This window comes from Saimiri boliviensis, chromosome 4 (assembly GCF_048565385.1).
Source record: "Saimiri boliviensis isolate mSaiBol1 chromosome 4, mSaiBol1.pri, whole genome shotgun sequence".
In the NCBI taxonomy this organism is placed as follows: Eukaryota; Metazoa; Chordata; class Mammalia; order Primates; family Cebidae; genus Saimiri; species Saimiri boliviensis.
In genome coordinates, this window is record NC_133452.1 from 103,173,718 (window position 1) to 103,747,391 (window position 573,674).

The 573,674-nt window shown below is 42.2% G+C and overlaps 5 protein-coding genes, 3 non-coding genes and 2 pseudogenes across 14 annotated transcripts; 5 read left to right on the forward strand and 5 right to left on the reverse strand.

Annotated features, from left to right (window-relative positions):
* Window positions 1-8,242: 8,242 nt before the first annotated feature.
* GLO1 (glyoxalase I) lies at window positions 8,243-34,023 on the reverse strand. The gene is made up of 6 exons (XM_003923236.2): window positions 33,844-34,023; window positions 19,210-19,292; window positions 16,825-16,965; window positions 15,575-15,642; window positions 14,497-14,586; window positions 8,243-9,705 (listed from the first exon to the last, which is right to left on the reverse strand). The coding sequence occupies exons 1-6, from the start codon at window positions 33,925-33,927 to the stop codon at window positions 9,617-9,619; spliced, it is 555 nt and encodes a 184-aa protein (XP_003923285.1). The 5' UTR covers window positions 33,928-34,023; the 3' UTR covers window positions 8,243-9,616.
* A 16,125-nt stretch (window positions 34,024-50,148) lies between these two features.
* On the forward strand, window positions 50,149-363,170 carry DNAH8 (dynein axonemal heavy chain 8). Its single transcript, XM_039467518.2, has 92 exons — window positions 50,149-50,541; window positions 50,995-51,129; window positions 61,151-61,235; window positions 66,355-66,506; window positions 69,277-69,466; window positions 70,314-70,477; window positions 78,029-78,205; window positions 83,925-84,038; window positions 91,333-91,440; window positions 94,534-94,635; window positions 103,575-103,721; window positions 108,609-108,806; window positions 111,228-111,304; window positions 112,787-112,886; window positions 114,475-114,594; window positions 116,549-116,684; window positions 120,827-121,014; window positions 128,391-128,471; window positions 128,877-128,993; window positions 129,876-129,995; window positions 137,208-137,343; window positions 139,488-139,603; window positions 141,466-141,572; window positions 147,379-147,454; window positions 148,781-148,970; window positions 156,255-156,451; window positions 156,973-157,099; window positions 159,583-159,818; window positions 162,343-162,447; window positions 166,279-166,392; window positions 168,883-168,945; window positions 172,009-172,109; window positions 182,230-182,367; window positions 182,581-182,821; window positions 184,844-185,043; window positions 187,875-188,028; window positions 189,749-189,912; window positions 191,076-191,178; window positions 192,462-192,566; window positions 192,955-193,116; window positions 195,787-196,011; window positions 198,729-198,901; window positions 200,264-200,442; window positions 201,937-202,124; window positions 204,964-205,050; window positions 205,146-205,253; window positions 206,071-206,205; window positions 208,365-208,526; window positions 211,190-211,436; window positions 211,560-211,801; window positions 211,891-212,031; window positions 214,496-214,733; window positions 222,973-223,115; window positions 223,560-223,694; window positions 224,115-224,237; window positions 226,924-227,137; window positions 230,461-230,570; window positions 235,381-235,544; window positions 236,691-236,883; window positions 239,096-239,218; window positions 240,871-241,001; window positions 246,665-246,818; window positions 248,393-248,557; window positions 249,950-250,176; window positions 252,544-252,662; window positions 254,882-254,985; window positions 256,597-256,773; window positions 258,805-258,972; window positions 259,505-259,720; window positions 263,335-263,472; window positions 264,598-264,725; window positions 265,527-265,698; window positions 267,766-267,921; window positions 271,530-271,685; window positions 273,730-273,912; window positions 277,397-277,502; window positions 279,147-279,399; window positions 279,973-280,163; window positions 287,059-287,180; window positions 290,143-290,261; window positions 291,732-291,934; window positions 300,944-301,017; window positions 303,273-303,425; window positions 303,996-304,151; window positions 315,934-316,050; window positions 317,821-317,922; window positions 323,673-323,833; window positions 340,589-340,745; window positions 344,293-344,445; window positions 344,526-344,715; window positions 359,988-360,109; window positions 362,793-363,170. Exons 1-92 carry the CDS (start codon window positions 50,149-50,151, stop codon window positions 363,078-363,080), a joined length of 14,130 nt encoding a protein of 4,709 aa, XP_039323452.2. The 3' UTR covers window positions 363,081-363,170.
* On the forward strand, window positions 150,474-152,506 carry LOC120363194 (exportin-4 pseudogene; annotated as a pseudogene).
* On the reverse strand, window positions 155,722-155,865 carry LOC120363485 (small nucleolar RNA SNORA8). Its single transcript, XR_005579030.1, has one exon. It is a non-coding gene; the product is annotated as a small nucleolar RNA SNORA8 (small nucleolar RNA).
* A 17,970-nt stretch (window positions 363,171-381,140) lies between the features above and the next one.
* GLP1R (glucagon like peptide 1 receptor) lies at window positions 381,141-419,121 on the forward strand. Its single transcript, XM_039467542.2, has 13 exons — window positions 381,141-381,258; window positions 389,214-389,310; window positions 390,271-390,378; window positions 398,044-398,162; window positions 398,514-398,620; window positions 405,225-405,378; window positions 405,954-406,113; window positions 411,083-411,143; window positions 411,703-411,772; window positions 411,856-411,944; window positions 412,278-412,416; window positions 413,414-413,455; window positions 418,869-419,121. Exons 1-13 carry the CDS (start codon window positions 381,181-381,183, stop codon window positions 419,034-419,036), a joined length of 1,392 nt encoding a protein of 463 aa, XP_039323476.1. The 5' UTR covers window positions 381,141-381,180; the 3' UTR covers window positions 419,037-419,121.
* An 18,811-nt stretch (window positions 419,122-437,932) lies between these two features.
* Window positions 437,933-449,045, reverse strand: SAYSD1 (SAYSVFN motif domain containing 1). Of its 7 annotated transcripts, none has more exons than XM_074397997.1 (4): window positions 448,743-448,832; window positions 443,186-443,689; window positions 439,480-442,383; window positions 437,933-438,802 (listed from the first exon to the last, which is right to left on the reverse strand). In XM_074397997.1, the coding sequence occupies exons 3-4, from the start codon at window positions 439,516-439,518 to the stop codon at window positions 438,458-438,460; spliced, it is 384 nt and encodes a 127-aa protein (XP_074254098.1). In that variant the 5' UTR covers window positions 439,519-442,383; window positions 443,186-443,689; window positions 448,743-448,832; the 3' UTR covers window positions 437,933-438,457. The 7 variants fall into 7 exon arrangements, with proteins under 7 accessions (XP_074254098.1, XP_074254097.1, XP_074254096.1 ...); XM_074397996.1 differs by having other exon boundaries at window positions 442,654-443,689; XM_074397995.1 differs by having other exon boundaries at window positions 442,594-443,689.
* A 51,833-nt stretch (window positions 449,046-500,878) lies between these two features.
* Window positions 500,879-501,019, reverse strand: LOC120363339 (U4 spliceosomal RNA). Its single transcript, XR_005578907.1, has one exon. It is a non-coding gene; the product is annotated as a U4 spliceosomal RNA (small nuclear RNA).
* Window positions 501,020-512,138: 11,119 nt separating this feature from the next.
* LOC101048289 (large ribosomal subunit protein eL14 pseudogene) lies at window positions 512,139-513,575 on the forward strand (annotated as a pseudogene).
* Window positions 513,576-514,757: 1,182 nt separating this feature from the next.
* Window positions 514,758-554,648, reverse strand: KCNK5 (potassium two pore domain channel subfamily K member 5). The gene is made up of 5 exons (XM_003923241.4): window positions 554,098-554,648; window positions 521,630-521,741; window positions 520,370-520,536; window positions 519,958-520,126; window positions 514,758-517,530 (listed from the first exon to the last, which is right to left on the reverse strand). The coding sequence occupies exons 1-5, from the start codon at window positions 554,281-554,283 to the stop codon at window positions 516,659-516,661; spliced, it is 1,506 nt and encodes a 501-aa protein (XP_003923290.1). The 5' UTR covers window positions 554,284-554,648; the 3' UTR covers window positions 514,758-516,658.
* Window positions 554,649-564,221: 9,573 nt separating this feature from the next.
* Window positions 564,222-564,328, forward strand: LOC120363380 (U6 spliceosomal RNA). Its single transcript, XR_005578937.1, has one exon. It is a non-coding gene; the product is annotated as a U6 spliceosomal RNA (small nuclear RNA).
* The last annotated feature ends 9,346 nt before the right edge of the window (window positions 564,329-573,674 follow it).

Sequence of the window (573,674 nt, forward strand, 5' to 3'; positions counted from 1 at the left end):
AGAGATGCTACCTTCCTCTGCACCTGTGGTTTGAAATAAGAGAAATCATGGAGTCTGGAGACCTAAGTGTCTGGGGAGCTAAAAGGAGGGTGTGGTCAGGAGTAGTGGTTCATGACTGTAATACCAGCACTTTGGGAGGATGAGGTGGGAGGATCACTTGAACCCAGGAGTCCAGGACCAGCCTGGACAACACAGTGAGACCTCGTCTCTACAAAAAAAAAAAAAAAAGAAAAAAAAATTTAAAAATTAACCAAGCATGGTGGCACACGCCTGTAGTCCCAGCTCCTTGGGAAGCTGGGATGGAAGGATCACTTAAGCCTAGGAATTTGAGGCTGTAGTCAGCTAAGGAGATGCCACTACACTCCAACCCTGGGTGACAGAGTAAGACCCTATCTCTAAAAATAAATAGATAAATAAATAAAAATAAAAGAAGAGGGGCCTCATATTTGACTTCCCAGGTAGAACCCCTGGAACTCAGCAAGATCCCTGAAAATGGCTATGAAATGTGTCTGTTAAGCAGGACTTTTTATAAATCCCATAGAGTTAGTTTCCCGTGGTCTTGCTTGCTGTTAGAGCAACTGATTCAGTGCTCTGTGGGTAAATGTTGTAGAGCAGAAATCTAAGCCCCAAAGATTTCTCTGTATGCTGACACAGCATGGAAATAGCAGAATCAAATAGCAAGGGAGACTTGAGATAACCTCAACAGGAAAAATGAATGATGGTATAACAGCAATCTATATAGACTGACAACAAAGGACCAAACGAGATATTTGACATTTTGGCAAATGCTCATAGACAGGGTCACCTTTGGAAGACTAGATGCTCATCTCCCTCCAACCATCTAGACATTACAGGAATTTAAGACTTTAAATTAAGGCTGGGCACAGTGGTTCGTGTCTGTAAGCCCAGCATTTTGGGAGGCCGAGGCAAGAGGATCACCTGAGGTCAGGAGTTCAAGACCAGCCTGGCCAACACAGTGACACCCTGTCTCTACTAAAAATACAAAAATTAGCCAGGTGTGGTGGCACACCCCTGTAATCCCAGCTACTGGGAGGCTGAGGTGGGAGAATTGCTTGAACCCAGGCAGCAGAAGCTGCAGTGAGCCGAGATTGCACCACTGCACTCCAGCAGCCTGGGCAGCAGAGTGAGACCCTGTCTCAAACAAACAAACAAACAAACAAACAAAACTTTACCCCAAAGAAAAGCAGCAGGAGAAATCCTGACTTTCTTGAGATTCAATTTCTAACCTCTCAGAAAATGGGGAGGGAGGGGGCTTTAAAATTAGAATTAGAATAAAATAAAAATTCCACTTGTTATATTCTTGTGTTTCTGGATTATATACATAAAACCCTTATGTTTATTACCACAAATAACAGGAGTTTTACTATATTTAAAGAGTGGGAAGAAAAAAAATCATATTTTAGACATAAATGTGCCTCTCTGCTGATAATAGTGACTTTAAAAAGGAGTCTACCACAGTGCTTCTCAAACCTTATTGTGCATACAGATCTCCTGGGGATCCTTTGAAAATACAAATTCTGATTCAGAGGCCTGAGATGGAGCCTGAAATTCTGAATTTTTCACCAGCTCCCAGGTGACCCCGATGCTGCTGGTATAGGGGCCACCCTTGGAGTAGTGAGGCTGTTCAAAATACGGATAAGGTAACTATACTGTGCTGGGTTTCAACATGCACTGGCACAAACACAGGGTGGTACTTGTGCCAAGTTATATCACAGGTTTATGGTACAATTTTAGACTACGGTTTTAAAATACACAATGAATATAAGCAACAAAGAAAGTTCCTTCGGAATCGGCTAAGAGAAGGCAGTGTAGATAAAAATACAATGCTAACTTCCTTCATGGGCTTTTACTTACCTGTGTCAACTTAAAAAAAAAACTAAACATTATTCTTAAATGATAAAGAAATTTTGAATGTCACTAAATTGAACTTGATCATTTTGAATTATAAGTCATTTTCACTATACAGAGTTTTGAATAACTTAATATCTAAAAGTTATATTTTGAATCTTGAACTAATCTTGACTATGCTACCATCCTGAATAGAAGTCTGGGTAGCAGACAACACATGTTTTTATTTATTTATTTATTTATTTAGAGACAGAGTTTCGCTCTTGTTACCCAGGCTGGAGTGCAATGGCGCGATCTCGGCTCACCTCAACCTCCACCTCCTGGGTTCAGGCAATTCTCCCGCCTTAGCCTCCTGAGTAGCTGGGATTACAGGCACGAGCCACCATGCCCAGCTAATGTTGTGTATTTTTAGTAGAGACGGGGTTTCACCATGTTGACCAGGATGGTCTCGATCTCTCGACCTTGTGATCCACCCGCCTCGGCCTCCCGAAGTGCTGGGATTACAGGCGTGAGCCACCGCGCCCGGCCCACATGTTTGTTAAAATACCTCATTTTACTCAAAAGGTAAAAAAGTAAATGTTAGAAAATTAAGCCATATTGCTTAATTAATCCATATTACAAAAGTGACATTTGTTCATTTTAGAGAATTTGGAAAATACAGAAAAATATAAGGAAGGAAATAAAATCATTGGTAACCCCAGCAGCCAGCAATAATCAAAATTTGTATATTTCCTTCTAGTCATTTCTATGTGTACAGGTATCTTTTTTTTTTTTTTTTTTTTTTGAGACAGAGTCTCACTCTGTCACTAGGCTGGAGTTCAGTGGCACAATCTCAGCTCACTGCAACCTCTGCCTCCCAGGTTCAAGCAATTCTCCTGCCTCAGCCTTCCAAGTAGCTGGAACTACAGGCGTGTGCCACCACACCTGGCTAATTTTTTGCATTTTAGTAGAGATGGGGTTTCACCATGTTGGCCATGATGGTCTCCCTCTCCTGACCTTGTGATCTGCCCACCTCAGCCTCCCAAAGTGCTGGGATTACAGGCGTGAGCCACTGTGCCCAGCTGTGTACATGTCTTTTTTCTAACAAAATCATAATGTGCATAAGCTTGCTTTTTCCACTTAATATCTCATGAGCATTTCTCTACATCTTTAAGTGTTCTTTGAAGACACAATTTAATGGTGTTAAAGCAGAATAGATAATATTCTATCATTGTGGGTACTATAAAAGTTAACAATTTCCTCAGTTTTGGACATTTAAGTTGTTTATTTTTTTGCTATAATGAAAAGTGATACAAGCAATAAATTGTACATAATTTAAAAATGAAACTCTGATTTTTTTAGGATACAGAATTCCCAGAATATCATATTTCCAGATAAGATACGAATATTTAAAGTCTTTATAAAATAACTCTTGAAACCTATTATAAAATTGATGTGTGGTTTAGATGAAGTCTATAAAAGTGCCTATTTCATTACAACTACAGCAATCCTAGGTACTGGCATTTAAATAATCTTTTGTCATATTTTCTTATATATATATATTTTCAGAGACAGAGTCTCACTCTGTCACCCAAACTGTAGTGCAGTGGCAATCATAGCTCACTGCAGCCTTGACCTCCTGGGCTCAAGAGATCCTCCCACCTCAGCTACCAAATAGCTCAGGCCACAGATGCACACCAACACACCCAGCTAATTTTTTTGTGTGTTTTCTAGAGATGGAGGCCTCCCTGTGTTTCCCAGGCTGGTCTTGAAATTCTGGGCTCAAGTGATCCACCCGCCTTGGCTTCCCAAAGTGTGACGATTACAGGCGTGAACCACCCTGCATTCAGCCTTTGTTAATATCGATGGGACTCAAATCAATACACTTACAGTAGAAATTCTCTTAACCAATTTCCACTTAACCTGTTATTGGATTAACCTGACTCACCATTTCCTCAGTAAAGAACTGTTGCCCTGGCAGGCTGAGTAACTATAACCAGTTGGCTACTCTGTGCGTTTCTACTTCCTCAGAAGAGTTACTTGTCAAGTCATTCGTGTCTATTACCAACATGCTCAGTCCAATCATCCTTGTAATTTTGAATATATAATTTAGTGAAATATTATATAAAGCAATAGAATATGAGTTCATGTAAAAAGAAGGTGAGTTTATGTAAAATATGAGGTTTTTAAAAAATAAAGTTATGTAAAAGAAGAGCACTCAAAGACAAATAGCTAAAATAAATTCCTGAATTAGAGGCAGGAAGAAAGCATCTGTAAATAAGGAGGAAAGCATAAAATTAGGAATTCTGTACTCAGATTTCTTTACAAATGCTTTAAGTTCACACTCTAAGGAAGTCTGAATGGGAAATCCTAGACTAGTGGTTCTCAATAGAGCAGTACTGACCCCTAGGGGTTACCTTAGAGATTTGAGGGGCATTTTTCTTTGGGTTCCACTTCTGGTAGAGTTATTCAGTGGATGGTGAGCAGGGATGTTAGACATGTGTAACGACCTGTATAACTGTGGACAGTCCCACTGAGTATTCAAATAGGTAAAAAGCCTACTTTTCCCTTCAAGGAGGTGGAACATAACTCCCCAGCCAGTGTGGGCTTCACACAGTGAGTTTCTTCCTCATCACTACCCTGGGTGCTTAAGGTTAACCTGTAAGGTCAGTGACACATCATGTTGATAGCATGTCCCCTTGATGTGTGAGCACTTTGTCTTTGTGGTATTCCTCCAAAAAGCAATAACCCCAGTTTTATCATGACAGAAAAAAAAAAAATCAGAAAATCCCAGTTGAAAAACGTTTTGGAAAATACCTAGTTAGTACTCCTCAAAGTGCTCAAAGTCATCAAAACCAAGGAAAGTTCTGAAAAACCCACAGTCTAGAGGAATCTAAGGATACATGGTGACTAAGCGGAATGTGGTTTCCTGGATGGCATCCTGTAAGCAAAAAGCAGGTAAAAATGAAGGAAATATGAATAAATATGGACTTTAGTTAACAACATCAATATAGGTTCATTAATTGTAACAAATGTCCCGTATTAATGTTAACATTTTAAAAATAGGGGAAACTAGGTATGAGGTATATGTGAATTCTGCACCATTTCTGTAAATCTAAAACTATTCTAAAATTTAAAAAAATTGAAGCCTACTTTTTATTATCTAAACATAGAACTTTATTTTATTTGCATTTTTAATTTTAATATTTGCTAGGGACAAAACTATTCTATAAACAAAAAAGTTACTCCTTTATTCAAAACTTTAGCAAGAATTGATCAACATTTTGGAGAATGTTTCCAGCAGTAGCAAATCAATCAAGTTTTTGAGTTATCAGTAAAACACACCTGTTATGAATATGTATTTAAAGTTGCAAAATTATGGCTCTTCATGAATCATAAATCAGTCTTTATTTAAAATATTGAAATGTCAACATTACTCTTTGAAATTTTTCTTCTTCCATATGTAAGTGCAAGCACCTGACTACTCCATTGTCTCCTAGTGAAAGAGTATGTGAGCACTGAAATACTAAAATGCACAATTTTATTACAACCTGATTATATTTCTCCTTCATATTACCATAACGGTACTGACTGACCTTTCTTGATATAGTGTCAATAAGTAGGTTATATCATGTGAATGCCATTTCAGGATAGTGGGTATGATAGATATTAAGTTACAATGTTATTATAAACAGTGTCAGCTAAATCTAACATGATTGAGAACCACAATCTTAGACCTCAGCTCTGAGGGCAAGCAATGTTTCATTTCTTACAGCAGTCTGCACCTAGTATCTCATTCTCAATATCTAATTTGACTCTGGGTAACAGTTTCTGTTTACATCTACCCAGAAGCCCCTATTTGCTCCTCCATTCTGGCAGTCCGAATTCTGATTCACTTTCCACTACCATGCAGTCAACTTGGGTAAATATGATCCATCTAAGTCAGAATCTTCCCACCCCCTTTGTCGGTGATTAGACAAGCAAGTGACCCAGTACAGGTTGAGATATGAGGGGAATTTTGCTGAGGAGCTCAGAGTAAGGTTTCTCACTCATTAAAGGCACATGAGGAATAAAAGATTATTTTGTTTCACTGGACATTTTTGTTAGTTCATGCTCACGCTGCTATAAAGACATACCTGAGACTGGGTAATTTATAAAGGAAAGAGGTTTAATTTACTCACAGTTCTGCAGGGCTGGAAAAGTTTCAGGAAACTTACAATCATGGTGGAAGGGGAAGCAAACACATCATTCTTCACAGGGTGGCAGGAAGGAGAAGGGGAAAGCCCCTTATCAAACCATCAGCTCGCATGAGAACTTACTGTCACGAGAACAGCATGGGGGAAACCACGCCCATAATTCAATTACCTCCCACCGGGTCCTTCCAGCAACGTGGGGATTATGGGAACTACAATTCAAGATAAGATTTGGGTGGGAACACAGCCAAACTCTATTAACATTATTGGTCTACACATGACACCTGGAATCATGGTAAGCATCTTTGATTGTATTATTGGTCCAGGGAGAAAAATGTTAAAAATGACAGGACGGGAAAGATGGAAAGAATCTGGGGTTCTTGTTATCTCTGAACCTTCTATTATCCCGTTTTATTTATTTATTTTTTTGAGACAGAGTTTTGCTCTTGTTGCCCAGGCTGGAGTGCAATGGCACGATCTCGGCGCACCTTCTGGGTTCAAGTAATTCTTCTGCCTCAGCCTCACAAGTAGCTGGGACTGCAAACGCCCACCACCATGCCCGGCTAATTTTGTATTTTTAGTGGACGCGGGGTTTCATCATGTTGGTCAGGCTGGTCTCAAAACTCCTGACTTCAAGTGATCCACCTGCCTCTCAGCCTCCCAAAGTGCTGGGATTACAGGAATGAGCCACTGCACCTGGTTGACCAACCCATTTTAGAATCTAAATGCCTGCTACATCAGAGAGCTGGCTTTTTTTCTTATTGCCAGTAGCAACCACCCTTACTGACATAACACTCTTCATAAGCAGTTGTATGGCTGAGGATTATTTATATACAGTGTACTATGGACTGTGTCCTGTGGCTCCCTCCCATACATAAGTTTAAGGCTAATCCTCAATGTGATGGTATTTGGAGGTGAGGGCTTTGGAAGGTTGTCGTGAGGGTAGAACCCTCATGAATGGAATTAGTGCCTCTCTAAGAGATGATTTCTCTTGCATGTGTGAGAACACAGTGAAAAGGTGCCTGTCTACAAGTCAGGGTCCTCACCAGACACTGGATCTGCTGGTGCCTTGATCTTGGACTTCCCAACCTCCAGATCTGTGAGTCATAGATGTTTGTTTATAAAACTCAGTCTATGGCATTTTTGTTACAATTGCCTTAACTAAGACACACTCCATGCAATCCTGGTCAAAATACTGTGTAGGAAAGCCACAAGTGATTCCCTTTCAGCCATCTGCTCCTCATTCAAATCACCTGTACTGTAACAGTTCCAGCCTTAGTATGTAGGGCTCATAGGAGACTTGTTTTACATTGACCATGATCATGGAAAATAAGAAAACTTACTTCTTGTGACCCACTCTGTACTTTCATACAACTTCTCAGGTAAGTGAATTGTTCTTTTCCCTAACAAGGTGTAGTGTTATCATATACAGTTGCCCTTTGGTATATGTGGAGGGCTGGTTCCAGGACTGCCCATGGATACCAAAATCTGGGGATACTTAAGTCCCACAGTGGGCATATGAAAAGTCGGAGCTCTGTGTACTGTATTTTCAACCCATACTTGCATGACAAAAAATCCTTGTATAAATGAACCAGTGGAGTTCAAACCCATGTTGTTCAAGGGCCAAATGCACATTAAAAAAAAAATGCATATAGGAATAAATTTAAAGAATAAAAAAGGGCTATCTTTTGGCAAGTTTTACCAAGCAAAGAAGTCTTCTTTCCCTGGAAATACAGCTTAAATTACTGAATTTGTGAATGTATTAGCCCTCCTATTTGTCAGTTCTAGTATTCAACATGTGAAATTGCTCTTCATAAGTTCCTTACTTGCCTTTTGATATCTGGCCTTTCTTCTGTCTGTACTTTCAATCCTCTATTCCTTATTCACTTTCTTCTTCCCACTCTTCCTTATCCAGACACTACAGCTTACTTCTTGTACTTCATTTTAATAAAGTACATTATCTTGTTTATAGTTTTAATTTTTAAAAATTCTTGTGTCACCCAAATGCATACTTTTCATAAAGTTTGTACAGCTTTACAGGCTGTACAGAATCACATTTGTTCTCTGCTCAGAATAAGCCTACAAGCCTTTTAAACTTCTTTCAGTACTACCTAGGGCAGCTCTTTTTTTTTTTTTTTTTTTTTTTTTTTTTAAAAAAAAACAAAGAACATGATGGACAAAGGTTTACAAATTATACATAGTCTTATTTGAAGTTTCATTTTATTTTAGTCTATAAGTATTGCTATTTGTTTAAAGCACTCACATAAATCCATTTCACCCAAAAAGGAAATGTAAATTGCTTCTAGCAGTACAAGCATGGGTGGCATGGCCTTTCCAAAGGTTTTCCACTAGAGTCTAGAGAAAATCTAAACATAGTCAACCACAAACTGGATGTTTTTATTTTCTGTGCCATTAGAGAGTTTCAAAAATCACTTTGATTTTTAAAAACCCATCAAATGTCAATCATGGCAGGGAAGACCACCGAGCTGATTTCTGATAACTATTACTGAACATAATTTATCAAATATGGCTACTGGCATCATGAAGACCTTGGGGTAGGGAAGACTCTTTATGATAAATGTAAACATCACTTATGTAGGAGTCATCAAGTGTCCCTAGAGCAGTTTTGTACTAAAGACTTGTAGTGTTTATTCCCTCACTATGGTACTCAGGCCCAAGAGCCAAGAGCACAAGGGTTAAACTCACTGAAGGTTTTTACAACAAGAAACCAGTGAAGGAGGTCTTGTGAGGTACTACAACTTTGAGGCACAGTCTAAATACTAAAAATGATGATGAAATCTTGAGGAGTTGAGCCGATTTATGCTATCTTAAATCCATTAAGTATCCATGAAAGTGATTTCGCATGTCTAGGCTGCTTTCTTTCTCACATGATAGCCGGGAGGAGTAAATAAGATAGAGCTGCAGCCTAGCCCAGTGTCTGGGCACCGTATCATTTCCTTCCTCCTCCCCTTTCCCAAATAAATGAGGTCAGTCCTTGAACTTTAAATGTACTTTATAAATAAGAAGAAATTACTTTTTCTATCAGTATAGTTTTCTATCAGTATACTTGTCAGCATGATTCTGAATTGCTCTCAAGAGTACCTTCTCTTTTGTAAAATAAACACTTTGTACTTTACTGAAAGAACACTTTTAGTGTTCTTTACTTTCCATAGTGAAAAAAGTTGTTTCTGAGGAATTGAAACCCCAGAAGGTAACCACAACAAAAACATGTTAAATGTTATGATAATTCAAAGGCAGACTTGAAGAGAAGTAATATTTAGGAGGCAGAAGAAGATAAATGCAGCCTCTGAAGGGAACTCTTCTAATTATTACCTAAAAAGTAAAGTTATACAACTATATTCAAGGACATAAGATAAAGCACTAATTGAAAACCAGAATGACTGAACAGTTAGGTGAAAGGAACAGCTGAAATAGGAAGGGGAAATGGACTGAAGAATAATTTGAATTGGGACAGTGATCCATCAGTCCTAGATGCTTCTGCCTTCTGGTATGTAAATATCTTGAATCACATTGTTTCCTTTTTTCTGAAATTTCAAAGAAGAATTCTCACAGCACTAAATTATAGTTGCCATTTTGTTAGGATTCAAAATTTCAATCCAGTAGCCATCAGGATCTTGAATAAATGCCAGGCCTTTCATTTTACCTGTAAAATGAAATTTTTTGTTATTGAAAAGACTAAAAAAGAAATCACCTTAAAAATGTTTTTATTTCTTTGAGACAGGGTCTTGCTCTGAATGTCAGACTGGAGTGCATGGGACAATCACGGCCCAAGGCAGGCTTGACCTCCTGGGCTCAAGTGATCCTCCTGCCTCAGCCTGCCAAGTAGCTGGGGCCACAGGCATGCACCACCAGGCCTGGCCAATCTTTTTGATTTTGTAGAGGCAGGATCTCAATGTACTGCCCAGGCTGGTATCGAACTCCTGTCCTTAAGCAATCCTACTGCCTTGCCTCCCAAAGTGCTGGGATAATAAGCACAAACCACTGTACCTGGCCTTAAAAACCTCTATTAATTAAAACTGTACTTTGCATTTTAATGAAGTATATTACTTTATCATTTTAATTTTTTAAAATTCTTACTGTCAGTGTCACCCAAATGCATACTTTTCATAATGACTAAAATGCACACATTGTGAATACCAGCTCTCCTGAAAAACTGCGAGACTGGCTGCATCTTTTAGGTTTCAGGCATTTGCCTTGCCTTCATGATACCATGATACTAGTTCAGTAGTTACAGAAATTGTCTTATTTTAAAGAAGAAAAAGAAAATAGGGAGGTGCTGAAGGAAGCTGGTAGCATGGCTTACCCCCATGAACAAAAGATCTAGATGCTTGGGTCATATAAACCCTTTTAAACACTATCCTAGGCAACTCAAGCTCTGCGAGAATCTTTCTCTCAGGAATTAATAACTGGGATTGATTGAGAGTCTAGTGTCAGAGCTATTTGCTTGACAAACAAGCAAACAGCTTGCTTGGAAGCAAACACATTGCTTGGAAAAATGTGGCCTCAGAAATTTATTTGGGGACCAATATGTTGAATTGGTTTGACTCTTATCTCTGGCTCCTTTCCCCAACATCAATCCTAGAGGAACACAGACGGAAATGCAAAAAAAAAAAAAAAAAAAAAAAAAGAAAGGAAAAAAGAAACCCTGCTGATGATGGCTGAGGAGAAGAATGGGTGAGGATGGGGTGGGGTGACAGTTTTAACTTGGGCTGTATGGGAGGTGGTAGTTCTGGCCTGGACCAGAAGGCCGTGCGAGAATATAGAGAGTTTTGCTCTTGCTCCTCCCTCACTGCCGAGAGCATCAGCACCTGCGCTCTCGCTTATTCAGATGTTCTTAGCAGTAAACAAGGGCAGTGCAGGAGCCTTGTGCTTGTGAGAAACCGAGAAAAATGGGTAGGGGCCCAATGATCTCCCCAGCCCTCTCTCCACACCCAGGGCTAGGGAATGACACTATTGGAAGTGTCTCCTACTAATACTGCTTCCCTGAGGGATGAAGTGGGAAGATCCGATCTGAAGAGTTGTTTTGTGGAAGGTGAAATGTTTAAGTCTCATTTCTAGGTGCCTAGGGATCTCTGGCCTAGGCTTATCCAGCCCATCATCCTGAGATCATGTGGGTTGCTAATGACAGGGATCTGGCCATGCTCCTATTCACACTGCTTAATGTGTTAGAATAACTAACATCTGCAGGGGAAAAAAGCTCAGAGGCCAACATAGTAAGAGTTTGAGAAACATAACCATAAAAAAAACTCCAAGGCAATGGATTATAGATTCAAACAGAAGAAATACTAGAATAATGGACCAAGAACTATTTGTTTTTTTTTTTTCTGGAGACAAGGTCTTGCTCTGTCACTCATACTGGAATGAAGTACAGTGGTGTGATCATAGCTCACTGCAGCCTCCAACTCCTGGGCTCAAGCATTCTCCCACCTCAGCCTCCGGAGTAGCTAGGCATGCAGACTACAGGCATGTGCCACCATGCTCCGATAATTTTTAAAAAACCTTTTTGTAGAGACAAAGTCTTGCTGTGTCACCCAGGCTGGAATGCAATGGCAAATCATAGCTCACTACAGCCTTGAACTGCTAGCCTCAGGTGATTATCCCAATCTTCCTGCCTCAGCCTCCCAAAGTGCTGCAATTACAAGCCCAGACCCAAGGACTATCTATACATGTAAAAGTAATGACCGGCCTGGTGTGGTGGTTCTTATCTGTAATCATAACACTTTGGGAGGTTGAGGCAGAAGAATCACTTGAGTCCAGGAGTTTGAGATCAGCCTGAGATACATAATGAGACCCTGTCTCTACAAAAAATAAAAAATTAGCCATATATAGTGGCATTTGCCTGTAGTCCCAGCTACTCAAGAAGCTGACGTGGATTACTGCTTGAGCACAGGAGTTTGAGGTTGCAGTGAGCTATGATCACACCACTGCATTCCAGCCTGGGCAACAGGGCAAAACTCTATCTCAAAAAAAAAAAAAAAAAGCAATATGAAACATTAACAATATGAAAAAAAAGAACAAGAACATAATAAGGAAACTAAGCAAAAATTAGAGATCAAAATTATAACAGGTGTTTAAAAACAAATAGATGAATTAAATATCAGAACAGACATATTTGGGAGAAAATTAGCTAACTGGTATTCTAGTTTGAGGAAATCTCCTAGAACTCAGGCAAGGACAAAGAAATAATATAAAAAGCTTCTAGAACAAAACAGAAGAATGTACTAAGGAATGGAGATTGACAGATTTTTCAACAGCAACATTACATGCAAAAAGAAAATGGAAGAGTATTTTCAAGATTGAAGGAAATTAAATGTAGGCTTTTCCTTAGAACTGTCCTTCACACATAAAGGCATTATTCTCAGTTATACAGTCTCAAAAGTTTTGCCTTAAAAACCCTTTAAAGGGCCATTTGGGAGGCTGAGGCAGGCAGATCACCTGAGGTTGAGATTTAAAGACCAGCCTGACCAACACAGAGAAACCTCATCTCTACTAAAAATACAAAATTAGCTGGGCGTGGTGGCCCATGCCTGTAATCCCAGCTACTCGGGAGGCTGAGGCAGGAAAATCGCCTGAACCCAGGAGGTGGAGGTTGCAATGGGCCGAGATCATGACACTGTACTCCAGCCTGGACAACAAGGGTAAAACTGTGTCTCAAAAACAAACAAACCCCTTTAAAGACCATTTTGGTTGAGGTATTTAAATAAAAGGACAGAAAACTCCAGAAGATGCTACAAGAGGCTGGGTGTAGTGGCTCACACCTATAATCCTAATGCTTTGGGAGGCCAAGGTGGGAGAATTGCTTGAGCTCAGGAGTTTGAGACAAGCCTGGGCAACATGGCAGGACCTCATCTCTACAAAAAAAAAAAAATAAAACAATTAGCTGGGTGTGGTGGCATGTGCCTGTGGTCTTAGCTACTTAGGAGGAGTCTAGGGCAGGAAGATTGTTTGAGCCCACGAATTCAAGGCTGCAGTGAGCTATGACAGTGCCACTGCAGCAACCCAGCCTGGATGTGAGTGAGATCCTGTCTCAAAGGAGACACTACAAGAGATATATGAAGATAAGGTGATCAAACACCTTGATATATTTATTATTATCTTTAAAAAATAAAATCAATGCTATCCCAGTCTAGGTAATAGTGACACAATGAGGGTGGAGTAGAGCAAGTTCCTTTTTTGGGGGGGAGAAGATCTGGATATTAAATATTTTATTTTATTATTTATTATTATTTTTTTTGAGACAGAGTCTTGCTCTGTCACCAGGTGCCAGGTTGGAGCGCAGTGGCGTGATCTTGGCTCACTGCAACCTCCACCTCCCGGGTTCAAGCAATTCTCCTGCCTCAGCCTCTTGAGCAGCTGGGACTACAGGTGCGCATCACCGCATCCAGCTAATTTTTGTATTTTTTAGTAGAGATGGGGTTTCACCATGTTGGCCAGGATGGTCTTGATCTCTTGACCTCATGATCCTCCTGCCTGCCTTGGCCTCCCAAAGTGCTGGGATTACAGGTGTGAGCCACTGCACCTGGCCAAATATTAAATATTTCAATTAAAAAAAAGATTAAAATCAAACAGCAAAATATTTCAAATTTTTAAATTGAGACTGAAATGTTTAATATTTCAATTTTAATTTGAAATATTTCAGAAAGAGATCTAAGTAAAATAATTACAATACACGTAATCCCAGCAAAATCCATACATATGCTATTTCAAAAAACCTACCTAAAACATTAGGACATACGAAGGTTGTAAAAGATGAAAAAGAAATACCATGTAATTATAAACTAAAGAATGCTGGTGTTGTTACATGAATATCAGATACAATGGACTTTAAGGAACTTATTTTTGGGTGGAAAGATAAACCCTGAAATCATGAAAGCTGGTGGCCAATGAAGAAAGTGGCAGGTCTGGGGAGTGGGAGAGGGAGCCGAGGGTTTTGATGGCTCTCCCAGTTCTGTGTCTAGTCCCTTGGATACTCAGATAGTTTTCCAGTCATTTCTCTCCTTCTTTTTTTTTTTTTTTGAGACAGAGTCTTACTCTGTCCCCAGGCTGGAGTGCAGTGGCACGATCTCTGCCCACTGCAACCTCTGCCTCGTGGTTCAAATGATTCTCCTGCCTCAGCCTCCCAAGTAGCTGGGACTGCAGGTGCCCGCCACCACATCCAGCTAATTTTTGTATTTTTAGGAGAGATGGGGTTTCACCATGTTGGCCAGAATGGTCTCAATCTCTTGAGGTCATGATCTGCCCGTCTTGGCTTTCAAAAGTGCTGGGATTATAGGCATGAGCCACTGCACCGGGCCTTTCTCTTTTTAAAAATCTGGTTGAAGTGTAGACTTCTGTTACTTGTAGCCAAAAGGGTTTTACTACAACAGTGCCCTCTGCGGGTGCTTAGTAAATACTGACTAAAGACAGGTCTGAACACAGTAAGTAGTAGACTCACCATCATCAGGTTTCTTCACAAATTTGACTCCCAGTTCTTCAAACCTTTTACAAGCACTGCGTACATCAGGAACAGCAATTCCAATGTGACCTTACATGATATCCCCCGAAAAAAGCAGAGAGAAGGAAGAAAGAATTACAATAGGGTGTCCAAGTACCACAAGTAGCTTCCAGAACAACAGACTTAGGTTCAAAATCTATAATACATTAAAGAACAAATATAGGTCTAATGAACTAGGTATAATTAGTTAATTAGTTGCCTTTATTTATAAATTATTTAAAATTAACCAATATCAACTCATACACAATCCAATTAGTTAAGAATAATCTATACCAGGCTGGACGCGGTGGCTCACGCCTATAATCCCAGCACTTTGGGAGTCTGAGGCAGGTAGATCACAAGGTCAAAAAATTGAGTCCATCCTGGCCAACATGGTGAAACCCTGTCTCTATTAAAAATACAAAAATTAGCTGGGCGTGGTGGCGCGTGCCTGTAGTCCCATCTACTTGGGAGGCTAAGGCAGGAGAATCACTTGAACCCAGGAGGCAGAGGTTGCAGTGAGCCGAGATCGTGCCACTGTACTCCAGCTTGGCAACAGAGCAAGATTCCGTCTCAAAATAAAAAAAAAAATAATAATCTACACCAAAAAACAGTAATCGTTTACTCATACTTAATAGGTTTGTGGTTTGCATTGACTGTAGCAGCCAGCTGAAGCCTGGGATACTGTCATTTTGATTGAGAGATTGGAGATAAGGCTAGATATGTGCTAGCACAAACTGGGATTAGTATTAACTAATTAGTATTAACTATAGCTTTTTTTTTTTTTAAGTCTACTGGAAATTAATTCTGAGACTTAAAAGTAAATCATCATGAGAGAGTAAATGTAATGTTTAGATTGAGACTCTGAAATTAACTCCTAAATAAGATTATTTGTGGAAAATAAAAATAATCATATTTCTAATAAATTGATCATACTTAATTAGGCCATTAATGTTTTAGGTTTATAAAAATCAAAATTATATACATAATACAAAATCACACAAATCTACATATATCACATACAAACAGGCAAACTTACCAAATCCTCGAGGGTCTGAATTGCCATTGTGGTAACTCTGGGTCTCATCATCTTCAGTGCCCCAATTGCTACAAAAGGAAAGAAAACATAGCTATAGTGTCCTATGGAATAGGTATTCTGAAAAGAAAGTAACATCTTTGAAATCCTACCATGTTTATATGCTACTTTACATAATTAGCCTAACCCCTGCTACAAAAATATTAAGTTTTCAAATATAGAAGGTGTAAATGGGCAGAGTATGATTTTAATTAGACTACAGAGTCAGTAAATACAGGTACTGGATAAGAACAATAATGAGACTAATAATGCTCATGTGTTGTGGTAAGTACTTTATATTTCATTTAAACCCTTTAAATAGCTCCATGGGCTAGATGTGAATATCTCCATTTTATTGATGAAACTGCCACTTACTTGTTTAGAGTCACAGACTCATATCTAAGTCTGCCTGATTCCAAAGCTTTATTTTGAATCCAGGGACACACAAAATCACACACTCTGAAAGAAATGCTCTTTTGGTAGTTGTTAAAGTGTGCAGATAAACAACATAAAGAAATTGCCTAAATTTTAAAATGCTCAAGTTATAAAAATACCAAATTTGAATGTTAATTATTACAAAAATGGTTGGAAGAGTTTTTAAAGGAACATATGATATCACATTTCTGGATCAAAAATGAAGCAAAATAATAAAAGAACAAAATTTTGGATGCTGAAAGACTAATTACAGTACCTAAACATTAGTTAGTGACAATATGGCAAATATCTTACAATTTCAGAGTCTTATATTCTAAAAGACAAATGGGCCAGGCGTGGTGGCTCATACCTATAATCCCAGCAGTCTGGGAGGCCAAGGTGGGCAGATCACTTGAAGCCAGAAGTATGAGACCAGCCTGGGCAACATAATGAGACTTTGCCTCTATGCCTCTACCAAAAACTAACAAAAAAGTAAGCTGAGTGTGGTGGCACACACTTGTAGTCCAAGCTGTTCAGGAGGCTGAGGCAGGAAGATTGCCTAGAAGTTAACAGGCTTCAGAGAGCCCTCTAAGAAAAGAATCTCATTTGCTTAAGAACAATACAAAGATCAAAAGATGCATAAAAAACTCTTCAATATATTATTACAAATGTCAGGTGATTAGGCAGACTTGGTTTGAATTATATTGGTAAGTAAACAAAACGAAAAAGATTTTTAAAAACTTTAAAAATACCCCTTAAAAAAATCTAGAATATATACAAATATAGAAACTCATACTCACTGTGTCAGTTCAAGTGTAGCTTTTCTGGAGAATGCCCAGGCTACTTTTTCATCTTTATCTTTAGGGATGTCATTTTTATCTTCGTAAGCCAAGAAATAGAGTGAAAACTTCATAGAAGGAAAATCACATTTTTGGATTAGCCTGCAATGAAAAAAAAAAATCCTGAATCATTAACAACAGGAAAGGGTTACTCATACTAAAATCAACATAACTTAATATTCAAGTTTTACTAAAAGGAAGAGCTATATGTAGTGGGCCTAATTTAATGGGATAAGCAGGAGAAAAAAAAATCAGTGAAAAAATATCATTTAAAAAATACATCTGTAAATATTCGAAATAAAAAACTAAAAACTGCTGTAATTCATAAATTCTTTAAATATAATAAAACTTAGCTAAAATTATGGTACTTGTTTATATATAGAAACAGCTATCTCCAAAAGAGAATTTTGTTTATTTGTGGTGAAAAAATATAAAGGACCTTGTTATTTCATAAACATACACACATACAAACACAGTTATAAATATGTCACTCAGTTAAATAAACACATTTATTGAGTTCTTACTATGCCAAAACATCTAGGAAAGGAAGTTAAGGATAGATGGTAAGAAAGCAGGAAGAAGGACAGACTAATATTACAGAAGACGTGAATGTCAATGGTAAGGTGGCTAACGGTATCAGGTACTATGGAAAGGTCAAACAGTATTAAGCCGGAGAAAAGGTCATGAGATACGGAAAGGTCCCGTGAGAGCAATGTCAGCAGCATGGGGAAGCATAAGCTGGCCTGTGCTGTACTGGGGAGACAGAACAGCAGGTGAGCATATAAAAGAGCAGCAAGCATGGTCGCTGTCAGTGGGGAGATGGGCAAGGGAGCAGAGTGCAAGAAATATTCCAGAACAGAGACGACTCAAGCTTCTGTACTGGGGAGACAGAACAGCAGGTGAGCATATAAAAGAGCAGCAAGCATGGTCGCTGACAGTGGGGAGATGGGCAAGGGAGCAGAGTGCAAGAAATATTCCAGAACAGAGACGACTGCGGAAAAGAAGAAACTGATAAGAGAGAAAAAGTAAATGAATTATGAATCCTGAGGTTTTAAAAAAAGATAACCAAAGTAATTAACTTTTAAGTGACTTTAAATGGTGTAGGATTATGAGAATGCATACAATATGATTTTCTTTAGATTATTCAGGATTAAATGCTCAAAGATGACCTTGTTCATAATCAATAAGAGCAAATGGCTGAAGCATATAACAAATGGAAAGTTTCTAGAGTTCTGCTTCAAATCTTTTATTTCATGATCACTGTTATATGATATGCCTTGGCCCACTTAGATCCATGCATTGACTTATCACAAATAAGATCTACTCTAATATGTTTATAATAAAGTATCAAACACCTCAGATACTCCAATCATGAAAAACAATCTCTGCATCTACTAAAGCAGACTACACAACCTTTATGGACCAATCGGATGGGACTCAAGGAAGTGGAACTGTTGCAACTGGCTTTTCTCAGTTGTGCCTATCTTCCAGTTTACTGTCGACTTGTACCCTATTTGGGGACCTGAACACAAAGTCAGCATTAGAGCGGATCAGACAATGAATGAAAAAAAAAATCACAAGAAACTGAACAGCAGTTAACTCTGAGAGAAGAACTCGGGGAGGGAAACCATCACTTTCCATTTTGTATTTTCCTGAACTGGTCAAATTTTCTCAATATTGACATACATTACTTAAATCTTTCTCTCAATGTGAAGAAAGTTATCTAGGCACTGAATTTGAAGATTATTTTGTTATTCGTATATCTATATGATCAAAAACAAACAAAATGCTCATATAACTTAGGGAAACAAATCAACAATATAACAACATTATTTCTCAATATAGCTCAATAAAGCTGGAGGAAAAAAAGGAAAACAAACAAATATACTTTAGGATTGCAAGATCAGTGGATATTAACTGTTCAGCAGAAGAAAACACGCCTAGAAAAATGGAACAGATGGTTACTTTTTAAGTAAACCCATTCGTTTTCCGAGTAATAAGTCCTTATTATCTATAACTTTTCTGAAGTAAACAAGAGGCTAAAAGTGGCCAGAACATCAAAAGGGGTCTAAACATGTTAAGGATTTAGCTGGGAGCTCTCAGAAAGAAGGGAGATTGGAGAGAATCCAAGTATTTGTGTCTTGTTTTGCCGTTTGAGGCTGGCTGGGATAGAGAAGAAAAATAACTTAAGGGATAAGCCCTGCCTCATCAGGCCTAATCAGAGACTCCTGGCCAAAAGAACTTTTGCTACTTCTGAAACAAATTCTAAGATGTGTCTGAAAACATTCTCTACATTTGCAAAGTCATATATTTAAACATTCAGGTGCCAATAAGTACTTTACTTACGTCATTCCAAGAACTCTAGTATAAAAATCCAGTGACTTCTTAGGATCCTTAACTCGTAGCATGGTCTGCTGCAACAGAAAATCCTAAGGAAAAATATTTAAACATCTTTAACTTTTACCATGTATTACCAACATTAATTGTGCTTTCTGTAACAAGATACAAAAACAGTCCACCATTACAACCCAATTGTTAACCTACCGCCTGCAACTTGGTAGGGCTCTCTGCCAAGTGGTGTTTTCTGGTTGCAGGCCCCTGTGTGGGTGGGGCAAATCCAGAATGTCAGAAAGTTGCCACCCCAGGAGACCTTCAACCAACGGTAGATAAAAAGCCTGGCATCCTTGTCCCTTGGTGGGACAATTCGGAGGCGAATACCACGAAGTCCCTCAGAGAATCCCCAGCAGGATTGAACCTCAGTTGCCCACAGTGGTAACCCACTTGTGTACACACCTATGACCACCCTCTCTCCCCAAATCCACAGAGCTCTCTGTGACCACCTCTCATATAAACTACTTAAAACCACACCTATCTCTCTAGTCTGCTTTGGCGCTACCCAAACTAAGACACTGATTTTATACATGAAGAGTTTGTTCACTGTAATATTTGTCAAATGAAGGCAAAAATGCCCTTTCAGACCATTTACTGGTAACCATGCAAATTAGCAAAGAGTTACTCACAAGATCCTAGACTCCTAAACAACTAAAAGGGTAAAAAGTTACTGTTGCTAACACCTTTGGGAAACTGTTCAACTAACTTATCAGGAAACAGAGGGCTTGACTGAGAAAAGGGTAGAAATTATGTAAATTCATGGGGTTAAGATTATGAATAGCATTAATAACCCTACTTAGGACTTAACTAGGTACAATAACTCTGTGAGGTATTACTACCAATAGATATTTGTGCCGTATTTTGCAGATGAGAAGCTGACGCTGAGTAATTAACTGTCCAAGGCCTCTAGGTTTTGGTCTCCCTTTATGTACCTTCCGGACAGTGAGTCTGTGAACCTCACTGGTGCTTCCTGACTGATTTTTTTTCTGTTATGCCCATGGCTTGACAAAACAGGCCTGAAAATTCTGACCACTTCGTTTGCAGCCACATGGCATCTTTCTCCTATACAACTTATAGCATATAAAATACAAAATATAATTCATTGAGCATCATTAGGAAATTATATTTTTCCCTTTTGCTAAATTTTAAATAACTGAAATATATTCTTAAGCATTAAAATTCTCACTTAAAACTAGCCTAAAAACTATCTTATGAAAACTGATCTTAGTGAATATAATAATTAAATTCTTTATTCACAGATTATCATCACATACCAGGCAGGTTACATGTTTCTAGAACATTTGGGTTGCTTTTCTCAGTCAGATGCTATAGTCCTAAAGGTCTCAGTTTTATCGAGCAGCTGAGAAAGAAAAAAGTAACTCTGTATATCCAGGTGCTGGCCTGATACTCCCAGCTGGGCCTTGGTTTTCTCCTGTTGAACATACATAAAGTCACTCTGTGGCTGCCATGAAGTGATACCAAAACCAAAAAAAAAAAAAAAAAAAAAAAAAAATCTTAAAGCAGCAAGACCACGTCCACTTTACATTCTGGTCTAAGCATATATTAAAACAAGGCACTCTGAACACTACAAAAATAACAAACATCCTTTTTTTCCCCCAGCTAATCTGAGTGGTAGCTGCTACTCTATTGGTTACAATGTTTGCTTGAGGAAGCCATCTGCAGGGCAAAGTCTTATGTAGGATCTTTCGGGCCTGACCACACACAATCACACAAACTTTAGCTGGAAGGCCTCATAGGGGAAAGCTGTCCTCCCAGCACTGGTGCCCATCCAGTGTACTGCAGTCTCTGCAGGGAGGTGCAACCAAGGACTAAATTCTAAAGATGTCCCTCCTTATTCTCTCAAACACTAACCTAGGTGATGCTGTGAGAAACTCTGAGATGGAATTAAGGTCACTAATCAGAGGACCTTAAAATGGGATTAGTCTGGATTAGTGAGGTGGATTCAATGTAATCACACAAAACCTTAAAAGCAGAAAAAGAGAGAGAGAGAGAGAGAGAGAGAGAGAGAGCGAGCAAAGAAAATAGAAGAGGGGTGTGGCATACGGGGAGTTGGACAGATTCTGAGTGTGAGAAGGAGCCAACCTGCAGGTACTGGCTCTGAGACATATGGGCACATGTGCCAGGGGTTAAAGGCAGATGCCCCTCTGCTCTCGCCCCACCCCACCCACCCACAGCTGACAGCCAGCAAGGAAAGTGAGACCCCTATCCTACAACGTCAAGACACTGAATTCTGGGAGCAATTTAAATAGATTTACACGCAGATTCTTCTCCAGAGCCTCTAAGTAAGGAACTCAGTCCTGTCAATACAGTGGGACAGACCCACGTCGGACCTCTAACCTATGAAATTAAGAGATAATGACTTTATCATTACTTCTGTCCAGGCCATACAGGCTATACTCAAATCCATATATCTTAGGCAAATAATTTACTTTTTGGTATAGATGCCATGCCAAGTATGTGCCAAAGTTGGACAGCCCTAGCTATTCTATCCCACAGTCTATCATATCCTTATCTTACAATCTTTCTGGAAAACAACTGGAATCTCAAGAGTATTCAAGAATTCATATTCCTTGACCAAGATGTTCTCTTTCTAAAATTCTAAGGAAATAATTACTCTGATAAAGATTTATGTACAAAGGCATCCATCACAACACTTACACAGTAACTACGTGCCAGATGCTGTTCTAAGAGCGTTACAAAAACTAATTCATGTCATCTTCACCACAACCCCACGAGATGCATATTATTATCATCCCCATTTTACTGCTGAGAAAGTAAGTGGCAGAGATAAAAATTCCAGCCCAAGCAATCCGATTCCAAAGTCTTTGCTTTTAACCACTAGTTTCCTCTTAACAACAATGGAATCGTTAGATAGTATGACACAGGCGTAATAGAATATTACAAAAAACATTTTAAATGCCACTTAGAGGTATTTAAATGGCACGGAGATATATACAGATGGTATATTAAATCTAATGGCATGGGAATTTACATAACAGTATATTGAATTTTAAAAAACAGAATATATATATATATATATATATATATGCATGCATGTGAAAATACCACTTAATATGCTGAGATTAATTATATCTTAAAATTAATGTTACAGCCTTTATTAAGAGCTATGTACTATATCTGCTTAAATACATACACAGAAAAGAATATTAAAATTAACTTTAAAAAGTCTATACATGGCCAAAAAAGTAAGATACAGTCAATGTTAGTGATTTTATCTATAAAATAGAGGCTTACAAATCTTTTGCCACAAATTGCTATATGGATCATATAAAAACAAGTAGGGCTTTTTTTTTTTTAAATGATCAAGTTATTCTATACTCAGATAATAGAGTTTTATTTTTATCACCAAAAGATTCTGTTAACTCCCTGTACCTCTTGTAAACACTTACATGATCTTGAGAAAAAGTTCCTGTTTTAAAAAAATTCCTAAAAATTATTGCTGTGTATTATGGTTCTAAAATATTGTTTAAAATACATGTATCTCCTGTTTTAAAAAGTAAGACTTGGCCGGGCGCGGTGGCTCAAGCCCGTAATCCCAGCACTTTGGGAGGCTGAGGAGGGTGGATCACGAGGTCGAGAGATCGAGACCAGCCTGGTCAACATGGTGAAACCCCGTCTCTACTAAAAATACAAAAAATTAGCTGGGCATGGTGGCGCGTGCCTGTAATCCCAGCTACTCAGGAGGCTGAGGCAGGAGAATTGCCTGAACCCAGGAGGCGGAGGTTGCGGTGAGCCGAGATCGTGCCATTGCACTCCAGCCTGGGTTAACAAGAGCGAAACTCCATCTCAAAAAAAAAAAAAAAAAAAAAAAGTAAGACTTGTCTCACCTGACAATCCTTAACTTTGTGTTTCCCTTATCATGCTCTAAATTTAGAACAATAAAAATAAGACATCTTTTATGCCTAAACTATCTTTGGTTTTACTGGGATGGATACTAGGTGACAAAGATTTGCTCCTGTGTCTTATCAGAAAGTGGGACAATAGAAATAATAGGGATTTTTTGGGGGGTGGGGCGGGGGAATTGTCATTCTCCAAATTTAATTAACAAAACTAGCCAGGCGCAGTGGCTCAAGCCCGTAATCCCAGCACTTTGGGAGGCCGAGGAGGGTGGATCACGAGGTCGAGAGATCGAGACCATCCTGGTCAACATGGTGAAACCCCGTCTCTACTAAAAATACAAAAAATTAGCTGGGCATGGTGGTGCCTGCCTGTAATCCCAGCTACTCAGGAGGCTGAGGCAGGAGAACTGCCTGAACCCAGGAGGCGGAGGTTGCGGTGAGCTGAGATCGGGCCATTGCACTCCAGCCTGGGTAACAAGAGCGAAACTCTGTCTCAAAAACAAAACAAAACAAAACAAAAAACGCTACTGTAAGAAAGCTTTAAAGGTACAATCAAGGATGTTTCTAGTGCCTGTCAAACATGCCTAAAATACAATCCTTACAAAACTGTAAAAACGAAGCAGGGATGTGAACCAAAGGATAAAGGCCCCTTTAAGCACCAGTAAATGGATTTTTTTGGTATAAGGAATGAGAATTGGGTAGAGCTTCATTTTTAACCTAAGGATGTCCAGTCGTGTCAGCACCATTTGTTGAGGTTACACTCCCTCCAGTGAACTGCTTTTTCATCTTTGTCAAAAAGCTGTTGGGCATACTAGTGTGGGTGTATTTTGGGGTTCTCTATTCTGTTTCAATGTTCTATGTGTCTATCTCTCTGCCAACACCACAGATTAGTGATTACTGTAGCTATGTAAGTTTTAAAATCAGGTAGACAAATTCTTCCCATTTTATTCTTTTCCAAAATTGTTATTCTAGCTTTTTGTTGTTGTTGTTGTTTGTTTGTTTTTGCCTCTCAATCTTTAACCCTGTCACTATCTAAAAAAAAGTTTGATAAGGAATGTGTTAAATATGTATATTGATTTGGGGAGAAATGACATCCTTACTATGCTGTCTTCCAATCATGTACACAACAGATCTCTCCATTTACTTAGATTTATGCTTCTTGCATCACCATTGCTGTTTTCAGTAAATGTTTATTAGATTTACATCTAAGTTTTTCATTTTATTGGGCTATTGTAGATGGTACTGTATTCTTTAGTTTTTGGTGACTGTGTGTTCTTTGCTAGTATATAGAAATGTGATTGATTTCTGCGACTGTGTATTTTATACCCCTGCAACCTTGCTGAACTCACTTATGAATTCTGGGATTTTCCTGTAAATTACTTTTTAATCCCTATGTAGACAGTCATGTCATCTTCAAATAAGGACAGTTTGATTTCTTCCTTTCCAACCCACATGTCTCTTATTTCCTTTTCTTGCCTTACTGCACTGGCTAGAACTTTCAGCACTTTGTCAAATAAGAGTGATAACAGCAGACATCCTTGTCTTATTACCAAAATTAGGGAGAAAACATCACCACTGAGTGTAATATTAGCTCTAAAATTTTAAGAGAAGCAGTCATCAAGTTAAAGAAATGCCCTTTTATTCCTATTTTTTCTGAACTTAAAAAAATAATGAATGAGCCTTGAATTTTGTCCAGCCTTTTCTGTACCAACTGATATGATCATGTGATTCTTCTTTACCCTCTTAACAGAGTGAATTGTACGGACTGATTTCTGTGTACTGAACCAGCCTAGCATCCTAGATATAAACCCCACTTGGTCAAGATGTAGAATTCTTTCTATATATATTGTTGAATTCTGTTCATTAATATTTTGTCAAGGGTTTTTACATTTATATTTATTAGAGATATTGGTATGTAGTTTTCTTTTCTTGTATTGTCTTCATTTGTTTTTGGTATCAGGGTAATATTAGCTTTATAAAATGAATTGGGAAGTGTTCTCTCCTTTTCAGTTTTCTGGAAGGGATTGTGTATAACTGATGTTAATTCTTCTTTTGCATTTGGTAGAATTCTCCAGTGAAATCACCTGGGTCTGGAGAGCTCTTCTTTGGAAGTTTGTTAATCATACATTCAATTGCCTTAAGTTAAAGGACTAGGCCAGATGTGGTGGTTCACGCCTGTAATCCCTGTACTTTGGGAGGCCAAGATAGGTGGATCCTCGGAGGTCAGGAGTTTGAGAACAGCCTGGTTAACATAATAAAACCCCATCTCTACAAAAAAAAAAATACAAAAAAAGTAGCTGGGTGTGGTGACGTGTACCTGTAATCCCAGCTACTCAGGAGGCTGAGGCAGGAGAATTGCCTGAACCCAGGAGGCAGAGGTTGCAGTGAGCTGGATTGTGCCACTGCACTCCAGCCTAGGCAACAAGAGCAAAAACTCCATCTCAAAAAAAAAGAAAGAAAGAAAAAGAAGGAAAGAAAAAAAGTTACAAGACTCATCATATTAGTTCATATTGGGTGAGTTGTGGTAGTTTTTCAAGGAATTGGTCCGATTCAGGTTAAGTTGTCAAATTTATGTATACAAAGTTGTTTTTAATATTTCTTATGTCAGAAAGTTCTGTAGTGTATCCCTGTTTCATTCCTGATATTGGTAGTTTGTGTCTTTATTTGTTCATTGTCAGTCTTGCTACAGGTTTGTCAATTCTACTGGTCTTTTCAAAGAATCAGCTCTGTTTCACTGATTTTGTTTTTAATTTCATTAATTTCTGCTCTTTATTTCCTTCCATTGGGTTTATTTTGCTCTTCTTTTCCTAGTTTCTTAGGAGGAAGCTTAACTTATTAATTTGAGACCTTTATTCTTTTATAATGTATGCAGTAAGTGCTGTAAATTTCCCCCTTCGCACTGTTAGCTAAGATCCCTTTTTCATTTTCATTCAGCTCAAAACATTTAAAAAATTTCCCAAGACTTCCTTTTTGATCCACGGATTATGTATTTAGAAGTGTGCTATTTAGTTTCCCAGTGCTTAAAGATTTTCCTGTTAGGTTTCTGCTGCTGATTTCTAGTTTGATTCCATTGTGGCTAAAGAATACATGATTCAGTTCTTTTAAATTTGCTGAAGTTGGCTTTAGGACCCAGGTAATGGCCCACTTTGGTATATGTTGCATGGACACTTGAAAAAAAAGGGGAATTCTGTTGTTGTTGCTGGGTGGAACATTCTATAAATACCAATTAAATCTTATTTGTTGATGGTGTTGTTGAGTTCTTGTTTCCTTGTTAATTTTCTGTCTAGTTCTATCAGTTGTTGGAAGAGGAGTGTTGGTTGGGCATTGTGGCTCATGCTTGTAATCCCAGGACTTTGGGAGGTCAAGGTGGGTGGACTGCTTGCACCTAGGAGTTCAAGACCAGCCTCAGCAATATAGCAAGTATACAAAAAATACAAAAACTAGTTGGGTGTAGTGGTGCACACATGTAGTCTCAGCTCCTTAGGAAGCTGAGGTAGGAGGAGCCCTTGAACCTGGGAAGCAGAGGCTGTAGTGAGCCGAATGCACCACTGCACTCCAGCCTAGGTGACGGGAGTGACAGTCTGTCTCAAAAAAAGAAAGAGTAGTGTTGAACTCTCCAACTATAATTTTAGATTTTTCTATTTCTCCTTTCCATTGTATCAGTTCGGTTTCATAGCTCTGTTGTTTAGTAACATACATTTATGATTGCTATGTCTTCTTGGTCAATCACAGCTCTTTTAACTCTATATAATGTCCTTCTTATCTCCGGTAATTTTCTTTGCTCCAAAGTCTACTTTATCTGATATCAAGATAGCCACTCCTACTTTCTTTTGATGAATATCTGAATGACATATCTTTTCTATCCTTTCACTTTTAACTTGTCTCTATCATATTGGAAGTAAGTCTCATGTAGACAGCATACAGCTGGGCATGTTTTTTTTTTTTTTTTTTGAGACGGAGTTTCGCTCTTGTTACCCAGGTTGGAATGCAATGGCGCGATCCACTCTATCAATCCACTCTATCAATCCACTCTATAAATCCACTCTATCAATCACTGTCTCTTAATTAACTGTCTCTTAATTAACATATTTATATCTACTGTAATTACTGCAATGTTAGGGCTTAAGTTGGCCATTTTATTCATGTTTGTTTTCTGTTTGTTCTTTCTTTTTAATGTTTTCTTTCTTTCTTTTTTTTGGCTTTCTCTGGGTCACTGGAACATTTCTAAAATTCAATTTTGATTTAACTATAGCATTTCTGTATGTATCTCTTTGCTTTTTTAGTGGTGGCTCTAGGTGTTACTACGTATGTGTATATGTATATATGGTGTATATATACATATACACATATACATACAGACATGCATGTATATATCTACACACATATACATGTGTATATGATATACACACAAATATAACTTATTACAGTCATTTGGTGACATCATTTTATTAATTGAACTAGGTATGGAAACCTCACATCTCTTTACATCAATGTACCCTCTCCCACTTACAATTGTCTTAAATATTTCCACTGCTGGGTTGGGGTGGAATTTTAGGTTCCTCATGTGTCTCCACTGTATGTCAAGAGGAGAAAGCCTGGCAGGACGAAAGTCCTGGCTCCTTACTCAGTCTTCCCCAGCATCACTTTAGCAAAGGAAGACTGGGCAGCTCATTACATCTTACTGGGTGAAAATCTAAGCTCCTCACTCAGCTTTTGCTGGCATAGGTGGGACTGAGGCCACAGTTTTTTCTATGGCGTTTAGTTGGAGTAGAGCAGTTATTGTCTAAAAGTTTTCTGTCTTGCCAGGAGATACTGCCCATTTCCAGGTCCTGTGGCTAGAGAGCAGGCTTTAATTAGGCTTTTTTTGGTCTGTGTCCATTCGCATTTCCAGGTTGCTAGCTTCTTCAGCTTCAAGTTTGGGCTGTATGAGGCCAAAAGAAAACTTAGGAAACTCATCACCATGTTGTTTCTAGGGTCTCAAGGTCCCTAGCCAGTCTACCTTCTTCTCACTACCTTTCATCGTCTTCCAATGTCTGTGTTATATATCATGTCCAGAGTTTTTAGTTGCGCTTAGCAGGAGGAATAAGGAAAAGTATGTCTATTTCCTTTTGCCAGAAGCAAAGTCTCTAAATGAATTTTTTTTTTTTTTTTTTTTTTGAGACGGAGTTTCGCTCTTGTTACCCAGGCTGGAGTGCAATGGCGCGATCTCGGCTCACCGCAACCTCCGCCTCCTGGGTTCAGGCAATTCTCCTGCCTCAGCCTCCTGAGTAGCTGGGATTACAGGCACGCGCCACCATGCCCAGCTAATTTTTTGTATTTTTAGTAGAGACGGGGTTTCACCATGTTGACCAGGATGGTCTTGATCTCTCGACCTCGTGATCCACCCACCTTGGCCTCCCAAAGTGCTGGGATTACAGGCTTGAGCCACCTCGCCCGGCCTCTAAATGAATTTTATACAATTGCCTTCCACAATGGGATATGAGTGTGTTTGGTTACTATATGTCTATTTTCAGGATGAATAAAAACTGGTCAAAAAGTCACAACAATGATAAATATTGTTGTTTGACGTTGTGTTTTCTACCTAGGAAATCTCAAGTTCTCTTCTAGTGATGAAGATTCTTATTTCTCTAGGAGTATTACTAAAGAGCTTTGTAAGAGGTTACCTCTTACTCAAAGTTAAAAACTTCATTGCTTCGTATCTTAGTCCATTTATGCTGCTGTAACAAAATTCCATAAACTGGGGGCTTATAAACAATATTTATTTCTCACAGGTTTGAAGGCTGGGAAGTCCAAGATCAAGGCACTTGCAGATTTAGTATCTGTCATCACAGATGGTATCTTTGCACTGTGACCTCACATGGCAGAAGGGCTTGATCATTCTTTACAGTCTCTTTTCTAGGGTACTAATCCTAATCATGAAGACTTTGTCCTCATGTCCTACCTAATCACTTTCAAAAAGGTCCCACCTCTTAATACCATTGCCTCAGGGATTAGGATTTCAACATACGAATTCTGAGGGGACACAAACATTCAGACCATAGCACCTCTATTACCTTCAGTCTTCAGAAGGGAGAAGTTTCACACTTGCATTAGCCACATTTTCAGAAATTAAAAAATTTATCTGGTTTAAAAAGGGTTGTGTTTTGGCCTTAATAAGACTGACCCAATTCCCTTTAGAGACCATCTACTTTGTCTCTCAAAGAACTTTGAAAGGTGTTACATTGTCCCCAACAGAAAGTCTTCTTAAGGCTCAATTAAACATCCAGACTTATAAGACAACCATAGCCATAGGCCATACATGGTGCCAGTTTACTCAAAAGGGTATCAATTAGGAAAACATAGATTGCCAACAAAGAAGTATCAGGTGTTCCTCTTCAGTGGGACTCCTTACAGGAGTCTATGCAGATCAGGTATAGGGAGAAGATTCACACTGGGTATGAACAAGAATCACCCTAAGGCAGAAGGCCCCATGTACCACAGAAGCCAATATCTCTAGTAGCAACTCTATAGGCACAGCTTCCAGAATCTCCATAAGGGACAGTTATCAGAGTCACTACAGGCTGGGTGTAGTGGCTCATGCCTATAATCCCAATACTTTGGGAGGCCAAGGCAGGCGGATCATGAGGTCAAGAGATCAAGACCATCCTGGCCAATGTGGTAAAACCCCATCACTAATAAAACAAAAATTAGCTGGGCATGGTGGTGCGCACCTGTAGTGCCAGCTACTTGGGAGGCCGAGGCAGGAGAATCACTTGAACCCGGGAAGCAGAGGTTGCAGTAAGCTGAGATCACGCCACTGCACCACTCCAGCCTAGTGACACAGCGAGACTCTATCTCAAAAAAAAAAAAAAGAAAAGTCACTACATGCAAGGAAGTCCAAAGTTATGGCTTCCTGTCAGGTATTGACAATTCTCCCTGTCAAGTATTGACAATTCTCCCTCTCCAGATGCAATTTACCAACTGGGTTATTTTTACCATAAGCAATAAACACATTTTTTCATTGTTTCTTGGAAAACTAGGGACTTACCAAAAAGTCACATTTTCATAAAAGAGAAAAGGTTAACTCTTTATTACTAGGTGTCACATCTCCCACAAAACAAAAATGAACAAAATTGTTTTCTAGAGTTTTAAAAGTGAGCTTTTCAACTGCTTGCAGTGTATCTTAAGGAAACCAAGAAGTCCTCACTACTTCCTGCCTAGACTATTATCTCTTTGCTTTTCATAGGCTTATCTACATGCAATTTTGAGTGATCTTTCTATAAAGAAAACCCTGTCACGTCTTTCCTGGGTTAAAAATAAATACCTCAGTGGTTCCTCAATATGTTTGAGAGACAGTCCCAAAAGCAGGCACATATGTAGCTGTATACTTCTTTAACACCAATGGTTATCACCTCACCACTCCCCTCAACTGGTCATCTCAAACATTTTCCATTTCATACCCTTATCATTTAAATAGAAATCATTACAGGGTGAGAAAAACAAATGAATATAATTGGAGTTCTCATTTTTTTCTTTGAGTACCCCAATGATTGTTTTGCTCACCCTTCTCTCAAGTCCCCCTGCTTATAACTTCATTCACTGTGTTACCTGTAAGTCCCTGCCTCAGTTCTCTGATGTCACTATGTCTTTATATATATTATGATTCCCTACGTCTAGATAGAATAGTGCCTAGAATAGTCAGCCATTTATCTGGCCGCTGTCCGTCTTCCTCCTCTCCATTCCCTATTCTCCCTTCTTCTGCATTCAATTCTACCAGGTATGTCAATGGGACAGGGGCCCCATCATGCATACATATATATACATATATATGGAATGATGTGAAAGCAGACATTGGTAGTGGTGGTAGAAACAATGGCAACACTGAGGACATTGTCTACTGTATCAGTGGACACAGATACAGATAGTAAAAAATAAAAGATCTCCAGGAGATCACCATTTGGAAGGAGAATCTGATCTTTTGAAGAGAGTTATCCAAGAAAGATTGCCTAAAATGTGGTACATATAGCCATACATTCTTTGGACTTAATGAAGATGCAGATGATCAAAAACCAAGTTAACTCTGTGCCACTGCTACTCTCTTCTTTAGAAACGAGATCCTCATCACTTAACTCACCTTCTGGAAGAGCTTTTTAAATGGCCTAATCACCTCCAGACCTGGATCCCTCCAATCTACTATACAGAATGCTTCAAAATCCTGACTCATTGTCTAATATCTATAGAAAATCTAACTTCCTTAGATGTGATACTCAAAGCTGTCTCCACAATCTGGCCCCAACCTACCATGTTAGCCTTTCCCACCACTGCCTAGATAACCTGAACTGCAACCAGTAACGTCACAAGTGCAACCATAACACCAATAACCCTCCAGGACCTGCCCTGCATTGCAATTCTGCCATCCTAAAACCACATTTTTCCTGAAATACACAGCTGAAATACAACCTTGAATTGTATCACTCTTCATAGTTTAGAGAACATAATACATGTCATTTTTATCCTCATAGCTGCTCTCTAAGATATCTTTATGCTCCTACAAACTCAGCCCAACTACCTTGCCAAGGTCACTACAGCCAATGACAGAAGTGGGGATTCAAATACAGGTCTTCAGGCTCCAAATACCCTGTGCATACACCATACCACTGATGCTACCTTTAAAAACCTCTACCTCTTCTGTGCTCCCAGGGTGATTTATAATTTCAATAGCACACTAATCCCAGGTCCATTGTGTATTTGAGTTGATATAAGTAGGTGAAGGGAGGGGATCTCATCTTGCTTATCCCAGTATCCCTGAAGTACTTACCATCTTCTTTACATACAGGTAAATGTATCAAGTGATCAAACTCAATTGAATTCATTTTGGGTTGATTTTTTTTTTTTTTTTAAATTCAGAGTCTCATTTTGTTGCCCAGGCTGGAGTGCAGTGGCATGATCTTGGCTCCCGGCAAGCTCTGCCTTCTGTGTTCAAGTGATTCTCCTGCCTCAGCCTCCAGAGTAGCTGGGATTACAGGCGCCCACTACTACACCTGGCTAATTTTTGTATTTTCAGTAAAGACAGAGTTTTGCCACGTTGGCCAGGCTGGTCTCGAACTCCTAACCTCAGGTGATCCATTCGCCTTGGCCTCCCAAAGTGCTGGGATTACAGGCGTGAGCCACCACACCCAGCCTTCATTGAGGTTTTTTATTTTCCTTCATGGGAAACTCCAAAATTACTGCTGGAGTCAGCACCCCAGAAGCAGAACAGGGTGGAGGCTGAAGTGTGGGCTCCTCCCTGGGCGAATCACTCAACATCTCTATGCGCCTGAGTGTTCTTATTTGTAAAATGGAGATCATAATTATGCTTTCTTCATAGGGTTGTTGTTAGGATTAAACAATGTACTTAAAACACCAAGCCAGGGCCTGCCACACTCAGTAGATACCAGCTCTTATTATCTATTCCATTTTATGTCTCCACATGGTATTTCCGTGGCCAAAAATTACTGATCTCAAAAATTACTCCGAATCATCAAGAGAAATTTAGATACTATAGAATGTAAATTAAGATGCAAGGACATTTGCTTAGCATATTTTATAAAAATCTCCCAGGAATCTTTCTTGTTTATTTGAAATAACTTATTACATACAATCCCCAGGTATCTAAGAAATTATTTACACTGAGTGACTCAATTTATATTACATGAAATAACCAGGTATTAATATTAGGGTATATACAAGTCAGATGAGTGTGACAGGGAATTCTTTTACCTTCCTCCCTTAATTTTGCAATGACTAACATTTTTCCTAAGCCAAGTACCAGGTGCTAGTCAAGTTTTAGCAATGAGAGGTGTCTGACTCTTTTGCCCTGAAGGTAAAGAACAAGCAGGGACCCGAGTCATGGACCACTTATCTACCTACCCCTTTTAGAGGTCTGCAGGGACACATTCAGTCTTCAAGGAATTTACAAATGATGCTGTCAAATGAACAAATACAAAGGCATTTCCAGACACTGATTTCATTGGAATAAACAGCGGTTACTGTGTTTGATCTTAATGCAACCGAGACCCCATACCTGAGTGAGTTACTGTTACTCAGCAAAGACGTGTTCCGTAAGTGAAAGCCTTCATATGCAACAGGTCATTTCTCTTACTGGGCTATTATTGTGGAACGAGAGGGTAAGAGAAGGAATTTCTAAGATTCCTTTCGGATCCGGACTCTTATGATTCTGTACTCTCTCCTGGGCCCCACGAAGGCAAGGAAGGCAAGAAGGGCGGCTGTGAGCAAGAGCAGAGGCCAAGCAGGCCAACGTGAAATTCTGGGGGCGGTGAAACTTAGATCAAATCAGTTTGCAGGAGCTAAGACTGGTGTCAGGGTGGTACGGAAAAACAAGGCTGGGCAGGGCTGGCACAGGGCAGGGACCTTTGAACCTCTTTCTGAGAGTTCTGACACCGCTGTTGTGGGCCCTGGCGATTGACTGGGGAAACCTGACCCTGGGTTGGCCTGGCGTCGCAACCTAAGTTAATTCAAAACAGGGTCGCAGTCTTTGAAACCGGCTGAGGCAACGGATCCCCTCCACACTTCGCGGGCCCCACGAACACCATTATCCCTCTTCCCAGCACACTCCCGTCCGCCCGAGGCCGGCGGACCTGCAGCGGCGGCGGGATGGAGGTGGATAGAATGCGGCCCGGTCCCAGCCCAGCGGAGTTCGGGGAGCCGTTCCCTTCCGTCCTGTGCCCACCTTGGTACTGGGGTCCGCGTCGGAGCAGCAACTGAGGGCGGCTTCGTCCGTGAGGCCGCCGGACGCGGGCTGCGGTTCCGCCATGCCTGAGCTGGAGTATCACAGACAACCCGACCCGAAGAACGGAGCGGCTACCCACACTCCGCCCCGGCCCTGTGCCGCCTTACCTAGGGACCGCGCGTCGGCGCTGCGGGGGCGGGCGACCGCTGACTTCTAGCCAATCGCTGAGCCGAGAGCAAGTTGACTCTCTGCTGATTGGGTCCCAGAGAGTCAGCGCTTCCACCCACAGGACTATGTCTCAGACTACAACTCCCAAGAAGCCTTGCCCTTAAAACGGCAAACTCGTTAAACAAAAAAATGCAGGCTGGGAAGAGTGGTTTTTCTGTTTCTTGATGACCTAATTTTGTTTGTTTAACTAAAGTTTGGTAACCATTCATACCTCAGGGCTGTAGTTTGGTAGAAAATTAGAATCTGACAGAAAGTGAGAACTGTGAGTTGTTCTTTTAAAATTGTAAGGATTCAGAGGCTTCTCAGTTTAAGCAGCACAATTGAGTCAAAAACATATGTTCAAGTCTCGGTTCCCCTATGTATTAGCGCTAGAAGCTTGCAATAATTACTGACCTCTCTGAGCTTCCTAATAGGATTTAGTGAGAACTAAATTAGTTTTCTTTTTCTTCCTTTTTTTTTTTTTTTTTTTTTTTTTTTTTTGTGACAGCGTCTGGCTCTGTCACCCAGACTAGAGTGCAGTAGTGTGATCTCAGCTTACTGCAGTCACTGCAGTCTCGACTTCCTGGGCTCAAGCAATCCTCCTGTCTCACTCTCCTAATTAGCTGGGAATAAAGGCTGCAAAACCATGCCCAGTTAATTTTTGTATTTTTTGTAGAGATGGGGTTTCGCCATGCTGCCCAGGCTGCTAACTCCTGGGCTCAAGTGATCCTCCCACCTTAGCCTCCCAAAGTGCTAGGATTACAGGTGTAGCCACTGGGCCCAGCCTAAACGAGATATAAGTCATGGTTTGCCTACTTAGGTTCCAAATGTCCATGACTTGTAATACTTTTTACATTAACATATTTTGTGTTCACTGGAAGGCTTGGTCATCACTGTGTCTTCAATGACTGGCTCATAGTAGATGCTCATTAAATACTTCCCGTTGTTAAAAGAATAAATGAGAATGACTAGTGGTCACCTAACAAAAATGAGGTTGAGCAGGGATGTGTATGGCACTAACCACCTGGCCACTGTCAAGATGTCTGTGTCTCTCATCTCAGCTTTTTTCTGCATCTCAGCTTCATTTTGTCAGACACGAATCCATGAGACTAGACATTTGGCAGCTATCCTCTCACTAGGAGAGGGAGTAAACTCTCCTTCTGGATTTTATCCAGTCGGCCTGGATTTTATCAAATTGGAAAATCCAGGAAGGAGCTGTGATTGGCCTTGCCTAGGACCTGTGCTTACTCCTGTGATTGGATCACTGTGGTTGGAAACCTGGATTAGAACCGCTTGGTTGGAGTTCGGGGAAATTCATTCCCCAAAAGAGGAGGAATTATGTTTTTATAAGAAGGGAGGATTGCTGGGCAAACTGAACCATAGATGTCCACTGCAAAAGGATGGGCAGGATAAGGATTTCAGCTGAAATGTTGTGCATACCTCAAACTTATTGAGGATATTTCATCAAAACACAGTCTATTAGAACTACAGAACTTCTCTATGGACCTAGACCTTAAACCTTTTAAACCTAGGAATTGGGGCAAAACACAAACTCTCCATATACTGTACTTTACCACTGAATTATTGAAAAGACTCTCAAATTGTCTTCTTTTGCATTAATCTTTTTTTTTTTTTTTTTTTTTTTTAATGGACTCTTTCTCTGTCACCCAGGCTGGAGTGCAGTGGTATGATCTTGGCTCACTGCAACCTCCGCCTCCCGGGTTCAAGCCATTCTCCTGCCTCAGCCTCCCAAGTAGCTGGGATTACAGGCCCCCACACCTGGCTAATTTTTGTATTTTTAGTAGAGACAAAATTTCATCATGTTGGTCTGGCTGGTCTTGAACTTCTGACCTCACGTGATCCACCCACCTTGGGCTCCCAAAGTACTGGGATTACAGGCATAAGACACCGTGCCCAGATCTTTTGCATTAATCTTTCTGGTGAGTTTCTCAGAATATGTGAGATATAAAGCATGTAAATGAATAGGAAGACTCAATATCATAAATTATAAATTCATTTATTAATTAATCTATTCATGCACTGAAATTCCAATAAAAATCTCAATAGAGTTTTAATTTTTCTCCTTTCTTTCTTTCTTTTCCTTTCTTTTCTTCTTCTTCTTTTTTTTTTTTTGAGATAGGGTCTCACTCTGTTGCCCAGTCTGGAGTGCAGTGGTGCAGTCTCAGCTTACTGCAGCCTTGACCTCTCAGACTCCAGCCATCCACCCACCTCAGCCTCCCAAGTAGCTGAGACTATAGGCATGCACCACCACACCCAGATAATTTATTTTATTTTATTTTTTGTGGAGACAGCATCTCACTATGTTGCCCAGACTGCTCTTGAACTCCTGAGCTTAAGTGATTCTCCCACCTTGGTCTCCCAAAGTGGGATTACAGGTATGAGCCATAGCGCCTGGCCCAGGGATTTTCTTTTCTTTTCTTTCTTTCTTTTTTTTTTTTTTTTGAGATGGAGTTTTGCTCTTGTTACCCAGGCTGGAGTGCAATGGCGCGATCTCGGCTCACCACAACCTCTGCCTCCTGGGTTCAGGCAATTCTCCTGCCTCAGCCTCCCGAGTAGCTGGGATTCCAGGCACGCGCCACCATGCCCAGCTAATTTTTTGTATTTTTAGTAGAGACGGAGTTTCACCATGTTGACCAGGATGGTCTCGATCTCTTGACCTCGTGATCCACTCGCCTCAGCCTCCCAAAGTGCTGGGATTACAGGCTTGAGCCACCGCACCCGGCTGGGATTTTCAATTAAAACGAACACACAGATTCTAGATTCTGTTTTTAGGGTCCCAAATAGGCAAGACATACTGAATAATAATTAAGTAGGGGAACATTCTCTACCAGATAACAAGACTTTGTACAAACTACAGTAATGAAGATGGTATGAAAAAAAAGACAGTATGGTGGGGATCCTGGTATAGTTCAACAAATGGAAACTGCGGTAGACAGCTCTAAGATAACCCCAGTGATCCCCACCTCTGGGTATTGACAGTCTTGTCTACTTCCCTAACCTTGAATATGGGCTGGATTTAGTGGCTCACTTCTTATACAAAGAGCATGACAGACATGATAAGGTGTCACTCTGTGTCACTTCTGAGGTTAGAGAATGAAAAGGCTGTGATTCTTATCTTGGGAGCTCTGTCACTTTCTTTGATCTCTCACTTGGAGGGTAAGCAAGTTGTCACATTGTGGTCTACACTAAGGAGAGATGCATGTGGCAAGGAACCAACATCTCTGGTCAACAGCCAGTGAGGGCCACATGCCTGCCATCAGCTACACAGTGAAATTGCAAATGGATCCTTTTTTCAGTAGAGCTTCGAAATGACTGCTGCTTTGGTCAACCCCTGAATCATTGTCTTATGAGAGACCTTGATCCAGAACTACCTAGCTAGACCATTCCCAGATTCTTAAACCACAGAAACTGTGAGATAATAAATGTTTATTGTTTTCAGCTGCTAAGTTTTGGAATAATTCGTTGTACATTAATAGGCAACCATTATACACACAGACACTATGTTTGTGTTTGCATCTGTGTATATATATTATGTTAGTGCTAGTGGAGAAAAGATTAATAATTGTTCAATGAATGGGTTAAGGATAATTGCTTATGTATATGATAAAAACATCTCCATTTCGTACTATCAAGGAAAACAGAAGTCCAAGAGGATTGCAGACACAAATGTGAAAAGGCAAAACTTAAAACCTTGAAGAATAAAATACTAGAAAATGCCTTTGTGAATTCATGGTAGTAGTTTCTTAATGAGATGCAAAAGCACAAAGTATAAAAGAAAGCTAAAACACATCCTAAAAGGTAAAAAGTTAAGCTACAGACCAGGAGAAAGTATGGGCAACATACATGGCCAACAAAGGTTCAGTATCCAGAATATGTAAAAACTGTTAGAAATCAATGAGAAAAAGACGCACAACTCAATAGAAAAAAATGGCAAAGAGAAGAATGGGCAGTTTACAAGATAGAGAACAGAAATAACGTATAGGCACATGAAAAATTGCTCCAAGCCTGCCCAACCCCAACGCTACTAAAAGTACAAAAATTAGTTGGGTATAGTGGCACATGCCTGTAATCCCAGCTCCTCGGAAGGCTAAGATGGGAGAATCACTTGAACCTGGTGGATGTTGCAGTGAGGCGAAATCATGCCACTGCACTCCAGCCTGGCTAACAGAATGAGACCTTGTCTCAAGAAAAAAAAAGAAAAGAAAAAAAGAAACAAGTAAAAAGACGGCCAGGCGTGGTGGCTTACGCCTGTAATCCCAGCACTTTGGGAGGCCGAGGTGGGTAGATCATGAGGTCAGGAGTTCGAGACCAGTCTCACCAACATGGCAAAACCCCATCTCTCCTAAAAATACAAAAATTAGCCAGGCATGGTGGCGTGCACCTATAATCCCAGCTACTCAGGAGGCTGAGGCAGAAGAATGGCTTGAACCTGGGAGGTGGAGGTTGCAGTGAGCCGAGATTGTGCCACTGCACTCCAGCCTGGGCAACAGAGCGAGACTCTATTAAAAAAAAAAAAAAATCGCTCTAATTTTCTGGTAAATAGGTAAATGCAATTTAATATAAAAATGACGGTTTTTAATGCTCTTGAGAGGGACAGAAATTAAAAAATTAAAAACCTGTCACCATCAAGAGTTGGTGTGGATGTAGAACAACTGAAGTGCATAAACACTTGCTGCTTGACAGACGTTGGAAAGTAATTTGGCAGTATTGAGTGAAGTTGGAGCGAGCACATCCTGGGATCCACTGCTAAATATGTATCCTAGAGGGTTTTTGTGTCTGCACTCCATCAGACATGTATAAGAGACATGGTTTGAATAGCAAAAAAAGAAAGGAAGAAAAAAATGATAAAGCCTAAATGTCTAACTGTAGGAAAATAGTTTGTGTTATTTTCCTTGAGTGGACTATTACACATAAGTAAAAATGAATGAACCAGAGGTACTATTCCAACACAGATAAATCTCATAACAGAAATGAAAAAAATTACAAGTTGCAGAAGAATACACATAGCACAATGCCATTTTTTTAAAGTTTAAAAATATGCAGAATGACATAATGTATTTCCTAGGGCTGAATACACGTCTAGTAACGGTACAGGAAGTGCCTGGGAATAAACAAATTCAGGAACATGATTTCCTCTAAGGGGCAGCAGAGGAAGACATAGGGGAGGGATGTACTATGGAATTTCACTGTGTTTACAATGTTTTATAACTCAAGCTGGATGTGGGGATAATGGAGAGTTGTATTATTCTTTTTAAAATATTTTATCACACATTAAAAAAAACTAAAAAGTAACAAGCACCACACATAGAAACAAAAGGGAAGACAGTGATAGTGGGGAAGGAAAAGTTTGGAAATGGTCCTGTTTGAGAAGACACAAATTCCAAAGAGTTTAGAAGTGCTTTGTCAAACTTAAAAATGGAGAGAGGCTGGGGATGGTAGCTCACACCTGTAATCCCAGCACTTGGGGAGGCCAAGGAGGGTGGATCACGAGGTCAGGAGTTCAAGACCAGCCTGGCCAACATAGTGAAAACCCGTCTCTACTAAAAATACAAAATTCGCTGGGTGTGGTGGTGCATGCCTGCAATCCCTGCTACTCTGGTGGCTGAGGCAGGAGAATTGCTTGAACCCGGGAGGCAGAGGTTGCAGTGAGCCAAGACCGCACCATTGCGCTCCAGCCTGGGCAACAGAGTGAGACTCTATCTTGAAAAACAAACAAACAGAGAGGTTCTCTAAAAAAAAAAAAAAAAGGTATTTATTTGAACGTAGGGCATCACAATGGGAATGTGTGTGCCATATTAAACTACGTGCATATTCAGGGAGATAAGGAAAACAAAAGTTTTTAAATGAAAAATAAGGAAGATTATGTAATTGATTTAATTATTTTTGGCTACAATGATCAATAGTAAAGGTGATGTCTGTAAGGGTGGTTGCCTCGCTGGGAGTTCGGACACGCCCATCTCCCTCTGAGCTTGAAAATTTACATTATGTCAATCATCTAGCTCCGCCTTGGAAATCCCCTCTGCACTCTGCACCTAACCCCACCCTTGGAAATCCCCTTCGCACTCAGCACGCTCACCGGAAGTCCCACCTACCTACCAATAGCAGCTTTCGCTGTCCACATCCTGTTTCTCCAAATCCAGTCAAAAGCCTTCACTCCCTATAAAACCCCACTCCTGAGAGGAATCAGGGTGACTTCCCTAGCCTCTCTCTCCAGGACCGTGGAACCTCGCCCGGAAGCTGAATAAATTGGCATCTAATTTTCTTGTGCTGGCCTCAGTTTCCTCATTTTTAACTCCGCAATAAACCTTCAGAGAATAAACTTTACAACGTCCGTCTAAGGAAGGACAGAGTTCTGTGCAGATGTCCTTGCAGAAGTATCTTTTTGCATAGGTTGTGATAGCCTTTGTACAAGGTTGTAGTTTCACAGAGTCTTCTGTGATAGTTTTGTTATCAGGCATACAAGCATGAGACCCTTCTTTTCATAGCCCTTCTCAACTCCAGATTTTAGGATTTTTATAAAACACTTCACACTGACATGAAAACTTTCACATTCTCCTTTTTGGTGGAAGTGGTGTATTAATTTTCCCAGGGACAATGTAACACATATAAGAGACATGGTTTGAATAGCAAAAATAAATAAATAAATAAATAAAAACAATGATAAAGCCCAAATGTCCAACCACAGGAAAATAGACAGATTGAAAACTAGTACAGGCCATGATGGAAAGAGAGGTTGGACATGCCTCATTATACCCTCCTCCCTCTTGGAATTACTGATAGGACACTCTTTAAGTCTGAGAAGAAACATTTACAATCTGTTTTCTCTGAAGCCTGCTATACCTGGAGATTTCAACTGCATGATAAAACCTTGGTCTCCACAACCCCTTATTGTAACCCACACATTTCTTTCCATTGAGAATAACTCTTTCAACCAACTGGTAATCAGAAAATTTTAAAATCTACTTATGGCCTAGAAGGCCCACCCCATGTATTATATCTTCCTAAAACGTATAAAGCAAGCTGTTCCCTGGCCACCTTGGGCACATGTTGTCAGGACTTCCTGAGGCTGTGTCATGGGTGCATACTTAACCTTGGCAAAATATTTGCAAAATAAACTTTCTACATTGATTGCGACCTGTCTCAGATACTTTTGGGTTCACAGTTGTTTAGGTTCTTGCTGTCAGGTGTTTTTGGTTTCTGCATTGGCAGAGCTTTTTGTTTGCAAGTAGAATGGACCAATAAATAAGATATAAATGTGCCATTATAGCCACAAAATGACAATCCTTCAAGAAAACCTCAAAGGAATGAGCTGTGGATAGTTATTCCATATTTATATATGTTTTACTTGAATAACTGGCTACTTAAATTGTTATTTGATAATATGATCATGTGGTACTTTAGGGCAATTATAGCATAACAAATATTGATAATCTGTGCACCTTAATTGCATCTTCCCTACAACAACGAGACATTTCCAGTTGGTTGTTTTGACATTTTTATTTCTGTCAAATAGTATCATCTTTCTCTCAATCGATGAGGCTTGAAACCAAACTCATCATAGAGTTAGACATTTTTGGTACTGGAAGGGAACTTAGAGATTATCTCAACTCCCCCATTTCTTTTTACAAATGAGGACATCCAGTCATAGAGCAGTTTCACATCCAAGGGTTGGTCAACCAAACAGTTATTTATTGGGTAGCACAGTCACAGGACTAACTCACTTTCCCTGATTACAAGTTCAGTGCTTTTCTTTACTGCATACACTAATACTGAATGACTACAAATAGCAGCTGGCATTGATTTAGTTATTACCATGTACTACCGTGCTAAGTGTTTTTATGCGTGTTCCCTCCTCATATTTTCAGGGACACTTAATTCTCAGGATCATGGGCACTTACTGTCTTACGTAAGTGCTGCATGGGGGTTACTTTCTATTAAGCCTTAAGAGAACTCAGGTACACTTTTCCTGTATCTCAGGGATTCTCAGGGGTGCTATCATTTGGCAGTATTCCATGAAACTAGTTTTCTGCCAGAGTTAATGAAACTATTGCATGGATCACAGTGCTACAAACCGAATACAGCAACACATGTCTTTAGAACCAAAGCTCTGTCCCATGTTTAGTATTATTTCTTAGGAATATATTTTCAGAAGAGGCATTTGTAGGTTAAAGCAAATGAATGAATATATTTAAGGCTCTTTATTAAGGGATATGATATTCTGTTTTGTTTCTTACTGTGAGAATAGAGAGGTAATAGAGACAGGAAAAGATGGCAAGTATAAAACCTGCCCCAGCTCCATCAGTGCCAAAAGTAAACAAGATTCGATGGATGAGAGAGAGCACTTAACTACTTACAGGCCAACAAATGGTAGGAGTATCACATGGGAGGCCAGTTCCTCCAACCCCAAGTCCCACTGGGCAACCTGTAGGCTCAGATGCAGGCAGTGGACTGGGAGTCAGGTAAAGAATTTAGGGCTAAGTGCTCAGCATTTTTTGTATCGAGCAGTAAATAAGCTAGTCCCTCTCCCCTGGGAAGTGAGCAATTGTGCCTTGTCATGCATGGTCGCTGTGGCCTCCTTAGTTGCTTACGGATTAGCTAAGAAGCAGCTCAGGGTTAGAGGGCAGGTAGGTCTTGCATTTTGGCATACTCGGCAAGGACTTGCAGGAACTGCCTGCCCTCATAAGCTCATATGGTATAATCACTGAGTAATGTCTGTTAATATGGATGAACCAGTTCAAGTTGTGATTTTTTGTATTCATTGCCTTTTTTTCCAGTTGACGGACCTTTCAGTCCTCATTCCACATTGATCTGCTCTGCATTCAAAGTCTGACTTTAACAACTGCCAGACAAAATAGTTTATGTAAGAAGCTATGTTTGCTCATTCTGCTTACAAGCAGAATGTCAGAGAATCCTTTGCCAGCCAAATTTCACAAATCCCCTAACTCAGTGACCAAGTGCAGCCCCCCAGAGGAATGCCCCTGAAGATGATAACATCTCTTGCATGAATCTTTTCTTGCCAAAGTTCAAAGATCCCAACTCATGTCTTCCTGTACATAAGATAATAGCTGATAGGATAAATGATTATGCCTCTATAATCTATAACCAGATGTACCCTCAAACCCCAACCTTAATGAGATTTTTACTCTAAGGTAACTTCTGAGCTTATTTGATGTAACTGCTGAGCACATCTGATGCCACTTCCCATCACATGCCACCCCCTGTACCTAAGCTTAAGCACTCTCATAGAAACTCTCTGAAAGACTCTCCCGAATTGCAATCCTCAGTAAGACAGCTGAATAAAACTAATTTTAATTATTTAAAAGACTGAATTTTTTTCTTTACTTAAGACACCCAACTAGAAACGGACCGCTCACACCATGTCAGGCAGTTACAACAAAAGCAGAAACATACTGGAAAGGGGAGGGGTAGGCTTGGGAGAGAAGTCACTTTTCCCCCAGAATCTTTCTCTCGCATCAGTCACGTTTCTGAACACACTGATTCACCAGGAAACATTTTTTATTTTCTCAAGGAAAATACTCATTAACTTCAGAAACTGTAAAGGTCACAGAAAACATTATTTTATATATTTACATATTTCCACGAATACGCGGGAATCCTCCCAAGGCCCTGGCACCGCACCCCAAATCTCCAGGAAGCAGCCCTTCAGTGCCCGGGGTCCCCTAAACAATGTTTCAGTCCTCTGGCTCGGTGGGGTGGGTGCGTCCTTTATTGGGGAGCGCGGGGGCTGCCCTTGCCCCTCCAAGCCGAAAGGAGGGGCGTGTTTCGGAGCCCTCGCGGCGCGCCCCGGAGCGAGCCTCTCTCGGATTCCCAACCGCCAGCCTCGCTCGGGGCCGCGGAGGCCAGAGCAGCTCCCCCGGGGCAGCGCAGCCGCCGGGCCCGACCTCGGGGTGCTGAGTGGTCGGTCCATCTGGACCCGGGGCGCAGCTGGTGAGTGCGAGGTCGGGGCGCGCTGGGAGCCGCCGGCCCCGACCCGGAGGCCCTGCAGCAGCCAGGTTCCCCGCCCACTTTCCTGCTTTTTGGGGGACTGGAATCCACGCTACAGGTAAGTCCTCCGCCTCTGTTAGTTGAACCCAGGGCCTCCTGCTTCAAAACCCCAGCTGAGTCACTGCCCTTGGTCAGTCTCTTCGCTGGACAACTAAGTGACTTCACACCCACTCCCCGTTTTGAGAATGGAAAACCAAATACCTCACGTTCTCACCTATGAGTCGGAGCTAAGCTATTGCTATGCAAAGGCATCCAGAGGGGTATAGTGGAATTTGGAGACTCAGAAGGGGAAAGGTGGGAAGGAGTGAGGGATTTAAAAAAAAAAAAAAAAAAAAAAAGACATATCGCGGCCGGGCGTGGTAGCTCACGCCTGTAATCCCAGTACTTTGGGAGGCCTAGGAGGGAGAATCACGAGGTCAGGAGTTCGAGACCAGCCTGACCAACATGGAGAAACCCCGTCTCTAATAAAAATACAACAATTAGCCAGGCATGGTGGCAGACACCTGTAGTTCCAGCTACTCAGGAGGCTGAGGCAGAAGAATGGCTTGAACCCGGGAGGTGGAGGTTGCAGTGAACTGAGATCTCGCCATTGCCTAGGTGACAGAGACTTCGTCTCAAAAACAAAACAAAACAAAACTACGTATCACATGTAATGTAGACTACCTGGGTGACCCTGAAATCTCTGACTTCACCACTATCCAATGCATCCATGTAACCAAAAACCGCCTGCACCCCAAAAACTATTAAAATAAAATATGTATACCCATATATTTAAAAAAATTCAAAAGTAAAACAGAAAAAAAATACCTAATTCCTCCAGGCTTATTTTCCGTTCCTCTACCTTTCTCATTCCCCTCTAGCCCAAAAGCCTCATCACTGAATTTACCACTTTTCCCAAGCTAGTTGTGGCTGTTTTTGCTTCTCTGCTTTTGTACCCCACCGTCTCCATCTTCTCTCTAGAATGTTTCTCTCTCCCATCCTCTACTGACAGCTCTTCTTTAGACTTGACTCAGGTGACACCTTCACTGTCAAGCTTTTTTTGAAGAAGTTTTGCTGCCTGCTAAGCATCTTTAGCCCTTCGTTGATTCACCTATTATTGACATTGACCATCTTGTGTTGTATTCAATAGTCAATAGAATCAAACACCAGTTTGATTCTGTATTTTGCTTTGAAGAAGTCCTCAATCTTTTATGTAGCCACGGTGGCCCGGCATGCAGAAGACACTCAATAATGTTGAATGAACTAATGCATTCAGGGATGGGGTTACAGAAATGGGTACAAGAGAAAAGGGTATGGTTGAATTGGTTGTGCCCAGCACACAGGTGTGCAACTTGCTCACTTACTGTAGTATTCCTAGGTGTGGAGAAGTCCAACACCTAGAAATCCTCCTGAAAATAACCAGGGATGACCATGTGGAAGTTCACTGAATCCTTAAAATTGAACTTAAGGAGAAGGGATGGTGGGAATTGAAAATGATTGCATCCAGCCTGGGCAGCATAGTGAGATTCGGTCTATACAGAAAAACCAAAACCAAAACCAAAAAAGAACAGCCAAGTGTGATGGTATACACCTTTAGTCCTAGCTACTCAGGAGGTTGAGGTAGGAGGATCGTTTGAGCCCAGGACCTGAGGACTGCAGTGAGCTGTGCTTGCATGACTGTGCTCCAGCTTGTGCAACAGAGCAAGACGTGAAGGAGAGAAGGACCCAGAGAAAGTGAACAAGTGTTGATGCCACAGTCACTCTGTGTCCTTTGGGCCAGCAGAATGTGAATGCTTGGGGGTAAATTCATAGGGAATTTTAGGTCCTAATTTTTAATTTTTTTAAAGACAGGTTCTTACTTTGTCACCCAGGCTGGAGTGAAGTGGTGCCATCTCAGCTCACTGCAGCCTCGAATTCCTGGGCTCAAGCTATCCTCCCTCCTCAGCCCTCCAAGTAGGTGGGACTACAGGGGCATGCCACCATGCCCATCTAATTTCTGGCATTTGTTGTCTGGGCTGGTTTTCTCCATGTTGCCCAGGCTGGTCTCAAACTCCTGAGCTCAAGCGATCTGCCCTCCTTGGCTTCCCAAAGTGGTGGGATTACAGGCATGAGCCACCATGCCTGACCTTAGGTCCTAAATTTTTAACTCCTAAGATATGTAGACAAAAGAAAACACACACACATATTGTATGCTACCATATATGACACATATAATACAACTAAAATATACACATGATTTTTTTTTTTTTTTCGTGACAGCCCTTTCCTGGGATGCCATGAGACAAATGAAAAGTATCTTTCTCTATACTGGAAGAAAGATACACATAATAATGGTCATAATAATAATAATAGGTATCAAATCATTGTTTGCCATATATGCTGTAGGATGTGCTTCACAAGAACAATATGACAATAGCTAATGTGTATTAAGCATTATTATTTTTTTGAGAAAGAAAAAAGAATAATAAGAAAAAGAATAAAGAAGAGGAAGAAAGAGAAAGAGGAAGAGGGAGAGAGAATGGGGGTATTGCTTTAATGCCCAGGCTAAAATGCAGTCTAAATATGGGTATGCCTATAATTGTCCTTAATAATGGAGACATAAAAGAAAATGAGGGAAGAGAATAACAAACAAGGAGCCAACCAACATTTCGTTTAAACTTCTAAGTTGATATGATGTGGTACTGATAAGAGTGTATATATTTTGTGTAAAGTGGAGAGTTCTATAAATGTTAATTACGTTTACTTGTTCCAGATCTGAGTTCAAGTCCTGGATATCGTTGTTAATTTTCTGTCTCATTGATCTGTCTAATATTAATGTTGAAGTCTCCCACTATTATCGTGTGGGAGTCTAAGTCTCTTTATTAGTCTTGTATGTCTGGGTATTCCTGTATTGGGTGCGTGTATATTTAGGATCTTTAGCTCTTCTTGTTGTTGCATTGATCTTTTTATCATTATATAATGTCCTTCTTTGCTTCTTTTGATCTTTGTTGCTTTAACGACTATTTTATCAGAGGCAAAAATTGTAACTTCTGATTTTTATTTATTTATTTTAGCTCTCTGTTTGGTTGGTAAATCTTTCTCCATCCCTTGTTTTGAGTCTTTGTGTATCCTTGAATATGAGATGGGTCTGGATGCAGCATACTGATGGGTTTTAGTTTTTTATCCAAATTGTCTGTCTTTGGATTTGGGGATTTAGTCGATTTAAATTTAGAATTAACAATGATATATGTGAGTTTAATACTGCCATTTAATATTAGCTGGCTATTTTGCCCATTAGTTTATGTAAATTCTTCATTATATTGATGCTCTTTACTTTTTGGTATTTTTTAGAAAGGCTGATACTGTTTGTTCCTTTCTATGTGTAGTGGTTCTTTAAGAAGCTCTTGTAAAGCAGGCCTGGTGGTGATGAAATCTCTGAGTGCTTGCTTGTTCACAAAAAACTTTATTTTCCCTTCACTTATGAAGCTTAGTTTGGCTGGATGTGAAATTCTTGGTTGAAAGTTCTTTTCTTTAAGGATGTTGAATATTGGTCCCCACTCTCTTCTGGCTTGTAGGGTTTCTGCTGAGATATCTGCTGTAAGTCTGATAGGCTTCCCTTTGTGGGTAACCTGACCCTTCTCTCTGGCTGCCCTTAGTATTTTCTCCTTCATTTCAATCCTGGTGAATCTGACGATTATGTGCCTTGGGGTTGCTCTTCTTGAGGAATATCTTTGTGGTGTTCTCTGTATTACTTGGAGTTGAATATTATCCTGCCTTACTAGGTTGAGAAAATTTTCCTGAATAATATCCTGAAGTGTATTTTCCAGCTTGGATTCATTCTCTTCGTCACATTCAGGTACACCTATCAAGCGTAGATTAGGTCTTTTCACATAGTCCCATATTTCTTGGAGACTTTGCTTGTTCCTTTTTATCCTTTTTTCTCTAATCTTGTCTTCTTGTTTTATTTCATTGAGTTGGTCTTCGACCTCTGATATCCTTTCTTCTGCTTGATCAATTCGGCTGTTAAAACTTGTGCATACTTCATGTAGTTCTTGTGTTTTTCAGCTCCATCAATTCACTTATTTTCCTCTCTAAATTGTGTATTCTTGTTAACATTTCGTCAAACCTTTCTTCAAAGTTCTTAGTTTCTTTGGATTGGGTTAGAACAAGTTCTTTTAATTCACAGAAGTTTCTTATTATCCACATTTTGAAGCCTGCTTCTGTAATTGGAACACACTCGTTCTCCATCAAGCCTTGTTTCGTTGCTGATGAGGAACTGTGATCCCCTGCTGAGGGAGAGGCATTCTGATCTTGGGTATTCTCAGCCTCTTTTGGCTGTTTTCTTCCCTTCGTTGTAGATTTATCCATCTGTGGTCTTTATAATTACCATCTTTGTAATTGGGTTTCTGAGTGGACGTCCATCTTATTGATTCTCAGCGCCGAAATCTGAGCAACCCACTGCGCCGACCAAATCAGCGGCGTTAAGATTGATGGTGCTTTTCTGACTCTCAGAGGCACCGGCAAAACCGCCTTGCCGGTCACAAGAGTCGCGCTGGCGACCCGTGGGGCTCCTCCGCTGGGAATCTCCTGGTGCGTGAGCAACAAGAATTCATGTGAAGGTGTGGCGTCCTCTGGTTCTTTGTGCTTTCACTGGGAGCTACAATCCCGAGCTGCTAGTGATCAGCCATCTTGGATCTCTCTCATGATTTTTTTTTAGAAAAGAACCATACAGAAAGTTAGAAAATTAGAAAGTAAAAATTCTTCTTCTGCTTCTCTGCTTCAATCTCTTTCACCCAAAGTGATTCTTGTTAATAATTATTATGTATTCTCCCTGGAAAGCTTATAATTTACTTTATCAAATCTGAACTATTACTGATTACATTTTTTTTGCCATTCTATTACATGCAAATTAGGTATTTTATATAATTGCATTAAAATGGTGAGAAACAAAAAAAATGCTGCTGATTAAACCTTTTTAAAGTGTTCATCTTAAAATTGATGAAATACTGCATATACGCATATACACACTTCACAACATTTATACAGGTGGTGTTATTATGTAATGTGTCTTGCTTTTTTATATAACGATATGTCTCTTAGAGAGTTTTACATATCTGCATATATAGCCCTACTTCATTATTTGTATCAATAATGATGCATTAAAATTTTATTGAACAAGGGTAGTATAGTACAATTAGTGGGCCCTTCATTAAGGGACGTCTTGGTTGTTGCTAAGGTGAGTGTGTGTCTGTGTGTTTTCTTGCTTGTTTTTGCTATTACAAACATGTTGCAGTGAACCACCAACCTTGTGTGTATGTGTGTGTGTGTGTGTGTATATATATAGATAGATAGTACATGTATGTGTGTGTATATGTATGTGTATCTATATATATGTGCTCATAACTTCTACACTTTTTAATTATTAGAGCTTTTCTGATTAGGTAGGCTGGATTTATGCTTTCTGTAGTATTGTTGCCTCAGTAAATAGTCACAATCACTTTTCGGTGTGAACTTTCTGATTAGACTTGGAGTTACTTATTTTGGCTGCTAAGAGGATGCTTTTATGGGTTGGAGGCTATACCCATATAGATGAGAGGGCAGTCAGTGGAATGTCTGATTGATGAACTGTATTGCATCACAGAGTTCCTTGAAGCAAAGAACATTTAGAATCCACGAAGTTCTTTGCTCAGTCTCTTGCACGGTGAGTACCTGGCAGTGATCTCCAGTCGGTCCTCTAATGCAGTGACTCTCAATCTTTTTTAAGACACCTGAGGACACGTGCCTTCCAATGAATTGCCGTGGCGACTATGACAGGGATGGGATGTGGGTGAAGGGACAGTCCTCCAGGGCTATAGCATTATCAAGAGTAGCATTTAAAATTTGAAAAAGCTCTCAGGTGTGTGTGTGTGCTGTTCCGCCTAAAAATATCACCTCTCCGGCCCCATAAACTAAGCTTCTTCAGGTAATACGGCAAGGGAGAACTTGATGATTTTGCTACTTGTCTAGCTAAAAGGGGAGGAATAAAAACATGCAACGCTCCGTTTACTGTAGTTTTAAATGAACCTATGTTATAATTCCAGGTTTTGAACTATAAGGCCTTCTGCACGGCGGAGGATGGAGAAGGATGCTGAAGAAGGGGGTGCACCTCCTGCGGGAGAAGAGGCTCCTCCCTCTACAGAAGAGGCTGCCCCTCCCCGTTCAGAAGAGGATGAGGCCGCGCGCCCTCCAACAGTGGAGGCCCCGGCAGAAGATAATTTCTCTCTTTCCGCACAAGACGCTGTTCCTCCTGTGGAGGATTATCAGGATCTCATTTCTTCTGAAGAAGGGATAGTTCTTCCAGATGATAATGAGCCGGATCTGAATAGAGTTCGACCGAGGCTCGGACCACGACCGGTTCAATCAGTGATTTCGGAAGTGCTGTCCTCGCCGTCTTCCCGGCGGTCCTCCCGATACCGCCGGAGCATGAGTGGGATTCCGAATCTACAGGAAACATTAAAAGAGAAACAGGTTTGCTTCTAATAAGATTTTCCATGCCAACGACTTTTCCTTTTTTTTTTTTTTTTTTTTTTTTTGAGACGGAGTTTCGCTCTTGTTACCCAGGCTGGAGTGCAATGGCGCGATCTCGGCTCACCGCAACCTCCGCCTCCTGGGTTCAGGCAATTCTCCTGCCTCAGCGTCCTGAGTAGCTGGGATTACAGGCACGCGCCACGATGCCCAGCTAATTTTTTGTAATTTTAGTAGAGACGGGGTTTCACCATGTTGACCAGGATGGTCTCGATCTCTTGACCTCGTGATCCGCCCGCCTCAGCCTCCCAAAGTGCTGGGATTACAGGCTTGAGCCACCGCGCCCGGCTGACTTTTCCTTTACAAATGCGAAATACTTTCACTTTACAAAATATGAAATAGTTTGATGTTTTTTCTTCAGAATTGCAATTTTTACACTTGGTTTTCATTCCTCAGGCAAGATTTAGAGAAGCAAGGGAAAGCCGAAGACTGAAAATTGACCCTTCATACAAATATATGTTTGAAATTCTAGCAGAAAATCTTGGCCTGGACATAGTAACTGTTGAAGAATTAATTTTGGATTGCCCATCTGTAAGTTCAAGTCTTATCATTTTATACATATATACACATATGCTTTAAGTTCTGGGGTACATGTTCAGATCTTGCAGAATTGTTACATAGGTATACACGTGCCATGGTGTTTTGCTGCTGTATCCATCCGTTCCCCCCCACTCCCACCCCCACTCCTGTCATCTGCATTAGGTATTTCTCCTAGTATTAGCCCTCCCCAATCTCCCCACACCCTGCTATCCCTCCCCTAGCCCCCCACCTCCAACAGACTTTGAGAAAGTGATTAACTTAAGAAAATAGACTTGTCATCATCAACAACAACAACAAACCATTTATTTATTTATTTATTTATTTATTTATTTTTGAGAGGAAGTCTCCCTCATATTTCCCAGGCTGGAGTGCAGTGGTGCGATCTCGGCTCACTGCGACGTCTGCCTCCCGGGTTCAAGCAGTTCTTCTGCCTCAGCCTCCCAAGTAGCTGGGACTACAGGCATGTGCCATCATGCCTGGCTAGCTTTTTTTGCATTTTTAGTAGAGATGAGATTTCACCATATTGGCCAGGCTGGTCTGGAACTCATGACCTTGTGATTCCCCACCCCCTGCCTTGGCCTCCCAAAGTGCTGGGATTACAGGAGTGAACCACTGGCACCCCGCCCAAAAATCATTTAGACAGACAAAGTTGGGGCAGGGCACAGTGGCTTATGCCTGTAATCCCAACACTTTGGGAGGCTGAGGTTTGAGGATTGCTTGAGGCCAGGAGTTTGAGACTAGCCTGGACAACATGGGAAAACTCCTGTCTCTCAAAAAATACAAAAATTAGCTGGGCATGGTGGTCGAAACCTGTAGTCCCAGCTACTCAGGAGGCTGAGGTGGGAGGATCTCTTGAGTCTGGGCAGTGGAGGATGAAGTGAGTACTCCAGCCTGGCTAACAGAGTAAGATTCTGTCTAAAAAAAAAGCAAAAGAAAAGAAAAAAGAAAAAGACAAAAGTTGGAATTTTACTAACCAGAGAAGAAGCTTTATTTTATGTAATTACAGTCAGTTGAATGGTATTTCTGGTCAGGTCTACTGTTGTGGAGGAAGAAGAGAAGAGTTAGCAACTAGGATTTTGACTAAACTGCTAACTCAAAATGATGTCAGAAGTTAGAGGGTTTGTTGAGTGACGGCAGGGTAATAAATTACAAGTACAGGTTATATGAACTACATATGCCAATCACTTGTAGAGAAAAACTGCAAAAATAAGTCAGGGAACAGTGACTATTGTATGAGTATACAGTAGTAGAAAATAGTGGTGTGTAGTTGGGCAGGATGGGAGGGGATAGAAGATGGGGGGGGCAAATAAATAGTGATGTGACTGCAGGTCGGGTTACCATATGTCTCAGGGTGCCAGGGACAGTTCTGGATTATGCTTATTTTCCTGGCATCATTAACAGCACCTCCTGACACTACTAAAATTTTTGGATTAATTGATATGGTCACTCTAATTGCAATAACATAGGATACACTTGTTATAGCTTCCCTCCTGATAGCTCTGGTTACAAGATAATTTTCAATAAAACAACCATTTGCTTCTTGGGCTTTTTCTCAACCCTAGAAGTGAATGGGGCTGGTATCCCAGAAAGACCAGTGAGCAGGTGCAGACTGCTGGTGAGCTGACTGTCTCACTGAATGCACTGGTGAGAGTGTTGGGGTGAGGTGGGGTTGCAGTGAGGTTGTCACTACGAGGGCCATATCCCCTGCTTTTCTAGGGGTCATGAAACATAGGCAAAACTCTTTAGCTTGCTCTTGGAGCCAGGGTTCTATGAAATAGTGCCTAAAAGAGCTAAAAGGCTCACACCTGTAATCCCAGCATTTTGGGAGGCTGAGGTGGGCGGATCACCTGAGGCTGGAAGTTTGAGAACAGTCTGACCAAAATGGTGAGGCCTCGTCTCTACTAAAAATACAAAAATTAGCCAGGTGTGGTGGCATGCACCTGTAATCCCAGCTACTCCGGAGACTGAGGCAGGAAGATCCCTTGAACTTGGGAGGCAGAGGTTGCAGTATGCAGTAAGCTGAGATTGCGCCACTACACTTCACGCTGGGTGATAGAGTGAGACTCAGACTCAAAAAAAAAAAAAAAAGACCTACTTCCTTGCCTAATACTAAGTTCTGCAAAACTGTCTGCACTTCATATTGTGCAGTATCCTTCTAAGAATATGGTCCCGGCAGTTCTCTGACAGTATGAAGGGGATTGCTCATTTTCCTGGTCCTGGTGTGTAGTTGTAACAGTGAGATGGGGGATATTATTGATGCAAAGACATCATAATAATGACAAAACAGAGAGAGTGCATGGAGATGTGTATATAAAACAAGAGGTGCCATAACAAGCAACTGGAAGTAGGCTGTGGTTTCCCAGGTCACCAGTTTCCTGTTGGAATTTTCTGCTGTGGTCAAGGCTGGCTTCACGGACATATGGGCTGTGTAGTTATAGAGACCCCTCTGCTTAGAATGGCACTGTGCTTGGTTTGATGATCTTTTGTCACCATTTTGAAATTCTTGATAATTTTTTAGTAAATGTCTTGCATTTTCATTTTGCACTGGGTTCATGAAATTCTACAACTGGTCTTGCCTGTGGACAATACCAACCAAACAGTAAGAGAGTTTTCTTTGCCATTCTCTAAATTGGGTTGGTTTGCTGGTCCCTTCCTCAATGACTATTCTAGTTACTGTGGTGACTCTGGCTACTACATGTCTTTCTAGTCTCTCTAAGCAATTGGTACAAAGCAATCTTATAGGTATCTCTGAGATGATGACAATGAGATGAAGGGAAGGCCAATTTCTAAAAAGTCATTTCTTTTTTTTTTTTTTTTTTTTTTGAGACGGAGTTTCGCTCTTATTACCCAGGCTGGAGTGCAATGGCGCGATCTCGGCTCACCGCAACCTCTGCCTCCTGGGTTCAGGCAATTCTCCTGCCTCAGCCTCCTGAGTAGCTGGGATTACAGGCACGTGCCACCATGCCCAGCTAATTTTTTGTATTTTTAGTAGAGACGGGGTTTCACCATGTTGACCAGGATGGTCTCGATCTCTCGACCTCGTGATCCACCCGCCTCGGCCTCCCAAAGTGCTGGGATTACAGGCTTGAGCCACCGCGCCCGGCTAAAAAGTCATTTCTTATAGGACCAGGCTTCAGGCTTGTCCCAAGGATCTTTCCTGCATTTGGTTAGGGAGGAAGCCAAATAAATGATCAATCTTGTTTCACCTGAAAATTGCTGGGCCACAAATTTGGATACCACCACAGCTGAAATCCCTATACCCTCTGCAAAGGGTATAGGCATAGGCATTGCGGCCTGATCCTGCCTTCATGAAAGGGTAACTGCTAGAACTAAGATGGGGAGGTGGGCACCTGCAGAACTGGCAATCCCACTTTAAGTATTTGCCATCTGAATTTCTGGGTTGGCATTCTTTGGAGGAATTCTTACTGGCTAGCATGCTAGTCAGGAAGTAGAAGTGCTATGTGTCTGCAAACCCTTCTGTTTGCTATTCCTGGGGTATGTCTCAGACTTTGGGTCCACGTGGTTAGATTCTACCTTTAAGACCATTCTGGTCCAGGCCAGACACTGCTTAGGCTGCAAGGAATGGAACATGCAGGCATTAAGGGAAGAATCAAGCTGGAAAAGGTATTTCCTTAAGAGTTGCTTGTGAGTATGCAAAGCCATGGTGGAGGGAAAATTGTGGACCCAGTAGGGAAACCAGTGTCAAAATCTGAAAGATTAGAATGCTTGTTTGGTTGAAGGGAAAAGGCAAGGACATATGGTAAGTTGGCATCAAGGTTGGTGACCAGGTGAGTAAGAAGATGGAACAAGGCATAAGGGGTGGCATGGTTTGGTGTGGTGCAGTTTAGGAAATTGGGGGTATATGGAAAAGTATTTTTTTTTTGAGAAGGAGTTTTCCTCTGTTACCCAGGCTGGAGTGCACTGGGGTGATCTCAGCTCACTGTAACGTCCACCTCCTAGGTTAAAGCAATTCTCCTGCATCAGCCTCTTGAGTAGCTGGGACTATGGGTATGCACCACCATACCTGGGTAATTTTTGTAATTTTAGTAGAGACAGGGTTTCACCATCTTGGCCAGGCTGGTCTTGAACTCTTGACCTCAAGTGATCCACCAGCCTTGATGTCCCACAGGGCTGGAATTATAAGTGTGAGCCACCATGCTGGGCCTGGAAAAGTATTCTTTTTTTTTTTGAGACAGAGTTTCACTCTTGTTACCCAGGCTGGAGTGCAATGGCGCGATCTCGGCTCACCGCAACCTCCGCCTCCTGGGCTCAGGCAATTCTCCTGCCTCAGCCTCCTGAGTAGCTGGGATTACAGGCACGAGCCACCATGCCCAGCTAATTTTTTGTATTTTTAGTAGAGACGGGGTTTCACCATGTTGGCCAGGATGGTCTCAATCTCTTGACCTCGTGATCCACCCGCCTCAGCCTTCCAAAGTGCTGGGATTACAGGCTTGAGCCACCGCGCCTGGCCTGGTATTCTTTTTTTCAAGACAGAGTCTTGCTCTGTCCCCTAGACTGGAGTGCAGTGGCATGATCTCACCTCACTGCAACCTCTGCCTCCCAGGTTCAAGCTATTCTCCTGCTTTAGCCTCCTGAGTAGCTGGGATTACAGGTGCATACCACAATGCCTGGCTTATTTTTGTATTTTTAGCAGAGATGGGGTTTCACCATGTTGGTCAGGTTGTTCTCGAACTCCTGGCCTCATATTCCACCTACCTCAGCCTCCCAAAGTGCTGGGATTACAGGCATGAGCCACTGTGCCCGGCTGAAAAGTATTCTTTTAATGTGAAGCCTGGCATGCAATCCAGGATGAAAGCAGTTCAGTAAAGGCATCACAAAAAAATGGACGACAGAGGGTATGATGGTTACTTTGTTTGCCTCTGGATCCCTTCTCTGTATCTGCCCTGCTCTGTGGCCTAGAAAGCTCAACTCTATGGAATGTATCACCTGAGTTCCATTGCTTTCTGGCTTCCACTTGGTTCAGCCATGGGGAGGCACAGCAGGAGATGTGAGAGCAGAAGGGGAGAGAATCTCCCCACTTGGCCATGTTCCTGACTGTGGTTGTCTGCTCCCAAAATTACAACCCCCTGAGCAGCCCGTATCTCCAGTTCTCAACCTGGTCGAAGTCATTCTATTCCTCCTAGCCCTCAACTCTTTAGGCCATGGGAGGATCATGATTTTCCTTTGTTGCTAGTGCCATTGTTGCTGCTAGTGCCACAGCTTCCCCTTAACCCTCAGGCCTCTAGAAATAGCCTTTTATTTTATAAATAAAATAGCCTTTTTATTTATAAAGTTTTTTCAAAAACCCCTTTGGGTGTGACTCCTTTTCTTGTTAGGACCCTGACCAATACAGATGTTTCTGCAACATTGGCACTCTTGCTCCTTCCGCCTTTCCTGCCCCTTTCATTCAGCACTGCTCAAGATAATCTCTTTTCTGGCTTACTGGCAATGTTTTCCAATGACTGGGTGGCTTGGGTGTGGTACTGTGGAAGGAGCACAGATTTGGAGACCCAAGGCTGAGGTCCAATCCTAGGTTCTGTGCTGTGCTTGTGTGTTTTGGGTCCTTCACTTAAATTTTTTTTTCTCTTTTGAGACTGGTTGGAGTGCAGTGGTGTGATTATAGCTCACTGCAGCCTCAACCTCCAGGGCTCAGGCTATGCTTCCACTTCAGCATCCCATGTAGTTGGGACCACTGGCACATACCACCACACCCAGCTAATTTTTTGGTATTTTTAATAAAGAGGTTTTTTTTTTTCCGTGTTTCTGAGGCTAGTCTTGAATTCTTGGGTTCAAGCAATCTGCCCGCCTGGGCCTCCAAAAGTGCTGGAATTAGGGGTGAGCCACTGAGCCTGACCTATTTAAATTCTTTTTAGCTTAATTTTCTCTTCCACAAGAAGGGTATAAATAATGCCACTTTACCTAGGTGATGCTCAGATGAGCAGTTGGTAAAAGGTTATGTAATATAAGTGAATTTTAAATTCACAGTCATGATTTTGGACCATGATTTCACATTTACTGTGCTAGTCTCATGAGTACAATGTATCTGAAATGTAAGGATTCATTGCATTTAGTATTTTGATGTCTTTTTATCCCAGCCATGTGCTCTACTTTCGAGAATTTGTATGCTTTTTTTTTTCTAAGTTGATATGATGTGTTACTAATATGAGTGTATATTTTGTGTATTTGAAGTGGAGGGTTCTATAAATGCTCATTACGTTTACTTGTTCCAGATCTGAGATCAAGTCCTGGATATCGTTGTTAATTTTCTGTCTTATAGATCTGTCTAATATCAATGTTGAAGTCTCCCACTATTATCATGTGGGAGTCTAAGTCTCTTTATTAGTCTTTTATGTCTGGGTATTCCTGTATTGGGTGCGTATATATTTAGGATCTTTAGCTCTTCTTGTTGTTGCATTGATCCTCTTATCATTATATAATGTCCTTCTTTACTTATTTTGATCTTTGTTGCTTTAACAACTATTTTATCAGAGACAAAAATTGTAACTTCTGCTTTTTATTTATTTTAGCTCTCTGTTTGGTTGGTAAATCTTTCTCCATCCCTTGTTTTGAGTCTTTGTGTATTCTTGAATGTGAGATGGGTCTGGATGCAGCATACTGATGGGTTTTAGTTTTTTATCCAAATTGTCTGTCTTTGGATTGGGGGATTTAGTCGATTTAAATTTAGAATTAACAATGATATATGTGAGTTTAATACTGCCATTTAATATTAGTTGGCTATTTTGTCCATTAGTTTATGTAAATTCTTCATTATATTGATGCTCTTTACTTTTTGGTATTTTTTTAGAAAGGCTGATACTGTTTGTTCCTTTCTGTGTGTAGTGGTTCTTTCAGAAGCTCTTGTAAAGCAGGCCTGGTGGTGATGAAATCTCTGAGTGCTTGCTTGTTCACAAAAAACTTTATTTTCCCTTCACTTATGAAGCTTAGTTTGGCTGGATGTGAAATTCTTGGTTGAAAGTTCTTTTCTTTAAGGATGTTGAATATTGGTCCCCACTCTCTTCTGGCTTGGAGCGTTTCTGCTGAGAGATCTGCTGTAAGTCTGATAGGCTTCCCTTTGTGGGTAACCTGACCTTTCTCTCTGGCTGCCCTTAGTATTTTCTCCTTCATTTCAACCCTGGTGAATCTGACGATTATGTGCCTTGGAGTTGCTCTTCTTGAGGAATATCTTTGTGGTGTTCTCTGTATTACTTGGAGTTGAATATTATCCTGCCTTACTAGGTTGGGAAAATTTTCCTGAATAATATCCTGAAGTGTATTTTCCAGCTTGGATTCATTCTCTTCGTCACATTCAGGTACACCTATCAAGTGTAGATTATTAGGTCTTTTCACATAGTCCCATATTTCTTGGAGACTTTGCTCGTTCCTTTTTATCCTTTTTTCTCTAATCTTGTCTTCTTGTTTTATTTCATTGAGTTGGTCTTTGACCTCTGATATCCTTTCTTCTGCTTGATCAATTCGGCTGTTAAAACTCGTGCATACTTCACGTAGTTCTCATATTGTGTTTTTCAGCTCCATCAATTCACTTATTTTCCTCTCTAAATTGTGTATTCTTGTTAACATTTCGTCAAACCTTTCTTCAAAGTTCTTAGTTTCTTTGGATTGGGTTAGAACAAGTTCTTTTAATTCACAGAAGTTTCTTATTATCCACATTTTGAAGCCTGCTTCTGTAATTGGAACACACTTGTTCTCTATCAAGCCTTGTTTCGTTGCTGATGAGGAACTGTGATCCCCTGCTGAGGGAGAGGCATTCTGATCTTGGGTATTCTCAGCCTTTTTTGGCTGTTTTCTTTCCTTCGTTGTAGATTTATCCATCTGTGGTCTTTATAATTACCGTCTTTGTAATTGGGTTTCTGAGTGGACGTCCAACTTATTTTTTTTATTTTTATTTTTTTTGAGACGGAGTTTCGCTCTTGTTACCCAGGCTGGAGTGCAATGGCGCGATCTCGGCTCACCGCAACCTCCGCCTCCTGGGTTCAAGCAATTCTCCTGCCTCAGCCTTGATTCTCAGTGCCGAAATCTGAGCAACCCACTGCGCCGACCAAATCAGCGGCGTTAAGTTTGATGGTGCTTTTCTGACTCTGCACCAAGAACTGACGCTTCGAGGCGCCGGCAAAACCGCCTCGCCGGTCACAAGAGTCGTGCTGGCGACCCGTGGGGCTCCTCCGCTGGGAATCTCCTGGTGCGTGAGCAACAAGAATTCATGTGAAGGTGTGGCGTCCTCTCGTTCTTTGTTCTTTCACTGGGAGCTACAATCCCGAGCTGCTAGTGATCAGCCATCTTGGATCTCTCCACCGAGAATTTGTATGCTTTCAAAGCCTCAGGGTCAGCAAGAAAGTATTGATGGAGCTGTGCCAGAAGAACTATGCTGACAGCTTTTATCCCTCGTAGGTGATATGTGACACCCAAGTATATATGGGAGGTGGAAGAGCAGAGAACTATGGGCTAGAGTTATGCACATCTCGGTGGCTCTGTTTCATCTCCCAGGGTGGAGGTTCTCAAATATGTCCCAGGACCAGCTGCATCAGCATCACCTAGAACTTGTTAGGAATGTAAATCATTTTATGTTTTTTTAAAAGCCCTCTGTGTGATTCTGTGATGCACACTAACTTTTGAGAACCACTGTTCTAAGAGGTGTGGGCTTGCTACACTTAGGATACTTCCCCTAGGCAGTCAGTAAATTAAGAGATACTCACTGCCAGGTGTGGTGGCTAACACCTGTAATCCCGGCATTTTGGGAGCCCGAGGTGGGAGCATTACTTGAGGTCAGGAGTTCAAGACCCTTCTGGCCAATATGGCAAAATCCCATCTTTACTAAAAATACAAAAATTAGCTAGCTGTGGTGGCAGATGCCTGTAATCTCAGCTACTTGGGAGGCTGATGCAGGAGAATCTGTTGAGCCTGGGAGGCAGAGGTTGCAGTGAGCCGAGATCTCGCCATTGCACTCCCACCTGGGTGACAAAGCGAGACTCCATCAAAAACAAAAAAAAACAAAAAAAAAAACCCCAAACAACAAACAAACCAAAAAACAAAGACACCACTACCCAAGAGAAAGCCTCCTGTATGGGAATCAGTGGGATTAGGTGAATGGGTATACCACTTTGTATTTCCCATAGGCGATTTCAGGGTTTTTGTTTATGTGATCTATTTCGTTTTCTATTTACTAAGATATTACACTGACTCCTAAGTAATTGAATAAAAACTTCATGCTCATAAATGTGGAAGAATCTCAGTATAATAATTTGTTTTTACTTTAGTTTTACTGTAATATGGGTCAAATTACAACAGCTAAAAACATAATTGCTCAAATCATTTATCAATAAAACAGACAATAAGGCAAGTTTTCTGTTTCCCAAGTAATCTTTTAAGAATTGTTTATGTTATAGCTGGGCGCGGTGGCTCACGCCTGTAATCCCAGCACTTTGGGAGGCCAAGGCGGGTGGATCACGAGGTCAAGAGATCAAGACCATCCTGGTCAATATGGTGAAACCCCGTCTCTACTAAAAATAAAATAAAAATTAGCTGGGCATGGTGGCACGTGCCTGTAATCCCAGCTACTCAGGAGGCTGAGGCAGGAGAATTGCCTGAACCCAGGAGGCGGAGGTTGTGGTGAGCTGAGACCTTGCCATTGCACTCCAGCCTGGGTAACAAGAGTAAAACTCTGTCTCAAAAAAAAAAAAAAAATTGTTTATGTTAATAATATGTCTTTTATTAAATATTTACCTCCAATTGGACTCAACTATTTACCTCTCTGTGATTCTGTGGGGCAGGGTCAGGTATGTGGCTGCCCAAAACTATATATGTAGGTCATTAATATAGGTTCAGAAATAGAATTCAACCTATATTGCACAGTAATTTTCGAGTTAAATTAGTTTGGGTTCTAATCTTGCCTCTGTGTACCTTGAATAAACTTTGAGCTTCATATTCTGCATCTACAAAACACTGAGATTTTTCCTTAGTCATTTTATTGATTATCATTTTCTCTTTTATTTAACAGCTGGAAGCATTTGCTACGTTTTTCGCAAAAGATGGTTGTAAGACACTGAAATTTTTGTACCAAGAAGGAGATGTACCTGGTATTGGTAAGAATTTTATGAAGGCAATAAGCCAGTAATTAGTTAATGGACGTTAAAGTGCAGCGTATTTTTTCTCTTATACATAGATAATCCTTCATTTATAAAGAACATTTTACCAGAAGTTTACATATAAGAAATGTTGTGTCTTATGAACAATACGTTTTCAGCCCAAATGTATATTTCAGGCCTTAATATAACGTCTTAAGGAGAAAACATCCTTGTAGAATCATTGACCTCTACTGGGAATACACATTTTCATTAGAATTTAATTGCATTGTCCCCGAAACAGGTGGAGCCATTTTGTCCAGATAATTATAAGTGGTTGTGAAGCTACTCCAGAGCCCCGCAGCTGCTGCCCCCTGTGGTCCTGTCTCAGCATCTTGTGCCTGCTGCAGCTGTCATTTGGAATTGCTGGTTTTCCCTACGGTGCATATTATGCCTGAAATAATTAACATGCTACCAGCTTGTTAAACCTTTGTTTTAATGACTAGATATGTAGGTTACCCTTTTGGTATTAAACTACTCATCATCAAAGTCCCGTGGACTTACCTTCAACACATCCCTCCTGCTGGTTCTTTCTCACTTTGTTCCTCGGCTGCCTTAGGCTAGGACTTCCCTGGTGTTCCAGATTGAAATCCAGTATCTCTGTAAGCAGATTCTCCCTCTGAAATTTGTACTGCTTATTCCTGCCAAGTATGTCTTTTATTGTTCCGCTATTTATTGGATTGGGTCCAGATCTCATTTATTCAAGGCCTGCTGTCATCTGGACACACAGTACTTGTCTAGTTTGATCTTCCACTCTTCCAGATGTGAATTTGCTGCTCCCTTCAAGTCCCTTTTCATTGTTTTCTGCATACCAGAGTTATTTCTTTGCCCTTCTCTGGTCTCCTGGCTTTTTCAGATTGCCTTTCTTCTCTCTACTCAGCATACCCTACCCCTCCCTCAGAACCCCTCCTGCAGAGCCCTTCCCACAGTGTTCCAATCCACATCCGTTGCTGTTCTCCAGATTCCTGTCTCATTTACATCATCCATTGTATGTATAGCACTTGATCGTGTTCTTCTACCTTCCTCTAATTGTTTAATATAAAGCCTTGCTTCTTTGACAAAATATGTAGCAATTAGTGACTAGGTTGGCTTCATGGATTTTCTGTCTCTCACGGTTCTTATTGTGGGAGGATTATTGCGTAGTCTACATTTTTATAACTTGTTAAAAATTAAAACAATAGCTGAAAATTATAGAAAGATAAAATATCTATAATTAGAAGCAAAATACAAATGATCCACAGTTCCACTCAGTTGAAGAAAGGACTGTTAACTCCTTAATGAATATTTCTCTATAACTGGTTTATATACATATTTTACAAAAATGGGATCCAGTCCTACATATCATTCTATAGTGGCCATTTAAATTTGATAATATTGTCTTCTTTATGCCAATAAATGTATTTATCCAATTAAAATGTTAAGATTTGCATTTTGTTTTGTCAGGCTGATTAACTATAATTTTCAAAACTGATCTCTCAGTAGAATTTAGGTTGTTTACAACTTCTTGCTTTCTGAAACAATGCTTCAGTGAATATCACTGAATACAAATCTATGTGGATTAGGAATAAATTTTAGGAAGAATTCTCAGAAGGGGAATTGCCAGAGCAGAGGGTCCACATATTTTTAATCATTATTTTTGCTACTTACGAAGGTAGAACATTTATCAGCTTGGTAAATATTCATCTACATTTCGTTCCTTTCTTCCTTCTTTTCTTTCTTTCTCTTTTTGTTGTTGTGGTTGAGGCAGCATCCTACTCTGTCACCCAGGCTAGAGCGCAATGGTGTGATTTCGGCCCGCTGCAGCCTCCACCTCCTAGGTTCAAATGATTCTCCTGCTTCAGCCTCCCCAGTAGCTGGGATTAAAGGCACACACCACCATGTCTGGCTAATGTTTTGCATTTTTAGTGAGGACGGGGTTTCAGCATGTTTGCCAGGCTGGTCTTGAACTCCTGACCTCAGGTGATCCGACCACCTCGGCCTCCCAAAGTGCAGGGATTGCAGGCGTGAGCCACCCAGCTCAGCCTACATTTATTTCTTTCTTTCCTTTTTTTTTTTTTTTTTTGAGACGAAGTCTTGCTTTGTGGGCAGTCTGCAGTGCAGTGGTGTGATTCCGGCTCACTGCAACCTCCACCTCCAGGGTTCAAGCAATTCTTCTGCCTCAGCCTTCCACGCTCAGCTAATGTTTTGTATTTTAGTAGAGATGGGGTTTCACCATGTTGGCCAGGATGGTCTCAAACTCCTCACCTCGTGATCCGCCCACCTCAGCCTCCCAAAGTGCTGGGGTTATAGGCATAAGCTACCACACCTGGCCACATTTCTTTCTTATATGCATGTGTTAACATACAAATGGTTATTATCAGTTAAAAATGTAGTTTTATAATACATTTTATTCTTGACTTGATGTTTGCATTTGACAGGGTAGCCTAGACATTTTTCTATGTATCCCATGAAGATTTACCTCATTCAAAGAATTCTGAATAGTATAACATTCCATTATACAGCTTGCAGTGTAATTTTTAGAAATCATTCCCTATGGATGGCCACATCTTTCCTCTTTATCAGGAAAACTCAATCTTGTCTTATGTCTTACCAGCCAGAACTGTGTCACATGGCTACCCTGGGGGCCAGGGAGGCTGAGAGCGCAGTTTTCTTTCTAGAGATATGCACAATGGGACGAAGTCAAGTCCTCTTACCGAGGAAAAAGGGGAGGGTAGTAAAACCTGTGCAGCCTTTATGTATGGGCATTTGGTCTCTTCTATTGCTACATACCATGTCTCAGGGTTCTTTGACTGCAAGCCAACAGAAATAGATTCTGGCTTATATGCGTGGAAAACAATCTTTTGGGAGGGGGAATTTGGGTAACAAAATTTAGAACTAGTTGAACAGTCAGGCCTTGGGAGGAACAAGAATGGTGCATTTCCACAGATTTCGGGCAGTTTAAGATTCGCCAGTAGATTTCCATCTCTCAAATCCCTTTTTTGCTTTGTGTGTCTCCATTCATTCTTGCGGAGTCTAATTAGTCTAGTTCTACATGCCCACTTCTACAGAGCCTTGGCACTGGTATTCTCCAGAATCACAGGGCAGGAGGACTCTCCCAATCTCCCATAAAGAAAGGCTGGGCAGACAAAACATTTCTGTGGCTTTGTGATGTGGATTTTCCCACCTGCTCGCTCTCACTCTCACTCTCACTCTCTCTCTCTCTCTCTCTCTCTCTCCTCTCTCTCTCTCTCTCTCCTCTCTCTCTCTCTCTCCCTTTGTCTCTTTCTCTCTTTCTTTCTTTTGAGGGGTGTCACTAGGTTGCCTAGGCTGGAGTGCAGTGGTATGATCATGACTTATTGTGGCCTCTACCTCCCAGGCTTAAGTGAATCTCCCACCTCAGTCTCCAGAGTATTTGGGACTACAGTCACACACCACACCAGGCTAATGTTTAAACATTATTTGTAGAGATAAGGTCTTACTTTGTTGCCCAGGTAGTTCTCAAACTTCTGGTTCAAGTAATCCTCCCATCTTGGCCTCCCAAAGTGCTGGGATTATGGGCGTGAGTTACCGTACCTGGATGATTTTCTATTTCTTTTATTACATTTTAAATTGGTTATTGTTGCAAATAGAAGGCTGATTTTTGCAAATTTATATTGCAACCACTATCTAATATAATTCTCATATTTTTAATAGTTTTTCTAATTAAAGCAAGATTGATAATTAAATGTTTAATTTTCACTGAAATTAGTTCAAGGAAGGATATAATATAAGGTAGATACAATGAGTGTATTTAGTACGGGAACTGGACCTTTTTGGGGAGTCAGTGAAAGTTTCCTGAGATGGTGGCATTTCTGCTGAGATCTGAAAGATGAGTAGGAATTTGGTAGGTAAAATGTTGGGGGTGGGATAGGAGAACAGCTTGTATAAGGCCCTGAGGCCAGGCTAAAAAAAATAGTGAAGTGCAGAGTTCCGGGAAAGGTACCCAGAGGAGGCTGCAATTTATAATGCAATTATTGGCCAGGCGTGTAGCTCATGCCTGTAATCCCAGCACATTGGGAGGCTGAGGCGGGCAGATCACTAGGCCAGAAGTTCGAGACCAGGCTGGCCAACATGGTAAAACCCCGTTTCTACTAAAAATACAAAAATTAGCCAGGCATGGTGGCACATGCCTGTAATCCCAGCTACTTGGGAGGCTGAGGCACAAGAATTGCTTGAACCCGGGAGGCAGAGGTTGCAGTGAGTTGAGATTGTGCCACTGCACTCAAGCCTGGGAGACACAGCGAGACTCTGTCTCAACAAAGAAAAAAAATGATGCAAATATTGGCCGGGTGTGGTGGCTCACGCCTGTAATCCCAGCACTTTGGGAAGCTGAGGTGGGTGGATCACCTGAGGTCAGGAGTTTGAGACCAGCCTGGCCAACATAGTGAAATCGCATCTCTACTAAAAAAATACAAAAATTAGCTGGGTGTGGTGGTGTGTGCCTGTAGTCCCAGCTACTCGGGAGGCTGAGGCAGGAGAATGGCTTGAACCAGGGAGGTGAAGGTTGCAGTAAGCTGAGATCACACCACTGCACTCCAGCCTGGGCAACAGAGCTAGACTCCATCAAAAAAAAAAAAAAAAAAAAAAAAAGGCCGGGCACGGTGGCTCAAGCCTGTAATCCCAGCACTTTGGGAGGCTGAGGCGGGTGGATCACGAGGTCAAGAGATTGAGACCATCCTGGTCAACATGGTGAAACCCTGTCTCTACTAAAAATACAAAAAATTAGCTAGGCATGGTAGCACGTGCCTGTAATCCCAGCTACTCAGGAGGCTGAGGCAGGAGAATTGCCTGAACCCAGGAGGCAGAGGTTGCGGTGAGCCAAGATTGCGCCATTGCACTCCAGCCTGGGTAACAAGAGCGAAACTCCGTCTCAAAAAAAAAAAAAAAAAAAAAAGCAGTTATTGACATCTTCTAGTAGACCCCGCAAAAAACCATTCTATGATCATATTGAAAACTTCTTACAACAAAGTAAAACAGGAAACACTAGTGTAAGAGCCACAGTAGTTTATCTCATTTGATTAGTTATGGGATCATATGCTAAGTTCTTGACTTTTGTTTTCAGAATGTGGTCGAACTATTCCTGGAGCAACTAAAGGGGCGAAAATGATGAAACTGTACATAGACAATGCAGTCCCAGATAAACTAAAAGGACTGTGTGTATTTTTTGTTCGTTGTCGTAATGATGTTGCCGTAAATGTTAAAACTATTCAAGAGGTATGTTAAAAATTTCCCCAAATGGGTAAACATTGAATATATTTTCGTAGTCATACTTTACTTTGCTTTACTTTGCTTCCCTTTTTTAGATATAGGACTGAATTGAGTTCCAAGAAAACAAATGTATTCATATATTCAAAGAAACTGACAGATTGACTATAATAGACCTTAGTTATATTGATATTTTAGATACTGCTTTTAATTTCATGAAAATTTCATTTCTTGATGGTGTGCAAATAATTTTTATCCTCCCATTCACTAGGAACACATTTAATTTTGTTGATACAAAGTATTAGTTACTTTATTCAACTTCCTCTTCACTCAATATTTTAACTCTTTTTTTTTTTTTTTTTTTTGAGACGGAGTTTCGCTCTTGTTACCCAGGCTGGAGTGCAATGGCGCGATCTTGGCTCACTGCAACCTCCGCTTCCTGGGTTCAGGCAATTCTCCTGCCTCAGCCTCCTGAGTAGCTGGGATTATAGGCATGTGCCACCATGCCCAGCTAATTTTTTGTATTTTTAGTAGAGACGGGGTTTCACCATGTTGACCAGGATGGTCTCGATCTCTCGACCTCGTGATCCACCCGCCTCAGCCTCCCAAAGTGCTGGGATTACAGGCTTGAGCCACCGTGCCCGGCCTATTTTAACTCTTTTATAGTTTTAAAAGAAGGGACAGTTGTCCTAGAGCTTGGACATTGCTAACCTAGCTCTGGGAAGGGAAGATGATGGCATAGGAAAAGCAAGAATTTTAGCCAGATAGACCCAAATTTGCTTCTTAGCTTCTCCACTGACTAATCACTTAAGTGTGTCCTCTGGAAAGTTGCTCATCCTTTCTGAGACTTAGGTCTCTATATTCTTAAATTGGGAATAATAAACACCTGGAAGGACTGTAGTGACACTAAATGATAATATAAATAAATTATTATTATATTGCCTGATGTACAGTAGGCTCTCAACAAATATTAGTTCTCTTTGCTATTCTTAGAGAGTCTTAATACCTTTTACAATAGGAAATAGAACTGAAGTCTAATCTTGTTCCTTTTCTGTACATGATAAGAGATTGCTTGAAGAGAGCTTGTTTAGGTTAGCTTAAGATTCTAGGTTGGCAGTTATTTTTCCCTCACCCCTTGTAAATATTTCATGGTATTTCTCGTGGATGATGAGAGCACTCCTGTTAGTGTAATTCATAGGTAATCTGTCTTTTTTTCTTTGTTTGCTTTTGCTCTTTGTCTTCAAAATCCTGTAGTTTCACCATGATGCCTCTATGTATGGATGTTTCCTCAATCTATCTTCCATTTCATTAATTCTTTCTTCAACTTATCCATGATTTAATCAATTTATTTTTATAATTTAGCTTTTGTTTTAGCCCAGTTATACATGCATATAAAAGGAGAAAATGTCCTTTTATGAAATAGTATAAGCCTTTCATAACTGAAAAACTGACTTCTATCCTATTCTCCAGAAGCAGCTATAAAGCCCTTTTAATGGATTCTTTTATTTACCTGTATATCTCTAAATGGTATCCTCTGATTGCTCCTTTTGTCAGTTTAGACATTATCTGTGGCCAGGCGTGGTCGCTCACACCTGTAATCCCAGCACTTTGGGAGGCTGAGGTGGGCAGATGGCCTGAGCTCAGGAGTTCTAGACCACCCAGGGAAACAGAGTGAAACCCTGTCTCTACTAAAATACAAAAAATTAGCAGGATATGATGGCATGCTCCTGAGGTTCCAGCTACTCGGGAGGCTGAGGCAGGAGAATCGCTTGAGCCCCTGAGGCAGAGGTTGCAGTGAGCCGAGAATACACCCCTGCACTTCAGCTTGGGCTACAGAGTGAGACTTGGTCTCAAAGAAAAAAAAAAAAAAAGACATTTTCTGAGGACTTTTCTCTCTTCTCTCTGGATGGTGATAATTTAGTACTGTTTTTACCCTCTGACCCTTGTTTGTCCATCCATCTATTCTTCCAACATAGTTATATTCTATTTCACTTAGCTAAGTGTTTACATCATTATAAGGAAGTAAATGTAATCACAGGTGAGCCATGTAGTATACCTGTGGTTCTTAAAGCCAAACCTATTTTCATCTTAATACTAAGATGCTAGTTGCCCTTTTCACCATGTTGACATTTGACTGATGGTGCAGAAGCAATGGTTGGAAAAACTACTGATCCTTTAACACAAATCAAGACAATGACACCAAACGGTATAAGTCATTGTATACTTTATTGCCACACGCTCAGAGTTAAAAAACCAGCAATCAATTTTTTGTGGCCTTAGACAAGCTTTTTAATCTTAATTTTTTTGGCTTGGATTTCCAAGTCACTTAAGATGTATTAATTGAAATGTCATGCACGGCTGGTGGGCTTTTGATTTCTTATGGCTGGTTTATTCCACCAAGCTTCTGGGCAAGGGCTTTTCAACAGGAAAAAAAAAAAAATTCATGGACAGGGCAACTTTCCACTGAGGATTTTCTTTACAAAGGTTTGGTTCCATGTCTCTCACCTTGAATAGGCTCCAGGCTATTGCTTCTTTCCTAAGCAGAAATAAAAGCACCGAAAAAGCATCACTTTAATGAGCAAATATGGAAATAATTAAAGTGGGGGCAGAATATAAATTTGTTGACTTTAGAACTCTAAGGTTCATCCGCTTAAGATTCCCTAATAGTTTTATAAAATGTATTAGTTGTTTATGTTTATTGCAATATAAAATAGGTTATGATTTTCAGTTCTTTAGTGGGATTAGCATGTAAAATAACATTTAAACTCCACTCTTTCAGGAAGTGCTATTTACTGTTCTGGATGCATCAAAAGGACTCTTAAATGGCATTAGGGACATGTTGGCAAATATATTTCTACCAGCTGTTCTTGCAACAAACAACTGGGGTGCTTTAAACCAGTCCAACCAGGGAGAATCTGAAAAACGTATTTTCACTGAAACCATCAACAGATACCTTTCATTTTTAGATGGTAAGTATAAAATTTCATGTTTAGCAAATTGCAAAAAGGAGCAAATTAAGATATTTTATAAACATTAGAGAAAAAGTTTCTAAAAAGATGTTAATCAAAGTAATTATGAGACTTAGAAGTAAGAAATGAAATAATTGGAACTCATTTTTGGGGATCTTTGCTGGAGTAAGATATATTTTCTTTTTTTTTTTTTTTGAGATGGAGTTTTGCTCTTGTTACACAGGCTGGAGTGCAATGGCACAATCTCAGCTCACCACAACCTCTGTCTCCTGGGTTCAGGCAATTCTCTTGCCTCAGCCTCCCGAGTAGCTGGGATTACAGGCACGCGCCACCATGCCCAGCTAATTTTTTGTATTTTTAGTAGAGATGGGGTTTCACCATGTTGGCCAGGATGGTCTTGATCTCTTGACCTCGTGATTCGCCTGCCTTGGCCTCCCAAAGTGCTGGGATTACAGGCTTGAGCCACCGCGCCTGGCAGATATATTTTCTTTTAAATTTTATATTATAGCATGAGGACTCTCTTCCTATAATCTTAATGAAAATTTTCACCATATTAAAATATATATACTTTATTATGAACTCTTTAAAATCTATACTTTAATTTTTTCATATTATTAAAATGTATAATTTTATCAATAAATTATTAACTCATAATCTAATGATAAATTAGAATTATATTTCTGTAAAGTATTAGATATTTAACATTTAAGCAATTAGAGCTTAAAAGTACATTGACATTTAACACATTGACATTAAACACTTAATATTAAATATTATTTAATATTAATATTTAAAGTATTTAATATGTAAATTAGTATTAAATGTCTTGATTTTTTTTCCTTTTTAGGTGCTAGAATAAGTATTGAGGGAACAGTGAAGTTAAAGACAATAGACAATATTGATTTTTCCAAACTGCACACCTTTGAAGAAGTGACTGCTGCAGCCAGCAATTCAGAAACTGTTCATCAGCTAGAGGATGTGTTGATGATATGGTACAAACAGATCGAACAGGTGAATTGACTCAAACAATTACTTCTGGACTAGTACTTTTACATGCATCCTAGACATTGTATTTTGTCTCTAAAAGTAAAGGGAAGAAGAGTCTCCTTTGACTTTCTTCCAGAATCTGGTTTGAAACTCAGCCTATTTTTGGCTCTAGAGAAAAATCATTCTTCTTTGTGGATCACTTAAAATAAATTTTAAGGTATTTCTCACTTCAAGGAAGAGACCGTAACAATATGGGGTGAGAATGAAAGAATGAAGAATCAGGAATAGCCATTGTTTATCCCCAGTGTTTAAATTGTTGATACTTTTCATAAAAGAGAGAGGGCAAGACATAGTAAAGAGCCAGAGTGCTAGACGCTAAATAAGTACCTCGTGGTCGATCAATGGAGCTGTCTGTGCTGTCAAAGAAGTTCAGACTAGGCTCTTTCATATCAGTATCACAGTGGCAAGCCTTCAGCTCTACAGTCAATTTTTTTCTGGCAGTAAGAAAAGTAGTGATAGGAATACGACATATGTTAAAATTATGAGGGGCTCCAACATACGCTATAAATACTGTGAAAGAAAATCAGATATAACATAATTGCCCTAAACAGAAAGAGGAGTCCATGAACCACCCCCTAGATCTCTAGTTCATCAGCATGGGACAGCAGAACTAGACAAGAAATCTTCAGTTGTGTGAGGATGAGGGAAAAAATCTTGACCAGGCAGGAGGTACAGAAAAGCATTTGCAGTTTTACCTTTTTAGAACTATGTCAGGAGGAGGGCTGTGCAGTTGGAGTGGTAAAAATTGGAGGACTTCCCTAGGGTCTAAAGTGCAGGCCACAGAGTTTGCTTCCAGGTGTAACTAGAGGACTGAAATGGGTAATTGCCCACAGGATAACTCTTGTAGTCATCCACTATGGTAACGGAGGAAGGGAGGTTGTAACCCACTGAGGGAGTCAAGCCCTGTCCTACACAGTGGCTGGGGAGACCCTTTCCAATTATTATGTCAAAGAATATAGAGCTTTCATAAAAATGAGCAAGAGAAGGAAAATAATTTGACATAAAGGAATTTAACCATCTGAAAGAAGGAAACGAAGTTCAGCAATTGCAGCACATAGTCTCTAATTAAAGAGAATCAATGCAGGAAACGGGAGAGATCTTAAAACATTACATCTAAAATATACCTTAATCTTGACCTCTTGTCATACGTAAAAGTTAATCCAAGATGAATTGTAGACATATATACAAAAGCTAGAACTAAAAAGTTTCTTCGAGAAACCATAGGAGACTGTCTTCATAATCTCTGTATAGGCGAAGTGTTCTTAGATGTGATGCAAAAAGAATTAATCATAAAAGAAAATTTGACAAATTAAAGTTCAGAAACATTTAAAATATCTTCATTTGAAAAGACACCCTAAGAAAAATGAAAAGGCGAGCTACAGACTGGGAGACAATATTTGCAGAACACCTATCAAATAACTTGTACCTGGAACATATAAAGACTTCCAGCAAATAAGTAATAAAAAGATAACTCAGTTTTTAAAAATGGGCCAAAAATTTGGACAGGTGTATTAGTCTGTTTTCACACTGCTCATAAAGACATATCTGAGACTGGGAAGAAAAAGAGGTTTAATTGGACTTATAATTTCACATGGCTGGGGAGGCCTCCGAATCATGGCTGGAGGCAAAAGGCCCTTCTTACCTGGCAGAGGCAAGAGAAAATGAGGAAGATGCAAAAGTGGAAACCCTTGATAAAACCATCAGATCTCCTGAGAGTTACTCACTACCATGAGAACAGTATGGGGGAAACCGCCCCCGTGATTCAAACGATCTCCCACCAGGTCCTTCCCACAACATGTGGGAATTATGGGAGCTACAATTCAAGATGAGATTTGGGTGGGAACACAGAGACAAATCGTATCAACAGACATTACAAAGATGATCCAAATAAGCACGTGAGGAGGCATTTCACATATTTCACATCACTGCTTATTAATACCAGGGAAATGTAAGATAAAACCACAGTAAGATATTACTGCTCACCCACTAAAATGGCTAACATTAAAAAGACTTTTTTTTTTTTTTTTGAGACGGAGTTTCACTCTTGTTACCCAGGCTGGAGTGCAATGGCACGATCTCGGCTCACCGCAACCTCCGCCTCCTGGGCTCAGGCAATTCTTCTGCCTCAGCCTCCTGAGTAGCTGGGATTACAGGCACGCGCCACCACGCCCAGCTAGTTTTTTGTATTTTTAGTAGAGACGGGGTTTCACCATGTTGACCAGGATGGTCTCGATCTCTTGACCTCGTGATCCACCCTCCTCGGCCTCCCAAAGTGCTGGGATTACAGGCTTGAGCCACCGTGCCCGGCCTAAAAAGACTTTTTAACGTTAAAATGAAGTTGCAGAGAATTGGTGCTCTCATACACGTTACACTTTCCTGGTGGGAGTGTAACATGGTAGAATTTTAGAAAACTATTTAGCAACTTCTTATAAAATTAAGTATATAGCTAGCTACCTTGTGGTAGCCAGCATTTCCACTCCCCTGTATACATCTGAGAAAAATGAATAATATATCCATGAAAAAGACTTAGATAAGTATGTTTACAGTGGACTTAATTGTAATCACCAAACACTGGATTAATCAAAATGGAAAATAAAAAATTTGTGGTACATTCATACAGTGGAATATAACTGGAGTATTACTTACTGTTAATACATGCAATGACATGGGTGGATCTTAAAAACCTGTTGAGTAAAAGAAGCTTGTTTAAAAAAGTGTGTGGAAAACAAGACAAAATCTGTAAGTGAACCAGAATACACTGTATGAATGTTTTAATATCTTCTTATGCAAGATACCAAACCCAGAAGCCACAAAACAAAAACCAACAGATAGGGCTACATAGCAGTGGCTCAAGCCTGTAATCCCAGCACTTTGGGAGGCTGAGGCGGGTGGATCACGAGGTCAAGAGATCGAGACCATCCTGGTCAACATGGTGAAACCCCGTCTCTACTAAAAGTGCAAAAAATTAGCTGGGCATGGTGGCGTGTGCCTGTAATCCCAGCTACTCGGGAGGCTGAGGCAGGAGAATTGCCTGAACCCAGAAGATGGAGGTTGCGGTGAGCCAAGATTGCACCATTGCACTCCAGCCTGGGTAACAAGAGCCAAACTCCGTCTCCAAAAAAAATTAGTAATTTCCATATGGCAACCCTTCCCTGCCCCCATAAACAAAGTTAAAAGATAAATGACCTTTTGGAAGAAAATTTTATCAGCATATATAACAAAGAGCTAGTGTCCATAACATACAAAGAGCTTCTATAAACCAATGGGAAATTAATAATTCAGAGAAAAATAGGCCAAGTATATGAACAATGGTATTCAAGGAATGTAGATGTGGATTTTTGATCTGGGGGAAAAGTGGATTTAGAAGTTCATATTCTCAGATATTTGGTGGCATTTCATAAGAAATTAAACACGTACAGTACATTCTGAAAAGGCAGAAGTAAGACCAGACAGAGTGTGATGGTTATAAGGAGAGATATTTTATCATGAAATTGGGATAACTTGCTCACAGTGTTTTCCAGCCCCCTAACCTTGAAAATGGAAAATGCAGCATCCTTGAAAGTACCAATCTGAGCCTAGATTACCATCTATGCATAATGTTATAACAGGAGTTAACACATCAAAAGATGTTTGGATTTAGTTAATGTTTTTTAACTTTTTTTTTTTTTCTTAGGGGCTCGCTCTGTTGCCCAGGCTGGAGTGCAGTGGTGGTGCAGTCATAGGTCACTACAGCTTCTAACTCCTAGGCTCAAGCAATCCTCCCACCCCAGCCTCCCAAAGTGTTGGGATTACAGGCATGAGTCACTGTGCTCGGCAAGACTTAGTTAATTTTAAAGTCCATTTAAAATTTTTAATTTCCCAAATTATATAGACTTTTAGACATTTAGGGAAAGTTAAGGAGGTAGAGGAACATGTAAATAGATTAAGAGCTCCATAAGCAGACAAAGGAAGAAATAAAGGGCACCCAAATCAGTAAAAAGGAAGTCAAACGGTTGCTGTTTGCTGATGATGTAATTTTATGACTCAAAAACCATAAAGACTCCTTCAAAAAGCTCCTAGAACTTATTAACGAATTCAGCAAAGTTTAAGTGTACAAAATTAACATACACAAATCAATAGCTCTGCTATACACCAAGAATGACCAAGCTGAGAATCAAATCAAGAACTTAACCCCTTTTATAGTAGCTGGAAAAGAAGTAAAATATTTAGGAATACACCCAATTAAGCCAGTGAAAGACCTCTAAAAGGAAAACTGCAAAACACTGCTGAAAGAAATTGTAGACAACACAAACAAATGGAAACATCCCATGCTTATGGATGGGTGGAATCAATATACTGAAAATGACCATACTGCCAAAAGCAATCTACAAATTCAATGCAATTCCCATCAAAATACCACCATCATTCTTCACAGAACTAGAAAAAAACAATCCTAAAATTCATATGGAACCAAAAAAGGAGCTCGGATGTCCAAAGCAAGACTAACCCAAAAAGAAACAAATCTGGAGGCAACACATTACCCAACTTCAAGCTATACAATAAGGCCATAGTCACCAAAACATCATGGTACTGGTATAAAAATAGGCACATAGATTAATGGAACAGAACAGAGAACCCAGAAATAAAGCCAAATACTTACAGTTAACTGATCTTCAACAAAGCAGACAAAAACATAACATGGAGAAAGGACACTCTATTCAACAAATGGTGCTGGGATAATTGGCAAGCCACAAGTAAGAGAATGAAACTGGATCTTCATCTCTCACTTTATACAAAAAATCAATCCAAGATAGTAAGGACTTGAATCTAAGACCTAAAACCATAAAAATTCTAGAAGATACCATTAGAAAAACCCTTCTGGACATCGGCTTAGGCAAAGACTTCATGACCAAGAACCCAAAAGCAAATGCAACAAAGATAAATAGATGAGACTTAAACTAAAAAGCTTCTGCTCAGCAAAAGAAACCATCAGCAGAGTGGGAGAAAATCTTCACAATCTATACATCTGCCAAAGGACTAATATCCAGAATCTATAAGGAACTCAAACAAATTAGCAAAAAAAAAAAAAAAAAAAAAAAGAAAAGAAGTAAACAATCCAATAAAAAAAAGTAGGCTAAGGACATGAATAGACAGTTTGCAAAAGAATGTATACAAATGGTCAGCAAACATGAAAAAATGTTCAACATCACTAATGATCAGGGAAATGAAAATCAAAACCACAATGCAATACCACTTTACTCCTGCAAGAATGGCCATAATAAAAATATAATAGATGTTTGGCGTAGATGTGGCAAAAAGGGAGCCCTTTTACACTGCTGGTGGGAATATCAACTAGTACAACCACTGTGGAAAACAGTATGGAGATTAGTTAAAGAACTAAAAGTAGAACTACCATTTGATCCAGCAATCCCACTACTTGGTATCTACTCAGAGGAAAAGAAGTCATTCATTTGAAAAAGATACTGGCACACACATGTTTATAGCAGCATAACTCGCAATTGCAAAAATATGGAACTATCCCAGAAGCCCATCAATCAACAAGTGGATAAAGAAACTGTGGTATACCATGGAATACTACTCAGCTATAAAAAGGAACAAAATAATGGCATTCATAGTAACCTGGATGGCATTGGTGACCATTATTCTAAGTGAAGTAACTCAGGAATGGAAAACCAGACATTGTATATTCTCACTCATAAGTGGAAGCTAAGCTATGAGGATGCAAAGGCGTAAGAATGATACAGTAAGCTTTGGGGACTCTGAGGGTTGGTAAGTTGGGAAGGGTGGGAGTGGGTGAAGGATTAAAGGATAAAATTGGGCACAGTGTATACTGCTTGTGTGGTGGGTGCACCAAAATCTCAGAAATCACCACTAAAGAACTTATTCATGCAACCAAACACCACTTGTTCCCCAAAAATCTATGAAAATAAAAATAGATAAATAAATAAATAAGTCATTTGTAGTCAGGAAAAAAAAAAGAGAAAGAGCTTCATAAACCATGGTTAAAATTAAAAGTATTTCATGGATTTAAGATAGAACCTTCAGGGTTTAAAAAAATTCATTGTGTATTTAACTGCAATTGTAGTCTTAAAAATTCCATCATGATTTAAATTATGAGGAGTTATAAATGTAACTGTACATAAGCATTTTTGTATATTAAAAAGTACGGAAAATAACACTCATCCATGTAACTACCACTGAGGTGAAACAGAATTTCACTGAATGTGTACATTAATTTAAAGAAAACTGCCATCTTTATATTATTGAATTTTCCATCCATGAACATGATATACCTCCCCATTTAGTAGGTCTTTTGTGTGTGTAAAATAAGTTTTAAAATTCTCCCCAAAAAGGTCTTGTGCATCTTTCATTAGATTAATTTCTAGTTATCTTATTACTGTTTTTCTTCGCTATTGCAAATCGTATCTTTTTGAAAATTACATTTTCAGATTGCAAAGTAGCTTGTAAAGAAGTGATACTAATTTTTATGTATAGATCTAGCAACTTTACTAAATTGTTCACGTTTATTAATTGTAAAAAGTTTGTCTTTAGTCTTTTTTTCTTAAGAGACAGGGTCTCATTCTGTCACTCAGGCTGTAGTGAAGTGGCATGTTCATAGCTCACTGCAGTCTCCAACTTCTAGGCTTAAGTGATCCTCCCACCTCAGCCTCCTGAGTAGCTGGGACTACAGGCACGTGCCACCACACCCAACTAATTTAAAAATTAGTTTAGTTTCTGTAGAGAAGAGGTCTTGCTTTGTTGCCCAGGCTGGTCTTGAACTCCTGGGCTCAAGTGATCCTCCACCTCAGTCTTCCAAAGTGCTGGGATTACAGGTGCGAGCCACTGTGCCTGGCCTTAGATATGCTTGAATTTAAAAAATGTAGGAAACGATGTTATCTGTGATTATGCCATTTTTGCTTTTTTTAAAATTTCCAATTCTTATACCTTCTGTTTCTTTAGTTATCTTGTTCTGAAACTTCTATTACCAGGTAGAATAGAAGTAGGTGGTGATTGTGGCAAATTTGTCATGTCCTTGGTTTGAAATATCACCTTTGGCCAGGTATGGTGACTCATGCTTGTAATCCCAACACTTTGGGAAGCAGAGGCAGGAGGATTGCTTGAGCCCAGGAGGTTGAGGCTTCAGTGCACTGAGGTTGTGCCACTGCACTTCAGCGTAGGCAACAGAGGGAGACTCTGTCTCAAAAAAAAAAACCCCAAAATCCAAAAAACAAAAAACTACTCCACCACAAAAAACCCAAAATAAATCAGGTAAACTGTCACCCTAAGTATTATGTTTGCTGGAGAATCTTGGTAGATAGTATTTATCTAGTTGAAGAAGTTTTCCCCTGGTCTTCATTTACTAAGGATTTTTAAACATTATTTGGTGTTGAACATTATTTATACTTTCAGCAGCCTTTGAAAACAGGCAATCAGATTTTAACAAAGAAGAATGTAACATTTCTATATTTTATATATATATATATATATATATATATATTTATTTATTTATTGCAGGTACTTATTGAGAGTGAGCAGATGAGAAAAGAAGCTGATGATTCAGGTCCACTCACTGAATTGGAACACTGGAAACGCATGTCAGCCAAGTTCAACTATATCATTGAACAGATTAAAGGGCCAAGTTGTAAGGCTGTCATAAATGTGCTAAATGTTGCACACTCCAAACTTCTAAAGGTAAAAGGCCTTTTATTTAAAGTTTGGTATACTTCAGAAAATTATCCTTCTTGAACTACTTCTTAGCGTAATATACTGGAATCATGTTTAGAAGTGTTAACCTTTGAGTAAGGCTTTTACATATATCACAATTATTTCCAGAATAAGAAATGAAGATTTATTTCTCAGTATTTCACAGACCAATTTTGACCATACTACTATGGGGTGATTTCTAGGAAAGTGTTCATCTTTTATTTTTAAATTGTTTTTGAAATTATAAATCAATGAAGAAATCAATATAGGCTCATTGAGGTAAACAACTGCATATAGAGTCAAAAGTAAAATACATCTCATCCCTACAATTCTGCCTCCTTTCCTAGAGGTCATCTTTATTTACAGTATGGCTTGATTCTAGACCCTCCCCTCCCCTCCCCTCCCCTCCCCTCCCCTCCCCTCCCTTCCCTCCCCTCCCCTCCCCTCCCCTCCCCTTCCCTTCCCTTCTTCCTTCCTTTCCCCTCCCCTCCTGAGCATCTCTGCACATTTTCACTATATGTGAAAAGAATGCAAGGTCCATACTGCCCTTTACCCAAATATCTCTCAGAGTTGTGTTTTCAGTGAGTAACCTTGAGGGGTCAGTTAATGTGTCCCCCAGACAAAGAGCAGACTTACCACTTACTGTGTCACCCAGACAAAGAGCAGACTTACCACTTACTGTAGAAAGGATAAATTCCCTTAAACTCAGTGTTCCTCACCCGTAACACAACCTATTGCAGGTGTAAGCAATGGTTTGTGGATATTTAGGGTCATGGGGGAACAAATGCAACATAATGCTCATGCTACTTGCTGTGATACAATTAAATCCTTGTCTCTCACCCCAAATCTCATGTTTTCTCCCATCATCCATAAAACAGCAAAAGGATAATGCATTAACTTCTAAGCAGGGTAAAATCCAGACCCTATAAGGACCTTGACAATTACAGTGCAAACTTTTTCCTAGTCTGCGGCTTACATTTTTTAAAACTTGAAAACTTGAAATCATTTTAGACTTATAGAAGAGTCAACCAGTATAGTACAGAAAGTTCCTGCCTGTTCTTCATCTAGCTTCTCTTAATGTTAGCATGTTAAAACTATTGTACAATGATTAAAATGAAGGGGTAACATTGGTACAATACTATTAATGATGCTACACACAATTTATATTTTGCCAGGTTTTTAAAAAAATTTATTTAATAGAGACGAGGTTTCACCATGTTGGCCAGGCTGGTTTCAAACTCCTGACCTCAAGTGATCTGCCCGCCTTGGCCTCCCAAAGTGCTGGGATTACAGGCCTGAGCCACTACGCCCAGCCTCCACTTGTATATTCTGATCTGTTGTGGGATCCAATCCGGGATTCTATGTTTCATTTGATTGTCATGTGTCTTTAGTCTCCTCCAATATAACAGTTCCTTCGTCTATACTTGTAATTCAAGACCTTGATACTTTTGAATAGTAATGGTCAGTTATTTAGAAGAATGTCTTCAATTTGAGTTTGTCTGATGGTTTCTCGTGAATACATTGAGGTTATGTATCTTTGGTCAGAACGCTAGAGTTGATGTGCTCTTCCTAGTGTGACTTATCGGGGGTGCATTATACTAATGTTCCTTGTTACTGTTGACCTAAAATGGATAATTTAGTTAGGATGGGATTTGTTAGGTCTCTGTACTGTACACATATTGCATTTTGTGGAAGGCAACTTTAAACTACATGAGTAACTTTCATAGGTGAATCTTCACTGTGGCAATTATTACTGTGGTATGCTAATGGTGCTTTTCTAGTTTCCTTATTCCTTCCACATTTATGAATCAGAATTCTTATGTAAGAAAAAGTTGTCTCTTCTCTCATTTTAGTTATGTATTTGATCATTTATTTACATTAATATAGCCTCATAGGTATTTATTTCACAGTTTGGGTTATAGCTGAATATTATCACTATTTAATTTGTTGCTCAAATTGTTTCCTCTTTGGCCACCAGGAAATCTTTCAGGTTGGCTCCTATTTCCTTCTGATCCCCCTACTCTGTTTGGAGCACTTATTTACTCTCTACCACTAGATAAATGCTCAAGACTCGTTTTGCATTTGTCCTGCCCAAGTCCTGGGATCAATACTTCTCCAAGGAGCCTAGGTTTATTTTTCGGAGAGTAGTATTTAGAAACCAAATCTGGATGCTAGATGTGCTTATTTACTGCTTGTATTTTAATTTTTTAAAATGGAATCATTTATAATTAATTTTTTCTTTTTTCTTTTTTTTTTTTTTGAGACGGAGTTTCGCTTTTGTTACCCAGGCTGGAGTGCAATGGCACGATCTCGGCTCACTGCAACCTCCGCCTCCTGGGTTCAGGCAATTCTCCTGCCTCAGCCTCCTGAGTAGCTGGGATTACAGGCATGTGCCAACATGCCCAGCTAATTGTTTGTATTTTTAGTAGAGACGGGGTTTCACCATGTTGACCAGGATGGTCTCGATCTCTTGACCTCGTGATCCACCCGCCTCGGCCTCCCAAAGTGCTGGGATTACAGGCTTGAGCCACCGCACCTGGCCTATAATTAATTTTTTATATTTAGATGAATTACGCTTTTTTCAGTCTTTTATGACTTTTGTCCTTCATGTATAGTTTAAAAAGACCCTTTTAAGAAGAATAAATCAAGGTTAACCTAAATTTAAAATAGAGTTACTTTTTTCTTCTATTTCTAGGATTTTATTTCTTTGTACTTTATTCCTCAGTTAACTTGGAATTTATTTGTGTAAATCATATCAGATTTAATAATAATGATGATAATGGCAGCTAACATTTATTGTGTGCTTACTATGTGCCAAGGATTATGTTTAGTATCTTACCTATAACATTTAATTTAATCCTCACATCAGCTGGATCAAATGGATCTTATTATTCTCTTCCCCATTTTGTATATAGAACAGTGGGAGATTAAGTTTCTTGTTCAAGGTTACAGAGTTAGTAAGAGGGGAAGCAGGATATCAGGTCATGGTCTTACCTCTTTTTCCCAAATGGCTGGCTAATTTTCCCAGCACTGTCATTTTCTTTTAATCATAATTAATTTTTTTTTTTTTTTTTTGAGACGGAGTTTCGCTCTTGTTACCCAGGCTGGAGTGCAATGGTGCAATCTCGGCTCACTGCAACCTCTGCCTCCTGGGTTCAGGCAATTCTTCTGCCTTGGCCTCCTGAGTAACTGAGATTACAGGCATGCGCCACCATGCCCAGCTAATTTTTTGTATTTTTAGTAGAGACGGGGTTTCACCATATTGACCAGGATGGTCTCGATCTCTTGACCTCGTGATCCACCCACCTCGGCCTCCCAAAGTGCTAGGATTACAGGCTTGAGCCACCGCGCCTGGCCAATCATAATTAATTTTTATACATCTACTCTTTGTTCTTCTTTTCCAGATTTGTCTTAACAATTCATGTATTTTCATCCTTTCGTATATATTTTCAAATAAACTTAGAGAACTTTTTTCCCCAAAATACCAAATTTTGATACTTAGTTTTATATATTTTTGAAATGTATATAAATGGAATAGTATCATATATTCTGTAACCAACTTTTACTCAACGTTATTTGTGAGAATTCATCATGTTAATGTATGCATTATTATTCATTTGCTACCTTTGTTTTTACTTTTGTATCATATTCTGTGGCATGAATGCACCACAATTTTTAAATCTATTATCCCAGAATGGACATTTGGATTGTTTCTAGTTTGGGGTTATTGCAAGCGACGATTCAGTGAATATTCTTGTTCATGTCTCTTGGTGTACATGTGTGAGAATTTCTCTAAGGCATTTGCCTAGGAGAGAATTTATGAATTTGTGGATCAAAGGTGATATACAATTTAAACTCTTGGAGAGAGGTCTTTAATGATCTGCCATAGTGACCTTCAGACTTTTTTTTGTGTTAAAAATACTAATCTGTAGTCTTTAGAAAAGATGCAAAGCAAATGTGGTAGCAAATCTATGAATGAGGATGGAGGGAAGGAAATATATTGGATGATAACGTAAAGATCCAAGAAGATCTTCAGTGTAAGAGTCGGGGTGCCATACTGATAGCCCAACCTCTTTGTTGGATGGGTTTGTAGACAAACTGTTTGGCTCCCATTATTTTTTTAAATGGTTTTGTTCAGAGCATGTTATTTCTGTGTTTGCCAGTAGACTTCTCCATTCCATGTTCTCTTAATCTCTGACCAAGTCTCAAGCAGGCACTTGATTTTATTATCCCTCATAAGTAAGAGTGGTCAGTTAATAATAAGATAACATTTATTAAGAATAGGTTAAAAATCCTGAAAGAATTTGAAGGAGAAAAATTGATCAAGTAAAGTTTGGATAACTTAACCGTTTTAGTTGAATCATTTGGTCGAATGATAATACTAATGCGAGTCAACTTGATCCTAGGCTGCTTTATGAGAGGTATAATTTTCAGAAAAAAAGGAAGGCGATGTGTTTTGCCTCTTCTCAGCATTGGTCAGATCACTCTGAAGGCTTCCTTTCATTTCTGAGGTACATGTGTTTAGAGTGATGTTGTGTATCCAGAGTAGAAAGGCCAAGAAGTTGAAGCTATTAAGACCATGTCCTTGGAACCAACCCAAATACTCATCAATGATAGACTGGATAAAGAAAACGTGGTACATATACACCATGCAGTACTATGCAGCTGTAAAAAGGAATGAGATCATGTCCTTTGCAGGGACATGTATGAAGCTGGAAGCCATCATTCTCAGCAAACTAACGCAGGAACAGAAAGCCAAACTCTGCATGTTCTCACTCACAAGTGGGAATTGAACAATGAGAACATATGGACACAGGGAGAGGAACAGCACATGCTGGAGCCTCTCGGGAGGTGGTGTGAGGGAGGGAGTGCATTAGGACAAATGGCTAATACATGCAGGGCTTAACACTTAGATGATGAGTTGATAGGGGCAACAAACCACCATGGCATGTGTATACCTACATAACAAACCTACCCGTTCTGCACTTGTATTCTGGAACTTAGAGTTAAAAAAAAAAAAAAGACATCTTATTAAATGACTAAAGGCACACAGAGTGTTCATCTTCGAATAAAAGCGTTAGTAATTTTTGAATTGAGGAAGCAGGAAAAAAAAAAGACTTAGTGATGATATGGTAAATGTCTTCAAATAGTTGAAAGGATGCTGTGTGTTTGCTGAGGTTCCATTAGGCAAAACTATATTAAGTGAGCAGAGATTACAGGAAGATAGATTTTTCTTCTCAATATAAGGAAGATCTTTCTCATAATCAGTTATCTAAGCAGGCAATATTTGATGATCACTTACAAGAAAGTGTTGATTTCAGATTGACTTCACTTTGCTAGTAGGGTTTTTTTTTTTTTTTTAAATAATGTTCTATCTTAATAACTTGACCCATTCTTGAAGACCCAGAGTAATATAATGTCACAAATAATTAACCTGGAAAAGTCATTCCTGGTAGAAGCAAGTGTAGTTCAAGCCTACAGACAGGATTTTAATTACAAACATAATAAGTCTTCAGTTTTAGTAAATCATTTAAGGTACTTGCAATAACTTTGTCTTAAATATTATAAGAAAAATATATATTAATTAAACTTAAATATCTACTATTTTAGTATATGTATGATTAGGGAAGACTGAATTTTTTGAGTAAACTTTAGCACACTGATATAGTTGTATGTTTCATAGAATTCTTATACATTTTTTTCTTAGAATTGGCGTGATTTGGATGCAAGAATCACTGATACAGCAAATGAATCAAAAGATAATGTCAGATATTTATACACTTTGGAAAAAGTATGTCAGCCTCTCTATAACCATGACCTAGTAAGTATGCTTTAAAGTACAGTTTTAAACTGAGTGCAGTGGCTTGCACCTGTAATTCTAGCTACTCAGAAGGCTGAGGTGGAAGGATTGCTTGAGCCCAGGAGCACAAGGCTGCAGTGAGCTGTGCCACTGCATTCCAGCCTGGGTGACAGAGCAAGACCCCATCTCTAAAAAAAAAAAAAAAAAAGAACAATTCAAGAAATTGACTCATATAATTAATGCATTAAAAACCTTTAATATGTGTATATTCGGGAAAACATCCTGCCAAAAGTTACTTAAAATATATATTTTCCTATTATATATGTATTAAGAATGATAAACTATATTTAATATTTTAACCCATGTTTAAATATGTAGCATATTATTAGTATGCCTTCATTTGTGAATTAAGCAAGACAAATATTAATATATTATTTATCCTTTGCTGCCTAACAAATTAACCCAGGAGTGAGTGGCTTAAAAACAATGAGTATTCACATGGTTAGGAAGAATCAATATCATGAAAATGGCCATACTGCCCAAAGTAATTTATAGATTCAACACTATCCCCATCAAGCTACCATTGACCTTCTTCACAGAACTGGAAAAAAACACCTTAAACTTCATATGGAACCGAATAGAGAGCCTGCATAGCCAAGACAGTCCTAAGCTAAAAGAACAAAGCTGGAGGCATCACGCTACCTGACTTCAAACTATACCACAAGGCTACAGTAATCAAAACAGCATTGTACTGTTACCAAAACAGAGATATAGACCAATGGAACACAACAGAGGCCTTGGAAATAATGCCACACATCTGCAACCATCTGATCTTTGACAAACCTGACAAAAATAAACAATAGGGAAGGATTCCCTGTTGAATAAGTAGTGCCATGAAAACTGGCTGGCTATGTGCAGAAAGCTGAAACTGAACCCCTTCCTTATACCTGATACAAAAATTAACTCCTGATGGATTAAAAATTTAAACAAAAGACCTAACACCATAAAAACCCTAGAAGAAAACCTAGGCAATACCATTCAGGGCATAGGCATAGGCAAGGACGTCATGACTGAAACACCAAAAACAACAGCAACAAAAGCCAAAATAGACAAATGGGATCTAATTAAACTTAAGAGTTTCTGCACAGCAAAAGAAATGATCATTAGAGTGAACTGGCAACCAATAGGATGGAAAAAATTTTTTGCAAGCTATCCAGATGACAAAGGGCTAATATCCAGAATCTACAAAGAACTAAAACAGGTTTACAAGAAAAAAAAAAAACTCCATCAAAAAGTGGGCAAAGGGTCGGGCACGGTGGCTCAAGCCTGTAATCCCAGCACTTTGGGAGGCCGAGGCGGGTGGATCACGAGGTTGAGAGATCGAGACCATCCTGGTCAACATGGTGAAACCCCGTCTCTACTAAAAGTGCAAAAAATGAGCTGGGCATGGTGGCACGTGCCTGTAATCCCAGCTACTCAGGAGGCTGAGGCAGGAGAATTGCCTGAGCCCAGGAGGCGGAGGTTGCGGTGAGCCAAGATCGCGCCATTGCACTCCAGCCTGGGTAACAAGAGCGAAACTCCGTCTCAAAAAAAAAAAAAAAAAAAAAAGTGGGCAAAGGATATGAACAGGCACTTTTCAAAAGAAGACATTTATGCAGCCAACACACATATGAAAAAATGTTCATCATTACTGGTCATTAGAGAAATGCAAATCAAAACGACATTGAGATACCATCTCATGCCAGTTAGAATGGTGATCATCAAAAAATCAGGAGACAACAGATGCTGGAGAGGAAGTGGAGAAATCGGAATGCTTTTACTGTTGGTGAGAGCATAAATTTGTGCAACCATTGTGAAAGACAGTGTGGTGATTCCTCAAGGACCTAGAAATAGAAATTCCATTTGACCCAGCAATCCGATTACTGGGTATATACCTGAAGGATTATAAATTGTTCTATTATAAAGACACATGCACATGTATGTTAACTGTGGCACTGTTTACAATAGCAAAGACTTGGAAACAACCCAAATGCCCATCAAGGATAGACTGGATAAAGAAAGTGTAGCACACATACACCATGGAATGCTATTTAGCCATAAAAAAGGATGAGCTTGTGTCCTTTGCAGGGACATGGATGAATCTGGAAACCATCATTATCAGCAAACTGACAAAAGAGCAGAAAACCAAACACCTCATGTTCTCACTCATAAGTGGGTGTTGAACAATGAGAACACATGGACACAGGGAGGGGAACATCACACTCTGGGCTCTGTTGTGGAGTGAAGGGCTAGGGGAGGGATAACTTGGTGGAGAGACGGGGAGGGATAATATTAGGAGAAATACCTAATGTTGGTGGATGCAGCAAACCAACATGGCATGGTAAACCTATGTAACAATTCTGCAAGATCTGCACATGTACCCCAGAACTTACAGTATATATAAACAAACAAACAAACAATGAGCATTCATTATGTCAGAGTTTCTGTGGCTCAGGAATCTGGGCAAGGCATAGCTAAGTGCTTCTGTTTCAAGGTCTCTCATGAGGTTGTCCACAGGCTAAGTGGGGCTGTGGTCTCTTCTGAAGTGGGGGAGGCTGACTGGGGAGAGTCCTTTTCTTAGCTCGCTCATGTGGTTATTGGCAGGCCCCAGTCTCTAGCCACGTGGGCCTCTCCTCCTGGCAACTTGCTTCCCTTGGGGTGAGTGATCCAAGAGTGAGCAAGAGAGTGAGAGAACACCCAAGTTGGAAGTCATCTTCTTTTTGTAACCTAATCCCTGAAGTGACAGCCCATTATTTTTATTGTATTCTACTGGCTAGAAGCAAGTGGGTCTGGTTCATTCTGGGCAGGTAGGGGAGTATACAAGGATGTGAGTACCATGTGGGTGAGCATCACTGGGACCATCTTCGGGGCTGTCTATTCCCAGTTTACAGATTAGGAAGCCAAAACTCATCATGGTGTAGTGACTTTGCCAGCATCACTCAGCTAATCAGGGATGCAGGACAGAACCAATCTTCTAATTTCTAGCCTACTCTTCTCATTATATTTCCATAGAGATCCTTTAAAGAACATGTTAGCACTACCATTTGCTTTTATTTTTTAAAAGTTTATATTAACATCAAATTAATAATCTGGTATTTCATAATATTTCATATAAAATATGAAAATTAAGGACTATCCTTTATTTAATAGAAGGAGAAATCAAGGAAGCTAGTACCTGTTGAGAACTTAGGGCGCTATTTCCGCATTTTGTCTGGGTGTTACTTCTTTTGTAAACCACTTATAGGCAGGAGGGCTGCCCAGACAGCTGCATTTTAAAAGATGTTTCCAGGCTTTAGCATCCTTGACCTTTTGTTATAGGCATTGTGGTACATGCTTTACATATGATTTCATTCTGTATACACATTGATCCGCATTTCAAAGATTAGGAAACTGAGTTTGAGCATTTTTACAATGATCCGTGGTGGGACCAAATTTGAATCTAGCTCTCTCTAGCATTATGGGCTGTATTATTTTTCCACTTACCACGTTGCTTCTTCAAGGTATTCTTTAAGTTAAAATGCTTCTCCCCGCCAACCCTGGTACGGAGTCTCTCTCTCACCCAGGCTGGAGGGCAGTGGCGTGATATCCACTCACTGCAAGCTTCGCCTCCTGGGTTCAAGCAATTCTCCTGACTCAGCCTCCTGAGTAGCTGGAATTACAAGTGTGTGCTACCTCGCCTGGCAAATTTTTGTATTTTTAGTAGAGACGAGGTTTCACCATGTTGGCCAGGCTGGTCTCAAACTGCTGACCTCAAGTGATCCGCCTGCCTCAGCCTCCCAAAGTGCTGGGATTACAGGCATGAACGACCATGCTTGGCCCAAGGCTTTCAAATTAAAATTTGTGCCTGATATCTTTGCTCAGTGTTCTGTGTTCTAATTTTTGAGGAGGTAGTCAAATCTTCCATACAGGTGGAAGCACTGGCCACATAGTTTTGTTGACCACCCTTCTTGGGTCAGTGCAGGTTTCTTTCTAGAGGCAGGGAGTGGGAAAGCGATTATGGCTGTATCACTTAGACGTGGAGAACAGGAGGTGTAGAGGCAGTTCATAAACATGCCAAGGGAGCATTGGTAGTCAAGAAGTTTAATCTGGAAGGGGAGGGAAAATGTTGGTTGAGAGTGTTGGACAAGGGCATTTCTTACTGCCATGAGTAATCCACCATCCATCAGGGAGTACCATGAGAGGGGACAGGAAGACTTTAGAAGCAAGAGTCTTTTAATCGATGCCACAAAGAGATGTTGGATTTTATTTAAAACTTATCTGTGTTAGTTGCAAAGAGTTATGGCTTCTAAAAAAAAATCACAGCTTTATTTTAGATTCGGGGGTACATGTACAGGTTTGTTACATGGGTATATGACATGATGCTGAGGTTTGGAGTATGGATCCTGTCACCCAGGTGGTGAGTCCAGTACACAATAGGAAGTTTTTCAGCTCACACCTCTTTCCCTTCCTCCTCACCAAGAATTATGACTTTCTTCAACTTCATTCTTCTCACATTTACCCCTACTACTAGTAGCTGGAGTTCTGTTGGGAACCTTTGTAAAATTTGTTTAATATAAGAACATTTATATCATTTTTTAGGTATTTCTGTGCACATGACCCCAAGTAAAGAAAATCTAAGTGTATGGTGTTGGAGAAATAGGGCCATTGCTTGGCTTACTTGGTAGCTCAGTGGCTTAATTCCCCAACTTTACAATATGAGCAATTAAAATTGCTATCCAAGAAAAGTTAAAATTATTACATGTCACAAGCATTTGGGTTGCTCACAGATTTTAAGATGCAAATATGAAATACATATAATACCTAAAGCCTACTCCCAGGCTACCAAAAGTAGCTCTTGATGTGAAAAATAATAGATGAAGTGAATACAGCACAATATTCACATTTGTCAAATCTAGTGATGAGAGTAGTTGGTCATTAAATTATTCACTGTACTTTTCTATATATTTAAAGCTTTTTATCATAATAAGTAAACTGGAAAGAAAGATAGAATATTGCTATCAAGACTCCAAATTTTAAGGAATAGTGATTTCAACTTCTTGAGTCAAAAGACTTGTTTTAATTCATATAATTTAAAAATCATTTAGTTCTGAGGTTTTCTACATCCTAGTAATTTTTAAAAACTTTGTTCAATTACTCTAACCATGGATGTGCCTTATTATTGTTATTTTGTTGTTGTTGAGCTTTTTATATTCTCTTTGTGTAGGAAGGTTTCAAGAATTACCTTTTGAAATGACAGAAGTGCTAATAGTATCGAGTCATATAATTGCTTCCCACTCATACACCCACTATATTTGTACTTTCAAAAATTCCTTTTTTCCTCCTCATTTCTTTATTCTGGTTAAAAGTGACTAGCAATTGTTTAGTTTATAACTGTCATTTGGGTAGGAAAAGTGCAGGGGATTTGTGCTTTCATTTCTGACTCTTAAGTTTATGTAAGTTTCATTTTTAAAAAAATCACCCTGGTATTGTGCTTTAGGCATAGCTTACTATTAGATATAGATAGACAAGAACAGTGCACTCAAGGAGATACTATTGTAAATAATGATGTTTAAAGTTCAGATGAAGGACATTTTTTTGAAGGACCCATTTGATGCTATCCCTGAACCCTCTTTATTGGAGTTAAGTGGTACTTTGTAGACATGACTTAGCACGGGTGAAAGGGACTCCTTCTAGGCATATTTTTATTAGGATCTTTTTGATCTACAGATACCATATATAATATAAATTCTGACATACAACATTAACTATAAAGTAATAATGTTAATTTCCATAAGCCACATAAAATTGATTTAATTATTCCATAATTACACCCCACACCTAGGACATATCATACACTAATCAGTAGTTGTTTTTCTTAGCTGTATTTCTTCCATCACCATTAAAAAGACGTTTTATATATTTTATCTTGTCCTATCAATTAAAAGGAAAGTTCCTTGAAGACAAGGATGCCATTGGCTTTATCTGTTCTTTCATAGTGATTTGCATTATGGTTACAAGCAGGGTCTCAGAATCTCTGCTACATAACTTATAGCTGTTGGGTCTTAGGCAAGGGACTTAACTTCTCTACCTCTCTGTTTTCTCATTGGCAAAATGGGAATAATGATAATGCTTTATTTTACAGATCCTAAGACATTTTTTCACATTTTAATATCTCTGAACTCAGGACATACTTTAGTCAGTCAGGTTTAATGAATCATTGTGGATGTGACTTGATATTACCTTAAATTATTAGTTCTCTCCTAGAGGGTGTTTTTGATGACTTGTTTGTTTTGTTTTTGATTTTGGTATCATTCATGAATTCAGACTGCAGTTGAGTACCTGTGCATACATTCTCAAAGAAGTTTGGTTTTCTTTGTTCTTCTACTAGCATGTAAATTTTATTTCTCTCTTTTTCTCCAAGGTTGGTTTATTTCATGTTTACCTTAACAGGGAGGGCCCACTGGTGGCCTACTATTATGGAGGAGTGACATTCCTCACCTTGGGTGTCTTTTTTCTTCCTCAACAGCACAGGAAACAATGGTGCAGTCTTACAATCAGTGATGTTTTATATCTGTTGTAATTAAACCTACCTTGAATGGTTGTTGTCAGCATATGTTAGGATAATATGCTAATGCGTTTAGCCTAAAGCCTGGAATATAGTAAGCATTCAGTTTACGTTAGTGATTGTTTTATATCCTTGTTGTAATTGTTCTGCTTTTTTATTTGTCCTACTTGTTTTTACTTGTTTGTGATTATCTTTTCCGCTCTGCTGTGAGCTACTCAGGGGAATAGGTTTGGATTTCTTCCAACATCTTCAGAACCTACTGGCACTTAGTAGGATTGCTAAAAGGTGAACTGAATTGCATAAAGGAAAATGAATGCTAGTCTGATTTCTGTTTTAGCTCGTCTTCTGACCATAAGTAAGTCAATTTACCCCTCAAGGTATCAGTTTCCTTATCTTTAAAAAAGAGCAGAAAAAACTATTAACCTTAAAATCGCTCTCACCTCTAAAATTTAATTTTTAGATAAACTTTTAAGTTCAGATTTACAGAAAAGTTGCAATGATAGTGCAGAATTCTTTTCACCCAGTTTCTCCTGTTAACATCTTGTATTATCTTTGATTGTCAAAACTAATGTCCTATTTTCTGTTCCAGGGTCTAGTCTATAATACTGCATTTAGTAAAATTTGACTTTAAGATAAAAATGCTCTACTATTTTGTGTACATTTAGAGTTGTGAGTACTATAGACTATTGGTTATTAAACCTATAAGCATCACTTAATTTGTTTCAATGTTAGGTTTCCATGGCACATGGGATACAAAATTTGATTAACGCCATCAGAATGATTCACGGTGTGTCAAAGTATTATAATACCTCAGAGAGAATGACCTCATTGTTTATTAAGGTAAGTTTCTATGGGAGGAAATTACATGTCATCCTGTGAAAAAGTTAAGACTTTCCTTCTGAGCTCTAGGAAGGGAATTGGGAAGTCTGAGTACCTCTTAGAGTTTTAATACTTCCAGTGGGCAAGAAGAGAAAGGTGTTGATTGGACTCAGTTGTACTTATTGAAGGGAGTGACTGGTACTTTTCTATTTATCATATGTAAGGCCCAATACTTAAAGAAAATGTGCCTGATGGTTTTCTAATTTATTAATTTCAAATAGTTTGATTCTATCCAAGAGATAGGAGTGTGTCTACTATTAACAATGCTTCTTTAGTGGTTCCCATCAGCACTATAGTTGGTGTAAACTCTTCCTTTGTAGCACCACATGGCTAATTCTTTAAAATAATTTGGAGATTTACTCAAGCAACACATGAGGCCAGGCATGGTGGCTCAGGCTCTAATCCCAGCGCTTTGGGAGGCCGAGGTGGGAGAATCGCTGGAGCTCACGAGTTTAAGACCAGCCTGGGTAACATAGTGAGACCCTGGCTCTATAAATTTTTTTTTAAAAGTTAGCTGGGCATGGTGGTATGTGCCTGTAGTTCCAGCTATTCCAGAGTCTGAGGCAGGAGGATCCCTTGAGCCTGGGAGTTCAAGAATGCGGGGAGCTGTGATCACACCATGGCATTTCAGTCTGGTAAGAGATTAAGACCCTGTCTAAACTCACACACACACACACACCCACACCCACACCCACATGAACAGAATTTATTTGTGAATTATTCAAGCATAACTGAATATCTGAAGTCACAGTCACATTTTAACTTTTTAAATAAAGCAAAGTGTATGTTTGATCACTGTGTCCTAAATAAGACAAGACTCTCAGAATCCTTCCTCTTTACCTGACTCTCTCATTCTTGCCATATATGTCCCATATTGAGATCAGTTTCAGTTCTGATGAAGATTCTTTGCGTGGCTTCTGAATCTTCTGGTAGGCCCATTTGTTCATTTTCTAGTAAAATCTAGTTTGAGCAAAGAACCCTGCTAAGCCAGTTGAGCAAGAACCCCCCTTTCTCGATATCTGATGACTCTAGATATCTTATCAGGTTTTTAGCCCCATCAATCCCCCAGCTGTTGTCTGATCACTTTGGCCTATCTTCAGCAAGAATCCTGTAGGTCAATTTAGCCAAAACTCCCCTTACCTCTGATGTTTCCTCTTAATAATTTTCCACCCACTGATCCCCGTCCTGCCCCTTGGCTATACATTCCTACTTGCCCATGCTGTGTTCACAGTTGAGCCCCATCTCTCTTTCCTGCTGCAAGATTCCGTTGCAGTGATCCCTACACCTATCACAATGGTCCTGAATAAAGTACCTTGCTGTGCAAGTATCACTGAATAATTTTTTCTTTAACAGTTCCATATTATTGTTAATATTTTTTCAACATTGTGAGTCAACAAGTATTCAGACTAAAATCCAAATATTGCTAGTTAATTTATCACCACTGTTTTGTAATTCCCACATCTTTCTCTTTCTTAGATTCATTATTTCTTTTGATGAAAAAAATTCTTTCAGGGAGGGTTTCAGGCTGGTGAACTTCCTGAATTTCTACATGTCTGAAAATCATTTTCGTTTTGTCTGATCACTCAAATGCTAGTATGAGTTGGATTTTAAATTCACCATCATTTTCTCCTGGGATGTTGAAGATATTGCTCAATCATTGTCTAGTATTCAATATTGTTGTTGAGAAGCTTGGTGCTAATCTGATTCTTGTTTCCTTTGTGGGTAGCTGGTTTTATTCTCCCAGGAAGTTTTTAGGATTTTTTTTTTAAAATCTTTGAATTTCTAAATCTCAACCTTTTTTTTTCTTTTTAACATTTATCTTGTTCTACACTTGCTTAGTTGTCCCAATCCAAAGAATTTCCTTTCTCTTTATTCGTAGGAAACATTCCTCTTTTGCCTTGGATTATTCTTTTTTTTTTTTGAGACGGAGTTTTGCTCTTGTTACCCAGGCTGGAGTGCAATGGCGCGATCTTGGCTCACCGCAACCTCCGCCTCCTGGGTTCAGGCAATTCTCCTGCCTCAGCCTCCTGAGTAGCTGGGATTACAGGCACGCACCACCTTGCCCAGCTAATTTTTTGTATTTTTAGTAGAGACGGCGTTTCACCATGTTGACCAGGATGGTCTCGATCTCTTGACCTCATGATCCACCCGCCTCGGCCTCCCAGAGTGCTGGGATTACAGGCGTGAGCCACCGCGCCTGGCCTGCCTTGGATTATTCTTAGCTCACTGATATGGTTTGGGTATTTTTCCCTTCCAAATCTCATGTTGAAATGTGATACTCAGTGTTGGAGGTGGGGGCTGGCAGGAAGTGTCTGGGTCATGGGGGTGGATCCCTCATGAATGGTTTGGTGCCCTCCTTGTGGTAATGAGTTCATGTGACAGCTGATTGTTTAAAAGATCCTGGCACCTCTCTTTTGCTTGCTTTCATAGGCGTTCCCACTTTGCCTTCAACCATGACTGTAAGCTTCCTGGGGCTGTCATCAGAAGCAGATGCTGGCTCTATGCTTCCTGTACAGCCTACAGGGCTGTGAGCCAAATAAACCTCTTTTCTTTATAAATTACCCATTCTCAGGTATTCCTTGATAGCAACGTAAATAGACTAACTCACCTACCCGTTCAATTTATTCTCTTCCCTTGAATCTAACTTCCATTTCTTTTAATTTTTTTCTTCCATCTTTGCCCTTTTCTGGCTCACTCATTTGCTCTTCATTTTTGTACCAGTTGATGGTCAGTTCATCAAAATAATTTCTTTTAAAATTTTGACAATGAAAATTCCAATTTCCAAGTTCTCTAGTTATTTTTAACTTTTATTTTTATTATTCTTTATTTTTAAAGATAGAGTCTCATTCTGTTTCCCAGGCTGGCCTTGAACTCCTGGGCTCAAGTGACCCTCCCACCTTGACCTTCCAAAGTGCTGGGATTTCAGGCATGAGCCACTGCACTTGGCCCATAAGTTTATTCTTTATCATATTTTTATGCTTGTGGTTTGAAATTTTTACATAAATGTTATTTCTCTTTTTACATATAATTATTTTGTACCTATATTTATTTTAGGTAACTAATCAGATGGTGACAGCATGTAAAGCATATATTACTGATGGAGGATTAAATCATGTATGGGATCAGGAAACACCAGTTGTGCTAAAGAAAATTCAGGTTTGTAGAAGTGCCTTTATTTTCATAAACTAAATCTTTTCCCATCCTGCCCAATTTTACTTTGTTTATTCACAAAATATGTTAACTGAAAAACTTCCTACTTAGTAGTGTTGAGAATAGAAAAAGAATGCAATTCTTATTATCTATTTCTCTTTATATTTAGTGCTTCTTTTAGGGTATAATTTAATTCTGATGAAGATTCTACATGGCTGCCTGTGTTAGATTCCTGTATGCCATTTCATATGCTCTGGCCCCTACCTCTCATTCCAGCCCCTGTTACAATTAAATTTTGTTTTGCCTTTTTCTGCGTTGGTTAGGATTACCATGTATCCTTAAATAGACACAGTGGTAGTTGGCATCCTAATTTTGATCCTGGTTTAGAAGACAATGTTTCTAACATTTCCCCCATTTAGTTGGATGCTTGTGTAAGTTTTAAATATATCTTTGATCAGATTAGTTTAGTACCGAGAGGTATTTTTTTGTTATGAATGGGTTTTGAAAAATTTTCTTCTGCATATATTTATTGAGATGCTTATAGAATTTTGCTCCTCAGTCTGTTAATGTGATAGATGACATTTTTAGACTTTCTAAAAGTGTCTTAACGTTTCTGGGATAAACTCAACTTGGTCATGGTGTAATTATCTTTTTAAAAAACCCTCAAGTTCGGTTTGCTACAATTTTGTTTAGGATTTCAGAAACTGTATTGGTAGGGAGACAGGGTGTAATTTTTCTTACTCATACTGACCTTGTCTGTGTTTAGGGCATCAATGTCTCAGAATGAATGGAGGGCGGGGGGAAGTATTCCTCCTTTTTCTATTTTGTGAAAAGGTCTGTATAAAATTAAAGTGACCTGTTTTTTGAAAGTTTGAAAGAAATGGCCACAGCAGGAAGGCTCCATCTGGAAGTGATTATTGGTCATCCCTGTGCGCAGGCCCCTTGGTCTTCATAGAGCCAAGGTATGTGGCTTGAACTGGGAGACCGCATTTGAAAATTGGTCCAGTGTCCTCTATCCAGGGTGGGAACCACTATTCCTGCAGGCCTGGCGCTGACCGCTGTCCTGGACAGGGCACTGCTATCACCTTTGCTCTGACCTCTGAACTGGAGGATAAGCAGAGGAAGAATTGCAGTTAGTGTTTCTCAGGCTGAAAACAGTTGATCCCAAGGACTGGAAGAACCAGGATCATTATGCAGTTCTTGGACTTAGCCATGTAAGATACAAAGCTACACAGAGACAGACTGAAGCAGCTCATAAAGCAGTGGTTTTAAAACATCATGGAAAGCAGCCAGCGAACCAATATAAGAAACGGATAATGATTAACTTCACTTGCATCACGAAAATTACAAAATGTATGACCCAGTGAAAAGAGGAGCATTTAACAGTGTAGATCATAAATTTGGCAACTCAGTTCCTTCTAAAAGTGAAGCAAGGGATAATTTCTTTGAAGCGTTTTTCCCACTATTCAAAAATAATTACAGATGGTCCAAAAAAAAAAAGTTTCTAAACCTGGTGGTATGAATTTATCATTTTCTTCCTTACTGGTATAATTTTTATGCTTGGACAGTTTTTTTAAATTTAAATATGGAAGAAAAACAGAATATTGTGACGAGAGAGATTGAAAAGGAGAACAGAGCAACAAAAGCGCAAAGAAAGAAAGAAGAAATGAATTGGAAAGAACATTAGTGGATAATAATGCACATAGCTGTGATACAAGGATAACAAATTCAAAGAAGAAAAAGCCAAGGCCAGGCGCATGCCTGTGATTCCGGCACTTTGGGAGGCTAAGGTGAGTGGATCGCTTCAGCCCAGGAGCTTGAGACCAGCATGGGCAACATGATGAAACCCTGTCTCTACAAAAAAATTAGCCAGGTGTGTTGGTGTGTGCCTGTAGTCCCAGCGACTTGGGAGGCTGAGCTGGGAGAATTGTTTGAGCCTGGGAGGCTGAGGTTGCAGTGAGGTGAGCCATGATCACACCACTGCACTCCAGCTTGGGTGACAGAGCAAGAGTCTCTCAACATAAAAAAAAGAGAAAGCCAAGAAAGGAGCAAGATGGAAGAAGCAAAGAAAAACAAAGACAAGCTGAATTAGAAGCTGCCTGAATAGCTAAGGAGAAAGAAGAGAAAGTTAAATAACAAGCATTGCTGGCAAAGAAGGGAAAAAGATATCCGGAAAAGAGTCATTGAAAGGAAAAGACGAACCTTCAAAATTCAAGGAAGACCTGAAATCACTTTTTCTGACACTAAGTGGAGCAGCTTAAAAAGGTGGAAGAAATGGGAAAACTTTGTGATAGGTTTGAACTAGTAAGTTTACAGCACTTGAGTGAAATACCTCATCTACAAAACTCTAGGAATGGTTGCTCTGGTAAAAAGGGAAGAAATAAAATGAGCCAATTAGAAGAGAGAAAGAGGAAGAAGTGGGGGAGGCTTGTGTGTAACAAGCATCTAAGAATGCAGAGGAATCAACTGTCAAAGGTGGAAATGGCAGTAAAAATTGGTCAGAAATCCTGGTCAACATGGTGAAACCCCATCTCTACTAAAAATACAAAAAATTAGCTGGGCATGGTGGTGCGTGCCTATAATCCCAGCTACTCAGGAGGCTGAGGCAGGAGAATTACCTGAATCCAGGAGGCAGAGGTTGCGGTGAGCCAAGATCGCGCCATTGCACTGCAGCCTGGGTAACAAGAGCGAAACTCCGTCTCAAAAACAAAAAAACAAAAAAACAAAAAAACAACAACAAAAAAAACCCAAAACATTGGTCAGAAGAGGATTGGTCTACAGTTACTAATTAAAGCCATAAGCCCCTTTTCTGCTTGAACAAATTCAATACGGGAAGTTATTACCAATTATATGGGTGTACATTCTTTTTTTTGGAGTCAAGAGAACTTACTGGCAAAGAAAATTGAGCCTCCAAAAACTTGACCCTCATAAAAAAAGAATGACAAAAATCTTGGGGATAATTTTTAAAAGAACATGGAGCAGTCCCTCAAGTACATGAAGTAGGTCTCCTTCAAATGCACCTGAAACATGAGGAAAAATAGAGGGAGCAGTGCTTGGCAGGACAAAAGAGGACCTCAAGAAATGATATAAGGAAGTTGTTGAGATGGTAAAGGCAATGAAATGCCTAGGAGTAACTGCTGAATGCAAATGGAGCTGAGAAATGACTTTACTGACTGTCTTTGTTGCGTGTGCACTTAAAAAATAAAACTGACAATTGGAGATGCTGGAATGCCTCCTGGCCATTTGTATGTTTTCTTTTGAGAAATGTCTTTTCAGTTCCTTTGCCCATATAAAAATAATTTTTTTTTGAGATGGAGTCTGGCTCTGTCGTCTAGGCTGGAGTGCAGGGGTGCAATCTTGGCTCACTGCAACCTCCACCTCTCAGGTTCAAGCAATTGTCCTGTCTCAGCCTCCTGAGTAGCTGGGATTACAGACGTCTGCCATCGCACTCAGCTAATTTTTGTATTTTTAGTAGAGACAGGGTTTCACCATATTGGCCAGGCTGGTCTTGAACTCCTGACCTCAAGAGATCCTCTCACCTTGGCCTCCCAAAGTTCTGGTATTACAGGCATGAGCCACCGTGCTTGGCCTTATTTGCCCATTTTAAAATCAGATTATTTGTTTTCTTACTATTGAGTTGTTTGAGTTCCTTACATATTTTGAGAATAAATCTCTTACTGGATATGTGGTTTGCAAATACTGTCTTCCAATCTATAGGTTGTCTCTTCACTCTGTTTTCTGTGTAGAAGCTTTTTAGTTTGATACAATCTCATTTGTTATTTTTGTTTATGTTGCCTGTACTTTTGGGGTTACATTCACAAAAACTATTGCCAAGTAGCTTTTCCCTGACATTTTCTTCCAGTAATTTTACTAGAAGTTTCAGGTCTTATCTTTACATCTTTAATCCACTTTAAGTTGACTTTTGCATGACATGTGAAATGAGGATCCAATTTTATTCTTTTGCATGTGGATATCTGGTTTTCCCAAGACCATTATTGAAGAGACTGCCCTTTCCTCATTGTGTGTTCTTGGCACTTTTGTCAAAGATAAATTGATCATAATGCATGGGTTTATTTCTGGGTTCTCTATTCTGTTTCATTGATCTATGTATCTGTTTTTAATGTCAATACCATACTGTTTTGATTACTATAGCTTTGTAGTGTATCAAAATATACTACATTATTTACTACTATAGCTTTGTAGTGTATCAAAATATACTACAGTATAAAATCAAGCAGTGTGTTGCCTCTAGCTTTGCAAATTTAAAACCACAATGAAGTATCAGCTCACACCTGTTAGAATACCTACTACAAAGAAAAAAAAAGACAAAAAAAAAGACAAATGATAACGTGTTGGTAGTGAGGATGTGCATGCTCTTGGTAGGAATGTAAATTAGTGTAGCCATTATGAAACACGGTATAGAGGCTCCCCCCAAAATTAAAAATAGAACTATCATATGATCCAGCAATCTAATTTCTGGGTAAATATTTAAAGGAAATGATATAACTATCTCAAGGAGATATCTGCATTCTCACATTCATTGCAACATTATTCACAATAGCCAGGATATGGAAACAACCTAAGTGCTTGCTGACACATGAATGGATAAAGAAAATGTGGTATACAGGGTATGTATGTGTATATGTATGTGTTTGTATGTGTGTGTATGGATACATATATAATGGAATATTATTCAGTCTTTACAAAGAAGGAAATATTGTCATTTTTGACATGTGGCTGTCCTTTATTTCATTATGCCAAGTGAAATAAGCCAGAAACAGAAAGACAAATACTGCATTTTAAAACTTACATATGGAATCTAAAAAAGTCAAATTCTTAGAAGCAGCAAGTAGAATGGTGGTTACCGGGGCTGGAGAGGGATGGCACAGTGATGAGATGTTGGTGAAAGAGTACAAATTTTCAGTTAGGCAGGATAAACAAATTCTGGAGATCTAATGTACTATATGGTGACTATAGTTCACAATACTATTTAGTTTTTGTTTTTTAAGACAAGGTCTGGCTCTATTTCCCAGGCTGGAGTGCAGTGATGCCATCTCAGCTCAATGCAAACTCCACTTCCTGGGCTCAAGCCATCCTCCCACCTCTGCCTCCCTAGTAGCTGGGACTAGAGGCATATACCATGTATTGTATACTTGACATTGGCTAAGACAGTAGATCTTAAGTGTTCTCACACCCTCCACCCCACAAAGTAAGGATGTGAGCTGAGGATATGCTAATTAGCTTGATTTTGGTAAATATTCACAATGTATACATCTTTCAAGACATCATATTGTGTACCTAAAATATATGCAGTTTTTTTCTGGTCAATTATACCTCAATAAAGCTGGAAAAAAATAAACTGGAAATACTGAACAAAATGCAAGTCTGATAGAACTCATCTGTTATTCATCTAGGATTGATGTGTTCTTTGTGAGAAAAATTTTAATTTTCTGCTTCTCTTTTTTTTATAATTAAACATTTTTAATTAAGATAAAAATAGCATAAAAATTACCATTTAAACCATACAGTTCAGTGGCATTAAATACATTCACATTGTTTTGCAACCATCACCGCTGTCCATTTCAGAACTTTTTCATCATTCTAAACTGAAATTCTGTAGCCATTAAATAATTCCCCAAACTCAGGCTGGGCATGATGACTCACACCTGTAATCCCAACACTTTGGGAGGCTGAGGTGGGTGGGATCACCTGAGGTTAAGAGTTCGAGACCAGCCTGGGCAACATGGTGAAATCCTGTCTCTACTAAAAATACAAATATTAGCTGGGTGTGGTGGTGGGTGCCTGTAGCCCCAGCTACTCAGGAGGCTGAGGCAGGAGAATCACTTGAACCTGGGAGGCAGAGGTTGCAGTGAGCTGAGATTACGGCATTGCACTCCAACCTGGGTGAAAAAGAGCAAAACTCTGTCTCAGAAAAAAAAAAAAAAAATTCCTGAAACTCTCTGTCCCAGTCTCTAGTAACTTGTATTGATTGTCTTTATGCATTTTCCTATTCTAAGTACCTCATATAACTGGAATTAAACAATATTTGTTCTTTTTTGTCTGGTTTATTTCACTTAGCATAATATTTTCATCTATGTTGTAGCATGTATCAGAATTTCATTCCCTTTCATGGCTGAGTAATATTCCATTGTTTGTATAGCCCATATATTTTTATCCATTCCTCTGCTGATGCACATTTGGTTTGTTACTACCTTTTGGCTATTGTGAATAACGTGGCTATGAACACTGTGGGTAAGTATCTGAGTCCCTGCTTTCAGTTCTGCTGGGTGTATTCCTAGAAGGGGAATTGCTGGGTTGTATGGTAATTCTATGCTTAACTTTTTGAGTTCCTGCCAAACAGTTTACCACAGTGGCTGTACCATTTTACATTTCTTCGTTTCCTTGCCAATACTTTTTATTTTCTATTATTTTGATAAAAGCCATCCTAATGTGTATGGAGTGAAGTGATGTCTCATTATTGTTTTGATTTTCATTTCTCTAGTGGCTGGTGATGGCCGAGCGTCTTTTCATATGCTTATTGGCCCTTTGTATATCTCTGGAGAAATATTTACTCAGGTCCTTTATCCATTTAAAATTTTTTTTTTTGTTATTAAGTTGTATGATTTCTTTATATATTCTGGATATTAATTCATGACCATATATATGATTTGCAAATATACTATTGTTTATTTATTTTGCTTGTTTGTTTTGAGACCAAGTCTCACTCTGTCACCCAGGATCTAGTGCAGTAGCATGATCAAGCTCACTGCATGACGTCCTGGGCTCAAGAGATCCTCCCACCTCTGCCTCCTAAGTACCTGGGACCACAAGTGCATGCCACTACACTCAAGTAATTTTTGTATTTTTGTAGAGACAAGGTTTTGCTGTGCTGCTCAGGTGGTCTCAAACTTCTGAGCTTAAGCAATCATCCTGCCTTGACCTCCCAAAGTGATGGGATTACAGTCATAAGCCACCACATCCAGCCTGTTTCTTTAAAAAAACTATTTGACTATACTTTCTTTTTCTTCTTGAGTCAGTTTTTGTAAGTTGATATTCTTGGGGAATTTCCCCAATTTTTCTAAAATTTGTAATTTATTGACTAAATGTTCATAATATTCTCTTACTAATCTTTGTCTTACTATATAACATGTCCCTTTATTTACGAATATTATTTATCTTCTTTCTGTTTTTCTAATCATTCTTGCTCCCCTCATTCCCAGAGTCAAAACAACTTGTTTTGAATGAGTTTCTTATGTCTGTTGTTTTTATTATTACTCGCAGGATTCCATGCTTTCCTCTAGAGTTTCTCTTGTTATTTTTGGAAATAGGAGTCAGAAATTACCCCAAATTTGCCAATTGTTGGGAACCATCACTGTTTACATAGAATTTAGCAATGTAGTCTCATTATTCTTTTAAGATCCTCAAGATTACTAGCCATTTACTGACTGAATTAGAAATGAAAGCTTGGTTTTCTGAATTCTAGTTCAATGTTTTTATTACATCTGAAATGTTTTCAGAAAATGTTCAGTGTATACTTTCTAGGAATAGTTTTTGGATGAGTTGGAGGAAACAATGAGAATTGTTACTCAGAATCTTATCTGAGAACAACTGTTATTCAGAGCCAACTCATTTTTGTTGAATGAGTGAAAAATAATCAGGGCCCTCAGAGAGCAATTATAATTATTTTGTAGAGGAGGGAATGGGACCAGTTATTCTCAAATCTAAATATTTATAGGAATTACTATATGAGAAAAAACATAGATTTCTGGGTCCCACTTGCAGAAATTCTGATTTAGTGGCTATGGTGGGCAGAATAACGGCCCCAAAGATGTCTGTGTGCTTATCCTTAGAACCTATCCATAGGTTACATATGGCAAAGGGTAATTAAGGTTGCAGATGAAATGAAAGTGCTGATCAGCTGGTATGGGAATTACCCAAGTGAACCCAATGTTTAAGGCTCCTTATATGGGCAAGAGAGAGGCAGAAGAGTCAGAACCATTTGACTGACTATTGATTGATGGTTTCAAAAAAGTTTAACATTAAAAAAAAGATTTGGTGTTTAGGAAATGTTAGCTTGACATGATAGTTAATTCCTACTGTACCCAGCAACTATATTCTCTTTTTTAATTCTGTTACATTCACAAACCAGACCAGTATATATGTAGTCAAATAGTTGGATTTCAGTAATGTACTCATCAAAGAATTCATGATCTTCTTTTGGCAAAATGATTGTCAGATGATAGCTCTGTATGACAGAAACTTCATATTCTATATACCTTCATATTCTATATACGTGCATAAAGAATGCTGTTTCAAAGATGGATGCAAACTTAATAGAGGTGTCTTGATAGATTATTTCTGGACCTCTTGGGAGTTCTACTTAGTCATGAAAATGTAAAAACAAATAGTAGGCCAAGCGTGGTGGCTCACGCCTGTAATCCCAGCACTTTGGGAGGCCGAGGCGGGCAGATCACAAGGTCAGGAGATCAAGACCATCCTGCCCAATATGGCGAAATTCCGTCTCTACTAAAAATACAGAAAATTAGATGGGCGTGGCGGCATATGTGTGTAGTCCCAGCTACTGGGGAGGCTGAGGAAGGAGAATCGCTTGAACACGGGAGGCGGAGGTTGCAATGAGCTGAGATCATGCTACTGCACTCCAGCCTGGGTGACAGACCGAGACTCCATCTCAAAAAAACAAAGCAAAGCAAAGCAAAACAAAATAGTATATGGTATGCTTTGATGTAGGATAAGATTTAAAGGAAAGCAGAGAGGATGAAGAAAAGTGAGGTTGAAATGAGGATGAAAATACGTTACGAATTTAAAAAAAACTGTACAGATTTTCACAGATTGATCAGTTCTGTGTAATGGTAGAGTTTTTGAATTTTCGATTCCTGAACAAACGTCTCACTTTCCTTTCCCTGCTTCTTTTACTTTCCTCATAGGACTGCATTTTTCTGTTTAAGGAATATCAGACATCTTTTCACAAAACAAGGAAACAGATTTTAGACTCCTCAGGGGAAAAATCTTTTGAAGTTTCAGAAATGTATATATTTGGAAAATTTGAAGCTTTTTGTAAAAGACTGGAGAAGGTAAGCATTATGCAGTCATAGTACCCTACTCCATACCACACCTTTTTGGTGTTTTTGTACTTTATGAAGTGCCACTGAGAATTACTGTTCCTGATCTCTTGTCTCACTATTGTTATGAGTCATCTAATATTACTTACAGTTCACTGCATTTTATTACAACTAATTTTTTTCATTCCTGGTTACTGCCTTCTGCCAGTAACACAAAAGGTATGGCCAACTTTCACATCTCTCAAGGCCTCAGTTTACCTCTACCTATGGAACTTGAACTTAAAAGACCCTGCTCTTAACCATTATATTACGCTGAGAAAAAGTATGAGATGAAAGACTTCTGTCTGAGGCAGTGTACGTGGTGTATATATAAATATTATGTGGGTGATACTTTGCTGGACAGACGTGGGTTTGACTCCTTTATTAGGACTGGTTGGGAAGGAGTGATATTTTTGGGGGGATATAGGCCCAGCCCATACCAGAGACTTCTTGGAATCATCCTTTGACAAGTCTATAAAGATATCATCTAGGTATTTGTCCCCCAACTTCGCCAGTTCCTTGGATCCTGCTAGTATTTAGAATCTTGTTCACCATTGGTTGAAAAGTAGTGCAGGACATTACATAGGTTGAAGAGCATTTCCTAGACACGTTTGGAAGCCTATTTTTATTAGTAACTTTCTGGTCCAGCCACGATGGGAAAGTATGGGCAATGAAGAGAACCAAGTTGCTGACTGGGGTCCTTCATACATACTTCTTTGATGCTGTTTTCTTCTTCTTTTTTTTAAACTTGTTTCTTTAACAGCTTTATTGAGACATAATCCACATGTATACTATTTACCCACTTAAAGTGTACAAGTCATTGTTTTCTAGTATATTCACAGGGCTGTGCAATCATTACCACAATCTAATTTTAGAACATTTTCATTCCCACTAAAAGAAACCCTACGCCCATTAGCAGTCATACCCCACTCTCCTCTCCCCAGTTTTAAGCAACCACTGATCTACTTTATGTCTCTATAGATGTGCTTATTCTGGACAATTTATATAAATGGAATCTCATAATATGTGGCCTTTTGTGGCTACTTTCACTTAGCATAACATTTTCAAAACTCATCTATGTTATACCATTTTTCAGAACTTCATTCCATTCACCATTGGATAATATTCCATTGCATGGATACTATCACAGTTTATTTTTCTACTCATCAGTTGATGGACATTAGGATTATTTCCTCTTTTTGGCTATTATGAATAATGTTGCTATGAACATTTGTGTACAAGAGTTTGTGTGGGCATATGTTGTCATTTCTCTTGCGTATATATGCAGCAGAATTGCTAGGTCATATGGCAACTCCATGTTTAACTTTTTGATGATAACCCTATTTCTCAAAGTAGCTGCATCATTTTATATTCTAACCAGCAAAAGATGAGGTTTATGATTTCTTCACATCCTTGCCAACACTTGTTATTACCTGTCGTTTTGAATTTAGCCATACTACTGGGTGTGAAGTGGTATCTCGTTAAAGTTTTCATTTGCATTTCCCTGATGGCTAATGATGTGGAGCATCTTTTCATGTGCTATTGTCCATTTGTATATCTTCTTTGAAAAAACATCTATTCAAATTCTTTGTATATATTTAACTGAGTTATTTGTCTTTTTGTTGTTGAGTCGTAGGAGTTCTTTATATATTCTGGGTATAACTTCCTTATCAGATATATGATTTACAAGTATTTTCTCTTATTTTTGGGTCATCTTTTCACTTTCTTGATGGTGTTCTTTGAAGTACAATAGTTTTAAATTTTGATGAAGTTCAACTTATCACATTTTTATTTTGTTTTCCTGTGTGTTTGATGTCATATCTAAAAAAACTGTTGTATGGGGCTGTTTTATGAACAATAGATTTTCTTTTAACATTTTATTTTTATTTTTTAAATAAAAAAATTGAGATGAGGTCTTGTTGTATTACTCAGGCTGGTGTGTAGTGGCATGATCATAGCTCACTGTAGCCTTGAACTCGTCAGCCCCCTGAGTAACTGGGACTACAGGCATGTACCACCAGGCCTAGCTAATTAAACTTTTTTTTTTTTTGGAAGAGATGGGGTCTTGCTATGTTGATGAGCTGGTCTTGAACTCCTGGACTCAAGCAATCCTCCTGCTTTGGCCTCCCAAAGTGCTGGAATTACAGGCATGAGCCACTCTGCTCAGCCAATAGGGACTTTTTTGGAGGGGCAAATGTTCAATTAGAAGGCTATTAGCATAAGTCAAATTAATAAATAGCCCACACTGGTCAGGACAAATATACTTAATGTTCCGACTCCACTGGAGCATAGATCTGGAGGTGGGTCTCAGTTACCCTTATTTTCTAAGAGCCAGAACCCTTGCCAACTTGGGTGCCATTTTGAAATTGGTAGTTTCAGGACTAAACTTTAGTGGTTACCTTGTTAGTGGTAAAGATCTTTGGAGGTGGGTCTAATGCTGAGTAGAACGGTCATCCATCTGTGAAATAGCAGCCCAGGAATTCCTCTGATGCTAGAGAAAGTGGACTGTAATGACCAGCTGCATTAGCTGCACCCACTCTGGTCTCTGGAGAAGCCCTGCCTCTGGTTTGAAGAATACAATTTAAGCCACAAGTGTTAGGCAACCAGAGCTAAGATAGCACCCCCTAGAGGCCTTACCTGAAATGCAGCCTGATTGCTAGGTTATCTCAACTCCTCTGTACTCAGAACCCCTTGACCTACTGGCATCTATTTCATTGGATAATTGGTGAGTATTAGCATCCAGACTCTTAAAGGTGGGGCTGTCAAACTTAACACTGAAGTGTGTCCAGTATTTTACATAATCCACAAGAGGTGATTACTGAGCTGCCTAGTTGGGCTTCCTCTGATGAATGGGGTACAGAAGGGGCCACTGTTTGACTACCCTTGTGAACTCTTACATAGATGAAGAGGAGAGCCAGAAGGGTGCACTATGTCAGAGCCTACTATGGAAAACTGAGATTCAAAGTCGGCATGACCAAGTGACAAAGTCCAAGGGCAGACAAGCCTGAGGTTGGGGTTGGAGAGCTAAGATTTCAGAGTTAGACAGACATGTTGGGGTCCTTTGAGGAGTAAGTGAATAAGGTTGTGGTGTGCCAGTGTTGGGATGCCTGAAACACACCTTTTTACAGCAGGTAGAGACTTGTCGGTGCATTGAGTCCTAAAGAGACAGAATTAAATGTGTGCAATAGTCTTTGCTTCTTCCTCTTCCTGCCATGTAAATTTTGGTGAATATTGGTGTTTCCAAGAGCCCTACCTTCAGTTTTGTTTTCTTCTCATTCTGAACATTAGTGGGAGAGAAGAGAAAAGGTGGAGAGCTGTTATTGCTGGGGGAGATTTGAGGATCTGGAGCAAATAGATGAGGTAGGGTCTTCACTTATGGTGACGCTGAGATGAGGGATCACAGCAAGTCAAGAACTGGAAAGGGTACAAGGTTAGTGAGCCGGAGGAGAGACTATAAATTTGTGGTAAACTGAGGGTTTGAAAACTGATAGAGATATTGAAAGATCCAGGGCCAGGACGAACTAGCAGGAGCATGGTCTTGGTTGATTCCTGCAACTGGCTTTATGTTGCTCTATGTGGTATGGGGGCAGAGGATACACTGGCTAAGTTTGAAGGGCAAGCATGGGACTAACCACCATGTCTGCCTCAGATGACCCCTCATCCAACCCATCAACAAAATAGAGGACGTGCTGGTGACAGGATGACAGGAATTTTGTCCTAGTCTCTGGCTGTTGGAGCCAGGTGGTAGAGTAATGAGTTAAGGGGTAAAGGAAACAGTCTTAGCAGGTTAGAATAACAGAACAAGCCAGCAGTAGTTTGCTTTTGCTCTTAAAAGTAGGTGAGTGGAGCATATGTGTTAGGAGGAGACCCAGATAGTTCTTGTGTTTATACAGAGCATGCGCAGCATGCTGTAAATCCCAGTGGCCCATATTTCCTTTAGGTTTAGAGTGGCTTCTAGGATGATAATAGTTTTTGGAATTATATGGAAATAGTGGAATAATAGCAACAGTTGCGTTCAAAATAGTTCTTCTGGGTTGCCATACACGGGATTGATGGGAATTCTGCTGGCTGTGTAGGTGGATCTGTAGTGTTGTCTTCATGACGGTGTGTGTGGTATTTGAAAGATTCTCTGAAAATGTTTATTCCCTTTCTGGCCATTGGACAAAGGGGTCAGCACTGGAGAACCCTGAGTATTGTTCTCTGGAGCAGAAGTGAAAATGGGGACTCGCTGATGAAGATTAAGGAAGGAGTAGCCTGTTTACAAGAGTTTTTTTGTTTGTTGTGGTGAAGTAAGTGGTAGGTTGCTGAAATAAAGTCCATTGTGAGGGTTTCCCAGGTCTCTTCAGGCATCAGGAATGATTGCTGCCATTATTCAGGCTTCTTGGTCTAGTCCTTTACCTGAGCACAGGTGTCAAAGAGGGAACACAAATGGATATATGCTAATGTTAGTTATCAGAACTATAGTGAGGGCCAAAATGAATGGTAGAGCTGTTGAGTCCAGTAACCCAGTGAAATGATTTTCAGAAAATCCTCAATAGAACACAGGATGAAGCTATTTCATCAAGTTCCCTGCTACCCTTGAAAGACAAGGTGATTAAACTGAAAAAGGTGATGAACTTCCTCTGGATATGATAGAACTTAGTCTAAGAGTAATAATGATGGGTGACAGAGATTTGTTTTGTTTTATCTCCTCTGTTTGGTTTTAGCTAAATTATTCTAGGTCCTGTATAATGGTTTGTGTTTTATATCAATGATTCATTTAAGCACTTATTTCTTAGGAAGAAATTTCTAAGCACTTATTTCTTAGGAAGTTTCCTACTCTTTTATTTCAAAAGACAAAATAACATTTCTCTTTTTAAGATTACAGAAATGATAACTGTTGTGCAAACATATTCATCCTTGAGTAATTCTACCATAGAAGGAATAGATATTATGGCAATAAAATTCCGAAATATATACCAAGGGGTTAAGAAAAAGCAATATGACATTCTGGATCCAAGAAGGACAGAATTTGACACAGATTTCTTAGATTTCATGACAAAAATCAATGGTTTAGAGGTAAGTAATTATACCTACTTTTACTTAGTAAAACTGAAAAGTTGTCAGTAGTAAATATTCACATATAGTGTTTCTATATTTACTATTTAAGTGCCTCTTTCACATTGATCATACATATTTGCAATGTGAGTAACTTTTAAACTACTGCACTAAAGGTTTTCTTTTTTTTTTGAATGAATAATGAGGATATCCAATAAAAGACATCAGAGAATAACTAGAAGCCCAAAGGGCTTTTATAAGTAATTTTTTCTTTTTACTTCTTTTTTTTTTTTTTTCTTTTTTGAGACGGAGTCTCACTCTGTTGCCCAAGCTGGAGTGGTACAGTGGAATGATCTCGGCTCACTGCCACCTCCACCTCCTGAGTTCAAGTGATTCTCCTGTCTCAGCATCCCAAGTAACTGAGATTACAGGTGCCCACCACCACGCCTGACTGATACTTGTATTTTAGTAGAGATGGGGTTTCACCATGTTGGCCAGGCTTGTCTTGAACTCCTAACCTCAGGTGATCCACCCACCTCAGCCTCCCAAAGTGCTGGGATTATAGGGTTAAGCCGCTGAGCCAGCCTCATTTTTAATTTATATTAAAATTTGTATTCGATTTTTGTTGTGCCAGGGAGCCAGTATCATTTTTCCAGCTCAAGAGAGAATTTGTAAATGTTATTCTTTATCAAGTGTGAAGAGATTTGAGAACAGATTAGGAAGATGGGTCACTCTCCCTGTGGCTCTATACTTTATGCTTGCATTTTCTCTGCAGTTATAGAGGGCAGCTCTGAAATGACACTCAGATCCTGTGTGCCATAGATTAAGGAACACAAGAGGGATGAAGGGTAGTCAGAAAGCATGTCAGATGAGACTGCAAGAAGTTTTTCTCTCATCTTTTGGGCTATATGACCTCAGTTACCTTCTACTGCTAACTGAAACTACTGTTAACCTATGTTTAGCCCAAGTGAATGGTTTCCTCTTTGCTGCAGAATTTCCTGGAGACACAAGCAGGGATATGAATATACTCTGTACAATTTTTGAGTCTGACATCCTTGCCATGAAAGTGAGGAAAATCAGATGTTTTTCTCATGTATTTAAAAAATTCTTTAAAAACGACATTATATGTTACCTGGGCAGTATAACTAAAAAATATCCTAAAATTCTACCACTCTAACGATAACACGTTTTGTTTTTTGGCATAGATTTCCTTTCAGTTTTCGAAACTTAGCTCTCTGATACTAAGATATATTTTAGTTATTACTTTTAGTGTTTGGCTGGTTAGGTAGGGTGGAGTTTGCTTCCAAAATGCTTTGAAAATTAAATCTTTATAGCAATGGAAATTTTTGAAAAACTTGCTATCAAATTATTTTTATGATTTATTAAGAAAGATTATATGTTATTCAGGCTTTATTTTAGATACAAATTTTAGCTTTTAGTAAATTTAGAGCAATATTAACCTTTTAATAGCTAAATAATTTACTTTAGGCATTAGTGTTTTAATTTTTCTTCCTTTTCCAATATTTGATTTATGGGTGTGGTATATATTAGTAGTAGACCATACCAATATGATCTACACATATAAATAATTTGCAAAGAATGATTTAGTTCCATCTTTTGGGTACCAGGAGTTTGAAGTTCACTGCTAGGGATGGCGGGAATATTTATTTATTTTTATTTTTATAGCGAACGGGGTCTTGCTATGTTGCTCAGGCTGGCCTTGAACTCCTGGCCCCAAGCAATCCTCCCATCTCGCCCCTCAAAAGTGCTGAGACTACAGGCATGAACCACCACTCCCGGCCAGTGTTGGGACTCTTGAAAGAACATTTTCTACTTCTTGAACCTCCTTAATAGCAGCACAGAGATTTCTGAGAGCAGCAGTGTTAGAAAATGACTCCTGCTCACCCTGGTGTCTATAGTGTCATTACACTACTCTACCAGGCATTCTATATATCCCCAAAGAAAAATGCTTGTAAGGGACCTTCACTCCTTTCATAAATTCTCTAGATCAGAAATATCCAATTGATAATGAGCTGCAAAGGGAAATCACATATGTCACTTTAATTTTTCTAGTAGCCACATGAATAAAAGTAAAAAGAAGCAGGTGAAATTAATTTTAATAAGGACTCTATTCAACCCAATATATTAAATATTTTAACATGTCATTAATGTAAAATCATTAATGAGATATATTGCATTCTCTTTTTTGTACTAAGTCTTTGAAATCTGGCATGATTTTACATTTACAGACATCTTGCTTTTAAGTAGTGACATTTCAAGGGGCCGAAGGCCGTCATACTGGAGAATGCAGCTCTCAATGCTTAGATGGTAGATGTGTTTGAGGCTTGAGGCTATCTTAATTCTGTAGGAAAGTCATTAATTGTTGTTAAAAAAAATCTCTTTAACACCAAAAATCATTTAAATATTAATGTTTCATTTTAGGTACAAATACAGGCATTTATGAACAGTACTTTTGGGAAAATCTTATCTTCTCAGCAAGCTCTTCAGCTGCTTCAAAGGTATTCATAACACTTTAAACAGTGTAGTTTCTAGGTGGGATAACTTTAAGTCTGAAAATACAATTTCAAATTACAATGTTGGAAATCTCTCCTACATAAACCTTAAAACCTGCAAACAGAAACCTTTCAATTATCACTAGATAGACTGCTAAAAATGTTAAATAAAGAATGATATGTTTTAATTACAATTTTTTTTTGGTAGCTGCAAGTCTTTCGGCAAGAAAATGAAATTATTTCATGTTTCCCCTCCCTGCCCCCAGCCATGTAAAATATTTGCAGTTAATTTTATAGGTATTATTGGAAAGGGAACAAATATGTTTACTTCTACATGCTGAAGGAATTTCTAAAAGTGAGATTATTTAAGAGTAATAGATAACAAAACTTTCCATTTTCCCTCTTAAGGGCTCCCACACCTTAAAAAAAATTGTGTATATTTAAGTTGTACAACATGATATTTTTATATATGTAGTGGTTATTAGTATGTAGTATGGTTACTACAACCAATTCAAATAACACACTCATCATCTCATCGAGTTATCTGTCCCCTACATTTTTTGTGGTATGAGCACCTGGAATCTTCTCTCCTTTAGCTTCTTTTCCCTCTATGCTAACAGCACTACTCTCTCAAAGTGTGGGGAATCCCAGATCAGAGGGCTGAGCTGGACTAGAAGCCTTTCCCTTTCAGCACTGGGAGGGGTCAAGACCCGTGTCAGGGACACTTGTGGAACTCTTCCCTGAGAGCCAGCAGAACTGGGTTTGGGTCTGGCTTTGCATAATTCCATGACTGTAATGATGGAGACCTGGTAAGATCTTTGTAAATAAAGTCAAAACAGAAATAACTTGATTTTGACATGTGACATTACTGCATAGATGGCAGGTACCATTTTCTTGGCGACTTCTGGCTCTGTATCTCTCTCTGTGTCTCTTTCTGTCTTTGTCTCTCTTTTTGCCTGTAGTATGCTAGTTTCCATTGATTTTATTACCTGAATGTTGCAGTTTTTAGTATTTCCTGTGTGTCATTCAGTCTCTGAGTGGAAGTGACATTTGGCTGACAAAGTCTTAATTATGATTATGGCTATTTGGAATTATGTGAGCATTATCGCTGGCAGAGGGACAGTCAATGTGTTCTCTTCCATCTTTGCTAAGTTATCTCCTCACTCATCTTGTAATCTGCTTGTCATTTTCTCAGGGTGTCTTATTTGAATCCCCAGATTTGCCTACATCTCCCTGTTATAGGCATTTTTGATTCATTTGTAATTTAAGTAATTATTTTTGTAACTCATGCAGATGTCTCTTTTCCACAAGATAACTGTAGGTTCCACGAGAGCTAGGACTGTACCTCCTGTCTTGTTCATTGCTTTATCCTAGGACAATGCATGATATGAATATATGTCAAATGAGTGAATGGATGTTTATTATGACAGCAATTCTTAGGTCTATTTCTCATTTAGTTTTTAATTACTCAGCTTCAATAACTTTTAGATTTCAGAAGCTGAAGATTCCCTGTCTTCAATTGGAAATAAACCACACAATTGAGCTTATTCTTCAGTACTATGTGGCTGAACTTGATGCTATTAAGAAGGTAAGTGTCATGTTCATAAATAAAATAAAAAGAAAAAAATTCTGAAAATATTTGCCATCATTGTCTCGTGCCAAGCTTTTCAGAGTGATTATTTTACTGCTAAGGAGCACTGATGCTCCCTTCTGTGTGGGAAGGTGCTTGACAGTGTATATTGCTGGACAACCAGTTTTGCACCTCTTTGCTCTGAACTGTCTTTCCAGTTATCCCACCATCATTTATTGAAAAGGAAGTCCTTTCCTCATTGCTTGTTTTTGTTATTACTAAGTATGTACACAAAATAATATAAATAGTTCTGTCATAAAGACGCATTCATGCGTATGTTCACTGAAGCATTATGCACAATGGCAGAGACATGGTATCAACCCAAATGCCCATCAGGGGTAAACTGGATAAAGAAAAAGTGGTACGTATACACCATGGAATATTATGCAGCCAGAACAAGAACGAGATCATGTCCTTTTCAGGAACATGGAGGAAGCTGGAGGCCGTTATCCTAAGTCAGCTAGTGCAGGAACAGAAAACCAAATACTACATTTTCTCACTTATAAGTGGGAGCTAAACATTGAGTACACATAGACACAAAGAAGGGCACAAAAGACACTGGGGCCCACTGGAGGGCGGGAGAAGGGAGAGGATCAGGAAAAACACCAATGGACACTAGGCTTAACACCTGGGTGATGACTGTACAACAAATCCCCATGACATGAAATTACCTATACAACAAACAAACAAAAGCATGGACTCCTGAACTTAAATAAAAGTTAAATAAACTGTCTTATTGCCACTCTTTTCTAGTGTGAGTATAGCAAAGCCCACTTAAGTTAGTATTTTTGCCTCTAGAAATATGGGCTTTAGATACTATTAGGACAGATATTTTTATTTTTATTTTTTAATTGCATTTTAGGTTTTGGGGTACATGTGAAGAACATGCAAGATTGTTGCATAGGTACACACGTGGCAGTGTAATTTGCTGCCTTCCTCCCCCTCACCTATATCTGGGATTTCTCCCATGCCATCCACCCCCAACTCCCCATCCCCTGCTGTCCCTCCCCTATTTTCCCCCAACAGACCCCAGTGTGTAGTGCTCCCCTCCCTGTGCCCATGTGTTCTCATTGTTCAACACCCGCCTATGAGTAAGAACATGTGGTGTTTGATTTTCTGCTCCTGTGTCAGTTTGCTGAGAATGATGCCTTCCAGGTTCTTCCATGTCCCTACAAAGGACACGAACTCATTGTTTTCGATGGCCGCATAATATTCCATGGTGTATATGTGCCACATTTTCCCTGTAGGACAGATATTGATATTATGTAGCTATGTGCTCCTTTTGAATACCTCCTTGAAATTTGGGATAAGGGCAGAAAAAAACTACATGTAATAGGAAATAAAGGTGAAGAGAAAATTAAGTGTCATGTGTGATCAACATCATTGTTTTAAAGTTGCAGGTTATCTCTGATGTACATTTACGTATTTATTACCTACTGTATATAAAACATGAATAATGGTGAAACAATACACATATAGCTGTATATATATTTTACCTTCTCCCTTGTATTGAATTCAAACATTAACACCAGATTTTTAATTACAGCTTTATCATTCTCAGAAAGATGACCCCCCTCTTGCTCGCAACATGCCCCCGATAGCAGGGAAAATCCTCTGGGTGAGGCAGCTCTATCGCCGGATAAGTGAGCCCATCGATTATTTCTTTGTAAGCCAAGAATTAAATTTTAGTATGTGGATTTCGGTGGTTTTAATATAACAAATATATTTTCTTCTATATTATTTGTGTCCACTAAAGTAGCCAATGAAGGGCCAATTCTTTTACCAGGCAAGGAAAATTTAGTGCATAAATATACTTGAGAGAGACAAAGTCAATTCTTTCGGGTTCTGTAGAGAAGCCAGTCTAATTACAGTTATCTCAAAGTCAGTGACTCTTATAACTTTATGTCTTTTAATAACACAGGACACTTTGTAAAAACCTTTTAAAAAGTAAAAATAAAAAATCTGAAAACACAATAAAGTACGGGCGTAGCATGGAAGCTTACTTCTGTATATGGGCAGATAGGTCACTGATATATACGTAATGAAGGTGAAGATAAACCCTAAGAGTGTATTCCTGTATGAAGAACTGCCACTGAGAGTGAAGTATAATACTGTTGATTCATTCTCTATGTCCTTGAGATTATTGGATTTCTGAAAAACAGGACAGTCTTGGGCCCTGTTGGCATTCTGAAACTGCCAGTTTGTCTTTTCTTTGTCCTTGTTATTTTCTTAAATTTTATTTAAGAGACAGAGTTGCAAGGTGGAGTTGGTTTGCTTGATCTTGTGTCTTTTGCTTAGATATAGAACAACATAACTACAGAACAGTAGTTTTGCAAGTAATTATATTATTTAAGCATTATTAAATATGAAGATTCTGTTATTTCTCTTTTGCTGCCATCATTTATGTCATTGTTCTGAATAGTGAAGAAAAATTAAAATCCTGAGTCCCTACTCGGGGGACTTAGTTGCTGATTGACTTTGTAGTGGGAGGGCAGAGATTGCCCTGTTTGACCTGTGAATCAAAACCTGTATCTTTTGATTTTTACATATATAAATTTTATTTTTATTTTTTATTTTATTTTATTTTATTTTTTTTTGAGACAGAGTTTCGCTCTTGCTACCCAGGCTGGAGTGCAATGGCGCGATCTCGGCTCACCGCAACCTCTGCCTCCTGGGTTCAGGCAATTCTCCTGCCTCAGTCTCCCGAGTAGCTGGGATTACAGGCACGTGCCACCATGCACAGCTAATTTTTTGCATTTTTTTTAGTAGAGACGGGGTTTCACTATGTTGACTGGGATGGTCTCGATCTCTCGACCTCGTGATCCACCCGCCTCGGCCTCCCAAAGTGCTGGGATTACAGGCTTGAACCACCGCGCCCGGCCAAATTTTATTTTTTAAATATTTATTTTATTTTATTTTGAGACAGAGTCTCACTCTTGTTGCCCAGGTTGGAGTGCAGTGGTGCAATCTCAGCTCACTGCAACCTCTTCCTCCCGGGTTCAAGCAATTCTCCTGCCTCAGCCTCTGGAGTAGCTGGGATTACAGGCACCTGCCACCATGCTTCGTTAACTTTTTTGTATTTTTAATAGAGACAGGGTTTCACCATGTTGGCCAGGCTGGTCTCCAACTCCTGACCTCAGGTGATTATCCACCTTGGCTTCCCAAAGTGCTGGGATTACAGACATAAGCCACTGCACCTGGCCGAGAAATTTTATTTTTATCCTTTGATACATGGCTACCTCTTTTTGTGTGCTGGCATTTAGGAATTTGCCTTGATAGTCATGGTTCAAGGAACATTAGTCAATTATATCTTGTCCTGAACAGTGGGATGGGATTAGAAAAGGAGGTAGGGACTCTGAATGCCTGGGGCAGGCTGTGGGGCTCGAGACCTCTCTTTTTAAACCCTTTCTTTCCTTTTCCAGTCTTCCCTCTATATACTGATAATGTTTTCTGCCTGTCGCTGATATGGCCTTCCCCATCTCTGTTTCACTCTGAGGCAGAATCTAACCTGTTAGCATAATTATATGATATCATTTTACATATAAACACTTTCATTATTTGGATAGAAAAAAAGTTAAGCAATCTTTTAAAGTAAATCTTTCTTTTCCCTTAAAAAACAGAAAAACTCAGACATTTTGTCAAGTCCAGAAGGTAAAGCTGTCATTCGTCAGTATAACAAGATCTCATATGTGCTGGTGGAATTTGAAGTGGTCTATCACACAGCCTGGATCAGAGAGATTTCACAGTTACATTACGGTGTGTATAAGACTGCAGTGAACCTACAAAGTAGGGATTAGGTGATTTTGAAGGAGCTCATAGTTCTGGAGAACCTTTTCAATCCCTTCCACATAATCTTAGGATAGTTATAATTTAGATTTAGGGATGCTACAGTGGTTTGTTTACAGTTGTTAATAATATGCTGATTTTATACGTGAAAATGATCATGACCTTGAAGTTGACATACTTAACTTATGATTTTCCACTGAAAAACAGTATTTGAAAGTAAAAATATCTTTAGGGATATTTCTCCATCGTTTATGAAGGTGTTCATATTTAGTTGTATCATGTTACAGATTCAAATCTGAGTCCCATTCTGGGGAGAAAAAATTATATCCTGCTTCCCTTCCTCTCTCCCTGCTTTCCTTCCTCTCTCCCTGCTTCCCTTCCTCTCTCCCTGCTTTCCTTCCTCTCTCCCTGCTTCCCTTCCTCTCTCCCTGCTTCCCTTCCTCTCTCCCTGCTTCCCTTCCTCTCTCCCTGCTTCCCTTCCCTCCTGTGTCCTTCCTTTCCTTTCTCCCTTTTTTAATAACTGAATTTAACTTCAGATTTGAGCTCCAGGAAGTGAAGAGTTTTAGTGCACTGTGTCTGAGTGCCTCTGAGGGGAGGACTTACGTGTTGCCAAGGCTTTAGGCAGAGTTAAATGTGAGACACGGGATGGTTCTAGCCAGCATCCAGCCATCCGAGATGTTGTTTTTGTGTGGACTCAGTGGTTGGTCAGTTCAGATTCCTGCTTTTCTCATCTTAACCTTAAGCTCTTAGTCATAATCTCAACTGTAAACTCTTTTTTTTTTTTTTTTTGAGACAGGGTTTCGCTCTTGTTTACCCAGGCTGGAGTGCAATGGTGCGATCTGGGCTCACCGCAACCTCCGCCTCCTGGGTTCAGGCAATTCTCCTGCCTCAGCCTCCTGAGTAGCTGGGATTACAGGCACGCGCCACCACGCCCAGCTAATTTTTCGTATTTTTAGTAGAGACGGGGTTTCACCATGTTGACCAGGATGGTCTCCATCTCTTGACCTCGTGATCCACCCGCCTCAGCCTCCCAAAGTGCTGGGATTACAGGCGTGAGCCACCGCGCCCGGCTAACTGTAAACTCTTATCTGTGACATTGGTGGAACCCTTACTGTGTCCCCTGTAGAAAGGTTTCTCCTTCTGAAACCAGGAATCTCCACCTCGGCAGAGCACAGCATTGCAGGCACAGGAGGCACAAGTTCTGCAGGTGGGTTACTGGAATGATGGTGAGAGGAGCCACTCCTACTTCTGCCTCTTGGTTCCAACTCATGTATTTTTGCTGTGTGGAGACACAGCAGTTATCTACAGGCCATTGATTCAGAGCATACCTGCATCCTAGGGGACGGTGTCCCAGCCCCGTAGGGTGTGGCCCCTAACAGGAACCACGGTCAAGTCTTTAATAAGCCACTTTGATCAGGCCAGCTGTTTCTGGGTGCTGTGCGATACGGTAGGACCCTGTGGATTCTAAAGAAAGCCTGTTTATGGAGCAACACTCTCAAAGGAGCTTCGAGAGGAGCTTAAAACGCACACTATGCAAAAAGGTAAAAGAGAACTTTAAACAACTGAAGCATATACTGTTTTGCTTCTACAATGCTGTGCACTTAAAATTTTTTTTCTCTTGCTGGTTTTTCTCTCCCTGATGCCGTTTGTCTTATCTGCACATATTCAAAAACAAGCTCAACAGTCACCTATTTCATACAGCCTTTCCTTCTTCTTCCTGGCCGAAAATAATGTCTTCTTCCTCCAGAGTCCTCCACGTTCTTTATCTGTAGCTCTTTCTCATACTCTTACTGCTTTATAGATCTATCTTGTCTTCCCTACACATTCCAAGCTTACCCCGTATGTCTGTTTCATCTTATATCCTTTGAATAACGGTCATAGCTAACATTTGTACAGTGCTCACTGCGTGCCAGGCTTTGTCTCAGCACGTTGCAGGTATTATGCAAATTCCTTTAACCCTAACAGCAACCCTACAAGGAACTATTATTAGCCTTGTTTTACAGATGAGAAAACTGAGGCACAGACACGTTAAGTGGCTTGCCCAAGATCACACAGCTAGTAAATGGCAGAGACAAGATTCAAATTCAGATAGTCTGGCTCCCAAATCCGTTCTCATAACCATTATATTGTACTGTTTCTAACAGTGCCAAGAATGGTGTCAGGCATGCTTACGGCTCTTAAAATATTTTTACAATGTCCAGTAAGTGTAGATTAGATAATTTTGATGAGTAATAATTTTATCAAGTTTTCTGAAGAGTTTGTTCCCCTTGAGAACCTTGGTTGGCCCCTATTGGGTGCAATATACTCACTGCAGTGAATTGATGCCCAGGAGAAGTGGTTACATATAAACAATATGAAGTAGAATTCTTTCATACTTTCAATACGAAGTGAAATTTTTTCCTGTTTCTTTTCACCAGAAAGACAGTCAGTAGAATTCTTAAACTTCTTTCATTTCATTTCAGAAATGAATTGTTCTGGAAGGCTTCCTTTGCCCTATTGATGTGACTGTCCTCAGCCACATAGGAGCTTGTAGTAATAATTGGATATGTAAATCAGCCTCCTTCAGTTGGTTGCTCTGTAGAGTTTCTCTGATGGTGATTCACATAGGATGAAATGCTCGTCTTTCATGCCTGGAGCAGACTTCCTGGCTGTCAATATTGGTCTGTTTTAGTTGTCTTGTTGACCTTTTTGCCTTTTCAAGCAAGTTCATTACAGTTTTAAGGAAGACAGATTTCAATGTTTAAAAGTTCTTTTGGAATTTTGGGGGAGGACAAGTGACTTCTTTGTTTTTATTTTACTTTAAGTTCTGGGATTTCTGGGATATATTTATGAACGTGCAGGTTTGTTATGTAGGTATACATGTACCACGGTGATTTGCTGCACCCGTCCACCTGTTATCTAGGTTTTAAGCCCCGAATGCACTAGAAATTTGTCCTAATGTGCTCCCTTCCCTTGCCTCCTCAGCCCCTGGTGTGTGCTGTTCCCCTCCCTGTGTCCATCTGTTCTCATTGTTCAACTCCTACTTATGAGTGAGAACATGCAGTGCTTCGTTTTCTGTTAGGATAAGTGATTCCTAACCCATCTTAAAAAGATTCCAGATGAGTTGGGTAACATTTTTAGTTGAAATTGTCATGAAACCTGCATCATTAAGAGCCATATCAAGACTGAGTTTATCTGATGAGCAAAAGTCAACAAATTTCAAAGAGATATACAGACTATTTTATTTTACTGGAGAATTTTATCACAATCACCGAATCTTCCAAACCTCACACTGTTTTGTTGATGTGGCCACATTCAACAAAACAATGTGAGGTTTGGAAGATTCGGTGATTGTGATAAAATTCTCATGTAAGTAGTGTTTGTTAATACAAGATGTAATTCAAACTAGCACATATTCATCTATAAGTGTTTTATTATTATGTCTGCAGAAGTTCTTCGTGTTAGGCTGACAAATAATCGAAGGCTACCCAGTAAGAACTGCTTGGGCTTATGTATTTCAATTTATAATAAAATGCATATCTGAAAATGTCTATTTTTATTAATGATGTTTATGTGAGATATAGTGTAAAACATCTTCCCCTCCATTCTGGGAGTTCACAACTCAATGGTGTTAAATAAATATTTCTTACTGATATTGAGCCTAATTATCAGAAATTCAGGATGGAGATTTAATTTAAATAAACCTCTTTAAAGAAGCCAATTTGGAGTCTGGGTGGGAAAGGGCTTGAAATGAGGTGTGGCATCTTTTGTGATTCTAACCACCTTCTGGTTCTTTCCCAGGGGTCAAGTCATATTCCAGAAGATAAACTAGCATTGTGTTATAGATCTTTTTGACCCACTCAGAAAAATATTGCAGTTCACAGCACAAAGTACCATTCTTGGTCAATTTTTCTCTCTCTGGATCTGATTTTATGGCTTTGCAGACACTCTTCATTCATTTTTCTAAGTTTTGAGTACTCAGTATGTGCCAGACACTGTGCCTTAGCACCCGGGGCATCCATAATGTTTCCTTTGCCCTCAAGAAGTTAGTCCAGAGGGCAAGACAGAAATATAAACAGAGCTGGAAGCAGAAAGGAAATCCAGAATGAGTAATGTCAATCATTTATCTGCAGCTTTACAAGCCACGCTTTTTGTGCGACATCCAGAAACAGGAAAGTTGCTGGTTAATTTTGATCCCAAAATTTTGGAAGTTGTTCGGGAAACTAAGTGCATGATAAAAATGAAGTTGGATGTACCAGAACAAGCAAAGAGATTGCTGAAGTTGGAAAGTAAATTGAAAGCAGACAAACTGTATTTGCAGGTAAGATAGATTATGTTTTCTAATTATTTTTGAAGGAATTTTTTGGTAAAAGAAAAATTGGCTGGGCATGGTGGCTCACCCAGCACTTTAGGAGGCTGAGGTGGGCAGATCATGAGGTCAGGATATTGAGACCATCCTGGCTAAATCTGATTTCTGATAATCTTCTCACTTTTTGCTTTCTATTTCCAATCTTATCTTTGGTTTGCAAGTCACTATTTTAATTCTATCAAGAATCAACATATTAACAAATTTTCCCTCAATGCCATGAAGCATAACTGCAGGGAGGTGGAGGTTGCAGTGAGCCGAGATTGTGCCACTGCACTCCAGCCTGCATGACAGAGTGAGACTCCATCTCCATTAAAAAAAAAAAAAAAGAAAAAAAAGAAGAGGTGGAATCAAAGTATATTCAAATCCTAACACATAGTTTCTAAATGTTTAACAAGAGTTAAGTAACATGAGAATTTCTTTAGAAAGCCAGTTAAAACGGCAAGCTGCATTAACTCATCTTTTTTTCTTTTCTTGGAAGGCTGTGGACATGTATTTTGGGAATGCAGAAAAAAATATAAATGCAAGGACATTTGTTTTCCAGTACCATTGGTAATAGTAAAGGACTGGAGTCTAACTCCAGCAATAGAGAACTGATTAAATATGAGTTATAAGATAATTACACAGACATTAATGGAACAGCTGATAATTCAATGAGAAAATGAACTCTATTCCTGTGGTACAAAATGCATAATTTTATAAACTACTTTCATAATCAATAATAAATAAATTACAGACTTTTCCTGTTTCTTGATGGGAAGAGTAATATTAATCTGCCATTTTAATGCATCATTATATTTAATTCTCTTGGTTTAGTAAAAGTCTGTCTGAACATATTGGACAGCTTGATACTGAAGTTCTTCTGGAAACTAATTTAAGAAGAATATCAAAGAATATTTCAAAAAATTATCCCACCAGAAGTTATAATATATTTAAAATAACAATTATATTAATATTTAACATTAAGAGCAATAGTAAAAAAGGTAAAAGTATTAGAATAGAGATGCTCCAAAGAGTTTAAAAAAAATTTTAGCAACAAAATTTATTTATGTATGTGAACAAATTTATGAGGTACATGTGCGATTTTGTTACATATGTAGATTGTACAGTGGTGGAGTCAGGGCTTTTAGAGTATCCATCTAGGACTTTTACAGCTAGAGATGAGAAGTCAATGTATGACTAATTTACATTGTATCCATTAATTTCTCATCATCCACCTGCCGCCCACCCACTCTCCCTTCTGAGTCTCCATTGTCATCCTTCCACTCTCTTTGTTCTTGTGTACACATCCAAAACGGTTTTTAAAAGGAACAGCCTTATTGAATGTAATTCACATGCCCATACAATTCACCCAGTTAAAGTATACAATTCAATGGTCTTAGTATGCAGGGGTAACTCATTTTACTGCACTTTGCTTTGTTGCTCTTTGCAGTTATTTCATTCTTTACAAATAGATGGTTTGTGGCAACTCTGTGTCGAGCAAGTCTGTTAGCACCATTTTCCCAACATGTGCTCTTTTCATGTCCATTACATTTTGGTAATTCTCACAATATTTCAATTTTAAAATTTATTACAGTTTTGTTATGGCGATCTGTGATCATGATCTTTGATGTTACTTTCATAACCTTTTTGGATGCCATGAACCACATCCCCATAAGATCACAAACTTAAATCGGTGAATGTTGTGTGTTCTGACTGGTTCACTGACCAGCCATTCTCCCATCTCTTGCTCTCTCTTTGGCTTCCTTACTCCCTGAGACACAACAATATTGAAATTGGGCTAATTAGTAACCCTACAATGGCCTCTAAATGTACAAGTTAAAGGAAAAGTGTCATCTTTCATTTTAAATAAAGAGCTATAAGTGATTAAACTTAGTGAAGAAGGCATGTTGAAAGCCAAGACAGACAAAAGCTAGACCTCTTGTGCCAAACTGTTAACCAAGTTATGAATACAAAGAAAAGTTCTTGAAGGATATTAGAAGTGTTACTCCAGTGAACATATGAATAAGATAGTAAAACAAGGCTGGGAACGATGACTCACACCTATAACCCCAGCACTTTGGGAGGCCCAGGCAGGCAAATCGCTTGAGTTTGGGAGTTTGAGACTAGCCTGGGCAACATGATTAGACCCCATCTCTACAAAAAATATGAAAATTAGCCAGGTGGTGGTGCATGCCTGTAGTCCCAGCTACTTGGGGGAGGCTAAGGTGAGAGGATCATTTGAGCCCAGGAGGTCGAGGCTGCAGTGAACCATCCACTACCTTCCAGCTCGGGTGACAAAATGAGACCCTGCCTCAACCCCCTGCCCCACAAAAACCCCAAAACTGAAAGATGGTCTTATTGTTGATGTGGAGAAAATTTGTGTGTTCTGAATAGAAGATCAAACCAGCCACAACATTCCCTTAAGCCAGAGCCTAATCCAGAGTGAGGTCCTAATTCTCTTCAATTCTGTGAAGCCTGTGAAAAGTGAGGAAGTTGCAGAAGAAAAGTTTAAAGGTTTAAGCAAACAAGCCATCTCCATAACATAGAAGTGCAAGGGGAGCAGCAAGTGGTGATGTAGAAGCTCCAGTAAGTTATCCAAAAGATCTAGCTAAGATCACTGATGAAGATGACCACACTAAACAGCAGACTTTCAAGGTAGATAGAACAGCCTTCTATTGAAGGAAGATGCCATCTAGGACTTTCATAGCTAGAGAAGAAAAGTCAATGCCTAGCTTCAAAGCTATGAAGGCTGACTTTTTTGTTAGAGACTTATGCAACTGCTGACCTGAAATTGAAACCTGTGCACATTTACCATTCTGAAAATCCTAGCACCCTTAAGAATTATGTTAAATCTACTCTGCCTGTGCTTTATAAGCAGAACAACAAAGCCTGGATGACAGCCCATCTGTTTACAGAATAGTGTACTGAATATTTTAAGCCCACTGTTGAGACCTTCAGCTGAGAAAGAAAAATTCCTTTCAAAATATTACTGCTCATTGATAATGCACCTGGTCATTCAAGAGCTTTGATGGAGCTGTGCAAGGAGATGAATGTTGTTTTCACGCCTACAAACACATCTATTCTGAAGTTCATGAATCAGGAAGTAATTTTGACTTTCCAGTCTTATTAGTTAAGAAATACATTTATAAGGCTATAGCAGCCATAGATCATGATTTCTCTTATGGTTTGGGCAAAGCAAATTGAAAACTTTCTGGAAAGGATTCACTATTCTAGATGTCATTAAGAACATTTGTAATTCATGCAAAGAGGTCAAAATATCAACATTAACAGGGGTTTGGAAAAAGTTGATTCCTAAACTTATGGATGATTTCGAGGGGTTCAAGACTTCCATGTAATGGCAGGTGTGGTGGAAACAGCAAGAGAACTGGAATTAGAGGTAGAGCCTGAACATGTGACTGAATTGCTGCAATCTCATGATACAACTTGAACAAATGAAGAGTTGCTTCTTATGGATAAGCAAAGTGGTTTCTTTTTCATTTTCATTTTTTGCCACCCAGGAGTTAAACATGGAAAGAAAGTTGTTTCTTGAGGTGGAATTTACTGTTGGTGAAAATGTTGTGAACATTGTCAAATGACCACAAAGGATTTTGAATATTCCATAAACTTAGTTGATAAAGTAGGGGCATGGTTTGAGACAAGAGATTCCAGTTTTGAAAGTTCAACTGTAGGTAAAATGCGATCAAACACCATGGCATGCTTACAGAATCATCTTTTGTGAAAGGAAGAGTCAATTGATAAAGCAAATGTCATTGTTCTCTTGTTCAGCCACTTCACCCTTAAGCAACCACCATCCTGATTAGTCAGTAGCCATCAACATTGAGGGAAGACCCTCCACTAGCAAAAAGATTACAGCTCACTGAAGGCTCAGATGATTGTTAGCATATTTTAGCAATAAAGTATTTTTAAATTAAGGTATGTACATTTTTTTTTTTTAGATGGAGTCTTGCTGTTAACCAGGCTAGAGTCCAGTGGAGTAGTCTTGGCTCACTGCAACCTCCGCCTCCCAGGTTCAAGCATTTCTTTGCCTCAGCCTCCCGAGTAGCTGGGATTACAGGCACATGCCACCATGCCTGGCTAATTTTTGTATTTTCAGTAGAGACAGGGTTTCACCATCTTGGCCAGGCTGGCCTTGAACTCCGGACCTCATGATCTACCCGCCTTGGCCTCCAAAAGTGCTGGGATTACAGATGTGAGTCACCGCACCCAGCCTAGGTTTGTACATTTTTAAAAGATATAATACTATTGCACACTTAATAGGCTACATTACAGTATCAATATACCTTTTTTCTTTTTTTTTTTTAATTGTACTTCAGGTTCTGGGGTACATGTGCAGATCATGCTGGTTGTTGCATAGGTACACACATGGCAAGGTGGTTTGCTGTCTCCATTCCCCTGTCACCTGTATCTGCCATTTCTCCCCCTGTTATCCCTCCCCAACCTCCCCAACCCCACTGTTCCTCCCCTAGTCCCCCCACTAACAGACCCCAGTGTGTGATGTTCCCCTCCCTGTGTCCATGTGTTCTTATTGTTCATCATCTGCCTATGAGTGAGAACATGCAGTGTTTGATTTTCTGTTCTTGTGTCAGTTTGCTGAGAATGATGGTTTCCAGATTCATCCATGTCCCTACCAAGAACTCAAACTCATCGTTTTCTATGGCTGCATAGTATTCTGTGGTATATATATGCCACATTTTCCTTGTTCAATCTATCATTGATGAGCATTTGGGTTGGTTCCAGGTCTTTGCTATTGTAAACAGTGCCACAATGAATATATGTGTGCATGTGTCTTTATAATGGAATGATTTATGATCCTTTGGGTATATACCCAGTAATGGGACAGCTGGGTCAAATGGAATTTCTATTTCTCGATTCTTGAGGAATCACCACACTGTCTTCTACAATGGTTAAACTAATTTACACTCCAAGCAACAGTGTAAAAGCTTTCCTATTTCTCCACATCCTCTCCAGTATCTGTTGTCTCTAGATTTTTTAATGATCACCATTCTAACTGGCATGAGATTGTATCTCATTGTGGTTTTGATTTGCATTTCTCTAATGACCAGTGATGATTAGCATTTTAAAATATATTTGTTGGCCCTATATATGTCTTCTTTTGAAAAGTGTCTGTTCATATCCTTCACCCACTTTTGAATGGGGTTGTTTTTTTCTTGTAAATCTGTTTTAGTTCTTTGTAGATTCTGGATATTAGCCCTTTGTCAGATGGGTAGATTGCAAAAATTTTTCCCATTCTGTTGATTGCCAGTTCACTCTAAAGATTGTTTCTTTCACTGCACAGAAGCTCTGGAGTTTAATTAGATCCCATTTGTCTATTTTGGCTTTTGTTGCCAATGCTTTTGTTGTTTTAGTCATGAAGTCCTTGCCTATGCCTATGTCCTGAATGGTTTTGCCTGAGCTTTTTTTTTTGCACAACCATTACCACAATCGGAATATTTTCATCACCCAGAAAGAAATTCCCTAACCCATTAGCATTAATTCCCCATTTTCCCTCAACTCTCCCCACACCTGGTCCCTGGCAACCACTAATCTCCTTTCTGTCTCTATGAATTTGCCTATTTTGGACATTTCATACAAATAGAATCAAACAATGTATGTCTTTTGTGACTGGCTTCTTTCACTTAGTATTTTCTAAGTTTATTCATACCATTTTATGTCTCAATACTTTATTCCTTTTTATGACTGAATAATATTTGACTGTATGGTTATAGTGTACCATATTTTAGTTACCTGTTCTATCAGTTGATTGTCATTTGGGTTGTTTCTATTAGATAATTTTTGGCTATTATTAGTAATGCTGTTGTGAGCATTTATATACAAGTTTTTGTGTGAATGTATGTTTTCATTCTCTTGAATGTAAGTTGGTAACTCCATGTTTAACCTTTTGAAGCACTGCCATACTGTTTTCCAAAGTGACTATCATTTTACATTCCTGCCAGCAGTGTATGAGAGTTCCAGTTTCTCTACATGCTTGCTGACACTTGTTATTATTTGTCATTTTCATGATAGCCGTCCTAGTGAGTGTGAGTGGTATCTCCTTTTGATTTTGTTTTTGTTTCTCTAATGGCTAGTGATGGTTGAGCATCTTTTCATGTGCTTACTAACCCTTTGCATACTTTCCTTCAGCAGCATCTATTCAGATTCTTTGCTCATTTTTAAATTGAGTATTTGTCTATTTTTTTAGTTATAAAGTTCATTTTAGGTTTTAACAGTAGTCCCTTATCAGATATATGATTTGCAAATTCTTTCTCCCATTTTTGGATTGTATTTTCATTTTCTTGATGGTGTTCTTTGAAGCATGAATATTTTAAATTTTGTTGAAGTCCAACTGATCTACTTTGTCTTTTGCGTTTTTGGTGTTATATCTAAGAATCCTTTATCAAATCCAAAGTCATGAAGATTTATGCCATGTTGTCTTCCAACAGTTTAATAGTTTTAGCTCTTACCAAAATAGTATTTAATTGTTTTTTTTAAAAAACACTAAAGTGACATTGGCATTGTGGAAACTGGATTTAGCATCAAAAGCCAGGCATGGGCTTTTGTACTGGCTAGCTGTGACTTTGGAGGACTGGGTTTAAAAATACTGTTATAAATTGAAGCTAATATAGTTTGCATTTCGTTTTATAGGATTTTAGTTAGTATTGAACAATGTCAAGAAAATCAAAGTTCTTTAGAAAGTGTCAAGTATAAATAAAACTTCCAACTACAGGTAACATATAAAGAGAAAAAGGAATCAAGAGCTTTGGAACTATTAGGTAAAAATTGAAACAGTTTTAGGATTATTAATTTGGAGGTAAAGTAACTTGAATCTGCATTTCCCACCCCACAATGTAGTAAATTACAAAACAGGTAAAAATTGATCATCATAGATTAGTTCTAAAACAATATCTAAGAGATAATATAAAAGCTTATTCTGTTTGTGTGGAGAAGCTAAATTTATTTTGATTCAAGAAATCAAGTGTGGCATCGATGATGAGTATATTTTAATGTGTCAGAAGATAAGAAACAGAAAGGAGAAATGTATAATGACATATCACAAAAAAATCATTCAAACTACTTAATATACATAAAGAAAGACAAATGGTAAATATGAAAAATGAAGATCTAGAGATTGCTATTGACTTGTTTAAAAGAGATGCTCAGGTAATTTATAGGTACAGCAAAAGTATGGTAAATCAGCATAAGCTTAGGCAGCTGTCATGATGGCAGGACTATGAGGAAACAGGGATAATGAAACCTTCCTGGCATGAATCAAAATGTGACTGCTACTTTAAATGAATTAAAATAAAACATACTATTTCAACTTCTTACAGGGTCTTCTGCAAAATTATGATGAGTTATGTCAGGAAGTCCCTTCTGTGTTTGTCAATCTGATGACCCCTAAAATGAAAAAGGTTGGTATTGCTGAAGGTTTATATTGATTTTCCTGTTATTTAAAATTAGATTTTGGTTCTATAAATCTACAGATTTTGGAACATCTATTCTTCTTTAGGCTCTCTATCTTTCTAGTTCAATTTTATAGCTCTGGTGTTTTTTTTTTCCTAAAGAGTTTCTTGTCTAAGTTTTGTTGCCTTTGAAGAAACAACTAAATCTAAATCATGAACACTTTTTCTGAAAATTCATGATTGTTTCCTGGACAGCCAAAGATGGTTAAAAATAAAGTCATCTTTATTAGGTGTAATAGAGGGAAAATATATGTAAAAAATAGAACATGCAATGTTTACAGGTGATAAATCCTTTTCTATAAGTGTAGATGCTCCTACTAATAATAGAAGCTGTTGTGTTTGTGCCATTTCTAGGTGGAATCTGTGTTGAGGCAAGGACTCACAGTGTTAACATGGTCGTCTTTAACACTGGAAAGCTTCTTTCGAGAAGTTGAATCAGTTTTGGATATGTTTAATCAACTTTTAAAGAAGGTATGATCTATACATTTGCAAAGCTATCAACATTAATGCTCAGGATATAAGTAATATTTTTGATTATTATGAAAGTAATAGTCATTGATTATTATGAATACTCAGGATATAAGTAATAGTTTGATTATTATTTAAAGGGCATGACTTTTAACCAAAAGGACATCCATTAGATTTAAAATACAATGCTTTTATGTTTCTTTTACTGGATCAGTGTCTTTATTTAAGGTTGCTTTGTTCTTGTCCCTGAATCACCTTGCCTTTAATATATTAAAATGACGGTTCAACTTCACACTGTAGCTTAGAATATGGGATAATTGTAGACTGTCAAAGGTGGCAGAGTACTTAAATATTAATATTAATGCATTTACTATAAACTCGATGAGAGGATCATCAAATTGAAGATTGTCTATTGATTTCTGACATGTTGTTTACATAGAACATGCCTGTCATTTTAGATATGCTAGTTTATGATGGCAGCATGTTGTAACAGACAAACTCAGAGGCTTTGGAGTTAGATAAACCTGGGTAGGATTCTCTGCCTTTGACTAACTATGTGTTCCTTCCCAGGTTACTTTACTTCTAAGAGCCTTGGTGTCTTTAGCTGTAATACTGGGATATCAATGCCTCCTGTGCTGGAATCAGGATTAAAGGAGATAACACATATAAGGTTATGGCACATGTTAGTGCTCAAGAAAAATTTAGTTTTATGTCAAGCTTTCTTTGCAGATGTCCTCCTAAAATGTTCACCAAATTATGCTTGGCTCAAGATTCAAGTTTCTAGATTTAGCCTCCTAAATTAATTTATAACTCAAGCTTCTTTTGGATGAAAACCTGCTTTAAAGGAAAGAAGGGGTTTTTTTCTTACATTTTTCTTCCTTGTAGATCAGTGACTTGTGTGAAATGCATATTGATACAGTTCTAAAAGAGATAGCCAAAACTGTGTTGATTTCTCTGCCTGAAAGTGGTGCTACCAAAGTAGAAGATATGTTGACCCTCAATGAGGTATGCATTTGTTCATTAAATTATAATCACAAAAATATTGGCTTATAAACCTAAAATGTGAAATTTCTAACAGTAGAACTCTGGCCAGTAGAATTTAGACATCTTAGCTTTTTTTTTTTTTTTTTTTTTTTTCCATTCGCTGCTCTAAGGACTTTCACGGCTTCAACAGCAAAAGCCCTGGCCACACCCTAGACTAACATTTTGTTGATATCCTCAACCTAATGCTGGCATTTCCTGGGTCTCTGTAAGTGGTTCACAGCTCTTCTTCCACTGCGTATGGCTACCAGGGCCATATCATCTCTTTCATGGCTTTAACTACAACATACTTTCCCTGTAAATCACTCAGAAATGGAATCATCTGGACTCCCTTCCTCACCTTAATTTCCTATATCCAGCCAGTCCGAAGAGGCTTAAGGATTTTTTTTTTTTTTTTTTTTTTTTGAGATGAGGTTTCACTCTTAACCACCCAGGCTGGTGTGCAATGATACAATCTTGGCTCACTGAAACCTCTGCCTGCCAGATTCAAGCGATTCTCCTGCCTCAGCCTCTGGAGCAGTTGGGATTACAGGCACACACCACCACACCTGGCTAATTTTTGTATTTTTAGTAGAGACAGGGTTTTGCCATGTTGGCCAGGCTGGTCTCTAACTCCCGACCCCAGGTGATCCACCACCTTGGCCTCCCAAAGTGCTGGAATTATAGGCGTGAGCCACTGCACCCGGCCTAGGATTTTCTTACTCAGATTTTGCCTGAATTTCAGCCTGTTCTTGCCCTTTCTAGGTCAGGCCCTTACTGAGCATTTTGACTTTAGCAATTCATGTGGTGATCTAACTGGTCTGTCTGCTTCCATTTTTGCCCGAACACATCCATCCCCATTGTCATCAAATCTGACTGTGAAACGCCCCAGCTTAAATCCTTGTTGGCAGTGGCACCTCGTCCTCGCAGGATAAAATCTAACCTCTTCAGCACTGTGTTATATTGTAACTATTTGAATACCTATTTATCCTACAGTGATTCAAAGGCACAAAGACAGGAACCCTGTCTAATCATTTTCAAGGCCCAGCACATAATGCAACCTCTCTCAAGAGCACTAAATTTATGTGTTGAATTGAACTTTTTCTTTCTTCTTTTTTTTGAGACAGAGTCTTGCTCTGTTGTCCAAGCTGTTTTGCAGTGGTGTGGCCATCGCTTACTGCAGCCTTGACATGCTGGGCTCAAGTGATCCTCCCATTTCAGCCTTTCAAGTAGCTGAGACTATAAGTGCATACTACCACAACTTGCTAATTAAAATAATTTTGGAGAGAGGGGAAGACAGGGTTTCACTATGTTGCCCAGGCTGGTCTTGAATTCCTGAGCTCAAGCAATCAACCCACTTTGGCCTCCCAAAGTGCTGGGATTACAGATGTGAGCCACCATGCCCAGCCTTAAAATGATTTGTTCTCAGTTTTGGGGTTTTGGCTGTAACTGAGACAACACTAAACAACCCATTAAATTAAATTAATTAATTAGTTTTTGAGATGGAGTCTGTCATCCAGCCTGGAGTTCAGCGGCAAGATCATGGCTCACTGCAGACTAGAATTCCTGGGCTTATGCCATTCTCCTACCTCATCCTCCCAAAGTGCTGGGATTGTTATGAGCCACCTTGCCCAACAGATGACCCATTTTAATATCCTGTTCTTGGTGTGTTCAAGTTTAAGATGATTATATCTTCCTTACTGGTTGTTCCTCCATCATTATTGATTAAGCTTTTTATCCTGAAATTTTATTTTGTTTGATATTGATGTAATTATTTCAGATTTTTCAGGTTACTATTTTTCAGATGTGTCTTTTTCCATTTTATCACTTTCATCCTTTTTGGGTTCTCCTATTTTAGGTTTTTGTTCTTGTAAAGAACATTTCACTGTGTTTTATTTTAAATCTATTCTGAAAGTCTGTTTTTAAAAAACTGGTAATTTTGACCTATTTACATTAATTTTAACTCTCAATATTTTTGGCTATACTTCTCCTTGCCTTCTTTTTTAAAATTTACTCTATTTACTTGTCTATTTCTAGAAGTTATTTTGTATTCTTTTTCAAATATGTCTGATACTTTTATGTAATCTTTTTCTCATGTCTTTATTCTAATTTTCTTTAGACATTAAAAAATATTTTATATTTTACAACATAACTTCACTAGCTGAAAAAAACGGGGGAGTCTAATTCTGCTCTGTGCTGTTTCTACCAACTCTTGCCCAGAGTGGCTTCTTTCTTTGTGTTTTTTGCATTTTGGGATTGTGAGCTAATGCACACATATCTATTTGTGGGAATGCTGGACAGCCTTGGTTGAGAACCTGTTTCTTTTTATTTATTCCTGTGTGATGCTTAGGAATTTTACCAACTTGGGACAACTTTATGTTAGTTTCTCAGAGGATAGAATTTCCAAAACTTCATAGATTGTATAAACTCAAGCCCCAAAACTATGTAAGGGTAAGCTAGTTGTAAATTCTCAGGTGAGAATTTGCTCCCCGAGCCATGCCTCAACCAAGGTAGCTGACTTTCCTTTCTAGTCCACTCTTTCTCTGAGGGAATAACCCTTGATTCACCTGATATTAAGCGAGGATGAGAATGGGGTAGGTATCAGTTCCAGCCTCTCACACTTGTGAGGGATCCAAGGCCTTATTTGTTTTTTTTGTGTGTGGTTGTGAAAAAAAAAAAAAAAGCTCCATGGAAGCTATGGTTTCAGCTTACTTTTTATTTTAGTTTCTATACTTAAAAAAATTAACATATAACATATACTCAGAAAAGTGCACAAATCTTAAGTGCACCATTCAATGAATGTTTACATATGATACACCCTTGTAACTTTCATCATGATCAAGATATGGAACACTTTCTGTGTCCCAAATGATTCCTTTGTGTTTCATTCCAGCCAATAACACCTCCTTCTCACCCCTAAAAGCCATCACCATTTGACTTCTATCAATGTATATTAGTTTTGCCTGTTTTTGAACTTCATGTAAATGGAATGGTGCAGCATATATTCTCTATTTCTGGCTTCTTTTGCTCAATGTTGTATTTATGAGATTCATCTTTGTAGTTGTGATGTATTCGTTCTTTCATTTCAACTTCTTATTGCTGTATAGTATTCCATAATATGGATTTAGTACAATTTATTCATTCTACTGTTGAGGGCATTAGATTGAGGGCATTTACAGCTTTTGGTTATACACTAAGCATTCTTGTAAAATTTTTTGTGTGGACTTAAGCACGAATTTGGTGGGTATATACCCCAAAGGGAAATTGTTGAGTCATAGATTATGAATATATTTATCTTTAATAGAAATTGTGTTTTTAGAGTTTGTCTCTGAACTAGGAGCCAGACAAGTTCATGCATTACATTTGATCGATATATCTCTTTAAGTTTTAAAAATCATTTCCCACTCCCCATTCTTCACTTTGGCTGGAAACTTTTTTACTCTGATAAAATATACTAACATACAATTTACCATTTCAATTGTACAACTTAGTGGCATTAGTTATATTCACAATGTTGTATAACCATTACAATTATCTATTTCCAAAACTTTTCATCATCTCAAACTAAAACTCTCTACCAATTATACAATAATTCTCTAGTGGTAGTGCTAAGTCTCAATAGTGTGAGTCAAGATGCAGAGGGCAGAATTCTGAAGAGCACACTTGCCAAGCAGTATGCCCAGTCACTTACCCTGGAGTGATCTAAGATCTAGTAACAGTTGGGCTGTCTTCTCACAAACCTACCATCAGGTGGCCATGATGGTGAAGGCAGAGTATGATTTGTCATGACAGAGCAAGTCGATTGCCCTCCGGACAGCAATCAGTTTTGGAAACACAACATACATCACACTAATTTTTTGAGACAAAGTTGGTTTTTATTATCTGAAGCTAATATTTGGGGACCAGGGCTATTTGTAGTCAGGGCAGTGTTCCTTGTCTTGGAGCATCCAAGGGTGGTTTAGGACAGATTATATGAATTATTAAAAAGCTTTCTTCTATTAATTTCCAACTGTTCCTTCTGTCCTGTGATCCTAGGGCTGACAGGACTTTTCCCCTTGGCCAGCTGGCTCCCTTTTAGGCTGCCAGTGGATGTCTAGGAGGATGCTGGAGGAGAGAGAAGGGACTTTATCTTTCCTGATTTGCCTCCTGTTCCTGGCTGGCACACCCACAACAGCTCTTCACTCTGGAAACAGCACTTAGTCCCAGGGCTGACTTTCCCAGCCTTTCCAGAACTAGCTCCATGGGCCCTTCAAGGTGCCAGCATCACGAGGTCCCTCTCTGAGCTCCTGAGGTAGTAGAGCCAGCTGGGCAGCCCCCTCACTTCTCTGCTCCAGTTTTAATAACTCCATCCTCCTCTCAAGTCTAGGGATGCTTGCTGTTTTCTGCTGTTACTATTATATCTCTGTGTGCCATCAGTGTCCCTGTTAGCATTTTGGGTCCTTTAACCGTGTTTAACCCATCCTCCATATTAAATTCTCTAATTCTATTTGTTATAACAGCTGGTGTGCCTTCCGTTTTCCTCACTGGAGTCAACTGATACTTGTGTCTCGAGAGATGTACCAATGGAATAGAAAATCAGGGAAATGTTGTGATCCAAGTTATGATAAGAAAACACTGTTAAATAATTAAAGGATATTAACAATTCTGTCAACAAAATCAACTTGGGGCCAGCCTCCCAAGTAGCTGGAATTACAGGCGTGTGCCACCATACCCGGCTAATGTTTGTATTTTTAGTAGAGACGAAGTTTTGCCATGTTGGCCAGGCTGTTCTCAAACCCTTGACCTCAAATCATCCACCAGCCTAGGCCTCCCAAAGTGCCAGGATTACAAGCATGAGCCACTGTGTGCAATCTCATGTGCTTATTAACCTTTTATATGCTTTTCTTTAGAAGCTGTATTCAGATCCTTTGCTCATTTTTAAATTGGATATTTGTCTTATTTTTGAGTTGTAATAATGTTGTTATACATACTAGTTCCTTATAAGATATATGATTTACATTTCTTTCTCCCACTCCTTAGGTTGTCTTTTCAATTTCTTTATAGTGTTCTTTGACACAGAAGTGTTTAATTTTGATGCAGTCCAATTTATCAAATTTTTCCTTTTTTTTTGTTCTGCTTTTGGTGTCATATCTAAAATACCTTGGCCTAATCCAAGGTCATGAAGATTTATGCTTATATTTTCCTCTAAGAGTTTTTTTAGTTTTAGTTCTGAAATTTTAGGTCTACTTAGATCCATTTTGAGTTAATCTGTTTGTATGGTGTAACGAGAAGGTCCCATTTCATTCTTTTGCAAGTGGATATTCAGTTGTCCCAGCACCAATTGTTGAATCCCATTAACTTTACTATTATATGGTATTGAAGATGTATGGAAGAACTTACATGACATTCTCCCATTTGTTCTTGTGGGTATATTCTTTTCAAAAGATTACTATATGTTATTTTGTCGAGTTTTCTGGGTATATCATGGGGATGCCAAGATAAACATGTGTGTTCAATCTGCCAAGTTAACTAGAGTGTCTGGTTCCTGAGGGGATTTCAAAGCTGGGATATATAAACACATATGTCCAATCTGCCATAATCAACTGGAATTGTCTGCTTGTTTAACACTCATTTTTCCTGTTAGACTGAAGTGGCTTCCAGCCTCCATTACCATTCCAGTGTTTAGCACTGCACTGAATAAATTAAAAAAGACAAAATGAACAATGGAGCAAGGTCAGAAGAGTTGGAGGGCATGGAAGGGATCAGAGCATGTCTTTGGATAGAAGGAGGAACACCATGTCCCTTGGGACTAAAAAATGATGAGAAAGCATTCGGATACATATTAGATGGTCAAGAAGGGAATACATGGGGGCAGAACATGGGAATATGGAACTTCCCAAAGCTTTTCTGGAGAGGAGATTGCATGGACTTAGGATCCTCTGCATATGTATTCTTGAAGGCCCAAAGTGGCTGCTTGTATTTACATTTTTTTTTTTTTTTTTTGAGACAGAGTCTTGCTCTGTTGCCCAGGCCAGAATGCAGTGGTGCGAATATGGCTCACTGCTGCCTCCTGGGCTCAAGCAATCCTCTTGCCTCAGTCTTCAGAACAAGTGGGACCACAGGCACACACCACCATGCCTGGCTAATTTCTAAAAAATTTATTGTAGAGATGGGGTCTTGCTATGTTGCCCAGGCTGGTCTCAAATTCCTGGGCTCAAGCAATCCTCCCTCTTCAGCCTCCCAAAGTGCTACGATTACAGGTATGAGCCACTGCACCCAGCCCTGATTTACTTTTACTTTTTTTTTTAGAGATAAGGTCTTGTGCTGTCACCCAGGCTGGAGTGCAGTGGTACATGGCTTACTGCAGCCTTGAACTCCTGGGCATGAGCGATCCTCTTGCTTCAGCCTCCCAAGTAGCTAGGATTACAGGCACAAGCCACTGCAACCAACTAATTTTCCTTTTCCTAAAATGAGTGTATTTTATGGGCATGTCAAAAGACTTATAGAACTTTATAAACCAGTTTTCTTTTCTGAATTTGACTAGTTCTCAACTTCTTTCTAAAGCATTTGCTGACTATTAGAAGAATTTAGAAAGACAAAGCACAGGTGTTTTGAACCAGACAAAACTTTTCAAATACAGTTCTTTCCAACTACTGTGTGACCTGGGAAAATGTTTTTTTTTTCTTTCTGAGCCTCAGTTTTCTCTGCTGTGAAATAGGGACCATAATATTACTCATCTCAAGATCACTGTTCAGTTAAATGAGTTAATACGTGTAAAGCTCTTAAGTTGATGCCTGTCATGCAACATCATGCTCAGTTAAAAGCTTTATCTAATTTAACTCTCCACACCAATACTCTGGATGTCTTCTTTTAAAACCACATCTAATTTTCAATTCTGACATCATCTTCTTTCTACTCCTTCAGCCTTCTTTCTTTTCCCCCATATGAATGTGAAGGTAGATTTCTATGTGTGATTGAGTAAGGTATAGGTAGGTCAAAGATGGACTTTTTTATCTTTTTGCTGTTCTTTAGACCTTAGCAGCTGTGCTTTTAGCCATTGACAATTTTGGATCTGAAACATTATGCCATTTTCAACTATCTCTAGCTTTGTTTTCAAGTAAAGTTAATTATAGTTTTATAAATTAAAGGAATAGGACTAATTTTCACAGTGTCACTTTTAAGTATCTGGAATATAATAGTCATTTCTTTATTTAACAGACGTACACAAAAGAATGGGCTGACATTCTAAACCACAAAAGCAAGCATGTGGAAGAAGCGGTCAGAGAACTTATTTCAATATTTGAGCAAATTTATGAAGTGAAATACACTGGGAAAGCAGCAAAACAGCCAACAGGTAACTTTTCTTGTTGTTATGTTTGAATTACAAGAGCTACAGATATGTTTTTATGTAAGCATCTTCTGCTTAGCAGGTACTGAATTCCAGACCCTCCCTTCCCCAGAAGTAAAGAAGGAGTTCAGCATAAATCACACTGTACACACAGTTTAAGTCCAGAGAGTTCTTTTTGTTAGTTAGGGAATGGTTCCCAACCAGGACCATCCTTGCAAGCTGGCCTTTCTATGAATAGCAGTCTCAGGCACCAGCTATCTAACTTTTTTTTTTTTTTTTTTTTTTTTTTCTGGTGCAGCGTTCTAATCAAGTCACTTTGACTATTTGATTTATTTTCCTTTTTGGGGGGGAAAGTTACCAGGAAAAGGTTAATTCTATAATTTTCTTGAATCTGGAAAACTGAATTTGAGTGAGACCACGTTTTAAGACTCTTTCTTTTCCTAGATTTTTCTCTGTGTAGAGTAAGCTATGTATTTCTACTTAGAACTGCCTTTGGGGTCTGGGTACAGATAAATGGTGCCTAGTTGAAGAGTGCACTACCAAGGAAGAAAACATGATCCTGAAGCATGTATTTTCCACCATCCCTTCCTCCTCCGTAATTTAAAGAATGGCCTAAAAGGCTCTGCGTCGTAACTCTAACTTTTGATTCTGCCCATGCCTTTATAATCTTCATTCAGTTTGCTTCACTGGGACCAAGAGAAACTTCCTTACTTCTTCACATCTGTTTGTGCCTGGATTATTTCAAGTGGATGAAAAGATTTTTACCGTATTGAATTTCCTGTTCTCTCAATAAGTTCTAATAGTTTCAGTTTTATTAATAAGCCTGAGAGAGAAGCTATTGAATTTGAATCCTCTTTATCAGGGGCAGGGAATTTTAGGAAAAGATTCTATAAGTATGGGAGTCTTTTGCTTCCTAGATTATGGTTTAAGAACATGGGACTTTTAGCTTTGCTCAGTTTTTCCTGTCCTAGAGATCTCAAATCTTTAGATAAATTGGAAGAGAAAGACGTATGTCATTTTAAAGTTTTGTTTTCCAGCTCTAAATAAGAACTTATTAGGTAAAACTTTGTAGTTGGAGGTTTTACTTGTTAGTATTGTAAGGGGATGTGCCTGTCAATCACAATTCCTGTTTGCTACATACCTGCTCTTCTCCCCAACTGCTGCTCAGGGAAGTAGTGTGAGGCTGGCTTCAAGCAAGGCAAGCCACTGAGTGCACCAGGAGTGGGTCACTGACACAGAGTGTGCCACCTAGACTCTCCAAGGAGACCTGAGAGATGGCTTTGCCTAACAGGGAGGAAGTTAATTAGCTAATTACCAATATACTTGAAGCAGGGAATCTGTGTGAAGTTGACATTTTGGAGTGAGAGAACATTCTAGTCAAGCAGAGATCCCATGGAAGTGACATAGCAAGGGGAGGGAGGGAGGGAGAGAGAGAGAGAGAGAGAGAGAGAGAGAGTGAGAGAGAGAGAGAGAGAGAGAGAGAGAGAGAGAGAGGGAAATCTGTGCCTGGAACAGTGGTTCTCAATGGGGCTGGAAGGGATTTTCCCCCTAAAGGAATATCTGGCAAGGTATGGATATGTATTTGGTTGTCACACAGTACGGGGAGGGGGTTTGCTACTGAATTCTGGTGGATACAGGCCAGGGATGCTGTTAAACATTCTACAGGACAGCCCCCAGCAACAAAGAATTGTCCCACCCAAGATGTCAGTAGTGCTGAGGATGAGAAAGCCTGAGCCTAGAATGAGTACGCACATCACATCTTTCCTCTTAAAATTTTTCCACTTAGTTTAATTAGTTTTCATTCCAAGTGTCAAAAAACACAAAAATATCATTTCATTCAAGTTAGAGGACTCAAAAGGTAAACAGATAATTTAGAAGGATAATAGATAAAACTTTCTTAAAACTTTCCTAAAATCTAGATTGTGTATTTAGAGTTATTTCTTAGTACAATGATGATTCTATTGAGGTGGATAATTTAAATTGAAATCAAGGATGACTCCTACAGGAACAAATGCAAAAAACCATTTTTCATAATACAATTTTTAAAGTAAGAGCTTTTTAAAAAGGAGCTTCCTAGGATTTGGCCATGGAGAATACACATAATGCTAAAAAGTCAAATGTTATATTTTTGTTTTGTCTTTTGTCTTTAGAACAGCGGAAACACGTTGTTTTTGGGAGTGAAACAGAAGAAGGCGAAAGTACTGACTATGAAGCTAATATTGTGAATGAGGTTGATATTAATGATAAAGAAGATGAATTTAAAAAGGTATTTATTGTGGAACAACTTCTTGCAATTCACAGAATTATGATTTATAGGATTATAGATAACCCCATATAGTGCTTTTTCCAGGCAGTTCTGCAACCAATCTGTATCTAATTTATAATAAAATCCAGAAAGTATATTTTTCAATTTTATACTGTAGGATCAGGCAATCCTTTAAATTTTTCCAAATATCATAGCTTTTGATGTGATTCTGTCAGTTACAGTTTATGTAGTCAGCTCCCCTTATTGTGTTGACCATGTTTTCTCGTACAGTAAATGTGACTTCAGGGATTGGAGCAGCCATCAGTTTGACTCAGAATGGAGAACTCTGTTCTCGGTTACTGTGTTTAATGGCTATCTGTAATGCAAGTCCAGATTGTGGTTCACTTGGGGCCCAGGGATTTGCATTTTAAACTAGCACTACAGATGACCACTCTGGACTCTTCCCCCAGGAGAAGCCCTAGATAGATGAATTTTCACATTGTGTTGAAATTTGTTGAGAATAAAGGTTCAGAAGGTGTCCTGGGGTTTCTTTTTCCTTCTTAGGCCTTACCCTTCTGGTCATGCATCTGGTCATGCATGAACTCTGAATGTCACTCCCACATTTACACTCATTCCTGTTTTCTCTGCCGCGAGTAGTTTTCTTTTAATCATTCATACCCACCTTCTTTTCATTCTTTCTCTATTTTACCCACTTTTACACACTCTGATACAGTTTTATAAATAAATGGCATACATTTATTCCAATTTCACGTTCTTGCTCAAGGATGATATTGCCAGATAATTAGGAAACACTTTTCTGCAGCATCTAGATTTCTGTAGAGTTTAGGCTTCTTCTCAATACCATGTACCAGGCAGCTGTTAGCTGGGTGTCAGCTGGAGTACTCCCTTCTCAGAAGTCCTTGTCTTCTGGTTGCATTCCCTTTTGACACTGGCTGAAATCCTTAGAGCATGACCGAGTACATACAGAACTTCTCCAGTTGGGAGATCACTGGAGCTGCATTAGCTGTCACCTCCTGAATAGCCTCTGCCTTTCAAATTCATCTCCCACATTGGTGCCAGAATGGTCTAACGTAAAAATCTGATTATGTCACATCTTTAGCTTGATAATTCACCAGCCCTGACTGTACCTCACTGCCACACGGAAAAGCTTGATATTCCTCTGTTCATGCCTTATTGCTCTCTCTTATGATCCCAATTAACCTGCCTAACCAACCCAGTTTCAGAGGGGTTGGGTTCTAGAGCAGTGAGGAGCAGTATGGTCAGAGCCTTGCCCCGACGTGTGACTCATTGTATAAGCAAGACATGAGCCCACATCTTTGCCTACCAGGCTCAAAACCTGTCCTGTGCTTTGATCGGTAAACTTGGTTACTTCTTCCAAGGGAAGGAAGGGTGTGAAGAGAGGGTCAAACTAGGGTCCCAGAGGGTAGAATTTTTATCTCATGTATTTGGGTATTGTACATTTTAAAATACTTTTATCCACTAAGCTGAGTTTCTTGAGAATGGAGACCAGTTATTTTCTTGTGCTCACACCCTTGATCATTGAGAAATGTACCACATTTAAAGTGCTTCAGTTTTGTTAGGTGAAAATTGAGTGTTGAGCAAACCGGGATTACTCTGAACATACTGTTTGTGAATTTTGGCTTTTGAATAAGTCCCTCTGGTTTGTTAGGGTGTTTATGCAAACACAGTTTTCATATATTATTTGTCTAAAAATACCAGACAAATAATTTGGGATTGAAATTGTATAGTTTATTATTTTTTGCCTTTCATATGTCACTTCCAATATTATATCATTGTTTTGGGGATGCTCAAGGTTTTTTCTGGAGTAGAGGTACCAAATTTAATCTGATTTCTTATTACAGGAGTGTAAAGAGGTCTTTGCTTTTTTCTCTCATCAATTACTAGACAGTCTTCAGAAAGCTACACGGTTATCTCTGGACACAATGAAAAGAAGAATATTTGTTGCAAGGTAAGTTGAAAATATGCTAATTATGTCTGGTAATCATACTTATACTAAAATGTGAATAGCACCTCTTATAAATTTATTAATTTTAAAAAAACTATAAAATTTAAAATATAGCATTCATTAAAAAAACTGTATGAAAATATTTGCATAATACTGCAAGAACTGTGGTCAAATGAACACCCATGTTCCTAACACCCTGCCTGAGATTTAAAAAAAAGGCTACTAGTCCCTTTGATGGGTCCTCTTCCTTCTCACTCAAAGGTAACCACTATCCTGAACTTGGTATTTATTATTGTCTTGGTTTTCCTCACGGTTTACTACGTTTTTGTATCCCCAACCCATGTATCAGTTAAGTCTGCTTGTATTTGAACTGTGCTCAATATAATGTTTTTGAGATTAATTCATGGGGTATAGTTTTTTACACTTCTGTATAGTTGGAGTATTCACAGTCTGTTTATGCATTCTACTGGTGATGGTGCTATCATGAATAAAGCCTCTGTGAGCATCTTGTACCTGTCTCCTTCTGCACCTGCTAAGAGTGGGTTTGCTGGGTCCTAGGGTATCTGCATGCCTCATTTTATCAGGCAGTGCCTAGTGAGAGTGCCCACGGCCCCTAATCCCTTCAGATAGTACTATTAGATTAAAACATTGTTGCCAACATAGAGGGTGTGAAATGACATCTCATTGGGATTAGCTTGCATTTTCCTGGTTACTGATGAGATTAAATAAAGTTTCTTGTGTTTATGGGTCATTTGTTGTTTCTCTTCCTTAAAATTTATGTTCCTTTTTTGGCCTGTTTTTCTATTGAATTGGATTAATAAGTATTTTTAATATATACATTTATCCACCATTATTGATGATAATATAACAAATGTCTTTTATCAGTTTTGCCTTTTCTTTATTTTCATTTTCCATTGCTGAGTTTTAAAAATATTCAAGTTTATCAATTTTAGTGATTTGTGGTCTTTTTAAAGAAACCAACTCTTTCCTACTTCATAATATCTTCCAAAAGTTTTGTAGCTTTGACTTTTATATTTAGGGATTTAATTTACATGGTATTGATTTTTATGCTTAGTGTGAGGCAGCAAATTAATATATTTTTTTCATATGATTAATTAGTTGACTAAGCAAAAGTTGTTGAAAAATCAACTTAGTTGTGAGTCGGGTGGGGGAGTTATTTAAGCTTCATTGAATCTATAGATCAATTTGGAGTGAATTAGCATCCTTACAAATATTGAATCTTCTATTCAGAATTGTGTATTATCTCTGCATTGGTATAAGTCTTCTTTAATATCTATCTATGATGTTTTATAATTCTCTGTGTAAAGGTTCTGCACGTTTTTTAAAGATTTATTCCTTGGCTATTCATTGCTGATTTTGTCCTGTTTAGCTCTCCCAGTGTGATTGTGAATTTATTAAATTTTCTCTGTTTTGGTCAGTTCATTTTATGTATTTTATGGCTGTGTTGTTAGGTGCATACAAGATCATAGCAGTTAAATCTGCTTAATAGGACTGTTGGCTTTATTTTTATTTGATGAATCCCTTTATCTACATTAATCCTGATTCCTCACAATTCTCTTTAGTTTGTCGTTAATTTACTTTCCCAACTTTTTTGTATAATTGTTTCAGTCTCTTTACTTAAACCTTTCTCTATATTTTTTAGTTTTACCTTTTAAAAACATTGTATATGTGATCATTTTCCTTCAATCTCATTATCTCTGTCTTAGTGAGTTTAATCTGCATTTATTGTGATTTTTAATATAGTTGCACTTAATTTATGACATTTTAGTTTGTGTTTTCTTCTCAGTATCCTTTTTCTGTGTATCTATCTCAGTATCTATTCGTTTTATTATGACTGTTGTCTTTGGGGTAATTTTCACCATTTATTCTCTTTTCTGTACTTTAGTTCTTTAAGTGATTACACTTAACTTTAGAATGCACATGTTTTGCTCCAACTAAAAAAAGTACTGGCCAGGTGCAGTGGCTCACGCCTGTAATCCCAGCACTTTGGGAGGCCAAGGCAGGTGAATCACTGAGGTCAGGAGTTTGAGACCAGCCTGGCCAACATAGTGAAACATCAAAAATTAGCCAGATGTGGGGATGCACGCTTATAGTCCCAGCTACTAGGGAGGCTGAGGCAGGAGAATTGCTTGAACCTGGGAGGCAAAGGTTGCAGTGAGCTGAGATTGTACCACTACACTCTAGCCTGGGTGACAGAGTGAGACTTTGTCTCAAAAAAACCCCAAAAAACAACAACAAAGTACTATCCTTAGTTTTGCAGTTTCTAGTCTTATTTTGGACTACAAGTGCCTTGGCAGGCTTTACTCACTGAACCATACATACCTTATTGCTGTTTGATGTTTTAGTTTCACCTTTGTGTGAACACTCAAAAATAATATATTAAAATAATTTATTTACTGGCATATTTTATAAAAATCTCCAGGTTCTCATGTACTTTTTTTGTGTTCCATTGGTTCTTTAGTGAGGATTTGTGAGAAGTATACACTCTTATCCTTCTTTGTAAGTCTGAAAATGTTTTGCCTTCATACTTTCTAACATTTTGGCTGGATATAAAATTTTTCTTTGTCTTTTAGCATTTGGTAAGTATTCATTTTTTTCTGAGTTATGTTGCTGCTGATGAGAAGTCTGCATGAGTCTAACTGAATATTCTCTTTTAATCCTTAACGTTTCTGCAGTTTTCTGACCCCATGTGGATTTGTCTTTATTTAACCCAGCTTTGTTCTCAGAGTATACTTTCTATTTGAGGGTTTATAGCTTTCCTTAATGCTGGAAAAAACCTCAGCAATTTCCCCTTTAGTTATTGCTTCTAGGATATTCTTTCATTGTCTTCTTCTGGAACTCCTATTAATGGAATGTTGAACAGAGTGACCACGTAATTTATTGTTCCAACTATGACACTTCTGTGAGTGAAGGGTCATTGTTCATATGAGGTGCCAGGACATGGTGAATCTGGAACTGTCCTGGGCACACTGGACGTATAGTCATTTCATACGTTGGGGCCTCTCAGTCTCTTCTCCTTGTCACCTAATGATTCTGTCACCTATGTTATCTTCTTGCCTTTCTGAAATACATTATGGGCAAGTATCTCTGTATCTATTCTAAAGATTTTATCATCTGTGACATTTTAAATATTTCCAGAAAAAGTACTTTTTCCTTATCCTTCAGATATGGTATAATTTCTGCCTTTTTAGTTAGCAATTTATTTTTTTATTTTTTTTAGAAGATCGTCTTCATACATCTCTTTGAACATTTTCAGTATCCTTACTTTAGAGCTTGTTATCTGGACATTAATTTTTATCTGGAGTGAGTTTCTGTTTCAATTTTGGATTTCGTTAGCTCTCTTTCTTACCCTTAGACGTATACACGCACGCTTAGATTTAATGTGCAGGCTCTCTTTGAGTGAGAGCTTTGTTTTGTGTTTCTTTTTCTTTCTCTCCCTCCCTAGCTAGGAATTTTACCTTTGCCTCCAAATAACACTTGGAATCCTGAGTACAGAACCAGGTCTTATTTCTTCACGGTTACTGGTCCCTGAAGACATACTGGGGGTGTGGCAGGTTTGGCCAGGGAGCACACGGGTAGCCTGACTTAGGTGCTTATCAGGGAAGCTGTGGATGTGCTTCTTTTGCCCCACGTCCACATCTTCTGGAAAAGCCATAGCTGCAGGTAGTAGGTTGACAGCCCTTGTCTTGCAGCATCATCTGCAAGACAGGTGGGAGAGCATCATCTTAGTTTTTGGCTTCAAGTAGTGAGGCTGGCTGAGCCCCCATCCTGCATGGAATCTTGTTCCTCCTCTGCATTCCAACAGAGCCAACCTCCCCATGGTTGCTGCCTCTTTCTAGCCCAGAACCCTGGCCAGGCTGTCCTTGTGTCTCTCTACATTTCTACTCCATGGAGATGCTTACCTTGTATTTGAGCATTCTCACATCTTTATCTCCCATCTGTGATTGTGATGCATTTGACAAAAAGAAGCTTTTTTGAAGTATGAACTCACTATGCCATGTTGATTTACAAGTTCGGTTGAAATTCAGCATTTTTTTCAGGAGCCATACATGAGGATAATACTCAAAATCCTTACTTGTCTGAAATGTCTTTCTCTTATCCCCATACACGAATGCTAATTTTGTCTTCTGGGATCACAATCCCTTTCCCTCATACTCTACAGAGGCTGCTCCATGGGCTTCTTTGGTTTCCATTTTTAGAGGAAAGTTCTCTGCTAATCTGATTTTCCTTTCCAACTAACAACGTGTATTTGTTTTGATGCTTACAGGATTTCTCGTTTATTCTTGAAATTCACAAATTGTATAGTTAGATGCAGCTGATTGTCTTCCCCCATTAATCCTGTCAGGCACACAGAGAATCTTGTCAAGATGAAAAAAACAAGCCTATTCTTAAGGTGAAAGGAGTGCTTTGCTTTAATTTCCCATATCTACACAGTATTCACATGCTGTATATCTAGGTAGTAAGCATCTCTGAGCGGAATGACCCTCTGGAAATTACTTAACCTCTCCCTACCTTGGTTTTCTTATCTACAATGTGAAAATAACAGTAATCATAGGATCTGCCTTACAGAATTGTTGTGAACATAAACTGGTAATTATGGAAACTGCCTGGCATACATTAAGCATTCAATAAATGTTACTTATTCTTACCTTCTCTTTGTATTTTGCATCTGAAATTTTGGAGAATACCTTAAGGTGATTCTCTAATTTGCTGTGTAAAGTACCAAAAGATCTGATGTGCTGTTCATTGCCTCTATTATTCATCTGTTCCTTTATACTTTATGAAAACTCTTATTCTCAAATTACACACTCTGAATCAATGCCTACACCAATTTTATTGTGACATCTTGAATTTCACTGGGAAACCATGAATTGAGGGGTTCTGTCTGCTTGCTTGCTTTTTGTTCAGAGTCCTTTCCAATAATATGCTTATCTGGGAACCACAGGCTCTGAGTGCTAAATGTGGGGTCTTCACTTTTGACCTGTAGTCTCTGTTTCTTGTGATCCCCTCCTGCCCCCATCTGCTTGTATTTAGAAATAGAGAGGTAGGTTTTCAGTAATGACAGTATTTCTTGCACTCCCAGAGAAAAAGGGAATGGAGAGTTTGCATTTATTGTAATTTTCTCTGGGATAGGGGTAGAGGTTAAGACAGAGGGAGCTATGCTAGCCAGACTAATTTGCAGCTCTGCGTGTGTCCTTCATAACTGGACTCAGGCGTCTGTGCTGCTGTCTGTGCATGAGTGATATTGTTTAATAAAGCAGTTTTTGGAAGGCATGGACCAGAAACTTTCTGTTTAATCTTGTAAAAATGTAGATAAAAAGGCATATAAAGGTATATGCTTTTTGTTGGTAATCTTGTCCTGTATCTGCTGGATGGCTGCGAACAAAGGATGCCTTTAGTAAACATCATTAAAGGTTATTACTGAGAAAGCACAACATTAAAATAGCAGAAAATGTATATGAGATTAGTATTTTACTTCTAAAACTATTAGGTCATTGTATTTTCTTAGTTCTCTGTGATTTAGGCTTCTATTAGAAGCGATAGATACAGGTGAGGGGAAGGAAGGCAGCAAACCACACTGCCATGTGTGCACCTATGCAACAATCTTGCATGTCCTTCACATATACCCCAAAACCTAAAATGCAATAAAAAAAGAAGTAATATTCTCTTTGTGTAATTTAGCCCTTTAAAAATGGTCTTTATTGTTAAGACTGAATTTTGTAGCATAATAAACTATTAATTGAATTTTAGGTTAAGGTTCATCAGCTAAATGTCCATCTCATTGCAGCCATTATGGACGAAAGCGGTCAGAAGATACTATTTCCTTTATAAAAAGTGAAGTACATCTTGCAATTCCTAATGTGGTAGGTATTATTAAATACCCTGATATTTTGATAAGGTACTTAAGAAGTATGGTATTAGAACTGAGCTTTCATTTAGAGTAATGTTTTGGTCCTATGCATTTTTTAACTTTCCCTCACTGTTTAACAAAGTGGAAATGTCATTACTATCTGTTATTAAAGTTACTTCGGGGCCAGCATGGTGGCTCATGCCTGTAATCCCAGCACTTTGGGAGGCTGAGGCAGGCATATCACCTGAGGTCCAGAGTTTGAGACTTGCCTGGTCAACATGGTAAAACCCTGTCTCTACTAAAAATACAAAAATTAGCTGGGCTTGGTAGTGGACATTGTAATCCCAGCTACTCAGGAGGCTGAGGCAGGAGAACTGACTGAACCCAGGAGTTGGAGGTTGTAGTGAGCCGAGATCATGCCACCGCACTCCAGCCTGGGTGACAGAGTGAGACTCTGTCTCAGAAAAAAAAAGAAAAAAAAAGGTTACTTTGTATTAGCTCATGGTGTATTCAAGGGCTAGTTTAAGAGTTGAGTTAGGCATCTGTTCTGCCATCAATTAGCAAGTACCCTACAAAGTGCCTTGCTTTTTCTTACTTCAGACATTAAATTATCTAAATAAAATCATCACAGGTGTCCTGATCCCTACCCCAAGCACATGACTGAGGCAAACCACTAAGGATGGCAGAAGATAAAGACAGAAAGAGCCTGTTCTCTGAGCATCTGAATCACTCATGTCTTCCCACGGCACTTATCTCTACAACTACCCCAGCTACTGATGGGCATCTGGAACACCAAGCCACATGGGATGGCTTAGCTGCATTCTGTGATGGGTCAAAGAATAAGGCCAGGCAGAAATGGCCTGTGACTCACCTAAAACCACCTTTACATGGTCTGACCTACTGAAGGATAGCTTTTTAGCTTATTTGGCACATTTCCAAGAACTGAGGTCAGACTCTTGGTGATGTAGTTTCTTCAGTTACTTTGTTTCACGGATCTCTAACAGTAGTCTCTAATTTCTCACTGCATTCTGCCACCCTCATTGGGAAAAGGATGACAAGTACAAGTTTGACCTTTTTGACAAAATCAAAATGTCATTTGTATCTGTTATTAAAAAGTTACTTCTCCATTAGCTCCTGGTGTAATGAGGCCTGCAGGAATTGACAGAACAGGAAAACTTCAGGATAGAGAAAATCTGCACCCCGCCCCGCCCCACCACCAATCCTCCTCTGTCATTCCTCCCCTCAAATCAGCCTTCTACTGGGCCAGATAGAGATGATGAAAATCGAGGGATGGACTGTATGCCCTGGCAGTATTAACATTTGTTTCTTCTTTCCACAGGTAATGATTCCTAGTTTGGATGACATTCAACAAGCCATTAACCGTATGATCCAGTTAACCCTGGAGGTCAGCAGAGGAGTGGCTCACTGGGGGCAACAGCAAATCCGTCCCATCAAGCCTGTCATTCCCAGCCCCACCACTACTGACCTGCCCCTTCAGAGCACAGGGAAACCGTTGAAGAAGGAAGAAAGTAAGAATGCAAAATTAGTAAATGACCTTATTGATCCTTCTTGGATTTGATAGCATATAGATTTTTAAATTTTTTAATTTATTACTCTAAGTTCTATGATACATGAGCAGAACGTGCAGGTTTGTTACGTAGGTATACGTGTGCCACGGTGGTTTGCAGCACCCATCAACCCGTCATCTACATTAGGTATTTCTCCTAATGCTCTCCCTCCCCTTGGCCCCCACCCCCAACAGGCTCCCGTGTGTGATGTTTCCCTCCCTGTGTCCATGTGTTCTCTCCATGTGTTCTCATTGCTCAACCCCCACTTATAAGTGAGAACATGCGGAGTTCGGTTTTCTGTTTTTGTGTTAGTTTGCTGAGAATGATGGTTTCCAGCTTCATCCATGTACCTGCAAAGGACATGAACTCATCCTTTAAAAATTATTTGATGTGTTTGATACATTTTGCATTAAAAACTAGTGTTTTATGTTTCATCTTATACATAACGTGCAGGTGTATTTTCCTAGTTTGGGGTGGTGGGTGAAAAGGATTTTTAAGTCACTTTTCTACTATGACGATCTTAAGTTAAAAATTAAAATAAGCCTTAGCACTAATTTTACTTTCAGCATTATATTAGGTTGGATAAACGTAGTTTTTTACAACATGGTTCTTAGAAGAACTAAGTCATGTGTTCTCTGTATATAAGGTAAACATAAATTAGTCCCTTAAGTAATTATGAATATGATATGAAAGTGATCCAAAATTTCATGGACCTTCTTTTGATACTTCCTGTATAGAAAGAAACTGGTTTCTTACTTTATTTTACTTTATTTTAGTTTAGTTCCAGGGTACATGTGCAGGATGTGCCTGCTTGTTACATAGGTAAATGTGTGCCATCAACCCATCACCTAGGTGTTAAGCCTATCAACCCATCACCTAGGTGTTAAGCCAGCATGCATTAGCTATTTTTTCTGATGCTCTCCCTCCCCTTATCTGCCTCCCCCGCCAACAGGCTCCAGTGTGTGATGTTCCCCTTGCTATGTCTATGAGTTCACATTGTTCAGCTCCCACTTACAAATGAGAACATGCAGTGTTCAGTTTTCTGTTCCCGCATTAGTTTGCTGAGGATAATGGCTTCCAGCTCCAACCATGTCCTTGCAAAGGACATGATCTCATTCTTTTTTTATGGCTGTGTAGTATTTCATGGTATATAGGTACCACATTTTCTTTATCCAGTTTATCATTGATGGGCATTCCAAGTATTTGCTATTGTGAATAGTGCTGCAATGAACATAGGCGTGCATGTATCCTTATAACAGAATGTTTTATATTCTTTTGGATATATATCCAGTAATGAGATTGCTGGGTCAAATGGTATTTCTGATTCTAGGTCTTTGAGGAATCACCTCTTAAAAAAGAAAGAGTTCAAGGCTGGTCTTGAACTCCTGAGCTAGGTGATCCACCCACCTCGGCCTCCCAAAGTGCTAGGATTGCAGGCGTGAGCCACTGTGCCGGTGAACATTCCTTTTAACCTATGTCTTACAAAGGCCCAACCTTCAAAAGCATGTTCTGGAACAGATTCTACTAGCAGTAGCAGTAATTGTAAATGGAGGATCATTAGATAAATCACTACATTAGATAAGTAGTGGCAATGCTCCTCAGGACTGTTCTGTTCTGACTACACTATTGAGTGAATTTTCAAGTTCAAGTAAAACTAGCAACACTGGATTGAGCATGGAATTCCCATAAACTGCAAAAGAGTTTTTCAGGAAGAAGATCTTGTTAAATCTTCATGTTAACTGTTGAAGTTCTGCAGGAGTTCAGCAGGCAGGAAAACGTCAATGCTCAGATGTCTTCAGTATTTCAGCATGGAGATTTTCTTCACAGTACATTGAAAAATCAGAGAAGATTCAGATGTGGCATAAGATTCTTTTCAGCGCCTTGCCTATTTAGCTTCTCTTCATGGACTCATCTTCCCTGATGAAGGTTCACAAGTTGATTAGCACACTTCATTGGGAGGTTACTGAATACTATCAATGGAATTGACAGAAGATTCTGAAACTGTGGGGATCTCCAGCATTATCAGCAAACTCATAACCATGTTCTGACAAAATGTTTTAACTGCCATTCCAATGAACGTTTCTCCTCCTTTGTTAATTGCCTCAAAGACTTCACTTGTTCTTTTGGGTGAAGTGCTGCATTGGAAGAAGTGCTTGATAAAGATGACACGGTATACTTGGAAGCATATCATAAATTGTTGGAGTCCTGGCTAACTTTGGTGCAAGATGACAAACATTTCCACAAAGGCTTTTTTACCCAACATGCAGTTTAAGTTTTCAATTCCTACATTCAGTGCCACCTAGCTGCTCCAAATGGCACAAGGAATTTGACTGCCAATGGTGTGGCCTCTTGTGAGGAGGAAGAAAAAAGTGAACTTCAAGAGGATGAGCGAGACCAGTTTTCTGATCAACTGGCCAGTGTAGGAATGCTAGGAAGAATTGCTGCAGAACACTGTATACCTCTTCTGACAAGTTTATTAGAAGACAGAGTAACAAGGCTCCATGGTCAATTGCAACATCAGCAACGATTACTTGCTTCACCAGGTTCAAGCACTATTGACAACAAAATGCTTGATGATATCTATAAGGATATTCACTAGCTTATTTTAGTTACAGGCTACCTCTTAGCCAATGATACTCAGGGAGAGACTCTGCTAATACCTCCAGAAATAATGGAATATTCCATTAAGCATTCATTTGAAGTTGACGTTAATACAACACTTCAAATTTTGGGATGTCCAGGAGAAAAGGCTTCTTCCATCCCAGAGTACAACAGAACAGATTCTGTGATTAGGCTGTTGTCTGCCTTTCTCAGAGTTTCAGAAGTTGAATCCCAAGTAATAAGAGCAGATCTCACTCATCTACTAACTCCCCAGATGGGCAAAGATATTGTTTTGTTTTTAAAACGCTGGCCAAAGACTTATCTCCTGGTAGATGAAAAATTGTATGATCAGATAAGTCTGCCATTCAGTACAGTGTTCAGAGCAGGTGCAGAGGGTTCTCAGTGGATAATTGGCTACCTCTTACAAAAAGTCATCAGTAACTTCTCGGTCTGGAGTAGCGAGCAGGACCTTGTGAATGACAGTGTGCAACTTCTTGTCACTTTGATGGAAAGAAAAGAAAGGGCAATCTTAATAATTCAATGTGAAAACTGATGGAACTTAGCTAAGCAAGCTGAAGCCCACCTCTTGATTTCTTGTCAAGTCCTGTGCAGAGGACATTGATGAAGGCTCTAGTCTTAGGACTAGACTAGAGCACATATGGACATGGAAACCAAACAGCAGTATTGGACAGAGGTTCTTCAGCCACTTCAGCAGTGATTCTTAAGAGTGATAAACCAAGAAAACTTCCAGCAGTTGTGATAGCAAGGAAGTCGAGCAGGAAATCACTGTCACACTGGAAGCCCTGTGTGGTATTGCTGAGGCTACCCAGATGGCCTTCTTAAAGAGCTTAGAAGAATTTATGAAAAATAAAAATAAGGAAAGGGAATGGGATTAGACAGGGGCCTAGAGAGGACTCGAATATTGGTAACATTCTATTCTTAACTTGGTGTTGAGTACATTGGAATTCATTTTTTCTTCTTCTTTAATATACATTTATTTCTTATTCTTCTTGAACAATGTGTTTTATGTATGTTTCTGTAAGTATATTTCAGTTACCCACACACAGACATAAATACAACTGTTGAGAAACACTAAGTTTGCCTTGCCGCTGTGGCTCCCTTGTGGAGAATACCTTTTAGTTGGCAGTTAGTGGTAGGCAGGTAACAGCTGCCTACTTGGTATATTTCTGAGTTATGAGTAAATACAGAACACCTGTTTATTAATAATAATCACCTGTTAAGAGAGAATAAATGCATGGATCAGAATCTGCTTGGGGCCTTCAGCCTGGAATGCTGTCAGTCCCTGAGGCTCTCAGCTCCATAGGCTGCTGGCCCCCAGGATAGACCCACTTGCTGTTCTGTCTGGGTGTCTGCCTCTCATTGCCTTCAGCACCACCTGAGTGGGGGGAGGGTCTCTTGGCTGAGCTGGTGCTCGATATACAACCTCGTGGCAAACTAGGAATATGACAGATTTTCCAACAGTGGTATCTGTAAAAATATTTAGAAGTATTCCATTACCAGTAAAATGAAGAATAAAGAAGGAAGCCCACTATTATTTTTATTTGATAATTTACTAGAGATCTTCATTATGAAATAAGAAGAAAGAGAAGAATTGAAGAGGAAGACTGAGATTGGCCTTATTTTAAGGTTATATATAGAAAATCCAGGAAATCTACAAAGAATCATTACAACCAATACATTCAATAATGTTTATGTATAAAAGATCAACATACAAAACCTCCAGCATTTCTACATTTACCAGTAATTCAATTAATATATAATAGAAACATTTTTTTTTGTTAGCCACAAACCATAACGTATTAAATAAATGTAAAAAAAAAATTACACAGCATTTTTGAAGAAAATATTACTGAGCGAGATAATGGAAGACAAGAATAAGTCTACATCATGAAGAAGTCAATTCTTTGATTAATCTATAAATTCAATACAATTCCAAAGTCAACTTTGATTTATAAATTTGATTGTAAAATTATATGGAAATAAAAAGAGTTAAAAATAGCCAAGAAAAATTGGTAGTGAAGAAAAGCAAGGTAAGGGACCCTGCCCTGTCAAATAGCAAGGAGTATTACAAAGCTAGGCTAATGAAGACAGTCTTTTAATGATCCAAAGATAGATAACATACAACAGAACAGGGCAGAGGGTGCAGAAACACTCATATATATGGAAATACATGATATAGGTGGATTTATGAATCAGTGGAGAAACAATGTACTATTAATAAATGTTGCTAAGGAGTTTTTCCATATGGGAAAAACTTAAAGTAGTATCTTAAGTTAGTTACATATCACACTCACTATTCTATTTCGTATGACATTATTCTATTTTACAACACTTTTGGAATTAAACAGCAAATATATTTAAAACATCTGGATAGGGAAGGATTCTCAAGGCATATGAAGCTCAAACCATAGAAGAAAAGATGTTTAAATTGGACTTTTTTATATTTAAAAACATCTTTAAGGGACCCTTAAATTTAAATGACCATGCTGGAATCCTTAAGAAAATGTTGGCAAACTGAATCCAGCAGTATATAAAAAGGATTGTATAGTGTGACCAAATAAGGTTTATCCCACAAAAGCAAGGTTGATTTAACATCCTAAAGTTCACCATATCAATAGAATAAAGGGCAAAAACTCATGGTCATCTCAATAGACATAGAAAAAACATTTGACGAAATCCAACACCCTTTCATGATAAACATGCTCAACAATCTGGGAACAGAATGAACTTCTTCAGCCTCATAAAAGGCATCATACTGAATGTTGAAAGCCTGAATTCTTTCTCCCTAAGATTAGGAACAAGTCAAGAATACCAGCTCTCACCACATGTACTCAACATTATCCTGGAGGTTCTATCAAGTGGATTAGGAGAAGTCAACTAAGTTGAAGATATACAGATTGGAAAGGAAAAAGTTAAACTGTCTTTATTAGCAGATTGACATGATCTTGTGTATAAAAATAACCTAAGGAATCAGCCCTCACCCACCCCCACACACAAATATTAGAACTAAATAAATGAATTCAGTAAGACTGTAGGATACAAGATCAATATACAGATAACTATATTTCTAAATATTAGCAATGAACCATCTGAAAATGAAATAAATCAATTTAAAAATTCACAAAAGGAAGAATGAAATACATTTAACAGAAGTATAAGGTCTGTACACCAGAACTGCAAAACATTGCTTAAATTTATACTATGAAGAGATACAACATGGTTATGGGTTGGAAGATACAATATTATTAAGCTGGCAATTCTCCCCAAATTGATCTATAGGTTTTATATATAATCTCTATCAAAATCCCAGCAGGCTTTTTTTGTTGTTGTTGCAGAAATTGACAAGTTGATCCTAAAGTTTGAATAGAGAATAGGGAAATTCAAAGGACCTATAATGACCAAAAAATTTTGAAAAAGAACAAAGCTGGAGGACTTATCACTCCTTGATTTTACTTATTAATTTACTTATTTATTTAGAGATGAGGTCCCACTCTGTTGCCCAGGCTGGAATGAGGTGATGCAGTCTCGGCTCACTGCAGCCTCTGCCTTCTCGGCTGAAGCAATCCTTTCCTCTCAGCCTCCTGAGTAGATGGGACTGCAGGCACACACCACCATGCTCAGCTAATTTTTGTATTACTGTAGAGATAGGGTTTTGCCATGTTGCCCAGGTTGGTCACGGACTCCTGGATTCAAATGATTTGCCTGCTTCAGACTCCCAAAGTGCTGGAATTCCAGGAATGAGCAACTGTACTCAGCCAGCTGGAGTCAAAATTTATCTTCAAAAGATGTATCTTCAGGTTGGCTCCCATGATTAGAATTGATGCTCAGTCCACAGTTCTCCTGTCAGCCTTGCCACAATTCTTTTATTTTGGCTTCTTTTATCTCTGTTTGAATATGCATATACTGATAAAAACTTTGAAATTCTCCACCGAGTATCTTTGGGATCTAATTTCTTCAACTAGTTTATTTTAGGGTGATTTTTAAAGTAGGTAGATTTGCCTAGTTTTCAACTTGACACCCTAGAAAAATAAAAGCATTGATGACTATTGAAGACTGTATCAAACTGAACAATCTAAGAAAACTACACAAATACTCTATCAGTAGAAATACTAGGTTTAACAAGCAGGAAGCCAAGATGCCAGATGCTGAGTATCTACAGCACTGACCTTTAAACACCCCAGCAGAGGTTGTCTCTTTTAATCCTCACAAGTATATCCATGAAGACTAAAATGCCTGGCCCAGGGTCATTTGGGTAATAAATGTAATGTCTCTCCTTGAACCACTGTGCTATTTCTCAGGGTGGAAATTTCAACGCTTTTAACCTTTTCCTAAAGGACTTTAACATTTTGGGGGGTTTTAATCAGTGTCTTCCAGTTATCCCCTCTGATTAACAGTGCTTCTAGATTAAAGAAATCTACAGCTCAAAATCTGACACCATAGTTTAATGAGAATACATGAGGATAGCAAGAGAATAGCTCTTAATTACTTGAAATAGCTCTTAGTTACTTGGAAGGAGAGTCTTTAAGAAAATACAGTTTGAAAAAGGAATCACAAATATTAAAACTGATTATATTTAAAGTTGAATATGGAAGTTATTTATAGTGTAAAAACATCTGTTTTCAGGATCTTTTGAAGAAGTTATTCCTGCGAGGAAGCTGAAGAATTTTTACCCAGGTGTAGCGGAGCACAAGGATATTTCTAAGTTGGTCCTGCTCCTTTCTTCCTCTGTAAATTCCCTACGAAAGGCAGCTCATGAGGCCCTGCAGGACTTTCAGAAGTACAAGACTCTCTGGACAGAGGACCGCGACGTGAAAGTGAAGGTATCTTTCTACTACTTGTGGTGGTGTTTGGGTTTTGTGTCTCTTGAGGGTGGACCAGGAGAATATCAGGGATAATGATAGGAACTCTTGAGCAGAGGTCAAGAACCTGTAAATACCAAGTACCTGTCACCTTCTAACTGGCGTAATTCTCACATGGATACACTGAGGTAATTGATATTACTGATATCAGACAGATTTTGTTCAATTTCCTGAAACAATTGAGCACCAATTATGTACCACCACTGACTAGAGGCCAGGTATTCAAGGGTGCGTCACACTTCTGTAGACAGCTGTATTTCAGTTAGAGACTCAAGGAAACTTTAGAGCTCTGACTAACCACGCCTGGCAGACTGTGAAATTCCTCGCCTCTCAGTGGATGCCCCATTTCTTACTTAGCCACTTGCCCCATTGCACACACAAGTGTAAAAGTGTATGAGCAAATGCAGTTTTCTATTGTAACTATTGCAAGATTTATACTGCTGAAAAAATCAAAGGAAATATTGACTGTTTTCTTACTGCAGGAATTTTTGGCTAACAACCCCTCTCTGACTGAAATCAGATCAGAAATTCTACACTATGCTACTTTTGAACAGGAGATTGATGAGTTGAAGCCTATTATTGTTGTAGGAGCACTTGAATTACATACAGGTATTTAAGAAGTATTTATCATGTAAAGTATCTGCATTTCCACATAAAGTGTTACTTTTTTAGCAAGCAGTTATTAAGCTATCTTGGTATAATAATATTATAATATACCAAGATATAATAATAATATAATGTACCAAGGTATAATCATAGTATTATACCAAGATATATTATACTATTACTATACCATTAGAAGTAACAGCAAAAACTCTAATTACTTTTGCACCAACCTAATATAAATGTTAAATGGTTCTGAACCATTGATAGTCTTTGTACGCACATACGTAGACACACTACACAAGCCAGTTCCTCCACTGGCAATCAAACAACTAAAACTATAGGTGAAATTCTCTTGCAGCTTACAGTGAGGAGGGGCTTGTAAACATGAGGTGGGAATCAAACAGTTTGAAGTCTGCCAAGAAGTTGATCCATTTGGGATTAAAGTATCAAAGAATGATGAGACAATCATTAATGTTTGAAATACAAAGATGACGTTATTGCTTGCTGTAGTGACAGAGAGCTATACTGGTCAGGCACGGTGTCCTTGGCAGGGCAGACTGCTGGTCTCATACAGGGTGTCTGGAGAGCATGGAGTTGAAGGACTGTGCTGGTAGACAGGTTGACATAACTGTAGAAGGGTGCTTACTCAGGTGAGACTGTTGTAGGCTGGTAGGCTGGTTGGCACTTAGTGGCGGGTTTATTGGAGTAAGTCTTTCTTGACTAGTTGACATTCAGAGGAAAGGGCCTGGCACTGATTAGGTTGCACACGTATGATAACTGATGTTGAGTTGGTCTATGGTTTGGGTTTAAAACTGGTTGTGGCTGCTCATTATTGCCACGGTTCCATAACAATCAGTGTTATCCTAAGTTTGTGGGAAGATTTTATTCTCAGATAATATTTGAATGAGCTATTTTACATCCATTATCTACCTTAAGTAGATTTTCAGGTCCGTTATCAAGAAGTTAGTGTAACTGTGGCTCTTGAATTTGACCACTTGGGTTACTTGACCTCTTTAACCTCTGTTTCCTCTGCTGATGACAAGGACAGTATCCACCTCATGAAATGCTTTATATGAGACGCTTAGCATAGTACCTGGAGCATGATTGATGTTGAATAAATATGAAATTATTATTATATCTACCAAGGAAGTACTTGCGATTCTCTGAGGAAGAATCACAAGTACCAAATAATCACAAGTACTTGAGGGGGATTAGTTAGCTGGAAATCAGAAACTATGCATCAGTGGCAATAATTACAAGAACTTCCGTAGTGTTTTGGAAACTGTACTCTATTGTTTTTCAAAAGTTCACATTTGTCTCCTCATAATGGTTAGCACTATGATCCACAATATAAAAAGCAACTGTGGTATACTAATAGAGTGGGCTGGGAGTGCTTGTTTTTGGAAAGAGGTATCTAAAAATGAAGAGGTGACGACAGTAGTTACAAAGAAAGGGGAGGGTGGGCTGAATCTGTAAGACCTGAGGAAAAGAGACCCACCAGGGGACCTCATGAGATATGGTCTCACAGCCTCAATCACGAGGCTGGCTGCATGGTTGTTCTCGGGCCACACTTTCTTTTCAGCTCCACAGGCATCTAGGTTTAATGGTTGGAAGGTAAGAGTGAAACAGCCATGTTTCAAGTTTGGCAGAGTTGGGGAATGGAGGGGTACTGAAAGGAAAAAGGGGAAGGATTGATAAGGCAGAATTGACTAGTTAGAGCTGTTTGGTTTTCAAGAAACAGAAACACATTTGAGCTATGTTAAGGGAGAGAAGATTTATCTCAGAATCCAAGGTGCAACTGGGCCTTCAGAACGGACCCGAAGGAGGGACAGTGTAGGAAACTGAGAAAGTTCTTTCTCTCCGCTTCTCGTTTCTTCTTCCCTCTGTGCATGACTTTTTCTGATTCCCAGACTACTTGGCTCCTCCTCAAGCCTCATTTCCCACTCTCAAGAAAGGACTCTGATTGGTCCATAATAGAGGTCGTGTTGACCAGGGACAACTGGCCAGGTCCAGGGTCCAGGGTCAGGGTAGACAGATATTCTGACCATGTGGGTGATGTGGGAAGTAGAAAAACAAGAAACTTGTAAAGTCATGGATTGACAGACAAAACAATAGATTTCACTCCACCTCATGGGTCCCTAGAGAAAAATGCGGGACCCATGAATGAGGGTTGCTAACGGGATGGTCAGAAGAAGTGCAGGGGTCACACAGAACAGTGATAGAACTGATTTTAGAAATGCTCCCCCATGGACTGTAGTGTTGAACTCATGCACATCTCCACGGGGATACATGCTCTGTGGGGACAGGAATTAAGTCTTCAAAATCTAGTAACCTTATAGCACGTGTAATTCAGACTAACCACATTTCAAGTGTCCAAAAGCCACATGTGGTTAGTGACTCCTGAATTGAACAGAGCAGTTATCGATGCCCTTATAGTTTCAGAATGACAGTCATATTCTAATTTAATCTCTTCTTGTCTTCACCAGAGCCCATGAAATTGGCCTTATCCATTGAGGCTAAGGCATGGAAGATGTTACTCTGTCGATATTTGAATGAGGAATACAAAAAGAAAATGTCAGACATGATAGCATTTATTAATGATTACTTGAAAAAGCTATCTAGACCTATTCGTGATTTAGATGATGTCAGATTTGCAATGGAAGCCTTGTCATGCATACGTGATAATGAAATTCAAATGGACATGACTTTGGGACCAATTGAAGTAAGAAATGATTGCATTTTTTTTCTTGGAATTCTTCATTTTTTTAAATTGCATTTTAGGTTTGGGGGTACATGTGAAGAACATGCAAGATTGTTGCATAGGTACACACATGGCAGTGTGGTTTGCTGCCTTCCTTCCCCTCACCTGTATCTGTCATTTCTTCCCATGCTATCTCTTCCCACCTCCCCACCTCCTCGTCCCTCCCCCATTTCCCCCCAACGGACCCCAGCGTGTAGTGCTCCCCTCCCTGTGTCCATGTGTTCTCATTGTTCAACACCCGCCTATGAGTGAGAACATGCGGTGTTTGATTTTCTGCTCTTGTGTCAGTTTGCTGAGAATGATGGTTTCCAGGTTCATCCATGTCCCTACAAAGGACGCAAACTCATTGTTTTTGATGGCTGCATAATACTCCATGGTGTATATGTACCACATTTTCCCTATCCAGTCTATCGTCGATGGGCATTTGGCATACAGGAGGCCAACAAACATGAAAAAATGCTCATCATCACTGGTCATTAGAGAAATGCAAATCAAAACCACATTGAGATACCATCTCACACCAGTTAGAATGGCGATCATTAAAAAATCTGGAGACAACAGATGCTGGAGAGGATGTGGACAAATAGGAACACTTTTACACTGTTGGTGGGAGTGTAAATTAATTCAACCATTGTGGAAGACAGTGTGGCGATTCCTCAATGACCTAAAAATAGAAATCCCATTTGACCCAGCAATCCCATTACTGGGTATATATCCAAAGGATTATAAATCATTCTACTATAAGGACACATGCACATGAATGTTCATTGCAGCACTTTTTACAATAGAAAGTGATTCTTTAACATATTCCTTCATGTGTTATATGGCACAGTCTGCCTGTTTCTCTTCTCTGATGTTGATGTCTTTGGCAGAATTTTGGCAATTATCAACAGTGAACACTATACAAAAGACACTGTTGTAATACAAAGGAATATTAATGTATTTATTATGCTATACTGAGGTAGGTAGTGTTTAATTTTTGATACTGACACCAACGTTTTGTGGAAAGTAATAATTGCCCCTTGTCATATCAATCCCAACATGTTAGGCAAGTTCTCCCAATATCTGTGGCTTGCCATAGAAACCAATTATAGGTCTCACTCATGACCGGTGGTGTACCATGGGCAGTATGGCAGAAACAGTTCCCCCAGGCTCAATAGTAAATTGCTGAAACTTAGATCAATGAAAGACGTTTTTAGGAAACAGTATGAATTTCCTATTGCTATAACAAATCACCACCAACTTAATGGCTTCAAACAACACAGCTTGTTTTACAGTTCTAGACATCAGAAGTCCAAAAATGGGTCTTATGTGGCTAACTTAAGATGTCAGCAGGGCCGTGTTGCTCCTGGAGCCTCTAGGGGAGAATCCATTCCTTCCTTTTTCCAGCTTCTAGGGACTGCCCATGTGCCTTGACTCATAGTTCCCTTCCAGTGATGCCATCACTTCTACTCCCGTTTCTGTCATTATGTGTTCTCTCATGCCGAGTATCCTGCCACACTTTTTCTCTTATGTGGACCTCTTTGATTACATTGGGCACACCTGGTTAATTAAGGCTAATCTCTCCATGGCAAGCTCCTTAACACAATTATATCTGCAAGTCCCTTTTGCAATATCAGGTAAATACATTCATCGACTTTGGGGATCAGAACTTGAACAACCTTGGTGAGGCTATTATTTTTGTCTATTAATAATGTTTAGAATGTTTTAGAACTAATATTATTTAGAATTTCTGATACATTATGATAAAAATTAGGCTTTTGATTCATTTTATTATTGTTTTGTTCTCTATAAACAATGTACTGCCTCATTGCCTGCAATATCTGGATGATTGACACCACCACTGCCTCCTTACAGTACCTAATATTTATGACTATTTTATGCTTTCTTGAACCCATTAAGAGTTTATACTCTTTGGTAGCTAATGAACTTTATACTTTTACTGCCTTAAAAATCTTGGTATTTGGGGATTTTGGATGCTGACCAGCCAGTATTCAAGATATAATAAATTATCATATCATTTTTTTTCTCCTGGCTGCAGAAGCTTAATTCTTTACCATACTTTTTTATTCGGTGAAAATAATTACTGGTTATCCCCTGGATCATTCAAGTTTCTTTTCTTTGAAGTATCTCCCACATCATTTCATTCCGTTCCTTGTATAGTCAGCCCCTGTTTTAATATAGTCTGAGAAATTATCTTATGTTGTGTTGACACAAGGTCAAGCATGAAAAAGAGAGACATATACATCTCCATCAAAATCACTTAGGTGCTTATTAAATGCAGATTTCAGACCCTGTGATCTAAAGTTAGTATCTGGAAGTCAGAATCTAAAGGTGCTTTTTATACACTTTTAATTTTGGAAACCACTCTTCTAGAACATGCTGTCTTCTTCTAAGGCATAGGAATGTGTTTCTAGAAGGCATCTAAATCATTTGGCAATGGCTTTCCCTTGTGATATTTCTAAAATCCACCTTCATTCTGCAGGAAGCCTATGCTATTTTAAACAGATTTGAAGTTGAAGTAACCAAAGAAGAATCAGAAGCAGTTGATACCTTAAGATATTCTTTCAACAAACTGCAGAGCAAAGCTGTAAGTACGAATTTAGTTACTTTATTTTTTTAAGTCACTATCTCCAGAAAAAAAGTATTTTATACCTTTTTAAAGCTTAGTATACAGTCCTGTGCCAGTTAACAACATTTCAGTCAACAACAGACTGCATATACGATGGTGGTCTCATGAGATTATGATACTTTGTTTTTACTGACCCTTTTCTATGTTTAGATAAACAAATGCTTACCATTGTCTAGAACTGCCTTCAGTATTCAGTACAGGAACATGCCGTACAGGTTTGTAGCTTAGGAGCAATAGGCCATACCATATAGCCTAGGGGTGCAGTAGGCTATCCCATCTATGTTTGTGTAAGTACACTTGATGATGTTCACACAATGACAAAATCACCTAATGACACATTTCTCAACCTATCCCCATAATTAAGCAATGCAAAACTATAAATTATTTTAATGGTTTTATTGAGATAGAATACACATACCATGAAGTTTACTATTTTAAAGTATACAATTCAGTGTTTTTTAGTATATTCACATAGTTGCATAACCACCATCATTATCTAATTTTAAAACATTATCACCCCTGCAAAAAGAAAACCTAGCCCATTAGCAATCACTCTTGATTCTATCTCTTGCCGCAGCCCTGGCAACCACTAATCTACTTTCTGTTTCTGTGAATTTTCCTTTTCTGGACATTTAATGTAGACTAAATCATACAATATATGATCTTTTGTAACTTGATTCCTTCACTTAGCATAATTTTTCAAAGTGATTCATATTGTTCATGTGCCAGGACTTCATTTTCCTAATGCCTAATGAGATAGAGCATGATTTCACGTGGCCATTTTATTGGTGATTTGTATATCTTATTTGGAGAAACGTGAATTTAAATCCTTTACTTGATTTTAAAAAGAAATTTTGTTGTCTTTTTACTTTTGAGTGGTAAGAATTCTTTATATATTATGGATACAAGTTTCTTATCAGATATATGATTTGTAAATGTTTTCTCCTTTTCTGTGGGTTATCTTTTTACTTTACTGATGGTGTCTTTTGATGCACAAAGTTTTTACTTTGATGAAGTCTAGTTCATCTCGTTGTTGTCGGTGGTAGTGTTTTTGGTATGTTATCTGGGAAACCATTGTCCAATCTAGAGTTATGAAGATTTATTCCCATGTTTTCTTATGAGAGTTTTATAACTTTAGTACTTACATTTTGGTTTCTGATACATTTTGAGTTAATTTGTGCATATGGTGTAAATATGAAGTCCAACTTCATACAAAAGCATGTAGATAATTCAATTGCCTCAACATTGTTTACTGAAAAAAACTATCCTTTCACCAACAAATTGTCTTGGTAGCCTTGATGAAAGTCAATTGATCATAGACATAAGGCTTTATTTCAGACTCTCAGTTCTATTCTTTTTATCTATATGTCTATCCTTATGCCAGTACCACATTGTCTTGATTATGGTAGTTTTGTGCTAACATAAAATTTACCATCTTAACCATTTCAGTAGTGTTAAGTATATTCACATTGTTTTACAACCGCTCTCAAAACTTGCAAAAATCTTGCAAAACTGAAACTCTGTTTAGACAACTCTTCATTAAACAACAACTCTCCATTTTCCCATCCCATTTCTAGGTTGCCTGTTCACTCTGCTGATTGTGTCTTTATAGTCCTTTTTTATTTCTGTTAGGCTGGTAGTGATGTCCCTTCTTTCATTTCTAATTTTAGTAATTTGCCTCTTCTCTCCTTTATTCTTGATTAGTTTATATTAGTCAATTTTGTCAGTCTTTTCAAATAAAAAACTTTTGGTTTGTTGATTTTCTCTATTGTTTTTCTATTTTCTTTCCCATTTTTTTGTGCTCTAGTTTTTGTCATTTCTTTTCTTCTTTTTGCTCTGGGTTTAATATGTTCTTCTTCATTTAGTTTGCTGAGGTTACTACTTTGAGATTTTTTTCTTTTAATATAGAACCTGATAGCTATACCTTTCTATAAGCATTTTTGAAGTTGATAAACATTTATACACCAAAAGTTAGACATTAAAAATGAACTCCACAAGGGATGACCTATATTATTTAATTATGCCGAATTTTATTGAATATTAATTAAATTGGTTATTGGCTTTAACATTTCTTGTTTATGAAAATACTTGTCAAAAAAAAAGAAGAAAATACTTGTCACTTATACTGAAGCAAGACACAACAGCAAGGAGGCACAAAACTGAAGTTGAGGTCACAGCTTGTGACTGCAGCTCTACCATCAGTCAACTGGATGATTTTACGCATTTAGTAACATTTGTTTTTCAATTTCTTCTTGGGGTCATTTAGGAAGGCTAATTTTTTTATGTGTCTGTGAGGTTCACTTGAAGTAATGTATATAAAATACTTTTTGTAAATAAATAAACTCATGTTTATTTAAATTCATATCCAATATTAACTAATAGCCTAGTTTGAAAAAATGCTTGCTGGTTAGTCAGAGTAGTGAGTCTTAGAAAAGGAATAGGAAATCTCTATTGAGGTTTAGTGAAACCCAATTTTCTGCTGTTATTCAATGGAAAAGATTCATGGCTGAACATGGTGGCTCACACCTGTAACCTCGGCACTTTGAGAGGCTGAGATAGGTAGAACACTTGAGCCCAGGAGTTCAAGACCAGCCTCAGCAACATGACAAAACCTTATCTCTACAAAAAGTACAAAAATTGGCTGAACATGGCAGCACACACCTGTACTTCTGGTTACTTGGGAGGCTGAGGTGAGAGGATCACTTGAGCCCAGTCAGTTGAAATTGCAGTGAGCTGGGATTGCACCACTGGCACTCCAGTCTCTCTGGTCTGGGCGACAGAGTAAGACCCTATCTCTGAAAAAAGGATTCACTTAGGTTGTTCCTTTGTCTCTGTAATGGCTAATGTTAAACCCACTAACCTATCCTTCAGTAGAGATAGACTGTCCTATTCTATAATCACCATTAAACTTGAGGTAGTATATGTTCCAATGTAAAGATAGCTGCTCTTGTTGAGAGCAGTTAAGAACAGGAGCCTTGGAACTACACAGCCATGTTTTGAAACTTGACTTTGGTACTGGTGCTCAGACTTTGGGGAAGTTACCTAGCCATTCTCTGCCTTAGTTTTCTCACCTATAAAATGGATATTGTGTTAGCATAGTACAATTTTCTGCATAGGGTTGTTATGAAGATTAAAAGAGTTAACATATGTAAAGAGCATGGGAGATGGCAAGCATTATTTAAATGCTGGCTATTATTATTGAAGGTTTAAGCAGAGGCTTTCAAGACCATTGTGTGGGGTATTCACTATTTTTTTAATACTTAGAATAATGTCACTTTCTTTTAGGAAATTATTTCAACCACTGCAGGCATGTGAACTTATTAGAGATTGCTAATCCCAGATCTTGGCCTGGCCCCACAGACAACATGTGACCCAGACTCTGCAATAACAGTAACTCTTTCCCAGGCCACAGTGATGGCCTGAACTGGATCAATCAGAATCAGTTAGAGAGAAAATGAATTTGCCTCTTGAGTCACAGACTAGAATGATTTGAATCTCCTATATTGAATTTGGGGCCTGAATTCTCATGGTAGAAAATGTAATATAGTTGTTGGAAGGCTGTGAGAAACTATAAACAGCTAATACCAGGATATTATGCCATTGATTTTGCATTCTCACTAACTCTTAGAGGTACATTTGATTTGTTAATATATTTTGTTACACGTAAACAGAGACTTCCTTGTTCATATAGAATATCTGTGAGATAAGAAACTTGTTGGAATAGAATTGTAATTTTTGTTTTTAACATGTTACTTTCACTCAGAGGTTGAATATTCATTTTTATTCTAGGTTTCTGTACAAGATGAGCTAGTTCAAGTGCAGCCAAAGTTTAAAAGTAATCTACTTGAGGCTGTGGAAGTTTTTCGTGAGGACGTGATAAACTTTGCAAATGAATATGAGTTGGTAATTTAAGTATTTTCTTGCTGTATGTTAAAATGTTCTGTGATATGTTTATACGAAATGAAAGTGATGAACCCTGAGAAATAGATATGTTGCATGTAAGTGGCTATATTTGCATATTTGCAGCTATCAGAAAAAGGGGTTAGCTAATCCTTTAAACCAGGGATGTCCAATCTTTTGGCTTCCCTGGCCATATTGGAAGAAAAAGAATTGCTCTGGGCCGCACATAAAACACCCTAACACTAACGATAGCTGATTAGCTGTGAAAAATTGCAGAAAAATCTCATATTGTTTTAACAAAGTTGATGAATTTGACTGGGCGCGGTGGCTCACGCCTGTAATCCCAGCACTTTGGGAGGCCGAGGCAGGCAGATCACAAGGTCAAGATATTGAGACCATCCTGGCCAACATGGTGAAACTCTGTCTCTACCAAAAATACAAAAATTAGCTGGGCATGGTGGCGCGTGCCTATGGTACCAGCTACTTGGGAGGCTGAGGCAGGAGAATTGCTTGAACCCAGGAGGCGGAGGTTGCAGTGAGCCAAGATTGCGCCACTGCACTCCAGCCTAGAGCCTGGTGACAGAGTGAGACTCTGTATCACAAAAAAAAAAAAAAAAAAAAAAAAAAAAAGAAAGTTTATGAATTTGTTTTGGGCTGCATTCAAAGCTGACCTGCGCTTCATGTGGCCTGTGGGCTGTGAGTTGGACAAGGTTGGTTTAAGCAAATTTTATAGAGAAACAAAGCAGATTTTGCTGTTAAAAGGAGAAACAACTTTGGAGACTGTACAAGGAAGAAAGGGTCTGGTTTTGTCCTTTCTCGGGGACTGAATTCTCATGGTAGAAAATGTAATATAGTTGTTGGAAGGCTATGAGAAACTATAAATGCCTAATACCAGGATATTAGGCCATTGATTTTGCATTCTCGCTAACTCTTAGAGAACCAAAAAGGTCCCTAAGAATAAATAATAGATGTCAAACTGGGTCATTCTCATATGCAACTCAACCTGGTATTCTGACTAATAATATTGACCTTGAAATTAAACTCAAAACTGAATATGTTCCCCTGAAATATTCTTTCTTTTAGTGGTCACAGTGGATCTGTATTCATAAATTCATAAGATGATTTAAGCCCTTGGTGCTACTTATATAATGCTTTTTTAAACAACATGTACTAAACATATCTGCTGATTTGCCAGCTCATTCTATTGTTAAAGTAAATTTAAAATGGAGACCAGGTCTAAAGAATCCCTGAACAGACACAGCCAGTCACTTATATAATACATTTTTAAAAATATGTACTAATTATATCTGTTGATATGCCCCCTCATTCTATTGCTAAAGTACATTTAAAAGGGAGACCAGGTCTGAAGAATTCCTGAACAGACGCAGCCGCCAGGCATCTTAAGTTATCTCACCCTTGCACAATTTGCAGACATAAGCAAATCTGAATGCTATTTCTTATAAATGCCTATATTAAGAACAGCCCAACTAATCAGAAGCAGCAAACAAAACTGTAATTATATAACTGGAGACTTTCGAGCAGGACAGATCAAAGAAGACAACTTTATAACTGAAACCAATCAAACATTTTCTTTATATTACTTCTATGCTTACTCTGTAAAAGCCTTCTGCAGTGGAGACCCTGAACCAATTCTAGTTTGGATTGACCCAATTTATGAATTGCTGTGTGCTCAGATAAACCTAAAAAAAATTATTGTGCCTCAGTTTATCTTTTAAGCACTATTATATTGGGAATCTGGTCTATTATTTGTTATATCCATCATATCATAATTGACCATGTTAATGTACTTAGTAGCGTTCATTTTTCCATTGGGAATAGCTCCTGTTATTTTAATTTGTGACTACATAAAATATTATTTCATTCCTTTTCTTATTTTGGGGGACTGTTTTTGGGGATTATTTTGCAACTGTGTTCTGGTTCATCGCCACCAGAGACTGCTTTCTGCTTCTTCCAAATATCCAACTTACGTGTGTCCTTATTTCCTTATTGGGCTGAACAATTAGTAAAAGGAGGCCGTTCTCAGAACTCTGTATCAGTTATTCTAATGCACCACCACGGCATCATCATTTGTAATCATAAATGAAATTTGGCAGAGCCCTTGTGGTACACGCTCCATGCAGAATGTAATTTTGTCACATTTTTTATTAGCTGTGTCAAGGTCCTTTAAAAATGAATGGAAGATGGAGTGATGAAAATGTTCTAAATGATTGTGGTCATGGTTGCACAACTCTGTGAATGTACTAAATATCATTGACTTGTACACTTTAAATGAATAAATTGTGTGGTATGTGAATTCCATCTCAATAAAGCTGTTAGAAAGAAACAAATGAAAGCTTCAAGTACAGGACAAAATTAGATCATTTAAATTAAAAACAATGCTTGTTTATTTAAATGGAAATAATAGATAAACCCAACAAACTGACAAATACATATGATTAAGAATGAAAATGGAGATTATATTCTTCCTTACAGGAGGGACCCATGGTTCCAAATATACCACCCCAAGAAGCTAGCAACAGGCTGCAGATATTTCAGGTGAAACTACATTTTTTTTTGTTGTTGTTGTTACATTGACAATGTGTAATTTTAAAAGATGATTTTAGGGAAAGATGTATGTTTTACTTTAGAAAAGTTTGTGTTTCAAGTACATTAGACCTTAATCGCATTCTAATCGGCTAAATGGTGCAATTGACTCCTCTATAGCCCTCCATGCTCCTCTCCACAGAATAGCTCTCTACATTTTTAGAGAATAAGACTGATTTTGAACTTAAGTATATAACTTGTTTTAGTTCTAAACATCTCATTTGATATGTAAAGTAATTAAATATCATAGTATAGTAACATTTATCAAAATAATATTTTAAATATTGGCAAATATTTTCCCTGCTTTTCCTCTGTATTCATTATTTTGTCTTCTTTTTGCATCCATTGCTTTAAATTTCCCCACTTCTTTGTCCTATTTCCTCTGCCTGTTCAATACTCATTGGATCAGGCCAACCATTCACCATCTTTTTCTACACTCAGATTGCTGAGCACATCTAGAGACAATTCACACATCCGCATGGATTAATACTTTGCAAATTCATGGATTCCTATGTACACTTGCTCCTCAGGAGCATCAGGCAATTTTGCTCCTGCCCTTTTTCCTGTTTCCTGGTACTGCTGAGTTTGGTGGTTATGTTCTCTTTCTCATCTGCATTCTGAATAATGAAGAAAATGATCAGATGCCGACTATATGGCTTGCTAAGGAGAAATCTGATTAAGAAGTGGTTCTTACCTCTAAGCTGCTAAAATCTGATAGCGAGATAGCAAGCTAGAGAGAGAATTGCAAGTGTGATGAGCGCTGTGACCTAAGTATGTGAAGTTCTGTAATGGAAACTGGTGTAAGGGCCTCCCAACCCAGATGGGCTGTTGGCGCAGATGGAGAAGGCTTTCTGAAAGAGGAAAAATCTAAGCTGTATTTTGAAGGACTAATTAGAGTTAGCCAGGGGAAGGAGGGCAGAAGGCAAGTTAGGCAGAATTTGCAACTCATACCAAGCCCCAACAGAGAGGAAACTAGTAGAGTGATTTGGGGAGATGTAAGGAGTGTAGTGTAGGGTAGTGCACCTTTGGGATGCAGGACCAAAGAGGATAGTGATGAGGAATGAGGCAACAGAGTGGGCGGTGAGCACAAGTGGAGGGCCCGGTAGGCTATAAGAAGAAGTCTGCATCCTATCTTGAGGGTTGAAGGGTTCAAAGCAGGGAGTGATATGATTATACTTGAATTTTTAAAATAGTTGTGTTTTTAAAAGATTTTAGTGGTATTAATGTGAAGACTGGTTTGGAGGTGATGATCAAACTGAGAGCAGTTTTGGTAGTACAAGCAAGAAATTGCAAAGATCGAGACCAAGCAAGTGACACCTGTGGAATGAAGCAAACTGGATGGATCATGAGTTTCTTAAAGAGGCAGAATTGACAGGCCTGAAGCCTGGTTTGAGGGAAAAGGTCCAAGATTTCCAACTTGGTCATCTAGACAAAGGTAGAGCTATTTATCGAAGTAGGGAATGTGGTAGGAAGAGTGGCTTTGGGATTTGTTTAAGCAGATGCCTTTTCTTCAAATTTACAGAGAAAATTTAGAGTATGTGATGTAAACCAATTGATTTGTCAGCAACTGGGATGTTATGTGCCAAGCTTTTACCCAGGGGTGTGGCTGCTTCATTAAAAAGACAATGTAGGGCACATCTTTTGCCTTTCTGTACCTTCCATCCTGCCTGTGCCTTGGAGTGTGAGCCAAACAGGCTGTTTGCCATGCACTTTGTTGGATATGTGACTTTAGGTCAGATTTGTAGACACAACACTTTTCAAAAGCAGGTGTACTCCAACCCCCTAAAAAAAAAAAAGCAGGTGCCAAAGTCTGGATCTGCAGAGGTAGAGGTGCCTTACATTGGGCCCTGAGTCCTGACAGTGCTCTCTCATGCAAATTTAGACCTGTTTTGAGGAGTTCTTGGGCACCCTGCTGGCCTGTTAACAAAGCTGATACTTTGTTCCTGTTCAGCTAATGCTGTGGGTTTTTAAATATTACTTGGAACCTGAAGGAAAAAAGGGATGGGTGATTGGCATCCATCAGTAATCTTTACACATAGATAAGATTTTAAACACCGTTATTATAAGACATTCTAACTTTGACATTATTATTTCTCCTTCCCTAGTGTTTACATAGTCCCATGGACTCTTCATTCAGTACATTTATTGAGTAATCACCATGCCAACCACCAAGGAATACACAAAGTACAAAATCTGGCCCTTGCCCTCTAGGAACTGAGAGTTCATTCGAGTTCCCCCAGTATATTCGTGCCTTCCTGATCCGGGTCCTATAAAATATAGTCATGTATCTGTCAGATCTGTATTTTTGTCTAAGCCTTGTGAGCTCTCATGCTGGATATTCTCCAGGGCTGGGATTTTAGGGTTCTAGGGATATGCTGTACCACTTATACAGAAAGCTCATATGTCATCACAGATGGGTTACTGCTGTTGGCATTTGTGTTTTGAACATTGCTAATATTTAGCATCCCAAACATAGGATATTCAAATTCCAGTTCAAAAGGAAGAATTAAAAGACATGCGCATTAACTTTGCTGATTTAAGTTGTTAGAATTATTTCAAATGGTGTTAAAATTGGATCTTCTTTTTTATAGACCCTTCATTGCATGTCGAGAAAACAGGACTGAATGGATTAGACTAACACTTTGCTCATTTGAACCCTGTAGGATAGAGATGGCTAGTCTAAATTAGTGAAAAATCCTGAATTGCAGAGTTTTAAAAATGCAGCTTTATTACTTTTAGATGTACGTATGGCAACTCGAAATATAGGCCTTCTCGAGAAGAAGAAATAATTTTATATAACATGAATGCCTTTAGAATGCTTGAAAGCTAACTCTCCTAAATGTTTAACTTTTCCTCTGATAGCTTGGTATCAGTATAAATTAGCTTCACAAATCCTTGTTTTATGGATATTACTTAATAAACCTCAGCCTTGCTTTGATCCCAATTATAAGAAATTCTACTTTAATTCTACTGAATTAATTATATGTTAGTACAATTTAAAAACCTTTGTTACAGGCCAATTTTGACGATCTGTGGAGGAAATTTGTTACATATTCATCTGGTGAACAGCTTTTTGGATTGCCTGTGACTGACTATGAGGTTTTACACAAAACCAGGTGAGTTCAGAAAATAGGCAAGTATTACATGCAAATAATTAAATACTCTCTATTAGAATCATGTCACCATCAAATCCTTTATCATGCAAAGAATACCATGGCTTGGAGCACAACTGAATATTTTCCTTATTCCAGATATTCCTAACAAATAGGACACAAAGTCTCCTATGCAAAAGAAATGTTCCAGAGGAGTAGAAAATATGTTGCTAAAATGTTGAGAATGCATGATTTATATTTTGCCTATGCTTTGCTTTTTCTTTTGACTATTTTTGCATAGTGTCAGTGATTATGCAGAAGCACTGCAATTTTGAATAACTTACGTTTATTTAGAGGAATAACCCTCCTGGATCCTTTTGCCTTCTTACTCCATTTGTGGTAAAATGCTCTTCCCCATTGGGTAGTCATAGAATTTATTGAGATTGAAGGCCAAATAACCTAATTAATTATAAACCACAGATATAAACAAGTGTGTTTCAATCGAATTTTAGAATATTCTCAAATAATTTAAAATATAACTTTCCTTAAAAGTAGCATTAATACAGTGAGCTCATTAGAGTCTTGGTTTTAGAAAGTAACTTTATATTGACTTCCTTCAAAGCCACAGCATGAAAATTTCATGAAAATAGACATGAAATTTTCTGAAGAGAAATGAATGCTTTAGTCATTTAGAGTAGGTGGTTTGTATTTCCTTTCTAAAACAGTCATTCTCCAAACTTAATCCGTTAGCCAATTGTGTTAAAATTGCAGATGTCTAGTCCTCATTTCTGATTTGCTGCATTAAAACCTTTAGGATTTGGTCCTAGGAAGTCTGCATTTTATTCACTCTCCAGGTGATTGTGATGCACTCTCAGTCTGAGATCCAATGCATTAAACCTCAGGATAGCAGGAGAAATAGTCATCGCCATTCACCAACTGGACCAATGAACCATTTTCATTTTGATATTTTAAATTTTATGAATAATTTGTTAAGTGGTGAGAATAGCGATGAGCTTTGAAGCTTTTTTATTTTTTTTATTTTTTGAGACAGGATCTCATTCTGTTGCTAATACTGGAGTGCAGTGGTGGAATCACTTGACCTCCAGAGTTCAAGTGATTCTCCTGCCTCAGCCTCCCAGGTAGCTGGGATTACAGGGGCGTGCCACTGGGCCCAGCTAATTTTTAAAAAAATTGTATAGAGACAGGGGTCTCCTTGTGTTGCCCAGGCTGGTCTTAAACTTTGAGACTCAAGTGATCCTCCCACCTCGGTCTCCCAGTGTGTTGGAATTTCAGGTGTGAGCCCCTGCACCTGGCTGAGAAACACTTTTTTTTTTTTTTTTTTGGATACAGAGTTTCACTCTTGTTGCCCAGGTTGGAGTGCAATGGTGCGATCTTGGCTCACCACAACCTCCGCCTCCTGGGTTCAAGCGATTCACCTGTCTCACTCTCCCAAGTAGCTGGGATGACAGGCATGCACCGCTACACCAGTCTAATTTTGTATTTTTAGTAGAGGCAGAGTTTCATCATGTCGGTCAGGCTGGCCTCAAACTCCTGACCTCAGGTGATCCGCCTGCCTTGGCCTCCTAAAGTGTTGGGATTACAGGCATGAGCCACCACGCCCAGCTGAGAAGCACTTTTATTAGAAGATTTAATACAAATTTAAGCAGAGTAAATTCAAACTTTTATTTTGTAATATCCTGATTTGAAGTTATATGTATGCAAAATGGGGACCAGCATTGAATGAAACTAATTTATCATCAGCTGTCATATGTGAACCTGGAGCATACCCGTGTTATAAATAAGGATTTCATATTTTAAATAATCTCCAATGGATCTCTAGCTTATCATTACGTCTGATTTTTCTTGCACTTGCATTGTCAAGACTCAAAACTGTTGAAAACTCAGTTATTATTTTTTTAAGAGAAGACTATCATCTTTTTTGCTCTGTAAATATGGAAGACTTTACTTTTAGATTTGAATGATCAATTCCAAGAAATTTTACATTTCTAAATAATCTATTTCCTTAAATACACCTCTGACTTCAACATTTGTCCACTTATGAAATGTGTCAAATAAAACTTATGTAAATATTATAAATAATGAAGGAACACTGTCACTTATCTTTTTTACAAAATGGGGTAGTTTAGGTTCTTGTTGCAAAATATTGCATGATAAGGGCCTTACTTCTACTTAAGTCTATGGAAATATATTGTTTACTTATAAATTACTGGATTTTAGAAAATTCATCTAGGTTATCATCTGAAGACATAGTATGAAATTTTGTGTATTGATCAATTTCACCAAATTGTAATCCCAGCTACTTGGGAGAGTGAGACAGGTGAATCGCTTGAACCCAGGAGGTAGAGGTTACAGTGAGCCAAGAAATTGATCATCAAAAGGGAGTACTGCTTCTCTTTTCTGTTTAATACTTGGAAAATGTATTCCTTTGTCAAGATTTTTGTCTTTACCTTTTTAGGTAGAAAATGAAAAATTCTGAATTCTTTTATATGTATATTTTACTGCACTTTAGGTTTTGGGGTAGATGTGAAGAACATAAAGAGTTGTTGCATAGGGACATATATGGCAATGTGGTTTGCTGCCTCCATCCCCATCACCTATATCTGGCATTTCTCCCCATATTATCCCTCTCCAACTCCCTACCCACTGCTGTCCCTCCCCTAGTTCCCCCCAACAGACCCCAGTGTGTGATGCTCCCCTCTCTGTGTCCATGTGTTCTCATTGTTCAACACCCACCTATTTGTGAGAATATGTGGTGTTTGATTTTCTGTTCTTGTGTCAGTTTGCTGAGAATGACGGTTTCCAAATTCATCCATATCCCTACAAAGGACATGAACTCATCTTTTTTTATGGCTGCATAGTATTCCATGGTGTATATATGCCACATTTTCCTTGTCCAGTCTCTCATTGATGGGCATTTGGGTTGGTTCCAGGTCTTTGCTATTGTACACAGGGCTGCAATGAACATATTTATGCATCTGTCTTTATAATAGAATGATTTATAATCCTTTGGACATATACCCAGTAATGGGATTGCTGGGTCAAATGGAATTTCTATTTCTAGATCCTTGAGGAATCATCACACTGTCTTCTACGGTGGCTGAACTAATTTACACTCCCACCAACAGTGTAAAAGTGTTCCTATTTCTCCACATCCTCTCCAGCATCTGTTGTCTCTAGATTTTTTAATGATCACCATTCTAACTGGCATGAGATTGTATCTCAATGTGGTTTTGATTTGCATTTCTCTAATGACCAGTGATGATGAACATTTTTTCATATGTTTGTTGGCCTCCTATATGTCTTATTTTGAAAAGTGTCTGTTCATATTCTTCATCCATTTTTGAATGGGTTTCTTTGTTTTTTTTTTCTTGTAAATCTGTTTTAGTTCTTTGTAGATTCTGGATATTAGCCTTTTGTCAGATAGGTAGATTGCAAAAATTTTTTCCCATTCTGTTGTTTGCTGGTTCACTCTAATGATTGTTTCTTTTGCTGTGCAGAAGCTCTGGAGTTTGATTAGATCCCATTTGTCTATTTTGGCTTTTGTTGCCAATGCTTTTGGTGTTTTGGTCATGAAGTCCTTGCCTATGCCTATGCCCTGAATGGTTTTGCCAAGGTTTTCTTGTAGGGTTTTTATGGTGTTGGGTCTTATGCGTAAGTCTTTAATCTATATGGCATTAATTTTAGTGTAAGGTGTCAGGAAGGGGTCCAGTTTCTGCTTTCTGCATATGGCTAGTCAGTTTTCCCAACACTGTTTATTAAACTGGGAATCCTTTCCCCATTGCTTGTTTTTGTCAGGTTTGTCAAAGATCAGATGGTTATAGATGTATGGCGCTGCCTCCAAGGCCTCTGTTCTGTTCCATTGGTCTATATCTCTGCTTTGGTACCAGTACCATGCTGTTTTGATTACTGTAGCCTTGAAGTATAGTTTGAAGTCAGGTTGCACGATGCCTCCAGCTTTGTTCTTTTTGCTCAGAATTGACTTGGCTATGCGGGCTCTCTTTTGGTTCCATAAGTTTAAGGTGGTTTTTTCTGGTTCTGTGAAGAGGGTCATAGGTAGTTTGATTGGGATAGCATTGAATCAGTAAATTACTTTGGGCAGTATGGCGATTTTCACAATATTGATCCTTCCTAACCATGAGCATGGAATGTTTTTGCATCTGTTCATGTCCTCTCTTATTTCTTTGAGCAGTGGTTTGTAGTTTTCCTTGAAGAGATTCTTTACATCCTTTGTTAGTTCTTTTTCTTCATATTTTATTCTCTTTGTAGCAATTGTGAATGGAAGTTCATTCCTGATCTGGCTCTTCTTAATTCTGTTATTAGTATATAGGAATGCTTGTGATTTCTGCACATTGATTTTGTATCCTGAGACTTTGCTGAAGTTGCTTATTGGTTTCAGGAGGTTTTGGGCTGAGACAATGGGGTCTTCTAGATAAACAATCATATCATCTGCAAATAGAGACAATTTGACTTTCTCCTTTCCTAATTTAATGCCCTTTATTTCTTTTTCTTGCCTGATTGCTCTGGCTAGAACTTCCAATAGTATATTGAATATGAGTGGTGAGAGAGGGCATCCTTGTCTAGTGCCAGATTTCAAAGGGAATGCTTTCAGTTTTTGCCCATTCAGTATGATATTGGTTGTGGATTTGTCATAAGTAGCTTTTATTATTTTGAGATACGTTCTGTTGATATCTAGTTTATTGGGAGTTTTTAGCATAAAGCGCTGTTGAATTTTGTCGAAGGCCTTCTTTGCATCTATTGAGATAATCATGTGTTTTTTTGTCCTTGGTTCTGTTTATGTGGTGAATTACATTTATAGGCTTCCGTATGTTGAACCAGCCTTTCATCCCTGAGATGAAGCCTACTTGATCATGGTGGATAAGCTTTTTTATGTGCTGTTGCAATCGGTTTGCCAGTATTTTGTTGAAGATTTTTGCATTTGTGTTCATCATGGATATTGTCCTGAAGTCTTCTTTTCTTATTGAGTCTCTTCCAGGTTTTGGTATCAGGATGATGTTTGTCTCATAAAATGATTTGGGAAGGATTCCCTCTATTTAGATTGTTTGGAATAGTTTCAGAAGGATTGGTACCAGCTCCTCTTTGCATGTCTGGTAGAATTTGGCTATGAACCTATCTGGACCTGGGCGTTTTTTGGTTAGTGGGCTCTTAATTCCTGCCTCAACTTCGGCCGTTGTTATTGGTCTATTCAGGGTTTTGACTTCTTCCTGGTTTAGGCTTGGGAAGGTGCAAGTGTCCAGGAAATTATCCATTTCTTCCAGGTTTACTGGTTTATGTGCATAGAGTTGTTTGTAGTAATCTCTGATGGTAGTTTGTATTTCTGTGGAATCTGTGGTGGTATCCCCTTTATTGTTTTTTATTGCATCTATTTGATTCTTCTCTCTTTTCTTTTTTATTAATCTGGCTAGTGGTCTATCTTGTCGATCTTTTCAAAAAACTAGCTCCTGAATTTATTGATTTTTTTGAAGTGTGTTTTTTTTGTGTGTGTTTGTCTCTATCTCTTTCAGTTCTGCTCTGATCTTAGTTACTTCTTGTCTACTGCTAGCTTTTGAGTTTTTTTGATCTTGCTCCTCCAGCTCTTTCAATTTTGATGATAAGATGTTGATTTTTGATCTTTTCTAGCTTCTCATATGGGCCTTTATTGCTATAAATTTTCCTCTAGACACTGCTCTAAATGTGTCCCAGAGATTCTGATACGTTGTGTCTGTGTTCTCGTTGGTTTTGAAGAACATCTTTATTTCTGCCTTCATTTCATTGTTTATCCAGTCAACATTCAAGAGCCAGTTGTTCAGTTTCTATGAAGTTGTGCAGTTCTGAGTTAGTTTCTTAATCCTGAGTTCTAATTTTGTTGCACTGTGGTCTGAGAGACTGTTTGTAATGATTTCTGTTCTTTTGCATTTGCTGAGGAGTGATTTACTTCCAATTATGTGGTCAGTTTTAGAGTAGATGTGATGTGGTGCTGAGAAGAATGTATATTCTGTGGATTTGGGGTGGAGAGTTCTGTAAATATCTATTAGGTTTGCTTGGTCCAGATCAGAGTTACCATTATGTAATGCCCTTCTTTGTCTCTTTTGATCTTTGTTGGTTTAAAGTCTATTTTACCAGAGACTAGGATTGCAACTCCTGCTTTGTTTCACTCTCCATTTGCTTGGTAAATCTTCTTCCATCTCTTTATTTTGAGCCTATGTGCGTACTTGCATGTGAGATGGGTTTCCTCACCACAGCACACTGATGGATTTTGACTTTTTATCCAATTTGCCAGTCTCTGTCTTTTGATTGGGGCATTTAGTCCATTTACATTTAGGGTTAATATTCTTATGTGTGAATTTGATCCTGCCATTTTGATGCTAGCTGGTTGTTTTGCCCATTAGTTGATGTAGTTTCTTCATTGTGTTGATGGTCTTTATCATTTGGTATGTTTCTGGAGTGGCTGGTACTGATTGTTCCTTTCTATGTCTAGTACTTCTTTCAGGAGCTCTTGTAAGGCAGACCTGGTGGTGATGAAATCTCTCAGCAATTGCTTGTTCATAAAGGATTTTATTTCTCCTTCGCTTATGAAGCTTAGTTTGGCTGGATATGACATTCTAGGTTGAACATTCTTTGCTTTAAGGATGTTGAATATTGGCCCCCACTCTCTTCTGACTTGTAGGATTTCTGCAGAGAGATCTCGTTGGTCTGATGGACTTCCTTTTGTGGGTAACCCGACCTTTCTCTCTGGCTGTCCTTAGCATTTTTTTTTTCATTTCAACCCTGGTGAATCTGACGATTATGTGCCTTGGGGTTGCTCTTCTTGAGGAATATTTTTGTGGTGGTCTCTATATTTCCTGGACTTGAATATTGGCCTGCCTTGCTAGGTTGGGTAAGTTCTCCTGGGTAATATCCTGAAGAGTGTTTTCCAGCTTGGATTCATTCTCTCCATCATATTCAGGTACACCTATCAAACATTGATTAGGTTTTTTCCATATTTCTTGGAGGCTTTGTTCTTTTCTTTTTACTCTTTTTTTCTCTAATCTTGCCTTCTCATTTTATTTCATTGAGTTGATCTTCAATCTCTGATATCCTTTATTCTGCTTGGTTGATTCGGCTATTGAAACTTGTATATGCTTCGCCAAGTTCTTGTGCTGTGTTTTTCAGCTCCATCAATTCATTTTTATTCTTCTCTAAGCTGTTTATTCTTGTTAGCATTTCATCAAACCTTTTTTCAAGGTTCTTAGTTTCTTTGCATTGAGTTAGAACATGTTATTTTAGCTCAGAGAAGTTATTACCCACTTTTTGAAGCCTGTTTCTGTCAATTCATCAGACTCATTCTCCATCCAGCCTTGTTCCCTTCCTGGTGAGGAGTTGTGATCTCTTGGAGGAGGAGAGGCATTCTGGTTTTGGGTGTTTTCATCCTTTCTGCACTGATTTCTTCCCATCTTTGTGGATTTATCTACCTGTGGTCTTTGTAGTTGGTGACTTTCAGATGGGGTCTCTGGGTGGATGTCCTTTTTGTTGATGATGAAGTTGTTTCCGTTTTTTAGTTTTCCTTCTAAAAGTCAGGTCCCTCTGCTGTAGGCCTGCTGGAGGTCTACTCCAGACCCTGCTTGCCTGGGGATCACCTGCGGTGGCTGCAGAACAGTTAGGGTTGCTGCCAGTTTCTTTTTCTCTAATCTTTGTCTCAGAAGGATATCTGCAAGATGTCAGCCTGAGCTCTCCTTTATGAGGTGTCTCTTTGGATATATGTGGGTTAGGGAGCTGCTTGAGGAGACAGTTTGTCCCTTATAGGTTCTCAAGTACTGATCTATGAGCTCCATTGTTCCATTCAGAGCTGCTGAGCAGGTACATTTCAGTATGCTGCAGTGGAACTCATAACCACCTTTTTTTCCTTGATGCTCTGTCTTGGGAAGGTGGGGCTTTATTTATAAGTTCCTGTTGTGATGCTGCCTTTTTTCGGAGATGCCCTGCCCAGAGAGGAGGTAGCCTAGTCACAGTCTGCCAGCAGAGGCATTGCTGAGCTGCCATGGTCTCTGCCCAGCTACTGTGTGAACTTCCTTGTGGTTTTGTTTATAGAGGTGTAGTTAGAACTGCCTCAGTAATGACAGTCTGCCCTGGTAATAGTGTACTGCCTTGGTAATGGCAGATACCTTTCCCCCCACAGAGCTGGACTGTCTGAGTCCAGCTGTGCTTGCTGTGAAACTCTCAATCCAGAGCGTTTCAGATTGCTGGTCTTTGCAAGAGTGGGACCCTCCAAGCCAGATCACCTGGCTGCCCATTTCAGCCCCCTTTTTTTCAGTTGAATGGGTGACTCTGTCTCCTAGGCATTCCAGGTGCCAGTTGAAATATCTGTGCTGGAAACTCATGGCACTTTTCTTCCCAGGAATCTCCTGGTTTGTGGGTGTAAAAATTTGTTTGGAAATGCAGTGATCGCTCACTCTCTGTGTTCTCACTGGCAACTGCACTCCAGAGCTGTTCCTATTCAGCCATCTTTGCCTGATCAAAAAATTCTAAATTCTTAACTGTTTTAAATAGAAGCCAAACAAGCAAAAATCAAAAGACTACAAAAATGATATCTCTGGCATTCTTTTTTGTATACTTTCAAAAAATATTTTGCAATACTTTATGTAACACAATAGGAAACCTGGAGGATGATGCAATAGTCATTTTTTTTCAATGTTGTATTACCCTTTAGGCAATGTCATCATTCTCTTTTCTTATTTTTTTAAGTCATTTTTAGCATAGTTGAGAATAACAGTAAGTAGTAATGAAATAGTTCTAATGATGAAAAATGAATCAAGAATTGGAAAAAGAAGACAACTAAGATTTCAGAATATGTCTTAGATTTATAAAAGGGTCTACTATGCTTACATGGCAATTACAAGATAGAATGGGCTGGGCACAGTGGCTCATGCCTGTAATCTCAGCTCTTTGGGAGGCCAAAGCGGGTGGATCACCTGAGGTCAGGAGTTCAAGACCAGCCTGGCTAACATGGTGAAACCTTGTCTCTTCTAAAAATGCAAAAATTAGCTGGGCATGGTGGTACCTGCCTGTAATCCCAGCTACCTAGGAGCCTGAGGCAGGACAATTTTTTGAATCCAGGAGGCAGAGGTTGTGGTGAGCTGAGATCACACCACTGCACTTCAGCCTGGTTGACAGAACAAGAGTCTGTCTTAAAAAAAAAAAAAAAAGTATAACTTTTACTTAATTAAAAAATTAATGTAAATTTTAGTTTTGGTTTTTGAAGTATCTGTAGTAAAGAATAAAATTTGTGAATATCAATTGTTTTGAATAGACTCGAAAACTAAAATTGAATCTAGTAGAAACTTATGGCATGGCACGCCTTAGCTGAGGAATTTCTTGGAGAATCCACACATTCTGTTGAGTGTTTAATTTGGTCTTTTATGCATTTAAGAATTTTCCTTTACTTGGGCTTTTTATTCTTCTTTTAAATACAGTAACTTCATCTGGGCACATGTGGTTTTTTTTTTTTTTTTTTTTTTTTAAGAGAGGGTCTTGTTCTGTTGCTCAGGCTGGAGTGCAGTGGTGCAATTATAGCTCACTGCAGCCTTGAACTGGGGTCAAGCAGTCTTTTCATATCAGCCTCCCAAGTAGCTGGGACCACAGGCTCATGCCACCACACCTGGCCACATGAGGGAAAACTTCTGGTAGAAATAGGATGTTTAAGTTCAGACATAAAGGCAGACCAGAACTTAGTCAAGGGAAATGTTCTCATAAAATCCAGCTTGTATTTGAAAGAAAAAAAAAAGTCAAATAAAACCTTAGCCATAGCTATGATCTTATCATCGAGTTTTCGTCACATTGTTTGCAATGATTGGTATAGTAACCTTCTCATGAAAAAATAGCAAGTTTTTTTCTTTAAAAACTAATCAAACCATTTACTAATGTCAAGTATAGTATGATTTGGAATATTTGGAGCTGTAAACTTAACTTTACTGACAGATCTTTAACAAAGTCTTTGTATCGAAATGGATATAGTTGTATGCATTTGGTATCTATAAAACATTGTACACACAATGTATAAAATATTTGATTGGATGAACTCTGCCTTTCCAATAATGGAATTTATTGAACATTATCCATGATGTGATAACTTAATTACTTTGTTTCCCAGAAAAGAACTCAACTTGCTGCAGAAGCTGTATGGATTGTATGACACCGTAATGGGCAGCATTAGTGGTTATTATGAAATACTTTGGGGAGATGTAGATATTGAAAAAATTAATACAGAACTGCAGGAATTTCAAAACAGGTGAGTTTCAGTGGAATTTTTTATAATGCCTGTCTTCTTAGGATGCTATAGGATAAAGTATATTATTAGCTTATTTCAGAAGCTAATTTATTATAATAAATTAGCTTATTTCAGAAGCTAATTTATTCCCTAATATACCACTGTATATACATAAAACCTTCTTCAAAGAAATGCAAAGGTGGCATTTTTTTTTTCTCTTTTTTTTTCTGAAAGATGTCGTAAACTTCCAAAAGGACTTAAAGATTGGCAAGCTTTTTTGGATCTCAAAAAGAGAATTGATGATTTCAGTGAGTCATGTCCTCTACTGGAAATGATGACCAATAAAGCCATGAAACAGAGACACTGGGATAGAATCTCCGAGTTAACTGGAACCCCATTTGATGTGGAATCTGATTCTTTTTGCCTTAGAAATATCATGGAAGCACCACTCCTTAAAAACAAGGATGATATTGAGGTACCTAAGTATATATGTTCTTATCAGTGATCCATTAAAGAATGCCTCCTTTTCCTTTTCTGAGAGTTGTACAGATATTTTATGAGAGGTTGGATTAATTGCCCTCTATATGCGCCCTCAAAATTTGGGATGATCCTGAACATTCTTGGCTTTTATGTAATAATCTTGTGACTCAATGAGATTATATGATTATTTGAAATACGTTATTTGAAATACATTTGCTTTAGAGCCCTTCAGTACATCTTCCTTGTCCCCAAAATGCACTTCCCCTTAAAAACGGATCTGTTTATTCATGTATTGTATTCTTGGTGGATACCTCTGAACTATTTTCCAAATTTATAATTTTATACTTTTTCCTATTCAGTCTATTAAGTTTTTAGAATTTTCTATTATTACATGTTTACTTTCTAAGATTTTTCATTGGTTCTTTTTCTGTGGCCACCCTTTTAAAAAAATTTTTACATTAAATTTCTTTTTTCTGTCCTTTTTGTAGATTATTAGGTCTACAGAGTCTTAAATCTATATATATTCCCAGATCTGTAAGTTTCAAATGTATAGATTTATAGATGTCTTTGCTTATCTCTTTGAGCACTTTAAACATGATTATTTAAAAATATGGAAAATTTTAAACATATCCAAAAGTAAAGATCTCCTTGCTCTAACATTTATCAACTCATGGCCGGTATTATTTTATCTGTATCTCCTGTACTTCAACAACTCTAAATTAAACATAAAGATTTTTTTGTATTATTCTTTAAGATTAATTTAATCTGGGCTGAATTTTTGCTGTTAATGTTTTTTATTCAGCTATCCTCTGAGCCTTAGATTTTTTTCATGGATTTTGTAATTTTTATTGAGGTGGGGGGGCTCATTTTGACTGGAAGGCTTTTACAAAATCTGGCTTATATAATGTGTTATATCTCAGTTCGTGTCTTACTTTTCCTTGTAAGTGGCCTTGTGTAGTGGCCTTGTGGTTGCCTCCTCCACTGCCCATGTCTCCTCAGCCCCAAGTCCAGAGCCAGGTGTTGCAACAAGTCTCCATCCCCTACTGTGCTATGGTGTGGGGATCCAGGCATGTGCTGACCTGTTTCAGGTCCTGGTTGTGGGGCTGGTTTTGTGTCACCCCATCCCCCACGTCCATAGTTCCAGTTAACCTAGTGGCCTAGATGGCAGCTGGAGGCAGTGTTTGCAGCCTCCTTCTGTGAATGGAGGGCTCTAGATCCCAGCCAGGTGCTCCTTCTCCTATAGATGACTTTTCTCTTCTTCACCCCATGGGAACCAAAGGCCTGGCCCCAGTGGCTCTCAGGTCTGTGTTTTAGCTCTACCAACTGGTTTGCATAGCTTTTCCACTTTTGGTTCATGGACATGTTTATCTTGTTTTTAAGCCTGGCTCTGCTTTTTTACTGACTTAAAAAAATTATTTTATCCATTATCCCATGTTTTTTGAGTTGAGAAAATGTACCATATGACCATAAATCTCCCAAATATATGGTTTGGGTTTTCTGCCTTCTTCTAACCTCTTTTTAATAACATGTGTACACAGAAAGCTTTTCTTTCAAAGCATTTTTGTCCTGTTTAAGCAAATGAGATATTCATATTACGACCAGAACAGGCAAGAATATAGTAATATTTATATGTTACTTGAAAGAGTTTAAAAGACTCTCATGTATATTCTCATTTGATTCTCATAGCTAGCTAACATCTGGAATAGACAGAGCAGCTGTCATTATCCCCATTTTAGCCAAAACCTCCAATTGAAAATATAATAAAAAATGATGATTTAAATTACATTGTTTCATGTATGTGGTACAGAAAAATAATTAGTAGTCATCGAATCACAGGGCTCTAGTGTCAAGATGCAACACAATGATTTGAAGCCTTGGTTTTCTTGGCTGTAAAGTGACTAATGAACTGGATGACTTTCAGGTCCCTTTCAAGCTAAAAAAAAAATGCTATGATTTTTACGATGTACTTAACTTGTAGCTGAAAACATCATGACATATCCTTGCTTTTCCTCCAAAGGATATTTGCATATCTGCCATTAAGGAGAAGGATATTGAAGCCAAGCTGACTCAGGTGATTGAGAACTGGACCAACCAAAATCTGAGTTTTGCAGCATTTAAGGGAAAAGGAGAGCTCCTGCTCAAAGGAACCGAATCGGGAGAAATTATCACTTTGATGGAGGATAGTTTAATGGTCTTAGGGTCCTTACTCAGCAACAGGTAATTTTATAATTTGGGGGAGAGGTTTAAATTGGATATTTAGGGTTATAAAATTCTAAGTAAAGGCTCAGTGTTAAAGCTATGGCATTGGATAGGATTCTGCCCTAGACTGCTAGATCTTGTCTGTCCCTATATGAACTGTGTGTTTTTCCTAATAAACATAGCCTCCATCTCTTCTTTGATGCTGCTCATCTACCCTTCCCTATTTTTTTTCTGATGGGCCCCATCCTAATTATTTCTCCCCAAACTGGCAGCTTGTCCTTTGAAGGTCTTGGCTCCCCACTGAGATGACCTCTTCATTTTATCTTTTCTTTGTTCCTCTGATTTGACATCATTGACCTCTTGGTTTACCCTGTTCAAGCAGTCACCCAATGGCCCGGGAAAAGCCTGCTGGCCACAGGTGAAAGCAGTCTACCATTAGGGGCTTGGCATTTACTTAGAGATTTTCATTTTTTATGGTGAAAAGAGGCTGAGACCATTAAGGCCTGATGAGGTCACCTATTCATCATTGAACTATGGACCAGCTCGAAGGTACCTATGATCTTAGTGTAGCTTTAGGAAATTCCTATAGGACTCAGTCAAATTAAATATTCTATCAGGTCTTTGATCTGGGCATTGGCAACCTCCATTCCTCTAGCTGACTGTGTAGTAGTTCTCAACTATTCTTCACCTGAACACACCTAAGAAATATTTAATATCCCTTCTCCAGGTTGGGATCACTGGTTAGTGAGTGGCATCCTGCATGACCTCTACCCCCAGGGGCAGTCTTGTATTTGCATAATGACAAAGCTGCCAGTTCAGGGAGTTCTGGGTTGAATTCATAAAGGTTAAGGTCCTCAGATGCATCCTCTGCATTCAGGGAATCCTGGCAAAGGTGACCATAGGAAATTCAGTGGTTCCTAGACTTCATGGGCTACTGTTTCCCTGTGGTTCATTGCGAATTTTGCCATCTGCCTGCCTGTCAGAGGAGGGCTGTAGATTCACCTGGCCAGTGTCTGCAGCCAAGGATTTCAGGATTTGAAGCCTTTCTTAAATTCCTACTTACTTGGACATAACCTGATTAGTATAATACCTATTTGTGTATTAGTAAACCTCAATGTTTGCAAACCTCTGGGCCCTGCCAGAAAGAGTATAAGGATAGCTAAGAAGTCATCACATTCTGGGAGAGTCTCCTCCTAGAGAACTTTGCAGTGCCAAATAGGTCTGGAAAGCATGTTTCAGAACTAACCACAGACTGCCCTATTAGTGAGTAGTGCCTGCTGGATCTCTAAGACTACTTTGATGTGACTTCAGAAGGAAGTTATATGTCTCCTTGGTGAGACTTGATTATAGATATTACCTGGATTGTGACACTTCCCTGGTGGATCCCTGATTCTGTGGGACTTCATGGGTCCTGGTGGGTTTGACCGCACAAAGTTGTACAATGCAGGTATCTGGCCAAAGGACAGAAACTAGCTATGCTAGATTTTATTTCAGATCTCCCGTTTCCATCTTTAGAAATTATACACCATCAAGGATGACTCTTTATTCTCTGTGCAGAATCATTTTTGGTCTGTCTAGTTGCTTCATCTCCCTAAACTGCCTGCCCATGCCATGTTAGTTTACATGTCTTTATTTGGAAGATGTTTTTGGCATATTGACTGCCTTTCAGCTCTAGACCAGTGGCCAGGTAAACAGTATAAATTGAGTGTTGGGAAAAATGCCTCTTACTGCCTGAACAACTGGATTACCTACCTCCTTGGAGCAATTTGTGAACAACTCCATTTGTAACTTCATGTATAACATAGGCTTTCAGGGAAGTTATGGGTTGTATTCAGGCATCAGACTGTACCCAGAAAAATCTCATTCTACTTATGAATATCTTCAAATCACTCTGTCCTAGATCAAGACAAGTTTGGAGATCCTAGTCAACAAGTGCCTGTCACCAGCAAATGTCACTGCACTTCATTGAAATTACTTGCCCTTAGCACACACAGTAGCCAGTTTTTACCCAGTAGCCTCCCATTGCTGTCTCCAAGACATCCATTCTATTTCTTTTCTTCCTCTGTTGTGCTCAGCTTTCTGGACTCCTTGTATTCTCATAAACACTTCAGCAAACCCTAATAATCAGAAAACAGGAGTCATGCTATTGCGGGGCAGCAATCCTGGGTCTCTAGCACTGCAGAATCTGGTTGCAATACCTGGAGTAATTTGCTGTCTGTGGGTGGGAAGAGCACACCTGTAAGTGAACATCAGACCTCAAGCTTGACCCTGGCTTTGTGGTCATCTTTCTCCAGGTGAACCTGGTGATACCTAATCCTCTCCTGAGCTTTAGACATCTGATTTGTCCTGTCCTTTTAGAGATAGTCTGTCTCTTGCTGGATGAAACCTTTAAGACCATTCATAAAAAGAAAATCCCTGGATAGTGGTCTCTTTCCCTAGATTTGATAGTTCCATGGACCAATAACAGTGTCTTATGTGTTACTCTCACAGGCAGTCCCCACTTGGATTTGGCTCACAGAAGTTTTGGAAAACCATCTTATTCCTTGTTTGCCATTTACTCCCAGAAGCAACTAGCACAGTTCCTTTGCTGGACCTAAGTACCGTAAAACTAGGCCCATTCTCCTATTCTATAACTGACACATGGGAACAGCAAGTAAAATCACATAGGGATATGAGTTTTATTCATAAAAAGCAACAGTTTTTATTAGCTGTATGAGAGCTAGTAGGAACTGCCCTTTTAGGACAAAACATTCATTCCCAAAGTAGTATTTCTTTTGTAATTTACTTCGGTAAGGCGGTACTATTTTCTGAATCTTTGAAACGTGATCTTTTCTGTTCTTACCTTTTAGATACAATGCCCCATTTAAAAAAACTATCCAGAATTGGGTGTATAAATTGTCCACTTCCTCAGATATAATTGAAGAGTGGCTTGTAGTACAGAACCTTTGGGTTTATCTTGAAGCCGTCTTTGTAGGTGGAGATATTGCCAAACAGCTGCCTCAGGTAAATACAGCTTTTGTAATTACTGATAAAATAATTTGGTGTATGTTGTCTTTATGTCTCCATAAATGTCTTCACAAAGACATATGGTCAGGGCTTGGCTTTGCCAGGGTTTGGCAAACTATGGCCCACTTGCCTGTTTTTGTAAATAAAGTTTTATTGGAACACAGCCATATCCATTCCTTTATATATTGTCTGTGGCTGCTTTAGCACCACAACAGCAGAGCCTTGCAGTTATAACTGAGATTATACGGCCCCAAAAGTCTAAAATCTTTATTATCTGGCCCCTTATGGAATTTTTTTTTTAAAGTGCTGACCTCTGATTAGCAGAAAGAAGAAACTCACATAGTTTTAAACCGTGAATAATCACGAGGTTGTTTGAGGATGTGAGGTACATTCAAATACAGTACTATAAAATCATAGTAGCTCATCTCTTCTAAAAGTTAACCTCATAATAGTCTTCTGAGCGTAGTATTAAAATTAACCTATGTAAGCACAGATTAACTTTAATGATTAGTAAGTCTACTACTAGCAGATCAGAAACATAGTGTGGAGCAAGAAAACAGCCTTGGGAGACTGTAAAATAACCTTTAAAACAGCTCTATTGGGGTCCTTTAAAAAAATTCCAGTAACTATAATAACTGATAGTTTTGGTCTATGAAGGTAACTTTCCTCTTAGAAAATCAAGCCTGCTCTTCCTAAACTTCTATATTTACAAACAGGATCTATATAGGTTAAAAATCAAGGATAAAAGAGTTTTTTTGAAAGTGGCCGAATTCCTATGTACTATAGCACATTTTTGAAGCATTAAACCGAAATATATAATTTTTTTTTTTTTTTGAGACAAAGTTTCGCTCTTGTTACCCAGGTTGGAGTGCAATGGCGCGATCTCGGCTCACCGCAACCTCCACCTCCTGGGTTCAGGCAATTCTCCTGCCTCAGCCTCCTGAGTAGCTGGGATTACAGGCACATGCCACCATGCCCAGCTAATTTTTGTATTTTTTAGTAGAGACGGGGTTTCACCATGTTGACCAGGATGGTCTCGATCTCTCGACCTCGTGATCCACCCGCCTCGGCCTCCCAAAGTGCTGGGATTACAGGCTTGAGCCACCACGCCCGGCCATTTTTGTTTTTTAATCAGAAGGCTGTATTTTTAAAAGAGGCAAGATTCTGCCAATTTCTAGAGGCATTTTTGCAATTGGGTGCAAAGCTTAATATCATTCACAGTAAATAGAAAATTTTCACTTGCAAAAATGTAAATGAAACTTTGTTTTGTGGTTTTACTGTGTTTTTTCCTTCCCCGCCCTGGGGTACTATTGAGCTGTGATTATTCCAAGAATCCTGAGATCAAATTATTTTCATGCTTCTTCAGTTTGCTCATCAAACCAAAACACCTGGGGTGCTGAAACACTAGATTGGAACTTTAAGTTGATAGCTCTGCAAATTAATCATATGGTACTTTGAAAAACATATTAAATGCAATGAAACAAATAAGCAATAAGCCCCATTGTGATAAAGTAGCATTTTAATATGCAGTTTTATAACTTTGGCTTTGTGTCATTCAGAATTCATTCAAATGAAAAGAAAAATTGTCTGTTTAAATTATACAGCCTGAGACTAATAGAGGCTAGTTTGAAGAACTATAGAAAATTCCAGGGTGAAGGTTTTGCTTTTTTTCAGTTATCCAAATGCTAATTTTTACTGGCTATGGATTCATTTTCAGGAAGCAAAACGTTTTCAGAATATTGACAAGTCATGGATGAAAATAATGCAGCGAGCTCATGAGAATCCCAATGTGATTAATTGCTGTGTTGGAGATGAGACCATGGGACAACTTTTACCTCATTTACATGAGCAGTTGGAAGTATGTCAGAAGTCACTGACAGGGTAAGAGTTTAATTTTTAAATCGTGTATCATTTTGTATGTGACCGTATTTTATCCCAAACTTACTAGTATTGACTACATTTCTGGTTTGATAGTGATGGTTAAAGTATGGAAAGAAACTTAAAATTTTACATAGATCTAACTTTTCTGCAAGAAAGACACCTTTGTCTTAGGGGTGGATGAAGGCATTGTATTAGTTCCCTAGGGCTGCTGTAACAAATTTCCGCAGACTGGTTGGCTTAAAGCAACAGATATTCATTCTCTCACATCTGTGGTGGCAAGAAGTCTGAAATCAAGGTGTTGGCTCCCTCTGAAGACTCGAAGAGAGGATCTTCCCTTGCCTCTTTTGGCTTCTTGTGGCTCTAAGAGTTTCTTGGCTCATGGCTACGTAACTCCAGTCTCTCGTCTTCACCTGGGCTTCTCCTCTTCTTCCTGTGTGTCTCTTATGACATTTGTCATTGGATTCAAGGCTCTTCAAGATCCTTAATCTCAAGATCCTTCATCCCCTTTGCAAAAGTCCTTTTTCCAAATAAGGTCACACTCACAGATTTCAGGGAATAGGAAAGACATGGACATGTGCACTAAGAGAACAATTCACCAGACACATTCAGTTTTATTTTTATTTATTTACTTATTTATTTTTATTATTTATTTATTTATTTATTTAATTTATTTTATTTTTACCATCATAAGAGGATAGCTGTCAGGATAATTTTTTTAAGGGAGTTCATTTTCAATTTCTATTTGAAATAGGGTGATAATACATCCTGGTTTGTCTAAGTTTATGCCTCTGTCCTGGCTTAATGGTTAGTTGTCCCTGCTTTCACTCTCAAAATGTGTTAGTTTGGAGATAAGGTTTGTGCTCCCCCTTGATTTAAGCCATGAGGTTTCCAACAGTCTTAGAAAAGTCATAGGAGGGCATCTGTTGATAAAGGAGAGGACAGCAGATGATGGGACAGACTTGCTCTGATTCTTTTTTTTTCCCAAGTGCCAGCCATGGTGGACCATGGACTTTGGTTTTCACCAAACATGCAGGGGTAAGTGATAAATGACTTAGGTGTTTGCTATTATCTTAGCAAAGATGTTAGTGATTATGTCTTGGCTAGAAAAATAATAATTTAGGGGAAAAAGCCGCTTGGTAACACACTATCAACTTTATTTGTAGGTATTTGGAGAAGAAACGATTACTGTTTCCAAGGTTCTTCTTTGTATCTGATCCAGTTCTCTTGGAAATTCTTGGACAAGCCAGTGATTCCCACACCATACAGGTATAATCCAAGAATCTGTGATCTAAATTGCTTTTTCCACAGCATAGACAATGAAGAATAAAAGTGAAGTTAAGGCCGGGCGTGGTGGCTCAAGCCTGTAATCCTAGCACTTTGGGAGGCTGAGGTGGGTGGATCACAAGGTCTAGAGATCGAGACCAACCTGGTCAACATGGTGAAATCCCGTCTCTACTAAAAATACAAAAAATTAGCTGGGCATGGTGGTGCGTGCCTATAATCCCAGCTACTCGGGAGGCTGAGGCAGGAGAATTGCCTGAACCCAGGAGGCGGAGGTTGCGGTGAGCTGAGATCGCGCCATTGCACTCCAGCCTGGGTAACAAGAGCGAAACTCCGTCTCAAAAAAAAAAAAAAGTGAAGTTAAAATATTAAAAATGCAGGCAGGAAAGAAGAGTAGTACAAATTACGTTGATCGTAAAATGTATTTTCTGTGTATTTGGAACCTGTTATCCTGAAGCAGTCCAGCCGTGTTAAGCAAGTCACTGACTATGCCACTTCTAGCTGTGTGACCTTGGCAAGCTTCCTAATTTCCCCATGCCTCAATTTCCACATCTGTAAAATCAGGATATTAATGGTTCTCACCTCACAGAACTGTCGTGAGGATTATATGAGAGCATGCATAAAAAAGTCTCTAGCACACGGTATGTGTTTATTAAATCGAATTTATCATTATGAGTATTTTATTCTAAATATTCTTAGACCAAGTAGGGGTTGTATTTTGCATTTGTCCTTTTTTCCTTCTGGAATACTTCTAAAATGCTTTTAGCCATTTCTCAGAGCAATATTTTGGAAGAGGAAAAGAAAAACCGTCGTGAACTGAGAGTGGGAGGCACGGAAGGGCCCATCCTGGGGCCAGTTCTTGTTTGGGGACCTGGGAAACGGCTAATGTTATTTCCTTGTTGGTTTCCAGGGACTGGTAATGATGAGAAGACAGAATGGAATGGCTCTGTGAAAGGTGGAGAGAGGAAAGGACTGAGCTATATCTTGTGGGGGAGGAGGGGTGAGGCAGTATGGTCCAGTCTCCATCTGGAGGAAGGTGGCAGTCCTTAGTCTAATCTGCATAGCATGAGAAGGTGCCATATGCAGACTGGGATAAAAGATTCTGTAGGGCTTGATTTTACAAAGTAGGCCTCCAAGCCAGTCAAGGGTCAAAGCAAGTCTCTCTATTTTTTGAAACAATGAAGTCAATTCTTAACCTTTTAAAAAGATAGAAAATATTCAGGCTTTTGTGTGGAGCCTCCTGTGTGATGCTTTCCTCTGTCTTACAGCCGCATCTCCCTGCAGTATCTGACAACATCAATGAGGTGACATTTCATGCAAAAGACTACGATCGCATCATGGCCGTCATATCAAGAGAAGGAGAAAAAATTGTTGTAATTTACCTTGCTTTAAATTTTGCTGCTAGAATTTCTTCAAAAACTTAGGTTGAGGAGAATGCAATTCTCTTATGGAAAAAAACAGGAGGAGAGAGAGTTCTCGTTCTCTAGCCCTGGGCTTTGTTAAAAACTAGTTTAGATAAATCCTTTAACTTCTCTTGAGACTCATTTTGTAATTTATAAAGTGAAAGTTTTAGACTAGGTGATCCCTATAGTTCCTTCCAGCTATAGTATTAGATGATTTTACCCATACTTAAAATATTTTGTATAAAATATGAAACTGTTTGCTTGTCATAGGGCACTGTGATTTATTAAGTATGCATGAGACATCTGTAAAAATGCCAAAGTATTATCAATTTAAAATATATTTGTCATTTTGTTTTAGTTGGATAATTCTGTTATAGCCAAAGGTCCTGTGGAGATTTGGCTTCTGGAATTGTTAAAAATGCAGATGTCATCATTACATAATATAATTAGATCCGCTTTCTATCAAATCAGTGATACAGGATTTCAACTCTTACCATTCCTCAGCCACTTTCCAGCACAGGTAAGAATACACAATGCTTAAGTCATGGTGAAAAGAAATGGAAGTAAAGGGAAGGTTGCTTAGGAGGTTGTTGGGCTGATGGTGTGAGGCGGTTGTAGCTTTGAACTAGTTAGAGTGGCCTACCCATGCTCATTTAAACCTCAGCTCCCAGCTACCTGCTTGTCAACCTACACCGTTCTAGACCAACCCATCCCATCCACCAGAAGAGGATATGCCACCATTTTCTCATCATTAAGGATATGTACATTGAGTCTAATAGATACATAAGAATGTGTGTGTGTGTATGTGTGTGTGTGTGTGTGTGTGTGTGTGTGTATTCATTATTTTTAAGGTTTTTAAAAAAATGACTGACATTTACTTACTATCAAGTTAATTTAACATTTTTGCCTGAAATTGTTTAAAATTCCACTTCTGCTTTTTTTAAAAATATGTTTTAAAGATTTGAATGCAATGGATCCTTGCTGCAAAACTTTGGGAAAATGCAAAAATTATAAAAGTGGAATACCTGGGTGATGGGTTGATAGGTGCAGCAAACCACCACGGCACACGTTTACCTGTTTAATAAACCTGCACGTTCTGCACATGTATCCCAAAACTTAAATAAAATAAAAATAAAAGTGGAAATAAGAATTTCCCATATTACTACCATGTAAAAATTATGACTATATTAATATTTTAGTGTATTCCCTTCTAATATTTATGCGTTTATTGCTGTTTTTCCCTTTCTTTTTTTAAATTGATATATAACAATTGTACATATTTATGGGGTGCATAGTGATGTTTTGATACACATGTCTCGTGATCAGGTGAGAGTAATTAGCATATTCATCATCTCAAACACTTATCATTTCTTTGTGTTGGGAACAATCAATATCCTCCTTCTAGCTATTTGAAACTATATGTTATTCTTAACTATAGTTATTCTACAGTGGTATAGAACTGGGCCTATTAGGAACTAGGCTGCACAGCAGGAGATGAGTGGCGGGCAAGTGAGTATTACTGCCTCAGCTCTACCTCCTGTCAGATCAGCGGTGGCTTTAGATTCTCTTAGGAGGGTGAACCCTGTTGTGAACTATGCATGCGAGGGATCTAGGTTGTATGCTCCTTATGAGAATCTAAACCATCCGCCGATCCCTGTCCATGGAAAAAATGTCTTCCACGAAACCGGTCCCTAGTGCCAAAAAGGCTGGGGATCACTGATACAGATCACTAAAACTTAGTCCTCCTACCTAGCTGTGATTTTGTGTCCTTTAGCAATTCTGTCCCTGTCCTCCTCTTTTTCTTACCTTTCCCAGCCTCTAGTATCCTCCATTCTGCTTTCATTTCTCTGAGGTCAGCTTTATTTTAGCTTCCATGTATGAGTGAGAACGTGTGGTACCTTCTCATATTGTTTAATGTGTTTATTATAGGCGTCAAATAATGTTGATGAGAATGGGCATTCTTATTTTCTGTTTTTTTTTTTTTTGTTTTTTTTTTGTTTTTTGTTTTTGTTTTTTTTTTTAATGAAACATCCTCTGTTTTTCACTGTTGAGTTGCATGCCTTTTTAGAATGAGTATATGACACAATTTTAAGTTGTTCTTGGTGACTCTGGGTAATGATCGTAAAGACTTGCCTTTGGATAGACACCATTATGCAGTGGGCGTTGGGGTCTGCTGGTCTATTTGTCTTTAAGTCAGGCAGTCTTACGTTGCTCTGCTTTTGTAGTTTTTCTCTTTGTCTTTCCCCGCTTGGACCATCATCTGCTGCTGTCAGGGCCAGAATCTGCTGCTCCTGGGGGCTTCCTGACACTGGCTGTTTTCTCCAGATCCCATTGCTGACTTTCACCGGGTGCTTTCGTTCATCTGTAGCTTCAGCCCCCAGGAAAAGTATCAAAGTCCCTGATAAGGCAGGGACAGAAAGAGGGCTTTAGTCTTCCTTTTCTCATTGTTGAGCCCATGGCAAGCAGTATCTACATACTGCCCGCCTTGCTTTCAGTCCTCTTGTTTGGTCCAAATGATGTTGGATCTGTTATTCGACTCTGGATGAATAGTGAAGGGATGAGGGTGGGGCATGCTCAGACTACTTTTATTACCTTTTCTGGGGCAGAAATTGGAGTTGAAGGTGGCATCCTCCCACAGTGTCTTTATGCCTTCATCAGGATACAAAGAATACAAGCTTCTCCCCTTCTCACTTTCTGTCTCCCTCTCTCTTCTATAGATAAATGTAGAAACAGAAAAGTAGACATTGATAAAGATGTGGATATCAGAGAGAGGGAGCAATCACGAAAGGAGCTAGGCAGCATATTGTTTTTAGAAGAACAAAGAGACCTTCAGAAAGCCGTACTCAAGAACAAGTAAATAAATTCATTTGCTTTTCTTGAGAAAGAAAAATCATTGCATGGAAGTATACAGTAGTCTCAGGTCCTCTGTAGAAAAATTTCCTGAGCATCTTCAGTAACACGCATATAATTCAACAAATGGTAGCCAGTATTTTAATGATCATTAATCTATCTACTTTGAAATAATTAAATATTAATCGTTAAAACTTTAACTGTTTCCCTCCTTTGGGAGTGAAGAAATGCAAGTCTATCTCATTTTTAGTTTAAAATGTGAACAAGTGACCACCAGATTTTTTTGCAGATGTCCTTTAAATATTTGGCAAATTTCAGTATTTGTCTGCCGGATCTGTAGGTTGGACTTCTGGGAATTCAGATGTTGTGGACACATGATTCAGAAGAGGCTTTACATAATGCAAAAGATGACAGGAAAATCATGCAAGTGACCAATCAGAAATTCCTGGATATTCTAAATACTCTAATTAGTCAGACAACACATGATCTCAGCAAGTTTGATAGAGTGAAATTCGAAACTCTAATTACCATCCATGTGCATCAGAGAGATATTTTTGATGACTTGGTAAGGTATTTTTTTCTTAATTAGGTGTACTAATAATGAACAGTTAAGAATTGTATATATTGCCTAACTTACGTGAAATTTCCATTTACTTGGTCCTTTTACATAGCTGTGTCCATCAATATCATGTCCACAATATTGTATACCTGTATTGGGTGGTTTAAACAACCACATATATTCATTTGGCACTCTGAAAGTCTGGAACCAACTGATGTGATATGAGTCAACAAGTTGTTTCATTAAACCAAATAAACAGGAACATGATATAATTTAGGTCATAAGCTCTGTTGGGTTGATTGGAAAAGGAACACAGATTGAATGGAATCAGGCTTCAGGGCACTCTCGTGGCTGTTCATCCAGTTGATGGTAATCATGGGCTTGATTTGGGCAAAGTTCTTTAGGGCAGGACTAAGAAGGGTAAGTGTTTGAATTCCTTTAGAAATAGGACTCTAACCAGTGGCCTTGACCAAGGCCAAGTTCTCCTAAAGCAAAGATTTTCTGTCACAGGCTAGGAGTCCCAGGTGGTTTTGAAATGCCACTATTTGACAATCTTTACCTACCATTTAACTCACATTGCTTTAGTCTACTTGATTTGATATACCTTAAAGGTATATCTCTTTCCTTTATCAGAGACACTTAATTCATGCAGGTTGGGTTCTGTTTTAGAGAATATGATCATAGACTACCTGTTTTAAACTTCTATCGAAAGTTCTGATCAGATAAGTTGTATTTATTGAAGATTAGTTGAAGGACATGCAGTCAGTCCATCCATTCCCCTGCAACCAAGATCCTTGCTTCTCAAAGTATTACATGCTGAACAGTGCCTTGGTAACACCTGGAAGTTGGTGAGAAGAGCAGAATCTCCAGCCTCCGTCCTCCCATCCAAGACCAACTGAATCAGAATCTGCATTTTAACAAGATTCTCAGGAGATTGATACACATATTGAAGCTTGAGAAAAAATGCTCTAAAATTTATCTCTGGATCAAGCTAATATCAGAGAGCTGCACACATATTGTTTTGGCCTTCCGCTGACTTGCTTTTACTAATTGCAATTACTATTATACTTTGACTTTCGTTGACGTTCCCCTCAAGAAACACTAGTATGGAGTTCATTATTATATCTACTATAAGCATACTTTTGAGGATGTTTTCTATACATCTCTCACTGGCTCCTAAAGCTGAAGTCCTGTAAAAGACATTTCTTTTAAAATTAAGTGCCAAGCAAAGCTTTACTTTACATCCAGAATGGATTTAAAAAAAAAAAAAAAACCTGTACACAAGTATGAAACTGTTTTCTTTTATCTTATTCACCGTTGAAGTGTTTGCATCCCAACTAAATCAGGTCTCATGGCCAACATATATGCGTTTTGGTTTTTCATGTACAATGCTTGGAACAGCCTGATACATAGCAAGAACTCAATAAATCTATTAACTGTATTTTCTTTTCCACCTCCTCCTTACCAACTTAACAGATGGTTGAAAGTAGCTGGCTGAGAGCATCCCCATGGCCTTGAGTCCTTTGTTACAGAGCAGTCCCTGGGGATGGTGCCTGTGTTACCTGAAAGTAACTCAAGGTGATGAATGCAAACTGTGCTTTAGGTGGGAAGCAAGTCCTTAACTAGAGGAGGAAACAAGGTCATAACTAAAACAAGAAACAACAGTAACAAAAAGGAAGACTGTAAATAGCAAGGAGTATGTAGGCCTGGTCAGATGGAGATCTGAACATTGTATAGTAGCCATTAAGTCCATTTTTTAGTGTCAATTGACCTGGAAGTGGGCCTACTGGGTGGGTGTAAGAGCAGTGAAGGGGACCACTTGCCACTTCCTGTGTTGATTCTTCTGAATGGGCAGGACTGGGGTTTTCCCAGTTTCACCAGAAAGTCATGAAGCTCCTCAGAATGTGGTTGTGGTGGGATGGAGTTTCTAAGGGTGCTTACCTGGTTTCTGTCTCTTCGAATGAACCAGGTACTAGAGCTTGCATCCATGGCAATGGGAGTCCAGTACCTCATGCCTCAGTTGTATATGCTGATGACCAGGTAGGTTGGGTGGCTTGGCTAGAGTGCTGGTGCAGGGAGACATGTGCATGTATAATCATGTATTTCCCTGCTTAATCCCTTCAGTGGCTTCCAACTGCCATGAGTACAATTCCTAAACCCCTTCCCATGGCCCTGTGAAGCCTTAACTCTCATTCTTTCTCTAGATCCCGGAACGCCCCAGTGATACGGACCTTTTTCCAGTTCCTTGAAGATGCCAACCAGATCTTCTGGGCATTTGCCTATAGCACTTAGTCTTCCTACTCCCTCATTACCAGTTTTGTTCCCCGCTCCTTCTGGGCCTGGCTAATTCCTACTATTTATCTGAGTTTTAGTTGAGATATTTTCGTCCTGTGAATGCCCCTCTCAGATACCTTGGGGTGGTTAGGTCCCCCTGCTGCATATATTCATGAGCCCCAAATTTCTCTGGTGGTGGTTTTTGTGCTTTGTTGCAATGATGTGTTTCACGGTTTGCCTTTTGCCCTTTTCTGTAAGCTCTGGAAGCCTGAAACCATGTCTGTCTTTGTTCACGTAGCCCAGTGTCAAGCACAGGAAGGAACTCAATAAATATTTGTTAAGTGAATAAGAATCGGTTCATCAGTGAATGAAATGAAAACTGCCCACCTGCTTGTGTTTTATGCTATTGCAATGCAGTATATAACTTTTTTGTATCTTATGTTTTTAAGGTAAAAATGCATATCAAATCAGCTACTGATTTTGAATGGCTAAAACAGAGTAGATTTTATTTTAAGGAAGATTTGGATCAAACTGTGGTGTCTATTACAGATGTTGATTTTATTTACCAAAATGAATTTCTGGGATGTACTGATCGCCTCGTCATCACTCCATTAACAGATAGGTAGAAAACCCAATTTCTGTTTTTTCATTTTGTAATAATGTGCTTAACATTATTTAAGGTTGCATTTGAAATATTAACAAAAGCAGATTGCTGTTGTGCTGGGTATATGCTAGCTAATTAAAGTCAGCCTAACAATGAAATAACCACTTAAACATACATGTGCATTGAATTTTTATGAAGTAGAAAAAGATAAAAGAATAAAAGCAAGCTTGAATGTTGACTGTAAGTAATTTAGTGGTTAAGTTTAGACTGTAAGATGGAAAAATATTCCTAGAATCCCAAAAGCAGTTAAAATTGCAAAGAAGGAAGGTACCTTGGAGAACATGTAATTTAGTCTTCGGATTTTCAGATGTGGAAATTGATACCTAAAGTGAATTTTCATGGCCAATATGAATAATTAGTCAGTGGCAGATCCCATCACAGTTCTTTCCATTGTATGACACTAGGCAATTACTGGGTCTTTTTTTTATCCCACGACACCGAGTTAAATATGCTGTGCATAGAAAACATTCAATAAATGTTATTAGAATTGACTTAAATTGGGTTAATATTTAGTTCTGCTGTTACTTTAAGTAGGGCTGCCTCCAGGTGAAATTTTGACACAATCAAATTACATCTTCAGCCTCCTTTTGATTTATTGAACCTATCCCTTTCATATGCCCAGTGCCATGGCAACATAAGTTTGTCAGTGTGTTTTCTCTTCTATTGGTGTTTACGTATTAAGCATCGTGTCTCATGAAGCTTTACTAATCTCTTTACTAAGTTTTACTTAGATACAAAACAAATACAACAGAAGCTGGAACATGGATACAAAGAGATTATATAATTATTCTTTGCACTTTTCTAAATTAGTGAATTATTTCATAGTGAAACTATTTACAGTGGTGTGCCAGAGCTGCTTTGTGTCAACCTGTGGTGTTTACCGTGTGTCTGTCTGTGTGTATTTTGTCCCAACTTTGTGATATCATGCTGATAGCTTGTCATTGACCACGATGGAGGTATTTATACAATAGAAATTGGCAAACATGAAAACCAGGTTTATTATTTTTTTTTCTGGAGAGCCAGAAAAACACTGCCAACACAACACTGCCCATTTGGTTCTCCTGACCGTAATGGGAGGAAGGTCTGAAGGTTTTAAGTCAGGATTGAAGGGTTTTGAAATTTGTCTCAAGAAATCTTTGGATTCGCTGTAGTATTTTTAATGAATATCAAGTACCCCAGTCTTATTTGGTCTCCTCTTTATGTAAGCTGTGCAAACTCTAAAATAAACAGGCCCATTCCAATCGCATTAGACTTTTGTTTGTGCCATCCTGTCATGTGTCATCCCATGCTCACAATGCTTTACTGGATGGACATTTGCAGATGCTACATCACGTTAGCGCAGGCCTTGGGCATGAACATGGGAGGCGCTCCCGCAGGACCTGCCGGCACTGGCAAAACAGAAACCACAAAAGACATGGGAAGGTGTCTGGGAAAGTATGTGGTCGTGTTTAACTGCTCAGATCAAATGGATTTCAGAGGCCTAGGAAGGATTTTCAAAGGCAAGTGTCAAATAATATAGATTATTTTTGGTGAATTTATTTTTATTGCCCTTTAATGTTATTTTCTAAATATAAATCTAAAGTGATGCTATCTCACATAATCAACATTAGTATGGGTTGATCCATATGATATTGCTATTCTTCTAGGTCGAAAATGGCTGGAGATCAACAATCTCATATAGTTCAATACTATTGCTAGTGTTATAGTCAATGCATTGAATGTGTTTTAGATTATGAACATGGAATCAATGTATAATTGCCTGAAATAATAGTAGAGAAGATCAAGATAGGAAACAGGGGACACAGTGGCCTCCCTCCCACTGAAATGAAAGATTTTTAAAAAGCATAGTAACACTGGAAAATAAGAAGGAGGTAGCCATCAGAAGATGGAAATTTTGAGAACATCCTGAAAGGTAGGTGAAAGGTGTTTTCAGACGGACAGAGAAAAACAGTATTTGAAGACACATCAGCCTCTGAGCTCAGTCCTTGGTAGTCTTCTGTTTTTGATCTACGTGCATTCCCTTGGTGATCTTATGTAGGCCCAAGCTTTAAATATCATCTGTATGATGACTCCAAAATTATATCTCTAGCTTGGACTTCTCCTTAAAACTTTAGATTCAGGGCCGGGCGCGGTGGCTCACACCTGTAATTTCAGCACTTTGGGAGGCCGAGGTGGGTGGATCATGAGGTCAAGAGATCGAGACCATCCTGGTCAACATGGTGAAACCCCATCTCTACTAAACATACAAAAATTAGCTGGGCATGGTGGCGCGTGCCTGTAGTCCCAGCTACTCAGGAGGCTGAGGCAGGAGAATTGCCTGAACCCAGGAGGCAGAGGTTGCAATTGCGGTGAGCCGAGATCGTGCCATTGCACTCCAGCCTGGGCAACAAGAGCGAAACTCCGTCCCAAACAACAACAACAACAACAACAAACAACAACAACAACAACAACAAACTTTAGATTCATTACTTACAACTGTTAATTGAGCATGTCCACTTAAATGTCTAAGAGGTTTAGATTCACTATGTTTAAAACCAAACTCTCGATCTCTCTTCCCATATCTACTCCTCCCTCAGCCTTCTCCATCTTACTAAACAGTCACGCCCTTCTTCTAGGTGCACAGACACAACAACAACAACAACAGACAAACAAAACCACCACCGCCAAAACAACTTCGACCTGTCCTTTACTCCTTTCTTTCATACTCAGATCCAATCTGTCAGCAAACACCATGGGTTCTATTTTCAAAATCCACCCCAAATTTGTACTTTCATTTTAGCAGTGTACTATTTCCGTTGTTTTGATGATAACATACAAACAATTAAACCTCTCTTTATCACTAGAATTAAATATTTATTTATAAACAGCCAGATAAGAAACTTTACCTAATCATGTTTCAGTGTATAATGGTTTGAGAATACTGAAGAAATGATTGTTATCAGGAAGGTATATTATAGAGTAAAACTTTACAAATTGACTATTTTTCATGCCAGGTCTTGCACAGTCAGGTTCCTGGGGCTGTTTCGATGAGTTTAACAGAATTGAATTGCCTGTATTATCAGTGGCAGCACAACAAATTTATATTGTTTTGACAGCAAGAAAAGAGAGAAAGAAACAGTTCATTTTTTCTGATGGAGATTGTGTTGATTTAAATCCGGAATTTGGAATCTTCTTAACAATGGTGAGAAAAAAGGCTTTACATGCAATTTAATTAGTTTATTATAGATATAAATGAAACAAAGAATGTGTTAGTGGGTAAATGACTGACTATCCAAGAGTCATGAGCTGTTCTCTCTGATTGTATAATTTTTTTTGAGTAGTCAGTAGATAGAAGCCCAGATAGAAGATAAAATAGTAAAATTTGTTTCCTTTTTTTTTTTTGAGACGGAGTTTCGCTCTGTCGCCCAGGCTGGAGTACAGTGGCGAGATTTTGGCTCACTACAATCTCCACCTCCAGGGTTCAAGCAATTCCTCTGCCTCAGCCTCTTGAGTAGCTGGGATTACAGGCGTGTGCTACTACACCTGGCTATTTTTTTTTTTTTTTTGTATTTTTAGTAAAGACGGGGTTTCACCGTGTCGGTCAGGTGGGCCTCAAACTCCTGACCTTGTGATCTACCCACTGTGGCCTTCCAAAGTGCTGGGATAACAGGCATGAGCCACTGTGCCCAGCTACATTTTTTTTTAATTAAAAAAAAATTCAGATCCAGATCTACAGAGGTTAATATGCTAATGATAATAATAGCCACTGTTTATTGACCACTTAGTATAATATGTGTAAGGTGCAGGCTAAATGTTCTATGTGCTGTATCTGATGACATAACTCATGTGATTCTGTAGTAACAAACAATCTCTAAATCTTAATTGTTTAAAACCACAAGATGTATCTGTCTGTCATGCCACAAGTCCACTGTGGGGTTGACTAGAGTAGGGGTGTGAGGCCAGGGTTGCTTTGTATGTCCTTACTCAGGTACTCGGCCTTACAAGGTACCTATTATCTCAATCATTGCTCTTTGCTAAAGCAAAGGAGAAAGAAAAGATGAAGAATTGTGCTCTGACTGTTAGAGTTTCTTTCCAGAAGCGCCACAAGTCCTGAGTCATTGGCTAAAGCAAGTTTCATGACCTAACTTCATGGGGTGGTGGGGTGGGGGAAAACGTGCAGTCCTATTATGTAACTAGAAAGAGAAAGGACCTGAAATATTCTCTCACATGTACACTGTATCTTATAGCTACGACAGCTCTCTGAAGTGGGTATTATATAACTGACTGACTTGAGGCTCAGTGAGACTTAAAAACTTCCTAGGTCACCCAGTCAGTAAGAGAAAGAAATTATTGTCTCTCTAACATCAAGATCTGACTGCTTAACCTCCATGCTTGGTTTTTCTTTGACACTGAATAAAAGGAAATGACTTAAAATTTCTATAATAATTTAACAAGGTCCTATACCAAAGAATTGTAACAAATTCAGTTACTATATGATGAAGGGTGAACTTTGAGATTCAGTACTGTAAAGACAGAAAACCAAAGGCATGAATAAACAGGAGTTTTTATGCTTTTATGTGTTACCAGTTTTAAAGCTTTTATGTGTTTTCCATAAAGTTAAATCTTGAAGTTGCAAGATAACACAAAGCACTCTGAATTTTTAAATGTCCCCATGGATAGAGATGATAAATTATAGGAAGCAAAATCAGAAAGAATTCTGATACGCTTTATAATAAGCAAACATCCAGTAAAGCAGTTAGGGGGAAATACGAATAATCTGGAAGTATTGGTTCTAACTCAGGAAGTAGGATGAAGAAATGTATTCAGTGGGAAACTATGGTCTAGAATTTAGAAAAAAGCTTAACATGCTCCCTGGATTAAGAGTAATATTGGAAACAGCAATTAGATATTGCATTAAGCTGTAAGTAACTGAAACCTAAAACATGTTCTAGTTGAACATATAAGGATTTATTCTCTTAAGATCCTTTTATGGTTCTACTCCATATGAATTTCATCTTCAAGGTCACCTTTTGACCCAAGACGCTACAGAAAGCATCTCTCTTGTGTTGCAGCCAGTAGACTGAGTCAACTCCCTTCAAACAGACATCAAGGATATTTCAATACCGTGTGTGCCCCTTTGCATCTCTCAGTGTAAAGTTTAAGCTGCAAGGCAGGCTGGGAAATGTAGTTTTTAATCTAGGTGTTGATGTACCCAGCTTGCAAGTGGGCTTCTGTGGCTAAGGAAGGATAAGAGGAATATTGAGAGGTAGCCCCAATCTCCGTATTTCCAGCCCCTAGCAAGGTACCTGGCCTATTGACAGTGCCCAGTAAATGGTCAGGGACTGAAGGTTTTTAACAGACTTGCCTAAAATAACTCATCCCTGTTGGCCTTACTTGTCTTTGAATCCCCACCTTTTCCTTTGAGACTTGGGTCTGACCTATCTTCAACCTGTTGCTTCTTAGGAGGCTTTTATTTCCTGTCAGCCTCTACTTTTGTCCTTTTTGGTGTTTTTCCTGTCATTCTCATCTTTATTTCCCCTCACTTTGATGGGTTTTTGTTAGCCAAAGAGCTCTATAACTATAACTGCAAAGAATAATTGAAGAGATGGAATACGAAAAGTGCCCAACTAAGCTCATCAGTATAAAATCCTGAGTTTTTTTCCCTTCTTTCATTAACATACTTTAGACCACAATCAGGTATTTGTTCAGTTACCTCTTTGATTATTTCATGTTCTTTTCTATTTTTTTAAGCCAGTAGGCACACAGATACTTAATTTTTGCCACACAAAATTGTGTGACTGTATTAATATAATGAAAATATATAAATGGCAATATAAAAAATGGCAATATATAAAAGGGCATATGAATATTAATAAATATGTATGGTCCAATACACATTGTTTTGAGAAAACCATAACATTTTATGAATCTAATATTTTTCAATACCATCTTAAAATCTGAATTAGGGGTTTGAAATATATTTGTATTCAGAAATGATTATTGTATCAACAATTAAAAATTAAACATATTTTAACTTTTAGAACCCTGGATATGCTGGGCGCCAGGAACTACCAGAAAACTTAAAAATCCAGTTTAGAACGGTTGCTATGATGGTTCCTGATAGACAGGTAGGTACCAGGATTTAAAAGCATAATGTACTTTATGTTCTTTACTTGCTTTTCACTAAAGTTGTTGAAAAAAATCTCACTCTATTAATTTTCAGATCATTATGCGAGTTAAACTTGCAAGCTGTGGTTTTCTTGAAAATGTTATCTTGGCTCAAAAATTTTATGTTCTTTACAAACTCTGTGAAGAGCAACTTACTAAACAGGTAACTTTATAGATCTTCTTTCCCCACCAGTGATAGAATTTGGTTTTTCACTTCGTAATTTTCCCTTGAAAAATGCTCATCGGTGAGTTAAAATCTCATTGACTCTTTCCTAGAATGCTTTTAGAATTTGGCCTATTGGTTGTGTATTTTTAAGACCGTTTTATTTAGAAATAATTGTAGATTCACAGGAAGCTGCAAAGGAATGTACAGGGAGGTGTGCACCCTTCACCTTGCCTTGCCTGCTGTTGACATCTTGTAACTACAGCACAATAACAAAACCAGAAATGGACACTGAAGCAGTCCACAGAGTTTGTTAAGGTCTCACCAGTTATACATGGCGCTGGTGTTGTGTATGTAGTAGTAAGGAATATGTAAGATACGGCTCTGTTCCATCACCGCAAGGTTCCCTCATGCTACATCTTTATAGCCACACCCACCTCTCGCCCAAATCCCTAACCCATTCACCTTTTCTCTATGTCTAGAATTTCATTACAAGAATGTTATGTAAACATAATCACATAGTGTGTAACCTCTTGGTTATGCATTTAAAACGTATTGTTTGTTGCTCAGACTGTATCAGACTATATTATTCTCAAAAGATATTTAAGGTGTGAATACTTGATCATATAGCTTGGGTTTTCCCATGGAATGCTCATATTTCAGTCAAAGGAAAGTTGAGCTAATAAACTCTGCAGCTTAGCCACCCCAAAACTATGGCGTATAAGTACCAGAGTCGACCTACGTGCATAGAATGAGCTATGAGTCTACGTTTAGTTTTTCAATTAAACCATCTTTTTGCCCTCTTCTCCCATCTTAGGTTCATTATGACTTTGGGTTGAGAAATATTCTATCTGTATTAAGGACTCTTGGATCTCAAAAAAGAGCCAGACCAGAAGATAGTGAATTAAGCACTGTCATGAGAGGACTAAGAGATATGAACCTTTCTAAACTGGTATCTTCTTTGAATTCTCTACTTTTCCAAAAATTTTGACGTGGTTTCTTTCTATTTGGTGGACAAGTGGGGGTAGGCTGATGTTCAGCTATGAGTACTAATAATTATAGGGATGATGGGTGTGCAAAGCTACCGCTATGCTTCCAGAAGAAGGCAAAAGACTACGACTCTGTGTGACCAACAGGGACTATAATGGCCTCCTTTTATCAGTTGTGTGCAGGTGAACCAGGTCATCAGTGGGCCTCAGCTCCAAGATTCAACCTAGTTCTCTACCATTATTCACAAAGTGACACAGATTCTTAGCATAAGAATCTGGATTCCCAGGGAACCATGAGAACTTTTTGTTTTCTCTGTATGTGACTAGCTTATCTCAGAGATATCTCTCCCAAAACATAAACTCCGTTTCCGTTTTCCAAAACCAAATTGAAAATTTGCTGTGGAGAGCATGCTACTTTCATGCTTGTCACAGTTACAGCTCGGCTTTTTGTTTTTGTTTTTGTTTTTTTTCTTTGAAACAGAGTCTCACTTTGTCTCCCAGGCTGGAGTGCAGTGGTACAATCTTGGCTCACTGCAACCTCCGCCTTCCATGCTCAAGCTATCCTTCTGCTTCAGCCTCTGAGCAGCTGGGACTACTGGTGTGCACCACCATGCCTGGCTAATTTTTGTACTGTTTTGTAGAGATAGGGTTTTGCCATGTCACCCAGGCTGATCTCCAATTCCTGGATGCAAATGATCCACACCCCCATCAGCCTCCCAAAGTGCTGAGATTACAGGCATGATCCACCACGCCCAGCCCAGCCAGGTTGTTTTGAACTAGCTGACGAACAGGTTCATGTGGCATATAAGGATTTCTGCATGCCAGATATTGTGCCCATGCCATGGGTGTACAAGGTTAAAGAAGAAATGGTTCTTGGGAAGCTACATTCTCATTACAAAAGTAACATCTGTGGAGTTCGTTACTTTTACAAAGTCTTTCCAGGTGTATTGTCTTGTTTGAGCCTCACAGCAACTCTGTGGGATCTGGATGCCTAGTCTGCTTATTGTCATTTCGCTTGCTGGGAATGGAGACTGAGAGGTTGTAGGATTCCCCCATAATCACCATCAGCTGAGAAGCTAGGACAAACATTTATAAGATTTTCTGATGCCAAATCCACTGATCCTGGCAGTATACCTCACTGCCTGTATGACCAACATGGACTGTAGGGACAGTATTTTTGAAATTCCTAGACAAGCATTCAAGAAAGCATCACAAATCCCTGGAGAGTAAAGAGAAGTCGTAAGGGGCCAGATGTTGGGAACAGGGCAATCTATGTATTAAAGACACTGCAAATAAGGGTTGGAGTCAGTGTACTCAAACCTACTGCTTATAAGAAAGGCTCAGAAGACTGCCCTGATGGAGTTTTCCAGCCATTGCTGGATGAAATCATGTAGGGTTATGGGTATTTTCCCAATTTTAAAAAAAATAGTATTTTAATCTCATGGTGTTGGAACTACAAATTATCATTTTTAAGGTTAATGCAAATGCCACTCTGTGGGAAGCAGAGTATTCATGTGATAAAGTAATGAGGTTGTACTTTGGAGCAATAGACTGGGACAGGATTGTAGAACACATTGAATGGGAAGGAACTTTGTGTACCATGAGGATTCAGTGGTGATTATATTAGTCTGTTCTCATGCTGCTAATAAAGATGTAATTTATAAAGGAAAAAGTTTTAATGGACTCACAGTTCCACATGGCTAGGGAGGCCTCATAATCATGCTAGAAGGCGAATGAGGAGCAAAGTCACATCTTACATGGTGGCAGGCAAGAGAACATATGCGGGATAAACCCCCTTTATAAAACCATCAGATCTTGTGAGACTTATTCACTATCATGAGAAGAGCCAGGAAAGACCCACCCATGTGATTCAATTAAGTCTCACTGGTTCCCTCCCAAGACAGGTGGGAATTATGAGGGCTACAATTCAAGATGAGATTTGGGTGGGCACACAGCCAAACCATATCAGTGATATTCCAGAGAAAGTACCAGAGAATACAAACCTGATTAGGAGAGTAGTAAATGGTTCTCTGGGCATGAAGTGGTAAGTGCTATGCACATTTCAGCTAGTTGATAAACGTTTATTGACTGAGTAAATTTATTTTAAACTATGCCACCTTAGGTTGATGAAGATGAACCCCTATTCCTCAGCTTAATCAATGACCTGTTTCCAGGACTGCAACTGGATAGTAGTACTTACGAGGAACTGCAAGCTGCAGTAGCTAACCAAGTTCAGATAGAAGGTTTGATTAACCATCCACCCTGGAACCTGAAACTCGTGCAGGTAAAGACATTTTAATTTATTGTCAGTATAATGACAAGTATGTGTTAAATATTTCTATCTGAAGGGAAGAACTAATGGTTAGTCTTACTTGATGTAATTGTTAAATTAAAACACCACATATACATCATTGCAAAAAAGAATACTCAGGGGGATGTGGTGGTCCTAGGAAGATAGTATGGATTTACCCTGTCTTGCAGTAATCAAGCAATAATTTACTGCAGTTGTTACTTACACCTGGTGTCAATGTTGGGATGAAAGGTTATAAAAACTCTGGGGGAATCGAACAACTCAGCTGGCTTCTTGTGCCAATCTGGCAGTATTGACCACATCTGGGTGCCTCAGTGGGGCGCAGAGCCTGAGGAATCCAGGAGTGCTACGTTGCTCCTGCTTTGGGTGGACATGCTATATCCTTCACCTACACTGAAACCTGAGCCTTTTTACTGTGTATGTTGGTGTCTTTCTGTTCATCACATTTCATTCTGTGGCAACCATCCAACCACTGGATTGGATTACCAGGAGAATCAAGAACTTATAGCAGAGACACAGGATTAAATCTCTATGAGCTTGATGCTTTGGGAGTATTTTCCAGGGCTTTTGGAAAATTAAGGAGCTGAAATTCTGGACATTGTTAAAAACTGCATATGAAATATTAATGTAACAATTCTTATTTTAACTTGCTGTTCTTGCCAGATTATAAGATGTGCCCATATCTGAGATACATCCAAATCTTACAAAGAAATATGTGCATGGGGGAAGTCTTTTTCATCATTTATGTACTGGAAACTATTTTAAGTGTTAAAATTTCTGGGAAACATGATATGTGATATGCATAAAGTATACTGAGTTCTAAAAGTCTTGCCATCTCAATGGGTGGTGACTAGAATTTTGGATTCTTTGTTGATGTCAATAGCATTGCTCTTGAACACGTCAGAAACAGTGCCTCTGTTGCTTCTAAACTCTAGTTTACAATGGTAATACATTTCTGTTCAAAATGTTAGGAGAATAACTCATTCTATCTCTGATCAGCTGTCAGACCTTCAACTTCTTACTTTTTTATCAAGAAAACTACAGACAGGATGTTGTAACAGCAGCTGTCCATGCTCTTAGAATGTCTCCTTGAATCTCTTTTACCATTTCCACGTGCCCCTGCCCAGCTTTTGTGTGCTTTTGCTTGTCACAGCAAAAGGAGGGCTGGAGCCACTTTGTTGGCAGACACAAAGAGTAGGTGCTACAAGGGAGTTTATTTCACACCCACCCCAAATCAGCTTCTCTAAGAGTTGATGGGTGATGGAGTAGGAAAGTCAAGCTTGCCTTGTTCCAGGTGGAGCAATCTTTGAGAAGTTACACCCCAGTCTCCCGTGGGAGCAGGCTCAAGTCTGCCCTCTACAGGGCTTTGTCCTCAATCACACCTTCTTCCCATTCCTGTCCTGCTTTCCTCTTCTCTTAACTGATTTCTCCTGGAAGCACGTGCACGGGAATCCTCATTCAAGATGTACTTCTGGGGAATTAGAAGGCCCCTGTGAGATATATATATATGATATATATATATATCATATATATATATGATATATATATATATTTTTATTGCATTTTAGGTTTTGGGGTACATGTGAAGAACATGCAAGATTGTTGCATAGGCACACACATGGCAGTGTGGTTTGCTGTCTTCCGTCCCCTCACCTGTATCTGTCATTTCTCCCCATGCTATCTCTTCCCACTTCCCCACCCCCCCGTCCCTCCCCCATTTTCCCCCAACGGACCCCAGTGTGTAGTGCTCCCCTCCCTGTGTCCATGTGTTCTCATTGTTCAACACCCGCCTATGAGTGAGAATATATGGTGTTTGATTTTCTGCTCTTGTGTCAGTTTGCTGAGAATGATGGTTTCCAGGTTCATCCATGTCCCTACAAAGGACCGGAACTCATCGTTTTTGATGGCTGCGTACAAACAAACAAACAAACAAAAAATTTAAATCACGTAAAAAAAAAACCCCACAAATAAGTGAGAAAATTTCTATTGTTAACTGAGCCCATTTTGCATATTTTTTGCTACACCTTTTAATTTGCACGGCCATGGCAGACTCTCTAAACTATTCTCTAGTTGCTAGGTCTTTCGTTTTGTCTTTTCCATATTATATTACATGTAGATACTGGACGTAAGTGTAGTAACAGCTTACCTATATTTGGAAAAAATATAAAAATCTTTGAAAAAGTGAAAAAAAAAAAAAAAAAGAAGGCCCCTGTGAAACTGGGATCTTCACTGTGATGCTCTGCGTTGCTGTTTACCATCACTAAGGGGCGATATCATCACATTGGATGCCGAGAAAGTTTGCGCATGGAAAAACTGCTGGTTATAGACCACCATACCAAAATCACAGGAAATCATCATCACACAAGAAACAAAAACTAGACCCTGATTTCATTATTTCCAAAATGTAATTCAGGCTCTACATTGTCATTACTTTATCACTTACATCATTTTATAACGTGGTACTAATTTGCTATGCACATCTAGTAAAACAACGAACACTTTTTACAACTTAAAAATAGTGAACTAGCTACTTTAATGAAGAGTTCATTTAAAGCCTTTAAACTTCAGGTAACTGCTATGAATATCAGCAACAGACTCATAAATTACATTTGTTAATTTACTGGTTAATTGTGTAGTTATATGAGACGTCTCTGGTACGGCATGGCTTGATGACTCTGGGGCCCAGTGGTTCTGGAAAGACAACTGTAATAACGATTCTAATGAAGGCGCAAACGGAATGTGGAAGGCCTCATAGAGAAATGCGAATGAATCCAAAAGCCATTACTGCGCCTCAGATGTTTGGCAGACTGGACACGGCTACCAATGACTGGACAGATGGGATTTTTTCTACTCTGTGGAGAAAAACACTAAAAGCTAAAAAAGGTGTGCACAAACCCTCCTTTGTGATCTTTTTTTCCCTGCCAGCTTATGAAGACAATATTTGTTGATTGTTCCATTTTAATCATTTGCAGATGAAAAGTGATTTTCTGTTTCAATTGTTTGCAGGTGAAAACATTTTCCTCATTTTAGATGGTCCTGTGGATGCCATCTGGATTGAGAACTTAAATTCTGTGTTGGATGATAATAAAACTCTGACGTTAGCGAATGGAGATCGAATTCCCATGGCCCCTAGCTGTAAGCTTCTGTTCGAAGTCCACAATATTGAGAACGCGTCTCCTGCCACAGTTTCTAGGATGGGCATGGTTTATATCAGCAGCTCTGCTCTCAGCTGGAGGCCAATATTACAGGTGGGGCAGAGAGATGGGTAGAAGAACCGTCAGAGTCTCTCCGTTTATTCACTTTCTTAATAAACAGAGATTCTGTTTCTTTGCTGCAGGCATGGTTGAAGAAACGCACTGCACAGGAAGCTGCTGTATTCCACACACTGTATGAGAAAGCCTTTGAAGATACATACACATACATGAAACTAAGTCTCAATCCCAAAATGCAGCTCTTGGAATGCAACTATATTGTGCAAGTAAGATCTTTTTTTCACTAGATTTTGATTTTTTTTTTTCACTCAGTTGTAGTTTACAGCCATCTGAAATAGAAAGTTCAGATAGTCCCTAAGAATCATTTGATAATGTGGCTGTTAAAGCTCTGAGAATTTTGATTCCTATTAAAGATCTTCTTAATGATCTTACTGTTTTCTCTATTATTTTCACTTCCCAGAGGGATGTTGTCAGAGGAAGGGGAATGAACTATCTTTCCCTCTGTCAGGTTTAGTGACCTGTCCCAGAGGGTGTGTCTACTAATGACAGTCAGTAAAATAATTAAAGTAAATTTTTAAATAAATAAAAAGCAACACACACACAAATACTGGAATACTGGTTGAAAGTAAATTTTAAAATACACACACACACACACACACACACACACACACACACACACACACGTATACTGGAATTTGAATACTGGTTCTATCCCAACAGTAGGAAATGATTTCATTGGCTGGGCTCCCTGGCTCACAACTGTAATCCCAGCACTTTGGGAGGCCAAGATGGGTGGATTGATTGAGCTCAGGAGTTCAAGATCAGCTACGGGCAATGTGGAGAAACCCTGTTTCTACAAAATTCAGCCAGGTGTAGTGGTGAGTGCCTGTACTCCCAGCTACTTGGGAGGCTGAGGTGGGAAGATCACTTGAACCTGGAAGGTCAAGTTTGCAATGAGCCAAGATCATACCACTGCATTCCAGCAGGGTTGACAGAGTGAGACCCTGTCTTAAAAAATAAAATAAAAATTAAATTAAATTAAAATTGGTAGCTTCATGGAAAAGAACAGAAAGGCCTGTTGCAATCAAGAAAACTTGCGAGGCAAACTCGGCTTCGCATATTTAGCATATAACAGATAAGAAAAATCTTTTCATAAAAATTATCTGACAAGTAATTTGTAGCATTATTTTTCCCTTCCTTCCTTTCTCCTTCCTTCTTTCCTCTTTCTCCCTTCCCTTCTCTTTTTACTTCTCTTTCTTTCTCTTTCCCTCCCTCCCTTCCTTTCTTCCTCCCTTCCCTTCCTCTCTTTATTTTCTTCCTTCCCTTCTTTCTTTCTTCTCCTCCCTCCCTCCTTTCTTCCTTTCTCTCCCTCTTTCTCTCTTTTCTTTCTCCTTCTTTTCTTTGCTTTCTTCTTCCTTCCTTCTTTTTCTTTCCTTCACTTCCTTCCTGCTTTCCTCTCGCCCTCCCTCTCTCCCTCTTTCTTTCTCTCTCTCTTTTTCTTTCTTTCTCTCTTTTCTTTTGACAAGGCCTTGCTCTGTTGCCCAGGCTGGAATGCAGTGGTGCAATCAATCATAACTCACTGTAACCTTGAAGTCCTGAGCTCAAGCTATTCTCCTGCCTCAGCCCTTGTAGTTGCTGGGGCTCAGGCGTGCACTACCATACCCAGCTAATTTTTGGATTTTTTTTTGTAGAGACAGGGTATCCCTATGTTGCCCAGGTTGGTCTAGGCTCTTGGGCTCAGGCAGTCCTTCTGCCTCAGCCTCCCAAAGTGCTAGAATTGTAGGAATGAGCCACCATGCCCAGCCAGCATTCCTTTTTTTTTCTATTCAATTTTCCCTGTTAGTCTTTGTGTTAAAATGGAACTAATCACAGTTCTTCAAGGGCTCTCCTAATCCTGGTCGATAGGTGATCTCTCCTTAAACATTCTAGAGCTTTGATTCTCAGTTAAGGGATGTCAGTCATTTGTGGGTAGGTTAGAAACAATATATAAGGCCCAAATCAGCGAATTATGTAGTAATTACTTTAAAATGCGTAAGAGAATATTTTATTTTGAAATAATTTTGTTTCCAAAGACCAAGCATGTCTTACTGTAGTTTTCTTTCTGATGCTATAGGGCATTGGCACACTTTTTCTTTAGGGGACAGATGGTGTTAATAAATATTTTGTACAACTCTTTGTCTCAGGCACTCAGCTTTGCTGTTGTAGCACAAAAGCAGCTAGAGACAATGCATAGGTGAATGAGTGTGACTGCACATCAATAAAACTTTATTGACCAAACATTTTGAATGAGTGTGACTGTACTCCAGTATAACTTCATTTGCCAAACATTTCGCTAAGTCCTGCAAAATGTTACAAAGAAATAGAATCTTCGATCTCGAAAATGTGGATAACCAAACTTTAGAAGAACCAGTAGCTACCTTAGCTGCTAACATCTAGTCTAGGCCTTTTGCTTTGCTAGAAGGAAATTGAGACTCAGGTCAGTGGCATGAGCTGGGGGTAGGAACCATACTAGCAGATTTCCAGTTCGCCCTCCTTTCTGCTAGACCATGCTGCCTGTCTAAAGCAGGATAGCCTTGCTTTTATTGCTGTTGGCTGTAGGACAGCGATCAAGCAATAGCTTGAGACATATCTGTTTTCTTTTGTCTGCCTTTCTCCTGTTTAATTATTATTTAAAATTTTTTATTTTCAAAATTTTAATTTAAAAATTTATTTTGTTTAAAACATTTTCAGTCTCTCAATCTTCTGGAAGGGTTAATTCCCTCTAAAGAAGAAGGTGGTGTTTCCTGCGTCGAACATCTTCATAAATTATTTGTGTTTGGCCTGATGTGGAGTTTAGGAGCCCTTCTGGAACTGGAAAGCAGAGAAAAGCTGGAAGCCTTCTTACGGCAGCATGAAAGCAAATTGGACTTACCAGAAATACCTAAGGGCTCAAATCAAACCATGTATGAGTTTTATGTTACTGATTTTGGTAAGCCCACTGAATTATACCTAAAATGAATTTTTTTTTTCAAATGAGAAAAATATAAGCTTTCGTAAACTGTTCTGTGAGGGGATATTAAAACAATTAAGAAAAAGGCTTGCATTTGAAAGAGAGTGGCATTTTGCATGTTAGTTGTGCCAGAACCTGGTATTGAGACTCTTGACTTCTCCTTTTGGAGTGACCTCAGAAGAATCTGGCATAAATAAGTTAGTCATACCTTGCACATCATCTACTTTCTAATGTTGGAAGAGGAAAGGTAGCAGCATGGAGAACACAGATTCTTCATGATCCAAAGCATGCTAATATTCAGAGCAGACCAGCCCCACCCTTCCCTGTTGGAAATGCTGGAATGAGTAGACATGAATGTAGCAGATTCATCAAGGTCCAGTGCTGCCACCTTAGCCCCCCAGCCTTCCACGCATGGCCGAGTCCAGTTCACTGCTCCTTAAAATCAATGCCCTTGAAGTTGGTGCTTTCATCCAGAGCCCAGGCCCCAATTCTTCTAAGTTCCAAAGAGGAAAAAATATGTTTCCTAAAAACTATAATTACCTCTGGTTCTTCCTAAAAGCTCAAAAACAGCAATGGTTGGTTGTTTGTTTTAATGAATAAACTGAAGGATAAATAGAGCAGGAGAGTAGACAGCAATAACAAAATTTGAAAACAAGAAAGCAGAAAGGTAAGTGGCAGTCGATTTAGCACACTGGCAGTGGGAAGAGTTGAGAAGCAATTGAGAAGTGCACAGCACAGGACCTTCAAAGGGCTCAGGAAGTGAAAACTGGGGTGAAGGTTGAGCTAAAAACCACAGGGCTGGTTGTAAGTCTGTTGAAGAAAAAGACCCCTGGGCCACTTTCCAAAGCCCTGCTGCCAGACAATTGGCCTTCTCCACACTAGCAAGACTAAAGAGTTACTGTTTGAATGTGTAAAATAGAGGGTTTTCTAGACTTGGGGGACACCAAGCACATTTAATGGTGGGAGAATCATACTGAAACTGGGGATTAAGTGGAAATTTGTGTTTGCAAGGGACTGAAATAAATAAACTTTTTCATCAGGTCATCTTTAACCAGAATGGCCAATAATTCTATTACATGTGTTAGATGCTGCTAAAAGTTTGTGATAGCAAACAGGAACTCCAACTCAAAATGCAAACTAACAATTAAAGGAATCTTTAAATCTAGTTATGCACTCCCTTAGAATCCAGAGCCCAGCTCTCCACAGAGCTGCCTTCCGAGCAGCACAGAGTTGTATCCTCTTTGAAGGCCCAGATTGCCTCCCTCTGAGCACCTTGTCCTTGGTTAGAGCCCAGGCCCCAAGTTACAGAGAGTGAAATCCATCAACAGCAATTTTCCAACCATGGTTGGAAAATTGGTTAGGGGATTGAGATGGCCTCTAATAAGGATGCCAATAAGATAATTATCTTTCTCTGTGCCGTCAAAAATATACATTGCTACATTTCTTAAAGAGCAGTCCACTGATGTTTGTGGCATTTTCTTCCAAGTAGCTAGAACTGGTTCTATAAGTTTAGACAATGGTGTTTTCTTATATTTAATGGCGGTGTTAACAAAAGGTTGACAACAATCTAGACTCATATTCCTTCTTCAGGATGGTCCTGTAATGTTTTGTTGACTAAACTATTGAGGGGTTCTAGGCATTCGATCTTGCCACTCTAAATAACTACTTCTGATGAAATTCATTTGCCTGAGCATTTGTGGCCATGAAATGAACTAAGATATTACATACTTAGTGGTTATTTAGGGCTCTAACGTGTCCACTCCAGATGACTTCTAGCCAATCCTTTCTTAGCTCATTCTTAATCCATCCTTTTTATTTTTTCATGGACGTTAACATCTTTGGAGAAAATGTTATTCTAGATTTAAAATTAAATAAGGAGGCTTATACTTCCAGACAAGATGGCATAGTAGGGACTGGGTTTAACCTCTTATATTAGAAAGATAGAAAACTGGACAGAATGTGTAAAACATTTTTTCGGACATTGGACAAGAGGCAGCACAGGACAGAAATCTTGGAGGGAAGTGTAACAAGATGATTGCGCTAGTTTACTGCATGAATGAAGTTTGAAGCAGCAGCTTAGGGAGGGGAAGAAGATCAAACAGAATTGGCTGTCTCACCAAAATGTGGAGGCAGAGGTTGATTTGAGGCCAAGGTGGCTGGAATTTTCAGGGCAGAGCACCAGAGAGAGGAGGAATCTGCATAGAGAAGAAGCGTCAGAGAACAACAGAAATGGATAGACAAATCCACAATTATAGTAAAGGTGTCAATATTCTGAATAACTGATAGGCCAAGTAGACAAAATTAGTAGTATATGCAAGATTTTAACAGCACTATCAATATCCCTAATTCAAAATTATGCTCCAGCCCAAAATAGCAGAATATACATTCTTTTCAAGTACACATTAAACAGTTACCAAGATATTCTGGGTCATATAATAATTTTCAATAGGGAGACTTTACAGCACTTTTATGTCCGTATTAGAAAAGAAGAAAGGTCTCAAAACAATGATTTCAACTTCTTCCTTAATAAATTAGAAAAAGAAGAGCAAATTAAACCCAAGTAAGTAGAAGAAAGAACAATGATCAAAGCAGAAATCAATGAAACAGAAAATAGAACAGCAACAGAAAAAACTCAGTGAAACCAAAAGATGGATCTGAAAAGATCAATCAAATAAATCTCTTATTAGAGACATCAGACCAAAGAGAAGACATACCTTACCATTGTCTAGGATGAAAGAGAGAACATCACTATAGACCCCACAAACATTAAAAACATGAAGTGAGTCTTAGAAACAACTTTACAAAAACATATTTGATAATGTAGATGAAATGGACACATTCCTTGAAAGATACAGACTACCAAACATTATCAAGAAAAACTAGATATTGTGCAGCATGGTGAATAAAGTTAATAACAATGTGTGTACATTTCAAAATTGCTAAGAGAGTAAATTTCAAATATTTTCAACAAAAAAAGTGACAAGCATTTGAGGTGATTGGTATGTTGATTTGCTAATAATTCCACATTGTAGCCATAAACCATAACATTATTTTGTTCCTCTTAAATATATATAATTATAATTTTTCAATTTATAATAAAATTTAAAAAGAAGAAATATATATCCTAAATAGCCCTATATCTACTAAAGAAATTGAATTTGTAGTTAAAATCCTTCCTACAAAGAAAAACTCCAGGCTCTGATGATTTTATTGGTGAATTCTACCAAATATTTAAGGAAGAAATAATACCAACTGTGCACAAACTCTTCCAAAAGATATAAAACATACAATAAGAAGATACACTTCTGAACCCTTTCCATAAGGACAGTGTTACCCTGATACCAAAACCAGAGAAAGACATTCCAAGAAAAAAAAAATAGACCAATATTCCTCAGGAACATTGACACAAATTTTTAAATAAAATTATAACAAACTAGTAGTATACAAAAAGGCTAACATATGAAGTCCAACTGTGGCTTTTATTCTAGAAATGGAAGCTCAACATTTAAAAGCTGATCAATTTTTTTTTTTTTTTTTTTTTTTGTTTTTTTTTTTTAGAATGTTTTATTTTTAGAATAAGGTGAATTAATACATGGCAAGGGTTTAGAATAGTTCCTAGGCATTCTTATTACTAGTGTTGCTTTTGTTATTAAAATTTGGTAGGTGGTGTTATTTTCTCCTTGAGCAGAGAGGGTACGTCTTGATCAATAATATATCTTTCCAAACATATATCATAGTGCAGGGCACAATAATATATGAATTACATTTCAATCTTTGACTAGATTTTTAAAATATTGGGTAATATTTAAAATCCTAGTAGAAATTCTTGTCTCTACCCTGTAGACAATGCAAGTGTACACATTTGTGCTCAACTGATCTTTAAAGAATACCTTTAGGAATAGGTAATCTTGCAAAAGAAAGCTTATAGTATCCTTTGAAGGGCTGAGTGATTTAATCAAAGGATATGTTCCTTTTTTCCAGTGGCTGTCAATCTAAGAAGTACCTTTTTATATGTTGGGTATCAGTAGGTGGGACTTTTTTTTTTTTTTTTTCTTTTTTTTTTTTTTATTGCATTTTAGGTTTTGGGGTACATGTGATGAACATGCAAGATTGTTGCATAGGTACACACATGGCAGTGTGCTTTGCTGCCTTCCGTCCCCTCACCTGTATCTGTCATTTCTCCCCATGCTATCTCTTCCCACCTCCCCACCCCTGCCCCTCCCCCATTTCCCCCCAACAGACCCCAGTGTGTAGTGCTCCCCTCCCTGTGTCCATGTGTTCTCATTGTTCAACACCCGCCTATGAGTGAGAATATACGGTGTTTGATTTTCTGCTCTTGTGTCAGTTTGCTGAGAATGATGGTTTCCAGGTTCATCCATGTCCCTATAAAGGACGTGAACTCATTGTTTTTGATGGCTGCATAATATTCCATGGTGTATATGTACCACATTTTCCCTATCCAGTCTATCATCGTTGGGCATTTGGGTTGGTTCCAGGTCTTTGCTATTGTAAACAGTGCTGCAATGAACATTCGTGTGCACGTGTCCTTGTAGTAAAATGATTTATAATCCTTTGGATATATACCCAGTAATGGGATTGCTGGGTCAAATGGGATTTCTATTTTTAAGTCCTTGAGGAATCGCCACACTGTCTTCCACAATGGTTGAATTAATTTACATTCCCACCAACAGTGTAAAAGTGTTCCTATTTCTCCACATCCTCTCCAGCATCTGTTGTTTCCCGATTTTTTAATGATCGCCATTCTAACTGGTGTGAGATGGTATCTCAATGTGGTTTTGATTTGCATTTCTCTGATGACCAGTGATGATGAGCATTTTTTCATATGTTTGTTGGCCTCCTGTATGTCTTCTTTTGTAAAGTATCTGTTCATATCCTTTGCCCATTTTTGAATGGGCTTGTTTGTTTTTTTCTTGTAGATCTGCTTTAGTTCTTTGTAAATTCTGGATATCAGCCCCTTGTCAGATGGGTAGGCCACAAAAATTTTTTCCCATTCTGTTGGTTGCCGATTCACTCTACTGACTGTTTCTTTTGCCGTGCAGAAGCTGTGGAGTTTGATTAGGTCCCATTTGTCTATTTTGGCTAAAAGCTGATCAATTTAATCTTCTGTATTAGACTAAAAACTAAACAAGCCATAAACAGTCATCTTAATGGACGAAGAAAAGCATTTGGCAAAATTTAACTCTCTTTTGTGATAAAATAGGAACTTTGTTATTGGGACAAAGAACATCTACAAAAAATCTAAGGCTAATGTTATACGTAATGGTAAACCACCAAATACATCCTTCCCAAGATCAGGAACAAAACAAGGTTGTCTTTCTCACCTCTATTCATCTTCATTTCTATTCAACACTTACTAGAAATTCAGCAGTGCGATGGGGGGAGAAAAATTAAATGTCTATAGATTAGAAAAGAAAAAGTCGAGTTCTCTTTATTTGCAGATGACATGACCATCTGTGGAATCTTCAAAAAGTTATTAACCACTAAAGGAGTTTAGAAGGTCACTGGACAAAAGGGCCATGAAGTATGATAAGTTCTATTTCTATATGCTCACAACAAACAATTGAAAATTGAAGTTTAAAAACATCAGTTAAAATAGAATGCAAGGCTAGGCACGGTGCCTTATACCTATAATCCCAGAACTTTGGGATGCCAAGGGGGGCGGCTCACCTGAGGTCAGGAGTTTAAGACCAATCTGGCCAACATGATGAAACCCTGTCTCTACTAAAAAAAATATTTAAAAAATTAGCTAGGCATTGTGGTGCATGCCTGTAATCCCAGCTACTCAGGAGGCTGAGGCACGAGAATTGCTTGAACCCAGGAGGTGGAGGTTGCATTGAGCTGAGAGTGTGCCACTGCACACTGGGAGGCAGAGTGAGACTCTGTCTTAAAAACAAATAAAAATAGAATCTAAAAGAGAATACTTAGGAATAAATTTAATAAAATATGTGTAAGATCCGTACACTAAAACTGTAAAACTACACTGAGAGAAATTAAAGAAGGCCTAAATAAGGGGACAGATCTTATTTAAACTTTATTTAAAGATTATTTTTTATTTTAAATAGCAAAATCTAGCCAGTGCAATGGGGGGAAATAACTCTTTTTCTATTTAAAACTCTTAAGAAAATGAAAAGTCCAACCACAGACTGTAAAGAACTGTTTGAAACATAAGTATCTGATAAAAAAAAAGTTATCCAGACTATGTTAAGAACTCTTATAATCCAATAACTATCAATAGGCAACCAATCTAAATTTAAAAATGGATGGGAAATTTCAAATGATACTTCACTAAATAAGATATGTAAAAGGTGAAGAAAGCATGTAAAAGATATTCAACATCACTGGTCATCAGGGAAATGCAAATTAAAACCATAATGGAGGCCTGGTGCAGTGACTCACTCTTGTAATCCCAGCACTTTGGGAGGCCAAGGTGGACAGATCACTTGAAGTCAGCAGTTTGACACCAGTCTGGTCAACATGGTGAAACCTTGTCTCTACTAAAAATACAAAAACTAGCCAGGCATGGTGGTGAGTGCCTGTAATCCCATCTACTCAGGAGGTTGGCAGGAAAATCACTTGAACCCGGAGGTAGAGACTGCAGTGAGCCGAGATGGCACCACTACACTCCAACCTGGGCCACAGAGTCAGACCTTGTCTCAAAAAAACAAAAACAGAAACAAGAAATCCCCACAATGGGATATCATCACACAGCCACTGGAATGTCTACAGTTAAAAAGGTTAATAATGTCAAATATTAGTGAGATAATAGAGCATCCAGAGCTCTCATATACTACAAAATGGCACAGCCACTTTGGAAAAGAGTTTGGCAGAGTTTTAGAAGTTAAACATACTTATTTTTGCTTACTTTATCAAGAAAATATGACATTGGGGTTATTACTCCAACGATGAATATTTGGTTTGCCAATATCAAATGTGTGCTCTCTTTCCATGCATTCTGTGTACACTGTAGCTTTTTGGCATAATTCTGAATCATTGTATAATCTTTTTGAAGACATTTAAAATAGAGGCTAAACTAATCAATGAAAGTAATTCAATCTGAATGACAGTGGTAGGAATAACACTAATACAATTTGTCTAGCAACAGCAATAGTATGGTACTGTAGATTGTAAGGAACATCCAGAGATGGCTAAAATGTAAATAGATTTTTGAAATCAATTTCTTAAGGCAAAAATTCTATATCTATCTAGTAAACGATTGACTCTTTTTTTGGTCTTTCCCAGCTTTTCAGTTGATGTGGCTTTTCTGCTCGGTATCCTTTACATTATTGGTTTTACTACCAGCTGATTTTAATTCCATTTCAGGCTAGATTTCTCTAGATGGGCGACTTAGCAATTTAAAAGTCAACTTTACAAAATATAACAGATGCTGGGGAGCCTGTAGAGAAAAAGGAATGCTTCTACACTGTTAGTGTGAATGTAAATTAGTTCAGCCATTGTGGAAAGCAGTTTGGTGATTAAACCAGACCTACCATCCGACCTACCAATCTCATTATTGGGTATATACCCAAAGGAACGTAAATTGTTCTTTGCAGCACTATTCACAATAGAAAAGACATGGAATCAACTTAAATGCACATCAGTGGTAGACTGGATAAAGAAAATGTGATATATATACATCATGGAATACTATGAAGCCATAAACAATATGAGATTATGTCCTTTGAAGAAACATGGGTGGGGCTGGAAGCCATTATCCTAAGCAGACTAACTCAGGAATAGAAAATCAAATACTGCATATTTTCACTTACAAGTGGGAGCTAAATATTGAGTACACAGGGATGCAAAGAAAGAACAACAAACACTGGGGCCTACTTGAAGATTGGGGGTGGGAGGAGGTGAGGATCAAAACACTACCTACTGGACACTGTGCTTATTACCTGGTGATGAAATCATCTGTACACCAAACCCCTGTGACAAGCAATTTACCTATGTAAAAAACCTACATGTGTATCACTGAACCTAAAAGTTTTTTTTAAAAAAGCTGACTTTATGAAAAAGGGAAAAAAATTATCAAATGCCATAGACATAAGATAAGCAAATATGTTAACGTGTTTTAGGAAAAACATTTTAAATGTTTATATGATTCTATTGATTGTTTATAGCACTTAATATTTTGGTATTATGAGATAACTTTTGTAGAAGATAGTTCTATTAAGATGAAATTTTACTTATGCTATAGGTGATTGGGAGCACTGGAATAAGAAACTTCAGCCGTATTATTATCCAACTGACAGTGTTCCAGAATATGCATCAATTTTGGTTCCAAATGTTGACAATGTTAGAACAAATTTTTTGATAGACACCATTGCAAAACAACATAAAGTAAGTTTAATAGATAGTTGCTTAAATGATCACAAACCACATAAGAAACACAACCCTTTTCACACACTACAGATAGAAAAATCAAATTCCAACACAAGGGCCTGTAGGTAGTGTCATTTGAGGGAAACACCAAGGAGATACTCCAACTCAGTAGCCTCTGAACTGCTGACTCCAGGTTGCTAAGGAAAGTGGGTGTCTGCTTACAAAGTCTCTTTCGTATTCCTGAGGCCAGGGGAATATGCAACCATATTTTCTTCCAGCACTTTTATCGTACACGTTTTACGCTTAAATCTGTAATACAACTGGGACTTATTTTGATGTAGATGTAATTCTAAAAAGTTATTAAAAATTATGTTAATTTATAGAAGACTAATGTAGAATCATAAGATACTTGAAACTAAACATGTTGTAACACATTTCAACGTGATTATTCTATGATTGCAGGCTGTTTTGCTCACAGGAGAGCAGGGAACTGCAAAAACTGTCATGATTAAGGCCTATTTGAAAAAATACGATCCTGAAATACAGCTATCTAAAAGTTTAAACTTTTCATCTGCCACAGAACCAATGATGTTTCAGGTAAAATCCATCCTTTGCTGTAATATTATAAACATAATACATTTTAAATTAGTGGTTACAATAAAATGTGTACACATATAAAATGTAACAATATTATATATTTGAAAGAAATCATGCTGCACTTGGCATTCAGCTATTTAGCTTTCCTAAGGCTAAGGTTGAAGCCAAATCCAAATAGCCTAGTTTGACCTAATATTGAGACTGGGGCCGAACGTTGGAGCATATCTATTGTAATGTAAATGAAGGATAACACTCGAATGCCTTATTTTTTAAAAACTTAACAACATATATTTTAATGATCCTATGTATACTTATTAAATGCATAAGTAAATTATATTTCCACTTTGACAAGAATACTCATATTTTTAGAAATATGGATTAAAATCTAACACATAAGACAAACCGTTTCCTTCTCTCTAGAGAACAATTGAAAGCTATGTGGATAAGCGAATGGGAAGCACATATGGGCCACCAGGAGGGAGAAAAATGACTGTGTTTATTGATGATATTAATATGCCTGTGATTAATGAGTGGGGAGATCAGGTATGACTGAAATATCTTATATAGGTGATCCTGAATTTGTATTTTTATGTATACATATATATAAATGTTAATAACTTGGTTGAAAACGTCATGTTTTTAAGTCTACTGTCAATCTTCAGTGTTTTTTTGACTTTTCTGTTATAGCTGACTTTCTCCCTTCTTGAAATCTCTGCATCTTGAAATCTCTGCATGCTTTTTTTTTTTTTTTTTTTTTTTTAGACAGAGTCTTGCTCTGTTGCCCAGGCTCAAGTGCAGTGGCATGATCTCATCTCACTGCAACCTCTGCCTCCCAGGCTCAAGCAGTTCTCCCTGCTTCAGCCTTCCGAGTAACTGGGATCACAGGCGCCCACCACCACGCCTGGCTAATTTTTGTATTTTTAGTAGAGACAGGGTTTCATCATGTTGGCCAGGCTGGTATTGAACTCCTGACTTCAGGTGATACTCCTTCCTGGGCCTCCCAAAGTGCTGGGATTTCAGGCGTGAGCCACTATGCTCAGCTCCCACGTGGTTTTCTGCAACAAATGCCTCCTGTCTCTTTGGCTACTTGACTTCAGTATCTTTTCTTAACTTCTCTCTTCTGCCTTTCCCCAGGGTTTTATCAGTGCTCTAATCTCTTCCTCGGCATAATCTCTGAGGAGCACCTGATGTTCAAAAAAACAAAAACAAAAAATGGAAACCAAACAACTATTTATTTATTTAACTGTGCCACACACCATGGTCCTAGTTGTGATCATCTATCAACCTAGGTCACTCCCCATTAGAAGACCTTACCGATGTTGCCAGAAGTTCTCATGCTCCTGGTGGAATGCCCAATACCTCCCTCCCACCAACACACTGCCTCATTGACACCATCTACTTTAGTTCTACCAGGATGGGTCCCATTCTGCTGTTTACCCTGTTCACCTTAGACACATGTAAAAGCTCAGTACTCATCCTGAGGCAAAAAAAAACAAACAGTTCTGTATGGCCTGTGTCTGCTCCAAGGCAGATAGACCTCAGCAGTTCCTGGAGGACAAGGAGGGTGGAGGCATGTTTAGATCAGGTTCAGGCTTATCTTCCGTAAGCTGAAGTGCTCCTGAATTCCAAACTCACGTATCCAACTAGGGATGTCTGGTTGGATCGCAAACTTAACACCTCCAACACCTCCTCCTCCAACAGTCTTCTCTCTCTCGGCAAATAGCACCTCCACATTCACATGCGGGAAAATCATGTTGATTCTACCTTCACACTGTGTCTAAAATTTGACTACTGCTCATCACCTCCATTGCTACCACCTGGTGCCAGCAACCACCAGCTCTCTTCTTGATCATTACAAATGCCTCCTCACTGTCTCCTGTTTCCCTCACCCCTCTCAGCTTGTTCTCACATCATCAACCAATTAAAACAAGAGTCAGATCACCACACACTCTTCTGCTCAAATCCTCCAAAGAGACTTGTAAAGTATAAATACCTAAATCCTTACCATGACCCAAAACCCTACACATTTCGACATCATCTCCCTCTTCCCATGACTCTTCGCTTATGCCACATTTACTGATCTTTGTATACACTGGATATGATGTTCACTCAGGACCTCTGCATTTGCAGTTTCCTCTGCCTAGAATGCTCTTTCCCTAGGTATTGAACTGGACTGTTTTCTCACCTTCTTCAGATCTTGGCTTATATGTCATGTCAGGTGAAGCCTCCCCTGCTCTCCTTGAGTCACATCCTTGAGCACCTCCTATATTCTACAAAGGTCTGAGAGTATACCATTTTATTTGCATACCAACATGTATCTCTACATCTTGTCTCTCACCATTAGAATGTGTGCTTCGTGAAGACAGAAAATTTTGTCTGTGCTACAAGAGAGGCTGGCACACAGTAGTCATTCATGAAATGTTAGTTGAATGAAAGATTGTTACATTTGAGGTGCTTGTGTGGTATTCACTAAGAGATGCTCAATAAAGACTTGAATATACAGGTGTAGAGCTTAGAAGGGAATCTAAAGCTAGAGTTACAGATTTGAGATTCTTTAGAAGGTAAAGTTGAGATGGCATTCCTTGGAATAATGGGAAGAGGAAAGAGCCCAGGATGGAACCCTGGAGAACAGTTATATGTGAGGGATGGGTGGACGAAGAGTGGCTTAGGCAGTGACCCTGGAGTCCTGAGGTGGACCTGGAAAAAAAAAAGTCTCTGAAACGAAGAGAGGAAACATTTTCAAGGAGGGGAGTTGGCAGTATTGGAGGCTGCAGAGGAGATAAGATGAGAACATAAAACCAAAAACCACAAGAGTCAGTAATATGATATTGAAAGCTCAGGACTGAAACCATCCTACGGTCTGATCTGAAGGTTTTTAAGTGTTGAATTTTGAGTATGAAAGATGTATGCAGCAAACCTTGCTGTAACTTGGACTACTAATGTAATTTAACCAAATATAACTCATGTATCTAAATTTATTTGGAAATTAGTTTGATCAGTGTAGTGAAGGGCACCTTGGACTTGAACCATGCGTGTTTAACTTACGATCTGGAGTTCATGAGTGGCATAATTTAAGTCAAATTACCTTGAAGGTGATCATCAACATTCACAAACACTTCATTGATAAGAGTGGAATGTTTTCTTCTAATCTCATTTGTACTGTTTTATTGAAGTTATGGAGGAATATGATAGTGCTATGTTACAAAAATATTGCTGTGTGAAATTTCAGATAACTAATGAGATTGTGCGACAGATGATGGAAATGGAAGGAATGTACAGCTTGGACAAGCCTGGAGACTTCACTACTATTGTTGATGTGCAGCTCATAGCAGCAATGATCCACCCTGGAGGTGGTCGAAATGATATTCCACAACGTTTAAAAAGACAATTTACTGTGTTTAATTGTACATTGCCTTCAAATGCTTCAATAGACAAAATTTTTGGTATGAATATTCTTAGTGTTTAATTATTTTGTTGCATTACATAATGGATGTAAACCACACATAACTTCATTTAAGAGTCAGGCTCTGTCTAAAGTGGGTTAGGTATGTGAAATGGAGAACTAAATACCAGGAAAGAGGGACTAAATGCTAACATGACCCATTCTTATAGCCTATTCTAAGACTCAGAGATATTTAGAAATAGGCTTTTTGAAAGTTAGCATTAGACGTAAGGAACCTTTGTGTTTTGGTTTTCAGGATATGGTTAATCAGAGAAATTCGGGCTAATGAATGACAATACAAAGATCAGAGATTAATGGTATATTATACAAAGTCAAATGTAGCACTTCAATATGTTAATGAAAATTAGATTCTTGACATCAAATGTGACATCAAATCACATAAATTGTACTATCACAACTTATGTATAGACCAGGCCATGCCTATAATCTTAGCACTTTGGAAGACCAAGGTGGGAGGATTTCTGGAGGTCAGGAGTTCAAGACCAGCCTGGATACATAGAGAGACTTGATTTCTACAGAAAGTTTAAAAGATTAGCTGGGCATGGTGGCACACGTCTGTAGTCCTAGCTACATGGGAGGCTGAGGCCAGCGGATAGCTTTGACTCTAGGAGGTTGAGGCTGCAGTGAGCTATGATCATATCGCTATATTCGAGCCTGGGTTAGAGTAAGATCCTGTCTAAAAAAACCAAGAAACAAACCCCCAAGCCCCCCAAGACCTCTTACATACATACGTGAGAAGCAGACCCATGCATATAAGAACGTTAATTATTTGATACAGGAAGTACTGTAGTCAGAAGGGAAAGGGTAGACTTTTAACAAGTAGTTCTGGGATACTTAGTAATTCTTATAGGGAAATGATTGAATTTAGACAGCTACTTCATGCCAAGAACAAGATCAACTACAGATGAATTAAGGACCTGAATGTGGAAGGCAAGGCTATAAAACATTTGGAAGAAAATATACGGAAATAGCTGAGTGACCTCTGAGTAAGAAAGGACTTCATAAATGAGACTCAGAAAGCACAAAAATAAAGAAAAAATATACAACTGTGACTAGATTAAAATGTAAAACTTCTCTACATTAAAAAATAACATTAAGAAAGTGAAAAGACAAGCCTCAAAGTGGAAGAAAAATTTTAACATATATAATAACGCAAAATTTGTATTCCGAATATTTAGAGAAATCCTATAAATCAGTCAAGAAAAGTGAACAACCTGATATAAAAATGAGCAAACAATTAAGGCACTTTAAAAAGAGGAAACTAGCCAACAAACAAAGTAAAACTGGAAAACATCATTAGTATTCAGGAAAATACAATTGAGAAACAGCAAGCAATACCATTTCATACCTACTAGATTAATAAAAATAAAAAATTCTGACAAAATCAAACATTGGTGAGAATGTGAAGCAACTGAGACTCTCATTGCCTGCTGGTAGGAGTGTCAATTGCTACAAACCCTTTGAATAACAATTTGGCATTACTGCTGGTAAAATAGGGCATGTGCCCGTCCCTAGCAGTTCCACTTCTAGCTTTATACCAAATTATCATTTTTTAAAATGGTTTGGACTTTCTGAGTCTCAAGAAGTTCTTTTCTATCCAGACATCATACAAGTATTCTCTTATGTTTTCTTCCAGACATTGTATAGTTTTGCCTTCCATATCTGGGGCCTCAATCCATTTGTAGTTGATTTTTCACATGCATGCCAGCAGACCCATACAAGAGTGTTCATAGTGCAATATGCATGATGGCAGAAACATGAAATAATCCAGCTATTTATCATCAGTAAAACTGGGTAAATGCATTCCATCACAAGCACACAGTGGCCTGCTATGCAGCAGTGAAAATGAATGAATACAGTTCCATGCTTCACCATGGATGAAGCCCAGAAATACAATGCTGAATGGAAGAAGCAGATCACAGGAAAAATATAATTCCACTAAACTGAATTTCAAAAGTTTTTTTTAAAAAAAGTTCAAAAGTTCAAAAACCTAAGTGGTGAAGCTATAAAGAAAAGCAAGTTACTGATTATGTTCAAGTTGGAGAAGTGGTGACCTCTGGTGGAAGGGAGGAGTTGTGAGCAAGGATGAATGTACAGGGGTTTCTAATGTGCTGGGCAAGATTGTATTTATCAGTCTGGTGCCCTGTACGTGAGGGTTTGCTTATTTGTTAATCTTGTTTGACATACTCTTTGGTATGACTGATACATTTAAACAAATATGGAAAATAAACCAACCAGAAATTGAGCATCGGAGAATTGAAATAACTGCCCAATCAAGGCCTTTTAGCTAGAGCATGGCAGAGGGGTGGTGCTAATCCCCATCTCATGCTTCTTATAACATGTTTGTCCCACAGGAAGCTAGAAATCTAGAATATAGGATTTCAGGAAGCAAAAGGGCCTTACAGGCATTTAGCACAATCGACCGTGATTTGGAGGAAAATGTCATGTTTCCAGGGTGATTCTTCAATCAGTGTGAACAAACTCCAGTTCCTTGAGTCTCTATTCTTCATAAGCCTGTTCTGCATCTCTAAGAAGATAATCATATTTCTATTCCTCTGAAAAATACCATGCTCAGAACTGAACACACTATGCAGCGTGTAGTCTCGCTGGAGTGAAGCAGAGTAAATCTTTCTACAGTCTAAAAGATATTTTGAGACTTTAAGGAGAGTCTATAAACCTACACCCCAGTCTTTCTGAGAGTGATGATAACAGTCAGACCATCACTATGTTGGGTGTTCCCTAGGAATGTTACATGTCTAGCCCAGGCCAGAGTGGTGACTGACTGTAGGCTGGAAAAAAATGGTCCTGATTGCAGTTCTGCCAATACCAATCCATGTGACCTTGAACAATCGACTTCGCATGTCTGGGCCTGGTCTCCTTCTCTGTAAGATGAGGGAGATATCTCTAGGCTCACATATGCTTCAGGGTGAATACTGATTTCCAGACTCTAGGGCCAGGTTGCTTGGGTTCACATCTCAAATTTGTGTGCATGCAAGCCGTGTAAACTTGAACGAGTTACTAAGCTCATATTAAAATGGGACTAGTAATAACAATATCTACCTTGTATTCTTTCTTGTAGGGTGCTGGGTAGGGGCTTAAATGAGTCAATACATATAAAATACTTATCACTGCATACTAAGCTTGGCTTGATCCACTACTGATTCCCAGTCTTAGTTGATCCCTTGAGAGAGATTCTGAACAACACTCAGCGTAGTCAGCCTTGTAATGATTTGTTCACTGGGATAAACATATACTTTGAAATCTTTTACTAAGCTTATACCTTCAATCCTGCTTATCTTTCAGGAATTATTGGATGTGGATACTTTGATCCTTGTAGAAGTTTCAAGCCTCAAATATGTGAGATGATTGTGGATTTAGTCTCAGTGGGCAGAGTGCTGTGGCAATGGACTAAGGTACAGAATGGTTTGTTGTCAATAACTTTTAAGAAGGCAACTGTTATTCAGCCCTAGTTCTCACCTCGTGGCTCATTAAGTTATCATAATATCATATGTAGTGGTGTTTTTTTGGAGAAGACAAATTAGGTGCTCAAATAGATTTATGACACCTTTTCCTTCCAGGGAGCAAATGTTCTGACTAAATGGTGCTTTCCATATGTATGAGATGTTACTGTAAACCAGACATGACATCCAAGACAAAGTAGAATTTTGCTGAAATGAGAACACTGCATTTCCACTTGCTACTGTGATTTGTAAATCTTTGTTTGCATTATCTGTCTCCCTCCACCAAACTATGTCAGACACTCAAATGCTTATTGACTGACTGAATACATGGATTTCCATATATTCTCAGCCAACTAGGACTTGAAGTCTAACTTGTGTGTTTCTCTGAGCTGGAGCATGAGTTAGTAAATGGATGGAAGTGTTCTTAACAAAAATTGGCTAGATTTGCATACACAAGTCAGTGTCCTAAGTAAAGCTCAGCACACCTGCAGCTTTCCCCAGATGACTTAAGGCAGTACTCATAAAAAGGCACTTAGGTATAGGTCTGAGATAAAAACGAGGTTGACGTATTTGACAAAAAGTCATGAAGGAGATAGGGATCAGTTGTTGTAATTCACTACACATCCATTAGGCCAATTACACACATGTGGCAGGTGCTTGTCTCCTGGGAAACCTGGAGTATGCCAGCCTTTCAGATTCCTAGGTAGACTGGGGGATTTCTAGATACAGAAGTATCAGAAGAGGAATTTGGGGTTTCTTATGAGATGCTCTTCCACGTGGCCACCTTCAGTGATGAGCGTGGGGCCCTGCTCCTTGCCAACACAGGGCCTTTGCAAGTGCCATTGTGCCTCTTTTAAAGAAAGTCCAAAATGAGTGGCAAGGACTGAGCGTCTGAAATAGTTCTCTGTGGTAAGATGTATGTGGTTTCCCGTAGAACTGTCGTTCAATTTAATGTGCTTATATGTGTAGTTTTCTGAAAGGCTTTGCCCTGCCAGGTGTCTCTCCATCAGTTTCTTTTGTTATTTGGATGTTTCCTGGCTCCACATCCTCAGCGTCTTTGCTTTACCTCTTTGACCCATTCTGCACAAGCTTTCATTCCCCATGTTCTCATCAAGGTCACTAAAGACCTCCATCTTGCCACATCTCAAGGTTAATTTTCCTCTTCCTCTTACTTGACTTTTAAACAGGATTTGACCTAAATGATCCCTCTAGATATTTTCTTCACTTGGCTTCAGAGGGTCCCCATATTCTTGGTTTTCTTCCTAGCTCACTGGCTACTTCATTAAAGTCCCACTTCTTCATCCCCTCCTCTAAATCCTGAAATGTACCTGGTCTCGATGCTGGGCTCTCTTGTCTATCTACATTCTTTCCCTAGGTGGCCTCATCCAGCTTCAGCGCTTTAAACACCATCCCTGTGGCGATGACTCAAAATGGATATCTCCATCCCAGGCCTCTCTGCCTGCCTTCAGGCTGATTTCCAACTGCTTAATAGACATCAATGTTAGATGTTGGATACTCATCTCAAAGTTACCATGTCCAAACAGAACTCTTAAATGTCCTTAAATACAATCCTCCCTCAGACTTCTGCGTCTTAGTAGCAACACCAATTATTCTGCTTCTTAGGCTAAAAATACTGGGCATCATCCTTAATTCATGTCTTTCTCATGGCCTACATCCAGTCCATCAGTAAATCTCAGTGACCTCCCCTTGAAAATCTATCCCAAAGCTGAGCCTTTCTCGCCATCCCCCTGTGACCACTCTGATAAGTACTCCTATCACCTGTCCCCTGTCCCTTCAGTAACTTCCTAACCAATCTCCTTGCTTTCTGCTTGCTGTCTTGGAGTCTGTTCTTTTCACAGTCCTAGATGATAATTTTAAAAAAGTAAACCAGAGATCGTTACTCCTTCTTAAAACCACCAGTAGATTCCCAGTTCCACTTACAATGTCAGCAGGCTCTACTTACTTCCCTTGCCCTCTATCATTCTGCTCCAGCTGAGTCGCCCTGCTCACGTTTCCTTGAGCACCCCGGCCGGGTTTATTGCACTGCTAAGCTGCCATACTTTAGCTGATGCTCATCATTCTTACCTTCAGAGAGACTGTCTGCGATTGTCCTCTAAAGTGACTGCCTGCGTCCCTATCCTAGTTATTATCTGTCTGCTGACCCTGATTTTTAACCATGGCTTCTATCATTATTTGCTTTACATATATATTTGTTTCCTGTTCATTCTCAGGCTCCCCCAACTAAAATAAAATCCCCCTTGATGGCAGCAGAGTTATCTGTCCTCTGTTTACCACTGTGTCTTCTTAAGTACTGGGGAGGTGCTCAGTCATTGAAAAATGAATGAATCTATAAATTGTTCTACTATAAGGACACATGCACATGAATGTTTATTGCAGCACTGTTTACAATAGCAAAGACCTGGAACCAACCCAAATGCCCATCGATGATAGACTGGACAGGGAAAATGTGGCACATATACACCATGGAATATTATGCAGCCATCAAAACTGATAAGTTAGTGTCCTTTGTAGGGACATGGATGAACCTGGCATTTCTCCCCATGCTATCTCTCCCCAACTCCCCACCCACCACTGCCCCTTCCCTGTTTCCCCCCTACAGACCCCAGTGTGTGATGCTCCCCTCCCTGTGTCCATGTGTTCACATTGTTTGACACCCACCTATGAGTGAGAACATACAATGTTTGATTTTCTGTTCTTGTGTCAGTTTGCTGAGAATGATGGTTTCCAGGTTCATCCATGTCCCTACAAAGGACACTAACTCATCGGTTTTGATTGGGGGAGGAAGGCAGCAAATCACACTACCATGTGTGTACCTGTGTAACAATCTTGCATGTTCTTCACGTGTACCCCAAAATGCAACAAAACACACACACACACACACACACACACAGAACAAAAATGAATGAATCTTCCTCCTCTGCCCATCTCTACATAAGCAGCTTTCTTTGTATCTTTTCTTCAAATCTCTCACCTTCACAAAGCCCTGTCTATCTTTTAATCCATTCATGCCTTGTCTATCAGCCCAACTTTATATTACTTTATATAACTTTAAAGCAGAAGCAGGTGAGAAGAGAAAGAAGGTGATGGAAAGCAGAGGGAAATAGAAGAGAAGGAAAGAAGCAGGTTAACAAATAATGAGAAGGAAAGAAAAGAATTTTTTGCAGACTATCTTTAATGACTGCTTCAGTTGCCAATGGCTGCTACCATGGCTGTGGTGTTTTATCATTAAAAAAAAAAATAAGCAATATGCAATATTCACCTGGGCGCAGTGGCTCGCGCCTATAATCCAAGCACTTTAGGAGGCCGAGGCGGGAAGATCACAAAGTCAGGAGTTTGAGACCAGCCTGAGCAACATGGTGAAACCCAGTCTCTACTAAAAATACAAAAATTCGCTGGGCGTGGTGGTGTGTGCCTGTAATCCCAGCTATTCAGGGGCTGAAGCAGGAGAATTGCTTGAACCCAGGAGGCAGAGGTTGCGATCAGCAGAGATTGCACGACTGTACTCCAGCCTGGACGACAGAGCAAGACTCCATTAAAAAAAAAAAATAAAGCAATATTTACATAACCTTACCCCTTTGAGTGTTTTTGCATATTGGTAATATAACTCTATGTTTTATATTTGAGTGGGTAGGATGAACATTTTAGCTTGCAATGGAACTGAGTAAAGAAGGAAGTTGATAGGTGGTTGATAAAATACACTTCTTTTCTTTTCATCTCCCCATGCTACTTGCTGTTTTAACTAGCACTGTGAATTAGCCTGTAAAAATTACAAACTCAATAGGCTAATTTTTCAATATAGAAAGAACTTCATTTCTGAACAGATGCTAAAGGAAGCATTTGCTTTAGGGAAATCGTTGTGTGGAGAATTTGTATCACCAGAATTATCATTATTTTTACTTTTAAAAATGATGCTAATGTTATCAACTATGATCTTTATACATGACCATCAATGCGTTCCATATCTAGAGTACCTCAAGTTTACCCCTTAGTGGGTATCTCTCTGGGTAAAAATGTGCTGTTGTTACAGCTTTGCCTTTTTATGTTCTAGAAGTCGGTAGAAAGTAAGTTAGCATAGCTGAATACAGTCTTTGTGCTCTAACAGAAAAAACATCTATTACTATACTTACAGCTGCATGTCAGACTTGCCTGTCCACTTATTATGGATATACAGATATATGAAAGACTGTTAACTGAGTTTGGATCCACACAGTAAAATCCAGGTTATGATATGCATATATCTTTATGGAACTCCTAACACATTAAGGACCCTAATCAAAGCAATTTATAGAAGACAGTCATTATTAGCTTTAAAAGTGAACATTCATTGTTCTTACCTGCATGACAACCAACTCACATTCAGTTTTTTGCTATGACCTATTTCCACGTATACACTACCAATGATTAGCGATAATTATTCCCACAATTCACATAGTTTTTAAGAACTTGGGGAAAGTGACTTTTCAAAGCCAACTGATGGTGGTAGAACAAGGCGTTGGAATCTGCATCCAGCACATTGGTCTTGAGTCCATCCTATCCAAGAGCTTATGGTCTTTTAAATCCTAAGTTGGTTTATTTATGATGTTTTTTTATGTCAGTGTTGTCACAAAATGTGAGCTTAACCTTGATTTATTTACTCAGCAGATTTTATCTAAAATAGGATTTGTGAGACAGTTCTATAAGTAATTCTACTTTTAGTTGTATCTGAAAACTAATTGAGAGTGTTACATTTTTTCGTCTCTAGGTGAAGATGCTGCCAACTCCTTCTAAATTTCATTACATCTTCAATCTTCGAGATCTTTCCAGAATTTGGCAAGGAATGTTGACCATAAAAGCTGAGGAGTGCGCTTCAATCCCTACTCTCCTGTCACTTTTCAAACACGAGTGCAACAGAGTAATTGCAGACAGGTGCGCATTGTGGCATTTGAGTTTAAATGTATGACCTGAGAAATTTATACTACTCAGTTAATTCTTTTTTTGAGATGGAGTTTTGCTCTTGTTGCCCAGGCTGGAATTCAATGATGTGATCTTGGCTCACTGCAACCTCTGCTTCCTGGGTTCGAGCGATTCTCCTGCCTCAGCCTCCCAAGTAGCTGGGATTACAGGCATGCACCACCATGCTCAGCTAATTTTTTTTTGGATTTTTACTAGAGACAGGGTTTCTGCGTGTTGCTCAGGCTGGTCTCGACCTCCCGACCTCAGGTGATCCGCCTGCCTTGGCCTCCCAAAGTGTTGGGATTACAGGTGTGAGCCACCGTGCCTGGCTGGTTAATTCTTGCATTGTCTACTCAGATAAGTAGAGTAAGGAGCATTGTCATAATTATCTGTGGGGCTTGTGAAGCATTAATGGCATCTCTCATCTGCCCACCACCTTAAAACAACGCTCTGCCAATTTACCCAAGTATGACTTCAACAACACATCTTTATCAATCACCGGATCAGCAGAGTTAACATTCAGAGGCACATTTTTGTTGTGCATATTTTCAACAAATTGTGAGCTGTTTGTAGGTTTTACGTGGGGAAACTTGATTTCATCCCTTTGAAGTTAAGCAATCCCGTTAAAGTTAAATTCAGTCATCTTTCTGGGCCTCCATTTCCTCATCTATAAACCATGGATGATAATACTAATTTCACAAAGTTGTAAAGTATCTACCATGTCTCACACAAGGGTGATACTTGTCAAATGTTACCCCTCTTTGTCCTCTCTTCCTTCTATGATATTGTAAACCCGAAAAGGACCTTTGTGCACTGAACCCACCAACCCAGAAAGAGAACGCTCGTCCGCTACCAACAGTCACTTCTGCATTCCTATCACAAGTTTTAGGGACTTTCGATCCACCTAAGTGATTCATCTGTATTTCCTATAAGTAATGCTATTAATGGTATAACTTTCTTGGATGGGGTTATGCCCTTCTTATCAAAAGGCAGAACATATTGTTTCCCCTTCCTGAATTGAGAAGGTGCAGGGTGGGGCTGAGAAGACGTGAAGGAACATGCTTAGTTAGAAAAGATGCTTTCATATTTCACATTCTTACTACTACATTTTCCTTTCAGATTTATAACTCCTGAAGATGAGCAGTGGTTCAATGCCCATCTTATTCGTGCAGTTGAAGAAAATATTGGCTCTGATGCAGCATCGTGTATTCTTCCTGAACCATACTTTGTGGATTTTCTCCGTGACATGCCAGAACCAACTGGTGATGAACCTGAAGACACTGTGTTTGAAGTACCCAAAATATATGAATTGGTATTTATTTTCATCTCTTAAAAAGAGGTTTTCAGATCACTCACCTAACTAGATATTTATCTTTGTACCAGAGCCCCACCATGGAGTTACTATAATTCCAGCACTTTGGAGGCTGATGTGGGTAGATTTCTTGAGCCCAGGAGTTTGAGACCAGCCTGGGCAACAAAGTAAGACCCTGTTTCTACAAAAAAATTTAAAAAATTAGATGGATGTGGTGGCATGCTCCTGTACTCCCAATTACTCAGCAGGTGGAGGTGGCAGGATCACTTGAGCCCAGAAGTTTGAGGCTGCAATGACCTGAGATTGTGCCACTGCACTCTAGCCTGGGTGACAGAATAAGAACTGTCTCAAAAAATAATAATAATAAAAAAACAGGAAGAGAGAGAGAGAGAGAGAGAAAGAAAGAGAGAAAGAGTTCAGTAAGGTGACCACGCATTATATAAATATGAAATAACTATCCTCTATACCTATACCAGGGGTTGGCAAATTACATTTTCTGGGCCAGATCCAGCCCTCTGGCCTGTTTTCTTCAGACTTATCAGCTAAGAAGGATTTTATTTATTTATTTATGAGATGGAGTCTCTTTCTGTCACCCAGGCTGGAGTACAGTGGTGTGATCTCGGCTCACTGCAATCTCTCCCTCCTGGGTTCAAGTGCTTCTCCTGCCTCAACCTCCCTAGTAGCTGGGATTACAAGTGCCTGCCACCACGCCTGGCTATTTTTTAAAAATTTTAGTAGAGACATGGTTTCACCATGTTGGTCCTGGGATTACAGGTGTCCGCCATCACATTTGGCTAATTTTTTGTATTTTTAGTAGAGGCAAGGTTTCATCATGTTGATCAGGCTGGTTTCAAACTTCTGACCTCAAGTGATCCACCTATCTCAGCCTCATAAAGTGCTAGAATTACAGGCGTGAGCCACTGTGCCTGGCTGATTTTTCATTTTTAAATAGTTACCAAAAAATAAATAAATAAAACAATATTGTGTGACATGTAAAAATTATGTAGAATTCATATTTCAGTGTTCATTAATAAGTTTTATTGAAACACCCATTGGTTTAAATATTGGCCATAGTTGCTTTTGCGCTGCAATGGCAGGGGTGAGTAGAGACTGAATGGACCACAAAGCTTAAAATATTTACTGTCTTGCCCTATACAGAAAAAATTTACCAACACTTGCCAACAATCACAAGACAGAAAATATGACATAAGTATTTCATTTAACAGCAACAACATTAAACATCTAGGAATGAATATGATAAAACTTAAATAGCAATATACCATTCTTTCTAAATTAATATATAGTTTTAATGAAATTTGAAACAAGATTTCAAAGGACTTTTAAAAACAAGGTTATATATAAGTAACAAAGTAATTCTGAAGTGCATGTAGAATGGGGTGAAATAGTTTATGCCTGTAATTCCCTCAATGTGGAGGAGCTGAGGTAAGAGGATCGCAGAGCCAAGGAAGTCAAGGCTATAGTGAGCTATGACCGGGCCACTGCACTCCAGCCTGGGTGACAGAGTGAGTCCTTGACTCTAAAACAGGCTTCCCCAAATTTTTTACACAGGGGGCCAGTTCACTGTCCCTCAGACCGTTGGAGGGCCGCCACATACTGTGCTCCTCTCACTGACCACCAATGAAAGAGATGCCCCTTCCTGAAGTGTGGCGGGGGGCCGAATAAATGGCCTCAGGGGGCCGCATGCGGCCCACGGGCCGTAGTTTGGGGACGCCTGCTCTAAAACATAAAAATAAAGTTGTATGTAGATCAAAGAATTAGATGGGGAGGAACAATTAGCAAAACAAAGAAAATAGGTATGGATTTATTTCAGAACAATGAAGACTTGTGGATTTGACTCCATAAATAATGTAAAATTTCTTTATATTTTTGAAAGCCACAAACAATATTAAAAAGCAAATAAAAGCTAAGGATAATATCTCTTATATGAATGTGTTAATTACCATGGATAGGAGTTGGTAGGGAAAGGTCAGAAATGATTTTGCACTAGAAACCAACTAATGCCGTGAAGTTTCAGGCCTTAGGAAAGGAAAATAACTAAAAGTCGACTAATATGTGAGACATCTCTGGAAATCCATAAAGTTTAAAAAAGATATATACATTTTAAAATTACTTTTGAGTGTCTTTACAATTGCTACTTTAATACATATTTGGATCTTAAATACTATGTTTTTCTCTTTCTCCCCACCCCTAGGTGCCATCCTTTGACTTTCTGTCTGAGAAACTCCAATTTTACCAGAGACAGTTCAATGAACTCATTAGAGGAACATCTCTTGATCTGGTGTTTTTTAAAGATGCAATGACTCATCTTATTAAGGTTCTAACTGTTCCCTATCTACTGATATATATAGATCATATAAAAGCTTACATAGATAAATTTTTTGAGAGAATATACTGTCAGGTATTGTATAGAAGAGTGTACACAGGTTGGGTCAGTTCACTGGTCCAGAAAACAAAGGCTTAATAAGAAACCCTTTATTTGAATCCACCTACATGACAGCAAATGTTTTTCAAGGGCAAATCGTTTTGGGTTCAGAACTTTTGGCACACTGTACAACAAGAAAGTATGGAGAACCTTTAGAAAGTATGTCAGGTGTAGTGTCTCACCCCTGCAATCCCACACTTTGGGAAGGTGAGGCAGGTAGATCACGAGGTCAGGAGTTCAAGACCAGCCTGGCCAACATGGCGAAACCCTGTCTCTACCAAAAATACAAAAAATTAGCTGGGCGTGATAGCAGGTGCCTGTAATCCCAGCTACTCAGGTGGCTGAGGCAGAGAATTGCTTGACCTCATGAGGCAGTGGTTTCAGTGAGCTGAGATTGCACCACTGCACTCCAGCCTGAGTGACAGAGTGAGACTCCACCTCAAAAAATAAAGTATGGAGAACCTTGTGAAAAAAATACTTCCCTCAAATTATATTTTGATATTATGGGAATTCTGTTCTTTAAAAAGTATTAGTGTTATGACTGGCTTACTGGTGATGGGACAGGGGTAAGGTTGGTATACAGGACCAGTGAGAGAATAGACTAGAAGCCAGGTAGAGTTAACACCAAAAAGGGCTGTTTTCACACTCAGCTATTCAACGAGTAATTATTGAGCATTCACTGTGGCTACATCTTGGGGTTCTGAGATGCTATTCTGAGTGCAAAACCATAAGTGATTAATATATTTTAAAATATACTGATAGAATTTACACATACCAGGGTATCATTATTGATCCACCATCTATAAAATTTGTCTTTTAAGAAATTTATTTTTAGTGATGATAGTGAATTTAGTGATTCATCTAGACTTTCTCCCTAATCAGTGACAGTAATATAAAAGACAGCTTTTTAGCAATGTCTTCAATTTGCCTGCCTAAGATTTGAGCCACAATTTGAGTCTTATCTTCACTGAGGAAATCAACCATAGAAAAGCAACACCAGATAAAAGGCTGTCTCTCCAAGTTGGCTTCTAGAAATGTCCCCCTTTCCCCACCATAAATAGAATTGTACTAAAAGAAAAAAGTTATTGGCAGAGATATGATAGAGTTAGTATTCATTGTTGAGTTTGGCGTCTACATGGTTAAGTGTGTTAAGCTGATGAATAATCAAAAACAATTCTAAACATTTCTTATGTCTTCTGCAGATTGGGAAGAGCAGCTCCACTACCCATTGGCTCTAAAAATAATAAAATCATACATGCAGGCACACACATGAACACACATAGAATAGTTTTAAAATGGAAGTAGATTCGGTTTGTTCTGTTCTTCATGATGTAAATAGAGATGGTAAAGGAAAGATTCAGCTGAACAAATAAATATTAAACTTTAATTTTAAAGATTCTGAGATAGACCATTAACAAGCAAAAGGTCTAATATCACCTAGAAACATATGATCAAAATTTGGTCTCATTTCGTATAAGAAAGTGTAAACATCTGCATCCTTTTTTTTTTTTTTTCTAATAAGCACTTTTTAAATCTCAAAACAGATTTCACGAATAATTCGAACATCCTGTGGAAATGCATTGCTGGTGGGTGTTGGTGGTTCCGGAAAACAAAGTCTTTCAAGATTGGCCTCTTTTATTGCTGGCTATCAAATATTCCAGATAACGTTAACCAGGTAGGATGAAATAAAACACAGTATGTTTTTCTATAGTTAATTTCTCTGAGTTTAAATGTTTGCTTTAGAAAAAAGGAAACAACACTGTTCTGTATTTCTTTTTAAAGTAAACTTTAAGTATTATATATGTAAGGATGTTTACACAAGTTATGAGTATCACAAAATAAATACATCTATGTAGCCAGTCTATAGATGAAGAAATAAAACACAACTTGTACCCCAGAAGCACCCCCATGTTACATTGCAGTCATTACCCTCCTTAAGGTAACCATATTCAAAGGGTAAGCCCACTGATGCATTTTGCCTAGTTTTGAATTTTGTATCAGTTGAACCATACAGGATTTGCTCCTTGCATCCCATTTCTATTATTGCATTGTTTGTGAGATTCATCCATGATGCTACATGTAGCAAGAGTTGTTCATTCTTTTTGCTGCATGATCTTCCACTTTATCAGATACTAGCACAATTTATCCATTGTACTCTTGATAAACATTTGGTTTGGGGCAAATAGAGCTACTGTAAATATTCTTGTATATGTCTGAATATATACCTAGAGTTAAAATTGCTGGATGTAGGGTATCTATATATTTAGCTTTAGTTGATCTGCGTAGTAGTTTTCTCATGTAGTTGTACCAGTTGACACTTCCACCAACATGTCATGAGAGTTTTGTTTACTCCTCATCCTTGCCCCCAAATAATTAAAAAAAGAGCCATTTGGATAGGCTCTTTTGTGAGTTATTTAAGTCCTTTCTCCATTTTTGTTCAGTTTGGCATTGTGTGTCTTTTTCATTTCAGCTATTTTTTTTTTTTTTTAAGATGGAGTTTTGCTCCGCCACCCAGGCTGGAGTGCAGTGGTGAGATCTTGGCTTACTGCAACCTCCGCCTTCCAGGTTCAAGCGATTCTCTTGCCTTAGCCTCCCTAGTAGCTGGGATCACAGGACGGTGCTGCCATGCCCAGTCAACTTTTGTATTTATAGTAGAGACGTGGTTTCACCGTGTTGGCCAGGTTGGTCTTGAACTCCTGACCTCAAGTGATCGACCTGCCTCGGCCTCTCAAAATAACAGGCATGAGTCACCTTGCCAGCCGATTTTAGCAATTCTAAGAGGTGTAGAGTGATAGCTCACTGTGGTTTCAGTTTGCATTTTCTGGATGGCTAAAGATGTTGAGCACCTTTTCACCTCTCGGTGGCCATTTGGATAGGCTCTTTTGTGAATTATTTAAGCCCTTTCTCCATTTTTGTTCAATTTGGTTGTGATTCTTTCTTATTGATTGTAAAGAATTCTGTATGTGTTTTGGATATAAAGGGTGCATATTGCAAATATCTTCTCTCAGTTATTGAGTTACCATTTCATTCTCTTAGTGGATCTTAATTTTAAGGAAACATCCATTTTTTTTTCTTTCTATTCAGTGCTCTTTGTATTCTATTAAAAAATCTTTGTTTGACCTAAGGGCACGTAGATATTTCCCTATGATTTTCTTCACATTTGCACATAAAATTTACTACTTTCGTGTTTAGTTCTATAACAGACCTAAAATTAATTATCTTACAATGTCTGATATAGGAGTTGTGATGATTATTTTCAATACTGATATCCAGTTGATCCAGCTCCAATTATTAAAAAGGTCATCTTTTTCCTGTCACATCACACTGTCATTTTTTGTCTTAAGTCATTTGATCATATATGTGACTACTTAGTCTCATCCACTGGCTTTCTTATCTATCTTTGTATCATTACTCACTGTTTTAATTGCTGTAGCTTCTTTAATACATATTTAAATTTAACATATGTATATTTGGTAGTGTCAGATCTCTAATTTTGCTGTTGTTCTTCAAAATATCTTGTCCATTTGGCCTTTTATTCCCATGTAAAATTCGGATCTCTTTGCTAATTTATAAACAAACACACAAATCATTCTGTGTGTTGGTTTATAAATTAGCAAAGTGATCTAAATTTTCATCTGCCAAGCAAATGAAAAATAAATATTTAACAAGATATAATTTATTGTATTTTAAAAACATAAAACAGCAAATAAGTAGATATTAATTTAGTTTTACTTCAAAAAAGTAAATTAGTTGTCAACATTTAAAAATTGAGAGGTCTCATATTTTGAAAAAAGCACGTTTCTGACTTTTTTTGAAATAATTGGAAGATCTGGCAACGTAGGGCCTACACACCCAGGTGGCAGAGCTCAGGAGCAGCTGCCTCCTTGGATGGGGCATGCAATCCTCCGGTTCACAGACCCCACCAGCGCAGCTTCACTCACTGGCATTACCTGTCTGATTCCTGTAGGCATCTACATTTGTGATCCTGAGGTAAGTGGTGTTGCACTCATTAGAGTCAGGAATGACAGAGGCTTAAATCAAGGCAAATTTATTCACTATATTTTCTTAATTTCTATATTCTTGATACTCTGGCATCTGAGATCCTGCTGACTGGGGAGAGACTGATCCTTCCAGGGTAGCCAATTCTTAGAGATTAAAACAACTCCGCCAGGACAGTACCTTTCATATGCAAACCAAGCACTCCAGGGTCCTTACTCCCAACCAACTCCTGTATCTGGTGGGTGTCTAGTGAAATCTCATGGTTGATTAGGATATTCCTCTGCCCTAATGACCCCAGGGCCACATACCAGTCAACTAGGGACTGTTCTTATGCCCCAGAGCCTGCCGAAATTATTCAAACTAGCTAATCCTAAATCTGCTTACCTGCTTTACCTTTTTCATGAAAACCACACTAAAGACTCACCAGGGTTTTCCCATCACTCCGTTTGCCTCCTGATTGACCCTGGTGTTTCCCCATATCACCCTACCTAGCATGACAGGCTCCCTCCTGTTTCTAGGGATCCTTGAGTATAAACATATTCCTTCATGACAAGCATTCCTGTGTCTTCGTGTCTTACTGCACTAGATTACAAAAAACTCTGGGTATATTTTATAACAGCAGACAAACTGGGAATAGAGAGGAAGACTCAGTGGGGACAGTTTAAAGTATGCAGGATTGATAGGACTTAGTAACTGACCCAATATGGAGGAAGAGGAGGCAAGAACAGGAAGACCAGGATGACACTCTAATTTCTTTAGAGGTATTGTTGTGTGCCGCATAAGGACATTTTGACATTTCGGTCAACAACAGACAGCATATATGGTGGTGGGCCCATGAAATTGTAATCGAACTGCCCTATACTGGAGTAGCATTTTAAAAATCTTTTAAACTGTATTTTAACTGTACCTTTTCTATGTTTAGATAGATACATAAATACGGACCATTGCATTAGAATTGCCTGTAGTATTCAGTGCAATAACATGCTGTTCAGGTTTGTAGCTTAGGAGCAATAGGCCATTCCATATAGCCTAGGTGTGTGTAGCTATACTCTATGCTGTTCTGTGTCAGTCAGTTTTTGCATTGCTATGAATACCTGAGGCTGTGTAATTTATTTTAAAACAGGTTTGTTTTGGCTCAAGGTTCTGCAGACTGTACAGGAAGTGTGGTGCTGGTACCTGCTTCTGGTGAGGGTCTCAGGAAACTTCCAGTCATGGCGGGAGGCAGAGGGAAAGCAGGTGGTCATATTGTGAGAGCTGGATCAAAAGAGTGAGGGGGCAGGTCTCAGACTCCTTTAAACAACCAGATCTCACATGAACTCAGAGTAAAAATTCACTCATTACCAAGGGGATGGTGCTAAGCCATTCATGAGGGATACACCTCCATGACCTCCCACCAAGCCCCACCTCCAACATTGGGGATTATATTTCAACGTGAGAGTTGGAGGGGACAAGCATGCAAACTGTATCATGTTCCCACGTCATGATATCTTCTAAGGATGCATTTATCAGAATGTATCCCCATCATTAAGCAATGCATGGCTGTACTTATCACACTGCATTAAAAAAAGTGCTTGTTCACATGTATTTCTATCTCCTTGACTAAGCTGTAAGCTTCCTGAGAATGGGCCACTTTAATCTTTGTCTTTATTTTTACTATTAAATGCTTTCTTTTAAGCAATTCTATAAAAGGATGTGTTGAATAAATAAGTAAATGGCCATCTTTGAAGAGTAAAGTGAGAATTTAGTTCAGTATATTTGAGTCTGCAGTGTCTGCAGAACAGTTTCCATAGACAATAAGACTCATGGATGTGGAGTTCAGCAGAGGGTTCTGGTTATGGAGACAGCAATATAGAAGTCTCAGCAGAGAGAACCAGTTTATGGTCATGCGGTGTATGAACAGTATGTGTCATGGGGAAAAAAGATGACTGTGGAAAGAACTCTGGGGTCTCCCAACATAGAGAAAGAGGGTTTGCAATGGAGAGTGAGAAGAAGGGGCAATACAGAGAGGAGGAAATCCAGACTGGTTTCCAGAAACTAAGCAGGTAGGGAATTAATCTGAAAATGTTAACACATGAAAAATGGTAACTGATAGTCAGGCGTCCCCAAACCACGGCCCCATGGGCCGCATGCGGTCCCCTGAGGCCATTTATCCGGCTCCTGCCGCACTTCAGGAAGGGGCACCTCTTTCATTGGTGGTCAGTGAGAGGAGCATAGTATGTGGCGGCCCTCCAACGGTCTGAGGGACAGTGAACTGGCCCCCTGTGTAAAAAGTTTGGGGACGCCTGGTCAATATGATGAAACTTTCAGTGGAGTGGATGAGTGCAGAAACCACATTGCATTGGGAAGAGAAGCAGCACAGAGAATGCTTTTAGAAAACTTGAAAGAAGGAAACAAGAGAGATCAAGACCTGGACAAGGGATGTGTTGCCATTATCTCTATGTACTGCAAAAGCAATACATAACAGTCCTTCTAATTCTTTAAAAAATCAGCCAAATTGACATCTTTGGCTGATCAGTTCAGAGACCGACCAGTCAGTGAGAGGATTACTCTGACAGCATCAGGCCAGTAGATCTTTCTGGTTCCAGTGCCCATAGTCTTTCTGTGAGACCCCATGGCCTACTCTCTATTACTTGCACTGTAACACCTCCTTCCAGGAGGATTATCTTTTCATCCTTGTCATTAATTTACCCATGAAGATTAACATTTCAGATAGTGTCTGCTTTATTTTTACACATTTCATCACCTGTGGTAGCACATACATTAGACCAGAAACAGAGTAAACAGAAGGACAAAGACCAAGATCTTTTCATTCCATATTCTGTAACCATCTAACATTTTTATTATTTATGTTGTATTGCATAATGCATCCTTTTCTGTGGGTTTTCTTTGTATCTAGCCACTTAATGAGCTGGGCAAATTGCCACTATATACAATTTATCACTAATTTTATTCATAACTTATTGTGACTTTTTCACCAAACCAAACTCATCCAAATTTCAGATGAGTTTTAGGTATTGTACATATATTTACTCAGACAAACTCTGTTGCTGAGGGCTGTCAGATTGTAGGGAATAAAAGTTCGTTTCTCTATTCCCAATTATGCTTCATGGATCACTTTTGGTAAGTTCTCTGTTTCTCAGTTCTCAACTTAAACAAAACGCATTTGTTTTGAATGGTAGCAAATCACTCTTTAGCTCTAATCTCTGTATTTTCTAGCAGGCACCATTACTGGAGCAGGTACCGATTATGCTCTAATTATCATGGGCTGTTATTATGTTCTGGGGTAAATTATGACTGTGTATTTTTTAATCTAAAATTTTCTATCACTTTTCTTCTTAGGTCTTACAATGTGAATAATCTAACAGATGATTTAAAAGCTTTGTATAAAGTTGCTGGTGCTGATGGAAAAGGCATCACCTTCATCTTTACTGACAATGAAATAAAAGATGAGGCATTTCTAGAATACCTTAACAACTTGCTATCTTCAGGGGAGGTAGGTCTCAAAAGTATTAAAAAAACCCATATTGTAAAAATGTGAATTATATTGGAATAGAAAAAGCAGCAAGCTTTTAAAAGTGAGGCTATTTAGTACATTTTTTATTTTAGACATAGTTAATGTATGAGATTTAGTAGATTTTCTGACGTTCTTGTGAAATTAATGTTGCCCGTCTCCAGATGCTTTATATGCTTTTTAAAATTTTTGAACATGGTTCCTTATTTGACTCTTCAAACTTTACTTTGGTCTTATAATTTATCTTAGGAGAAGTGAAGTATCTGTTCATCTATCTACATACTAGTCAGGAGTATAGAATGGTCGAAACAGTTCTGTTAGTTGCAAATGGGTGTCTACACAACCACTTCTGATATCACTTGTATCAGCACTTCCATGAGCACTCACATCTTTAGGACTCCAGTAGAAGGATTCACCAGTCTCAGCATATACAGGTTGAGCATCTCAAATCCAAAAATCTGGAATCCAAAATGCTCCAAAATCTGAAACTTTTTGAGAACTGACATGATGCTCAAAGGCCACGTTCATTATTGGAGCATTTCAGATTTCAGATTTTTGGATTTGGGGTGCTCAACCAGTAAGCAAAATGTAAACATTCCAAAATCTGAAAAAAATCTGAAATCTGAAACACTGTGGCACCAAGCATTTTGAATAAGGGATGCTCAACCTATAGTTATTCTCATGGCTGAGATTTATTGCGGCAACACAGTAAGGATACCGAGCCAGATCAGTAGAGAAAAAGACTCATCTTGTGGAGTAATTGATGTTCCAGGAACATGGGATTGATGTTCCAGCTTGCTATGCTTTTGCCAAGGGGCCATACAGAGCGTCCTCTCCATTCAGTATGAAGGGCGGGAACACATGCACTGTGTTTCCATTCAGGGAAGCCCATTTGAGACTCAGAGTCCAGTGGTTTTTTTTCAGGGCTGGTCATGATAGTTACTTCCTGCCTAGCTACACTACCAAAGTTCCAGATTCCTAGAAGAAAAGCACATAGATGTTCACCATATATCACAAGGTTAATGTAAACAGTCTAGTTGGCACTGCAAAACAACCTTATCAATTACTAATAGAGGAGACTTTCCAGAAGCCAAGTTTCCTGATAACTGCCAATGGTCAGCTCTGCATGTTTACCATTCTCAAGATTAAGCCTGCTGTGTTAACTCTTCCCTGCACCACGATATCCAGACGCTTAATGGTGCAAAAATTAGTTAAGTATTTTGGAGCCAGAATTGATTAGACTGACTCTGGGTCAAAAAAACAAAAAACAGAGGACACTCCTGGACATTTTAAAGAGGTGATTGAAGTGATGGAGGAGATAGCTTTTGGTGATAGCTATTTGAACACAGGAAAACACAATTTGTTCTTGATTGAGCTGCTCAATAAAAAGTTGCAGTCTTGATAATCTCTGGCAAATCACGGATTTAACTGTAGAGATGCAGAAAGAAAATGTAAAACAAGTTGACATGCAAAGAAAAAAGGGACTGGACTTTAGCAGTGAATTCATTGTGGAGAACTCTTAAAATACAGAATACTTCCTTGTCCCTTCCTTAAAGATCTCCAATTTGTTTGCACGAGATGAGATGGATGAAATCACCCAAGGTCTGATTTCAGTGATGAAGAGGGAGCTGCCTCGCCATCCTCCTACTTTTGATAATCTGTATGAATACTTCATTTCAAGATCAAAGAAGAACTTACATGTTGTTCTCTGCTTTTCTCCAGTGAGTTATTTATATCTCTGTAGAAAGAGTTTCTTATTTAAAAGCACTTAGTTTATCTTCTCTGATTAGATGATGATCTTAAATATTAATATTTTTACATTGAATTAACCTAAAGCTTTTGTACCACCAATCTCCAAATTCTCATTTCCAGTATAAAGTATTCATATTATTAAAAAATATTGCATAACCTGCAATTTTCATTAATTACCTAGAGACATGGGTTGTTTGAATTGTAAGGGACTTGGTGATGTAATCTCATCCAGCTCTACCTCCAGTGTAGACATATCATCTTTACCATAATGTCCCTGATGTGGGTTTGAAAATCTCTATTTCATTGTGCTGCCCAATATGATAGCCATTAGGCCTATACAGACACTTAAGTTTTAATTAAAATTAAGTAAAAACAAAAATTTAATCCCCCAGTCCCACTAGCCCCATTTCTACTTATTATTTGTTTATTTTTGATACAGGGTCTTTCTCCGTTGCCCAGGCTGGAGTGCAGTGGCATGATCAGGGTTCACTGCAGTGTCCACCTCCCAGGCTCAAGCCATGCTCTCAACTTAGACTCCCGAGTAACTGGGACTACAAGCACGTGCCACCATGCCCAGTTAATTTTTGTATTTTTTGTTGAGATTGGGTTTTGCCATGTTGCCCAGACTGGTCTGGAACTCCTGAACTCAGGCCAGTCACCCAACTAGGCCTCCCAAAGTGCTGGGATTACAGGTGTGAGCCCCTGCACCTGGCTTAGCTCCATTCCTAGTGCTTAGTAGTCATGTGTGGTTAATAGCTACCACACTGGAATGCATACATATAAAACATTTTTATTATCACTTAAAGTTCTACTGACAGCTCTGCTCTGGGGAGTCTCACTAATTTATAAGGCAGCCTGCTTCATTCTTGGATAGTCTAATTGCCAAAAAGCTCTTATTTATAGTCAATTGAATTTTGTCTCTATGCTTTTCGAATTCTGCCCTGTAAAACAAACAAAATCCCTCTTCCACTGAAAGTTTTTCAGCTGTTTGGAGAAAGTGTTTGCAAATCTGTCCACGCTGTTTTCTTTTTAGACCAAACATCTGTTCTTACTTGTCCCAGTGTCCAGGGCTTTCACTGTCCTGGACCTCTGTCTAAAAGAGTTCTAGTTTGTCAGTTTTCTCTTAAAAGATAGTTCCTAGAATTGAATGCAATAATGCAGATGCAGTCCCAGGACAGGGAAGAGTGTGAAGTATATTTCCTCCCTTCATTGGAACATTACATTTATATATGATTGCAACCCAAGAAGATTCATTTTCAAATTTGTGATGTCACACTTTTGGGTCAGAGTGCATAAATCTCTCTCTGGCTGACTTATAACCCCTCTGTGTTTCTAATGTTTGTTGACTTTGCCATCAATAGGTTGGTGAGAAGTTCCGTGCCCGTTCTTTGAAATTTCCTGGCTTGATATCAGGTTGCACTATGGACTGGTTCAGCCGCTGGCCGAAGGAGGCTCTGATTGCGGTGGCCTCCTACTTCCTTTCTGACTATACTATTGTCTGCTCTAGTGAAATTAAAAGACAAGTTGTAGAAACAATGGGCCTGTTTCATGACATGGTTTCAGAGAGCTGTGAAAGTTATTTCCAAAGGTAAGTGGTATTACATAAGCCCTGTAGCTACGGAACCACAGCACGTACTCCCAAGAAGAATGCATTGTAACATCCAACAGAAGACTCTTCCTATTGATTGAGCGTGAGGTCCTAGCTGCGTTTTTAGATCTTTCTTGCTTTGAATTTCTAGTGATTCTGTATGAAGAGATGGCAAGTAAACAAGATTTTTTTTTTTTTTTTTGAGACGGAGTTTCGCTCTCGTTACCCAGGCTGGAGTGCAATGGCGCGATCTCGGCTCACTGCAACCTCCACCTCCTGGGTTCAGGCAATTCTCCTGCCTCAGCCTCCCGAGTAGCTGGGATTACAGGCAAGCACCACCATGCCCAGCTAATTTTTTGTATTTTTAGTAGAGACGGGGTTTCACCATGTTGACCAGGATGGTCTCAATCTCTTGACCTCGTGATCCACCCGCCTTGGCCTCCCAAAGTGCTGGGATTACAGGCTTGAGCCACCGCACCCGGCCTAAACAATATTTAAAAACGAACCAGTGTCCACACATAAATACCTTTTTATTCTCCAAGCCTCATTGTAACAGATAATTTAATGAATTATTTTGTTTCATATGCTTAATTTTGTTTTGAAAATGACTTAACTAATTCATCATCAACTGTTTAAAATTAGTTTCTTATTCAAATGCATTATTTATTTTGATTAAAGAAGTACACTGTTTCTAATTTTTCTTTATTGCCTATGTTAAGGAAGTATTTAGAATTTATATTTGCATTAGTCTTACCAATGTTTCTATGCCAGATAACTAAGAAACAAAATATTGACTGACTGTGGGAAAACCACTCACTAAAAGCAGCAATTATATGTTCATTATGTGAAAGCTGGTATCAACCGTGCAAAAACACAGCTTTTCCCCCCCAAAGCATAACAGTCACTCTGTAAGACTAACAAATGGGCCAACATGGATCCCCAGAAAAGCTATTCCTGTTTTTCTGCATAGAGAGTTTGGGTAACACTTTCATTGATTTTCAATGAGATTCCTGCTTCATGAAAGTATATTTATTCCAGACCTTTTCCTTTACTTAAAACCATTCCCTGGGGCCAGGCGCAGTGGCTCACACCTGTAATTCCAGCACTTTGGGAGGCTGATGTGGATGGATCACCTGAGGTCAGGAGTTCAAGACCAACCTGGTCAACATGGTGTGACTCTGTCTCTATTAAATATACAAAAATTAGCTGGATATGGTGGTGGGTAATCTCAGCTACTTGGGAGGCTGAGGAAAGAGAATCACTTGAACCCAGAAAGGGGAGGTTGCAGTGAGCCGAGATCGCACCATTGTGCTTCAGTCTGGGTGCCAGAGCAAAAACTCCATCTCAAAAAACAAAACAAAACAATACAAAACACCAACATCCCCAGACTACCCTTTTAAATAATTTTAGGTAAGATCTCCCACATTATCTTGGTGAATCAATGTGTATTAATTCTTACTGTTAAGAAGATTTTCTTTCTATTTGAACTCCTCCTGCTAACGTCATCTGTGGAAATAAACTTTTACCTTTGTACAGCTGCAAAAACCTATTTCTTTGCTCTGAAAATTTTGGTATATATTTCAAATTTTTTATATCTTCTTAGGTTGTTGAAATTTATTCTGAATGTAATATTTTATAACACTTCAATGAAAATCACATATATGCCCAAGATCTTTAAAAAAAAAAACCAAACCTTAAAAACATTACAAATTTTCAGAACTCCAAAAGTTCAAATTAATATAAAAGGTTAAATAATTTTATAGTATGTGAAGAGCTTTTTTTTTTACTTGAGCTTCTTCTGTATAAAACTATACCTTTTGTAATAAAGCCCACAATAAAGTGGAAATTTGAATCAAGCGTAGTTGCCTTGATTTCCAGGCCAATTCAGTGAAATGGGGAGACATTGGTTTTTGCTTTTGTAAACCCATCCAGCTGATATCCAGCAGTGAAGAGGTGTGTAACAAATATCAGTGGAATGAAAATGGATCACAACACAAATTCATTTCAGCCACTTATCCCTAATATTTGTCCAGAACCCTAAAGTTTTGCACTGTTGACACCAGCTTTCACATAATATGTTATATATGCGATTTTATCTGATCGTCACAAAATTCTGGGAGGGTAGAGCAGATATTTTTTTCTCAGTTTTCCAGATGAGAAAACAGAGTTGGAGTTAAGGGTGAAGTCGAAGACCCCTCAGGGTCGAAACATCAGACAAATTTAGATCTCTGGGAAACATATTCAAGTCCTGTCTTCCTGCTATTGAATCACTCTACATGATCACAGTGGTTTCACCTTAGGAAAAGTGTCATTTTATGGCGAGTACCCATGATGATCCAAATGGTCCTTTTAATGTTCTACTTTCAGATACCGCCGAAGAGCACATGTGACTCCCAAATCTTACCTTTCATTTGTAAATGGCTATAAAAACATTTATGCTGAAAAGGTGAAATTCATTAATGAACAAGCTGAACGTATGAATATTGGTAAGAGAAATGGAATCCTATCTTTTTAGGATTTGTTTGATAGGGATCTCAATATTTCATTTGGTGGACATTTTGTGTGAAAATAAAATGCTCACTTTGATAGTAGTAATTTTAAAGGATGCCCTTCTGGGTATTTTGACCTGTCAAGAAACCCTGAGCAGAAGAAAATCTAAACAGAGGTGGCCCATTTTCTCTGTAGAACCATTTCTTTTGGCTCTTTCAACTCTGAGTGCTCCGTGCTGAGTCACTGAGGCATGGCTGGCAGATGGAGAAAAGCCAGTTTTTGGGAATGGACAACAATTTCAGTTTTTGGTTTCATTCTGATTGGCCTTGATTTGTGTAAACTTTGCCATGTTAATGTTCCCTACATTTCTAATACAGGAAAAGGCAAAATAAAAACAAAAACAAATAAGAACAAAAAGAGTGTATGTACCTAAGCAAGAGTTTTCCAAGTGTCTGCTATGTGTAGTATAACTAGCAAAAGTAAACATTGGAACAGATTTTATGTCCAGAAAGCATGTGGCTAAAACACTTTAGTTCTTATTTTCCAATTTCTAAATAAAACTTGAGGGGCTGAGTATGGTGGCTCATGCCTTTAATTTTAGCACTTTGGGAGGCCAAGGCAAGCAGATCACTTGAGCCCAGGAGTTCAAGACCAGCCTGGGCAACATGGTGAAACCTTATCTCTACAAAAGTATAAAAATTAGTCAGGCATGGTGATGGCACACGCTTGTAGTTCCAGCTACTTGGGGAGGCTGAGGTGGGAGGATCACTTGGGTCGAGGAGATCAAGGCTGCAGTGAGCAGAGATTATACCACTACACTCCAGCCTAGGTGACAGTGGGACCCTGTCTCCAGCAAAAAAACAAAACAAAAAAACACTCAGCACATAGCATAACTGAGCACCAAGATCTGTGAAGTCATAATGATGATAGAAGACTGTGAAAGAAATCTTCTGTGATTTGCTCATGATTCAGCCTCTTGTAGCTTTCCTGTGTGATGCTTTAGAACAGTAGTGTGCTGAAACTGATTCGTATTGGCTTTTGAGAGCATAATGTTAAATTTTTAGTAATTTTGTGATCTGCTTGTTAAACATACCTTTATTCAAAATTAACTCATGTATACTTACAATTTAATATTGTATTTAAAATATGGGCAATAAATGCTCAAACTCATCCCTTCTTAGTTTTACTCTTTTTTTTTTTTTCTTTGAGACAAAGTTTTGTTCTGTCACCCAGGCTGGAGTGCAATGGTACTATCTTGGCTCACTGCAACTTCTGCCTCCCAGGTTCAAGCAGTTCTCCTTCCTCAGCCTCCCAAGTAGCTGGGATTACAGGCATGCACCACCACACCCAGCTTATTTTGTATTTTTAGTAGAGATGGGGTTTTGCCATGTTGGTCGGGCTGATTTCAAATTCTGGACATCAGGAGTGCTGAAATTACAGGGGTGAACCACCGCGTCCGGCCTACTCTGATTTCTCATATCAATGTTCTCGAGGTTATTTACTTCTGTCTGTATGGTAGGAATATTATGCATCAGTGTGCTACTGGGAATCTTGTGATAGCTTGAAATCAGCCATGGTTGGAGTGTTTACACTACAGAAATTGGACAATATACAAATGAGGGCTTCCCCTTCCCCCAGTGATCCAGATGTTAAATATTTACCAACATACCACTACCTGGAGCCCAATGGAATGTGAGCAATTCAGTTAACCAGTTCTTTTTCTGTATAGTACAAAAAGTTGCAGTCTGTTACATAAGTTTTCACAGTTACTTTCATTTTTATACCAATTTTTATATTTTCTATCTCATTTGCCACCTCAGCTGCAATGTGATTTAAAGGCAAAAAGTGATAGCTACAAACAGTTAACAAAGCCAAAGAGAGCATAAATTTGTCAAATACGTTTCTTAGCTAAACTAATCTTATTATGATACTGTGACTTTCCCTTAAATGTAGCCATGTGATATTCTTCAGTCAGAGCTATTTTCTCTGCCTTCCTGTTGCAACTCAGAAATACGGTCAGTATTGTTGCTCTTAAGAAATGTATATTTTGGGAAAAAAAAGGATATGTATATTTTTAAAGCTTTTGTCTACAAATAGTGTCTTGTGTTTGCTATATTATGTGTACAGTGCCTTATAAATAGTAAATGTTGAATAAATATTTGATGAAGGGATATACATATACTCAGCAAAAGTATATATATGTGTATTTGTCAAGGTCTTGATAAGCTAATGGAGGCAAGTGAATCTGTTGCTAAACTCTCTCAGGATCTTGCAGTAAAGGAGAAGGAATTGGCAGTGGCTTCCGTAAAAGCAGATGAAGTGAGTTTGCATTTACTTTATCACTGATGAGGAATATTTTTCCATATTAAAATGCATTATTTTAAAATGATATAAAAAACAAGCAAGGTATAAACCTATGGACAATTCCTGGTAAGATAATGTTCGCAAAGGCCATTAGACATTTTTGTTTAACTTATACCAGCATATATATCTAAACTATTAGTTTCACTACTTAGCCTAAGTGTTATTTCTTCTTTTACTCCGCCTGTCTCTCTTGTTCTTTTTCATTTGTTTATGAAATTTCTGCTTGACTATGAGTATATTTGGTCTTCTCTTTAAGGTCCCTGTATGTTCCAGGTATCTGGGATGACCCGAATCTCACTTACAGTTTGTGTAAAGGAGGGAAAAAAATAAGAAGAGTTGATGGAGCTTTTTTTTTTTAATGGAGCCTTGTACTGTCTCCTGGGCTGGAGTACAATGGCAGGATCTTGGCTCACTGCAACCTCCACCTCTTGGGTTCAAATGATTCTCCTGCCTCAGCCTCTTGAGTAGCTGGGATTACAGGCGTGCACCACCATGCCCAGCTAATTTTTTGTATTTTAGTAGAGACAGGTTTCACCATGTTGGCCAGTATGGTCTTGATCTCCTGACCTTGTGATTTGCCTGCCTTGGCCTCCCAAGGTGCTAGGATTACAGGTGTGAGCCACCGTGACTGGCCTTTTTTTTAGAAAAAAAAAAAGGAAAGAGAAAGGAAGGAAGGAAGGAAGGAAGGACAGAGATCATAGTCCTCTCAAGGAGGCAGGAATATATGTGTACTGCTTTTTTTTTTTTTTGAGACGGAGTTTCGCTCTTGTTACCCAGGCTGGAGTGCAATGGCGCGATCTCGGCTCACTGCAACCTCCGCCTCCTGGGTTCAGGCAATTCTCCTGCCTCAGCCTCCTGAGTAGCTGGGATTACAGGCATGGGCCACCATGCCCAGCTAATTTTTTGTATTTTTAGTAGAGACGGGGTTTCACCATGTTGACCAGGATGGTCTCGATCTCTTGACCTCGTGATCCACCCTCCTCGGTCTCCCAAAGTGTTGGGATTACAGGCGTGAGCCACCGTGCCGGCCTTTTTTTTTTTTTTTTTAAATCTGTTATACAACCTTCCAATCTCAGACTTTCAGCTTCCAGTCACCAAGAGTCACTTAAGAATAGATACTTAAGTCTTGATCCTTAGCCAGTTACTGAAATGAGTGAGCTAACATAGGGGAGGCACTTAAGCATAGTCCTAACACATATGGTAAGCCCTCAATAAACATTAGTTGCTTTTATTGTTATTACACAAGGCTTAATATGGTTTTTTCCCCATATTCTATTATACTTACTTAAATTGTTTTAATTTTCTAGAAATGTGTAGAGTGGAAATACTATTTCTTCTGAAAGCTTTAAATATTTATTTATATATTCTAAGCCTAAGGAAAGCTTAGAAAATGGAAGACTGCAAGGAACTGCTCAAAGGAATTTAATACACCTTAAAATAGAGACAACCTAGATGGGAAATAAATTTGTGTTTTCTATTATACTGAATAAATATTCTCTCACTATTCAAATCTATACATGCCTGAAAGGTTTCTATTTGCTTTCATGTGTTTCCTCAACTTAACAGGTATTAGCAGAAGTCACAGTAAGTGCTCAGGCTTCAGCCAAAATTAAAAATGAAGTACAGGAGGTAAAAGACAAAGCCCAAAAAATTGTGGATGAAATCGATAGTGAAAAAGTAAAAGCTGAGAGCAAACTCGAGGCAGCTAGACCTGCATTGGAAGAAGCAGAAGCAGCCCTGAATGTGAGCAGTGGATTGTTGTCCTTTCCAGCATGAGTCTGGAAGGGATCATGTTTCATTGTATGAAATTAAATAACCAGAAAACTGAATTGAATTCTTAATGTGATTGATAATCTAAGTCTGGAAACAAATGTGTCAATTCATTCAGTTTTCTAAGTTCTAAAAATTTTTAAAGTCTTCACCTCTTACATTATTTTCATCCCACAAATTAGCCTTCTGTGAAAACTGAGAAATAATGCTAGTGGTTAGTGGCCTAAACTATGAGAAATTCAGATTACATAGAGAGCCCGTTCAGTTTCTCCAGCATCCTTTCCAGATTATGTCATGACCCCTTTAAAAATCTTCCTGTGGCTCCCACTGCTCTTAGGATAAAGTCCTGAGTTATACATCCACAGCTGTGACGCAAAAGGAGCACAGCTTTGGAGGCAGGCTGACCCGCCATTCACCTCTATGTATAACACACACACACACACACACACACACACGTGCATGTATACATATGTATGGATGTATACACACATATATACGTATGTATATATACATACTGCTAATTCACGCACATATACATATGTAGGTACACATGTATATGATCTGGAGTATATTAACTTTCTTGGGTTTCTGTGGGGATTATAATCTCTCATTGATCCTTAAAGAATCAATGTGAGCGTTAAAAGTAATTAATATAAAATGCTAGGTACATAGAAAGTGCTCAATAAATATTAGTGCTTCTGTTCCTGCTGATGACCTGGCTCCTGACTATCTCTTGAACTTGATCACTTGTCATTTTGTCCCTACACACAATGTGATCCCGTCATACAGAAACACGTAGAGGAGTCTGGAAGAATGGTCAGGGTCTGTTACCTTGAAACATACCTCCTCCTCTGCCGAGAATGCTTTTCCTAACTTTCATTGCCTAATTAGAGTCATTCTTCAAATCTGGGCCCAGGCCTCACTCCTCCCAGAAAGTTTTCGGTTCTTCTAGGCCTGCCTTTATTTTCCCGTCACTCCCATGCTTCTGTCATGGCAGAAATCCTTAGGTAGAGTGATTGTATTTTCCTTGCCATTTTCAGGAGTTATGAGGACAAGACTGTATTTGTTTGTTTTGTTTTATATGAGAGAATGCCTGCAATTGTTAAATGAATATATCTATGATAATCATTTAATAAAATTTTCACAGTGACCAGGACATATTCTGCACCCCTACTTCCTTTATGGGTCTTACTATGATGTACAAAAGGGAGAGATCATTGAATCAAAGGAGCCTTAGAACATGTTATTGATCATATGGTCTCCCAGACTTTGCCTTGATGGTCAGGCATTGTTTTAATCCAAACCCAGCTGGTGGATAGAAACTTTCAAAAATATTTTTATGAGCTATATATTATAGTAACTTCTCATGTCTCCTTCTAATTCAGGCATCCCCAAACTACAGCCCGCGGGCCACATGCGGCCCCCTGAGACCATTTATCCGACCCCCCGCCGCACTTCAGGAAGGGGCACCTCTTTCATTGGTGGTCAGTGAGCAGAGCACAGAATGTGGCGGCCCTCCAACGGTCTGAGGGACAGTGAACTGGCCCCCTGTGTAAAAAGTTTGGGGACGCCTGTTCTAATTCCTCCCCTGCCAGAGACAGGGAAGCCCTTGAAATGAAGGCTGAATGTGAGGTTTCTGATATTCAGGGCTTTGTATCGTCTCTCAATATCTGCACATAATATAGACCCGTAGCTTTGAAGATGCAAGTTAACTAAATATTACATATCAATGGGACTTATTAACAGAGGTCTGCGATGGCAGTGCCTAGCAGTGATAATTTAAGCCAATTTGTTGGGAGCAATGGGGAAAAAAGAATACATACAAATAAACAGACAAACAGAAATACCAAAATAACTATGAAAGAGCCACTAAGCAAAAATCTTGGAACTGGGAGAAAATATGTTTTAAAGTTCTCTGTCTTAATTATTTAAAAATATTAGATTTCTATATAACTATTAATACCACTCAACAAAAAAAATATTGATTCCCGATCCCAAATGTAGACTATCAAGCCAAATGATATTGCCACAGTCAGGAAACTTGCAAAACCACCACATCTTATTATGAGAATCATGGACTGTGTTCTGTTACTATTTCAAAAGAAAATTGACCCTGTTACTATGGATCCAGAAAAACCTTGCTGCAAGCCATCATGGGGAGAGTCATTAAAGGTAAGTAAAATCTATCTTTGTAAATCCTATGAGCTGCAGGTAGAACAGCTCATATAGACCAGCTCATATCAATCTGCTTCATGTAGACCAGACAAACTGGCAGACAATAATTGATCGTTGTGTATTGAAAAGTTTGTCTTACACTGCATCACCTGAAATGTAAAGAGGGATAGATGTTAAAGCCGAATGCCTTCTTTTCATGAAATCTGTCCAGAATCAGTGGCTCGTATGGGTACAGCCTTGGTGACAACCCGGCCCAGTCTTCAAAAAGAGAACCGTGTGGTTGATGGCATTCAGATGCACTTACCAAAAAGAAAACTTGCATAGCTTTTCTTCTTTCCTCTTTCCACATGGAATCCAGAAGACAATTTATGGCTTACAGATTTAGGCTGGCTACTGCCAATAGTCTCAATTTGTATATTTAAAGCAAATAGACTGTTACTTCTTTGAGAAAATTCAATATAGAAGTACATATTTAGAAGAAAGTGTTTATTTTCTGCCAGAACTTACAGGTTATAATACTATTTTTCAGTTGATGAGTGCAACAGGATTCCTGTGGAGCCTTCAGCAATTCCCTAAAGACACTATAAATGAAGAGACTGTTGAGTTACTACAGCCATATTTTAATATGGATGATTACACTTTTGAAAGTGCCAAAAAAGTCTGTGGGAATGTGGCTGGTCTCCTGTCTTGGACACTTGCGATGGCAATATTTTATGGCATCAATAGAGAAGTGTTGCCTCTGAAGGTAAAAGTTTCCCTCCTTCTCCCAGTAAATCAATGTTTCATAAAATCAGTCATCAGTATTACTGCTATTAAAAGACAATGCATAGTTTAGACCAGTAAAGGTAGATGTCCCTGTTACCAAATTTTTCTTTTTTCTCTATGTCCTTTCAAAGTTTCTCCTTCTTTTTTGTATCTGTTACATGTTTCTTGACAATGCAGACAAGCAACTGAAACCAATGTCATAACTTACACAGGAAATGAATTTCTTGGGAATAATAATCAAACTGTCATAAGAAGAAAAACTTGCCATCTTTCTGAAGTTTGGAGATTAGGTTTGGAGGTTGAATTTGATTACTGTATTTCAAACAAAACTTATAAAAGCTAGGTTCAACACCTAGAAATGTTTTAAATTTCACAGACAGAAAGAGAACCTTACTTGCAATCTAAGAAACAATCAAACAAAACCTAAAAGGTTGTTTACAAAGAACAAAATAAGATGTTGCAGATTTCCCACAACCCTAAATGAAGATAATGAAAAAAACATATGCAGAGTTTTAAGGAGGAAAATGCTGACGTCCAAGCACTCAGTAATGGGGAAAGCTGATCTTCATGTATGAGGGAACAGAATGATATTCTTAGGAGTACAAGGATTCATGAAATGTATTACTCAGATATTCACTGCCTCCAGGGACCCATCCCAATCCCCCACCCCCACAAAGCTAAAAGTTTATAAGTGGTTGCTCTGTGGATTGGATAATGATGAGCAGGTGGCAGGAGGTTACTGTTTTTCATAATAAGACTTAGAGAAATGGCTGCCTCTTTAAAATCTGTGCATGAGAAACTTTGAGAAAAATAGAAAATCAATTTAAAATACAAAGTTTTTTTTTTTTTTTTTTTTTTTTTTGAGACGGAGTTTCGCTCTTGTTACCCAGGCTGGAGTGCAATGGCGCGATCTCGGCTCACCGCAACCTCCGCCTCCTGGGCTCAGGCAATTCTCCTGCCTCAGCCTCCTGAGTAGCTGGGATTGCAGGCACGCGCCACCATGCCCAGCTAATTTTTTGCACTTTTTAGTAGAGACGGGGTTTCACCATGTTGCCCAGGATGGTCTCGATCTCTCGACCTCGTGATCCACCCGCCTCGGCCTCCCAAAGTGCTGGAATTACAGGCTTGAGCCACCGCGCCCGGCCTAAAATACAAAGTTTTAACAAACAGAAATGATAGGAAAAATATAGAAAACACACTCAAAAAGATTCTAAGGGAGGAATCTTACAATAAACGTAGAATTTAAGAAAAAGAAAACATACACACACATTATGGTAGGACTATTCTTTATTGATAAAAATTATGATTCATAGTGAAGACTTAATTAAAATAATGTGTCATGCAATAAATAAGATAGTATCAAATTATACAATCCAAATCAATTCGTATTTTCAGCAGAAATTAACAGAAAGAATATTTGTAATTTGAGATTGTGGCACACACTATCAAATTAACAAAAAGAATATTGTAATTTGAGATTGTGGCTACCCCGGTAGGCATGGGGCAGCTTCTTGGGTGTGCACACAGGGCCTTGTGTTAATGCTCTGCTGTTGCCCTCCTCAGATTCTTAATAATTTTTTTTAACAAGGGGTCCCACATTTTTGTTTTATACTGGGCTCTGTAAATTATAGAGCCAGTCCTGAGTAGGCATAAATTAATAATTATATAGAAATTTTACATGGTATTATTTTTCAGGTTGAATAACTACATTGAATTTTCTTCAGTGTAAACAAAGAATATGAAGTTATTTCTTGAGTACAAGAAACATTTACAAAAATTGATTATATTCAATGCTGAAAAAAGACCTTGATTAAATTCTCAAAGGCAAAAAAAAAAAAAAAAAAAATCAAATCCTGGGGGCTCATTCTCTGATTATAAGCAATAATATCAGAAAGTTTACATGAAAAAGAAGTCCATCATTCCTAATTAGAAAATCATGAAAATAAGCTAGTTATCAAAGCTTTAGTGATATGGACAAAATGGTACATTCTTAGCCCTTAAACGGATCAAAGAAACTAAACAGTCCACTTAAGAGTTAAAATATATACTCACTTATAAGCATACATACACACAAAATTTGAGGAAAACAGAATAGAGCTAATAAAAATAACATTAAAAATTAGAGAAGAGAAAAGCAGCAGAATTAATGAGCAAATCTAAGAACCTATGCTTTGCAAACCAAACCAAAACAACAACAACAACAACAAAACACAAACTCTAAGAAATTTTCCTGGAAAATCTAATCAAGAAGAAAATAAAAACAAATGAAAATAGAAAGATAAACTCATATAATTCTAGATGTGAAGATTTAAATAATTATAAAGCATTTATTTTATGAGACAGGATTTCACTCTGTCTCCCAGGTTGGAGTGCAGTGATGCAATCATATCTTACTGTACCCTTGAATTCCTGGGTGTAAGCAATTCTCCTATTTTGGTCTCCCAAAGTACCAGGATTACGGCTGTGAGCCATTGTGCCAGGCTGCAAATATTACATAGTTATATGTCAATATATTATAAAATCTAAATGAATAAAAGTTTTCTGGGAAAAGGAGCTAAATTCAAGTGAACATTAAGAAAGAAAATAAGAAAGGTATCAAAGAACATCTACCCCAGAGGGGCTTTGGGTCTAGATTACTTTACTGATTATTTGAAATTTACAAGACACAGGTCATTATCATGTTGTAGAACTTAGAAAAATATGAAAAACTACTGTTACAGTAATTTCGTGTCGAAGAATCTTTGAAATTGGATTGTTACCCAAGTAACAATCCTAAATGTTTACATATTCAATAGTATTTATCATAACATTATTTGCAATAACTAAAAATGGGGGGGTGGAGAAATGTATACAAGCAGGAAAAAGGTTAATTATGATACATTCAACATGTAGAATATCATGCAGTCACACAACTAGTGTTCATGAAAAAATAGTGAAGGACACAGGAACTTCATGAAATTAAATGAAAGATATCAAAATGCCAATTATCAACTTCCTAACACAATATTCACAGGTTATGTCTGAGTAAAATCAGGGTAACTTTTGTTCTCCCTCCTATACATGGCTGCATTTTCCGTGTTTTCTTATTGAGCATTAATAATTAAAAAAAATTTTTTTGAGACAGAGTTTCACTCTGTCACCCAGGTTGGAGTGCAGTGTTATGATCACAGCTCACTGAGGCCTCGACCTCTAGAGCTCAAGCGATTTTTCTGCTTCAGCCTCCAGAGTAGCTTGGACTACAGGTGCATGCCACCACACCCAGCTAAGTTTTACATTTTTTTGTGGAAGCAAAATCTCATTATTTTGCCCAGGCTGGTCTTGAACTGGGCTTAAATGATTCTTAACCTCCCAAAGTTGTGGGATTACAGGCATAAGCCACCACACCTGGCCAGTAATTAAACATTTAAAAATAATGAAATAATCTCCAAGACGCCCTGCTTTCCCAACTAAAGGCTGGAAACAGATGAGCTCGAAACTGAAACAGATGAGCTTGAAAGTCCCATCTAGTGCAGAAATTATCTAATGTGTATTATCTACCAATTACAATCATGACTGTTTCGTGCAGCTAGTACACTAACCACATCTTCTTTTTAGGCAAACCTGGCCAAGCAGGAAGGCCGGTTAGCAGTTGCTAATGCTGAGTTAGGGAAGGCACAAGCCCTGCTGGATGAGAAACAAGCTGAGCTGGATAAAGTACAGGCAAAATTTGATGCAGCAATGAATGAGAAAATGGTGAGATTACATATACAATATTCCCCAAACAATGTGCTGAAACTTTACACAAGTATGTGCTATATCTAGAAATCAGGCAAATGGTTATGATGAAAAAATGTTGGCCAATATGCTTACCTGTTCTGGATCTTTGGCGCTAAAAATTCTTTATTGTGTTTTCACTGCTCAAGTTGTACTGTCACTGATTTGAGCATTAGAGAACTGAGTTTAAGATCCAACACAGACGTTTGTTAATTGTGTGGTTTGGGGCAGTCTACCTAGCTCTGTCTGTAAAATGGGAATCCTAATATGACCTCTTGAGTTAGGTTGCAAGCAGTGGTGGTCTGGTAAATGTTCAATAATCTCGTGTGCCATGTGGGGAGAGGAAAGCCTGGATTTGTAATATTGGCTGATTTCTGTGGTGTAAATACTTTCATCACTGGCAATTTTAAACTACCAATGTAACGCCACTGAGCACAAATTTGGGAGAAGGTGCATGGCAACTCACCATTGTATACTATTTCCACCATGCAGATACAACGGATTTAACCTCAAGAGCATAGAGAATATTAACATATGAATAATTAGGAAGTAAGCTTTTGTTATTTATTACCTTTGCTTTTAATATAACTTAATTGTAAGCTTAGTTTAATTTTTAATAAAGCCTGTGTTTAACACCAGCTCACAAATACTCTAAAAATTTAACAATTGGCTCTTATGTGTTGGTGCAAGCGGGCTGCTGCATGCTACTGTTGTCTGGGATTTTTCCAGGAGAAAATACTTTGTAAATGGCAAAATAACTCAGGATTATTATTGAATCCAAGACATCAAAATGGCAAATCTTATTGATTTGATTCTGTTTTGAAAATATTCAATAGAAATACTATTTTAATGTATCTGATTAAAAGATAAATTATGTGATTTGGATTCTGTCTTACAAAATTGCTTTCCCTGAAATTTCACAAGGTAAAATCACTATACTATGAATGATCAACATTTAATATGTGAAGTTTCATGCACACTGTATTTTTAGATTATTTTGCAAATTAAGAAATTCCCCCATGTATTTTTATGTGTGAATAAAATGGATATTTGTGTTAAGCACTTAAAAAGGTTTTTTGAGACATTCTCCCATTATGGCTGCAGGATTTGCTTAATGATGCTGACATGTGCCGGAAAAAGATGCAGGCAGCTTCCACTCTCATCGATGGGCTGAGTGGAGAAAAAGTCCGATGGACTCAGCAAAGTAAAGAATTCAAAGCTCAGATTAATAGGTGGGAATTTGGGTCTTCTTCATAATCACTCTTTCTTTGTGACATTAGAGACCGTAAAGTCCATTTCCATGATTAAATTCTTTCTCATTCGTTTCCATATGTTCATCTCTGAATCCCATCATCTATGACAGTGCTTACAACTTAAAACATGCACTCTCATGTGAAATACTCTAGAGAGTGAAGAAAATTTTGTGAAATATTTTACATCTCAGCTGTGGTTCAGCATTGTGGGTTTTCGGTATGAGAGTGCTTTTGATATAGCTTGGATTTGCCAGAGTCATCTAGATGCTCACTCCAGTTCTCTATGCTTCACCTCAATGATTTTGAAAGTGTGCATCAGTGGTTTGTCTTAAATGCAAGGCTAGCTTCTGCTGGTATCTGTTGGTGTCCTTAGAAAACTTAACAGAGAGGGGAACGAGAGAGGAGCAAGAAAATGGCAAAATAAATAAATAAAAAGGGAGGGGGAGGAAAAAATGGTTTAACACAAGACTGAAATCTGAACAAGTCCAAGGCACAGGATGAGGGGAAGATACTTCTCTCACAGTACCAAGGCTCAGGACCTGTAGGCTTCAGGAGGACACTTTCTTTCTTGCTTCCCGACATGTGGCCACCCCCACCCACTTTTCGGTTTTTGGGCTGCACTTTGCATGGGTCTTTTCCATGCCTGGCAACCAAGCATTACGCAGGGGCAAAGAAGGATTTCACCCAGTAACAAAGCAAAACTGCACTGTGACCTCTCAAACAACTTAATGGAAGAGCTTAAAACATGTCAGGTGACTCACTTTGTGTTTTTCTTTACAGACTTGTAGGTGATATTCTGCTGTGCACGGGATTCCTTTCCTACCTTGGTCCTTTCAATCAGATATTTAGGAACTATTTGCTTAAAGATCAGTGGGAGATGGAGTTGAGAGTCCGGAAAATTCCTTTCACAGAAAACTTGAATCTTATTTCAATGTTGGTGGATCCTCCAACTGTAAGTTTTACCTTCCCCATAATATTTGAATTTCAATCTCACTTTATTTCTTACTTACTAAGAAGCCTGGGTTCACCTAAGTTTTTCTTTTTTCATTTAACTGGAAAGATTATTTTGAAAGTGCTTGAGAGTTTTTAAAAAAGAATTTTCTTTGTGGTATAAACGTTCCTTTGCGTTTTAAGTAATCTTGCTTCCAAATTAAGACCAATTGCATTGCTGTGTACCGAGAACCAGCTTGGCCATAGAGACCCCCACCCAGGCAGCACTGAAGGAATTAAGTAGCAGACACCCAGATAGAAGAGCAAACCAGGGGACCAACAGCCTTCCAAGCTGAGAGCCTCAGGATGCTGACAGCATTCCAGGCTGAAAGGCTCAGGCAGCCTCTGACCCACACGTTTATTCTCTCTGAACAGGTGATGATGATTAACAAACAGATGTTTGGTATTTTCTCATGTTACAAAAATATACCAGGTAGGCAGCTGGTGCCTGCTTACCACTGATCACAGACAAACTAAAAAGTATTCTTCATAAGGAAGCCACGGGGCAGGGTCAGACGTCCTGCACTAAAAGAATTGTTTTAACTGGTGTGTGATATTTATATATTGTCCTAGCCACTTTAGAACGCCCCAAGTAATTTTCTACTTGTGGGGGTGGTGGGCGGGGTGGTGGCTAGGTTTTCCCTGCCACTATTCTTAGCAAACAATATATTTTATCATACACTCAGCATTTCTCAGCAATCATACACTCAGCATTTCTTAACAGCTATGAACTGAAAGATCGTTTGAGTGTTATAGGCTTGCTAATGCTGGGCTCTTCTTAATAACTCTTCATTATTTACACCACTCTTGTGAAGTCATATTCTCTTTCAAACATTTTAGGCAAATGTAGGCATGATCTATACTTGTATTAACCTTATTTTTGTTTGCTATCTTTTTTAGTGTCTAATAACATAACACAATAGCATGTTCTGGTGACCCTAAGTAATAGCAAGTCCTTTCATACGAACCTTCCTTGCTGGGAATTTGATGCCACTGCCAATTTCCAGTATATCTTGCAGAGCTTCTGTGGTAATAAATGCTTTCCAGGCAATTTGTATTCATGAGTTGCTTTTCTGATTTGCAAATCTGCTCTCCAGTTGCTGTTTCCTTAGGGGATGCCAGGCTATTAATTTCATGTTATCTGTATTTAAAAGTTAAAAACTAATCTTTTCCAATTCAAACATTGTTGAATTCGCCCTCACTGGGCACTGGTGAAGCAAAGTGGGCCAGAATATTCTTTATTAATTATGGCCTTTGGAGGTCCTGGGATAATTTAACAAAGGTGGAGTCTGGTTGGCTCATTGGATCTCTGTTTATTTTATTTTATTTTATTTTAGAGGCAAAGTCTTACTCTGTAGCCCAGGCTGGAGTGCAGTGGTATGATCATAGCTCACTGCAGCCTTAAATTCCTGGGCTCAGGTGTACCCCCAGGCCTCCCAAAATTCTGGGATTATAGGCATGAACTATTGTGCCCGGCCTGGTGATTTTATTGATTATGTGGCAGGAGGCTGGCAATCCACGCTAAATTTGCAGAAGGAAATATTCACTAAAGTGTCATTGATGAGCTCTTGCCAATATAATAACTCATCTAATTTATCTCCAACTATGCAATTACCCATACGCCAGGTAGGCAGAACCAAAGGGCAGGAAAGGGAAGCAATCAGGAGCTAATTGCTTGGGACTTATCTTCTTCTCTGACATCTCATTATATTTACTATGTCCATTAACTCCAAATCAGGTTTAATATGCAATCAATTTACTATGTTTCCCCTAAGTATGAAAATACAATGTAAAGGGATAAACCTTGTCTTAGGTCATTATAGAAGGTATTCATTAGATTATAAATTTTTTTTTTAAAGTGAATGTTATTGGGTTCACATTTACAAGTTTGCTTTTCTCAAAGTACAAGTTGCATAATCTCAAAGGGAAAAAAGTCCAAATTTTAAATTATTTTACTTTACGGTACTTTTAATTATTGAGAGCATTCCTGTTCTCCTTTGAATGGTGCTATTAATTTCCTGTTGTTCAGATTGGTGAGTGGGGGCTGCAGGGATTACCAGGAGATGATCTCTCAATTCAGAATGGCATTATTGTGACAAAGGCCACCAGATACCCACTCCTCATAGACCCACAAACTCAAGGCAAAACCTGGATTAAATCAAAGGAAAAAGAAAATGATTTGCAGGTATGTAGCATTTGGTGCATGGGAAAGTAATCTTGAAATCATGAAACTTTTTCAAAATTTCAGTTGAATCTGCAGTCATAAAGTTGTCGTCTCCATGACAAATGTTTGCTAATTCACACTCTTGAGTTTTGTAACAGCAATCTGGGGCGACAGCTCTGATTCTTTTCTCGTTTGTACTCTCTTTGGATCCTCCCTCCCCCTCTCTTTGTACACTTCCCTGAGACCATTGCTTTTGCTAATTTTGAATGTGGCTTTTGTTCTGGGCTTTGAGTTTGGGCTTCTCGGAAAGTGGCAAACAGAACATTGTGATCCCTCAGTTCAAGAGCATTCATGTCAGCCTTGCTCAGGGTCTTGGTGCTGTGCAGCTCACTGAGTCTGTCTTTGGGGCTGGCATCTAATAAGGTGTTAATTTTAAGGTGGGGGTAGACAAGGGCAGGACTCTAACATTTCTTATTCCCTTAGGCATTCTGTTATTATTGATATTTTAATACAGCTACCAAGGTGGGATATTCAGTGTTCCCAGAGTTAACCTACTTGCTTATGCTATTTCTACTAACCAAATGTCTTTCTCCAACCTCCACTTATATCCCAGATAAAAATCTCAGCTGTTCTTCAAAGTCCACATCCACCACTACCTTCATCAAGACTTTTCTGTGTGCCCAGCTCAACATGGCCTGTCCTGAATCCTCACAATGTCTTGTTTGCACTTCTGTTGTGGACTTAGAATCTGTCTTAAATTACTGCTCTTTGCACATTTATCTTTTACTTCTATTGTACCATGAACTCTTTTTTGGCCAAGTTATATTCATCTTTACATGTTCTGCACTGCTCCTTTTGAGTAGAAATTCTGATATTTATTGAAATCAAATGTATTAATCAAAGTGTGTCACCATTATGGAAAAAAAGAACCAGGAAAATCTTGTGGTCATCTTGATAGATTAAAAAAAAAAAGAAAGTGTTTGGTAAAATTCAATGCCCATTCATGATAACATTCCAGCAAACTGGGAGGGATCTTCCTTAACTAGATAGAGTTTCTTTTTACAAAAAGCCATAACAAACATCATATTTAGTGGTGGAATATTGAAAGATTTCCTCCTGAGATCAGTGCTTCTCATGCAAGTGGATACAGCCTAGTGCTGGGAAGCATACCTAAGTACCCTACCTCATCAATACTCCAGAACACAATATGTCAGCCTATGTTTACTGAGAAAATCCAGGGAAATCCTAGAATGGACCAGGCAGTGTAAACAGAAGAGAAGAGTTAAAAGAAGTAGTGTTCATTTCCACAGAGCTTCTTAGTAGCCACATTTTCAGGAGTGCACAAATGTGGTATAAACCAGAACACTTCTGTTCTTAATTTCTGTAGCCAGGTCAACTATAACTTGTCCCTGGCCCCATTCCCCTTGGCTTCCCCGGCTGTCAATCTCCCTGCTAATCTTATTCCTAGAACCTTGCCTAGACATCCTTAGCTCAACACAATCTCCTGTATCACTTGGCCATGAATGCTGCTACTTTTTCTGATCATAGCTTTGTCTCTCCATTTCAGGATTACATTCACTGATGGTTTTCAGTAATGTCCTTCCTGATGAAACCCAGTCCTAGGAACCTTCTTGAAGGAACGGAAATATGCCTGAGACACTTGCTTATTTTAAAAACCATCTACTGCTGAGATGGAAATAGACCAAATTGTATTCTCCTTACTCAGATAGCATTATTTTCTGAGTATGTGGATAAGCACATGTACAAACACATGCAAACGAAAAACAAAGCATGCTTTATATGCCCAGGGCTGTGCTCAACCTTGACAGCTTTGCCAAGGCTACCTTCAGTGCCATGTCCAGGACTTACAGCTCTGACTTGTGGAATGAGAATGCATTTACCAAGCCGCCCTATCAGGAATTCATTGACCATCTTGTAAAGACCCCATACCAGTCTTCGTGCAGGTGAATCAGGCTCTGGTGGTGGCTACCACAAAGTGTTTCACCAGAAAAATCAAGTGAAATAAATCTGAAATTATGATTCCAAAATATTATTTCAAGTTTATAAGACATTGAGGATGATTGAAGATAATTATTTCCTTACTTGGGAAAGAAATCACAAAAATAGAATTTACCCCTTGAGAAATAAAACAGGATATAAGCAAATTTAGTCTTACTGGTGCTTTTCTTCACCTTGTTTATTCAGTTAGTTAAAGCTCTTTGTTTAGATTCATTTACTTTATTAACTTATTGGAAGGCCTTTACAGCACATTATTTGTATAAAGAAAGCTATCCATCCACGGAAACAACTTCCTTCATGTGTGAATCTTTTTTATTTATTTTATATTTTTTAGATGGAGTCTTGCTCTGTCATCCAGGCTGGAATGCAATGGTGCAATTTTGGCTCACTGCAACCTCCGCCTTCCAGGTTCAAGCGATTGAACCTCAGCCTCCTGAGTAGCTGGGATTACAGGCTTGTGCCCCCACATCTGGCTAATTTTTGTATTTTTAGTAGAGACAGGGTTTCACCATGATGGTCAGGCTGGTCTCAAACTCCTGGTCTCAAACTCACCACCAAGGTGGTGATCCACCACCTTGGCCCCCGGAAGTGCTGAGATTACATGTATGAGCCACTGTGGCTGGCCAATTTTTTTTTTTTTTAGTTATTTCCTTTTTAATCAAAACAGGACAAAAGTCAGCTGATCTAGTTTTTATATCTTATATCTTCTTTTTATCTTAGTAATTGAGGGAGCTATATTTAATTCTTTTCCCCTAATCACCTGTTGTCCCAGTGGATTCTTCCTTGTGTCTTATGGTCTGCACCCACAATAGCATAAGGCATTAGTTGGATTCAGGAGATAGGATACAAAGAGTTGAGAAATGAGCCTTTGGGAATCTTCACAATTAGGCAGGGGGCAGGGAGGGATCCTAGGCGAAGTAAGAGTTTAAATCCAATTGGTTCATGCAGAGATCAACCAGTATAGTGTGTCTATTTTAACTAATAACAAACACATCAATTTAAACATGGAGGACCCAACTAGGAATTCAGAATTTCAGTCTTAAAAAATATAAGCCTATATAAAGTGAATGTATAGTCTTTTAGGTTGACTTTATGGAAAGTATTAAATTCTTCCCAGTGCCAATAGGAGACAGAATACATGGATAGACCCTCAGTGTGACTCAGTGTATCATTTCTGATATTCTTACGTTTGCTTTTTGTCACTTGTTCATCTCCTAGGGGTCTTGAGAAAATAAATGAATATCCAAATATGCAAGTTGCTTTGCTTTCTCTGAGCAATTATAGCTATGTAAGTTTGAAAGGATTAATCCTTGACTATTCTCTTCCACCTGTCAGGAGCAGAACCCTGACATTCCATAAGAGCAATGCCCCTTGATGCTTCTCTTTTGATTAGAGAGACCCCATTACACATCCAGACTCCATTCAACAAAATCATGACTCACCATGTTTCAGAAATTAATTTTCGTGTGTTGCTTTAATTTTTTAAGGTAAGGGTTCCTATATTACCCTTAAAATTTTTAGTTACCTGTCCAGTAAATCTGTTGGTTTCCCTTAGTGATGGGCACATTCTTTGTAACACTGGCAAACCAACAAGGGTTCTTTCTGTTTAGGTGACATCTCTGAATCATAAATATTTCCGCACACACTTGGAGGACAGCCTTTCCTTGGGCCGACCCCTTCTCATTGAGGACATTCGTGAAGAGCTGGATCCAGCCTTGGATAACGTATTAGAAAAGAATTTTATTAAATCTGGCACCACTTTCAAGGTGAGCTTTGTAAAAAAAAAAAAAAAAATTAAGAAAGAAAAGAACAATGGTGACATCTACTTATCTTTTTGAGCATAGCAGCAAATGCAATTTCCTTTAGGCAGTAGTACTTGTACATTGGAAAAAAACTATTTCCAAACTGATATGTCAATGTTTCCTTTAATTTTTATAGTATATAAAAATTACTGATGGGGGGGCAATATTTTGATAAGAGTAGTCATTTGGCTGAAACTAAATAACATTAAGAAAACACATTGTCTGGTTTTAATATATTAGTGCAATGCACAATATATATATGTTTAAGCAACTCTTGATACCGGTTTCGCAAGCCACATATGTATACATTTTAACAAGATAACCTGGGTTTCTTTCCTGGGGAAAATGATATTTTAATAAAGGCTATAGAGATTGATTTGTTCATTTATCTCTTTATTTTCAGTCTAAACTCATTGCCTTTGTTGTAAGCTATGGAATATTGTTCTCAGTTGTTGGTGATAACATGAATTGTTTTCAATATGTGTAAGGGTTTCATTTTTAATTGGTGTCATTCTCTACCTTTCGGCTTCTTTGGTTTTATAACAGCATTTCTGATTGGGTGTTTTTCACTTTGGACAACTTAATTTCATGAATATCATTGAGTAAGTAAAGAATGAATATTTTCTCATTAGACTAAGACAGATTTATTCAGAAAAGTTTTCTTCATAATGGAAATCTTTTATATACCATATTTTAAATAATTCATTCAGCCAAGGTTTATGGAGCATCCAATATATACTTAAGCCTTTATGAGTTTATAGGGGGAAAAATGAATAAAACCCAGTTAGTGTTCTGAAGGTTAGCGTCAGTCTATGAGATTAGAGAGTAGAATTTCTCTTTTTCATACAAAAAGCTAAGCACAAAATTTTGGTGATTTGCTTGGATATTATGGACTCATTCACAATTTTGAACTGTATTTAAAAAATATTTATAAGTAAAGAATGTGTATAGTTAAGCTGTACAATGTGATAATTTGGTATACATATACATTGTATGATGATTACCACAATCAAATTAATTAACACATCCATCACCATGCATGCTGAACCTTAGATGCCTGAAACTTGTTCATCTTATAATGGAAAGTTTGTACGCTTTGACCACTCTGTCCCCATTTCTCCCATTCCCTATCCCTCTGGCAACCACTGTTCTATTCTCTGCTTGTAGGAGTTTGACTTTTTCAGTTCCACATGTGAGATCATATAGTATTTATCTGTGTCTGGCTTATCTTATATGCCATATTTAATATGCCAAAGGAGGTTGTAGAATCACTATTCTTGAAGGGCTTTTAAAAGATCCTAGATTTTTATCTGCAATATGAAGGCATAGTGCCTTACAATGTGATGGTGGCCTTATTAATGTTTTCAATCACATGTAGAATTAAGATTAATCAGAGATTTAAGTCATTTAAAAATTCTTTGATGCCACCTGAATTTTAGATAGCAAAAAACAATTTTTTTTCCAACATGCTGCAAATAGTAGTGTTGAAGGTAAATGTTACCTTTTTGAAAAAAGTTGGGATTTTTCTTTGAAAATTGCATTAACTTTTTCTGTTGTCAGATATGCCTCAGATATATCTATGAAATTCAAAAAATAAAATTTCCTAGAAACACAGCAAATTTCCACAGTAGGAAACAACTTTCTTAACTGGGGGAAAAATAGCTATACTACAAACAATTGATGGGAGTGATAAGTACTTGCTAAAATTTTAAAGTCAAATCTTAGCTGTATCTAAGTTTTCCTTTATTCACCATTTGTTTTGGATAACTTTTTCAATTGATTTGCTTGGTATCACTGCTAAAAACATCTCCAGGCAGGACTACAATTCTAAATTCTTCTAAATTAAATAGGCTTTATTATTTGAGATCAGTGATTAAAATTTTATAACTTTCCTTCCCAATTTATTCAAGCTTCACAGCACTGACAGGCAAATTCTTTCCTAAACTGAACCCGAGTTCCTTCCCCTGTCCTTTAAGCTGTTTTTAATTTTATATGTGAATTTATATAGGTGAAAGTTGGTGATAAGGAATGTGATATCATGGATACATTTAAACTTTACATTACTACAAAGTTACCAAACCCTGCCTTTACCCCAGAGATTAATGCTAAAACTTCAGTCATTGATTTCACTGTTACAATGAAAGGACTTGAGAATCAGTTACTAAGAAGAGTCATTCTAACAGAGAAACAGGTAATCTCTCTCTCAGGTAAAGAATTTCTGCTTCTAATAAATGCCTAAAATGTATTGAGAAATTGCTAAGTATGTGAAGAAGAAAAAAAAATTTTAAATCATATTCACCCTTGTTAAAATAAATATTTCTTTTGCAGCCTTAATTCTTGTCAGGAAATCATATTACTCATCTTCTTTCCTACAACCAAACACACACACACACACACACACACACACACACACACACACCCCTCTTTCTACTTCTGTCTTTAAACCTTTAGGCATACTGACTCTCATATCTATAGTCCTTGTCTTGGGGACACCTGAAAAATTCAATAAAACAATGACTTAGAGAAAAAGAAATTGCTCTGAATGGCTCTTATTTCCACTGTAGTAGATTTAACTACTACAATCCAATAATCTAATGATATAGGGAGCTATACCTTTATTTTTAATTAAATGAAGTTTGCACTAAAGCAAGAAATTAAGTCGAACTGAGGGTTCTAATAAAATGAAGAACAACTTAGGACTGGAAGATTTTAAGGAGACTGATACAAGATTAAACTAATTTTTAAGTTGAAGCTCAGAAAACATTAAGTTTTAGGCATAAAATGTAATTGCATAAAAATATAATTTTATGTGTCTGCATTATAAAGTCATTTGCATAAAATATGAGAAAGTTTATATCTGCTTAAAGGTAATTAATTTTAGAATTAAAGATTCAAGGCAAAGGCAAGGTTAGAAATAATAAGAGCAGCAAGGCATGAAGTGGATGGGTGAGAAAAAGAATGACGAGAGAGGAAAACAGACAGAGGAGAGAAAGGAGGAGGTGTGAATCCAGGGTTCCACACACAGGAAAGACATCGGGAAATGACACAGGCACCAAAGAAACAGACTCAGTGAAAGGCAACATCCTACCTGGCTCATAGACAGCTCATCTTATGCACAGGCCCTTGAAAGGTGGCCAGTTTGATGGTGTGAAAAGGGCACAGTCCTAGCTTTGACTCTCTTAGTTGTTTGATCTTAGTTTCCAACAAACCTGGGGCTTATGTAGTCCAGGAAGGGAATCTGTTCCTCTTCCACAGCCAGGCAGGATGGCCCTGGCCTGGCAATTCACTGTTCCCATTGTCTCTCAGGATCACATGCTGCTAACTATTGACAGTTAGTCCTTTGCGGTGTAATTGGTGCTGCTGGTTTATTTTGAGATGATTCCTCGCTGGTCTAGATCTCCATGCAGGCTGCAGTAACCTCCAGAAGTCAAGCAACACCCCATCTCCGCTCTTCTTATTCCCTAGCTTCCCCTTCAAGAGATGTGCTAAGATATACATAGCACTTGCTGGAGAAAAAAAATGCACATTTAATACACAGGAGGGTCTTCTAAACATTATATTAACCCTCATAACAATCCTACTATTACACCCACATTTTTACAAATGAGCAAATGGAACAAAGAAAATAAGGGTCTTCAACTATAATAGCACATGGACTTTGCAGCCTGTCAAGCTTCCTAGATAAACTTTACAGGTCCTGCTATGAAGTTTAGCAAGAGTCCACTATGCTATGATATCTATTTTTCCATATTATACAAAAAAGGAAGCTAACATGATTTCATTTTGTCCATGTATTCCTATACTGCCACCCAGGGGTGACCATTTTAATGAAAATGATTAATTTGTTATTTCCTTGCAAATAGAGCCACACTCTTCATTACCCCATCAAATCCTGCCACCCTGTAAGTACTATGGCAATAACACTAGTCTTGGAGTTGGACAACAAAGGTAGTAGGCTGTTATAACATAGAGCTAAGCTAGTTACTGGCAGAGACCAGCCTAATACCCTTGTTATTCAAGTTTCTATTTCTGGGTCACTTAGTTTTCCCAAATGTAAAATAAAGAAATTGGACTAAATTCAATTTGACAATTATTTATTGGGTTGAGTTTCTTCTCTACAAAGCCTCAAGATAAGTACCGTCAATAATACAAAAATAAACAGGACAAGTTTATGCATCTGCCTTCTAGAAGCATAAACTGTAGTTGGAGGGAAATAACCTACTGATAGATTGTGATACAAACTATATTAGAGGATGGATGTGGTGGCTCACGCCTGTAATCCCAGCACTTTGGGAGGCTGGGGTGGGTGGATTATCTGAGGTCAAGAGTTCAAAACCAGACTGGCCAACATGGTGAAACTCTGCCTCTACTAAAAATACAAAAATTGGCATGGTGGTGCATGCCTATCATCCAAGCTACCCATGAGGTGGAGGCAGGAGAATTGCTTGAACCTGGAAACTGGAAATAGCAGTGAGCACAGATCATGCCACTGCACTCCAGCCTGGGCAGCAGAGGGCAACTCCGTCTCAAAACAAACAAACAAATAAAAAACCTAACAAAACAAAACAAACCATATTAGATGTACAGATAAAGGCTGTGCTGTGGCTTTTGATTGACTGGTCCAGGAAGACTTTCTGAAAATGGTGAAATTTCTGAATCAGTTTTCCCAGAAACTTTCCCAAATAAGAAATTTTAAAACAGCTTCTTTTATCATAATTCGAAGTGCAACATGTGATTCAGTATAGGATCAGAAAAAAACTGTTGTAAGGAATATTACTGAGATCGGTATCAGTGTTACATTTCCTGAATTTGAATATTGGACTATGCTTATGTAAGAGAATGGCCTGGTTCTTCAGAGATTTGCTGAAGTGTTTAAGGGTAAAAGGACGTGACATCCACAAGTGATTCAACAGAAATAATCTAATAACAACAACAATAATGACAATATTAAGTATTCTATAGAGAGACAGTGATAAAGCAAAATGTTATTTGGTGAATCTAGGTGAAGGCTATATGAAAGGTCCTTGTACTAGTCTTGCAAATTTTTTGAATGCTTGAATTTTTTTCAAAATATAATTTTCAAAGTATATCATTTGATGCAAGAAAAAAATACCCTGTAAACATTCAAGTTTGCCTCTCTGTAGAAGGAGATATGAATACAATGGAAAATGGGTTTGTCCTGACAACTGGCTGTGCCAAACCAGGTACCTGCTGTTCCCATAGGCAGGTCCCAGGCCAAGAGCTCACATTTAATCTGGGTAACCCCTTGGTTTCTTGGTATCAGTGCCTTTTTGTTTCTACTTGTTCTGAATGCAAGTAAAGATAGCACTTCTTACAGAAGCAGTATAGAAACAGGGCCAAGAGAACAGGACATGCTATTTATAAACTTAAAGCTGGCAAGAGAGCTTGGGGTAATTGGACAAAATTATTTAGTAGAATTGTCTCATGCCTGCCAGTATAAGTACTGTGAAACCTTAATGACAGTGGGCATAATTTTAAAGAAATTTCCACAGAAACAAAAATATGGATATAGATTTGGCTAATGATAGTAATTTCTTCTGTCAGTCAAAAGGTACTTTGGTTTGAACTTTTAAAGTTGTTAATAAACACTAGTGAGTTGGATTTGCTGTAATAACTTGTAATTATAGTTCCAATGTTATTTTTTTTAATGACAGGAGTTAGAGTCTGAAAGGGTTAAACTTTTGGAGGATGTTACTTTTAATAAGCGGAAGATGAAAGAACTTGAAGATAATCTCCTCTATAAATTAAGTGCCACAAAAGGTATTGTGTTATTAAGAAGTAATAAAATAATGGATTCTGAATAAGGATTTCATTTACACTCTTTTCAATGCCCTCATGACCATAGATGTTAGGAAATAGTCATGTTATCAATGCAAAAACAAGGAAGGCAATTTCCATCTAGACATTAAAGAGGGGAGGCAGAGAATCTGATTTTTAAATTGGTAAATAGAGACTGAGCATCTGAGAATAACACAATTTTCTTGATATAATTGCTCTCTCCTGAGAAAAATAAGGGCTCCCGATAGAGCTAGGTAACTCATTATAAGTTAATTTGCTTGCCCCAAAGAAACTAATGTGCTCACTCTATTTTTTTTTTTAGATTGACTCTTTCATTTGATATTGAAATGCAGTTACTGCAATGGGTTATGACACATGTAATCTGCATCAGAGGAGCTTGGGTACCAAAGGCCCAGCTCACCCTCGACTTAACTTGACCTCCCACTATCGATGGCAAAAATAGGTTCTCCTCTGGGCAGCCAAATAATCATGCCACACCCCAATTTGAGGATGTACTCTCTCTGCAGTATATAAAAAGAAAATTTTATCCAAATAAAATTAAAATAAACAAATATATTGTTCTGTAGCTGGCAAATCACAGCAACCTGAATTCTGCTACCTTATGAGCAGTGAATGAATACTTCCCAACTGCATCTTAATCCCGGCATGTTTTTTAAACAAGTCTGACCTTCCAGAAATACTGTACCTTTATGGTGAGCTCAGTGAAAAGTCCTTTTATCTGCCGACTTGCACTGCTCCTGCTAGTGAAGTTGTCTGGATGAAGACCTCTTTCCTTGAGGTTAATCCCAAGTTGGACTTCCACATTAGACACAGCATGCCTGTCAGAATAACTCAGCCCTTCCTGCAGCACTCACCTGCCATCCAGAACTCTAGGGTAGGCCAGAGTGCTGCTGCTTGCAGATATGGGGACTATTAGCTTGGTACATCCAAAGTGTCTCCTTGGATTTTCATTTTAAAGCCAACTTCATTGTCATAAACACGCACTATTTCTATTAAAAACAATAATGAAAGGCAAAACTAAAAATGTGAATTTCTCTTCCTGGTGAGACATTTTCACTATACCTTGATTTGCTCTTGTTAGGGACAGAGGGGTAAGAGTTTTCTGTAGCAATGACTATTCTACTAACGCAGTGTGAGGAAAGAGTGTACCATTCCACTACCAGCAAGTCAGCCCATGTGTGAAGTGTTCAGGTCAGCTCACACCCTGGGACAAGTGGGGTGGACAAGCTGTGACACTTTGAGGCAAGCCACCAAGATGACAATGGGGGAAAAGCCTATCACACAGGGAACAGCGGAGACCACTGGAGACATGATCATTGTCTTGAGACATACAAAGACCCAATCAAATGGGTCTTCTGCTTTTTTGCAGATGTTTAGGCAGAGCAGGGGATAGTGTGTCAGTGGGCATGTTTAGAAGGATTCAGGCATTGGGTGGTAGTTGGACTAGAAGCTTTTAGGTGCCTTAAGATTCTACTGTACCAGTAGTCTTCCTGACTTTGGAGGCATCAAGTTGAAAACTGACAGTATTTTTTTTTTCAGAAGAGATGTATCTTTCTTTGCAACTTTTCCATCTGTGTGCTACAGTTTTCCTGTTTTGAACTTTAGGCTCATTGGTAGATGATGAATCTCTCATTGGTGTCCTTCGAACTACCAAGCAGACAGCAGCTGAGGTAAGTGAAAAGTTGCATGTGGCTGCAGAAACTGAGATTAAGATCAACACGGCTCAGGAGGAGTTCCGGCCTGCAGCCACCCGTGGAAGCATCCTCTACTTCCTCATCACAGAGATGAGCATGGTCAACATCATGTATCAGACGTCACTGGCCCAGTTCTTGAAGTTATTTGACCAGTCCATGGCCAGGTGAGTCCTCACTACCTTCACCCAAAAGTGGTAACTTAGAAGTCTGCTTGTATTTCTACTCTTTTAAAAATTGCTTTCTCACTATTGACAATAGCAAAGACATGGAATCAACCTAAATGCCCATCAACAGTAGAATGGATAGAGAAAAGGTGGTGTATATACAACATGGGATACTATGCAGCCCTAAAAAGGAATGAGCTCATGTCGTTTGCAGAAACGTGGATGGAGCTGAGGGCCATTATCCCTAGTAAACTAACGCAGGAACGAAAAACCAAATACCGCATGCTCTTGCTTATAAGTGGGACCTAAATTCTCAGAACACATGAACACATAGAGGGGAACAACAGACACTGTGGCCTCTCAGAGGGTGGTGGTTGGGAGGAGGGAGAGGATCAAGAAAAATAACTAATGGGTACTAGACTTAATACCTGGGTGGTGAAATAATCTGTGCAACAAATCCCCATGACATAGGTTTACCTGTGTAACAAACCTGCACGTGTACCCCTGAACATAAAAGTTTTTTTAAAAAAAGAAATTGCCCATTGCTTCCTTGATTTTTAAAATATATTGCAGATCTGAAAAGTCACCACTACCTCAAAAGAGAATTACAAATATTATTGAGTATCTGACATATGAAGTTTTTACATACTCTGTCAGAGGCCTATATGAAAACCACAAATTCCTGTTTGTACTCCTCATGACCTTAAAGATCGACCTTCAGAGAGGGACAGTTAAGCACAGAGAATTTCAAGCTCTGATTAAAGGTAAAGTGTGTGGGATACAGATGTGGTGTGTGGAGGTTGTTGCTTTTGATATGCTCTTTGATATACTGTAAACCCATTTCTGTGATACCGTAGGGAAATGATGTTCCAATAAAAGTTTAATGAAGTTTTATTATTTTTAATACCTCTTTTCTGTTTTTCATTCATTTTGCCCTGGTTACTTAAGATTCAGGTCTGTACCAACTCTGTGATCTTTAGTGACATAATTCATTCAGTTTATTCACTGCTGCCCATGCCTAGGAGAATCGATTGCCAGAGTGAGGAAAAGTGATACCCATGATGGCTTTCTTTAGCAGGAGAGCCACTCCTTGAGCAAGGGAGTATAGTGATTTTTCAGACTGCAAGAAAAGCCTCGCTTGTGTTTCATATTTGAAGTTAATCCTATTCATTGCATATCTCCATGTTAAAGATATAAGTATGAAGACAAAAAATGGAATTTTCATTTCAGTTTAGTTACACAAGTATTTACTGAGCACATGCTAAGCAAACCCACCACACTAGCTTTGGGGCTATAAGAATAAACCAGATATTGCTCAAAAAGAATCAATAGCCTCATAATGGGGATAAAGATAATTTAAAAATCACTCCAAAGTGGCCGGGCGCAGTGGCTGATGTTTGTATCTTGGCCAACATGGTGAAACCCGGTCTCTATTAAAAATACAAAAATTAGCTGGGTGTGCTGGTGTGCCTGTATTCCCAGCTACTCGGGAGGCTGAGACAGGAGAATCACTTGAACCTAGCAGACAGAGATTGCAGTGAGCCGAGATCTTGCCACTGCATTCCAGCCAGGCAACAGAGCGAGACTCCTTCTCAAAACAAACAAAACCACTCCAAAGTAAGGCAGAATCATCTGCTGTAAGAGAGCTAAGATACAAAGGAGGGAGGGAAATATACCTTTTTGGGCCGGGCGCGGTGGCTCAAGCCTGTAATCCCAGCACTTTGGGAGGCCGAGGTGGGTGGATCACAAGGTTGAGAGATCGAGACCATCCTGGTCAACATGGTGAAACCCCGTCTCTACTAAAAATACAAAAAATTAGCTGGGCATGGTGGTGCGTGCCTGTAATCCCAGCTACTCAGGAGGCTGAGGCAGGAGAATTGCCTGAACCCAGGAGGTGGAGGTTGCAGTGAGCCGGGATCGCGCCATCGCACTCCAGCCTGGGTAACAAGAGCGAAACTCTGTCTCAAAAAAAAAAAAAAAAAAAAAAAAAATATATATATATATATATATATATATATATATACACCTTTTTGGGTTAAGCCATGAATTGGGGAACTGTCTGATACGTGATAAAATGTTTCAATCTTTTTCTTGTGTTTTTTTGCTCTATATGATTTAAGCCGTTATCTTCTGGCTCCCCACACCCCAAAAAGAAAGTGGCATTTGAAGTGGACCCTGAAGAGGTAGAAATGAGGAAAACATTTCATGGTGAAATGGAACAGTATGAAAAAGGGAATGAGTGGAATACATCTAAGTTGTGGAAAACAGTCTGGTTTTGTTAAAATGAAAGGTGGATATGGAGGCATACTGAGAAATAGAGCTGGACGTGTAAACTGGTGACATACTGTGGAGAGCTTGGATTCCTATAGGAAGGATTTTCTAGATCTGGTAACAAATGGAATTGTGTAAGGTGGTGACGTGTCATTACGGTCATTTAGGAAGATGACCTTGGCACCCGTGTAAGGATCAAAGAAAAGAGGTTCAAGGGAGTCTCTTTTAATCTTCCCAACTGCAGGAATGCATTCCCAACTAGGGTAAAGGCAATGGTTATATACAGGGAGATAAGGATATGAGAGATTAGAGAGGTAAAATGGCAAAACCAAGGCATACAAGAGCTAAGAGAGCAGGCAGAAATGAGTCTAAGATTTCTAGTCTATGCAGAGATTTCTGGACTGGTTGGTTGGAAAAGGAGCTGGTTTGAGGAGGGATGGAGTGGGGGGTTGCTGGATGTGATTTTAGGACCTATTTAGGCAGAATAGGCCAGGTTTTGCTGCTATAAAAGCATTCCCAGAATTTCAGTGACTTAACCAAGGTGTACTTCTCATTCATGTTACCTCTCCAACATGCTGAAATCCAAATTGTTTCCATAACTACTATGGCAGAGGGGCAAGAATGTGGCAGACTGTACACTGGCCCTTAAAAGTTATCCCATGATGGCCGGGCGTGGTGGCTCACACCTGTAATCCCAGCACTTTGGGGGGCCACAGTGGGCGGATCACAAGGTCAAGAGATCGAGACCATCCTGGCCAACATGATGAAACCCCGTCTCTATAAAGAAAAAAAAAAAGTTACCCCACGAGTGACACATGTCACTTACGCTCCTACTTCCTTAGCCAAGCAAGACATGCAGCCACATCTAACTTCAGAAAGAACAGAGAAATGCAATTCCCCATGTGTTTGAAAAGCGAGGAAACAGGTTTGTGACCAGCTGTGATTACTACAGACATGTGAAATTTGAGCTATCCAGAAAACAGTTAGAAAAGATAACCTAGGTGGTCTGAGAGAAGTCAGGCAGTTACAAAGATGGAGCACTGAAATAACAACCAAAGCCATGGGAATGAAAGATAATCTAGGGGAAAAATGTGGAGTATTTCCACCCTACAAGGTGATACCTGCTACGCTTTTGTCCTCTGCATCCTGTTTATAATAAACAGGCAGTTACCTGTAACTTCTTACTCTTTCTCCACTTCATTTAATTCCTTCCTCAGATTCAGGTTAGATTACCCACTGTGGAAACTTTGCAAACTATTTTGCATAATCTCTGAAATTTCTTCTATGTGCCTTTTTCGTGAACACAGGTTTTATTTTTGGTAGTTCAAAGGACGTTTAAATGTATCATCTAGTTCATATTTTTTCGCTGGTCTAATGCACTTGGGGAAGTCAGTGTCTTAAGGCAGTGTGGGACGGTACAAGGAGCACTATCGGGGGTGGGGAGGAGGCACTCCCGAGTGTCCAGATGTATGAGGTTTTGGTCTTGGGGGTGTTTAAGTAAAACAAATGAATTTACCCAATCTAGAAACCTACTTTACCTCATTTCAAAAACCTTTAAGCCCTCATTTGGACTTGGGCTACAGCCCTGGTGTTGTAGGACACTGGGCAGAGGGGAAGGGGGGTCATTGAAGCACACTGGAATCCACGCAGCAATGGCAGCAAAATGGCCCCCACAATCTGGGGAGCCTTCTGTCTATGCACTATGGTCTGAATGTTTGTGTCCCCTCAAAATTCATCTGTTGACATCTTATCCCCCAAGATGGTGATATTATGAGGCCTAAGGTGATGAGGTCATGAGTGTAGAGCTCTCATGAATGGGATTGGTGCCTTTAGGAAAGAGGCTAGAGGGAGCTGATTCCCCCTTCCACCACGTCAGGACTCAGTGAAAGGAGCCATCCTCGCCAGACAGTGAATTTGCCAGGGTCTTGATCTTAGTTTCCCCAGCCTCCAGAGCTGTGGAAAATAAATTTCTATTATTTATAAGCCACCCAGCATATGGTATTTTGTGATAGTGGCTGAATGGACTAAGATACTGTGCAATATGAGTGGAGGCGAAGTATACTTTTGAAGCTTTCCTTACTGGTGAGCTGACTTTGCTTCCTGAATGCCATCTGCTAATAAATATGGCACCTGGGAAGGAGGCACGTATGACATAGAAAGAAGTGGGAAACCTGGTGCCTTGGTCCACAATGGATGGTGGGAAGAAAAAAGGAGGTCAGAGATAGAAAGAGGAGATCGGTACAAGATCTCATCTCTTCCTTGCCTCCTGAGGGATGTGAGTAGAGGAGAGTGCTGGAGAAACTTCCACATAGGAGATGCCCCTGCATTCTGCCCAGTGCCACGCCCACCATGGAAGCAGGGGAGTGGCTGGACTGGTGAGCCTGAGGTTTGGCAAGTAGGCGTGTGATGACATTCAAGTGTTGAGAGGGCTGGCACACAGCAGAGACTGCAGGTCAAACCAAAAAGCTGCAGAGAAAGAGAACTTTGTACCTGGAGACAAAGGACCAAAGCCAGGTGCTGGGGCAGTGGATTGCAGCCCAGGGCCCCGACAGGTCAGATAACACTTGTCATAGCTCAGGGGATACAGTACAGGGACCCAGCTTGCAACTAAGGCCTGTGGAGCCTGGAGAGTAGCCTGCAGACCTGAGGCATGGTTCCACTAAGATGTAATCCCACCCTGTCTCTCCTCTCCCACCCACCAACCTGCCAGACCAGAGCTACTACCCAAAAGAGACTGGGTTATTGAAAGAGTGGGGGGTAAATCAGAGGAGACTGAGAAACATGGCAACACAGTGGGGAGGGAATTCATCGGGGAGGATTAGATTTGTTACAGAAAAATAAGGCTGAACACATGGGTTGCGGTGTGAGTACATTTGTGACCACCTTTCATAAAACTGGAGTCAGGAAGAACTATATTGTATAGGGCCAGGAGAGCCAGTGAGAGGAGTCTGGATTTAATTTAGTTGTCAGTAGGGAGCCATCGAACATTTTATGAGCACAGATGTGGCATGAACAGAACAGTGCTTTAAGAAGATTAATTTGGGATTGTATGTTGGGTTGATTGACAGCAGTACAATTGGCTCAGCAATGAGTTTTTCCTTTTAAGCAAAAAGGTTTATTATAAAATTTGTTTTAGTTTTGAACTAGCTTACATCTTGACTGAATTATTTTTTAAAAGATGGTATTACTTTGTTTTTAATGCTTTTTACAAAGTTAACAAATATGGTCCTTAGATCATAGACACTTTTAAAAATCATTTTGAACTCAATACTTAATGGGAAGAGTGGGAGAGTAGCAGAAATGTTTGATTTTCCAAGAGTGACAATTTTTTTTGGTTTCAATTACTACTTGCTTTCTGCAATATTTGGAATGTGCCTTTGACTTTCTTCTTCAATCAAAAATGTCAGAACACTTTGAAAAATTAAATGGATATCAGGGGCAATCCTGCATTATAGAGCAATGGGATGTACCTTTCTTCCCTGCCTGGTTATTTTAGAAAGATATTATCTTTTTGTGTGTGTGTCATGGACTATGAACAAAAAGACACCTTAGGGGTTCTTTTCTTGCCTTCCAAATTGGATTGGACCTGGACCTTCCAAGCAGGGAAAGAGAGAGAGAGGGAGAGAGAAAGAGAGAGAGAGAGAGAGAGAGAGAGAGAGAGAGAGAGAGAGAGAGAATGTCAGAACAACAGCTAATGATTTCATAGCTTTTATTGTGGTTCTATACTGTTCTAGATACATTAATATATTTAACCATCACAGCAACCAATCTGGTAGATTCTATTACACATGCATTGGTCAGATGAGGAAACTGAGAGGGATTCATGTTTTTTGTCCAAGTTTATGTAGCTAGTAAGTGACAGAACCAGGATATTTGGGGAATAGGAAGGGCTGTCATTGTTCTGGGTTAGTTTAGGTGCTCAATATGTTTGGAAACACAAAGGTAGTTTAGATTTCTTTTCTTGGTGTCTCTGAGGCTCAGGATTACATGAAAACATCTCTGGAAGATGAAAAGGGGTGAGTTTGTCTCTGTTAGAGCAACAGAATCTGTTAGAGCTGCAGATGGCTCTCTCTAGTGGTTGCTTCTCACACCAGTGACTCTTACATTAGCAATACTGGTGCTCCAGAGAGACCTCCTCTGTCTCCAGGTTGCAGCGGGACAGACAGCGAGAAGAAGGTTTACATGTTGTTCTAAAGGCGTTGCACTCAGAGCCACAGATTCCCAAGTGCTCTGTGGTGGAGCAAAGGGTTTATATTAAAAAAGGACTTTAGTTCATACAGCTATTCAGGATGATGCTAAATAGGGAGAGCAAAGACGCGTAGTTCCCCTCATCCGTCTTTTTTGGCCCATGAGTTGATTTGTGAAACTGGAAGGAATGATGAGTTCCTAAGGAAGATGATAAGATTTATAAGTTCAAGAATCACTATTTTGCATACATCTGAATTGAACCACAGTGGAGCTGGAATTATTATGTTACATTACTAAAGACATGCAGTAGAGGAATTTTGTAATTGTAAATAGAATTATGTATTTCATTGGATAATGCTGGCCATACTCATTTGACCTGTGATTTGCTTCAGAATATGATCCAGTGCTATAACTCATTCTCTACTGGATTCAAGCTCTGTAAATGTCAGGGCCTTGTTGGGTTTTCTCTGCTATACTCCCAGTGCCTGGGACATGCCAAATATCTAGAGGGTGCTCAATAAATATTTGTTCAATCAATGAATAGATAAATTATTTAAATATTAGTCATCTGCTAAAAACTCATAGATCTGTTACATCATTTCCTCCTTCACTTCTTTCTTCCCTCCCTCTTTCTTTCTCTCTCTAGCTTCCCTTTCTCCTACCCTTCTTCCCTAATGCCAACTCCAACCTTAACCCTAACCCTAACCCTAACTTTAACTCTAACCCTAACGCTAACCCTAACCCTAACCCAAATCCATCCATCTCTTTATCTATCTATCTGTTTGACCTGGTAACAGGTGTTGTTTAATGGCAAGCTTCTGGAGGAGTAATGACTAACAAGTGATATTTAAAAATCTCACACATGAGAAGATCAACATATTCATTTATATCAGAATTATAAATTTTATATTGTTTAAAATCAATTAAAAAGCAAACAGTTATAACCACCTGAGAAAAATTCTTTGCAGGGAAAAATGACAGAGTTGTTATTTGTACCTTATAAAATGATCTAAATCAGTAAATAAAACACCAAGACTTCAAGGAAATGTACTAAAAAACCCCCCACATTTTCTGTAATATTATTTCCCAATTTTCCACATTTTCAGTAATGTGGCTATCTTGCTTTTATTATTTGGAAACTAAATTTGAAAAATGAAGTACAGGCTCACCCAATTCACCCCATCTGATGCTCTTCCGCAGGGGGAGCAGCTCTGGATCTGAAAGCCTGCCCTCCCAAACCCTTCCGCTGGATCCTTGACATGACTTGGCTGAATCTTGTGGAGCTGAGTAAACTTCCACAATTTGCAGAAATTATGAACCAGGTAATGCAACAAAGGGCTGGTTAAAAATGCAGATCTTCAAACCCAAACACACTCGGGCCACTTAAACTAGGGCTTCCTGGCAGCAATTCCTTCACCCTAAAAAAATCTACCAAGTAGTTTCGATTTGAGTCTCTGTGGCTGTCTGGGAGAGATCTTGGGCAGATGGACCTCAGGGTTACCCTCTTCATAGGTGCAGCCAACTATGTTTTCCTCCTGTGTGGTGGGCTTGGCCATTTTATTTGCCTGTTTGAGTTGCTGCTAGAATCAGAACCAGTGGATGGATCCTTTTATTATAGATGATTTATGCTTTTATACTTTAACTTCTGCGTATGATTAAGTAATTTGTGTGGATTAGAATGTGAGTTAAATTAAGAGGTTGAGGTCCCTCTAAAAAATTATTTTAGTGGTAAAATATAAGGGTGAAAATGGAGAAATAGGTACTGATTTACCTGTTGATTTTTTTTCTTATTTGAAAATGTGTGTTGATTGACATGGATTAATTGTTGAGTCAATTGTCACTGGAAAACAATCGTGCAACTCAGAATAAAGAAAGCTGTTTCTTATTGGGGTCCGTTGGCTACAACTGCCTGTTACTGATGGAGTCTGCAGTTTCCCAGTGTGAAATGACAATAATCATTTTTTTCCTGTGGCTGCTAGTGACTGATAGATAGGGCCATAGGTAGACGGCAGGTTGGCAGAGCCTCACACTGCAATCACCAACCCCTCACCCAACATACTGTGTTAGCTGCCTCTGTTTGTTCAGTGGCATTTCTAAAACATTGTGTAGATGCTACATATTCAGACTGGTTGGGCCAGAGTCAATTGAATAAACTCTCTAGGTTCCCTCTGTGGATGGATAGTGAGCTTTGTAGTACAACCACAGATGAGTTCTCCAAGCACAAACAAATGTTTGGAAAAAGAAAGTGATCTCGGTCTGGTCAGAGATCAGGAAGGGAGATCATCAAGAACCATTAGAAAAATCACTCAAACCCATGTCCTCTTCTGATGGTTTATATTGATAGAAGGATATTTATTATTGTTTGCCTCTGCCAACTAGATTTTAAGTACCCATGATGTAGAATCTAGTAGCTATTACTGCTTACTATGGGATGGGTACTTTGCAACAACAACCCTGCTGCAGAAGGGCAGGGTTATTAACCCTAATTTGTAGATGAGAAACTGGACATACAAAGAGGTTGAGTACTTGCCCAAGACCTCATCGTCGATAAGTGGCAAAGCTCATGCTCTTCCCAGGCCATCATGAGTTATTCCTATCCATCTCCTCTTCGACCACCAGACAGGCCAGAAGTGGGGTGAGGAGCAGTTCTTAGGAAGGTTGCAAAAGTTCAGTGGAGACCTGCAGTCAGGTGGCCATTAGTCTGGCCTGCCTGTGGGAAGAAAAGGAGGAAGCGGAAGGTCAGTCTTCCAGCTGAGTGGATGTCAGGAACTGAATCAAAATAACCTCAAAGAGCAGCTACCCTGACCTTGGCATCCCAGGCCAAGGGCCAGGAAAATGAATGAGAAATCGAGGTGGACATCCAGGGGCTGGAAGTCATCTTATTACCCATCGTGGCTGCAGCTCACCCCAGAAGCTCTAGTGTGGTCAAGTCAAAATTAGCAGGTGGAGGCTCAGTAGATGAAGAATAGTTATCCACTTTCTCCCTGTGCCTCCTCTCCAGCTGCAGTTGTGGAGGAGGCCTGCGGGGGGCACTGTGGGCAGCAGTGCACAGGTGCATGTGCCGCAAGGTAGGGCTGACGACATTCAGGCCCTGCCATGCAGGCAGTTTCTTTGAGGACAGCCAACCAGAGAGAGCTGCTGCAATCTTCAGGAGATAGGTAGCAGTTGTGAAATATTTCAGAAATCCCCTTCATCTTTTAGTGACTCAGGGACAAAGTGGGAACAACTGAGTTACAGAGTAACTGTTCTGTTATTAATTTATATTCTGTCTGTATCCTGTATGATGAATTGTTCACATCATAGATAAGAGACTTTGAACAGTTATTTAACCTCCCTATGTCTCAACAAAAAGTAGGGGTAATAGAGGGAAAAGTGTAATCCTCAAGTCTGGCACATGGTATCTGCTGTACGAGCCTTTGCTATTTGCTATTATTGCTTGCCATGGCTTTTTTTAAAAGCACACGTACAAACATTGTCTAAATAACCCAGCCTGATTGTTGCTGAAGAGCAGGGATTGGCTCAATAATCTATAGTTTTTGTAATTAGCCTTGATGGCACTTGGGCTGCAGGGAGCACATTTTAATGCCTCTAAAAACCTGATTTCATGCTCTAAAACCTTATTTCATGCTTCTGAACAATATTTGAGACCAGCTCTTGGAAAGACTACTTTCATTTTTAAGTTTTAGATCTCAAGGTGAGGGATCACTAGGAAAATAAAAGTTTTGATTTTGTCATCTATCAGTCACTATTTTTTAAGTAGAGATCAACATTTAGAGGTTGGGTTATCAGAATGGTCTGTTAGTGGCACTCAACTGAGGATAATCTACCCACCCCCAGGAGCATTTGGCCATGTCTGGAGACATTTTTGATTGTTGGGACCCGGGTGGAGGGTGCTACTGGTATCTAGTGGATAGGGACGCTGCTAAACATCCTACAATGCCCAGGACAGCCCCCCTGACATAAAAATATTCAGATCCAAATGACAATGATACCAAGCTTGGGAAACCTTGATTTGTGTTTCTTCTGACCCAATCATTTGGTGTAGTCGACACATGATCCAATCATAGCAAATAATGTAGAAAATAATGGAAGAAGAACTGAAAGGGAATAGTAATATCCACATTATTCAAGTCATTGATCCTGAAGAAAGGTTTAAACTGTGTTGTTACACTTGAAAAATTATCTGCCTGTAAAGAATGACCCTCTACGGTGATTTAGAATCCTTTCTAATATATTCCAATTACGTATAGTTCTGTGACTTGCTAATTGGCTTGCTTCTTTTAGATATCTCGTAATGAGAAGGGGTGGAAAAGCTGGTTTGATAGAGATGCTCCAGAGGAGGAAATTATCCCTGATGGATATAATGATTCACTAGATACCTGCCGTAAACTTTTACTTATCAGGTGAGAGCAGACCTAGAAGCATCACTCAAAATATCGCTAAATTACAGATTTTATCTCAATGAGTTTACTTCACTATATTGCTGTCATTGAAAGTAATGGCAAAAACCACAATTCTTTTTGCACAAATCTAATATTGTAAGAAATGTATGTACATCCAGATTATGGTTTTAGATGGCAGTTCTTAAATAAAATGGTGATGATGGCAGGAAATGATGTATTTTGACAATGTATTAATGATAGTGTTTTTAGCAAAAAGTGTGAAAAATACGCTTTTATTATTCACTTTGTTCATGATTTACCATTGAGTGTAAATCATTTATTATTAAATTTATTTCTTTTAAAAAAAACAGATCTCACACAGTTACAAGACAATTAGTTTATAGGCTAAAGTTAAATTGTATTTGAGAAAAAAAAAACCAGTATTGCATTGAATTTGAAATATATATAATGCTATTTTTGGCTATTAAAATGGAAACAAAATTTGAAATTGACATTAAAGAAGAAAATCCTCCTCTCTTTTCACTTTTTACATTTCTCAGTACCCCGTAACTCAAAGAGGCATTCCACATTGGAAAAAAATCTCTCTCTCTCTCTCTCTCTCTCTCTCTCTGTGTGTGTGTGTGTGTGTGTGTGTGTGTGTGTGTGTGTGTGTTTGTGTGTGTATGACGGGTGGGTAAGGCAGAAGAGTAAGCAGGGGAGATGAGGTCCCCAAATGTAAAATGAAGAGAGGTAGGGTTATTTTGAAGCCATTTTTATCTTTCCTAGTGTTATACACTAAAGTTTGCGCTTCTTAGAAAAACTTGTTTTGTAGCTCTTGTCACCTTCAAGAGTGACCAGAACAACCCTAATGTTGACCTCATAGTCTGCAGAGAATAAAAGGGCTACTTGATTTTATTGGACCAAATGTGTCTATATTTAATCCGTCATTTTAAAATTAGATCTATGTCAAATAGTGCAATCTAGTAGCAAAAAAAAAAAAAAAAAAAAAAAAAAAGTCTGTGGGACTTATCTGTGCTTTATCATGTCAGTATTAAATGACTCTTATCCAATGTGTCCGTGTGTGTAGAACTTGCTATGGTGTGCACTACACAAATGGTATGCCACAAATGGCTTGCTGACCAACTTACTCTTGGCATTTTTGGCATGTTGGTTATTCCCCTGAAGGTTGTGGAGCTTCAGAGCGTGTGACAGTTTAGCCCCTACTATGTATTGGAGCCGACAGAGGACACTGTTGTTGTGGGCTCTGCCCTACTTCTTGCTAATGCCTGGCTGGCACCAAAACCGTGCAATTAAATTTGTGTTCCTCCATGGATAGGAAACCTTGCCGTTCCTCTTACACAGATGTGGAAAAGTAGGAATTAGCTCATTGCCCTTTTGCCAATTAAATGTGTGTTTTTACTTACTCAGAATTAGATAGAATAAAAAATGAACACACTTAGTTTATTTTGGCTAACTTGTATTCATTTTTAGGTCTTGGTGCCCAGACCGTACTGTTTTTCAAGCAAGAAAGTATATTGCAGATTCTTTGGAGGAGAAGTACACAGAACCAGTTATCTTAAATCTGGAGAAAACTTGGGAAGAAAGTGATACCCGAACACCTCTGATATGTTTCCTGTCCATGGGGTCTGACCCTACCAATCAAATTGATGCATTGGCCAAGAAACTGAAACTGGGTAGGATTAGCAATCTACAAAATTTAGCAACACTTCCATATTTTTTGCCCAAATGCTGCCTTTTGTAATTTCATAGCTGATTCTTAGAAATATATTTAAAGCAGAATTCAAAAAATATCAAATGTATTTCCCTTTCATCCTTTCATACCTCCTAAAGTGAGGGTATGATATAGGTATCTTTGTTTAGAGAAGAACGTGCTCATCTACCATATACTATTTTTTTGATTGATTGTGTTTTTAAGTGCTAAGGTTCTAAAGGGATAGCTGTATTGCATGGATAGCTGACTAACAAGAATGAACACACAATAACCAAAGTTTATGTTATTGCCATGTCTATATAAAATTACAGCAGAGTTAATTTTGTCACAAATTGAAAAACTGTAACCATTATTACAATGCATAGTAATTAGGAATTAATTATTTAATGCTTTCACTCGATAACCATTCAGTACAGGCAGTGTGCTAGATTTGAGGAATACAGCGATGAATATGACATAGCTGGGAAAGACAGGCATGTGAACATGTAATTTAAGGTAATGTGACAACTGTAGAAATTGTTTCATAGAAGTGGCTGATCACAGGATTCAAAGCTACTCAGATTGCCTGGGGTATAGGGGAAAACATCACACTGATGATATGTGAGTAGGAACTTAAAAAATAGATAGGGTGCGATGGTGGGAGATAGAAAATTACTCCAGGGGAAGGAGACAGGGCAAGAAGTTACAAACATAAAAGTGTTTATAAGTGTGACTGAGTCAGTAGGACTAAGGGACAGGAATGCAGAGCACATCTTGGACAGGACTGTTTATGTCTTGTTTCATTCATACTCTGAAAAATCTGAATGTTGTTGACATTGCCAGTTGCAATCTTCTAGGTTCAGAAGAACCTACGACTACACCTTGTAGGGTTAATCCACTCATGCCGTTTGAGTATTTAAGTGATTGATTATGAATCACTCATAGGGTTAATCCACTCATGCCTTTTGAGTATTTAAGTGATTGATTATGAATCACTCATAGGGTTAATCCACTCATGCCGTTTGAGTATTTAAGTGATTGATTATGAATCACTCATAGGGTTAATCCACTCATGCCTTTTGAGTATTTAAGTGATTGATTATGAATCACTCAATCTATCCTGTGAAGTTAAATTACATTGAATTTATTACATAGTCGACATATGCATGATATAAAATCAGGTCAGTCATGTCCATGTACTAGTCACATGTCCCTCTGCACAAATTATAAGCTTATGGTAGCAGGGTCTATGTTCAGGTCATCTTTTCTCATCTCGACTTTGCTCTATTTGTTGTCACTACACCGTTCTATGTTCTCAGTGGATCAGTGTTCAATGGCCATGGGCTTCTATCTGAACACTGATACCAATGCAGAGAGCTCCCAGTTTCTGTAGGCAATTGCTCACAGTTGAGTATCATTAGCTATCTTCAAAGTAGCCAGTTTTTCTCTAGTATTTACTGTAGCACACCAGCTGTCTGAGTTTATCTAAGAGTGATGCCTCTCTAGTAGCCTTATAGTTTGCAAATCTCTCTGAAATCTGTTTTCTATAAGTGTTTATCCAGCTGCCTCTATGCTTCACTTCTGTCTGCACACAGGTGTCTTTTTTCTCTCTTGCCACTTACCATTCTACTCCGCATGGCAGAACGTGTGGTTTCTGGTGACTCATGGGCTTCATTGCTTAACGTGCTCAGAATGTTCAGCGCTCTCAGGGAAACTCCTCTTACTGTCTTGGTCCCAAGTCCCAATATCCAGGGAAGTAACTCCTTGGCTTAGCTTTGGTCATTCATTCCTTTCTGGGCCAATCAATGAACTGTTGCTCTGGAGATAGGTTCATAGTAGAAACCTTATGTATGGAGCTGATATGGGGGGCATTTCTTAGAAGGAGATACAATCCCTGGAAGAAGGAGTATTCAACTAGAGTTGCCATTCCAAATGTTGTCATTTAAGAACATAATTAAGAAATTCAAGGTTTCCTTGAATTATAACTGACATTCAATGAATACAAAAGGGCAGACTTGTACTGTCTCCTTTACTCCTTTAGTGTTATCATACTGCTTTGCTTGGCAATTTGCTGATTGCTATTTCTTGCTACTACTTTACTTTTTCAACAACAATCCTTTTTTTTTTTTTTTTTTTTTTTTTTTTTGTGACAGAGTCTCACTCTGTCACCCAGACTGGAGGCACCCAAATAATCCTAATTGATTATTAGGATACTGAAACAGCATAGATTTGGTTTTAACACTGAAGGATTAAATGAATCCTATTGCCAAATCATTTTTAGCAGTATTAGGAAATCTCATGCTGCTTGCTGCTTTGGATTGAAAGTCCCAAAGACAGCTGTTAAAATGGAACTATTACACAGACAGAGTAACATGTTAATTTAGTCAGAACACATGGACACAGGGAGGGGAACATCACACACGGGCCTGTTAGGGGTGGGTAAAGGAGGGATAGCAGGGGTTGGGGGGATTGGGGAGGGATAATATTAGGAGAAATACCTAATGTAAATGACAGGGGGATGGATGCAGCAAACCACCAAGGCATGTGTATACCTATGTAACAATCCTGCATGATCTGACCATGTACCCCAGAACCTAAAGTATAATAAAAATATTTTATTTGAAAATCCAGGTAATGAATAATTACAGAATGCTTAAGGTGAATGGGACTGGAAATCTTGAACTCCAACTTTTTTTTTTTTTTTTCCACAGTTGGGGAAAACTGTGGTCTTGGAGATAAGGCCCCAGATCTAGTTGGTGGCAGATCTGGTTCAGGACTTATCTCAGGAACCCCACTTCTCTCATTGGTCTTTCTTTTTCATTCTTTCTCATTTTTTCATTGAATGAATTAAGCAGTTACCTGAAAGTAACATGAGGATGGGACGGAATCAAATAAGTTTTTGTAGGAAAAGAGGAGAAGGAAAACTGCAGGTTATGGATCTTGTCTTGTACTGGTCAAGCTTTGTAGTGAGAAATTTGGAGCAGATAAATTCTGCACAAAGTAATGGGTACCTGGGCAAAGTGGAGAAAGCAGATGGATTTAGCATGAGAACCCTTCTAGGAACCCGAACAGGGGAGGAGGGAGTTCTCAGAAAAAGGATGGACTTAAAAAGAACATCTAAAAACAAGCAAAAGAGAACAAATACATAAAAACCCACAAGTACACAAAAGTAGAAGTGGGAAAACTGATGCGACAATATGTACAGATGAAATATTTTGATATTTTAAATAATGAGAGAATGATTTGTAATTACGGTAATAAATTAGAGCATCTCATTAAATTTGGCAAATTTATAAAAACATTCAAATTTAGAAAATTTCCTTAGAAAAGGTAGAAAACCCTGAATAAACCAATAATGAAGGAGGGAAAAAGTAGAAGTTTTAAAATTATTATCTCAGCAAAGGCTCTAGGCTTGGGTAATTTTCTGATAAGTCCTTTAAAACTTTCAAGAACTCTCACATGGTATATTCTGTTCCAAAAGATGGAAAAAGAGAACACATTTTCCTTTTTTTTTTTTTTTTGATATAGAGTCTCACTGGAATATGGTGATACAATCATGGCTCACTACAGCCTCGACCTCCCAGGCTCAAGTGATCCTCCCACCTCAGCCTTCTGAGTGCTGGGAATACAGGCACACGCCACTATTTCTAGCAATTTTTTTGTGTGTGTGTGTGTAGAAATGAGGTCTCATTATGTTGCCCAGGCTGGTCTTGAACTCGTGAGCTCAAGTGATCCTCCCTCCTTGGCCTCCTAAAGTGTTGGGATTACAGATGTGAACCACTTCATGTGGTTCTTTATTTTCTTCTTCATTTGTATTATTCTGAAATAGTAAACTGACCCAGATAGTAACTGTAAAATAAAGAAATTGGACTGGTGTGGTGGCTTACGCCTATAATCCCAGCACTTTGGGAGGGAGGCTGAGGTGGATGGATCATCTGAGGTCAGGAATTTGAGGCCAACCTGACCAACATGGTGAAACCCATCTCTACTAAAAATACAAAAATTAGCTGGGCAAAGAATAATGTGCCTTGTCCAAGTTCGAACACATGGACAAATATAAGAAGATGCAATATTAAGAAATCTCATCACAACAATAAGAGAATTTTCCTTAAGCTATCATACTGTTATCTTGATGGGTGCTATAAAAGCATTTTATAGAAATTCAACACATATTTGACTTTTGAAATGTAGGAACAGAAGGATATTTTATTTATATGGTAATGATTGTGAACCCCAAACATCAATATAATACTTATTGGTGAACAACTAGAGACATATCCCTTAAAATCAGATACAGATGTCTGCTATTGCCACTGTTATTTAGCATTGTGTTATAGAAGATATAGCTAATGTATTGAAAGAATAATAAATAACACATGTAACTACTGGAAAGGAGGGACAAAATCAACATTATTCTTAGACAACATAATTGTCTAACGAAAAACAAATGAATCAATGAAAAACTATTAGACTTAATAGTCTAATAGTTCAGTGAGGTGACTGTTTACAAAATAAATATATAAAAAATGATGCTTTCTTGTAAAATAAGATGTAAAACTCTGCTTCATTATAGCAATAAAAAATAAAACTGAGGAATAATTCTTAAAATACTCATTTAAAGAAAGCTGTAAAGCTTTCTTAGAGACATGAAAGTAGTTAGAATAAATGGAGAGGTAAGCCACATTCCCAGTATAGAGATTCAATATTGTAAAGATGTCAAAATTCCCTAAATTAATCTATAAATTGAAAGCAATTCTAATTGCAGCTCAAACAGCATTGTTTTCTAGTTGGATAGTAGAGGGATATTAGATCTTCTAGAACTGTAAATGGACAAGAATAGCTAAGAAAGCTTGAAGTGGGCGGGGGGTGGGGGTGGGGAAATAATGGGGAACCAGCACCACTAGATTTTTTAAATGTTATCAAATGGCAATAATTTGATCAGCATGTAACTGGTGTAGAGTAGATAAACAAATCAATGGAGCAAAATGAAAGTGCCAAAATTAGATTCTTGTATATACAATGGCTTAATATGTGATAAGATTTGCATTTCCAATCAGTGGAGGAAAAATGGGTTACACAGTAAACAGTGTTGAGATAACAGGTTAACTTCAGAAAACATAAAAGTTTTACCTCACATTAAACTCTAAAATAAATTCTAGGTTGATTAAGGCATTAAGTGCTTTAAATTAAACTATAAAAGAAGAAATAGAATATATTCAATTAGTTATATGCTATTGAGTGGCTAAGATTTTTTTAATCATAATACCTGAGTCTAAAACCAAAGGGGCAAGATACATACTGTAACTGGATGAGTTTTAAAACATCTGTATGGTAGAAAAAGAAATGAAATAATGGCTTTGCAGCAACCTTGATGGAATTGGAGACCATTATTCTAAGTGAAGTAACTCAGGAATGGAAACCCAAATATCATATATTTTCACTCATAAGTGGGAACTAAGCTATGAGGACACAAAAGCATAAGAATGATACAATGGACTTGGGGAATTCAGGAGAAAAGGTGTGAGGGGGGTGAGGAATAAAAGACTACACACTGGGGCCAGGCACACTGGCGCACGCCTTTAATCCCTGCACTTTGGGAGGCCCAGGTGGGTGGATCATCGGAGGTCAGGAGGTCGAGACCAGCCTGACCAACATGGAGAAACCCCATCTCTACTAAAAATACAAAATTAGCTGGGCGTGGTGGTGCATGACTGTAATCCCAACTACTCAGGAGGCTGAGGCATGAGAATCTCTTGAACCCGGGAGGTGGAGGTTGCAGTGAGCTCGTATTGCACCACTGCACTCCAGCCTGGGTGACAGAGCAAGATTCTGTCTCAAATAAATAAATAAATAAAATAAAATAATGTATAATACATACATATGTATATAAAATTTAATACAGATAAGTCTACAAACCCTTATTCAAAACTCTTGGGGCCAGATATGTTTCAGAAATCAGAATTTTCTGATTTTTATAAAGGTGATTTTCCATGTATTATGTAACACACTGCAGTGTGTTACATAATACATGGAACATAAATATTCAGGAAGACAGGGATAAATAAAGACTACACATAGCCTCACGTCTGTTCAGGTCAGCTTTTGTCTCCAAAAGCTGATTTTCCATTTTCAGATCTTTCTGAATTTTGACATGAAGGTAAGGGATTGTGGATTATGCATGTTAAAGGATTAGAATAAAGATCTCTAAGGAAGGATACTGCTGATTTTCATTTCCTTCTTTATACTCTCCTGTATTTTTTCAAATCTTTTTATGTGAACATATATTATTTGATTAGAAATAAAAAGTCCAAAAAAGGAAGAAATGTGGAAGGACACAAGCCTAATTTTGGAAAGGAATACAAAGCCAGTCAAATTTTACTAAAGTCTTTCAAATACAAACAATTAAAACCAAACCCAAACCACCAGAGTTTAATTACATGATATCACTGGCAACGCTTCCTCCAATGTTCCCTGCAAACATGCTTCTCTGGAGCGTCCCTCTTATGATGTCTTGGCAGTTCTTGCCCCCACCCCAGAAACTCAGCCTATTCTGCCTCGTCTCATTGGCCCCTCTCCTTACTTGAGTTGGGAAGATTTCTCACTTTTTCAATGCCAATCAATTTTTGTTTTCCCCAGGCCATTCAGAAAAGATATCAAATATTCATTACCTTATATTAAATGAAGAAAGATTACAAATTAATAACAACTTTCTACTTTAAGAAACTTAGAAAAGAAGAGCAAACTAAACTCAAAGTAGTCAAAACAAAGGAAATAATAAATATTTGACTGAAAAAAGCCAGATAATAGAAAAATAAAGAATCAAGAAGCCAAAAGTATCTTTTTTGAAAAATCAACAAAATTGACAAATATTTAGCTAAACTAACCAAGAATGAAGAAGAGAAAGTGAAGATTACTAAAATCAGCAATGAAAGAGGGATGTAACTACTGACCTCACCAAAATTTTAAAAATCCTAAGGGAATACTGTGAACAATTATGCCAACAAATTAGATAACCTAGATGAAATGGAAAAATTATTAGAAAGTGGTAACTATTGAAACTGGCTCAAGAAGAAGTAGAAAATCTGAATAGAGCCATAAGAAGTATGGATTTTTCATTCATTAATCAAAAAATTCCCACAAAAGGAGTCTCAGTCCCAGATGGCTTCATTGGTGAATTCTAGCAAATTTTTAAAGAATAGCGCTGGTTTTTCTCAAGCTTTTCTAAAAAATAAAAGAGGAAGGAACACTTTTTAACTCATTCTGAAACCAGTATTACCATGATACCAAATGTAGACAAAGACATCACACACGCAAAAATACTACAGGCCATTATCCCTTAGGAACATAGAAGCAAAGTCCTCAACAAAATACCATCACAACAAATGCAGTACTATATACAGCTAGTGCTCGACTTAGCACCACGGTCGGGACCGCGGAACGGTCGTAACATGATTTGGTCATAAGTTGAGTAGGCTACATGTACAGCTGAAATGGTTCACGCGGAGATGGTAGTGCTGCCAGAAGCTGGTCCGCACTGTTGTATGCCCAGCTGGGCAAGGTTTGCGCTGCCAGACGCGGAGCAGTCGTGGCTAGCGATTGTGGTCGTAAAGTCAAATGATCATAAGTTGCATAGGTCGTAAGTTGATCAATACCTGTAAAAGCATTATCCACTACGACAAAGTGAATAATCCCAGGAGTGTAAGATTTGTTAAATATGTGGATATCAGTCAATGTAATATATCATATTAGTAGAATAACACACCCAAACCGCATGATCATATCATTAGATGCTGTCTTAGTATGTTTGAGCCGCTATAACAAAATACCATAGACTGGGTAGCTTATAAGCCACAGAAATTTATTTCTCAACGTTCTGGAGGTTGAGAGTCCAAGATCAAGACCCTGGCAGATTCAGTATCTGATAAGGACCTGTTTCCTATTTCATAGATGCCTTCTCATTGTGTCCTTACATGGTGGAAGGAGCAAGAGGCCTCTCTTGGGCATCTTTTATAAGGTCACTAATCCCACTCCTAATACTGCTTCTTAGTACCATCACCTTGGAATTTAGGTTTCAACATAAGAAGTTTAGGGGAGCAGGCCAGGCGCGGTGGCTCAAGCCTGTAATCCCAGCACTTTGGGAGGCCGTGGCGGGTGGATCACAAGGTAAAGAGATCGAAACCATCCTGGTCAACATGGTGAAACCCCGTCTCTACTAAAAACACAAAAAAGTAGCTGGGCATGGTGGCACATGCCTGTAATCCCAGCTACTCAGGAGGCTGAGGCAGGAGAATTGCCTGAACCCAGGAGGCGGAGGTTGCGGTGAGCTGAGATCGCGCCATTGCACTCCAGCCTGGGTAACAAGAGCAAAACTCCGTCTCAAAAAAAAAAAAAAAAAAAAAGAAGTTTAGGGGAGCATAAACATTTACCCCATTGCAGATGCAAAAAAAAAAAAAAAAAAAACCATCAAAAACATTGATAAATATGCTTAGAAAACTAGGAATAAGAGGAAATTTTCTCCACCTGATAAAAGGCACCTACAAAAAAACCCTCATAGTTAACATCACACTTAATGGTAAAAGACTGAATGCCTTCTCCTAAAGCTCAGGAGAAAGACAAAGATGTCTACTCTCACCACCTGTAGTCAGCATTGTATTGGAGGTTGTAGATAGGGCAATCAGACCAGACAATGAAATAAAATCATTAATATTGGAAAGAAGAAGCAAATGGCCTCTATGGATTGTGACATGAATTTGTACATAAAAAAGTATGTTCACCAAAAAACATTCCTGACCGCTCCCTACTCTCACCTTTCCAGTTCTGCTTCATGCATTTCTCTGATCCACAAAATCAAAGGCCAGGCCTGTTCAAACAGCAAATATTTTTTTCTTAGAAACAATTGAAGGAGTCTCTAATCATTCAGAAATTAATTTTTCATTCTAATTATGCTATAAGATTTATGTTTGATCACAGTGAACTTTCTCCTGTGTTACAGAATGTAGAACTATCTCAATGGGGCAAGGACAAGAAGTACATGCTCGAAAGCTGATTCAGATGTCAATGCAGCAGGTATGTGACAAGAAACAACTGCTCCTGCTGCAACACAGTCATGGATGCTACCACATTCTCCTGATGCTCAATCCTGATTTTCCGCTTTTGCTTATCATTACCTGTGAATTTTAAAGCTCAATCTAGTTTCCTCCTGATATTCTCGTGGAAAGCTTATTCCATTTTCTATAGTATATGCACCATTTGATCTTCACTGATTTTTTGTTTGTTTTATAGTTTGGGAGACACACCTTCCAGTCTCTAAGAATGCAGCTCTAGCAGTCTTGGAATTTCATGATCAATATTAATAGGTAGTACTTAAGAAGTGACAGATTGAGACAGTTAAATCTCCCTTTTCGGTTAAAGGCAGACTTTCATTTTTCATTAATGGATAGTTTCAGGCAAATAAGAAATATTTAAGGATGTTATGTTTAAATATTGATAATGGTTTTCACTGAAAATTGCAAGCTGAATGGAGTGTTGAGAAAGATTTCCCATCACACCTAATAAATACACAGGTCATTAATTTTCTAGAAATGTTCTGTAGATAGCCATTTCAGCTGTAATAAGAAATTATACCATTTATAAAAATAAAATAAGATCTTGGTTTATTTTTAAGCTTTTGATCTCAGAATGTCTGTACAAACTTTGGTGCAGCTTTTCCCCGGGAATTAATGACCAGAGAGGTTAATGGGCTAAAATTCTGCTTGGGTCATCAAATTTTCCAGCTAGTCATTAATTCTCAAATACCCTAAGCCCTAATCTTTATCACTTAATTAAATTCAATAATTTATTTAATTTATACATGTATATCTCAAAGCAATTATACATAATTATTTTTACTTGGATCAACTCTTTTACTCTATTGAGTGATTTGACAGTTTAACTTTGGTCCTTAAATTTCTGTAGTTTCTATGACCATAAAGCTTTTTAATTTAAATACTGTGTTCACATTAACCATCTTTGGAATACTAGCCTTTATAACTTTCATGCTCTGTTTGTCAGAACGGGGTATGTATTGATGATATGGCATAATCAGAAAAGAAAGCCAAATATGAGCAGGTGCAGTCACGCTGCTGCCTTGACGGACACCACGTTTAGGATAAAGCCGGCATTGTGGAATGCAGAGTGGGGAACCAGAAAGCAAGTGGGTCTGTGATGACACAGACTAATCTGGAATGCCGTCTTCCTCTGAAACCCTGGTTGTATAGATAGTATATCCCCTTTGCTAGTTAAGCCGGTGTGAGTTGTATTTTCTCTTACATTTGATACACAAGTATATACGCTTTGCTATATATTTATCATGCTATTTTGTAGTTTTATGTAGTTCAATATAGCTGATTCTTTTTTTTTTTTTTTGAGACAGAGTCTCACTCTATCGCCAGGCTGGAGGGCAGTGGCGTGATCTTGGCTCACTGCAACCTCCTCCTCCCGGGTTCAAGCAATTCTCCTGCCTCAGCCTCCTGAGTAGCTAGGACTACCGGCGCACACCACCACGCCCAGCTAATTTTTGTATTTTTAGTAGAGACAGGATTTCACCATGTTGGCCAGGATGGTCTTGATCTCTTGACCTCATGATCTGCCCTCCTTGGCCTCTCAAAGTACTGGGATTACAGTACTGAGCCACACTGCCTGGCCAGCTGATTCTTACATAAGGGTATTAAAATGTCTTGGGAAGAAACTATGTTCTCACAGGGCAGTGATGGTTTTGTGACATATCGTTTAAGGTGGTTTTATCAAGTAAGAAAGTGCTTAATAAGTTACGTGGTTTCAGGAATGTGTGAGAAGAGTGATGGTAAAGAATAAAGCTTAGCATTATGGTGGTAAATGTCACCAAATGTATTGTCTACAACTTTCATGAGATTATGTGTATCTTTCTTTGTAACTATGAATGACTATGAACCAGTCTTGCTGGTTTTGGGAGTGAGTCAGTTCTAATTTACCTTAGGCAGGACAACGTAAGTTACTGATTCCACAATACCTGTTCCCACCGTTAGATGGTGCACACACTGTACTTACACACAAGACTGACTTCAAGTTTTATTTTCTGTTCCTTTATGAACCAGGGGTGGCAGAATGCAATCATTTTGAACCCACTTGATTCTGAGTAATTAGCTTGTACCAATAGCAGAAGAAGTGATTGTACTGACATGTAATTTAGAAAAATGTGTTCAAGAGTATTCACATGGCTTTTAAAATAATTTGTGCATTTTGTTTTATTAAAATCATAGCAAAAAAGTTATAAGAAATAAATACGAACTCATTTTTGGACACAGGGTGGTTGGGTATTACTGCAAAATTGCCATCTTGGCCTGGAATTCATGGAGGAGTTACTAGAGACGCTAATGACCACTGAAGCCAGTGATGATTCTTTCCGAGTATGGATAACTACGGAGCCCCACGATAGATTTCCAATTACATTGCTTCAGGTTTGTTACTAAATGTCTTTTCATTGAGAGTTATAGAAATAAAGATGGCATAATTGACACTGTTGAAAGATGGGAACACAACAGGGCTTTTTGGTGCTGTAGAGTGTGGACTGCAAAATCTTATACTATAATACTGTCACTGTCAAAATCTTGACAGCAAAGTTAGTCTGTAGTCAATATTTCCACAGAAGAGTTCTAAGACTCGGTACCAATTTATTGAGTTTCAGCTCTGATCGAGGTACTTAGTTGATACAGTGCTGAACTTTGTCTGCACTTTATGTACCATAAGCATATTGTTTTCTGATGTACAGATTGAGCATCCTAAATCTGATCATCAAAACCTGAAATGCTCCAAAATCTGAAACATTCTCAGTGCCAACATAATGCTCAAAGGAAATCTCATATAATAATTTAATGCTAATATTCCAAAATCTGAAAAAAATCTGAAATCCAAAACACTTCTAGTCTCAAGCATTTCAGATAAAAGATACTCAGCCTAATATTGCAATTTCTATTTTATTCTCTATAGTAATTTATAGAAACAAAACAACCGTTTTCTCTCCATGACAGACCTCTCTCAAATTCACTAATGAGCCACCCCAAGGTGTACGTGCAGGTTTGAAAAGGACATTTGCTGGAATTAATCAAGACCTTCTGGACATCAGCAATTTACCCATGTGGAAGCCGATGCTTTACACAGTAGCATTTTTACACTCCACTGTGCAGGTAACTACGAAAATCAGTTTTCACAGTCAGGGGATGGCTGGTGATGTGCTGTGGCTTCATTGGAGAGGCCTTCCAGGAAGCTGCTATCCATTGCCACTCTCTCGCCTTACTGTATTTTCCCTCATAGTGCTTTCCCCACCTGGAATCGTGTATATTTGTTTATTTATTTTGTGTGTGCCTCCTGCCCCAACCCCCAACCCTGACTATTGGAATGTAAAATTCTCCAGGGTGAAAACTGTCTTCTTTTGTAACTGCTGACTCTCCCACTGTCACAACAGCACACAGGGGATTGTCAGAGCCCAATAAATATTTGTAGAGTGAGCAAATGGATTATAAAGATAGGAGCTTGGTTTTGAAAGTGCCTGTGCTGGCCAAGAATTTTATGTGAACCATCTCCTGTAACACTAACAACCACATTTCAAGATAGGATTATCACCATCTCAAAGATGTTAAGTACTCTTTAAATGTGGTTGACTGGGATTGGCTGAACTAGGGGTGGCCGGTTGTGACTCTGTATTACCTGACAGTAAAAGTGGTGGTGATGTTGGAGGAGGAGAATTAACAGCAGCTCCTTGTCTTTCTTAAGTCGTTTGCTGTTTGCTTTTACAGTCTTAGTACTGTTGTGGTAATTTAATAATTGTATGGTTACCAAGCAACTTGTCTGTTACGATTTTTAAAATTATTGTTAGTGTTTTGTTCTGCATCTGAATTTTATATTTTGTTCTGCAATTCAAAAACTTTATACTTTCAATGCACTTGATTTATTCCTTTATTTCACAGAGAATTGAAGAGATTCCTTTAACCCCTTCCTGAATTTCTTTCTTCCGTGAGGCTGGGATGAAGGACAAATAAATCTGTTGGCATATCCCAGGAGTCATGCTTTTAGCTGTGCACAGGGATGTGCAGGACTTCACATTACCTCTCCCTGCCCTATCCAAAGATGGAGGGGAACTTACTGCTCACCCAAGAAAATACTGTGTTCACTTACCCCTGATTTGTGATCCCTACCACTTTACTAGGTTCCTGGCTACCCAACAGAGAGGGCTGTGGTGTTTGTCTCCTAACCCTGAGAGAGTTAAAATCCAATTAACTGCTTTGCTGGTGGCTATCTATACTAAGTTCCATTGTGGCCTTTGGATTGTCAGTTACAGCTTTCAAGTCACTGGAGCCTATTTCATACATTCTTATCTGGGAACTGTTCACTTTGCTAGACCTTATCACACTGTAATGCAAATATTGCTTTAACTGTTATTTCATTCCCAATTCACTAATAACGTGTTTTATGATTCTGTTCCCAGTAGTGATGATTCAACTCTTCCACTATGCTTATCATGGAGGGCTGGTTGGGGGTATTTTCCATAGGGTTAATGTGGTGCCCTGTGTTTTTAGTGGCCATTATCCAAGTGCTAAAAGGGAGAAGAGCAACAGGACCATGGTCCGGTCATGGGGCTGAAGTGCCCTTGCACTTAACAGCACATGTGTTTTAGTTAAAATGGAGAAAAAATATTGTCACTGCTAGGGCGGTGAAGTTGCTAGTGGAGTATCCAAGAATAAAAGGCTGAATATTTCTCAAAAACAAATAATAGAGGGCTAGAAATAACACTTCACTGAGAGTCAGGAGGCCTGGACTTTCGTGCTTGCTATGAAATCAGTTAGCTGGAATCAGCTGATCAAGTGATGTCTCTCTCAGTTCCTCTGTTTTCCCATCTATGCGGTTAGAGGCAGAAGTAGGCGAGCTTTCAAGGTGTTTTCAGTTTCTGCAATTCTGTCATCCAGTTCTGCGATAATACATTGAGTGTAGGTAATCCTTTTTCATCAATTTCAGAAGTGTTTACTGTGATATTTCCAAAATCTCCCAGGAATTTTAGAACTGTGTTTCAGAAATTTCACAGATATGTTTGCTGTGATTTTGCCTAAATACATTTTTTTCCCTTGGTTAGGATAGGGCCAGCTTGATAGACAAATCCAAAATTCTTTAGAGACTTGCTGTCTTGGGCCAGAAGCATTAACATCGCTTGGTACCTTGTTGGAGGTGGATCTCAGTTGCCACCTCAGACTCTCCTGAGTCAGTCTGCATTGCACCAAGATACCTATGTGATTTGTGTGCACCTGAACATCTGAGACTCAACTGCTACAGAAAGGAATGTTGTGGACTAGGTAGTTTGTGACTTACGTTTCTCTCTCCTTCTAGTGATGAGTATAAGAGCCAAACATCTGATTTGTTCATTAATTAATTGAGTCCTCCAAATTAAAGCAGGTATCCTTTGCTTTAGACAAACATGTTATATGTACTTTTGTTCTTGCAGAGATTGAAAAAAGAAGTAGGCACAGAATCTGAAGCTCCTGAGGGGTTCATGCTGGAGTTCATCCCACATGACAATGCAGAACCCAGTAGTAAAACAGCCAACTCCCTGCCTGCTCTCTAGTAAAAAATGTAATTTATCCCATTGAATCCTGGTTTGGGTGGCACTATGCCATCAGCTTACCCCAATTCATAGGCATGATATGTGGATTCTACTTCTGTTGTAGGGAATGAAATGAGCACCTCTCCTTTCCTGGGAGAAGGGGAAGTAGATTTGGCTGGTCAAAGATAACTTGGGCAGAAGAGTGGTGGAGGAGGGTGTGGTTTGCTTTATTCTTGAGGTGGGAGCAGGCTATCCCAGGAGGAGGATGCCCTGGGTGCTACAATGAGAACATGCATAGATGCACAAGGCAACTCTGCACTAAGCTCTGCTTCCCCTACTATTGCCCTCTCCTCCAGTAACTTACTATCCACGTAGGGCACTAGCAGCTACCCTGAGAGGGGAAGTTTCTGCTGAAGCTCCCACCCCTGCTGCAGTCCAGTGATGTCTCTGCTTTTGCCAGTGGCCCTTCTGCCCTCCCCATGGGAGCCTTTTACTCCAAGGACCCTCGTGTGTGCCTGGGCTCAGTTTGGCTGCCACTCCCTGAGAACAGTTCAGCATCCTTTTGAAGATTACCTAGAAGGGAAGCTTCTCTCTGGCCTCAGTATTCTGTCTCTACACTTCCCTAGGCACTTCAGTATAGCATTGTTCTGGATTTCAGAGCAAGCCCACATTCACCCTTTGGGATTTTATTATTATTATTATTTTTTAGCACATTCTCTTCCAAAATCTTGGTCTTTTGAAACTCAAATCATTAAATTTTTAGCCACCCCCTAACAGCTCCTGCAGAAGATCAGGATAATGTTCTATGTGTTATTTTTTTCCTATTGATTGTCAACGTGGCACTCTTTGAGATGTGCATTGGACCAAGTAAATGTCTTAATCAATGGTCTTCTCAGCCAATGCCTGCACCCCAGGACGTGACACTTCAGTCAGAATCCCTGGAAGGCCAAAAAGAAGGAGCTCAGGCTTTTTTAAAACTTCCAAGTGATTCTAATATGCAGCAAGAATTGAAAATGATGGCCAAATGGCCACAACCCTTAAGGGAAGAGTCTTAAATCATTTTACATCTATTCCATAGTCTGGAAGTTTTTCTCCCTGTCACCTTTGTTTGTCCATATTGAACTGTATATATCTTTCTGACTTTTCAAAGAGCGTATATTTAACTCTGTGAGGTAAGGCATTCTTTTGTTTTTCATTTTCCTTTTATAAATAAATTTATTGATTAGGCTCTCTAAGGGCTTGTAGTGGCAGTTGCAACCTTGGTAATTTTATCATGGCCCTTAAAAATTATTTAGATATTAAATAAAAGGGACCCTATCAACAGGGCCCAAGGAATCTTACTATTAACAGTTCTTCATTCGGAAAAGTGTTTACTTCCCCTACATTTTGTTTTGTTTCTCAAGTTTCAGCCTTGATAAACATTCCTTTCAAATTTATCAGTGTATATAAAGTTCTTGCTTTGGGGAGACATGATTGTACAATTCCCCATTTAAATGTCTTTGAATAATTATGATAATATGATACAGGTTTATCTTTTATACTCTGCTCCATAGTGTTTCCCAGAGATTCTGGCTGTTTCTGTTAACTTTTTACCTAGAAAAGTTTCCCTTATGTTGTCTAGTGAGGCTTGCATTTTTCATTGTATATTAGCCCCAGTTATTGGTGTTAGTTAACTCCAGTTGTCTTGTTTTGAAGATATGAAATGATTCTGCAGGTCTTTGAGAACTGCTGAGATAGACCTTACCATAAAATTGGAAGTGGCTCTGTGAAAATGGTGACTCCATTAAGCAACTTTTCTTCAGTGTTCTAGGGACTTTTTCATGTTTCCAAGTTTTCCATATTTCTCTAGTAGTTTAGAGTTTTGTATATTTTGTGAAATAAAAATAAGAAACTGTATTAGTCAAATTAAGTGAAGAGTGGACTGGTTTTGCTAAAATCATCACTCGCCAGCTTAATGATGTATAGTAACTCCCTTCTGTCGAATGATGTTTTAACATTCAAATCTGTCTACACTCCATGCCTTGAAGCATGTGAGCACTTAGTTGCTGCTACTCACCGGAGCTAGTCCTCTACTGCAGTAGAACCTTCTGTCTGCAGCCTTCGCTGTGAGTCACAGGCTTTGTGTTCCTAGTTTTGCTCATGGCCTTTGCCAAGCCTGGAAGTCTCTTCTCTCTGTTTGCCAAGATAAGCTTCAGTTTCGTTCTTCCCAGAAGCCTCTGATTGAACGTCTCCTTCAGGCTTATCATCTATTGAATTTTTACAGTTAATTATATTCACTATCACATTGTTCTTTTCTTGTATCTAAGTCTTATTTTTGCAACAGATTAAAACTTCTTGAAAATGCATCCTTTTAAATATTTTTTATTGTATTGCATAGGACTCATCCATGGTTTCAAAAATGTTAACTAAGTTGAAGAAGTTCAATATTCCATATAAGTCTAACAAAACCCCTTGCTTTGGTCTTCCAAATGAGTTCTTAGGTTCTAGCTGTTTGAGTCTATCCTGAGAGTATTCCAAGGTGATTAAAAAAATATATCAAGAAGATGAAATGACTTTATTTGTGAAAGAAAAGGTACCCACTAAGATTTTGGGCTTTTCTTTTCCCAAGATGAGCTAATCAGTTTATAACCTTAGTGAATCAACTTAAAAAGTAAATGCTTTAGGTGAAAATTGGTAGTGAGAAATATAAACATGAAGCAAACCTTAGGATTAGGGCAATTTTCAAAACACATTTTAAGGAACAACTAAATTGCAATTGCTCAGTGCATGTAAATAGGAGTTTTTCTCCACTGTCAATATTAGACAGATCAATGAGACAAAAAATTAACAAGGATATCCAGGACTTGAACTCAGATATGGACCAAGCAGACCTAATAGACATCTACAGAAATCTCCACCCCAAATCCACAAAATATACATTCCTCTCAGCACCACATTGCACCTACTCTGAAACTGACCATGTAATTGGAAGTAAATCACTCCTCAGTAAATACAAAAAAGGGAAATCATAACAAACAGTCTCTCAGACCACAGTGCAATCAAATTAGAACTCAGAATTAAGAAACTAACTCAGAACTGCACAACTTCATGGAAACTGAACAACTGGCTCCTGAATGTCGACTGGATATACAACGAAATGAAGGCAGAAATAAAGATGTTCTTTGAAACCAATGAGAAAGAAGACACAACATACCAGAATCTCTGGGACACTTTTAAAGCAGAGTCTAGAGGGAAATTTATAGCAATAAATACCCACATGAGAAGTGAGGAAAGATCTAAAATGGACACCCTATCATCAAAATTGAAAGAGCTAGAGGAGCAAGATAAAAAAAACTCAAAAGCTAACAGAAGACAAGAAATAACTAAGATCAGAGCAGAAATGAAGAAGATAGAGACAGAAAAAACCCTTCAAAAAATCAATAAATCCAGGAGCTGTTTTTTTTTTTGAAAAAATCAGCAAAATAGAGAGACTGCTAGCCAGATTAAAAAAAGAAAAGGGAGAAGAATCAAATAGATACAATAAAAAACGATAAAGGGGATATCACCACTGACTCCACAGAAATACAAATGCAATCGGAGATTACTACAAACAACTCTATGCACATAAACCAGGAAACCTGGAAGAAATGGATAAATTCCTGGAAACTTGCACACTCCCAAGCCTAAACCAGGAAGAAGTTGAAACCTTGAATAGACCAATAACAAGGACTGAAGTTGAGGCAGCAATTAATAGCCTACCACCCAAAAAAAGTCCAGGTCCAGATGGTTTCACAACTGAATTCTACCAGACATACAAAGAGGAGCTGGTACTACTCCTTCTGAAACTATTCCAAACAATCCAAAAGGAGAGAAACCTTCCCAAATCATTTTATGAGACCAACATCATCCTGATACCAAAACCTGGCAGAGACTCAATAAAAAGAGAAAACTTCAGGCCAATATCCATGATGAACATAGATGTAAAAATCTTCAATAAAATACTGGCAAACTGATTGCAACAGCACATCAAAAAGCTTAACCATCACGATCAAGTAGGCTTCATTCCAGGGATGCAAGCCTGGTTCAACATACACAAGTCTATAAATGTAGTCCACCATACAAAGAGAACCAAAGACAAAAACCACATGATTATCTCGATAGATGCAGAGAAGGCCTTTGATGAAATTCAACAGCCTTTATGATAAAAACTCTCAATAAACTAGATATCTAAGGAATATATCTCAAAACAATAAAAGCTATTTATGACAAACCTACAGCCAATATCATACTGAATGGGCAAAAACTGAAAGCATTCCCTTTGAAATCTGGCACTAGACAAGGATGCCCTCTCTCACCACTCCTATTCAGTATAGTATTGGAAGTTCTAGCCAGAGAAATTAGGCAAGAAAAAAAAGAGTGTATTCAATTAGGAAAGCAGGAAGTCAAATTGTCTCTATTTACAGATGACATGATTGTATATTTAGAAGACCCCATTGTCTCAGCCCAAAATCTCCTGAAACTGATAAGCAACTTCAGCAAAGTCTCAGGATACAAAATCAATGTGCAGAAATCACAAGCATTCCTATATACCAATAACAGACTTAAGGACAACCAAATGAAGACCAAACTGCCATTCACAATTGCTAAAAGAGAATGAAATACCTAGGAATACAACTAGCAAGGAACATAAAGGACCTCTTCAAGAAGAACTACAAACCACTGCTCAACGAAGTAAGAGGACACAAGCAGATGGAGAAACATTCCATGCTCATGGTTAGGAAGAATCAATATTGTGAAAGTGGCCATACTGCCTAAAGTAATTTACAGATTCAACACTATCCCCATCAAGCTACCAATGACCTTCTTCATAGAACTGGAAAAACACATCTTAAACTTCATATGGAACCAAAAGAGAGCCCACATAGCCCAGTCAATTCTAAGCAAAAAGAACAAAGCTGCAGGCATCACACTACTGGACTTCAAACTATACTACAAGGCTACAGTAATCAAAACAGCATGGTACTGGTACCAAAACAGAGATATAGACCAATGGAACAGAACAGAGGCCCTGGAGGGGTACCACACATCTACCACATATGCAACCATCTGATTTTTGACAAACCTGACAAAAACAAGCCACAGGGAAAGGATTCCCTCTTTAATAAGTGGTGTTGGGAAAACTGGTTAGTAATGTGTAGAAAGCAGAAACTGGACCCCTTCCTGACACCTTACACTAAAATTAGCTCCAGATGGATTAAAGACTTAAACATAGCTGGGCGCGGTGGCTCAAGCCTGTAATCCCAGCACTTTGGGAGGCTGAGGCGGGTGGATCACGAGGTTGAGAGATCGAGACCATCCTGGTCAACATGGTGAAACCCTGTCTCTACTAAAAATACGAAAAACTAGCTGGGCCTGGTGGCGTGTGCCTGTAATCCCAGCTACTCAGGAGGCTGAGGCAGGAGAATTGCCTGAGCCCAGGAGGCGGAGGCGGAGGTTGCGGTGAGCCGAGATCGCGCCATTGCCCTCCAGCCTGGGTAACAAGAGCGAAACTCTGTCTCAAAAAAAAAAAAAAAAAAAAAAAAGACTTAAACATAAGATCTAACACCATAAAAACCCTAGAAGAAAACCTAGGCAAAACCATTCAGGACATACACATAGGCAAGGACTTCATGACTAAAACACCAAAAGCATTGGCAACAAAAGCCAAAATAGACAAATGGGACCTAATTAAACTCCAGAGCTTCTGTACAGCAAAAGAACAATCATTGGAGTGAACCGGCAACCAACAGAATGGGAAAAAATTTTTGCAATCTACCCATCTGACAAAGGGCTAATATCCAGAATCTACAAAGAACTAAAACAGATTTACAAGAAAAAAACAAATAACCCCATTCAAAAATGGGTGAAGGATATGAACAGACACTTTTCAAAAGAAGACATACATATAAAAAATAAATAATAAAAAAAACATAAAAAAGTAAAAAAAAGACATATATGAGGCCAACAAACATATGAAAAAATGCTCATCATCACTGATTATTAGAGAAATGCAAATCAAAACCACATTGAGATACCATCTCATGCCAGTTAGAATGGCGATCATTAAAAAATCTGGAGACAGATACTGGAGAGGATGTGGAGAAATAGGAACACTTTTACACTGTTGGTGGGAGTGTAAACTAGTTCAACCATTGTGGAAGACAGTGTGGTGATTCCTCAAGGACCTAGAAATAGAAATTTCATTTGAGCCAGCAATCCTATTATTGAGTATATACCCACAGGATTACAAATCATTCTATTATAAAGACACATGCACACATATGTTCATTGTGGAACTGTTTACAATAGCAAAGACCTGGAGCCAACCCAAATGCCCATCGATGGTAGATGGGACAGGAAAATGTGGTATATATACACCATGGAATACTATGCAGCCATAAAAAATGATGAGTTTGTGTCCTTTGTAGGGACTTGGATGAATCTGGAAACCATAATTCTCAGCAAACTGACACAAGAACAGAAAATCAAACACTGCATGTTCTCACTGATAGGTGGGTGATGAACCATGAGAACACATGGACACAGGAAGGGGAGTATCACACGCTGGGATCTGTTGGTAGGGCAAGGAAGGGACAGCGAGTGGATGGAGAGGTCAGGGAAGGATAACATGGGGGGAAATGCCAGATATAGGTGACGGGGATGGAGGCAGCAAACCACATTGCCATGTGTGTACCTATGCAACAGTCCTGCATGATCTGCACATGTACCCCAGAACCTAAAGTACAATAAAAAAATAAAAATAAAAGTAATAAATAGGAGTATTTCCATGGAGCCAATTTGATCAGCTTTAGTAATTGGAGTTATTTTTCATTCAGCCATCCATCTAACTGAACATTATAATTTAAAAATTAAGTCAAACACATAGGCAAAACTCATGGTGTAAATTTTGATCCACTTTTTCAAAAATGGGAAAGCATTCACATTTCACTAATAAGTGATTAAGCATTCTTCTCTTCGAAGTACTCAAGATGGAAGAAATTCCAGGAACTAAAAGGGTTAACTGTATGAATTTTCATGTTAATATCCCACAATGGTCTCAACCCACCCTTGCTCCTAGAATAATCTGGAAGAGGCTCACCTGAATGTTTCTGAGGTCCACTTCAGAAATTCCGAACCCTGGGTCAGCCTCAGCATTGGTCTGTTACAGAAGAAGAGTTCCTTTTGCCTTGGTAATAATCAACCCGTGTTTATAAGACAAACATGATTCTTTCCTCCGACGTGCAAAAGGGGAGACAAAAATAGAAGACATGGTTTTCACTGTCAAGGCTCAAAATCTGGTTACAGGACCACGTATTTCAGTAGGAAACATTTAAAAAGAAAACACACACACACATACACACACACACACACACACACAAGGCAACATGAATGCTGGGAATAGGAAGCAGAAAGAGGTCAAGAGAAGCAGTGTGAGGGAACAAGGCTCCCACCCTTGTGCCTGGGACAGCACAGTCTCTCCTCCCTTCAAGGCTGTGGCCTCTGCTCCTCGTCACCTCCTCTAAGTACAAGGTGGAAGATGGTTTGTCCCAGCTCCTGAGTTTACAAGTTTTCCTAGTGTAAGCCCCAGATAGCAATTACAAGCCCTAAGTCCAAATTCCTGGGAGAAGGAATCTGGTCAGTTCCTTTTGGGCTGGCTGTCAACCTTAGATCAAATTAGCTAAGGGATAGGAGTGGGTGTCACATAGGACAAATCTCTAATGCCTGACAACCCAAACTAAAGAAGCTTATGTCTAGAAGTAACAGTAGTAATTTATGTTTTTAAGAACAACTCCTATTATTATTACTATTATTATTATTATTACCCTTAGTCTGATTTCCCAGGGTCAGAATATCTAGACCCAAATTAATGTGAATAATTTACTAAATACTTTAAAAACATACCCTGAAACTCAGTAATTAAAACCTTTGAATTTTCTGAATTCCTTCTCTGACCTATTCATGAATTTGTCTAAGCAAAAAGTTATTTAGATTTTTTTTTAAATGGTGGGATTATTTAGGATCTGAAGCATGCAACAGCTGCAGCAAGAAATATCGAAATGGCTTGTGAAAATGGCAGTGTGTGTGTGTGTGTGTGTGTGTGTGTGTGTGTGTTGAGTTGAGGAAGGCAGAAAAGAAAAAGAAAAGTTACTATATATTTAGAGGTAAAAGAGTAGAATTAAACATTCCCATAGAAGGGATTCTACTCTCCACATGGGTCCTCACCTCACGCGCTAGAATTAGGTTCTAGGAACTAATCTAATACATCATTGGACCCTCGTTAGAGACTGTTTTTGTGTTGGGATAGGGAAAGCGGGTGGCATGGAAACATTTGGACTCATATATGTGGTTTGTTGGATGATCAGTTCTTGAAGCTATCAGGTCTAATACTTGCCATACTTTTAAAATGCTCTCCGGAATATCAAAGCAATTGAATCATTTGCTCTGAGTCCAGTTTGATTATTTATGAATTGTTTGGCAGTTGTAAATAGCCACTATTTCATAGGAGTCTCTTAGGCCCTCTTTGATTAAGTAGAGGGAAACAAACGAAGGTCATGTGAAAGTTTCAAGACAGAAAGTTTTAGTTTTCAAAATCTGAAATGGCAAGATTGCAAAGTGAAGCCATCATGGAGTCGAAGTGCTCTAGAAAGAGGTTTAGGTAATTCAACTGAAAAAAATCAAACCCTTGCATTTGACATTTCAAACTTTCAAGAGTCCAGTGTAGAATAACAGTTTATTCAGCAGGTATTTGTTGAGAATCTACTGCATTTTTTTGAGTTGTCGGTCTCCTGGACTTTTTTTTAAACCCAAAGACTTTAACTTGGTAAAGCTTTGGAGATTTGTTTCTATAAACCATTTAGCTATAGAGCCATGAAGTAATATTTCTTATATGGCTATATGCCACATAACGTTTCAGTCAATATGGTGGTGGTCCTATAAAATTGTCATGTATTTTTACTGTGTCTTTTCTGTGGTTAGATACATTTAGATACAAATACCTACCATTATGTTACAGTTGCCTACAATATTCAGTATAGTAACATGCTGCACAGGTCTGTAGCCTGGGAGCAATAGGCTAGATCATGTAGCCTAGGTGTGTATAGGCTGCGTCATTCAGGTTTGCTTAAGTACCCTCTAAGATGTTTGCATAATAAAATTGCTTAATGATTTCTCAGAAGGTAAGCACGTCGTTAAGTGACATGACTGTATATCCAAAATTGTATATACTAGTCTTTTAAACTAAGTCAATTTATTTTGATAATATAGCCTTAATTTTATTTTGATAGTAATAAAAATGTAATCAGGTACGTACAATTTTTAAACTCAAAAGTTGTTTTTTTTTTTTTTTTGGTGTTTTTAAGGAGCGCCGAAAGTTTGGCCCCTTAGGATGGAATATTCCATACGAATTTAATTCTGCCGACTTTTCAGCCAGTGTTCAGTTTATTCAGAATCACCTTGATGAATGCGATATTAAAAAAGTGAGTGAAATTGGGCCTTTTTTCCTATTTTTGTTGCTCTTCTTAAATCAAGGTTCTACAGTCATTTTAAGTCTATGATATGGTGTGAATTTGCTGAGTCCCAGGGAACCCCCTTTGAAGGCACTTGTTCTAATCAGGTACCTGCTGGTGCAGCCCGTCCCTGCCCCCAGTACTCACATGCCACAGAAGCTAATCTATCCGTGATGAGACTCAGTGCATTGCAAAACACCGCAGCCTTCCTCATCTTACACTCAGGGGCCATGGTGCACTTCTGGAGAAGATGTACCTTAGGCCAAGCTTCTCCTCACTGGTCCTACTCCTGCCTCCTCAGAAGTGAAGATGGTATCTGCCAGTCCACGTGAAAGTTCTTTTTCACCTTAAGTCACTTCTTAACTGCTCAGCTTATGCATATGAATAACAATACTTTCTAGAAATGGTCACTAATCATCATATGACACCTTGCAGTTTTCAAAGTTCTCATATATGCAGGATTTCATTTTTATCTTCACAACTCTGTGAGAGCAATAAAAAAAGGAATTACTATTTATTTATGTATTACCCATTTTACTGATGAGGTAACAGACAAGAGAGACCAAGAGACTTCCTCAAGACAGAGCGAAGAACGTAAACTCTGTTGTCCTTTCACACATATAAAGGGTTGGAAGTTGTTTTTTCTATAATGAAAAAGAAGTTAATGAGCCTTGTTAATGAGCCTCAGATCCTGTTTTCTTATATATAAAGTGGCCATTGTTTCTGTGAGGAACAAATGAGTTAGTGTTTTCGAAAGCATAGTGCACAATGCACAATGCATAATAAGGGCTCATTAAATCTGACTCTCTACTCTCTGGTCTTCCTTCCCAGAGTAGGGCTTCAAGGTAATTAGAGATTCTGCAACCTCAGTATGGGGATGGTAAGCCATGATGAGTGTTTACTCTAGAACCAAACTATCATTTTTCCTTGAAACGATAAAGGGATATTAAATTAAAAGTATGGCAGTCTGATGAAAAGTTATATTCTGTGTATTCATACTCTGTGGTCATTTATCATTTTGGTACACACAAATAATATTTACCTAGAAATAGTTGCTTTGAAAGGAAACCAAGCTGGAAAATAAAATTTTAACCAAGAAAAAGTAAACAAAAAGCAAAGATCCTTCTTTCTCCTGTCCCAAATGTATCAAGGGTTTAAAAAAAAACTGCTAATATCTGCAATATATTGCTAGTTCACAAATTGCTATAGAAATGAATAAATATTTTGATGTACTTTTAGCACACAGAATGAGATGCAGAGGATGGCAGAGGATTGCATTGTAGAAAAATATTGTGGATAGATAATTTTCTTGTTGTTCTCATAATGATTCCAGAAAATATATTACTAAGAAAGGGTATTAAAGCAATGATTACTTGATTTTCCTTCTTTCTTCACTAAACACCACTTTTTCCCTCTGTAACAACTTGGCATTACTACAATGAGTATTATAGGTAATTATATCCCCAGAGTGAAAAATAGTCTTTTTGCCCTATTTTAAATAATATATGTACAATATACTTACCAGTGTTTAGTATTGTAGATTTTCCCTTGGTGAACAAACTGTAGTGGGTCCAGCCATGTAATAGTGAAAGAGTTATTAATATAAGTTGATGAATAATTTTAAATACAAGTCTAGTGAGTGCTTCCTTTTCCAGACCTTTCCTCTAGGGAAAGACCTGAAATGTTTATAATGATGCTTTTGGGTTGACAATGAATAATACTTTTTTACTTTTAATAAAGGGTGTATCATGGAATACGGTTCGGTACATGATCGGAGAAGTACAATATGGAGGCAGAGTGACAGACGACTTTGATAAACGTCTACTTAATTGCTTTGCCAGAGTAAGTCAATTTAGAAAAAATAAAGGTTGGAAACACATTTCACTGTGTTTTCCAATTTTGTTGTTTGTACTAGGTCTGCAAAACTTAAGCATGCAGCAGAGCTGCTGCAAAGAATTAGCCAAGAAACAAACATGCGTGTGCATGCGCACGCGCGTGCACACACACACGCGCGCGCACACACACACACACACACACACACACACACACAAAACAACCAGCAATCACTTGTGGTGCCAAGCAGAGCAGTGGTCAGTTCTCGTTGGTCTAGAACTCCTTTCCCGTATAGATGAAACTGCCAGTGCCCAGGGTCTCTCGGCCACCCCACCCCTCCATATTCCCCATTCCTGTGCACCTCACTTGTGAGGAAAACATTGGCCATCATTTCTATGCCTCTTCCTCTGGGTGAAAGTCTCACTGTGACTTCAAGCCCCCAAATAAGTGATTGGGGGATTAATGATAATTTGAGTTTCTCATCTCTTCTATTAGATTGGACAACTGAAAATTGAGGAAGTGTTCGCTTTTTCTCTGTGCCAAGTGAAATCCACATGTAACCTGCTGATAAACATTTTCTAGAGAAAATTATTCCTTAGCAATTGTGGCTTTCACATCAAGGATGAATATAATAAATAGCACCTATCAGACTCAAACTCTTCTTAAAATTTTTTACATTTTAGAGAAATAATAGACAACACGTGAGTGGAAAAAATCAGATGTATTTTATGGTTTTTAAGTTCTTTATGTTGGGACCTATACCAGTCATTCTGCTTAAATGATCTTTTTTTTCTTGATAAAAGTAAAGCCTCAACAACAAAGCACAAGCTTTGGGAGTATTTCGATAAGCTGGGGGTTGACCAGAAAACTGATTTTTAACCTTTACATATTCTAGCAAGTTTTTATTGAAGCTATATATGGAGAACTGTGGAAAATATTAAGTGTTGGTGAGGATGTGTGGAGGTAGGAGCCCTGCTGCTGGGAGGTCAAATGGACACAGACCTCCTGGAAAGCAGTCCGGTAATACTGAAATTAGGTATCCCAGGTAGGTATATCCCAGAACATTTCTAGAAAGAGTCCACAAACGGACATGTACAAAAATATTCATGGCAACATTGTATATGGAGCTGAAGTCAAGCATCACAGATTGTCTTCCTGGAAACAGAGGTGGTGATTTGCATGAAGTGCCTCCTCCGCTCCCTTCCTCCCAGACATGACCTTGGCCGAGGCAGCTCCCACCCGCTAGGGCAGTTCCTGGGGAGGGACAATGCCGTAAGCCCACAGTAGCCAACACTCCAGTAGCGGAGAGAGTGAGTACCTGCTCCTGAATGAGGATTAGGTGGGACATCATAGCATTCGCTACAAAAACCTAAGACTCCTCAGAGAATAGGTAAGATGTGGTGGGTGAGCACCATGGTACACTATTGCTCACCCCTGTGGGGCGCAGCCTGGTGGTCATAGTCGTCTTAAGTGTGTGATATGACTATCTTCTGAACCAGAATCCGCCTCCTGAGTATATGTCCCAGAGAAATTCTCAGAATGTACAAAGAGATTATTCATAGCATTGTTGGTGGTAGCAGGAAGTTGAAGGCAACTTAGGTATCCATCATGGGGAAATAGAGAAGTTACCTATTGTAGAGGCCTATGGTGGTTTACAATGCAGCACTCGGAAGGATTGATCTATATGACATCATGCATAGGTCTTACAAACAGTGGTGAATGTAGAGCTTTAAAAAAATAAAATGGCATCTATCAAGGAATATATGCCTAGTTCACAAGGATAAATACATGTTCAAGGACATATATCAAGTACACTTAAATAGATGCCCTCAGAGGGAAAAGGAGACAGTGAGTGGATATCAGAACAGAATGGGGGAAAAATTAAAATAAAAGGGGCCTTGGCCGGGTGCAGTGGCTCACGCCTATAATTCCAGTACTTTGGGAGGCCAAGGTGGGTGGATCACGAGGTCAAGAGATCGAGACCATACTGGTCAACATGGTGAAACCCTGTCTCTACTGAAAAAAAAAAAAAAATACAAAAATTAGCTGGGCGTGGTGGTGTGTGCCTGTAGTCCCAGCTACTCAGGAGGCTGAGGCAGGAGAATTGCTTGAACCCAGGAGGTGGAGGTTGCAGTGAGCCGAGATCGTGCCATTGCACTCCAGCCTGGGCAACAAGAGTGAAACTCTGTCTCAAATAAATAAATAAATAAATAAATAAATAAATAAATAAATAAAAATAAACAATAAAAAATAAAAGGGGCCTAGATTTATAAACATAATAAACTCAGGGGTATGAGAAACTCACCTCTGTATTTGAGATTTGAAGGAGAAAAGAATAATGTGTTAATAAGTATACTTTGTTAGAATAATTGTGAAAGTACCTAAAATTGGAGTTTTAGCAGTGGAGTCTAAGATGTGGTTAGTTTCAGAATTAGTTCACCAAGAGTACCAGTAGAATGCTGATGGGATCAAGTGCATGGGTGAAAGAAGAGGGGAGTCAGGGTCACCCCTAGTTTTGACTTAAGCCACTGGATGCAAAATAGGACTATTTACAGAGAAGAGGAAGGACTGCAGCAGAAATGAGTTTTAGTGGCTAGGGCTGGAAATTAAGAGTTCAGTTTTGATCACATAACATTTGAGATTTCTATTAGACATCCAAATCAAGTTGTCTAAGACTGTAACTGCCTTGAGTGCAGGGACTTCGTCTTGTTACATCAGTGCCAAACTGAGCACCAGAAACAGAGCCCAACACTTGTCAGTGCTCAATAAATATTTGTTGAATAAAAAACAAATGCATGAATTCAGGTGAACAAGGCAGCTGGATCTACGGATTCAGAGGTTCTGATGGATCTTAAGCACAGAGATAAGGATCTGGAATTCTTCAGCATGTAGATAGTGATGACAGAAAGTTGTTGTGTTGGTCCAGAACCTCCAGGGAGACGTCTGAGCCAGGAGCACGGGGAGGAGGAGGAAGAAGTACAGCTCTCAGCCTGCTCCACCTTCAAGATATCAAGCAGGGGATTCCTCTCTCTGACCTCTCTCCTGCCTTTCTTCCTCTTCTACTTCTTGCCTATACCCTGACATTTGGCATTTTGGACCACAGAGGACTAGTCCGCTGACCACAACCCCCTTCTAGAAGCCCAAGATTCTCTGTCCTCTGGGCCTGGGTTGTGCAGACTTCCTGATCTAAAAGTACAGGGTTCCATATTCAGGCCCCAGTTCACTGGGGCTGTTCCCAAGGAACAGCAGCTCTCTCCCCACCTGAGTTATGTTACTCCCTTCTATCATCTGATTCTGGTTTCTCTGGACTCCATTCTCAGCAATTGGTGCCTGAAGTCAAAAGTTCATCCTACCATTTTTCCGTTCATTTGGCCCTGAGTAGCTTCCGTGGGCTCATTCCCTCCCTATCTCTCAGGACTTCCCTAAGAGTAGCACAACGTTCAGTGGCTTCAATTCTCTCACTGTCGGCCACCCCACTTCCTTATCCCACTGAATCTTCTCTTTGCCCTACATCCTCTCCAACCTCCTGTCTCACGTGTTGCTTTCCCTCACTCATTTCTCTGTCTAGCTTGGACCTGTTGCAGATGGTCGTCAAAAACCAGAGGTGAGTTTGGATCTTTGGCCCGAAGGACATGAGCTTACCACATGAACCTGGCTGCAGCAACCCTCTTGAGAAAGGCTGCCCAAAAGCCCCACAGCCCCCACACCCTGCCTTCACCTGTTTGATCTCATCCTCAGTGCTAGGCTTGCCTTCTGACCAGCTACCTGCCTGCACTGCCTCCATTTTATCCCAACCATGTGATCCAGAGTTGCCCATGGGAGAAGCAGTTCCACTGTCAACTCGTGCCTGCACATGGCATCCTCTGTCCCTCTGACTTTCAATTTAGGGCTTGTCTTTGAACCTTGTTTTCTCCGTTCTCAGCATCTTACAGAGTCTCTCTGCTAAAGCCAACAATTGTGGGACTATATTGGGTGTTCGTGGAGGATGATGGCTCACAAAGTAGTTCCATATAGACTTCATATTTTGACGTTGCCCCAAAAGAGCCTCCAAATTTGGCGAAACTCAGCTATTTGTGTATACATAAAGTGCTGGGAAAACAGGAAGAAACTTCATTTTGCTTTTACACATACATGTCATCTGGCAACACAAAATTCAGTGTGGTCATTTGCTGTCTGTGTGCTGTGGACCCATGACCTTTGTCCCCTTAGGATGTCTTCCTGCAATTTAAGTCATCCACATCGTAAAAAATCTAATATTTCTAAGTAATGACCATGCTCATAACACTGTTCTCTTTAATAACTTTCAACTACTCTCCATTTCTTAAATTAATCACCAGTCCTCACCCTGACATCAACAGTCATCCATGATATGACCTCACCTCACCTTTCCTGTCCTATCTCTTATGACTACCCTGTGTCCACCCTATAGTTTTTTTTCACTTAACTTGCTTCTCATTTTTGCATCAGTTGTTCTATACCTTTGCTTATGTGACCTCCCCATTCCAAGTTTTGCTGTCAAAATTTTCTCCTTCGAGGCTTACCTCCTTACCTCCAAAAATCAACTCCTTGAGAAGGCCTCATCTGACATCCACCTGGCTGTTCTTTGTTCCTGCTGTAAACCTCCTTAGTATTTTGCTTATTTCTATTTCCTTCTGGCTCTTGCCTTAGTGCACTTTGTATTGTGATTATTAAGTAAATGGCTTATCCTCCACTGGGTTACAAGCTCCTTGAAAGAAAGGACTGTGTCTCTTATCTTTGCATTCTGTTCTGGTGCCAAGCTCAGCCCGCTCGTGCATAGGAGTTGAATAGGATAAAACAGAGAGAGAGTCAGTACACATGGTATTTCAGAGCAATCCCTGGATCTAAAAAGAGTTGGAGGAAGGAGATGGAGGGAAGGTGCTAGAGAACATGTGACCAGCCAGAGTAAGGCGCCGTCCCTCTTTCACATCAAGTGCTCCTAGTAATTCAGACATCATCTCTGCATTTCCACTCTTCCTGTCTTACTATTATTTCCTTTCCCACTGGGAAAATTGGTTTGCCTCAAACCTGGCTCATAGGCATTTAGCATCATTTTGTTTTCCTTTCTCAGAGTAAATCTATTCACACCAGCCATATATTTGTTCTCCCACTGTTTTGTTAAAGACAATCAATTCATCTGGAATAAGAAAGGGATGTCTTAAGGTGAACAGCAAGGCAGTTGAATACATTTACTTCTTGTGGACAGGTACATAATTAGCAAAGGAAGCTCTTTAGCTCAGGGTGGGAGGGGAGATGTTAGCATGGATTTCCCCTGGCCATGTGCTAGTGCTCAGCGCTGTGTGAGTGAAACTGTTCACAAGCACAGCCTCCTGGTATGAGCCCCACATAGGGGAGAAGTGGGGTGATGAAAATGCTCAGATGTTCTCTTGTGTGAGTGGGTATTGCCTCACAGACTTTGTGGTATGTTCCTACTCCTCTTCTAAAGTGGAATTGAGGGCTGTCGAATGACTCAAGTAGAGAATGGGCTTGTAGAGTTGCTCTCTTGTCCTTACTTTAGCGAATGCTTTCTTTGGTGTTAAACAGAGGCCAGGTCGGATTGTGTTCTGGCCTCTCTCTTTTCTCCATATATGCACTAATTATTCTATCAGTGGTATTGTTAAGGCACTCTCAAAATCAATATTGAAAACTCAATTAAAATGGAAATAAGGTGCTCCCCCACCGTAGCAGTTTTCATTTAGATGCTCGTCAGTTTTACTTCTTTTATTTTCTCTCACATACAGGTCTGGTTCAGTGAGAAGATGTTTGAACCGTCATTCTGCTTTTATACCGGATATAAAATCCCCGTCTGCAAAACCTTAGACCAGTATTTTGAATACATCCAGTCACTGCCTTCCCTAGATAACCCTGAAGTCTTTGGGCTTCACCCTAATGCTGATATCACGTAAGTCACTGGCATTTTTTAATTTGAAGGGGTCATTTGTAACTCAGTCTGGCAAAGACAGTGCATTTCATTTTCTCTCCTAATCTCTCTCCTTTTTTTTTTACTTTACTGTGAAAAATAGTGTCGCTTCCTGTCTCCCAATTACAACTTTGTCATATCTTGGGCTGCTCTCCTCTCACTAAATCCTGATGCTCCAGTGTTTATGACAATGTTAAACTCTAATTTATGCATTGATTATTTCTCCTCTGTCATGTCATAAAACCGGTTGGTGTTAGTGGTAGCGGTACTCTCCACCGACAGGAGAGTGGTCTGCCAGCTCCTCTTGTCTTTCTTCAAAAACTCATTAAGAATATAATGCTCATAAATAGAATCTAAAAAGCCAGGCAAGAACAGATGGGAGGGTGAAGAATCATATTTCTGCCTGATCCTCTCCCTCATGGTCCCTCTCCCTCACTTGCTCATCTGCATCCATCTGTCATGCACTGCTCATGGTGGGCACAGTGCAGTAAGCACTTAGCACCCGACACAGATGCACAGCCCCGGGAGGAAAGAGTGGAGGGGCTCAGCTCTTCATGAGGTCGCTGCTCATCACCTAGAGAAGAAGTGCTCCCCAGTCCCAAGCCCCTTGGGATGAGGTATCACTCCTTCTCTCTTTAGAGATCCTTACCAGAAAATAAAACTGCCCACAGGGAGGGTTCGAGAAACCCAAGTGCCTGAACTGGAATCCTTTGGAACGGACCACATTTCTTCTGCAGCCCACTGATGAAAAGCTACAAGGTTTACATTTGGGAAAATGGTTTCAGGAAACAGAAGAAACCAGGGCTTCTCTGGCAGATTCTAAACTAAGAATACCCTAAGAGTGGGGCATTCCTCTCTCCTCGTCCCTGGCCTACTGTTGTCACCTTAATAATTCTCTGGGTTTGGACATGGACATTTTCCTGGTCTTGCCAGATGTCCCAGGAGTCCAAGTTTGCTGCCAATTACATTGTCTTCCCACCTCTGACCACCCTCATAGCTCCCAGCATGAGGCATGCACTTTCGGCCCACACCTGTATTGATTCCACCTTCTCTGTATCCTCTCATCCCATCCATGCTGCTTTTCAACCTCAAAGATTTGGACATGATTAAAAATACCTACAAATGCCAATGCTTCACTCTGCCCCTGTGATGGAACCGAAAAGGCTCGTTGGTGGTAGTTCTTGCTGTTATTTAAGGAGGCTTTCTGGGGACAGGAAAGAAGTGAAGAAATAAAAAGGATTCCTCAGGGATTGGGTTGACAGTCAGCGCTTACATCCTCTGAAAGAGGGAGCACAGGAAAGGAGTCTGGCTTTAGCTGAGACTTTTAAACAGTGAGTCAGACCATATCAACCCTCTGCGCAGAATCCTCCCAAGGTTCCCATGTCACTCTGAGTCAAGGTCAAAGACCGGCAGTGACCTACATAGATGACCTACAAAACTAAATGATGACACTGCCCTCTACCTCCCCACCCTGGCTCTTTCAGTCCTCTCCCTCCTTCATGCCCTCTCAGGCCAGACAGCGTCCTGTTACTTGGACAGGCCAGACTGCCTGTCACAGGATACTTGCATTTCCTGGAACCTCTCGCACTCTAGATGTCATTGTGGCTCACTCTTTTACCTCTTCTGGTCTTTGTTAGATATTGCCTTTTCAATGATCCCTTCCCTGGCTGTGCTATTTAAAGACTGCAATCCATTCCCTAAACCCTGCCCAAGACCCTGTCTTCCTGGCCTGGTCTTCTCTATAGCTTGTATCACCCACTGATATACTCTACGCTTTAATTATTGATTTGTTATTGTCCAGCCACCACCACTAAACCGTAAGTTTCACTAGATCTGAAACTTTCATGTGTTTTCATCGCTGCATCCCTTGTGCTACAGCAGTGCTTGGTGCTCAGGAAGTATTTGTTGACCGAATCAGTGCTGCTGAATTCGTCTAGAGTGTGAAGGATGTGATCAACGAGGAGAGTCCATAGAAAGATGCCACAGGTTCACTTGAGTGGGCAGAGAAACAACTGATAAGTCTTAATCCACTTGAAAGTTTGTGACTGAAAATGTTCTCATCTGAGGACTTTCAACTTTGATTCCATCCTTGACAAGAGACTGGGGAGTTATGAGAGCTGGTTCCCGGAGGATCCCACCAAGATGAAACAGTCTCACCCTCACCCAGAGTGATGGTGCGTCTATGCCTTGTTCACTGAAGGCTTTTTCACTCACTAGCTCAGAAGAAAGATGAACCAGGGCCAGAAAAGGTCCAGAGAAGTACAACTCAAATGTAAATGAGATTGGAGACAAAGACAAACTATTTTTTCCTTAACTTTTATTTGGAATGATTACAAACTCTCAGAAAAGTTGCACATACAGTAAACATCCACACCCTCCACCAGGATCCAACAATTGTTAATATTTTGCTCCATTTGCTTTTTCTCCTTCTCTATTTATATCTCTGTATGTTTATGTATCTACAGCTGTATCTGTCTATAATCACATATATTTCTGTGTGTGAGTGCTTGTATGCCCTCTCAGTGGATAGAGCTAGGAAGCATGTATTTTTTTTTAAACATCATGAATACAAATAACTCCAATTCCAATCGTATACCTCAGGGTTCTTCTTTGTCTTCCCCATTCCGTATTGATATCTCTTTTTTCCCCACTGTAAAAACTCTGGTTCCCAGCAACTTCAATACATGTATTCCTTTATTTGCAATTACTATGCCAATACCACCACCAGCAACAAACCTGTTAAGTAAAGGTCAAGATTTCTTTGCAGTTCTTTTTGTCTGTAGGGTATATTCCACTAAGTATACAGAGGACTGTGTTCAAAAGTTAGCTGGATTAATGATGTTTTCCTGTGTGGTTACGCTATCAATTGATATATAGTTGTGTTTATTTGTTTCTGTTTGTATCACATTTAAGGGTTTCCTCCCCATATTTGCCATAGTTTTGAGTAAAAATTATAGCGGTGCATGGCTATAATCCCAGTTAATCGGGAGGCTGAGACAGGAGAATCGCTTGAACCTGGAAGGCGGAGGTTGTGGTGAGCTGAGATTGTGTCATTGCACTCTAGCCTGGGCAACAAGAGCGAAACTCCATCTCAAAAAAACAAAAATCAGCATGCCACGTATATGTTGTCTAGACCTTTCCTCTGTGCTCCACAGTCATTTATACAATTTCTATTTGACATCTACTAGCATGTCTTTCAGACAGCTTGACCTTTAAAAGCCCCAAGCTGAATCCCGTATTCCCTCTGCTTCTCCTCCATCTCAATGGCTTCCCACAGGGCTTAGAATAAAACGATGAGTTCACGTCCTTTATAGGGACATGGATGAACCTGGAAACCATCATTCTCAGCAAACTGACACAAGAGCAGAAAATCAAACACCGTATATTCTCGCTCATAGGCGGGTGTTGAACAATGAGAACACGTGGACACAGGGAGGGGAGCACTACACACTGGGGTCTGTTGGGGGGAAATGGGGGAGGGGCGGGGGGTGGGGAGGTGGGAAGAGATAGCATGGGGAGAAATGACAGATACAGGTGAGGGGACGGAAGGCAGCAAAGCACACTGCCATGTGTGTACCTATGCAACAATCTTGCATGTTCATCACATGTACCCCAAAACCTAAAATGCAATAAAAAAAAAAAAAAAAAAGATAAACTCTCTGCCATCACTGACAAGGCTCATCTCTCCACCTCATGTAAAGCACCCATGGTGACTAATCAACAACTAGGTGCCCTGTGGGTAAGTCCAGGTGTGTGACAGTGCTGGCCTAGAATAGAGATAATCATGGTGGGGAGTGAAGCTGCAGGACAGGTCTCAGGTGGGGACTGACAGGGCTTAGAGAATGCAGAGCAATGGCTGAGAACCTTCTCCTGTAGCTGTTATCTGTTTCTTGCTGTGAACTGGTGGCTTAGAGAGGGCACAGAAAGCCTTCTGTGTTTTCTCAAGTCTCTCTTTACAGCTCTGTCCAGATGCCCACATGGCATCTCTGGCATGCATGCTGTGGGATGCCATAAGCGAGCAGCATCTCCCAAAATAGTGCCAGGATCTTGCAATCTTTCGCTACACGAGTGAGGTCAAGTAGAAAGCCCTGGACCCTTGCCTACAATGGGGGATTATATCCACCAGAGGCAACTGGCAGGCTTGTAAGACCTGTGGTCCTCCTCGGATTTCTCTTCATCCTCAACTTCCAATATGGTTTGGCCTTGGGTCTCTCCCACCTACCTCTGCTCCCCTTTCCCCAGCATGTCTTAGCCCATTGCTGATTCCTGCTCAGGCAGTCGGCTCTGTTCTGCAACTTTGTGTTTGGTAATTTTCTCAGTCTCTGAGTAAGCCTTGTCCTAGGTTTGATTATTCTTTCCTCTGGCTCTGAAATATCTGGTGGATGGAATCCTGGCAAGTTGAGCTTGCCTTCTTGGAGGGCTTCGCTATGCCCCTTACTGTTCCCTCTCCAGCCACCAGGAAGCAGTAAGCAGTAACAGATGAAGCATCCCAGGTGAAACCCGCCCAGCTCCGGCAAGATGTAACTTTTCAACCTCTGAGTGAAATGAAAGAAGTAGTCAAAGGTGCCCCTGACATTGCTTGTCTGGGAGCTGAGGTAGTGGAGGAGTTGGGAACAGGAGTATGTTAGAGAAGTTACAGAGCCATGTTGGGGGTGTGTTGAGCTGGGAAAGAACATGGGATGTATCTGAATGGGGTGAGAAATATGGACTGGAGCCCAGGTGAAAGATTTGAATGCCTGTGTGCAGAACAGCCTCAGCCATGAGAGAGGACTCTTTAAGATATGCTAAGTGTGTGAATGTCCCCAGCCAAAGGAATCATGAGTTTATCTGACCATCCATGCCGTTCAACAGTATTCTTGATTCTTCTTCCTTTTTTTTTTTTTTCTTAAGACAGTCTCACTCTGTTGCCGAAGCTGGAGTGCAGTGTTGCAATCTTGGCTCACTGCAACCTCCACCTCCCATGCTCAAGTGTTTCTCCTGCCTCAGCCTCCTGAGTAGCTATTACAGGCACATGCCATCATGCCTGGCTAATTTTTGTATTTTTAGTAGAGAGAGAGTTTCGCCATGTTGGCCAGGCTGGTCCTCAAGTGATCCACCTGCCTCATCTTCCCAAAGTGCTGGGATTACAGATGTGAGCCACCATGCCTGGCCATCGATGATAGGCTATAATTGGGCCATGATGGAGAACTCAATGACCCCTGTTTATTGGAATCTTCACTCTGAAGTTAGCATCCACAGATTTTAGAGAAGAGGGAGATTTGGGAAGAGGGAACCACAAGTCTCTCTCCTCAGTCCTTGCTTAAGAATGCAGAATCTCTGAAGTGGAGGGGGAAATCAAGGTGAATAAATGCTTTAAAATGAGTAAAATCTCTCCCAAGAGTTTAGATATCATAGTGATAGGAACCATGAAAACACACAGTTTATTCACATTTTATAATGTGGATTTATAAGGTACCAAAGACTCTGCAAATTAACTCTCCCAATGTCAAAAGGATTGCTTACTTTCACTCTTTTTCTCATCAGTGGTTATACATGTTTCTTTACCTTCTGAAATTTATCAAATGCCTTATTACAACTTTTATATTCATTTCTATGCAGTACAACTGACATATATCCTTTGAGTATTTGTTGACACTTTTGAGATTTAGATTTTTTAAAAAAGGTATGCTCATTGATATTTCATGTGCAAAGATGTATGTAAATCTCAGCTGATTTGGATATTACAGTGCACTAATATCTCACTAGGTAGTTGTTTATTTCATAGGCAGCTCTGTTTTTCAGTTGTTTCACATTTTTATTATCTATGACCCTGACTTTCCACAACCACCAAGCTACAAGGGCAATCTGAGCTTCTTCCCATATTTACTCTAAAGAGAAATTTTCTTCAAGAAATAACTTAGAACCAAACCTCAAGGATTCTTACAGTTCTTGTTCTTCATCTCAGAGCATTCATGAGGACTGTTCCCCTGAAAGCCCTTGGGCTTTTGTGGCATATAGAGAGATTTGCAGTTCTCTATTATGGCTAGCTAGCGAGGCTTCTGCCTTTCATATCTTTGCAAACATAAAATCACATTGTAGAAAAGGAAATGTGAGTCGTTGAGCTCTGGAATACCAGGGAATGACATTCTGTGCATAATAAAATGTGTGTTGGGGAGCGCTTGGCTAGCTCTTATTCATAGTGGACCAGCTTTCCAGAGCTTCTTCCCAACATCTATGTTTTGAGGCCTGTGTTCAGATCATCTCATAAAAAATTCAGTCACCAACCATGAAAGTGATTTATTAGGTGGGATCTGGCAGCAGCAGCAGCAGCAGTGGCATCTCCATCAGTCTCTCCTTGGAGCACCAGTGAACTTGGCCAGAGTCAGCAGAGAGCAAAATGGTCATCTCTGCAGTGGTGTGCACCGTTGGCACCTAGCTGCTGGTGCTGAGCATGCTTCCACAGAGGGCTCAAGCTGAAGGTGACTGAGAGAACACCCAAGAATTCAGATATGGGGGCTTTCTGTTTTTTGTTTGTAGCTAGAACAGCTAGGAAGAATGAACTCTGCTTTTCTTAGCATTAAAGAAATTTACTGTGGTTTTCTTGTCTTTAATCATTAAAGATCTGCATTGATAAAATAACATAAGAAGAATAGCTTTACTTTATTCTCAAATTATATCTTTCTGATTCTCCTGTGTTCTGAGGACTATGTATATATGATATGGCACAAAAGGCATTTGCAATCCGTTCCCGAATTTTGAAGTAGGATGCAATCCCAGTTTTTAAGTCATATAAAGTATAAGAAAAATACCAATAACTCTGAGGGGGAAATCCTATGAAAATAACCTATGAAAACAAATGAAATTATCAATTGTCAAGGACTCAAGGAGATTGTCAAGGACTCAAGGAGACAGACAGCCAGATAGATAGATAGATATTTCTAATATCTGTAGATCTATTTATTATATTATTATGTTATATAATAAATATGTAATAACCAGAAATGAATGCTTCGAATTTATTATTAGAAGTGAATACAAAAGTTGTAATTAGGCATTTATATATACTTTTATAAATATGTATATAAATGCCTTATAAAATAGTAAATAAAATATTATTTTATTTCCTGGAAAGGTACCAGGAAATAAAATAATAACAATATGCTACATTTTTACTATAAGAAGGAATAAATAAATTTTCGTGCCCTTTAAATATTGAAGAATTGCTGTCTTTTGGTTTAATAAAATGAAAGCCAATTGGCCTCAATTCAACAAACAAACATTGACTGAGAACTTACTGTCTGGCCAACATGGGGATACAAAGATGAGTAAGAGTCAGTCCTTGCTCTTGGAGCACATCTTCTATTGGGGAGTATGATGAACAGCAAATGCTGGTGATGTACAATATGGTTAACTCTAAAATCAGGGTATGGATGCGTTGCGATGATAACACAGGTTAAGGGGCAATAAATTCCAACTTAGAGATCAAACAAAGCTAGTGAGAGAGGCTCCATTTAAGTTGTGCCTTAAAGCCCGGGTCCACAACCCCTGGGCCACAGACCAGTACCAGTCCATGGCCTGTTTGAAACTGTGCCACACAGCAGGAGGTGAGTGGCAGGTGAATGAGCACTACCACCTGAGCTCCTGAGCTCTGCCTCCTGTCAAATCAGTGTCAACATTAGATTCTCATAGGAGCAAGAACCCTATTGTGAATTGCGCATGTGAGGGATCTAGGTTGTATGCTCCTTATGAGAATCTAATGCCTGATGATCTGTCACTGTCTCCCATCACCCCCAGATGGGACCGTCTAGTTGCAGGAAAACAAGCTCAGGGCTGCCACAGATTTTACATGCTGGTGAGTTGTATAATTATTTCATTATATATTACAATGTAATAATAATGGAAATAAAGTATACAATAGAAGTAATGCACTTGAATCATCCTGAAACCTTCCCGCTCCCTCCCCTCCAGTCCATGGGAAAATGTCTTCAGCAAAACCAGTCCCTCGTGCCAAAAAGGTTGGGGGCCACTGTCATAAAGGATGTGCAGGAGTTTCTCAGATTGGAGATGAGGTGGGAAGGAAGTGAGTGAAGGACTGGGTCAAGAAGGACAGAAGGCAAGTAGGAGGAACATAACGAGCAGTAAGCCTGAGACTGGGGTGCACACACCAAAGAACAATGCGAGGAAGGGAATGCAAACATGAAAGTGCGTGGGGTGTTCTAGGAACCAGGTCCAGTATGCCTAAAGCATGAGAGAGGCAGGGCTCTTAAAGAGAGGAGTGGCCTATGCAGAGTGTGGCTTTTGAAGGTTTTGCCAAAAGAGTTTGGGGCAATTTTTAAAATTGGAATATGGTTATTTAATCATTTATTTAAATCTACTTAGCCTACTCTACCTTCTACATGGCAATTTCTGCTTGCAGGAGGTGGTGGGAATTGTCATTTTGCATACAGAGATTCAAACCTTTTCCTGCCATCAAGTGATTCAGGCTGAAGTTGGAATGAAGATAAACAAGCATGCCATCGTGTTCAGAATGACAAGTACAACAATAAAAGCAAGCACTGAGAGCTATGTGCACACATAGGGAAAATGTCTAGGGAAGGCTGCCTAAAGGTGAAAACATCTAAGCTGAGGTTAATATTAATAGCTTGTTAGGAATGAGCTATAATAGATAAAGAAATGGGAGTGGAGCATTCTAGGCAGTGGAGGTGGCTTGGGAACAGTCAAAGAAGTATGAGGGGAGTCATGGAATGTTTGATGAGCTTCATGTAGCTCACAGCATAGGGTAGAGTGTGGGAAGAAAGAAGCAAGAGATAGAAAAAGACTTAGTGATGAAAGGGTTTGTATGCCACATGAAGAACTTCACATTGCATCTTGAAGGTTATGGGGAATCTTTGCATAAATTTAATAATCACTTTTTGAAATGTCAACACTTACCTTGGAACAGTGGATGGAGGCAGGAGGATGTGTTGGGAAGGGCTGGCAGTGCCGCACGCAGAGGAATATCAGGAAGTTAGGGGCAGAACGGAAGGCAGTGGGGATGACAGTGATGGGGGCTGCTGGAAATGATTTGGAATGAGGGCTTGGAAACGAAGAAGGTCTGGGGAGTCACAATAAAGAGGAAGCCATCTCTGAGGGTTCTCTGTTGGATAGCTGGGCAGACATTGATGTCACGCAAGTAGATGGGGCAAGGAACAGTCCAGGTGAGGGATAAGGGAGAGCTAAAATAATTAATTAGGTTTGGGATTTGTTTGATACAGGAAACAAAGAGCTCTGGGGCTCCAAGGAAATATGGATGCAGAGAGTTCATGATGAAGTTAGAGGTTTAATGTTACCCAGGCTTACTTGGTATTTTGTGGCTCTCTGTAAGATGTCAGCCGTAGTGACACCTCTGTCTTTCCTAACATAGCAATTCCTCCACATATTCTATCTGTAGTGTACCTAACGCTAGAGAGCGCTCATGGAGTAGTATGAATCACATACAAATTTAAATTTCTGAAAATGTATATGGCAACATATGGATCGTTGATTTTTGTTAATTTCATTTTGTTGTCTCCGGCTATTTTCATTGAACTTTCAGACTTATTTGTATTTTTCTTATACAGTACTTTCTATGACTTTTTAAAACTGGGATTGTGCCATATTTCAAAATTTAGGACTGGTTTGCAAATGCATTTTATGTCATTTTACTAGAATATTGTGTCTGTCTTCTTGTATTCAACTGCATGCATGTTTCCACTTTTAAAATAAGTGTCTTTTGGGATATCCAGATCCCCAACATCTGAATAGAAGTTGTTCACAAAAATAGTAAAATAATTTTAAGTTATATCTAAAATATACTATACAGTCAATTTTCATTCATTAAAAATCAGCTTTTACTTTATTGGTCCTTACTGGGAAATTCATGTATTTAAAGGTAATAAGGAGTTAATAACCTAACTCTGGATGGAGTTACAAACACTTACTAGACCCTCATATCACTGTATCTGACTGAAGGTTCAGTATGTGAAGCTTGACACCTTGTACATTTATCACAGCATGACTTTTGGAAAGGATGCAAGTGTTTGGGTACGCATGTTTGGGTCCAGATATAGTATTCTAGCTGCTAATCAAATAAAAATGCTGAAGACAAACCATCTTCTTCATTCTTCCGCTTTATTCCTTAATGAATCCAGTGGCTGCTGTATAGGATTCCCTGTAGTCCCCACAAGCACAGCTTTTTCATAAGCAAAGAAGCCTGGATGACTTTCCCAGTGGCTTCTTAGGATTCTGCCAATTCGTGTGGCAAGTTCCACAAAAGGCTGTGGAACTCGCACCAGGGAAGGAGGAGAGAGAAGGGTGTACTCTCTTTCCATATGTTGCAGAGAAAAGGCAGAAGAGGGCGCTTTCTGGTGGGGCATAAAAGAGTAAGTTGTAAGATGTGTCTCAGGGAACCGGAGACATTTGTCCCTGATTTATGTCCGTTAACTTATTGACAACTGTGATGGACTTTGCCTATGGGGGTTTTTCAAAATGAAAATGATTTTTCCTATCTTTATTCTAAAAGTCCTATATTCTTATTGAGAAGCATAAACAATACAGAAAAATAAAAAGCAAAAAGAAACTAATAATTACAGAAAGAGTTTATCGTACAAAAATCCTACTGCAAAAAGATTTTTTCTGTGCCTATAAGCACAATATTAACAACAAAATTAGATAATGCCATAACTGGGTTTGGCGCCATGTTATTTTATTCTATATTCCCCCAATGACACCTCACATTATCAATGAATATACAGCTACATCACGATTTTTGTTGGCTATATGGATTTTTATAGATCCTTTACTGGGATTCATTATTACAAACACTGTTATAACATCATATACATACATCTTTGTACACTTGTTTGATTATTGCTCCTAAAACAGCTTTATTAAACATTGAATAAATACCAAAAAATATGTATAATGTACATAAAATGTAAAGGGTAAATATAAAATGTTTGCTTTTTTGTGCCAATCTTTCTATGTTTTGCTTTTTCCTCTTCCTTTTTGGCCTTTTACTAAATAAGATTTTCTTCATTTCATTTTTTTTTTTCTCTTCTGCTAGTTTTGAATTTATGTACTTTGTTTCTATTCTTTTACTAGTTACCCTAGAAATCTTAACATCAGTTTTTATTTAGGCTTAAAATTAATATATTTATGCTGGGCATGGTGGCGTGTACCTATAGTCCCAGCTCCTTGGGAGGCTGGAATAGAATTGCTTGAGCCCAGGAGCGTAGGTCCAACCTGGGCAACATAGCGAGAACATGTCTCTTTAAAATAAATAAATAATAAATAAAATGAATATGTTTACTTTCCTTTCTCTTAGGTAACTTTATCTTTAGTCACTCTCCTTCTGACATTTTAGTATTTTAATTTTCTCTTTTATAATCTCATAATTAGGTATATAATTATTGTTTTATGCTATAATGCTTATTTAGACTTACCTATGCATTGACCCATTCTTTTCTTTTCTTTTCTTTTCTTTTTTTTTTGAGGCCGAGTTTCGCTCTTGTTACCCAGGCTGGAGTGCAATGGCTTGGTCTCGGCTTACCACAATCTCCGCCTCCTGGGTTCAGGCAATTCTCCTGCCTCAGCCTCCCGAGTATCTGGGATTACAGGCATGTGTCACCATGCCCAACTAATTTTTTGTATTTTTAGTAGAGACGGGGTTTCACCATGTTGACCAGGATGGTCTTGATCTCTTGACCTCGTGATCCACCCGCCTCGGCCTCCCAAAGTGCTGGGATTACAGGCGTGAGCCACCGCGCCCGGCCCTGACCCATTCTTTTCTATACTTCAAACCTTGCAGTAGAATAACTTTCCTCCTTTCCAAATTACATCCTTTAGAATTTCCCCTATGAGGGGGACATTCTTTTATTAAAGATAAACTCTTTTATTCTTGTATGAAAATGCCTTATTTTGCCCTCCTTTTTTAAAAAACAGCTTTTCTAATATATAATCTGCCTATCTTAAATTATCTCATTTTAAGTGGACAATAAATGATTTCTAGTAAGTTTACTACTGCAATAAAAATGTTAGAACATTTCCATTACTCTAAAAAGAAATGTTGGGCTCATTTGAGCCCAACTGTCATCCGTAGCCTCGGGCAACTGCTACTCTACTTTCTGTCTCTGTAAATTTGCCTTTTCTGGAGATTTTGCATAAGTAGAATTATACACTATGTGTTCTTTTATGCCTGGGTTCTTTCACTTAACATAATGTTTTGGAAGTTCATCCATGTTGTAGCATATATTAATACTTCCTCGGTTTTTATTGCCAAATAGTGTTCCAGTGCATAAATAGACCACATTTTGTTTATACATTCACCAGTTGATGAATAGTTGGGTATGTTCTACTTTGGGGCTATTAATAACAATACTGCTGTGAACATTCATGTGCAAGTCTTTGTGTGGACATGTCTTTTCATTTCTCTTGTGTTGATAACTAAGAATGTAGTTATTGGGTCATTGGGTCATAATCTCTTCTTAACATTTTAAGAAAGTGCAAAACTGCTTTCCAAAGTGACTGCACCAGGCTGGGAGTGGCAGTTCATGCCTGTAATCCCAGCACTTTGGGAGGTCAAGGTGGGTGAATTGCCTGAGCTCAGGAGTTCAAGACCAGCCTGGGAAAAATGGTGAAAGCCCCTCTACTAAAATACAAAAAATTAGCTGTTTGTGGTAGTGCCCACCTTTGGTCCTCATTACTCAGGGCGCTGAGGCATGAGAATTGCTTGGACTGGGGAGATGGAGGTTATAGTGAGCACTACAGAGTAAGACTCTGTCTCAAAAACAAAACAAAACAAAAGTGACCGCACCATTTTACAATCCCTCCAGCAATTACAAAGGTTCAAGTTTCTCCACATCCTTGCCAATATTTGTTATCGTCTATCTTTTGATCTTAATCATTCTTTGTAAGTGTGAAGTGGTATTATATTGTGGTTTTAGTTTGTTTGTTTTTTTTCTAATAAATAATGAGACTGAACATCTTTTCACGTGCTTATTGACCATCTGTATTACTTCTTTGGTGAAATGTTTATTTAAATATTTTTTCTTGTCTTCATTCTTGAAAGAGAGTTTTGTTTGGCACACAAATATAGGTATACGGTTATTTTATTCTAACACATAGAAGACACTATGACATTGTCTTGTGGATTTTACTACTGCTGTTGAGGAATTGACTGCCAGTGTAATTGTTATTTCTTTCCAGATAATCTATTCTTTCTCTCTGGCTGCTTTTAAGATGTTCTTTTGGTTTTTGGTATTCTATAGTTTTACTGTGATGTATCTACATGTAGATTTCTATTTTTTGTTTATTTGTCCTATTTTTGACTCACTGATTTTGCTGAACTTGAGAATTCAAGTCTTTCATCAATTCCTAGTCATTATTTCATCACTTATTTTTCTCTTTTTTATTCTCCATCTTTCTGAAACTTTGCTAAGATGTATATTAGAGCCTCTCACCTTAGACTACATGTCTCTTAATCTCTCTTTCATATTTTCCATTTATTTATCCTCTGCATTGTTCTATATAAAGTCTTCAGATCTATTTTCCAGTTTTTCTCTTCTCTCTTTGGCTGTATCTAATCTTCTGTTCAACCCATTATAAGCTGTTATGGTAGGCAGCATCATGGATTCCCAAAGATGTCCACATCCTAATCCAAAGAACCTCTGAATATGTTGCATTATGTGGCAAAAAGGACTTTATAGGGGTAATTTAGGTTCAAGGACCTTGAAATAGGGGTGTTAACCTAGACTATCCATGGAGTCCCAACATAATAACAAGAGCCATTAAAAGTGGGAAAGGGAGGCAGAAGAATGGGTCAAAAGATGAAATGGAAGCAGAGAGAGAGAAAGGAGTCCAAGTGTGAGAGAGATTTGGCTTGCCATTACTGGCTTTGGAAATATAGAAAGTGAGCACAAGCTAAGAAGTGCAGGTGGCCAATAGAAGCTGGAAAGGGCCTTCAGTTGACAGCCAGCAAGAAATTGGGTACCTCAGCCCTGCAACCTTAAAGAAATTAATTCTGCCAACAACCCAATTGAGCAAGGAAATGGATCTTCTACATCCTGCAGAAAGGAAGCCAGCCTTGCTGATGTGTTGATTTTAGCCCAGTGAGACCCGTGTCATGTTTAGCACCTACAGAACTGTAAAATAATAAATTTGTCTTGTTTTAAGCTGATGATTTTGTGGCAATTTGTTACAGCAGCAATGCATAGTATAGGTTTTACATTTTAGTTACGTTTTATTTCTAGAAGTTCTTTTTGGCTCTTTTTCAAATGTGCTATTCATGTTTATAGTTTCCCCTTTAATACTTATATTTTCAGTCCCCTTCTAAAACTCTTCAATATCACAAATACAGAACTTTGTAATATGCATCTGAAAAGTCACTAAGATCTCTACAGGTCTGATTCTGCTTTCTGTTGTTTCCTCTGGCTTTTTCACACAGTGTCTCATTTCCTTATAACATTTTTAACTTTTGACTTTGAACATATGTCTATTGGAAATTAACTGTTGGCTTATTTGAGACCTGAGTCAAAGGTATATGGTTCCAGGAAAGAGTTGTGTTTGGTTCCATCAGGTGCCACCTAAGACTTCTTGGGTTAAAATAAATTATTGGGTTGAGCATTTCCAAATTGCACAAGTAAAATGAATAAATGTTAACTAATGTCACAAACATAGTGAATTAAGAATTTTCAGAAAAGATTTTCTCCCCATCTAGTGTCAAACTAGATAGAACAAGTTACCTATCCTCTTATTCTGACAGGTGGAGGTTACTTTCTAGTTTACCCTTTTACTGAGGTTGTAGCCCTGTGGGGTCCCAGATTTACGTAGGAATTTTCTATTATATTTTCTACCTCAGGTATGAGGGCTTCTCCCCTGTCTCATTGTACTATCTAAACAGAAACTCAAAAACACCAGAGTTAGTTGATTACCCCAGGGTAAAATCTGGCTTTATCTCTCTGGATTCCAGCATTCACTCTGTATTTTATTTGACCCTGAGGATTTTTTTTTATTGTCTTGCCACTTCAGTGATGTTTTTAAAAGGATGTTTTTCATATCTCCTCCAGAATTTTTAGTTGTTTCAGAAGGGTGGTTCACAGTAACATTTACACCATACTATCAGAAATGGAAATGTCAAATGTCTCGTTCTTTTTAAGGATGAATTCTTAGGTATAGAATTGCTACATTAAAATGTATGCAAGTATGAAATTCGGATATATATTTCCATATTACAATAGCTTGTTTTCTGTTCAAGAAAATAAAACAGAAAAGTCACTAATTTCAAGTATTTTCTGAATCCCTTTTAGATTTGCCTCTCAAATCTACAAAAGGAAATATGAATGTGGTTGACATCTAGACAAGAGACAAAATTAGCAAACAAAACAATAACCCTCTAAAATAAAATTATATGAAGTTTATAGATGGTAAATTAGGAGTTGAGAAAAGGCTGAAAATTTTAAATCTGACTATGTCACACCTGGTTAGGGAAATCTTCAGTGGCTGCCCATGGCCTTTAGGGTGGTGTTCAGAATTCTACAAATTTCCATATAACTTTGCACAGTGTAGCACCTGCCTCTTCTCCATCCTCATCGCTCCTCCTGACTCACTGGCTCCAACCTCACTGACCTTATCGCTGTTCCTCAAATACACTGAAATCCTTTTCACCCCTACCCTTACTTCTTACTGAATGTCCTTTTCTGCCTCCCAACCCACCCTGCTTTCTGGGTGACCTGTTCATCCTTCTGGTCTCGGCTTATGTGTGACTTTTTAACTTTCACTGATCTTCTAGTGTGAATTTCCTCCAACACACACATACATACACACACACACACACACACACACACTCTCACACACACACACCACCCCCTCTCCCATACACACACATGCATTCCTACCCAAATGTCCAGATAACTGGTCAACCCAGCATCTCAGGGAGAGAGACTAAGTCATGCATCTCAGAGTATCTGGTCAACCTGAGAGCAAGCTAGACAGTGAGAATGAGAGAATCAAAACACTATGAAAGCACTCTGTTATTTTCCTCCACAGCACTTATTAGAATAGGATTGTCTAATATCTATTTTCTCCACTAGAAAACAGAACGATGTCTCTTCCCTGCCATATTCTAGAACTTAGCTCAGTGCCAGGTACATAGTAAATCTTTATTGAATAAATGCATTTAAAGATGCATGGCTGCATTTGAACAAGTGGAGCTGGTGCATGCCAGTAGATTTCCCTGGAAATCATAAAACCAGTAGAAAAATGAGAAAACAAAACAGAAAAGACCAAAAACTTCTAATAGTTGATAACACCATGAGGAAATCTGAGTGGTCATCTTTGAGCCAACAAGTTGTCCTATAATGATAGACTCTCATGACCAGTCTATAGCAAGGAAGAATGAAAGGAGATGTGCTCATTGTTCAGCATGAGATGATTAGGTTAGCTACAACCAAGATGGTGAAGCACCGATTTGGACAGCCAGGGATGTTCTGGGGTCTCTTTCCTTGAAGATGGAGAGTGTTTCATTTTGCTGATGTTCTTGATGTCCTATTAGGAGGCAGCAGAATGGATCTCTAGTTTTTTTCATTCCTCTAGGTTAATGGTAGTTAACTTTTCTTCTCCCCACTTTTTTTTGTTTTTGTAGCTTGCTTTGATTTAAGTGATTCTATCAGTTCATTTTAGCTTTGGCAATTATCTCTTATGTGTTTCCCTGTTCCATTCTGAACAGTTCATTCTTTTTGCTAGGTATCAGAGTAACACTGCTTCTGCTGTTCTTGAAACAATTACCAACATTCAACCCAAAGAGAGTGGAGGTGGTGTGGGAGAAACCCGGGAAGCCATTGTTTATAGATTATCTGAAGATATGCTGAGTAAACTGCCTCCTGATTACATTCCTCATGAGGTAAGCCTTGCTGCTTTCCCACTGGTGTGCAGGGTTATTTGTACATTTAAACAATAAGTCCGATTACCATGAAAAGCAAGAATCTACCTGTTAGTGACTATACGGTAGATTACCTGTGTGACAAATTTTGACTGTATTACCAACCTCTGCATCTCTCATTGTTCACGTAACCTAGTTCTCTCTCAAAACTTAAAAACATCAGAAGAAAGCATTTTCCATGATGTGTTTTTGTTGCATTCTTTGAAAAATTCCTTCACAAGTTAATTCCTCCTCAATCAAAGTTTCCCCAGTGACCCAGTTATATATCAATTTCTATGATGCCTTAAGCTGTGCTAAAAAAAAAAAAAACGAAACAAAAAACTAAAAAAATCTTTACCGCCGAAAAGCAATGGTGTTGGTGATTTGGTATTCTTGAATGTTCCAAGTGTTTTAACTGTAGGTAGATGACCCACTCATTTACTCCACTGGTATTTAATCACTTCTGAAACTCATTGATTAGGGTATAACATTATACCTATTGGAGATATTATTATTCATATAAGCACCCCATTACCAATCTGAAGCTTTCTAAGAACCACACTTATCCGTTCATTAGAATGGGGTCGCATGGGACAGTAACTGTGTTTTTGAGCACTCATTACAAGCCAGGCCCTGTCCTAAGTGCTCCATACACATTATGACACTCAGTGCCCAGGACAGCACCAGCAGAAACGAAGCTAAGTGGCAGAGCAAGAATTTGAACACAAAGTGATCTGACTCTAGAACCTGCAGTCTTAACTAGTTTTAGCATGCAACGAGTGTCCCAACAATAAAAGTGTTTTGTTGCCTCTTAAAATAATTCTTGTTTCCATTGTGTAGATAGGTACCAAGACCTTTGGTTAATATATTGAAATAAATAGCTTCATGTAGGGGTCGTTATAGTAAGGGGAGGATTTTTTTTTTTTTTTTTTTTTTTTCAGTCAGAGTCTTGCTCTGTCACCCAGGTTGGAGTGCAGTGGTGCAATCTTGGCTCACTGCAACCTCTGCCTCCCAGGTTCAAGTGATTTTCCTGCCTCAGCCTCCTGAGAAGCTGGGATTACAGGTGCATGCCACCACACCCAGCTATTTTTTTTTTATTTTTAGTAGAAATGGGGTTTCACTACATTGGCCAGGATGGTCTCGAACTCTTGACCTCGTGATCCTGCTGCTTTGGCCTCCCAAAGTGCTGGGATTACAGGTGCGAGCCACTGCACCCAGGCAAGAAAATTATTTTTAAATGGATAAATATTGTAAATATATACTTTCAAATAGTTTTATTGATGTGATCTTTAAAAAAAAACAAGGCAGCATACTTGCCTTCAAAGATTTTTAATACTGGCATGTGAAAGTGAGATAAAACTTACTCTATGTGACTATATCACAGGGCTGCTGTTGCCAGGGGAAAGGTTTAAGACCTTGTGATAATTTGGGCTGTCCAGTCTTGGTTGGGGCCACTTCACCAACAAGACCTCTGTCTTGGCAATCATTTCAGCAGAAACTTAGCATCAGGGATGTAACTAAATGTATTCCTATATAGGAAAGAGTTTGTACTAAGAAACATCTAAAACTTCTTGCTGTTCCAAAATCACTTACTTTTTAGTGTCTTATTTTGTAGAAGAGATCTGCTCTTGAATGTGTGGCTATAAAGTGAATTTTGTAAATTAAAATATAATTATACCAAAATATAAAAATGAAGCTACGTTATTGTAGAAAAAACTACCTGGCCCCAGAAACATAATGCAAATGCTATGTAAGACTATAACAAGTCTTAAATTTTATTAATAAAAAGACAATTTTAGGATGGAACAATAATTATACTCAAAATCAGTATTAGAATTACATTTTCTAGGGTTTGAAGTTTTCCTAAGCATGTCTCCATCACAAGTAAAGTTTTCCTTTTAAAACTCTAAGCAGGTCAAGTGGATTTGTTTGAAACTGTTCATATACTAGAGATACCTGGGCTATTGAATTGACATTGTAGTCAATACCTGCACTTTATTTTCTACTAATGGGATTGTGAAAGTATTTCTATAATTTTCCTTTTCCCTAAGAGTGAATTTCCACTCTTGAGATGGATTGATTTAAAGGGAATCATGTATATATATAATGTTATATATATATATATAATTTTACGTGTGTGTGTGTGTGTGTGTGTGTGTGTGTGTAAATATAATATATATATGCTATTGAGCCACTGGAGGTTGAAGGACTTGGGATGCAGGTGAGAACGAGGCACTAGAAACTGCAAAAATGTAGACTCTAGAACCAAGCGTTCGGGAGAGTAGCTGAAGGTTGCTACAGACTGAGTTAGGGACCTCCACTGGCACACTTGACTGTGATTTTAATGTAATTTGTCCCACCTGCATAAGAAGTCCTATTCAGGCCGCTTATTTTATATCTGAGCTCGGTGTTATATCTCCTTTTTTTTTTTTTTTTTTTTTTTTTTTGCATTTTCCCTCTTCCTCTCTTGCTCACTAGAAACAACCCAATTGCAGTAAACAGAGGTGTCCCTTGCTGGAAGGAAACTTCTGCACCATGCTAGAGGCCTGTTCTATAAAAGGAGGAGAACAGTTCAAATGACTCTGAAGCCCATCAGTCTCTAACATTTCAGGCCTTAGGAGGGACAGGGGGCATCTCTGGCAGAGAATCCTGCAGTTCCTGGCCTCCTGTGGTCCTTCGGGTTGATCCCCCACTTGAAGTTCTCTCCCACTCCACTTGTCCCATCCTTGTTCCTTCAATTCTGGCATCTCTTTGATTGTGGCCAGCAGAAAGTTCAGATCCCTTTATGAGTTCCTGCCAGTATCTGTAGTCAATCTTTTCTTGGGCAAATGTCACCAGATTGAAATGTGTATATGGTATTGGCTTGTTTTCCAGTAATCGTCGTATTTTATTGTTCCCACAACCAGAGACTTTTGTATTGATCTCTTCAAAATGGTCAATAAGTGCTACATCAAAAGGAAAAAATGACAGATATTTAACTGGCTTTTCCACAAAATCAAATATTCTCATTGATTAGATTAGGAAACTCTTTAGCCGTCATAGCTAAGGCAACAGTGATCTTTGGAAACTATAGCTAATCCTATTTATTGGTAACTGCTCTGTGAAGATTTTTGCTGTATTAACTTTTTGTGACATTTCTATTAACTCTGCAAGCATAATGAAGAAAAAATTCCACTATATTCCTATGAAGGTTAAATTGCAAAAAGAATATTTAACTGACACTCATTACTTAATCATGTGAAAGGAAAAAAAGGTACAATTTTATTTCAGCTCTTTAAAGTACATTTTCAGTTATCAGCTGAGTACAATCAGTAGGAAATAAAAATCACTTTAGTTGAACAGTAGTTTTTGAAACCAAGGAAATGGGAAATTTAATGGCAAGTTTGGTTCTGCAAGAGATATTTTAGAGTTCATTTGGGTTGGTAGAGATACATCCAGAAGAAGAAAAAAAAATGAGAAAGAAGAGGTCATTGGAAGAGAAATGACAGATGATAAAATCTCCTTCATCACATTGTTTACTTTGTTTTAGGTGAAATCTCGTTTGATAAAGATGGGACATCTTAATTCAATGAACATATTTCTTAGACAAGAAATTGACAGAATGCAAAGAGTCATTTCAATACTCCGCAGTAGCCTGAGTGATCTAAAATTGGCCATTGAAGGAACAATCATTATGAGTGAGGTGAGCTGTTATTACATCAGTAGGCATTTCCTTCTTTGTTGATGTTTCTTATTCATGTGTTTTTACTTTTTCTTCTCCAGAACCTGAGAGATGCCCTGGACAACATGTATGATGCTCGTATACCTCAGCTCTGGAAAAGAGTGTCTTGGGATTCCTCCACACTGGGCTTCTGGTTCACTGAACTTTTGGAAAGAAATGCTCAGTTTTCTGTGTGGATATTTGAAGGGAGGCCTAATGTGTTTTGGATGACTGGTTTCTTTAATCCCCAAGGTATGTGTTCATAGGCGATTCGGCAAACTTGGAATTTGTGTGTTGTTGGATAGTAGCATTGTGTGATAAATGTATATGATATAAAACAACATGGAAGCATAGCTTGCTGGGTGCTGCACGTAGCCTTTCAAAGGGAAAAGAACACAAATAATTCTTCTGTATTTGCTTTACAGATTCAGTCTGAAACTCTTCCTATCAGTTCTTTACAATGTGGTGGCAAAAACCCTTCCTTTTTCTTTTCACCAACTTCGGCAAGCCATCATTCTGGGGTTAGGACACATGAATAAGTAAAAACAAGTTTCTCCCTAACTTATAGTTTTTAAATGTTTGTGAACTGTCAAAAATGAAGCACCAAAACTGCAAATTTTTTCCCCAGGGTTTAGAAAATTAGACTGATTTCAAAAATGACTGTGACAAAAGTATTCAGAGAACTTCAGGGGGTCTTCCCCCCACCTGCTCAGTTTTTTAGTTTTCTTTTTCTTTTTTCCTGAAAGAGTGCTTTATAATTCGGCTTCTTTTATTCCTTCCTTCTAGAAATGTTTACTGAGAAAGTTAATGGCTTGATGTCATAGAGTTTGTAAGGTTCAGAAACATGACACCTTTTTGTCTTACTAAAATATGGATAGATTTACTTTAGGTAATTCTTGGTGAGAATGAAGACATGTTGAATTCCTTATGGTTCAGCAGCTTATGGCTACATTTGTAATAAAATTTTAGAGACATTCACACTTTCAGATTTGGGATGAATTATTGCTTCTTGTAGCAATATGGATGCATCTCATAAAATAATGTTGAGCAAAGGAAACCAAACAGAAAACATTTCGTGAGGTATGGTTCGATTTATACAGAGAGTAAGAATAGGCACAATGGCTCTATAGTGTTCAAAGTCAGGATAATGACTGTAGAAGGAGGGCAGTGATTAGAAAAAGGCACAAAGGGCCCCAGGTGGTGGCTCATGCCTGTAATCCCAGCACTTTGGGAGGCCAAGGTGGGCAAATTGTTGAGCCCAAGAGTTTAAGACCAGCCCAGGCAACACGGTGAAAATCTATTTCTACAAAAATCAAAATTAGCTGGGTGTGGTGGCTTGCACCAGCTACTTGGGAGGCTGTGGTGGGAGGATTACCTGATCCTGGGAGATCAAGGTTGCCATGAACCGTGATAATGCCACTGCACTCCAGCCTAGGCAACAGAGTGAGACTTTATCTAAAAAAAAAATAGAGAGACAGACAGACTGACAGTCACAGGGGACTTCTGGGGCCCAGGAATGTTTCATTTCTTGCTCTGGATAATGGTTATGTGGCTGCATTGCCTTGGTGAAAATTCCTTGAGTTTGCTCTATACTGATGATTTGTTAAGGTTTTTTTTTTTTTTTGTATAAAGCATACTTTGATCCATATTACATATGAAAAATATGCATTCATTTGTCCTCTGTGTATGTACATTCATTCACTTTATGCATTTTCCAATACCTTAAAAATATTTAAATTTGTAACACTAACCATGGTGATTTCTATGAACGTATCAAATTATACATAATATTTTATAAAGTTGTAGCTTTTAAATTGTAAAGGGCAGCTCCCAGGTTTCACTTATCTATTTTTCTCCCAGAATTTCCATTGAACTGAGGGAGGAATATTTTTTATTACGGTTCTCAGATTTTGTGTGCCTACGTATGAGCCTCTTTCCTCCATATGAGCCTCAATTTGAGTAAGCTGTCACCAGATTATTTCTGGCTGGGGAGCCTGAAGAAATAGAATTTAACTTAATAAGGATTGTTTGACCACCTTCCATTTGCCAGCCCCTCTGCTAGGTACTTTCAGTGGAGAGAGATTTGAGACCTGGTTCCTGCCCTAAAGGAGCCTATAATCTGGTTGGTAAAGACAGACACATCAGCAACCTTAATGTAATGTGATAAGTGCCCCACTGTATGAGAACTAAGTGCCACGGTAGCCCAGAGGACAGAGAGAGAAATTCTGCCAAGAGCTTCATACAGAAAGCGGTGAATAGGGTTTGCAAGGATGCCCAAAAAAAGAGCAGGGGCTTTCCAGGCAGAGGTCTGAGCAAAAACAAGGCTTGTTCAGGGGAACAGGGAGACCAGTGTGGCCAGGAGCAGGGCTGAGGGTAGTGGAGAGTGAGGCTGTAGCATGAAAAGTCTTCCAGGGCCTCAGGGGCTGGGGCTGTATATCAGAAGGTAATCCCAGGAGAAGGCAAGTGATAGACTGGAGTATGGAGGCTCAGCACAATGAGATTCTTGCTAGGTTCAAGGACGAAGACTTGGGACCTTAACCAGGTGGACTGAGGAGGGAACAGATTTGATGGAGTGATTAAATAGGATTCTCTGAGAAAGCAAGGAGGGACAATGTAGGCTGAAGGCAAGGTACAAGACAGAGCGTTCGAAGAGGGAGAAGAGGGGCAGGTAGGGCAGAGTGGCAGGGAGCAGCGGAAAGGTGTGCTGGCAGACTCGGAGTTGGGAGAGGTGTAAGGACCAATGATTTTCAAAGGTGTGAGGTTATTGAGTGTATTTTTGAAATTTAGAAACCAAGGGAGTGGGGTTGGTTCATCCCTGGCTTTCCATAGACACGAACGCACATAATTTTTTTCAGTGTTATTTTTTCTTTTTCATTCAAAATGTAACTTAAAAAAGCAAAGCGTTAATATAAACTAATCTTTAAATTTTACTATTTGTTAAAAATGATACAAACCGGAACAATACTTAAAGAAATACAAATGTAGATTCACATGATATGGTTTGGCTCTATGTCCCCACCCAAAACTCATCTCAAATTGTAATCCTGGTGGTTTTCCCTATGCTGCTTTCACGATAGTGAGTTCTCACGAGTTCTGATGGTTTAATAAGTGTTTGGCAGTTCCTCCTTCACTCTGTCTCTCCTGCCTCCATGTAAGATGTGCCTGCTTCCCCTTCTGCCATGATTGTAAGTTTCTTGAGGCATCCCCAGCCATGCAGAACTGAGCCCATTTAAACCTCTTTCCTTCATAAACCATCCAGTTTCAGGTATGTCTATTTATAGCAGTGTGAAAAGGGACTAATACATCACAATTTAGTTAATGCCTTACTTGCCTTCATTTGTTAATATTACTAATCTTTTTTCTTCAGTTCTACTGTCATGTTAGACTTTGATTCTTTCTCTCAGGTCTCTCCATGTCTTGGAAAGCCCTAACTTATTCACACATCCTTCCCTTTACACACAAACACACTCATACCGTTATCCATGACTGCTTTGTGTTAGTTGCATAAAAGACTGGAAGTCAGCTCTTCCTGCATGCTTATCACTTCACTGCTCTCTTTCGTTTTCTTGCCATGAGAACAGAAACTTACTTTCTGTTCCACCTCACTTGGCCAAATCTGGCAAACAAAGATTACAGCAACTCCATACATGTTCCCAGGCAGTGTGCAAACAGGTAGAGTCTTTTCCAACTGGAAGCCTTGCTGGACACGATTGGACATCAGCAATTGATTTCCCAACATGAATGTATCTCCTGGGTTTTATGTTCTTTAACCCAGTCTTCCCCAATGAAATAATTTCTTCCTTTGGTTCAGAACATTTAAGTAAATGGCTTTAAAAACAAACAAACAAACAAAAAACCCTTACACATTTAAGTAAAACACAATGCAGTTTGCATAAAGGCCATAGTTTCATCACAAACGTATTTACAGTAATCAAAATCGCCTGGACCGTAAAGAAGACCATAGAACACCTGCAAAGGTTTTATTCACGTATGACTGCTAATGTTTTTAATTTTATAATGTAATGTGGCGTCTGATACTGTTTAGTGTGTGTCCTTCATTGTCCCTCTGGTGGCTGCTCCACAGCCCTAAGTAACTTTGAGGTCCGTGCTACCCCAAGGACAAGCGGCATCCTTCGTTTGCCCCTGGTCAGCACCCGAGCTTCTGCTGTTTGTAGCACTGCTGTTTGCCTTATGGGTGGCCTGATATTTTGTCTGTCATATTTGAAGAGGCTGAGTCAGCCACTGTGGAGCTCATCTGGCATTTTCAGCACCCCTCGCAATCATTTCTGTAACAATTGATGAGCTCAACCCTGTGGCAATTAGATTGGATGATTAGAATAGTCAAACTCTCCATATCTGTGACCCTGTGACAGTTTTTTTTTCAATGTGCAGCTTTTTTCTGTGTGTGGATTTGTCTCTCAGCGGGTTCTTCAGGCCAGGGGAATCTTTGTCCTTCACTGGGTTTTCCTAGCTGTTGTCAGTGGACATCTTCCCATGCTATTTAAAATTGTTTTTCTCAGGGGTCACAAAGGACGGCCTTGGTCTCTTTTTCCCATAGGTGCACCTTTTTGGTGCACCATGTAACATGATTTAGATTCTGGTGCATGAGCTTGCAAGCGTGTGCACATGTCTGTGCTGTGTGTGGGGATGTGTTTAAACCCAAAGAATATGAGTTGCAAATAAACCTGACTTCAAGCCAGGGTATTGACTGCCTTTCAGAACATCTTAATTGATAGCCATGCTTTGCCATTTGATGTTAGGTATGACTCACAGGGGCTGCTGATGAAGTGGAGGCAGAGGCTGAGTGTGTGCCCCAGGTCTCACACCTCTGTAATGGATTGAACCATGCAGTCTTGTTATTTTCCGAATGTTCAGCTTGAGCTGGAGCTTGATGCCGTTTAGATGCCAAACTGCGCCCACTTTTTTCTGTTATTTTTTCTCAGTGTCTTGACAAGCCATGCCAGCCTGTTGCGGGAGATGTCCGTGACAATTTCTTCCATAATGCAAATCAAGATTTTTCAGTTAGAGGCAATTTTGTTGGATCAAAGAGATGGATCATTTTTGTCCTGTTATCTTGCATTTCTGTAAAAATAATCTACAACCTCTTGCCTGTGTGTGTGTTTTCAGGGAAACATCATCAACTAGCTACAGTCTCTGAATGGTTGTCTTGAAGAGTTATAAAAGCCTGCCGTTTGTGGAGCTGGGAAATTGTGCCAAGGGCTAATGGAATTTTAGGATTGGAAGGAACTGGGGGGATAGCTTCTAATCTAGTAGCAAGTCCAAGCATGTCTCAGTGCTGCTGTTTGATGAATGAGAGCTACCCTTAACATCTTGGGAAATCTAGTTGAGTGGACCTCAAGGTCCTAAACTTCAGCATGAGTGATAAGATGAATCTGCCCTGTCTCCAAATCACAGAACTATAGAAATGCCTCTGAGTGAGTAACAACCTGTCCTCCTTGACTTTTTGTGTAAGCGGCTTCTGTGCACTGGCCTTAGACACAACCACATCTCTTGTAATTCCAGTCTCTGAATGTGTTTACCTTGCTTACCAACCGCTCAGTTCCTTATAATCTGGCCAGGATCCATAACTGTACTGAAACTGCTCTCCCCCTAGCCCTCATATCTAACAACCTCCCTGATGACATCATTGCCCTTGACTAGAGCTAGAATACCAATTCTGGCAACTCTCTTGCCTTGGTTTCCATCCATGCCCCTCCTTGGACCTCTTCCTACACCTCAGAGCTCACTTTGTGTGCTCTTCTGTGAGTTCTGTCCTTGGCCTCGGCCCCCTTGTTGATGACCTTGGCCTATGACCGACTTATCCAGTGTCCCACTGTGGCATGCTCACTCCTCACTTGCACCTGCCAAGGCAGGAATTTCATCCTCCTGTGAATGTCACCAGAGCTATGGTCTGCCCATCTTCCTCCCAAGCCATCCTTGCCAGGATGGTGCTGAATGTGCTTGTGTACCATCCTCCAGGTCACCTGGACTCTTGTGAGTGGGCTGCTCACGTCAAACAGTGTGAAAGAGGGAAACTGGGACAGCAGAGTGTCGTGGAAGGCAAGGAGAGGGAGAGTAGTAAGTAAGTAGTGGCAGGGGCTCCAAGAGAGTAAGTATGGCCAAAAGTGGCCGGATGGATTTTCAACAAGAAGACCACTGGCAGAAGTCTCAGTGGAATAGGTAAAGAGGTGCAGAAGTCTGATTTTGGGGTGCGTGAGTGAAATGAGGAAATGGAGATGGGGTGAGTATGGATATTCCCTCAAAACATTTGGCTGCAAAGAGGATAAGCAAGTTGGCGGAGTAGGTATAAGAATAAAATGTTTTCTTTCTCTCTCTTTTAGTGATAGGAGTGGCTTGAACTTGTTCAAATACTGATGGGAAGGAGAAAGAAAGATAGAAAGGGGGTTGGGAGAGGGATGGAGGGAGGGAAAGGGAGCCCAGCAATCTGAGGGAGGAGGTAAAAGAGGCAGGAGGGGGTGGACACAGCACTCACAAGTGAAGTGCTCTAGGCAGGTGACACCTTGCACATTGTAACAAGAGTAATAAGGAAGGAAGGGGCATAGATGCTCATGGTGATGGAGCATAGGTAGGCTTGCTGGCAGGAAGTTAAGGGCGTTCTCATCTGATGCTTTCTACTCTCTGTCTGAAGAAGGAGGCGAGGTCCTCTTGAGAGCAAGAAGGTGTTGGTGGAGAGATTTTTAAAGAGTGGCAGAAGTTTGAGAAAGAGGGCCGATGAGGGGACAGGGAGTGGCTTTGAGAATTCTGCTGAGGCTCTCGATGGTGAACTGTGCTAATGGTGGCTGTGTGACGATTTCTGGTTTTATTCAGCAGCCTGGTATAGACGTGAGAGAGGGGACATTTGGATTCATCTGGGATTGCTGTTTTGCCAGGCAAGAGATGAAAAGGATGGATCTGAACTAAACTGGGAAGGAAGTGAAGAAAAGGGGTGGGGTTGAGGAGAAGGTCATAAAAAATGATGAGGCCAAGGCTCTGAGAGGTCAGGATGCTGAATGGGGTACCGGAGAGACCCAGGTATTGTCAGAGTGCTTACTGGGTGGGAGCAGATGTGTATCTGGCAAAGACAGTGAGAGGAGGGGCATGTGGCCAGAGGCTATGGTTGTCAATGCAGCAGAAATTCCCATAAAGAGTGGATGTACAGTTGGAAAGGACAGGTTTTTAAGGTTGAGCCAGGGTAACCTGGTGGAAGGTGAAAAGAATGTCCTGTGAAAAGGTAGAAAATCTGAGAGTTTGTCAACAGAGGGAACAGTGGAAAGGTTTGGAAGAGAGGGGAGAAGAGGGAGGTTGGTTAAAGGGAAAGGAAGAATAAACTAGCTCAAGGAAAAGGTAGTTCAGTGCAGGGAATTACATTTTTAAATGAGGGACATGGTGGGTTTAGCTGATCCCAACCTTGCTAAGACAGATAGTCCCAACTCTCCCATTTATACTGAAGTTTTGTGGGTTTTTTTGTACTTTAGGTTCTGGGGCACATGTGCAGATAATGCAGGATTGTTGCATAGGTACATACATGGCAAGGTGGTTTGCTGCCTTCATCCTCCCATCATCTATATCTGGTATTTCTCCCTTCATTATCACTCTCCACCCTCCCCACCCCTGCTGTCCCTCCCCTAGCCGCCCCCTACTGATCACAGCATGTGATGCTCCCCTCCCTGTGTCCACTTGTTCTAATTGTTCAACACCTGCCTATGAGTGATAACATACAGTGTTTGGTTTTCCGTTCTTGTGTCAGTTTGCTGAGAATGATGGTTTCCAGATTCATCCATGTCCCCATGAAGGACACGAACTCATCGTTTTTTATGGCTGTGTAGTATTCCATGGTGTATATGTGCCACATTTTCTTTATCTGGTCTATCGATGATGGACATTTGGGTTGGTTCCAGGTCTTTGCTATTGTAAACAGTGCTGCAATGAACATACTTGTGCATGTCCTTGCCTATGCCTGTGTCCTGAATGGTATTACCTAGGGTTTTCTTCTAGGGTTTTTATGGTGTTAGGTCTTATGTTTAAGTCTTTAATCCATCTGGAGTTAATTTTAGTGTAAAGTGTCAGGAAGGGGTCCAGTTTCTGCTTTCTGCACAAGGCTAGCCAGTGTTCCCAAAACCATTGATTAAACAGGAAATCCTTTCCCCGTTGCTTGTTTTTCTCAAGTTTGTCAAAGATCAGATGACTGTAGATGTGTGGTGTCTGAGGCCTCTGTTCTGTGTCTTGTAGTGTAGTTTGAAGTCAGGCAGCATGATGCCTCCAGCTTTGTTCTCTTTGCTTAGGATTGTTTTGGCTATGAGGGCTCTCTTTTGGTTCCACATGAAGTTTGAAGTGGTTTTTTTCCAATTCTGTGAAGAAGGTCATTGGTAGCTTGATGGGGATAGCGTTGAATCTATAAATTGCTTTGGGCAGTGTGGCCATTTTCATGATATTGATTCTTCCTAACCATGAGCCTGGGATGTTTTGCCATCTGTTTGTGTCCTACCTTATTTCATTGAGCAGTAGTTTGTAGTTCTTCTTGAAGAGGTTCTTTACATCCTTTGTTAGTTGTATACTGAAGTTTTACTGGGGCCAATTATGTCCTAGATTAGAGTCATTTCAGAGAAGGTATGTGTCTCAAGGGGTGCTGGAAAGAGTCAGTTTGTATTATGATAGTCTTCTTAATATTGTGCTTGTACTCTTCCCACTTGCCAAACTTGTTCTTAAAACAACTGTGAGCTGGGCGCGGTGGCTCAAGCCTGTAATCCCAGCACTTTGGGAGGCCGAGGCGGGTGGATCACAAGGTCAAGAGATCGAGACCATCCTGGTCAACATGGTGAAACCCCGTCTCTACTAAAAATACAAAAAATTAGCTGGGCATGGTGGCACGTGCCTGTAATCCCAGCTACTCAGGAGGCTGAGGCAGGAGAATTGCCTGAACCCAGGAGGTGGAGGTTGCGGTGAGCCGAGATCGCGCCATTGCACTCCAGCCTGGATAACAAGAGCGAAACTCCGTCTCAAAAAACAAAACAAAACAAAAAAACTGTGGATCAGTGATTGTCACTGTCAATGATTTGTCTGCAGAGCTCTTTACAGAGAAGTGGTTCTCACACCTGCCTCCACAGTAACATCACCTGGGGAGCTTTTAACACATTCTACTGCCTGGGGCCCCAGAACAAGCATATCAGAATCTCTAGGGACAAGCCCTCTAGAGTCCACACAAATTTCTTTTTTCTTTATTTTACTTTAAGTTCCAGGATTCATGTGCAGAACATGCAGGTTTGTTACATAGGTATACGTGGGCCATGGTGGTTTGCTGCATCTGTCATCTGGGTTTTAAGCCCTGCATGCATCAGCTATTTGTCCTAATGCTCTCCCTCCCCTCGCCCTCCCAACACCCTGATAGGCCCTGGTGTGTGTCCACCTTCCTGTGTCCATGTGTTCTCATTGTTCAACTCCCACTTGTGAGTGAGAACATGTGGTGTTTGGTTTTCGATTCCTGTGTTAGTTTGCTGAGGATGATGGCTTCCAGCTTTATCCATGTCCCTGCAGAGGACATGATCTCATTTCTTTTTATGACTGCATAGTATTCCCTGGTGTATATGTACCACATTTTCTTTTTCCAGTCTATCACTGATGGACATTTGGGTTGGTTCCATGTCTTTGCTACTGTAAATAGTGCTGCAGTAAACATACATGTGCGTGTGTCTTTATAGCAGAACGATTTATATTCCTTTGGGTACATACCTTGTAATGGGATTGCTGGGCCAAATGGTATTTCTGGTTCTAGATTCTTGAGGAAGTGCCACACTGTCCTTCACAATGGCACAATGGCTGTGGAGAAATAGCTATTGTTACACTTTTGGTAGCAATAAATTTTCTTAAAAGCTCCCTTGGTCATTCTAATGAGAACAGAACGTTGACCTTGGACCTTTGCTACCCGGGATGTGGGCCACCAGCCAGCGGCATCAGTATCACCTGGGAGCTTGATTGAAATGCAGAATCTTAGGCTCCACCCTTGACCTACCCACTGAATCGGAACGTGCACTTTGAGTACATCCCCCTCCCCAGGTGATTCCCATGAACACGAAGGTCTGAGAAGCCCTGCCTTAAAATGAAGCTGGTACCTGGGTTCCACCTCCAGAGATTCTGACTTTATTATGTGAGCTGTGTGACTTGGGAATTGGGAATTTTAGCAGATTCCTGGTTGCCTCTGATTTTCAGCAGTTTAAGGTCCCTGCCTTACAGCAAAGAACTGGGAAAGGTGCTTGGTGCATTTTTATTCAACTGGGTTGACCAACCCTATCTTCGTTTAATGATTTCTGACCTTTGGTTTAATTTACCAATGAACTACATTTGCTTCTCATTTGGGGGAAAAACTGCCTGTCGTAAACTCATGGCAGGAACATCATTTCTCCTCATCTTCAAAGATGCTACTGGCAAGCTTAGTGACTGATTAGACAGGAAATACAGCACAGCCTAAGGCCTATTGCATAAGGACCAGTTCATTTATTAAAGAAAAGAAACGGTGCTTATTTTTAGTATAAATCATTGCAGAATACCAAACAACTCCTTGCAAATTTGAGAAGAGCAATCTTCTTGATTAGCTATTTCTTTCTTCTTTTCTAAGACCTTATATGAAATGACATTTAAAGCACTCTTCAGCTTTCCTTAAGCCAACTGATTGCACAAGTCAAACACCAGCCATGAGTGTGTTGAACTGTTGGATTTCTACTATTATAGGAATGAACTCAGAACAAGTGTTACTTTAGACCTGAATTTCCAAAGTGTAATCCTAGCTTAAAAGGGAATTTTTAGAAAGAAAGAAAAGAAAACACGAAACTGTATTGTATTGGGAGGAAGCCAGAGGGGAGATGAGAAAACAATTTGGATTTTGTGTGTAGGAGGTGGTGGGGGGTAGTTGTCTATAACTTTCATTAAGTGCTTTTCTTCTCTTTTTAAAGTAGGCTGCAGGCTTTGGATTGGAAAACCCCAGAGGGATGGGGGCCAGAAACCCTATGCTGCTACCTTTTAATCTGCCTTCACAGTACTGTCCTCTTCCCCCAGCTCTTCCCTGACCCCATGGACCAGGCCTCAGACCTTCCAGCTAACTGCTTCCCATGAGCCACTACTCTGATACCAGCCTATAACTGAGGGAGCTGGGGGACCAGGCTTGGTGACCAACCCTTCTCAACCCACTCAGTCCGGGTGTTTCCTACCTGCAGGCAGGAGGAGGCAATACCCTGTCTGCTACCATCAGCCCCTTCCAGAGCCCACCTGCCTGCCCTACCCTGCCTAGCTGGGCCCTGCCCAGCTCAGCCATACCCTGCCTTGTCCCATGCCAGCCATGGGCTGACATGGCTGCATTCAGCTTCTCTGGTGAGCATAGACTCAAGAAACCTCTGGGGTCTTATTTTCTGGTCTTGTGATCCCAGGGACGCACATGTTCCCCGTGGGTGTCTGAACAGAAGGGCGTGGGAGGGAGGGCCGCACCCCTGCAGTCTTGCTCTGCTGATGTAGTGGGCAGCTGCCCACCCCCATCCCACCCTGCACTGTGGCCTCTGAAATTGGCAGAGTAAGCATTTTATAAATTGTATTTTAGATACATGTTTTAAACTTGTGATTTTTTTTAAAAAGGAACAAGCTTGACAAATGTTTTAAGAATTCGTTATGCTTGGCCAGGCTTGGTGGCTCAAGCCTGTAATCCCAGCACTTTGGGAGGCCGAGGCGGGTGGATCACGAGGTCGAGAGATCGAGTCCACCCTGGTCAACATGGTGAAACCCCGTCTCTACTAAAAATACAAAAAATTAGCTGGGCATGGTGGCGCATGCCTGTAATCCCAGCTACTCAGGAGGCTGAGGCAGGAGAATTGCCTGAACTCAGGAGGCGGAGGTTGCGGTGAGCCGAGATCACGCCATTGCACTCCAGCCCGGGTAACAAGAGCGAAACTCTGTCTCAAAAAAAAAAAAAAAAAAAAAAAAAAAAAAAAAAAAAAAAAGAATTCATTATGCTTTATCGGCTTGAGGGGGAAGAATTTTTTTAAGCATCTGACTTAGGCCACGTGTAACTCAGATGTTTAAATAATCAACTCGCCCATTTTCATGTGTGTGGTTTAATCTCATGAAGAACAGAAGGTTACTATTGTTGAAGACTTTCCCCAACTTTTTGTTTCTCCCTTTGGAGCCAAACATATGAATCATTTTTTTTCACCACTGATGATTAAAATTTGGTTTAGGAATTATCAAAACTAAATTGTGCCAAAACAAAAGTACTGATTTCAAGCCCTTATAAAGAAACATGTATCAATAGTCTTTAAAAATTATAGAGGCTTCAAAAAACCATCTTTTCATTCCGTTAGACTTGTCATCAGTCTACAAGAAAGATGGCCATTCATTTTTTAAACTCAATAATGAACAACTCATTGGATTCGCTACCCTTTGAGTGCCACAAGGATCATGCTCTCTTTAGGAAGCAGAAACAAAACCATGGAGACTTGAAAAATATGTATCTTCTCTATGTTCTCTGAACATGGGAATGGCCCATTAACGTTTCCTATCCTCCACTCCCAGGCTGCAAATATATTTAACATTTTCCTTTCTTAATAGTACAAGGTAACATAATTATGTTCTGGAGTCTACCTCCCGGCATTCCTAAGCATTAGGAGGTTTATGGTTGAAGCCAGCTGGCCAACATCATTCCCATTAGGGAGTGCCTCTCCCCATTAGAGTGAAGACAAGAAATAGTCTCTCCTTATTCACACTAGAGTTTTTCAGAGCTCTGATGATGGCTGAAGTCTTTGAAGTAGATGTGCTACATAAGCTAGAATCCATCTCTATTCTTCTCTGGCACCTATGACATTGTCTTGAATGCCACAAGGAGTGAGGTCAAATTTGCAGTCTAGCTGAAACTTTAAATGTTATAGAAAAATTCTATTATTCAACTTGTGCAAATGAATGGTTAAGACCAGGATTCATACCTTGTATATTGACCTTGTAGATTCATAGATCAGTAATGAATCTTAAAGTATCATAAAATAGGGCTGATTTAATTCCAAGTTCACATAACCCTGCTAGGATATACAGTGTTTAATACATGGATGCATACTTAAATGGTGAAAATGATATTTTCATGAAGTGCCTTAGAATGGAGAATTGGTTTCATTATTTTGGCCATGTATACCCTTGACTGAAAAACACACAAAATGTTTTACTACTAAAGTATGGGAGCCTCAATGTTTAAAATGGAAGTTTCCTGGCACAGCGTCTCGCATCTGTAATCCCAGCTACTCAAGAGGCTGAGGTGGGAGGATCACTTGAGCCCAAGAGTTTCAGAGTAGCCTCAGTAACATAGCAAGACCTTGTCTCTAAAATAATTTTAAAAAGGAAGTCAACATAATCGCATGCTGATCCAGTCCCCTCAAGTGACTCCACATAGAGCACAGGCATTGACCGGCAATTGCTGCCAGGCAAACTTCTGCTACATCTCTGGCCTCCTGTACTTAACATTTGGTATCATAAAACTCTCCTAGGAGGAGTCTTTCCTCCTATGCACTCTTGGCTCCATGAAACGATAGCTTTTCAGGAATCTTCTATGAAAGTCCTTCACTCAGCTGCTTTGGTTGGTTGGTCGACTCTTCTTTTGGGTTAATGCAAAAGCCCTTCTTTGTCACCCAAAATCCTATTTTAGGGGGCTCTCTGAGTAAGCTTTTCAAGATGCAAATACAGCCAAACGATGTGAACTTTTATTTAAGTTTTCAGTGGCTTCTATCTACAGAATCAAGTCCAAACTCTGACCCTGAAAAATCACTCCTCTGTCTTCGTTCTAACCTTATCTGCTGTCACTGCCTCCACCCTCTGCCAGCCATGCGTGTAGGTGCATGTGCTGTTCCTTACCTGGAATTACCCCATCTGGCAAACTCCTATATAGCTCTCAAGAGTCACCTTCCACGTCATTTTCTCAATTATGCTTTCCCTGAGTTGATTCCTGAGTAGTTAACTTTGTTCACGCCTTTGTTTATAATGACAACATTGTGTCAATGTCCAGCATCCTTCCACATTCCCTCCAGACTTAGCTTCTTATTTCTGTTGCCAGGCTGGAGTGCAGTGGCCTGATCTCCACTCACTGCAACCTTTGCCTCCCAGGTTCAAGTGATTCTCCTGCCTCAGCTTCTTGAGTAGCTGGGACTGCAGGTGCCCGCCAAAAAGGCCAGCTAATTTTTGTATTTTTAGTAGAGATGGTGGGGTTTCAACATGTTGGCCAGGATGATCTCGATCTCTTGACCTTGTGATCCGCCCACCTCAGCCTCCCAAAGTGCTGGGATTACAGGCATGCGTCATCACATCCAGCCACTGAGCTTCTTGAATGTGGGGCCCATGGAAGGACTCTTCATCTCTGTGGTCATCCCACACAGTGCAGGGCTTGGGCCATGGTGGCCACTTCAGCAAGGTTTGAGAGATGAATGAAAGCATGACCATATGAGTGCCTCTCCAAGTGTCTCATTTAATAATGGGGAGAACTTGACTCTCAGTAAAGCCAGGCTAGGACCTGTTCTTTCTTTCCAACTCCAAGAGATCTAGACTCAGTGCTTATAATTATGCCTGGCATCTCTCCCCTCCCCCCACTCCCATTCAAACCCAGTAAAATGTTACTACCTTTGTGTTGTTTTGTGCATACGTTGGTATGTGCTGGTTTGGTTCTCTGAGCTCACTAATCTAGTAGGCACATGCACATTCCAAAATTTTTCTCACTGGAGAACTTTATGATTTTTAATATTCACAGGAAGGTCAAAATAAAATATGTAGGTCACAAATATGTTTTCTTAAGGTTTCGAAGTCCGTTTTGAAGTTTAGGGTATTTTTTTCTAAAGTCGATTGTTACTCTCCAAGAAAGGCTTATCTTATTGAATTGAATGGCATGGTTTGCAAATATTAGCTTTAAAGAAAAGCCACAATGTACGGAACTGCAGATTGTCTTAAAATCACTGTATTATGCACATTAAAACATGTCGCTTTTTTTTTTTTCCAGGGTGATTGCTCTGTCTGGTCGAATTGAAAGTCAGGTTTTCTATTTTGGCATTGTGCCTTATTTCTCTAGACTAAATGAAATTGTTCCATTATAGCAAATAGAAGCTTGATAATGGTTTGATTCAAGTCTAATTGGAATGCTGTTCTCAGAATATTTCACCATTCCGATCTTATTCCCCGATATTGTATTTTCAAATAGAGACTATGAGCTAGAACTGGGTTAAAAGCCTTTAAGACTTGAGCAGCTGAAATCCCAGGAGAGTTTCAAACCAAGGCCCAGCCTGAAGCATATAGGGTGCTGCTTTCCTGCTGTCAACAGGCGAGAAAGATTTAGCTCATTGCAGGTCCCCACAGAAACGAAACGCTGAGAGAAATGTCTCCCCTGGGGTTTGGCCTCAACTCCTTTTGAGATGGGCCTGTAGTTTGGAGATTGATAAGCAAATAACACTTAACATTGCTTCCTCCTTGTTTTTAAAGTGGATTGCAACAAGGCGTCAACATCTCTTCTTTTTTTCTTTAAGGCTTCCTCACAGCGATGAGGCAAGAAGTGACCCGTGCCCACAAAGGCTGGGCACTGGACACCGTGACCATCCACAATGAAGTCCTGCGACAGACTAAGGAGGAGATCACGTCACCCCCTGGGGTAGGCATTGCTGGAAAATATCAGGGACCGTTCTGGAGCCAGAGCTGAATTTTCAAGTTCTGCTAAAAACTGAGCTATGAGTGCCTTGGTTAGGTCCATTTGCTTTGCAGCGAGGGTTCCCTCCGTTATAAGCAGGAGACCTTAGTGCCAAAGCCTCCCCCATCTGCCGGAGTGGAAGATGAATGACAAGGTCTAACAAGCTCTTGGAACTACTCAAACCACATTTCCACAACACTACAAGTTATACTTGTGTTTGCTAAAAAGGCTTTTTGGCCAGGTGGTGGTGGTTCATGCCTATAATCCTAGCACCTTGGGAGGCTGAGGCAGGAGGATCACTTGAGCCCAGGAGTTCAAGAATAGCCTGGACAACACAGGGAGATCCTGTCTCTACCAAAAAAAAAAAAAAAAAAAAATTAGCCAGTACTGGTGGCATGCATCTGTAGTCCCACCTACTTGGGAGACTGAGGTGGGACGATTGCTTGATCCCAGGAGGTTGAGGCTGCAGTAAGTAGTAATCATACCACCAGACTCCAGACCGGGTGACAGAGTGAGACCCTGTCTCAATAAATGAATTAATGAATGAATGAATGAGGCTTTTTCCACACATCTCCAGCTACTGCTGTGGGCTATTCACAGATTCTGCTGTAGGCAGCAGAGCAGTGCTGAGGGCAGCAGAGACGAAAAGGACTAGCAGGCTGGAGCGGAGGGACAGTTCCAGGGGTGTCCCCTTCAAGCTTCAAATGGAAAGGCACCTGGCTAGGGGAAGAGCCCCCACTGCCTGGACACTGATCTGCTCAATGAATGTGGGCAAATTCTGTGGCCTTTTTGAGCCCTAATGTCTTCATCTGCAAAATGAGCATAATAATTCAACCTTATGAAAGGTAGTTGTGGCCAGGCGTGGTGGCTCACACCTGTAATCCCAGCACTTTGGGAGGCTGAGGCTAAGTGATCACTTGAGGTCAGGAGTTCCAGACCAGCCTGGCCAACATGGTGAAAGCCCATCTCTACTATAAATACAAAAATTAGCCAGGTGTGGTGGTGCATGCCTATAATCCCAGCTACTTGGGATGCTGAGGTGAGAGGATTGCTTGAACTCAGGAGGCATAGGTTGCAGTGAACCGAGATCCTACCACTGCATTCCAGCCTGGGTGACAGAGAGAGACTCTGCCTCAAATAAATAAGTAAATAAATCGTTTAAAAAGGGAGTTGTGAGGATTTAAATGTGATTATTTACACGTGGTGCTGGATCCCATGTAGACTCTCAATAAATCAGTCTCTCTTTCTCTTTTTCTGATTTTCATTCCCTCATACATGTTCTGTGGCTACCCACTGCCTACAGGATCCAGTTTAAACTTTTCAGCTTAGCACCCAGATCCTTCCATGGTCAAGCCCTACCTTATTTTACAACCATTGAGTCCTCTGATAAAGAAGATACTGGAGCTCTTCCAGCTGCCCTGCCTTTCTTTTTAGTGTTATTCCTGCTTGTGATGCTTACACTCTCTCCTCTTTCCAAACACAGCCCCTGCTTCAAGGCCATCAAGGCCCATCTGCAAAATTAGCATGATAATTCAACCTTATTAAAGGTAGTTGTGGCCAAGCACAGTGGCTCATGCCTGTAACCTCAGCACTTTGGGAGGACTAGTTGAGGTCAGGAGTTCGAAGCCAGCCTGGCCAACATGGTGAAACTCATCTCTACTAAAAATGCAAAAATTAGCTGGATGTTGTGGCAGGCACCTGTAATCCAGGCTATTTGGGAGGCTGAGGTGGGAAGATTGGTTGAACTCGGGAGGCGGAGGTTGCAGTGAACCGAGATCCCGCCACTGCACTCCAGCCGAAGTGACAGAGCAAGACTCCATCTCAAATAAGGCCATCCCCTCTACAGAGGCCCCTAAGCACTCCAGCCACAGAGACCTTGCCTCAGAAGTCACTGCCTCAGAAGTCACTCACCCTCAGAACAGTTCACCGGGCACTCCCAGTAACAAGTGTGTGCTGCTATTCAATTCATAACTTTAAAATTTTTTTCTGCACCTTTGCATTTTATCTTCCCGATTTAATGGTGAGGACCCCCAGGGCAGGGCCTATTGTATGAGAGAGACACTGGGGAGGGTGGCCAGATGCTGGCTGCTAAGCAGGGCTCTCCACCCATGCCCCTGCCATGCTTACCCTGGCTCTACCATGCCTGGCCTCTGGGGGCACTCTGACTCTCCCACTAGCTGGGCTTGGCTGTGAAAACCTCACTTCATCTGTGACTGAGATGAAGTAGAGACACAGGTTGGCTTGACCAGTGGCAGGCTGAGATCCCACATGACACCAGCTCCATGTTCCGGGCTCCCACCTTCCACCAACTCAATCCAGACCTCTCAGAGACTTTCACCTCCCTGTAGAGGTGATTTGGTGCCGCTGGCTAAGTCTGATGCTTAGGCACGCCACCCTCACGCTTGAATAACTAATAACACACAGGAACATTTCTATGGCGCTCATACCCTCAACACAGGCTGCAGGAGAAAACCGGGCTCAGTATTTCACTAATGCAATGCGCCCGGTGGTGCTTTCTCCCTCTGGTAGTGTTTTAAGACTGGTGTGTGTTTTATTTCCAAACTGACAACCTTTATTACACTCATACCCATTTTGTAGCACCTAGTTTAAAAAACAAATCCTTTTACCTTATGCTTGACCCTTCCAGGAAGGCGTGTATATTTATGGGCTATACCTGGATGGAGCAGCCTGGGACAGACGGAATGGGAAGCTCACGGAATCCACCCCCAAGGTGCTCTTCACACAGTTACCTGTGCTGCACATCTTTGCCATTAACTCCACAGCACCCAAGGACCCCAAGCTGTATGTATGTCCTGTTTACAAGAAACCCAGGCGAACTGACTTGACCTTCATCACTGTGGTATATTTGCGAACAGTGTTGTCCCCGGATCACTGGATCCTGAGAGGAGTGGCCCTTTTGTGTGACATCAAGTAAATTCGGCTCCATCTGCTGAGGGCACCAGAAGCCACACAGACAGCCTGTGCTGTTGAGGGACTCGGTGATGTGTGTGTCTTTTCTCCCCAATAATCGCTTAACTACTCCTTCTACATTGAAAAGTTGATGTTCTAAAATTCCTAGTGTGTGTGTTTTCCTCACATATCAATATTCAAAAAGATGACTCTAAATGAATGCTTTTTATTCCAGGAAATCGTATTTCATTATAATTACTTTTTAAAGATAAAACCCTGTCTGGATGTTACAACACTTTGGAAGCTTTGAATTTTAAAAATCTGAAAGTGTTGATATGTTTCATCCTAAAAAGAGCCTGGTAGTTGACAACTTTTTCCTCAAGTAGGTACCAATTTCCCTTGAATAAAATCTAGCCATGTCTATGTTTGTGCTAAGGGGTTATCTTTTGCTCTTTTGAGTTTGGTATTCTCTCTGTGCTTCTGAAATGGAAACCAAAGAGATCCAGCCAGTATTCCTCAGTAGTACAGCTGCTGAGTATGACGTGTTTAAGACAGAAAATCACTGGGATGGCTTTTCTTGTGATTTATTTTAATTTTATTTTATCTTGTTTTATTTTAATTTTTACTGCTTTTGAGGCCCAGAGAACTTAAACTCTCCTGCTCTCCCTCCCAACTCCAATTCTGCAGGAGATAATGAAACACATTTCTAGGCAGCAAATGGAGAAGGGAAAAACAAACCCTATCAAATGAAATTAGGTTACATGCTGAATGTCTTAAAAAGCAAAGTCTTTAGAAAGTGAAGCTATTTCTTACTCTGTAGCTAGTCTGAAACTCAGTTTGAACCTTGATTTCCGGCTAAAGGAAATTGTCAATTTAACAAAACAGATGGGGTCCTATATTGAATGCTCACGCAGCTTCAGGACAGTGAAGAAGTGTCTCTACCAGTCTTCTCATCTAGAATCCTCGTGCCTGCCCAGAGCTAAATGCATGAGCTTCATTCCTTCTGACTATTCTAAAGGAGGGAACATTTCAAGTTGCCTTGTTTCCCTCTCATCCTTTTGCCACCTTGATCAGGAATGCTGATGACTGACAAAACCAGGCAGCCAAGCAATGGCCCAGGTAAGGTTTACAGAAAAGACCCCAGAGAAAACTCTGCCACAGTCTAGTGTATTTTCAAAGAGTAGAAAACACATTATGAAATGCAAATTGTAGCAGTGGCCTCTGGTATTTTCCTGATATTGATTCAATGTCAAAACCATAGAACTTTAAAAAAATTAAGGCAGTTTGAAAAATAAAGTAGCCAAGCCCCTGACCCAAGTGTTTTAGCACTTTCCCTGGCCAACACATACACTAAAGTAAGGATGGCATTCTCGAGAAAGAATGTCCTCCTGAACTGAGACTAGAATTTAGAAGCACCTGCCAGTCTGGGTAGATACAGAGAAATTTAAGCACCTTGACATCATAGCAAACCAAACTGCATGTGTTATTGATAGCCCTGTCCAGCTGCTAAAACAATTGCAGGCAAAGGCATGGTTGAGACCCCTGGATATCATGACAGATTTTCCAAGAATAACAATTATATTCAGTGTTCTCTAATGACTTAAATGTCTTGTCGAAAACTGGGAAAAGAGGTGAAGAAGATGTAAATCTGGCAAAGATCATGGATCAGACCAGTTAAAGTCACACATGTGCCATTTCCTGGGAACTCTCTGCTGTTGCTGGTTACTTTGCACCATGTCAACACAGAAGAGAGAGAGATGGGCATTAAGGCCGAGCAAGGATGGACACCAGGCACCAGGGCAGTCCCTCAGATGGTATTCTTTCTGGTGAGTACTTTCCAACTATCCCTAATTCTGCCAGGGTCCAGTTCTGCTTTCTTTCTCTAAGCCCAGTAAATGGTTTCCTTGGACATTTTAAGCTATTGACCTTCCATAAGCACATAACCATTTTCTCTGCAAAATTGTTGCTCTTTCACTAATTAAATAATTTGCCCCACTTGAGTGAGGGAGACCTGGTACGCATAAAAGAGCAAAGGATAGAGCATGAAATGGTTAAGTCAGTGAAGCTGGGAGAGAGGCAAGGTAATTGTTCTTGTTCCTTGGAATCAGTCCACATCTTCTCATTTTGGTCTTGGCAAAATGAGCAATGAGATTTATACCTTCCTTGATTCAAAATGTTCCTTTAGTTAGGACTTTGCATAAAAATAAGACCAAAAGAAACTTGTATGGAGATACATCTTCCTAAAGGGATTGGTCTTGTGGGTGATGTCGCATGAACGAGCCACCACCTCTGCCACCAGAGACCTCAGATGAATAGGGCACTCCCCTGTGATTGGAGGCACAGGGTGACTCAGGGCCATGGGTGAAATTCAAAGGAATGGTGAAGGAAACTCACAGTTGAGGATCAACTGGAAGACAAAGTAGCATTTCAGTTGGGTCTTGAGCTTTTTGTAGGTATTACCAACACAACAGATGGATATGTTCAAAGGAAGGGAGCAGCCCGAGGAAGAGAACGCTCTAAAGGTGGGAAACCTCACGGAATGTCCAGAGACAGAAGATGTAGTCTTCTGAGTTTCTATTGAGTTTCTATTGCCTGGAATACACTCTCCAAATACCAAAGCCCTCTAGAAGCTGGCCTGGAGCAAAATTTCTCCTTTATCACCCATCCCATCTCTCAACTTGCTCAATTGCTTCTGCCGCTCTGACTGATGTTCTTGATATTCTCTGAAAAATCACACATACTTTTTCCATCCTGCAATTACCTTATCAAAGACAACCCTCTTGTGTGGAACAACTGGGAGTTTCATGCATGGCTGTGGACGCACTGTCAAATGATACAACCATTTTGGAAAACAGTTGGGCAGTTTCTTAAGAGTAAAACATATGGTTACTATATGACCCAGACATTTTGTTCTTAGGTATTACCCTAGAGAAATGAAAGTGTATGTCCACACAAAGACATACATTCCTGTGCTCATAGAAACTTTACTGGAATAGCCAACAACTGGAACAATCTAAATGCCCATCAACAGATAAATGAATGAAAAAAAAATGGTATATACCTGCAATTGCATATTCCTCTTCAAGAAAAAAAAAAAAACCAAACTGTTAATACATTAAAAATACCAAACTGTTAATACACTAAAACTGGATGAATCTCATTACGCTGAGTGAAAGAAGTCAGACCAAAAAAGGAGTGCACAACGTGTAATTTTGTTTATATAAAATTCTAGAAAATGCAAATTAACCACCAGTGACAGAAAACAGATGAGAAATTGCCTGGGAAGGGAGGGATCAGGGGCAGGAGAAAACAGTGGAAGGTGATAGATGTGTTCATTCTCTTGACAGTGGTCAGTTTCATGGGTGTCAAAACTTACCAATTTGCACATTTTAAACGTGTGCAGTTTATTGTACTTCAATTATACATCAATAAAGCTATAAAGAAAAGCTCTTCCCGTAGTACCTGATCCTTTCTTCACCCTTCTTGATTTCCACCACCCCTCACTCCTCTTCCAGGCAAGATTCATTGCACATTCCACACTGTGTTTAGTAATCTGGGTTGCAATCCTAGAATTTTAATGCAAGGATGTAATGACATGTGTCTATTTCTCCACTCTGTAGCAAACTTTTGGAAAGTACTCTAGGAAGTGTTGACTGAATGAAAGAATAAATGGGCAGCAAGTAACCCAATTTGACTGGTGAATGTAGGGAAATGATGGGGAAGGAGGCAACACCAGGCGCGAGCCATGTTGGGAGGGTCTAGAGTGCCATGAAGGACAGTAGGGAGTCATTGGTGGTTCTGGACTGCTAAAGGAATGGAAGTGAGTAGGTCAGCTAGAAGGCTTCTAGACCAAAATTGAGAAAATGAGTGTTGGAGCTACAGAGATGACAATTAGAATAGAGGCAAAGCAAGTCATTTAAAAGACAGTGTGAAAGTAAAATCTGGGGACTCAGAAACTGAGCTGAGATGAAGAACAGTCAGAAAGAGTCTAAAGATAAAGAAGTCTATAGACTGGGGAGTCCAGCTGGATGTTTCCTGTATCATTAACATTTGGGGAAAGAGCCATTTTGCTAGTCCTGTGCTTATAAATAGCCGCCAGGGTCTCTGAAGAGAGACTTAAAGATCTATGTGCTCACCATTGCTCCCAGCAAGGTCCATGACTTAATGATAATATAGTGTACCTGTATGCCAGGCATTGGTGTAAGCACTTGATGGGAATTAATTTATGTAATTCTTGCACCAACCCATGAAATTAGTGCTGATATTATTATCTCCATTTCAGATTGGGAAACTGAGGCACAGAGAAGCTACACAACTTGCCCAAGTACTCACAGCTAGTGAGTGACAGCTGAGATGAACAACGCTTTGGGCTTCCATCTGTGCTCTGATGTAGTTTGTAAGCCAATACTGGGTTTTTAAAAAGCCACAGTCTACAGGCATGAACCAGTAAAATTCATAATCGTATATAGAAAACAGTACATCTATGTTTCTCTGACTTCTTAATTTGAACAGCTTTCATTATCTGAATGGAAAAAATGTGCATATAAGAGAGAGTATAAGGCAAACATCAACATTCGTGCCATGTGCAAATAAATGTGTATTTAAAATTCATGGATTTTGAAAAGAATTAGTTGATTCATTTTAACGTGCTTTTTCTGGGCTTTCTTGAACATTCTATAGCAGCAGGTGCACTGCATGGTAACCAGAAGGAGCATGGCTGGAGAATTTTGCCCTAAACTCCAAGTGAGAAGCGGTGGGGTTTAGTCCTGAGACACAGGGCTCACACAGGGCTGCCACCTTGTCCGCATGAAAAAGAAGAAAAAATAATTAAAATGTTATTTTCAAGAACACAATTCAGCAAGGGATAAAAGGGAGAAAAGTGTAAAAAATAATTCAGTATCGTAAATGAAGAAAACGTTTAAGGAACTATGGAGATCGTTTCCACTTAAAATGCAAAAAAAACCATTCGCAGTTAAAGTAACTCAGTGACTTAATCCAGGGTATCTAACAGCATCTTCAACATTGTCTTTTTTTAAGGTTTTAGAAAAATAATTCCACTTTGGATATAAAAAGGTGCCACATGACAACATTCTAGGAATAAGATGTGTAGCATAAATCCAGAAATAAGTACTAATACTGAATGGGTAATGAAGCTACCGAGGGTTTGCCAGAGCTGCAACAGACAGGTTGGCTTATGTGCCTTTTCTGTATTTGATTTAAAAAATTTGTCTACTCATTAAAAATACTAAAAACCTTGTCCCCGCCCTCCTCCCTCCCTGTCTTAGGTGAGGTTTTCTGGGAAAAGCCCCTGAGACGGAGAGCTACGTGCAGGAGGTTTCCTGGAAAGGCTTTCAGGAGCATCACCCATGGGGGAAGTGAAGGAGGCAGGACAGGGTGGAGGGAGAGGCTGGGCTGTGATGCAGTCACAGCAAAGGCCTCGGCCACCCCTGGAGCAGGGATGTGCTGCATGGGGTGAGGGGCATGGGGCTGAGGAGGCCAGGCAGCTGTCAGCCAGCACTTCGGGCAGATGGGGAGGACAGCTGGGACCTGAGGGCGTCCATGTCCTGCCTTTCTTCCTCCACAGGCTTCTCATCTTCTTTCCCCACCTCCTTTAATTTAAAAACAAATCATGAACATGTTTTACCTTGCTTCATCTTTACGCTTTCCTCAGAGGATCTTAACAACTTAAATCAAGAGTATTTTTGACACCTGCACACAGACTTCCTATCCTTGAAATGTAGAGAGCTTTCCAGAATGTCTGAAGAGGTGGCCAAGACACCAGAGGGACATGTGGTTTCTGTCCTCTCTAAGAGGCTGGGAAATAGGGGGGTCCCTGCCTGGGGGAGTTCCCAGACTGAGCACAGTGACCAGATAGGTTTCGAAGAGACCTCCAAACACAAGGCAACTGAAATCTGGAAGTCTCCTTTTACTTACCTGCTGTTTTTCTCAGGTCATGAATTCCCTTTTGAGGGAATTCCCTTTTGAAGGACAGAGCGGTATTCTGCCTTCGAAAAATGACTTTTGTGCCTTGAGCACGTGGGGGAAAAGCTAGTCAGCTCTGTCATTTCTATCTTCCAGCATCTGGCTTTGACTGCAGATAGGAACCAAGGTCTTTGAACACTCAACTCTTGATTTACATCCAACCTTTTAAGATGAACATAAATACTTTGGAGTGATGCTTAAGAAACGAAGCGTTCTGTCTATGCCGAATTAATACCAATTCCTTACTGAAACTGTTGGCTTATAGAAGATTCCCCTAACCCATTCCATTTTCCCCAAAACCATACTGGAGAGGAGGAGCTCACAGTTGCTTCTAGCCCTCTGGGGCTTGCAAGATCACCCTTCTTGGGAATGTGGGATGTGACAGGGTGACAGTGTTACTGTTGTTTCTTTATAAGCTGCTTTAATTGAACAGGTGTCCTCAGGGAATGTGGAAATTCCTCTTCACACACGTGCTGTGCTGGCAGCTCCCTGTTTCTCCTGACAGAGTCGCCTCTCCTCTCATTCTCACCCCGGACGTGACCAATTCATTAAAGTACCTTCTCTCTATTTCCAGGCAAAATCCCCACCTGACCTGGTGCAGGTATTTGATGCTTGAGCCTCTAATTCCCCCGCATCTTCACAGCTTCTTCAAGATAGGGTGTCTATGAATGTGAGGGTCTGTCCCCATCTCCCAGATGATAAATCCATGGTGTTTCTATCACTGGAATCTCTGCCTCCTCAGAGGTGAACGGGGTTGCCAACCTGTGTCTGGGGCATAAGGACAGCCATCTGTCATTCGTGGTTTCCATATGGTCTTTCCTGATTATGCAAACCCTTTCCTTCCCATTGTTCCTCTTCTATTGTCCACTCTAAAGGACATCCGGTGTCCCTTCATGATAAGAACCGGAACAAGAGGTTGTCAGACAAATAGAAAATGCTCTTCTCCCTCCTCCTCCCTCTCCCCCGCCGCCCCGTCTCTGTCTCCTGTGTGAGTATGTGTGTCTCCCCCGCTTTCTCTCCGCCACCCCACTCCCTCCAGAGCTGATAACTAGCTCTTTGGCTTTTAGCTAGACTACGTCAGAAGCTTTGTCTATTATGTGTCATCCCCTCTCTTGGGGAAAACAGTCACTTTTAGTTTTTTTCCGTGTTTATGGAATTTTTTAGAGTAGACTTGCCCTTTCTGCCTGGTCTGCTTTCTCTGGAAGCCCACACCAGTCCTCGGTTACCAGCAGCTCACTGAGGCATTCCCTGATGGGCCCTGGATTCTGCATTCTCCTCAGAGTCCTCCTCTGCCCATGGCACACTTGGCTGTGGGACAGATGGCCCAGAGATTGAGCAGGTGACTCTCATCAGCCCCTGCACTGCCCCTCATGCCCACCTGTCCACTCTGCCCTAGGGCTCCTAGGAGGGCTGGGGCTGATGCCTGCAGGAGGGAGGAGGGAGGTTGTACTCACGCTTCATTTGCTCATATCAGTCACTCTGGGAGCCATGCCAGGTGAGAGCAGAGGGGCCCCACCAGCCTCAGAGGACACCTCTCTCGGGGCCAGTCTGTGATGTTTCTCCATTCTCTTCCTCCTGTCCTGGAGGAGGGATGTGCTCACTGGGGGAAGCAGAGGGCACACGTGGGAAGGGGCCAGGGGGCTGCCACGACTTTTTCTCATGGCATCCTTCTAACAGCCATGGAAAGGCAAGATGGCACCAACCTTGCATAACGTACCACGTGTCCCCCCAAATGATGTGTGTGAGCATTGCCCTTCTTCTCCGGGAATACTCTGGGTTCTTCTAACACTCAGAGTTGTCTTTGCTTCCAACATCTCTCTGGGAAACTCTGACTTGACTGACACATAATGTGCAGGCATCTGCCACACCCGGGCCATGTGGAGCTCAGACCAGTCCTCACTCCATTCTCATCAGGGCACCATTCTGTGATGCATATATGTCTCTGGCCAATTTACGTATTAATTTGTCACTTGATGCATAATATTCAGCACTGAGATAAAAACAAATAAGCCATTCTTGTGAGGAATTGATTTTCCCTTCCACATCCGTTCATGAAGATATAAATCTAAAGTTTGGTTACTTTAAAAGCCTCCAATGCAAATGTAATCTAAAACTATTAGACTTTGAAGCTGGGTTTCTCTGTCAAAAGATGTTTATAGACCCTCTCCCTGGAGCCTGACTGCTCTTCTTCTGCCTCCAGGTCCCAAAGACATTGATCACCTCTCGAGGTCCTTTCCGATTCATTGCAACCAGACGAAATGGTGCTGTGTGCCTCTTGCGCACTGTCAGCTCTGAACGCACTCTTAGGAGAGAATTCAAGAGCCACCAAGGCATGGACCCTGCCCCCAGAAGGGCAAGACAGCAGAGAACAGAAACTGCCCGTGAACAGCCATCACGTAAGGTAAAAATGATCACTGCCCTAAAGATGAGGTGACATGGGAGCACAGAGGATTCAGACTTGACTTTCTTTTGAAGGATCAAGGAAGGTCTTTGGAGAAAGTAGAATTCTTGAATGGGATTTGATCAAAGGAAATAAGGGAGCAGAGGCCGGAGGTGCACAAAGGCGGGCAGAGTTTAAACCAGGAGAGTTTGGTTTGGCTGCAACCCAAGACACAGGTTGCCACGGAGGCGCATGAATGTTGAGGGCATAACCCTGATTTCTTCATATCTAGATGGCATTTTGCAATTTCCAGCATTCTTTTATGCACATTATTCCATTTGATTTTCACAAAAATCGTGTAAGTAGGCACTAGCAGGGATTATCATACAGATGAGAAAACTGAGACTCAGAAAGTTAAGGTGCTCTGTCTTAGGGGACAAAGGAGAAGAGCAGAAGACCAGGATGAGAACTCAGGTTTTCCAACAACCTGACCAGGGCCTTTCCCCTCTGCAGTGGCAGGGAGCCTGCGAGAGAGCTTACCCCGCAGTTACTTCCCATAATGCATGTTTGTGGATTTTTTGTTTGTTGGCTTCCTTTCAGGTTTATTCTCTGATTTTCCCTGTGTCAAGGCACAATGCGATGGTCATTCCTGGATATTATGGTGTGGGTCAGTGTATTCACAATAGGGATACTTGGGGAATAGTCTCTTTCCGGAAGTGAGCTCTAAGTCTTGGATGTGGCATCAAAGGCACAGAGCTGGCAATATGGTGTCACCATGCAGAGCACTGTGTGGGGTTTGCTGATCCTGTCCCCTGGTAGTCACCCTACACCAGGGGATGGAGTGCATGGCAGGTTGGTGGTCCTGCAGACAGCAGTGGGTACCTCCTTGGGCTATTCAACACCCAGACTGACATTATCACTGCAGTCCCTTATGGTGACAATCACTTTGAACCTGGTCCACCGGCCAGCCTACGGCTGCTTTTATACATACATGAGCTTCAGAAGCTTGTCCTTGAGGGAGACCCTCAGGAGAAAGTCAGTGACCTCAAACTCCTTGATGGGCAGAGAGAAGAGATAGACCTTCAGGACTTTGATCTACATGTCCTTGACCTGGTAAGGTGACTTGGTGATGGAGACCCACTCCTTGTCCTAGATTTGTGTCCACAAGATCTGGAGCCTCAGCCTTGATGCTGACCACAGCCAAGACCCCAGCCACAGCTGAGCTGCCACAGTCTCCCCATTCCAGGGCTCCTAGGTTCTCTGGCATCACTGGAAAACTGTGCACTTTGGTATCACAAAACTGCCACACTTGGAATTAATTCTGTGAGGCCGCTTCTCTTAGGAACCCCCTTGAGAGTGCCTGAAAGGTGGGGGATTGGGCATCTGAGCTATTAGGTACTGGGTAGGCTCATCAGCTTTGTTTGCTATCCTGTTTGGCAAATGAGCCAGAAACCAGAGCATCACCGAGTGCGTTGGAGATGAGGGCTTTCAGAACGAAGACGGAAGTGACTTGAGCAGGCTTTGCAACTGGGTCTTTGCAAAATGACACCTGCCGGGGAGAGCTGCAAGTCCACCTGAGGCCAGATCTAGAGGCCAGACCAGAACAACAGAGGGAGCTTCCCTCAACCACAGGCCAGCCTTAAATTCTGATGCGTTGCCATAAGTCTGACGAGACTGAGAGAAATGACCTGGGACAGGTATGAAAACTTCTGGGCTGTGAGCCTGTGGAGACATCTGAAGGCTCCGTTCTAGGTGGCTGTACTTCTAGCTGGATCCCGGGTGTAACTCGTAAGGCCCAAGGTGGCTGGAGGTGACCACTGCGCTGACACTCAGAGAACAAAGGTGTGGTGGTACCGGCTGCCGAGAGGAGCTGGTCCGGAAACATTCAGATTTTCCATTTTGTGTTTATTTTACTTAAGAGAGGGGAGTGAGTGGGTTATCAAATTCCTTTTACGTGGAACCAGGGGAGATAATTTTGTGCAGCCTGAGTGTTGTGAGTGAGAGGGAGACCCAGAAGGCTCAGAGACAAGGCTCGGCCTGTTGCCTGGGATCCTGCCTGCCCTGGAGCTCCTCCTTCCTTGCCTGGGGGGACCCTGAGGCTGCTTGACAGTGATCTTTACTCAGCGCTGGTGCTAATCTTTGTCCTTGAGAGCCAGCAGCAGCTTCCCCACCCCTGGCTCCAGGGCCATTTTTTTTCAGAGAAAACTCAGGTACCTGGCTGGCCCCCTCTTCCTCCCCATGATGGTCTGAGGGACAATGAGGGGGACAGCTGGGACAGTTTCTGGGAAGGAGGCTGCTTGGGCCAGTCAACATGGTAGTCCGAGGAAACCTCGTATTTCAGACTAGGGTTGACATTGGTTTCATTTCTCATTTTGGTCTCAGTGGGTTTCTCAGTCATGCCGGAGGCGCTGAAAGGCTACAGTGAGAAGGCCCCGTGGGACACTTATTTTTCATTTGATTTCCAAATGTGTGAAATTTGGTGCTTTTCCTCTTTACCCTCAAGAGCTTGAATTCTGTGAAGGGGCAGCGTGGGCTCCATCATAACACCTTCTCCCCAGATCCCTACCTTTCCTGCAGAGAAAAAGGCAGACAGGTGGGAAAAGCTGGGACCAGATGGACAACAACAAATGAGTCTACTCTCCAGTCCCAGGAGCCATAGCCACACGAACACAGAATCCTTTTCCTGACTCTGTGATCTATTGAGTAAGGTGAAGGGAGTAGGAAAGAAGATGGGCCCAGAGTGAGGAACCTCATTTACTTAATTGCACCTGCATAGAGGGAACCCTCAGCAGCCTTCTGCCTGGACTAACTGGCCCTGCCCCCAGATAAGCTCAGGACCACATGCCACCAGGCTTGTCTGGGTGGGCTGACTGCAATGACAAACAGCCTCAAATCTCGATGGCCCAACATACTACAATCTAAAGTGGATTGGCAGGAGGCTCTGCTCCACAGAGTCATTCAGGGACCCAGGCCCTTTCTGTCTTGAGGTTCTACCATCCCTTGGGGCTTTGGTATTCTCCACTGACCGTGTGTTTCCAACATGGTAGATGGAGGAAGAGAGGCTGTGTAAGATCTTATGAGCCCGGCCTGGAGGTGGCCTGTGCCGCTTTTCTCCACCACATTACCTTGGCCACCCTAAACATGAAGGAAATGTGGTCTTGATGTTTTATAGGTTGAGTTGTCATTCACCAACAAAAGAGATCTTGAAATCCTAATTTCCAGTGCCTCAGAATTTGATCTTATTTGGAAATATGGTCTTTACAGAATAATCAAGTTGAAATGAGATTGTTAGGTGGGCCCTAATCTGACCGGCATTTTTATACAGAAGAGCTATTTGGGCACAGAGGGAAGACCATGTGAAGACAAGGAGAAGGCCATCCACAAGCCCAGGGATATCTGAGGCTTCCAGAAGCTGGGAGAGAGGCAGGCAGAGTCTCCCCCATGGTTCTCAGATGAAACCAACTCTGCCAACTCTTTGGTTTCAGACTTCTGGCCTCCAGAACAATGAGACAATACAAAGCCACCCAGTTTGTGGAACTTTGTTATGGCTGCCCCAGGAAACTAAAATACACTGTGTGCTCAGGTTTGGGGAGCATCCAGCCAGCTCTGCTGTGCAATCTCCTTGTCACAAAAAAGAGAACAGGTGGCTCTTACCATATAGCTACCGTCTTTGCTGATAGGTACTTTCTGGTTCTATGACTCTTGCCAAGCCTCTCCACCCTTAACTCTCTCCCCTCCCCTGGGTTTTCTCTCACCTTCTCCCTACTCCTGACACTAATCCCTCCCAGGAGAGAACAGGTGAGCCCAGTCATTTCTGGCTAGAGCCCCCAGGTGGAGAAGAGAGAGGAACTTTGCCATTCTCATCTCATTTTTTTTTCTCTTCCTTGGTCCAGAGTTATACCAACCCTTCCCGCACCTTCCCAAGTGACCTTGAGCAAAGCCCCTGACTCTTGTGAGACTCAGTTTCCCTCCCAGTAAAGTGGGTGTGATCCCAATGAGTTTTTTCTCAACAGAAAAATCAGTTGTAAAAATGATGCTATAACACTTCAGAAAAACAGCGTGCTACATTCGCCCACGAAAGCAGTAATCACTGTAGCTCAAGAGGTTGTAAATTCTCCACAGCTGACTGCCGGGAGCTGGACAGGACCCAGCACCTGGTAACCTTGGCTGGCTTGGCAAATGAGGGGCAGCAATGGTGCACCACACAGGAAGGGACCCTTTGCCCTGGCAGACCTCCCCGTCTAGACTTGGGGGATCTGACTGTAGCCACCTGAGCCAGGCAGTGATGTTCTGTGCCAGAGCCCCTGGGCATAGCAGCTGTCCTTGCTGCCTGGCTGAGACCTGGCACAGCTGGTGCACCCACAGCAGGGAAGATAGAGAACTGTGGGAAATAACAGTGGTGTTAACGCTGCCATTTAATAGGACTTATTTGTGCCAGGTTCTGGGCAACTGCTGCTTCTGATAGTCAAACTAATCTGCAAGGTGGTAAGTGTGAGATGTGGAGTTAGTGTGTGGGTCTGTGGGGGTTTGCATCCAGGCTCTCTTGGACTGTCTCAAGCCATCTCAGGCTAGTTACTTAAGTGCACTGGGCATCAGCATCCTCATTTGTAAAATTGGGGTTAAAAATAATCTCACTCAGGCTGGGTATGGTGGCTCACGCCTGTAATCCCAGCACTTTGGGAGGCCAAGGTGTGTAGGTCATCTGAGGTCAGGAGGTCGACCAGCCTGGCCAACATGGTGAAACCCCATCTCTACTAAAAATACAAAAAAATTAGCCAGGTGTGGTGGCACATGCTTGTAATCTCAGCTATTCGGGAGGCTGAGGCAGGAGGATCACTTCAATCTAGGAGGTGGAAGTTGCAGTGAGCTGAGATCGTGCCATTGCACTCCAGCCTGGGCAATAAGAGCAAGACTCCATCTCAAAACAACAACAAAATGATCCACTCTACAACTCAGAGTTGCTCCCAGAAGCTCTGAATCAGGAGGCAGAGAGCAGGGTCTGAGAAAAGAAGCAGGAGGTGGAAGGGTGGAGCCCTTGTCCAAAGGGGCATCCTCTCATGATACTCTCCTTTGTCCCCAGGACTTGATGGCAGCTGGCAGCCAGGTTCTCCTGGCAGAAGGTGGAGTCCTGGCCCACTGCTGAGGCCTCTGCCTTCTCTCAGCAGCTGATCTTCAGACTGTCTGGCAAGGACCAGCCTGAGGGTGATGGTGAGTAGTAGATGAAATAACACACATGTAGCTCCTAGAATGATGCCTGGCTCAAGGCAAGTGCTCTGTAAATACTGGTCCTTATTCTTGGACCCATTTTATAGATCATGAAACCAAGGCTTAGTGCTGCTAAGGATACACAGTAAGTGACTGAAATGGAATCGACTGTTAGACTCTAAAATCTGTTTTTAGGCATGTGTGTGCACATGTGTTTATATCAGGCTGAAAAAATGCTGGCTCTTTCCTCATCTCATCACTCACAACATGAATGTGGTTTTGAACTTTGGGAAGTAAATGAGTTTCTTAGGGACATGGAGCTTAAAAAGGAGCCTGATCTATGTGTGCAAGAAATACCTGTCCTGGCTGGGGACAGTGACTCATGCCTGTAATCCCAGCACTTTGGGAGGCTGAGGCGGGTGAACCAGTTGAGGTCAGGAGTTTAAGATCAGCCTGGCCAACATGGTGAAACCCCATCTCTACTAAAAATACAAACATTAGCTGGGCGTGGTGACATAAGTTTGTAATCCTAGCTGCTTGGGAAGCTGAGGCATGACAATCGCTTGAACTTGGGAGGTGGATGTTGCAGTGAGCTGAGATGGCACCGCTGCACTCCAGATGGGGCAACAGAGTGAGACTTTGACTCAAAAAAAAAAAAAAAAAAAAAAGGAGAGACATGAGTCTTTTCTAGCAATTCCCTCTCCTCCTCCTAACCTCTTTACTCTATGACCTCCCTCTCTCTCTTTTCCATCTTTCCCTCCTGCCTCCTCCAAGTGAAAGATCTGTCCTGGATCAGGCACGGCTGCTCGTGCCTGTAATCCCAGCACTTTGGGAGGGTGAGGCGGGTGGATCACGAGGTCAGGAATTCAGGACCAGTATTTTTTGTAAAAATACAAAAAATTAGCTGAGTGTGGTGGCGCATGCCTGTAATCCCAGCTACTCAGGAGGCTGAGGCAGGAGAATCGCTTGAACCTGAGAGGCGGAGGTTGCAGTGAGCCAAGATCGTGTCACTACACTCTAGCCCGGGCAACAGTGCAAGACTCTATCTAAAAAAAATAAATGAATAAATAAAAATAAGATTTGTTCTGCCCACCGGCCAGGTCTTGCTAGGAACAAAGTTTTCCTGTTGAAGACAAAAGAGGGTCAGGTGGCCTGCTCTCAGGCCTGTCTCTGTGGGGAATGGGCCTGGCAGCATCTTTTCCTTAGGAGCACGTATCAGTTGCTACCATTTCTGTTTCTGAAGACAATCTCGAAACCACATTTTCTTATTGGAAGCTGAGGGCACCCCACCCTAGGGTCACTGGAGAAGCCTTGGGCCTAAGGGTAAGGAGCAGGACCCAGAGTTCTGGGCTGTAGAGGGAGGTGCTCCTGGCCAGGCTGGCTGAGCTGCAGCCTACATTCTCTGTGCTGCCACAAATCCAGGTGCCTATTGGCAGTTTTGGCACCAGCTCTGGGGGCAGGTGGACCTGGGATGATTGCCGGGTTTGCTCTTATGGGCACCTCACTTTTCATCCCTGAGTCTCAGTCTTCTCATCCACAAAATGGGCACAATAATGCTTCTGAATAATGCTGAATGAGATCAGGGTACACCAAGCATTTGGCAGCTCCTGGCTCAATAAGTAACAGCTGTTGTCTTTGCTTTCATGGGTTTTTATTTGTTTGGTTTCGGTTTTTTGTTTGTTTGTTTGTTTGTTTGTTTTGAAACTGAGTCTTGCTCTGTCACCCAGGCTGGAGAGCAGTGGCATGATTTCAGCTCACTGCAGCCTCCACCTCCTGGGTTCAAGCGATTCTCCTGTCTCAGTCTCCTCAGTAGCTGGGACTACAGGTGCTAACAGTTTGGCAAACAGTATTCCATCCATTCAAATCCCTGCTCTTAGGGAGCTCATCCTTTCCTCTTCTCTAAGGAGCCTGAGTAAGAGGCCTTGGTTACAGTAAGGAGAAGTCACGAAACTGTATTCCCAAGTACATACTCTGTCCTAGGATCAGAGCAAACTCAGAGGTCTTTGGACCCCCAGATGTTAAGAGGAGGGACTGGCCCTAGGCTTCCTAAATACCCTCACATGCCCACTGTCTTCAGCTGGGTTCTCCCAGAAGCAGATCGTGAGATGAGGATTTAAGGACAAATATTTTATTTTTATGTGATGTATGATCCCAGAAGCACTGTCCCCTACTGTGGGACAGGTGAGGAAATAAAGCCAACCCAGTGCATTACTGAGCAGGTAACTGCTGTGGAAAGCTGGGCTCCATTGCACAGGTGACCTCTGGGAGGCTGTGGTACACACCTCTGGATGGGGTATTTATACATACACTACTGTCCATCCATGGTAGACAGCTGCTCCTAGAGGCCTGCTCCTAGAGGTACCTGCCTTTAGGAGCAACTGTCAACCTGCACTGGCTGAATGCAAAAATTCTCCTCCAAGTCAGAGAAAGCTGCCTGGCAGAGAGAACATGACCTCATAGGTGCTGGGGACATTTGCTTATCATAATAGTGCTTATCATAATTATAATCTAAATCCCTCCAATAATTCTTTGTTTAATGTTTCCCTGCTGTATTAGAATGTGATCTCTCTGAAGATGGGGACAGCATCACCAATTGTATCCCCAGGATCTAGAATGGTGTCTGGTGCATGGTAGGTGTCAGTAGATACTTACTGAATCAGTGTAATCTGGAGGTTGATAGATTCATGATAAAGACCCCAGTTCTGTCTGAGTACCTTCTCTATCTCTCTCTTCCTTTCTCCTCTCTCTATCTCAAGCCTAATATAGCAGAGCCTGAAAATCACTTCTAGTATCTTTTTTAAAATTTGCCTTCTTCTAGAGGATAAAAACCCAATATTTAACCTTGACTTTGGGTGCCTGGAATAAGGAGTGCTTTTCCCAGCCTCCTTTGTAGCTAGGAGTGCCTATGTGACTAAAGGGTGTAGAATTGACGACTGCCACTTTCAGGATGTGTCTTTATGGATGGGGGTGCACCCATCTCCTTCCCATTCCTCCTTCCTGCTGCTTGGAATATGGATATCATGGCTGGAGCAGCCACCTTGCATCATTAGTTGGAAACCTTGGACCAGAGAATGATGAAAGCTAGAAGATCCAGGAACCCTGATGATCAGGGAGCAGCCACTCCAACCTTGGGCTGAACCTCTGGCCTTGCTTTACATAAGAGAGCCCTTAGTTATGCCATTGTTATTTGGGGTGAGATTTTTCTGTTACTCCCAGCTAAGCAACCTAATCCTAAGTGATACCTCGAAGGTCCCTGCTAGACTGACCTCTTGGGAGTCTCAGGCGGTAGAACTAGAGCTTGCTGGAGAGGAGGGTCTCTCCTGCTGAGTGGAAGCCAGAGCCCCCTCCCACTGGCTGTCTCCCTCTCTGGGCAAAGACAGGTGCAGCCTTCCCCAGGACTCAGTTCGCTCTCTCCCCAGGAGTAGCTACTCTTACAAACTTCCTGTCCCTTTAGTCAACATGCTCCACGGTAGGTCCGAGGCTGGGCACTGCCACAACTCACCTTCCCTAAGAGTGGCATCAAGGTTCTTTGGTGGGGGATCCACTTTTCCCATCCCCACTTCTCAAGAGCCTTAGGGAAGATACAGTCAGTGCCCTCTTGGCATTCCCTTTCCACTTGCCGCATGTAAGAAGAGAACCTGAGGGCCCTGCAGTGCTTAGGGGTGGGCGTGAAAAAAGAGGCAGGTAAAATGCAGAGTCCCCAAGAAGCAGAGCGGAGAGAAAGCTAGAGAAGGCAGGAACAGCCATGGGTACATGCTATCACATATACGCAAGTTATGAGAGCAGGAGGCTGGGGCTGCTTGAGATGGCAGGGAAGCTTGCAGAAGGGCAGACTCCAGCCTCATCCCTCCCTGCCCTGCAATGCTGAAGTTCCCAGGTAGAGGGGAACCTCTAGACCCGTCGGCTGTCAGGGCTCTGCGGATCCGTTTGCTGTTGTCTCCCCACTCCCAACCCCGATATGGAGGGCCTGCCTTCAGGACAGAGCCTGGGAATGAGGAGAGGACCTGGGAAGGGGTAACCCTGGGGAAAAAAGTTCTTAGTAGTCACCCCAGGGCCTGGGGATACTTTCCAGGAGTGGCCTGCCAAGCCGAGTGACCTTGGACAAGTCCCGTCCACTCCTCGGGCCTCAGTTTCCTTTGAGGCACCTCGAATGGGCAGGGGTTGCTTTGGCTTTCCTCAGCTAGGGAACCTGGGCGGAGGTCCGGGGTGTCAGGGTGGGAGACGGGCCCGGCTGGTCGCTGAAAGCCGGCCAGGCGCTCTGTCGGCGCTCAGAGCTGGTGGCCGCCTCCAGCGCTTCCTGATCCCCAGCCGCGCTCGCTCGGAGCGCAGTGCCCACTACCTCCCGGCCCGGGATCGGCCGAGGGGTGCGGGCGGGGCGGGCCCTGGGGTCTCTGGCGGCCAGGGAGGAAGAACCGGGACCCTGCGCGGCCCCTCCCGCGGGCGGGGCGGCCCCTCGCCGGCTCCTCCCCCGCCGCCTGCCGCCCGCCGCCCGCCAGGGATCAGTCGCCGCACGCGGTTCCGCAGGTGGCAGCGATGGCCCAGTCCTGAACGCCCCGCCATGGCCGGCGCCCCCGGCCCGCTGCGCCTTGCGCTCCTGCTGCTCGGGGCGGTGGGCAGGGCCGGCCCCCGCCCCCAGGTGAGACCCAGGGGCCCCGACGGCACCGGGGGAGGGGGTGGTGCGGCGGGCTGCAGGCGTAATGTCCTGGCTGGGGACCCCGGGACAGCACGAAACTCCGAGACCGCTGGCTGGGGGCATCCAAAAGCCTCGCGGGGAGTAGGGACCGGAGAGTTGGTGCCCCTGGGCTGGGAAGCCCAGGTCGGGGCTTGGATGACAGAGGATTCTCCCAGCTCCAGCGAGGCGCCCTCTTCCTGGTGGCCTGGGGCCCTCTGCCCGGGCACCCGCTGCCCCACGGCCGACCTGCGCTGACTTCTGCACCGCATCTCCTTTCTCCCAACCACTTTCCCAACTCCTTTTTCTCCTAAACCGTGTCAGCGGCCCTGGCACAGCCCGGGGTTCCCTCGGACTCCGTCCGACCCACAGTCTGCCCTGGACCCCTCTCCCGCGGTGCCTCCCCAGGCAATCCACCTGCTGAAAGACACTGAGAAGGCCCTGGGAGGGCTGTGAGGACCAGGAGACCAAGCTGCTCTCCCTTTTTCACCAGCCCCCAGCACAGCGTTTGATTCATGGCCGCGGGGACCCTGTAGTGTCAGCTTGTCCTTCCCAGTGACCTCTCAGATGGAACCTACCCCCCGTCCCCTGCCAGCCTCTGCAGCAAACAGGCAGAAGGCTCAGTGCCTCCCCTCTGGAAGCAGCCAGCCCCAACCCCACCCTCACCCACTCTGCTGACCTCTCATTCTAACCCTACACTGATCACAGAGACCAGGAGAATGCATACCGGGACACACAGGAGCACCTGGCTTCCTTGGCGCCTCCAAAGAATAGGCCACAGATAGATCACTGCAACCCCTCTCTCCTGCCCTTGCTGCCTTTCCTGTCCGGGGCTCCTGGGCTGGGGGCAGTGGTCAGCTGCTTTTGAAGAGGGGAGCTGTCCAAAGATGCTAGGACATGCTTAAGGAGAGAGGAGATATAGACTAGGGTGGCCTGTCCTGGGTCAGGAAACAGGTTCTTCCTATCACTTCCCACTGCTACCCCCAGACCTAAAGAGCTGAGATCTGTGGGGAGTGGACCTTGAAGTTTGTCCCAGAACCATTGCCTTGGTGAAGGCAGACACCACCCCAGCTGAAAACCCAGATGTGAACAGACATGCCTCTCAGCTAAGGGGCCAGCACAAGTTCAGCCTCCAGATTCTTTTCCAGACGCATCCTCTCCCTGCCCCTGTTCCCCAGCCCAGCTGCTGCCCTGAGCCCCAGGAGACGTCCTCCGCCTTGCAAGCCACCTTCCCCACAGTACCCCTAGCCAGGCCTCGGCTTTCCTAGTGTAGTTGGGATCTTTCAGGGGCCAGGGCTGCAGATCCATGACTTGGTTCTTGCTCAACGTTCCCTCCTCCTATGGACTGGATTGGGGTAGGGGTGGGAGGCTCTGCTTCCTGGTCTCATCCTGCTCCAGGCCAGGTTCACAGATCTGGTTTGAATGAAAGGAAGAAAGCAAAGGGAAGAGGAAAGTTTCTCTGGGCTATTTTCCTAGAGGCCTTATTCCCAGAAGTGTTGGGCTCCTGAACCCACACTTTCCTCTGATCCAATTTCATTCCTTAGCCCCAGGCTAGGGCAAATCTGAGCATCCTGGGGCCTTAACAGGATTGGGGTAGTAGAGAAGGTTAGGCAGGGACAGGTCCTGAGCAGAAAGGGGAACTTTGAGGGTGTGCTATTGTTATGAGGCATTGAGCTGCCACAGAGATCTGAGTCACAGGGGTCTTTGAGGATAGACTGCAGAATCATGACACAACCGCATACATGCTTATAAGACTAAAAAATAGTGAATTTTGCATTTGTTTTCTGTGAAGTCAGCAGGGTTAGAGTTACTCCCCTCATGTGGCTGATGGGGGGATGAAAGCTCAGATAAAGAGGGTCCCATGTATAAAGTAGCCCAGCAGTTCAGGAGCAGGGCGGAGAAAGGCGTGAGGGGCTGGGCTCTTGACCTAACACCTCCTACTCAAACAGGGCTGAAGGGAGAAGTCTGAGAGAGAGCTGCTCACTGTCAGGTCTGGTGAGGCTGGAGGCAGCATCCCCACAGGCAGAGGGGTGGCTGAATTGACTTCTGAAAAAGTGCCCTAGGCCACTCTTTCACTGCTGCCCGCCTGGTCCTTACCTCTCCAATACCCCTGTGAGGGAGCAGGCCTACTGAGGAGATAGGCACACCTTTGACACTCAAAGTATCAGACAGAACTGGATTCAAATATAGAGTCTGCTATTATCTGGTGATCTTGAGTTGGTTACTTAAGTATCCCCAATCCATTTTGTCATCTGTAAATAGGGATCATAAGCTCTATCACACAGGATTATGGACAGGATTGAGACACTGGTGCCCCGAAATGGCAGATTTCCCCCCTTTTAGTCAAGGGGGGGAACTGACCCATTTGTCCTTGGGAATCTGGAAGTGTTTTCCAGGGCTGCAGCACAGGATGGAGAGAGGGGCTGTCGGAGACCCTGGATCTCTGTACTCTAGTGAATGGCGGATGGAATCCAGCGCTCAGCCTTGGGCAGTGTGGACTTTGTTCTAAGCTGGGCTTCCTCCTGGACAGGACCCAGGCTGGGGGCTGGGGCAGCAGCAACCAAGAAACCACATCCTGCCCTCAAATGCTTGCACCGAGGCAAAACAGGTTTCCTCAGCTGTAGCCTGCTCCTAGGAAAATTCCTATATATGTGTGTGTGTGGCATGGGGGGGGCGGGCACAGAGATAGAGACAGGTAGACTGAAACAGACTAGGGGGAGAAGGGAGTGGGCTGTATGAGCCCCCATTTCCCATGTGTATGTGAGTGACCCTGTATGTAACAGTCTGTGTGGAAATGAGTCACTGTGTGTGCAACATCTCAGCAAGCAGTTGTGCGTCTGACAGGGTCTATGTGTTTGTGACCCTGCATGTGATACTGTGTCTGTGGGAGGGTGTGTGTGTGTGTGTGTGTGTGTGTGTGTGTGTAGCATCTTGGTGTGTGAATGGGTGTCTACTAGTGTGTGTCTATATGTGCAAGAGAGACAATGTGCTTGTGACAGTGTCTGTGTGTTCCTCTGTGTGTGTTGGGGACAGCGACTCCGCATGTGAGTGGCAGTCTGTTAGTGATTGTGTGTGGTGGGGGAGAATCTGTGTCAGTGTCTTGGTATTGGGAATGTGCTTGGGGCGTGCGTGATGATGCATGTGACAGTGTGTCCATGTGGGGGTTTTTGTGACTGTGAGAGCATGTGTGTAGTATTCGTTTTCCTGTCCTTTTGTTCAGATATCTAAAGCCCTTAGGGGAAAAAAATGGATTGTAAGCTCTGAGCTTTAAAAAAAAAAAGAAAGAAAAGAAAAACAGGGACTGTCAAAGTCAAAGAGACAGGGGTCTGTTGATTGAAGGTGTGATTTTGTGATTTGACTTCTGGGAGGTGACACAGAGGAAGGAGGTTGGGGGTCCTGGGAGGAGATGCCAGGGAACCTGCAGGGCTTGACATAGTCGGGGGCCTCCAGAAATATGAGTGGAAATCCCCCCTTCCTCCTTCTGAGAGGCCCTCCTCCATATCTCCCAGCTCGTGGCACGCAGAGGTCAAGATCTCTTTCCTCCTTCCCCTCAACCAAAATGGTCCCCCCAAAAAGGAAAGAATCTGACACATTTATTCACATTGAGAAATAGGAGGCACTTTCAGGTTGGCAGCCAGTGTTTGGAGAGGGAGATCCTCCCCAGGGTATTGGAAAGCCCGCCACCCCAGGGGCTTTGACCCCACCTACATCCTTCCCTGCTGTCCTTCCTTCGAACGCTGCCTGCTTGTATGGGGCTTGAGAAGTCACAAAGATTTTCACCTGCTTTATCTTGTTGGATCTGTGCAGTGTCTGAGAAGAGTGATGCGCCCATTTTACAGACGGCAGAACTGGCAACTGAGGAGGAAACTGAGGTCCAAAAAGATAAAGTGTGTCTCTTCAGTCCTGCATTAACAGAGCTGGGATTTAGACCAAGGATTTGTAACTCTCTGTCCAGTGCTCCTTCCTGTAGACCACGCCACTCCCTCCTGGTGTCCTCTGTTCTGTCTCCTGCTTACTCCCTTCCTGAATCTGAGGGATGCCCCCTCCTTCTTGTAACCTCCAACCCAGGCGTCCCCACGTGCCTTCCTCCACCTCAGAGAGATCCCATGAAGCCTGTCAGGTCTTGATTCTAAAAACTGCCATCCTGCGCTTACCATGGCCCGTCAGACACTCCCAACCCCTGCCCTGCTCTCCTGGTCAGCGCTGCTGCCCTGTGAGGAACGGAGACACCAGCATTGCATCCTCCCACTCCCCAGCACCACAGCGCCACCTTGTCAGGCTTGCAGCAGGGACTTACGTTGTGGGAGGATTAAACGGAGGGTGGGGCACACAGGTGGGCAGCACCTTGCCCCTTCTCACATGGAGTGGGGTCCCAAGCCTCCTCCCTACCTCATTTTGCCATTGGCTGGAAGATATCACAAATTAAGCAGAATGATTGGTCATGGGACATGAAAATATATTCATTTCTTCTTTCTGGAAGTTTGTTGATCCTAGAAATGAGAAAGGGGTGCGGACCCACTTCCCAGGAACCCCGGTCACTCCCTCCCACTCTGCCCTTTCCTCTAAACAGCAGAAACCATGGGGGTAGCCGCCATTGACTGGGCCTGCTCCATGTGCCGGCCATCCTAAGCTTTAACTCAGTCCTCGCAGCGATCCTATCGGGGAGTGGGTGTTGTTCCGGTCTGCACAAGTGTGAGCTGAGGCTAAAACGTAAAACTCAGTTGCAAACCTGATGTCTGGGTGAGCCAGGTCCAGGCCCAGATCTGAGCCCAAGGCCAGGGCTATTCAGCCTCCACTATGATACCTGGGCTCCCAGGCCCTGTGGCACCGGGTGGCCCCAGCCTCACTTACCCCAGCCAGATCGCAGCCTCCCATCTGTCCCAGGGCCCACCACCACTCTCTCCCTGCCCCCCAAAATCCTCCTGACCATAGTTCACAGCTCTCCTCTGCTCATTGGATCACCGATGTCCCCATCTCTGTGTCTTTTCCCTGCGGTGTCCTCCTGCTGAAATGCCCACCCTCCTCCTTGCTAGCCCAGTCTGTCCCCAACTCCCTTTACTCCAGCCCCACCTCCCAGTCCCCAGTACCCCAGGCCTCTTGAGTCTACACTGAGCCCCTCCCCACCCACTCCCTGAGCTCGTTCACCCACTGCCTCCCTTGTGAGGTCACTTGTCCTGTACAGCATTGACCCTGACCCCGAAGTAGCCTGAGGACTCTCTCAGGCCAGGGCTCCTTCAGTCACCTTTATACTCCCTGTGTTCCCTCCCCTCCCCTCACGACCACCCAGAGCCTGTCACAGTTATGGTTTCTATAAATATGAGGCGTGGGAGAGATGACAGTCTGGGTAGTTCGTACTGTGTGTGCACCTGCAGGGGTGGGATGAAGGCTCAAATGTATTTAGAAACCCTGATCTGGTGCAGGGAGGGGACAAGATGCTCCTATTGTCAGGAATCCCCTACCTAAGAGGGAGTCACATCCCCTTCCTCAGGGAGCCCCAGTCTGAGGGGAGACACAGCCACATCCTCAGGGAGCCCCAGTCTGAGGGGGACGCAGCCCCGTCCTCAGGGAGCCCCAGTCTGAAGATAGTTTTATGTCCACAGCTCTGCTCAGAGTAGGTGACAGCACTGCCCTGGGGTGTGTGTGTGTGTGTGTGTGGCAGGGGGCCAGATTGGCCTTCATGGCACTGTCATCACCCCTCCCCCACCTCTGGGGAGAACTGGCTTCCACAGCCTCTCTCCCTGCCCCAGACACACCTTCTGCCCAAGTTCCCAGCAGTGACCTTGCGTGTTGTCTGCTCTCATTCTAGAAACAGAAACTGAGGAGGATTTCTCCGTCTCTCTGCTCCCCACCCCCAGCAGCTGCTGCATTTAGGAGCAGCGTTTGAGAGCCCTTTACCAGGAGAAGAAGGGAGAAGGGAGAAGGGAGAGGGGTGGGACGGCAGGGTGATCCACCTGGACTTGCCCTGATGAAAACTGTGCCGCCTCCTCAGCTGTGGCTAAAATCACAGACAACAACTTTGCAGCTGTTATGTTTGGTTTCTTATTCTTTTTTTTCCCCAAACAAATACAGTTGAGCTTCGCCCTCAGAAGAGCTCTGTCCTTCAGGGTAGCCCCTGCAGCCTCAGCACACACATACCACGGATGCTGCTGGGGCTGAACGTGAGCTGGGCCCCCACATGGGACCTCTGAGGCTGTGGGGGGTGAGGAAGGCGACCCGAGTCTCTAAGGGGGTGCATGATAAACCAGCTAGAACCAGGGGGGAGTACCCCCAGAGCAGATTCAGCGTGTGCTTAACACGCTACAAGGTAAGGGGTCAAGCTTCCAAAGAAGAAGCTGTTTTAATTTCAGCACGTGTGGACATTTTTGTGATTTCAAATAGCAAAATGTTTTAAATTATGTATAGGTCCTAAATTTTACACATGGGGCTTTTGGTTCATTTCAGGATCTGCAGCCTTTAAAGGACTAATATTTATAATTTTTAAGGCTGTTCAGGAAGAATAAAAAATGAACCATAATCCCAAGACATAGCCGAAGGAAGTGCACAAAGATGTTCAGAAGGAACGGTGGATTCTCAGTGGGATGGGTCTGTTTGGGTCTGTGTGCTAAGCCATTTCCATGACCTTACTGGAAGTTGAGGCTCATCTCTCCCTACTCACAGGCAGTGGGGGAGCCCTCCCACTGCAGGTGTGACTTTCAGTGTTCTGGAACCTCCCTGACCCCTTCATCTCACATCCTCAGGACTCTGCCTTCTGGTGGATAGAAGCTGGGTTGAATATTAGATTTGGGTTGTTGTGTCAGAGGGGAGCATAGTGGGGGAGGGGGTTGTGTTGAGTGCGTTTGTAAATGAGTGCATTTTGGAAGAGGAATGCTAATGGTGGACATCCCTGCTCTGTAGCCCTGAACGCTGCCTCCCACTACCCCCTGCACACCCTCCGATATTTCACCATGGTCACTGATCTGAAGGACTTCAGATTCTAGCCTTCACTCTGGTTCCTGGGAGGCCATGCATCCTTGATTCAGTTTCTCTCCCACTCCAGTCTGTGTGTCTTCTAGAATGGTTGAAAGTGCAAGAGGCCGGCGGTCGGGTGCAGTGGCTCACACCTATAATCCCAGCACTTTGAGAGGCTAAGGCAGGGAGATTACCTGTAGTCAGGAGTTCGGGACCAGCCTGGGCAACATGGTGAAACCCGGTCTCTACTAAAATACAAAAAAAAAAAAAAAAAAAAAAATTAGCCAGGCATAGCAGCATGCGCCTGTAGTCCCAGCTACTCAGGAGGCTGAGGCAGGAGAATTGCTTGAACCTGGGAGGCAGAGGTCGCAGTGAGCCGAGATCGCGCCATTGCACTCCAGCCTGGGTAACAGAGTGAGACTCCATCTCAAAAAAAAAAAAAAAAAAAGAAGGAAGGAAGGAAGGAAAGAAAGAGAAAGGAAAAGAAAGAAAGAAAGAAAGTGAGAGAGAAAGAAAGAAAGAAAGAAAGAAAGAAAGAAAGAAAGAAAGAAAGGAAGAAAGAAGAAGCCCTCAGGCAGGCTGACTAGGCACCAGAAGGAGGAGAGCTCAGAGTCCTGATCCCTCAGAAAGTCTTTCTCCTAAGAGATCAGAGACTAGGAATGAGACACACTCTTCTCTCCTCCTTCATCCACCCACCTCCCCAAAAGCACCAATTTAGCAGACATTTGCTGGGTACTTGTGACGCCTCAAGCTGTGCGCCAGTCCCCTGGGAGAAATGAAGATGTCAGAGGATCCACCTGGAGCCCCTGGGTGGCAGTGACTTATTCTCACTCTCTTTCAGAAATGGCGGATCCCTGGCAGAGTTTGGGCTTTGAGGTTTCGTAGAGATCGAGAAACCAAGTATATTAGGGGGTGAGGGGTCACGAGAGGGGCAGACTGAACCCACAGGCCTCCCATGTATGCCCTCCCCCCAGGGTGCTCCTGTGTCCCTCTTGGAGACAATGCAGAAATGGGAAGAATATCAACGCCAGTGCCAGCGCAACCTGAGTGAGGCTCCACCTCCTGCCACAGGTGAGTCCAGGTGGGCTCCCATCTTTAGTGCTCCCCACCCAACCAACACCTGGAGGACTTTGAGGAACCCCACATCCATGGCTGGGAGTCATTTGCCTCTCTGGGACACCACCCCTGCCCTCCGCCTTCATCTCATTGTCCAAGCCGAGTGCCTCGCCCGGATGCTTTCCTTTCTACCAACCAAAATCCTCCCATTCTTCAAAGTCTGCAGAAGCGCTACCTCCTCCAGAAAATCTTATCCAGGACCTCTGCCATCATTTGGCTCTGACTCGTTTGCTGTAGTCAGCTTCGGGGTTGCTGTGTTATTTCTGTCTTAGCCGTCTTACCTACGTGTGCCCCGCCCCACCCCAGCGAGCCTCCTAGCTAGAGCATCTCAGAGCGGGGACCCGACCTTTGCGTTTCCAGCCGGTGCGTGGACTGAGGGCTCCACAGACATTTATAGGAATAAGTGCTTTAGGGAGTTCATGAGGTGGTTTTAAAAGAGCATGGGATCAGAGCCCGGTGGGCCTGGGTTGAAATCCTGACTGTAATTATGACACGTGACCTAAAGAAGGTTATCTCAGGTGAGATCAGAGGGAAGTGAGGTAATATTTCCCTCTGATCTGTGAAGTGCAATTTAAGAATAGGCCTAGAGGGATTGTTTGTTGAGCACTTACTATGTTCCCTTATCTGTGTAACATACAGTCTTGATCCCACAAAGCCCTGTGGGGCTGGAAATACTCCTGTTTCACAGATGAGGAAACAGACATTAAGTTACTTGCTCAAGGTCCTGCCACTGATAAGCGGCAAGTGCCCCTGCTTGGCTCTTGCTGGGTGGGGAAAGGACCTGGCATACAGTAAGCACTCAGCAGAGGTTAGTGGCATGCAGCCTCCGACGAGGGGAGGGGTCTTGGGGAAGGGAGGGAAGGTACCCTGGCTAGCTGCAGGCAGGGACTCCAAGACTCTTCTCTCTCCTCCCAGGCCTGTTCTGCAACCGGAGCTTCGATGGCTACGCCTGCTGGCCAGATGGGCCTCCAGGTTCCTTCGTGAATGTCAGCTGTCCCTGGTACCTGCCCTGGGCCAGCAGTGGTGAGCACCTGCCTCACTCCGCCTTTCCTTGTATCCAGGAGGCTGGGTAGAGGCGCTGCTTCCTTTCCTCTGAGACACAGCCCTCCCCGCTCAGAATGTCTTTAGCCCTCCTAGTGAGTGGTCACCACTGGGGTGGAAAGAACAGTCAGCAGTGGTGTCAGGATGGCCTGAGGTGCCACTTGGGCCTGGGCACAAGGCCAGTGCTGGCAGGTGTGTGGGGAAGGGAAAGTATGGGTCTGAAGAGAGAAACACAATCTCCTCCAATCCAGCAGTCAGGAAAGGAGCTAGGTGAGAACAGACCCTTGCGGGGAGGGGAGATACACAGGGTGTCATGGCTCTGCTGTGTGTATACATGTATGCGTGATATGTGTATGCAGGTAGCCCATTACCTGGCAGTGACATCTAGCTACCTCCTCACTCTTTAGGGGTTCACTGGGAGCAGTGATCAGGGTGCTGGTGGGGTGACCAACCCCACCAGCCTCAGCCCTCCCCAGCTCACTCCTGCCTGCAGGGGGGACCCTGTACTGGGAAAGGTGTGACTGGATAGGTGGGAAGGTCATTGGGGGTACAGAGATTTGCAGAGGCTGCGGGAGGATCCCTGACTGGAGGATAAGTTAATGTGCCCCCCTGTCTATCTCAGCCTCTCTTGCAAGTCCAGTCCTACCCAGGCACCACGGGGGATAACAGGATACAAGCACCCTCATGGCTAGGAGCTCCCAGTCTCCATAAGAGGAGAAAAGATATTTCCCTATCGTCATCATCATCATCATCATCATCATCATCAGTATTTATTGAGTACCTACTGTGTGCCAAGTCCTGCCCTAAAAGCAGAACTTTGTAACTACCCTGTAGTTATGCCTGCTGAACAGATGAGGAAACTGAAGCACTAAAGGTTTAAGTCACTTGTGCCAAATGACGTGGTCAATGACAGAGCCAGGATTTGAATTCAGTTCATGCTCTTATCATCATTCCTTGAAGGGGCCTCAGCCCAAGCAGCAAGTGGCCCAGAAGCAAGTGCGAGCATGAGGTTATGCTGTGGAGAAGCCAGGAGTCTTCCTGGAGGTGGTGGCCTGGTGGGGCCCAATGTAAGCTTCACCTCAGCGCGTGGGACTGAAGTCAGATGAAGGCCAGGCAGGTCTCCTACACGTGCTGTCTCCTTGTCTGCCCTCACAGTACACTCACCTCTCCCCAGGGAGCAGGGAGAGGCAGATGCCTGGGCACATCAGGGACCTGCCTTCTCCACTGCTGCCTGTCGGAAGCTCTTTCCACGCTACACTCTTTTCATCCTCGCAATCCTCCCAGGCAAGTCCTCTGATTACCCTCCCATTTTCAGATGAGGAAACCGAGGCACAGAGATGCTCAGTGGCTTTTGCAAGCTCACACAGCCATTAGTGGGCGACCCAGAAGGTTGGTTTAGAGTCATCATGGCTAACTGCTACACCAAAGGCTTCCTTGGGGGTGTGTACGTGCCCTTGTCTGTGGCTCTGGCCTGGAGACAGGTGAGGGGTCTGGGTGCCCTCTGCTGTCTGGGCATACCTCTAGAGAGGGGGATGTGCTGTCTGCCTTCTCCTTATGAACTCTGCCATCTGGTGGTTCTGCTGGCTGGCTGCGTGAGCAGGAACAACTTACCAGACCTCTCTGTGACTTGGTTGACTCATCTGGGAGATGCAATAGAGCCAAGTGACATGGGTGTGGGGACTGCAGGGCCTTGAAAAATGGTAGCTGTTAATTTTTCCCACCTCCCTACCTGCCTCCCTGACTTCCTGTAATACACGTTTTCTCTGCCTCCCAAAGATTTGAGACTGGCAGCTCGGCCAACGTCTGCTGGGCCTCTAGACCCCAGGGAGCCAGGCGCAGGACAGGGCCCATCACTCAACACTAAGCCGCCCCCAGCTCTGCCTGCTGCTTGCAGCTCCATCCATCACCTTTAATTTTATTTGAGCAGGAAATAGGTCCTGGTGGTGCCCGTTTATGAGTGAACATGGTTTTATTGCTTTCTCCATGAAGATAACGGCCACAGCACAGGCCCCCTGCCAGCCTTTCCCCCACCTCTTCCCCCCGCCCCTTGCCAGGCTAATTTACTCCCTTTTTTGACACTTGGAATCGCCAACTCTGCCTCTCTCCCTACTCCCTGAGTTAGGGAAGCACAGAGATACCCAACACAGGCTCAAGCTGTATCATTGCTGTCTCTGGCCTTTCCTGGAGCTTTCCTTGGCAGAGGGTGGCTGTGGGGGCTTCCCTGATCCCCACCCACATGTGTGGGAGCAGGAAAGGGACAGTTCTGGAGTGTTCTTGGGCTGATCAAGGGAGTCTCCTGTGGAGAAACGTGACAGTGTGCACTGGTGTCAGGGAGAAGGAAAGGGGTTATATCAGGCAGGGTCCTGGCAGAAAACATGCTCAGCTGGCAATCTAGATGGAATTTAAGTGGAAGGGGGTGCTTTTCAGAGGCTGGACAAGGTAAAGGGACCAATAAGGCATATAAAGCACCAGGGACTACAACGATGGGAAGCTTCAGCACCCCTAGACCTGAGAAGTAAGGGACAAGAATGGAGCTGGGGTTCCCCATGACAGCTGGGCTACAATGGAGAAGCCACCCAGCAGGGCTGTGGCCACAGAAGGGCAAAGCCACTGCCAGACCTCAAATCAACGCAGGGAGGGAGCAGGGGAGAATACCCAGCCTCTCTCTCCTGCCCTTCTATCTTCTACCAGTGCCTCCCTCTGGCCCAAACCAACGGAGGCCAGGGAGGCCAAGGGGTGCTGTCCCGTGGCTCAGTCTTCTGGAGTTCAGAGTGGAGCAGAGGAGTGGGTGACCTGAGAAAGAGCAAAAGTCAAAACAATCACCAGATCCCTGAGCTGGGTCACGTCAGGAGCTGGGGGTGCCACTGAGACCTTAGAGGTGTGTGTGTGTGGTGGGGGGAGAAGAGGTAACCCCCCTCCATGGGGCTGAAGGGATCGGCTCAGCAGCCCAGGCAGTGGTACTGAGGGAGGCTAGAGCCACCCTTCTGCCAAGAGTGTGGCATTAGGAAGGCTTCTAGGAACAGGTGGCACTGGGGCCAGGCCTGAAAGAACAGGCCGATGCAGAAGGGAAAAGGGAGCTCCCCAAGGGAGGAAGGGATCCAGGTAGCACCTTGGACATGGGGCCAGGCCATGGGCCTCGGAACTACACTGTCCTAGAGAAGCCAGCCAAGCCCTTGAATTCTGACCCCTCCAATTGAGACTTTGGGACTCAGGATCGTGCCAAGAGAGCTGGAGCAGCTGAGTCAAAGATGGAAGATGTTCAAAGAAAACACCTGGTGCAAACAAGACTGCGAAGAGGAGGCTGAAGTGGCTTCAGAGAGCCCATTGGCCACCGGAGGGCCCTTCAGCAGCCTCGTTTACCCATAAACAGCTCATCTGCTTGTTACGGATCATTCCAGCCTCGTTAGCTACACCCTCTCCTGATGCCTACCTCTCTGTTAGCTTAGTTCTAATTATTTGAGAGTCATAAAATCCTTCTGAAATAACCTATAACACAATTCTGGAAACTCTGGTGGGTGCCTCCCTGAGTAATGTCTTGCAGGGGGCTTTTACAATAGCCTGGGGTTGCCAAGGGGAGACTGAGGCCCAAGCTTGGCTCCTGAGGAGTTCTGGCTGAAGTGGTGTCACAAGCTCCATCTCTAGCCTCGGTGAAGGAGTTCCTCTTCGAGAAATCGGTGTGGGAGAGGATGCTTCCAAGGCCTACTATATAGCGGGCATAGCGGGCACTTCACATGCTTTATCTTCTGGGAAGTCATTATGGCTCCCATTTTACAGATGAGGAAACTGAGGCCTGGGGAGGTAAAGGGACATGCCCAACATCCCCCAGCTGGTTGAAGGCAGAACCAGGATCTGAACTTGAGTCTGTGCTGTTCAGAACCTGACCTCCTTCTCCTAAGCTCTGATACTCCACACTACCCTTCACCCTGGCCCTGAGCTGATGCCTCCATTTCGAGCCTGGCCTTTGACCCTCATCCCATTCTCTTGGGGAGGGCCTGTGCCTGGACTTTCTGAGTCTCAGCTTCTGCATCTGTAAAATGGAGGCCCAGCAGTCCTTGCTGGCCACCTCGTTGCCAGGGTGCAGGAGCTAATGGATTCATGAGCAGCTCTCCACAGCCCTGAGTGCCAGCATCCACGTGGAAGGGCGGCTGTTAGCTTGATTACAGGCACCGCAGCAGCTTCCGGGAGGGTAAGTGTTTAATTGGGGGTTTTATTTCCAGCAGCAGGGTCTGGCTTAATGAAATATCCCTGGGCCTCCTGGCATGTGGCTGCCCGGCTGCCTCCCTGTGTTGTTGACAAGCCTTGAGCCAAATACCTGGCTGTGATTTACCAGCTCCTCCTAAGCCAAATAAAGCGGGGCTGATAAGTAGGGCTATGCCCTGACCCACCCCACCTCCAGCAGAGATGGATGTCTGGGGACCATGGGCCCAGCCAGGAACCAGCCTGGCTTTTAATATTTGATGCTAATGAAGGGTAATTGGCAGATGCACTCGCACAGGCTCGCTGAGCAAGGGACACAGTGATCCTTTGACTCTGTGCCAGTAATGCACACATCTGTGCACACACCACCTCCCTACCCTCCCAGCTGGCTCTGAACAGAGGGTGCAGCTGTCGGGGGTCTGTGCTGGCAAGGGGACCTGCTGGGAGGAGACTGAGTGTTGAGAAATCCGAACCCAGAGGAAGGGCAAAGGAGAATGGCACATGGCACATTCTTCCTTATTAGCAGCAGGTTTGGCTGCTAACTTTAGGCCTCTGGAGGCAAAGAGCTGGAGGATTTAGTCCTGACTCTGCTACTTTCTAGCGGATGACCTTAGGCAAGTCACTTGGCTTCTCAGAGGCTCAGTTTCTTCATATGTAAAATGGGACTAACCCCTACCTTGAAAAGTGGTTATAATGTGCAAAGGTGTCAGGTGTACAGTAGGTATTCAAAAGCTGATTCTGTGAAGGCACAGCCCCTGGAAAGAGCATGTAAGGAGCATGTAGTGAGGGAACCTGCAACAAGGCAGTGCCTACTGTATTCCAGGCCCTGTGCCAGCTGTGGGAAGTGGGTCTTACTAGCATCACACGGTTGCAGGCTGCGTCCTGGGTATATGGGTCTTTAGATGGTTTGTGTGCCTGCAGTTCCGTGGCTGTGTCTTCTTTTCCCTGGCCCCTCAACCTTCTTCCTTTCTCCCCATTTCCTCCCATCAAACCAGGCTGCTCAAGCAGGCTCTGACACCATCTCATTCCACATGGGGTCCCATCACAGCTTTTGCGGGTCTCTACAGAACACTGGGTTTGCCTCATGTCAGAAGACTTGGCCCCATGAAAAACCTCAGGCATCCATGCAGCAGATAAAACAGGCATTTGGGGGACCTTCACATTGCTGAAATCAGACCATGTGCCTCTCCTTCCCTGCCATTGGGGATACTCCTCATTTTGTTCATAAATGCCTTTGAAGGCTATTGGAACATGGTTCTCACTGCTGTAAGTTCCATTATACTTTCAGGTTTTTGTGTTTCTTCCAGGTGAAGTCTCTTTTAAACTGCAGGCTCTTCCAGAAGGAGTCATGCTGCAAGCTGACTCAACCCGCTGGGTTACCAGATAATTTCTGTGTCCTGAAGAGGGGCCTGCCTGGTTCAGGGTTGGTTTGGGAAAGAAGCTGGGAGGGAGGAGAAGAAAGAGCAGGGAGGCTGTTCTGGTGTCTGGGATCAGGGTTAGGCAAGGGCAAGGTCCATTGGCAGGCCTTGCTGACAGTGCTGGAAGAGGGCTGTCACCAGACTCTGTAGTAAATTTGTCACTGCCACATTTTTCACTGGGACGAAAAATAGAACCCCCAGTCTAGATGGTTGCCTGTGTCCTGGGCCCCTGAGGGGCAGGCCCTGGGGGCTGCCACACACCTAATCACACACACACACACACACACACACAGACACCCCACATATTAATGAAGCCTCTTCTCAGGAGACCCAGTTCTTTTGTTGTTGTTGAAACAGAATCTCACTTTGTTGCCCAGGCTGGAATGCAGTGGCTCGATCTTAGCTCACTACAGCCTCCGCCTCCCAGGTTCAAGTGATTTTTGTGCCTCAGCCTCCTGAGTAGCTGGGACTATTGGCTAATTTTTTGTATTTTTAGTAGAGATGGGTTTTCTCCATATTGCCAGGGTTGGTCTTCAACTCCTGAGCTCAGGCAATCCGCCCGCCTCAGCCTCCCAAAGTTCTGGGACTACAGCTGTGAGCCACTGTGCCCAGCTGACACCCAGTTCTGACTCCTGTCTCTCCACAGGAACACTGACCAGCTGCTGCTCCCTTGGCCTCTGGTGCCTTCTCCATTCTCTGGCCTTCACTCCCTCCTTTCTCCCACAGCTGGGGAAACTGCTCTTTAAAATCTTCTAGTGTTTTGGAAGGCTGACGTCTTTTAAAGTTTGTCCTGGCTGCAGCTCCCCTCCTTGGTCCCCCTGTGCCCCCTACAGGCCAGTGTCCTCCCCACCCTCTCATTGTGCCCTTTTGTCTCAAGTTCCTTGGCCCTGGTGTCGGACTGAAGTTCCTCTGCTGGGAGACCAGGAATGAGGCATTTCCTCGTGGATGCAGGTAAACAGTGGCCTCTATCAGCCTCACAGCAAACCTGAGGCCAAGACCAGGCATCTCCCTAGCAGGTGGACATGGGACATGGTGGGGGACAGCCTCTGCTGGGATGCCAATGTGCACAGGCAGTGCCCTGCCTCGTTTCTGCAGGGCCTGCATTTGATCTCTGAATCTATGCCCTTCCTTTCTGAGATCTTTCTTGTTTTTTGTTTTTGTTTTTGTTTTTGTTTTTTTTTTCTGTGTGAGTCTTAATTCTCTGAAGCCAGGGACTGTGCCACCATCCTCAGACAGGGAGCTCCCTGAGGGAAGGGTCTGGATCCCTTTCCTCTCCCCAAGGGCTATCTCCATTTCCAACATATAATTAGAGGCTCAGTGAAGATAGGAGCGGGATCTTCCCCTTTTCTATGGGGAATCTCCACAGGCCAAGGCTGCCTATGTACCATGAGGCTGTATACTCTTCTCAGACCTGGAGGTCCTTGAGGGTAGGTCTGTGTCTCCTCCATCAGATTGGGACTTCTAATGGGGAGGGCTGTGTGTGTGTCTCTCTCAGATCAGTGCTCTGCCTCTCTTCCCTTCTCTTGGGAACTCAGTGCCAACCTTGTTCCCAGGGTCTGCTTTCCCCAAGCAGTGTGGGAGGGAGGTGGGGGCTGAGTTCTGAAAATCAGAAATAGCGAGCCACTGTGGGGCCAGCACGGCGCCAGACCTTGTCAGGAGCGTGATTTGAGGCTGGAGACAGGGACGTGGAACTGAGCTAAACTCGTCTCACTTCAAAGACATGAATTCACTAAACTGTGTCCTAGGTTGGCTGAGAGGCAGGGCTGAGGGTGGGGCTGAGGAGCCCCTACCTTGGTGACCCCCGTCTTGTCCCTGGACCAACAGGGTGTATGTCAGGGGAGGAAGGTCCAGGGGTGTATGTGTGGGTGTGGGTGTGGGTATGTGAAGGAGGGAAAAGGATGTCACTAACTCAGAGGGGTCAGTTCTCGGGGAGCAGGAATGGCCCTCAGGATGGAGAGGAAGGGAGGCATCTAGCACTGGGCAGGCTGCCCTATTCTGGGCTGAGGCTCAGGGCCAGGTCTCCCCACCCCAGTGCTACAGGGCCATGTGTACCGGTTCTGCACAGCTGAGGGCCTCTGGCTGCACAAGGACAACTCCAGCCTGCCCTGGAGGGACTTGTCGGAGTGCCTGGAGTCCAAGCGAGGGGAGAGAGTGAGTTGAGGAAGGGTTCTGAGCCAGGGAGGTGGGGAGCAGTGTCTTGGCTTCACTGGAGCAAAGACTCTTGGCTTTGGTGGGGGCATCTGTGGCCATTCCATTCATCCCCCTGCCTCTGGGGGCTTTGCACACAAAGGTGGTGTGTATTCACCTCTCTGGCCTTGGAACGGGACCCAAGACATCCAAGAGCCATCGCTGTAGGTTATGGTTATTCTCTTTCTGGTCTTGGTATCCCCCGTGAGTCCTGACTTGGGGCCCCAGCTCTGCCTCTGTCCCATGGGAAGGAAGACTGTGTGGGGAGAGGTCCATGGGCTGCCCATGTACACTTACGTTCCCCGTGTCCCACAGAGCTCGCCGGAGGAGCAGCTCCTGTCCCTCTACATCATCTACACGGTGGGCTATGCACTCTCCTTCTCTGCTCTGGTCATCGCCTCTGCGATCCTCCTTGGCTTCAGGTAAGGTGGCCCAGACCCTGGGAGGGGCTGCTTCATCCTAGCTTTCCCGGATGGAGGAGGAGTTAGGATGAAGCAGCCCAGCTCGATATCAAAGCAACAGCGCAGCACCGTCTTTCGCTCAAGAGCTCTCTAGAGAGGCCTTACCATAGAATATGAGGTTGAAAACACAGGATATGATACTGTGTTCTCAGTCTAGTCTCCACTATGAAAATGTGTGCATATGAACTGCAAAAAAGAACGAAAATACCACACATGCACCGCCAACCTCAAAACCTTAACTGTGGGTGATGGGGTTATGGAAAATCCCAGGAGATCTTCTCCAGTGAATATGTGTTGCTTTAACAATCAAGAATGTAGTGTGATTTTAGAAAAGATCTTGGGGATTAGAGATCGTCCTTCCTTTGGAGCTTTTCGGCCCCAGTGGAAACGTTCCTCCTTAGGTCTAACCTAGATAATTTGGTCCTCCCAGACTAAGAGCTGGGAACAGAGTACTAGGTTCTTCCAGCTCCTTTGCACTTGGTGGAGGTGGGACAGGGGGCCTAGGTTCAAAGAGGGGGGAGTCTGGGGGAATGAGACCTCAGGACACCAGGCAGCAAGAGCAGGAGAGGTGGCATTCCCCCTCCCACCTTCAAGGCACCTGGCACAGTCCTGGGCACGTGGTGCTCAATAAATGCATTCATTCAATGAATATTCTACTCTTTTATTATGAATTATTTCAGCAATTTGAAAATTCAATGACGATATTATGATCACTCATGCACATACCATCCAGCCTAAGAACACATCCCATAGTTATACTTCTCTGGGTAACCCTCTCTAATCACATCCCTCTCCCTGCCCGACTCCCATCAGAGCCCTGAATGTGCCTCTTTTAATTCCCACACATTTCCTTGTACTTTTACCACATCCATGAATAGCTATAGAAATATATAGCATGGTTCTATGTATTTTTAATAGTGTGTTGAACATATTTGTCTTAGTCTATTCCTGCTGCTGTAGCAAAATACCTTAGACTGGGTGGTTTATAAATAATAGAAATGTATTCCTCACAGTTCTGAAGGCTGTGAAGTCCAAGATCAAGGCATCAGCAGATTCCGTGTCTAGTAAGTGCTCGTCCTCTCTTTCCAAGATGGCACCTTCTCACTGTGTCCTCACGTGGCAGAAGGGCAAATGGGTGAAAAGCACTCACAAACACCCTCGGGCCTCTTTTAAAAGGTACTAATCCCATTTGTGAGGGCAGAGCCTTCATCAACCTAATTACCTAAAGGCCTCACCTTTTCATACGATTGTCTCCGGGACTAAGTTTCAATATGAATTTTAGAGTGATACAACATTCAGACCATAGCGTTCTGCCCCTGGCCTCCCCAAATTCCTGTCCTTCTCACATCCAAAGTACACTCATTTAATCCCAATAGCCCCGAAGTCTTAATTCATTCCAGCATTAACTTTAAGGTCTAAGTCCAAAGTCTCATCTAAATGTCATTTAAATCAGATATGAGTGAGACTCAAGGGGTGATTCCTCCTGAAGGAAATTTCTCTCTAGCTGTGAACTTATGACATCACAGAAGTTACGTGTTTCCAAAATGAAATGGTGGGGCAGGCATTTTCATTTCATGGGACAGACATTCTCATTTCAAAAGGGAGCCATAGGGCCAGGTGTGGTATAACTCAGGGATGACCTGAGTTCTGTTTGGACCCACTTGAGCCACAGCTAGGATGGCCAAGGAGCACTGCACCCAAGTGTAGGGAGCAGAGACAGGAGGTGGCCCTGGGCGGTGACTCCCAGTGTCTCACACTGTCCTGGGCCCCTCCCCTCAAACTGTTCTGCTCCCAAGGCCCTGACATCTGGACCTAAGGTCTCTGAAATGCATTCAGGGTCATTCTTCCATTTTCTGGATGAATAGCACCTGGCTTTCTTCTATCCATACTAATCTTATCAAACGTTCACCAGGCCACACCCTTGGTATGGTCTTCTGAACATGCTTTTGCATTCTTTACAATATGGCCAGACTGAGAATTTTCCAAATCTTTAGGTTCTGCTTCTCTTTTGATTATAAATTCATCTTTCATTTCTCTCTTCTCATATTCTGCTATAAGCAGTCAAGAGAAGCCATGCAGTACCCTCAATACTTTGTTTAGAGATTTCTTCTACCAAATGTCCTAATTTCATTGCTCATGAATCCTTGCTTCCACAAAACACTTGGACATAGACACAATTCAGCCAAGTTCTCTGCCACTTTATAACAAAGATGGCCTTTCCTCTGATCTCCAATGCCATGCTCCTCATTTCTGTCTCAGACCTCATCAGAATGGCCTTTACTGTTCCTATTTCTCTTTTTTACTTTTTTTTTTTTTTTTTTTTTTTTTTTAGATGGAGTTTCGCTCTTGTTACCCAGGCTGGAATGCAATGGTGCGATCTCGGCTCACTGCAACCTCCACCTCCTGGGTTCAGGCAATTCTCCTGCCTCAGCCTCCTGAGTAGCTGGGATTACAGGCAAGCACCACCATGCCCAGCTGATTTTTTGTATTTTTAGTAGAGACGGGGTTTCACCATGTTGGCCAGGATGGTCTCGATCTCTCAATCTCGTGATCCACCTGCCTTGGCCTCCCAAAGTGCTGGGATTACAGGAATGAGCCACCACACCAAGCCCTACTGTTCCTATTTCTACCATTATTATGTTTACAGCCTCTTAGATAATCTCTACAAATATTGAAACTTTCTACGTAGCTCTCATCATCTTCTGAGCCCTCACCAGAATCATCCTGTATGGCCCATTTGCGGCAATGTAGACTTTTTCTAGCCTGCTTCTCCAAATTCTTCCAGTTTCTGCCCACCACCAAGTTCCAAAGCTACTTCTATGTTTTAGGTATTTATTACATGGCACCCCATTCTCAGTACCAATTTCTGTCTTAGTCTTTGCCTGCTGTTATAACAAAATACCTTAGACTGGGTAAGTTTTGAGTGATAGAAATTTATTTCTCGCAATTTAGAGGGTGGGAAGTCCAAGATCAAGGCACCAGCAGGTGTGATGTCTAGTAAGGGCTTGCTCTCTGCTTCTGAGATGGTGTCTTCTCACTGTGTCCTCACATGGTGGGGAAGGGGTGAACACCATGCCCTTGCATCACAGAAGGCAAAAGGCCAAAAAGGCTTACAAACTCACGAAGGCCTCTTTTATAAGAGCACTAATCCCATTCTTGAGATCGGAGCCCTCATGATCTAATCATCTTCTGAAGGCTTCACCTCTTAATACTATTATTGCATTGGGGCTTAAGTTTTAACATGAATTTTGGACAAACACAACATTCAAATTGTAGACTTTTTTTTTTTTTTTTTTTTTTTTTTTTTGAGACGGAGTTTCGCTCTTGTTACCCAGGCTGGAGTGCAATGGCGCGATCTCGGCTCACCGCAACCTCCGCCTCCTGGGCTCAGGCAATTCTCCTGCCTCAGCCTCCTAAGTAGCTGGGATTACAGGCACGCGCCACCACGCCCAGCTAGTTTTTTGTATTTTTAGTAGAGACAGGGTTTCACCATGTTGGCCAAGATGATCTCGATCTCTTGACCTCGTGATCCACCTGCCTCGGCCTCCCAAAGTGCTGGGATTATAGGCATGAGCCACCGCGCCCGGCCCGTAGACATATTTTTCTGTAATTTTTTTGGTCCAATGTTATGTTTTTGTGAGATTTATTCACATTGATGCAAGTAGTCCTGTTTTGTGGATTTTTAACTGCCAGTCCATATTCCATTGCATAATACAGCACAGTTTATCCGTTATCCTTTTAATGGACATGTGAGTTGTTTTCTTTTTTTGTCTTTCTGAATTGCAAATGTTGGTGCAATGAACATTCTTACTTGTGCATTTCTCTGGGCCATATAACCAGGAGTAGAATTGCCAGATCTGACTATCACCTGCTTTTGCAATTTTTCTAGGTGTAAACTTACACTTCACAGTGGTCACACCAGTTTCCCTTCTAACAAGTAATAAAAGACAGCTTCCTTTGGGTAGCCTTATCACCAGTATTTAGTGTTTTCAGACTTAACTGCTGCTAACCTGAAATATGTGAAATTGTGTCATGATTTTAATTTGCATATTCAGGATTCTTAGAGAGAGCAAGCATTTTTCGTGATTTCTTCTATGAATTGCTTTTTTATATCCTTTGCTTACTGTTTCATTGGCTTATTTGAATTTTTCTTTTCTATTTTATATATTCATTACACATTCTGGATACTAATCCAGGATTTACCCTCTCTTTAGTCTGTGGCTTAGTTTTTTCACTCATTTTATGATGGCTTTATGCACTTATGCACAGAAGTTCTTCATTTTAATGGAATAAAGTTTATCAATTTGATATTGATGAATAGTTTATCAATAAAGATATACCAGTTGATAACAATGAGTTTTATTAATTGATTTTAAATTATCCATTTTTTCCAAAGAACAAATTCTGGACAATCTTATTAAGAAATCTTTCTGGCCGGGCGCGGTGGCTCACACCTGTAATCCCAGCACTTTGGGAGGCCGAGGCCAGCAGATCACGAGGTCAAGAGATCGAGACCATCCTGGCCAACATGGTGAAACCCCGTCTCTACTAAAAATACAAAAAAAATAGCCGGGCATGGTGGCACGTGCCTGTGGTCCCAGCTACTCAGGAGGCTGAGGCGGAAGAATCGCTTGAATCCAGGAGGCAGAGGTTGCAGTGAGCCGAGCTTGTGCCACTGCACTCCAGCCTGGCGACAGAGCAAGACTCTGTCTCAAAAAAAAAAAAAAAAAAAAAAGAAAGAAAAAAAGAAAAGAAATCTTTCCTTATCCTAGTGTCATAAAGATAGTCATCTATAGTCATCTATATTTTCTGTAAATTTCAGGGTTTTGTTCTTCCTTATGGTTCTTTGATCTGCTTGGAATTCATATTTGTGTATGATACAAATAATGGATTTCATTTTATTTTTCTATATATGGAGTTAGCTGCCTGAGTATCGTTTATTGATAGCTTTTCCTTCCCCCTTCGGTTTACAATGACTGCCCTTCCGTGTAGCAAGACTCCATATCTGCATGGGTTGGTTTTGGTCACCCGCAGTTTTTTCCTGTTAAGCTGTTTATCTTTCCTCATCCTGATACCATGGTGCCTTAACTACTGTAGATTTACTAGAAATCATATAGCAAAAGCCTCTCCTCTGTGATTCTTTAGAAGTGTCTGGAGTATTCTTAGTCCCAGATCTTCTTTATAAGTTTTTTTTTTCTTTTCAAGACATAGTCTCGCACTGTCACCCAGGCTGGAGTACAATGGCACAGTCTTGGCTCACTGCAACATCTGTCTCCCACATTCAAATGATTCTCCTGCCTCAGCCTCCAGAGTAGCTGGGATTACAGGTGCCTGCCACCATGCCCAGCTAATATTTTTATTTTTAGTAGAGATGGGGTTTCACCATGTTGGCCAGGCTGGTCTCGAACTCCTGACATGGTGATCCACCCACCTCGGCCTCCCAAAGTGCTGGGATTACAGGTGTAAGCCACCATGCCCGGCCCTTCTTTATAAGTTTTTAAAGTTCTACTTTAAAAATAACTTAGAATTTTTATTAATATGGAGAGACTAGACTCCTTTAAGATAGTGGGTCTTTCTATCTGTGAATGTGGTGTATCTATCTCCCACTAATTTAAGTCTTCTTTATTAATTTTAAGCAAGTTTTATAAAATTCTCCATTGAGGTCTTACGTAACATCTTCTGTTAGACTCATTTCTAGGTAGTTTATTTAAAATATTGCAAATGAATTATTTTTAAACATTTACTATTAAATTTTTCATTGCTGGTATATATAAACATACTTATTAGCAACCTTGCTGAACTGTCTTCTTAGTTCTAATAATTTGTCTGTAGATTCTGTAGATTCTCTTGGGTTTTCTATGAAGATAATCTATCATCTACAAGTAATAACCATTTTGTTTATTTCCAATTCTTGTACAGTTTTCCTTTGCCTTATTATAGTGGGCAGCATCTTAGTTACAATGTTGACTAGAAGCAATGATAACAGATATCCTTACTTTGTTCCTGCTTTCGCAGGAAATGCTCCCAGAGTTTCTCAGTTAAGATTGATGTTTGCTCCCGGTAAGGTAGATAGCCTTTATTAGGTTAAGAAATTCCCTTGTACTTTCGATTTGTGACACAGTTTCACATGAAAGGATATTAAAACTCTCTCCAGTAGTTTCTGAATTCCCTCCCAGTGCCTAGTCCTGGTCTGCCTCTGTGAGTCATTTAAGATGTGGGCCCTGTTATGAAGAAGCAAAGTCTCCATTGGGGAAACTGATCTCAGGCATAAATGTCTTCAGTTACGAATGACCTTGTCTAAAAGAAGATGCTGCAGAGAGAAGGATAGAATGTGGATGGGAGGAGGGGGCAGTGACTGCACAGCAGAAGCCTTCATGGAGAGGCAGGATTTGAGTTGGATGGAAGGATTTTCACGATGATGGGGACGAGGGGCACTCACAGAAGAAGACACAGGCACAGTCTCGGGGCCAGAAATGCCTGATGTGTGTGTTAGCTTGAGAGCCTGCGGTTGTAGAGCAGAACCATTGGCAGCCTTGCCAGGGAAGGGCCCTGCTTTCTCCCTCAGACACCTGCACTGCACCCGGAACTACATTCACCTGAACCTGTTTGCATCCTTCATCCTGCGAGCACTGTCCGTCTTCATCAAGGACGCAACCCTCAAGTGGATGTACAGCACGGCTGCCCGGCAGCACCAGTGGGATGAGCTCCTCTCCTACCAGGTGTGTGGAGCATCCGGGACTGCCTCGGGAGGGGTGGGTGGTCAGAGGAGGCCTGCCTCTGCCACCCTAGCCAGGCCTGGCACAGGGGAAGGCAAGAGCTGCCCAGTGCTGGCCCTTTGGGAGCCCCCAGTCTGATGGGAGAGGCAGTTCACCTTGGGACCCTCCAGTCTGATGAGAGAGGCAGTTTACCTGGGGGAGCCCCCAGTCTAAGGGAGGAAACACTGCCCTAGGGACTTCTCAGTCTGACACAAAAGAGTAGTGTTTGGAGACACACTTGGGTTTGAATCCCAGCTCTGTCACTTACTATCTGTATACTTTTAAGGAAGTCACTTACTTCTCTGAGGCTGAGTTTTCTCACCTGCAGGGGCATAATATTACTTTCTTCCAATCACGATAGTGAGGATTCAATGAGCTAAAGCATAGAAAGTCCTTAGCACTAGCCCTAGCCAGAGATGTCAGCTCTCTCCTCCTGCATTCACCGTGGCAGGATAGTGGCTGGAGCAGGATGGGGAGTGGTATCAAGAGAGGCAGAGGGCAGAGCTGTTGTCCCCATGGCACCCTTCCTCTGCCCCCAGGACTCTCTGGGCTGCCGCCTGGTGTTTCTGCTCATGCAGTACTGTGTGGCAGCCAATTACTACTGGCTCTTGGTGGAGGGCGTGTACCTGTACACACTGCTGGCCTTCTCAGTCTTCTCCGAGCAACGAATCTTCAGGCTCTATGTGAGCATAGGCTGGGGTAAGGCCCACCATCACACCCCTGGACCTGTGGCATGGGGGTGGGAGACCTTGACCCCTCTTCCAACATGGTACTTAGAACGCACTGCTGGGCAAGGGGCAGAGCACACTGGGTAACCCTCTTCCTGGGTGCAGGGCCTTCTGCCCTTGTGCTGTTAAGACTCTGTAGGGGTTATGGTCCTCCCCTCCTTTGTATAACTCACCACCCTTAATGGAAGCCTCCACCCCCATGTGGCCAAGTACCACCCTCTACCACTATCACACCCACCACTGAAGGTCATGGCACTGTCTTCTTAAGACCACATGGGGTCACGTGGTCTTAAGAGCCCAAGGGAGGCCGGGCGCGGTGGCTCAAGCCTGTAATCCCAGCACTTTGGGAGGCCGAGGCAGGTGGATCACGAGGTCAAGAGATCGAGACCATCCTGGTCAACATAGTGAAACCCCGTCTCTACTAAAAATACAAAAAGTTAGCTGGGCATGGTGGCGTGTGCCTGTAATTCCAGCTACTCAGGAGGCTGAGGCAGGAGAATTGCTTGAACCCAGGAGGCGGAGGTTGTGGTGAGCCGAGATCGCGCCATTGCACTCCAGCCTGGGCAACAAGAGCGAAACTCCGTCTCAAAAAAAAAAAAAAAAAAAAAAACCCAAGGGAAATGGTGAGTCCTGGGCCTCAAGGTGCAGAGGGGATCAAGAGGGCAGGGGGGTTTCTGGGGAGGGACGCTGAGGGTGCTCTGTCACATGATGATAAAGAGGAGGGCTCAGAGGAGAGCCAAGTAGGGTGGGGCAGGGAGACCAGAGGCCAGCCAAGGAAAGGGTGGACTGCGAATGTGCCTGGGGCCCAGCTGGAAATGTTCTAGCCAAAAAAGTTTGCCAAGAACCACTGTGTCTTTTTTTTTGCTGGAACATTTCTGGTTGTGCCTCTGCCTCTCACCACGTGGGATTCTAATGAGGGGCAGGGCTGGGGTTGGGCAGGGGGCTGGGATCCCCTTCACCCCTGAGAAAACATGCAACAGGCCTTTCTGAAGGGGCCCTCGGAGCCCCGAAAATAGGCCCTGCCGTCTGGCCCTCCCCAATCTGTCATTGAATCTGTGGATTTTCCTGTTTCACATAATACCCCACCCTGTTCGCCACTCCATTCACTCTTCCTTCCTTCATGCACCCACCTCACGATGCTCTGACCATGGCTGCCCCTGCCACCCAACTCCAGGGACTTCCCAGCTCAGTCACACCCAGACTGCTCCCCCAGTCGCCCCTCTTCCCTGACACTGGCCCTTCGCCTGAGCCTTTGCAAAGCTGTTCTCCATGCAGGAATGTTCAGAGAGCATCCTTTGCACACCAGGGTGTCAGCTGCCTCTTCAGGAAGCTGCCTCAGACCACCGGCCCTGGTGGCCCTGTGCTCTCTGCCCTCTCGACTTCTCCATCCCCTATCCTTGCACTTCATTTATTTTTACTGGTGTTCCTCAGCCACTTTGCTCTGTATACCACCCCCCACCACCCTGCCCCGGAGAAGGGTAGCCTGAGAGATTTTAATGTGACCAGTGTCTTGAGGGCACCAAGGCCCAGAGTGGGCAGGGCCTTAGAGGCAAAGCAGGCCCTGTAACCGAGGCCTCCTGACTTCCAGGCTCTGGGCCCGTGGCCATCATGCCCAGTTCTCTGGCCCCAGCTGCAATGCTTCAGTCCCTTGTAGCACCCCTGAGCAGGCTCAGGCCTCTGCACAGATGAGCAGGTAGGCCTGGCTCCTGCTCACAGATCCCTGCTCCTCACCTGCCTCCTTCTCCCCTGGGACCTAATCCCTTCCTTGGCCTTTTCTCCTCAAGGCTTCTTCCTCCTGCTGGAGCCGATGAAGAGCCCTGCAGCTCACTAGGGGTGGGGGAGGAGGGAGGCCATCGAGGGAGCTCAGGGAGGGCTGTCTTCAGGGTGGGGCACAGTGTCTGTCCATTCTAGGAAATAGCATCAGCACTGTTAGTGCCTGTCACCATGGCGACCCGAGGGCAGGAACAATCAAGGGACGTGTGTGATGTGTGCAGAGGAGTGGGGCTAGCTGGTCGGAGTTTGGTGGGGACACACAGCCCTGGAGGTCTCGGAGTGGGAGGTGGGGGGGCAGTACCAGTCCTTTCCCTACCACCTCACACCCGAGCTCAGGGTTCGGGGTCTGTGAGAGCACAAGGGCCAGACCTGGAGGACACCCTGCTCCAATCAGAACACCTTTTCCTGAGGAATCGGGATGGGGAGAGACAGAGGTTCACAGATTGCTAGGAGCTCAGACATGATGCCAGGAGGCCTTGCCCAAGCTGGGATACTTGGGAAACAACTTTTAGCTTTGTGTGCAAGTAGAAGAATTAAAACTGGGACTCTGGCACAGTTGGAGCGGTCCCCCAAAGGGCATGGCAGCTTCTCCTGCAGTCCCCAGGCAGTCAGGGGCCTGTAGAAACCCACAGGGAGGCTGTGCAGGAGAGAGGCGAGTGATGGATGAGGAAATCATTATTTCCCGGAGCCGGTTCTGTGTGTCTTGCTTTGAGCTTTTTTTCCAACCTGTCTTGCTCGTTTTCTAAATGGGAGAAAGATGAAGCCAGCAGGGAGTGTGTAATGCTTGCATGCGGCAGGACTTTGTGCCTATGTTTTTTGAAAAGGCCTTGTTAAGGAAATGCTGACGATGAGCGAAGCTTGCCAGGTCTGGCTGATAACATGGGTGAGTGCCCTGATCCTTCCTCCTTCCAGGAGGTCTCAGAGAGAAGGGGCAGCAGCAGGTGGGGATGCCTGAGAAGGAAGCATCTGTATGTATATGTGGTTCAGGCAATACGCATGCTCTTGTTTAGAGAAGTTTCCTCCCGTCTTTGATTTATTGACTCACCCATTCATTCATTCCATTCTCATTGGGCATCTTCTATGTGGCAGGGCCTGTGCCATGTGCTGGGGCCTTTGGAGATCATCCCACTCCTTGTCCAGTTCCATAAAGGCCTATTATTAAAGCACCGTGGATTCTGAGAGGTCTGATTTGTGTAAAAATAAATGGGCTGAGAGAGAGCGAGCTGATGAAGAATGCTGCTCAGCTGGGGGCTCCTTTGCTTTCTCTATCCTTCCCTGCATCATCAAGCATAGTAGATCCGGACACACAACCTGCTTAGTAGCTGCTGTTGAGTGGACAGCTACTGATGAGCTAAAGATATAGATGATGGTGACAGGAAAGGCTGTGAAGTCATTCTGTCCTGGAAATGTGCTCCTGGCAGAGATTCCCCAAAGCCACATGTGCACATGCACATTCCAGCCACCACACCCTCACACACAGGTCTACATACCTTAATACGCACACGCTTACCTATCTCAGACACTTCTCCAACACTGAGGGAGGCGCCAGTGGAGACAGGCATGGAGATAGCCAGAGCAGAAAGCCATTGAGGGCAGTGGGAGTGGGCGTGGACTGCAGCCCCAGACTCGAGCCCCACCTGTGCTCTTCTGAACCCCTGATCCGTCTCCTCATGTCATGTGAGGAAGGACGCTCCAATTTTAAATTAATCAACACAGATCGAGCTTTCAGGGTGACCTGGGCATTAAGGCTCTGAAGGTGAGTGAGAGGCCCAGCCTCTGTACTCAAGGAACTGGGAACCAGTTGTATTAATTCTCTATTGCTGCATAACGATTAACCCTGTAACTCAGCTACTTAAAACAATGAACGATTGTTATCTCACAGTTCCTGTGATCTGGAATCTCTGTCCAACTTAGCTGGGTGCCTTGTGGCTCAGGATCTCACAGAGAAAACTCTCTAAGCAAGACCATGCCAATTTCCTGAACCACCTCCGCATACAGAAGCTTCCTTCTCGGGCATCCCTGCTCCCTGCTGTCCCTTCTCTCTGAGACCTCCTTCCAGCATCAGGGCACTCACAGAGAAGTAGCCAGCTGTCACCAGGGGTGCTATGATCTCAAGGCTTAACTGGCGATGGAGAATCTACGTCGAAGCTCACTCCCAAGGCTGTTGGCAGGAAGCCCCAGTTCCTCGCTGGCTAGAGGCTGGAGGCCTCCATTTCTTGCTGCAGAGGCCTCTATCTAGGCCTTCTGAGTGCCCTCAGGACATGGCAACTGGTTTCCCCTGGAGCAAGTGATCAGAGAAAGAGACGGTGTGTGCAAAACAAGCCAGAATATCTTTTATAACAATCAGAAGTGGCATGCTATCACTTCCGCCAGATGTTGTGGGTCACACGAAACAATGCTGACACAATGTCGACCACACAAAGGTATGAGCACGGGAGGTGGGATCCCCATGGCCATCTTAGAGGCTGTCTACCACACAAGCCAAGTCTCAGCCGAGTGGAAAGTAGTATTTTGTAGCTCTTGTTATTGTAGGCCACTGCGGACAGTTACTTGGTCTGTTGGCATCAAGGACTGGTCTCCTGTCTCCATTCCAGGATTCTGCCAAGGCCATAACACCCCTCAAGAGTGGTATGAGATACCTGCACCCATGTGGGCTCATGTGTGTGTATTCACACACCTGCGCAGACACACAGGTGCACAGGGGTAGGGACTAGACAACTGAAAGGACATCCAGTGCCGGAAGGAGCTGACTGAGATGGGCAAGTGGGCTGAAGCAAGAAAGAAAAAGAGCATCCGAGGGTTCGCCTGCTCCTCGCCTCATCCACCATGCTGTCCCCACAGCATGGCCTGGTCCCGCTACTGCTTGGGTGTCTGTGGCCTGGTGTCTCAGCTGGGATCCTCAGGGCAGGTCCCGACAGTGTGCCTGGCACATAGGAGGTGAAGGACTGCTGAGGACTTCTCTGTAAGGAAGAGTCTGGGAGTCACATGGGGCTCCTGCTGCCTCTGTTTTCCCAGGTGCCCAGAGAAAAACTAGAACACCTAGATTGAGGCCAGGCAAGGAGAGGGGCTGGAAGTGTGAGAGGCCTGGGGCAAGGAGAGGCGTCAGCGTGTGGACTGTGGCTCTGGCCTGCCAGCCCCTCTCCCCTCTGTCTTTTCCTCTCTCCTAGGTGTCCCCCTGCTGTTTGTTGTCCCCTGGGGCATTGTCAAGTACCTGTATGAGGACGAGGGGTGAGTGTCCTGCTCCAAGGGGGCAGGTGTGCCCAGGTCCCCATCCTCAAGGTCCATGGGATTCCTTGGTACCTGGGGCACCCATCTGTCAGGAGGATAAAGGCGGGGACCACTTTAGAATGTGAATTTAGTTCCCTAATCTCCCCTCCCTGCCTCTCCCCCTGCCCCAGGATTGTTTGATGACTGATGGAACTGGATCTATGGGGATATGGTGCCCTCCTGCAGGTTTTTCTGTAATATCTGCAAGTGACATGCTTGTGTCATTTTGTATATGATGCTGGGTACACGCATGACTGTGTTGGTAGGTCCATGAGAGCTTGTTTAGAGGCGTGGGCACCTCCGTGTATGATGGTGTATTTGGACTGTGCGCGTGTGTTGTGTGGCTGTGCACTGGCAGAGCTCTGTGCGGGTCAGTGGGACTGCTTGTTGAGTGGCTCCTGGGATCTGTGTGTGTGGTTCTCCACATGGCCATGAGTGTCAGCAGCCCCTGTGCCTACACCTGAGCTGGGGGTCCTGTGAGTCCTGCTGAAGGCATGTGTGCATGTCTCTCCCTCCCTAGCTGCTGGACCAGGAACTCCAACATGAACTACTGGCTCATTATCCGGCTGCCCATTCTCTTTGCCATTGGGGTGAGTGATGGTGTCAGGGATGGCGGGGGCAGCTATGATAGGCCTGGGCTCGTGCCCCCTGCCAATCCCTGGCCACCCTGCAGGTGAACTTCCTCATCTTTGTTCGGGTCATCTGCATCGTGGTATCCAAACTGAAGGCCAATCTCATGTGCAAGACAGACATCAAATGCAGGTGACGTAACAAGTGTCCCTTTCCTTCCAGCAGAGAGAGAGAGAACCTGGGATGCTTAGCTTAGAGCCCTATACTACCCTCTTCTCCCACCCAGCCCTGGCCTGAAGCCCCTAACCCTTGCTTTTGCCCTGTCTCTGGGCAGCCCCTGGGATTCTTGGGGTCTTGACATCTATTCTTTCCCTCCAGGCAGCCTGTCCCAGGGTATTTGGGGTGGGAGAACATCCATGACCCAGATGTCAGGACTTGGTAGGAAGTGGGGAGGGTAGAGAAAAGGGAGAAGAGTCCTTGGGAGAGGCAGAGAATGACTCCAGAGGTCTCCACCCTGCCCCTCAGACTTGCCAAGTCCACGCTGACACTCATCCCCCTGCTGGGGACTCATGAGGTCATCTTTGCCTTTGTGATGGACGAGCATGCCCGGGGGACCCTGCGCTTCATCAAGCTGTTCACCGAGCTCTCCTTCACCTCCTTCCAGGTAACTTCATGGCTGGGGGCACTTGCTTGTAAAGTCCTGGAATGGGGGTGGGACAGACACTAGCCTGTATCATGCAGATGAAAAAGAGTAGGCTGAGACCTGGGGTAGGCTGAGACCTGGGAGAGTGATCCCTGCCCAAAGTCACCTAGTTGGAGCAGAGCCAGATCTGGTGTCCCCAGGTGTCCCAATACCTGGGCCAGTCTTCTCTGTAAGCACATGGGACAAGAAGCCTTCCTGGATGCAGCTCTGGATACCCAGCCTGGCATTGCAGCTGCCATCTACTGGGTGGCGAGCACCCTGCCAGGTGCTTTATATGCATTGTGCATTGACTCCTCACAGAACCCAGGAGATGTGCAGGGTGGCCCCCGTTTTACAGAGGAGCCTCAGAGGCGTTAAAACCAGAGTTACGGCATCACAGTTTCAAAGAGAAGAACTGGTCCTCTCCATAAGCATTAAATGATGCTAAGCGGGTGTAAAAATACAAAACACTAGTCCCTGCCCCTCAAGAGTGTTATGAGATGCCTGTACACATGTGGGCTTGTGTGTGTTACAGACATGTGCAGACACACAGAACACAATTCTGGAGCTCTGGGTGTCCTGTGTTAACAGACGGGGCTGGTGTGGGGAATATTCTCCACAATCAGTCATTGTACTTCACTGGGACAGGTCTCCTCAAGGGGACATTGGCTGTAGGATCTTGCAGCTTCTGGGCAGCTTCTGAGCAGGGTCTCCTGGACCCCATGGCACATGCCTAGGAGACCCATTGGGACAGGCTAGCTGGGGCCTGTAGCCAGGGTTAGTCAGAAAGGGGCAACTCTGCTGTTCCTCCAGAAAGGAAATGGGAGGGAAGCCCCTGCCCTATTCCTGGATCTCCCTGGGCCACTGGATTTGAGGAGGGGGATATTGAGGATGGAGTCCCAGGGTGCTTCTGACCAGGGCCAGTCTGCAGGGGACCTCTCGCCTATTTCCTCCCTCCTGATGTGATTCTCGTTTCCAGGGGCTGATGGTGGCCATCTTATACTGCTTTGTCAACAATGAGGTAAGCTCTGGGGAGAGACAGTGGGGTCCCTGGTGGGTGGGTACCATCGGCCAGTCTGGAGTTGTACAATGAGGACTCCCATCAATCTTGAAACCTCCGACTCAGTCCACTAGGGCCCTAGGGTTGAGGAGGCATCTTGTCCACAGATTTGGTTTTCTGTGCGTGGGTCTCTCACACCTGAATACACATACACATACACACATGTACATGTACAGACATACCCTATGGTATGTGAGCTTGGCGAAGACCCAGCCTCATGTTAAGGGGGTCCCCAATGACCCCCTTTGCTTGGTGGTGGTGACTGTCACTTATAAAGTGATTCAACACATGTATACTCAAGCCACATGCTTGGGGCTTTAATAATCACGATTTCATTTAATTATGACCCCAACATCCCTCCAAAAAACCCTGCTAAAATTATTATTTCATCTTCCCACTTTTATACATGAGAACACTGAAGATCAGAGAGCATCAGAAACCTGCCCTGGGTTGGAAATAGTCGTACACATCGCTTCTCAGCCTTTTGGCTAAGATGAAGTGTGGAAATAGTGGCATGGCAGAGCCAGGACTCAAATTAATTCTGCCTTAAAGAAGGAAGACCCCATTCTTCATACACACAGGCAAGAGCCCTGGCTCACTATGGGGAAGGGGGTGGCTTTCTGGTGCTAGGGTGGAAGAAGGGGGTTCTTGCTGGCCCAACACCCTCTCCTGCAGATGCCTGTAGGGCTGCAGGCCTCCCTTCCATCACTGAGATGGTCCGCTCCTGGGAGGAGGGCGTGCCTGCGTTTGTGGGCAGCTGGGAAAGGCTCCTTCCTCCAAGGTACTCATCTTTGGGCTGGGTGTCATAAATGCTACAGCAGCCTCTTCCTCCAAATTCCTTCCAGAGGGGAAGACAAATAATAATAGTAGGGGCAGCACCGGGGCCCCTGGGGAAGTGTCCACAACAGGATTAACCGCCAGCAGGGAGGAGTCCACCCCACAGTCTGGGAGGAAACTGAGGACTGCCACTCCCTTCAGGCCCAGGTGAGGGTTTGCACTAGTGGGGCTGGGGCTCAGGTGACCCAGGGACACTGACCCTCAAAGACCTTACATACCCATTCTGAACCTTAGTTTGCTCATCTACAAAGTGGGGGTGATAATGCCTACCTTTGAGATTCCTGTGAGGATTAAGAAAATCTGAAAAAGGTGGGACAGGAGAACTGAGAACAGATCCCTCCTTTAAGGTGGGATGCTGAAGGCCACTCCGAGCTCCTCACAGTTGCTGCTTGGCATGAAGAAACACACACCACCATCTCCAGATGCTCAGTAAGCAATCGCTATTAGATACCAATATTCAGTGATTCCCCGAGACAGGGGCCTAGGGAATTTCAGAGGATGCTGTGCAGAGAAAATGAGGCTGGGTGAAAGGGAAGGGAGAGGAATGTTCCCTTGTCCCTGAGGCTTCCTCCCGCCTCTGCTGAACTGGCTTCCTGCGGAAAGCGTGGCCCTCAGAGCTGTAAAAGGGTGGGAAACCAAGGTTTTTTTTAAGTGCTTACTGCATATAAGGTGCTCAAAGTCTCATTACATCCAGTGCTGTGAATGGTATCCCCAATTCACAGCTAGGAACATCAAGGCTCAGCAAAGTGAAATGAGTAGCCCTAATTCGATAGCTAGAAGGTGGTTGATGTAGTGGGCTGTGGTGGGGGCAAGATCCCACTTAATACCTCAGGGCAGCCAGTGCTGGGGAGGCAAAGGCAGGGCCAGGCAATGGGATTCTGGCTGCTCCCGGGACAGATCTCAGAAGACTCAGTGGGCTCAGTTTGGAGGGTAGGGGAGGGAAGGAGAGAAGGGCCTCACCCAATAGGTCCTTGACCCACAGGAGGCAGGAAGACACAGCAGCCCTGGTTCTCCTCCACAGCTAGATCCTCACATTGAATTTCTTTAAAACTGACACAAACAAGGAAGTGCAAAAACCTAAGCTCTGTGGGTGGCCTTCCCTCCAGGAATGTTTCAGCCAGCTGATGAGGTGCTACCCAGCCCTGACCTCTGCCGCTTTCCACTCCAGCCCAGTAGGGATGGGGACAGGACAGGGTGGCATGTATCCCTGTGCAGGGATGAGGAGCAGAGGCCCGTGGGGAAAGACAGGCACCCTGCTGCCACCTTGTCACCTCAGCCCCCCACTTCCCCATTTCCCCCTCCTCTCTCCTCTGATCCACTCACCCCAGCCCTACCTAGCAGACACATTATGCTTGGCTTCCCTGCCACCATTACGAAGAGCTTCCCTGGACCCCTGGCTCAGCCGCCTCTCCAGATTCCATCCTCCCCAGCCCAGCCGTCTGTCTCATCACCTCCCTCCTCATGCACCACCCATGGCTGGCCCACCTTTGTAAGGGGATAGACATACGTTTGTAAGGAAATAGTTCTTTGCAAAGAACTTCACCCTGAATCACCAGAGTTGCATCTCTCTGACCAGGCCTGGCTGTATAGGTCCCAGCTAGCATCTCCCCATGGATCTTCCAGGCTTGTGCCATGGGGTCCCAGAGGCCCTGCTCCAAGAACAGGAGAACCTGTTACCTTTCAGAGCACCACCAGTTCTTTTAACCCCACCCCGAGACTCCTCATGCCCTGGCTGCTCCAGGCACAAGTGCAGATACATCATTGTCACTGGGCCACAAAAGACGCACGTGGCTCTGGGGCTGAGGCCTCTGTCCACAAGAGCTGTTCTGCAGACCCAGGGTTGCCATGGCAATGCCAGGTACTTGTGACCTGAGGAGAAAAGATGGCTTGAATATTGGTTCTGTGTGGCTGCCAAGGCCTGCACCAGCTGCTGGTGGGCGGGAGTGGGGACAGGAAGAGGAGGCCTGAAGGTGGTTTTGCTGTAGCTTGTGCCACAGTGAGGTGACTCAGAGCCCTGAGTGCTGGTCCCAGCCCTGCCACCGCGGAGCTGTGTGACCTGGGGCAAGTCATTTTGCCTCCCTTGCCTATGTCTCCCCAGGTGTAAATGAAGGTGAATGAGCTTCCCAATTCAACCCCGATCCTGAGCCTGGCATGATGCCGGCTGGAGAAGGCGGTCAGGAGAATTGTGCTGCACTACAGAGGTCGAGGGCAGGGATGAGGATAAGATCCAGTAGTGGAGGAGGAAGTGTGCTGGCCTAAGTGCCAGGCCAGGTGCTCAAGATTTTTAAAGACAAAAGGGGCATTTCTCCCTGGCCTGCCCCTCTAGATTTCGCTGGTGGAAATGGTGATCGTGCTGGACAAACCAAGAAACTCTGTCTACCACAGGTGCAATGGACACTGTTGACTTGTGTCCACCACTCCATCAGCAGAGTTCTCTGAGGAACAAGGACCCTCCAGGGTGATGCTTTCCCCTAGTGTTGTCTTGGTTGGTTCATTTTCATAGCTGCGGAACAGAAGGAGCCCCATGTGAGATGCTCATTTATTTATGTTCTCATTCATTTGGCTCATTTAAAACATATGTATGAAGTACCTGCTCTGTGCTGGGCACTGTGCTAGGTTCAGGGACACTGAGATGAGGAAGATGTGGCCCTAGCCCCTGTGGTGCTCCCAGCTGAGTGGGGAAGAGATGCACAAGGGACAGGCAGGATCTCAAGAGCCACGCAGGCAGGAGGCCAGGGGTCAGGAGCTGGGCCTTGGAATCAGGCCAGATCTAGGTTTAAATCCTGGCAGAGCAACCTGGGGAAATACTTAAACACTCTGTGCCTCAGTTTTCTCATCTTTAAATGTGGAGCTACTTTGCAGGGTCGATGTGAAAGTTAACTAAGATCATCAATGGAAAATGCTGGGCATACAGTAAATGCCCAATAAATGGTGGTTTTCAAGGACAATTGTGATTACAGGGGTCACAGCAGAGGTTCAGGAAAAGTTCTGAGGGAGATGGGGGCAGAAGGAGACTCCGTGTGTCAGCACTCTGAGAAGTCCTGCAGGTGTCCCTGAAACCTCTTTGGTCTCTGAGGTGGTTTCCCGGGGATGTGCCTCAGTTTACCATGTCCCCCCAACCTCAGTGGAAGGGTTATGAAACAAGACTGGCTTCCCTGCAGCTACACAAATGGGGGCCACCACCGGACTCAGGGCACCCACTCCAGCTGTCAGCATGTGCTCTCTTCACAAAGGCTTGGCCAGGCAGGGAGCTGGCAACACAGCAGGGTGGCTGTAGGTGGTGTCTGCTCAGCCTCCTTCCCTCCCCTACCCAGGCTTGGGCCCCTGACACTGCATGGGATACTGCCGTCATCCTGGCAGGCAGCCTCTGGGCCATCTCAGCTCTACTCAGTGCAGAAAAAGTTCTTTTAAGGGATGGCATGCAGCCATACCAGGCGTCCTGCTGGGCATAGCTGGATGGGTGACAAAGGAGGAGGAGAGGAGGGTTGTTTGCACAGGGGCTGGTGGGGGGGATTGGCCCCTTATCCACAGCTGCTGGCAGCTGGGCTTCTTGGTGATTTGGCCTAAGGGGAAGGGCCCAGACCCCAGACACTCTGGTGTGGGAAGGGCGGGGACTTCAAAGAAGCTCTGGAAAGCAAATTTATGGGAACATCACCCAGAAGAGCAGTCCAGACCCCCTAGGACTAGCTATGAAGGTTCCAGCAGGCCTCTCCAGGGACCAGAATCACTGGCCACCACAGGGAGCCATAGCATTGCCACAAATCCTCAAGGGATGGGGGTTCCACTGTGCTCTTCTACTTGGATTTGCCTCTTTCTGCCCCAACAATCTGGCCCCCAGGCATCAGCCCTCCTGAGAGGCTTTTCCTGATGGGGAAGCCAGAGCACAGCACAACAGGGATCCTGACTGACTGAGCTCCCCTGGGCTGCACCCCCATGGCCACTGCAGAGTCTCTCTGGATGGCATCAGTTGAGAAGCCCTCATTGGCTGCCCCTTCCTCCCTGCCGCTGCACATCTCAGCCACCTTCCTTCCTTCCCTCCCTCCTCCCTGGTGAGGTGCTGGGGCCTGGATGGAAGCCCTCAGGGAGTAGAGAAGGGTCTCCTCTAGACTCCAGGAGGGTTGGGGGTTGCTGTCCCCCTTCTCCATCATCCAACCTGAAATTGGGATTGTGCAATCTAGAGTCTCTCTTCTCTTTCCCATCTCCTGTCTCCCTGCATTTCACCCTCCCTCTCTTTCTTTTCCGTTAAATAATACTGTGATGGATTGTAAAAGGTACTTAGCTGAATCACAGCGTTCAGAGATGGAAAAGACCAATTAGGTCATCAACCTGATCTCTCTCCTGAGGAGATGCAGAAAACAGGAGACAACAATCAACAATTTTATTGGGATATTAATTTAGGCGCCCGAAGGCCTTGACTTGCGTCTCTTAATATAATGCAGTGGATTTTTTTCCCTTCCCCACTAATGTAATAGTGGGGCCATTTTGTGAGCAGTTGGTTTGCATGATGGCTTTCATTTCCCTCCTTTTCCCATGGAAGGTCCAGCTGGAGTTTCGGAAGACCTGGGAGCGCTGGCGGCTGGAGCACTTGCACATCCAGAGGGACAGCAGCATGAAGCCCCTCAAGTATCCCACCAGCAGCCTAAGCAGTGGGGCCACAGTGGGCAGCAGCGTGTACGCAGCCACCTGTCAGATCTCCTGCAGCTGAGACTCCAGCGCCTGCCCTCCCTGGGGTCCTTGCTGCTGGCCGGTTGGCCATTCCAGGTGGGAGAGACACTCCCAGGGACAGGGGAAGGAAGGAACACACACACACACACACACACACACACACACACACACACACACTTCCTGCTTTCCCTCCCCAAACCCATCAGACAGGTAAATGGGCAGTGCCTCCTGGGACCGTGGACACATTTTCTCCAAGAAGCGTCAGCCTCGTAATTTGATCACAGTGGCAAGCGGAGAGGAAAAACGAGCACTGTGAAAATGAGGAGGATTTCTTCCCGTGAAGCCACAGGCCCTTGGGGTTCCCCCAGACAGAGCCGCAAATCAACCCCAGACTCAAACTCAAGGTCAATGGCTTATTAATGAAACTGGGGCTTGCGAGAGGAGGTGGTTCTGAAAGTGGCTCTTCCAACCTCAGCCCAACACAGCTGGAGTGACCGGAGCCTCCTCTGCTTGCATCACTTGGAGGCACCCCCCTCCCTGTCTTCTCCCAAAGGGAAGCTGCTTGTGTGTCTGGGCTGCTTATTTCCCTCAGCTTGCGCCCTCATCTCACTGCCCAGTTTCTTTCTGAGGGGCTTTATTTGGAGCACTGCCAGCAGCCTTTTCTGGAAATGGCCGTAGGTGGTGGTGAGAATGAGCATTGAGAAGATGCCCGCTTCTCCTCCAGGTATTTGAGTTGCTTCGGTGGCTGCCCCTGCCATGCCCAGAGAATCACCGCAGGCCTGCCACCAGGGAGCCCAGCCCCAGGGTATGAGCTCCCAAGTCTGTTTTAAAGATGCTCAAGAATCCTCTGGGGTTCATCTAGGGGCATGTTAGGAATGTCCAGACTGTGGGTGTAGATTATCTGCCACTTCCAGGAGCCCAGAGGGCCAGGAGAGACATTGCCTCCAGCTCTCCTTGGAAATACTTTTTATCTGTGACCACACGCTGTCTCTTGGCGTGAGAATTTGGATATCCTCTCTAACTTGAGGGGATGTGATCATGAAGACACTCTCCTAGGGAAGCCAATAGTCCCCATCATCACCATGGAGGCAGGCTCCCCCTGCCTTTGGAATTCCCCTGCATGGGAGCTTGTATATACTTCATTCACTTTTCTTAATTGCTGTAAATAGACTGTGTGCACAAACAGGCAATTCTGATTTCTCCCATCTAATGGAAATGAGTGAAATCATGCTTGTTGTGATGTTGTTTGGGGGAGTGCAGCAGTCATTGATTTGACCCACTCACACTGGAGCTAATTAAGGTTTGCTCTGCTGCCAGACTCCCCCACAAATAATGAGCAGCAGAAAGGCTGGATGGTAGGGAAGTTGAACCTCGGGCTAAAGAAAGGAATTGTGTGAATGGCTGCCTGACTGAGACCACAGAGGCCAGGGCGCATTCCTGCTTCCCCAGAACAAGGGCAGGCTTCCCAATGGCATCCCTTGCGTGCTGTCTCTTTGTGAAGGTGAGCACCAGTGGGTTTGATGTGGGGCACAATTCTGGTGCAAATGTTTCAGTTTTGGATAAACTGAGGATTTTGAGAATCATTATTACATTATACAGGAACAAAGAAACAGAATGATATAATATGTGTGAAATAAGTTGCTGAGGAGAGGGATTGTAGGGAAGAAAGTGCTTGGTTAGGCACCTGGGAAGCTCATACCATTTGATTTAAACTCTAAGTAGAGTTCTCCTCCCAACTGAAACTGGTGATTCCTGATTTGAGAAGATTCATCAGACCCCCATATCCAAGCCTTTTAACATGGAGGAAGTTTTTCCTTCATGAATACATACCAGATACTGAACTGAAGAAATCTTTTCTTTGCTCCAAGCCCCACAGAGCTATTAATAGTCATTTGAATGGCACTGCACTATTTCTAAGCTCTCCTAAACTAAATACGGCTCCAGCAGGTCTGGGAACTATCGAATGCAGTGTACTCTGAAATTCCACCAGCTGTTTACATGCCTGATGCCTAACGCCATACGCCTGGAGCTTGCTGAGAACTCTCTCGGCGGCCTCTGTCCTGGGGTACTATTGCTGACCAGCAGGGTGTAGGCGCTGCTTTTGTTTGAGCTTTGCAGCCGCAAGGTCTGATGACTGTTGTGAAAAGCAGCTGACTTCAGCACTCTGGCCAGCTTCCTCAAATTTGTTTGGGGCTTGTATTTTGTCGACTTGTCTTTGCCGTTTCAGTCGTTTGAGCAGCTAAATCACAGAACTGAAACAAACCACTCACATTGCAAAGCTGCCTTCCCTATAAAATGACTTTCTGGATTGCAGGGATGATTTTTGATGGTCTCAGTGTGCCTCATGCTGTAGACCGCATCATTGGAGATCTGGGAGACTCTGAGCAGAGAAAGACCCTGGTGATCTCCCTTGGCCAGATTTGTAGGTTTGAGGAATGAAGCTTGCAGAGGTGGCTTGCCCAAGGGCACAACACTCGAGGGTGGCTGAGCTGGGCCAGGACCCAGACAAGCCTTTGCCTCGCAATCTAGTGAGGCCTCTGGGAAGAATAGATGAAAACTATAAATAGCTGTTCAAGATATTCTAAGTAAAAGTCAGTGGTATTATCTGGAATTTCTACTGAAGAGGAAATACAGTAGCAAAGGTAGACTCATCAGATGGTGAAAGTGTCATCTCCTTTGTAATTTATACTGGTGAGAGGAGGGGAAGGAGGTACTTTCCTATTTTTACTCTGGTACCTCATTCATCATTGTCTTAAGAAATGAAATGCATCAGGGCACACAGATGAATAGAAACAGCACCTGAACCATTTTGGATAGCAATTCCAGCACTCTTTTAATGGATTGGCTTAAATTTTTTTCTGATGCCTCTGTGTGTGTTTGAAAAGTTGTACTGATAGTCACACAGAGTATACTAAAAGAACCAGAAAGGTCTTGAACCTCCCCTTTACCTCTGTAGAACTCTCTGAACTTGGAGACAGCTAGCAAATGGCAACTGTAGCCTAGCAAAGATGGCACAGCACCACGAAGGGAAAATAGAGTCAACTCCCATCCATGCTCTGAAGGTCTTGGCCACTCCTGTCAGGGTTGGCTGTGTTCTATCCAGCAGCTCACAGACAGGAGACCTCCTCTCCTCATTCCCTCCCATTTCTCTGTGCTGGTGGTGTGTGTGTATGTGTGTGCATGTTTCTTCTGTGCATTGCAGCATAAAGTTAGGAGATGATGACTCCAGAATCATCGCACCCACTGTGCAGGTCACAGGACCACACACTCCAGGCTGGGAGTCTAAGTGGTAGATGCTTCCTCTCCATGCACAGACAGGGCTCCCATTATTTGCTAATGCCTGCGACGTGCTCAGGGAAGGCAAAATCTATTCCAAAGGCTTATTTTCCTTCTGTTGAATTGATTCTAATCTACAGTCCTGACCCTGCTTTGGCTCCTATGAGGCAAACTATAAAAATTCTCCAATAAAATACAGAGGCTTACTCTGCTAAGACACCTACCTGTGTGAATGACGTGCTTAACATTCAGCAGAAACCAAATTAGGATCAACTCTAACATTTTCCCCCCTTTTTGTGGCTGGAGTGAGTTCCCCTGGGAAAGAAAATAGTCCAAGTGAGAAACTTCTGCCAACCTCATTACCATGCCCCTACACTGTTACCTTCTGGCCCACATCAACTCTCTGGCCCTATGGAGGGCCGAGACAAGGAAGCGTTATTGAGCAGTATAATTTTGAAGACTTTACTTAGTGCCACAGTGTGTCTGCAGTATCCATAATTGCTTCTACTCTGCCAATGACTACAGACCGGCAGGAAGCAGATAAGCGTAATTGTTTTCCAATAACTCCCCAAGCCTCTTGGACTTTGCTTATACATCTGAATCTCTCAGTGGAGAGAGTTTTCTCTCTTCTTTGGCCATTTTAGCCTGTTTTCCAGGACCTTATCTAGCACTGGCTCTATTTTTGCCCTGGTGTATCCAACTTCCTTCCCCGCACCCCTCCTCCCCCACTGCTGCCTCAGGAAGAGGTGACCTTGCTAGCCATACTGTGAATGCTGTTCTTTCAGCTGTGACCAATTTGGGGGTACAGCTGAGGGTGCGGTGCTGTTAGGGCTGAAAAGGATGCACCTCATTCTACATTCAGGTACAATGAGGAGCGTGGCAGCCATCAGCTTGGATCCTAACTTACATTGGGTGATGCAACCTTTCTGATGGGGCCTGCCAAACTATCAGTAATTAGTCAGCTTAGACAGTGTAGCATGACTAATTATTGCTGTGTCAAAGCAATTCAGGACAAGAAAAGCATATCTAAATGAGAATGTTTAGATGTGGTAAGAAAAGAGGTCTCGCTACAGTTAGGAACGTATAAAAAGTTGAGTTCTTTGCAAGGGAGCCAATGGGGGCATTGAGGAAAGGGCAAAATTCGCCCCAGATGGCCAGTGCTTGATCTTGCCAAACAGTTCATGCTTTACCTCCAAACCTGCGGTTCTAAGCTCCTCCCACTAAAATAATCATCACGTCCTCAAAGCAGGCAGACTCCAGTATCTCATCGGTTCTGCAGGGATTTGATGCAGACCTTTAAATGCACCAACAGAGAGGCAAGCCAAGCTCTCAGGAGGGACAAAGCTAGATTTCTCTTTTCAGTGCTCTTGGGGGATGTTTGCTCTTCATGAATGTTTAAACAAGATCATTTCCATGTGATGTCTTAATGTATAAATTCCCGTAAAATATGACCAGCTTCTATAGGTAGTGAATGTAATTCCTTGTATAGATGTGAATGGATGCAAGCTCTTTCCTAATTTGCCTTGTAAGTCAAATAAAAGTCTGTCTCTACTGTCTCTCTGGCTCTTCCTTTGTGAGAGGAAGTTTTCTGCAGTGTCAATCCAGGTGACTCACGGTGCAGTGGGAAAACACAAAAGATGCCATTTCCAGCTCAAGAAAAAAACAAAACAAAACAAAACAAAAAAACCCTGCTCATTACTCACACCGTGATTCTCATCTGCAGAGCACTTACCAAGTACTAATTTATCCATCACGTCCTTTATGCGGGGACTGCAATGTCATTTAATTAGAGAAGTTGGGTGGTCGAGCAGCTTAAACAATAACTGATGGCCAAATGGATGTGTACTTTAATTCTGCTCATTCATTTGATCTCTCCTGTCTAAATGAACTCAGTCCATTAAATCAATTTTTTTTTAAAAAAAGTCATAAAAGCATAAGCTTTGTTTGCAAAGCAGCCACAGAATTTGAGTGGAACTGCTGTTGAGAGATTCATCTTCAGAAAAATAAACTTTTCTCCAATTTAAATAATCACTCTCTCTCCAGATTTGCAACTCACCCTTATAGAAGGGCAGAAGAATTGCAGATTTCCCTAATTCCCCCACCGCTTCAGTTACACCTATTTGAAGGTCAGTGTACTTACCTGACAGTTTAAACAAATCTGCTTTTTAGACAAGCTGTGATAATTGTCCCTTTCAAACATAAGAACAATTCTCGCCTGCAATCCCAGCATTTTGGGAGGCCGAGGCGGGTGGATCACGAGGTCAAGAGATCGAGACCATCCTAGTCAACATGGTGAAACCCTGTCTCTACTAAAAATAAAAATTAGCTGGGCATGGTGGCGTTTGCCTGTAATCCCAGCTACTCAGCAGGCTGAGGCAGGAGAATTGCCTGAACCCAGGAGGCGGAGGTTGCGGTGAGCCGAGATCGTGCCATTGCACTCCAGTCTGGGTAACAAGAGCGAAACTCCGTCTCAAAAAAAAAAAAAAAAAAAAAAAAATAATTCTTACCCTGAGAGCAAGTTATACCTACAACCAGCTCCTGACAGCGGCAGGTGGAATATTTGCATTTGTTTCTCTGCACCAATCTTGCTTTTGAGTTCATTCCCTCCCCTATTGATACTCTTACCTTTCTGTGTCCTTCCCCTTCCACTTAGCAGGACCAAAAAGCAGGATTTTTGTCCCCTCCCCATCTTCTAGGAAAACATCCACCCAAACCAATTAATGGCCACCACATTTCTAGGTAGCCATTACAAATAATATAAATCAGGTAGATGTGCACCTTCTTTCTCTGACGTTGCACTGTGGCTTAATAAGGGCTTGACCTCAGCCTAAAGAAAAGAGGGTTGAGGAGCTGCCCTGCTGTTCTGGGGCTTAGCCACTGGGAAGACAAGTGAGAATTCTTGGCCTCCAGACTCATTCATGTTCACATGCAATATAAAGTCATATTCCAGTGTCTGCAGCCCCAGATGGGGAGGACTGAGTTCCACATAGAATTTGTGAAGGATCTCACTCACATGCCATTGCATATCAGCATTTTAAAGGGTTGGGAACTCCTGGCCCCTTCCCTCACTATCCCTGTGCCATAAACATATGGCAGTTCAGTCTCTTCTAGTCTCTGTCTCTGTCTGTTCCTCTGTCCTTCCTTTCTTCCTTTCTCCTTCCTTCCCTACCCACCCTCCCACACAAAAAGAGAAAGACTGAAAACAGTGAGGTTTTCCCGATCAGAAGTAGAGAAATAATTGGTGGGCAGAAAGGGAGGCTGGAAACCAGCAGCAGAAGCTGGACTAGATGACAAACATAGTCAGATGGTTGGAGAAGATGGGAACAAAGATCCAGTATTATATGACAACAAGGAAGGAGTAGAACTGAGTGTTCCCAAGGTGGGAAGGGTAGGTGAGGAAGAGAAGATGAAGAGGCCAGGACATAAGTAGATAAAGAAAAAAGAAAAATAGTAGAATATTTAAATGTGAAAAAGGGCTATAGTAAAAGAGAGGAGAAAATTGCAGAGGAGGCAAAAAGAATGAGAATTACAAGTGGTAAAAGACAAGGAACTAGCTTAGGAACCCTATCTCCAGTCAACATTATAAAATCTGTCTTCCATAAATCTGAGCTCTTTCCCTGTAGTATTCTCTAATCCTAAGCGGTGATAGAGTATTTTCTTTTGTACAAAAGGTCATTTTAACTAACACGATGATTCTGGAAAGAGAAAAAGACTCGTGGCTTAGAGTGAATCCAACAAGATTTTTATTTTTTTCACACTGACACTGGGCACAACTGTGAGAATGAATTACTATGTCTCCCCTTCATGTAGGACCCATAGACCTTAGAATCTATTTGTGGTACAACCTCCAACTACAGACAAAATCAATAGCTGAGAATCACAAACACTGAGCAGTCCCATGCTGAGAGATGGATTGCCTTGGAGCTAACGCAGGCTGGTAACAACCAGAGGTGATTGGCAGGCTTTTTTAACTTTCCAAATCTTTAGGGAGAAAGAGCACAGACTTGATGAAGTAAATGATGTTTATGCAAAACTTTTTAAGGCTGATGACCTAAGGTGGCATTAAAAACACCCTTGGCAACTACACAAATTAAACAGTGATAACAAAAAGGCCATGGTGACTTTATACTTCAGCTCCAATCTTTGACAGTTTGTAACCATTATGTATGTTACATAATACCTGGTAAAACAAACAAACAAAAAAAACCAGGTGTTTTACCACATCTTTTTGCCCTCCAGAACCCTTCTGAACCTTCAAAATCCCTTGGAAATTGAATTTACAGCTTTAATAAACCCCACTGATACTCATCAATTAGATGCTACTTGACAATAAAACCACCCTCAAGCTCTTTCATCTTTCAAATGCTGGTGATAAAGTGGAGATTAGAGAACCCAAACTAGAGACACACACCAAAGACATTTCCCTCTAGTTAAGTTAAATCAATGTCCTTCCAATGACATCCTTTGGAAAGGTACGGTTAAAAATACAGATGAAGACTGGGCACGGTGGCTCATGCCTGCAATTCCAGCACTTTGGGAGGCCGAGGCAGGGGGACCATGAGGTCAAGAGATTGAGACCATCCTGGCCAACATGGTGAAACCCCATCTCTACTAAAAATACAAAAATTAGCTGGGCATGGTGGTGCACACCTGTAGTCCCAGATACCCAGGAGGCTGAGGCAGGAGAATCACTTGAACCTGGAGGCGGAGGTTTCATTGAGCCGAGTTCATGCCACTGCACTACAGACTGGTGACAGAAACAGACTCTGTTTTAAAAAAAAATTCAGGTGGGAAGATTTCTCATGTACACTCATAGGAAAGAACCATGTTACATTAAGAATTATACTGTGTTGAAATATTCTCAGCTATCAAGAAAAACATCTATAATATCCCAGTTACATAAAGTATTTACAAAAACACCTTCTAGAAGTTGGTAAAGATCATGAAGGCTGCCAAACAAGGCATGATGGTGCCACAAGTCCAGAAAAAATGCCACACCCATGGGGTCTCAGAATCTACTGTAATGGCAGTGCTCTCACTGACTCTCCTAGCCTTGAACACCACCCGCTTCTCAAATACAGACCTTTTTCTGGCAGGAGGGGTCCCTTACCTCTCAAGCACCATGACTGAGTTAGTCTTGCTGTCTCTTCTTACATGAGAAATGCAACAGCTCTTGAGACATTCTGTATCCATGGTGCAGATCTCCTGGGAGCATGCCAAGCCACACAAACCCCAGTAGTACTCCCAAGTTGGAGTCATCTCCATAATAAAGTGTGGGGCTCCCACACCCTCTGCATTCGCCACCCACATGAAGAAAAGCTTTCTTCAGCTGCATTTAAAATGATACATGGATGTAGATTTCCAAAGGCTACAGCAGCAAGATCATGGAAACCTTATGTGAACTTCAGAATCTGACTTCTCTCTCGTCCTTGGGGTTAGATCCTCCAAAGTCATCATATCCTAACGTGAATTTCCTATATGATCATGTTTCTTCAGGAAACAACTCTTCCAGGGCCCCTACTCACCCTGCATTGCCCAGCCTTTCATTAGGCCATGAGGATTCCGGGGAAAATGCAAACCATCTAGGAAATACCCCTCTTTGCATGAATAGTTCTTTGAAAATTATATATGGGGCAGAACCTGATATAATCCATGAGAAGAGCCAGAATAGCCAAAGACTTTTTTTTTTCTTTTTCTTTTTTTTCTTTTTTTTTTACTGATGTGGATCTGGAACAAAGCAATTGTTTCAAATCACCTGGTGCCATTTTACAAAATGTTTGGCACTGCCAAACTCAGTCTAAATCTCAGAGGAAAAGTCATTAGAAGAAAAATGATTAAAACAAGCTCTACGCGCCGGGCGCGGTGGCTCAAGCCTGTAATCCCAGCACTTTGGGAGGCCGAGGCGGGTGGATCATGAGGTCGAGAGATCGAGACCATCCTGGTCAACATGGTGAAACCCCGTCTCTACTAAAAATACAAAAAATTAGCTGGGCATGGTGGCACGTGCCTGTAATCCCAGCTACTCAGGAGGCTGAGGCAGGAGAATTGCCTGAACCCAGGAGGCGGAGGTTGCGGTGAGCCGAGATCGTGCCATTGCACTCCAGCCTGGGTAACAAGAGCGAAACTCCGTCTCAAAAAAACAAAACAAAACAAAACAAAACAAAACAAAACAAAACAAAACAAAACAAAACAAAAACAAAACAAACAAAAAAAAAAAACCAAGCTCTACACAACAAAGCTATTTCTTTCCCTAGAGATGGTCCACTGTAAATGAACTGCCATGTGTATAAAGAATACTCTGCCTGTAAACACATATGCTTTTCTCTAAGAGTTATGAAAATAGATCAATATTATTCGTGAAGGAATAAATGAAGTATTTACCAAGAGAGAAAGGCAGTAAAGGATATGGGGTTATGGGGAAGGGTGCTATTGTAGGCTGGATGGTCAGGGAAGACCTCTCTAATGAAATGACATCTGAGAGACCTGAAAAGAGTAAGGGAGCAGGTCCTAGGATCATCTAGGGGACTGAGTTTCCAGAAAAGGCAACAGTCAAAACCCTAAAGCAGAAAGAAGCATCTTTAGTGTATTACATCAGTAAACTGTGGTTCACCATCTGGTTTTATAAATAAAGCTTTATTGGTACATTCACGTACTTATATATTGTCTATGGGTGCTTTTGAGTTGAGTAATTGCAACAGAGACAGTTTGGTCAACAAAGCCTATTTACCAACTGGCCCTTTACAGAAAGTCTGCCAAACCACAATGTAAGATGAACATCACGGAGATGAATGTAACCTGGAAAGAAAGGCAGGGGCCAGATCACTTTGGGCCCGGTAGAATAAAACCACCTAAACAACCACCTACCTACCAAACAACAAACACATCCCAAGGGATTAAGACTGCAGCTATTATTTACAAATTGGGGTCCAAATGTTTCTTTTCATTGCGTCATTCTAGGGTACCTGTCTGACCTCTGCTTTATTTCTGGTCCCCAGGGTTTTCAGCCTTTTATTCCATGTGACAGGGATGTGCACATCTGAAAGGGTTTCAGGGATATATCCACAATAAGCCTAAACAAATAAGATTTAAGAAAATTATAAAATGAACATTCACAAATAATAATTATATGCTACAAGTTATTTTGATACAAATGTGATATTTTAAATTATGTTTTTATATTTATATTAAATTTCAAAGAGATTAGCCTGGTTTGTACTATTCATACTAGCGACAACTGAATACAACGGAAATGTTTAATAATAAAGGACTGGCTAAATAAAGGGTGGTACATTTATCCGTATAGAAATATTATGCAGCTGTCAAAATCAATACTGTAGGAGAATAACATGAGAATATATTCAGTGTTAATCATTAAGTGAAAAAAAATCGATCATATATAGGACTAAGACTAAAACAAATGTAGAGATAGGACAAAAGAACAGAATATAAATGCTATAAACCTTAACAAAAGAGTATAATAAAATGAGGGAAGGAAGGGAGGAGGCATAAAAGGCAGTGTTGTTATGTTGATTTCATTATCTATCAGGTCAAACTATATCACTCAAGGCTGATAAATCAAGTAGTAGGTTGTAATTATGTTTAAAGATACAAAGTCAATCAATTAGTCAATAAATCAGTAGAATTGGGGGTTGAAGGATGGAGAAAAGTAGGAAGAAGGTGGAAATATAAATTTATGACATTCATTTTTTTCCAGGACATTAATAAATGCTTGCCTAAAAATATCAATTTCTAAGTAACTACTATAAAGTTACAAATACAAACTTGAAACAGAAATTTAAACTTTCCAGATTATTGAAAGAAATACAGACACACACAAACAAAACAGGTAAAAAAAATCCCAGAGGCCATATGGTAAAAGCTACCTAAACAGAATAATATAAAATGTGATGAGATAAGCAAGACTTTCATAAACATAAATAAGTTAAATTCACCTATTAAAAGAAAATATTATAATTGAGTGTAAAAGAAAACACAACTAGTCTTATATACAAGCAGCATACCTAATAAAAATAATTCAAGCTGAAAACAAAACCATGGGCAGAGGCACACGAGACAAATGCAAACAAAACGTAAGCAGGGCTTCTAGTCTTAGTATCAGACAAGAATAAATTCAGGGCAAAATGCAATAAAGAAAACAAAGAGGGCTTTGCATGATGATAAAGGAGATAATCTATAATCAAGAACTAAAAATATGCTTTTTATGTATTCCCAAATTTAAAGTGCTAAAAAATACTATAATCTCATGAAAATCACTGATAAAAAACATAAAAATACTACCAAACAGGACTATCAGCACATTAAAAAATAGTATATCACAATCAAGGGTGGTTTATTCCAGGAATAAAAGGATTGCTCAATAAGTAAATCTGTAATACTGATTATATTAATTGATCAAAAAGAAAAACCATAAGATTAATGTCCACTACACTGAAAGGGGATTTTGTTGAAATTCTACATACATTCTTAATTCAAGAAAAATCTTTCAATAACATAAGTACAGAGGAGTAATTTCTTAAGATATCTGTTTGTCTATCTATTCACTTACTCCAGAGCCAGGATCACACTTAGTGGGAAATACTGGTGCATATTTATTAAAGTCAAGAGCAAAACAAAGATATCATTGATTACTATTCTGATTTAACATTTTTCTGGGTGCTTTAGCCAATGTAATGAGACAAAGAGAAAAAAACAAGAGGCGTAACAATTGGGAAAAGAGACCGAGCACAGTGGCTCATACCTGTAATCCCAGCACTTTGGGAGGGCAAGCAGGGAGGATCACTTGAGGCCACGAGTTTGAGACTAGCCTGGACAAAAAGGTGAAGCCCCGTCATTACTAAAAATACAAAAAATTAGCCAGGCATGGCAGCATACACCTGTAGTCCCAGTTACTCGGGAGGCTGAGGTGGGAGAGTTGCTTGAACCCAGGAGGCAGAGGTTGCAGTGAGGCAAGATTGCACTATCGCACTCTAGCCTGGGTGACAAGAGTAAGACCCTGTCTCAAAAAAAAAAAAGAAAAAAGAAAAAAAAAAAAAGGAAAACAGGAACTAAGTTTTACATTATTTGAAAAGTAAATAATTACCTATATGGCAAACCCAGGCAAATCAACTGAAAAACCATTAAAATTAGTAAGAGAATTTGGTAAAGGACTGGTACAAAATTGATATACCAAAATCAATAGTTTTCATCACACACACACACACACACACACACACACACACACACACAATAACAACAAGTTGTTGGAGGAAATGAAGAAGAAAAGATCTACTGACATTAGTAGCAAAAGATAAAATAACCAGGAATAAACAGGGAATAGTAAGATCAATGGAAAGCAAACTTGAAAATGCAATTGAGGGGCAATAAAAGACACTTAAACAAATGGTAGCATACCGTATTCTTGAATAGTAAGACAATAACTTATAGGTATTTCTTCTCCTTAAGTTATGTGTAAATTTAATGTGTGACCATTAAAAATATCAACAGAAATTTTTGGGACCTGGTCAAGTTAATTCTAAAGCAAATAGGGAAAATATAAACATGTTAAGTATAAGTTTTAAAAAAGATAGTAAAAATAGAGTAATAAAGAGGTATCTACCCCTTCAGATTTTAAAACAATCATCAAGCTACAATAATAAAAAGTGAAATACTAGAATATGAAAAGGCTGTCAGATCAAAAGAACAGACCAGAAAGTCCAAAATTGGTACAAATACACAAGAAATGTGGTATATGATACAGATGGCTTTTAAATTAGCAGGAAAGAGATGGGTTATTTAATAAATGAAGCTGAAGGCACTAGTGAGATACCTGAACAAATAGATGCCCTAATAAATAAAGCTGGATCCCTATCTGTAACCCCACTCTAAAATAAATACTAGGTAGATAAAAAGCTTAAACATAGAAAATGAAAGCAGTAGGTAAACATGGAAAATTTTTTTTTGCTGTATGACATAAACCCAGGTCTTAAAATAAAAAACATAAATTTGACAACAAAAAATTTCGACATAGAAACAAAAACAGCAACAAATTTGAACAAATTGAACAAAAATATTTAAAACACATAATTCAAAGAGCCAGTTTTCCTCATTTACAAAGAGTCCCTAAATGAAATTTTAAAATTCCCAAGAACGCAACAGAAATCATGCAAAGGCTAAAACGTTCACAGATAAATACAAATGGCTCATAAATTTATAGAAAGATGTTCACCCATAATAAGAAATTTAAATTAAAACTATGAGGTGTCATTTCACCTACCAGATTGGCAAAGTACAGAAAGTTGGGTAACACCCTGTGTTGCGGGGCATGAGGAAACTGGAGTTTTCATACATCGCTGGTAGGAATGTAAATGAGAATCACTACTATCCAGGGCAACATCTGTCAACATTTTCAGTCAAATATCCTTTTGCCAGCAAATCTAAGAAATTATCTCAGAGAAATATTCACATATGTGGAAATGATGTATGTGCAATGATATTCATTGTATATTGTTTGCAACAACAAAAGATGAGAAATGATCTAAATATACATTAATGGAGACTGGTTGAGTTATAATCTATCCATACAATGGTACACTCTGTAGCTGTGAAAAAGGATGAAGCAGCTCTATCTGTGCTGACATAATACTGTTTGTGCTAAGAAATATTATTTGCTCAAAAAGCAAGAGGCACCCAATATTCCTTTCCAAATTGCCTCTCATCAATTCCTTTTATTTGTTCCTTAATATCTAAGTCCTCAGAGTGCATGCAAGCATGTTATTCTCCTTCATGATTATCACCTTTCTCTCAGGTGGTTTTTTCTGACCAAAATGCTACTTTTTTGCCCCCACCTTCTTTTTTGGGAAAGTATCTAGTACTCCTTTAAACTCAGCACAGTGTCACTGCCTCCAGGAAGCCTTTCTTGACCTGTAATTTAAGATCTTCTTTTGATGCTGTGGTCCTCGTTCAGACAACATACTCTCTGTGTGGCTTACCACACTGCACTGTAACTGTCTGGTTACTGGCTACCTCCCCCATTTGACTGTGAGCTCCTTGAGAAATGGAACCTTGTCTGCTTTATGTCTGTGGAAGTCAAGCCCAGCACCAAGACTGGCAAAGTTTAGATGCTCTGTAAATGGATAGATGGATGAATGATACAGAGAATCTACTCCCCACCATAGCATGGGTGATCTTTTAGAAATGAAAATCGGGGGCTGGGTACAGTGGCTCATGCCTGTAATCCCAGCACTTTGAGAAGCTGAGGCGGGCAGATCACCTGAGGTCAGGAGTTGAGACCAGCCTGGCCAACATATAGTGAAAACTCATCTCTACTAAAAATATAAAAATTAGCTGGGTGTGGTGGTGCATTCCTGTAGTCCCAGCTACTTGGGAAGCTGAGGCAGGAGAATTGTTTGAACCTGGGAAGTGGGGATCATGCCACTGCACTCCAGCCTGGGTGACAGAGTGAGACTCTGTTTCTCAAAAATAAAAAATAAAAAATAAAAATTGGATCCTGTCACTCCCTTACATAAAAACTTCAAATGCACATAAATAAAACTCAGACTCCTTAAAGAGAAAAAAGCAAGGGACAGAATAGTGTGTTTGGGATGGTGTCATTTGCAGGCTTGAGAGAGAAGAAACAAACATGGCAGGATGGAGGGAGATGTTCTCACTATACATGCCATGTACCCATTACCTCTTGACTTCTAAAATATATGCATAGAAGTGTAACAATATTTTATTCTTTTCTGTATTTCCAAAATGTTCTAAAATGAGCATGTACTTCTTGTAATAATTTAAAGAGAACCTCAAAAATAAAGGACCTTTAATTTCCCCATAGTCTTTGGAGTTAGTTCCTCATTGTTTCAAAGTGATGTTTCTTCTTCTCTCATTTGCTGTTCCAAACGAACAGTCTGAAAATGGCAAACCTCACTGCTCCCTTTTAAAAATGCACACCAGGGCCGGGCGCGGTGGCTCAAGCCTGTAATCCCAGCACTTTGGGAGGCCGAGGCGGGTGGATCACGAGGTCAAGAGATCGAGACCATCCTGGTCAACATGGTAAAACCCCGTCTCTACTAAAAACACAAAAATTAGCTGGGCATGGTGGCACACGCCTGTAGTCCCAGCTACTCAGGAGGCTGAGGCAGGAGAATTGCCTGAACCCAGGAGGCGGAGGTTGCAGTGAGCCGAGATCGCGCCATTGCACTCCAGCCTGGGTACAAAAGTGAAACTCCATCTCAAAAAAAAAAAAAAAAAAAAAAAAAATGCACACCAATTTTCTTTGTTGGGATTTAATAATCACTAAACTTTCTTCCTTTTTTAACATTTATGGTTTATGTCAGCGGCTCTTAGACTGTGCCAGAGATCACACCAGGGAGGCTGTTAAAATGCAGATTCTCAGGAGTCTACCCCCAAACATTCTGAGTCAGTGGGGGCCCTAGAATCTGCACCTTAACATTACCACAGGAGATTCCTATGCAGGTAGGTGATCTATAGACCATACTTTTCAAAACATTCATCCATGACTTGTTAAGGAAAGAGTATTTTTCACAGAGAAGTGAAAATCCTGTATAGTATAGAATTTAGGACTGAAAGTGATTTCTCCCTTGAAGACACACACACACACACACACACACACACACACACACACTACTTACACCTTTATAAACATTCACATAATGTCCTGCACTTTACAGTTTTGTTTGCACTCATCTTGTCTTCTTTCAGCTTTTTGAGACTAGGATCCAAGTCTTTATGTTGCCCAGTGCTCCAACATTGTGAAATAAAAGTACGTGTGATAGAAACCAAAGCATAGGGTTCAAATGTTACTTTCTTTGGCTTAGGGAGTTGGTTCTCTGCCAACTATGTAAATTCTTTGTCATTCCACCTCCCCTTCCCGCAAAGCTCAGATGTGTGCAACAACTGTAATACTGCCTGCTAAGTCTAGAAAGGGGCTGCTGTTTTATTTTAAATACATACACAAATCACTTCTGGTAACTCTCTATGCCTTTCCCAGGACCTCTGATGAGCCCTTTCCTCTGTGAATTTTAAACTGAAAGGAATACCTGAAAAAGCAGCACAAATGGTTTTGATAAACATCCCAGAGGGTTTTCTACGTTACATAAATTTTCAAGTGTGATGTGAAGGGACCCATGAGGTATGGTGGCAGCTCTATGCCAACCCCTCATGGCAACATGCTCCATGGCATCCCAACCCCACCCCTGCATCCCCAGGCTCTTAGCGATACTCATCCCGTGCCGGAGCTCATGTGTGTGTGTGTCCCCAGCAGCGCCAAATCCAGGGCATCTGCAAATATTTGCTGGTATGAGTGGCAGGGACTAAAAACACATAGCTCAAATTTTGATGTCTTCTGCCCAACTGAAGGTCACTGGTTCTTTCAATTGTGTAACTTCCTAAGATTTTGCAGTAAAGAGCTTTTTGATTGATACACAGATCAGCCAAAAGGCAAATGTGGAAGACTGCCTGTACTCAAAGGGTAACTCTAATAGCATAAAATACACATGCCTAAGTCATCACTGGCAAAGCTCCAAAGCTTTTGAGAAAGGTCATTACACACATCAACAGGGCCATTCACCCCCACCCAAACCTGAAAAACAGAATGGGTCAAGGCTAGCATGAAAGTGATTGAGTCCCAGAGGTACAGCTCAATGACTTGGCCTAAAGAACAGAGAGAAAAAGAGAACTGAGTAAGTTTACCAGTCTGAAGGATGCTCACGTAGGCCTCCAGGGACTCTACATCCACTGAGATTAGGAGACAAAATAACCCAGATGGTGGGGATGGGGGTGGCAAAAGTTATTTCAGTAACATAAAGAACTTCCTAGAAAGTACCTGGAATCTTCTTTAGGGGTTCACTAGAAACAAATTATCTTCAGTTGGGAATAAATGATGGCCCTGCCCAAGGTTGGGGGTGGGGAACAAACTTGATGACATCTTGGGGTCCTTTCCAACTTTAGATGTAGAGTCTCATTTAACCATCCCTATCAATAGGCAAGATGGGATAATGTGAATAAAAGCAAAAACCAAGTTACTTGTTAGACTCGGACAGAAACGACTTCACTCACATATAAAGCTATCTCAGGGACTGCATCTAACCCTGGGATTTCAAGTTCCCTGATGACAGCAGCCTTTAATAGAAGCTGCATGCTGGGTTAATGGTCAGGCTGTGAGTGGAAATTCTGAGATCAATAGACCTAAATTCAGGAAATCAAGGCTGCACCTAAAGCCTAATGGTCTGATGAGAGCAGCAAATACTTGTTCTTTCTTCTTCTCCCTGTCAAGCCTCTAATTGATTCACACCCTACTTTTCATAGAAGTTCATGCCATCATTACATGCAACCTTCAGGAAGAGCAAATTATTCACAGAAAATCCCAGGAAAGATGGGCTTGAGGCAATCTAGACTCCACCTCACAAACAGCTGCATTTCAAAAATCACTACTGAGGTCCACCCACAGGTCAAGACTCCTGCGTGCTTAAGTCTTTATCATACTGGGATTACTAATTGTATCAAACCTCTCTAATTCAGAGTTATGGGTATTTTGTTTCAGTGGAAAGCTTGACTTTTATGTTTTAAAAATACAAATTAGTTCTTTCCTACAGCAATGATTACTGCCCTAAGCACTGCAGTAAAACTTAGATTAGGGAATTATTCGCTTGTATTGGGCTTTTATGAAATGGAAAAGCCCAAATAAAGTATTAAGGAAATTAAGAAAGACTTAAGAAAATAAATCAGAAAACAAAATTGTCTTAAATACAATCCAAACTTCATGTTTAATAGGGATTCATCTGTTTCCCATACTCTCTACATGTCCAGTTCAGACCGAAATCGTGGAAGAAAAGACTTTTCTGTGAGCTAGAATGGACCTTGTGCTTGACTGGATGGCTCTAAGGGATAGCCAAACTCCCAATGGGAAAAGTGCCGTGAGGAAGAGCAAGACTTACCAGAAGAATTTTCAACAAGGGCCGAAATACAACAAGGTTAGCTACAAAATGGAATTAAAGAGAACAGCTCCAACCCATTGGGAGTTTGCTTAATTTTTTTTTTTTTAAGAGTTTGCTTAATTTTAATGAACCCAAACTCTTAACACTGTACTGGAAGAGGAAGGAACATTACAATCAAGCCTGATTATCACTATTTACATAATTTCTCACCAGAGGCCCACAGGTGAAAAGGCTGCTTACTCTAACGCCCTTAGAACCCTATGTGAACTTCGCATGTGAGGGATCTAGGTTGTGTGCTCCTGATGAGACTCCAATGCCTGGCAATCTGTGGTGGAACAGTTTCATCCCGAAACCACCTCCATCACCACCCCGTCTATGGAAAACGTGTCTTCCAGAAAACTGGTACCTGGTGCCAAAAAGGTTGGGGACTGCTGCCTTAGAATGTAAGAAACAACTCAAGTAGCCAACAGGTCTGGAGTTACAATTCCAGCCCTCCCCTTTGTACACACTCAATACTTCTTGCTGAACTGGTCGTTAACAACCACTTGTGAAATCTCCAATACCGACTTGTGAAAGCCCTCCCCTCCCCACACCTGCACATAGGCCTTTGTCTCCTCCTACCTTCCTTTACTCAGTGGTGGCAGAATAATAGGAGAGTGAAAGGCAGTGATGGGCAATGAAGGGGGACCTATTTCTGAAGAGGAGATGTTTTAAAGATATTTTATTTGTCAATACCAGTAATGACAGAAAACGAAAGAATAAAGCAGGAAGCAAAACAAAAACAAGAAACCCAAAACTTGCAACCTAAACTTTCTGGGAAAAAAAATTGTTATAAATATTAAAAGACTTAAAGAGAGCATTTACTATGAAGCCCTGATGTACCTAATCATTCCTTCAAATGGCTGGATGTTTTAAGCTGAGAATCTCCCCAGTGCCTTTCCAGTGCTCTAAAGCCATCTCCCAAACAGATGAGAAATTGAGAGAAACAGGACTCCTTTCTTGAGTAAATAATTTTTTATAAATTGCATCGGAATGTATTTTAGACAGTTTCACCAAAACTAAGGAGAAATTTAAAGATCAAATAGCAGCAAAAGACCAGGGAAAGCACGTAGAACGATGCAGTCACAGAGCTAACCCGCAAGCTGCCCTTAGTCCTATAACCTGAAATCAAATCCACAGCCAGTGGTGAAGATCGCGTCTGAGGTTAGCTGCATGATGGCACAGCTGGGTCCTATCTCCCCACTATGGGTCTCAACTGTAACTCGCGCTCCAGCTGCTCTGCGGTCAGGGTGCCCTGGATGGCTTCGCAGCCCGGGTTGAACACAGAGTAGGCACTCTTCTCTCCCTCCTTCTTCTCTTCAGGGCCTCGCATCCCGACATACATCCAATAGAACAAGGACAGGACAAAATATGCCAGGCCAAATTCCAGTTCCACAAACAGTCCCAGCAGGACCAACCAGAGAAGAACCTTCAAGAAGGTGACATTAGTCAGGAAAGTCTGGTCCCAGCATGACGGCAGACGAATGACTGTGTTCTTCGGTGGCTGTGATGTGCTACCCTGGGGCTGAGCCACTTCCTAGGATACACAAACAAACAAAAGTAAGAATAAAGGGTAATGGAGCTGAGATGATCAAAACTAATCTGAAGAGGCAGTTCTCATTGCTCTGAGAAGGCTGTTGGCTCACTGATTTCTATTCTCTTGCCCTACTCTCTAAAACAATCATCTCCAAAGAGCCTATGTGCTCTGCTCCAACTGAATCAAAACTGATCAGCACTTAGTGAGATGTGACCTAACAAAAGCCCTGCAGCACTCAGACAGATTCTTATCCATGGGAGTCACTTCTCCAGATTAGTCTGCTGCTAACAAGAGCTAATTTGTGCCCCATACAGAAACTCCTGAAAAACTGATAATGCAACAGTCATGTCAGATGCTTCAAATAGTCAGAGTAAACACACCTTTGCTGATTTGATTAGATGACCTAAAATATCATGAGTGACATGATTCTAAAATAGAGACAGGAAACAAAAATCCTTTTCACATTTAAAAAAAAAAAAAATCAGCAGCACACACACCTGTAATCCCAGCACTTTCGGAGGCTGAGGCAGGCAGATCACTTGCACTGAGGAGTTTGAGACCAGCCTGACCAGCATGATTAAACCCCATTTCTCCTAAAATCAAAAATTAGCCAGCATGGTGGCACATGCCTGTAATCCCAGCTACTCAGGAGGCAGAGGCATGAGAATTGCTCAAACCTGGGAGGCGGACGCTGCAGTAAGCCGAGATTGCACCATCACACGGCAACAGAACAAGATTCTGTCTCAAAAACAAACAAACAAACAAACAAACAAACAAACAAACAATTATCACTGTCATTACTGGGACCTCTTACCTTCCCATCCCCTGTGACCAACCTACACAGGTCACTGTCACTCACCCAAGGCCCAGTCAATGTCTCCTAACTAGAGTCCCTGCCTCTTATCTCTTTACTACCCAGCCATCCTATGTACAACTGCTACATAAATTTTCTTAAAGACCCATTACCCTCCTGCCCACAAACCTTCAAAAACTTCCACTGCCAACAGGATAAAATCCAAATTCCTCGGGCTGGAACCCAATGCCCTCCATTTGTTCAACAGACTGAAATGCCAGTACACAGGCTTCTGTGCCAGATGCCAATGGCAGACACAGATATTTAGATAGCTTCAAGCTGTGTCCAGTCCACTGTTTTCTGAAGTCTTTTGAGAATGACCCACAATAAGGAATACATTTTAGACTGCAACCCAGAATACATATATGCAACAGTGTTTCACAAGTCGACACCCTCCCTGAGAAGCTCTCTTGTATTTCCTATTCTATTTTTAATAGGACACAAGATCTTCTATATTAATTTCACTATCCACTAGTGGGTCACAGTGGTCCAGAAAATTCCATAACACAATCCACAATCTTTTGTTCCATAAATGACCCTTCTACTCCAGCTTAACTGGTCTTATTATCCAGAGATATTCTCAGTCCCCATCTCAGGCCTTCCTCTTTCTTTCTCAACTCCTTGCCTTCCTTCCAGACAAGCACATTTCATGAACTGTCAGCCCTTATCTCTCTGGACCTCAAGGAGGGTATCCCCTCTGCCTTCCAAAGCAGCAGCTGTCTCTCCTGTTCATTGAGCACCAAACTCTTCAGCACTACAGGGTCTCTCTTTTAATATAGGTCATGTCATGTGTGATGCCAGACTGTTTAAGTACCAGGAGACCACGTGTCTCTAGATCAGACATGACATCCCACACTTAGGTTCTCAATACATAGCAGAAATTTTAGTCCAACTCTTCAGTTACACCCCTATTTTTCTTCACATGAAAATTTAAAAGAGGATCACAAACATTGGTCATGTGATTTATGATGCTTCAGAAGTTCTATTTTGTCAGAACCTTCTTTTTTGGCATCAATATTGTAATTATTATCTTTTCAGGTAGATTAGGAAGTCTGATTGGAGAGGTCCTTATATTAACAGCCACTTCCCTGACCCCTGACATCATTAAAGAAATGTTTCAGATTTGACATGCAAGCACAGTACTTCTTGCCCAAGAAGAATGCATCTGGTCAGTGTTCTGGGCAAGGGGGAAGAGTAGCATGAGATGACAGAGCTAAGGAGGGAGGGCAGGGGGATGGGAGCCAGATCAAGTAGAGCCAGGCAGGCTGCAGTGAAGATTCTGGAAATGGGAAAGAGCTGAAGGTCTAAGCAGGGAACTAACAATCCACCTTTCATTTAAGACTACTGTGGCTGTCATCTGGAGCAGGGGTCCCCAACCCCTGGACCCGTAAGGGTTTGTGGCCTGTTAGGAACACGGCCGCACAGCAGAAAGTGAGTGGCAGGTGAGCAAGCATTACTGCCTGAGCTCCACTTTCTGTCAGATCAGTGGTGGCATTAGATTCTCATAGGACCATGAACCCCATTGTGAACTGCGCATGTAGAGCAGGATCTAGGGTGCCCACTCCTTATGAGAATCTAACTCATGCTGATGATCTGAGGTGGGAGAGTTTTGTCCTGAAACCATCTCTCCCTACCCTCCGGTAGAAAAATTGTCTTCCATGAAATCCCTGGTGTCAAAAAGTCTGGGGAGGAGAGCTAGCAAGAGAGAGTCAGACATTGACCAGAGTGGTGACAGCAGTCAGATAGAAATAATGGACTGATGAACACAGAATACATTTTGAATATACATGTTGAAGTTAACAATAAACTAAATTTATTATTTAGGGAGTATAAAAAGAAGAATGCGCCTATGCCACCATTTACTGAGAGCCTTCAAATGTATGAACTCTTGTAATCCAGGAGGCAGGCATTATTATTCCCAACTTACTGACAAGAAAACAATGAGAGGTTAAGTAATCTCCCTAAAGTCATACAATTAATGACAGGCGGAGATGAGGTCAGTCTGGGACCTTAGGATGGTCTCCTCCAAAACCCATTTTATTTAATTAGCAGCCTTTATAGGGTATGGCAGGAGAAGGGTTAGGGAGCTAGAGGGAGATGGGGGTGGGGATGGGGGGTGGCCAACAAACTGACAAAGGGAGCAAACAAGGAAGAGGAGAGTCACGGACATTCCTCTGCCTCATGTGGAATTTGTCTGAGTACCAGTTCCCTTCTGCTGTAAAAGCTGGTGAAGAAGTGTTTGTGACTGTTACATCACACACAGGCATGGTCCAAGGAAGGCACTACCATTCCTCAAATATCAAGCTGTTTCCCACCTCAGGGCCTCTGCACTTGTAAGTCCCTCTGAGAGGAACGCTCCCTTCCCCTCATATCACCTGGTTGGCCCCCCAACAACAAACAGCAAAAATGCCACCACGTGCCCTTTCCTTTGTCCGTTCTTGCCAGGGTGGCTCCTTCTTGTTAACTGTCTCCTCCTTAGTGAGTTCTCCCTGTTCAGCTGATTTAAAATAGTACTCTCCTCCCTTCACCCCTAATTTACTATCACAATCTACTGATCTTATCTTTTTTCTTTCATAGCATTTATCTGGTTTTATTTATTGTCCTCCTTTCCCTGCTGCCCCAAGCTCAAATGCAAGTTGTACAAGAGTAGGACTTGCCTATCTTAATCACACGTGTCTCCCAGGGTTTAGGACAAAAGCTGGAACACAGTGGACACATGACAAGATTTCTGTTGAATGAATGAATGACAGTGAGGGAAAGGGAGAAATTCAAGGTGACTATTAGATTTTGGGGGGTGAGGCAAAGTTATGCTTAGCCAGGGAACTCTAAAGGAAAGCCTTTGAGCAGAAGGCCTGCCTGAGCCAAGGCCTGGAGGTCAGAAGTGGCAAGTGAGTGTGGGGAATGGGCCCTGGGGTGGGGTGGTGTGCTGGGGGCTTGCCTGAGATGTGGCTGGAGAGGGAAGCAGAAGCCTTCTGTAGGAATTTTTTTTTTCAGTTACCAGCATTTTTGTCCTAATGTGGTAGAAGCTCATCACAAAACTATTTTGGGAAACTGCTTTTCTTCAAGCCAAATCTGGTAGTGGGAAGGAGGATGTAGATGCTTTCTCATTAATGACTACTGAAGAGGTGCAGGGGCACTGTCGGTCACAGTGGGGCCCAGGTGGGGGCAGAGGCATCATTGTTGTCAGAGCTCAGCCCGGACAAAGGCCATGGGGGCTTCCATCCATGGTGTGGCACAAGGCAGCTGTGGCCTCTGTGGTTCATCTGTGTTGCTCCAAATGACACGGTTACTTTGATGGCTGAAGGGTATTCCTTTGCGTATATATATTACAGTTTCTTGATACCTTCATATGTGGATGGACAGGAGATAAAGGTTTTTTTTTTGGAATCTCCACGCCTGAGATTAAAAGGTGTGGGACTTTCTCTACCAAGCTCATTTCTTTGGACCTAATGTCCTCTGGGTTTCTCCACATGGCTGTGGATGATAGGATTTCCTGAAGCTTTATGGCTGAAGCATATTCCGTAGTGTACCTGTGTGGCAGTTTCTTTATCCCTTCAGCTATGGATGGGCAGGTCATTTGCCATGATGTCCTCTAGGTTCAACAGTGTGGCTGCAAATGATGTAATTTCATTATATTTTTCTGGATGAAAAGTATTCCATTTGTGTACATACACTATGGTTTCTTTATCCCTTCATCTGTGGATGAAAAGGTTCTTCCACGTGACTGCAAATGATAGGATTTCATCCATTTCTGTGGCAGAAGAGTATTCCATTCTGGATATATATTTCAGTTTTTTCATCCCTTCATCAAGGGATGAACAAGTTCAACTATGTGGCTCCAGATGATACGATTTTGGTATATGGCATGGCTGAAGAGTATTTCATTGTGAATGAATACTACAGTTTCTGTATCCCTTCATCTGTGGGGGAACAGGTCTCTCTCCACATCGCTGGAAGTGATGTGATGTTCCGAAGTTTGATGGCTGAAGAGTATTCCACTGTGCAGATATCCTGGAATTTCTGCATCACTTCATCTGTGGATGGACAAGACTGATTTACATTTGGCCTGTGCCAATGGTCATGTGAAAGTGGTCACTGTTCTACTAAACTGAAAATGTGAGGTTGACATTGGTGACAAACAAAACAAGATGCCTTTGATGGAGGCTGTACATTGCCAAAAAGAGACCTGTGTCATCATTCTGTTAGAACGTGGCACCAATCCAGATCTTATGGATGTCTACAGCAACATTGCTCTCTACTATACTGTCTATAATGAGACTAGACTACTGGCAGAAAAACTCCCTTCACACCATGTGAATACTGAAGTGCCAGAACAAGGATGGAAACACACTGCTTTTACTTGTTGTAGTTTGCAAAACACAGTAAAAGGTGGAATTTTAGTGAAGAAACAGGCAAATGTATATGCTGTTGATAGGTTGAAAAGAACAGCCCTCATACCTGTTGTACATTATAGCTTGTCGGGGTATAGTTAGCATTCTTCTTCGGCAAAATATTGTCTTTACTCAAGAATATATATGAACACACGGCCTACGTTTACACTATTTCTGGTGGTCTGACAAGCACTCACAACAAATTTTGCAACATTTGCAAAAAGATACTTGAAAACGGTCTTCGAATGAAATCCAGAAGAAGCAACCAAGAAGAATGCAAGTTTGAAAAAAGAAGGAGCAAGTGCCAAAGATTCTGGGAGTTCTGAAGCATCTGCATTCAGTATTTTCAAAAAAAATGTGTTGATTCATGCCCTAAATCAGAAGATGAAGACTTGACTTTTACTACCAAGAAGTGTATCCCTGAGTGTTTCAGAGTCTTTACTTGGACCTTCATATAAAAAAGGAAAAAATATACAATAAATGGAAAAGGAGAAGGGCCTCCTGCCAAACATCCTTCCTTGAAGCCTAACACTGAAAGATTCTGTTGTGAAGAAAGCAGTAGAAAGGAAGGATGTACAAACATCCAGAGCAAAAGAAGAAGTACAAGTGACCTCAGAGGAAGAACAAGAAAAGCCTGAAAGTGAAAATAAATAGCCACAGGTTGAAGAAGCTAGAAAGAAGCACAAAAGTAAAAAGATGAAAGCATCAGAAAACCTATATGATAGTACATCTGCTGACGATGATGATAAATTTATTCAACAAAGAAAGAGTGGGAAAACTTACCATCAGTGATTTCCTAAAAAGGAGAAGGGAGAATATGATAGGCCTCCAAAGAAAATGTCCAATAAAAAGGTCAAAAAGCAAACACATTTAGAGATAAACTTGATGACCGAACTTGGCCATCTGAAACAGCCTCAGAGAATCATAAGGAACCTTAACCTCATTATAAGAAGTTGATGATGCTCATTAAGCAATTTGGAATGGATTATGATTCTCATATCCTAATGGAAATCCAGAATGCATTTATTTCATGTGAAAAGTCACTGAAACTTAAAAAAAAATATTGGTGAACAACTTACTCTAGACAATAAAAATATGAGAATTGAGTTTAGTGTACTAGAGAAGAAGCTATCCAACACACAAGAAATGAAATCACAGTTAAACATCTAAAAGTGGAATGGAGACAGGAATTCTACAGTTTGAATGCACCTTAAAACAAGAAGATGAGAAGACAAGAAATGCCAATACATTGTATGAAAAAATTACGGAAGAGTTAGAAAGGAAAGTGGAGCAACATAGGAAAGAAGTTGAAGTAAAAGAACAGCTTGAACTGATATCAGATCACTAGAAATAGACGTGAAGGCTTTAAGGAAAACTTCAAGTCAGGATTCTCATAGTTGTGGAAAAAGGATCTGATGCATGAAAATTACTTGTTGAAGAGAGATATTGCCTTTATTGTGTATGTAAGTATGCACAATAAAAAGTAAGAACCTTGAAAAGGAAAAGAAATATTTCAGGGACATTAAATTATTAAAGAAATGAACGATAATCTTCAAAAGACGATAAAACAAAATAAAGAAACATTAACAAAAAAATATCCCAGTATGGCCAACAGCTGAATGACCTCAAAGCTGAGAATACAGTGTTCAAGTCTGAACTGGAGAAGAGAAACAAAACAAGGAAAGACTGGAAGCTGAAGTTGAGTCATTCCGTGCTAGGTTGGTTGCTGCTATAAGGGAGCGTGATCAAAGCGCAAAAACAAAAAGAGACCTAGAACTTGCTTTCCAGAGAGCACAAGATGTTTCTTTACCAGAAAAAAAATGAGTTCTAATATTTCTGGACTAAAAGATAATGAGTTTCTAACTGAACAACTTTCTGAAGCTCGAATGAAATTCAATGCCCTAAAATGTAGACTCCATGACACAAGAAATTCTCTCAGAGAAAAGGCTTTGGTTTATAAAGCGTACAAAAGAAACTAAGCCAAGTAAATCCTTTGGAAAGCAGGAATACATAGAGGAAAGAGTATCTCAACTATGACCTGAAAATCTGTTGCTTCAACAACCAGATGGTGCTTAGAAGAAAGAGGATGATGAACAAAAGATAGTTAATATCCAAGGATGCTGTCTTGAGACTGAGAAAGATGCTGTCCTTCTAGAAGAGAAAAATAAGGAGTTAATCAATGAATGTAATCATTTAAAAGACTGTTTCAGCATGAAAAAGAGAAAGCAGAAGGAGAAGTAAATATCAAAAAAGACATTTGGTTATGATTACATGTTGAACCTAGTTGAATATAAAAACAGATGAAAAATGTGTTTACCATACTGTATAATTCCATTTACATGAAACATCCGGAAAAGACAAATGCACAGTGACAGAAAGTAGAATGACATTTGGGTAGGGCTGGGGTTGGAAATGGGTAGTGACTGCTAATGGGCATGAGGTGTCTTCTCGGAATGATGGAGGTATTCTAAAGTTGGATTGTAGTGATGGTTGCATGACTCAGTAAATTTACTAAAAATATTTGAATTATATCACATTTCAACAAAGCTGTTTCAATTCAAAAACCAAAGATTTAAAATAATTTTTAAAAATAGAATGCTAGGCCGGGTGCGGTGGCTCACACCTATAATCCCAGCACTTTGGGAGGCCGAGGCGGGTGGATCACGAGGTCAAGAGATCAAGACCATCCTGGTCAACATGGTGAAACCCCGTCTCTACTAAAAAGACAAAAATTAGCCGGGAGTGGTGGTGTGTGCCTGTAATCCCAGCTACTTAGGAGGCTGAGGCAGGAGAATTGCCTGAACCCAGGAGGCGGAGGTTGTGGTGAGCCGAGATCGCGCCATTGCACTCCAGCCTGGGTAACGAGCGAAACTCCGTCTCAAAAAAAAAAAGAACAAAAAATAGAATGCTAGTGAAATCTCTGACAGGCCACAGTGTGCCATCAAGATTATCTGACATGAATTGTAAATTAGAATTTTTCTTTTCTAAACTAGAGGCAGAATCTGAAGGAAAAAAAAATTAAATGAGAATTTTCACACCAGAGCAAACCCAGAAATGATAACAGTCAATGAAAATGAGCTTAAGGCAGAGTCCCTTATGAAAAACAGTAGTTAACAAGAAATTGGAGGTCCAGCATTTCCTCTCATCCTTTTGTCTGGCCATCAGCTTTTGGGTTTTCAATAATAGAAGTTTTTCTGAGTTCAGTTTCTCTGGGTTCAACTCAATTATGTCATATTCCTTTGGAAATGAGACATACAGTCAAAACCTCATTGCGTGGGTTAGACATTGTTTTTTAACTGCAGAGAGAAAAAGAATAAGGGAAATGGTTTCTAAAATCTTAAGCAATTGTTGACTTAAAAAGTCAACAATAAAATTATCCAAAGACAACACAAACTGCACACAAGGAAATGGACTGTTTGAACTCTGCTGCGCTCTTTTCACCTTTCTGCGAGTCAGCTGGAATCCTGTATATCACTGAGAGTATCGAGACTGAGTAACAATAGGTTAATTTTTAAAAATTCCCTCAAATCAAATGTTGTGCAATAACAGATGAACTTAAGGGAAATAATTTTAAGGTGAGGAAGGTACATTTCTGTTCCAGTACATTTTAATTTGAAAAGGAATTTTTTAGTTCCCATTACACTTATGAGGAACAAAGCACTTGGCACATATTGTTACAAAGCACTTATCCCTTGATGTGTTCTGTCCTGTATTTCCACATAGGCATTTCAGTCTCACTGCAAGCCTCCTTACCATTTTACTGATGAGTTAAAACTAAATGAAAACACAAAAGGATGCAAATTAAAGTCAGCTGCAAATGAGATTACTAAAATAAGTGTGAAAAGGTTATCATACGAAATCAAATTCTTTTGTTGTTTTTGTCCTGAACATTCACGATTGAACTTGAATAAGCTTCTGCCACTACCAGAAGTTACAGCTACCACACTTTGGTAAATTTTGTATTCTAACGCATTTCTAAGTCACAGGCTAACTGGGCTACTAGCCGCCATGTGCCCCAGGTGCGAATCAAACGAAGCTTCAACTGCCGTTACTTTTCATCAGTATCCAACTAGACCTTTTACCCTCCATTAGCAGAGGGCTGTGGCTCAACTTGGTTGTGGAGAGGTTTCCCAAAGCCGCTGGGCTTCACGATAACTCAATTCGGGGTGAATAATTCAAGGGCGGAGGTGCCTTCTTCCAGGACCCTCGACCCTCGCTTACTGCCTGGAATCATGAGCTGCCGGGTCGCTGGCTGGAAGGAAGATGACAAAACCGGTAACAGTGCGGGCGCCTATGGCGCCAGTAGCCCCGCCTCCTGCAGCTAGGGCCACGCCCATGACTGTGGCTCCCAGGCCAGGTCCTGGGGCCGTACGTTCCCGCAGCCCCGCCTCCTGCAGCCAGGGCCACGCCCACGACTGTGGCTCCCAGGCCAGGTCCCGGGGCCGTAAGCGCCCGCAGCCCCGCCTCCTGCAGCTAGGGCCACGCCCACGACTGTGGCTCCCAGGCCAGGTCCCGGGGCCGTATGCGCCCGCAGCCCCGCCTCCTGCAGCTAGGGCCACGCCCGCGACTGTGGCTCCCAGGCCAGGTCCCGGGGCCGTAGGCGCCCGCAGCCCCGCCTCCTGCAGCTAAGGCCACGCCCACGACTGTGGCTCCCAGCCGAGCCCAGGTCCTGGGGTCGAGGTTTCCGTCCTCTCACCTGAACTAGGCCGGGCTGGGCCCAGGCACTCGCGGGCCTAGGTTTCCATAACAGGAACTGCTTTAGCCAGCCTGGGGCTGCCTTTAGAGTCGCTGCTGCTTCCGCCTTCTCTCCCGGGGTTTGTGCGCCGTGACTGGCAGCGTTGGGTTGGACCGCCAGGCCCGTCCGTTTCCGCGCCGCCCGAAACTCTGCTAACCGCTGTTCCATGGCGCGCGCCTCGCGACCGCTGGCCGGGAAGGGAGCGCGCGCCCGCCTGCTCAAGCGCCTTCGCCTCCGCTCGCCCTGCGCTGGGCCGCCGTTTGCGCCTGCGTAGCAGCCCCTGCTGCGCGTGCGCGCTGGTGTCACTCGCGTCCGCTTCGTGTGTGACGTCTAGTGGGCCGCGTGTATCCTCAACTGTCCTCTCTTGACACTCACGTGAACAGTGTCACCTCCTCAAGCCAAGTCTAAAACACAGGCTGCCCCACTGTCCCTCTCCCAAGGGCAGCTCTGCCTTGCTCCATCTCACTTAAGGGCTCGAGTCCCCACTGATCCAGCATCCTCTATTCGCAGTGTTTTGTTCTTGGGCACCAGTGAAGAGCGCCACAGTGAGAAGACGGTTCCAGGGCATGGGAGAGACCCGTGATCTGTAGGACGTTCCAGCCTCAGAAGAAAAACACGCTACATCGTACCCTTTTCCCCTTATCAAGGGTGTGCCATACCCTTTTCCCCTTGTCAAGGATGCGCCAATCTTAGTACCCGGAAGGTGACTTTATCACTGCTCACAAAGCAGGCTGTGCAGCTCCATCATTGCTCTTGCCACGTTGGGAAATTGTCTGGTTTTGTGTCTAGATACTGTCAGAACCTTAAAAACAAAAACTTTTACTATGGTGAAACACAAAATATGTATGCACCTGTGTACCACCCAGGTGGAGATAACGAACATTTCTGCAGCCTGGGAGCTTCTTTGTGCCCTCTCCCAATCAGTACCCTCCCAAAAGGACACAGTTCAGGTTAGGGGCTGTTTTATACGTTCTTAAAGATCTAAGCATCTAGCTAAGTGCCACTCACATAATTAAGACTCAAGTATTTGTTGGATCTGGCTGAGGTTGAATTGAGAAATCAGACAAACTAGAACGGGGTCATCCATTCATTTAACAAAACTTTTACCTAGGGTCTTCTCTGTCTCAAGTCACAGGCACTGGGGATGCTGGGATGAAAGAAAAAAACAAAAACTGTTTTCATAGAGCTTACACTCCAATATTTCATGTCATTTTCGCTACTGATAAGTGCTGTGAAGAAAAGTGAAGCAAAGTAAGCAGTGGTGGGGGTACTTAGAGAAGACCTCCCTGAAGGTTTGTCATTTGGGCATAGACTCAAATGAGTGAGTGAGGCCTGCAGATGTCTGAACAGGACTGCTTCAATCAGAGGAAACAAGTGCAAAGGTCCCAAGGCCTCAAATACCATGCTTGACTTGCTCACAGAATATCAGGGAGGCTGTTATGACTGGATTGGAAGGAGGGAAAGGGAGGGAATTAGGGAGAGAATGATGGAAAATAAAGATGCCAGGGGCCAGATCATGCATGTTAGGTCCTGTAGGCCATGGTAAAGATTGTGTGGTGGGAAGCAATTGGTGGATTTTGAGCAGAAGATGACATTATATGACTGATTTTTAAAGGATTATACTGGCAGATGGAGGTGGGACCCTGGAAGGGTATGAAAGTAGAAGAAGAAAAACCAGTTAGGAATAAATATGATAGAAAGAGAGACTGTGGTAGTTTGAGCTAGAGTGGTAGTGATTGAGAATTGGTCAGATTTTGAATATATTTTGAAAGTCTGAGCCAATGTGTTGTGCAGATGGATTGGATGTGGAATGTGAGAAAAAAAAGTATCAAGGATGATAGGGATAGCCACGGTGGCTCATGCCTCTAATCCCAGTACTTTGGAAGGCTGAAGCAGGGGGATCGCTTGAACCTAGGAGTTTGAGACCAGCCTGGGCAACATAGCAAGACTTCGTTGCAATTTTAAAAAGATGGGGGGCGCGGGATGCGGATGCAGTGGCTCAAGCCTATAATTCCAGCACTTTGGGAGGCCAAGGCAGGAGGATCACCTGAGGTTGAGAGTTTGAGAACAGCCTGACTAACATGGAGAAACCCCATCTCTACTGAAAACACAAAATTAGCCAGGCGTGGTAGCACATGCCTGTAATTTCAGCTACTTGGGAGGCTGAGGCAATAGAATTGCTTGAACCCTGGAGGCAGAGGTTGCAGTGAGCCAAGATTGCACCATTGCACTCCAGCCTGGGCAACAAGAAAATGAAACTCCATCTCAAAAAAAAAAAAAAAAAAAAGGAATGACAGATTTCTTCCATTAGTGCCCCACTCCCAACCCGACCCCTATACACACACACACCCTGAGCAACCAGGCAAATAATGCTGGGGCCCTCTTCTGAAATGAGGGCACACTGGAAGGAGAGAATTACAAAATAACATTGGAAGTTTTGTTTTGGACATACAAAGAACTTGAGATGCCTATTGGATATTCAAAAATTGGCAGTTAGATAGTGAAAATGAATTGAGGGGAAAGTCAGGACCAGAGGCACACACTGGGAGTCATCAGAATGTGTATATTTAAAGCTATGAGACTAGATAAGATCAAATAGTGAGTGTGGATAAGAAGCGATTTGAGGACTGAGCCCTGAGTGGATTAGAGATGGTTTGTAAGAGAAAAGAATGGGGTTATTACACCACGATGTTCTCTTGCTGAGCAACCACAGAGAAAATTTCTTGCCCATTTTGGTGTCGGGAATATGTCTGCTTCTCTTGAGAGATGGGATTTTTCTGCTGATTTTGTCTCCCACTTGATAATGATTCTAGACTTTAGGCTCGCATCAAGCAGGCATATAGAATTAAGGTATACGATTTGTGGGCAGTCGCAGTCAGGGTCCCTGACAGGAAACCTGGCACGAAGGGTAAAGTAAGAAGGGCTTACTGAAGGAGTTAGTTACAAAGGTGTGGCAGGATGAAGGCAGCCAGCAAAGGATGGTTCACAGGAAGTGGTACCTGTCTCTAGGCCTGAAGCAGTAGGAGGACAGAGAGGTTATTACAACCCGGTGAGCCCCGTAGCTGTAGGAGAAGCCAGTAGACACAGGAGCCCTTCAGAGAGCATAGAACAGATAGAGAACTGTGGAAAGAGGATCAGAAGAGGCAAACAGAAAACATCCAGGCCACTGCTAACGTGGTTCCTGCTCTGCCTTGCTTTGGAAACCTTATTTTCCTTTTGCTTTGTTTTATTTGTTATGAATTTACTTTTTCCTTGGTGCCTTGTAAGTCTCTTTAAATCCTTTTTGGAAGAGGTTAAAAGAACAGAAAAAAGAAAAATTGAAAGAGACAATCATGAAGAACAACTCCTGCCAAGCCAACTTCATTTCCTCTTTGGATGGGATTATGAGACTACTACATAAAAAGGGTCCCCAGAATGTGCTTAATGTGTGAATTTAATTTTTATCATGAAATATTTTGTAAATACCAAATTTTATACATATATATATAATGTGTATGCCATATACATAACATATATAATATGTATGTGTCATATATATAAGTCATAAATAAAATACTCACATGCCTTGTGGCTGGATATATTTGGATCCGTGCCTCCACGCAAATTTTATGTCAAATTGTAATCCTCAGTATGGAGGTGGGGCCTAGTGGGATTGGATCATGGGTGTTGTTTCTAATGGTTTAGTATCATCCCCCAGTGCTGTCTTGTGATAGAGTTCTCATGAGATCTAGTTGTTTAAAGTGTGTGGCATGGTTGGGTGAAATGGCTCAAACCTGTAATCCCAGCACTTTGGGAGGCCAAGGCAGGTGGATCACTTGAGGCAAGGAGTTTGAGACCAGCCTGGCCAACATGGCGAAACCTTGTCTCTACTAAAAATACAAAAATTAGCTGGGTGTGCTGGCACATGTTTGTAATCCTAACTAATAAGGAGGCTGAGGCATGAGAATCACGTGAACCCAGGAGGCGGAGGTTGCAGTGAGGTGAGATCATGTTACAGCACTCCAGCCTGGGTGACAGAGTAAGACCCTGTCTAGGAAAAAAAAAAAAAGTGTGTGGCACTTCCCTGCCCCTTTCTTCTTCCTCCTGCTCCGGCCATGTAAGACCTGCCTGCTTCCCCTTCACCTTCTGCCATGATTGTAGGTTTCCTGAGGCCTCCCCAGCTATGCTTTCTGTACAGTCTGCAGAACTGTGAATCAATTAAACCTCTTTATAAACTACACCGTCTCAGGTGTTTCTTCATAACAGTACAAGGATGTACTAATACAGTTCCCGTTATATAATTGAGTCATTGACCCCAATTCTATGCTCCTCTCTGTATCCATGCCATACGAGGCGGAGTATACTTCCCTGTTCCTTGACTGCAAACTCAGCCATGCAAGTTATTTTGGCCAAATGGGACGATGGCAGAAGCTATGCAGGCAGGGGCTTGAAGTGTGTTTGTCCTGTTGAGTAAATTCTCTTAGTATTACACATTTCCATGAGATGAACTTGCAACAGCTAGACAGCTGATCCAAGAATAATGAGAGACATCTAGACTGTGGTCACCTAGCTGACCCAGAGACTTGCAGTTTAAAGCTGCGCTGCCCAACTGAGCCCAGCCTAAAATAGCTAACCCCTAGCTTACCCTAAAACATATGAAAACAAATGCTTATTTTACATAACTGCAATTTGTGGTTGCATGTTACACAGCAAATGCTAACCAATACATACGTACCCAGCACCCAAGAAGAACATTTTAAGTTCCCCATGTTCCTGTATGCTCATTCTTGACTCCCCATTCCTTTATTCTATTAATGTGGTGAGCTATAGTAACTAATTTTCTGGTTAACCATCCTCCATTCATGGAATAAATAAAACTCAAGTCACTTTATAAAACATAAAACTCAAAGCAAGATTCAGTTTGAGAATTTTTCAGAAATTTTACATCTTGCATTTATTAATGAGATACTCCTATAATTTTCTTTTTGTGTGCTGTCCTCAAAAGGTTTGGGTTTTTAGATAGTGTTAGCTTTATGAAATAAGCTGAAGTGTGGCTCCATCTCCACCCCCACTGCCAAATTTTCTAGAACAGTTCAAATAAAATAGGAATTAACTGTTTCTTGAATGTTTGGTGGGACTTAGTAGTAAAACCATCTGGACCTAGTGTTTCCTTGTATCAGATAAATAAATGTAATCTACAATTAAGTGGATTCACAACTGGTCAATTCACCCTTACCCAAAAAGGGTCAAGAAATGGATCAAGTGCTCTGTCCTGTCTGATATTTTTAGGAGTGTCTTAGGTGAAAATATGAAAGACAATTTATCATTTATTCAGGTGACAAAAATTTGGTAGAGACTATCTGAAATTATGTCTTCAGAGTAAAAAATAAACCAAAATGAATTTGATTCAATTTATTATGATTAAAGCATTGTGGAGATGTTGAGAGGAAACTCTGCTTCCTTCTAGATTTGCATTTATATTTTTATATCTTTGTTTTTGTTTCTTAATCATTGGCTTGAGAGCAATTTGTTTCAGTAGGACTTGGAGCCTTTCCCTGACCACAGACTGGATATCTGAGTCCCTGACCACAGACTGGATATCTGAGGAGGGATATCTGATGAATGTATTTAGCTGCTACTAAGAATCCCTCAAAATGAGAGAGGATATATTCTGGTGTTTTTTTTTTTTTTTTTTTTTTTTTTGTTTTTTTTTTGAGATGGAGTCTCACTCTGTCACCCAGGCTGGAGTGCAGTGGCATAATCTCAGCTCACTGCAACCTCTGCCTCCTGGATTCAAGCAATTCTCCCTGTCTCAGCCTCCTGAGTAACTGGGATTACAGGTGCCTACTACTACACCCAGCTAATTTTTGTATTTTTATTTATTTATTTTAGCAGAGACAAGGTTTCACCATGTTGGCCAGGCTTGTCTTGAACTCCTTACCTCAGGTGATCTGCCCACCTCGGTCTCCCAAAGTGCTGGGATTACAGGCATGAGCCACCACGCTCAGCCGTTTTGTTTGTTTGTTTGTTTTTTGAGACGGAGTCTCACTCTGTCACCCAGGCTGGAGGGCATTGGCACAATCTTGACGCACTGCAACCTCTAACTCCTGTTTCAAGAGATTCTCAACTCAACCTCCCAAGTTGCTGGTGGGACTACAGGCACGAGCCAATACGCCTAGCTAATTTTTTGTATTTTTAGCAGAGATGAAGATTTCGCCATGTTGGCCAGGCTGGTCTTGAACTTTTGATCTCAGGTGATCTGCCCCCCTCAGCCTCCCAAAGTGCTGGGATAATAGTTGCGAGCCACTGTGCCCAGCCCCAGGATATATTCTTGATACCCCCAAGCACTCATGCTCTCTTTGGTCCTGTTCTTGCAGGTACCACATACCAAGTTCTGAGCACTGTGCTTTATATGACAAACCATATAAAGCAGAGGGAGTAGCCTGGGTAATGATGTACCTAGAGCAGGGTTTCTCAGCCTTGCCACTTTTGATGTTTTGGGCCAGAAAATTGTTGTGGGGGGTGTCCTGTGTCTTGTAGGATTCTTAGCAATATCCCTGGCCACCACCCATTAGTTGCTGGTAGCACTCTCCCTTAGATGTAAGAACCAAAACTGTCTCTAGATAATGCCAAATGCCTCCTAAAAGGCAAGTTTTACACTTAGATCTCACCGCTTTAGGGAAAAAAAAAAAGGCAAGTTTGCCTCCAGTTGAGAACTTCTGGTCTAAAGACCACACTGTAGTAAGAATGGTAAAGGTAGTGAATGATTTGGGCCAGAGAAAGAGTCACAGTAAAAAACATATCAATTTGTTGTAGAAACTCTATTAAAAGTGCTATTGTGAATGGTGGAGGAGAATCATTCTATGGGACTCCAGCGAGCAGAACTGAGTTGGAAATTACCAGATGGCAAATGTAGAATCTAAAAGAAAAAATTGTTTTGTCATTTCAATTGTTTTAGCAATAGAATGTGCTGCCTTGCGGAGGCAATAATTTCCCTGACACTATAGTATTCACTGTACAGCAGGCACTGACTGTCCACTTGTCAGGGTGTCATAGAGGGAAATTGGAGAGCTCCATATTTCAATCTAAGTAGACTAAACTGGGAAGAAAGAATGGAAGACTTTGGGGCATTGGAGTCTGAAGACTTAGTCATAGCTATGATGAGTAGCACAAGGTACTGGTACGGCTACTCACATCTCCTCAATGTCACTGTTGCTGTACATGATGATGGCTTTTTTCTCCCACTTTCGTTTTTCTTTTTAGGTACAGGGTCTTACTCTGTTGCCCAGACCAGAGTGCAATTGTGATCAAATTTCACTGCAGTCTTGAACTCCTGGGCTTGAGCAATCCTCCACCTCAACCTCCAAGGTGGCTGGGACTACAGGTGTACACCACCATGCCCGAATTTTTTTTTTTTTTTCTTGTAGAGGCTGATTTTTGCTATGTTGTTCGGGCTGGTCTGGAACTCAGCCTCAAGCTACCCTCCCACCTTGGCTCCCAAAGTGCTGGGATTATAGCCACTATGTAAGCCACTGCAACCAGCCCTAATGGCTTCTACAAGCACCTTGGGGCTTTCTCTGGCTACAAGAGTGTGTTCAACTAGTATATGAGGCAAATTAGTAGTGGTGGGAGACAATTCCTCTCTAACCCTGAAATAGCCTTCAACCAACTTTACATGGGAGTTGGTGGATAAATACCCCAGCTCCCTCACTCCTTATGGGGGATGACTCTGAGGTGTGTTCCCCAGAATATCCCAAGAGTCTTCAGTAGGAATGAGCCTCAGCTGCCCACAGCTCATTAGCATACCCTGTATCACTTTTATTCCCTTTCCTGTCTCACTTCCCTGCTGCCCTATCAGTGCTCCCTAGAATCACTTTCCCAGTAAACTTACATTTGAATCTTTTGCTCAGGATCTTCAACCAAGAGAATCTAAGAGCTATTCAAGACGTAAGCCTATGGACTTGCCTGACGAAAGGGAAGTAAACTAGGGGATGGTTGGTATTTTACATTTATAAAACCATGGTGTTGATGTTTGAAACAAGCGAAAGAGGACTTTAGACTGTCACCAGGGAGGATATTTGATGGTAATAAAGAAGAGGGAGGATGGGAAGAAGAGGGCTACAGTGCTTCAGTTGAAGCAGCCCACTCAGGACTGCTGCTGGGAAGGTTGTTTGGCCCTCACTTTACCTTGAACTCTGCAGAACGTAGAGTCCTCGAGCAACCAATCCAGTCATTCTATGACTCTGTACTCCAAGGACTTTAGAGACCATTTCGTCAGCAAATCTTGACGGAATACCTGCTATATGCCAGGCCCTGGACCAGGCTTTGAGGATGCAGAGATGAATAAAATACAGTCCTACTGTTAGGAATTCAAAGCATAGTTAGAAAGACAGACTCACTGATAGACAGTTACAACACAGAGGTCTGGGGGAGCAGAGGAGGGAAACTAACTAGTGCATGAGGCAAATTAGAAGTGATGGGAGACTGAAGAACTCCCCAAATGTAAGAAGTTTGCTGAGGGTTCTTCAGATTTACATATGGGGAAACTGAGGCCCAGAGAGGGAAAGTTGATGAGATTATATAATTCATGGGCATTGCTATAGACAATAAATATTTCTGGTGATAGTTCGATGCTTTATAATTATCTTTTGCATGAAAGGTAATGGTTCATGATCATTCTGCCCCCACCTGCTCGTGGCTTTGTGGTGACAACTGCTTTCCTTGACACTGCTGGCTTTAACTTTGCCTTTTTGTATTACCCCAGTGACAGGGACCTTGTGTTCTGAAAGGGCTCAACAGTCTCTACTGTTTTTCCTGATCAGTCCTGCCCAATCCTATTACCCAAAGCTTCTCCATTTCTCTCTTCTATGTCTCAACTCCCTATAAATTCCAAGATCTTAGGTTGTGACAATTTCCTACCCACCTGACTTGCTACATGTCCAAGTTCCATTGTGCTTAGCTTTGATACTCAAGAGAAATGCCTCCAGAACAGATGATCTAAAGCTCACAGGATTGCAGCAAAAATGATCTGCACATAAATCCCATCCCAAAACTTTCCCCCAAACTATCTGAAAGTAGTCAGAGAAGAATTTCTTTGCAGGTTGACAGGGCACGTAAAGAAAGCCATAGGTACTGTGGGTTTCATAAGAGCCTGCTTCTTCATGGTTGCCTATGGGAATAAAGTCAGAAGGAAGGTAAGCTTTTGTCCTATAAAGTCCTTCAAAGAAATGGGCCATTTCACGAAAATATATGCACATGCATCCAGAGAAGTGTATTTCCTGACTCGAATAATATCACCTGCTTAGCCACCTCCTTAGAAATGCCTGCATTTCTCTCCAACAATTGACCTTCTAGAGTCTTGACTAAACACCAGGATTTAAGGACCAAATGGACCCATCTTTCATCCTAACAGCATTAGCTGCTGTTGAGGCTCAGAGGCAAAGTTGGCCCCTTCTGCGTGACTTAACAGCAGGAACACCGCCTGACAGCCTTGGCGCCTGACTCTGCTCCGTCCTTGCCTGCTCAGCTGTTAGTCATTTCAATACTCTGCACACTGGGGAGCCATTATTGCAGTCTATGGCAAGGAAGACATGATAGAGGGGAAGTGAAGCAATCCTACCCAATATTCGGCTTCCTTCCAACTTGTGCGTTACTTTTCCCAGACTTGTTTACTATGGAAAGATTTTCTATCTCCGAGTTCATCCCTAAAATATATGTATATATTTTTTAACCTTGAGAACCAGCTAAGTCATTCACCATTAACAAGAAATTGGGCTCCTAATAATATTTGGTCTTTGTGGAGTGATAAATGTGTGCCAGGCACTATGCTGACTACTTCAAAATTATTATGTACCTTAATTCTCTCAACAACCCTTCATGGAGGCACGTGAGCAGATTCCATAGTTTGATGTCACACAGAAAGCAACTAGCAGGACCAGAATTTGAACCCAGGGAGTCTGACTCCAGAGCAGAGCCCGGGAATCCAGTATTCTGTCTATTTCTATGTGCAGACCAGTTTCAAGGTCTGGGAAGACAAACAGGTATAAGTTGTGATTCGTGAGTTCCAGAGAAACTTACAAAATCATACAGAAGATGAAACAAGAATGCAAAATGATAAATAATGCCAGAAACTGCTAAGTGTCTGATCAGTCGAACAGACAGATCAGGAACTTACCAGGTAGAAGATGACATCAGTGAGGTAGGGGAGGTCTAAAAGACTCCACGGAGAAGCATGGTATTTGATTGGTCTTGGAGCTGAGAGGAGGAAGTCGACCAAGATAAGAAGACCTTGGATATGTTTGATCCCATGTATGAACCCAGCTCTGACATTATCTACACACAGAAAAGTCACTCATTCTTATTATTCTATTTCCTTTCTGCAAAGAGAGAATCTCAGGCAAGTGATATGGAGTAAGAGAGAAAGTACAAATTTGGAACCTGGCTTCAGAGAGGTGGGGAGGGAGGAGTTAGTATTTGGGTAGAGGGGTTTACAGAGTTCTAGTTCTTGAGTTAAATAGTGGTTCCATGAGTAAAAACCAATGTCCAGGTAGGGTGCAGAGGCTCACGCCTATAATCCCAGCACTTTGGGAGGCTGAGGCAAGCAGACCACCTGAGGTCAGGAGTTCAAGACCAGACTGGCCACCATGGTGAAACCCCGTCTCTACTAAAAATACCAAAATTAGCCAGGTGTGGTGGTGGGTGCCTGTGATCCCAGCTACTCAGGAGGCTGAGGCAGGAGAATCACTTGAACCTGGGGGACAGGGTGCAGTGAACCAAGATCGTGCCACTGCACCCCAGCCTGGGTGACAGAGTGAGACTCTGTCTCAAACAACAACAACAAAACCAATATCCGTAAGCGATAACCCATCAAGCTGTAAAAGTAATTAAATAAGTAGTTTCTAATTTTTATTTGTCTCGGTTTATTTGTAAATGGGGATGATACCTCACAAGAATGCTATAATAGAATGAGGCAACCTGATGGGGAGTACCTCGCAGTACACAGGCAGCTAAGAGGGTGTAAAACCAGCTGGGTCCAAGCTCAGAAGGTGTCCAAAGTCCTGGGAAGAAACAGGGAGGAAAAGAAGATTCTCCTATTCCAAAGGAATTGGAATGCATATGGAGAATTGGTGCCTTGATAAGTTTTTAAACTAGGGAAGACACTATTCATCTGAGATAGTTGAAATTGTTTCCATATTAAAAAAAAAAAAAAAAAAAAAAAAAAAAAAAAAAAAAAAAAAACTGATGGGATGGCTTCCTCTCCTGACTCCCATCACTCTTTGGGGACTATTTGAACCAAAATAAACCTCTTTTCCCCATTATCTTAATAGGGCTTGGGTTTAATATTGTGCAGTCATTGATATAACTCTGAAGGGGTATTGAGAAGCCTGTCAGCCAGCCTCTCACAGTCTATAGGAGACACAGGGATTCCTGTCTACCTCAGAAGAAATCCAGCTAGTCAGGACAATCCAGCTAAGCCCCTCTGTGAATCTGAGATCTCTACAAGGAAGCAAATAGTAGGGGGAACCAGATAGCACTTATCTTTGGCTTCAGGCTCCTTCCGTACCCAGAGCTGCTAAAGACATGGAAGGCTCTGTGGTGAAGGATTCCATGGTGGAGGATTACATGGTTGGGGGTTCTATGGTAGAAGTTTCGCGGTGGGGTGTTCTGCGGTGAGGGGTTCCATGTGTGTGTGTGGGAGTCTCTGATTGGAACCTTCATCATGCTACTACACCTTTCCTTCTCCCACACAAACCCCAATCCCAAGCCCCAGCCTCATTACTTCCCACTCACCACTCATACCCTACCCTTTAGCAATGCTAAACTACAATTTCCCAAACATCCCAGGTTGTTTCCCATCTCTGTTGTGCCTTTCCCCACACGCTTTGCTTTATGTGAGGCATCTTTTCCTTGCTTCCTCACTTGGCAAATGCCACTCATCTCATATACTTGGCTTCTATATTTCCTTCTTCAGGAAGCTTCTCAGACCTTGCTCCTGGTTTCGGCTTTGGTTCTTTCAGATATAATCTCCCAACACGAAGTGTATCCTCTGTTGCAACCCTTATCAGCCATATTACAATGGTTTATTTACTAGTTGATAGGATATTGTTTCAGGTTTCTGAATAGAGACCAAAAATAATAGTGAACAAAAGAGAAAAGTATGTCTTCCCAGCAGGCATCACATGAGAGTGTTACGGGGCCGTGACTCAGGCCCATTCCCTCCTGTTGCTCTGACTCCCTCGGGGGTTGACAACATGGTGCATGTTGGCTTCCAGCTACACCAGAATTCCAACCTGTCCTAATTCCAAAGCCAGCCAGCCACAAGCTATGGTGCCTGTGTTAGAGAAGTGGAGCTCATTGCAGATTAGGGAGGAAGATGCGAAGAAAGTTAGAAAATATCAAGGGATGTTGGGAGACATTTGAGTGCCCAGTGGAGGTTGGCAGGAGATGTAATTATAAAGGTTGGGTCACCGTGCAGGACTCAAATGTCATAAATACATTTGATGATGACAGTGGCCTTGTCTTAATCCATTTGTGTTGTTTTAAAGGAACACCTGAGGCTGTCTAACTTATAAAGAAAAGGTTTATTTGTCTCATGATTCTGCTGGCTGGAAGACTATGCACCTGGTGAAAGCTTCAGACTGCTTCCGCTCATGGTGGAAGGTGAAGGGAAGTCGACCCATGCAGAGATCACACAGTGAGAGAGGAGAGAAGAGAGAGGGAGGGAAGTGTCAGGCTCTTTTTAACAACTAATTCTTATGGGAACTAGTAGAGTGAGAGCTCACTCACTGCCCCCACTTCAGGGAGGGAATTAATATATTTTTGAGGGAGCAATCCCCATGATCCAAATACCTCCCACTAGGCCTTACCTCCTAGTAACGCTGTAACACTGTGAATGAGATTTCAACATGAGATTTGGAGGGGTCAAGTGTCCAAACCCTAGCAGGCCTTGACTGTCAGACAGTATCATCTCTCAGGCATATACCCGAAAATTATTGCCTCTGAAGTGGGAATCAGCTCCAAGTGCCTCTGAAGACTTTCCTAAATCTTTCTTACATCACATTGGAAAGATGTGGGTTAGATCTTTACATAGGGAAATGGAGTGATTCTCAACAAATCACTTCTACAGCTGGGGTCCATGGGTCTGAGCCATCTACCTTCTGAGCTGTTTCTAAACCTGACTGATCATCAGAATCATCTTAGCACTTTAATAACAGAGAAATGAGATCCTGAGCCTATCTGTGTCCCCTTGAACATCCAGGGTGGGGCTCAGAAACCTGTATATGTTTGTAAAACTCTCCCAGTGACAGCGAGGCACGGTGGCTCACGCCTCTAATCGCAGCACTTTGGGAGGCCAACGTCAATGGATTACAAGGTTAGGAGTTTGAGACCAGCCTGATCAACATGGTGAAACCCTATTTCTCTAAAAATACAAAAATTAGCCAGATATCGTGACTCATACCTGTAATCCCAGCTACTCAGGAGGCTGAGGCAGAAGAACCACTTGAACCCAGGAGGTGGAGGTTACAGTGAACCGAGATTGTGCCACTGCACTCCAGCCTTGGCGACAGAGTGAGACTCTATCTCAAAAAAGAAAAACAAATCTCCCAGTGATTCTAATGAGAAGCTGGGTGTGGGCACCTTTGGACTTAGAACCATCACCATCCTATGTTTACTGTAACTGAAGATTCACCAACTGAACTCCTTTTTTCTTTCATGGTGGAAGCATTTTCCTCTCTTTGGACCCATGGCAGGATGATTCTTGTTAGGCATTCTCTCTGAATTATAAGTTTATTGCAAAGTTCAAAAAGTTTTGGGCCTGCTCCAAGACTGCTCAATGAAAAATCCATTCTCTGGAATCTTAAATACAGAGCTGAGCAATTAAAAACTTTGGTTAACCACAAACTCCAACCTCTGTAAATCTCATAAAGAGGTTCAGAAAAATCATTAGACCTCAAAACTTCAAGTGCACCCCTGTTAGAGATTTCCTCTTAGGTTTGACTATCCATCTCCCATGATTCCCAAATTGCTAAGTCCCTGGGCCAAGTTTTCTGTCATTAGGAAACCACGCAGGCAGGAATTGAGCCCTATGGTAACAGTAGAAGATTTATCTAGTTTCTTCATGCATTATGTGTTTAATATACATAATTCCATGAAAACCCCCTTGATAAGTTGGGGATATTAGCATTATGAGATGAACATTAGCATCTTCATTTATAGATGAAGAATCTGAAGCTCAAGAGGAGTAGAACTTGGCTTCAAACCTATATCTGCACACATGCACACACATGTAAGACAGGAAAAGTACAAGACACAGAGGTAGAGGCAGGGCACAGTGGCTCATGCCTGTAATCCCAGTACTTTGGGAGGCTGAGGAAGGTGGTTCACCTGAGGTCTGGAGTTCGAGATCAGCATGGCCAACATGGCGAAAACGCATCTCTACTAAAAATACAAAGACTAGCCATGCATGGTGGTGGGCACCTGTAGTCCCAGCTACTCGGGAGGCGGAAGCAAGAGAAATTCCTGAATCCAGGAGGCAGAGGTTGCAGTGAGCTGAGATCATACCACTGCAATCCAGCCTAGGTGAGAAAGCAAAACTCTGTCTAAAAAAAAAAAAAAAAAAAAAGGAAAGAAATAGAGGTGGAATTACAGAATTTTCTTGCTGAGGCCTGCTTCCCATTTTCCTGATTCTCTATGAAAGGCCCTTTCCAGAGAAAGTTCCCCCATACCTTTCACGTTCTCATGCCAAGAGCAGCCAATACAGAAACAGCCTTCGATGCTCCAAGGAAAACTTCAGCAGAGAAAGTTGAGCTCCTTCTGCAAAAATTAGCTTCTCTTTTGCATCATTTCAGAGCCTCAGTGGACCCACAAATATTATTTTCAGCTAATCACATATGTGCCAGACAATTATGACATACAATAAATGATTAACACTTTCAGCTGATTCCCTTGAAGACAATTCACCAAATTTATTGGAAGGCCCTTTTATTCAAGACACCACACAGATTCCCTTTTCCTACATTTTTTTTCTTTGCTGATTCACTCTGTATTGTGCCTGAATCATTTGGCTTTTATTTTATTTTATTGCTGTTGTTCCGTTCCTTTGGCTTTTCTAACTCAACAGAGCTGAATGGGAGAAGTCTGGGCACATGATTACTGCTGGGAAAATGGCAAATTGACTCATGAGAGATATGGTGAGGACACTTTGGAATCAGAAGGATTCTAAATCTGAGGCACTTGAAGATAAAATAGCCATCACATTTGGTCCATGTCTTCCTGTGGTGATTGAGTTCACCCCCCACACCCTACCCTACCCTACCCAATGCTATTATTTGCTGATAGGAAGAAAGTTATACTGACTCTCCTTGGTCTGTAGTAATTAGAGTGAATTCTCCTGTGGCAGACTGGGCCCGCCAGAGCATTAATTGGTTTCAATGTCGAGTGGTTTAAAATAACTCACTCTTCCACAGCCTAATCCCTTGTTTCCCGGAGCAGATTGAATTGTTCGGAAATGAACCAATGAGATAATTCTTCTCACTGAGCCCTAGGTTTGTAGCATCTTTCTAGAAAAGAGAGGCTAATATAGGGATGGGGTTGGGGAAAGACTGGCTGTTGCCTGTTCTGTGACTCTGAAATGTTTTATCTGGTCTGGACAGTATCATCCTTGTCTTTCAAAACTGACTGATGAATGCAGGATAATGTGCATTAAGAAAATCATTCTATTCCTGCACCACTCAGAGTACTGAACGGCTAAAAAATGTCAGCCAAGTATAACTATGTGGAAAGGGTACCATGGTATAGATACTTGCCCTGGCTCCACAACCACTGAACTCAGTCTTACTCATCTGTAAAATGAACCAGTGAGACTCACTGCTCTCTAAAGACTTAAGCTGACTGGGGGCCGAGCATGGTGGCTCAAACCTATAATCCTAGCACTTTGGGAGGCTGAGGTGGGCAGATCACCTGAGGTCGGGAGTTCAAGACCAGCCTGACCAACATGGAGAAACCCTGTCTCTACTAACTAATTTCTGTTAGGATTTTATTTCTTATATATTTTATATTATAAAATACAAAATTAGCTGGGCATGGTGGCACATGCCTGTAATCCCAGCTGCTCAGGAGGCTGAGGCAGGAGAATTGCTTGAATGCAGGAGGCGGAGGTTACAGAGAGCTGAGTTTGCACAATTGCATTGCACTCCAGTCAGGGCATCAAGAGTGAAACTCCATCTCAAAAAAAAAAAAAAAAAAAAAAAAGAGAGAGAGACTTAAGCTGACTGAAGAAGAGTTTGATTAAATCCATTTTATTGCTCTAAAACAGTGTTTCCCATCCTCAGCATGAATAACATTTTGGGCCAGATAATTCCTTATTTGGGGACCGTAATGTGTATTGTAGGAAATTTAGAAGGGCCCATGGTCTCTTCCTATCATATTCCAGGAGCATTTACCCACTGACTTGCAAGAGCAAACACCGCTTTCAGATATCAACAAGTGTTCCTCAAGGAGCAAAACTGCCCCTGGTTGACAGCCACCTTCAATAGCTTCTGATTGCCTACAAAAATGCACTCATTTACTGATTTTTTTTTCTATTTTCTATTTTTGTTTCATGAGTCTATGTCTGAAGATTTTCAAATATTATTTATTGAGTACTTACTGGGACCAAATATAGCTAAAACTCAGACCATGCTTCAAGGAATTTTTTATTCTAAGTAGGACAGACAAACATAATTATAATCTAATGTAACACATATAATGAGTAAGAGAGATGCAGAAGAAAAAAGGAAGAAAATCATTGAGGGTGAAGATAGAGGAAGCTCAGAAAGCATTTTGGAGAAATTAGTGATTAAATGGAACATTGCAAGATCAGGAGAAATTAGCCAGGGATTGCCAGCTGAAGGGTCAGCGTGAGAAAAGGCAGAGTGGTGAGAATAAGGATTCACTACCACAAAGCTCTTTGGACCGGGGAGTGGTGAGGATGAATCCTTCAGGAACAAAGAGAACACCTCCACCCCTCAAAACTCAGCTGTGTATGGTCTCTTTTAACATTGCATTCTGGGGAAGCAGTTTAGAACCCTAAAGAGTTTCCAGCCAGTGTTACTGCTGAGCCCATAATGGAACCACACTGTTGTGGAGCTCTCCAGGGTACTGATTTGTGTACATTTGAATCCCCTTTACTCAGTAGCTATCCACCCGGGCACCTGCCTAGGACCCTGCCCTTCTTACTTATGCTTGTTGCCCTTCGTTGATGTCATATAGTAGAAAGAGTATAGATTTGCCAATCTAAATGAGCCTAACTAGGGGAGAATCAAATAAATGATTATTTTTATAAATTATAAATTGTGGTGCATTCTTATGAAAGAATATTATACAGTGTTTTGGTGGCCTTATAGCTGTTTTTTAAAAGTTTATTTGAAACTTTATATATTTCCTGTGATACCTATAGTAAGCATTTATTACTTAGAAAAATGCTATTTAAAATAATAATAAAGAGCTTTGGAATCAAATTGACTGGGATGAGAATTCTAATTCTGGCACTTAATACCCATCTGACCTTGGGTCAGTTAATTTAATCTCTCTGGCCATTGTTTGCTCAACTGCAAAATAACCTGAAAAGAGACAGACCTTCAATAATTCCCCAGTGCCTATCATTCAGTCCGCTGTGGATACTGACCAGCTCAAGTGTATGCATCTACTTCTACGTTGCTAAGTCTGATGTATAATGAGGTAGAAACAAGCCTTTTAGGCACAGACTGGCAGTGCCCTTCCCACCTCCCATTCTGGGACCCTTCATTAGAAACAGTGCTCTGGAATAAAACTGATTCTGAATTATAATGCCCATGTCATTTCCACACTTGGACCGCAGTAAATTAGCATCTAGACCCTTACACTCATGGCAAAATACTGTAAGATCGTTCCCTGTGTAACTGACCATCTGGAGAATAAATGCCTAAAGATATTGGGTGTTCTCCCCACAAACAGCCCAGTCAGATAACCCTACTTTGAAGCTAAGCTGACAGGCCTCACCCACTTGCTGAGAATTTCCAGTTAGTTTTTTTAGCTTTCTATTCATTATCATGAACATACAGTCAAGTTTTACTTCTAAGGAAAAGCTCTAATATGGAAGAAAGAGCAATTTAGTAAAAACAAAAAATATGTGGGAAAATTTTATTTCCCAAATAAATTTTATAATCAATATTCATTGAGAGGTAAAAAAATTCCATGAAACAAGAACAGGATGCTATAAAAAAAGGAATATTTAAGGAGACTACGAAGTTTTTTTAAATTAGAAAAAAAAGATAAGGAAAATTAAAAACCCTGAGAAGGAAGAAATATTGAAGAAATCTTCCCTCATTTCCATCTCTCTCCCATAATGAGCAAAAATACATAGAAGAAAAGTAGGAGGAAACAGATGAAGCAGAATAGAGGGCCAGTCATGAAGGTTCAATACTGCAATAGCAGAAATTCTAAAAAGAGAGAACAGAGAAAATGGGGAAGGGAAGACCCACTCATGACCTTGTCTATTTCTCCAGGAGAGGCTCTTGTAAACTCTTGGGGAAGATGAAACCAGATTACCCAGACACTCTGTTCAGCTTATCTTTCTCCTGGGCACCTTTATCAAACAGGCAACACTATGCTTTCATTCTCAGCTAGATTTGTGCTTCTACTTAATATCCATTGTTATGGAATCTATACCTAGGTGGCAAAACTATAAAAATCAAGATTGCTTGAGCAGCCTAGAGTTTGAGATCAGCCTGGGTAACAGAGTGAGATCTGGTCCCTATAATAAATTTTTAAAAATTATCTGTGTGTGGTGACATGCAACTGTAGTCCTAGCTACCTGGGACGCTGAGGTGAGAGGACTGACTGAGCCTGGGAGGTTGAGGCTACAGTGAGCCGTGGTCAGGCCACTGCAGTCTGGCCTGGGCAACAGAGTGAGACCCTGTATCAACAACAAAAAAAATAATCAAGATAAAGATTAGCACAACAATCAAGACAGTGGTTACCTTTGTGGAGGAAGTTGGAGGTTTTATTTAGAGAGGGGCATTTGGAGATCTTCTAAGGTACTGGTTAGTGTTCACTTTCTTAGCTTTTGTGGTAAATACATAGGTATGAAACATATTGTATTTTAAACTCTGCATATATCTCAAATACTCTTTTATACATATAATACACTTCCCAATAAACACTTCCATACCAAGAAGACACCAAAGCAAGGCTACTTTGTGAAGTAATAAGATTGTATGTTCCCATGTACTCTGTAGTGCTTGAACAGAGTGAAATAGGAAAAGGGGCACAAGGGCTCTCCCTCTTCTAAAACCTCTCCCTCCAATGGGGGTCTGCAGCTCTGACTTTTTCTGGAAAGGGTACACATTGGTTTAACATTTGATGAATTATACTGCTAGCTAAGGATGGGAAGGTCTGGGAGGATTTGCCTCTGGCTTGTGGAATTTGAATTCTGTCCCTGTCTCCACCCAGGCACTAGCAGGGATGCACAGTTCTCACCAGCATCCTTGCTGGTTTCTTTAAGAGATGATCTTTTTGGCTTCCTTTCATGAAATGAGTCAGATGCTAACCCACTCTTAGCATCTCTCACCATCTTCCTGTTGCCCTTCCCTTCTGAAGATCAAAGCTCACCTCAGGAGACCCTCCAGAGGGAAAAATAGCCAACGGAACCCCAGGCCCAGGCAGGAAAAGCAAGTAAACAAATGATTGACGCACTTTGTACACAGGCTCTGAGGGAGGGGGGCTGAGTATGAGGAGGGGAAGTTGAGGAAGCTGTCCAGGATGGGGGTGGAGTCCTGGAGGGCTGGGGTAATAGCTCATTGTTCCTCAGGGCTCCCAGGGAATAAGGTAGGCCTCCAGCAAAACCAAGTGCCAGGAGGACAGGCTATTTGTGTTGATAAACACAAAAAGAGGGGAAGTGACTATCTGGAGGGAGCATGGGTTTGCATGGAATGTGCCTTATTCTGGGAATCTATATACTTGGATCCTAGGGGACGTGGGAGGAAGAGGGAGAAGGCACTGGGACAAAAGGAGGCAGCAGGCACCATAAACATGTGGGACCCGGAGGTGGGCAGAACTGGGTTCAAACCCTGGGCCCTCCCTTTCTCCAGCTCTGTAACTTGGCCCTATTAATTTCTCCAGACCTTGGTTTTATTATCTGTGAAATGGAAATGGTCCTTCCTTGCCCATAAGGTTTCCTTGAAGACTTAATAAGATAATGTACTTTAAGAGTCTGATACATGGAAATTTCTCCAAAAAAAAAAAAAAAACAAAACTATATTCTTGTTGTTAGATGTTGTATCAGTGAGGGAGGAAGTGGTGTGCTGTGGGAAAGCAGCATTGTACTGTCAAGCTCCTGGGTTTAGGGAAGGCTAGGGCCCCCAGCCATCGTGGGTGCCTGAGCAGGCACTCAGCTCAGCTCCGGAGCTGAGTGCGCCTCCTGGAATGACAGGGCTGAACAAGTGGATCTCCAGGGTTCATTCTAGTGCCTAAAGCCTGGGTTCAAAAACCTATGACCAAAGCGTGGCTAGGAAATTCTCTGATTTAAAACAAAAGTAATGCAGAGACGGCCAAGTGAGATTTGTGCCCATTAGAGTGGTCTCTTTGGAAACTTTACTCTTATGATAGTGGTGCTGCCAATTCTCGAAACATATTCAGAATGATTTAGAATTATCTGCAGAGCCAGTTCTGGGACCAACTAAGACAATCATCTCATGGCTTTAGAGAAACAATTGTTTTCCTTCTGCTTATTTTTATTTTTTATTTTTACCAAAAAAAAAAAGCTTTCATTCCCTTAAGGCAAGTTAGAGTCCAGTTTCAGTTTTGCGAACTACTGAAGGATTGTAACTTCATCTTTTTAATCCTTAATTACCACCTCTAGAAATTGGGAATAATAATATCCACCTCAGAGCATGGCCACACACAAGGACAAGGACAGCAGTACCAAGCAAGATGCTGGGTTCAGGGTAGGTGGTAAAACACACGCATATGTGCATACACACACAGAGACAGACAGACCTTTATCCCTTCATTCCTTCCCCATCCTGATTACCTATTTTACCACTTTATCTGCAGAATAAATTCACAGCCCACTCAACCGTCAGAGTCCAAATAATTTTCATTCATTTTCAAAAATCAAATACACTTTCAGAGGAAAAGATTTGCCACCATGAAATATATTCAAAGGGATGTGCCCAGACTCCAAAGATGTCTATTTATACCATTTACGTGTGTGTGTTTGTGCAAAGTCGGTATTTAGTAAAATCCTTAGCCCCTATGAGTACCACAGCCAGATCCACAGCTGGTGCTCCGATGCTGAGCCAGCATCTGGCTTCAGTGAGCCAAGGTTCAGGATAATGGACAGAGGCAGGGAAAGACTGAGGGCCAGACCTGGCCTCTAGGCTCAGGGAAACCCACTTTGGCTGGGTGACCTCCATCAGTCACATCACACTTTGAGGTCTCAGTTTGTTCATCAGGAAAATGAGAACAGTCATGTAAGTCTCATAAAGTTATCAGGATCATTAAGTGCTAATGCGTAAACAAGCAAAGAAGAGGCATCAGTGGGTGGGAATGTTAATTCTAATTAAGGCATAAGGCATCAACATGCTCGCATGATATCTTGTGTAGCAGGGAAAGATGGAGTCAGAGGAAAAGGCAGACAGCAGGCTTAACTCTCCCAGCACAGCATCTAGAAAGAGAGCAGCTCTCTCTCATAACATCCAGCTCCCCTGCCCCTTCTAGGTGGAAGGGTGATGTTTTTGTTCTCTCCCAAGGAAACTGTTTCTCAGCCTCTCTCCTGGTGTAGTCTATTGGGCCCTGAAGCTACCAGTCTAGTTTCAGTCATGTTTATGAAATGTCTTCACCAGAGGGTGCCTGATTGGCTTATCAACCCTGGCCCTGGGAGCATTTCCCTACAATGAGCAGTGACATTTACAGCTTCAAGAAGTGCAAGGGAAACATTTTTCTTGCAGACTCCTTTCTCTCTATAATGAAGTAGTCATTATAATCTGTCAAAGGTGGATTCTGGCAGTCAAAAATGTACCCTAACTTCCCACAGGAGAAACACTGTAAATGTCAGACACCTGATCACACTGTCTGTAGTGCATAGAACCAGCTGCTTGAAAACGGAAAAACCAAAGTCCCGTTTCTTCTTATTCTGCAGCCAAGCCTGGCTTCATGCGTGTGTGACCTGTGCAGTCACAAACAGTCCCTCACTCAGAAGCCTCTGTTCTTGGTTTAAAAATCTGCGTCTGGCCCAGCGCGGTGGCTCAAGCCTGTAATCCCAGCACTTTGGGAGGCCGAGGCGGGTGGATCATGAGGTCAAGAGATTGAGACCATCCTGGTCAACATGGTGAAACCCCCTCTCTACTAAAAATACAAAAAAGTAGCCGGGCATGGTGGCACATGCCTGTAATCTGAGCTACTCAGGAGGCTGAGGCAGGAGAATTGCCTGAACCCAGGAGGCGGAGGTTACGGTGAGCCAAGATCGCACCATCGCACTCCAGCCTGGGTAACAAGAGTGAAACTCCGTCTCAAAAAAAAAAAAAAAAAAAAAAAAAAAAAAAAATCTGCATCTAAAACTGGCATTGTAGAATACAAAAAAAGAATCATGAACTTTATGCTAATAATTTAAGTATTTTTGTTTTTCTTTACATAGTTGCTTAATGTATTAGTCCATTTTGACACTGACAATAAAGACATATCCACGACTGGGGAGTTTATACAGAAAAAAGAGGTTTAATGGACTCCCAGTTCCATGTGGCTAGGGAGGCTTGGCAACCATGGTGGAAGTCCAAAGGCACGTCTTACATGGTGCTAGGCAAGAGGGGAGAATGAGAGAGCCAAGTGAAAGAGGAAACCTCTTATAAAACCATCAGGTCTCATGAGACTTATTCACTACCACGAGAACAGTATGGGGGAAACCTCCTCCGTGATTCAATTGTCTCCCACCCAACTGCTCCCACAACATGTGGGAATTATGGGGGCTACAATTCAAGATGAGATTTGGGTGGGGACACAGTCAAACCATACCACTTAGTCTTCACTTAAAATGGGGTCTCACTAAATTGCCCAGGCTGCTCTTGAATGCATGGGCTCCCAAGTAGCTGGGACTACACGTGTGCACCACCATGCCTGGCTCCTTTGTACTTTAAATAGCAAATAAAAAGCACCACGACAAGCTGAGGGGTTGCAGAAGAAAGGAGAAAGCGCTCTGTTTTTGTGTATGTAACAGCACTTTTATCCTGCTTTTTGAATGAGGAGCCCTGCATTTTCATTTTGCACTGGGCCCCACAAATTATGTAGCCAGCCCTGTCTGAAGTAGTGTAGAAATAGCAGCCATCTCTATCAGAGGGATAGAAAATAAAAATAAACACAAATCACAAGCACTCTGGTGTAATTCACCTAGTAACAATCACTCCCGTCAAGACCTCCCTTCCCAGCATGTGGCCTACTCACTGTCCATGTTTATTCTTAACTGCACTGAAAAACTACCCACTGCTGAACACACATTTCTCTCCATTTCAGTTGTTTGATATCTTGTCTGAGATTGAATGAAAAATACTGTTTTAGGAAATTACAATTTCATAAACCCTGTGTGAAAACAAGAGACTCTTCTTTCTCGCTGGACATCTCTCAAAGGCTCTTTCCCTCCATCAGTCTCTGCCCCTGGCTCCTTCTCTTCCACCACTGCCAGTTTTCTCGCCCACCTCACAATTCCTGGAGAGGCTGCTAGACTGGAGTCACCAGTGTCCCGGAGTTCAGACAGGCAACCATGCCTTCCTCTACAATGACAGTGCAGAACCGTAGACAGAAGCAAACATATCTCAGCCACATACTCATCCCCACTTAGGTCAAGCTACACCTCGGAGCCACAGTTTGGCCCGAGTTCAACTAAGTGGAATTTCCCAAAATGTTCTTCGAGGGATACTAAACCCTGAAGATGCCCTGTGAGAAATATGTTCCATGCTCAAAAATATTCAAGAAGAACTGTGTAATTGCTTCTCTTTTTGAAGACTCTCAAAGCACACTAGCATCATAAAGGCTCTGAGAAGTCCTGCAGCAAAAAACAAGCACACAAAACATCTAACCCATTTTACTTTGATTAACCCAGAATTTCCAAAACTTGTTATTTTCCAACTTGGTTTTTATCTGCTTCTTCGGTGTAAAACCTTTGAACATGCCCCAAAATCAACAGTGTGTTCCAAGCCAGACTCTGCACTCACACTCACTAGACTTGCCTCATGGATCCCAAAGGAAGTCTCTTAATGTCTCTAAACCTCAGTTTTGTCATTAGTAAAATGGTATTAAGAATCCATTTGGGCGAGGTGGCTCACGCCTGTAATCCCAGCACTTTGGGAGGCCGAGGCAGGGGAATCACAAGGTCAGGAGATTGAGACCGTCCTGGTCAACATGGTGAAACCCATCTCTACTAAAAATACAAAAAAATTAGCTGGATGTGGTGGCACACGCCTGTAGTACCAGCTACTTGGGAGGCTGAGGCAGGAGAATTACTCAAACCCAGGAGGCGGAGATTGCAGTGGGCCAAGATTGTGTCACTGCACTACAGCCTGGGTGACAATACAAGACTCCGTCTCAAAAAAAAAAAAAAAAAAGAAAAGAAAAGAAAAAAAAAAAAAAAAGAAATGAAAAGATAGAAAAAGAATCCTAGTTTATAGGGTTCTTGTGAGGATTGAATAAGATCACATGTGAAACATCCGCAGCAGGCACTTGATGAAGGTTGTTATTAAAATGCTAAGGATGTGCTTCCCTCCCTGCCTGCAGCAGTCATATCCTGTCTGTCTTCATGTTTCCTATCCGTCTCTGTTTTCTTAACCTTCAACTTTGGGCTCATTATAAAGTCAGCACCCACCAGCCTAATAACCTTATATCTGTGATGCTCATCTACCTCTCTTCTCTCTGTTATTATTTTTTGAAATAAAGAGTGCTCTCTCTCTCTCTGATATACGTCTCCTGTTGGTTCTGTTTCTCTGGAGAGTCCTGACTAATACAAAGTCCAACACGTAGTAGTAAATGATGTAGCTGAATTTCAAACTCAGGTTTGTCCAACTCAAAATCCCATACTCCTAGAAGACAGACTTCAGACAGCCTCATCTTCTCAAACTTTCAACAGCTCTTTCAGTTCTTGGGGAAGCTCTACACTCAGTGTGACTATTGAATTTATTGAATAGTCATTCTTTAAACATTAATTGAGCACCTATGAGAGGTCAGATACTGTGTCAGGCTTAGTAGAGATGTAAAATATACATTCAGAGCAACAATAACAACTGTATGGCCCCCGACTTCCAGTTTGTCCATGATAGCCTCAAGTTGATATTTTCTTGGAAATCACCTAAAAGCAACAACGATGCTTCCTGGAAACTCAGGAAACCTAAAAGCAACAAGGAGAAATTCAAGAAACAGAAATTCAAATTCTATCTTTATAAAACTGTAAGAAAGCTGAAGCCCTAAAGTATCAAAAGATGTAGAAACAGAGGAAGAGCGAGGGAGGGAAGGAGAGAGTGTGCAGAGGTTGCAGATCTCAGAGAGCTGGCAAAGCACACCTATCCCAGGTGTTAGGGCACACCTGAGGTTCTTTTGTTGTTTGTTTACTTTTTGGGACAGAGTCTCACTCTGTTGCCCAGGCGGAGTGCAGTGGCATGATTTCGGCTCACTGCAACCTCCGCCTCCTGGGTTCAAGCCTCAGCCTCCTGAGTAGCTGGGGTTACAGGTGCCTGCCACCACACTTGGCTAATTTTTGTATTTTTTAGTAGAGACAGGGTTTTGCCATGTTAGCCAGGCTGGTCTCAAACTGTTGATCTCAGGTGATCTGACTGCCTCAGCCTCCCAAAGTGCTGGGATTGCAGGTGTAAGCCACCACATTCGGCTACACCTGAAGTTTTAAAACATAAATCCTTTGCTTATAAGAAAATTGGGTGCTCAGAGCAGGAATTGGGGGCTCCCTGCATCTGGTTTGGTCCTGTGGAAGAAAGAAGGGGTGGCATGAGGAATGACACAAGTGAGCCAGGTCTGCAGGAAGTGATCAGTGTGGGACGGAGAGCAGAGCAGCTTTCTTTAGTACCAGGCCATTGGCTGTCTGTATAAATGGTGTGAGGAGAAGTAAAGACTCCAACTGACATCGCCAAGTTATAAAGATCCTCTGGCTTGGAACCGGACTTCCTGCATGAATGAATGCCTGCAAGTATCGGATCAAGGAAAAACACTCTTCATTTAAAATTTTTTCATCAAAAGTCTACACGAAGGTGACTTCTGCTTCTAAACAAGATGGACAAACAGGGACTGGGTTTACCCTCTGCCTGAAAAAAAAAATTAACTAAAAAAGCAAATAATTAGAAGCAATGGTGTTTAAAATACTGGATATCACATAGTGACATTCAGTGATCTCAGAGAGATATGAGCCCTGCAGTTGCTCCAGGCTACTGCTCAAAGAGAGTTTTTAAGTCATAGCCCAGAGAGGGGAAAACCCGGTTAGAGAGTAGTGGTCTCTCAGTTTAGCTGGAAGACCTGAAAGGCTAAGGGGGTTAGAGTTTTCAGAAAATAGCAGAGAGAAGAGAGGTACTCTGTCTCTCTATCTGACTGTCTCTGTCAGAGAGAGAGGGTGGTGGGGGCGAGGAGCGGGGGAGGGGGAGAAAGAGCACGTGCGAGAGCCGGAGAGTGGGTGCTACTTCCAGAGATTATAAAGTCTTCTACTATGTACTGATCAGGGCATGCATGTGAGGAAATTACCTCAGGCCAGGGGGAACAAGAACTATCTGAAGGACTGGAGGAAAAGTTCTCACCTGAGACCACGTGCAAAGCAAGGAGGTCTGCTCTCATCACCTCTACCGATACATGCAACAACATGGATGAATCTTATTAAAAATTACACTGGGTAAAAAAGCCAGACCAAACAGTATATAATGTATGGTACCATTTACAGAAAATTTTAGAAAAATGAAAACTAAAGTGACAGAAAACAGATCAATCAGTGGTATATGGGAATGGGGAAAAAAGGTAGGAAGGGACATAGAGAGAAATTATAAAGGGTACATGGAAACATTTTGGGATGATGAATACGTTTGCAATTTGATTGGGGCAATGGTTTCATGGGTGCGTGCACATGTTGAAACTGATCTATCAAACTGGACACTTAAATATGTACAGTTTTTTGTATGTAATTATACCTCAGTGAAAAATACACAAGAAACAATGAAGAATTGGAAAAGAAAAGCCAATAAAACAGAATATACCACCAAGCAGTGGCTCTGAAGAAAAAAAGCAAATCATGTAACTGAATACGTAAAGATACAATTTATCAAAATGTTTCAGAAACCGAGGAGAACGTAAATCTAGCTATTGAAAAGGAATGGCAGATTCCAGAAGAAACCAAGGTTCTCACCACTGAGACATATCCTAGCTAAATTACTGTACTTCAGAGATAAAGAATCTTTGGGACAGCCAGGCAAAAAGGATAAGAGAAGTGACTTGCTCACTTCAGGCTTCTCCAAATCAGCATTCAACGCTAGAAGACAGTGGAGCTCATCCTAAAAACTCTTCAAAGAGAGAAAGTGTGATCTAAAATTTTTATACCTGGCTTTTCATTTTTTAAAAATGTAAAATCAAGCATTTTTGAGTATGCAAGATATTAGGAAACATTGTTCTTATAAACCTGTCCTGGAGAAACTATTGTAGGACCAACTTCAACCCTAATGATGCTCAGAATAGAAGATAATGATGAATTACACAAGGAATATTGCCCAGTAGAGAAATTGACTGTCCATTGTCAGAATGGAAATGTCTGAAGAGGATTTGGATGTTTTGGAAGAGTCTGGTAACTTAATGGTACAGGAGCTTGGAAACACCTCCCGTACAGCCAAGAAATAATACAGCCAAGAAATAAATGCAGAAAAGCAACCACATCTGACAGCAGTGGAGATTAAGAATTTCTAAATTGACATACCACGATGCTACTCTCCAGTCTGCCTGAGAAAATAAGGTCGAGCTGGATTTTTATAAGATGCCCTGGGAATATGGAACGTTTACCCTTCTTTGGAGTGGGGCATTTGCCAATTTCTTCAGGGGATACCGAGACCAGCTTGGCTGTAGAGACCCCCCACCCAAGTGGCACTGAAGGAATTAAGAAGCAAACACCCAGACATAACAGCAAAATGGGACTATCCGGGGGCCAACAGTCTTCCAAGCTCAGAGCAGCAGAGGACTGACAGTATTCCTGGCTGAAGGCCTCAGGCGGATTCTGACCCACATATTTACTTTCTCTGAACAGGTGATTGTTATTAACAAACAGGTGTTCAGTGTTTTCTCATAGAACCAAGATGAACTAGGTAGGCAGCTGGTGCCTGCTTACCACTGATCAAGGACAAACCAGAAGGCATTCTCCATGAGGGAGCCACGGGGGCAGGGTCACATATCCCGTGCTTAAAGAATTGTTTTCACCAGGGTATGATATACATAAACTGTTTTGCTACTTTAGAATGCCCCAGGCAGTTTTCCACTTTGTAGGGGGGTGGGGTGGGCAGGCGCAGGGGCAGCTGGGTTTTCCTTGCCATCGCTGTCAGCAAACAGTATAATTTATCATGCACTCAGCATTTCTCAGCAAGGGGAACACTTTTTCGATAAAGAGTGGAAATATCAAGTGATATTGGATTGTACAGAAAATTTTACATGATCTTGGTAGAATTAAAACAAAAGAATTCAAAGAAATAATTTAAAAGTTATCAGATTCATTTTGGGGACAAATAAGAACATTTTAATAGGGCTTGTATTTTAGATATTGGAATACCGTTAATTTTCTGAGGTGTGAGCATGGTATTATGGCCGTGCAGAAAAACATCCTTATATTTATAGAAGATTTATAAATATAAGGATGAAACATAGAAGATGAAATATATAGGGGTGAATTGCCATAAAATCTACGATTTGCTTCCAGATTTCTCCGCAAAAAAGTATATGTCATACCTAAGGGAAAGGAAAATATAGCGAAATGGTAATAATGAGTGAATACTGGTGAGGAATATATGGTGTAGTCATTATACTAATCTTTCAACTTTTTCTGTAGGTGTGAGTTTCCAAATTAAGTTGTCCAATTAAGAAAAGAACATCAAAGCAGCAAAGATATCTTTTAGAGAAATCAAGACCTAAAATAAACATCTTCCTGAGGAAGTATCTGGGCTTAAAGATATGATCAGGTGACTCGAAGAAACAATTCAAACACACAGAAAGATGTGCTTACTACGGTTTGGGGAACAGAATATCAAGCAGACAGGAAAGCTGAAACTTTATGGAAAGATTACACATTTTAAATTTTTATTTAATTTTTATTGTTTTTGAGACAGTCTTGCTCTGTCACCAGGCTGGAGTGCAATGGCATGTTCCTGGCTCACTGCAACCTTCACTTCTTGGGTTCAAGCGATTCTCCTGCCTCAGCCTCCCGAGTAGCTGGGACTATAGGCATGCACCATCACACCCAGCTAATTTTTGTATTTTTAGTAGAGACAGGGTTTCACCATGTTGGCCAGGTCTCAATCTCTTGACTCCATGGTCCGCCTGCCTCGGCCTCCCAAAGTGCTGGGATTACAGGCATGAGCCACTGCACTTAGACTTTTTTTCTTAGAAACAGAGTCTTGGTCTGTTACCCAGGCTGGAGTGTAATGGCATGATCTTGGCTCACTGCAACTTCCACCTCCTGGGTTCAAGCGATTCTCCTGCCTCAGCCTCCTGAGTGGTGCTGGGATTACAGAGTCCTGCCATCATGCCTGGCTAATTTTTGTATTTTTAGTGGAGACAGGGTTTCACCATGTTGGTCAGGCTGGTCTTGAATTCCTTACCTCAGCCTCCCAAAGTGCTGGGATTACAGGCATGAGCCCCTGCGCCTGGCCAGGTGACACATTTTTACTGATAATTTTATTTTAAAACTTCCAGACAGGGGAAGCTCCCTAATAGATTAGATTAATGAAGATAATCTAAGCAAAGTGAAGATGCTGTCTTTACACTACTAAGATTAAGAAGAAAAAATTCCAGACTGAAGTTCTCATGGAATGATTATTACCTGGGAAGGAGAAGGTTGGAATTAATGAAATACTGAGCTCAGGAAATGAATTACATTGTATTTGAAATCTCAGAAAGTCCTCGAAGAAGTTCTGTTGCACAAAGAAAATTTAACTCTCATTTTAAATAATTACACTGAGTTGCTGAAACACCTGATGATCAGGGTGTGAAGATAAAAAGTCAGAAGAGATAGACAGTAGCTACCTCTTTGACAAAATTAAGAACAGTTGGAAACAGTGGAGTCTATTTTCAATTCCCACTGAGTGATGACGTGTCAGCTAGGCATAAGCTGGAATCACAGAGAAGTTGCACACTGATCTTGGACACAGAATTTCATCAAAGCTCACCTGAAAAATGGATGCACATCCTTGTAGCTGAAGCACAAGTTCTGAATGCTCTGGACGGGCAGAGAGGCATGATTCTGCAGGAGAATGGATAGGAAGAGGGCAAGCAAGACCTCTCAGCAGTAGAGGAAGTGAAAGCTCATCAGCAAGTAACTTAAGAAGTGGAGGATGCGATCTAATAAGACCTAGATTACTCTTAACGGTCTGAAATCTGTGATAGCAGGCATGCCGCTGGTGCTGCAGAAAGAGCTTTTGTTGCAAAGAAGAGGCAAACTGCCAGCCCAGGACAGAAATTAATACAAGGAAAACCAAGACACCAATGCTTCAAACACCAGTGACTATAACTCCAGGAAGACACGATTACCAAATCCTATTACAGAGAGGTCTCCTGTGCCTGTGCTGATCTCTGGCCCACCTGCCAGAACTGGAGATATCCTCTTCCCAGGGCCTGCTACATGAGTTGCTGGGTCCAGCACAAAATAAAAGTGTGTGTCTCTTAATCAAAAAGCAAAGCCCGGGCAACATGGCAAAACCCAGTTCCTACAAAAAAAAAAAAAAAAAAAAAAAAAAAAATTAGCTGGGCGTGGTGGCACACACTTGTAGTTCCAGCTACTTGGTTATGGGTTGGTGGGGGGGGCGGGGGGCGCGGGTGAGGCAGGAGGATTGCTTGAACCTGGACGATCAAGGCTGTGCTGTAGTGAGCCTAGGTTGTGCAAACTGCACTCCAGCCTAGGAGACAAAGTGAGATCCTGTCTCAAAAAAAAAAAAAAAAAAAAAAAGCAGGAAAAAATGCCTCTAAAGATACTAAAATATATAGCTCTTTTCTTTCTTCTGAGGTTTGGGGCTTTCTGTCAGCTTGGCATGGTATTTTTTACTTGCCACATAATGCAAATCTTGGTAAAAAAAATTTAAAATTGTAATTATACCATTCATCTTTACATTATCTAATGGCGGGTTTATTTATTTATTTATTTGTGTAGAGGCAGGGTCTTGCTGTCCCTCAGGTGGGAGGGCAGCGGCACAATCATAGCTCACTGCAGCCTCAAATTCTTGGGCTCAAGCAATCCTTCTGCCTTACTCTCCTGAGTAGTTGGGACTATAATTGCATGCCACTATGCCTGACTAATTTTTTTTTTTGAGACATGGTCTTACCATGTTTCCCAGGCTGATTTTGAACCCCTGGCCTCAAGTAATTACCCTGCCTTGGCCTCCCACGGGGATTTACAGACCTGACTCACCTTACCCCGCCTGCCCCCCAATGGCAATTTCAAATGCAAATATGCAGAATCACTGAAACAACACAATTCTCATTTTTTAGCTCAGACATGTATGTATTATTTCATCCTTATCAGAAAAATCGAAATGCAGCACCAAACTAAACTGTTTTTATTTCACTTCCAACATACAGACATTCCAGCAGCATGCTCTATCTTCAGATGACGGGAGGTAACGGGAACCGTGTACTGCCCTATCTTTCCCTCTCCTCTGTGCCATAATTGTCAGTGTCCGTGGCTGGCAAACACAGAAACGGCACAAGTGAACAAGGTGTGACTGAGGATGTGACGGAGCTCCTTGGTCGTTCATGTTTCTTACAAGACTGATGCCTTCTTTCTGCATTTAAAGCAAGTCCTGTTTCCAGGAGAAAGCATGATCTCAGCTTACTCAGTCACAGACATAACACACTTCCCTTGAACTTGCTTCATGCCTTGTCTCGCTTAACTCCTATGCAAAGAAGGCTCACCAGAATTCTGTGCTCATAAAACCAAAACGCAAGTTCAAAGAGGAAAGAATGAAGAGTTTCAAGAAGGCAACAGCACACATTAAACCAAGCATGAGGCCTGTCTGAGCACAGGGCCATGTGCAACGGCGCACACTGCATACCCAGAAAGCCAGCCCTGGCTCCATCCCACAAGTCATCATGGACCATCTAGGTGAATCCTCTTCTCTTTAAGAGTGGGCTCTAGCCGGGCATGGTGGCTCACGCCTGTAATCCCATATGTATATATATATTTTTTAAAAAGTGGGCTCTAGAAGGGAATTTGCAACTGTCAGTCAGCCTCTACCTGGCTCTGAAAACCTCTCATGTTCCATCGTGATGATGACATAGTTGATGCTGTCCCAGGAATACCAGCCCCATCTCACCAAAAAGAGGACGCCACTGTCCTGGGTGAACCTCACCTTAGGTGCCTTTATGCTTTTTCCTCCCAGACTCATACTGGGCCTGCTGTTTCTGCCCAAGAGAAGATTCCCTAGACTTTCCTCAGAAATAAGGGTCCTTCAAGTATTTCATGGACACCCACTTTCTAGATTCATCATTTCTTGACCTAAAATCATGCATTCCTCTGGTTCCCATTGACCCCTCAACCCCATGGCCACCCAACGAGTTCCCTTCACATTTCAGCGTCTGCACTACTGCCTCCTACAGGCACTTGTTCTCGGTGTCATACACAGGACATTTCAGGGGCTTCTCTCGGAGTTTTAGCCTGAGTCCCTGAACAGAATTTTAAAAACTTTTCACAAGCTTCGAATGAAATATGCATTTACCATGAATATTAGACTTGTGCTTACTATTTTAAACGTTTTTTTTTTTTGGCTGACCAAACAAGTTGACTCTGAGTTTTGCAAAAGGAAAAACGATTGTATTTATTAACATAAAGATCACCTCTGAAGCTTTATCCTGCTACATACCTGTTCTAGTTTTAGTTCCTGTAGTTTCGGCCATTGACACATCTTTATTTTTTATTTTTTTATTTTATTTTTATTTTTTGAGACCAGGTCTCATTTTGTTTCCCAGACTGGAGTGAAGTGGTACGAACATGGGTCACTGCAGCCTCAGCCTCCCGGGCTCAAGTGACCCTCCTGCCTCAGCACCCCCCAAGTAACTGGGACTACAGGTGGAGGCCATCATGCCTGGCTGATTTTCGTATCTTTTGTAGAGACAGGGTTTTACCACTGTGACCAGGCTGGTCTCAAACTCCTGACCTCAAGTGATCTGCCCGTGTTGGCCTCCCAAAGTGTTGGGATTATAGGCATGAGCTACCATTCCCTGCCTTGATAGATGTTTTTAGATGTTAGGAAAATATAATATATTCGAATAATTTTTCTTTCCCAAATTCAAACACACACACACACACACACACACACACACACACACACACACACACATTGTTCCCATCCTAACAGTAGAAAATTACTTCATTGATGAATACAAATAGCAATCCCAAAACGTTTGTCAATAGCTCCCTGTGTACTTATTCCCAGCATGGTACTGACAGCTAGAAAGCACAGCTGTCCTCCTTAGAGAATTGAAGAAAGCCAAGCCGCAGCAACAGCCAAGCCTTGTACATCTTGCAAGGAGTAGTTAGGGCCTTGGCTCCCCTAAGGAGCCCCAGATCCTGGCCCACCCCACACACTGAAACCATCCTTCTCTGCACTCCCTTGGCCCTTTCATTTTTTCATTCTGTTACCCTCTGCCCACCAAGAACTGTTTTTTCTTTTTCTTTTTCTTTTTTTTTTAGAGAATAACCTTCATTTAGAGTGTTTGGTCCCTGAGTTTTTCAAAGTCTGTCCAGAGACTCTGGTATCAGAAATCCACCAGGGTTGGAGTGGGGAGAGTTTTAAAATGCAGATCCCGGGCCGGATGCGGTGGCTCAAGCCTGTAATCCCAGCACTTTGGGAGGCCGAGGCGGGTGGATCACGAGGTCGAGAGATCAAGACCATCCTGGTCAACATGGTGAAACCCCGTCTCTACTAAAAATACAAAAAATTAGCTGGGCATGGTGGCACGTGCCTGTAATCCCAGCTACTCAGGAGGCTGAGGCAGGAGAATTGCCTGAACCCAGGAATCGGAGGTTGCAGTGAGCCGAGACCGCACCATTGCACTCCAGCCTGGGTGACAAGAACGAAACTCTGTCTCAAAAAAAAAAAAAAAAAAAAAAAAAAAAAAAAAAAAAAAAAAAAAAAATGCAGATGCCAGCCTCCTCTACAGATATTTTAAAGAAACCTCTCTGAGATTCCCAACCATCTGCAGCTTTAACAAGTTCCCTGGAGAATTCTAATGCCCACTAAAGATTAAAAAACACTGACATAGTCTCACTACCCATTTTACACTGGAGGAAATTGAGGTCCTGAGGTCATGTTAGTCAGAAGCAGTGCAGTAGGGATGAAAGCCTGGGTCTTTTCACACATAGCCCATCATGACCCCCTAAATCAGGATGTCTAGTTTCTCTGCAGTTTCTTAATATACATCTTAATCCTTGGTTACCTTATAAACTCCTAAACAACAAGGACCATATGAATTAAACTGAGTACCAAGCACAGCGTTGGGTGTGAAGTCATGAATTATTATGTCAGCAAGTCCATTAATGAATGAAAAAATAAATGAATGATGATGCCTACAATGAGGCTTACAACTTTACAGTTCATTTTTTATTTTTTTGACACAGGGTCTCATTTTGTTGCTCAAGCTGGAGTGCAGTGGTGCAATCACGGCTCACTGCAGCCTCAACCTTCCAGGTTCAAGCAATCCTCCTTCCTCAAGCCCCTGAGCAGCTAGGACTACAGGCATGTGCCACTATGCCTGGCTAATTTCTTATTTTTATTTTTGTGGAGATGGGGTCTTGCTATGCTGCCCAGGCTGGTCTTGAACTTCTGGGCTCAAATGATCCTCCCACCTTGGCCTCCCAAAGTGCTAGGATTACAGGTATGAGCCACTGTGCCCAACCTCCAGTTCATTTTAAGTTTACTTTGACATATCTTAATTGCTAGCCATTTCAAGTCCTCTTTGGCAAAGGGCAGAGTTTAAAAGATAAAATAAATCAAGCTGAAAAAAGCAAGGTGTTCCCATGGAGCTGAAAAACCCTAGCCTAACTCTTCAAGCACCCACAGCAGAGCTATCACCCTCTTCCAGCATCAGCACTCCACCCACAATGTACTGTTTTAATGCCTTGGCTGTGGCTTTATTCCCTCTCCATGTGGCCAAGGTCAATATTTATAATTGTCTGTTGCCTCCCCTTTGAGCTACTGGTGCTTTGATTACATAAATATCTACCACCCCTTGCTGGGTCAGGGGCTGGGAGGAAGAAGTTCATTAGTCTTTATGGCCATAATAATATTTCATGTCGAGGCAGTGGGGGGATCTGCCCACGCCTCCCTGAGATGCATGGCTGGCTGCAGGCGCTGACTATTGATTGCATTTATAATAATATGATGGCTGCTCTCTGAAGTGGGACAGGTGAATACCTTGACTCTCAGGTGGGAGGGAAAAGATCTTTGTTGAAGGCAGAAATGTGTCATGAGAGTAGTTTTGCTGGAAAAGGTCTCACCAGGTGGCATCTCTTTCCTACAATCCCTTCACCCTGCCACTCACCTTGGATGATCATCTTCTCCAGAGAGATGGATGGAAAGATGAGTGGAATCACGTCAGTTAACTTTGATGAGTAATAGTGTTTTAGCATCTGAAGTGAATGGGCCCCCACAGATTTTTGAGTCCAACACCCTCGTTACACAGATGAGAAAACTGAAGCTCAGAGAAGTTCCTACAAGTTCAGGATGACACTTAAAAATTTGAGATTCCTAATTGGATATCCAGGATATTAATATTCCTTCATTCTAGTAGATAACAACTATACACTAGGGGTAGAACTGCTTCTGAACCATAAAGTGCCTTTTTGCAAGTAAGAAAAGGCACCGCTTCCTCCCCGTGGACGTGGGCCTGCATCAGAGTGCAGGAGTGCCCAGCGGAGTGGCGGCTGATCTCAGCCCCCAGCAGTCCCCTGTACAGTAACAGTCTGCACAGTTGTCACTGGAGGCGCTGGCTAAGGAAAGACAAAGTTTGTCCCTGAAGACAGGGCCTGAGCCTTATTTACCTCCGTAAATCTCATCTAGAGCTATGCCCAGTCCACTGCAGGTAGAAGAGAAATGTTTACATAAGGAAAGAAAAGAGAGGGGAGAAGGAACAATATCCAGTTTCCTTGGAAACTTCATCAATGAAACTTTGTGAAGGAATAAAGCAAGCAAAACCTAAACAGCCGATTGCTAGGTCTAGTGCAGGAAAATAAAGCAAAACGAAATAGAGTCCAATTAGTTTGCTTAAACAACATTAAACTCCAGAGGAAAACAGAAAGATAGCCCTGCTGACATTACTGAGAGCTGCGGAGAAAGGCCAGGCAATTATATTAGGGAAAACAGATAACTTTGTGGGTTGCCAAATAAAGAAGCAATCACAGAGATAAAAGCAGGCACTTTCCCCAAACGGAAAGCATAACTAAATCATTCACCAGCTTCCCATGCAGAGCTCAGGCACCTGATATGGAGACAAATAGGGAAGGTTTTTTGTTTTTTGTTTTTTGTTTTAATGGTGTTATCTCGAATAGGCTGATTCTTTTGCCTGGAGCTAATTTGGATTAATTTATCTTCCCAGGAGGCTATAAAATTCTTCCTTTTCTCCATAAATCTTTGGAAAGACAGATGGCCACTTATCTGCAAATGAAGTTTGAATTCCCTCCTTAGTCCCATGACCGGGTGGAGAGGAGTCTTGGGGAGATGAGGGTGTCAAGAGCAGGGAAGAAGAAAGGAAGAGAGATAAAATCTTGTATCATGTTTAGAAGTTCAAAAATATTTTCAACATTTTTGTCTTGTTTATTGAAACAACAAGTCCCTGTTCTTCTTTCAGATCCAGCTTTGACCTTTGTCACCCTGGAGCAGGGATTTGGTCATCTTTTTGTAATCACAGACCCCTTCGAGAATCTGGGCAAATGAAATAAATTAAAAAAAAATTTTTAAAGATGTATGTGTGTATCACACACTTTTACAATTTCAAAGGGTTCATGTGCCCCCTGAAGCCCATCCTTGGATCCAGATCCCGGAATGAAATCTATTTTGGAGACGGTCCTAGGGCTTCCGTGATAACAGCAGATGTTTCTTTTCCATTTTAAATGGGTTTGAAGACGTCCATGTATTAAGAAGAGATGCTTTAAAATGACTTGACTTAGAAGCATTAGTGGGGCCTCTCCTAATTGAGACCTGGAGAGGAGGGGGAGGAACTGGCAGGGAAATGTTAGTAAAATCTTTGAAAGGGGCAGATACTTTAACACTCAGGAAGTTCGGTCTTCATGAAAGTTTAGCCTCTAATTCATGAATACTACCACAAGGCGAGAGTGCTGCTGTCATGTGGCTCTTCTAAGCAAGCTTCTGTGTGCATACTTCTGGCTTCCAAAACCAAACCAATAATTTTCCACTCGACTTTTTTTTTTGATAACTCAAGGACAAATACAGAAAACCGAATACTCACCTGCCAAGTGCATGTTGCTGATCTGGGCACTAGGGATAGAAAGATAAAGAAGACACATGAGCCAGGTGCGGTGGCTCAAGCCTGTAATCCCAGCACTTTGGGAGGCCGAGGCGGGTGGATCACGAGGTCAAGAGATCGAGACCATCCTGGTCAACATGGTGAAACCCCGTCTCTACTAAAAATACAAAAAATTAGCTGGGCATGGTGGCGCGTGCCTGTAATCCCAGCTACTCAGGAGGCTGAGGCAGGAGAATTGCCTGAACCCAGGAGGCGGAGGTTGCGGTGAGCCGAGATCGCGCCATTGCACTCCAGCCTGGATAACAAGAGTGAAACTCTGTCTCAAAAAAAAAAAAAAAAAAAAAAGAAGACACACGAGTGTCTTCACATTTCATTCTTTTTTCTTCCTCAAGCAATAACTTGCCATCACAAGGCTCAATTTTCATTCCTCAAACTCTTTCAATGATTTTCTCTTTCAAAGCCAGGTAATGAGTACCTATATATCTTTCTCTTTAATTTTGTAAAATCTGTGTGAGATATGCAAGGTATTTTTCCCCACCTGGATCTCTTGAACTCTGAGATGCTATAGTCTCTTTTTTGTGATTCAACAAAACAAAGAATTATTTGTTAAACTAGCTCACTCTGATACAGGTGAAGAAATATTCCTAGTCACCAAGGAGTTCACCAATCTCTCTTTATAAGCTAAATCTCTCTTTATAATCTCTCCACCATCCCACCCCCATACATACAGCCATTCTTTAGGCTCCTGACAGGTAGGTCTGCTTCTATGAGACAATTTGGCTGAGGCCTTGAAGGAAACGTCTCTGATTCTCTGTCAAAGTACTTGCCTTCTCTTCTTTGAATTGCCAAGCCATTATGGTCTGATATTTAGCATACATTACCTAGCATTTCAGCTACTTGTGTCCACATTCAGTTCCCAGGACAGGGGTGTGTTTCCATCTGTTAGGGCATCTTTAGGAAAATGCTCAATAAGCAGCTGTGGTCGAATGCACCAATCAGCAGAATGTGAGCAGTCATTGAAGAATGGGGAGTGGGCACACTGGGCAGAAGGAATCACAAGCACAAAAATACCTAGGCAGGAAACCCCAGGCCCTCGCAGGAGAAGATGGGTCCTCCCATTGTGCCTGGGGAGGTGTCATGAAGATGGAGAAAGATAGAAGGCTGGAAGGGTGGAGAGAAGATGGAATGAAGGGACCTTGAGTGCCAACTTGAAGCATCTGGATTTGGCTCAACAGGCAAAGGGGAGCCAGTGAAGGTTCCAGGTAAAGAAGATCTCAGCAAGATGCAGAAAAGGCAGTGTGAGTAAGCAAGGAGCAGTGGGAACCCACTACACTGATTTAGGGGTGAGATCACAGGGGGCGCAACTGTGCAGTGCCCTTGACAATGACAAGAAGTGGACTTGAATGAAACAGCTAATAGAAGAACGAATTAACAGGACCTGGTGACTGCATACGGAGTGGCCAAAAAGAGTGACCTGAGGCCTCTGTGGAATGAGATGAAAGGCTTTGGGGCCAAGACTCACATTCGAAAGAGCGTCACATGCAAACTTTGGGTGTTGTCTCCAATTTGAACATACAATTACAAAGACACACAAACAAGATTCTCTGTAATTATAGGTAAGCTGATTCCAAAAGTTATATGAAAAGGCAAAAAACAAAAACACAACTCGAATGGCGAACATATTGTTAAAAAGGAAACAAAAATGGCAAGACTTACAAGACCCGATTTTTAAGGCATGCTATAAACTGCGGTAATCAAGGCCATGTGGTATTGGGAAATGGGTAGGCATAGAGCTTAGTGGAGCAGAGGAGAGTCTGGAAACAGACTCACATAATATGATCGATTTTTTCCAAAAGTGCAAAGACAATTCAGTGGCATGTTTTCAATAAATGGTAGGCTGGGCATGGTGGCTTATGCCTGCAATCCTATTACTTTGGAAGGCCAAAGCAGGAGGATGGTTTGAGACCAAGAGTTTGAAACCAGCCTGAGCAACACAGCAAGACCCTGTCTTAAACAAACAAACAAACAAACAAACAAACAAACAACAAACAAAGGTGCTGGGATAAGTAGATAGACGTTTACTTAAAAAATATACGTATATCTCCCATCTTATGTAAAAATTAACCTAAAATGGATCATAGTCTTAAATATAAAATGTAAAATCATAAAACTCTCAGAAGAAAACATCAGGAAAAAATCTCTGTGACCTTGAGTTTGCCAAAGAGTGCTCAGATATAACACTAATATCATTCACAAAAGAAAAAGTGATAAGCTTAACTTCATCAAAACTGACAACATTTACTCTGCTGAGGACACTAGTAAGAGAGTGAAAATTCAAGCCACAGAACGGGAGAGAAAATATTTGCCATCATTTGTCCAACAAAGAACTTGCATCCAGAATATACGAAGAACTGTCAAAACTCAATAAGAAAACACACAATCTAAGTATTGAAAATAGATGAAAAGTTTAAAGCAACATTTCACCAAAGAAGATATACAGATGACAACACACACATGAAAACATATCATTTATGTTATGTCATTAGGGAAACAAAATTTAAATTACCATGATGTATCCTTACAGACCTCGTAGAATGGCTAAATATTTTTTGAATACCTGGCAATACCAAGCGCTGTCAAGGAGATAGGAGCAACTTTTCTACATTGCTGGAGGGAGTAATAAATAGTACAGCAATTCTGGAAATGGTTTTTCAGTATCTTATAGTTATGTATACACTTACCACACAGCCTCACATTCCCACTCCTAGGTATTTATTCTAGAGAAATGAAATTTGTTCATACAAAAACTCATCCACAAATGTTTATAGCAGCACAATTCATAATCACCCAAATTGAGAATAACCCAAATATTCTCCAATTGGTGAACAAATAAACTGTGATACATCTATACAATGGATAAACAAACCTTACCAAAAAAAAAAAAAAAACCATAAAATCAGCCAGGCATGGTGGCTCGTGCCTGTAATCCCAGCACTTTGGGAGGATGAGATAGGCGGATCACTTGATGTCAGGAGCAGCTTGGCCAATATGGCAAAACCCCATCTCCACTAAAAATACAAAAATCAGCCAGTTGTGATGGCACAAACCTCTTGTCCCGGCTATTCGGGAGGCCAAGGCAGGACAATTGCTTGAACCCAGGAGGTGGAGATTGCAGTGTGCTGAGATCACGCCACCACACTCCAGCCCGGGTGATAGAGCGAGATTCCATCTCAAAAATAAAATAGGCCGGGCACTGTGTCTCACACCTGTAATCTCAGCACTTTGGGAGGCTGAGGTGGGAGGATCACGAGGTCAGGAGTTCAAGACCATCCTGGCCAACATGGTGAAACCCCATCTCTACTAAAAGAACAAAAATTAGCTGGGCATGGTGGTGCATGCCTGTAGTCCCAGCTACTTTGAGGGCTGAGGCAAGAGAATCGCTTGAACCCAGGAGGTGGATGTTGCAGTGGGCCAAGATCGCCCATTGCATTCCAGCCTGCTGACAGAGCGAGACTCTGTCTCAAAAATAAATAAATAAAATGGCAATAAAAATAGCAATAAAAACCAAGAAACTACAGATGCATGCAACGACTTTGACGTATCTCAAAGGCATTATGCTGAGTCTCAAAAGATTACATACTGTATGATTCCATTTATAGGGCCTCTGAAAAAGGTGACAGGGACACACATTAGACTAAGTAATGCCCCAAAAGGTATCCACGTCCCATCCCTGGAGTCTGTGACTGTTAATGCATCTGGCAGAAAGAACTGTGCAGGTGTGATTAAGTTAAGGCTCCTGAGATGGGGCCAGAATTCTGGGTTATCCAAGTGAGTCTTTAATGCAATCACAAGTGTCTTTATAAGAGGGCAGCAGGAGATTTGACACAGAAGAATTGGTGATGGGAAGAGGCAACAGAGAAAGAGACTTAGAGATGCTAGCTGTGAAGATTACACTGATGTGCCCACAAGTCAAGGGATGCTGGCAGCCACCAGAAGCTGAAATGGGCAAGGAATGGATTCTCCCTTAGAAATTTCAGTGTTGAAAATGTGGCCCTGCTGACACCTTGATCATGGCCCCATGATGCTGAAGTTGTACTTTGAGATTCCAGAACTTTGAGAGATAAATATCAGTTTTCAAAGCCACTAAGTTTGTGGTGATTTGTTATTGCAGCCACAGGAAATGAATACAGGACAGAAAACAGATCAGTGGTTTCCAGGGCTTGGCACTCCCCAGGGTGCTGCCATGGTTCTGCAGCCTGTTTGTCGTGGCGATTACAAGAATCTAGGCATGTCTGAAAATTCATAGAACTAAAGACCAAAAACCTGAATACTACTGTATTTAAAAATTTTAAAGCTCAATCAATCAGGCTGGGCATGGTAGCTCATGCCTGTAATCCCAGCACTTTGGGAGGCCGAGGTGGGCAGATCACTTGAGGCGAGGAGTTCAAGACCAGCCTGACCAACGTAGTGAAGCCCCATCTTTGCTAAAAGTACAAAAATTAGCCAGGTGTGGTGGCACGTGCCTGTGTTCCCAGCTACTCAAGAGGCTGAGGCAGGAGAATCACCCGAACCCTGGAGGCAGAGGTTGCATTGAGCCAAGATTGCACCACTGCACTCACTCTGGCCTGGGTGACAGAGCGAGACTCCATCTCAAGAAAAAAAAAAAATCAATTAATCAATAAAAACTTAAGCTTAAAATATATATATATATATGTGTGTGTGTGTATATATATATGTATGTATATATATATGTATATATATATGTATGTATATATATGTATATATGTATATATATATGTATGTATATATATGTATATATATGTATGTATATATATGTATATACAAAAAAATCAATTAATCAATAAAAACTTAAGCTTAAAATATATATATATATCTATATATATATACACACATATATATAATATATATATACATACTGGGGCCTCAAAAGAAGCAGTGGCTAAATACTAGGTTTTTGTGGGAGAAAGAAAAACAAAAATAAGAAGCAGTGGCCCCAGCCTCCCCCAAACCCTGAGAGGGCCCGGAAGAAGGCTGAGGAGAAGCCAGGTCTCCAACCCGTGTGACTCCAAGGCCGTTACAGGAAGTGGAGGGAGGGGCTGGTGTGTGGTGTGTGTAGAGGGGAGGAATCATCAAGATTCTCCTAGACACAGTGAACCTGAGGAGACCTAAGGCTTTCCAGGTAATGATGTGGAAGGTAATTGGAAAGGATGTCTCTGGGAGGCAGAACAGTGTGTAGGAGGCAGGAGAGTGCACTGATTTTCAAACAACGCAACATACATGAGCTATGTGACGCTCACAAGTTACTTAGCATCTCTGAACCTCAGTTTCATCTTTATTTTTAAATTTTTATTATTATTATTTTTTGAAACAGAGTCTCACTCTGTCATCCAGGCTAGAGTGCAGTGGCATGATTTTGGCTCACTGCAACCTCTGCCGCCGGGTTCAAGCAATTCTCCTGCCTCAGCTTCCCAAGTACCTGGAATTATAGGTGCCACTGCACCTGGCTAATTTTCTTTTAGTAGAGACGGGATTTCACGATCTTGGCCAGGCTGGTCTTGAACTCCTGACCTTGTGATCCACCTGCCTCAGTCTCCCAAAGTGCTGGGATTACAGGTGTGAGCCACGGCCTCATCTTCTTTAAAATGGGACAATGTTTACACTTACCTCAAGGGAAGATTCCATGAAGGAACGGCAGTAAACCCCTAACCTTGTGCCTGCCACATGATAGAGGCAGGAAATATGAGCTGGGACAACTATCGTGAGGACAGTGATCAACCTGGAAGCGACTTAAACTCAGATTTGGGATCATTGCAGAGATTCAAGATGGACGCCACAGGGGTAGTGAGGGCAGAGGCAGAGCTGGAGATGAGGGGCTGTTCTGGAGGCAGAAGCAGAGCAAGGTAGCTGAAAGAGGATGCAATGGTGTGTATTCGTTTGCTGGGGCAAACTAATGTGTTTGCTACCATAACACAGTACCACACACTGGGTAACTGAAAACAACGGAAATTAATCTCACAGTTGTAGAGGCCAGAAGTCTGAGATCAAGGTCAGTGGGGCTGGTTCCTTCTGAGGGCTCTGAGGGAAAAATCTGTCCTGTGCTTCTCGCAGTAGCTTCTAGGTGGTTCTGGGGCACTGCTGTAACAAATACTTAAAAATGCAGGGTGGGTTCGGAATTGGACGATGGGTAGAGGCTGAACGTGTTTGAAGGTGCATGACAGAAAAAGCCTAGATTACCCTCAAAGAGATCGTTGCTGGAAACATGAATCTCTTTTTTTTTTCTTTGTGGAGACAGTCTCACTCTTGCCCAGGCTTGAGTGCAGTGGGGTGAGCTCGGCTCACTGCCACCTCCACTTCCTGTGTTCAAGTGATTCTGGTACCTCAGGCTCCCGAGCTGGATTACAGGCGCCTGCCACCATGCTTAGCTAATTTTTCTATTTTTTAGTAGAGATGAAGTTTCACCATGTTGGCCAGGCTGGTCTCAAACTCCTGACCTCTTGGCCTCCCAAAGTGCTGAGATTTCAGGTGTGAGCCACCATGCCTGGCAAAACGTTAATGTTAAAGGTGCTTCTGATGAGATCTCAGACAGAAATGAGAAGTGTGCTAGAAATTGGAGGAAAGGCGATCCTTGTTATATTACCCGAGAGCTAGGAGAGAATACACTTGATGGTCTCTGTGCATCAATTGTCCAGCAGACCTGAGGGCTCTAATGTCTGGCTATGGTGTCCCACCATAGGGCCAGCATGAGGCTCAACAGAGGACAGGAGGGACATGGTCCCAGCAGCTCCTGCTGGGGAATTGGTGGGGTCTGGAGAGCTTTGCAGACAAGATGAGTTTCTTAAAGACAAGGGGTGATGAATCCTGAGGGCCTATCTCTGGGGTCCCTCAACTGCAAGTTTCTCCTTTCTGCTCTCCTTTTCACCTTTGTCTCCCACAAACTCCCCGGCACTGCTTTCTCCTGGCAGAAGCCTTCCAGCCTTGCCCCTCTCTGCCCAGGGCTTTTTGCAAAAGGTGTTTCGCAATCCCTCGCAATAGCTCCTGAGGCCTGTGGGATAGGAATTGTGAGTCCCATTTTATAAACAATGAACATGGAGGTTCAGAGAGCTTATCAGACTTATCCAAGTCACACAGTGTGCTGAGGACAGCAGTATTCAAGCCCGGTCTCTACAATCCCAGGCCAGAGCTGGACACACTATAACACGTGGCTTTGGTTTATGATGTTTCTTGCTTTGACAGCCTTGGCCTGAAGGAGAAGGGGAAGCTAGAGGCAGAGATTCTCTAAGTTCTCTGGTTCTGACCCCAGCTAGAGAACATCTGTCTGGCCTTCGGCAGGTCTTTGTCCCCCAGGAACCTGGAGCATCCCCACGGCAGGGACAGGACGCTTCGGCTTTGCTGGTGACATGACCACAAGGGGGCAGTGGCGCTGCATGTGACGCTCCATGGGAGGGCAGGAGCTGGAGGTCTCCAGAGAAGGGCAGGGGACTCTGCTTCCCAGCGGCATCCTCAGAGCTCACAGCTGCCAGGACCCTGCCCAGACCCCTCCCCTCCAATGAACTCTCATCAGCCTTCAGAGGACATAACTTTGACACTCAAAGGTCTCTTCTGGTTTTCCCCCGACCTGGGGCAGGACGTGTTGCTGGAGGAGCCTCCACCTCCCACCACAAACTCCCACGTTCAGCTCCGACTGGAAATTACCGGATCCCCCTTCACTCCACGCTTCCTCCTCCTTCTCTCCCCTTCCTCGGGAGCTTAGAATTCGAAGAGGGCAGCTCCTCCAGACGTTCTCAAAGTGGGTTCCACAGAGCCAGTGAGATCCCCAAGGGAGCCCCCCAGGAACGTGTGGGGAGCAAGGTGGGCTAGGGAGGGAGTGGGGGAGCCTCCAGCCCCTTCCCTCCCCTCCTGCTTTTGAGCCCCTCTAGATCAGACGTTTTGCATTTTCAGTCTCTACTTAAGATTTCCTTTGAAGAAAGGAAATTCCTGCTTGAGTGGTAGAGGGGAGTCTTTGAGAACCAGAAAACCAATCTATTGGCCTCACTTCACAGGTAAAGAGACTGAGACCCCAGGCAGAGGCTTGCCTGTTCTTGCCTCCTGGGTATCCTGGCCAAGCCCTGGGCAGATGGGCCAGTGCGCGGGGGTGGGTGGAGGGCAGAGGAAACTTGGAACTGTTAGAAGAAGGGTCCAGATGTCCATGCCAACATCACTGGCTGAGAATCTGTCACCCGCCCCACAGTTACGAACCAAGCACCTGCTATGCGCTGGGCATCTAGACTCTCGAGAGGCAACAGAGAGCAAAACGAAGATCCCAGCCTCTGAGCGACTCAAATGCCCCGGGGAGTTCTGTTTGTTCTGCATCAGAGCAAACGTGGTGAGAGGGAGAATTTACAAAGCCACCGCACATCACCCGATTGTATGGCTGCTGGGCCCAGGCAACACCCTCCTGGTGACCTTGCTTTCCTTCGCATTCCTCATCCTTCTTTTCCATCTTTCCTGGCTCCTGGATACCTCCTTCAAGGAGAGAGCTCATGACAGGCAAGAAGAAATCTACACCGGGCAGGGGATGAGTGGGGAGAGAGCTTGTCACATGGGGGCGGGGCAGGAAGAGAGGACGCCAGAGGCCCCGCTGTGAGGCCCCTCAGATGATCACTCAGTCCAAGAGGAGTCAAGAAGGACAGCTTGGCAAGATGGCCTCAGGCCACAGACCTCACACTCCAAGCCTCTCTGCCCCACAGCAGTGGGAGGGGCAGGACTCAGTGGGCAGAGTCTGGGTGGCCCTCGGGATGTCCCAGAGCCATGTCTGTTAAGAAGACCCCCAGGCCAGACCTCCCTGAACTCCAGCCCAGAAACAGACTGCTGTTCCCTGAGCGTTTCTACGGAAGCCGCTGAAACTCAGAGAAAGTGAACTCATCCCATACATGTGGGAAAGACGTAGGCCGAGCACAAAAGAGTCATCCCAGGGGACCAGCTTCTCAGGGAGCCCATCTGAGGAACACACAGCCCCATCCTCAGAATCCTCAGTCTGAGGGGAGACACAGCCCCAGTCTGGAGTGGGGAGAGACCCCACCTCTGAGAGTCTAGGATGGTCGGGCTATCCCTGCGCCTCACTGCCACTGTCTTTCTGCCTCTCTATTCCTTTCTCTGTGCCATGGAAATGTGTTCACATCCACATGCAGACATTCATAAAAGAGCCTTAAAAGCACTCGAGACCAAACCTCAACAAATGCGAAGAGCACAGCTCAAACTCCAAGCACAGTCCAAACCCACCTCCCTGACGCTGTGGTGAGTCAGGAAAGGCCTTGAGGGTGAGCTGCCAAGAGTGAGGTCCAAGCCTCGCCTGAACGCATGGGCTCTGAATCCTGTTGCGCCCTCTGAGGCTCTGAGACTGAGAGCCCTCACCTGACCTATCCTCATCTGCACGGCAACTGGGTGGGGTGAGCACCCCACACCCCGGGAGCTGTTACCTCCCAGACTCCCAGGCTCTGATACTGGGTCTGACTGCCGACGAAGCAGACCCTGAGGACTAGGAGCACTTAAAGTCGCTGAGAGCATGGAGGGATGAGATGAGGTGGGATGGTGAGGCTGTCCACCCAGCTATCCAAGCTCCCCATGGGAGGCCAGCCCAAGAAGTAAAGAACACCCCCACCCTTGCCCCCCTGCCCCCCAACACACACACTTAACTCCCAGAGCCCTGAGCGCCAGCAGGGCTTAGCATCCTCCAGGCTTCTGTCCAGTGGTTCCTGTTTGGGCCTTTGTACTGGGCAGGGGCAAGGGCCTGGGCAGGAGGGACCTTAAATGGGTTCTAGTCCAGTAATATTTGGAAACTACCATTTTTGTCACTTTCGTGACCCTACTCACTTTCTGTTGCAAGAAAAGGAACACGCCAATTCATTCGTAAACATTATGAAAACCAGAAGAATTAGCACTGTTCAAATGAGAGGTGGAAGAAAGGAAGAATTCATAAGTGATCTAAAGAAGCAGTGAAGCTATCAAATCCACGTTTCTAGCCCTCTTTAAACTCAGGACTGATTCTCTCTCTTCCTTGCAGTCCGGTCCAGAAGCGGAGGGATGAAGCATCGATCTCTCTAACCCCTAAGGCTCAAATGGCAAGATCACCTATCCCTCAGGGCCAGTCATGCTGCCAGCGACGTGGAGTTCAATTCGTCGTGAGGCTGCCCTGGCTTTGCTAGATGGCCCTGCATGGTGGGATTTGGACTGTGAGGCTGCGGGGGCCCCTGCCCTCCACCTGGTCACAGGTGACTCTAGCAAAGAAGAAGGTGGTGTACTGAGCCTCGCGTTCCGTTTTACAGGGAGCCCCAGAGCCTTCCTGGCTGCGACTGGGAGCTCCTTCTGGAAAGGCAGATTTCCCAGATAAGATTCTGCTCTGAAGTGGCCCCATTGTGCTGCCAGATGGAACAAGGAAGGTAGCGGTAGCGTGGTAAGGAGGCCGGACTCTGAGCTGTGCTGTGATGAAGGTACATTCACCAGGGGCACTGCCTGGTCCCATCAGCAGGGTGGGGGTGGGAGGCGGGTGTCCGGGCCTGGTGTGGCGCTGCTTGCCTTGACATTTCCCACGCCTGGATTATGGTTCAGCCAGACTTCCTGTGCAGGTCTGGCCAGTCCTGAGCCCTGGGGGCAGTAGGAGGCGTGTATGCCCTGGGGCTACACTGCCTGTCTGGTGGACAAACAAGATGTTTATTCAGTGAAGGCAAAAGAAGCCCAGGGATGAAGCTGCTGGTGCCCCAGCCCTTCCTTCCTGCCTTCCCCACCCAATGCCATACACACCCCAATTCGGAGCTCAGAGCACTAGAATCAGAGGCCCAGGAAGACACACAGACATACCCAGATGTCCACACCGAGGACCCCCTGGGCAGACAGACACACAGCGCACACATATGCGCACCAGACAACAAGGGGCCCTGCGGACAAGCCTGTATTCTCTTTTCTGATATAACCTTCCTACACACACAGTCTTTGTGTTTTAAAGTCAATTAACCCTGGAAAAACACAAAGTTAAAGGGGTGGCTCCGGTCCAAGAGTGTCACAGCAGCCACCAGTGCCAAGACGGAGAACTGGCCTTGAGAGGATAGGAGGTGGTGGCTGGCAGCAAGGACAGGGCGTCCAGGGTGCAGTTGCCAGGTTGGTGGTGTGGCGCCTCTGGAGTGAACAGACTGGGCCTTGATCTTGGATGCTCTCCTAGGAGGCTAATAGGATGAAAGGCCTACCAGACTAAAGACCCAGGCTAAGGAGACAGGCTCTGGGGCTCTGGCCACAGGCAGAGCAGGGAAGTGGACAGATGGACTCCTAGAGGGAATCTGGGCCCCTCTAAGGCCATGCTACCCACAGGTATGGTTCATACACCAGCAGCATCTTGGAAATGTAGAATCCTGGGTCAGCCCAGACCTATTGAATCAGAGCCTGGTTATTCATATACATATGAAAGTTTCTGAGGCATCTCTCTAGGAGCTTCCTGGGCCCGGGATGAGGGTTTTCCTCTGGGCAAGACATGGATTACAACATCAGTCCTAGTAGACTGTACTCTTGGGTTTGGAAGGCCCTTTGTGAGGTTAGCCCAGCTATTTCCCAAGCTCCAGGTGGGGCTACAGCCCTGGCCTTTCAGGTGGATTCATTCATTCATTCCACAAATGTTTACTGTGGCACCATGTCAGGCATTAGGGATCAAACAATAAGTAAAAGCCAGACCTGGTCTCTGCCCTCTTGAAGCTTTCAGGCTAGCTGACAGGCAAGATTTTCCTGAAGAAGTGTCCCTTGAGTTGCGTTTTGAAAAGGTCACCTTGGTAAAAAGAGGAAAGAAGCATATTTTAGCCCGTGGAACAACTCATGTAAAGGCCCGGAAGTGAAACAGTGTATGGCTGCATTGTAGAATGGAAACATCAGTGTGGCGAGAGCGTGGAGAGCGGGGAAGACCATTCCATCTGATGAGATGGGTGCCTCCAGTGGGGTTACTGGTGCCTGCCAAACCCCTTGAATAACGGGTTACACAGAACCCTAGAACGTTAGAAAGTAAAGGAACCCTGGGCTTCATTCAGGCCAATGCTTTGCATCTGGCTTCAGGCCTCAGCTCCACAGTAAATTAACTGTAAATGTAACCTTGGGTCATTGTTTTCTCATCTGAAAAGTGTTGGGTCAGGGGTACAAGAAGTGACACCTGTTTTGTCTAGACTGGGAGGGTGTCACATAAGGCTTCACAGAGGAACTGTTTTTATTAGGATGCTTAATAGGCTGTTATAAAAAAAAAAATATCCCGAAATACAGAGGCTTAAACAAGAAACGCTTTCATTTCTCTCTGACGTGAACATCTGAGTAGATGGTCCACAATGCGGCAGCTCAGTGGTGGGGGAAGCCATGAGCCTTCTGCCCTGTTGCCCGGCCACCTTCAGCAGATAGCTTCTGTTTCACATGGATCAATTGTTTATGTTATTGGTAAGGTTTCTGGTCAACAATAGCCTATTAGTAGCTAAGTTTTGGGGAAGTCATAAGTTATACATGGATTTTCAACAAACATGAGTGTTCCTGTATACCCCTTATCTTGCACAGGTGTGAATGTGACTGTGGGTACACTTCCAGAAAGGGGATCACACCCTCTTACCACACTGTGTAACATGGGCATTCAACCTAATCCCCATGCTGTCCAGGGGTCAACTGTAATCAGAGCTTCAGCCTTAAATATAAATGGACAACCAAGTATCACTAGGTATTGCAAGAGAGGCTTCACTATGAAAAAGGGAAACCAAAATAAACAAGAAAAAATAGTTTTAAATACTCAGAGATACTACAGAAAATGGAATACATATATACAAATATATCTTTTGTCTCTTTTATATATTCTCAGAAAAATATCACAACCTTTAAAACAAGAATACGATGCTATGAGAAAAAGTAATGTTCACAAAATAAGAAACACTCTTGAAAATTAAAATTATGGGTCGGGTGCAGTGGTTCACACCCATAATCCTAGCACTTTGTGAGGCCAAGGTGGGCAGATCACCTGAGGTCAGGAGTTTGAGACCAGCCTGGCCAACATGGCGAAACCCCATCTCCACTAAAAATACAAAAAGTAGCTGGGCATGGTGGCACATGCCTGTAATCCTAGCTACTCGGGAGGCCGAGGCAGGAGAACTGCTTGAACTCAAGAGGCAAAGGTTTCAGTGAGCAGAGATCACACCACTGTACTCCAGCCTAGGTGACAGAACGAGACTCTGTCAAAAAAAAAAAAAAAAAAAAAGAAAAAGAAAATTTAAAATGATAGCAACCTATGTAGTATCCTTGCTAAAAATATTTAGTCTGAATCTAACTACCATCTAACTTCCAGTCCCTAGTAAACACAGTGGTAGAGAAATTAATAACATCATGAGGAAACAATCAGATAAAGGACATCCTACAAAACAACTTGCCTATATCTTTAAAAAGTCAATGCTGTGGGGAAACAGAAAGATAGGAAGACTATGATAGATTTTAGAAAGACTATGGAGCCCTAACAACCAAATGGAATCGGATAAGATCGCGGTTCAAACAGACCAGTTACAGAAGATAATTTGGGCACAATTTAGGAAACTTAAATATGAATTTTAATGATATTAGAAAATACAGTACTAGTCACTTGTGGCTACTAACCCTTGACATCATCTGAACTGAGACATACTGTGACTAAAAAATACACACTAGATTTTAAAGGCTTGGTATAGAAAAGGAATGTAAAATATCTCATTAATAATTTTATGACTGGGTACAGGGGCTCACACTTGTAATCCCAGCATTTGGGAGGCTAAGGTGGCTGGATTACCTGAGGTCAGGAGTTCGAGACCAGCCTGACAAATATGATGAAACCCTGTCTCTGCTGAAAATACAAAAATTAGCCAGGCTTGGTGGCATGTGCCTGTAATCCCAGCTACTTGGGAGGCTCAGACAGGAGAATCACTTGAAGCTAGGAGGCAGAGGTTGCAGTGAGCCAAGATTGTGCCATTGCACTCCAGCCTGGGAAAAAAGAATGAAATTACATCTCAAAATAAATAAATAAATAAATAAATATATATATATATATGTATATATATATAAATATAAATTTCATGTAGAAATAATATTTTAACATAAACAGTATATATTTTAAGTTAATATTATCTGTTTCTTTTTACTTTGTTAATGTGGCTACTAGAAAGTTTAAAATTATGTGTGTGTCTCACATTGTATTTCTATTGAACAGCACTAACCTAGATAGAGAGGAAAAATATACTATTTTTTCGAAGTATCATTTATATTATCATTTAAGTATACTATTTTTTCAACTTTTCTGTATATTTGCAATTCTCTTAATGAAAAGTTGAGAAAAAAGAAACAAAATGAAAATAAAGTAGAAGAATTTTTTTTTAATTCAGTCTCCATAGAGACTGTCAAAAATTGCCAATGTCAACTATATTTCAAGTCATTATGGGGGGGTATTGGGAAAAGTTTTCAATTAGCAATAATCATGTCTCAGATAAACCTCATTGGCTATGATACTGCCACTGCACAAAGCTGGTAGAAGAATTTTTTTAAAAATCAGTTAGAGGGCTGAGATATAAAAATTAGAAAATCCTCTCAAACGTAGGAGAAGAAGACAAAAAGCAACAATTAGAAAACTAGGAGACCAATCCAAGTGGTCCCACTCAAAAAGATAAAACTTAAGAGGCCCAGAAAGGAGCAAAGGGCATGAGCTTCTCGATTGAAGGGGAGCTCCAAGGACCAGCATGGTGAATGGAAATATACACCAACCAATGCACTGGAAATAAAGATATTCTAAAGAATGTAGAGAGAGAGGGAGGGAGAGAGAGAGAGAGAGAGAGAGAGAGAGAGAGAGAGAGAGAGAGAGAAAGGGAAAGTGAGAGAGAAAGGGAGAGAGAGAGAGAGAGAGAGAGAGAGAGAGAGAGAGAGAGAGAGAAAACAGGCCACATACAAAGGCCCAGGGATTAGTATGTCACTGATCTTCCCCACAGCCATAAAGGAAGCTGGAAGACAAAGGAAAAAACTCAAAATTTTGAACAAAAAAAATTTTAACTTGAACCCGAGAGGCGGAGGTTGCAGTGAGCCGAGGTCGCACCACTGCACTCCAACCTGGTGCCTGGTGATGGAGTGAGACTCTGTCTCAAAAAAAAGAAAAAAAAATTTTAAGCCTACATTTAGATACCCAGCCAAACTATCAGTCAAGCTTGAGGGTAGAAAAAAGATATTTTTAGACATACAAGGCCTCAAAAGTTTTATCTTCCTTTCACATTTCTCAGGAAGCACTGAAGCATTTCACCAAACAAGGAAGTAAACAAGAAAAGGCAGATGGCATTGGATTAAAAAAACCAGGGGGTCCAACGTAGGATAGAGGCAAAAGGAATTCCCAATTAATGGGGAAGCAATGTTCCAGGATAGTAGGTGTGCAGCACACCTAGAGAGCAACCATCCACCCGGGAGCAGAAAGATGATAAACCCTGGAAGAGATGTTGGCAAGAACACAAATGGGACTAATACATAACCTATTTGAAAGGAGCTTTACAGCTATAGCAGGGAGTTTGGGAGCGATTAGTTCTAGGAACATACAAAACCAAGAAAACACAGGGAAAACAAATGTCATGCAAGAAAGAAAGGGCAATGTAAGAACCTTATGTAATATTTATGCATTCACAATAATGTAAACACCAAATTGAGATTTAACCATAAATTGAGATCTTGCTATATTAGGAGGATAAGCACAGGATGTGTGTTGGAGTGGAGAGGGGATAATCCTCACCTTTTGTTGTAGGAAGATAATCCATACTAACTAAATGGGATGAGAAAAATAATCATGGAATAAGAAAAAACAGTCGGATGATATTTTGAAAAATAAAAAGAAATAACTTGAAAGTCCAAAAGAGGTCACCTCTGGGGACTGGGGTTGGGGAAAGGTGAGGTAGGCAACTGCTATTTTCCATTGTAATCCAGGTAATGTTATTCGACTTTCTGAAGGTATTTTTGTATATCATTTTGCTAAAAATAAAAGTTGAATTAAAAGATAAAAAGAAAACCTAGGTCATTCACAGCAAGGCAAGTGACTGCCCAGAATTAAGGGTCATTTCAGATGTCACAGCCTATCAGCTGCCTACGTCAGCTCCTCCGGACATGGCTGGAGGGAGCCTTTTTGGAGAAACATTATCCTGCCTTGCATTATCCCCGTGACTCATAGGTTCCCATTGTTCCCACACCCACACCGCTCTCCTGCCACGGGGATGTGTGTGTGCTGAGGTGGGGAGGGGGCAGAAGGAACTTTCTTGTACTCTTTGTTTACTGCACACTGCTCCACTCCCGTCCCCAGGAATACAGGCTTCCTTGCCAGGGACCAAGTGTCAAGCATGGGGCACCAGGTGCCAAGAAGGAGAAAAAACAATCTTAAAATATCGCTCTCACCGCTCATTGTGGAAATTTGGAATCACATGGTCGAATCAGGCCTTTGAGATCAACTTGTCAACATTTCCATAGGTAGACACCTATGCTTCGCCTGAGCACTTTCAATGACTGGGATTTCAATACCTCAGTGAGATGTTGTTGGATATTCAGGGCAAAGTGAGGGGCACAGCAGGGTCTTTTGCACTTATAGGCTTTTGCATATTCTCTGTGCCTAGATGGGTCAAGGCTCTTTGAGTGCCAATAAACCTATTAGTTATAAAAGGTGAAGGTCAATGTTAAGATACAAGCCTCAAGAGAACCAAGGCCTGCCTGGATCCTGTCTCTTTCTCTCTTGCCATGTGCCAAGGTTTGATTGACGGTATCCACTCCAAAATTCATCTCGAAACTTAATCCCCAATGCAACACTATTAAGAGGTATGGACTTTGGGAGGTGATTAAGTGGGGCAGTGTATACTTTATCGTCCTTCCTTCCCTCCTGGGAATGGGTGACTCCTTGAAGTTCCAGGGAGAACTATGACTGGACCACGGTCACTTTCTAAGTCAGATCTGGACAATGTAGTGCCTCTCTCTCCTGGTCCTGTAGGGAAACTCCAGGCAGCCATATATCTGGGATTTACCAGGGATTCACCTTAACAGGAATAACGTCTTACGTTCCCACGGTGCTTTCCAATCCTTTGTCTCTCTCAACCTTCCCAGAATCTAGTGAAGGAGAAATATGTATTCCTACTTTGCAGGTGAAAATCTGGCCACTCAGGTTGGGCATGGTGGCTCATGCCTGTAATTCCATCACTCTGGGAGGCTGAGGTGGGAGGATCACCTGAGGTCAGGAGTTCGATACCAGCCTGACCACATAGAGAAATCCTGTCTCTACTAAAAATACAAAATTAGCCAGGTGTGGTGGCACATGCTTGTAATCCCAGCTACTCGGGAGGCTGAGGCAGGAGAATCGCTTAAGGTTTTCCTGGAGGTGGAGGTTGCGGTGAGCCAAGATCATGCCATTGCACTCCAGCCTGGGCAACAAGAAGAAAACTCTGTCTCAAAAAGAAAAAAAAAAAAAAAAAAAAAAAAATCCGACTGCTCATTGACTTGCTGAGTCACAGGGCTATTGAGTAGGGGGATCTCATGCTGGATTTCAGACCTTCAAGCCAAATCCCTGCTGCAGGGAAGTCCTCCAGCCTCCAAGCTCCCATACTAGTCATTAAGTATCAGAAGAGTTGGAGAATCCAGCTTGGTCCACGTCTAAGGAAGAACCACTCTGAGACTCCTCCTTAACTGGCAGTGTTCCTCCTTCCTCCAGTGTCTTTCTGCCCCTGGTTTTGAGAAAACCCTTTATTATGGGCCAGTTGGCGCTCTGCAATACCCCATTAACTCAGAACACAATGTTACAGCTGAAGGGAATTCATTCCTTCGAGGAACATCTATTGAGCACCTCTTGCAGGCTAAGGACAATTTTAGCCATTCAATTATTAACAAAAATCTAATGATTCAACTTTAATCCAATGGTCCTCAACCTGGTTGCATATTAGAATCAACTGGGGTTTTTAAAGTGTGTCCTCTAGACCCTACTCCAGCCAATGAAATCAGAATCTTTGCAGGGGCAGGGGTGGGGGTGAGGCTGGCTTTTAGCATTTGATTTTAAAACTCCCTAGATGATTCTGATGTTCTCCCAGGGTTTAGAACCTTTGATATAGTTGAAATGTGGCCTCCATCATGTCACAGAGGACACTGAGGCCCATAGAAGGTCAGTGCCTTCCCCAAAGACACAAGTCTGGGCCTGGTTCCTCTGCCTTCAAACTCTCAGTGCCCTTTCTGAAGATACTTGGTAAATATTTGTTGAAGGCATCCGTGAATGAAAGCGGATTGGGAGGGAAAGAAGGTGGTGAGTGTGGTAGATACATTTGAGATGTGTTCCCTACCCTCAATCCCTGCTGAAGACGGGTCAGCCTAGGTAGCTGTCTTTGAGCCATGTGACCCACCTTGGCAAAGCTGACTAGGAAAGGAAACCTGAACCAAGACAGACCAAAAAGAGGGCCTGGGAAGGTATTTGAAATGAGATGCCATGCACTCTCACCTTTGAGGCAGGTAGAATCCCCATTTCTCCAGTGAAGAAATGGAGGCTCGGATAGGCGAAGTGACTTGCCTGAATCATGCAGCCAGGAAAGGGACTGGAATTCGAGGCAGTCCATGAATAACTCCTCCCCTCCCCTCTCACTGGGAAGATGGAACAGACACCCCTAAAACATCTAGAGAACACGTTAGCAGCTGCAGATGTGAAGTTACCTGGCAGGCAGAGAAGAGCAGACAAGAAAACCTGGGGGGGTGGGGACTACCAAGTAAATCCTTCTAGAAGGTTAGTGTAGAACCAGGCCACTCAGTGGAGTAAGGACTTGAAGAAAATACTTCTCATGCACGTCTTGGGGTGCCTCTCCTGCAGGCAGGGTCGCAGGGGCTGAGAATTGGGGATGATACAGTGAGGACACTTTATATAGTGATCACTTTCACTAGCTCAAGGAAAGAAGAGAGTTTATGATCAGGATACAGCAGGAAATCTCAAGGAAATCCAGGAGAGGGATCAGCATCTCCTTGAAAGTCCTGGGACTGAGGGCTGAAGTATCTTCCCTGTGGCCTCCAATCCATTGCCAAGTTTGTGCCCAGACTGTGGGCTGCTCCCTGCCAGGAATGGAGTGCAGCAGGAATAGCAAGGCAGGTCGACTCCCAGGAGACTTGTCTGAGCCCCTTTGGCTCTAAGATTCCCCGACAGCCTTGCCTAACTTTCCTTTGCCTACATGGCAGTCTAGACTACTTCCACCTAAGCGCCTCCCTCTCACAGGCACTGGGATAGAACTTGCATGATGGGCAGGCAGCATTCCCAGCCTCTCTCTCATAGGTGTTTTCCTCAGTGCAATGCTCTCGGGTTTAATCTAGCCGTGGCATCTGCTTCTTGGAGTACCTGAACTAACTAACACACTGTAGTTCTGTGTGGGTCATTAAGGGTCCTTGATTCCAACCCTACGCAATGCCTTCCTCTACCTCCTGCCACAAACACAGACACACAGACACACACATACACATGAGTGTGAGAGTGGAAATGAGCAAAAAAAAAAAAAAAAAAAGAGGAATGTTTTCCTTGGGCCCCGTTGTATAGTGTCAGGCACAGAGACTGTCAAAAAGTAAGTGCTCAATTAAGAGCTGTAATTGTGGCCAGGCGCGATGGCTCATACCTGTAATCCAAGCACTTTGGAGGCCAAGGCGGGCAGATCACCTGAGGTCAGGAGTTCAAGACCAGCCTGACCAACATGGTGAAACCCCATCTTTATTAAAAAAAAAAAAAAAAAAAAAAAAAAAAAAAAAAAAAAAAAAAAAAGAGCTGTAATTGTTAGAGGGAGAGCACCACATGTGGCTCAAATGCCGGGAGCAGGCCCGACGGTCTGCAGGATGATGCCTGCCCTGATGGGTTGGGTTTGCACTATGGCTGGCTTGTGGGGTGAGACTGAGGTGCTCTGGACCTCTGTAGCAGCCACTTCTGACCAGGGCCATGGACATCCTGTATAGAGTCATTCCTTCCTCTACATTTGAGGGCAGGGAATTTCTGGACGACCTTAGATTCCCTTCTGTGTCAGGCACACTATCCTACACGTCAGGCTGTGTGTTTCTGCTCAGTGATATGATCTTTGCAAAGCGTTAATCTGAATCCGAACCACTCAATAGCTTTCATCCAGTTGCCAGAACCTAGTCTTTGCTGAAAGGATCTCCCCTTTAACTATAAAGAGACCCAGGACATGAAGACTTGTCTGAAGCCGTGGTGCCATTCAGCAGAGTGCAAGGCACCTCGTGGACTAGGCTCTGGGCAGTCTCAGATCTCCAGCTGAAGGCAGAAGTCCCTTTCGGCCTCTAGTTTGGACCATGTCCCAAGAGCTTCTATGTACATTCAGGGGCAAGCACACACGGAATTTGCCCACTCATTACCCCTGCAGTTAGCTCCTACAGGCCTTGAATCTTCATCCCTCATCAGCAATGGTCTGAGAGGTCCAAGGAAGTGCAAGTGACAATTTTATGAATTACATTCTCCCTGAAATTCAGAGACTGCTTCTTCCTTTCCAGGGTGGACAGAACCTCACTGTCCCCCACCCTACCCAGCCTGCACAGTCATTCCAGAGGAGGTCAGTGCAGTGATGTGCTCACGGATGTTTAATATCTGGTTCTCTGGAGAGCAGAGATCCCTATTTTGTAGTGTTTGCCTATTTCCATGGTGTAAATGCTTGTACTATGGGCAATGTTTAGCTACCAATATGATGTCACAAAACATGAAGTTGGAAACACAATAGCATACCATTATATACTATTTCCCTATACCTATAGAAGATGAAACATCACCTCAAAAGCATGGATAATAGTAAGATGCAAAATAATTAAGAAGTAATGAATTTTACATAATTATGACCTTTGTTCTTAATACAATCTAATTGCATAGTTATATAATTTAATTTATTTTTTTTTTTAAAGAGACAGGGTTTCTCCGTGTTAGTCAGGCTAGTCTCGAACTCCTGATCCACCCGCCTCGGCCTCCCAAAGTGCTGGGATTACAGGTGTGAGCCACGGCATCCAGCCTATAATTTAATTTTTAATAGTGGCTTTTTAAATTTCTGAAAAGTTAACCACTAGCTCCCATAAGCTGGTATAAATGGGTTCCAGGCCCTTGGATCAGAACATTTCCCCCGGAGTGAACTGCTGAGGGTGGGAATCTGAGCTGATAGGAAGAGGCAGGGGTCTAACTGCTCTGGGCCTGACTGCCAGGTAGCTGTTTATTTGCCCTCTGTCGCCAACACCAGGTGCTCTAGGCGACCTAGGAGAGACTCAACAAATACATCATATATTAAATAATGTGTGATGCCAACACCCAAAGCAGAGCAGCTCAGCTGGCCAGAGCCGCAGGTGTAGGAATCAAAGGAGGAGGAGGAAGTTTTACATAATTGATGTCAACACAGATTCCAATGCAGAATGAAAACAGGTGGGGATGAATTGGCAGGGATTTGGGAAGCCCAGCTTCCCGGAGAGACCTGAACTTTGTTTGAGATCTCTAGCCGGGTGTTCCCAGAACCTGGGTATTTCCTGGCTTTACCCCAGAACCTTCAGAGCCCAGGAATCCCCTGGTGATTCTTGGGTAGTCCCTGCATGGCTGGGATCTGCTGATTGGTCCACCTCACTGGTCTTGGAGATGAGGAGGGCAGACTCCGGGGAGTGGCTGGAGCTGCAGCAAGGTCACCCTCTCTGTACGCTCTTGTACTTGGGCAGGAGAGCTTTGCTCTGGCCAGCTTACATGGTAGTTAATAGCACAGGCCCTGGATCCTTAGCTTAGAACCCAGGCTCCACCTCTAGTGGTTGTATAACCACTGTGAGCCTCAGCTTCCAAATGGGGTAATAACACTGTTGTGGGATTACAGAAGATCATGTGCATAAAGTATCCTGGGCAGTGCCTGTAAGTATCCTGTCAATGGTAGATGTGGCCATTAAGGTCATGCAACTGGACAGTAACAGACCCCAGGTCCCCCAGTACTGTTTAAACATAGCAGGAAGAACTAGAGACCCTAAAGTAGAAGGGGCTTTGATAACTCGAAGGTACAAACTTTGATGTTGCATGAGGAAAAGAGTCCCAGGTGAAGAGTTAGAGGACCTGGCGGCATTTGGTCTCAGCTCTGCCAATTATTGTGTTCGAGGGCAAAGAGTTTTAGTTTCCAGGTAGTAGATGCTAAATAGGTGCCAGGTGGCCCAATCCCTCAGTCCACTTGGCATTTCACCACTGCTGTAGTGCCACCTCAGAGTGCCCAGGTGTCTCCTTATCTTTCTACCTCCAGGCTTTCTCCAAAACCCAGTAAAGGTCACATAACTCAGGGCAAGCCCAGCCAGTGTTCCAATGATCTATTGTGATATAATAAACCACCCCCAAACTTCCAGAATTATGACAGCAATCATTTATTTTGCTCATGATTCTGCAATCTGCGGGCTGGCTGGGCTCCAATCTGTATGGCATCAGCTGGGCCTGGAGTGTTTAAGATGGCAACTCAGTGGGGCCAGTTCTCTCTATGTGGCATCTCCATGGGCTAGTTTGGGCTACTTCACAGTGTGAGTCTCAAGGTACTTGGATTTCTTACATGGCAGCTGGCTTCCAACGGAGCCCACAAGTGGAAGCTGACAGGCCTTCTTAATACATGGGTTCAGAAATCACAGGAGTCACTTCTGTAATATTCCATTGTCCAAAACAGTCCTGGGGGCAGCCCACATTCAAAGGGGATAGATGCTGCTTGGGGCCAGTTCATTTTGCAGATAAGAATGTGAGTCCGGAGATGCTACGGCGGTCATCTTTTGATAATACCACCTGTTGCATCCAGCATGTATGAGAGGAGGGTGGGATGAATTTCCCTGGGGGCATCCTTAACCAACAAGGGTGGAATTGGTGGATAAATGCAGAAGGTCCCTGTCCTTCAGATGGACAAATGTGAAGCATATTCTGTAGGTTTTTCAGGGCAGGTCTAGTGGGATTAAGCCCCAGTTACCAGCAGTTGAACCAGCTCAAAAATGCACATTTATGCCCTTTTCCTCTTTCCCCATGTTTATCTCCACATCCCTTTCTGCTACTTCTTTTGACCATCTCCCAGTTCTAGCCTTAGGCTTTGTTTTCCTGGAAAACCAAACCAAAACATTTATTAACTCATTTGGAAAAGGCCCTTAAGTTGAGGCCTGTAATATTGTACCTGGCTCCCTGCTGTTGGCAATCCCACCCAGGAATGGATGTGAAAAGGCTTTATGAACTGGAAGACTGAGCCCGGCGTGGAGGGTTGCTGGGAGCAGAGGTATTCCTGGGGGAACCATGGGGACTGCGGAGCTGCTGGGGTGGGAGGCCCAGCTCCGGAATCATTTAGGAACAGTAAGCGGTGAAGATGGGGAGGTGGGGCAAGGGGAAAAGGGGGTGCCAATGACAGTGCACCTGGGGGTGGGGAGAAATAAGGTGTGCTATATTCCAGTCCTGCCCTGCAGATTCAGGTGACTTGGCACGAGGTAAGGTGACTCACCAGGCCAACTCAGCCTGCGACAAGGGCCCTTAAGATCATCCACCTGGCCTTGTGGGGACTTGCCCTCGTGGAACAAGCCTTGCCCCCTGATTTGGCCTCTGCCCCAGGAACAGAGGGACTAAATTACCAGTGGGAGGGGCCAGGCCTCAGTTCATTTACCCTCCGCTTAGTAAACATGGAGAAGCTGAGCCCTTCTCCACACTGGGCTCCTGGGAAGGAATCTGAAGGTGAACAAACCACTCCCTGTGCACTTTAGCGGCTCCCAGTCAGGAGAGGAGGCATGGAACCAGGAGGCAGGGAGCTGGCACAACATCAGAGGAGCTCGGTGGGACAAAGGCATCTTGCTGAGGGAGGGGCTCTGGAGCACAGAGAAAGAGTTCCGGGCCAAGTCTGGCAGGGCTACGGGTAATCGTGGAAGCCTTCCCAGAGAAGCTGATCTCCATATCTAATCCCACTAGATCTCAGGACTTACCCAGGAGAGAAAGGAAGAGTGTCAGGGCAGAGGAAACAGCAAGGGCAAAGTGGCGGGAGCCCAGAGAGGTGGGAAAGGGGTGAGAGGAGGCTGGAGAGAGAGTTGAGGGGTGGGGTGCAGAAGAGCAATGGGGAGCTCCTGAATAGTTTAAAACAGAAGAGAAAGGGATCAGGTTGGAGTTTAGGCTGCTGGTTACAGCAATGGCCAGGTGAAAAGGGAGTCAGTATTAGAAGCAGGAAGACCAGCTGATGGGGCTCATTCATTCATTCATTCATTCAAATATCTGTGGACCCCCTACCAGGTGCCAGACCCTGTGCTGTTGTGGGGATCCACGTGTGGGGCCAAGTGGCCTGGACCCTGGTGATCTGGCCACAATGGATAGATGGGGAGAGATTTTAGGCAGGGGTTTTCACTGTGTTACACAAACACATCCTGGCAATTCACAAGTTGTCATCTGGTTCCTGGACCAGTTGTGCATGAATTTGGAAACTAGAAACCTGTTATTTCAAGAATGGAGAGCTGAAGGGCAGAGCTTGAGACCAAACCTCAGAGGCCTCATTTCCGGGGGCCCCACCCAGAGCTGTGCAGCCTAGCCTGCCTGTCCTTCCCTTCCCCGCCATTCTACCCCAGGCTTATGAGAGCTTCAGATGCAGTAGTGGTTGATGATCTTGCCTGCCTCTTTACAGTCAGAAGGTGAAGCCCAGATGTCCTGGTTTCTCTTCATCATCTCTGGCAGGGAGCTAAATGCCTCCTCCAGGGTCATTCAGGAGGTCAGAAGCCCAGTTGAGACCCTGAGGGCCTTTGTGTTCCCCTCCCCATCAGATTAGACTCCTTGAGGGGAGATATTGTCTCCCACCTCCATCAGACTCTGGGTTCTCTGAGGTTGTCTTCCCTGTCAGATCAGAAACTTGGAGGGTAGAATGAGTAATGGGAATGCAAGTCAGGGAAGCTGCTTTGCTGCCACTTAATAGTTGTTTCCACTTGGAAAAAATCCTAGCTGGGTGCATGATGGCTCACGCCTATAATCCCAGCACTTTGGGAGGCTGAGGCAGTCAGAACACCTGAGGTCGGGAGTTTGAGACCAGCCTGACCAACATGGAGAAACCCCATCTCTATTAAAAATACAAAATTCGCCAGGTGTGGTGGCTCATGCCTGTGATACCAGCTACTCAGGAAGCTGAGGAAGGAGAATCACTTGAACCAGGGAGGTGGATGTTGTGGTGAGCCGAGATCGCACCATTGCACTCCAGCCTGGACAACAAGAGTGAAATTCTGTCTGAAAAAAAGAAAAGAAAAAATCCTGTATTTGTCTCAATTTCCTCATTATAAAATGAGAAAAATGGTACCTAGTAGGTGCTCAGTAAACATTAGTGGAACAAATGATGGAGAGTCCAGGTGATGCTGGTGGAGAGCAGGTGCTGGTTTACTAGGACTGCGGAGAAGCCTGCTGGGAACAGAGCCCACAGGAGGAGGAGAGCTGCCTCCATGAGGACTCCAGTGCATCAGCAGGCCTCGCCTATCCAATTATCTCTGCCCTGCATTAGAAATACATCAATGACGGCTGGATGCTGTGGCTCACGCCTGTAATCCCAGCCCTTTGGGGGGCCAAGGTGAGCTGATCACCCAAGGTCAGGTGTTCGAGACCAGCCTGGCCAACATGGTGAAACCATCTCTATAAAAAATGCAAAAATGGCCTTCTCGCCTAACGGCGCCAACACGGTGGTGTTCAGACGCTTCATGAAGGTTGGCCAGGTGGCCTACATCTCCTTTGGACCTCATGCAGGAAAACTGGTTGCGATTGTAGATGTTACTGATCAGAACAGGGCTTTGGTTGATGGGCCTTGCACTCAAGCGAGGAGACAGGCCATGCCTTTCCAGTGCATGCAGCTCACTGATTTCATCCTCAAGTTTCCACACAGTGCCCACCAGAAGTATGTCCGACAAGACCGGCAGAAGGCAGACATCAATACGAAATGGACAGCCACACAATGGGCCAAGAAGATTGAAGCCAGAGAAAGGAAAGCCAACCTGACAGATTGTGATCATTTTAAAGTTATGAAGGCAAAGAAAATGAGGAACAGTAGGATCAAGAATGAAGTTAGAAAGCTTCAAAAGGCAGCTCTCCTGAAAGCTTCTTCCAAAAAATCACCTGCTGCTAATAGTGCTGCTGCTAGAGTTCTAGCAAAAAAGATGACTGCTGCGGGCAGGAAGGCTCCAGATCGGAAAGCTCCTGCCTGGAAAGCCGCAGGCCAGAAGGCCGCACCTGCTCCAGAAGCTCAGAAGGGCCAAAAAGCTCCACCCTGGCCTGATGTGATGGCTCACGCCTGTAATCCAAACACTTTGGAGGCCAAGGTGGGCGGATCACCTGAGGACGGGAGTTCAAGACCAGCCTGACCAGCATGGCGAAACCCCGTCTATAAAAAAAAAAAAAAAAAAAAAAAAAAAAAAAAAAGTATTAAAAAAAAGAAAAAAAAAAAAAACAAACAACTCCACCCCAGAAAGCACCTTCTCCAAAAGCATCTGGCAAGAAAGCATAAGAGGCAGTTATAAAAATTAATAAAGGTTCTTTTTGACTTGTTGGCAAATTTTTATTTAAGTCTTTGGATTTAAAGCTTGTTGTTGAGGCTAGGGTTAGGCGGCAGACTGATAGTAGGATTATAATAAACAGTAAAGAATAAAAATATACAAAAATTAGCCAGGTGTGGTGGCTCACACCTGTAGTCCCAGCCACTTGGGACGCTGAAGCGTGAGAATCACTTGAACCCGGGAGGCAGAGGCTGCAGTGCAGTGAGCTGAGATCATGCTACTGCACTTTAGCCTGGGCGACAGAGTGAGACTCGGTATCCAAAACAAAAATACATCAATGACTAACAGGATTTCCCTGCCAGTGTTATCTCCAGTGACTTCCCACCTATCTGGGACCTACTTGCCAGTCTCCTCCACCGTCCCCACTCGCATCCACCCTACAGCTCCCCAGACTGTGATGGGATGTTCCCCATGCCCCTACATGACACCCTTCCCTTGTTCATGACCCTTCAGGAACTTGGGGCTTCCTGGGCCCCACCCTTTGCACTAGCTGCTACCCCACCTTCCCCACCTCCCACCTTGTACTCAGCAAGCTCCTGACTAACCTGGCCACAGTGACCCAAGGCTGCACCTCCACCCAATCTTCGGTTTGTGTTTTATCATCTGTGAGCACAGTTCTGCAAAACTGCCTCAGTCCAGCTGGGTGCCCTCATAGATGAGGAAACACAGAGAGTGGGTGCCCAAGCTCTGGTCTCTACTGTATGTGGGCCAAATAACCTGGGCTGTGTTTGTCAAGGGACTTTGTGAACAGGCCAAGTGCTGAATAAAGGTGGGGCTTACAGGGTTAAGGAACTGTGATTGCCTTGAGGATGAATGTGGTTAAAGCCAAACCAGAGAACTTTGGACCTGTGTGTGGTCGGGGGGAGCAGAGACAGCAAGAGGGAGGAAATGTGATGTTGGCAGAGAGGGAGGGATGGCATCGTTACATAATTGGCTGGTAAATACATAAAATCCTTTGTAAACACATCCATACATCCATGCCCTCATGACAATGGTCATAGAAGGGGCCAGTCCCCAAACAGTTGAAGCCTGACAAAGCCTCCCTTTAGATAGATGGAGACAGATGCCCAGCTGAGCCTGGCACCATTCCCTTCACATTCTTTCCAGTCCACTGTGCCCACGCCCAGCCTCTACATCTCCTGCCCACCGCGTGAGTTCAGAAGGCCTGAGCTTTGCCCAAGTTCTCTGGTCACCTACCTGGAGACAGGAGTCCTTCCCGGAGATGTTGGGTGTGCCAGAAAACCACAGGCGGTGTTTTCCATCTCATCGCGGGGGCGGAGGGAACAGAGAGGGGCTGGGCTGCCTGGGTTTGAATCTAGGCTTCCTATTTTTACTGAGGTTTTGCGCAAGGCAATCTCTCTGTGCCTGTTTCCTTATCTACAAAGGAGAGACGTACTGCCCGCCTCATATGGCTGTTGCCAGGTCAAATGAGTCTACTCACGTACCATTCAGTGCAAGCATTTAGTGCCTGACAAAGTGGTGAGTGACACCCATTTGCCATGACCACCCTGCCTCTCCCCTTGCTCCTTCGACTCCCTCCTGATCTCAAACCTCTACTGCCATGTTCCTCCCACATCCTCCCCTCCCCCAGAGGCCTGCCTCTCCCTGATCCAATCCTTGGTCCTCCCTACTCTCTGTGGATGCTCCCAGGGTCCCCTGCTGCTCAGAGGCCACAAGCCAACTCCTCTCTGCCCTGCCCCCCACACAGCACACACCAAGCTATCCTGTCCACCTCATGTTTTATTGTAAAAATGTTAAAATAAATTACATTTGACATCATTGCCAGTATGTACATACAGTGTGTGCGATGCCAGGACAACCAGCAATAATGTGAGTTCATTAAAACATTTCACAGAAAAATACGAGGCTGTTCCTTTTTATGTCCCTGCCGGGCGGCAGCCTCAACAAATGGCTAAAGAAGGAGTGGGGGCATGGGCACGTGCCCATCACTGTCTTCACATGTCGGGGACGTGGGCGCTGGCCCCACTGCCCCACAGTAGAGGGGCAGAGGGCACAGAGCGAAGGGGGCTGGGAGGGTCTGATGACTTGCCTCCTGCCCAGCATCCAGTAGCCTGCAGTGGATGCCCCTCCCATCTTTGCTCACCTCAGTGTCCCCTTCTCCACCTCTGCTTGGAGACATGGCCCTTGACATCACGGCCTTGGCTGAGGTCACCGAGCAAGGCCCAATTGAGTTGTGGGGCAGGAGGGCAGACACCGGACCTTGCAGTCCTTGGGACCCTGCTCTTTAACCACCGGCTCTGAAGCCAACAACAAATTCCAGGTATGTAAAAACAGCAGTTTGTTAAAAAAAATAAAATAGAAAAAGAATAACAAAAAACATTCAGGATGCAGTGGGTCAGCCCCAGGGTGAACATCATGGAGAAACCAAGAACTCCAGTAGCAGCGAGTTCTGCCCAGCCCTCACCAGAGCGTCCACGAACAGTTTCACATTATCTTTCACTCCCCAGCCCAAATCCTTTCCTTTCTTAAACACACACACGGGTACACATGTGTGCGTGCACACACACGCACTGCACATACACACATGCACATCAAACAGTAGCTAGAGAGAGGAGCTTGATTCACATATTTGACCATTGCCCATTTGTGGGCCAAGAGCAATCTGGCCTCACCCTGCCTGGCCCAAGTGGGCTTGTGGGAGGGACAGCCGGGCAGTGAGGTCCTTGTTTTGGGCACAGGGAAGAAGACAGCGGGGTGGGGAGTGCAGGTCCTCGGGCCAGGGGGTAGGGCGTGCAGTTCTCTAGCAGGCAGGAGGGGTAAGGTAGAACGGGCCAGAGCTGAGCATCACTCTTGCAGCTCCCTGGACAGCAACCCCAGCAGTCCTGGCTTCCAGTAACTCATACCCTGCCATTCTCCCCGCCTCCTACCACTCAGGGGCCCTCAGAAAGCCTGTGTCTGCCACTGCTTGGCCTGAGACAGGGAACAGGGCTCTGGGCTAGGCCTGAGTGGACCAACAAGGAGGATGAGGAGGGACTTTGTTTCCAGGCCCTGAGTCAGGGCTCTTTGAGCCCCTGCCCTCATCTCACTCTCACCTCCAGCAGCCTCCACCCCACTGCGGTTTGTAGTAGGTGCCCGACCCGACCGGCAGGCCCACAGCTGGGATGGGGGCGGGCCCTGCCCCTGCTGAGGTACGTACGGAGATGCCTGACCCCACGCACAGTGGTACTTCCCCAGACACTTCAGAGCTCCCTCTCCCTATGCTGAGCTCAGTAATACTGGTAAACTTAAACAGCTGAGGCCCTGGGTCTTAGAGAACCGTGTGACCACCAAATGCCGGGGCAAAGACCCTGCAGGCAAGGCCTCCTCAGGGTCAGTGCTGCCACCTGTCCAGCCAGGCTGCATGTCTTCGCATTGTGAGATACACCAGTTAAGCTCAGGACAGATGCCCCCACAGCCAGGGTATGGTTCAGCTGGAGAACAGAGGCCCCGTCCTGGGCCTGCATCTAACTGGGGATGATGGAAGGTAAGGAAGGCCCCTGGCCCCCTCTCCCAGTTCCAAGGCTGCACCCCACCAGGGGCCAGGGGCCCCGGCCATCTCGGGCTGCCCCAGGGTGAGAGGGGGGAAGAGGCCGTGAAAGGTGGGGTGGGGAGCCGGCCCCGCCTCACGTGCCCTTGGGGCTGTTAGCCTTGTTGTACTCATTCATCAGCTGTTCGTAAGGCACGGAGAGCTCAGACTCAGTGCTGGTGAAGGTGGACTCGTCGGAGGAGGGGATCTCGCCCATGTTCAGGGTTGCCTTGGCTTCGGCCCCCTCCTGGGGGCTCTCCTCCCCTGCCAAGTTGTCCTCTAGTGAGGACTTGGAGGTCTCCTCGTCCAAGAGGCCAGCCTCTTCGTTCACAAAGGTGATGCTGGCATCCTGGAAGATGAGTGGGTGGTAGTCCTGGACGTCCCACGGCTCGCATTCCTCACTGATGCGGTCCAGCTGGTTCATGAACACCTCGGGGGCAGGGGAGCTGTCCTCAGGGGCCCGTGTCACGGCCTCCTCACCTGGGGGCCTTGATACATGGCCTTTGCTCCTCAATGTCTGTGACACCTCTTCTAAACTGGGCAGCCGGTTCTTGGAGTAGACCACCAGGGGCGCCAGGGAAGGGGGCAGTGCTGGCAGCCCACCACCTTGAGGCCCTAGCCCTGGGCCCGGGCCCGGGCCCCTCTCCCCACCCCCGCTTGTCTTCATTGCCTTCTTTCCGATCTGCTTGATGAGGTCGTTGTAGGTCTCCTCCTTCTTGGAAAGAAAGCTGAAGATGTTGACATCCTTGGAGGCTGTACTCCCCTTCACCTGCAGGGCCGTCCGGGAGTGCGGGGAGCTCTCGAAGGACTCCTTCCGTCGCCGCCGTCGCTTCTTAATGGCTTTGTGGACTTCCACAAACATGCTCACCTTCCAGTTGACAAAAAGGGACAGCCAGGCCAGCCCCAGGTAGATCCAGAGCTCCACGAAGTAGCGGTACAGGGCATGGTAGTTGGCGCTGGGGTTCACACCTGAGTGGACGGGAAGTCCAGAGGTCAGGAAGAGTTAGCAGGGCCTGGCCAATGGTGTGTGATCTAAGCAGGGGTCAGGACAGAGCACAGGAGTGGGGTACAGTGGGATAGAAAGGGGCCTGTTCTAGACCCTGGACTATATCCCATATTTCCAAAGGGCTTGGGCCCACTGTCATTCATGACCCCATCCCAATCTCCAGCCTATCTCTGAGTCTCAGTTTCCCCAACTACAAAAAGTCAAGACAGGCCAGGCGCAGTGGCTCATACCTGTAATTCCAGCACTTTGGGAGGTTGAGGCGGGTGGGTCACCTGAGGTCAGGAGTTTGAGACCAGCCTGACCAACATGGTGAAACCCCATCTCCACTAACAATACAAAAATTAGCCAGGCATGGTGGCGGGCATCTGTAATCCCAGCTACTCGGAAGGCTGAGGTAGGAGAATCACTTGAACCCAGGAGATTAAGGTTGCAGTGAGCCAAGATCACGCCACCGCACTCCAGCCTGGGCAGCAGAGAGAGATTCCATTTCAAAAAAAAAAAAAAAAAAAGTCAAGATTGTGACTCTTTGAAGGAAGCTAAAGGGACTTTGGGGTACGGGCAATGGCAATGTAACCAACATGTGGGTCAAGAAATAGTTCATGAGTATTTGCCTTTCTGTTGATTCTTCTACCATCCCCAACTGTTCTGTATATATGGTACAATTCAGTTAAAAATCGAACAGATGGATATTATACAAGGGAGCTGCCAGCACCCTCCAAGCTGGAGCAAGACTCACATTGGTGGATTACAAACGAGGCTGGTGGTTAGGTCGAGATGACTGAGGAAGCACCGACCCTGGCAGGAAATACTGGGAACCATTTTTATTTTCCTTGAAGGTCTGCTTTGCCTCCCTGACTTCATCCTTCTGGCTGCCTCAGATCGGCTCTCCCCTGACCTGGAAGAGGGCCATCTGCTCCACAACCCCCTCCTGCTGCAGGGAGCCTTCTTGGATTATCCTCTACAGCTCTGATGGTTCTCCTAAACCCCAGGATTATCTGAAATATCTTACATGACTACACGTACAGGCATGGTGACCTGTATTCCATTTGCCCCCTCAAGTAGACAGGGACAACTTACAGAAGGGACCTGGAGGAAAGGGGCTACCTTTCTCATCAGACTAGAGGTTCCTCCAGGTGCTGTCTCTCCCCCCCTCCCCCCACCAGGCTGAGATAGCAGGTGCTCTGAGTGGTCCTGTGAATCCTGCTCGAGGCTCTCAATCCTGAGCGGAGTTTGATGATGACAGTAATGAGGGCACACACTGATATAGCCAGGCTGTACCCTGAGCACTTGTGAATAGTGATTATTATTTTTACTAATTTTATAGATGAGGAAGCTGAGGCAGGGGTTTGGTGTCTCGCTGGAGTTGAGAAAGAATGGCTAAATGTACGTCTGTACTTCCGTAATACCAGAATCTCCTTAGCCTGCTCTGGGCCTCGAGGGCTGGGCAATGGCAGGGTTGTGCCCTGTCTATATGTACCGTCCAGGACAGCAGGCCCAGACTGGCCACGGTCGGGGGAGTGTTCATGCCTCTCTTTCCTGTTCCTCCCGACTCAACCAGCCGCTCCCAGATGCCACATATATCAAGCACAAGGCTAGTGGCCTCCCACAGCCCTCTGGGCAAAAGGGAGGGGGTAGAGAACTGAGGCCTCTGGAGCAGAAGTTGAGGTCACTGGGGCACTGGGTCAACAGGGTCAAACAGGGTGTCAAGAAGATTAAGAACCAAGATGCTGTGCAGGCCACAAACACAAGCAAGTACATGCATGGATGGGGCCAGCTGGTAATAGGCCTCCAGACAAAGGCGCCAAAGAACCTCACTGCTTCCTTGGGTTAAGCAGGGAAGGAGTAGGAGGGAGTGTCAGGGCTGAGGGGTCAGGAAGGGCAGCTGGGGAGAAGCGCTCCCTTGTCTTTAAGCTGCCTACAACAGGAGCAAGGCCCCAGGCCTCTCAGCCATGCCTCCAGGACAAGCTCCCTCCACTCTTGTGAAAGATGAAAAGCAGCTGAGGGCATGGAGGGTGCACTGGGGGGCTCAGGGGTTCCCAGGGTAACAAGCACCAACCCTGCAGGCAGAAGGCCCTACTTGCAAGCGCCCCCATGAAGCCAAGCTCAGGAGTCAGGGGAGAACAGAAAGGAGATCAGATACTGAGCAGAGAGGAGAGGAGGAGGAAAAAAGCCATGTCTGAGAAAGGGAACCAGAGAGAAAAGAGTCTTCTGCCATTATTCCATGTCTTGGCTTCCTCTTGCAACTGGCAGAGTAGGTTGAGAATCCCACTGGGTAAGAAAAGTGCCCACAACACGGAACCCTACCAGGGCCTCCCCGCCCCCAACATAGATTTGCTGCACTGAAACCAAAGAAGCAGAAAAAGAGGTAGGAGGCAGAGGCGGGGACTCACCGGCCACAAAGTCACCGAAGCCGATGGTGGAGATGGTGATGAAGGAGTAGTAGAGGCCTTCGATGTAGTCCCACCCCTCAGTCACCATGAACACGAAGGGTGGGATCACCAGGTGGACTAGGACGCCCCACACGATGAAGATGACTGTACATGTGATCTGCGCCTTCCGCTGATGGGGAGCAGGAGGTCATGTCAGACAACAGTGGAGAGACTTGGAAACCCAGCCGAGGCACCCAGAGGGCTGGGGAGGCAGCTAGAGGAGAGGCTAGCTGGGTACCCAGGCTGACCCAGGAGGGCAAGGAGCGCTGAAACTGTGCTCTTAGACCCCTGTCCAATTCTTGGAGCCTTCCTGTCCTCCCCTCACCTGTCATGGTTCCCCCATCTCTGCCAGCACCCAGGGTAGGGGACGTACCAGACTCACACCTCTCTTGGTAAGGAACTGCCCTAGTCTCTTGGCGCGTCCCCCGAAGAACTTGCCCAGGGCACTGATCCATGTCAGGCAGAGCGGTACCCCGAAGAGACCATAGAAGACACAGAAGAGGCGACCAGCGGGGGTCTTGGGAGCCACATTGCCGTATCCTAAGGAAGAAGAGAGTGAGACCAAGAACAGCAGAGGTGGTCGAACCAGTGTGCCTGGCTTCCAACACACACACACACACACACACACACACACACACACACACACACACACACACGGCCATTCTCTAAGATAAATTAATACTAATCTATTATCAGTACTTAAGTAATGACATTTCCCTTGATCATACCCTGATCATGATCACTGATAAAACAATTATGATGACATGGGCTATATCTCCTCCATGAAACAAGGAGCTCCCTGAACGCAGGGACTAAACCTGGTCAACAGGTCTTCCACTAGTCCATATGGTACCATTGAGCAAGTTACAAGACGTGGTCTTTGTGTAGATTCAACCGCTCACATCAAGGTGTCGTCTAATCCTCTTCCCTTGGAATCTGGGCTTTAGTAGCTTACTTGGCCATAGAATTAGTCTAGGCAGCAGAAGTGACACTGGACAGGTGAGGTCTAAGAAGTCTGCTGCTTTTCGCCTTGATTCCCAAACAAATGCGGTGGCCTTGTATTTTCATCCCCAGCTGAGCTCCCAGCCAACAGCCGGCATCGACTTTCAAACCTGTGATGGGAGGGGCCATCTGGGCCATCAGATGAGTTGGGCTTTCAGAAGACTCCAGCCCAGCCATTGTTTGACTGCCACTGCATTGGGGAGCCCAAGCAAGAACCAGCCAGCTGAGCCCAGTTAACCCACAGAATGGTGAAACACAAGCTGTGTTTTGAACCAAACTTCTGGACTGGTTGGCTCTGCAGCCTGAGAACTGAAAGAGACACCCCGCTTGGTAAGTAGTCATGACCTGGGTTTGCACAATGAGCAACCTGGTTAATCTCTTGCATGGCTCTGGCAATGAGGCTGTATCATTGTTTCTGTTCAAGGGGCCCAGGTTGAGACTCATGGAAACCTTCACAGGCATGATCAGCTATCAAGGACTTACTAAATGCCTGAGAAAGTATCAAAAGGATAGCCTGCAACTGGCCTGATTATACCCCCAACAGGACTGAGTGACCAGAGCTGGGTTTCTGGAAAGGTTCTGAGGAGGTAGGGCATGGATGTGGGTGTCCTACAGGTCCCAGAAGACTTACCAATGGTGGTGATGACAGTTGCTGCAAAAATCATTGCATTGGGCCAGTTCCAATTGTTGAAGGTCTGGTTCCCTGTTATGGCCACACCCTGTCCTGCAGCATCAGATACCACCTAAAATGAGAAACAGTAAAGGTCAGAGCTGAGACCACACTTAACAGATGCTGATTGACAGAACTGCACTATACTCTTTGTAAACATTCTCATTTAATCATCCTAATAACAAGGTGGCAGTGTCTCCATGTTACAGATGAAACATTGTATAGAGGATCAGAGAGGTTACCTGATCAGAGAGGTTTGCCCACAGTAAAGATATGAACCCAGGCAATCTGGCTCTGAAGTTCATTCTTTCACTGCGTCAATGCTTCTCCAACTTACTAGCATGTACCAGAATCACCTGGAAATCTTGTTCAATAGACTGCTGGGCCCTACTGCCCCGAGTTTCTGATTTAGGAGGTCTAAAAGGAGCATTTCTAAACACATTCCCAGGTGATGCTATGGACAGGGACCATACTTTGAGGACCACTACACTAGATTATTCTGCCTCTCAAAAAAAGCACAAAGGCAAACACACACAGGAGGTCCCCAGTACCCCACCCAGTCCTCCATGGTGGGTGTTCTACCTGCAGAGAACAGGTCCTTGTTCAAGGTTGGCTGGGAAGGGGCCCCCATACACCCTTCAGCCCACTGTAGGATACCTGCTGAGGTCAGCTCAGTGCCCTGCTGACCTGTCCTCTGAGGGCATGCAAATCAGCAGGTCCTTCTTTCCTCCAGCCTAGGACTCTAATCTACCCTCTCCTCTACAGATTCTCACTTCCCTCCCTCCCTGTAGCCCTTTCTCTCTCTGCTTTTGGCTGAGCAACTGTCTGGGAAGGGACAGATCAGAAGGTGAATACATTTCAGGGTGACTCATAACTGTGCTATCAATCCCCAAAGAGCTTCCAGTAACTGTGGATGGCAGGTGGGAGGCCACCTGGGGATGGGATGTCCCCCTGGAGACTGCGGGGGACAGCAGGGGTGGGGTGAGTGTGGGGAACTTATCTACTCCTGCAATACCACCAACTGCAAACCTGTTTCCATTCTGACTAGGCCCTAACTCTGACCCTCTCCACCAGCCCCAACCTATCTGTGGGGCTTTATCAGCTGGCAGGGCCCGGACTCCAGAAGCCTCATAAAAAGGGCTCTAAATCTGGGATTCAAGTCTTGTCCCCAAGGAGGGCCTAAAGATGGGTGGGCCATCCAGACCAGAATCTAGGCATTCAGCCAAATTCCCTATAAAAACCAAGACAAGGAGTGAGAGAGAAGAGACAGAAGAGCGAGGGATGGAAATGGAGGAAGACAGAAAGACCTTGTTTCTAACCTACCCAAGGCATGACTGAGGTTTGGTGGGAAGAAAAGGGCATGGGTGGATTGTTCTGAAGGAATGCGCAGTTTGCAGAAGCAGCAGCGGGCCTGTGTAAATGGATCTGTACACTCTGCAAAGAATTTTCCATGACGGCATGCTTGTCTGTCAGACCATCAAACCACAGTGCTCACTGCCCTGCCTCCTCCGGCATTTCCAGAGCATCTCCCCAGAGGCTGTGAAGGCTGTGCAGCACTCAAGTGGAAAGTGGGGACTGTCACACCAAACTCTGGCCAAGGTGGCCCCTGCCCTCAGAGAGCTCTCTGTCTAGCTGGCCAGACCATTTCAACGTGAAACGGCTAAAGGACATTTAGATACTAACAGACCAACAGGAGAGCTAAAACAAATACTAAGGACCATCCAACAGGGTTTCTGAAAATATCAAATCTGTTTGGAGCAAGGGAATGGGGAAGTACCACGGCCATGTTATGTTAAACAGATGGCCGAGAAAGCAGAACCACTCAGCTCTCCTTTGGCATCTACCTTTGTTATCTCAGATATCGATCTTCAATCGAACCGGCCTACAAGAAAAGAGTATATAAGAACATGCAAAAACATCTTGGAATGATCATTGAATCACTGACCAGAGGTGATGCTGCAGCACCACCTCTGGTCATCCCCATGGAATCTTGGGCAACAGGAAAGATGTCAGAAGACAAGCAGTTCCCATTTTTCACAAAAAGGAAAAGGGTGGATTCTAGAAACTCAGAAAACAAACCTGAACTCTTGCAAACTTCAAAATGGGGAGAAGAGAATGTTTGGAACATGCAGAAGAGGAAGTGGTGGGCACTAGAAACTAGAACAGATTCACCCAGACCAAGTCATGCTCGGCTAAGTGCATCTCCTTTTCAAAGAGGTTGTAAAGCCTTGAGGTTCTGTGGAATGCAGTCCATCTGATATCAGCAAGGCAGCTAACAGATGGGCTTAAATAAATTCATGTGGACAAGACACAGAAATGTCAGTGGAGCCAGGATTAATTGGGTCCATTCAAAGGCAGACAAACAACCCCAGGAGGTGTTGATCATTATCAACCCAGACCGAGTCTCCACCACCATGCTTAAGGCCTGGCTTTCTTCAATATTTTAAACCACAGCACTGTGAGGACAGACATGGCTTACCAATACAATGTGTAGTGGATGCAAAATCGGGGATAAGGATGGGATGGGAAGATAACTAACACACGGCAATGGCGGTATCAAGATTCAAAATCATCTGGCTGGATATAGGGGCCCAAATCAACAACATCCAAGTATCCACTTACATTTTTAAGTCTTATACTTCGGATTGGAAAAGACTGGTAAAGGACTGAAGGGAAAAGTCCCTGGATATTAGCTGACCATGAATCAACAAACACTAGGGTGGCTGTCACAAGAAAAGTACATGAAGTATCAGCCTATGTCAACTCCAGGTCTATCCACGGCTGGGAGGTGTCAAGCCCACTGCTCCTTGCAGGGTCAGGCCACATACGGGGCACCTTGTTTTAACTGGGGTATCAGACTTCACATGATATGCCAACCAAAAGGCCAAAGTCAAAGGGGCGATAGGGTGGCTTTTTTGGATAATGAGTCTACAAAGGGCTACTCCTTGTAGTAATCGGTTTCTGATAATGTAAAGTATTTAGATCATGGGTAGCCAGTATCCATCAAGGGTGTTATTGAAGGTATGTCTGGAACATGGGTTCTTCCACTGGGATGGTAGTGCCGTTTGGAAGTGTCTAAGGAGGAGCATTGCATGTGCCAGGCATTGTTCTAGGCAGTGAGGATATTGCAGTGAACGGACAGAATCCCTGCCCTCCTCACATTCTAATGGGTGATGGAAGATGCTCTGGCATTGAGTAGGCAGGGCGCCAGAGATGCTAAATGCCCTGCCACTCACAGGACAACCCCACCCACAAGGCCAGCCAACACTGCTCCCCCTGGGAAATACTAGCTTGCCAAAACTAACCTGTGATTTGGGAATAGTTTATTAAGTGCTAAGGAGACATCAAACAAAAGAACTGGCAAAACAGGGTAACTGAAGAAGGCATTAAGGTTGGGAGCAGGGATAGGTGAAAGAGCTGGGCTTTCTACCCTTCACCCTACCGACGGTGTGCCCTTTGGGCGCAGCCTCAAGCCCTGGCCTATCAGGCAGCCACAGCATCTTGTGCTTTCCGTACGACCTCCAGTACCACTCCGTGGTTGTCCAGCAAGGGGCAGGCAAAGGAGACGCTGGAGAGAGCCCCCAACTCCCCGGGGCCGCAAGCACTACTCATTCCTTGCAAAGGCCCAGTGGTGGCAATTATATCCACTGGGCAGAGAGATATTGGTTACCTGGCAGAACTGGGCTAGGTTGTGGAGTGTCTGGTTTCCAGTCTGCAACTTCAAGCCTCCCCGCCTCCTTCTGCCTGGGTCTGCCTACCCCTGAGCTCCCCCAGCATCCCTTGTGTTGCTTTTTCCACTGTGGTTCCCAAGCAGCTGGCCTGGGAATCAGCTCAGTTCCACCCAAGTGCTGGTGGAGAGAAGCGGTATCAGTGCTGCTGTATGTCAAACACCCCTCACTGGGGCTTTTACACGCGTTACCTAGCTGGCTCTTCCTGTCATTCTGCCAGGCATCACTTGGCAGAGAAGGAAGGCTGGGTTCAGGGGGGCTGAGGTCTAGATGTGAATTTGGGGTGCCGGCTCCCTATTCCCACTGTGGCCACCTCACTGATCACAGTTGGGATTATGCAGGAAGAAGAGGAAGCTTTAACCGATTTCCCAGAACAGAAAAGCTGACCCAGGACTGAGGCCATCACTGGGTTAGGGGGTGGGACATGGGAGAGCCAGGTAAACACCCTGTTAGACAAGGCGTCCCGTCCCCGGGGTTAGGGAAACAGCTTTCACGGGAGGAGGCGGCCCCTGTTCACTGGCTGGATTCTTTAACTTGGCTCCCAAATTCACACGAGACAATATTTTCATTTTCCGTACAAGCCTGGAGAGTGGTGGGAAAAGGGGAGCCTGCACACAGCTCAGGCCCAGCTCTTGTTTGGGAATGGAGTAGAGTTCCCTGCCTCCGTCACCATCATCATAAAGCAGCTGTGATTTACGGAGGGCTTACTCTGTGCCAAGGGTTGGGCTAAGCATTTTACGTGCCTTTAGCTCATTTAGTGAGGACAGAATCCTGCTGGGAAGATACTACATTTTTTTTTCATTTTGCAACTGAGGATTTGAGGCTTAGAGAGGTTAAGAAAGTAATAAAAGCAATGGAGCCAGGACTAGAACCCAGGCCCATCTGGGTCCTAACTGCTGTTCTCCTATCCCCTGTCCCCATAAAGGCCACAGGAAACTGGCTTGTGCATACTCCCACCCCCTTCCCACCAGCTGAAAAAACAGTGCCCTAAAACCAGTCCAGCCACTCTGACCAGCCCTCATCCAGCCCTCATTCTCTTGCTCCAGTGAGGAAACAGCCATGTGTGCCCTTGCCCAGAGCTTCAGATGTCCAGCTGCCCCAACCCCACCTTTCCAGGTGCTCACTGTGCTGACTGAGTAATGTGAATTCCCAGAGGTCCCTCATCCCCCAAGGATCTCAGGCTTCTCTCAGCAGTGGTGGGGCATCCCCTTCCTGGAGAGAGGGCTGTAGACTGTGGGCACACCCAGGGCTTTGGGATATGCTGCCCACCTTCAGACATGGGCAGGTAGGGCAAGGTGGGGCTTCCCCTTTATGGGGTGGGGTGGAGGAAACCAAAGTCAAGATGTTAGCCTGTTGGGATCACAGCTATCTGGCACCCATAGAGCCACTCCCAGCCCTGCCTCCAGCTCCACAGCCACCATCACTGGAGGATCACAGGACTCTTTCTTCCTGTGCAGGATGCAGCCTTAACAATCTTCGTCAATTCCAGCCTTTGCTAGATTCCTAGACTGTCAGTGGTTCATGAGCCAACCCTCCTTTACCATTCCAGGCTGCCTCAATTCTTAATTCACTGTGTCAAAGCTCACTTGGCCCTGTGGACGGATGGTAAAATTAGACCCTGGAAGGTAAAATAGTGCTAATCTTCTTGCATGCATGGTGCTTGGTAGCACAGAAAAAAACATTCCTCTCACCTCCCCTCCCAGCCACCTTGTAAGGGGTATGAGCGTGGCTTAGTCATCCTTATTTCATAAGTAGTATGTTGACATTTAAGCACTTATGAAGATAGGCACCCAAATCTAAGCACTTCAAATTACTTATCTCACAAAATGTCAATACCCTCTCGAGTAGATACTATTACTACTCCTTCTTACAGATAAGGAAACAGAAGCATTTGCCCAAGGTCACAGAGCTAGTCCGTTGTGGAGCTGGGATGAGAACCCAGGTGGCGCCTAACCACTGCACCAAATAGAGGTGGGTGAAAGGCATGCAGGCGGGCTTCTAGGTACACGTGAAACGGCCCCCCCAGGCAATATCCACAGGCATGCAGAGACTCCCCTAGAATGTCAGCTTCATGGGGACAGGATTTTTATTTGTTTTCCTTTCCACTGCTGTATTTCCCAAACTTAGAACACTGCCTGGTATACAGTAGCTATTCAACAAGTATTTGTTGAATGAGTGACTAAATAAATTTGAATGAATAAGGGTATATACCATGGCCTCCACTAACTTGTCCTCTAGTGCCTCTCCATCCCCAACCACTTCCAACATTGTGCTGCAACTGGCTTTTAACTAAATTCATCAGTTGATCAAGAGGGCAGGAAGGAGAGGCACAGACCCCAGCGGCGGCAGGGCTCACAGGGGCTGCTGAAACCACCAGCATCCAGCTGGTCTTGGGTTGCAGAGGGGGAATCACCAGGCCGAGAGGAGAGGGCGGGGGGCCAGGAGCTGGGGAAGGGGCAAGGTGAGGGAGGCAGACAAGAGCCTAGAGGACAGGAGTGGAGTGGGAGAGGTCCCCCAGGTGACTGGGACTGTCCTTCCTGCAGGGAGGCCTGTCACAGCCCTCAGGAAACTCCACGAGGGCAGTGGATGTGCCGAGAGCAGGAAACAGAATATTCAATACAAATTGAACATCTACTTCCAGTTGACCACTTTCCTTAATGAATCGAAAAGCCCCACGTCTGAGGACACTCAATCGATCCCATTGGCAGCAAGGCCACTGCGGCTCAGGCTGAGCTCTCTCTAGGAAACCACAGGACCATCTTTCAAATACAGACCTGTGCTCATGGAAAAGGTGGAACCAACCTGGATTTGAATCAGAGGGATCTCTCGATGGCTGACAGCAAGTCTCTGGGTAAAAAAGAGATTTGGCCTCCCAGCCTTAGTTTCTGTCTGCAAAATAACACCTACTCTGAACATACGAAAAGCACCTGGGACACAGTAAGCACTGGATAAGTGTATCTGCAATCAATATTATGATTCACATGTGTGTCAGTCAGGAACAAGACCCTGCAGAGACCTGAGACCCAGGAGCAAAGCCGCTCATCCCCAAAGCTGAACCAGAGGGACTAGCATGCCATGGACAAGTCGTAAAGAAGGACTAGGGGTTTCAAGCCCTGTGCCTGGAGGACAGGAAGAGGGAGAACACTGTCCTTAACCTTCCTCACAACTGCCACCTCTTCCCATTTCCCCATTTTAACAGAGAAAACTGTCGATTTTAAGTCTGATCCATCAGCTCCCTCAGGTCACGTGGAGGAAGGAACTGTAGCTCCAGAGATGCTCCCTGGCCACCTGACAGCTGGGCATCAGGGCCGGGGGGAGAAACAGGCAAGCCCAAGATGGCTCACCTCATTCCTCAGAAGCCCCATCCCTCCTGGCCTCTGCCCCGCTGAGGCTCCCAGCCACCCTGGCCAGTTTCCTGTCCAACCAAGCAAGTTGAGCAGGCTGCTGAGGGAAAGAAATGCCACCACTGGTCCCACTCCGTCCTCACCACCCCTCCGTACCCCTCAGGCAGCTCCTAGTACCTCCCCAGGTGTGGCTGAGGCCAGTTGTTAGATGGCAGCTTCTCTGAACTCTAGTCTGACTCCCTCCCGGCCCCCACCCAGCCTGACAATGAAGCAAGACGTCGGCAGTGGCTCTCGGCGCAGGCTGCCCAATGGAATCTCCTTGGAGGTTAAATACTATGCCTAGTCCCCAGCCACAGATATTCTGTTGACCTGGCATGGCTTTTAAACGCTCCAAAAGTGATTCTGACATGCAGGGGCTGCCCTAGTGGAAGCTGACAGGGAGAGCGGGGCTCAGGCCTTTTCCATCTTCCTTCCTGTCTAGAAAGGAGTATGCAGGGCAGAGAGAAGGAATTCTTGGCATTTTCTTTACTGCCTCTCACCCCGGCTCAGGTGACCAGGGTGTGGCTCGGAGGGCAGCTGTAGCTTACCAGCAAGGTATTGGCGAGGGCCCAGTGGTGCCACCCTGATCCCTGCACCAGCAGCCAACCCAGCTCGCCTGAGCTTTGTCTCTTCCAGGGAAGGAGCAGATACCGGACCAGAGGCCGCAGGGCCACACCCGTCTCCTCGCAGACCAGCGCTGGGCTGTTGTAAAGTGGACTTCATTAACTGTGGCTGCTTCTCTGTTTTCTCAGATTTGTTCTGATACCTACCTGGAGTATCTATCACATTTGAGAAGGCAGGTGGGCTGAATCAATAGCTGGAGGCTTTGGTGTGCTAGGATGTCAGGGCAGGGCCTAAAGGCCCAGGCTCAGCTCAGCTTTGCCAGTTCTGCCTTGAGAGCCTCCAAGAATCTTTGCTCTGCCTGACCACTTCTCCATAAAATGAGGAGATTGGACTATGCCTATTGGAATCCCCCTGCCTGGGCAGGTGATCCCTCCCCTACCCCCTCTCTCCACAGCACATTCAAGAAAATCCATTTCCATCCTCAGGACTTAGCTCACTGGTCACCATACTACTGCTTCTTAACCTGGAGTACACACAGATCATCTGAGAGAGCTTGGAAAAATCCTCCTGCCTGGGTCCTGCCCCTAGAGATGACCACAGAAACAGTCTGGGGCCTGAACTGAGAACCAGAATGCTTAAAAGCTCCCCCAGGTGATCCAAGTTTCAAAAGCACTGTCCTAGACCCAAACCATTCTCCCTCCTAGTTAGGGACTTGAGCGAAGCCCCGCCCCGAAGTCAGGCAGGCTGTGCATGCACACAGGCGTGACTGTCCTCTTGTCCACCATTGGGCTTCCCCCACCCCGCCCTCCTGGGCTATCTCTCAGCAGCCTCTGCAGAGTCCAGAGGCACTGCTAGGTCTCACGCTCAGGAGGGCAAGCCCCTGCCAGATGGGAGCAGGTTTTCAGCAGAAACCTCTGGGCTTCCGACTGTCAGAGGCCTGGGAGCCCTGTCCTCAATGGGAGGAACAAAGAAAACAAGACAGGTGACCCTGCCCGCATTGTTCTCAGGCTAGGACGGTAATCCCCCAGGGCAGGGGGCAGCTGGGCGTCCCTCCTGTGAGAGCAAGCCCAGGGCAGAGCTGACCTGAGGTTGCAGGTTTGGCTAAGGCAAGCAGTTGAAGGGCTGGTGGGGCCGGGACTCAGGATGGGATGTCAGCATGTGTTCTCAGGCACCTGGAGGGCTGAGCTGACCAGTGACTGACATTGGAAATCCCTGTGCGTGCGGATGCAGGGGACCTCAAGGGCCCCTTCCTGGCCCCACAGCACCACTGTGTGCCTGAGAACGGCCATGGCGAGCAGGAAAGAGCCCTCTCCCTCCCAACACACGTACCTGATGACCCTCTGAGGCCATGCTCTCAAAATCTTTCCCTACCTTATCTTCTCCAAGAAGGTGGGATGTGTCCAGGGAGGCTTAAATGACAAGAAGGACATCCTTCATCTACCTGCAGCTTCTCTACCCGCAATTCACAACCACTGCCCTGCCCAGGGTGGCTGTGGCCCAGGTCAATGGTCCTGTGCTGGTGTCTCTGTGCTATCTGGGATGCTGGGGCCTGGATTTGTGACTCTGTCCCCTTCTCTAGCCCCCAGAGTTCAGATCCCAGGGGTGTCTGACACCTCTCTGCCCTGACTGATGCCAAGAGGTGTCTCCCAATTAGTGAGACAACAGTGTGAGCAGGGACAGGTAAGTTTCAGCTTAGATCCCTTGAGCCTGTCCAGCTGGACAGAACAGCCTCCCTGCATTCCAAAATAAGGCTGTGGGTCACTAGGGAGAGGCCTTCCTTCTAAGGTGGAGTTAGGGCTCTAATCCAAGCCCCTGCCGTTGGATTGGGCCCCTGGCCCATTGTCCTTTCCAGGGAGGCCTGCAGTGCTCTCAGGCCTGAGTCAGCATCTCCCTACCAAAACCCCACATTCATCAAGTACCTCTCTTACCGTAACTTCTTCTCCACAGTCTCATCTGAGACACAGACCCTGGAGGGAAACCAGGCAAAAAAAATTCTATTCCCGTTCTGCAGATGAGGAATCTACAGAGAGGCTGGAGAGATGGTGAAGCCACACAGCAAGCTGGCAACAGAGCATAGAGCAGGTGAGGCCCTGTCCACAGAACAACCCGCCCTCGGTTCTCCACCTGGAACTAGGCTGAGAAATGCCAACCGAAGGACAGCAGGGAAGGTGCAGGTGGACAGTGGTGACGTAGCAAAGGTAATGGGCTGTGCTGTGTGGTCACATCCACAGATCTGACCTGACTATGATTTAAGGTAAGCTGGTGCCTACGCTCCCTACCCCATTCCCCTGTAGATGCCTCTCAGATTTATCCTGACCTTGGGGTGGGGTCAAGGAGCACATGAAGCCACCAGTCACTCGAGGTTTCTAAAGACAGTCCTTGGACAGGCCATGAAGGAGGCCATGGGAATGGCTGACTCGCCAACTCCCCATCCCAGGCCAATGATCTGAGGGAGGTGAGTTCACGGGCAGCCCAGCTGCCCCTCGCGTGCTGGCCTGCTTCCTGTCCTCCCCAACCCAGGTCCGCACTGGCACACAAGCTGGGCTGACCAGTCTCTCCAACACAAATGTCAAGTGTGGAGCCCTCTGTATGCAGCACAATGGAGAGAGCAGTGGGGAAAAGCCCGGCTTTGGAGCAGACACATCTGGGTTCAAAATCCTGACTCCAGCATCCACTAGCGGATTACCCAAGGCATGTCTTAGCACCTCTCTGAGCTTAACGTTCTGTATCTGGAAAACAAGAGTGTCACTACCTCACTGTTGGGGTGTTGATTACAAAATGTGATGAACGGCTGAGTGCCGGGTACATGGAGGATGTTGCAGACATGAGCACTGGGAAGGAAAGTAAGTGTGACTATTATTGCTCTGTGAATAGAACATGCGGCTCGGGGAGGATGCCTCCATTCTGAGGGTCTGTGTCTGCTGCACGAGGCCTCCGGAGCTGGGGAGCCGGGCTGGATGTTGACAGCAATGCCCTCCTTCCATTTACCACCTCCTGGACATGGGCCAGTCCCTCCGGCTCAGCAGTTCTCCACGCCCCTGTGCCTTTGCAGGTGACTTCCTGCAGCTCACTCACTTCAGTCGGGCTTCATCTCAACAACTGCTCCTCATAGAGGCCATGCCACCTGAAACATTAAGCCCCCATCCTGCTCCCACTCCTCACTTCACTGCACTCATCTGTTTCTCTGGCCTCCTAGTTATCTACCCTAACTAGGCCATGAGCCCTTCAGGGAAAGACCCATGCATCCCTCAATCACAGAACAGAACCTAGCTCGAGTACATGCTCAAGTATTTGCCAAATGAATGACTGAGTCTCCAAGACGTGTGCTTTCCAGGGCAGGATGCTGGGCTCTGGCTCCACTGGAGAAGGCAGGGAGCCCAGACAGGTGCAGGCACCAGGCAGGTTGATGACTCTTTCCAGGCCCAGAGGCCTCCTGCCTCCTCCACCTGTCTGCAAGGCCAAAGCCCCCAGAGGTCCTAGCCCTGGTGAGTCAGTTCCCCAGCAGACTTTGGAACCGGCAGGATTCCAGAGGAAGGAGGCAGGCAGGTGAGGAGGGGTGGGGAGGAGCTAGTGGATGTCAGGTGGTTGAAGGCCTGATGGCCGTAGCTCTCCCCATGCATGCTGCTGCTTTTCTGCCCTCCCAGCAGCAGGAGGGAACGATGCTCTGATCCATGAAGCTCCTTAGTCCTGGTGGCTGCCAGTCCTGTTCCCCTGGACACATCTGCCTGCCCTGGGCCCCCTTGCCGGGGGCTCTAAGGACAAGGATACCCACTGCCAATATTGCCAGACTCCTACCTCCCTGGGAGGAAGGTGGCTCCTGACTCTATGCCACATTTGTCCCTCTAGGTTATACCTGTACCCTTGAAAAGAGTTGGCCTGACACTACCCCACCTCTTGCCTTTCAGAATGCACCTTAACAACCTAGCAAATGCCCCAACCCAGGGGCCTCCTCATCTGCTCTCCCTTCCTCCCTCTCCCCCCTGCGCCTGTGGCTGGCAGCTTGGGGTAATAAGTAACTGCCATCCTTAAGGGCTGAGGTTCTGATGATAAGAGATTATTAAATCTACCCATTTATTATAATTTAAGATGATCAAGTGGTTAAACTGTAAACCTCTTCATTAATTAAAAAAGAGCCCAGGAGGAACCAGAAGACGGGATTAATCGTCTACCAGGGGTGGGGCCGCTGGGTTTCTCTTCCCCTATGAAGTAAGCTCCCTGTCTGCTTAATACACAACATTCCCCTTCCCACCCAAACCGGGTCCCCAAGGAGCTCATTCGAGGAGTTGGTCTTCTCATCCACCCATGGCCTCTGAGCATGATCTTGTCCCCATCCTTATTCTCAAAGCCCCCTGCAGGATCCTCCTGAGAGCCAACCACCTGTCCCAAAATCCTTCCTTATTGTCTGACTCTAACCTAAATCCCTCCGGCTGCAGTCCAAGCCCATTTCCTTTGGTTCAGTCTGTGTCTGGAGACAGACAACAGCTGGCCTCCATCCTCTCTGGAATAAATTGTACAAGAAACTACCGGCAAACAGACATCTTGGGATGGCATTCTTTGCGGGGTGGGAGGGGGCTTTCTGCCATGATGACTCTCAAATCCTGAACTCAAACTCCACCAGAAGATTGAGTCACAATTAGAGACAAGAGCAGGACCTTGATGTCCAACAACCTCAAAATCACTGGGCAAGATGCAAAAGGAAGCTGGGTGTGGCGGCTCACACCTATAATCCCAGTACTTTGGGAGGTTGAGGCAGGAGGATCACCTGACATCAGGAGTTTGAGACCAGCCTGGCCAACATGGTGAAACCCCATCTCTACTAAAAATGCAAAAAATTAGCCGGGCGTGGCGGTGCATGCCTGTGGTCTCAGCTACTCAGGAGGTTGAGGCAGGGAGAACTGCCTGAACCCGGGAAGTGGAGGTTGCAGTGAGCCCAGATCACACCACTGTACTCCAGCCTGGATGTTGGACCAAGACTCTGTATCAACAAAAAAAAAAAAAAAAAAAAAAAGCTAAAGGAGTATTACCCTCAAGTTCAGGCTCCCTGACTCAGATCTCAGGCCATATCAGTTACCCCAGGGGCTCTGGCCACCAAGGCCCCCATTTGGAAGCCACCCAGCTGCAGTTAAAAGACGATCCTCAAATAGTGTGAGAAAGAAGAGGGAGCCTAATACATGTGGCTGGTGTCCCCTGACCATGCACCGTCCCTGCCCTCACTGTCCAGGTATGCCAGGAAGCAGCGAGGCCAGCCAGGCACAGCTGTTCTGCCCCTTGTGCCCTATATGCACTGCCCCCGCCCACCATCCATCCCCAGCCAACTGGGGCGTAGGACGTGACTGGGATTAAGAAACAGAGCCATTCTGTGCTAAAGGTATGGAAAATTACTGCCAGGCCCTCCTAGGACACAGAGGTTAGGCTGAGGCGAGGGACAGGGTGGGGGTTGGAAAAACTCCAACTCCCCTCACCTGGGGCCCAAGACGAGAGACAGCCAGACAACAGGAAATGGAAACTCTTCACTCTGAGACACAGTCCCATTGTGAAATGTGAGAGGCAGAAAGAACAAGTACCATGCCTCAGACACACACACACATCCTTTCTCCCCTCCACATGGTCTAGGATTTTAAGCACAAACTTTTCCAAGCCTTTTTAACCCCCAACAGCCAACCAGACTCTGGCAAGGCCTCAGCCTTCCTAGTGGAGTGAAAGAACATTTGACAGACAAGCCTGTACAGCATTGGCTACTCCCTAGCCTGGAGTCATGACTGCGGTTTCTTCATCTGTAAAATGGGAATGATGCCACCTCCTCACCGATCCTCAAGGTTATGGATCAAAAGGCTCGATGGCGAGCAGGAAGGCTGGTGCACAGGCAAGTTAGAGATGCTCCTGACGCGTGAACTTCTTGTTTACAAACACCCAGGGTTGTAGGGTAAGAGTGCTTTCTTTGTATGTGGCCGGGAGGATAATGAAAGAAGGGAAAGTAACGTGCCAGGTCTCTAAGTCAGCAGGGGAGCAGGCTCTATGCCTTACACAGCTGCACCCTGTCCCCTGTGGAACTGTTTTCGGTAAGTGGTAACAGGGGCAGCCACTTCTCAGACTTGCCCAGGGAGGTCGATCTCCCCTCAAGCCTGCTGAAGCAGAGCCCTTCATCCCTGGCATGCTGAGAGCGAAACAGCTGACCCAGCAGTGGACTGCCAGGACATGGCCTGCCCTCTTCATGCCCCTCGGCCCTCTCCCCAGGTGTAAAAGTAGGCTCCTGGCTACTTCCCAGGAAGGGTAGGGGACTAGGAGGGCAAGGTGGTAGAACAAGGGGTTCTCTTCGCCTTCACTCCCCCTAGGGTCCCCTCGATCATGCCCCTCTTTGGAGGCACAAAAATGTAGCTGTGAACACCTGCTATAAATGCCAGATCCAGCCAGGCACCAGCTCCCCAACCCATGCCCAAGGCAACCCACCGAACCAATTTAACCCAACAAAGATAGGACCAGAGTCATGGACAAACTTCCCTTGCTCAATGCAGCTCAAACCAGGGCCAACTGATGCATTAAGTGTTTGCTGAACACCAACCATGTGCCCAGGCACTGGGCAAAATAAAGGAAGTGCAAGGCACAGACCCTGCCCAGGAGGATCTCACAGTTTAACAAGAGACAGGCAGGGAGTCAGGAAAACAGTACATGACAGCAGAAGACGGCAGAGAAAGCAGCGGAACAAACCAACAGTGAGGCCAGGACAGTCCCAGGGGCTCACTCCATGCCCCTTTCAAGCCCAAGCAATGGAGCATGAAGCAGGGCAAGAAGACCAAACACAGATGGGGAACTGAGGCTCAAAACACATAAGTGAACCAGGACTACAGCAATCGCCTGGTTAGGGATTCTACTCACTCTAAAAACTATGCCCGCCCCTCCTAACTTTTCCCTACCCCCATCCTGGAGTACTCCATCTTCCCTGACCCAGGACCCCCACCATGGGCCCTACAAATAACCTGGAAAACTCCTGCAAATTTTAGCCTTCCCTTTCTTCCATTCTTTCTAGGTTTGTCGTGGGAAGATATACGCATAGTTTTCATCCCTAAGGAGAGAAATACCTGCTTAGCTGGTCAAGTCATCTGATCATTGTACACTGTGAACCATTAAGGGCTGAGGGATAGTTGGTGCTTCCCTACAGAGTGGGTAGGCTGAGAGGCTGAGCTGCAGCCGGCCATTAGAAGGAATCTGGAGACTCTGAGGAACAAGGACTCTCTTTCTATAGCCTGGTCTACTTCCAATGGAGCCACTGCTGAACAATCTGAATCCACAAGGACTAACCTGGCAAGGCAATCACACAGCTTGCACAAACACATGCTTTCTATCAGTTGGACTGGGGGTGCTCTCGCCTCAGCTGTGCTTACAAGTGTTCCAGTGGACAGGACCAGAGCAGGACTGAAAGCTGACAAGGCTCAGAGGGAGGCCAGCTGTGGCATCAGAAACTTCGGGTTCTGACCCAATATTCTAGTACTGTCCAAGAGAACTCTCTGATGATGGACATGCTCTGTATCTGCGCAGTCTCTCATGGCTACTGAGCACTGGAAATGTAGCCAGTGACTGGAGAACTAATATTGAATTTTATTAGTTTTAATTTAAAATGAAGCAGGCAGGCCAGGCGCAGTGGCTCACACCTGTAAGTCCAGCACTTTGGGAGGCTGAGGCAGGTGGATCACCTGAGGTCAGGAGTTTGAGACTAGCCTGACCAACATGGTAAAAACCCATCCCTACTAAAAATACAAAAATTAGCTGGGTGTGGTGGTGCATGCTTGTAGTCCCAGCTACTCCAGAGGCTGAGGCAGGAGAATTGCTTGAACCTAGGAGGCAGAGGTTGCAGTGAGCTGAGATTACACTATTGTACTCCAGTTTGGGCAACAAGAGTGCAATTCCATCTAAAAAAAAAAAAAAATTAGGCAGGCTGGGCACAGTGGCTCAGGCCTGTAATCCCAGCATTTTGAGAAGCCGAGGTGGGCAGATAACTTGGGGTCAGGAGTTCAAGACCAGCCTGGCCAACATGGTGAAACTCCATCCCTAAAAACACAAAAATTAGCCAGGTGTGATGGTGCATGCCTGTAATCTCAGCTACTTGGGAGGCTTGAGGCAGAAGAATGGCTTGAACCCAGGAAGCGGAGGTTGCAGTGAGCCGAGATGACACCACTGCACTCCAGCCCAGGAGACAGAGATTCTGTCTCAAAAAGTAAATAAATAAGCAGGCATAATGATTAGTAATATCAAGTCAAAAAGGTAAAATTGCATAGCAGCATGTGGGTAGTGACTACCACACTAGTACCAAGACTATATCAAGCACATCCTACCTGCAACCTCCCTAGGCAGAGCCTGCCTCCCCTGGACCCTCAGGATGACCCACGCCATGGGCCACTGTCCATAGCACATGGCTGACTTTGGATTACACAGTCCTGTGCTATTTCCTGTCTTGTCTATGCACATGTTTTCCATTCACCTGAAGGACAGGGCAAGGCTTCTTGGGCCCCCATGGGACTGGGTAGAGTTGAGAGCACACTGGGTCCAAGGCTGCACTTATCCATGGGCCTCTGCAGGACTCCCCTCGTGGACCACACCACCATCACCTTTGTGTGGGACACAGATCATCACTGGGAACAGCCGAATGGGTGTCCCTGGCCCTGCCATGTTCTCTTCTTGGTGACTCTCTGTCCTGGTATGCAATCTCCAACTTGGTCTGCAGACCAAGGGCTCACCTAGTTTCTCTCTCCAAGACCCTTCTCCTCAAAGCATTCCATAGCACTGCTGCCCAGGAAGCCAGCAGTCTGCTAGCTGAATTTAAAGATTTGAAAGATAAGAACAAGCTAGGCTCCAAAGACATCAATGGACTAGGACCAGTGCATCTCCCAGTCAGGTGTTCAATACAGTCCCTGGGAACCAATCCAGGCTGGTATCCTTGAAGCGGGATTGGTTCCAAGACCCCCTGTGGATACCCAAATCTGCAATGCGCAAGTCCCACAGTCAGTCCTTTGGAGCCCACAGATATGAAGGGTCAACTATACACTGTTAGTGATTACAGAAGTGATACTGGTTTTCAGAGTACTTTCTGCTAAAACCAGACGTTTCTATACCTTGTACATTAAAAATAACCAGTGTGGAAGTGGCTAATAGCACATGCATACATTTTGTCCCTTAAAAAATTGAGTTCTTTGTTATAAAAGCAATACAACTACATTACAGAAAATGTGAGAGGCAGAGAAAGAAAAGGTCATCAATAATCCTGTCTCCCCAACTGGGCCCTGCCTGGCTTCTGTTTTTAAATTGAGTTTCTGTGAGTCAGTGCTAACAGAGAGCACCACACACTTTAACTTACATCTTCCTGCTTTCCTCACCCCCCTCATCTTGTTTTTGTATAACTTCAAGTCTGGTTCATGCCTCAGGCCCACTTTGAGAGACATCAAATGGAGGTAGCAGGTCCCTGTTCCAGCCTGTCTAAGGGTCTCCCATGCTGCAGGCCAGAGTCCACCCATTCAATAAGCACTGATTAAATTGTGTGCAGAGCAGTGGAAGAGATATGTAAGAGTGTGTGGACACAGGTGGGCAGCCGGCTTCAGGAGGCTTAGAGTCTATGGGAAATTTTAAGATGTGTACACAATAATCCCAATACAAGGTGGGTGGAGATGGAGGGTTTGACCACATGGAGCAGCTCTCAGTCTCGGAGCATTCCAAAAAGGGAGGCTGTGCCAAAACTGAGTTCTGTGAACTCTGAATTTCCAGTGTGGTTGGTGGCAACAGGAATCTTCCAGAACAGAACCCAAAGTACCCTGCCTCAACCGTGGGAGCCTGCCCTGGGTCCAGATTAGACACTCCCAGGGCAATGCTGACACACGCTTTCACCAGGCAACCTATCGACCTGTCCAAACAGAGCGAGCGAAGTGTCCCCAGCTAGGAAGGCGCAGCATGGATGAGGGGCAGAAGGGCGTGGTCAGCACTGGCACGCCTAATGGCTGGGGATTGAATCTGGCCGGGCAGAATGCCCACTGCAGGGGCTAGTGACAGTTTTCCAGATTGTTTCCCAGGAGGTAGGCCCGGCTGAAGGGCAGAGGAGCGCTCTGTCGGTGCTGCCTCTGGGTTTGGGGGCTGCTGGGAGAGGCCAAAGGAGAGAGAGAAATACAGCTTCACAGTTCAGAACATTCATTAATAATTACCCTCATGCTTGGTGCTAGGTTTTGGATCCAATGGGGTACAGGCCCAGGGCCTGTGGGGAGGGAGGGCAGAGAAGGCTGCAGGCCAGGCAACAGTCTCCGAGCAGTGTCCTCTGACATGGGGCAGGGGAGCCTAGAGAGTGATGTAGCTAGAAAGGAGGCAACCCCCAGGCTAGGGTCACCCCCCAAGCCAGGTCACCCCCAAGCCAGGGTCATCCCCAAGCCAGGGTCGGGAGCCACCTCAATAGCTCAAGTTGACAGCCCAACCCACAGGAACTTTTCTACCTTGAAGTGCACAGCCCCTCACAATATGCCCACCCCACTCAATCCATAAAAGGCATTGCATGGTGACACCCTCCCACCATAGTATGGTCCCATCAACCTCAAAGGCAGAACCAATGTCCAGTACTTCATTCCCACAACACTTAATCCAGCACTGGGCATACAGCTGGCACTCATTAAATGTTGAATCAACCTTATTGAACAAGTGCTTAGCTCAGAAAGGTGCAATGACCTGGCCTAGCCCCATAGCAAGTTGGCAGAGCCAGGCCAGGACTCAGCTGTCTTCTAGTCCCCCAGCTGTGGGTGAGTCCAGCTCTCTGGGCCAGGCATTCGGTGGACTGCAGGGCTGAGGCTAGAGTCTGGGAGATGGGGGAGGTGGGTGTTGAAAGGCTGTTAATCAGGACACCCTCCCTTTTCCTGCTAGCCCAGGGGGTGCTGACAAGACACTATAGCTTCGGCTTGCCCCGCTTAGCCCACTCAGCACTTATCCTCTTGGCCAGAGGCAGCCCTTCCACTCACTGCTCCAAAGGGGGCAGGGATGCTGAGAAGAGAAGGGCACCCTTCCAAAGCTAACAGTGTCAGGATGCATTCCACTGCCCGGGAGGTGAGAATTTTTATTTGAACAGGAGTGATAGGGAAGGTATGGGATGGATGTCTTTCTCCTCCAGAGAGTCTGCGAATAGATGCCTACCTCCATCCTGCACAGGGGCATAAGAGGAGCAGGAACCTTGCATTAGACACAAAGGGTACCCAAGCCAAAATAAACATCCATAAAGGGCCCCGCCCTTGGCATGCCACAGAATAACCTGTTCCGAGCCATGCGGGCAAGACTAAAGCTATTACCTCCCAACGTGCAGACCAGAGTCCAGCTAGAGGTTAACCCTAGGGAAACCAAGTGGGTGGATGTGACACCAGCATGGGTTTAGCTGACAGGGAGGTCAGACAGAAACACAGCTTAGAGGCAATCAGATCTCCCCAACCTGATTCTTTCTCGGGGTTTTTAGTCTCAGGGTCCCCTGACCACAAGCCTGCCAAGCAGCAGGAGTTAGCAGCAGTAAACAAAAGTCAGGGGCCTATTAGGGCTGTCAGGATAGGTGTCGGGGGAGGGACTGGGGATTGAGTTAACAGCCCCACCTCTGAGCTGTGGCGTCCACTTACATAGCCAAAATGGCAAACAAAACTATATATGGGGCTGGGCGCGGTGGCTCACGCCTGAAATCCCAGCAGGTTGGGAGGCCGCAGCAGGCGGATCACCTGAGGTCAGGGGTTGGAGACCGGCCTGGCCAGCATGGCGAAACCCCTTCTCTACTAAAAATACAAAAAAACTGCCAGGCGTGGTGGTGCACGCCTGTAATCCCAACTACTTAAGAGGCTGAGACTGGAGAATCGCTTGAACCTGAGAGGCGGAGGTTGTAGGGAGCTGAGATCATACCACTGCACCACAGCCTGCACAACAGAGTGAGACTCTTTCTCCAAAAAAAAAAAAAAAAAAAAAAAAAAAAACTATATATGGTCAATGTGGCCAGGAAACAGCAGTACTTTGGTGTCAGAACCCAGAAGACTGAACAGTACAATGCTGGGAGGTAAAGGGGCCAGCTAACACATGCACGAGGCACTTCCTAGGTGCTGGGAGCGATGGGGTATGTGTGGAAAACCCAGTCTCAAGGAGTAACTTGTACCCTAGCAAGATTCATAAGACTGGCAGCAGTTTAGGACAGAATGGCCTCTATGTGAGAGGTGACTGCAGAGCTCTGGCTCTGAACTCAGAGGGCCTGGGTTCAAGCCACTAACTAGCTGTTACTTACCCTCTGCCTCTGTTGCCTTGCAAAATCAGGTTCCCCACAGTGCCTGTCACTTATCATTGTTGGGAAGTCGACACGACGTAGGCCACGCAGGTCCCATTAGGGCTGACATGCGGGGCTGGTGTGACTCTCCTTGCTACCACCTCCCAAAGTCCTTTCCGTTATCAGTGGATAAGAAAGAACTTCCAGTTCTGGCTGGGCGCAGTGGCTCAGGCCTGCAATCCCAGCACTTTGGGAGGCCGAGGCGGGGGTCAGGAGTTCAAGCCCAGCCTGGCCAAGACAGTGAAACCCCATCTCTACTAAAACTACAAAAATTAGCCAGGCATGGTGGCAGATGCCTGCAATCCCAGTTATTCGGGAGACTGAGGCAGGAGAATCGCTTAAACCTGGGTGGCAGAGGTTGCAGCAAGCCGAGATGGCACCACTGCACCCCAGCCTGGGCAACACAGTGAGACTCCATCTCGAAAAGAAAAGAAAAGTCCAGTTCTTTGGAAAAGTTGAAACCCGCCATTAGTGTGCAGAGGTGTAGAATGCCTCTCCTCACCTAGGCGCTGGCCCCTGGGGTTTCCTGTCTGTAGTGCAGCTGACTGGGATCAACAGGAGGGGTCCAGAAAGAGGCAAGATCACACAAGCAGCAGAGTCCAATTCATTTGGGCCACAGCCAGGGCTTTGGCTTAGTCCAAGGACGAAGAGGGAGATCCTGGAGGATTTTCTGAGTTTTGAGGTCACAATCTCACTAACGGGATCCCTGACTGCGGTGGGCGGTGATCTGATGGGAGACCTACTAGGAGATGTGACAATCACCCTTTGCCTGACCTCTTTGGGGCACTGCTTCCAAGAAGCCTTCCCTAATTGCCCCACTTAGCTCTAACTGCTCTTTTATTGTAATTCTCCCACCCCTCTCCATGAGCAGAATAACCCTGGGCAAGTTACCCTTGACTCAGGAGGCTGGAGGCCGGTTAAATAAACACTAAGCTCCTTCCAGCCTCACATTTTACGATTTGCTGCCACAAGACGTGCCCAAAGCATGAGCCACCCCCTGCCAACCTCCAAGACATGCTGGAGAAACCAGCCAACAGCTCCTTGGGCGCAGACGCAGGAGGAGCAAAGTCCAGGGCTGGATCGACTCTCTGGGGAGCAGGGAGGCATCAGATCCTTTCTGCCTAAAGCCCTGGCTGGCCCAGAAAAACATCCTCCTTTCCGAGCCTGGGGTTCAACACAATTTCAACTTTTGCCTCTTATCTGGAAAACTAGTGGGAGGGGAAGCTGGTGCTAAAGGTCAAAGGAAGGGGTGTGTTGGGGCAGGTTAGGAAATCAGGTAGACCAGTTTAGTATAAGTAAGTGGGCTGCACCCCAAGATACCACCAAGAGCTTTTTTAACTTAAAGGCCATTTTAAAAGGGATTAGAAATAAGGTGAGAATGGCCCAGAAAAGAAAGGCCTGTTGCCTGGATCTGTACAGGCTTAGCTGTTAAAGCAATCTGAACTTGGTTTTAGAGACTGTTCTGCCCCCAGCTAATCCTCACCAGGCCTTGGTGTCCCCATCTAGCTAATGGGATGGGATCCATTTGGCTGCCAGACCTCCCAGACTCAGGATGGTAAGGGCAGGTGAGGGGTGCACACAAGCACAGTCTGTGTAGCTGCAAACATCTTAGAGAACTGGGTGGTGTACCTGGTACTGCTGGCAACACCCTGCAAACGCTTCTGCTCCTTCCCCCTGGAGTGGGCCAAAAAATGGAAAAAGTCCAGTGCAGGCTTCAGTCATGCCAAAGGTGCCCCCAGCTAGGGAGCTGTCCTTCTCCCCTGCAAACAGTGTGGGCCTCCTGGCCAACTCCACTTTAATTTTCAGAAGCCTCTGAAAATTAAAGCAGTCTCCACAAGGAAGGGCTGCCCCTGCAGGGGGGTGGCTTTTTTTTCTGCCCAGGCTGTCCTCTTGTCTTCTTGGTTTCCAGAGAGGCAGGGAACAGGGCTCATTCTCTTGCAGCAGTCCTTGAACAGGTCTGGGCACACAGTATGTGCTTAGTAAAATATCTGCTGAATGAGAAACTGCATGGTTTGCTCTATCTCAAGTTCCTTGAAAGCAAAAACCACAGCTCCCCTCCAGCACCAAGGGCAGACCTGCTCAGTGTGCTCTTGCTGACCTGTGCTGCCTGGGCCTTATTTCACAGGGGACAGGAATTTGGGAAAAGTTGATGGAACATGGGATGGGAGTAGGGGAAGCAGAAGAAGGGGCTCCTGTAGATAAACAGACTCGGCTAGGGAGAGCTGTTTTATTCTGTAAAGTCCCTCCATCAAAGGGGAGAAGTTGACAATAGGCTGGTCTTAAAGGCTTCCTCAAACGGGAAGCTGCACTGAGCAAGCTTTACAGGCATTTTCTCATGCTGTCTTCACTACTCTTTCGAGGTGGGTATAATTAGTTCCATTTTCAGATGATGCAATGTGCTCAAGTTCTCACAATTTGTAAAGGCAGAGAAATGCTATTAAATCCCAGGTGTGACTTGAACACCTGCCCTTAACCAGGTGTCACTGCAACTGGCAGGAAGGAGGATGTGAAAGTAATTTTAGTAATGTCACACCTCTAGCCTGGCCAACATGGTAAAACCCTGTCTGTACTAAAAATACAAAAGTTAGCCAGGTGTGGTGGTGCATACCTGTAGTCCCAGCTACTCAAGAGGCTGAGGCAGGAGAATTGCTTAAATCCAGGAGGCAGAGGTTGCAGTGAGCCGAGACTGCACCATTCAACGCTAGCCCGGGCAACAGAGTAAGACTCTGTTTCAAACAAATAAATAAAAATAAAATAATGGCACCCCTACAACTTCCATGACTCAGAGCCTGTGAGACCAAGGACCCGAGTCTGGGCCTGGGGCACCTGGCTTAATTCACTCTGCTGTGACCTTGCAAGAGGCTTGACTGCACTGACTAGACTTTCAACCAAAAGGGCCACACAACTTTTGGCATCCCCCTGAGCTTAGCACACTGCTGGACAAACAGACACAACAAACTGAGCAAGACTGAAACCTATATGCTCACTGAGCATCTCTGAGAGCTAGGCCTGGCAACACAGGCCCAAGGCTGGGAAGACATGGTCACTGCCCACGAAGGTTGCAAATGGTCCAGCTGGACCTAACTAGCACTCCAAGCCTTTTTGAATGAATGGACAAGTCCAGAGAGGGAAAATCTGGCCAGGGACGCACAGCATAAACCAGTTTGCAGGTAAAAGTAGAACCCAGGTTAAAATCAGTTTTTTTTCCCTACACAGCAGTTCAGATTAGGGTTCCTCGTCCCCAGCCCCAAGCACAGAAGCACACAGACAAATGGAAGGGGGCTCTGCTGTGTCCTACCCACCCAATGTGGCCAGGAAGGCCCCTGCCAGCCCTCAGGGCCAGTCTCCAGCTTACACCATTAAGCAAAGTGCATCCTGCCACCAGCTGCCCTGCACAGCTTTTCTCCTAGACTCAGGAGCAAGCATCCCACTTCATAGGAGGGGCCCAGCCAAACAGCTGCAGCCAGATTACAGTGGGGCACAGAGGTGACAACAGCCAGAAGTACACAGCCCTGCCTAAATAGTTCAGCAGGAAACCCAAATATTTAGATGGAAGAGAGGAAAAAGAATGCATATTTCAAAGCCAATCAAAGATGAGAGGGGAGGCGGGTGGTGTCTGCCCTGAGTGAGGGCCCAGCTCTGATCCCAGGCCCTGGGTAACCATCATCCAGGGAGAATACCCATGAGACCATCTGGACCCAGGAATTCTCCAGAAAAGTTTTAACCAAGGCCTGGGACAAGCCACGACTGAGCAGAGCCCTGTTAGAAGAGAGAAAGAAGGAAATCATCCATATTTTTAGGTGTTGACGATTAACCCTTTTAGGTGGTTGATTTGCTGGAAATAGGAAACAGTGGCTGACTGACACCACTAGAAGAAACTTGATGGGTTTTATCATCTTCCCTTGTCCCCATCCCCCAGATTAGGAGCTCACTGCATGGTGGGTCCTGCCGGGAAGTGTCAGGGACAGAGTACACAGAGGAACTGAGTACAGGAGCAGCAGAAAACACGTAGACGGTCACCTGTTACATGTGCCAAACATGCTAACATGTTAACGTAGATTCTGTGGACATGAGGGAGATACTGTACTATTATCCCATTTCGCAGATGAGATGGCTTGCTCAGCGAGGTCACACAGCTCACTATCCTGAACACACTCAGTATCCCCATGCACACTAAGTAAGACTCTGAGGACACCACATACGCCCTGCACTTTCTCACCTCTATGCTTTGCTCCCTGTTTTTCCCACCTTCAGTGTAGCCTCACATAGAAGAGAATAGTTCAGAGTGTGAGCTCTGGGTTCAAAACCCTGTCCTTCCACTTCCTAGTCACACAGCCTCAGACAAGTTATCCAACTTCTATGGTCCATTCTGTTGCTTCTTCTGTGAGGTTGTGCTGATCACGGCACCTACTGCAGAGGGGGGCTGCCATGATTCAAAGAGACAATGTACATAAAGGGCTCCCACATTCTGTGGCCATGTAAGTGCCTAGTAACTACTGGTTGCCCAAGCCTGTCGCTCACAGCCCCTAGCTCTACCTCCACTTATGGATAAGACTAAAAGCTCAAGTCAACAGGAGGAGTTGAATCTCAGTCCTCTACCCAGCAGTGTAGACCTAGGCAAGTCACCTGGCCTCTGGTTTCCTGTCTAATGGAAATAGCAATAGCCCACAGAACTGGTTCAAGGAGACACAGGTAACATCCCAGCCCAATGCCTGGCACCTGGTAGGCACTCAACAGAATGCCCGCAGGGCTACACTACGCATGCCCCTCATCCTCTAAGCCTGCCTTCTTCTAAGTGCAGGAGCAAAAATTCATCTCTCTCCCTGGTGCACACCTGCCAGGTGCATTTACCAACATCAATCTGGTAACAGCTCCTTATTCTTTCTCCATGTTAGGGGCCCCCTGAGGTCAGGGGCTGTGTTTTGTTTGGAGCCAGATCTTCCACAGGCCAAGGAGTTTGGCTATAGGCATCAGGAAACAGGAAATGAATCCTCCCAGCCCCTTCAACCTTTGCCCATCCCACCAGCCTCTTCCATCTACAACCCACCACTGAGCACTTTGGACTTTATTTCCTCTCATTTCACCACTGTAGCCCAATTACGTCTCCTCAGCTAAGCTGAGCTCCAGAGGGTTAAAAACTCTCCAATATCGGAGGCTTCATCATGTACAGAAAGGACAGCCAGTAGGGAGGGTCCCTTCTGTTCTTCCAGCTCCACTGTATCCAGGTCTCTGAGGTCCAGAGATTGGGATAACTGCTCACCAGAAGACTAGAGGCCTTAGGCAGCTGAACAGAGCTAGCACTGGAGCACACCACCCCGACTTCTGCATAAAGGGACAGCTAAAATGCAATCTGGGAAGGTCACCAAACAGGAGAGGGAATGTCTTTGACTAGGCCAGGGACCCATACCTGGACCCTCCAAAGGGCTTATAGTAGGAAGAGAACTAAAGTGTGAAGATCAGTGGGTTCTTCTGGGAGCTGTAGGCTCTGTGGACTTTCTGGACAAACCCACGCTACATCCCATCAGCAGGAGAGAAAAGAAGGAGGGGGTGTCCTTATCAGAACACCCACAGAGTGAAGGGATTGGCCCACAGAAATGTCGTTAATTTAGAGTTGAATGCTCCACTTCTTTTATGTTGTAAATGGCTGTGGAGGAAAAGGAAACTTTCTGAAATGTTGTTCACTCCCCTATTTGAAAACTGCAAAAATTTGATGGAGTTCAAATTCCTTGGCAAAACCGAAGAGCTTAATCATGTGACCCTCACCTCCCTGGCCTGTGGGTACAGCCTGGTGGGTCCATCCTGCAAATGCCTCCCCAAGGGCTATGGGCAAGAGATAGCCACCATTCCCATCCTTTTTCTAGTTCTTTATAAGTTTGGTTGATACACACCCAGACACAGGATCACTGCATTACTCAGTAGTTCTATTTTTCATTGAGGAAACTCCATACTGTGTTCCACAGTGCTTGTACCATTGTATACACCAAAAGAAATACTGTATGACTCTACTTATGAGACATCTAAAGTAGTTAAGTTCACAGAAACAGAAAGTAGAATGGTGGTTACCAGGGGCTGGGTAGAGAGGGAGGAGAATTGTTGTTGAATGGGGTGTAATTTCAGTTTTGCAAAATGAAAAAGTTCTGGAGCTCTGTTTCATAACTGTAAATATACTTAACACGACTGAGCTGGGCTCTTAAAAGTAGCTAAAAAGGCAAATTATATGTGTCTGTGTTTTTTTTTGCATTTAAAAAATTCAGTTGACATTCTCTCTGCTCTGGAAGAACTTTCTGATTCTTTGCAATACCAATTAGATGCACACCACACCTGTGCAGACACCGCTCTATTGCAACACAGGAATATCTAGGCATAGCAGAAATGGCAGCTAACAGTGAGCATTTACTATGTACAACACATTATTCTAAGCAAACTATTGTGTGCCTTCAGAGGCCACCCCCCAACCATCAGACATACTGCTTGGATGGTGATTGCTTCAGCAACACCACTAAGGCCCTGCAGTGGCAGCTGGAGACAGATCCCTACTGAGGGCAGCACCTCCTCTCTCCACGTACAACCACCCTTGGGAAGAATGGAACAGGCAAGGGGACTGGGGACTCAATGAAATCTCAAAGAGACTCACTTCCATCTTCTCCACTCCCTAAAAGGAATATTAGAAGGGGGCAAACCTATTTCATGTGCTTTCCTATGGTCACCTGCCTCACTTCTCTGCACCACCCCAGTTCTGGCTACTTGTTCTTGCAGCACAATGCAAATATAGCATCCCAATTTGCACAGAGACTGGCTCAGGGGCCTGGCTCCTCTGCTCCCCAAAGCCTTGCTCCTCTCTCCCTCCTCCCACCCCTCCCAGCCACACACACAGTTCAGAGGCTGAGCCCAATCTGCCAGCAAACAGCCAAGTTCAAGATGAAAGCCTTTGGCCTGAGGTCAGGGCCAGCCAAGCACAGCATCCAAGACCAGGGGATTGTGTTTCTTTCAAACGCCAGACTATAAATAGGGCAAAACCCCAGGAAAATATTTAAAAGCAACAATCATCACCTCCCTTGCATCCCCACCCCCACTGGAAACTTTCAACACTTGCTAATTTCCACCCTCAATGATTCTCTAATACTATGCCATCTGTAATCATCCTAAGGGCTCTAGTAAACCTTTCAAAGCAATTTAATAAAAATTCACTTTCCCTGTTAAAAAACTAACCAGAGCAGTTAAGTAAGGCAGACTAAGGCTTTTTTTTTTTTTTGGCTGTCTTCAACTTTTGAGTGGAATATAAATAAGAAACAAGCCATTGAGAGAGACCTCTTCAATTTCCTCTCAAAAAAACCAGCCTATCCACTTTCCACTTCTGCACTCCTAGCCAGTAAGAACTCAAGCTTGGACCCAAGGATGTGGAGGCCTCCAAGCTCCTCCATAACCAGAAGAGCGGTTGTGCTACCTTTACTTAACAAAGGCTGTTAAGTGGACCAGTGCATTTTGCAACTTCCGACAAGGCCCAAGACAAAGAGGGTGTTCATATTAACCCTTAGCTTTCCAAAAAATTCAACGTACCCTGTTCTAGGCATTTCGGTCAGATGTAATTTTGTCATATATTCCATGGTTTTATGTTTCAAATCTGGGGAGCAGGATTGGTGTTAAGCGTGTCAGAACCTCAACATTGGAACTAGCCTTACGACTAGGACTGGAGTGTGTATCAGTCCAAAGGGTCCAGAAAATGAAAGGCGGAACACATGGAAAACCTCAGAACCCACGAAAGCACTTGGAGCTTAGGAAGGAAGGAGGCCAGTGGGATCCAAGCAGCTTCCGGGAACAGGTCAGCTAAGTGGGCAGGCTAGCAAAACCCGGACTTTGGTCTGGGATGCCAGACAGAGGGCAGGAACTGGGGTGACCCTACCCCACCCCCAGGAGACAAGGGACTCTTGAGAGCAGCAGCGAGAAGCCTGCAGACTGCCTTCCCCAGGCTAGGAGAAAGGGCAAGTCACCGCCTTCTGTTAGGACTCTCTTCTCCTTTCCTTTCTCAGTTAGGTTTTTTTTCTTTTCTTTTCCTTCCTTCCTTCCCTCCCTCCCTCCCTCCCTCCTTCCTTCCTTTCTTTGTGTTTTAACAAGACAGGGTTTCACCATGTTGGCCAGGCTGGTCTTGAACTCCTGACCTCAGGTGATCTGCCTGCCTCGGCCTCCCAAAGGGCTGAGATTACAGGCGTGAGCCACCACGCCTGGCCTTTTCTTTTCTTTTTTGAGACAAGGTCTTGCTCTGTCGCCCAGGCTGGAGTGCAGTGGCGAAATCCAGGCTCACTGCAGCTTTGACCTCCCTAGTTCCCAGCTGCTCTTTCTAATCTAAGACCCTACTCTGGCTTGAGGTCATCTCCTGAGAGCCCTCCCTGACCTCTCAGGCTGGACTAGCCCCTCCTTAAGAGACCCTCCTGAAATCCTCCGTGATAGTCCACACCCACTGTCTTGTTCCCAGTGGGTTTATGTAACCTTTTCTCCAGCGGCTCCGAGCCTGGCCCAATTCTTTGTATTCCAAGATAACCAGACACTTGCCCAGTGTCTGGCACATGGTGGATGCTAACAAATGCTTGCTAATTTCCAGGTACTTTAAAGTATGAAACTTAGATTTGAAACCACCTCTGCTCTATGTGATACCAGACAAGTTACATCACCTTTTCCTCATTCACGGGGTGGTCTTCAAGAATCAAAGTGCTTATTCAAAGTGTCTGGGGCATGGTGGGCTCTCAAATCCTTTCTTGCTTCTGATCACTGCCCACCAGAGGCAGAAGGTTAAGAAAGGCTGTCGTTCCATCCCTTCAATCCCAACCCCTTTGTTTTTGGTAGGGTGGGGGTTGGGGGCTTCCAAAATGAGAAGGACAGAGGGGTAGACTGATGTATTATTTCAGTAACAGAGGTACTGGGTCAGCCAGGCAACAACACAGGAGATGCCTGTATGCCATTACCTGTGCTAGAGGAAATAGAAAGTAGAATTTCCCAGCACATGAGGGTCCAGCTGAACCAATTTCCTAAGCTCAGTTGCAGAGCAACAATCTTCACAGGCCCAAGCTCCTGGGGCAGACTGTCTGGTTCCCCCTCCCATCCCACCCCCACAGGCTGTGCCTCCCGTGGTGTCCCTGTGGCCATTCTAACTTCTCTGGGCTTCAGCTTGCTTACTTGAATATACACTGTAAAGCGTACCTGAAATAAGGCAGGTAAGTAAAGCTGCCTTCCTCAATAAATGCTAAGGTCAGGAGACCTGTTGACTTTTTATAGACATCTTGCCTAATGTTTCTACTTTACTGGAGCCTCACCAAACATTCACTTTGCAGATGAGGAAAGGAAGGCAATGTTAAGTTACATGGCTTGATGGGTAAATGGCCGAGCCAGATGGCAAAACCAGCCTGTGCCCTCTCTCATAAAATAAGGATAATAGAACCCACCATGCCCAACACAGAGTAGGTGTGCCATAAATGTTAATTTCCCTTGTGAGAGTCTCTGCAAATAGGAGGAGATTGGGAGAATGAGTCACAAAAAAGATCTTGTTTGAGAGCAAGCGTTCAAGATGGTTCTGAAGACAGGAAAGAGGATGATCACGTGGTCCCAGGCTGGCAGGTCACTGAGCACTTGAAAGTCAGCCTGCACCTCCCTTCAGCCACAGCAGAGGGGAGGAAGTACCTGACAATCTGGGGAGTATTTCTAAAGAAAGCTCATTTAACTCCCTTTCTCACACATTTGAAAGAGCATACACGACTTCCAGGGTAAGAGAGACCCCAACCCAGACTGCACCCCTTCTCTCTCAGCAATCCTTGCCCCGCCCCTGCTCCTACCCCAGGAATTCCTAGCCAGGGTCTCCTTCATGATTCAAAGGTGATTTAGAACCAGCTAAAACACAGAGCCAGGCCGGGCGCGGTGGCTCAAGCCTGTAACCCCAGCACTTTGGGAGGCCGAGGCAGGTGGATCACGAGGTCAAGAGATCGAGACCATCCTGGTCAACATGGTGAAACCCCGTCTCTACTAAAAATACTAAAAATTAGCTGGGCATGGTGGCGTGTGCCTGTAATCACAGCTACTCAGGAGGCTGAGGTAGCAGAATTGCCTGAACCCAGGAGGTGGAGGTTGCGGTGAGCCGAGATCGCGCCATTGCACTCCAGCCTGGGTAACAAGAGCAAAACTCCGTCTCAAAAAAAAAAAAAAAAAAAAAAACACAGAGCCGGAGGCGGAAAATGCCCAAGCAGCCAGATGGGAAAGAAGATTTTTGAGTTTTCATTTTTCCTTAAACCAATATCCTGAGGCCTGAGGCAGTACCCCAAGTCACCAGAAAGCAGAGCAAGGCAGATTTCTGCAGATTAAAACTGATGCCAGCAAATGCTTCTACTTGACCATTTTGATTTCTTGGGTTTTTTCCTGTCACTGGAGGGGACTCACCCAGTTGGGGTTGGTTTGGGAGTTTTTTTGCGGGGGATGCGGACAGGGCTGTCCTTCTTCAAGAACTTATCTATAATTGTCTCCAAAGCAGACTGGCTTGATGCCCAAATCTTTTTTCTAAAAATCACCTGCCCATTATTTTTTTTGGGGGGTGGGAGGTAAATGTTGATAGATTTAATAGGATCACTAAATAAGAGGCATTTTGCTTGTTCAAATACCTTCAGGAAGCAGTCTAGCCTCCAAAGCTACGACCACCAGCTGCACCCGGCTGCCTAACCCCTGGACGCCCCCCCCCCCTTTCCCTTCTCCTTGTGTTTTGAAGTTTATTTTCCCACATTTAGCCTTGAATTCTTTCCTTCCTTCCCCTGCAGTAGTGGAGCAACAGCTTAGATGGAAACACTTCGAGGGCAGCTCAAGGCTTTATCATTCCCTGCCTGCCCTCTTCCCCCTCTAAACAAAGCCCTGGAACAAACTAAACAAAAACTTGTTCTCCAGAGGAATTGTTTCCTCAAGGGAAATCATAAATCGATCCCCTCCCCACAACACCCCCTCCCTAGGGTAGACACGAATCAGAAGGAAGCCGTGTGGATGCTTTATGCCAGGAATCTTGCTGTAAGGGGGTAAATCAATCAGCCACCTTCTGAAGTTCATCCTCCTCACTATCACCTCCCACCTGCCTCTACCCCGGGAAACTGCTACAGGGCAAGAGACCCTCCACTAAAATCCAACACTGAGCCTGCTCAACTCCCCTTCCACGGGCCTCCTTAAAAGACAAGTCTCCCCACACACGGCTGCCAGCAAACACCTATATGCTCATCTGTGTGAATGTCCATTGATCTGGGGACAAGGTTTTCAAGTTTTTCAAATGCTTTCAACCTAACAGTCCTCAGCAGAAATAAGGACGATTGGCTCATTCCCATTTCTCACATGGGGAAAATGAGTGACAGCTAGATAGGCTCATAGTATTGGGGTGCTGCTGTAGACTAAATGTTGCTCCTCATCAGACCTCCTTTCTGGCCTCTTTTACCCTAAGAACAATGTAACGCCTTGGACAATCTACCCCTACTCCCACCTGCGATCTAGAACTTTTACCACGGTCCTGGTCGTTCCACTGGGGGAGCAGGCCAGGAAGGGTTAGTGGATGAAGCTGAGCCCTCAAGAAACTGCGGTAGAGGACCCCAAGGCTCCAGACAGAATGGGCAGCCCGTTTATCCTAAGTGAGGTAAATGCCACCCATAGGGCTGTGCACCAGAAGATAAGCGGTTCCCAATCAGCACGGAGGGAAGTCCCCCGCCCACCCCAATTCCGCACACATTCTCCGGACCCCTCGCAAAGGGACAACGCCGGTTTTATTCGTTTGTGCAAACTGCTACTTTCACAAAGTTTAACTCCAAGCCCTTGAAGGATGTCTCTGCGAGATAAGCCTTCCCGGAAGCCTGAGCGCGTCCCCAGCATTCCAGGCATCAGCCCTCATCCCGTGGGTGCGGGCCCCACAGAGCCCCCCGCTCCTCTCCGGAACCCTGCTGGGGGCGGGAAGATTTTACTCAGGCTCGGGCGGGGGGACCCTCCCGTGACTGCCGGGTTCACGTTCCTTAAGAGAAGCCTGGCAGGCGCGGCACTGGCCCCGGAGAGAGGAGGTGGAGACACGAGGGGATGGCACCAGGCTCGGCTCCCGGACTCCGGGAGCGTCTCCAGGGAAAGATAAACGCCTTTATCCGCCCCACAGCCTCCTTCCAAGGAGGGAGGTACCGTCACACCCACACAGCGGAGCCCAGTTCACCCGGGAATCAACTCCAATTTATCTCCGGCCAAACTAGGTTCCAAAGAGTCTCCGCGCCCGAGGGATCCCCGTGTTCCTCGGATGAGGGACAGATCCTAGAAGCCTGACCCACGATGGGACATGCTCTCTCGTCACCCCCTGAACATTCCACAGGGACTGAGGGTCAACCAAAGCTGTAAAGGGGTCTTCATTTCAGCGCCCCTGAAGCTCAAGCTGGCTTCAGGTCTATGGGGCTACAAGCGGCTACTGACCTCTAGGATCTTGTCCAGGCCCTCCTGACCCAGGCACGGGAACTCCTTGAGCAGATGCAGCTTCTGTGTGTAGTAGTTTTTCTTGGCCTCCTTCCAGTGCGGCTCCTCCAGCACTTCGAAGATCGCCGCCCCAATGGCCAGGTAGAAGATGATGGCCGAGGTGAGCAGAGGGCCTCGGTCCACCATGGCTCCTGAACGGCCGCCTCCTAGAGAAAGCCTCCCCTAGCCCCAGCTGCTCCCAGTCCGCCCGCCCGCCAGCCTCTGGAAACAGCTGTTTGAATTTGGAGCTCCGCATGCGCAGTGCCCCGTCCCCACCGCAAGCGCCGCTCCCCGGAGAAAGTTGCTCCGCCAAACTGGCCCACGGAGCGCTGGGAGCTGCGTGGGGCCCCACTGAGGCGGCCCGGGGTGGGCGAACACCAGGGGGGCCGAGGGGGCGCTCTGGACTGCGGAAGCGTGAGGAGCGGGAGGAACACGGGGCTTGACTCTGCACAGACACGTGGGCCGCTTCCCCAAGCGCCGCTCCTCCGCGCGCCACTAGCGGTGTGCGCCGCGCCCGCTTCCGCGCGGCTCTTTAACCAGAGCCAGGGGCCCTGGAGTGGGAGGAGCCCAGGCGGGCCCCGCCCCTTCCCCGGGCAGGCCGCGCGGCGAGAGCCGGAGCGAGCACGAGGTTCGCCCTGCAAGGGGCTTGGTCCCGGGGGCAGCCGCCAGGGGAGGCTGCGCCGCCCACCCAGACCTCCAGGCCCCGCGGTGCCCGAGGGGTTGCGGTCTCTGGGACTCGTGTTTGTTTTTAGGGCTGGCGTGTTAACTAAAGTGATTGTGACTGAGGTCAGGAGTTTATTGCTTTTGTTATTTTTATCGTAATTCCATTTTCATTTACCGATGTTTCTAACAAAAAAGTTTGATGCTCAGTCTTTTTGTGTCTCTCTTCCACACACCTTCCTAGACGCCTGAGGAAGGGTGTTAGAGCGGGACTGAAGACGCGTAGGGAATCAGAGGACATCAGGAACGAATCCATCCAGTCACACGAGATTCCTCCCTTTCACCCCGTTCTCACCTACCCTGGTGAGACCCCTGCATCTGGAAGGAGCAGGCAGCTCAATTCGAGACACCCCTATGAGCCCTCCAGTACGCAGTAACTCTACGGGAAACACTTGACGTCTTTCATACACATGCTCCAGCTGATTTAAAATTCCACCCCCCGCCTCCTTATCTCCCTCGTTGGCTTTATGTTCTTCCTAGAACTAAATTCCTTCTGCTGTGCTATATAACTTTATTTCTTATTTACTCTGTGCTGTGCCCCCTCCCCGCCACACACAGACACACACGGAAATGCCTGCTGGGGAGATGGAGAATCTGGCTTGTGTAATGATGCATCCACAGTGCCTGTTGCATACATAGTAGATACTCAATAACCATGTGTGCAATGAAGGAGTGAATCAATTGTATTTCTCACTTGCCTTGCTGCCATTCTCTGAGCGCTTGTAAACCCCAGCAGTACTGCATACCTTTCATGCTACGAAAGCAGACCCTGTCATTCGACCCACTTTGCAGTGAGGAAACAAGCTCAGTGGGTTAGTTTGCTCAGCCGCTCAACCAGCACCAGTCAGAAGTTAGAGGGGAGCCCTCCTTCCATTGTTCTGTTCCAGGGGCTCGCCCTGCCCTTCTGTGGCCTCTATAGGGGAAGGTACTGGAGTGGCCAGAATCCCTGAGCACTGTCCCCTAGCCAAGGCCTTTTCTTTCCATCGTGAAGAAGGAGAGCCATTTCTCAACTCCTACCCACCCGGTACCCAGACTGTGGCCTGAACTGCAAGGCGTCAAGAGTTAGGACTGTTTTTGCTTGGGGAGAAGGATAGCTATAGTATCTCGAAATCCGACTGGAGTGGAGGAAGCAGGGATACAGTTGGAAGCATTGATTTGAATTTGCTGATGTTTCTGTCTCCTTATGGCACCACGAGCATGTCCAGAGGATAAGGCCAGAGCAGGAAGCTGGGGAGCCTCAGATTTCCTGATACTGCATCCCCGAGGCATGCAGTGCCAGTCCCTTCAGGACCCCCTGGCCAAGGATCACCCTGGATAAGTCCCTGGGGGCACTTCTCTGTAAACAACCCACTCCCAGCACCAGGCCCCTCCCCCACCCGAACATATCCATCTTCTCCAAGCCTTGCTGACCTCCTGCCCACCCTGTCTACCAGGCTGTGGCCTGAACCCCAGCTCTGCAGTCTCACTCTCCAGCCCTCAACTGGGATGGAAACCAGGCATGGGTTCCAGATCCCTCCCCTCTCTGGATAGAGCTCACCCTCTTTGTGAGAGTCCAGGGCTGCAGTGTGAACGCTTCAGTGAGCAGGGGGTAGGGGCCTCACAGACCCTCTCTTTGTTTGGAAAATTCCCTACCATTCCTCTCCCATCTCCGGTCTGTGTTCTCTTCCTAAGAAAATAAAGGGCCTCTTCCTATTTCTGTATCACGGCCTCATGAAAACGCTGAACACTTTAGGATGAATTGAATTTTATTCCAAGCCTCTGTATGTTCTAGTTTCTTTGTCCTTCCACTTTGTTCCGGCATTGCCTGTCTCCTTCTTTCCCGTTGCCCTCCGTGTGGTGCTGGCACTCTCCTCATCCTCTCCTTCTGTTGTCCCATTCTTTACTTCCCTGTATTTATCCAAAGCCCCTTCCCCAGCTCTTCATTCTCCCTCCTCTCGTCTGTCTCCTTTGTCTCCATCCCCGATGACTGTGCTTCCCCTCCCCCAACTTTCCCTTCCCCCCCCCCATCTCCCCCTTCCCTGGCCCCAACCCCGCAGTTGGATCCACACCTCCACACCTTCCCTACATCACAGGGGCACACATCTGCTCTCTGCACAGCAGCCAGTGGGGGCTTTTATAAAATATAAACTGTGCTGAAACTATTGAACGTTTAGACAACATGAGCCTCAAGGATGGAAAAGGGAAAAGTAGGTAAATGGAAATCAGGTGAGGTGAGATATATATTTTCCTACAGGGCCGATACATAAATCCATTCCAATAGCATATGTGTAGTTCTTAATATCATGCTTAATGATCGGGGTTGATAATAATTTCAGAGTGCAACCTTTTGGAAGGCAATGAGCTTTGAGGAATGTAAACTAACAAGAAAATTCTAAGCCCCTCCCAAGCAAGCAAATGGACCCCTCCTCTTGACCAAGGGCATGCTCAAGTAAATACCAGTTCAGGCCATCATGGGAATGGGTAGTTGGACATGCCTCCTTTTGAGAGCGTATCTCACTCTGTCACCCGGGCTGGAGTGCAGTGGCATGATCTTGGCTCACTGCAACTTCTGCCTCCTGGGTTCAAGCGATTCTCGTGTCTCAGCCTCCCAAGTCTAGCTGGGACTACGGGCACGAGCCATTATGCCTAGCTAATTTTTTGTACTTTTAGTAGAGATGGTTTTTCACCATGTTGGCCAGGCTCGTCTCGAACTCCTAACCTCAGATGGTCTTCCCTCGGCCTCCCAAAGTGCTGGGATTACAGGCGTGAACCATAGTGCTCAGCCGACAGGCCTCCTTATACCTTCCTCCCTTTGGAATTCAGGCAGGGCTAACCAACATTAACACTAAAACAGAGACTTTAAGGCCCAGTCTGACCAACATGGTGAAACCCCGTCTCTACTAAAAATACAAAAATTAGCTGGGCGTGGTGGCTTACACCTGTAATACCAGCTGCTCAGGAGACTGAAGCACAAGAATCGCTTGAACCTGAGAGGCAGAGGTTGGAGTGAGCCAAGATCGCACCACTGTACTCCAGCCTGGGTAATAGAGTAAGACTCCGTCTCAAAAAAACAATCCCCAAAACAAAGACCTTAACACTGACAGAATAGACTTTTTGTAGCAGTAAGAATGACGGCAGGCCCTGAGAGAAATCAAAGTATTTTACCCCAAAATATATTTCTTTGACCTATTTTGAAATGCCCCTGCAAAGCTGTCTCAGATGAGGAAAATCTACGTTCTATAGAGAATACCTTTCCCTTTCCAGGTCTTATTCTGGACCCACAAGAGAATTAGCTAGGAGTCTGACACCTGTTGTTTTGTTTTGTTTTGTTTTGTTTTGTGGTTTGTTTTGAGGCAAAGTCTTGCTCTGTTGCCCAGGCTGGAGTGCGGTGGCATGATCCTGGCTCACTGCAACCACCACCTCCAGGGCTCAAGTGATTCTCCTGCCTTAGTCTCCTGAGTAGCTGGGATTATAGGCAGGCACTACCACGCCTGGCTAATTTTTGTATTTTTGGTAGAGACAGGGGTTTGTTTGTTTGTTTGTTTGCTTGTTTGTTTTGAGACAAAATCTTGCTCTGTCACCAGGCTGTAGTGCAGGGCGATCTCGGCTCAGTGCAACCTCTGCCTCCCAGGTTCAAGTGATCCCCCTGCCTCAGCCTCCGGAGTAGCTGAGACTACAGGAGCATGCCACCACTCCCAGCTAATTTTTAGTGTTTTAGTACAGACAGAGTTTCACCATGTTGGCCAGGATGGTCTCTATTCCTGACCTCTTGATCCACCCGCCTCCGCTTCCCAAAGTGCTAGGATTACAGGCGTGGCCCACCAAGCCTGGCCAAGTCTGGTATCTTTGTAAATTGAATAACAAACATGTACAATCAATTATCTCTAAAGCTTACTTCCTGAAGGCTTCACCTGCATAATAAGAACTTGTCTTTACTACCCCTTATCTTAACCCAGACACTCCGTTCTATGGATTTCAGGCCTTTAGATAAATTCAATGAATTGCCAATCAGAAAATCTTTGAATTCACCTACAATCTAAAAACAAGTTGTGCTCTGATAACGCTGGGCTCATGTTTTCCAGGTCTCCTGGGGCTATGTCATGCGCCATGGTCACTCATATTTGGCTCAGAAGAAATCTCTTCAAATTTTCTACAGAGTTTGACTCTTCATTCATAAGATGGAGTTGCGCTTCCCCTTGACAGCAACAGATAATGAAACCTCTGCAGGTCTGGTCTGCAGAAATTGGCTGAGCCACGAGTTGCTTTAGCCAAGGTCATATTTCCACCTTCATAAAAGGTCCACACCCGCCTTTGTTTCTTCCTTATTTCCATTAGGTAAAGGGATTATCCTCTTGGTGAAAGGAACACTTGGTAATCCAACACAAATGTTGCTTTTATTTCTGTTTTGTAATATTTCTGTTTACATTGTTTTATATTCTGTTTAAGAATTTCAGAGGGTCGCCGGGCGCGGTGGCTCAAGCCTGTAATCCCAGCACTTTGGGAGGCCGAGGCGGGTGGATCACGAGGTCAAGAGATCGAGACCATCCTGCTCAAACATGGTGAAACCCCGTCTCTACTAAAAATACAGAAAATTAGCTGGGCATGGTGGCGCGTGCCTGTAATCCCAGCTACTCGGGGGGCTGAGGCAGGAGAATTGCCTGAACCCAGGAGGCGGAGGTTGCGGTGAGCTGAGATCGCGCCATTGCACTCCAGCCTGGGTAACAAGAGCGAAACTCCGTCTCAAAAAAAAAAAAAAAAAGAATTTCAGAGGGTCATAGCACCCCTCCCCTGCAAATTGCATCTGCTCAAAGGAGTTATATAAAAAGCCATTAAGAGCATAAAGTGATTCAATATCGTCATTATTTGAAAACATTATTTCCATAAATAAAAAGCTCTATAGCAGTCAACTGAAAAGGTCCAGTGTCTACTTTTATTTTTGTTCTTGTCATATTTCTTAAAGACAGATAATATGAAATGCCTTATAAAATCACTTACATTATGAAAGATTGTCAGTTATTTTATAAACTTGCCCTATTTTCAATGGATCCTTTGAAAACTTGGGGAAATACCTGTTAAAATCTTTTTCTTTTTGTTTCCTTTCTGTTGTTGTTTTGTTTGGTTGGTTTTGTTTGAGACAGAGTCTCACTCTGTCTCCAGGGCTGGAGTACATTGGTGAGATCTCAGCTCACTGCGACCTCCGTCTCCTGGGTTCAAATGATTCTCACGTCTCAGCCTCCTGAGTAGCTGGGACTATAGGCATGTGCCACCATGCCTGGGCTAATTTTTGTAGTTTTAGTGGAGACGGGTTTCACCATGTTGGCCAGGCTGGTCTCAATTCCTGACCTCAGGTGATCCACCCATCTGGGCTTCCCAAAGTGCTGGGATTACAGACGTGAGCCACTGTGCCCAGCCTTTGTGTTTACCAAACCTCTGAAATAAATATATCTGTTTTCTTGTCTACAGATTCTCTACTTATTCAGTTAGAAAGATTTCTGAGTGGTAAATTCAATGTACATGATAAAGCAAGCTTCATGTTTCGTACTAGGAAAAACACCGAGCAAAATAAATCACAGAGCAACAAACATGATTTTTTAAAAAGTAGTAAAAATGGTATATGCATACAATGAAGTGTTACTTAATCTTTTTTTTTTTTTTTTTTTGAGATGGAGTCTTGTGCGGTGGCATGATCTGAGCTCAACACAACCTCCACCTCCCAAGTTCAATTGATTCTTCTGCTTCAGCATCCCGAGTAGCTGGGATTACAGGGATGTGCCACCACTCTCGGCTAATTTTTGTATTTATTGTAGAGACAGGGTTTCACCATGTTGGACAGGCTGGTCTCCAACTCCTGACCTCAAGTGATCTGCCCTGCCCCTGCCCCTGCCTCTGCCTCTGCCTCTGCCTCCGCCTCCCAAAGTACTGGGATTACGGGCACGAGCCACCACACCCTGGCTACTCAGTCTTAAGAAAAAAAAAGGTGATCCTATTGCATGCTGCAACATAGATGAACCTTGAGGACATTACACTAAATGAAATAAGCTGGTCAAAAAAGACAAATGCTACATGATTCCACTTATCTGCGGTATCTGAAGAAGTCAAACTCTTAGAAACAGAAAGTAGAGGCCGGGCGCGGTGGCTCAAGCTTGTAATCCCAGCACTTTGGGAGGTCGAGGCGGGTGGATCACGAGGTCGAGAGATCGAGACCGTCCTGGTCAACATGGTGAAACCCCGTCTCTACCAAAAATACAAAAAATTAGCTGGGCATGGTGGCGCGTGCCTGTAATCCCAGCTACTCAGGAGGCTGAGGCAGGAGAATTGCCTGAACCCAGGAGGCGGAGGTTGCGGTGAGCCGAGATCGCGCCATTGCACTGCAACCTGGGTAGCAAGAGCGAAACTCCGTCTCAAAAAAAAAAAAAAAGAAAAGAAACAGAAAGTAGAATGAATGATGGTTGCCAGAGATGGGGGAGGGGAAAAAAGGAATTGTTCAGTGGGCATAAAATTTCAGTTTTGCAAAATGAAAACGTTCTAAAGAGCTACTGCACAACAACATGCATACTGACAACACTACTGTACTATACACTCAAAATAGTTAAGGTGGTAAACTTTGTTATATACTTTTTGCCACAATTAAAAGAATAGTGAGAAGCAGAACTTGTAAATTCAATGTACAATATTTGAGGTTGCAAGAATTAGCCAGGCATTGAGGAAAGAGATGTGGCTAAGTGATGATAATTAAGTTAGATAAATGTTGACTTGCAGGGTTTCAGTCACTCTTTTTTTTTTTTTTTTTTTTTTTTTGAGATGGAGTTTCGCTCTTGTTACCCAGGCTGGAGCTCAGGCAATTCTCCTGCCTCAGCCTCCTAAGTAGCTGGGATTACAGGCACGCGCCACCACGCCCAGCTAGTTTTTTGTATTTTTTTTTAGTAGAGACCGGGTTTCACCGTGTTGACCAGGATGGTCTCGATCTCTTGACCTCGTGATCCACCCGCCTCGGCCTCCCAAAGTGCTGGGATTACAGGCGTGAGCCACCGCGCCCGGCCTTAGTGTTTTGGATTACAGGCGTGAGCCACCACGCCCGGCCTCCCATATGTCTTTCTTTTTTTTTTTGAGACGGAGTTTCGCTCTTGTTACCCAGGCTGGAGTGCAATGGCGCGATCTTGGCTCACCGCAACCTCTGCCTCCTGGGTTCAGGCAATCCTCCTGCCTCAGCCTCCTGAGTAGCTGGGATTACAGGCACGCACCACCACGCCCAGCTAGTTTTTTGTATTTTTTTTTAGTAGAGACCGGGTTTCACCGTGTTGACCAGGATGGTCTCGATCTCTTGACCTCGTGATCCACCCGCCTCGGCCTCCCAAAGTGCTGGGATTACAGGCGTGAGCCACCGCGCCCGGCCTTAGTGTTTTGGATTACAGGCGTGAGCCACCACGCCCGGCCTCCCATATGTCTTTCTTTTTTTTTTTTGAGACGGAGTTTCGCTCTTGTTACCCAGGCTGGAGTGCAATGGCGCGATCTTGGCTCACCGCAACCTCTGCCTCCTGGGTTCAGGCAATCCTCCTGCCTCAGCCTCCTGAGTAGCTGGGATTACAGGCACGCACCACCATGCCCAGCTAATTTTTTGTATTTTTAGTAGAGACGGGGTTTCACCATGTTGACCAGGATGGTCTTGATCTCTTGACCTCGTGATCCACCCGCCTCGGCCTCCCAAAGTGCTGGGATTACAGGCTTGAGCCACCGCGCCCGGCTTCAGTCACTCTTAATAGCAAAGCTACATGTCCTTTGCTCTGAAAGCCAGTTAAGCTATTGAGAAACGTGTCCTTGTAGGTTAAGAGCAGAGCTCAGGGTCTGGCGCGGTGGCTCACGCCTGTAATCCCAGCACTTTGGGAGGCCGAGGTAGGTGGATCACGAGGTCAAGAGATCAAGACCATCCTGGTCAACATGGTAAAACCCTGTCTCTACTAAAAATACAAAAAAAAATTAGCGGGGCATGTTGGCGCATGCCTGTATTAACAGCTACTCAGGAGGCTGAGGCAGGAGAATTGCCTGAACCCAGGAGGCGAAGGTTGCGGTGAGCCGAGATTGCGCCATTGCACTCCAGCCTAGGTAACAAGAGCGAAACTCTGCCTCAAAAAAAAAAAAAAAAAAAAAAAAAAAAAAGAATCCATGACTGTTTGCCCAGAGAAAATGCATCATGCAAGTACCCACCCAGACTTTTACGCAAGTTCTGATGGTTTACAGGACCCCACCACACCACCACCACCACACACACTTCACACCTCAACCTCATCCTCCCAAGGTTATTCTGGGCTGGAAGACTCTACAGGTACCTTGGGCAGGGAGGTTTTGGGGTAATAGCACAGTGCTGGTTGATGAGGGGGATAAAAGAGGAAAAGGCAAGTGGAAAGGATGAGAAAATTGGAGCAACTTTACAAATTTGCCTGTCACAATAATAACAAGGTGTTTTTGCTGTGTTCACTATGTGCTAGATCTTAATACACACTGCATAAGACAGTGCAGGTAAGTAAAGCATTTTGTCATTTTCATTATCTCATGTAATGGTCACAACGACACAATGGGGGATGATTAGCCCATTTTACAGATGAAGAAACTGAGTTTCAGAGAGATGAAGTAACTTGCTCAAGGTACCCAGGGTGACCCCTGCCCAGAGTCCACGGATCTCCTCACTAGCTGAGCAGGATGTCACCACTCCCCTCTCCCATGGCCTCCTCCAGCTTCCTTGAAGCCTTCTGGTTTCCTTCTGTGCTGAGAATCCTCTACCTATTGGTCCACCCTCTCCCACCCATTGTGGGGTGACTGGGTATGCCCAGCAGCCCTTTGGGGATAGCTTTCTTGTCTCTCTGTCCTGTGGTGAGCAGCTTCCTGGATTGCTTGGTGTATCTCTTTTGGAGATTGCAACCTCTCCCTGCTGGTCTCTTCCAGCTCAGTTCCTTTGCTGGTCATCCTTAATAAAGATAGGATCTTTGAGGTTCAGAAGAAATGGTCAGGCTGGGAGCAGTGGCTCGTGCCTGTAATCCCAGCACTTTGGGGGGCCAAGGCGGGCAGATCATGAGATAAGGAGATTGAGACCATCCTGGCCAACATAGTGAAACCCCGTCTCTACTAAAAATACAAAAAATTAGCTAGGCATGGTGGCGTGTGCCTGTAATCCCAGCTACTCGGGAGGCTGAGGCAGGAGAATTGCCTGAACCCAGGAGGCGGAGGTTGCGGTGAGCCGAGATCGTGCCATTGCACTCCAGCCCGGGTAACAAGAACGAATCTCGGTCTCGGAAAAAAAAAAAAAAAAATTAGCTGGGCATGATGGCGTGTGCCTCTAGTCCCAGCTACTAGGGAGACTGAGGCAGGAGAATTGCTTAAATCTGGGTGGCGTTGTGCTCGCTTCGGCAGCACATATACTAAAATTGGAACGATACAGAGAAGATTAGCATGGCCCCTGCGCAAGGATGACACGCAAATTCGTGAAGCATTCCATATTTAAAAAAAAAAAAAAAATCTGGGTGGCGGAGATTGCAGTGAGCCAAGATCGTGCCACTGCACTCCAACCTGGTGATAGAGACTCGGTCTCAAAAAAAAAGAAGAAATGGTCATTGGGGACAATTGTGCTTTGCATATAGAGATGACGATGCCATGCTGACCCTGCCAGTGTCTTTGGGCAACCATTTACAATGTCTCATATTCATACTGTCAAGATCCCAGAGACAATTGGCCACTTGTCCACCAAATGGGAAAGGGGCCTGAGGATTTGTTGAGAGGTGGGTGGGGAAGGGAGGAGGATGAGGAGAATGTCAAGGGGAGTCTTGCTCTGTTGCCCAGGCTGGAGTGTAGTGGTGCGATCTCAGCTCACTGCAACCTCTGCCTCTTGGGTTCAAGTGATTCTCTTGCCTCAGCCTCCTGAGTAGCTGGGATTACAGGTATGAGCCACCATACCTGGCTAATTTTTGTATTTTTAGTAGAAACAGGGTTTCTCCATGTTGGCCAGGCTGGTCTTGAACTCCTGACCTCAAGTGATCCACCCACGTCGGCCTCCCAAAGTGTTGGGATTACAGGCATGAGCCACTGCATCAGGTCACAAACTGTATTTTTTTTTTTTTTTTTTTTTTGAGGCAGAGTCCCTGTTACCCAGTCTGGAGTGCAGTGGCATGATCTCGGCTCACTGCAACCTCCACTTCCCGGATTCAAGCAATTCTCCTGTCTCAGCCTCCAGAGTAGCTGGGATTACAGGCACCTGCTGCCATGCCAAGCTCATTTTTGTATTTTTAGTAGAGATGGGGTTTCACCATGTTGGCCAGGCTGATCTTGAACTCCTGTCGTCAGATGAATCACCCACCTCGACCTCCCAAGGTACTGGGATTACAGGTGTGAGCCACTGAGCCCCACCCACAAATTATATTTCTTTTTCTTTTTTTTCTTTTCTTTTTTTTTAATCCATAAAGCTTCCACTTTCTGAGGGTTACAAATTGTATTTTTAAGAACTATATTGATCATTGTGTTTTAACATACCTGGTTGCCTTTATAATACAGTATATATATATATATATATATATATATATATATATATATATATTCATTCATTCAGGCTGGAGGGCAGTTGTACAATCTCAGCACACTGCAAAATCCACCTCCTGGGTTTAAGTGATTCTCATGCCTCAGCCTTCTGAGTAGCTGGGACTACAGGCACCCACCACCACGCCTGGCTAATTTTTTTGTATTTTTAGTAGAGACAGAGTTTCGACATATTGGCCAGGCTGGTGTCAAACTTCTGGCCTCAACTGATCCATCCACCTTGGCCTCCCAAAGCACTGGGATTACAGGTGTGAGCCACCACGCCCAGCCCAGTATATTTTATCTTATACCTTTAAAACATCACCCTAGGGGCCAGGCATGGTGGCCATGCCTGGAATCCCAGCACTTTGGGAGGCGAAGGAGGGCGGATAACTTGAGGTCAGGAGTTTGAGACCAGCCTTATCAACATGGAGAAATCCCGTCTACTAAAACTGCAAAAATTACTCCGTGTGGTGGCACATACCTGTAGTCCCAGCTACTCGGGAGGCTGAGGCATGAAAATCACTTAAACCCAGGAGGCAGAGGTTGCAGTGAGCTGAGATCTTGCCACTGCACTCCAGCCTGCGTGACAGTGAGGCTCCATCTCTAAAATAAAATAAAATGAAATGAAACATCACTGTAGGAGGAAGTCCACAGGCTTCACCAGACTACCAGAGGGGTGCATGCAACAAACATAGGTTTAAGCATTCTGCCCAGGTTTTAAGCAGGCAAGTAATCTGATTGATGTAGCACTTCCAAGAATTCACAAAGGCAGCTTGTCCTTTAGGAGGTGGTAGCAATTGTCCAGGGGCAAGATGTTGGGGACCAGAAGGAAGGTAGGAGCAGTGGGAAGCAGGGGTGATTCAGGAGGCGTTAGGGGAGTTGGCAGCTTTGTGATCTGGGGCCCTGCCACTGTCTTCAGAGCCCTTCTACTTTATGCTGCTGTCTGCAGAACCTGCTGCATTCTGGAGTTGGCACCAGTACGAATCTGCCTTTCCTCCCCCATTGCCTGAACACTTTGCTCCCACATAAGCCCCTCCCACAGCCTGCCTCCCCTGACCTCCCCCTGGCTGCACTAAGCAGCCCCAGCAGTCCTCATGCAGACCCACTGTTTAATGCCTATGGTATCCTCATCTGGCCCTGATCTGGCTGCTCCTGAGGGACATCAAGATCCCAGAGACAATTGGCCACTTGTCCACCAAATGGGAGAGGGGCCTGGGGATTGGCTGAGAGGTGGGTGGGGAAGGGAGGAGGATGAGGAGAATGCCAAGGGGAAGGAGGAACCAGGATTCCTGGGATTTCTGCCTCTTGAGCCAATGTCTAAGAAGGAGCTGGGCAATAAACAGAACCTGAACATACACAGGACTTTGACCGTGCAGTCCTAAGACACGTGTTCTGGAATGACAGCTCACAAGGCACTGGGGATCCACTAGCTTGGAGCCCCCCATGTTATTATGGGGTCCATGACAGTTAAATTACTGTTCATCTAATGTTATGATCACCTTCCTCCTCAAACCAGCCACCCTAATCTGATTCTTGTGTCAGGGACCCAAGCTGGCCCAGTCTGGAAAAAAACCATTGATTCGGGTCCAACTCAAGAAAAATACTGAAGGTGAACACATTGGGGTGAATGATCTCCCTCTTCCCGCTCACCATTTTACTAGTCTGGGCAAAGAAGGGACCAGTTATAAAGTGACACCATGATCTGAGTCACTGTTGCTGCATGCTTCTTTGATGCCAGGCACTGAGCTCAGCACTTTATAATGCGACTGCATTTAACCTCACAACTATCCTCTATGCAAGCCTTGTAATCATCTGCATTTTACATGTGAGGAAACTGAGGTTCAGGGAGGGCAAGTATCTTGCTCTACCTGGTATGCATGGAGGCTGGGACTGGGACCCAGGCTGGTTTGCTGGCACTTAGACAGGGTGAGGCCCCAGGGAGCTTTACTTCTCAAGCTCCCAATCCATATCCCTCCAGAGCCAGGATTTTACCTGCTGGGGCATGACAGAACTGGCTCTGCTGCTGATCCCAAAACTAAACATCTAAGGCACAGGAAAGCCCAGATGAAGTCCTCTTCATTTGCCAAGAGTGACCTATACAGGATGGAGGACTATCAATGCTCAGAGGTGGTGGAAAGGGCCCATGTGCCCATGGACCACTGCCGCCCCTTTCTCCACCAGGGGAGGAAGTCCTCCCTGGATGAACAGGAAGATGCTGTACCCACCTCAGCCTCTAACCTGCTCTCCATCTCCAGCTGGTGCCAGAGTCCTACGAGCCCCTGACAGACTCATGTCCTAGTCAGTGGCTGTCAGTGGCCGGTAACATCCCCAGAGAAGGGACAAAGTAGACTTTATGCACTCCCAAAAGGAAGTATTCAGTGCCACCCTTGCCAACAGTTGAACTGGAATCCCACCAAGCCGCTAGATCCAACGCCCATTCTTAGAAAATTCATGGGGGAGAGGAGTATGTTAAACCACACCATAGGGATGTAATCAACAAAATGGAAGTCAAACAAACCTGGTTTCTTTAACAAATATATAACAAGAAAAAAAAAATAGGCTGGGCGTGGTGGCTCACGCCTGTAATGCAAGCACTTTGGAGGCCAAGGAGGGTGGATCACCTGAGGTCAGGAATTCATGACCAGCCTGACCAATATGGTGAAACCCCATCTTTAAAAAAAAAAAGAAAAAAAAAAATAAACAGGAGGGAAGGGAGAAAGATTGTGCAGAAAACTACAGATGTTGAGAGACTTAAAAGACAACCATCAGTTACATGTATGGACCTTATTTGGCTCTTGATTCAAACAAACAGCAAAAAGCCAAAACAAAACAGCTTAACAATTTGTAACATTTGGGAATGTAAGCACCAAATAGATACTAGATGTTAAGGATTTTTGTTAATTTTTTCCCTTAACTATCTGCTGCCTTATTTTCTTTTTATTTGTGGTAATACACATATAACAAAAAGTTGATCATTTTAGCCATTTTTAAGCATGTAATTAAGTGGCATTAAGTACATTCATAATATTGTACAATCATCAACATCATTTGTTCCCAGATGTTAACTGTAATAGAGTATTGTGGGGTCTTGTCTTTTTTTTTGACATGGGGTCTCACTCTGTCCCCAGGCTAGAGTGCAGTGGTGCAATCTCACCTCACTGCAGCCTTGACCTCCTCAACTCAAGCAATCTCCCACCTCAGCCACCTGCCTCAGTCTCCCTAGTAGCTGGGACAGGTGTGTGCCATCACACCTGGCTAATTTTTCATATTTTGTAGAGACAGGGTCTCACTATGTTGCTCAGTATTGTGGAGCAGTTTTTTTTTTTTAATTGCTTTTTAGAGATTCAATAAAATGCTTGTCAATTCTCTGTTTAGGATAAAGTCCTAAATTTGTACCATGGCTTCCGAATCCAACTGCTGCCATCTTTGTGGCCACATCTCCAGCCCTCTGCTCAGTGCCCCCTGCCTCTGCTCCAGCCCCACGGCCCTTCACTCCAGAGACACTTTGTGATCTTCCTGGACCTCAGGCACTTTTCCTTCACAGATCCCTATCTCTATAAATTTACAAGTTGTTACTATAAAGATGAATACATGATTATTAGACATTAAAGCAATTTTCTTTTATTTAAAGCCAAGATCAAGCCGGGTGTGGGGGCTCATGCCTGTAATCCTAGCACTTTGGGAGACTGAGGTGGGTGGACCACCCGAGGTCAGGAGTTCAAGACCAGCTTGGCCATCATGGTGAAACCCCATCTTAAAAAAAAAAAAAAAAAAAAAGCCAATATCGTGGCACTGCACTCCAGCCTGGCGATAGAGTAAGACTCCATCTCAAAAAAAAAAAAAAAAAAAAAAAAAAAAAAAGTTTATTCTTTTTCTTGTGAAATTCAAACATTTTCTCAGGCTCCTTTTGATATGGTAGGCCCCAGCATGTATGTGCTGTCTCCCCAGACACTCTCCCATCTATCCCCTTCAGGTTAGTAAGCCCGACTTCCCCATGGAGAAGCCTTCCCTGATTTCCCTAAGTGCCCTGACCCCAGCATATGCCCTCCTGCTCCCTCTTCTGTTGTGCTTCATGAGAAATTACACAGGTAAGAATCACATATTAATGCGGGTGATTATTTGCTTGCTACCCGCCTTCTCCACTGGGTTGTCCATCTCTGCACCCCAGCATCTAGCCCAGGCCTGGCATAAGTTACTGACTGTAGTTAGTAACAAGGTGTTGTATGTTAGAAAATTGCTAAAGAGTAGATTTGAAGTGTTCTCACCACAAATAAATAAGTGTATGAAGTAATGTCTATGTTAATGAGCTTGACTTAGCCATTCCACTATGCATACATTCTTCAAAGCATCATGTTGTAGGCCATAAATATGTATAATTTTATTTTTCAGTTAAAAATAAAAAATGCAGCCGGGCGCCGTGGCTCAAGCCTGTAATACCAGCACTTTGGGAGGCTGAGGTAGGTGGATCATCTGAGGTCAGGAGTTTGAGACCAGCCTGACCATGGAGAAATCCTGTATGTACTAAAAATACAAAATTAGCTGGGCATGGTGGCACATGCTTGTAGTCCCAGCTGAGGTAGGAGAATCACTTGAACCTGGGAGGCAGAGGTTGTGGTGAGCCAAGATTGTGCCATTGCACAAGAGTGAGACTCTGTCTCAAAAGCAAAACAAAACAAAACAAAACAAATAATAAATAAATAAATAAATATTGCAAGCCGGGCACAGTGGCGCACGCCTGTAATCCCAGCACTTTGGGAGGCCGAGGCAGATGGATCACCTGAGGTCAGGAGTTGGAGACCAGCCTGACCAATATGGTGAAACCCGGTCTCTGCTAACAAGACAAAAAATTGTCCGGGCGTGGTGTACGCCTGTAATCCCAGCTATTGGGGAGGCTGAGGCAGGAGAATCGCTTAAACTCAGGAGGCAAAGGTTGCAGTCAGCCAAGACCACGGCATTGCACTCCAGCCTGGGCGACAAGAGTGAAACTGCATCTCAAAAAATAAAATAGGCTGGGCGCAGTGGCTCACGATTGTAATCCCAGCACTTTTGGAGGCCGAGGCAGGTAGATTGCCTGAGCTCAGGAGTTCATGACCAGCCTGGGCAACATGGTGAAACCCTGTCTCTAAAATAAATAAATAAATAAAATAAAATAAAATTTAAAATAAAAAATATTAAGGCCGGGTGTGGTGGCTCATGCCTGCAATCCGAGCACTTTGGAGGCCAAGGCGGGTGGATCACCTGAGGTCAGGAGTTCAAAACCAGCCTGACCAACATGGTGAAACCCTGTCTTTGTTTTTAAAAAATTAAAAAAAAAAAAAATTAAAAATGCAGGCCAGGCACTGTGGTTCACTGTGAGGCCAAGGCAGGCAGATCACGAGGTAGGAGTTCGAGACCAGCCTGCCCAACATGGTGAAACCCCATCTCTACTAAAAATACAAAAAAAAAAAAAAAAAAAAAAAGCCAGCCATGGTGACTCACACATGTAACCTCAGCTACTTGGGAGGCTAAGGCAGGAGAATTCCTTAAACCCAGGAGGCAGAGGTTGCAGTGAGCTGAGATTGCACCACTGCACTCCAGCCTGGGCAACAGAGATAAATAAACAAACAAATAAATAGATAAATAAAAATGCAAAGAAAAAAATCTAATGAATATAAAACTATTAGGGATGAGAAGGGATGTCAGTTGTGTTTTCAAATAGAAAAAAGAAAAATGTCTGGAAAGAAATACACCAAAAGTTTAACAATTTTGTGGGGAGGGTAGGAAGCAGAAAGCGTGGCAGGAATATGAGGGATTTTACTTTCTTGGTTATACTTATGTGCATTTTCTAGTGTTTTCTCGATGAACATCTGTCACTTGTGTATTAAAAATATTAAAAACAGGTCGGCATGGTGGCTTACACCTGTATACTTCAAGAGGCCGATGGGGGTGGATCACCTGAGGTCAGGAGACCAGACTGGCCAACATAGTGAAACTCCGTCTCTACTAAAAATACAAAAATTAGCTGGGTGTAGTGGCCAACACCTGTAATCACAGCTACTTGGGAGGCTGAGGCAGGAGAATCACTTGAAACCAGGAGACGGAGGTTACAGTGAGCCAAGATCCCACTACTGCATTCCAACCTGGGCAAAAAAGTGAGACTCCGTCTCAAAAAATAAAAAATAAAAAATAAACCAAACACTGCAGAGAAGCATTTTTCTAGACAGGTACTAAAAGAAAGACCCTACTGACCCTAAGTTTTTTGAAGCATGACCTGTGTCCTGCTTGCTCTCTGCAGTGTCCCTAGTGATGGACACATTCTAGGTGTCCAACAAATATGTCAACACATATTGTTGACACAGAGTTGACTGACTGAATGGTGATCCCAGGGGCCTGGAGATGGAGGCTGGGGACAGCAGGGAGAACTGGAAGGAGGCTGCTGCCTTGCCCAGGTGAGAGAGGAGGGCACTTCATAGCACAAGCTGAGGAGTTAGGGTCCTTCTAGGGGTAGGATTACCAGGCCCTCAGAGAGAAAGAATTCTTCTTATCTGGATAACTGGGAAGATTGCAAAGTAGGGAATAAGGCAAGGAGAAGACAGCGGGGCAGCAAAGATAATGAGCTCATGTAGGGCTTTTTAAGTGTAGGGTTTTCTCAGCACACCTAGGTGAAGAAGCCCAGAGGGCAGTGTGGATGAAGGGTCAGGAATTCAGGAATCTGGAAGAGCGGATTTGGATGTCACAGTACCCAGATGGTGTTTGTCCTCTCCCAAGTGGATCAAATTGCCTTGCTTCTGCTCCCAATCTGGAAAACCAATATGACAGCAGCTGTGGCTCTCTTTGGAGCTCTTGGAAAGGAAAAGGAAACTTTGCTGAGACAAGGATGTGATCCGATCCCAGACGTGAGACAGAAACTGGGGAGAACTGGACTATCCCTCTCAGCCGAGGACTGGAACTGACAGCCATCGGTTACGTGAGTCACAGTCCAAGCTGAAGTTTAAGAAAACAGGCACACAGGAACACATAGAGAGGCAGACTGAGCCAGAATCAGACCATTCTGTTTAGTTTAGAAGCACTGGTTTGGACCAACTGGATGAACCTTCAGCCCATGCCTAGACGGAAGCCACTTCTCATTCCGGGTGCGTCCTTGCTCTGAAATGGGCCTATGAGTCACTGGGAAAGAGGATTCGATTAACAAAGATTCAGTCAGACTACAGCTGTGGCCAAAAAGCAAGGAACACCTGCCGGGCAGGCCTTCCCCTTAGGTGGCTGGGTGGCCACGCACCCGGCTCATTCCTGCTGCCTGCACTGTGTCCCCCAAGCTCGCCATCGGGGGCACGACTTTGGGTGGAGGCATGGCAGCCTCCAAGGTTCTTATTTCAAAACACAAATGTCCCCTTCATGGCAGCACATTCCAGTGGCTAAGAACTTGTTGTAATTTTGTTTTTCTTTCTTTCAAAATTTATTTTAATGTCTCACTCTACTGCCCAGGCTGGAGAGCAGTAACATGATCATCGCTCACTGCAGCCTCAAACTCCTGGGCTCTTGAGATTCCCCTGCCTCAGCTTCCCTAGTAGCTAGGAATACAAATGTAAGCCATCATGCCTGGCTTCAATATTTATATTAAATTCAATATTTAATACTACATTTACAGAATTGGACAACCATCACTATTTCCAAAACAGCCTCCTACATAGCTTGGACCACAGACGTGTGCTACCACATATAGCTGAAAATTTGTTCTTTATTCCCTTTTGTCTTGTGGGTTAACTAGAATCAGGATCCGAGAGAAACGGGTTTTAAGGAGGGAAAGGAAAGACAGATGGAATTGTGTAATTTGGTCTGATGCAGGATGTGGGGTACATCTCAAAGGCTGTAAGTGTAGGGTGGAGTGGGGAGGGACACAACATGGGAGGTGTCTACATAAAGTGAGCTGTCCTGATCCAGATGAGTGGAGAATAGACACCAAAAGAAGTCCAGATGGGCTGATTCTTTGAGAAGCTCACATCTAGCTGGGTGCAGTGACTCACGCCTGTAATCCCAGTGCTTTGGGAGGCTGAGGCAGGCAGAGGACAGGAGTTGAAACCAGCCTCACCAACATGGTGAAACCCCGTCTCTACTAAAAATACAAATATTAGCCAGGCATGGTGGTGCACATCTGTAATCCCAGCTACTCAGGAGGCTGAGGCAGGAGAATCACTTGAACCCAGGGGCAGAAGTTGCAGGAAGCCCAGATCGCACCACTGCACTCCAACCTAGGCAACAGAGTGAGACTTTACCTCAAATTAAAAAAAAGAAAAAGAGAG

What these genes read in the sequence shown, in the direction of transcription:
- GLO1 (XM_003923236.2), bottom strand. Translation starts at nt 33,927, where the DNA reads ATGGCGGAACCGCAGCCCGCGTCCGGCGGCCTCACGGACGAAGCCGCC. An exon ending in ACGCGGACCCCAGTACCAAG is followed by an intron (nt 19,293 to 33,843) that starts GTGGGCACAGGA and finishes ATTTTTCCTTAG; the next exon opens with GATTTTCTGTTGCAGCAGAC. An exon ending in TTCAGACCCTCGAGGATTTG is followed by an intron (nt 14,587 to 15,574) that starts GTAAGTTTGCCT and finishes ATATCATGTAAG; the next exon opens with GTCACATTGGAATTGCTGTT.
- DNAH8 (XM_039467518.2), top strand. Translation starts at nt 50,149, where the DNA reads ATGGAGAAGGATGCTGAAGAAGGGGGTGCACCTCCTGCGGGAGAAGAG. An exon ending in GGAACCTGAAACTCGTGCAG is followed by an intron (nt 208,527 to 211,189) that starts GTAAAGACATTT and finishes TTAATTGTGTAG; the next exon opens with TTATATGAGACGTCTCTGGT. An exon ending in AGATCACGTCACCCCCTGGG is followed by an intron (nt 360,110 to 362,792) that starts GTAGGCATTGCT and finishes TGACCCTTCCAG; the next exon opens with GAAGGCGTGTATATTTATGG.
- GLP1R (XM_039467542.2), top strand. Translation starts at nt 381,181, where the DNA reads ATGGCCGGCGCCCCCGGCCCGCTGCGCCTTGCGCTCCTGCTGCTCGGG. An exon ending in CTATGTGAGCATAGGCTGGG is followed by an intron (nt 406,114 to 411,082) that starts GTAAGGCCCACC and finishes CCTCTCTCCTAG; the next exon opens with GTGTCCCCCTGCTGTTTGTT. An exon ending in AAGACAGACATCAAATGCAG is followed by an intron (nt 411,945 to 412,277) that starts GTGACGTAACAA and finishes CCTGCCCCTCAG; the next exon opens with ACTTGCCAAGTCCACGCTGA.
- SAYSD1 (XM_003923240.4), bottom strand. Translation starts at nt 448,949, where the DNA reads ATGGAACAGCGGTTAGCAGAGTTTCGGGCGGCGCGGAAACGGACGGGC. An exon ending in CCCAGCCCGGCCTAGTTCAG is followed by an intron (nt 438,803 to 448,742) that starts GTGAGAGGACGG and finishes TGTGTATCCTAG; the next exon opens with GAAGTGGCTCAGCCCCAGGG.
- KCNK5 (XM_003923241.4), bottom strand. Translation starts at nt 554,283, where the DNA reads ATGGTGGACCGAGGCCCTCTGCTCACCTCGGCCATCATCTTCTACCTG. An exon ending in AACTGTCATCACCACCATTG is followed by an intron (nt 520,537 to 521,629) that starts GTAAGTCTTCTG and finishes CTTCTTCCTTAG; the next exon opens with GATACGGCAATGTGGCTCCC. An exon ending in CCAAGAGAGGTGTGAGTCTG is followed by an intron (nt 520,127 to 520,369) that starts GTACGTCCCCTA and finishes GCTCCCCATCAG; the next exon opens with CGGAAGGCGCAGATCACATG.